Genomic DNA, 552,527 nt, shown 5'->3' on the forward strand with positions numbered 1-552,527 from the left:
TCCTCTACTGTGCCTATCGCTTTACAAAGCAGAGATGCCTCAGTTCATTCAGTGTGCCCCTCATTACAGAGCAGCTCAGGAGGAGCCAAATGCTGAACAGCACTGCTGCACATCTCACCGGGCTCCCCTCCGCTTTTGTAAACAGGCATCGCCTCTGTTACCAGGTCCGCCAGCCACAGGCACATCCTCCATTCTGCAGACCGACCGTATTGGTGCACCTGCAGCTCCTATTCTGCTTAGTGCAACAATTTGTCTTCCCCAACACCGCACATGCAACATGGCCCCTGAAGTCTTGCTTGTGACCACACCACCGTGTCAGGCAAAGCAGATGCTGCCAGGCCCCACTGACCAGCCAGCCACAATCACCCCTCCACCTTGCAGATATCCCCAAAGTACCAAGTGGGCTTATCGCCTCTGGGACCCTGCCACCTTTCAGACTTCCCCGGAGTACCAGAAAGGCTCACTGCATGAGGGACTAGGGCATCAAACAGTTAATGTCCCCCAACAGTGGGGAGAAATTAAGAAGTGGCACCTGAAAACTGTGGCAATTTTTTTTTCACTTGTTCTTCAACTTTTCATGACACCTGTCCTTTCACAAGTCCCAGTGTCACTTCTTCACTGCTGCACTCCCTCTGCATAGGCAGCTCAGAGTAATATTGCTGGAGAAACGCTGCAGCACAAGGGTTTCTGCAAACAAGCAGATGGACATCTCTCCAATACAGCACATTCTGCCTGCCACGAGGGGTCACTTTCTGTATGGTTTAATGAAAGAGACAGAACAGTCCCATTTACCAAAGCCACTATGAAATATTCAACTTTGTTTTTAATATTTCAAGTCGCTTGCCATTTGTTTAATGGAAGCTGAAACACTGCCATGACCATCAAGCCTGGGAGTGGTGTTGTCTTGCCAGATCTTTTTGGCTTTACAGATAATGGCAATATTCATACTTGCATTAAAGAAGCAAAAAATAAAATAGAACATGGCATTTACATCTACAGGATGAAAATTCAGATCACTGAACTTAACGTGAAAGTTATTTAAGGTCCTAATGATCTATACTCTACATTGCTAGTGTTGTGTCATGCCAGTTGTTTTGAAGGGCATGCGTTCCTCAGAATTCCTACAAAGGAAAGGAAAAAAATGCTGAAAAATAAAATCGATATACCTCCCCCAAAAGCCAAACAAAAAGAAATCTGAACGAGAATATATAACATTTTCCTCCATTAACCAAGGGGAAAAAAATAAATAAACACTTCGGAGCTACTTTTTGATACTTTATTCTTAAATTGCTCTCTGTCCACTAGTTTAAAAATTTCTTCTTTTAGTAACTTTCTTCTCAGGCACTGATTGCTAGCCATTACTTTGTTATGTCAGTGAAAACAAGAAAAACCTCAGGTAATGCATTTTTCTACTGGAAGACAGTAACTAACCAGACCTTATTCTCTAATAATAATATCATAGCAGAGGACCATAAAATATGTCAGAAGTGCCCTGGTATTGCCACAGGAGTCTTCCCACAATATCGTATGGTCATTCATTACTCGGTGGAAGAGAGAAACATAAGGGATGGTAATCAAAAAATGTCAAAAATACAGAAGTTAACAAGGTAATACATGCTCTTGCTTGTCTTGAAACTGAGAAGCATTTCAAAGCTAGGAGAAATTCAGAAATGTCACTCTGGTCTCTTATAGTGATTCTAAGATAAAAAGTACACCTGAGTCTTCCAAAAAGAAGTACATAAAGTAATTGCTTTAGGCAGTTCTGAAGACTCCTCTCAGCACACTGCTTCTGCAGCTTCTGGCCAGGACTTGATTCCTGCTCAGGAGAAATTCAGTGGCAGAAGCAAGGCTTTCTGAGCCCTCAGACCTTTCTGCTGTTTCAAAGAGCGACCCACTAGGAGCTAGAGCTAGGCCCAGAGCCCTTGAATTTTGGGCACAGAAAGCAAACCTTGAGCCCTGCGCTCAGCCCCAGCCTGGTTTTGAGGCAGGTGCTGCGGGCAGGAATCACAGCCAGCCCAGACATGGAGGGGAGAGCCTTGGCCAGCAGTGGGCAAGAGGCAGTCAGCACAGCATGTCAGGGGACGCGGGTGGCCCAAAACCCTGACAAAACCTCTGGAGTTAGGCACATGCATCACTCTGGAGCTTACAGCTCAGGGGAGAGGCATGAGGAATTGCTTTGACATGAAATAGCCATTGGAGAAGACGTCCAAAGAGCTGCTGGCACAGGACAAGAGCCCAGGACCCCCAATACCCTGGACTAACTCAGCAGGCGACATCAATCTTTGATCTTGCTCCTTTTCTTTTCCTCTTCACCCATGAATCATTAATTTTACTAGGGCCCTAGGCTAAGCTGGATATTAAGCATGAGCTCAGAAGGCCTGCTGGAGCAGACACCATGGGGAATTTAGGAGGAAAAACACCCCAGTTCTGGATCCTCATCAGGTTTTGGGCTGTTCAGATCCAGTCCATGTGTGGAGGCACCTGGGAAGCTTTCAGGCAAATAAGTTAGGTACCCAGGGAGCTTGGATACTTCCAGAGGGAGAGGATTACAGAGGGGTTTACAGCTGTAATTATGGATTCATGTGTCTAACCTCTGTGTAAATTCAGGTGCCTTAGAAGGTTTTTAATCTAGCTCTAATTTGAAATGCACTGCTACAAGCTCTTTCCTCACTATCAGTTGAAAAGCAAGGGCCCTGGGAAGTTGTCTGGGGGAAAGTAAATCTTTTCTATCACACTGAGCTACTGTAGATGCCAAGTAGAATGAGGCAGCTTTAAAGGATTTTCCCAAGTCAGCTCAGAAAAAGTGATTATATAGGATTTATGAATCGGCCCCTCATAAATTTAATAATGACTCACCATTTCCTCCACTTGCTAGATTGCTTATCACTGATTCTGATACTCTGAAAGAGCTGCATTAATAAGAAGCTGTGTGATTTACCTTGAGGTGGTATTTTATTTCATGAAGATAGTTCAAATCTCTGATATCAGAATGAAGGAAAATAATGCTTGCATAACAGAAGATGTAAATATGGTGCAGTCAAGGAATATTTTAAAACTGCTGTTCTCAGAGGTGTTTCAAATTAATTTGGATCTCTCTCCTAAATTGTATCACAAGTCAGGAAGACAGCCAAAATGCTCTGAATGCAGGCTGTGATCAGACAGTCTCTTTTAAATCAAGGTGAAAGAATTTAGGAAGGTATCACCTCCAAACTTTTCTGTCAACTCTCCTAATGGCATTTGGCATGGCTGTACTTCATCTGTGTCATTGTGAAAACAGGCAATTTAGCTTAAACTATTGATGAAAGATACAAAACTAGACTGACTCACTCTGCATGGGAGCAGATGAGTGCGCTGACAGCTTGTTGTCCTCATTCACTGGGGTGGAGACTGACAGAGCAGGAGAACAAGTGGGCTGTGATGGTCACAGTCCAAATTCACAGCTCCAACATTTTTCAAATTTTTCTGCCATGGCAACTAGACAAAAGTGTGGTTCACCATGAGGCAGAATAGCAACATAAACAAAATATTACCATACCAAGGTCTTAAAGGAAGTATTTAGGGAAAGAATCGTAATTTCTAGTAAAGAAGAAAAAAAACCTGTTCTGCTCCTGACCCGTACTATCTTAGAGGGTAAAGATACCAAATCCCACTAAGCTGGTCTTACCAACACTGAACAATCCTTTTTCATAAACCGTTTATTCTTTCAGGCTTAGCAGCCCTGGAATATGTTGGCACAGTTCGGAATGTGGACATGAAATTTGAGCTTGAGGTCTACTGAGAAACGTGTTGTGGAAGAATGAGCTGCTAAGTTTGCATGCTTGCTGCCTTTCACTAGTTCAGTATCAGGTTCAATACACTGACAAATTCAAAGATTTATTCTGGTCAACAGTCTTGAAACACTACCTGGGCTCTGAGATTACCACTGAGTATACCTTTATTAGTAATGAGAACAGATCAAATATAAGTGGTGTGTCTATTGATATTTTGTAGAGAATTCATGGGAGCTCCTATAAGCACTTTTACCTGTGAACAAAAGTATAAGTGAAAAAGTAGTAAATTTTGTTCTTCATTAGACCCAAAAACACAAGTATCGTATCAAGTATACATCATGGGAACAGCTCTCTGAAAGCAACTAGACAGAACAGTTTGAACTTTTAAAGTCTATCATGGTAATATAAAAAATTGTGTTATTCTCTGAGTAGCTGTTATAAGAGTAGGCTCATACACACAGACACAAAAAGAGCAAAACTTTTCCAGTATTTGTTAGAAAATCTTTGCCACTGTATGCCATGTTAATAAATGATTTTCTATGTGTTACAACTTAAAGCATGCTTTTCTGGGATCTTCTTATTATTAAAAAAATTTTTTGGACGTAAAGCTCTCACTCTCTAGAGTATGTGCATCATTGCTGCTTGCAGCATTAAGAACACTTTCTGTGAGTAGTGCTAATATAATAAAAGAGAAACCATGATTCATTACTAGCTTCATAAGAAGTGCGATTTATCAGTTCCTTCATCTAGTATTTTGACTTTCTTCTTGGAAAGCTGTAAGTGAAAGAAAACTTGCTCATAATCATTAATCAAAACTCTTTCCAGGAGCTAACTTCTAAATGAGCTTTGGTGGGACAGCATTGCCCATTAAGGCTGGAGATTTCCAGTGCTGGGTTTTTTTCCTTGAAAAAATGTTATGGAAAGTCTGCCATCCTTTGCTTTGTTTAATTTTGATATTCTTCTTCCTTCTGCACCTTCAGAAAGAAAGGACTTCTTTTTCTTTTTAATGCTCACATCTTCCCCCCAAGTCTTCCATAATTTTCTTCTTTTTGAATAGCTCATCATACAGTTGGAGGCAGCCCCCCCAGTTTGCCTGGGTTGCTCTGTGTTACTCTACAATGTCTACCTCGGAGCACCGAGTGGCGGGCGCTGTTTGAGGAGACTCCTACACCCAGTGGCCACCAGTGAAAAGTCTTCCATCATTTATGAAAGAAATCTTGGCTAAGTGGCAAATGTTAGAGCTCTACATCAGACTCACCCTTCCACTTTAACTCAAGCTATTTGCCATACGTCATGTCAAATTTTATGCTTCAGAGGAAATAAAAAGCTCACTGCAAAAAGCACAGCAACCAAAAACTAGGAAACAGCCCTACAAAAAAGTGTGTGCAACTCACTACCTGTTAAGATCACTGTGTATCATCAGCAAAGGGGAAACAAATACATCAGTAAAGAAAACAGGTTCCAGTTTCCGAATCACAAAGGAATTGCTGCATTCAGTCAAAACTGAAAAATCTTTGAAGTTGTATAAAATTATCTTATAATGTCGTTTCTCAAATATGACAAAGTCCTGGTCTGTAGTGATCACTAAAGATCTAATGTTTCCAAAGCAAAAGAATATCAGCTGCAGTGCTCTATCAGTCTCATAACACATAGTACATCTCTACCATAATGTCTCTTACATTTTTAACTGGAAAACTCAATTTTCACTCTGTCTGAAGGCTCCAAAGGGGGCTTTATTCTTTCTATCACTCCCATGCTAACAGAAGTTCTTGAGCAATTGGGCTGTTGCTGAGTATTCATTTTCCATGAGTATCTTCTGATCCATACTAAAAGTATGACCCAGCACAGTAATATTTCCTTTTTAGCATTGTACCTTTTTAGTAAGCTTGTAGCTGCCAGAGCTAAGATTCCTGTTGTCGTAACTACTTGCCTTCTCCAGGTGGTTTATGTAGGATGGAAGCTGGTCACAGAGAAAAGTGCATATTGCCATTAAATCCCAGTGGATTTTAAATCCTCCTGACCTCTATGCCCATTGTTGTTTGAGAGCACCAATCGACCACATCTCACCACTTTTCTCAGCTTTTCTATTTTTTCTCAAAACCTTCATATCTGAGTGCCTTACACACAAAAAAAGGCAGAGTTTATAGTCTGTTGTTATCTATCTGGAACTGGAGACAGTTGTGGGATGGATGAGAGGACTGTGGCGTTCTTTTCTGTAATGCTGGGCTGAATTATTGTCCATTCTCTGCTCCCACCCTGCCCCTTCTTCTCTGTAAATCCTGCTTGGGACCCTTTCCATTCTGTGGAATATCTGTTGGGAATGGCTATTTGAGGAAAAAGAGAAGGAAAATTAATGAGAGGTTAATCTTTGTTGTTATAAAAGAAGAGAAACAGTTGCATTTAAGCAGTTTTCATCTGGAATCCTAGCATTTCCATCTGCTCATTATGTTTGTGAGACCGCATGAAGAATATTGTATTAAATAAATTCCCAGGAACATATAGAAAAAAATGGAGGAGCTGTAGCAAAAAAGGGTTAGTGTACGACAGTGATTTATTTATGAAGAAAGATTAACAGCTAAACTCAGGAGCCCAGCCGAAGGGAAATAATTGGAAAGGTTCTCAAAGGACCCTGTGGGAACTGGCTCAAACCTCAGACTGTAAAAATTCTTATTCATTTTTATTTAGTCCTCAGTCAAGAAAAGCTCCAGTTAAAAATTAAACAGGGGGAAAGTGTCTAAAAATATTTTCCAGATATGAATATCAAGCAAGGCTTGATATAGCTAATGTGAGCAGTGGGCTTTGGTGGCAAATAGATGGAAAGCAGAAGAACTGTACACAGGTAGATGACTTCTCCTGGGAAGTTTTAGTGGCTACCTCTGAGTTAGAAAAAGAAAATGGTCAGGATCTGTTCTTTGCACCTGAAGACAAGTGACTTGGACTGGTTTGTGTCTGAATGGCTAAACTCTCTTCCACCTGCCTCAGCCACATCAGAAAGCTGCCCTTGAGCAGCCAACCTTGAGCGCCTCCAAGAACGAGAGGAAAGCACTGGCCTCACGGCCCGGGCATCTTCTGCAATGGTGCTTGTTGGCACAGGCCAAAGCATGCCAGGGTGCACACAAGGATGCGCTGGGTAGATGACGATATGCCTCTGCTTGAGCCCCTGTTCTGGCCCTGGTTAGTTTGCAAATATAGATATAAACTATATCAGAATCACATCCTGTCAGCCACATGGCATCATACACTGGCAACAGGGTGACCCTTCTGTTTAGGAAAATAGGAAGAATACTACTAAGCACATAATATGAATTATAAGAATATATAGAATATATGTCTAATATACCAGCACAGAATATGTCTTCAGTGAAGCCATTAAGGAAATACCCCCACCCATACCTCCCTGTTATCACAGACAAATAATCTCAAAAAACAAAGATGAGGGAGTGCACAATAATCTTTAAAACATATACCAATACCCTTTTCTTTGACGGACTCGAAAGGCAAAGAATTCTCTTCTTCTGAGGCTTCTTTCAATTTTGAGTTTATTAACTAGATTTTGGTGACACCAGAAATATAGAGATTACACCGTTACAAAACAACAAAGCTCTGTAAATTACAAACATAATTTAACAGAGTTTTGGTTTCTCCTGCAAAAATGCAGACTTTTGCAATTCACAAACTACTACTCATCCAAACCATTAATTGTGACAGGATAGTGGAGAAACAATCAAAACAAAATATTAACATGGTCATTATAGATATTCAAACTTTCATTACAAACAGCACTGTGGGATTTCAGGAATTTCATAGGAAGGCTGGTCTTTGATTTTGTTTTGTTTTGTTTTGTTTTCTGGTTGTCCGTAGACTTTCCATTAATGGAACACATTGGGATAATGTAGTCTTTTTCATAAGCCACCAAGATATAGAGTCTTTTAGCAACAGCACTGCCAAGTGCTATCTTCTACAAAACACTGTTAAAGAAGGTTTTATCTGTTGCTGGAGAATTATATAAAAGTTCTGGATTTCTCTCATGAGAGATACAAACCGGTAAGCATGACACAGAGTGTGGTGCATGAATGTAATATATTCTAACAGAACTTTCTTACGGATACATCTAATTATAAAAAGAATTCTATCTTTTCAAAGCCTGTAGCAGCAGCCATTCTATCCAGAATGTTTTTTGTGTTTGGGTTGCTTTGTCTTCCATAGACACAGAGAAAGAAAAGAAACACATAACACTAGGGTTTTGAAAGCACTGCAACAATGTAGTTAAGTTGAAGCAACCCTCATTCTGTAAGGGGAAAGATGTGCCAGATGCTGCAAACATTTTGTGGTGTTAGGAAAGAAGGGAAAAGAGATTACTCTTTCTGCTACTATTTTTTTTGGGGTGGGGGTGGGGGTGTTAAACTTGCAATGCCAAAGAAGGCATTTTTCAATTTACTTTTTTAAAAATAAATCCATTATGCCTTTGAATAGCAAATCCAAAGAACACTACCTTCAAAAATATAGGTAAGGGCTTGTCAGAGCATATTTAGTATCCTGGCAATCTTGAGACTAGAAACTTACTGCTTTTAAAAAGAAAACCAAACCTTTCTATAAAAAACAAGTTTCCAAGATCTTAGGCAAGATGACAAGAAAACTCTCAGCAGTGCACCTAATCGTAACACACTAACAGCAAAACCACCGCCAGGAATACTCACTCAGTCTTACTTAAAATCCATAGGCCCCTGAATTAAGTTCTTCTCTCATGTCTGATCAAAAGAGGTAATGCTATTGTGTGTCAAACACACTATACTCAGCATTTTGGTGCAGTACACTGATGCTGCTGTGAGATGCTGACAAAGCCTTCTAAACAGCTGGAGGAAATTTAGGATGGAGGCATTAATATCAAGGAACAAGATAGGTGGCCTTGCACTATGCATTGCATTAGGTCCTGAAAGTCTTAGTAGCCTGGGCATGCGAAGAGCACAATCATACACATTAAGAGGTTGATTAAATCCAATAATATTTGATCACCTGCTATTTGACACTGTCATTCTAGCTTCTATTTTAAATTCCATGTGCCTTGAGGGAATGTTGAAACAGTTTCTGTCTCATGTTTCTTGTGGACAAATGAATGAGGAGATGCTGAGAGACTATACAAAGCTATAAAAACAAGAACCAGTAGCCAAGACACAAAAAAATCACTGCTGAATGTTTTCATAAAGGGATTTCACTATACAGGACAAGCTCTATGACAATACTTAACATGCTTGCTTTTTATCTACTTTTTAGAAACTGATCTTTTTAAGGAGGATTTTATGGTATCTACTTCAAAGCATTTGCTCTGCATACTGCATCAACGGTTCATCAGTTTTTTGTTAATGAAAAGGCTGTGTCAGTTTTTAGATTCTTGTAGCCTTTATTAGGGACCAGTCCTGTGTCAGAATTTTAAATTAAATGCAAAGAGCTTGTCTTGTTTCCTCCTGCTCTGATAATGTTCAGCATGCTTTCCAAGCACAGTTCAACATTATTGTGAAGGTTATGGTTTATATGGGCAGATTTCCAAGTCAAACCATCATATCTGTCCTCAACCCTTAAGTATTCAGAAAGCCTCTGAAAGACTCATTTCAGGCAATGAGTAAGCACAGTGTAATACAAAGTTCCTATAATAGCCCCCAACTTTTTTTTTTTTTTTTTAATATTCACATATGAGTCAAGCTCTTCTAGTTCAGTACTTAATAGAACCTGTGAGACAAATATATCTCATTCATGGCCTTCTTGACATCTTCTGCAATTCATTGTATAGGAAAAAACAGTATCTGTGGAATTACCACTTTCTGCCTTATCTATAGAAATGTCATCCAGTGAAGAGATTTCACATGAGAAACTCTGGTAAGTCACAATTTTAATTTACCTACAATCAATTTACAACGCCTTTCCACTATCCACCACTCTCCATATGTTGGCATCTCTTTATGGGAACCCTGGACCTTCAGAACCACCACCTTCTAGTGCCAGGCCATGATAGTGATAGCTGTCAGCTTCTGGGCCCCATGCTTCCAAGAAGCTCCTTCCAGTGAGGATGACTCACTGTTGTTCAGAATTTGCACTTGCACTTTGCACCTGAAAAGTCAGCTAGGCTGGGGTGCTGCTGTCCATACTTTCCCTTCTTCATAAGTATCGCTGTGGAAATGTTTCCTCTGTGGCATCCTGAAAAATCAAAGGGAGCAAAGTGAAACCCTTCCGTCTGAAGAGAAATGTGAGTTTAAATGTCTCTCTGCTACTCCTGTCTCCTGCTGTGCTAGATACTTTCATGCTCTGAGGGCTCCCAGGTGATGCTCCTGAACAGCCATCTCGCAGGCCTGCTTTTGGAGCTTGGCAGAGTATTGGGGAGCAGTGAATTCCCAAATGAATTTGAGATTGAGAGATCCTCCCTATCCTGGTCAGATTCAAAGATCATCCTTTTTTAGTCTTATCGAGTTCATTGTTTAGAATAACAAAATAATTAGGCTTATTCCCTGTAACAGTTGTATCCCAGTGACTTTAAGGTGGGAAGCTCTGACAGTTCACTTTAAGAAAAGCTGCTTGCTAGTTTTGTCTCAAGCTTAGCTACAACAGTTCCAACTTTTGCCAGCTGAAACTGGGAGCTGTCTGGTGTCCCTCGAAAAGGGGGACAACACTGTTATCTGTCACAGGACAACACCAAGAAATGTAGCAAGTCTTCTCAGCTAATTCTAGAGACTGGCATTAATATAACCCTTAAGTATAAATGGGACCTGCCAGAATGTTCTGAAAATTGTTTTCAGAGTGGGACTTCAAACATCCATTTAAAACATGAAGATTTATGTTTGTTGACTTTTGATTAAGTGGAAATCTTGCTACTGTGTGTCAAGACACACAGTAGCAAGAGACAGCATGAATGAGCTCTCCTTGTTCATTGTGACTATTTGCTTTGGGGGCTTCAGATTTTTTTTCCGCTGAATGCAGCAATATTAAGTTCAAATTTAGAAATAGATTTTTCCCCACGGACAGCAGACTAATAACTTCTTTAGTGTCATGTCAGATTATACTCTAAGAGTCATGAATTATCATGGCAGTGATAATACAGTGCATTAAGAGATAAAATCATAGAGTTGTCAAAGTATGTTTTCCTTCTACTGTACATTCTCAGCTTCTGGTGCAGAATTTAAAGTGAAATATGATGGATAGAAAGCCAGTCCCCAAAGCTGATCTAAGATTTCAAAGTGTTTCTCCAACTACGATTTAAAACCTTCATGACAGTAATTTTTGACTGAATCTCCTGGCCTTATAGTCATCTGCTTTTTAATGTCTAACAATCTCTTCTTGCACATATGTGCTGTAAATTTTTAAATCTACAGAACTGCTCATTTATTTATATATTTTTCACTCTGATAAAATGACTTTCAGGAGTATAATCCTTCTTGTATTTAAGTTAAAAGTTTTGCCATTGCTTTCATAGGATCAAGGATTTACTTTAGCTCCCACTCTCTAAATGCATGAATAGCAGTATGGAGTAAAGAGGAGGAAGGAAAACCAAGCAGATGAGAACCTTAAATTCAGCTTTGCTATGGAGATGAACAAATCATTTAGTCCCAAACACTGAAAAGGATCCTCTAATTTATATTTCTCAGTGTTTGACTGTCTAGCTTTAGAAAACTGGTCCTACTTAACAAAAGCAGCCAATAGTCATAACTTCGAAAATCAAAGCTGGGCGCACAAAATGGCTTTCATAATCAGGATAGTTCTAAGTATCTGACCCACAGTATCTCTGTTCCTCAGTTTACCTCTTTACAAACTAGACAGGGTATTTCCTTACTGAAATGACAAAAAAGTAAGGAAATGTAAGATACCATACAGGAATTCAGTGTTTAAAGTACCGATTGCAGAAAAGCTTGAAAATTCCAGAATCAGGCTTGCTGAATATGGTATTACATTTGTATCCCAGCTATTCTTTTCAGAACAGACCGGGAGACTAAAACACTCCAGTTTCAAACAAATACATAGTTAATCTGAAACTAGGTGTTTAATGTGAAAAAAAAAATCTTAAAGCACTGTTTCAAATTTATCTCTGTGTAACACTGTTAAAGACTTCAGTGATAAATACTTTGAGTTTTTTAAATTAGTATGAATCTGTGTCCCCTCTCATGTCTCCCTTGTATAGGTCATGTGCATTTTCAGCCTGCCACATAACGGAGTTATTTTATTATTTGTCAGTTCAGGCTGGAGAAAGAATGCCATTCTTTGAGCTTAATTCATACAAGATCTGATAACAACTATTTCAAGACTCTATGTTTATATGCTTTGTAGCTGACTTTAAAATCATAAAAGCTGCATTTACATGTCTCTTCCTTTTTATACATATGACTTGACACATTAATATAGGTAGCATTTCCAGAAATGGAGAAGAGGGGGTGAACCACTCTAGGGCAGAGAGAGAATCCATGCTTCTGTGCTTCTGTGTGTTGGAGTTTTGTGTGTGTGTGTGTGTGTGTGTGTGTGCGTGTGTGTGTAAGGGTTGGGTCTTTTTCACCTTAGACAAAAATGAAATTTTGCATATTGATATATTTGCTATATATCGGTGTTTCAAAGCATACATACCAAAAAACATGGACTACTGTTTTCAAGGGCATACTTGCGCTGCAGCCAACTTCTCAGGAACAGGACAGATTAGCTCAGACAGAGTTCCCTGCTGCTGCATCTGGACTGGCACATCGTTTAATGTAAGATCAGGTATTTCGACACTGCACTCTGGTTTGGAGTACAGAAACACCCAGTTACTTACTTGCAAACAGAACGATCCTCTAATCTTTGCATCAGTACCTATTCCTTCAGCCTCTCCTTTACTCTGTGTGCCAGTATTCAAAAGGGGAAGCAAGACATCCCTAATGACCTGCAGTTCAGTTAATGTGACATTGGTCCAAAGCAGAAAGGAAGAACTGAAAACAGTTTAAAAAATTAAAAAGTGGGCCTATGAAAACGCAAGAGTGTAATCAAAATGAGTTTTATTTTTTGAAAATAAACATTGTCAAACAAACTCGATTTAATTCGGTGATGAAAATTTGTATTAGCTGATCAGGGACAGCATGTCGAAATAAATGTTTGACATTTTGTTAAAAAAAATAGTGCTACAAAATACCATGGCACATACTAACATATTAACCAGTAACAGGTTAAAGAAAGCTTAAGAGAGATCCTAAAAACATTTACTAATGCGAAATCATCGCTGGATAGCAGAATTTCTGATGGGCTTCAGGAGAGATCAGCATTAAATATATAATACTTTGGTATGGCTTGCTGTTTTCATCAATGGTCTGCAAGAAAATATGACACTGATGGTTTCAGGTGAGTCCTAGTGAAGACCATCTGGATTGCAAACAAAAGGGAAGTACAAGATCCATCAGTGGTTTTAAGCCAGGGCCTCCAGGAAAATGTTTTACCTCTATACAAGTTACGCTTAGTATTACACTGTTTTGGGGGGCAACTAGGTGGAATGACATGATATATTGGAGAGCTGATTTTATGATCTGATGGTTCTATAATCTGAATTATAAAAAGACATGGAACTATCATCTAAATTTATAAAAAGACAGTTTTTGCAGCAGGATATCAATGTAAGAATAGAAACTATCGTAGGGAGAGGCCTCAGGTCCAGGGCTGAGACCTGCAGAGGATTTTAGCGCTTATTTCTTATACCTCTGAGAGGCTAGAGGCGCACACACGCAATTCTTAAATTCTGTTCCCCCCGGGTGCACAGAAAGCCAGTTTCCCGAGTCCCTTATCACAACTCTGTTTTTTTTCCTTTGCCATCAACAAGGCGCTTCTCGAGAGCCGCCGGGGAACGCACGGCTCCCCGCGACATGGCGGCACCCCCTTCCCCAACGGCACCCCGCAACATGGCGGCACCCCCGCCCCCACGGCACCCCGCAACATGGCGGCACCCCCGCCCCCGCGGGCAACGCCGGGCCCCGCCCCGCCTCGCCTCCCAGGCCCTCCCTCGCCGGCGGAAGGAGGCGCCGGCGAGCCTCGCCTCGTCCTGCCCGGCCCGCGGCACGATGGCGAGCCCCGGCGGGCGGTGGGCCTCCCTGCCGGAGCTGCGGGGGGTGTTGCTGCCACCGCGGCGGCGGGCCGAGGCCGAGGAGGGCGAAGAAGAGGAGGAGGAGGAGGAGGAGGAGGGCGAGGAGGAGCCGCGCTTCGCGGAGGCCGCGCTCCTGGCGGCCTCCGGCGACGGGCCGGAGCTGACCGCCGCGCTGCCCCCGCGCCGAGCCGGTGAGGGGCGGTGGGAGCAGGGCCTGGGGGGCGCCTCGTCCTCCTCCTCCTCCTCCCCTCCGCGCGGCCGGGCGGACCGCCCCTCTCTGAGGCGGCTTCTGCCTCGGCCCCGGGTCTCGGCACAGGCTGCGGGGTTGTGGTGCGCAGGGATAAGCCCGGGGCCGGGTCTGGCCCTTGCGGAGCCGCGGTGGTGTTTGAACTACGCGGGCGCAGCCGGGTGCGGCTGTGTCTTCGCCTCCTCCGTAGGCGGTGCTGGGCGTCATGTTACCGACTGTTAGAGCAGTCTCGTGGCCGGCGCGGTTTGTAACGGCCTTGTTCTGGGGGACAGGAGAGCTCCCCTTTCCCTTCCCTTCCCTTCCCTTTCCTTAGAGTCTTCAGTAAGTTTAATTGGAGCCTCTCCATACCCCGTTACTGGATTTATGGGCAGCTCTGTTGAGTTTATACAAGGGTTAAAAAAAACAAAACAAAACCTGGAGTAGGTGGTAAATCTTACACAAATATTACATGATTACAGATATAACATGTATTAGAAACATATAAAATAATATTTCATTTATATAAATATATATTTATATACAAATATTATACATAATTTTCATATTTGCATATATATTTTTATATATGTAAAATATAAATATATATCAATATATTGCCTTTATGACATGTTGAGAGTGATGGCAGTTAAGCTTACTGATCCCCTAGTTTCTGTTGCTTAGTGCTTAAAAAGGCAGGTGACTGGCACAACTAGTTTAAGTATTTTATTTGTAAAGTGTTTTGAAAGAGCTAAATTCAGCTAGGTAACTAGGGGAAAATAAAGGTAAAACTGTAGAACAGGCCTAATTTCTGCTGTTATTCTGGTTTGGTGAGAAAGAGATCGCACGAAAACCTGAGGTGCTGGCTCTGTTCTGGTGGTAGTGTTGAGTCCCCAAGCATGGGCTGAAGCATGGTTATTACTGAATGTGTGAAGGAGGAAGGAAAAAAGCAGAGGCAAACCAGACCATGCAGAGTGTTAGAATTTTTATTATTTTGAAACTGTTAATTGCTTATAACTTTGGCTGTTTCGGTTGCAGTAAATGTTTGGTGTACAAACATATCTGAAGAGCATGCAGGCACCATGGCGCAATACTCTATGCGACAAAAGTGTTCAAAAACTCAGCTAAAAATGTAATGTGGTATAAATGGTGTGGTATTAAACCACATGTCAGAGTCTTGACTTGACTTGATAAATATTTATAACCAAGTATTATTTATGCACTTCTGACACTTAGGCATAGTCAGTTTTAATGCTTGTTTCCGAGATTGGTTGTGGTTTTGTTTTTAAATACTACTGTAAAAACATTACTTTAGGAATTTTATGAAAACCTATGTTTGTTTAGTCTTTATTAATATAACTTGTAATACAAACAATAAAAATAAGCTTGAACAACCAAAATCTTTTAATCAAACCAAACTTTTTGTCTTTCCAGTTAGCAGTAACAGTGGTTTATTTTTCTTTTTGAATTTCAGTTATTATACAAGACGAAGAATCTAAGAAGGAGTATGAAGTAGTTGGACGTTTTCCGTTAGTGGGCCCTTGGTGGACAGTTAATGTTAAAGTTAAAAAGATGGGATCAAAGTACTTTGTGCAGGGATATCCATCGTATTTTCTGCGGACTGATATAGAGGAAAACAACCAACAAGTCTTTTCACTCTTTCTTCAGGAATGTGACGTTCCTGATTTTTTTAAACACGAGTTTTTTACTTGGCTTCCTAGGCAGCCTATGCTGAGTTTTAGAAAACTTGAGGAAAAACTGAAACAGTTCCAGGTTTCGTACTTGGAGAAAAGGAAGAAGCAACGAAATACCAAGGATTTTGATATCTTTCAGTATGTTTTGAAATCCTGTAGGTATATTGCGTGCCATTTTGATAGTTTTATAAGCTAATGCGTTCTATTTTTAAGATACCGTGTTCAGGCTAACATGTCTTCGTGTGAAATGTGTATTTAAATGAATTTTTAATGTGCAAAGACTCTTGCATATTTTTAAATTTGAGGGCAGTGGGGATTGCTAACCCATTAAAGGTGCGCTTACGGTTGCAAATACAGTTGCAGACATATAAGGACTTACCTGAATTCTGTGGGCTGACTAACTAGAATTATATGTGCTACAGATGCAAAGACACTGATGCTGGCTCTGTATGGTTTACTGCGATGCAATGAAGACTTATTAGATGGATTCTGCACTTAAACAAGGCAGTATGGCTTTTTAGGGCGAACAGTGTTCAGGAATGGTATAGCCAGTTCTTTGCAGTGCAGAGCATCAGTGAGTGAGCTCAGCTCAGTCCAGACGAGTGGCGTTGAATTGGCTAAGTGTATTTGCAGCCTGCTCGTTGTATCGAGGGGGCTAGGGAGCATGGCGCACAAACACTGGAGTGTGCCCACACTGAGCTAGTGTGAAACCACTGAGGATCCTCTGCTGGACTCAGTTGGTGTGACTACATTAGTGTTGTAGATTGGATCAGGAGTGTGCTCTTGAAGCAAATGTCCGTCTTCTCTCCAGTTATGCGTTGATTCATGTTGTGGAGCAACCTCTGAGAGCAAGGACTGGATTCTTTCTGGATGCAGCTGACCACAAGATGCACTGCAGTAGCATACCTAGTGTACTAGTAAATGCATTCAGTGTGTGGGACCAAACTATAGCTAGTCTGAAACAAAACACCCTGAAATAGGTATCGCCTCAGGGTGTCTGAGGCATGTCCTCAGCACCAGCTGTTTTGTTTTGCTCTGAAGGTCTGTTTCTGTAAGGCCACATTACTTACTGGAATAGACATGGTGAGTTCTAGGTTGGTGCTCTTTGCACTTAGATATCAGTACCTTGGGACTCAGTACTCTGAATTCCAGGAGGTCTTGTAAATTTAGTGGCAGCTGTGCATAAATCCATACAGACAGGCTGGTCTAGTATTACGTGCAAGCAAATGAAGCCTTCCAATACTTGGACTACAGGGCAGCATCAGGTCAAAAGATGGAAGTCACTCTTTCAGAGCCAATTAGTATCTGACAGGAAAGGCACTGAACCTGAGCTCATAGCTTTTGCTAGGCTTGAGCCGAATTTACTTCAAATCAAATGTATAAAGAGAGGAAAAGTGTATTTTCACAATTCTATGTACTTCATTTTTTGTTGTAATGTTAAAAAAATTCTTGACCACTCTTAATGTACCATAAACCTTTTCATGACTACAAAGGGATTGCAACGTGTAGTGCTGGAAACATGGATCTAGTTCTCTGCCTCAGTTTTAATGGGATATGTAGATCACTTCTGATTGAGACTTCTTTATTCTGTTCATAAAACTTCCAGTGAAGAAGATTGCACAGCGTGTTGAGATATCCTGTTCTCTACTGTTGTACTTTGAAGATTTTTGCTAAGTTAAATTGCTTCACTGCAAATTCAGCTTTCTTCTCCTCCTTGCTCTCATTGAGCTATGGAAACAGCCATCCTCCTGTATGCCCTGTTGCTGCTGTTACTGTTGTCACCTTTTTTTTTTTTCTTTTTCTTTTTTGTCATTAATTGTTCCAGAGTCAAGCAGTTTGTGATGTTTTTGTTTAGCAGGAGTGTGTGCTGATTCTTCTCTTTAAAACTGAGCATTTGCTTCCAAGGGAAAAAAAGGTTTCATTTTTGCCTTTCTGTGGGTAATGCAGTTACAGGAAAAAGTAGTTAAGTGAGAAAAGTGTATGTTTTAAATTTGAACTTATGAAACTTCCTTAGCACTTCATTAGAAATTGCAGTTTTTTTCTTGCATGCTAAAAGATAAAACTTCTTAAAGTTCTCACTTTTTTTTTTTTAACCATCCATTTTTTAAGTGATTTATAGAGAAAATCAGTTTCATCATCCCCATTTTACAGATTCCAAGACTGGCGCACACAGAGGGCAATGATGGCCTAAATTCAGGGTCATTCAGAAGGCCAGTGGCAGAGCAGTGTTTTCTTAAGTGCTGTCTGATATTACAGAGTTACAGGTCTGCTTTCTTATTTTGGATTGTAAATGTTCTTTTGTACATTTGTATGAAAATTAAATTACCTTTAGATAAGAGAAGCAGGCATGATGAACTCTGAACTGACTTTTTATGAAATGCTGTTGAATATGCAGTTTAAACCACATGTATAATATTTATTTTCCAAATGAGTATTTTAGTTGCCAGTTTTATCTGTCACCTGTTTGCATTTTTTTTCTTTAAGGCAGTTCAAGGTTCATTTAAAAATATTTTAAAAATCATTACAACGAGTAAGAAACTGAAGGATATTAGGGATGCTTTGGATATGAAAGAGGGAAGAGGATAAAAGCCAAAGTCTATTTGAATTGTTCTTGTTTTGTATATTTTGTATATTGTTTAAAACTTTCTTGGTTTATGGTGCATACAGTTGCAGGAAAGGCAGTGTTGGTAGCTATGAATTTTCCAATGATCATGGAGTTCTTGCCAGTTCTTCTGCCACGCCATTTTTGCTGTCTTTTGGAGAAAGTGTGTTGGCAAAAAGAGACTGAAAATAACAGTGATGCAGATGTTGAGAAAGAATATTTCCAAGATGACATTCTAACAAAATTGAATGATATATTAAAGAATGAGCCATGGAAACTTGGATTCAGCAAGGTAAGTAAAATTAAGTAGGGTAAGAAATATGGTGTTTGTTACATTTGATCTTCATTAGGTCATGATCCTGTTCTTTCAGTTATGTTCAGTTTATGAGATGGGCATTTGTAGGAGATAAGCTTTAGTTAAGTTGAAAAAGGATATTTTACCATGCTCGCTCTTAAGAAAGTTTATTTCTCAGCTGGTCTACAATAACTCAGTCTCAAAAGATTTTAAAAGTGGTTGTGTTACAAACTTTTGTCTAGTCTTTTCTACAAGGAATAGAAAATTAAATATTAGAGGTAATCAGGCCAGAACCAAAAAGCTAATTTAAAATTGTACTTTTTATATGAGCAAATGGAATCTGTTTTTAGTCCATAGAACAGTATTTGTAAGTAGTGCGTGTGCTTTCCTAGCAAAGTAGATCCTAATGACTTTGTAAGAGGTCATCTGATCTAGTGGTTCTCTCTTTTTTTGTAATGGGACTTGCAGTTGCTGTTTTCCTTCTCTTTTTCGTTTGCTGACACCACACTTGCTGTGTAACCGCACTGCTGCAGCTGAAGTTAGTACTCTAATGTGAGCTAAAGCTCGGTAGTGCAGAACTATGGTTAGTTAATCCCTTTGCCTCAGTTTGCCAATACTGTCACGGTGCCCCACGCTCTAACTTGTCTATTCAGTGTTTCACATCCTTTGCATTAGAAAGCTTTTCCTAATGTCTAGTTTGACTATTCCTTGTTGCAATTTAAACTTTATCTCATTTCCTATACCAAGCCTGTGTTCTCCCTGCAGTTTTTTTACTACTTGAAGACAATCATTTCTCTCTTTGGCTCAGCAAGCCCAATTCTTCTCGCTGCCCCCGCTGGTAGTTCCTCTCTTCTGTATGTCTCAGGCTGTCACTGTATTCCTCTAGTCTTGGTAAATTTCATCTGCTCCTTGAAATATTGTGTCCAAAATTGGATACAATGTTCTGACTAATACCTTGCCTATGTTCTGTTTCTGGGGTAGTTTGTGTCTTTATTTGAAATTGTGATAGCTAGGTATGCATCAAATCAGATGCACAAATTCTCTGTAATACCCAATTTCTGTTCAAGGTTTTTGATTTTAAAGTTTTGGTGACAGAGGAATTATCATTCCATCTCATTTTGAAATATCTTGCTTTTGTATGGTTTGAAAAACATTATGACTTTGTACGTTATAAAAAAGTATATATTTTTGTAGTGAATTTTGAACTCACCCAGTGAATTGTAATTTGTATTTAGTGGCAGGAATGTTATTCAGCAAGATGCTAATATCTTCTGAAATAAATAAATCTATGTTTGCTTTTATTCATTTTGGGGAGAAGATTACCTATAAGGAACTGAACCTTTCTTATTGTGAAACAACATGGGCAGCCTTCTGTCAGTGCAGACGTCTCCTCCGGAAGATTCCTGAATTGCAGAAGAATGCATTGATTCTATATGATCAACTCAAGAAACAATGTAGAGAAATGGGACATACTTATGAAGATCAAGATGAATTAATTCGTTTTGTATCTAAAGATATGTCTATTGAGCATGCTTGGCAATCTCTTGAATTTTTGAAAGATCAGCATATAATGATTAGGGAGAAAAAAATGGTGTTTCTGCCTCATCTTTACAAATCGGAAAAAGACATTGCGATGTATATAGGTGACCTTTTGTCAAACCACTCATGGCAACTAGATGTTGATGTGAGACATATACTTAATGTTTCTGAGACATCAAGAGAAATAGTAGATATTAAAATGGATGTTACCCAGGCTCCTGAAATGGAGTACACAAAAGAAAATAGTCCAGAAAATCATGATTGTGAAAATAGCTTCCTTAAAAAGGAAATGGAGTCTACATCTGGTACCCAAAGTAAAGCAGAGGCAGACCTAGATCAGGTGATTGCTATGCAAAAGATTTGCTCTAATCCTGTCACAATCGTAAGTGGAAAAGGAGGCTGTGGTAAGAGTACAATAGTTAGCTGCCTTTTTCATCACTTAAAGCAGATGGAAAAAGAAGTGGAAGCTGCTTCTAAGGATTTTGAGGGTGACCTGGAAGCATCTGGGGAATGGAATACTTCTAATCATCACTGGGAGTCAGAAGATACTTGCACAAAAAATCTTCTGAATGTATTATTTACTGCACCTACAGGGAGGGCAGCAAGCCTTTTGAGTGAAAAAACTAGGCTTCCTGCATATACCCTGCATCAGGTAAGGATTTCTTTTTTTCTTTTCTTTTCTTTTTTTTTTAAATAGTCTTCTAAAAGAAATTTTGGCAGTGTCATTCTTGGTTTGAATAAAGCTTATTGACCTTTTTTAATGACACTTTTAGCTATTGATAATTTTAAGGTACAGCTTGTCAGCATGTGAAAAGCAGCATTACGTTTTCAGGAATCTTAATCATCTGAAATCCATTATTTGCTGCATCTTTCTTATTCCCCTATTTTTTTATGCACTTCTCAAACTTGTGCCTGTCTAGGGCATCAGATCTTTTTATCATTTCAATTTTTTATACTGTGAGTAACCTACAGCATTTAAAATTACTGCAGAAGTCTTCCATAGATGGCAGAGCTAGCATAAATGTGCCAGCACATTTATGAAGAGACCATAGGCTGGGGTTGAGTAATGAGACGGATTTCATTCATGCAGTGTTTTCCTAACTACTGTATATCTGGGTATATATTTTGCAAAAATTTTTATAAAAAAGTAGAAAGTACACTGTTTGTTAATAAACTTAAGTCTCCATTGTCCTAGGTAACAGAAGGTGCCGCAAGGAGGTTGGAGGGGTGGAATAACTTGTATAAATAAAAGTTGCAGTGATACAAAAGATCCCGCAGGCTTATCTTATCTGCGTTGGGGACTGGCTAGTTGCCAGTACCTCATCCCCATGCAATGGTGGTTGTTTATTAGTCCGAGCAAGCAGATGTAGCAGGACATGTTGCATTACCGAGCAGCCTAATGGCTGACCTTGTATCTTTTTGGGTGCTTGGAGGAAAGAAATGGAGCAGCCCTGCTCTGTGGCTTGGCGGTTGTTTTTCAGAATTGGTGGGGTAATCCTTATAAACAGTTTTCTGGAGCTTTAAATAAAAGCAAGCAGAGCAAGGTGTGACTTGAGCAGCAAGGACCTGACATGCGTTCAGCAGTGCTGGGAGGAGGAGGTGGAGCTTGGATAGTTCATGGTTAGGGTAATCGCTGAAATAGATCTAAGGGTTTCCCTAATTATGGAAAGGATACTATGTATTTAGAATAAGACCAATTTCTTCCCATATCAGATGCTGAAATTTCTACTACATACAAGCTTCAGAATTTGATAAGTAAAAATTCTCAAAGAGCCCATGAAGATCTTCCTGCATTAAGGCTCCATATTTGAGGATGATTTTTTTTTTTTTGTGCATTTGTATAAGTGAGTGTTGATAATCTCAGCTAGAAATGTGTTCACTGAGGAAAGAAGTAAGAGCGAATGGTTGAGTCTTCTGATTCTTTACAAGTTTAAGTTCAGAACTTCAGATAATACCTTTAAATACAACATTAGAAGAGACCACAGTCTGGCTACCTTTTTAAGACACTTATTTACAGTCGATTAGTTTCAGAACTCAAATTATTTTGATTTGTTTCTAGATCATCTATAGTTTTAAATCATGGAAGCAGAGTGAACAAGGACTGCCATGGAAGTTTTCTACTGTGACAATTCTGGTTGTGGATGAAGGAAGCCTGGTGTCTGTACATATTCTTAGTTTAGTTCTAAAGCTCTTATGTGAGCATGCTCAGCTTGCCAAACTTATCATACTTGGTAAGTGGAAAATTATGCAATTAGGATTATGCAGTATTTAATAATACACAAAATACAGTATAAGCATTGGAGCTACCTCTATTCTTGCTGAGTCTCTAAAATCCTGAGAATGTCACATTGTTCCGTTCTTGGATATCCGCTCATGCGTATAGTCAGATGAGATGGAAAACAGTTGAAGAGTTCAGCCTACTTCAGCTGTCAGTATGATATTGTTCTGTTATTTGTTAGTGCTTTGTCTGATTCTGAAAATACCGTGACTTCTGTTTAGTAACCTCTTACTATGTCTTGTGACTGGGAAATTTTTGATTTCCTTAAGCTTTAAAGAAGTTAGTGTTACCATATGAACCAGATGTTAGAAGAGATATTATATCCTGAGGATCTTATTGTGAGAATCAGCCTTTTTTTTTAATTCAGAAAAGAAAAAGTGTGTAAAATCAGATCTTTCACCTCTGCTGTCTTGGTTACTTTTTTGGCATGCCGTTCATGGCATTAAGTTTTAGATATGTAGCTTTTAAAATGTGTTTGGATAAAGGTGATCAGTGTCTGTTCATCATACAGGGTCATTTGCACCTATTAGCAAAGCATTATTGAGTGAAGAATATAAAGGACTTAAACGACTCTACAGTTTGATTCTAAGAAATGTGGGAATTCTTGAAAGCTTCATTTTATATAAATTGTATTGCAGAAGCATGTGACTGCAATGTCTTACACTATGAGGAATGTCTTACACTATTACTTTCAGTGATCTTTTTAAGACATATTTTCAGAGATATTCTGTTGTTGCTCCTCACAAATACTAATTTGTGTTTTGTTTAGGTGATACTAGACAGCTCCCCAGCATAGATCCTGGCAACATGCTAGCTGATGTCTTCGAGGGCCTAAAATCCAAAGGGCTATCTGTGGAACTGCGAACTAATCACAGAGCTGAATCGCAATTAATTGTAGACAATGCAACGAGGTAGGATTTCCTTATGTGTGCAAGAAGCATTCTTGTAGCTGTTCTGGTCCTTTATCTGCAAAATAGTAGTGCATCAAGGTTTAACTTTCTAGTACTTTCTGTTGCACGTTCTTGCTCAAAACTGATAGCACTGATTTAGGGAAAAAAAAATTTTGCCTGGAATATTTGTATTGGAGAATACCTTTAAGAAGTCCTGAAATGTGGTGGAATAGTCTCGAATCTTATGTGGGGTATTTTTCAAAATAAGCCCTTCACTATCAAATACGTTTAGTTGTGGCCAAGTGAATTGTGTTTTCTAATTGCCAGTATCTGTTTCAGTGGGGATAGTTGGACCACTTCCAAGAGTAAGAGTTAACCAGGTTAAGGTTAGTGAATCATTAAACACATGAATTGTTAAGATGTTCTAAGTCATGAATCCTTCAGGTTTTGATAGTGAAATTTTGCATACATGAGATCAGCTTGCGGAGTGAGGGCTTTGTGTCTTATTGGTGCTCAGCTGCTGTGCAGAACCTGACTGCATGCACAAAACGCTTTAGGTATTCTGAAATTATTTATAATGGCTTCTCTATGGAAAGCTTTTAAGAAATGGCTGATAAATGTGACAGCTGCTAAAACAGGCTAAATTACATCCAGTGTTTGGATGTGAAAGGCCATAAAATGATAGTTTCTCTCTTTTTATTTTTTCTGACATTAATACCTAGAACCTCTAAATGTTCCCAGTACTTGCACTACTTTCTGTATAGAAGTAAACCAGTACGCATGTTCCTTATAAAACATGAAACAGCAAAGTCTAGGTTTGAGTGCTCAGGATCTTTTGGTGTCAGTGGAAGTTTTAGGATAATCTGAATCTTTGCAAGATGTCCAGAATTACAATCAATATTTTACAGACCCCTTTCCCCTCCCACTCCCCTCCTGTTTTTGGCAGCACGCTTCTGTGTTACTCCAGACTCCTCCCATGAGGAGGACTTGTATTGATAATACTAAATATCTACTGTAGTATTGAAAGGTTTGGATAATAAATTACCATTTTTTTCCATGTGAATTTAAGTTATGCTTAGGAAAAGGATTTTCAGCGTATATATTTTACAATAGATGAGCAAACACTTGTAAATGATAAAATTCAGGCTGATGCAGAGGGTACACTGGAATTCTTTAACTGGAAATCATTTTTCCTTTCTGTTTTCCCTCCGCTCCTGTTGTCAAGAATCTCTCATCGGAGGCTTCCTGAATTTGATGAGGTGCTAAAAGTTTCTGCTTGGAATGAAGAACTGACAATGCCAAGCCCTGAGAAGAAATTCATTTTTATTGCTTTGCCTTCTGGTGGGGGCTGTGACAGTATGTGTGTATATTCAGTTTGTGATCTTGACTTCCCCTTTTTAAAACATACACTGTTTGGCTGGAATGAACAATTTTGAAACGTTTTAGTCAGTTGTTTGGTTTAAAAATAAATATTAGATTCATAGTTTACCTATTGCTTCATGTGAGTGGACACCGCAGAACCTGTAAGGGCAGAGGATACTCTGTAGGGTTCCAGCTTTGAAATGGGAGTGTTAAAGCTTAGACCAGTGTCATTGAATATGATCATCTTAAAGGATCCTTAAATTTAATCTTTAAAGGATTAAATTTTCCAGAGGTGAGAGATTTTGGGTAACAGCAACTGTTACAGGGTGGTGTTAGGACAGGAGCATGCTCTCAACTCTGGAATCGAATCAAGAATATGGAAACAGAGAAAGGCTATTGCAAGAGGGGACACCAATATTTCTTCCGAAGTGTTTTGGATTTGGCATTAGTCTTTTGACCATTATTGGATAGGTGCCTCCACTTTATATGCATTGAAAATGCATATATGCATTGAAGTGTAATGTAGAAAAAATAAGCATGAATATTAGGACTTCACCTTACTTAACTTATTCAGCAAACAGACTACTTAAAATCAATATCTTCTGCAAAATCTAAATGTATAGTTCCATGGCTTAAAAATGCTTCTTTAAAGTGCTGTATCAAAACACTGTTTTGCATGAAGTACATTCTAGTCAGCTGTTTAATAAAAAGAAATAAGAATTTCTGTCTTCCATATCACTTCTATCTTCCCAGATTTTAATTGTGGGATAGCTGCTTGATGCTTTTGGGGGGAAGTATTTGTGTGATTTGGGGTTTTTTGTTTTTTTTTTTGTTTCTTTTAAACAAGTTGAAATGGCATTGAAGCAAGAAATAAGCTAGGGCAATTTCATACTGAATTATCTTTTTCTCTCTTAAGTTGTTTGTTCTGCATATTTTTATACCTTATCTTTTATGTCTTCTAAATCAGATTTGCAGGCTGCCATAAAGACTTTACTTAAAAAAGGACCAGGATTGCAGGATGCCAGACAATCACAGTTCATTGCTTTTAGAAGGTAACATAGCATGTAGGCAGACATTGAAAAAATCCTTGCTAGCAGCCATGATTTAAAAACGTCTGGATGCATTGAGTTGGAGAGACTAGTGGCAATATCGTTAAAAATGCTACAGGGGAAAACAGGCCTGTGTCTTTTCCTATGCCTTCTGTTTACCCCCTGTTTCTCCATGGAGAGTAACTTCATTTTTCTATAAGCATAGTATTATTTTGCACCATGATTTTTACCTTTGTATTCATGTTCATCTGTATTGTTTGTATTAAGGAAACAAAGGATAGACATAAGCAGTCTGTCTTTGTACTGGATTCCTCAAGAGCCTGTGCTGTGGTGTTTGCTAACAGTGCAGAGTTCTTTGGAAGGGAAAGATGAGGACTTGACTGCTCGGGGGAACCCACAAAATACAAAGTAATGCACCTTAACCCCATGAGAGATTTGAGATGAGATTATGTGGTCAGTATTCAAATATTCAGTATTCCCCACCCTGGAAGGGGAGAATTCCAGGGTGCCTGGTGGGAGCATACAACCTGCTGTCTGTGCATATGTCAGCAGAGCAGGTGGATGTTCATCAGTGACAGAAGATACTTGCATTTTGATCATCTGATGAGGGCCAGGTTTAGTCGTATAATCTGATGTGCATTAGTGCTCCTGTTAGTGGCGATGTCTACATCCTGGATATTTGGATTCATTTAAATTGCATAATTTCATATATTCATTTAAGAAGGAAGAGGTGAGATGTATGGCTCTAACAGACTTCCAAGAAGGGCAGGAAATGTTGATTATCACTGATAATGTGAACTGTTGCAGGAGCATAAATAGCATGGGAGGTCTCTCAGAAATGCTGAAAGTATTGATAGTACTAGAGTCCATAGTGTTACACTTTCACTGAAAAGGGTACTGAAAAGAAGAAAAACTGTTTGCTTTTATTTGTGAAGAACCTTTTCTTAACAATTAAAAACCCACTATATGTGGGCTACTAGTGTGCGAATAAACTGATGTATAAATTTTAGCAAGTTCATCTGTTTGTTGTGAACACTGAGTAACTCTGGAGTCAGTTTAATTTCTCCAGTCTGCTTGCAGGTACTATACTGTTATTTATACTTTCCATTTAAGATTTTTCTGTGGTATATTTACAGGTACTTTTTTTTTTTAAGCTAATTTATCTGGCTAAATTTAATCTGGCTAATCTAGGTATGCATCAGAAACCTCCTTGCCTCACTTTCTACAATATTTAAACAAAACTGTTGCTTTACTGCTGTCTTTTAAACTCCGAATCCAAAAATTGTTTTTAATTATTGATGGAAGATCATCATAACTAAAAGATGCTTTTTCCATTACTTCTTAATTAATCCAAATCTGACATTGCTTGTAATTGTTTTATGTCTTGTTTTCTTTAAGTGCATCATGATTTTTTTTTTTTGTTCATATCTTGTTCATATTTTGTGTGTTTTAGGCAAGATTGTGATCTAATAAATGAACTTTGTTGCCGGCACTATTCAAACCATTTAACCAGGTAAGCCAGTATTTTGCAGTTTTTTCCTTTACCAGTCTCTCTTGGTTTTTGAAAATGTCATAGAATAGGCCAGCAACCTAAAATAAAATTGTAGAACTGGTTTTAGAGTTTCATGTAGATCCGATTATGTTATGGGTCATTTTTACTATAAGGAATCTCTCTTTGGTGGGTCCTTTAGTTTCAGCCTGGACTGTGAACAAAATATTATAAACTAACTGCATTTAATTTAAATTACTTGTCAATATATGAATTTCAAGTTTCTGAGTTATTGCTGGGTATTCAAAGTTGACATTAAAGCCACTTGGAAAAAAAACAAGGTTAATTGTTCTTCCTACTATATGATTTCTGATTAGATTCTTAAGTATTTTTGGAAGCAGCATTTCAGTATTGCTTTGTATTATTGTTTTTTACCAAAAAGTTTTACAAAACTTAGACAAACACCTTTTAAATTTAAAAGTTGTCTTAAGTGTTTTGAATATTTTTAAGGTTTTTAATCTGGTCCAAGTATACTGGATTCATTCAGTGGAAGGAGAAGAAATACTGAATAATTATACAATGCACGCTTTGTATCCATTTCTCTCTCTCTTTTTTTTTCCCCTGACCTAGAGACCATAAAAGACGGCTTGTATTTCAAACTGATGACAAGATTTGCTGCATGCGAAATATCTATCTCAAGGATCTCTTGCCAGGCCCTGGTTTCAGCAAGGATCCTGATCGCCATGAATGCAAAAGTGGAAAACCCCCACTGGCTGCAGAAGCTACTGAGGAGGGCAAACGACTGTGCAATGGAGATATATTTTTCATAACAGATGTAAGTAGTTGTTGCAGGAACTTGCACAAAAAATTAGTGGTAACTCATTCAATCCTTGCTGAAACCCAAACTAAAAGAATTCACATTTTAAAATCTTAGTTCATAGTAGATGCTTCTGCCAAATAGTTCTGCCAAACTATCATGTGAAAGGCAGAAAAGAGAACACAATAGAGAATTGAACAAAAAACATCCCTGAGAGTTCATGTAAAACCTGTTTCAGTTGTCAGTTGGTCTACTCTTGCTTTGTGCTGTGAATTCTTTTGGTCATAAACTCTCTAAATGCTCAAATTCCAATTGAAATGCAGCATCTTCTGGATATGGGTAAAAATATAGTCTTTAAATAAAGAATAAAGCTAATGTGACAGCCAGAGTCCTCCCCTGGCAGACAACTAAGCTGACAAAAACTTAACCAACTCCCAACCCTTCATTTTTCTGTTGGGTTGATTGAGTTGAATTGACTCAGCAAAGGGTCCAGTGAATACTAAGATTTGTGCTACGCAAGGGGGAAGCACAAAGAGTTGGTGGGAGAGAGCAGACTCTTCCTCATTTGTAGCAACAAATTGTTAAATGGGCTTTTTTTGTAATATGTCACCTTGCCTGAAGATAATCTGTTTTCTGGGGGTTAAAATGTCATTTTTTAACTTTGTAAAGTCAGGTAGGCTGTACTGTGAAACTAGTTTCCTCAAAGCTAGTCAGTGAAAGACAGCAATCTGGGCTTAGCATCTTCTGAAACTATTTCACTTAGCTGGCATTGAAGCTATTTTAAATTCAGGGAGAGATGGCATATAGATGCATGTAGATGTATAGACATTGATCAGACAGCTGATACGAGCTTACTGCTGTGTTCTTGTTCTGTCTTTAGGATGTAGAAATTAATAAACAACGTTTACTGACCATCAGCAGCACATATGGCTCCACATTCACTGTAGTATATAAGGCACTGAAGAAGCTATGTCATATAAAACATGCATGGGCCAGAACTATTCACACATTTCAGGTAGGAAGTGTTATGAGCTGGTAAAACTTTACCCTGACTTTATCTCGGTAATGCACTGTATTTTCACATGATAGTGTCAGAGGCTCTCTTGAAACTAGAATTCCTTGAATGCGTAACAGAAGACACTTTCCAGAGTGTCCCCAGTTCTCTCTGATTTCCTTTCTTTTGTAAGCTTTTTTTTATTATTGGAGATTTTAATTTGGTAAGAAGTTCCTACACATATTTCAGGGTTCTGAGGAAAAAACTGTCGTCTATGTAGTTGGGAATCCAGGCCGTCAGCACTGGCAGCATGTATACACGGCTGTGACCAGAGGACGCTGCCGAGTCTATGTTATAGCTGAAGAGATGCACCTCAAGAAAGCAGTCACTAACAAGAACATTCCCAGAAAAACTCGCTTACAAAAATATTTGAGAGAGAGAATCGCAGAAATAAGCAACTGTCCAAAACAAGCTTCTCCCCTGAAGAAGAGCTGGCAAAATGAAGAACTTGAGGCTCAGTCCGTTTCTGTAACTCAAGATGCTCCTGACCCAACTGAACCTGTAACTGACTCAGTTAAACAAGAAGGGTCTGCAGTTCTTAATGAAGAGCAGACCAGTAATTCGCAGCAGATAAGTCCGTATAAAAGACAAAGTCTTATGGCAAATTTGGGGGATGTTATGAAAACATCGTTGGTAAGTATCTCTTTACTGAGAAAGCGTAAAACAAATTATTGCACCCTTTTTCAGCAGCACAAGTGGCCTGGATACTATTATGTGTTGGATTTTTTTTTATGTAATAATTTTTAAGGTTTTAGTAAGCTGACCAGGTAATCTGTAAAGCAATCAAGTTTGGCAGATGTCTTCCCAGGGTAATATATGGCTAATAGGGGAAAAAAATAAATTATAATGCCAGTAGCAGTAAACTTATACATCTTGTGACTAATTGCAGTGGTCTGTTGACTAGCTTAGACTACATTAGCTTGGTCTTTGTGCACAGAACTTTGATAACACTTCTGTTTTGTTTTGACAGACAAATGAATGGGACTCCCCACTCGGGTCTTCCAAACTCAAGAATCTAACTTTGGAACATGTAACTCCTAGGAAGCTTTTCAAAAGCTAACAAACAATCAGCTGTCTTCTTAATGAATATACTTGTTTTCTATAGCTTTAAAATAAGGTTTCTGAAATGGAGAAACTAGATATGCAGAGATTTTCAACAGCTTTCCTATATTTCCATTTTCTTTGAAGGACAGCTTGTTTTAAAGTGAGCCTTTTATATTTTTAGTGATCTGGTTTTAGTAGAAGATTCATTGGTGTGTTAGTCATCAAAAATCATTCCATTCTTTTATTTTGGCAAAAAATGAACTTACAGGCCTATTAGGAGACAAAAAATAGATGGTGTACAAAGGGGACTTCAGTTGTGTCTGATATGGCAGAACTATGGGCTTGAAGCTTGGCCGGATCATGAATTTCAATCTTGTTACAACAGAACAAGCAAGTAGCAATCACTGACCTACAAAGAAAAATTTTGCCCTCGGTACCTTAGGAGTTGTAAAACTTGCCATTGCTGCTTCTACCCAATGAAGTTTTATGCTGCTAATGATCTTGGTAGCAAAACCAAAATTCCAACTCACAGTTCAAATGATGTACTACTTACAGCCTTTTTTTTTTTTTTTCCTTCTGTTCTGCATGACTTGATGCATTGTAACTTTCAGGATTAAATAACCTGAATGTCTTACTCAAACTTCAGACCAGCTCTACTAAAGTTTGAATGGCTTACATTCTCACTCTTTCTCCTGTCATAACAAAATTTTTTTTTGCATACCACAAATGTAGAGATGGTATTTTTTGTTAAAACTGTAATTCTGTGTGTATGGAAAAAATTTAAAGTAGAAAAATACCACCTCATTGTTAATGTCTTTAAATCACTGTTTATTTCAATTTATACAGTTTTTCCATACAAATATTTGCAACAGTTTGAATTTCAAAAAACATACATAGACGATAAATATCATGCTATTAAAGTATTAAATTTGTACAAAAATACTTTACAGTTTAATACTTATTTGTTACAAATAAAAATACATATTTAAGTGACTCATGGACATTATTTTTACATGATTCAGCATTGAATGTCATTTCTGGCAGTGCTGAAATATAAATCAGACGTACTTGTGTGTGCAGGGCAGGTGAGCTTGTTCATATATGGGAAACAGCAATAAGGATACAGTTAGACAGTTTAAATTGACCAGAAAACTCTGTAAGGTGATTGCTTAGATATGGAGACTCTACAAATGTACAAATCCAGTATCTTTATATTCACCAATAACAATAATTACCATAACAACTTGAATACTGGAATAAACCAAAGCAGCTGCTGGTGAGCTTATAAAGCAACTGGCAGTATTTTATTGCTTTGGGGTGTGGGTAGGAGAGAATTTGTGTGATGTGTTTGTAAAACATATTTACAATTTTAAATTCTAAAAACGTGTTGCAGGGGGTATGTTTATCATAAAGAAGGCTGAAAACAAAGCTTATTTAAATGGACTTTAGTCCCCTCAAGAAATTGTTTGACTTACAAAGAGAGGTCATATGTAACACTGCAAGTTTAGAGTTTTATGGATCATTAAAGAGGTTTTTTATCAATCTTGGATACAGTTAAAAAAATCTGTTTTCTTTAAAGCCTTTCTAATTTGTCTAAACTCATTTCAGTTTTACTCTTGTTAGTAATCCTTCTTCAGATGTTTTATCCCACTGTCTAAAAAGTCACTGCTTAAAAAAAAAACCTCATAGGTTGCAAGATGTATCATTAAATATTTCATTGCATAGGGAATAACATATGTTCTAATAAAAATTTACCACAGTTGGGGAACAATGTTCACCACATACTGTAGCTTCCTATGTGAATTTTGTTAAGATGTCTAAACAGTGCCTGAAGACAATTCCTGCCGGGGGCCTAACGTTCCCCAGAATTCCAGGTCTGGCCGATTTACAAGAAAACATGGTGCAACATGCTGTTCTCGCTCACCCATCAGCCAGTCATTGGCAGTTAAAAAATGTTTTTAAAACAATATAACCTGGACACCACTGTTAGGAGAGGTTAATGCCATGCTTTTCCCTCAAAACCACAGCAGCTGTTTGAGGGGAAGGAACATATAAATCATGTTTAAACATCTCCCTGTTTTCTTATTGGGGGCGGGGGAAGGAGGAGGCCTTTATGGTTTTTTTGTTCACTGTTGCTAGACTGTTTAGAATGGAATGACTTAGCTGTGAATTAAAAGTCTTTCAAAAGTGACCATGAATTAATATAAGCCTTGAGACGGACAGGCTGATCCTCCTGTGCTTTTTAGTGCCATATGACATCTGGGCCTCAGTCTCAGAAAAGTCTTAAAGAGATTTAGCACCATAATTGTCTTTCATTACCAAATGTCCCACTGAAATGGTTTTCTGCTATAATGTATTTGTAGGATCCCGTGTCTCTGTGTTAACAGCATGTCCAGTCTGTTGAAGGAAGGCATTATTTTGATCGCTCCATTCCCCACTTGCTGAAGTCTGTTGTTCTGAGCTTCCTTGCTGAGATGCCAGCGGATTTCTGCTAATAACCAGTTCCAGCTTATTGCCAGATTCAGCGATGAGGGGCACAACTAGGCAGCAGTCAAAGTCTCTGGTACGAACATGGTTTACCTGGCAGATTAGAAGATTCATTTTTGTTACTGTTTTAGGAAAGCAAAATGAGATGACATGAGCCAAGGGAAACAGGACTATCTGCCAGAATAGGACTGAGACCTCATTTACCTAGGCCAGGGAGAGAACTGTTCAATACAGACTATTTAAGCAAGGTGTCTGGTCTGAAGACCATGGTTAGTTTTCTACTGAGGTGCGTGTATTTGCACTGGGGTTGGCTGCTGTCAGCTGCCACAGTGCCTACTCCATAAATGACTTCTAACAGCACATGGTTTTTCCTCACTTTCACAATGTTCATTAATTTAAATACAACAAATCATATCTAAAACTTCAGCTGGTTTTCAGTGGTTTTAGTACGTAAAATACTTTTACTCGACTGGTTGACAAAAAATATTTTTTCTCCCATAGTCTAACTTGGCACTCCGGTAAGCGTGGGGTGCAGCAGTTACACTGAATAGAAGTAGGGCAATCAACTCAGATTAAGCGCAGAAACAATTTTTAAGTCTCTATCAAGAAAGCGAAAATACAAATCTGGCTGGAAATGCCATGGGAAATCCTAACTTTCCAGTGAGCATTTGTAAGTCTCCTTTGGTGTTCTGAAATACCTAACTTCCTGAAATTTGTTCTATAAATATAACTTCACAGAAAAAAAAATCTAGCCTAGTACCAGTGCATAAAAACCCCAAATTGACATGAAGTCTTAACTTTTCTTACCCAGGATGTAAGTAATTTACATGGCCTGTGATGCAGAGTAATCTTCCTTCTTTCCCTGCCCCCCTCATATACATCCTTTCCTAGCAGTGATACACATATACAGTACTGACATTTAAAATACAATCAGCAAGGTAGATAACGAAGTTGTTCCAAATGAGTTGCAGCACAGCTTTACGCAGGGTGTGACAGTCACAACCCCGTACACAGATACCAAAGCACCATGCAGTGCGGTTACAAAGCTTTCTGCGGAGCATGCTGTATGCCGCGTCACTCGCACTAAACCTGGGTAGTGGTAGAAACATTACCTGTAGAAGCCTGTCATATGGTTTTAAACCACCCAGATCCCCAGGTCCAGCTGGTCGAATATTTTTAACATACACTCCTTTTTCCAATAAACCATCTGAAACACTGAACCCGAAATCCTCTCCATCAGAGTCCTTGTACAAAGTTACCTGTGGAGGTAATTTGACACGATGAGGAAAAAAAAAAAAAAAAGTTTGTCCACATGTCAACATGCGCTAGGCAGCCTTTCTTCATAGATTTAGTTCACATTAGAACGATCACTTACCTGCTATGTGGTATTGCTAGTCTTACCTAAAAGTTGTTTCTCTGCTCTCTGCCCCCCCCCCCCCCGCCCTGGCTGCCCACCTGCATTTTGACTTCATAGCAGTATTCTCCGAAGCCTCATTATTCTTCAGCAATAAGTTGCTCTTCATGTCTAACACATATATCAAGGGCAGCACATTCAAAAGCACAAAATAACAATTAATAAAACTATTTTAGGTGAAGGTTTTCGGGGTAGTCAGAGAATGAGTCCTTTCTAGGGCATGTTGTGAATTCATTTATTTCACAGAACAGGATTCAGAAACTTGGTAGGTATGTGATATGCTTAGGTTTAGGTGTGATTTTTTTTTCTTTTCTTTTTTCCCTTTTTTTTTTTTTCCTCGCTTCTCTCTCACATTAAGAGTGCAGACCTAGGCCAGTAACTTGTGCTGGGCAGTGCTGTGACCTGACTGACGCACTGACACTGGCAGAGAAATGTGTGTGCAGATACAGTTACACAATGGAAGTATAGCTTGTGTTGCTATAATTTACTTCATTTTAGATTCAAAATTCTTCTTCAAAACATATCCTGCCTGATAAAACTGCAACATTAGGCATGGTCTGTAATTAGAATGGCTTGGCATTGCAATCGGTAATTCCCAGTAAATGTAAGGCTAGGATCCTCTGCTCATTTGTGGCATGAAGATTCAATGATAATTCCACTGATGAAGAATTAATGCAATTTTCAGTGTATCAGGAGTCAAAGCTGCTGCAGATGTAATTAGAGTCGCTGCAGCCGCTTTCACCTGGCCTCTGTGACGGCACACAATGTAACTCCAGTTTGTCTGAAAGTTTTACTAGCATCTGTAGGGACCTCGTAGCACAGCTGTACACAGCCTCCAAATGCTCTGCAGGTCCCTGCCTGTCACTCACTGTATCCTGACAAGCTGATACGCCTCATACGCTCTGCTCAGAGATGCTGGGCTGCAGGAGTATTGTTTTGAGCCTTGTTATTTGAGATTTTATCCTGCTTTGTGATACCATTCAGGATACAAAGACAATGTCCATGGAACTGACTTGAGATGGTTGCTGTCACAAGTATAAAAGGTCTGACTTTTTGCAGACACAGATAAGTGGTAATAGTACCTTTATATTAAACATTTACTTCTGATTTCAGGTGCCTCCTTCATACTGGACATGATGCTTTATCACTCAGGTGCTGCACTGGCTTTTGATAAGGTAACAAAAATTGTCTATAGAGTTGACTACTGCATTGTCCGTGGTTCCACCAGGGTAAGGTAGATCAGTATCTCTGTTTCTTTGGCCTGATCATGTGTGAACTGTTTGGCAGTACGAGCAATAATCCATGTGCTGCCCCCTCCCGCATGTGCCAGCCACTAATGCAGTCATCAGCGGGGAGCAGGTACTGACCCAGACCTCTGACTGCGCTGGAGCCAGCTACGTATTACTCAATTCCATTTTGTTTTTTTCCTGATCCCTCAAAGCAAGGTCAACACTGAATTCAGATCAGGCTGCCTAGGATTTTGTCTGTATTTCAGAAAATACTCAGGCACAGCAGAAATGGAGTGCCACATTGGTTGGTGCTGCTTTCAGAAAGCTTCTGGCATTAATGACCTTAATTAATGTGGAAAGATAAGCAAGTACGGGCAAAGCTGTCTAAAAACTGCTACAGGATTTGGTGAGATCAACAGTGGATAATGATTTTTTTTTTTTTTCTGTTCCCTGCACTTTTCTTGGATTGACTTGGCTTTACTAGTACACCAACAATGCTTTAACCAGAATGAAACCAGACTCACTAGCAAGTTTGTTGATCGCTATCCTGGGCAGCAGCAGAGACAGGAAGACACAGCGCCAGCTGCTGCAGCGCTGCCACCTTTCCGTCTCTGGCAGCAGGCAGCGTTTGCATCCCTGAACTGTGCCGAGCCCATTTCACGCAGTGGTGAGCATGAACACCCATACACGCACCAGTCATCCCTTACTGTGCGCCAGTTCCTCCTCGTCCCTTGTTTTTTCCTCCCTCTGTACAGCACAGCAAAGCAGAAAGCCGCACCTAAAACCCCATTACCAAAGCAAAAGGCCTTTTCTGTTGCAGTGACTGATTCTCTTTTTTGGGTATGATCTGCAGCTTTGAACTTCCTAGTGACTGCTGTGTTTAAGCATGCCCTCCTCCTCCTCTCTCCCCTCTGCCCCCAACCTAACCTGTCACTGAACATGTCATGCTTTCTTCCATTGCGGCGTGACTTTGCAGAGTGGTAGGGCACTTCAGCTGCTGACAAACCTATCTGCAGAGTCAAAATAATTCATCTGAGAATAATTTTAGTTTGTAGTGACAGCTGTTGTACCAGCAGGACTCCAGGAAATCTCTAACAATTTATCAACAGAAGTTTTTGTTTGTGATATGGTACTATGCCTAACGTGGTTTTGCTTTCAAGTATGTTTGAAGCTGTTAAGAGACTGCCACAAGCAGGCAATGTTCAAGCAAGACTACAAAGTAAAAAAAATAAAGGAGGCTGATATATTTTGTTGACAGATTTGTGTGCATTTTCTGGCAAGAATGAAAAAATAATTAGCAATGGACTGAGACACAAACTCTCTTAAATGAGATTATAGCTTCTTCCACACTGACACAAATGATAGGAGTGTTTTCAGGTCACCTGCTTCTTAAAGAAGCCTTAACAGAAAGTAAATGTAAAAATGTGACTCGGTGCTTAAGAGGAGATGAGCCTTAATATACACTGTTCTAGTACAGATGGCACAGTGTCTAAAGGAACTTCCCCTTCCCACTCGTTCCTTTTCCTTCCTCCTTCCTCTTCTTTCAGGCACTGGAGTTAAGTGGAGCTGAATCCATCCTCCGATGAACTACAAACCTATATGAGACAGGGGACTCTGTGAGACCATCTAGACTATTCTTGCCCTAAGGCACGATCAGCTGCATCTAACCCATTACTCAGAGATGTTTATCTGTCTTGCTTTTTAAAGCCTCCAGTAGTGGAGACCACAGTCTATTAAAGTAATCCCTTCCAGTGCTTCGGATGTTTTCCTTATGTTTCCTTAGTCTAAACTAAATCTCCCTTGCTGAGATTTAAGCCCATTGCTATCCACAGTGAACAAGGAGACCTCTTACTCCCTCCTTCTTTGCAGCGATGTGGAACAAGGATTGGTCTTACTGCTTTTCCTCTGGATGCCGTTCAGTTGGTGAACAGCTTGCTTTAATTTTCAGACCTCAAACAGGACACTCCATTACAGTCAAGACCTTATCAAAACCAAGCTAAAGTGGAGAATGATTTTTGTATGTCCCATGTCTATGCTCCAGGACAGTGCTGCTTTTTCCCTATTTCTGTGAAGTGGTCTATTAGCAAACATAACACATACAAATTCTGTCCTATAGATCTATAGGAAGTGTTATTCCACTTCAGTGCCAGAGCCCACCTTGTCTATGGCCGAGGGAAACACAGGTCCAGACTGGGAGTCAAACCCACAAGTGTGATAAGGGACACGAAGTGGCGTTTGGCTGTAGCGGTGAGGAATGGCATTTGCAGAAGAGCGGGAAGTACTGCAGTATGGGGGCAAGCAGGGGAGCACGACTGGAGAGTGAGCATCCAAAGTCTTTTAGTGCCCTCCCACTCATCCAAATTGGACTTTCTGGACTGACGTGGACCGGGCATTCTGGAAGGGAATCAGCCACTATCCGGCAACCAGAACTCCTAAGTGTCGTTAAATATATTCTCTTTCTTGTGTCTCTTAAGATCTACGGATCATAAGAGATTTTTAAAAACTGCTTCCCTTTACGGCTATCTTCTCTTGACTTCTGGTTTATTTAAGAAGAGCTTGGAAATTAAAGAAACTGGTATTCATTAATTCAAGGAATGATGCTGTGATTTAATATTGCTGCACATTTGACAGCCGTTACATTTTTTAATGCGAGTCATCTGCTGAGAACTTTCTTTTATATAGAACTGGTTATAATTTTGGGGCTATCTCTTTTTATGACAGCATATATTCTTAAAACACCTAAATCATACTATGTTCTTTTGGTATTTCTAATCATAACTGTTTGGAAGTTTTGATCTCAATACTAGATTGTAGGAGATTTGTCAGACTTTTAAATTTGCGTCAGGAGACTAGGGGAAAAAAGCTGCAATGAAAATTTCATTCATATTTCATAAGCAGTTAAATATTCACAAATTTTAAATGGAAGCTTACAAGTTTGAGTCTATTTCTATGGCTTCTGCCATCTCAAATATATAAGAAAATGCTTAATTTAAATTCATACATCTTGCACAGATCAGCTATTCAGGTATTTTTACCAACTGCAATTTTAGGTTAATGACTACTTGCAATAAAAATGTTGAAAAATTATTTAATGCCTAGTGCATATTTTTGCTCTCAGAGGAATGCTTGCTATATGAAACTTTTAAAAAATGGTCCCCTATGATTTTTAGAAAAATATTAATCCATATGTTTACCTTGGTAGATCAAGTCAATTAAAGGCATTAATTAAATTTGGGTACTGATATAGCAATATGCTATCCAGCTAAATTAAATGTTACTTATTAAGCTATCTAGAAAAAAATGCTTTAAAACATTTATATGACACTGTTAGGGTATCAATCCTACCTTCCTCAGGACAAAAAGGGTTGAAGTAAACATTTGATGAAAGTAATGCAGTAAAGTACAAAACAGCAGTGAAGAATACAGATTAACTTACTGCAATGTATACAGCATTAAGCAAAATAATGCCCAGGGCTGTGTTACCTTCCTGAGAGGTGCACATCTGGGAAGGACAGTCTGCTCAGCACGCTGGTCCCTTAGACTTACTCATTTGCAGTTATGGCCTCAGTTTTATCCAGTCTCATTCTCAGTGTATCTCATTCCTTGTATACTTGGATCAGTTATTAATGCATTTCTTTTTCAAATGTGTGGCTCTTTCTTCAATAGAATCATGTATCCTTTCTCTCTTATAATCAGGTTACGAAAAACTAGTGGAACATCTCCTCCTGTTGGCCCATCTTGCTGTAATTAAACTAATGTACAAACTGTGATCCAGAGGGTGCACAGGCCCTGACTACCCTGACTCAGACTCATCCCATTGACCAAGTAAATATGCACGTGTGCGGTCCTACGTCAGAAACTGGGAATGCTCAGCAATTTGAAGTTAAGTAGACGCTTAAATGTCTTGCTGAAATAAGTCACAAGCAAGCTGTGTGTTAGCTTCCATTTCAACAAGCGCTTATACTGTTATAGTCTTCCAAAACAGTTATTATTTAATTAGATGTCCTAATGTCGGTGGTCCAGCTGACTAAGGCATCAGCCTGCAGAGAGCTCATTTGCCAGCAAGATCTGTTAGGAAGAACACTTGAATCCAGGCTTTTCTCTGATGGTGAAGTGAAGCCGTACCTGTGCAACTGCAGCTGTTTTGGAAAACTGTGACTGGATAAGCTGTCCATAAGAAACAGTCTAACAGGAAAAATTAAGGAGGGAGAGAAAGTAACAGATACACTGCTACACAAGAACCAGTAAGAAAACCAACAACAGACATACAAGCACACTGTGCTGATCTGACTGTAAGATCCAGTCACTGGTCTTCTGTTTTTCTTAAAAGACTGTAAGAATTGGAAGATATGGTGCGGGTTCAACTTTTAGATTTTTAGAGAAGAAAATTATTCTTGATGAGAAAACAGATAGGATAAGGAAACTTAGCATCACTTCAGCGGACAGCAGGAACGTGGATATGCTGGCTGAACAAACAGTGAAAACTTCTAAAACAGAAGGTCATGGCAATCATAAAATGGCAACCAAAGAGAGAGAAAGCTCAAGGACAGGGTATTTTTTTACTACCCAGGACTCTAAGAACTAACAGCTAGGACAGAATAATAGAATAGATAGGATAGGATAGATCAATAAAAATCTTACTCTTCCTTTCCAGCAAAGAATTTGTTTTAACAACCATTCTGAAAGTCAGATTTTATATTCCACAGGAGAAAACAGTGCCTCTGCTGACTGTGAGCACACCATGAAACGCCTACCAGCAGAGTTTCACTGCGTATCTCACATTTACTCGCCACTCAAGAAAACAGCACAGTAACCAGCTCCATTAATCACTTCACATCCAGCTGGAAATACAAATGGCTTAAAACAAGATCATGACATATCCTCTTGATAGTTTAAATCGGCAATTAATTCATCTTCCATATGGAAAATCCACTCTCCACTGTCTTCGAACAACATCCGTTTAGCACATACTCAGTAAGGCCTTACGTTTCAATGCATGAACTAAACTGAATCAAACCTACAGAGATTAAACAGCAAACCAACTCCCTTGAGAGTGATGATATTTGACCTCTTAAAGGAAATTTCTCCATGCTTCTGGCTCCTCTTCTTTTTATCTTAGCTGTATCGCAATGGAAGATCCCAAACCTTCAAGAGGAAAGGTGGGTGCAGGAAATGGGATGTTCCTCAAAGTTTTGGAAACTGGGTGCCATTATGGCCTCACTGAACTAAAGACTTAAACCGACGTGGCCTATGCTGTGCATATCTAGAAATACTTCGGGAACTTCCTTTTGGTGTACAGCCACCTTAATATCACCGGGTGACTCCAACAGAGTCTTAAGCAATGAAAAGCTGTAGAGACTGAAAATCATTTATCCTATTTACAGCAAAGGTATTAGAAGAGAAGCAATAGCTAATTTGAAATAACATTCTATATTATGTACATACAAGTATCATGCATTTGATTCAAAATGAGTGTTAATTTGAAAAAGGACCAACGGGAGCTACAAACCCTCCTGGGTAATGTTCTAAAGAAATATATTTTCTAGAAATTAAACTTTGCTTTCTTAATGAACACATTTGGCAGAGATAAGTTATTGCTATTGTCAATTCAAATTACCAGTGGATCCTCCTTGCAAAAGAGCAGTCCCTTTTGAGGTTTTCTTGTAAAAGCAAACAGTAGATGAGGATATATCTTATTCAGTTTGTTTCCCCCATAAGAATATATCATTAATGTGTTTGTAAGAACTAATTTGCACGGCCCCAAAATTACATCTGTGGAGTCATTATAAAAAGTACTTACTGTACTGCCATATAATTAGATTCCCCATGCTGCATATATTATTTGAATATTGTCAGAAGAAAAATTACAAACCTTGTGTAACTCCACAGGAGTTGGTGACATGATTTCTTTCATTTCTTGCTTAATTTTTTTCAGAACCGTGGACTTTCTCCCCACATCTGATGGCAATGTGTTGCTACGAGTAGTTTGACTGTAATGTGGCCTTACAGTACTTCTTTCCTGGAAGCTGGCTTGTCTTCCCAGCTGGCTACGAGGTTGTGGGTTTTCCTGATTCAAACTCATTGTACTTCCTGACATAATTGTCGCCTAGAGCATTAATGAACAGGTTAATTTTTTAACACAGAACATAGGTTAAGTAAATGGTTAATGTATAGCGGTAGGAAAAACTTCTCTATTCTCTATTAAAACAATCACTCAGGGCACAGCAAAATGCAAGAGGATAGATGTTCAATCTGCTTGCAAATCACTATAAAATAAAGGACCACAACAAAACACAACAACAAAACCCCATGGGCAAAAGTTTCCAAATGACATTTTCAACTCAAATACTGAGCACTAAAGCAGCTATGCTTGGTAAGCTAGTCCCCTGGCAGACTGAAGAGCGTATAGTATAACTGCTTATTTTTAGAATATTTTGCATGTAAATATAGTGACATCTAAGTTGTGGCATATCTGCATTTGTTGGAATTGGATCTACATGAAGGCATTTACAACACAGAGTGAGTGTTCAAGGTAAAATAATGTGAGTCAGCAGGAGGTGAAGGCAACTCTAGAGTCAGCAGTGGCAGAGACAGTGGCCGGATACCTTCACAGGTCAGGAGAAAACTCAATGCAGATAATCACACTGCCTGAAAAGATACTTTGCATAACACTCCTGTTGCAAGAGCACCTGCCTTAGCTAGCCCTGACAATACTTCAGAGACTTAAACCCTGCCTCACGGCTAGTTTTAGTCTCAGTAAGAACAAACCTTTTTAGTTATGTGAAAGAAGCAACGGAGGGTAAAAGCTTCAAAGAAAATGACAAGTCATTTCATCCACTGGGTGGAATGGACTGACACAAAAAGTACTAGCACACAGGACAGAGACGCCTGCACTGCCAAGAATTTTGGCCCTGGGGAGTGTGAGTAAATGTGTTTCAGCATCGTCACTGTACGGCGGTACAGGCTGCTGCCAGCGGGGGACACTGAGGAAGGGAATTTCCTATTTATTCTCCCTGGTACCAATGGACAAGTCAAAAGGCCATAACCTGAACTCTGACTGGAAAAGGCAAAGGCTATCTGCTTAAAAATGAGAAGTGAAGGGGGAAAAATAAGGCAAAAATGGGCAAAGAAGTATTTGCTTCTGACTCGGATGACCATGTATGTCTAAGTCGTCCAGCTCCAGTACTACTTTTATTATGAGATAAAATATTGTAGCTTTTACAGTTTCTTTTGTGCTCAGGAAAGATGTATAGTACTGCCTGATGGTGCAGGAGCAGCAGGAGGACTTGGCAAACAATAGTTTTCTTTGCTGTTCGGCTGAAAACTTTGAAATGAAAAATGAGAAACAGTCCTCAACTATGCAATGGTACTGCACAAAATAGAGGCATTGCCACACTGAATGAAAGTCTTGCTTTCTTCTCAGAGTTGTGGTTCATGCTACAAGGTGATGCTGTAAATGACATAGCATCTACAATTCTGTATTTCACTTCTACAAAAAGTCGAGGAAAATTCAACATGTCGAAATGACTGAATTCTGGTCACCCTGAATTATCTATTTCCATATCCTTTTATCATGCTCTGAATAATGAAAACTGCAAGAGAAACCTACGGTACTTTGCCATATCTAACTATGGAATTAACCCAGCAAAACATCAATTTCTTCTCCTACATTTTTCTGGTTTGCAGTAACAAATACACGAGAATCACATTTTGCTACCATCCATGCAATACAGAAGCCATAAATCTGAGGATGTACAATTAATTTGAACTGAAAAAGTTTCACCCAGTTATGCCATTCACATTCCTCCTGGCTGCTAAAGGACTTCATATAACATAAAAATGAAAATGAGATTCTGCCAGTTTTGCAGCTCCAGGAATTTAAAAGAACATAAAAGAAAATATTTTTAGGACCTTCCATTTCACAGCTTTAAGTGTCCGTATAGTCTTAATTGTTACGATTAAAGAACTTAGAGAAAACGTGATTAGAAAAAGTAAAGACTCATAGACACTCTGTCTCTGTTCCCTTCTCCCCATCACGATCTAACACGAAGCGCGGTTAAATCTGCAATTAACTTCAGGATGAAATGCGAAAATTTGTTGCATAGTAAAGAAACTGCTATACAATGAACATTTTTCACATTGGCATCTTTTTTGCCGAGTGGTAAAATTATGGTTAAACATTTTGAAAAGATGATTTTCTTTTATGTTCATCTTAATTAAGTTTCTATTTAAGAGACAACCTCTAACATGCTAAGAAAAGCTGCGTAAAGCGGCTGTAAGAGAATGAAATGCATTGCTGCAGGAAAATTAGGCCCACTTAAAAAGTTCTGCACCATTTGCTGCCTGTGCAGACAGCATCAATGGTATGCACAGCAGAAGCTGCAAGTCAGAAGCTCTGGGGTGAACAAGTTTACATAATTTCAGCTACATTGTACAAAAGAAAATAGCTCTGGTTAGGGGCAGGGGAGGCAGCTGCACAAGCGAAAATATAAACGTAAAGGGTAGGTACCAAGAGAGTCATGTTTCTCAAACACAGACGCCTGTCAGCCTTGTCCTGTGGAGAGGGGTTAAAGCTTTTAAATGAATTGGTGTGATTAGTGCAAATTAAAAGAAAAAGAGAAAATAAAATGAATGTAAAACAAACCAAAACCATTGTATTTCTCTATAATTGGAAAGAAAGGTTAAGATTGTTCTACCTCTAGTTCCCTCAGAATTCCTGACTGGCCACAGGTCTCTAAATCCTCCAGAGCCTGAGACCAGAAATTTTCCTCCTGGTCAGCCTCGGTGTTATCATGGGTACCTGCAAAGCTAGATTTACAATGAGAGGTTAAAAGAGATGGATTTTTTTGCTGTGAAAGATACCATTTACACACGTGCCTGGCCAGAGATTGCAACCTGAACAACAGCGCATTACGGTAGGTTGGTGGGAGAGCCGCTGGCCAGGGAGGCTGGATGGACATGCACAGCGCACGGCAGACAGGGCTGCTCAGAAACCGGCCGTCGCTAGCAGCTGGCAGGATTCTGAGCCGTGTCTTATTCCGTGTGGAGATAAATGGATTCCAAGAACAATTTAATATACATTTCTTACTGGATTAAATCCGGGACATCTCTATGAAAATTAATGAACTAACCAGTAGCAGTGTGCAGACCTGCTCTGTGCAATGAAATATTTGTAATTACACCTTTCAACCTCATGGACTTCTCCCAGGAAATATGAAAAGAATCTTTCTTTTTGCAAACAGCATCTTGCAAATTTGCCTACTCCAAAGAGGTATCCTGGTACTTTCAGCTCATTCCTTCAGTCTAAGCTGCGTTTATCATGATCAGTTTAACTCCATCTGACTGCCATCATAAAAACTGTTTCAGTCACTTTATACACAAATACAGAGAAACTTTCAGGGATGCAACTCTTTTGCATGTAAGGTGAGGTCCCTGATATTTCATAAAAGCATTGAAGCCTTATTATTAGCACTTTGAACAAAATGTTAGTGACAGTGAGGCTTAGGAAAGATGCCCAGCAAGAGAGGTGTGATAACAAATGCCAGTTATGGGCTGCAGAAACACAACCCAAAATGACACCATCACCGTGTATGCGTGGGGAGGAACAGGATTTTTTTGCTGTCTTAGCAAGGGGAATCGGCTCAATGAGGGTTCACACAAGCATCAGAGTTGCTGCAAGGAGGGAGCTGATCATGTGGAAGGCAAAGGGGAAGGATGAGGCAAGGAAAGAATGAGAGTTCGCCCTTCTGTGTGGCAGCAAGCTGCTACTTTGGAGCAGCTGCCCACAGACTGCAGCTAGATAACAGCATATAAATAGAGCAAACACCATTATGGAAGCATCTGAGGCCTTGCTTGACAAACAATGTATTACTGAGAATAGCATGAATGTAACACTGTTAACATAACAGCTTTCAAATAGGGGGATTGCCCAGCACAACAGAGGACAGCTCGAATGCTTCACGCACGATACTCTGCCTCGGAGATGCTTTCTTACAGTTACGGTCAGTCAAGCAGACAACGGTCAGCCATTTCAATCTCTCTTTGCAACGATTCTCCATCTAGCGTCAGTGTCTCTTCTAAGATACCGCAATAGACACAGCGATGGTGAGAATACCTACTCAGATCACAGGTGCAATTCCTCCCAGGCAAGATAAGAAAGTATTTAAAACAGGATTTTAGAAAGATCCTTGACTTCGGAAATCAGCTCTTTCCGTAAACCGAGGTAGTTATTTTAATAGCCAATACTGAACATAGACAAATTTATCTAAATCAACACCTTTCTATATACTATAGGCTAATATTAAAACATAAAATGGGGCTTGTGTTAATGAACAGGATTATTTGAGGCAACTGTCTGTGACAGCAAGGACTGGATTTCCTAAGATAAGAGCTCCATTCCTTCTCTGACTCCTATGAAACCTGAAATCATGATCCCTGCAAGTCTCGACCTCTTTACAGCTGGAGCAATTCCTCTTCCTGCCCTCATCTCTTCTTTCCCCTTTTCTCCAAATCATGTCTGTTGGTGTGTAAAATGCTCAACTTTCGCATCTCCATTACAGCCACATTAATAAAACAAGTCGTAGCTGAGCTATCAGAAAAAAAGAGGTTCCAAAGTATTGTGTCACGTGAAATATTCTGTTTGACCTGTAGTGAATATATTTGGTTTTCTGATGCTCACTGAAAAAGCCATCAAAAATTTAGATTCACAAAACTGCTAAAGGAGAGGTAGTGGGGCAGTTTTGGAGATACAAGGGCCTATGATTTCGTTCTTGTTGCTGTATGAGAGCCATTTTTTTTCACCGGGAGACTACAGCATGCTCTACGATCTGGCAGACTCATTCTTTTTTGTTGGCAATGTTTTAACATGGAAAAATTTTCCCTGGAGCAGGAACTAGAACCCACTTGTCCTACCTGCCAGCGGTAGGTAAATTTAGGCTACAGAGTGGTTTATGCTCTCTGGTTTCACTCCTACACAGCAGGAAGGTTTTGGGCTTGCAGCTGTGCAGTCTTTCAGCTAGGGTGTACCTTTGGCAGGTAGAAAGGATGGCTCAAATCCCCTTAGCCAGATGAGAGTTGCTAGCCTTTGGCTAGAAAATGGGACTTGATTCTATCATCTTATGCTACCAGGACAATGTGCCCCTGAAAAAAGCAGCTTCTAGCTCCTTTCGAAATTACTGGGCAAATTGGACTCAAATTCTTGAAGGAACCAAATACCTGACTTGGCAATTGAAATTTCACTGTCACTCACTGGCATGTTAGTGATGTATTTTCTGTACCCTGTTTTTCTCCTTTTTCTCATTTCAACTGTTTTTTCCTCTCTTTCCTTCCCCCCTCTCCTCCCCCCTCCCCAGCCCATCCCGGTTGGATGTTGATCCTGTGCACTCTTGGTTTGCCTACCTGGAAGTATTCCACTCTTCCAGCTGTCCCCCACCTTTCCTTTGCCCGCCAGAGGCACCTTTCCACTGCTTGCCCTCTTTCTTCACACTCCTGGTGCTCTCGCCCCCTGATCTTTCTACAGAAGTTTGCTTTAAATGGTTTTCTTGATTCTCTCCCAATGTCTCAGCCTCCTTCTGTTGCCACATATTCTTGGAAGCTGTGCTACACAAAATAAAGGTAAGAAAAATTACTTTTTAGTGCTAGAGAAGAAGACAGCATGCTTAGCTGGAGGCAGAGAAGAGACAACTCTCAGGAGATCCCTCTGACAGGCTGCAAGAACAGGCATGCCCTTCTCAAATACTCCAGCACTTGGTATAGGAGCACCATCAGTTGTGTTTGGCATAATCCATTTTACAGATACTGTGTTCAGTTAGACATCATTTTCATTTATGCTGTACATCTCAGGTGTAATCACACTGGGAAGTAGAACAAAACTCTTTAATGGGCATACTTTCTATTGAATTCTGCTTTAAAATGGGAGTACAATAGATGCTTTTTATTTTCAGAAAATTCTGTATTTTTTCATGTAGCTTCCTAGTTCATTGCTAATCAACTTTTTCAGCCTATAGCTTATGTAGCTCCAAAACAGTTGGTGTTTTGGAATCTATGGCTGCATATTGTTTGAGAAGCTAAATATGGGCTTGAACTGTGGATAAAAATACTGCTGTTAAACTAAAGATATTAACTTATTAAGAACAGGAAGTATGAGGAAAACTATGATAATTTCCTTTATTAACTACTGTCCACTTTAGCTTGTGAAATCTTTTACTATGCTTCTGGTCAGTAGGAACCAAAGGAGCTGGATAAGGACTGAGCCCAGATACTTGCCCAGATCTCAGGTAACATCTTGCCAGACTTTGCTGAAAAAATACCACTGGGCAATCTGCTGCATCAGAGGATTTGTCATTCAGCTTCTGAAGAGCAGCACTGTCATCTAAACCCTTTCCTGATTTGCATTTCCAACCCAATAGACCAGACTTTATGGATACACTTATCCAATGCATTTATACAGGAACCAGAAAGGTTTTCTTCAGTATTAAACTTGAATTTGTCACTGACTGGGATTCCAGGCTCATTGGGCCATCACACCAAGAAACTGTGGTGCTAATGAAGCACACACATGCCTGCAAGGTCTGAGGACAGGTACGAAAAGCACTGAAATCTTTTAAAATGTGATGTTTATCTTCCCTCGTCCGAGGAAGAACTGTTCTTTGGCAGGAACTACCCAGGTCTCCACAGTTGTTCCATTGTTGGATGATCCTTTGAGTAAGAATTTTTGGCTTTTTGGATCTTTCATTATCTCCAAGCATTTTCCCCTCAGGAAGCTCCTACTTTTGCCTGCACATAAATTCACTGAAGAGCACATTTACTTCTCAGAAGAGGAGGAATGTATGGCAAACTATTATAGCTTTGGACAAGACATTTTTACCTGGCTTGCTTTGCTCTTCAACTGAATCACTGCAGAGGTTTCAAACATAAATGGAAGAAGACTGGAATTTCTGCTTCTTTGTCCACACCAAAATGAAGATGAGAGATGACCATGCTGGCTATCTTTGGCCTCTTTATTTATAGGGTTTTTTTTGGGGGGGTGGAAAATAGAGCAAAATTTTTTTTGAAGCTTATCCAGGAGAAAGGTCCAATTTTTTTGGTTTATTCTGAAGAAATAAATGCTGTATTTTTTTTATCTGAAGTAACTCAAACATCTTGCTTTTGGCATTATAATCTTCCATAAATGTCACTAATCTACCCTAATAAGTTTCATGAACTATAAATGCTATGTATCTCATATTTAAAGGAAGAGCTGTTACAGCTGGCTTAGAAAAATATAATTTCATTCCAGACAGCAAGTGTTCACTTTTGAAGCATGGCTGCAGCTGCAAATCAGAAAATGGAAACTTACACATAAACTTACCCACTTGCTGTAGATCGGTCCCATTCATCATCACTCAAACCTGTGTCATGAAATGGGTGGTTTCGTGGTCTACTTGGAGGGGACAAACTGCCCCTCTGTTTAGGACTCCTCCATTCATAGGTATTGAAGTTGTATCCTGAAGCCTGATAGCTGGTTCCTAAAAAGATGAATTATATATTTATGGCACTGTATGTGTTGTAACGACAGAAAGTCACATCTTCAGAGCTGGTTTCTCTAGGACTTGCATATTGACTCATAAATGCTACTTATTTTTTTCAGAAGCAGTCAGATATTTAGAAGAATAAATGACGCAAATTATACCCTAAATTAGCTGTGCTCTGAGAGCTTCTCCTGTGAAAGTCACTTGAAAATCAAATCTTAAATATCTCCAACGCCGTTTTCCTACCCTTTGTATCTCAGCTGCTCCTGATATTTTGTGCTGGACATTTTCAGAATTTTCTGTTTCCAATTTGACATAATATATGGAATATCAGTGAAAAAATCGTGTATGTTGAAATTAACATGTCCAACATTAAATATAATCTATTAAGGAAAATGTGCTTCAGACCTATTAAAAGAGAGTTTTTGAGGATGTATTGAAAAAAAAAAACCCTTGACTTTTTAGGTGACTAACAACAAAATTTTTTCTGCCTGTTGGTGACTTATGCAAATTTGGAAGCAGTGCAGCTAAAAACTAGTGTCATCTAACAGCTAAAGAAAAACAACTTTGCAATGATACAGTCATCTCGATCTAGGTCAGGGGCAAGAATATGAGAATAGCTGGCCTCAATCATGCAAAAGCTTAACACACAGATTATGCAAAGGACGTCTGCAGGGAGTTCAGCGTTCTGCTGTGCCACGTGTCTCTTCTTGAAGCCTGAGGTGTGCTGCAGAGACGGTTTGAAAGAGCGATAGTTCCCTGTACTCTACATGTCTAAATATAACACTTCTAATCCCAAATATTATGTTTTTTGGGCTATCATCTGTGCCTTTGTGGCATTTCTTGATGGTTGCAAGCACTGGATGTACAGGAAACTCAGCTCTACTGTGGCCAAGCGGAGTTTGGGCGTTAGGCCATTACGATGTCCAGGAGATGGGGGGCGAGCATCCTCTGCATCCAAAGTTTACTCAGTCACTCTATTCAAGTGGACATCTGAGGAAGACACTCTCTGTGATCTTTGCACTCGACCACTCTTCTAGATTTCAGAATTGTGTGTTTGATGTCCCATTATTTTTTTTTCCTAAAAGAAGCAAAATGTGACCACTTTTCTGTAAGAAATGTGTTAGGTGCACTGTTGCACAAAATAAATTTAACTGCATAGAGCATCCTCTGCTTGGTAAGGGAAATGGAACAGCACGGTGCAACATGTCCTGGCACATTATCAGACTAATCTGTTTTGTCCCTTGACCAAAGTAACAGCATGCAATGTTAATTCTAACAAGGAGAGCTATCACTGTACATTTAAATATGATTGAAACCTACTGGTTAGAACCAGATAATAAAAAGTCCTATCTAAATAGTTTAGGTTAACATTTAAAAATAATCAGATCACTGGGATTCAGTTTAAAATGCCAATGCCAGTAATAGTTATAGCTGCTTTTTCAGGATTGCTGGCATTCATAATGCAGCTTTTATTTCAGACACACAGAGTGCTTTACAAACAGTGCAAGTTAGTGTAAAACTGACATGCATGAGCCGTTTACCATAGGTGGGAAACTGCAGCATACACATGTGAAGTATTTTGTCAATGGCGAATTGATCTTTTCCAACAGAAATTTCTTTTTCCTGTAACAAATCTGCAATGAGGACTATCACCCTTTGAAGCTGTAATCTAACCACAACAGCAGATGTGCAGGTGTAGCCAAAATCTCTGACCAGTGCTACAGCTCCGTTGAGCTCTCGAGAAGAGGTGCTGGTGGGAGATGTGTGGCACAGGGAGCCAGTTCCTGCTCTGACTGGAGAGACTGTACACGATACTACTTACCCATATTATGGCTACCTAGATGCAAAAGTCAGCATGGTGCAGAGACGCCTCAGTGAGCATTAACTGGATTAATCTCACAAAGGGAAGGAGGGCGGCTGTCTCAGCACCGCTGAGGCCAGGACTCATCTGTACAGGCGAGGACTGTGCAATCACAGCCCTGCGCTGCTCCGCGTGGCTGCTCTGCCCTGCAAAAGGCCAACACGGGAATCCACGGACCGGGCCCCTTTGTCAAAAGGGGACTTGCGCTTAGCAGAGCTACTGCAAACCCCAGGCTTTTCCCTGGGGCTCTAAGACATGAGGAAAGGCCTGGCTCACAATAAAGCACACATGCCTGGGACCAATGTACACCCTTGGAAAGCCAACCTTGCGGAAAGCGAGTTCTCTGTCACTCATTTCCAAATGTTTCCAGGCTGTGTAAGCACCATTGGGCAGCCTTGATAGCTGGAGCATTTAGTGCTGCATGGTTTTATCATACAAGCAACTTTGATATTAGTTCAATAGTACTTCTTAAATTTAATTAAGTGCAATCTGGATTCCAGCTAAGAGCCTGACACAGTCTGGTTTCCAAGTGATGTACCAAGAAGAACATATGGATTGATTGATGTTGGGGGATTCTGCAAAGTAAAACCCAGTACTGTGGAGCTGCTGTACATTTGTTTGATTTTGACCCATTTCTTTTCTAGTCTCTGTAGGTGGAGTTCTCTGATGTGCATGTTGGATTAGGAAGCTCTATTTTGCTGATGACTAACAAATATCACTACTGTCACCTCTCTAATGAGGGCAATTCACTTCAATAAATCAGTTGAAACCTATCTATCATCTCCCTCAAATCCCATGTAACTAGAGAGTTACATCCTTTTCCCCAGCTAACTGGCAGATACTAATTCACAAGTTCTAGGAAGGGTTTTGGCTGTGAAAATGTGAATGCTGTGTGGAGAGGGCTCCCAATTAATAAGGCAGCCACATTAGACACAGGTGCAGTATGTGGTGTTAATTCAGGTAGAAGAGAAAAGATTCCTCACCAGCATTAAACTAGTAACTAATAGGATAAAGCATTATCTGGTGCTCCAGAAACATTCCCCAAACCCTTCAATTTGCTTAGTCTGTGCTTATGCCAAGAAAGGTTTGGAGAGAAGCCAAGCTTGACTTGGCAGGTCAACACAGAATGAACTTTAATAGAAATGTGGGTCACATTAGTACCATGGCAAGGGATAAGGCACAAATTCAACTAAACTCAGGCTGTTTAACAGAAGTGGCATGTACTCAGCCAAGTCTGGGCTGATTTTTTTTTAAGACAGTTAAAGAAGACCAGTTTTGAGATAGATACTGGTTTAGTGGCGGTAGTTTGTTCACAGAGTGTAAATGATCAGGACTTAGGAAAGTTCTCTGGGCCTCAACCACTTCCACAGCTGAGTAGATTTGCTCTAAATACCATTGATCACACAGGAAACAGTTATCATTCTGGCACTTTCTCAGCAGTACTTCTCCTTTACTTTTAAAAATCAGAAGAAAACCTAACATGATTTATTTTCATCAGCTGACCAAACTGGCTAAGAACAGAAAAGGGAACAAATTCATCCCAACTGTAACTCCAGTGAGATACATATTATATAGGGGGAGTTTAACTCAGTACATTGACTATCAAAGAAAATGTAATACATAACAGTAAGGTAGAAGTAAAATGTAGAAAAAAGGAGTTATAATTAAATCTATTGAGACTGTCTTGTTTAAAGAAAAGTTGGTACCAACGTATAAGCAGTAAAGGTAAGAAATATTTAAAAATTAAACAACTAAAAAAGCTGGCCATTAGCAGTGACATCAGCCACTTTCTGATTTCATGTAGATCAGCAGGTTTCAAAAGATTTCCAGAAGAAAAGTGCCAGTGTTTCATTGAGCAGACACATTAAAGAAAAGCAATGAACGTAATCAGCACAGAACTTCAGCGTATAGGGGCATCTGCTGGGCAGAGCTTCAGTTCTGTGTGAGGGTACAACTCAGCCCGCTGTGAGCCCATGCTCCTGCAAGGCAACGGACAGAAATGGAAAGACAAAGATAGAGCTGGAAGAATATATGAAGCCAGAGCAAGTGAGAAAAAATTATCTAAGGTAAGGATCTATCTCTTCAAATATCTACAAGGTACGGGACACACCCGCATTACTATGGAAATAATCATTTTAAAAAGGGTTAAATAAAACACTTGAGCTGTTCGGAAGCTACTTTTCTTGTTATCTAAAATATTACAAGATGTCTGTATCCCCCACTGTCTAAATAAATCTTCTGTCTTAACCTATATGAACTAAAATGAAATTATTTGAAAATCCTATTAAACAAGAGTCAAACAGAAGTGTGAAAGTTAGCGTTAATTAAAATCATCTCTTTAAACAGAAGGACAGCTTTTGATGGCTGAGAGGTAGACATTAATGTTGCAGGAATAAGGAAGAAGCATAAGATTAACAAATCATAGGTAATGTATGATGTTCCCCCTTCAGCAGTTTAAAATAAATCTTTTCTGTGTCAGTTAAAAATTACTGCAAAAGGGCATCAAATGCTCAAATTCATGAAAATCTTCAGTATGTTCTCTGCCTTGCATTAATCTACATTTGAAGGATAAACTCATTTAGTTGTGGATAAGCTATGGGCTGGGCTATTCAGATGTCAGTAAAGCTAACAAACGTCTGTAATGCATTAAGAAATACTTCATAACACACCACATTGTCATAAAAGAATGAATCTGAGGCCAGACAAGTGTAAGAAATTATGCTGCCTGGCAAAGTGTGTAGTCATAATGAGACACCAGCACACTACAAAGTTTAAAGCTGGTACAGGTGAGATTCTCTTTAAGGCAAAGGAAGGTCAGCTATGAAGGCAGTAATTTCTGCTTTAAACACTGGTTACATTCTTGATAGTACCTTGACTTCCAAAGCTGGTGTCAATACCAGAGCCATCCCACGACTCTACTGCGCTGTCAATGCTTGGGACTGTAGTGGAATAGATGTCTGAGAGTTTGCCAGATTTCTGTGCAGTAGCAGTCTCATCTTCTGCATCACTCAGTTCACTTATGTGACCAGGGACAGAAAATTTCTTGGGACTGGTTGCTGAATAGGATTACAAAAAAGAAGCGAGGGGGTAGTCATAGCTTTACTACAGTTTGAAGAACATGCTTTTCACTACTTACATGACATTTTGTCCAGGGATGGCCTAAATGCTTGTTAATGTATAGAAACACACTCATTAAAGAGCACTTATGCTACTTTGCCACACTCACCATCTGTCTGCTTCTTGATTTTCAAGGTGACAGTTTCTCCCGCCATCTGTAATAAATGAATGGCTTCACTCAAAGGTTTTCCTTTCAGGCTGCTGCTATTTATTGCTAGGATTCTGTCTCCTATGTGAATTGCCCCAGTCCTACAGCAAGAGAGATGTAAAACAGTGAAAAGAGGAGCATAAAAAGCAACAAAGACAGCTTCTCTGCCTATTTGGACACATGAAAGTGTCCCTTGCTTCCTTTCATTTTGCATTTACGTCTGTGTTAAAGAGTACTTCTATTGTTAGCCATGCTTAAAGCAAGTCACCTTTCTTGTAGTGACAATAGCAGAGCTGAAGCATGGAAATGCAGATTTCTGCTTTACTGCAGTAGTTGAGTTAATCACCTATCGATGATATTCATTGCTCCCATCTTTTAAACTGTAATCTCAGACAGCCCAATGAATTCTGAAATAAATACAATGTTTCTAGAAGTCTTGCAACAGAACAGATAATGGCAACATGAGCAAGTAACTAGCTATTTTACCAGTGTGGCTTTCAGGATGGATCATATCAAGGGAAGAAAAGCAATACACTGTGTAAATGTACCATTCATCCTGGCTGTGCACATTATCATGCTTTGTGTTCTGCATGTTCTCTCTGAAACCACCACCAAAGGTACAAGTTGCATTATACTCTATACATTTAAAAATGACAGGTGATAGCTACAACTTAATATTGGCATTATTCTATCACTTACTATGAGGAGCATTTCTACTCCTTGGGTAAGGCTAACTATGGTGTATATAACTCCACATACAGATGCAGTGTGCGTATATGATGAGTGGCATGTTTTCAGACAAGCTTAAACACCTAAAGTCTTTTCTCTACCTATTCTACTGTACAAAGCTACAGATTTTAAAAGGCTGCTAAAATGTTCCTGTGACTGAGCAGTTTGATGGACTGCTCTTTCCTTGGTGATTTATGGTAAGGACCACACTCCTTTGCTGTGTTTGGTACACCGTGTTTAAGAACATCCTGTTAAAATATCCTGAACTTGGCAATGATCATAAAATGACAAAAAAGACTGTAAACTCCTATTTGGAAGAATAAAAAAAAAATACTGCTAAACCACGAAAATTAGTATGCTCATGTGAACAAAAGAAATCTCAATCTTGACAAAAAGAATGCTTCATAATAATTTGTTTTCCAATTTACCTTTCAGCTAATCCTCCTTTCGTAAGGCTGGAAATGATTATGGGATCAAAGGGCTCTTCAGTACCAGAGATTGTAATTCCAAGAGGCCCACCGTAGCGCTTGAGCTCAACAGTATAAATAATTGCTCCAGAGCTCTCCTGTTCATCTGCAATAAATGCCAAGGGGATGCAATTGGTTTCTTATGAAAGAGGGAATGAAAAAAATAACACATTCAGACTAGTGATGGGTAATCAAACAACATTTTCAAAGGATTACATTTCAGATATACCTCTTAATCATATTATACTGCTTTATTTTCAAAAACAAATCTCTCTCATGCAATCTCTTTCTATTGCCAAGCCTGATTATATTGAAATCAACAGCAAAACTCCCCTCATTCTAGTAGGACTGAATTTTACTCTGTTCAAAATCTTGATAGTTACTTGCTATTAAAATGTAACTTCAGGATAATTTATTAGACAAGAGACATGTTACCACTATTGTATAAATACAACTATTTTTCTGTTCCTCAACCTAAATGGAGGGCATTTAAAACCAAGGAGAATTTGAAAGTTTCAAAAGCAAACTTACTTAGAACAACAGTGGGAAAAGTCAGAAGTCATCATATGATGAACAGCTGTTTTACTGAGAAAACCTGGAATATATCCCATGTTTCTGATGGACAAGTTTTGAGTTTTCATTACAGAGGTAATCAAAAATAGCTTCTGAATTCTGTGTTTATCAACTAAGCTAAACAATAACTGCATTAGTTTTGATTCCATTTGCATTATTTTGAAATCTTGGTCTCACCAAACTACCACCAGAAATGGAGAAGAATTGCATGAATGGCTAAGTTAAATGCAATTTATTTTTCCTTAAACAATACCTTAGCAGGTGTTGCAGCAAAAAGAAAGGCTGCTGTATTAATACAGTGCATGCTCTTTACATATTATCCAGAAGTATCACAGCAGGAGAGCAACCAACTGTAACATCTTTCAGTTGTGAGGGGGTATTTTAAAGTTTTAAATGTCAGATTTCTCCTCAGATCAAAATAACAAATGCTCCATTGCCCATCTTATGGTATTGGTATTCAGCCAGGGTGTCTGGGCTGACAGGCAACTTTTCCTAGATCTTTGGGTAATGACATTTTGAATGGCTCAACAAGTGCAGAAAATACCTAGGATGACTATTTAGCAAATGCTGCTAGCACTAACCTGAGACAAGTCAGGAAATCCAAATGTTCCCAATTTTGCTCAAGTAGTATAATTTTAAAAGGAAAAAAGAAACCTGCATCACCAGCAAAGGTTTAAAGAATTGCTTTCTTCTAATGTTGAACATGGTACTTTAGCAGGGATGGGGAGACATTACTATCTTTTAAGCTATTTTCTCTCTTTCCAATCTACAGAGAACTGAAGTTTATAGCTTCCTCGTACCTCTGCTCTCTCCTATTTCCTACTTGCTATCCACATAAAGGAAATCATATACATTTAAAATGAAAGGCGAGAAGAAGAATTAGCTGTACTCATGCAGCAAGGGACACTAGGTCTTTCACACCTCGTGCTGATCTCGGATTCCTACTCGGGACATCGTCAACACTGTCTTGGCCCTTGACACAGTTCACACAGACTATGCTTTATCTGCCACACTGTTTCCAAAAAATGTCCCAGACCCTGCTGGAGCCACTGATGAGCATACAGTGGGCCAGCAAGGAAGCTGCCACTGTACAGCAGAAAGAGTGGCAGTTCTTGGCTGCTTGTTAGACCAATTATGGATCAACAATAAATCCTTCAACATCTAACTGATAATATTTACATAGATAGTTGTGGCATTCACACTAATGCACTTCAACACTAATGCAGCACTTCAACAGAACAATGTAAAGTAAACTGCCAAACTAATTGAAAATGCAATAGCTGGTCTTTGCTAAGTGTCGACACAATACTGATGTTTCTCCATTAACAATGGTAAGTGAGTAAGAAGATATTAATCATGCAGCAGCCCTGCCACATTAAAGTTGAAAGTTTATAGATCTCAGTGAATGACTGAAAAGGAAACTGGCACATTATGTGTTTCTAGTTAGCAAAATTAATGATAGAATGCAACAAATGTCAAATTGCTACATTATTATCTTCAGTGTTTCGCCAGGCAGCAGGAAGGCTTGCTATTCAAGAACATATGTGGCCTGAATTCGCAATGAAAGGCAGTTTTGCCATGAAAGCTAAGAACTCTGGTATTTTTAAAAGGGTGGCAGCCATTAGGTTAACCAGGAGATAAAATTAGCCTCAGAATGGGAAGCCATCAGGAGAAAAAAGGAGAACAGTACTTTCTGCTGAAAACATTATTTCCATCTGCGGAAGGCATGTAATCGAATTATCACATGTTTTAGGGTCTCATGTTTTGTGAGATTTTCCTTTTTTCTTTTCTCATAGTAATGGAATTGTGGGTAATTCTTGGAAACTACATTTAATAAAAGTAGATCCTCTGTGCTGCAATGCCTCTGTTCTGTCTACTGGTCTCTTGCCTTTCAGAGTAATATGCCATCAATACAGACTAAAGTGCAAAGCCTGAGAGAGCACTTGACATGTATTGCTCTGCTACTGACTGTGCTTGCAGGTTTGGCTATAAGGAACACAGCTTTGAGCTATATACAACTGTCTGGCACAAGGAGGAATAGGAGAGAGAGCAGAGGAAGGAAAAAAAGAAGGCTGAAGGAACAGCTAGAAGAAGCTAAAAATACATGAAAATAAATATCAAAAGAAAGAGTTTGAAAGACAGAGAGGGAATGAGAACCTAGGGAGGCAGAAACCCCACCTCCCTGCCCTGCCCTCTTCAAAAAAGGATGTCATGAGAGGTTAAAGAAGTTAAAATCTTAATCTCATTCTGTAATTTAGAAATTGTTTTGGAGTGCTCCACATCTACTCATCTATTAGCATCAGGCTTTTCTTGTGGAATTTATTAATGATTTGTGCTGTTAAGTTAAAGAAACTTTTGTGAGAAAAATCAGTCAGGCATTCATAACTGGCAAATATAATTAATTAATTAATTAATTAATTAATATTATTTGTAAGACACGTGTTTTGCTCAGTTTTATAAAGCAGCTGTCAGTCAGGTGTCCTTTGGATGTACAGCCCGAGGCCTGTGAGGCCAGTCTTTGTCCAAGATGCCCCAATTATACTTAGCAAATACCAGCTCATCACCTGCTGGGGCCTAACCACAATATCCACGCCCACAATAACCATTCACCTTGCTGGATCAAAACTTATTTCTGAAAGCCAACTTTCACAAGGTGCTAAATACGTCCACCTTTGCCTTGTATTGATTATACCGAGGAAATATTTTCTGTTTGCTTTCAGAAGTAGAAAAGATTTGTCTCAATTAAAAGTATTGTAGTGCAATTCTAACCACGATTTCAACAGTTATACTTGATTAATCTTTTTAAATAATAAGGTGCAACAGGCAGTGCCTTTTTGCTGTGAGATTGCGTAGAGCTTAAGACAAGCGAATCTGCAACTCCTGCCTTTATGTAATATCATAATATAAATAGCAGTAATAATGGCAGTTATAATTATCTCACTTCCTTTGTCACTAGAATGGACAACAGAACTTGCTTTATTATCTCCAGGTAAAATTTTGCTTCTATGGAATCCGTAATTGGGAAGAAGCAGGAATACTAATAGCTGTAAGTGTGCAAAATGAGGGCAGTTTCAATACATCCACTAGGCTGATCATATGCTGCTCGCCCATCAGCCATCCAGCACAGCATGTAAAGTACTACTTACCTTTAAGCATGTGAACAGTCATACTGAAGTCAAGTTTACATGATTAGGGACTAAGCATGCACTTCACCACTCTGCTGGAGAACTGAGGCCTACAGACCATGCTTTGCTATCCATGATTCCAATCTTAAAAGCACAGAAAATTTCAATATGCTTTCAAGAGAAAGATCAACCTGATATGGCCACATCTGAATGGAAACTGCCTTTCCAGAAAAAAGAAGACCTCCTTTTGCAGCACTGTTCTTGCAGGCAAGACAGCCACTGAGGTAATTTAAAAATTAATAAACTCTTAACATTTTTTTACTTTGACTTTTTTAATTAGCATTAGCAAAAATCAGTAATGTTTAATAAAACCATTTCTCTAAAGTCTAAATGCAAAAGAATAACTCTATATTCTAAAAAACTTGAAAAAACACTTAATTTGTAATAGGCTCATTGCTAATACCAGAATTATCTTCATCTTTGCGGATCTTTAGCTTTACAAGGTCCTCACAGTGCTGAAGGATCTGGACAGCATCTTCCATTGAGCAATTGTCAAGTCGAATGTTATCTATTGCAAGCAACTTATCACCCAGTTCTAGTGTCCCAGTTCTGTGAACAAACAAACAGGCTTACATTAAATACTGGTAACATTAAAGCAAGTTTTTTTAGAAGATATGAATAGTAGCATGGAACTTAAGACAGATTTTTCTAATTAATTGTTTCTTAATTCAGTGGCCATTTCACTAGTAACTAGTGTGCACAAAATAAAAGTCTCCTGCAAGCTCCCTCTGTTTGAGCTGAGTCTGACTGGCTATATGATGGAAACGCAATTCTACTGGGAGCTTGAATATCTCACCTGTGAGCAACGCTTCCTTTCTTGATATCGGATATAACCAGAGGGTCCCCTGGTTTTCTACTGGATGGAGCTGCAATAAAGAATACACACAGGTATCTGTTTTTATTTTTATATATTCACACGGGCTAATTATGTATGTAAATCAATATTTCATACACATTATATATCTGTATTGTATTTCTTCCCCCCTACATTAAACATACATAAATAAAAACAAACAAAAGCAGTAAGATTTTAAACTCTACTTCTGAAAAATCAGAAATTAAGAATAGAGTTGGATAGATTTAGAGTCAGAGGAAGAGAGCTAGAATTAAGGTGACTGGTGCAAAATGAATTCAACCTTGTGGCGGACCAATGAATGAATCTTTTTGCCTTAAACATTTCTTGGTGCATGGAGTGCAGGCAGGCCATAACCCCAAGCAAGCCATCTGTCCCTGGCAGAAACAGGACTGGGCTGCTGCGACCCCCGAGATGGTCTCCCTGCAACCACCCGGCACACACCAAGCCTGCACTGAACGAGACCACAATCGGGCAGAGACTTTGGGATCTGGACCGTAAATTATTGTCCGTTTTTAGCGCAACTTCTGTAAGACTTGCTTGACATGAGTGGCTGAATTTGCTGGAGCCTTGGGCCACGCTCCCTAGTTCGGTGAGAAAAGGGCCCCAGAGCTGGTGCAGGCGGGAACGATAAGGGAGTTACCAGCAATTTGCATCTGAAACAGTGCTAATTGCTGGAGTTACCAACTCTTTGTCAGGACCTTGAGAGACAACTGGAGAGGACACCTTGGGAGACACACCCGTGGAAGAAACTGCAGCAGAAAACAGCCTGCCTAGGAACGACGATGAGATCCAATAAGGAGCAGGAGATCCCAGACCCAGAAAATTACTATTGGTCCAAACTACCATGTGAGGGGTGGAGAGCTTAGACTGGAAGGTATAATTGTCCAGGGATTTCTTTGTTTGGGGTCCCTCTTCAGAGGTACCCAACTCGAGCCATGTGAAGAGGACCCACCTACCACCAGACGGGAGCCCCCCCCCCCACCGCTGAGACTCCCAAAGGAAGAGGACCAACGGGACGACGCTGGATCCACGGGTGGTGATATCTTTTCTCTCTCTCTCTCTCTCTCTTTCTCTCTCCCTCTCCTCTCTTTTCCCCTCTCCTTTGTTGAATCAGTAGGAAATGTGTGGCACAGGACTTGTCTAGCTAGTTGGTTATCCTATTTGACCACATGCCTTATCTTTGTGTTAATAAATCTTAAAACTGGTTGGCTGGTGTCGTTTCACCTTAATTCAGTCCAAGGGCATCATGAACTTGGTCGTTTGGTCCCAAGGGGAGGGAGGTCGTCCTCAATGACTCCCTTCGGGCTGCGACAAACCTGACATGTTTGTGCTCTGGGTTAGGCCAGGATTGAACCATACAAAGCTATCACGGTACAGCTACAGTGATATATAAGAATATGCTGTGTAGCGACAACACATACAGGGAGGCTTTTGTTAATAGAATCTTTCAGTACATCTACTGATATGGAACTTTTGGCAGAATATTTCTGTCAAACATAAAACATCTTTTACTATTACCCTGACGAACAGAGCTATTCTGGCAATATTTCTACTGAGTAGGCTAGGCCACATCCTTTACATCCACCTGTCTCCAGTGCTTAAGATGGAGGTATGAAGATAGTGCTGCCTAGGTGAGAAAGGAGACACCTACTGTACAACAAACAAGATCTTAAGGATAACTGAGGCACTGTGGTTGATATGCAGTTATCACATCTGCACAGATGTAGCTCACATCACACGCATGCTTGCTTCAGCATGACTTACTGCTTCCTCTGAAGTAAACTAGTGGTCCTTTTGATGAGGAACTTGCTCCTCTAAACCACTGCAGAACCTTAAGTACTGTGGACTTTCCCCTAATCTGCACTGGAGAGACACGCTGGACTCACTGCAATGCCAGCAACAATCAGATTACTAAAAACTGCCAGTCCTCTCCCTGCACACCTAACTCGGCTCTTTCAGGAGATATCTGACATAATTTTCAATTTGTTATTTGTCCGTCACGGTTAAAAGGAGACTGTGCTCTACAAAGCCAGTCATTGCAATTATTTAATGACTTGTGCAGAAGTATTTGACATGTTTCTGTGAGTCAGCTCTGCAAGCCATTCACAATGCTACTATGCAATTTTGCTTGACTTTTGGCTGTAAGGGAAGCAGTTAACTACCCCAGAAAACCACAGGGAGAAGATGATAAGGACTGATTGCTTCCAGAAGAACATTTCTTAGAGCAGCTTCATTTAGCACAATATTTTGGGGAATTTCATGTGTTTGCTGACAGAAGATCGTACTGCAGATCTGATAGGGCAAGTAGTGGGCAGAACTTCAGGATGACAAAAGATATGTTTTTAGAGAGAGGTGCAGTGCCTGCTCTCTGCCATTGGGAACTATACTGCCTCCAGCTGCTGCGGTCAGGAGGTAGTCAATGTGGTGAACGCAGACTGACCCTTGGGAGTGTTGCTATAGAAGAGTGCGCTGATATTAAAATGTTGCTATGTGCTGTAAGGTCTCAGTTCTCCTGAAAGTACTAAAGGCTTTGCCCATGTTGGACTCTTCAGCTGCTCTGAGGCATTTCTATGCTGTGCCTACTAAGGCCTCTGCATCCACACACAGAAAGTCCTTCTCCACTAGGCTCCAATGCCTCACTGACAATCACCAAAAAGCTTTCAGGCTGGGGTAGGATCACCTACAACATCTTGATGTCAGTTACTTTAGAGCTCCTCATTCTTCTGTTTGGTGGAAAATGACAGATCTTCTCCTACAGCAACCACAAGGCGCATTAACAATAACAACATTTCCAACAATATTCTAACAGACCCTGGTTAATCTTGGCTGCTCTGGCCAAGAAAGCTTTTGAATGTACAAGGGAACTGTTTAACTACCACTAAATAGCTGTATTTCAAACACAATGTCTTGAAAACCCAGAAGACAGAGGTACAAAGACTTTCAAGAACTCTTGAGAACCTTGTCCAGAAAAACATGCTTTCAGAAAACACATCTGTTGCAACTTAGAGAATAGAAAATAACTTTTTGCAAGCTGTACAATTTTCACAGCTTGTTTCTCATACTTTCATACATGGGACACATCTAAATTATGACGGTTTCATGATTTACTAAAACTTCAGGTTTGTTTCACCAATTAGTACATTTTTAAAATTTTAAAGTATCATTTTGATGAACTTTCTATTAAGTGCTGTGTTTTTACCCTCTGGGTTACACTTAAGTTTCTGCTGTTATGTGTTACCTTCTGTACAATGCCTGTGCTTGGAGATCTGGATACTCAAGTCTCTTTTATTAAGCTGCTTTCATAAAAATTAACAGAACTAAAGAAAACAATCTTTTATTGTTCCAAAAGCGCAAGTGCAAACAAACTGAGTACGGGAACAATGCAATAAAGCTGTTAGAACAGAGAAGGATCAAGGACCAAAATGCACAGACCAAAATAAGACATCCATAGAGTCCATGTGGTTGCAAAGGATAAGATATCACACATGAACTTTCTACAGTTTCAAACTGAGTAAGTGTCAACCTGCAGTTTTTGGCCGGTTACTCTGTGCTATTAATTGTGTCTGGTGAACAAAAGCCTTTTCCTAGGCAGCAAACAAAGCTTGGTGTGACATAAACTCCCCCCATGTTGACAAGCCCTTAATAAGCAGATAGTCCACGCTTTGTTTTATTCTTGCTGTTCAAAGTCCATGACATACTTACTGCAACTACTCAAGTTCTGCTGCAGAGATAAAATCATTAATTTGCTCCCGAGCTTTTGTACTGCACATCACTGTAGCCTAAAATTGCTTCCCAAACATTAGTGAACAGGCTCTGTCCCCTGCAAGAAGACTCAGTACTATTATTCTTATTTTACAGATAAGGAAATGAAACATGGGAGCATCTAGGTCAAATTATGACAATTTTGGGTGAGCAATGAGATACTTTTGCCCTAATTTTTCACAATAGTTTGTAATGAATAATACCTTCTATGTTCAAAGTATAACTACTGGCATTTTCAGCTATAGCTGCAAATGCTCAGCATTTCTGCAAACATGACCCCAGGATCTCAATGTTTCCCCAGAAAATCAAGCCACCTGTGGAAAATCTCCCCCCCTGCATGGAATGACTAGCATCTCAGCATAACTCTATTGCATGGAAAAGGATAAAACTAATTTCTCTGGGGTAGCATTAAACTATCTGGACTACGAGATCACTTCCTTTTGCTTTCTGCAGTCCTCCACCTCAATCATTATGCAGCCTCCATCCAATCCCCAAAAGGAAGTAGGAACACTGGAGACAACAGTCCTCTTTGCTACACAGCCCACTTCTATCTCTCCCCAGAGAGCAGGGAAGCAAGAGTCCCAGTGAGAAAGTACTATTTGACTGTGCAATTCAAAAATATATCCTAATTAATTAACGCAAGATGTTTAAAGTGACATTGTACAGCCTTAACTCTCCATTTTTACGTGTAGTTTCTGAGTTATTTTTGTTCTTAAAAAGCAATTAAAAAAACAGGCCCTATCAAACATCAAACCTACACTTGCAAAGACCACAAATAGGCATAAAAAGCTGAGCTTCACCACATGGATCCAGGTGATAGAATCACATTGGGGACAGTGGGGGAAGGAAGATGGGAGACACTTCTCCAGCATTTGCTGGTACAAAAAATGAGTATAACATAGATCTTGGATGCAGGAAGAGCATGGGCCCAGAGAGGCTGTGCAATCTCTGTCCTTGGAGATTTTCAAAACTCAACTGAAAAAGGCCCCGAATAACCTGATCTAAGTTGGCCCTGCTTTGAGCAGGGAATTGGGCCACATTACCTCCAGAGACCCCTTCAGTTACTCTTTAAATTATTCTGTGATTGTAAGTCTCAGTCCCAGGCCTCCACCCTACTCCTACTAGTAAAGATCCTCCCGCCAAAGGAAAGCAAGTTCAGTGACATGTTGTCAGTTTTGTAGATCAGCTGTTGTATCAGGAAAACAAAAAATCAAACTGCCTTTCTTATTTCATTGCTAACCCAAACGAAAAAACAATGTGACTGAAACACAGTCAGTTGTTTAACAGATTTGGGGTGGACACCTCACCTAGCAGCCAAACCCCACTCATGGGGCTCTAGCTTCAGGTTTTGGAGTTTGATCAAACTCTGAACAAACTTCAGAGGAAAATGCTCATGGATGAAAAAACACTTTTTACACAAAGCCAGTCTACTGACTCACAATGCCTTTTGCCAGCTACTGGACTTTTTTTTTTTTTTAAATAGTGTGCTTATTAAATAGAGGGAAGAACTTATCAAAAGTAGACTGAAGTAGTTCTTTTGTTCTTTAAGCAGTGGTTTATCTGGAGCAGCTGAGAAACTTGCTGGTTCTGTCTTCAGGCCCTGTCTTGAAAATGGTTCCTTGCAACACTGCAAAATGAATTTTGCTAAATGAAATCCCAGAATATACAGAAACAAGTTTTAGAAAGTCAACTCCCATAGCCAATGTTAAATATCTTCAGGTATTTACAAGGTTTCTTTCTGATAAGATACAAAAGCAGTAAAGTAGGGTATAGCTGAGGTGCTAGTCAAAATGTCTTAGAAAAACTGATCAAAGTTTGGGTGAGATTCTGATATTCTTACCAGCTTTACAGCTTCTTATTCCTTGAGTAGTCCCATTAGCTTCAGAGAGATTACTTATGAAGCAAGGTGCTGCAGCTCATTACAGTAAGGATATCAGAATCTTACTTAAGAAAAAAAGAAGGAAAAAAAAGAGCTGTTAACTACAATTACCAGACTGTATTAGTAAGTAAATTTTTTTGGATATCATTTAATGTATTTAATAAATATTAGTCTGTGATTAAGTAGCCAGTGTCATAAAAATTGATGTTAAAAAAAAATCTATATTCCATTGCATGGTCTAAAATCAATACAGCTGGCAAATAAATTGTAACAGACTTGAACACCACACATCTACTAGAAAGCTATCCTCCTCCTATGGAATGGTTCTCTTATGGAAAGGTAGTGGCACACACACGTGCACTGCTGCGTCGCGCTTTATTTGAACAACCAAATTTTAAAACCTGAGACATTCAAATTGCTCCAGCCAGATAACTGGGGGTGGCAAATGGTGGCAGCTGCATCATGAAATATATAGTCACTTATCTTTGCAAACTATGCAGTAGGCTTTGTATTGAGTGTAAGCAGATATTAACAGGAAGATGGGTCAATCTTAGACAGATATTGCAGGGATAAGGGAAGGTCAAAGGATGATAAAAGTTCAGCGTGTGTGTTAAGGCAGCACTGGGCAAGGCCATTATACTGAGAGAGAGCTAACGTTCACTACTGGAAACTCAGTGCCCCAGATTTACACCCATTCTCATGAGACTTTCTTCTGCCTTACTTCCTAGGGGTTTTTGCTATCTAAGCTTTTTTTGGTTTTGGTGAGTGAGTTAACAAATCTGAAACTAAGGGAAACTTAGTCTCTTCCTCTATTCTACTTCATATTTTCCAAAGACCATGAATTAGCTTAACTTCCTTTACTGTTTGGTGCCATCTTGGATATATATGTCTTCAAGTACCTGGCTGTAATTCCATGCAAGCCAACTTTGTGTTTACTACCAAGGAAAGCAACACAAAGACAGAGAAATAAATTCTGCTTTGAGGATCTCTGCCTCTTAACATCTGACTTAAATAACTCCTGGATGTAAAAATTAGCATATGCTGAAATGCCAACCTGAGGTGAGGTGCGCACTTCCCTTCTGACCAAAAGTGTCTGTCTTGGTCATCTCTTGACTTTGTCATCCAAATACCAAACAAAATTGGGAATATGGAAAAAAAAAACCTGATGCTCTCTGCAATGTTTTGATAGAGATAGTACTTTCTCACTCACTATTAACTCCACAACCTTGAAAAGAGAGATGATGAAACAAGTCTTTATCACCTATCCAGATCAAGCTCAAGAGTGAATTAACCTGCACCATTTTTGCCTGAAGCCTGGTCATACCAACTCTGCTCAGTTACAACTTAGTATTCCATTTGTTTTTTAAAAGAAATCATATAGCTCTCTGACAATATCAGTAGTAAAAAAAGGCACGCTAATGGGATAAAATATCCTGATAAAAATTTGACAAAATGAATATAAAACCACTCATATGTTTCCAATCACACTGCCTCATTTAGGGACTATATTAGATAGAACAGAGCAAAGTACTGACAAGCAAGCATGAAAAGAAGCAATTCAAGACTTCTACCAAGCAAATTTGCAAACTTTCCATTAATAGTACAAATAAAGAGTTAAACAATCTTAGACACAGTTCCTATGTATTGAATACTATTCACAAGTGGGATTATTATATATAACAGGTAATTCAATTTACATATTAAAGATACTGCAGTATATTCAGAAGAGCAGAGCTAACACCAGATAGGTATTCCTCTGAACATAAGGCAGTAACCAAAGGAAATTAAGTTGCAAGACAGGAAGGTATGCAGAGTTTGAAAGAGTGCTAAATACTACATACCAAGCACATTAGCTTTCTATTCAAAGTTTATTCCCACCAGACAAAAAGGCACGAGGTGTCTGAATTCCAAAAAACAATATTAACTAAATTACTAGGAAGACAATATTTCTACCATAATCCCACAGACCATTACCGATGCTACGAATACTGTTCAAATACCACAGCCTCTCCCCAGGTTTTCTCATTTTCCAGTACTTTCATTTGCACAAATATATCTAGACCTACGATTTTGCTTCAAGCACCATTTTTTACAGAGTCCAACAATTCCTCATTGAAGTATGTAACACAAGGAAACAGGTCTGCAGTGTCTCTCATTTGTTCCTCGGATGTAATTCTTAGCACTGAGTGCCTGCTGCACTTTTGATTAATTTTATTTCTTTGTGCTGGTAAAAGCTTTGAGAATTTAAGTCAAAGCACAACCTCCCCTCAAGACATAGGAAAAATTCCCCAAAAGCTTAATAGTCTAAGAAAGGCCACAAGCATAACGGAATGCTAATTCCAGTAAGGCCAGATTCCGGCCTTAGACAAGTACATGTCCTTCTTATCTTCTTCAGCAATCTGAAAACCTTAGTGAAAGCGGGTATTCCTGTGCAATCTGCACATTTAAGACTGCCAGCTAGTTTTTGGTGGACACTCATAGTCTTCAAGAGCAGATTTATCAGCAGGGAGGCTGGGATTAGGAAGAGGTGGTTTCATTACCCACCCCAGCACACACAGGTCTGCCCGGTGTAGCGCCTGCTTCTGCATTTCATGACAATTCCAGCTGTGCGATTCCAAAGCTCCTTGCAATTAAGACCAGAAACATGTAAAAAGTAATTGGAAAGAATTATTTTTAAATACAGACTGAGGAAGCATTTTCAAGCTCTGGTACAGAAATGAACCCCATATAAGCAGATCCTTCTGCTTGGGAGAACTCTTGAATTCTTGAATTCTTCAATTCAGAGCCCCACTCAGACATTTTGAGTGGCACAGTGATAGACTATTTGCAACTTCCCTAGTTATGGAAGTGCTTTTGCATGTACCTAATGCCACTGACTTCTGTTTAAAAATTAACTTCAATGGTACTTAACTATGTGCTACACATGAAGGAATAAGTCAAGTTTTCGGCAAACTTCTGGCTTCTTTAACTAGCTAGAGAGGGAATATAAATCTGTTACGGGATAGAATTTCATTAAGAGACAGAGCACTGCTAACCATCTCATTCTAGAGAAAAAGAAAAAGAAATTTAAATCAAAACTAATGTGAGTCTGCAACTATAGGATCTACCTATCTGTAGATTATCCTGTAAATGTGGTCTTAAAAATAAGCACTTTCACTTACAACTTATGGTGATGCCAAGTTCCACATTATGCTTCTTTGGTAGCTTTACATGAAATGTTCCACTGCTTGGTATAACTGATTCTATGTAAAAAAATAAAAATGTTAGATTGTTTATAAGACACAGCAATTTCAAGCACATGGAACTGTACGTGTAAATTGATGAAATCACATCAGCAACATAGCCATGGACGAAACATGGATGCTGAAGTGAAAGAAGTAGGACATACGAAATATGATTTATACCTCTATTGGTAATTTCACGGTAACTCAATTTTTTTAAGGCTTAACTGAATTTATGGAGATTGCATGGGCCACCAGCCAGCTGAGACTGCAGGTTTTTAGCTCATGTGCAATTTCTGTGAGCACTTGTGAAAATCTTAGTGCTGGCAGAAATATTTTAATTAAAAGGACAGAAAATCAAGTCTTAAGGATTTTAGCCCTTTGCTGCTGTAGCTCTAATACATTTTGAAACGTCCACTATGGTAACTGCCATGGATTTTACATCTTCTGGGAAGAAAAGGAATCAAAACATTACTAATGAAGTGTCTGGTGCTGGCTGAGGCAAAAAACACTTGAACACACAGCACTGCATTTGAATCCTGACATTTGCCATCACTGCTAGCCAAGGTTTGGGCCTTAGCCTGAAGAGGACCCAGCTGAAATGACGGCAGTGTAAACACATAAACATATACCTGTCAAGAAAGTCTAACCCTGAGTGTGAGTCTGCTCTCATGAAGCAAAGGGGAAGAACACAAACACATCCAGAGACTGAAATACAAACCTCATTGTCCTTTGTGACTTCAGGCATATTTAAATGCTACCCTCATTATTCTGTTTTCTTACTTTCTAATAGTCCATTTCCTACATATACATATGCATGTATGGTGTTTGGCCTATTTCTTTACATTATGCTATACATCTGCATACTAAAACATCACTTAGAATTATTACACTGAGAATCTTTTGCCTGCTTTTGACATCATGAGTACAGTACCATTAATAATAATTATACTATACAAAATACAGCACATCTGACACTGTTCTGACTTCAAAGGAGCTATGGTCAGATCAGCATGGAAGTCTTAAATGTTTTTACTATTTACATAGTGTGTTGGGTAATGCACATACACAGTGTGTGCTCATTTGATTTACACAATTCGTGATTTTATAGGTGTATTCTATATACATTACAGAGGAAATGGGGAAAAGCCATTAGTAATATTAAAGATTCACCAGCAACATTAACAATGATTTTTCTAGCTTTCATTGGTTCAATTTCTATTGTTTTATTTAGCTTGTTGGTTTAAGGTACTGTAAGTAAAACTCTTAAGAGTTTTTGCTTATCCGCTCTTTTATAATGCTTTTCTGTATAGTAAAACATTTCATTAGCTTCCCTGTAGAGGATTTGTCTTGGCTCAGCAAAATATTCCTATCTCAGTGCAGAAATATATCCGGAAATAACTCAGAGGAGAGACTGTCACCAGATCTCTCTACAGCACTTGTCATTTCTATTTGTGTTCGGAAGCACACTGCAGGGCTAAGTGCGATGAGAAAGCAGCACAAGAAGGCACCCTCTTCAAATAGCTCACTTGACAACTGGGTGGTGCATGTGAGAAGCAAGCCCCCACCTTGGATGCCTAACATGCACAATATATTTGGGATTTATTCCTTCCCTCCTCTTGTAAGACAGAATAATAGTATGTTCATACCTGCAACATCAAACTCTATTTCCAGAGTGACCTTGTTGGTGATAGAGGAGTCCCTGAGCAGCTGATTGGCCTCATCAAATGTGCTGTCTTCCGTCGGGATACCATTTATTGCCACTATTCTGTCTCCTACTTGCAGGACCCCACACCTTGGTACACAACAATACAAAACAATCTTTAGACATGCATGTTACCCGGACCAGTACTATCAAACACAACCAACCTATCCTTCTAAGAGAAGAGTGACGTGGCAGCTCAAGAGTTTACCCAGGCACAGATTTACTGAAGGGTGACTCAAGCCCCTGCAGCCCCTTTGCACCAGCAACGCTCTCAGCGTGGGTCATGCGACCCGGGAAGAGGGGCACAGCCTTCGCACCTCCACCTCACCTGTGGACATCGCCACTGTCTGACCCTGAGCTCCAGATGTTGTAGCTCTGCAGTGGCAACTAGCAGTTGCATGTGCAACTACTGTTGCTCTATATGAACTCATTCCATCATTAAAAAGATACACAGGCATATAAGTGCAATCAAAATGTTGCAATGAAATAACTAGCAAGTCAAAACTCTAGTATTCCTAAGGTTTCATATATACTAAAGCTGAGCAGAACTGGAGATAGCTTCCCCCCATGGCACACAGAATTATTACTGTTTTGACTTCAGAGATGTAGTTGATTTTTTTTCCTTTTTAATGAATATTAAGCTCCCAGTCTCCTGCTGGAGGACTCTAGATGATCAAGGCACCGGTACTTGTCATTCTTCTTATAGCTGATCAGGAATACGAAATATTATTGTCAGAACAGATAGTGTATTACATGCCACCCTTCCATTGAGCAAGGCCCTGCAATTTATCACCAATTCAAAACAACCAGCCCAAAGTACCCCGAGGAATGCTCACCAAAATGTACTTAGCAGTCGTCTGAAAGAACCTCACCTTTCCGCCGGACTGTCAGACTCAATATAGGAAATGAGAGGTGGAGAAGACAAGGTCTCTGTAGCAAACACGCTACCCTGGAGCTGTATCCCAAACCCTACAATGGGGTCAGCTGTCAGCACTACTTCTGTGGTTTCTGTGTGGACGACCTGCCCAGCCAAACCAACAGTGCTAGAGGCTAAAGACACTATAAAAGAGAGCAGACCAAGGGGAAAGACATTCATACACAGACAGCAGAAATTTCACTGCTCTTCAAAAATTGATCTGTACAATGAACCTAGTCATGGAAACATCTCTCTTAAATTCTATTTAGGCTAAAGTTTACAAATGATGTGTAAACAGTTATGACATATAAGACAATAAAAAACATCTGGTTGCATGGTATAATGCAAAAAGATAGTTCATTTACGGTGTAAAATAAATCTGCTTGACCTCCCACTCCCACCCCAAAAATCTCAGAACATCCCTGAATTCTACCTACATTAAGTTTTAGGTACAGGCGAGCAGAATTTTCAAAGGAACTAAGGGAATTGGAGGCACAACCTCATCCGTTTTTCAGGCTGTTTCCCAGGGGTCTTTTGAACATCCCACAGCAATGCACTGTTGTTAGCAACAAAGCGCATGTCCAGGCTTGCTTGCAAGAAAAAAGGATGCCCTTTTCTCATCAACTTGAACATGGTTAATATCTGACAACAATTATGTCAGGCTAACTGGGTAATGTATGGCGAACTAAATTCCGTGTTTTATCAACCCGTATGTCCAAAGAGATTGTGAGAAAAAAGTTCTGTGGGTTTGCTTAAAGAGACTGAAGAACCCTTCCTGTGAGACACAGATAGCTACTTCTGTATTTTCAAGATTCCTGTATTCTCACTCCCATTCTGAAGAGGCTGCACTGCAGGACAAGATAAAAATAACATTTGAAATTCTGTGCAACTACCTATGAAAGGTGCAGACTGCACCTTTGGTTCTTTGCTCTCTACTTAAAAGTGTATTTTATCATTGTTTACATGCACCCAGTAAAACACAGTATTACATCATAGACAGAAAACTAGATTGTTTTCAGTTCCTATCCAGACCAGGAAAGTAACAGTATAGTATTGTAACGATATTCCTCCAGTGCCTAGGATTCTGAAAATCTATCTTACTACCTTCTGCACCTGTAAATTCCTTCAAGACCTGTTTCTGCCTGCAGTAGCTACAAACAATCAGATAAAACTTTCATGGCTTATCTAAAGGGGTAGTTTAAATGTTTTAAATGAGGAATATTTTAAGGGTGAGAAAAAATATTCCTTGCTTTTACATTCTAGATATTATTAGCACAGATATACAAAGATCTCAGAGGTTTCACTGGGTTTGTGAAAGTATTTCCCTCACTCTGCGGCCTCTGTTCTGCCATGGTTAGTCCAAAATCTGATTAATGTGGCACATTCAGTGATAACAATTCAATAACAATGCAAAAGTTTCACTTGTCAAGAAAAACTCAGGAGTTTCTGTTTTCTCCCAGCAAACCTTCACTCAATAGTACAACTGACTCTCAAACCAATTGTCTTTTCTAAATTATTGTGAATTCTCACTAATTTCTTTTTTTCATTTTCCTTTGTAAGAACTGTGTACTTATTCAATAGCTTCATTCTTACTGTTTTCTCTATATGCACTGAGTAAGATAAGCTCATACCCAGATGTAAATGCTAATAATCTATTCTTAGATATGGCCACCAGCTTTAGTGCTGCATGTGAGAAATAGGTTTCTCCATCTCTCAGCACTCCAAAGGCTTAAAATATGAGTAGATCAGATAAATTCAAAGCTAGTAATGTCAGATCCCCAAATCCATCCTCCAGAAATTTCTAAACTCAGTGTGGCAAAGCTCAGAAAAGTTCCATTCTCGCCCTCTTTAAGGTAACACAATAATCGGTCTACTTTGTTAGCTGCATTTCTCCCATCACTTACGTGTCCATTCCTCCTCTGCGGCAGGCATCTAGATAACTCTGTAACTTTCTTACTCCTCTTCTAATGCCATACTCAGAAATCTCAAAGGTCTTACAACATTTATTTTAAGTTTCAGGGCGGTTAAGGTTTTAATTCATATTGTCAAATTAGGTTAATATTTGTGGGATTTAATACTAACCCCAGTAAATATTTTGATTATGTGGACACTTACAAGTGACCATTAGGAACTACTCCCACTCCCTCAAAAAAACAAACCAGAAATAGGAATGAAAAGCAGAGATGGAAATACCCTTTCCAAACCACGCAATAAGAGCTCTCTGCTAAGGCTATATAAAATGTCACAGGGACCTCAAAACATCACTTAAAACTTGTTGGGGTTTCCAATTCAATGATGACTGCAGCAAGACACACTGCACCATTTTTTGGCTGCTTGATGGGTCTGAAGCTTTACGGCCAGGGAAGCTGCCTTTGCCAGGAATCTCACTGCATTAAAAGGGGTGCATGAATGTGTATATGGCTCCAGTGAACCCTGTTTGCTAATGCTAGGAGTACATTTTAGCACATTGTATATTTTACATCCAAGCGTAAGATGGCAACAACTCTGGTACCAGTGTACTATGTCCTTTGTAGTATGTAAATCTGTAATCCTGAATTTGAAGGTTATATATTTGTTCATTTTATTCCCGTAGATGTGAGAGAAGCAGACAAGATGTATTTAAAGGTAAGTATATGGGTTGTTACACCTGCAGTCCTCCACTCGGAACCTTGGAAAATGTAAAATGTTTGCTGTTCCTGCTGCTAGCAGCTAACTCAGATGTGCTGAGAAACCCACACCCATGCATGTCTGAGACTCTCTAAATGCTACCAGACATGCAGCCATAATACTGATCTTGTAAGCTGGCATAAAAGTGTCTCTCACGTTCAAGTACTAATATGGACCTATTACAAAATACTTACGGATTTAAATGTTAACCAAATAATAAAAGCTTTTCCACAATAAGTACTGTATTTTAAAAGTGAAAAAGCAGAGGCAGATTAAAGATGGAAAACAAATGGCATAAATAAAGCACATGATAGTAGGGCATGCCTTTAAGTTTTATAGCCACATGTTTGGAAAGATCTCCATAAGTAACGCAATGATTGTAAACTCATGGCCAAGGAAGGCTTACAGCCCCTATATCATCACGCTTCATCAGCATGGGTTCTGGGATGCTCACATTTAGTTATGCAGGTTTTCCTAAATAATTGGCAATGAAAACTTTATAGCATCCTTCACTGATACATCTTTTTCTTCCCAAATAGCGTCCCAAAAGATTTATTAAAAGTTACATGAAAAAAACCCTCAAACAATCCAACTGGGCTAAGAAAAGGATCACGAAAATTAAGGAAACAGGCTATTCCTTTTCTATGAAAAGGACGACAGTCAGTGCTACCTGCTTCTCACGAGTCTCCCACAGAGGGAGAGGGCTAAGTTTGCCAAGTCCTGCTGCTGGGCAGTGGCAGGGTACAGAAGCAGCCGTTCAGTATCATGGTTACTTGTCATACATTCGGTACCTCGGGTGTTTTAAAGTTGACAGTAACTACAGTCACCAGTAGGGGTAAAGTCTAGCAACAGAACTGAGGAACCTTTTTTGGGCTGACAGGCCAGCTCATGGAAAAGCACAAGCAAACCTGCCTAGCCAGCTAGTAGCCAATTCCTCCCAAGCTAGCTCTGATTCAGGGTTGCTAATGTAGCCACTGCTGGTAGTAAAGACTCAGGGATGGGGCCTGCTCCCCATGTTTTGGAAAGCTGTACCAACACCTCATGATCAGCTAAATGTGGGATAAACTACCCACTACCAAGCCTCCTCCTGATATCCTGTAGCTAGAGATTTGTTTAATAATTCTTCCACAGCAGATTATCATTGCCATTGCCTTCTCATTTTAGGAATCTCTTTTAAATGGACTGCAGTGCTTATGTGACTGTCCCACTTAAATCTAATGTAAATCTTTGGACTTAAAGGTCCAAAATCTGAACCTCTGCATGATGGAAAATTGCCTGGCTATGCTTCATTGAACAAAAAATATCTGAAAAATAAAATAATGCAAGAAACAGCTCTCTGCTAGACCTGTAACTGTATTAAAATTGCTTCCAGGATTAACAGTTTTTCTAAGAACCATTTTTGCATAAGGCATTATTTTACTATTCAAATCAAATAGTGTAACACTACTACTGTTTCTCATGTGCATGTGAGAACATGTAAGAGCTGGACCCCTACTGATACCCCAGCATTGATGGCACACTATCTCCCTGTGACACAAAAGAATGTATTAGAAGCCAGCATGTCAACAGATGAGTTGTGATAAATGGCTGATCAGATTAAAAGCAAAAATGTACTTACGGGCAAAAGTTACCTAAAAATATTTGCTTTACAAAAGAAATAAGCAAGAACAAGCAAGCAACAAAAACTTCTGCAAGAAGATTGGCCTTGGTTGGAGGTTGCAGTTTTGCTCTGATTTTGCTATGATCACGGGAAATCTTTAATATGCGGCAGTGGCAGTGTAGTTTGCAGCAGCTCAGTTCTTCTAAAGCGGATCTGTGGGCATTATTAGCTGGAACAGGTGGTTCTGCAGCCAGTTCTCATCGCCCTGCCCTGGAGGAACTGAGCTGCTGCTGACTCTGGAGATCACAGGAAAACGGACAAGCCAAAAGGAGAGATGGCGCTTACATGGAGTCTGGGAAACAGTGCACTGGAACAACCATGCTCTCTGGCCCAGTGAATAATAATGTACAAAGTGGAACAGATGGAAATAAATCCACTCTGGCTTGGGAAATTACTGGCACATGGGAAACCCATGCTTTGAACCCTAGAGAGTGGTCAGAAACAAGGCTGCCTAGTCTTCACTGTTATTTGTCACTCTACCTGACAAAAAAAAATTGTACAGGTTATGGTGCAGATGCAAACATTAAAACTACATAGCAGACAGAGTGGCAAGTTCTTCTTCTGTTATGTGACAGCTGAGCCTACCAATAATCTGTTCTTGGCTAATCAACTATGAATTTTATTCCCTGATGTAAAAGGGAAAAGTCGAAAAAGGAATTTGAAAATCACTGTAGTAACAGTATGACAAACTCTTGCAGGACTGTCTGAAGAAAACATGGCATTACATGTTTCAGATGAGATCTTTAAGCCTTATGGCCTCTACCGATCTCATTTTAGCATTGGATAAAGATTTTTACACTGATGCTTCCCCACATCTAACAGAAACTCCAATTGTTCTGACTAGTATATACTCAGAAAGGTACCTTGTACTTTTTGCTGTACCTTCCCCCTCCTCCACCCATTCATCGCACATTTCAAGCGGTTGCTGTTACCACCTACAGGAGCTTTTGAAGTCCTTCTTTTTCATCCTCCGCCTCATCATTGTCCCACGCGGGCTGGTGGAGTAGAGGCTGCGAGGTAAGGTCCCCATGTTCAGGGAACTCAGGCTGTATGCACTCATGGAGGTAGGAGAGAAGGATGAAGACACCAAAGCTGCTGCAAGAAATCGAACACTTGGCACACAGCACTCAGTCCTCTCGGCAGAGTGCGGCACGTGCCTGTAACTTATCAATGAATCAAACAATGTGCATGATGCACAGGAATGGTTTGTGCATTTCTGGTAACAAAGACATTAAACCGCATAGGTGACCCTAGATAGAAGTATAGCCAGCATTTCATGAAAATACCTGCTGGGAGCTAGCAAAAATACTGGAGATACAAAAATTACATTCACATTATACATCTTACTTTAGGCAAAGTATGTTAAATTCGGATTTTTGATACTTATCCATGAATCAATGCAGATCAGTATGTCTAGATACACTGATTTTAGAAATGCCTTTTTGTAGTAGGTAATTTCTGACAAAAGATTTGTAAACTGTGCTTTGCATTCAAAGATTATTTTATATGCACTATTCAAATCTAATGGTCTACTAAAATGGCAGAAGAACTGGTTCATTGAGAATTCTTGAGCCTTTTCCTCTCTACAAAAGCTGTCTTGTTACAGAAAGCAAAAGGCATAAAATGTCAGAAATAACCTTGGCATGGTTATGAAAAGTGCAGCATCCATAAAACTGAAAAGGTTTTAGTGCCTGAAATGAGAAAAGCATGAGTGAAAGGAGAGCGAAGACAAGGAGAGGGAGGAGGAGGAGGGAGAAGAGGAAGAAGAAGAAAGAAGAAGGAGAAAGAGAAGGAGAAAGAGAAGAGAAACTACATCAGCAGGAAAAAGCGTGGAACATTACGAAGGCTTTTTTGAGGAGATGTTTTCTGGAATTTCAAGGCTGACATCCTGCAATGGTCAGGGTGGTAGGTGCTATAATGCTGGTAAGTGAGGGGGCTGCTGTGGCTGTTGGCACACGAATCCCAGGTAAGTTGCCAGTTGCTCCTTTGAACCTTCACTGACCACATGAAGGCATGACAGAAAATCAAAAAACAAAAGGACCAGAGAAAAGGGAAAGGGAACTGAAATGCATAAATCAAAAAAAATCCAAAAATGAAAACAATTTGAAAATAAAATAATATTAAATAATAAACAATCTCATCTTGTTTTCTTACCAGGGGATGCTAACTTCAGGAGTAGAAATACTACTTTTTCTCAGAAATAATGCTTCTGATTGCTTCTTTGTTGTCTTTTATTTTTTAAAAGATTAGTACTGAATCGATTTCTAATCTCCTTCTAGCTTTAGGAGCTAAGATTGTGAACTTTCTTAGAAAATACTGACGTGTTTTATATGACTACTAATTGAAGGTTAGTAAGTCTCTGCATGCATTCATCTACATTAAAAAATAAAATCAGATACTATACATCACACTGCCTACAATGGAGACGTTTACATTCCAGTCATTTCAATTTACTGCATTGACATTTTAATTTTGCCGGTGTCTCTTGTTGGCATTATACTATTCTGCTCAATAAACTACTTCTCTGGGCCAGCAGCAGCAGAACTCTATCTAGAAGCCTGATTAATAAAGAAAACGCAAAAATTTAGAGTTCCTATTTCTTATTTTGATGTACAATTGCAAGTTTTTTAAAACGATCATTTTCTGGATAAAATTTGAGACCATACTTGATTGCCAGTCCTAAGTATGTGAAGTCTGGAATATGTCAAAAGTGAAGGCTAGTATTTACCAAGCAAATGGGAAGCATTTCAGTCCATGTGTCAAATATTAAGGGAAACTGAGGGAAGTCACCCTTCATTAAATACAGTGCAGTCATCATGACATTCAGTGTAGTCCTTGCCAAACATAGAAGAACACAACAAGCTGGGAACTAGCCACTCAATTTTAGTATTAAAAACATGAGGGATTCACCTGTACTATCAAACATCTTTAGTTTACTAAAAAATAGTTTACTGCCTTTTTTACATAGTTCACCGCTTTTGGCCCATGAGTTGTATGTCTGTGTATTTATTCTATCTACTCTACCCGCGATGGCTGTGGCCACGTAATGACCACGTGCCACTCTTGAACAGGAGCCAGAAACCCGGTAGGTTGGGTTAGACCTGCCTCACGTTCATGCCTTTCCCCACGAGACAAAAGAAGGGGGAAAACCATAGCCATTGCACCAAGGACTATGTAGGGCCAGAAGAAAAGCTGTAATTTTGCGTCTTTTCATATTACAGAAGCAATGTTTTAATCTGAACGTATTCATTTTGGGGAAAGACAAGGAAAACACTGCAAGGGCCCTGGGTGCCTCGGCAGCCTGGTGTCTCACCACCGTCACTGCCGCCCTGTCCTGCTCGCTGGCCAGGCGGCTCCCTCCTGCACTGCGGCCACCCCACTGCCTCCACCTCATCCTCAAATCAAATGCATTATCATTCTTTTTTTCTCAAACACTTCAGAAAACAGGTGAGGGTCACCCACAGGGGAATGGCGATGTGCAACGCCAGCACCCCGTGCAAGGATCTCAACCTCTCCCTTACCAGACACCAGCAGGAGTGACCTTAAAGACTTAAGAAAATCTTATGCATCAATCAAGACTACGGAGCCAGAAAAAAATTCCAGAAATATAGAAGTAGGAACCTGATACGGCAATATACACTTTGCAGACTTATCACATCTTTTCAAATGAAATGTTCTCTTTGATTATGTACACAGGCAGCAAGATTTCTGAACTTTAACTATGGTGTAAAAATTAAAATCTGATAAGAATAATGTGGTCAGGTGGACTTTCATTATTTTCTAGTTGCTATGAGTACTGTTTAATTAAAAGGACTGCTTCCAGCAGGAAATTATCTGGTAGCCTTTGATTTTTCAATATTTTACTTTCACATTGAGGGCAGGGATAAAAATGTCCTACAAAGTAAGAATTCTCACAAATTCAGTTTGCTTAGCTTGTAGAAGAATAATCCCAATTCAACAAAAGTTCTCTAAAAGAAAATCCTATCATGTGTAACAGTAGTAATTTACTGTCAATTTGAGCTATTCCAACACAGAGTTGTGTACAGCAAACATAAAATTAATGGGGCAGCAAGAGAAATGGATGGTAGCAGCACAGTGTAAAGAAAAAAAAAACATGAGAAAAACCCTGATCTCTTATAGTGTTCTCCATTTTATTTTAGGGCTTAAATTTCTATTTTTTCTATATACTGACTTTCCTGCCCATTTTAAATTCGGAACACGTTCCAGGAAGGCCAATAACTGAGCTTAAGAGATACAGCCTTAACGGCTCGTTCAGAGCTTTTCAAATTCCATAGCAGCCAGGCCATACGCCACCTGATGAAAGGTTGTTTCTAAGAGTATACTTGCTTCCATAAAGCATGTTACATCTTGAATTGGTCATGATTTTTGAGCAGCACCATCTGGTGAGGGGCTGGGAAGGGTTGTAAACATTCTAGTTATTCTGGCATGCTTAGGAAAGCAGCTTTATTACCTTTAGGAGTTTTCTTCCTCAAAGATGCACTTACTTAGTTTTCACAGAATCCCCTTGATATTATATTGTAACAGCCGGTTCCCAGTGCCAGCATGGCGAGAGCATTAGTTTATCAAAGCATCTATACTGGGTGAATGTGACTAGCACATTAAGAGCATCAGTTTGGTTTACATTTTGGTTAAGAAGCAAAACTGCTTGAAGTAACACAGTCATCTACATGAGAAATCTTTGGCCTTGGTGCTCATCTTCCCAAGAGAAACGCTCTTCAAAAGTCATTTCACCAACCAAAAACTGTGTGATATCTTTTTTTCATAAAAATGAAACACCTGTTTGCAACATACTGACACAGCTAAAAAGTACAGAAATAAATTGCAAACTTTGATCTCCATCTCATTCTACTTCTGCAGTACCTCTCCTTGCTCTGTCTCTCCTCTAAACAGCTTAAGTAGAAACACGAAAAGAGGCTCAGCAGAAGAACATGGTATCTTAAAAGTTACTTTTTGTTCACTATGAACTAGGAGAAACAAGTCTCTTACCAGCCAAGAGTTCAATATTCCCCACTCCCCACTCTGACAACCTGACTAGAGCAAAGCTCAGTTGCTCATTCAGGGACAGCCTGGATCTTAGCTAGATGTCCAAGAACATTTATTACCACTCACGTTTCTATGCCTCTGAAATCTTGTCTTGGTCTAAAGGAGGCAGAATCACAGTATCACATGCCCATAAAAAGATACCACTGACTCATGCGGCAACACAGATACCTGTTCTGTATGTATTTGATTACCCTTGTTATTTCTTTGCCATCCATGACCACATGAAATTTTAAATGGAATTTTTGGGTACTTTAAATTAGCCACTTTTTCAGGATTATTTAGAAAACATAACAGGCAGCCCCCATTTTCAAATACTAAGACATTTTATATATGTTCAGTTTGAAAATGGAAAGCCACTCTCTTCAAGCATGCTGTCACGAAATAAAGAGATAACACAGTGCAAAAGGGCAGGGATCTAGGGAATTGTCCCTGAAATACCTTTTTCATAAGCACAGACAACGAGCCCATGAAGCAATCTGAAAAGTGCTTTAGAAGATCATGGCAATAAATAATAATGCCATTAGCAGAAGAAAATAAGGTTTTGTTAAAGTATTCTAAGAGAAAACAGGTATATTAATGATGTGGTCATAAAAGACTGTCAAGTGAATATGCTTAAAAGAAGTTAGCAGTGTCCCTTCCTCCTCCCTTCTAATTTTAAGAAGCAATTCAGAGAGTCATTTACTGAAATACCTAGCTGTTCCCCAATGATTGCAACAGTAGAATCAACAGGTGTCTTTATGTATATCTAAAAGTGTGCAGAGCCATTTCTCAGTAAAACATTTCCCTCTTTATCCGTAGGAATCTCTGAGGGTATATTAAGGCCAAGAAAACACTGAGCTTCTCAATGATTTCAGAAGCATAACCTGGGGAGCTGAAACAACATTTACAGATAGAACTGCCACAATATCAGTTTTCCAGGCCATTCAACAAGGGCAGGCAAAGTAAAAGAGAAAAAGAAAGTAGAATTTGGTGTTACAGATCTTACCGTGTTCTGGCCCTTTCAGTGCTAGACGTGTCTGGTGGTGAGGCAAGATCTCAAGTTTGACATTATCTGCTGCATTAGCCAAGAACTGCGTTGCTTCTGCCAAAGTACAGTACTCCATGCTGGTGCCATCAATGGACAGAATATGGTCTCCTACATGCAATGCACCGCATCTACAGAAAAGGCGAAAAACTCAGTATGATCAGGAATGCTCTTTGCTTGGAAAACGAGTTTTACTGCCTTCAAACTGGTCATGACAATTATGAGCTTGTTCTTTTTTCGAGAGAGAGAACTTGTGTTTTGTAAGTATTGTCACTGGTCAGACTTTAAATCTATTAGTACCAACCTTAAAAACAATTCAGTTAGTACAGTATATGCAAAGATATCACTCACAGAACTGGAATGGGGTTGCTGACTATTAAAATATGTGGGAATGGCAGCAGAATAAAATGAGAAGAGCTTAAAGAGACTTAAATAACTTGGTCACATATCCCTCACACAAGCACCCAGTTCATCATTTTTTGAGTTATTTATAGTTCAAACATTTATTAGTACAAAAGCTGTAAATGACGATGAAATTATGCAGTAGTCAAACAAATAATGAAACCAGGGCTAGCATGGTGACTTGAGGAGTGGGGTAGGGAGGGGGCTATCTGCTAAATCTTGCTGCACTCAAGAGACTGGCTACTGGATGAGTTGAGAAATGCAAACACAGCAGTCAGCATCCCGACGTACCAGTCAAGTGGACAGCTCCTTTAATTGGTTACCCCCTGCGAAACGGGAAAAAACAGAGGGAGAAAATTAAAGCATCCTGCACCATTGAACTGGAGAACACCCCTGGATCAATGGCCGTCACTCTCAAAGGTTCTACTGTAGGGAAAAGCCCACAGAGGAGCTGTAGACTCACTGCTACAAGTGGGTGCTACCAAAAGCACCGTTGCCAAAGAGGAGTTACAAGGTAGGGTGACTGGGCACATGCAGGAGAAATTTGCTGCTGAAACATAATATTTAAGGAAATTTTTAGATAGACAGGTGTATATAGATATGTATTTTATATGTATATACACATACACACACGCACCCCAGAAAAGATCCCACAGCTCTGGTACACAGGTTTAGACCACCAGGGAAAAATATCTAACATTTTTTTCCTCAACTTTAAATATAATCTGATCGTTATGTAATAGAATGAAGTTCAAATGAAGCTGAAAAAGGGATTTTCCTTATCAAGTATTGCAAAATCACTTCAAAATACAGAAGCCAGTCTTCCTAATACCTCAGTTGTATTCTAAAATATTAATAAAAAATCCAAATACAAGGAGTTCCATTTCTCTGTGCCACAAGAAAGAACGACGTATCCTAAAAGAACACTTCAAGGTTGAAAAGCCTCAAAATTTACTTCCCTTGACAGCTGTTCCATATTGTGGGCTTACTTTAAGAATTCCAGTGGGGCATTTTTTTTTAATACTAGTCTCTGCTGAAGCATTACATTTAACAGTCAGAGCAGACCTCTAAATTTCTGAGTTGCATAGTGCAAACAGACAGACACATATTACATTGGGGCTGCCTTATATAATTGAATAGTACGTGAATAAGTGAAAGTAAATGGTGCCCTGGAATCCCTAAACTCTGCAGTACGGAACAATGATCCGACAAAGTGCTAATTTTAAGACCTATCAACCTTGAGAGCATCTGGTTTAGTCAAATTTATCTAAAAAGTAAAAGGAAGAGTTTCTTTAAAACCAAACCAAACAAAAATAGAAATAAAATGGATGTGTGGAGGTGAAGTGTCAGCCTTCTGTCGCACTCACCTGTCTGCAATGCTTGCAGATTTGATTTTGTCTATGACAATGACCTGTTTGTTGCAGCACATCGAGGTAGTTAATGCAACCCCAAGAGCAGCGCCAGGAGTTTTGGCAACTTCAACTAGCAGTGGTCCAGACGCTGTTGCTACTGAATCTGTGAAAATTAGACAACAAAAAATCAGTGTTATACCAATGTGGTATTTATGCAATTTTCATATTTTTCCCACATAAAATCTCCATGGGTCTTCCATTTCTCTAGCCAGACAACATGCCGCATAAAGAAATTCCAGGATGGCATCAGTTTAGGTCTCCGGAATTAACCCTTAAACATGAAACACATAAAAGCAAGAGGAGGTTCATGAATCTGGGATGTCTGGGAGCTTCTTTGTGTGTCAGAATCACAGATAAACCACAACAGGGAACCAGAGTATGTTAGAGAACCACCTCCACGAACAACTGAAGTTAAAAATCACCTGGAATTTAAAACAGGCATGCTGAAGAAGCAAAACTAATAAAAAAGTAGAAGATGATCTGAAATGTGAAAAATGAAGGTTCACCTCACGAAGAGGTGAATAGGTTATAAAAAGATGTTCGATTCATTTCCAGAAAAGAAGTGGAAGGTCTGTGAACAGTGGCTATAATAATTAAATGACGAAGGTGAAGAAAGGGTCTACCAGAAATCCTTCACAAGAAGAGAGGACAGTTTAGGAGAAAACGGGGAAGTGCACAGGGCATGACAGCTAGAAGTAGTAAAAGCTGAAGAGAAATGTGCATGAGGCGGTTCAGAAGATTCCAGTAATATCCTGTCACTGGATAAAACACTGCCCTAGAACAGGTCAAAGACAGCAAATGACGAAACCCTCAAAAAAGAAAGCAGAAAAAAGGAGGCAGCAACAATCATGACTGATGACTGTGTTGAGGAATGAGGCCCAAGACAGACATGTACTAGACAGAACAAAGCAAAAAGAGAGTGAAAGATCGACTGCTTCCGAAGTGCCAAAATAAAGCATGCAATGACAAGGGTGAAGTACATGCTGGAGAATACCTGATAATTCCTAACTGATACCCATCTATCAACAAATGATCTAAGTGGAATAGGATACAATAAACGAAGGTGTGTTTTGAGGATATAAAAAGACTAACACAAAGAAAGTGATATCAGAAACCCTTAGAGGTGAAGCTATTCAGAAAGCTGAATAGGGAACCCATAGGCTGGAGACAAGTTATCAAGTGTCCTGCTAGTGAATAGCAGAGATTTGTGTTCACAGCATACTGGAGCCTGCTATAAGGGTACTAATAAAACACCCAGCTATGATGTCTCTTGGAAGTCCCTGAGACTGAAGTTGTAAGACAACAGCAGCTGGGCTTCAAAGTACGTAGCAGAAAAACTAGTCAGAAAACGAAATTCTGTTATGTAAGAGAAAGATGGTGAAATAGCATATTATCATACAAAAGTAACAAGTTACATGATGATACCACAAATGGAATGAGAACTTCATTAACTGATGGAGGCTCTGAATTAACACATAGGTAAGGTTCTCTTCCTGGTTAGAGAGCAAGAGTAGGTAAACTGAATATAGAAAGGAAATGAAAAGGTGCTGGGTGGAATAACATATAATGCCAATAAAGCATCAGCTTTTTATTATAAAACTCCTCTTTTCCCCCAACTTGAAATAATTTTTATATTCTTGTCTTTCTTCGAGTTAGAAACTTGGGGGTCTGAGAATGAGATCTGGTGTTTTTGAAAGTGCCTGTTAGTTTTGAGTGATTCAGTTTTGTGCCCAGCTGGAACTGAATTTTTAAAGGCTGAACTTCCACAGCCATTATCAAAATTAGTTGCTCTGCAAATCTGAACCGAGCCTTCAGCTTCCATCCCAAAAGAGAAGCCATCCAGAAGCATTTCTGCCTGGAGCATCACGCTGTAAATGGATTTAAAGTTGGGTCACCTCCCCTGTCTTTCTCTAGCAACTAAGGAGGCGGTTATGGCACTCAAACTCTTGTCTTAGATGTCTTCATTAAGTGTCTAAGTTAGGCAAGATGAATGCAGTGACTTGCATCATATAGCCAAATAAGCACGTGCTGCAGAGCAGATTTTAAGAATTCTTGATTCCCACTCCTATGCTGAGAAAATAATTATTTTCATCCTGAATATTTCAGCAATTTCTGGAACTACAAACAAGTTCACATTTACAAATGTATGGGAAGAAGACTCAAACAACATTAGTCATGAGCATTGTAACAAATGTTTGAACTGGCATGGATTCTGAAAATGATAAAGTTTAACTTTTTATTGGCCCATCACAAGCTCCTTCTGTAATGCTTTGAGAAAAGGAGGGGAAACTAAGTGCAAATATAATCTGCTGAGAATGAGTCAATCTTTCAAGATGCTGCTCCAAAGCATACAAAGTTACTCAAGAAACGCACTATCAGCTTATGCCCTAGCATTATTTCCCAGGTGCCTGTTAAAATGCACTGCGAAGGCAAACCAAGGCAGACAGGATGAATAAGTAAGATAACTACATTAGAGGAACTAGAAGAGAAGAAATGGAGTGTGTCTAACTGTGGAAAATAAACACAAGAAAGAGAAAGCAAAGAGCAATAATCAAGCACACATTCCCTGACAGAGAAGGATTGGTTTATCATGTTGAAGTAAAGCAGGGGTATGAAAAATGAATCATATAGGTATAAATTATTCATGTGTGAAGATGTTTCAGTCATTAAGATATTTACACTATGACTGAAGCACTTACACACGGTGTTGATTTATTGGCTATGTAATTACATAAGATATACTGATGAACCTCTGCGTGAAAAACGCTCTAGATTTCTGATTTTGTTAATCAGCTTTCTCACTTTTGAGCACTGCATCTCAATCAGTACACAAGGCTTGATTAAAGCCTCCCAGAGGGAGCAGCACTACTTTCCGCATGCTAATACATTTCTTCAGTTGGATGGCAGGGCACCTTTTCTACTTGACAGCTCTGACCACCGGCAACAAAGATTTTTATTCTGAACACACTATTATGTATAAATATACTATATGATGTATAAAAAGTTATATAAAGTTAATAAGCTGTGTCATTAAAGCAAACCCCAGCAAAGTAATCACGTATGAATCTCCAAGTTCAAAAAAATTTTTTAGTCTAGTTGATTTAGTTCCAATGGAAATGAAGCATGTGTGATCATATTACGCGTCTTTTTATGTACTTCTAAACGTACGTATCTGCTTATCCATGACTCTCCTCATTGCTTAAATGTTGAATCCAGTTCAACAACTGGTGGCTTGTGGAGGACAGAAAACCTCTATAGGATTCCCATGGGAGAAGGCCAAAACGTGAGCTATTTGTATTAGACAGCAGAGAACCTACATAGGAAATGGTACTTATAAATGCCCTAAAATGGGGAAAACTTCAGTCATAGCTTTCAATCAACAATGGCATTAAATCCATAGAAAGCTTAGCTTTATTAGCTTATGAATGATGTTACTTTTCTTCCCCCTCTAGCCTTGTACTGCAAGCTGTAAAGTGCCAATAAACTATGAGCATGTTCCTGCAGGAACTTTGAGCCCTTTGCTGCTGCGTGTGCCTTGAACCTTCTCCCTTCTCTAACTGGAAAGCTTTGGGTGCTTTGTTACGTTTTTCTGAAGTCATGGCAACACAAGGTACATACAATTTTTTGAATGGTTTTAAGGAGACAAGCAAGGAAGAAGGATTGAAAAAACAGATTTTGAGCTTAAAAAGCCAGCTGAAACAGTTGGAACATACAGCTCCACAAAGACTACTGTTGATCTTGCCTGGATGCTGATGTATCTTCCAGAAATAGTGTGAGTGACAAGCAAATAGGTATTTTACTGCCTCACAGTAATTCTGCTGTTGCTGAGCTTCTTCCCTATTACATGTCCACAAGCTAACAGTGTCCGCAAGCTAACAAAGGGCCTATATAAAGCAGGCCCTTGTAGCCCTCTCTGTTGTTACTGTGAATCTCTAACTGAATGCGGTTTAAAAAAAACAGTAAGTCTGTGCTGGTTCAGATTAGTCAACAAATGTATTGACTCAAATCCTTCATTTCTCCCAATATGGAGTTTTAACGCATTTGTAGCAATGCTTTAACAGACCTAAATGTGTCTTGCTCCTGTTATACCAGAAGACAAGTTTTCACAGAAATAATTCTTCTTGATCAAAAAAATGTGCCCTACTGTTTCTCACGTCTTTGCTGGTTCCCTTCATATAAAATCTCTGCAGCTCACAGATAGCAAGTACAGCAACATCTTTCCTAGTAGGAGCAGTTAGCTCTTTTTGTCCATTTAGTTCCTCTCAGTACACCTGAATCTTTACTTTCTCTCTCTTTTTGTACTCCTAATTTTTAGACTCGCTACCTGTGTGCCTCATGTTCAGACTAGTCAAGAAAGCATAAAAGTTAATTAGAGCAATGGGACACCCAGATTACATTTTCAGAGCAGTATGCCTCATTAAGCACACATGATATGAGAGCTGGATAACTTTCTATAATCCTCCTAAAAGAAGAAAGAACAGCTCCTATACCTAAACCACGATTTCCAGTACCAATATCCAAACAAAGACTAGATATATAGTCCCAAAATACTGCGAACAACACAAAACAAATAGTGCTGCACATTTATAAATGACAGGAAGTATCACAAAAAGAGGAGAGATGACAGCAGAAACAATTCCTTTTGTTTTGGCTACACCACATTTATTTACACAATATTTGTTAGGAATATGACACTAAGCATCAGCACAGTGATATCAACATACCGCCCAAGACACCTTTCCTGACATGCACTTTCTCAGAGAAAGGCTAATGATCATCTCACCATGTCATCTGCAGGTTAGAAACCCAAAAAAATGACTGCTTGTGAATTGCATCTGCACTCCACTCCACTCACCAGCTTTCTAAAGCTATTATTGCATATTGAGATTTTTTCTTCCTTCCTAAACAGGCTCATTCCCCCTTCCTTGCCATCACTACTATGACCACTAAACCCGTGTGATGGGAGATAGATGTCGCAGTCTGTGTTTCCTGGCAATGCTCCCCCAGACTATTTATGCCATCGAAGTACACTAACTAACCAACCAATCTCCCCCCTCCACAAAGCCAACAGGTACCTGAGTGTGGCACAGAGATGTATTCTGGTGAAGTTAAGGGAGGCTGTTGAGAACTGGAAAGAAAACTGAAATATTCTTTGACCCTCCTTCCTCTGAGAGCAAAAGGTTGGAACATTTACAGTAAGGAGCAGCAAACCAGCTTGGAGGAATCAGTTTGAATCACTCAGTGACTTCCACATTCCCTACACTTTATTGTTGCTTTTTTATCTGCCCTTATTGTACTCTTTTTTGATGCACAAAAATCAATGCTTCTTCTCCAGCACCACCTTGCTCTGCTGCCTGCAGCTCAAACAGCAATCCTACGCACTGCAGCTCCAATGCATATGGGACAGTCGCTGATTGCTCCCCAAGGAGCCTGTTGACTGAACTCTCATATAACGACCATCAGAAATCCTTACATGCAGAAACGCAAAGCCATTTCTTTGAACTTGCTTTCTTTAACAAAAGCATAGCAGAGTGTGTGTGTGCGCCTTTGCGTATATACGTACGCGTGCCTGTATGTTTTATAGAGCAGGTCCAAACCAAAATACTCTATTGCACACAGTTCTCAGTCTCTAGAAAAGTTAAGACAACCAGCATGCCACTGCCAACACTCAGTGACTAAGTGGAAGGTACTTAGGAACTGCCATGGCAATTGTGGTATATAAGGCACAGAATGGGGATGACAGCAGCCTTAGCTTGTGCTGCCAGGTCTGGGCCTTCATCTCTAGTTCCTCACCAGAACAGAGTATTTACAGAATAACTGATGGCTTGGGAAAGTGCAGTAGGCATACCTCTGTCAGTCCATTCAGAATCAGTGCTAGGCATTAGTATCCCTGTCTTCTGTACTAGGTAGCAGGAGTTGAAATATTAAAACCAGATTTGTCAGAAATGGCACAAGATGCCAGGTGTCGAATATCAGAGATACCATAGGTTTACTATCAGGAGCTTTGAGTATTTGACATTCCTTTGGAAAGCTAGAGAGCTAAAATGTAAAAATTAGAGTCAATACATTTCTTACTGGGCACTTAAAATCCATGGCCAGTTGTACACATTTGAGCCAGGTAAGCTACCCAAAGAAAGAACAAGCAGAGCTTCTAACAGACTGGACGAGTCATGTTGCTAAGACCCATGGCTCTAGCGGTGACACTCTCCACATAAACCATTTTGTAAGACCTTCTATAGCACTTCTCAGCTGACAACAGAACAACATAAAAGCACGTAGGGATTCTATGCTCACTCACATCTGCTTTTCCTCATTAACCTACAGACTATTCATTACTGACAGACAGTACCTTGAACCACACTTATTGAATTTGGGTATCTTCCCTGTGGCTTGCTTATTGTATTCTTAAGAACTACTGTTTAAAATGAACATCAATCCAGAAAGACCATTCTTCATGGCCATTAAAACACAATCTCCTTAGTAAGACTGATGCACTAAAAGTCGTCCTAGCTTTTCACAGTCCTAATGGTATCATCATACCCTATCTGCCACAGTGACACTCACAATAATCTGTCATGCCATGACCCCACTCTTCCTCTTCTCACATTTTTCTGGGACTATCTAGTGATAGGTGGTAAACTCTTCAAGTCATCTGCCTTTTCCATGGTCTCCAGCAAAAACAGAGCCTAAGACAGAAATGGCTAGTTATTTTTACTGTGCAAGAGAAAGATCTGCTGGGAGTGGCAAAGCTTTTCTCCACCTCTGTCCTTCCTCTACACCTTTCCTCTTCTTTCCCCAGGTTTGCAGTCCTGCAGGTCATAGAAGCAAAGAGATGAAAAAGCCCACTGTGGGCACTGTTTTTCACTACTTACATGACATACCAAGCCACACCAACCACATCCTAAAATCTGCTTTACTCTACTGGGCTAATGTTTTTCCTTTCCTTGGTGGGGGCAGTCTGATTCATTCGTATTTAAGACCAACTAGATGACTATCTAAGTCTCCCTTTCTCATGTACAGCTGACTGATGATTATTTAAATACTGAACTTTCAGGGTGCGAGGATGCTTATTTATGTAATCCTCTTTCCTTGTACTTCAAAGATTATTTGATCTCAGAATAGTCCTAATCCCCATTTTGCAAAAGAGGGAATATTAGTTACAGATCTTTTAAAAATGATCTAATTAAAAGATGAGATTGGGATCGTCGGTCAGTGGTTTCAAGAGAGAAAGTAGCAGCAAGGAAGAGAGGCAGGAAGAACAGCCCTGCAATGAAAAAGGGCAGAGGAACAACATTCAAGATGCCCTACAGTTGGGCAGGGTCATTAGCCCTCATTCTGAGGACTATTATTCTACTCCTGATACTTTACTGTCTGTAAAGGTCATCAGTAAACCACATACACAGTACCGATGTACAGTACTGGCCTTGGCATTCTGTTCTACTAATATCATACAACGTTTGCACCCTGGCTTTCTTCATGCTTCATTTAGCAGAGTAACCTTTCTTCATTTCAGAGCTTATGGGAAAACAAGAATCAATGCCAGCTAGCAAGCTCTGATAATGATGGCTGAGAAGCTAAATATCATTGTCAGTGCTTCTAATTCTCTCTTGAGAGCTGGAATATAGAAAAAATTAATAAGCTTTATGCCATGTGAGACTTTACTCAAAAATATATTTTGGAATGGAGTAAGCTGGCATTATACATTGCAAGCAAAGTTCAGGGAGTGAGGGTGGTTGTTTCTTTAATAATAAAACAACTATTCAAGAATTAAATAGCATTTTTGTTCAAAGAGTCAGTGGCAGTCTCAGAGGCCTGACTTAAGCCTATCAAAAAATATGTGTGCTCCCAATGTTCCCTTGTTTGTGTAGTATCTTCACGTTTCAGGCAGGCTGTAGAGAGAGCAATAGTTGTTCTAACTCTACCCAGCTCAGCTGGAATTGCAGCAGCAAGAACAGTAAAAAACAAAACAACCCCCCAGAAAACTGTCTTTTTCTTTATTGCAAGCATTAGCATGGCACTGCTGCTGAACAGGCCCTAGCTAAGCTAGCAACTGAAACAAAACTGACAATGTCCAAACAAAAGGATGTAATTGCTATTAAGGAAAAAAGCCACCAATGGCATTTTATGCCCTTACCTATAATCAGATTTTAAAAGTGAGAAATAGGAATAATTTCAAGAGGATGCCAGCAGGATGGGTGATACCAAACTCAGAGGGACCACTCAACCTCAGAATGGAAAACGGACACATTCTCCAAGCAAATGCCTCTGCCATCTCCTGTCCCACACAGAAGCAACTTCATGCTCTTGTCAAAGGACTGGGACAGGCTTTCCATTTTCCTCTTCTCATGTAATTCAAAGAGTTCATACATGTGCCTCTAATTCAGCTGAAGTTCTTCAAATCAAAAGCTCAGGAACCACCTTTACCTAATATCATACCTTGCAACCTCAACCCTGTCATCCTTCTCAGCTCAGAAATGTCTGTTAACCATGCTGAAAAACTCTCTCTGCCTTCAAAGTGCTCAAAGCAGTGTGGGTGGGATGTATTCAGAATCCTCTTGTGGACTTTTTGCCTCAGACTCTTCTCTCATGTTCAGATTACAAAGCCTGCCTAACACCCTTATGCTTAAAGGACCTTCCTCAATTCCTGGGACTCTTTCCTCCTACTAACATTCTTCCATGTCCAGATATCTTTCATTTTCTGCTAGGCCTCTCCTCTGCTCAAAAGTTGCATTACGTACCAATCTCTTCATTCATCCACGTCTTTCTCTTCACGTGCCCTGTTAATCTAAACCCAATTTATCTATTGCTGAATCAACAACAGAGAGGGGACATAGTTTATGGAGTGTGTACAGGAGATCCTGGATTTGCCTCTTCGAGGCTAGTTTGAATGAGTCCCAAAGAAGCTCAGGCTCTGCAACTTCCTTCCTTTGTTACCTGAAAAATGAACACTTCATAGTAAATTCAGGTGGCACTCAAAAAAACCAACTGGAAACTCAAATCTCCACCTGTGATGGCAGCACATGGCAGCAGAGAACTTGTGAGTGTACATTTTAAGTGCAACTTTACAGTTAGTTTGGCAACTTGTGGCTCAGACACCTTTTTACTGAAGAATGGCTCCTGCAAACAGCCCCAAAACACAATGTGCTATTAGTGTGATATGAAATGTCTACAGAAGTCAGCAGCAACAGAATTCTGCTCGCGTTTGATTACAGAAATGGATTCAGGAATACTGTAATTTTAGCAAACCATCCCCAAAATAAGAAAGACTCTTGCAACAGTGCAAATAATATGTAAACTCCTCTGCTGAAATAGGCATATATATATATATACAGTGCGCACGCACACACACACACACACATATATACATTGACATATGTATAAAAGAGCTTCCCAGTACTTAATTTTTCTTCTAAGAATTTTGATCTCTTCTAAACACCCCAGTTATTGTAAGATTCTGTACCTGACTGATCATAACAAACAGACCAAATAAGCAGTGGTAAAGGACAACACAATTTGCATCCCTGCCTACAAACTAAGACACAGCTGGTGTGTCAAATTTTACGTCTGTCAGCCTCGGAAGTATGCCTCTAAGTACACACTGCTATAAATAATATAAAGTGCTGTAGTACCCATAAATCATGTCTATTTGCTGTAATGACCCTAAGTTTCCATTTAACAGGAATAACAGTAATTAGAGAGGGTCTGGATTCTCTTCAAAACCCAGAGAACACAATGCCCCTACAGCTGCCAGCACTGGGCAGATGGGATCAAGCACCCACCACTCAAACTTTCAGTCTGTGTTGAGCTGACAAAGTTCTCATCTGCCAAGGGCTCTACCAGAGTAATGATGTATTGGATAATCCCAAAAGCTTCAGAGCAAAGGTGTCTTCTCAGGAAGGCAACTAATCCAAGTGCAGCCCCACACGGATGCGGCTGGGCTGCTTGGTATTCTTGAGTTGCATGATAAGACTTTGCTCAGGGTTCTCTGTACTGAGCCATACAGTCTCATAGGCTTATGGTTACTCATTATTTGCATGCTTTACTGGTCTCTGCACACAGGCTAAGCAGACTCTGTCTTGCAAAGCTGACTTTGTGTGTGCCCTCTGCTGTCATTGAAATCAACGGACTTGGCTTGGTCAAAAGGCAGGAGGTTTCAGACTTGTCCTGAAACAGTCCTCTGCAGGGCTGGTTAGATGAATATAAACCAGTAAAAAATAAAAATTAGAGCGAGACCTTTTCATTGCTGTCTATAACAGAGAACATGAATTTCTGTTGCTACAAGTCAGTATTATGAGTATCATTTTCTTCCCAAAATCTTGGTTTCTTTTCAATAATCTGTGCTTTAGCACAGCTGTCTTATAAATAATTGGTGCATTGGCAAAACTGCTGTATAAAGTGTTGCCATGCAGAAGACTGGGGCTGAGATATGACCGTGATATTTGTGCACCAAGGGGCAGAGTGAGAATTTTGCAGCTCTCTGGGGTTACTAGAAAGGGCATTGAATATTTTGCCATTGAATGCCAGCCACTCCTGAAATGAGACTTTGGTAGGATGAGTCAGGAAATAAATCTATTAACTGCCCTCTCTATCTGCTTTGGCATTGTCTAAGCAGCAGTTCAACAGGAAAGAAAAAAAAAAGGAGATTTCAAAGAAGGGGAAACAAAGAAAGAGTCATTTAGAATTCAGGTGAATTGCTCTCAAACCGAACACAGAAGCCATACTTCTTGGAAGCTCTTCTGCACATAAGTTATTTGATCCCATGTTGGATGAATAACCCAGTACTGTTTGCCTTCTGTCTACATACTTCCAAATCTTCCCTTCCCTGTTACAGCAGCCCTTGTTCCAAGTAACGCAGAAACAGGACTCCTGGGAGTATTCACATATTTAAAGCAAAACAAGAAGCTCTCAATAACCTCTGTTCTCTGCAGTGTCCATTTCCAGCAAAAACAATTCCCCTCTTTGTTTTTCTTTTCCCCAAATCACAAGCAAGAATAAACTCCAGAAACCCATGCACTGCAAAACTGACAGTGTTCCAGCAGCTAGAAGCATATTTTTTCACCTGCTTCCTTTGTTGTCACCCTCCCAGCTTGCTGCCACGTTACCCTTTGGCAAGGCTCCTCCACGGCTCCTCATTTGCCACTGCACAAGACATTTACCTCCTACCAGACCAGCTCGTGCTGTGGGCAAATGCTCAAACCTCTCATGCCACTCTCTGGCCACTGTGAAGATGCTCCAGTGCTTGCGAGGTACACAGACTTGCATTTCAGCAGACAGCAGTTAGGGAGAAAGGCGTAAGCCTTTTCCAGGCATGCTTCTTTTTTTTTTTGACCAATGAAAATCCACCCAAATTTAGCTAAGCTATAAGCCTTTGAAAACTTAGAGGTCACTGTGCTCAGAATAAGGCTATTCAGCTCAAAACTGCCGAGCTGACCTAAACAGAAAGTCTGTGCTTATTCAAACTGTTTGTGAAAACTCCAATGAGCTAGGACATGATTAAAATAAATGGGACACCACATATAAATCTGTACAAGTATACATGCACATGAAAAGTGAGGACAGAACAGCCTTTATTTACAGACAGAATGACATTAAAAGAAGAATATTATGGTTGTTATGCAGGCATAGAGCACTTCAAACTTAAGGAATCCCAGAATGAAGACTGCCTGAATTAACTTATTTTTACCTCCCTTCTTATCTTTAGTTACATAATCACATATTCTTCTTTCCTCTAGAGCCCCACGCAGAAGGTAGACAGTGACTGTTTCATGAGTAGCAGCACTTGTTTCTGTGTTGTTCATGCTCATACCTTACTTACGAAGCACTATTCTCATCCTTACCTCAGCATATGGGGGGGACTACTGTATGGTGCAGCCTCTGAATATTCATTACAGCACAAGTTTATTAACGATTTTATCTCACAACACCCTTACTTGAAGTCTGATATTTTTCCGCTGTATAGGTTAACAAATCAGGATCAACAAAATAAAGGTCAAGAGCATTCATGAGTCCTTAGTGGCCAATCTGAGACACCTATGCTGAGATTCACAGCACCAAAATGCAGGCATCTATCTATAGAATAGAAGTGAAGTAGCTACACCTGAGCTAGAAGTCTAAACTCCCTCTACAATCATCACAGAGAGACTGGCACTTACAGAATGTGTCTCATCAGCCCTACTTTAGGCATCTACACCAGGATGAGATTAGCTTTTCTTCAGAACATTTCTTTCAATTGATTGTTTTTCAGATCACTTAGTGCGATGCAGCAGGTGACTGATGAAAGAAAAATGTACTCAATCGTTCCAGTTAAAATCTGTATCATAAAGCATATGCTCCAAAAAGCCTGAGTAAGGCTGCATGGGCATCTTTAACTGTGGCATTTCCCACCTCTGAAGAGCTGAACTGAAGGGAACTTTGCAAAGTCAAGAAACAGCACTCCCAAGACACACAAAATCTTTTGAGAAAGTAATCACAAAAGGTTGTCTCTTCTGAGCTTACCAAGCTGTATCTATCTTTTCAAAGACTTTCAAATATAGCTAAATCTGAGTGTATTTTTCACTGGGACTAGCAAAAGAAACTTTCCTGAAGAGGGGCTTGCTTTCCCCCCGAATAGCAAGTCTGTGTTTCAGTACTTCAGAAAGGCACATTTTCACAAAGAAACGATTTTCCGACTTTCTTATCATATGTAAAACAACTTTCTCTAAACTTATTCTTGGAAATGACTGAACAATTTAGTTGAAAATGCTAAAAAATAAATCAGGCTTAGGCAGTCAGCTGGGGGAAGGCAGAAGGGGGGATAGGACAAACTTAGCATAAGCTGCTGAAGCTTTTATAGTTGTAAAAAATGGGTTTAACTGTGTGGTAGTTTACAGAAGTCTCTGAGAAGTCTGTGATCCCATTTCTCCTGCAATGGGTAGCATAAAGAGGCACAGAAAGGATACATCTTTTCTTTTCTGCTTTTCCTTTGCAGCCGTTTTCTGGTATAAACATAACAGCTGGTACTTCTCCTAAGTTCCCTATCCCACCACAGAATGGCAGAATGCACTGAGTCAGACCAGCAGCACCGATGCCTCCCATTGATTTATAACATCAAAGACTAACAGCTGAAATCTGGCCTGTTACATGAAAGCCAAAAAGTAAATCTAATGAAATTCATGGTGCTTGTTAATCTAGCAGTTTCTCTAGCAGACTCCAGGGTGAAGACTTTTGCTGTGATCTAGATCCAAACTGGGATGTGCTATAAAACTTGTCACAAAAGTGTAATTTCATGCATATATACCCTGAACTAAAGTTAACACTACAGTTTCAGAAAAGAAAGATTTGAGCGAAGGGGAAAAAAACCCCAACAAAATAAGACCTATGGGTTTGGCATGTTCTCTTTTCATTAGCAGAAAGGAGAGGACAGCATAAACAGCACTGTTTTTCAACAATGTGCATCAGAGTTAGGTCTTTGTAACACAGGTCTTATCTATACTTCAAAGTTGAGTTGGTTGTAGAATCCCTGAAGTAGTTAGGCTTACGCTGGCAATAAAATAAAACACTTTTAGTGGTGCAACCAGCGCTCAGCCTAGAAGACTGTTATGCTGGCAGGAGACATTTCTGCTGGTATAAACTGGGTCTCCATTTGGTGAGAACTGAGGAGGGAGCACACAGGTACAGTTCTGCTGTTTATTTCCCTAAAATCTTCTAGTAGAAACGATCTTCTAATGCAGAGATGAGCTGGATTTTTCTCTTTTGGATCCTATTTTAAATCCCAGCTGAAATCAATGAGAGTCTTTCTCCTGAGTCAAATAGGCTCAGACCAGGTCTTGGCTAACTTCATGCAAGTGGACAGATGGCTGACCTAAAGATCAATAGTTCCTATTCTCATCTTAAATGCTTCAAAGGACAGAGCACTACTCTGCAGTAGCTAAGGATTAAATGCAGTTTCATATGTATGCGAAAACTACTATATTCAGTGGAGAGAATCACTTAGCGGAGCATATTCAACAATCAAGATAAAACATTTAGCTAAAAATGCAATTTCCAGGGCATTTAATACTCAAATTAAGCACGTCTTTTAATATGAGGAAGTTAAATGTGAATATGAATAGCTAGCTATTAAATTACTGGTGGCCTTCCTGAGCCAAAAAAATGGCAGGAGAGATTGCAGAGATAGTTTGTTTTAGATTTTCTTTGCAGTTATGGGGAATATTGTGCTAGAAACACTGAATCACAGTAGGGAAACCACAGGCTCAGTGTCTCTGCAGTCCAGGTTATTTTTTTTAAAGCTGCTTGAGGTGTTCAGATATCAATTAAGAACTCAGGCAAGGTGATCTGAATCAGCAATAGCTCTTGGAAAGAAAATAAAGAAAAACTAAACTAGAAGTTTTTAAAGTGTGGAGGGACTTTCTATGTCACACAGAACAATTCCCAAAGCTCTCCCTCAAGTTGTACATACACTTTTCATGTATATAACCTCTGGATTATCTGTCAGAAGGAGAACAAAGTGAAACCAACCCTGTAATTCAAAGGCAATATGGGTTATATAAGCTTGTGTGCAGTACAAGAGGAAATTTGGCCTAGAAACCCCTTTTTTCCTCATTAGCATCCCCTGTTCCCCCACAGCCTCTTTCCTTTCTCCCTTGAGCCTCATTGCCTAATGCCAACTTCCTCCATCAGCAAAGCCCTACTCCGCTTCCAGTCTCAGGCAGGTAACCTGAATGTCTGGGTCATCACGTGACTCGTCTTCAAGAAGAAGCGCTTTCACAGTGGTGTGAGTTCTGCCTGTGAAAATGCAATTTTATCAGTCAGGCAAGAAAAGTCTGGAGGCACAAAAGAGGGAGGAAGAAAGCTCAGCTTGCCGCAGCGCTACCTGCTGCAAGCTTGGGCAGCTGTCATGTCCTCTGTTTATTGCTCCTCTCTTCAGTAGGGCTCAGCCCTCTGCTCCTCGCTGCAGCGAGCCATGACTTACTGTGCTAGTGCCAGAATCACACTTACAGACGATACTTACGAATGGTCTAGAAAAACGCTTCATAAACTCCCTCCCAACCCCAGGAAGAAAACAGGTAAGATTTACATGAAACCTGTCAGGCACCTGCCTTTGGTTTATTTTGAAAGTATGTTCAATTATCACAGAAACATCTTGTTAGGGTCCTCCACTGCCTTCATTGTAACAGCAACATGACAGATTAGTAACAGCTGTCAGAATATGCTGGCCACTTTCCCTACAAATGAGAAGTATGAGACTCAGAGAGAGAGGCTCAAATACCAATAGTCTGAGTCATCAATGAATGGATTAAGAAAAAGAAAAAAACAATGATTTTTTGGCTGAACATAGACTAATATGTAGAGTAGTTTTTATCAACACTATTTCCCCAAACCAGTGTGATAGGGTTCACAGGCTATAAAATAATCTGTTTAAATGAACTAAGCATGGTAAGCCTGAATCTAGGAAAAAGATGCAAAGACAGGTTATTACGTTTTTTTTTTTATTTATCATAGGGGAGTGTGGTTTGAATAGCAAATACACAGAGAATGTAACATTTCACTTGTCATACTGCTGAATAACAGCCTCAGATGTATAATTCCATGTAATAAAATCACATTTTAAGAAATGGCACTGGTGCAATTATCTTTGACTACCTATGTTGATTTCAAGATACACTTGTGCAGCTTGGATGTTGATTTTTTTTTCCCTACCTACATTTCCAGTTCACAAAAACCCCTGAAATCTGAGAAACAAGCCTTAGTTCTGCCTCTTCTGGACAGTACACATCTCCCATGTGCTAAATACTAGATGGTGAAATCTCACAGGATCTGCTTAAGAACTTCTTCATACCAGTTTTACACCAAGATGCCATTAACTGAGCTCAAATTTTGGCAAAACAATTAAAAATATTCATCCTTAAAATTCATTCTTTTTTAGCATAAATGTTCTGCAGAATGAAGAATGAACATTAATGTAAGGGGGATGAGAAACTGTCCTACTGCTTCCAGTTTTAACCTCTTAGTTTATGCCTAGTAAAGCTGTTCCAGAAAATGTGCTAAATGATTCTTGGGTTTTCTCCCCTTGGCCTAATCCAACATGCACAGTCTGGACTTTGTGTCAAACTGATGAAAAAAAGCCAAGAGGATAGACTAGTTCAACTTTGGATTTTCTTACACACCTCCTTCAGAAAAAGTCTTGGGAGACATTTAGTGTTTTTCCTCTCCCTGGAACACAGACAGGAACAGAGTTTTTGCTGCTGCTATTTCCTCAGAGATGGGCTCTTTCAGACGCAGCTTCTGCGGTTATAGCCTAAGCCCACTTTACTACAAAAAAATCAAATCTGTCCCTTATTCCTTAGTCTCCCGGTCAACTGCAAGGCCACTAAGCCAAATCCAAGGCTGACATTTTTAATTCGAATTAACTGGATTATCATTCTATCTGGAAAACTTTAACACTTGCACTCTGAATTTAAGTATTTCAACCACCTGGTCTTTCTTTTCTTTCTTTTTTTTTTTTTTCAGACCAGCACAAATCAGGGTATTTCATTATCCTCATTAGTTTGCTTTGGACTAGCACCCTAAGTAACAGATGTGCCAACTTCATGAAAGACCTCTTGACTGATTTCCAGCAGGTATGTGCACATAGCAGAGATGATAATTCTCTCTCACATTGCACTTCATGGCACATCCAGATAGTCCTTGTGCTAAGTATAAAGATTTGATCAATTCTGTTTTCATCTTTTTCTAAATACATAGAAAAAAAAGCCTTCATTACAACAAACAAGATATCTCCTTTTCAAAAAATATTACTCAAGGGTTATTCGCTCCATCCCTCCACTTGCTTGGCGGCTGGATAGCAGAGAAGACAGGTTATTACAAACTTCCCCTCCTCCTCCTGTTTGCTTTGAGAAGGAGAGTAACATATTTTTTATAGGCAGAAGCTGCTTCCATTTGAGGATCCAAAAACTTGAATTAGCATCTAAAAAATTCAGACCACATGTTTTGTGAGAATGTAGGAGAATGGACCAGCAAGGCTGCACTTTAATGGATGCCCCTCATGAAATACAGTAGATATTTCAGATGGATATTTTTTAGTTGTACACTATTTAGACTAACTGCTTATAAGTATAGGTTCCACTTTCCTTACAAGTATTCGAAGGCAAATTTGTCTATCACTTTCAGTACCCATTAAAGAACAGAATATTTTTAGATAAGTAGTATTACTTGGAAGAGAGTAAATCTCCCTTTTTTCTAGTTATTTTTGAAAATGAAATTGTATTGTTATTTTTGATTTATAGAGACATCTCATTTCGCCTTTACAGTTTTTTTCTCCCATACAAAGCAATGTTTATTAAGCTGCTTTTAATAATGCCATGGTTTCAAAAGCACTAGAGAGAAATGTTAATTGGACCTGTTAGAGTCATTTGTAACTTTTATGGTTCTGCTAAACTCACTTTATTTCTCTTCAGGGATGATCAAGAAGTTTGTAAAGAAAGAAATATCTGTAAGATCTATGCAATACTTGTAAAACGTGATGACTCCTCCCTCCATTTCTATAATCATCTGGTAGCAACACGACTACCAAATTAGAACAACAAATCATAACCAGGCAGACAAAAGAAAGTCAAAAAAAGAAAGTCAAAAAATGCTACAGGGCAAATACTATGCTTGGGAATCACAGTCCTGCTTAACATTCAAGATGTCTGGCTTTTCTCGTTAAAATATCTTGATTTTAATTGCTTACAACTTGGCCACACTTTAAACATTTGGCATGAACTTTCTTTATGATGATTACCTCTCTCAGGCTGTATTTTTTTCTTCTTCCCTTAGTTATTTTAGCTGAAACAGGTCAGCTGTGTAACCTAACATCATTAAGGGAAATCAGATTGTTTTGTCCCCACATAAAAAATTCTGCAGGCTTTATATTGAAAAGCTCTTATGCTCTGCCAGAGCTTGAAACTACATGTGATATTTTGTGGAACCAAGATTGTGCTTTTGGCTGGACAAGTTTTCCTTGGAAGGGCTGAAGACATATCTAGGAGACAAATCCAGGGAAAATATCTACATTTAGAAGCATCACAAGCTTTTCTGTAAGTCTTATTACAAAAGCATTGGGAGGGGATCCTGGGAATGAATGTGTAAAACAACTGAAAATGGCAGGTGGAAGAAGGGACTATGGACCAGTAGATAACCCACTTCGTTTTTAACATGTGTCATCATCCCCTGATAGATCTGGCACAGACACTCAAGAGAAGAGCCAGGAGAAGGGGAGATTAGGATTTCCTGGGCAAGAAGGGAAGGAACTCGGAAAAGAAAGGTGAGCAGGTGATAGGTCTGAAAAGAAGCTGGAGTACAAGAAACCTGGGAATGGTTTGCTAAAGGACAGGGACAAGGAGAAAGGTCTAAAGAGGGACAGGCATGAAAACTGGAAATCAGCAGTGGGAAAAAGAGAAATGTGGTAGGAAATTACCTAAGCCTTTTTTGGCAAAAGGCAGAAGAAAAGAATGGGCTGGAAGGAGAGGGAATAGCACATTGGGAATTCAGGACTTTCTGAAACAGAAGACACAGGCTAGGTCAGTAAGGAAAAGGAGATTCAAGCAGCTCTTGGGAAAAAAGACAGTAATGGAACCAGGAACCAGGATAAGAAAAAGGAACAGAAGAAGAAAGTGTCACACTTGCATGAAAAGAACAAGAAGGGGCAGAAAGCAACACAGGATCCTGAACCTTCACACTTCTCCGCTGTCACAAACATCTTTGAAGTCCACTGGAAAAGGTGTTCTCAAGCTTTTTCTGCCTGGTCCCGAGAGAGGACATACATACTATGCTGGTCAGCTGGTCTGATAACCCGGCTAATAGGCAGCAGACTGGTGGGCTTAACGGCTCCTGCTTTTTTGAGGAGCTATTTGGGTACGAACATGATGCCACTATGTAACATTTTTTCTTCCCCTACTCCTTTCCCAAAGAGAAGCCTAGGTAATGGTACCTAAAAACATGTCAATACTTTCCAGGCTGTAAGCTCACACAAATGTGTGGAAACAACAAACTGACTGTTGCTTGTGCAATAGGTGATACAGTTCACTACATGGTTACATACTATTTTTTTATATGGCCCCATTCCACACTTCTTTCAGTACTCAAAAGTCCTCATGGCAAAATGAGTGTCCTATCCATAAGGCAGACATTACAAGTTTTGTAGGAGCTAGAAGGGAACAAGTTAGGTAGGAGTTTTGGAACAGGTAAATAGGGAATTGCAAGAAAGGAAAGAAGGTCACGTAACATTGAGAGGACAACTGAATGCTACTTTGAGGCACTAAATTCTCTTTCTCTCTGTGACAATTCCTGTGAAGGCTGAACAGGACATTTAAACTGAATTGGCCACTAAACTGCAACTATTTTATTGCTTCTACTCAACTTGATAACCTGGGATCCAATTTGCAGAACTACTGATCACTCTCAGTTAGAAGTGAAACCAGGGGGAGCGTCTCTTGATCACACAAAGTACTTACAAGTCAGGAACTGGCTTTTGAATGTGCCAGCCCAGAATACTGGGTTTTCTTTTAAACCATAATGTCTATTTACCTCAGGTTTCCATGCTATCCATTCTTGTCAAAAAGGTGTTATAAAGGCATTACCTCCCTTTTAAAGCATGTAAATGGCATAGATTAAAGCGGATAAGCAGGTAAGAACTGACTGACTCATAGGTATCAATCCACTTACTTACAGGCAAAGCCAGAACTCAGTGAAGTCAGTATAAACTGTATTTAGTGGCAGCATGAGAGATGAAGGGTTAAAGGGAATAACTCATTTCCTAGTGTAAAAAGGCAGTCCTGAAAACCAGAAAACTAGAGAGCAAAAACAAAATCACAAGTTCTAGACATTTTTGGGGGGAAAAGCCTCTTCTGATGCCAAGGATAAGGCACATCCCAAACAATGCATCTTTCTCTACATGAAATCGTAACAAGCTAGTACAATATAGAGAGAAGTTATGGATTGTATATATCAATGTCTGATTGTCAGTTCATACTAATGTCCCTGATGCAGACATCCGGGCACTGACGGCAGAAAGCACAAAGACTATGTTTGATAAGCAAGTAACTTATACAGTAAGATGAAAGACTAACACGTCATAGCATGCAGATCTAAGTATCTGCTTAGTTTGCACAGGCTGAATGTGAATCGTGCATCGGCCTCCAGGAGAGATTAAAAATCCAACATGGTTTTCCCAGTGATATGTCTGTTAGTGGATATTTCTGGAACGGTTAGAGATATGCCTATGTCATCTGCCTTAAGAAAGATAAATTTGGAATGACCTTGGGATGCTGAGGTCTACTTCTTGAGATCTGCATATTGCCTGAAACACTCAAACTGCAGCATGATTAGGGCCTCAGGAAAAAAACACCAGGAAATTAATAACTTTGCATTCAGACAAGGATCTGGACAGTGCCTTCCATGGCCTGTGGTCACATACTGATTGATGGCAAGAAAATACACAATGAATTGCTGCATTAAGTGGTTATTATCCCCCCTGTGCACTAAATGGTGGGTCTAGTGGAAAGAAAAGCATATGATGATGTAATGGAAGACTGTATCACAATTTACCTGTGCACCTTGCTGGACAGAGACTGAGCAGACTGTCTGACATTTCTTAACTGACATCTTCAACTCCTTAACTTCAATAACTGCCTTCTAGCGTAATTTGCGTACGTCTGTTTGTGCAGCAGTATTTAAAGCAGAGCAATACTGCAGTGACTACTGCTATTATGTATGACCTTTGCTTTCCACACGAATTTGATTCGGTCTGTCTCTGAAGCGTCATAAGAAAGGAAATGTTCTTTAAAGGTTTAAGTAACTAATTCATATTTAGAATTTCAAGGGATCTAGGTCTATTACTCTGTGGCAGTCAAGAGATTTGAAAATCTCAATCAAATGCTGGAGTACAATGCCTACCCTTTCTGTCAAAGGCTTGTAACAGACCAAAGAAATGTTAATTTTAAGTTTATAAAAACAGAAAGAAAAAGGCAGCATGGAGTCCTACAGGCTTCCTGACTTTCCTTCAACTTCTAAGGTCTTGCAATATTTATAAGATTTACAAGGATCTTGAGTTTGTCCTTGAAGTCTCTGGAGTTCTTGTTCCTTGGTCTCGTAAAACTCAGTGGCTTTTAAAGGTCTCTACTGCTCTGTATACTTCTGCTTTATATTGCTTTATGAAACTTAAGAGGCAGGCCATGAGGTTCTTTCTCCCATATTTCTTGTCTTGCTCAAATTATTGAAACCATATATTGGATCACAATATTACCTGATATTTAAAGTATGCAAGCTTTCTTTCCCTTTTGTCAGGCAGAAAAGGTGAAGCAGATTTCTGTAAATGCATTCTCATAAAACTGTTACTGTCTTTTGAGTTTTTTAGGACAGGTGACCTGCAAGAGGCAAAGAGCTGGACAGTGTTTGTCAAACTGCTGTCAGATTCAGTAGCAAATAATTGCATGAATGATTCCCATTCTATAAAGTTGCGTTGATCATAAATGTAAAGTCTAACAAATTTAGGGTGCTCCTCTAGCTAAAGCTGAGTGGTTCTATGTCAGGGTGACTCTGGTGGACTGGAACTAAAAAACAAGCTGACAATCTTTGCTTTGCAGAGAACAATTATGGGACACAACATTCCGGTAAAACTATTTCAGACCTAATAAATTGTTAAAGATGGAATTGTTAAATAAACCAGAGAAACGTATGTAATTAGAACGAGGAATACGTTCCTTCATTCCAGAGGACTACATGTCCCTGCGGCTTGTGCTAAGAGACACCCAGTGAAGAGACAAGATGCAAAGATTTTTTGTTCTCTCTCAGATGCAATAAGCCAGCAAATACTTTTGTGCTACAGTGCTGGCAGTAGGTAGTAGTTTAGTATCTTTGCCTCAAAGATTACCCCAGCAAAAACCTCTGAGATTTAAGTAGATTGTTCAAAGGCTCAACAGCAGCAATTTGTGAACTAAAGCTACACAAAAATGTTATGGGCCAGAACTTAAAGTAGCAACTACCTTTGAACATTTCTGAATGCTCCATTTCAGAGTAAATATGGAAGATTACCCACACAGAACTTCTTTTATTGACCAAAACTACAGATGTAAATTGGAATCCAAAGGCAACCACAATTATGGAAACAACAGACCAGCAATGGGAGCTTTTGGAAAACCTGAAGGGAAACTGTATCCTCTCTGGTTCCAAATAAATGTAGTGATAAACTTTTATTCCTCCTTTTAGATGTGGCAGTATGAATCTCTGTTTAAAACTTATTAGCATCTCATTTCATATTTTTAAGTCATTCTCATATGATTTTTCATCTGTACCCGAAAGATAATTTCTCACTGGGAAGCCCCAGTTCCTCAGGGAAGTGTGATACAGTGCTAATGCGCTCTGTGAAATAAGGCGCTATGAAATTTATTTGGCTAACTACAGCGTAAGATGTCTAAGCCTGAACAACGCTAGCAGCGACTTCAGTCTAACATGCTAATTTTCTGTTTAGAAGTAGTCTTTCTACCTGAAAACAAGTCTTCTTGTAACAGATTTACAGATTTTAGAGAAAGAAGATTCATTGTACACATCTTTGGGAAAATGTCCTGTGTCTGTTATCTCAAAAGTCAACTGACTTGCCTCATATTTTTTCATTTTCCCACAGAGACTTTAAAGTCAGCACTGATGGGAAAGTGCTATCAATCTCCCAGTCCACAAGGCCATGCAAGGTGAGGATGCCAAATCTATAGCCTTCAGGCTGTGAGCAGCTCATCAGGATACTTCACCTACCCCACCACCTGCTCCAAACAGTGAAAACTTCTTCCCAAACAAAATTTATAACTTGTAAATTAATATTTGCTGGTTGGCTGCCACAGGAAAAACCCAGGCTGCAAAATTACTCTGGTAGTGGCATCAACTGACTGCCAACTACCATCCTGCCTCTATTCCTTCCCCTCCACAATGTGCGGTGTATTCCCATGCCCCGGAAAGGGCTGCAAAATGCAGCTCTCTCCTGCTGCTGGCTGGAAATAGGCAATCCATGGTACTATAGTGCTTGGACCCTGGCAGGTGTAAGGTTAACAAAGAAAAGTGATAAAGCCCACCAAGTTTTTGTTAGTTCCACACAGCTGCGTTTAGGGCAAGTGATCACATCCATCTCCTCTGCAGCATTATTAGTGCCTCACAAAACTAAAAAATAAAGGTAGTCTCCTCTAAAATCACTGAGGAGTATAAGCAACCATCAAACTATTTTCTAATACATTCTATATTCTATATATTAGAATAATTATAACTATATATTGCTTCATGACTGAAGGGGTGTTTCGGGAAAGAGAAAAACATATAGGAAGACTGCTACCTCCACAACTTAAAATATAACTCTTAACTGGTTATAAAAGATTTTCTCAGAAATTCTGTTTTTTCTATCTTCTTCAGCAATTATCTTGATATTTCCAAACTCTTATTATTTCAAAGTCTCTTTGAAACTATAGAGCAGTACACTGTATACACCTAACCAGAAACAGTTCCAGCAGAAAAAGAAGAACAAGCTAACAATCTCTCTTCCAAGAAGCTGAATTGGCAAGTTTATTTCCTAGCACCCATACTGAGCTGATACTTCAGTATGTATTTAAGCAAGTGCAAGTGTAACCCCAGAGAGTTTAATGAGACTAGTCCCACATCCTACATTACATACACACTTAAGTACCCTGCACAGAACCTGTTAATGCTTTTTTACCCGAGTTTGTCTGTGTTCCAGACCCAATAAAATGTGCAAGTTTCCCAAGTGACCTCTTGAAATTACAGGTGAAGGAATACAACTTGGAGAAATATAGCACTTTGGAAATGGCTTAGGCTTACAAGGGTATAAATAGTCAGTTATACACTGCAGGACTGTGGAAATTTTAGCTGAAAAAATAGTTCAGGATTATTTTCTTCATTTAGTATAATCTTTTCAAATTAATTTCCAATTTCATGCTATCAGAATATATTTTATGATTCTTTCCAGTTCTGGTCCTGTGAAATGCTACTTTATAGGCTATAACCATCTGCTAGGAGAAGGGAAGATATTAAAGCAAGTAATAGTACAATTATATCTCCAGGAGTAAGATATTCTACTGAGAGTTTGTACCAGTAGGACCCTTTAAAAAGGACCAAACTTTTAATTTCCAGATTGTTGCCTTACTCTCAAAAGGCTAAACGACTAAAATAGTTTCAGGCATCAGTACCGATAAACCAACTTATCCCATACCAGTTCCTATTGTTTCAGCCTATTTTCATCAACTCTGCGGTGGCATTAAAAATAGCTTGTCTTGTGAGTAACGGGGTAAGAGTTTTTTAATTCTTAAATTTCGGTTCATGGCTCATACATTCCCTTCTATATTACTCACAGCTTTGACTTCACTGCTCTTGAGCAGAAGTAAACAAAGATCCAAATCAGCACCATTTTCCTGGCCCAGGAACCAATAGATTTGGATGAGTGATTTTCAACCTTTGAGCCATGGTCTACTCATAACAGAATTGCAAAAAGTAAAGCAACTCTCCCCTTAAAATTTTTCACACCATCACCAGAAAACTTTGCAGGGTGTGCAAACCAGAAAAAGCTGAAAACTACTAGGGACTAGATAAAATCTAACAAAATCATAATGTATTAGAGAGAGAATGCACCAAGAAGATCCCTCCTTCTTGTTCTTCTTGCTGACACTGCCGGATCACTATCCCACACATTTCCCAGTGTTAGATTCCTTTTCCCTTCTTTCCTTCTGGCTACACGAGTCTTAGGTTCTTCCACCTCCTTAGTCTGATGCTTCCACAGGATAATGGGTTCAGTGCCAGGAAGGCAAGAAAAATAAATCCAGACCTGATACTGAAAGCAAAAGGGAGACAGCAGTTTCTTCACAGAGAGGATGACATCAGGAGTCCAACTGGAAGGTACTGCCTACACTGTTGTAAGCCTACAGACTCCAGGTAAGATCTGGGTCCTCCTGCATTAAGCTCGCTCCAGACACCTTGGAAAAAATAGTTCCTGCCTTGAGCAACCTACAATTCAGAGCACCACAGAGCTTCTCATTTTGTCCTTTCGAAAAGATTCTCATTGGAATGAAGGGTGACTCTCTCCCTTGGGTACACAGGAGAATGGGGATGGGGGTTTTCTCTGAGATGACAGCCCAGCTGGAAACTTCAGCTATCTAAAGCTGGGGGTTCTTTCCAACGAGATCTGGGCAAGCACATTCCCAACTTCTCTTAGAGAAAGTGGAATATAAAGAATCTGGTTTAGAGTTTGATGTTAGATAGGATTTGGCCATCCAACATCATCGAGAAGAAAAGAATAATAAAAAACACCTAAATTCTAGTCCTCTTCAAGTCACAAGACCACCTTCATTTCTATTTTCTACATGGGAGGCTCCTGCCCAGATGCTGAGCTGTTATCACATTTCTGGACATGGACCTTACATGAACGTCCATCAGGCCTGCCAGAAACCATGCAAACCCATCACTTACGCTTGATAGTATACGTAAACAAAGATGCATGTTATAATAGAAAAAATCTATCTATCTCCTAGAGAAGAACAAAGAGGACTCTTACAGAATAAACAAGTTTCCGACATTATTCTTCTAAATGTTAATCTTTTCCAAGGCTTTGAAGTTTGATAGTGCTATTTTACAAATTCCTAAGAGGCTGCTTTCTTGCTGGGCTAGAAATCTGACTGTGGAACTGGGGAGGATAAGAAGAGAAAGAGCTCCAAACAGAGAAGAAATGCATTAGTCTGACTGGTGAACATTCCTATTTCTTGCTGCCATGAATTTTCACTATCCTGCAAAAATGGAAAGACACCTTCCAAAAGCAAATGGAGACTCTGTTGTGATCCACTCTGCTTGACTTTCCAAAAATCTTCCAATACCTTCAGTGAGTTCAACTGAAGTTTATATAAACTCTAAGCTCATTTTTAAAGCCATGGTTCGTCACCTCTAAATTTCTTAACACCTTTTATCCTCCCCACTCTTTTCCATGTGGCAGTTTTGTGATATTTTATTATGGCTTGGCCATCTAGCAGCATTGGCGTAAGGCACAAGGATTCCTCTTATAGCAAGTAAACCTCTTTCATGTGACACAGAAATGCTTACACTTCATTAACCTTTATTGCAAACTAGTGACTGGAAAAGTTACTTTGGTAGAATCCACAGTATTGTTTCACGCTACAAACCATGAAATGTCAGAATGCTAAATTAGAGTAAAATACTGCTCACCTCTTTATGAACCTGAGAAGATTAATGATACAGTGAGGATGGGAAGATTGGTACTACTAGGAGCATAACAGGTCATGATCAGTTCTAAAAGAATTTATCAGAAATGGGCAGCAAAACCTCACAGGTGGTTCCCAGAACTAAAGCTCCACTTTTCAACATACCCATTACTGAGACATCATATTCAACCAGCAGAGTTGCCTCCTGTCCGCATTGTTTGAGAATACTCATAGCTTCTGCATGTGTTGTTCCAAGGAGTCGGATCCCATCAACACTCAGCAACCTGTCTCCGGGTTTGATTGTGCCCTCTCTGAAGGGAGATTAAAGGAATGATCTTTATTAATGTAAGATAAAGTGACTTGGAGATAATACCATTTATGTCAAGTGATTCTCTCACACCCTTCCCACAGCCCATCCCTCTCAACTTAACATTTACTATGACACTGGGAATGTTCAGAGGGCACAGTGGAAAGGAAATTGCCTTGATTGGAAAGTCAGTGATTGGAAAACAGCTTAACATAGCTAAATAATCAAGTCATGTTAAATCACAACTAGGTATAGCTTCTGCTACAACATATGCTTTGCTTCTACCCTATCAGACACCTACACCTCCGCTTTCACATATACATACACACCTCGTCACAGACAGATATTTTCTTAAAAACAAATACAGATGGGTGAAGAAACAGATTGCTAACTATGAATGACCACTTCTTGGTTTTCTTCAAAATATCCTTTACTTGGATAGTTCCCTTTTTCCTTTCTTTCTATCTGAAAGCAATTTGGCTATAAATGCACATTGTCTCCTAGGTGTATCTCATAACACAATCAGAGTTAGAATAGAAAACAAAGTACTAACATTGCCAGCTCAAATGTCAGCAAGAAAATCAAGGAGGGAAGGAGGAAGGGGGAGAAGGGCAGGGACAAAAGACAAAAGCTGTCTGGAACATTTGCTTTTCAATTAAGGCTGCCAAAGACAAAAATGCCATAAACTAGAGAAAATCAGACTACTTTACAGAAATTGCCCTTTAGGTTTCTTTAATGATTTAAGGACACAAATGCCATTTTGAAAATATAATTTACATATATAAATAAATTGAACATTCTTTATTTATATAGATACAAGAGGATAATATGTAGAAGTATGTTCATTGGCCCAATCATAAATCCGTACTCAGAAGTTGTTGTGGGAAGTTATGTGTGAACTCACAAGGAGATAGAAACAAATGTCTTAAAATAACAACACAACACCACCACCCAAACACGAGGCAATTTTTCTGCAGTGCAAGAGACAAAGATTTAGAGTATAAACAGTGTAAGTAAAAGCTACATTGCCCGCCCGAAGGCCACAAAAATTGTGCTCTGACATATTATATAGACTGTTCTGTTTTTAATTATTTAGGGTTAATTTTTTGAAGTGCTTAATGGGCAGTCTTGAAGCATGTAACTTAGTCTGTTTAATTAAAACTCATCCCACATCATGATGTGCTGAGCGTCTATGGTTGCCTATCACAGTTATTATTAGTACAATTAAATGCATAAATCATGCATTTCAAACAAATAGGTTTAAATATATCTACTTCACTCCAAATCTTAACTACTATCCCAAATAATTCACCTTTCTCCATTTCTCTTTCACTTGCATTACAGAGAAAGATGAATTGTACCTGTCAGCAGGCCCTCCAGGTCTAACACATGTTATTACAACAGGACGAGATTTATTTCTGTCATCATGTGCTCCACCTAGAAAAGGAAAAGTGAAAGAAAGCACACCTTCATTTTATGCTTTTTATGAAAGCATATTTCTAAGAGGCAAGTCTAAAGCTTGAAGTATGTACACCTACAGATGGGCTAAAAAGACCAAAAAAGCATCAAGACACTAAAATTAACTCCCACTGATTTATATTTGACATAATTTGACCTACTATGTGCTACAGATGATTCCTAACATAATGTTTCTACAGAGTAATACTTATAAAAGATGTATTCCCTTCTTAGAACATCTTCTCTCCAAATCTGATCTCAACGTGAAAACTATCCAGCAATGTTTGTTGCACAGCAACTAAAAAAGCAACTGTATTTTGTCTATACTCAGAATAATGAGAGGCCACTAGAGAATTTATATATTAAATAAAACAATACAGTTTTCCATGAAGAACGTAATATACCTCCCATAATTCATTGCCTGGGTATATTATTTAACAGCTACATGTTTTCTTCTGTTCTCTAAATCAGTGCTAATACTTTTGTTCTGCAATTCAGACTGTCGGTATTATTAAACTATAAATCAAATTTCAATATTTAATTTATCCAAATGCTATATGTGAATATCTTTTTTAAAAGCTACAACCCTACTGAATATAACAGCTTCCTGTTGACTTCAGTGGTAGCAGAATCTAGTGTTAAATGAAATTGTTTGTTATGTTTTTCACATAGTGGATTAATTATTGGTGTTCCATAAACAAAAACTAGCGCAATTCATAAAAGCAGTACATTAATGCACAGAATACATAAATCACATAGTTTTTTTACAAACTGCAAGCCATAAATCTTGAAATATGATTTCTTAGTACTATAAAAACTTATCACTTCAGTTGCTGATTTAGAAATACAGACCCTTCACATTTAATGATAACTCACCTCTTATTACAAATCCAAAAGTGTTCCCCTCTTTATGTAAAGTAACTTCCACAGTTCTAAAAATGACACCTGATCCTTGTATGGCTAAAAGATTAAAAAAAAAAAAAGAATTATACTCTAATTATTGTTATTTTTCTAATTATATGCATAGATTTGTACCATTTCTAAACTAAGCTATTAATATATAGCACAATACAATAATACTATTGTATTTCTGGTCAAATAATTGGAAAGACTCCACTACAGAACAGCCATATTAAAGACTTGTAATTAACTACAGCTCATGTTCTTTTTGAGAGAATTTTGTGTCAGATACTTTGCAGATGTAAATAGCAGATTGCCAATGTTTCCAAAAAAGAGCTACAGAGTCCTATAACAACTGAGAGATTGGAGCCTTACTGTTTAAATTTTTGCTAATTTTATTTTTCATATAGTTTCAGAAAAGTGCTAGAAAGTATGCAAGGTAGAAATACACTATAAGAGAGAAAAATGACAAATTAAATTCTCAAAGATATGGAGTTGGCTGTTCAGCCATGAAAACATTTATTTGTATTGCTTAAAGTCAAGACAGTCAAGATTTTTAGTATCTGTGTATTTTTAGTATCTGTGTAATTTCAGATTGCTAGACTAAGATGAATAACAGTATTTTGTATCATAAAGATCTGCTATTTTTTTTCCTTTTTTAAAACACAATACACTTTCTCATCAATGGTAAATTAGCTTAAAAAATCTTTGGCTTCTAGTGGAGTAAGTCTTTGTCTGTAAGCACTACAGGAGTGGTGCATAGCTGGGTTAGGAGGTGAGAAGCCTAATGCACAAGCCAACACATTTGGGTGTGATAAACCATCTTACCGTATCTGAAAATACTGCTGTTAAGAAACCAGCAGTTAGTTTACTGTCAGCTTTTACAGAAAATCTTTGGCAGAGTGTAATAGCTCACTTTTCCAAAGGGGAAAGGACACTGGGCAAAACCACACACACAAACACACACACTTCTAAGCTTCCAGTAAGACACCGAAAACAGCAGAGCACATAAAAAACGGTATAAAACATACGTTATGTGAGCAGCAGAACTAATACAGACTTATGTCCTTTAAAGCTCCTGCCTGCAATAACCACAGCTTTCCCAGTCCCTGTTGCGATACCCTCCTGGGCAAAGGACAACATGCGTTACACAGCTGGGGAGGCGCGAGCTGACTGCCCTGTGCCTGGCCCCAAACACAACAGGTCCTGGCTCAGTTGGGGCTGCCTTCTCCCTCTGCGCAGGGTCCGGTTTGGGACTCTCTTTTCTACTCAGGTGTTACTTTCCATGAGATGTGCAGGAATGTAATTATTTTGGAGCCTTTTAGTCCCCTCTTAAACCTAGCTGACAATGGCCTAAGGTTTCAAAAGTTACTGTAGGCAACCAGGCAAACAAGCAGCGAAATCATAAAAATCCTTTGTCCTTAGGAAAAAGGGCTATAGATGACCCTCCAAAGCATTGCTTTGTATTGGACTGGCAATGATTCTGCTAGAGCCAAAAGATCAGGACTGTGGTTCCTTTGGGGCCAGAAACTCTTTATGGACAAGACAGGATCAAACTATAGGGAGGAGAGCTCAGCTCTTGCCTTCATTCCTACAAAGTGGAAGTGACCAAGCCCAAAATGAACACGTGGCTTGCTAATCCATTTGATGTGGCTTGTAATAGCCCACTTGGGACAGGGGAAGCTTGTGGTCCTGCAGCATGTCATCCACTTGGGCAACAAATATTCACTCAGCTGTACTACTGCCTGGGAGGTGATAGAAGTCCTTCACCATGAACAACCTGAAGAGGCACGCGCAGTGGAGACATGGCTCATGTTTTAGTTTCAAATGCTGAAGTGGCTCACATTGAAACAGAAGCTAGATGCTCCCCCTTCTGTGAACACTGTCAGATAGAGAAGGAAATACTACAGGGAGTGAGATTACTAGCTCTCAGCCAGACTTAATCCATCATTACTAAATTTACTGCCATTTCCCCACTCTGAAACTACAATTGTCCTCTCACTGAGGGGGCAACTGTGAGACCAACAGTAGAATTTCATTAGGCTGGGAACATCTAGACTGTTACTAATCTACAACTTTATTAGCTATGCTTGCACAAAAGGGTCAGAAATTCCAAGGAGCTAAATAAAAGATTATGACTTAGAGTAATCTAGTCTGTCAAAAACCTATTTCAGTTGACAAGAGCAGCACATATGCCAACAGTGGTGAAACAGAAGAAAGCACACTTGATTAAGTGCAAAACAAATAATTTTAGTAAAATAACTACATCTGTATGAAAATAATTCTGAACCCAACTGACTTTATTAACTGAAATGTTGTGGTTGTGAACATGAAGTTCCCCTATCACAACCAAACATTAATCAGCAAAGAACATTCAAAACATATTAAGGCAGTTGTCAGAAGGTCATAAAAGCAACAACATATGTAATTAGACTAACTCTCCAGCTGCTAGAAAACAGTGGGGAGTTCATCCTGTTCTCCTGAGCACCATCAAAGTGCTGGGATATATGAAGAGGCGGATGGATCATTTGGCTGCTATTGTGATGAAAGACTTTATTTAAGGAGACGAGGGCTTCCTAGCTGGCTCTGCAGGTTTTTCTGGAAAATACCACTGGGTACCACATCTTCTCCCCTCCAGTGAGCAGCATAAGGAGCATATACTCTTTGAAAAGGTGGCTGGTGCAGCACCAGCAGCCAGGAGCCACCTTTCCTTTTCCTTTTGGCTCCAGCTTTCCAACTCACTGTTACTCTAGCTTCCACTTCACACCTGACTGCTAAATTCTCACTGATTTTCTCCTACAGGCACACACTGACAGACACTTGAACATAAAAAGAAAGGGGAGGGGTGAATGGGCAAAACAAAGAGATGAGGAAAACATTTAGTAGTATCATGTGACTTCGGTGTCAGCATAAACTTGTATCTTGAAGACAAGCCTGCTCAGTGAGAGGCCCTTCTTTCAGCTGCACAATTCTTCCAGTTCTACAAAAGCCAGAAACCATCTCTGCATCTTCTACTCTAGAAATGAGATGTGGCTGAAAACTGATGCCAGAAAAGACTGGAAAAATAACAAAGGATGTTATTTATCTGGGAGAGTGGAAGGGTGCTGCAAGAGGAGAGGAGGAAGGCAAAGGTAGAGGTAGAACTCACGGGCATTGTTAACATCTCAGAAAATCCTCTTATAATAAGGAGGATTCTGCTGCCTTGGAATTTATCTAATCTAACTCCTAGTATTCAAAATTATGAAAAAATAGTGAAAGCTGGCAAAACTCAGCTCTTTCATTGGCTGGATTTATGCTTCTCTGAGATTATCGCCCTGTACTGCCAGTTCCTTCTTACCACTTCCACACTCAGCAATAAGCCAGAGGAAAAGGAATAACAAAGAATATACGAAAACAACCATTAGCAAAAACACAGACCACCAACGACTCCCATTCCCCTCTTGGTAACATACATCTGCTATTCTGCATAGATTTCAGTTTGTTCCGCTATTACTTACAGACTGGAGGGAGCTCATATTCCACTTCTAAAACAACCCTCTCGCCAACGTTCTTGAGCAGGCTGATGATCTCATCGTGGCGAAATTTGGTCAGGTTGATTCCATTCACAGACTTGATGTAGTCACCTACATCCAGCTGGTCACTCCTAGGAAAAGGCACATACTCCTTTTCTTTTGTTAAACACAAATCTACTGGACTAAAGTAATAGAATCCTTTACATGTTAATGATGACAAGAAATAATTTTTCCAATCATCCAAATCAAAACAAGTCGATCTTTCAAGAAGTGTCACTTTAAGATCTTAACCTAACCTAATTTATTAAATATATTAAAAGAACATTATTGCATTACTGATTTCTGATGTACAAAAACAGCTATAACATATACGGTTTTGGATGATTTGACCAGTTTGGGCATAGGAGCTGGGAAAACATCTTCATGTCCCCACCTTTCTCTCTCTCTCTCTTTTTGGGATGTTGCCAGAACTATTTCCTAGACCACGGTTGCCTTCACAGCTAACCTCACAACAACAGAAGCTAAGCCACAGTCCCAAATCATATGTTTCGCTCAGTTACTTCAATGATTTGGTTTAACCTTCATCTCTTGATCTGTTTCTCTCATGAGTAACAGCTTTTCAGTTTCCACTGTTATAGTGAGCAAGGTAGCTATGATTTTAGACTTTGTTTAATCTTAAAAACAGTTAATGGATTTTTTAAAATAAAATTATGATAGTATTATGGTTAGGTTTTCAATTTTATTTTTCTGCTCAATATTTTCCCTTTCCCTTAAGTTTTAGCTCAAGGACAAAAAATACAGAAATAAAATTTAAATCACTTAGAAGAAACTTATTTACTCTTAATACAATTTGCAAATATACTATCGGTACTTCTATTTTTTCTCAAAGTAGCCTCAAGGGAGAGGTGGACCAGCTGCTGGTGAAATGTTTCTGTCTGAGCTTCTCTGGTCTGATGGGCTGCCGTTACAGATGCTTTCAGTCAAAAATTTGTTAGTGACCTTTCTGATGCAGGATGTATTTCTGAAGCGATCACATATCATAATGCATTTTGTGGCTGGAGACATGGTTACCTAGCAGCGATTCCTCCTTGGCGAAGGTTAGACACTCTGGGTTTCCCATCCTTGTCAATTCCGCCCGATACTGTGAGCCCCAGGGTGGTGCCTTCTTTCTTCATTAATTCGACTATTGTTGAGCCCTTGAATTCCTCTGTTGCAAGAAAATTATTGGCATTATTAACAGTGGAGAAAAGCAACATCTGTGTTATCACTTAAATGTCATCTGCTTCCCAAGAAAATCACTGTGTATGTTAATAAGGAATAACGTATACATCTGGAGATTCTTTATGTTACAATTCACAAGTCCTGTCCACAAGGCTCTGCCTATAGATAAATCTGAGACATATGTTCTGTAAGAGGTTATTAAAAAATACACCAATGTGCTAGTATACTAGCACATTAGGGCCAATAAATACAAAGTTGGCAACACTTATAGTAAAGGTAGTTGTTTCACATTTTTAAAAAGCCATCTTTCCTCATTTTCTGCCTTTTCCCTCTGAAGCCTATGTTTTACAAAGGACCTCAACTGTTTAACTAAATAGGAGGGTAAAACACATAGTGATATAGTGCTGCTAGAGAATTTTAGATTCCAACTCAATTGGAGGCCAATAGTAGATGTCAGTTTTAATCAGAACATCTGAACATAACAAGATTCCAGACAGAGATTAAACGTATCAGATTTTAACAGTTATCTCTTACACAAATAGATCTCCACTATCAAGCTTGTTGAAATCTCTGCAAATCAGGTATAAAATAAGTGAAGGGTTTTCATAGTCCTACTGGTATATAAAATTTCCCTCACAAGCTTTCTGGGAAAGCCCAGACCTACTGCATATATGGTATTTTACTGAGCCTCTCTTGCAATTTGTCCATTTAGCATTCTCTGAGAATGACAACCTAATCTCACAGACCTCAATAAATGCAGAGCACCTGCAACAGAAAGCCTGGGGCTCTCTAAAAGAGTTAGCCTTATTGCACATGGCTGGACATGGCAACCTACATATGCATAGCTCCAGCGCAGTCACCAACTGTTTGGAAAGCCATGAGATGATCATACCTCAGGACCAGTGTTTCCAGTTAGAGAAGACCTACTAAAACCACCAAGTCACCCAGAAATTCTGGAAACACATGAAGTTCTAAAGATTCACCCAGAATATGATGACATGCTGGAAGGATCAGCTTTTAGGTCAACTGGTCAGATACAAATAAAACAGCACTGCACTGCAGTGAACTAGCAATCCCACTGTGGCCACATGGAACCCCCAGAATAAGCAAGCTCCTTACGTACATTCCTGTGTTCGGCACTAAGCATCAGAGAGTCTAAAATAGGCACCACACAAATGGCAGGAAGGCTCTATCAATCTCTTTCCATGTGACTGAGAAGAAGACCTAATGCATCTTGACCTCAGGATAAAGAACAGCTGGACTGAACCAGAATTGCCGAACCTGAGCAATACAGTGGTAATGGTGGTGGGCAGAGGAAGGCATTCAGAAGAGCTTTCGGCTGTGGTGAAACACCCCGTAATCAGAACCCCTGGCACTACTCTAACAGGGTTAACTGCTGAATCTTTTGCAGACAGCATTAACATTCCCTCTCTTCTCTAGGTAACAAGCTCTTCCTTCCACCCTGGCTGATGATGGCCTCACTTTGGTTATTCACATTTTTACCATTACACAGCACGACTTAAGTACTTGGGCAAGAATTCTCCCATGCTTACCAAGCTTCTACTAAGACAAAATTCTGCAGTGTACTGGGTCGGCAGCATGGGTTTTCCCAAGCTTTGAAATGAATATTTTGAAAGCGGAAGATATATTTTTAATAAGAAAAATTGCAAGAGACTATGAGACTGTTCAAAATGTGCATCTATTCAATCAAATGCAGATAGTAACATAGCTACCTGGTGCATTCTCCAACTTGGCCCACTGCACACCAGTTATGACTCTACCAGCTAATAGGTCCGTTTCAAGTGTCATTTGGAAGCTACAGAGCTTCCAGGATAACGCTTGCTCACATCTCACTGTTTTGAGAGTTCAGGAAGAAGAGATGTGATTATCTGCATCTGACGATGCAGACATGTACAGTTGTAGGAGACACTACAGAATGAAATGTTGCTTTCAGTTTTATACAATCCTGCAAGTACTCATAGTGATTACACGAGTTAGGCATGGTACTTACTGGAACCAAAAATATCGTACACTTGCACCCATTATGCACATTACATTCTCAGGTGCTTGGCTGGTGTGTCCCACTTGCATATTCAGGGTTTAATCAACTGCGAGATCTGAAGTTAGGAGGAAAATCCTCCCCCCGGCCTCAGTAGTACAACCTGTTTCTGAGCACCATCTGGGAATTTCCTTTAACAAATACTGTGCTAGCACATGTGTAGAGGACATCAACAATGCCCTGAGCATGCCTAATCTTTTCCCACAGCATAATAACGTTGTGATCTTTTATGCAGGTTAGGAGACTGCAACCACACGTTGGGAAATATTTTGCTGCCTGAAGTGACACGCGAAGCAGATGATCCATGCACTGTTTTCAACTAGCTAATGATCATACAGCTCCCCGCAATTGCTGGCATGGAAGTTAATGACCAGGCTAGCTCCTTCTGGCCCTTCATTGTGACAATTTTCTGTATATGTCTGCCAACAGGACACTGACCTCTAAACACTCCTCCTAGGTAGGCAGGAGGAAAACGATGTATCAGTGCTGAAAAGGGGGTGGTGATGTGAAACACTCATGGCTAACTGAGGTCATCTAGGAATACAGAACAGTTTCACTAGGCTTATCCCCCTGAAAGAATTTGTAGCTTTTTCTGTACAAGATCATAAGAGGAACAAAAAAACTATCTAAGCTGGTTTTACATATTACAGGCTCTTAAAAAAATGCCCATTTGATAGCCCAGTCTCTCCATTTTTCATCTTTGCTTTCTTAAGACATATACGGTTATTGCTCTTTTATGCTATATATTACACATTTATTCATCTGCATTGCTTCTACATTGTGGTTACAGACTAATCCCACTGGAGTGTTATCAAAATATCCAATATCAGAACAATCCTGGGACTTCATCTCTACAAATTCCAGTCTAACAAGCAATCATCTCCACATGCTCTATTCCCCACCTAATGCAAAGTCAGTCTGTAGCCTCTAGTTAACACAAAGCCAAGTTACTCTTCGCGGGTAAAAAATCGATCTGCTTCATGTATCACCTCACTCATAAGTCATTACTCATGCGAAGCAGCAAACTCTTTAATTAATTGGATGTCTCTGGGGCCTGTTCTCTTCCACAGGTACTCCCACATTGCTAATAACATTAGCATAGTTAGCATAGAAAGGAAGGCAAAGAAGTTACTTCCAGACGGTTATTTCCAGACATCTTATAATTTATGAGTAATATAGGAATTGAATTTACAAGTCTTTTGCTTCATGGCAAACAGAGTATAAAACATGAGCTTAAGAAACACTGTCTTCTTACTCCCTAACAGTTTCTTACCTATCTTACCTTGGGATATGAACCAAATTGATCATTCTAAACTGAAACTATGTAGAGAAAAGAAGGCTCTAAGTCTATACACAGCCCAAATCCATGCCATTTTCACTTCAGTTTTAGAAATGCATTTGAGAAGTTCTTCCCTCCCATCCATTCTCACTCCCACAGCACTCAGGGGACCACAGCACTCACACTGGGCTCTGCCTTCCCTGTGCCTGGGAGAAGGTGCCACATCCCGGTGGCACGCAGCTGGATCCTCACCCAAGGCTGCCCCAGGGCGACTGCGGCCCCAGCAGCTTGCCCCCAGGCTGCCGGCAGCTCCCCATCACTTATGGCTTGCTGGCACCCACCTGCCTCAAATACGGTGCTCGGGAATCCTGCTCAGCACCGGAGATGAGTTCACTACACGGAGTAAACACATGCGTATATATATACATACGTGCACACACAAAACGGAAAAGGAAGTTTCTGTCCCAAAGAGCTTATTTTAGATCTCCCGCCCTGCAAGGTAGAGCATACACAGCTGCTGAACTTTGATAAAAACATTACGCTGTTGTTTTTTTCTTAATTCCTGGTCTGAACACTTCTCCTGGGTCCACTGCTGTGGACTTGTGCCTGACTTATACTGTGCCTGACTTTCGGTAGGGTCAAATTGATATAAGAAGGTTATGATTTGCCCTGCAACCTAGAAGACTACAGGGATACCCAACGGGGGACAAGAAAACTTCAGAGAGAAACAGGTGCTCCATTACAAGAGTGGGTAAATCTTACTGCAAGAAGATGAATAAATGGAACAAATAGCAGGTAACTGAAATCCAAGAAACATTATGTCAACTTAATTTTTCTCCAAGGATAGTATCATGAAAAAGGTAAATGCACCATTCGACTGCTAGAATTTTAAATATAATCAGACATTTTGTAATTTCCTGCTTTTTGATGTAGGTAAATAGCATGTTTTAATGAATAAAATGCATGGAAAATAAATCAACTCATGAGATTTCTGAACGTGGAATACATTCACTTCTTCAAAAAAGAAAATTAAAAATTGGAACACAGGAGAATTTTTCACAGAACAACATTTAAAAGCTGAGTGAGCAACCAATAAAAAAATTTATCACCTATTTTCTACATTCCTACAAGTTTATATCTTAATTTAAATTTGCCTTCATAAAAACATTTGCCTTCCTCATGGACATTTAGTGTATTCTTTTTGTTCTCTTCTCTGAAAATTTGGTTTTAAGAAAAAAGCATCTCAAATCTACATGTGGAAGTAACCGTGACATACGATCAGGTTAAATGTCTATGTCTTCCACCTAGTGAACAATCTATATCTGGCCAGTGCTGCCAGGACAGGGCATAAATGAAATTTAATCTAAAAATAAAATAATACTTGCTGTTATTGATCATTTCCTACAAAACGGCATACCTAATCAATAAGTAAGTAATCATTAAGTCAGTTGAAAATATGGTCAATGCAGGCCTTGTATGGTTTTTCCCCAAATGTCAGCAGAAATTCTGCAGAGGAAACATTTTGCTTTACATTTCAGTAAGTACCTTAGAGCTTAATAAGAGATCACATAAAGATAAGTCAATTCTTAAGAAACAGACAGTACTTTGTTATACTGGGATGTCACATCTACTAAATGTTTTCAGTCCTGTGGGTGGCTTTATTTTTCTGACTCTAACAAGAGGGAAGTCAAGAGATCATGAACACCCTATTCCTCGTTGTCCTTTTCCTGACTGGGTATCACTAACTTCTAAAATACCTAAACTTTTAGTAAGAATAAACAAACAAAAACACATTGCTGAAGGAAATCTGAAAACACAAAGTGGACACCAACCCATTCTGTGCAGCGTCCCCAGCCTACACACAGACAACCCCAAACCAATACTAAATCAGAGCCTGACAATTCACAGCAGAATACAAACCGGTATGATTTGTGTAAGGGTATGTCTACAAGAAACAAGGTATTGCAGTAACCATCAGAACTGTAAATTTAATACAATGCCAAGGCAAATTGCTTTGGGTAGGGTGCCAGCATAATGTCACTGTGCTAACTCAGGTAAATTTTATACAGATACACTGTTTCTATAAATGCAAGGGAGATAACTAAGGCTCAGCCACCTGCAAAAAACCTCCTAACGCAGACTTATAGCTTACGTTGACAGCTATTTTGGTGGTACACACTATGACCATTTAGTACAGAGTGCATTGGATAATTGTGGCGGTCTGATTCACGGATTCCAATGCGCTGGATCAGAATCAACTTTATTCAAGCAAGGAAGCCCTTTATATAAACTCTAGCCCAGATCAGTACTTTCCCGAAGGTCACGTTCCCATCATCACTCCTCCTCATCCCGTGCGGCTACTACCTTATCTACTGCTATTTATTCCTTCCAAGGCTTTTGGCTCCTTAACTCTATCTTGTCCAATCCCTCGCTGTCTGCCCCTACATCTCCCCCTTTTTTATTTTCTAAACTAAATATTGCCAGTGCAGTGCGTATTTGTACAACAAGCACTTGATGCAAAGCGCTTCGAGTCATTCTCTGCATAAGGCTTATTAAGCAGGGGAGATAGATAGCAAGGGCTAGAAATCTTAGCAAGATTACCAATCCACACGCCAGTGCCTTCTTAACCCACGACCCCAAACCTAACGTCCAGTCCTATCCCTCAAAAAGGTTCCACTCTGATTCTATCTACAACTTATTAGTAAGGTCGTGTAGTCGCGGTAAGCCTTTATGAATCGATATTGACCCTGCCTGAGGCAGGCAGATATTGCCAGAAAATGTCCCGACATGGGCTCATCTTAACTGGCTCTCAGTCCTCATTTGGTGTTTCGAGGGATGTGTCAACAGGTTGAAGCAGCCATGCAGGCAGGTTGAAGCAGCCATGCAGGCATCCAACGAGGCCCGTTATCTGTAGAGAGACAAGCATAACCTTTCCCCCACGTTATTAAGTCTACTGGTTCACTCCATTGGTCCGTTTCCAGGTTCTTGTACTGAACCCGAGGCTGTTCTTGCCACGTAGGTCATGAGAAATGCTTATTAACTGCACTTTGGTCCGTATAATGGTTTAAGAGGTTGAGAACATATAAGGCTTTCCATAGCTGCTCTTGTGGGGAGGCACCGGGGCTATTCCGCCTTTTTTGTTTTTCAAGCACGTTTTTTAGAGTACGATGGGTACATTCCACTATTGCCTGGCCAGTTGGGGAATAGGGAATTCCGGTCACATAAGTGACCCTCCAGGTCTGGAGAAATGCCCGCGTTCGTTGTGCAGTGTATGCGGGACCACTGTCTGTTTTAATTTGAGTGGGAACCCCCACTGTGGCGAAACAGGCAAGCCAGTAACGACATACATCATGGCTTTTTTCCCCAACATGGGCAGTAGCGACAACGTAATGGGAAAAGGTATCTACAGAGACATGGACATATTTCAATCTTCCGAATAAGGGATAATGGGTAACGTCTGTCTGCCAGACATTGCAGGGTTGCAGGTCTCGAGGGTTGGTACCTAAGTAGGGTGGTAATGGGGATACATTTTGGCAATCAGGGCAACTTCGAATAATGTTTTGGGCCTGATCTCTTGTGATAAGTTTTTTGTAGCGCTTTTGCATTTTGGTGAAAAAAAGAAATCATGGGACAATTCAGCCTGCTGATCAAAAGTTCCTTGCTGGGTTCTGCTGGGTTTTCCTCCTTTGTCGGGAATGGGTAATCCTCCTGACATAGTTGGACCAACTTTTCTTTTCTTTTTTTTTTTTTTTAATCACGCACTCTCTTTCTCTCACTCTCTGGGAACCGCACTCACACCACCCGAGTCTTTAACTGCTAGGACTGCTGTCCCTTTGCAGCAGGCGGCTTGATCAGCCGACGGGCGCCCCGGTCGGTTCCCAGGCTATACACACTCGCACACACAGTACTGTTCACGCTCACACCAGCCACAGCGACACCAGGCCCACAGTCTGCCCGACAGTCCTGCAGTGCGCCCCACGCTGACCAGGCTGCGCACTCCCCTTTCCGGCCAGACCGAGCTGGAACGTAAAACCCCCTCAAACCCTGGGGATGGGACTCGCACCCATCCCCTGGTACGCCTTACGGTGGCCAGCCCGCATACCCCTTACAGTGCACTGTTACCAGACCAGCATTTAGAATTTAGGCGGGAATTTAAGACTCACCTTTTCGGTGCCTCTTGTTGCCAAAGATCCCAGGTGAACTCACCTGATGGCACCAGATGATCGTTTGGAGACAAGAGGCCCCGACAGTGGTCGCCTAGGGTCCCACCTGGGTCGCCACACTGTTATGGAAACTAGGCTTGTCAGCCACCATAACAGGGCCTGACCCTAGGTTCCTGCAGAAAAGTTCAGAGCCAAATCAAAGCAAATTAAATAATTAAATTTTAATGACACGCATGCAGTAATTACAGCTCGAGCTGGGTGCCTCCAAAGAGGGACTTACTGATTTAGACATTACAGAAGAATCTGTCTTTGTAGCAGTTGTAGATACAATTTCATTTCTATGTCATAAGGCGTATCATTTTCCGCTGGTAGCTCAAACACACACCTAAGTTTTGAATGCATGAGTTCTTCTGGTTTTGCCTCTTTCCATACTGTTTCCATACCTGAAGTATCAGCTGGAGCAAGCACAGACTGTTCCTCTTTCTCTTTTTTTTTTTTTTTTAACCATAAACTTGTGTTTACTTTTCTCATTAGGATCATAGTCAAAAGGCTGTAGAATCACAGAAACATGAATTGATGTTCCTGCATCGATAATTGCACTGTTAGGTCTTACACAGTATCTACGTGGTGCTGTGGTCTTAACTTTGAAGCACTTATTTCTGTCTGTAGGACTGCCGAGCTTCAGGTTTGTGGTGACTCCATCTGTGAAAGGCTCTTTGAATTTGAGCTCGTGCTGCGGTTCCAGGCTGAGGCCCTGCTCCGCTTTCACCATGTTCCTCCTCCTGCTGCTCGGCGGTGGCGGCACCAGGTCGTGGTGGCGGCACCAGGTGGAGGCGGCACCAGGTGGAGAGAGGAAGGGCTGGGCGGGAGGGGAAGGAAGGCAGGAAGGAAAGGAGGAAGGGAAGAAGGCAGGCGGTGGGCGTGCCCGGCCGGTGTAGTCACGCCCCGCCAAGCAGCCCTGGGGCGATGGATCCTTCCCAGAAGGCCGGGTCAGTGTGTGGGGGTTGTGGGCAGTCCGCACTCGCAGGAGGCCCCGTCTCTTGAAGGGCGGTGGTTCCGAAGGGGCCGTAAGATGGACACAGCAAGGCGTATTAAGAGGCGGATAGAGGTCCGGCTCCTGTTCCGGATCGATCGGCCCTGGGTCAAATGGATTGTCTCGGTCATTTCCTGGGGAGTCCCATCCACCCACTGCCCCCACCACTGTGTCGCTTGACGGAGGTGCTGTGGGGGCTGCGGGTGCCTCCGGTCCCTGTGCTTTCTTCTTGCTATGCTCTTTCAGGGTCTCAAGCATGGTACGCCACAGGGCTAAAACTCCTGCCGCCGTCTTATCGTTTCTTGTTGCCGCGTCCCAGAGCTTAACTCCGATCGAGTTCCACATACCGAGGCTATAAATCGTGCTAGAATTCACCTCGGGGCAGTTTGAGCATGCCCACATCAATAACATTTTGAGGTCTTGCGGGGGTATATCTCTGCCGTGCTGTTTCAAAGTCTTTTGCATTATGTGTAGCATGGACCTATCTTGCGGGGAGATTCCGTTTCCCACAAATCCCACGTGTTCCCGGCCGCTCACCTCCATCCAGTGGTAGGTAACCTGTTGCACGCAACGCTGCTTCCTTTCAGCGGCTCCCCTTCTGCTTCCTTTCAGCAGCTCTTTGTTCAGCCGGGCTCCGCCACCGGTTCAGCTAACTGCTGCCTCTGCAGCCCTGGACGAAGTCAGTCTTCGGTCCCTGTTCGGGCGCCATTTGTGCCGGTCTGATTCACGGATTCCAATGTGCTGGATCAGAATCAACTTTATTCAGGCAAGCAAGCCCTTTATATAAACTCTAGCCTGGGCTGGTACTTTCCCAAAGGTCAAGTTCCCATCATCACTCCTTCTCATCCTGTGCGGCTACTACCTTATCTACATACTGCTATTTATTCCTCCCAAGGCTTTTCTCTCCTTAACTCTATCTTGTCCAATCCCTCGCTGTCTGCCCCTACAGATAATCTTTTTTTTTTTTTAGTTTTTTGCAAGTATAAGAGAGTCTACAAGATGACTTTGCCACTGTAGAAATGTTGTCTAAAAAAAAAATGTCTTCCACAAATATTTATGAACTGGAAAAGGTTTGACTGCTGCCTGGCCAAAGCATATGACATCAAAAACCAAACAATGGTATTTTATAATCAACCACAGGCCACAATATACAGGATGTGATTAAATAACTCACTGAAAATGCCAGGACTACAGGACATGGCAGCATAGCTTATATCTGGCTTGGTTTTTCTCCTGTCTAAAAAGAGCTGAGCTCTTGCATTAGTTGGTGTCAGCTACATTTTTCCAGTTCTTGGGCACAGAAACAGATACCTTGGCAGCCCACTCTCTCTAAATCAAAACTGAAGCATACAGCAGGGAACTTCTTCAATTTTACATCAAACATAAACACTACATTTCATACATTTGATAATGCCTCTTCATCCTGAATGACAAGAAACTAACCAATTTGTTAGCAGAAGTGTTTTGCAACCTTCAAATGGAAGAAACATCCAGTATATGCCCCAGTTACTGAAACACACCACAGTAACTTCAGGAATTAGGTTTTGGAGTGGAATGTTTAGCAGGACTTGCAAGTAAGATTGCTTCTACAATCTACAGTAGATTGCTCTATGTCATATGAGGATGCAAGAAAAGGCTGCTTTGAGCTTATGGGGAAAAGTGGCACACGGAAACAGTTGCCTCAAAAGCAGCGGGGTTTTTCCAGGACTACCCCGCAGAGGCGATGCAGGCTAAGGTGGGAGCTGGATGGTCATGCAGCTGGAAGCTCCTCCAAGCCAAGACAGCGCTGGTGAGGGAACAACAGAGTTCTGGTCCTCTGGGTGGTTCTGCTCATGGGAATTAATAGGGAAATGCAATTTTCAAATATGTTTTTTTCAGTTTGCTTTCATTCACATGATTTGGTTGCACAATAATGCCAGAAAATAACATATAGAAAATATATGTCAATACACAAAATACCCAAGAAATTCCAAGTCTTAGAAGTCAAAAATTATTCATCAGATTACTCGGGCAGATAATATGCATTCAAAGAGATTAACCTGAGTTGTACCAGTACAAAGATGGCATCTGATTCTCCTAACAGCTGGGGCTACTACGAATTTTTGGCAGTGGCCACTTCTTAATTCTTCCCTCTATTGTGCATTTTTCACGCAACATCAAAGATCGAAAGTATCAGGCCACACACAGCCAGAATCATAATCAAGCCTTCTCTCTGTCTACATTTTCTTGAGATGGCTGATAAAAAGGCTTGTAGGACAAAAAAATTAATGTAACCAGTAGAGAAATAAGTGAAAACAGAATTATTTTTTCAATTCACCAAGTTTTGGACTGTGTGGAAAAGCATGACAGTGGGAAAGTAAACACAGACACTGAGATACTGTTTAAAATTGCCTTTGCCATTTGGGTAGTTTCTTATTTTTAAGATTGTTTTTGTCATTTTTTGCTCATATACTTCCTGTTTTCTGAATTTCTGTACATGTCCATAAAGGTGGAATGTAACACAATGCAGAACATCCACTTTGAAGGAAATTGGAAACATGCAAGATCAAAGTTTTATAATCTCTTAATATAGGTAAGGAATCAAATTACAAGCATGAATTCTTGTAAGTATACTGAAGAACAATCAACATATTTTAATTAAAATGGATTCAGAAGGCAAGATATATTTAAGTGTCAGAATGACAGAATTACTATTTGTAATCCCTGAGCAAATCTTTGCAGAGAAATTCAATTACAGGAAAATTATTAAGAGAATTATAAAACACTAAAACATCTGACTTTAGTAAATACGAATACTTTAATAAATTATGGTAAGAAGATGTAGATTTAGTGGAATCACTAACAATATAAAACTAAATTTTTTTTTGCATTGGTTCCTACAAAAAAGATTGTTTATCCCTGAAGAGCCACCTTGTAACACAGTGGGAATAAAGATGCAGCGAGAACTATAAACTCACTCAATGATGCATTCTAGTTACAGCACATTCATTCTTTGAGCTTGCTGTGAATTTGTAGCATTTTCACTGATGGCATTCTTTGGAGAATATCAACATACATACATACATATATATATAGGCTGCTATACCTGCATTGTCTGAAGATCTGTAATGAAGAATTGCCTTATCTTCAAACAAGCACCCACTCCAGCTGAGGAACTAGCTAAGTTTCAGTAAGTTCTCAGCAATTGTCCGCTCCCATAGATCTGTGCTGGTAGTTAAATTCCTGAAAACGTACTTGCCCAAAGCAGCCCATTAAACTGTCAAGGAGGAGCTTACCAAAGCAAGCACACTGCGGGTAGGATAGAGCAAACACTACGACTAAAGACTTGATGGTCTCAGCCTCACAAACTCTGCACATTTCTTGTAAGTATACTGAAGAACAATCAACATACTTTAATTAAAATGGATTCAGAGGCAAGATGTTTAATGTTTAAGTGTCACAATAACACTTTCCAAAGCTCAAATGTCTTACCTTCTGCACAGTGTCAGTCTTCTGCTTAGGAGTGAAATGGGTAGAAGATACTTCTGAGTTGGATCTTATATTCATAGGTATCTCAAGAATGTACCTCACAAATTAGGCCACATAAAACAAGTGACTCCCTTTGAAAATTTTACTCCATGCTATAAGCAACCAAGTCTTAAGTAAGAATGACCTGTACTTCAGCAGTATTCCACCTTTATATGTCTCTTTCGGACACTTATCAATGAAGGAAGGATGGAGCTTCATGACAGCATTAGTTTCTCTACATTTCTGTCTGAACTGGGTGTGTGTGGGGGTTCAGTAATCTCCCTCTGTTGCTAGAGGAAATACTGTTAAATGAGAAAGCAAAGCTATGCATGGGTGACAGCACTCTGCTGTAGAACAGCACACAGCTTTGACGCTGATGTGACATTTTGATTTGTAAAATTTATTCCCATAGTTCTACTGGATTCACTTCCAGCCTCCTCTATTTCCGTTATTGAGAAATTAGCATGAGGAGAACTCTTGCTCATTAGTGTTTATTCGTACTGAGGTGATATTGTTCACAAAAATGTGGTCAGACTATTCAAGTTTTCTGCTTTCTACAGTTATCAAAATAGATCAGGCACAATTCATGTATTTGAAGGCAAGAATGAACCATCAGGAACAATTCTCTCTCTGCTCTCCCGAGGGACACAAACTGAAAAGATGATATAGTGCTATCTGCAGTTACAGAATATCTTTTACAAAGATATCCAACATGGCTTTGAAAGCATTAGGCAATGGAAAATCTACTCCCTGCACTGGTAATTTCTATCTGAATTTGAGTAGATAAGCTTTCAATCCCAAGACCTCATTATAATACCACTATTACAGTCAGAATCTCCCTGCACATACATAACTGTAAACAGTGATCAAATTGCTTCCTAATCTTCTTTCCATTTTAGATTAAGAACTACCTGAACTGCTTATATTTTCCCTATGTAAGACATGTTTCCCAGCTCTTTCCAATGTTTCAACATCCTTTTGACCCACAGCTACCAGGTAAGTTTTAGCAATACTGCCATTACATTCCATATTCCAATTTGAGTCGTTTTTTATTTTTACTGAAGATATTTTTGCGTCCCTTACGATGGTCTACAGTTACTACATAACATTTTAGTTAATATAAAACACCAGTTCTCCTTTTTATGACCCAGAGATCATTAGTAACATGGCAGAACTGAACTAATAAGAATCAGAAAGGACTACAGTAATGATGTCACACATTTTTGGACAAACAAGCCATTCAAACAATGGATGGGAATTTTCAAACATATACTACGAAGACTGAAATTTTAAGTAGCAAACATGCAACTTCGAAGGATGGGCTAGTAGGACTTGCACTAGTACTTGGATTAATGAGCAGGTACTTTAAGTTTTTACGGGTAATTACCTGTTTGTTTGTAGGATATACACAGTTGAAAGATACACATTACCATCACTCTTTCTCCATTGTAGTACAGAGGGAGATTGAGCATGACAATGGTGTTCATCAAAGTCTCTGTGGGGAGGATTAGAGACTCCTTGGAAAAGGAGAGGGAACGCTTCCTGCCAACGTTACCTATTGCCCTTCATGCTTAGGGATCACTGGCATCTATAGGGTTTGTTTACCCTCTAGCTTTGTGGAAAACTGCAGCCCAGAAATGCCCACTTTGGGAAGATGGTAGCTCAAAAATAGGCTGAAGGAATGCACAGCTATGAATATTTTATAGAGTAAAAGGTGATCTGATAATGACTCAACTTTTTTTATACTTAATTCTGATATAAAATTAAACTTACGAAGACTGTTTGGGGTGAATACATGTGCAATGACTATTGAGAAATAGGATGCACTAAAATCCTTTAGGTGTTTCTAGTAGAAAAAAATGCCTGTAACAAAAGGACCATTAACTTATTTGACATTTGGTATGAAGAAAAAACTCTGAAAAGACACTGTTAAGGCCAAAGGAAAGGCAAGTTTAAGAACTACAAAGTAAACTACTGGATTGTACTAAAATTTGCTGAATCACAGGAATACTGATGACTTTAGCTGCCATAAGCATTTCAAATCCACAAGGATTTACTATTTCTGTTAAAGAAGTTTGCCTCCTGGATAAAAAAAGAAAGAAAAGAAAAAGAAGAGGAGTAAGTCAGGCATTTCTGTCTGCTAACCTGTGCGCTGTATCTCTCTAATACCTCTCTAATCAAACTCTACTTATTCCCTAGGGATTAATGTATGCATAATGAACTAATGGAAGAGAGGAATGAAGACAGATGAATTCATTTGCATGAACTAACTTCTTATGCAGTTGAGCTTGGTGAACAAATCACTGCAGTGAAACAGTAAAATGCAAAGCTGCAAGAATGTACCTAAGTGATTTCTTTTGTCATCTAAATTGCCAGTGTATGCCACAGAATTACCAGAGAAACTGAAGTGGCACCATATTAGCACATATTAATAGTGTCTGTGCTAGCCTATGGGACAATAAAAACATTTTGTAACTTAAGGTCACTTTAAGAAGCTATATTCAGCTCTCAGCAAAAATCTGCATATGACATCAATGCGAGAGGCTTATATTATTAAACTTTCCTCAGTCAAACTCCAAAATATGACACATGCTCCACGGGAAAGTTTCTGGACTTCTTTTTATCATTTCCTCTTACCCTCTAGAAACTTCAGGTAAAAAGGAACAAAGAAAGATGATTACACTTACCTGCCTCTCCAAAAATACTAAGACATACTAATTACATATTCTTGTTCATACCTACTCTAAATACGTCTTGTTTATTGTGTCCATTTTAATGGCTTTCCCTCAGCGACCAGGGTTAAGACAAAGAAAGACAAAGTGTGTCTATGAACTAACTTAAATCTTCAAACAGAATGAAACTGTTGAAGATTCAGCTGAACTACATAGAGGATACAATGATGTCTTTAATTTGAAGCGGAAGGTATTTTTCACCCCTCTTGCATGCAGCGGACAGAATCTCAGCAAGGATGCAAATACAGGAAAGCTATCGCTAACACAACTGAAAGCATGCCCGTTGAAAGTACGTGCCTGTCTGTTTTAGAGTAAGGTTGTCAGAGACGGACGTGATACTTCATCAAGGCTGTTCTTAAGCAGAAGTGAAGTGCCTACCTATGAGCACTTTCTTGGGTTGCTGAACTCCATGTAAACCCTCCACTTCACCAGGAACGACCATTTCCGTTTCTCCCTTCCTCTGCTGTTCAAGGGCGTACTGACGGCTCTGCTTTCCTTTTATGAAATATTTAAATTCTAAATGATTTTGAGTTTACAAAATGACATAAGGAACCTACCAGGCCTCTCTCAATGCAAAGGCCTCTGCACAGAGATATTTTATTATTCTTTCTAGTATGATTTGCTAACCAAAACTGGAGGAAAAACTATGGGAAAAATTTGCATTTTTACATTTGATAAGGTTCTGGTTTGGTAGAAGTGACAGTCTTTTGAAGGTTACACAAACAAGAACACTCGGAGACTGCTTTTTGCTCCAGATACACCAACACGTGGTGCTTGCATAGTGCAGGACATTCCCTGGTATTCTGGCAACGGCTCACTGAGGCTGACATCCTCCTGTTTCACCGCTGCGAACAGCAGCCTGCTCCAGTCGTGTGCTATGCTGCCTCCTCCGGAACCTGCAATGGCCGAGGTCCCCAGGCCAGACTTCATGGGGAATTCAGTTGTATTTCATTGATGGATTTATGAACCATCGCAAGTTCAATAAATCAACCCTTTTCAGCTGAGGTCTGCATCACTGGCAAATTTCCATCTAGATCAGGTGCACAGCATCTGCAATTGCCATTAATTTCACCTGAAAAGACTCGTGCTCAAATCCTTTTTCTTTGTATTATCATACTGCTAGATTGCTTTGAAAAATGTGTTAGATTTACTCACATGACTAAAACAACCTCACTACTGTGGCTGATACTATCGTGTAAACCATACATTGCTTGCCTGTCCCAAATATGGCATCGAATGCATTAACCTAAACTACTTTTGATTCCTGAAATCCCAATTTTAGCTGTTTTAATGCAAAAAAGAACCATGATTTAGACTTTAAAAACATAAAATCTAATTTCCCCTCTCTCTGTTTTTCTATGTCAGATGAAAGCTTTGACAGTAGCATTCTTTTTTTTCTTTTTAACCCATTAGTTCCTACCAAATAAATTAACCAGAGATCTGATTCCAGACAAAAGTTCTGCAGATAGAATTTCTGAAGTCTTTGAGGATGTGGCTCCAGTCCTCAACTTGTATCAAGTACTCAAATTTAACAGCTTGTTTTTTTTCCTAACTTATAGCCTGTCCTATAGTTTGGACATACATATAAAGGACACCATTTGCCAAACATGCAGTAGGCATGTTCAGCACTTCTGCCGTTTTGATAACATCATCTACTGCAGCCCAGTTAATGGCAGTGTATCACAGCAGCTTTAGCGCACCTTATGGAGCTAATATTTATGCCATCGAAGTCGGGCATGCTACGAGCTACTTTTATTCATAAGCACACAATAATCAATACTTTAAAATGGACAGAAGGTTTAGCATCACCTATAGGCATGATTTGAGACTTCCGAAGATTAATTTCACATCCTTTGTAGGACAGCAGGAGAGACTGCTGATGCTATCTGATACTGCACAGAGCTATTTGTCTCAGCTAGAGAAGTACAAGAGTACTCCGTTAAAGACTAACCTTTCTAGATAGGCTCTACTTTAATTCCCAGAATTTAACTTATGCTGAAGGTCACCTGCTCCAGGAATTCTCTAACTAAAAGTAGGTGGGAAAGGTGATCTCTGCCTGAATACAACTGCCCAACAAACACATTTGTCCCGATTTTTCCTTGGCATTTGTAAAATATGTTCAGCTACTGTATGTATTTTTCTTCTAAGCTCACTCTGCTAAATGTCTTGCACATTTATGTCCACCCCAAAAAGCCTTTTCTACTAAGGGCAGATTTAAATTAAAAAACTGTCCCCAACATGGCTATATAAATATGGATAAAATGTCAAACTCTCCCAGTACAGATGAAGTCATGAAAAAAAAAAAGCCAATAAAATTTAGACCAATTTGTCAAGCAAGGGAAGAGAGACAGCACTTTCATGCTGATGTCACTTTGTCTACACTGAAGCTTTGCTCATTTAGAAGTATTGCAAAGATCCTGGACAGGTGATGACTCTTACTTCAGAAGCAGCTTGCATATTACCTCCCAAACTCTTCCAACTTACAATGGACATAGAGACACCAGCCCAATGCTAACTGCTAACAACAACATTTTGTATAGTTTTGAGTTTATGTTTTATGTTTCAAACATTAATGAATTATAAAAATAAATATAAAATGATAAAATGAAATACAAAAGGATGCCCAAAAGTCTTTCGACTTGACTCGCGGGTAATGGTTTTTAATGGGGTTACAGCTACATTAAAATGTGCACTGGATCAGCATATAAAATGTTGTAGACTCTACTTCCACCTTCTACATATGCAACACAGGGACTATAAAATGTATTCTCAACTTACTTTCTGTGCTACGGCACTAAATAGGTCAAGGTCCATGATTTTTACTATGTTCCCATATACTTTCCATTGCACCATTACATTTTGTTAGCAGCTAAGGAATAAAGCTCCTGGATTTCAAGTCTCATTACAGTTTGGTACCATATTTATCATGAAATCACAGAAATTCCTTGCTAGGCATCTGATTTTGTAGCTAGAAGTTTGTAATGTCTTTCAAATACACTTGCTGCATTTTTATATCTTCAATCACATAAATAATGACTTGGTTTTTAGCCAGAACTCAATCACCTTTTTTTATTTTAATTTTTTGGAAAAGCACATGTGCTTATTCCCATGCAAATATGTTCTATACAAGTTACTTTAGAAAAATATTATTCATTTCAGAGGCATTGCACCTCTGAAATTTTAGGTATTTTTTGATAGCTGTGATCCATTTTATTGAAGTCTTGATCTAATGATAAGATTTTCCTATGTGACCTCTATTGATTTTTACTTCTCACTTTTGTTTACAGAGAAATATTTGGGGACTCAATATACACAGGGTGTTACCAGGTATGTTCACTCATGGTTTGTCAAAGATATCTAAAATTCAGCTGTAGCACGTCTCTCACTTTTCTAAGTCATTGGTTTTATTCTACCAGAGAGGTCAATGCTCATTTTCTATATCGTTTATCTGACAAGTATTTGGGGTCACAGTGTCATCTGATACAGGAAGAAGGCAGCCTTGGCAGGATCTTGTCTCATGGTTAGCTATTAAGCTGGGCTTGCTTTGCTCCACTGATAAAATCAATTAGCATTGCAGGCTGGCACTTGTTCCTACTTGGATTGATATTCACAGCATCTTTCCAGAAACGTTTTCTGTGAATGAGAGCACTGAAATCTCTTGATTTCAGCATGTTGCTATTTCCTCCTATTGAAGCGCTCGTTTTTTGCTCCCTGCAGCCTTTTCAGTTTTGTTAATAAGTAAGATTTTGCCAAACTGACCCTTTTTATGTGTTTCTTCACACAACATTAGTGGATTCCCAAGACGATGAAGATATGAAGTGAGAATGAGATCTGCAATTTGGACAAGGATAATAACTAAAAAAGATAAACATCTGCATTCTACTAGCCTATATTTCACTGAAGAAGTTAATAAGGTCTCCTACTCTTCTAATGCAGAGATTTGAAAGAATGTGTGTACCTATATATCAAAAAAAAGGTGCCTGGTAAATTTACTAGGAAATGAATGTGGACAGAAAAGGATTTGGGAATCCCGGTAAGCGATCAAAACTCTCATGCCAAAACAATTAATGCAACCCATGATTATATAAACAAGACAGTTTTGCATAGGAGTATTTAGTGCACCTTTGTATTTAGCAAAATAGCGATCATCACTTGGATGCTTTTCTTCCCGTTCTTGTGACACAATTCAACAGAAATATTAATAACCAAAAAGAGGATAGAAGAATCAGAGAGCTAAAGAACCAGGCCTGGGAGCAGAACACCCCAGAAGCACAATCTGGTTCCTTCAGCAAAGGGAAGATAAAGGTGTCTTCAAAACAACGTAAGCACCTATAAGGGATAAACTGAATTTTGATGAAAGAAGACTGGCTAATTTATCACAAACGAGGGGAAGCTAAAACTACACACATTCAAGCTAGAAATAAAAGCAGTGCAGCTAATTAGCCACAAAAGGTGGTGATGCATTTTCTATCACTGACAACTTAAAATAGATTGGATGTCCCTCTGAAGTATAATTCAAATACAAGCTGAAATGCAAGTAAATTCAGGGAAGTTATGTGTTTGGTTTAGATGGTCACCAAGGTCTCTTCTGGCTCATTAACTCCATGTAAATTCACAGATTATGCTAAAACTGAAAGGATGAGCTCTTTGCTCTTACCACCACACATTTAAATACAAAGGTAACCAAGGCTAGTTTGTAATGATGCTATAATTCACCGGTGGTCTTATGGCTCTTATGTAAAACAGACATGTGCAACTCTTCTATTCCACACTATGAGGCACAAATGCCTATCTCTGTCTGCCGCACGTACTCAGGAACGTGATGAAGATATACACACACACATTTTACTCATTTGGTTCTAAAAAGGGAAAAGGAAGCCCGAAAGTGCTTTTTATTAAACAAGCTAACAAACAACTCTTTCTCCATCAACATGAAACATATGTTAAATCACTTCATACTGGCAAAACAGACATAGGATTTTGTGACCTCTCCCCAAAATCCCCCAGATTTTGGTGTAAAGGTCAAGGTTTGCAGAGAGAGCTAGTAGCTTTGACCTACTGATACAATTGAAAAGACTATTATCCAGATTTAGAATAGCATATTTTGGTGTGGTGATATATCTTCGTAGGTGATATATTATTCCCTTGCTATCTTCATGGTCCAAATTTATAATCACTGTAGAAACTGAACTAGAGATTCAAAAAAACAGATGGAAAGCATGCATTAACTCCTTTAAAGAGATATTAAAAAATACCTTAGGAACTCCATTAAAAAAGCAAGTTAATTATCTTTAAGATGTAAGAATCTATCAGCTGCAGAAAGACTCAAGTAGGCAAATGATTAATAATATCCTCAACTTCTCAGATTACCAAACTACTCAAACCTTAAAGGAATACACACGGATTTATTTTGGTAGTTATATGGTTCTGCCTACAACACTGTGGGACATAGGATTTTAAAAAGACAAGAAACGCTCTGCTAGGTCAGACCAACAATCTGTCTAGCTCTGTTCCGTCTTGGGAAGAGATGTTTAGGGAGCAAATGGGAGCCTGGCCACCTTGCACGGTCCAGTCTTGTCATAGTTCCCCAACATCCAGTGCTGTCATATTAGAGCACACATTGCTGCTCAGTCTTGGCAAGCATTTATTTATGAATGTCTTGTCCATTAATTTGTTCAATCCCTTTTTGACTATGCTGACACAGTCTGCATCCATAGCTTTGCTGCTTACTACGGATTTCTCTCCGTCGATACAGGACCAGAAGGATCTTCTTAACTAAAAAAGCAGAGCTGAAGCAGAAATCAGATTTTTTCTGTTGAATCCACATTTCTACCTCAATACTGGGCTAATAATACTCCAGATAAGAATATCTAAATAGATTCTTACCCAAGAGAAAAAGATAGCGCCTGAATAATTTTCAGTACAACATTTCCTCACTTTTGAGTAGACTGGGGAACCTTAGCATCCTTATATTGATTTTTCCCTCACATATTCTAATCTCCGTATTTTTGAAGATATTCCCCTCACCTCCCACCCAATGAAAACCCAGCCATCCTATCATGCGGAGAAACACTAGTCTCCAAGAGATGAATATCAAGCTTTAGCTGTTCAGTTATCTAAGACAAGGCAAATGCAGTAGTTGTAATAAGCTGTTTTTCCCCATGGGGGACAGTTACAGAAAAGGCTAAGAAAGATGCGTGTCCTGAGAGTTTCACACCTTCTTGGAGGACAGCAGAGAATATTGGGATTGAGGAATTGTGTTCAGATAGAAAAGGACTTTGATCAGTTATACAATCACATGGTTACAGATCTCTCTGTCCTTTTCCTTTATTACCATGATTTTTAATGAGCGTATGCTGTTCCTCCCAATTTCAAAACTCATCCAGCCTATTAAGTTTCTCTTTCAGACAGTGTGTTTCCATATTTCTCCCTCAGCCTAGTCCTTACCATCTTTGCTTCTATCTGTTTGGCTTTCCCTGTTTTTTTCTCTCCTCATGTGGCCTCCACAGCCTGCTCCCTCTTCTAATTGAGGCCTTTAGAGGAGAATAAATTTTTCATCTGATGTTACTAACACACTGGGATTAAAATGAATGAAACCAACCACTGGAAGATGAAGGATGCTTTTCCCTTATAGGCTCAGAAAGCACTCTGAAGTGTTGCAGGACAACAACCAGGAATGGGCTCCCAACCACAGGAGATGCCCTACTGCTCCCCAGCCTATTTTGAGGTCCCAGGCTCCATTCGGAAACCCTGTGGTACCACAGTGACAGAAAGGCAAGTGCTGGGACTTGTCCTTCCAAATAACAAATGGCCAATTGAGTACGTAGGTGCAAATGACAGCTTAAAAACTGCAGGCCTGCTCGTTCAATACTGAATGACTGTCTTAAAATTGCCATCTTGGCCCCAAAGTATGTGTGCGCAAGGGCTGAACTTTTTTGAGAGCTTTTTAAAGTTATTATAGATACTGGTATGTGGCATTTTATCCTCATCATACTACATATAGCTAAATTGTAGCAGAAATTATTTAAGAAATTTTATTTTGAAGTGCTGAAGTTTGGTAAAATTATATGCAACTACATCCAGATATCCATAAATGCAACTAAATCCAGATTCCATAAATGAAGGTGTTTGGTACTGACAGTAACAAATATTGTCTGTGCCTATATTCAACCTTTATATGAAGGTGAAAACATTTCAAAGATACGTAACATTTCAGACCTCATCATGGCCTTCTCATACCATTTGGATATTTCAAGAAGTGCATGTTCCTCAGGGTACAATATTACATTTAATGCATATTTTCCTCTCATTTACGGTAAAAGGAGTGAAATTAGATCACTCTCTCTTTTAATCCTTTTCAATATCAACAGAATAGGGACTCTGTCCAAGACGCTGCAGAGCAGGTATCATGTTCTTAAATTCTTAGCGCTAGCATTCCTGGGTAATTGTTGCTCTGTAAATAAAATGTATAAATAAATCAACAGCAATCTTGTTTATGTAAGAACTCAGAATGGACTTTTTCATTTTGTATGACAGCTAAATTTCTTTTGGGTTTATCTGTGTATCAAATGTTTACATGAATGACATACATACATAAAATTGTACCAGCAAAGTTATTTTGGTGGAAGGGAAATTGGGAAGAGGAAAAAATCCTCTTTCTTTCAATATTAAATACCTGAAAGCAAATTCAGGAATTTCCACTGTTGAAGGGAAGTAAAAAACATGTAGCTCTGCAGATGCCTTATACCATTTGAAAAGCCTCCAGCAGGTTAAACAAACACACAGTGAACAGGGACAACTGTAAGTGATATGGCAAATGCAGCCTCTCATCAAACACGAACATCAGCAAATGACCTTGCAGATATAATAAACGCCTCAAGTGCAGAAAAGCTTACTAGTCTGTGATCTGCATTTCACAGGTCAAAACACTTGCTTCTGCTACGAAATCACCCAAGATACTTAGTATAATAATTGTGACTGCAAAGGTTATTGCTAATGGATTTCTAAATGCTAAAAATCTTTTCAGAGGCAAATCTGAGGATTCTATGCTGATTAAAAAAGTACACAATAAAAGTAAGTGTCAATGAGACAAATGCAAATTGAGAAAAATAGTGTCTTTGCAGATGCCTATTTTGACTTTCTAACCCTGCATTTACTGATATATACATTATTTTCAAATTTTACTTCTGTTACAGATTCCCTTTTCCATAATGAGAACAATGAAAAAGAAAGAGGATGATTTTGTGTCAGGTTTCCTCAGGCAAATCATGCTTTTAATTTGCAACAACAGAGTTATTCAGTGAAGACTATTTAACATTTTAGTAAGGAGTGAAGTATAAGGCAAGACAGCACTGCATCCATGAAATCTGAGGGAAGTGGAAGTCAAAAGCAAGGCAGGCTTCTTTTGAGGAGGCTGAATAAGAAGATCTGGCGTCTTTACAAGTCAAGCAATGCTGCTTGAGAAGGTAACCATCTTGTGGTAAATCATGTAAATGGTCCTGCTGAAGTTAACAGAACTCAGTCTAAAAAAAAGATGGCATCATTTAGGTCTTCCATGGTTTTACTAATATTGGTGTCTGAAGGACATGTTTAGAAGGCTTTGGACCAGGGTGTATGAGAATTGCTACTTTTGAACCTATACACACACATACTCTTGCCACTGCAATATCAATGTCAGAAGAAAACAAAACACCCTCTGGAGATGTGTTTGCACATAGGTAAACACCCACCCACGGAGACGGATCATCTCTCCATTGAATTTATCAGTCATTGTGAAACTGGTTCATATTTTAATAGCTGAGCTGCAAGAAGAATAACCTGTGAGCCATCCTCTGTCCTAAACAATGTCATTTAATGAAAATTTCATCCTCAGATCGCATAGGAAGACCGTAATTTCTTTTTAATCCATGTGGATTATTTTTCAGTCCCTACAGTCCCTTTGTATTACTTTCTATATTTCTCCCTCATTTCCAAGATTATCTTGTAGAAGAAAAATAATGCACTATAGCTATTCTAACATTTTACTAGGCTGTCGAGTCCTTTTTCTCATTTCAATTGTAGCATATCATGTACAAATGTTAAATTCAGCTAATACAATTTTATATTAGCAACTCAAGCAGGTCACAGGCTGGATCACATGTTCTAGTCCTAACTAATCTGTATTGAATCCTGGCATTATAAATATTTTAACACTCGTAATTATTCTCTTAATTCTTTGTAGCCTTTGGTTGCTTTCTAATAGCATATTTTTGTTGTCAAGATCAAACAGGCATTTCCACATGCAACAAAAAATACAAATCATAGCGAAGAAAGTACACTGGCCTTTAAAATTCTTGGGCTTCCAGCTGACCTACATTCTAGCTCATTAGCTGTGGGCAGTAGACAAACCCCTCGGGAATGTCACATTTGGTGTCGCCTGAGACTTGATACAAACATTTGCTGCCCAGCAGGCTATGGGCTAGGGAGGGGAAAGAAAGCCATACTTTTGCATCTTTGTGAACAGATAAATAGCACCTGGACACGTTTAGAGCCAATGGCCTGAAGTAAATGGCCTAACTCCTTCCCACTGACATATACACTGTGTGTTTAACACTACAGAGACTGAAAATTCCCCAAACATTAAATATTATTATTATTACTACTACAATAATTTATTATTTCATGCTTTCTCCTAGGATTTTTTTTTGTCCTAAGCCATTACCTAGGGCACTACATCATAGAGTAATTATTTTTTTAGCACCAACTCCATAATTATTTTCCTTGAAAGACATTTTAAGAACATCTTAGCCTGCTCCCTTTGAGCTCAGTACTCTAGAATTCAGCCTACCCTAAAATTATGCTTAACATTTCACTTTTGTATTAAAATTCCGTTACCAAACTCCTCAAAAATAAAGCTGCAAACTTGGTAATAACAGTGATATCAGAGCTTGAGCCACTGAGGAAGATGCACTCAGGGCTGCGCATTCATTTTATGTTTTCCCTCCAGTTCGACAGCTAGCTCTGTTTTTGAGATCAAACAGTGTGCTGGAGTAGGAAACCTGTATTATAACATGCTTCAAAGAATCAGGTAGATCGGAAAGAAAGTGCAATACTCATGCATGTACAAAGGAACTGAAAAATCTGGTCAGTTTAATTTCAGACGTCAAAGTCTTCACAATTTTCCCTCAAAGTAGGGTGACCTAATTTAACAACTGACCTGTTAATACATCTGTGCAACTGCATACAAAACTTGCAAACGACATATTTAAAAAAAAAATGGTTAGAGATAAAGGCAGGCCTCCGGTGGGGGAAAACCTGTCGCGTGAACAATTTATAACATCTAGGTTTCAGCACGTTTGGTCCTTCCTCTGCTCCATAAGGGGTGGCACAGACTCCCACCAGAGACATAGACAATTTGCCTGTTCAGCAGATCAAGTATCACTGTGGAGTAGACAGGGTGCTGTAATGAGATTGGGAAAGGTGTAACAGCTCCTGCGGGTCTCGGAGGCCAGCATGGCTGGAGCACAAGGGTGGAGAGCATACACTGTATGCAAAGCATTCACTTCTATTTCCCCTAGATGGTACACTTGATAAAACATTACATTCCTGAAATGCTGTGTTTTTTTCAACCTTTGAGGGTGGCAGCAGTTTTGACAGTCTTTGACAGTCCTGAGACACAGGCAGCAGATGTCCTGACTGACTCTTACTCCAGCTGACATCTCTCCATCCGGGTCTAGAAGAATTTTTTAGGATCATTGTATCAAATACTCCATTTCAAAAGCTATTTGGAGCTGACTGACATATTGTCAGAAGCTAGATCCTGCCTACTTTCTGTCCCAGACTATTTAATACTCCTCTAAGCGCTAAGCTAGCTAACTGTGACACGTCTGCTTCTGTGACAAGACTGATCCATAATGCAGATAAACTGTCCACAGACAAGTAACAGCAGAAAATATTCACAAGGTGCTGGCTTACCTGTGAAACGTGTGGTCAAATTTTTTAAATGTATAAGTGCTATAAAAGCTCAGGGGCTATTTTCAGAAAATTCAGTCAACTCCTAAATGTTCAGGTTACTTCTCAAAATAATGCTTAGATTTATAAATGTACTTCTGCCTCTAAACCCACAACATACACTGTGCTAGAATGTAAACTTGTCATGGCATGAATCTATAATTATTGTTTTTAAAAAAATGGATCAGCTCCATCAGACTTATACATTGGAACTCCTAAAGTCTAAACAGAAATACAAGAATGTGTTAAGATAAATATCTTCACAATATTAAAAGCTGAAAAGCATACATAAGCTTAGATCAGTTTTTCAGAACACCTGAACTGAAAAAGTGTATAACTCAAAATGCTTATCAGTATTCTCTCTCTGAAGAAACCTTGACTCATACACCGAACATAGGAAAGATTTATCTGTAATATTCCTCAAAGATTCTAGAATATGCAGCAAGTTTTTTTTTTTAATTTATAACAAATAGCCACAAGACCATTCAGCCCTTGATATTCCTAATCTTACAGAATGATCTACAGAAAAGTTCAACTGGGTCAACATCCAACAACCCTTCACTTTAAAGAATACCACTCAAAATCTTCAGGACTTCTCATAATGTTATTTGAAGCCATGAACTTCAGTCTGCATTCAGACTATAGTGTAAATATTTCATAAATACAGTGACCACAGTGAATATCAATTTGTAGACAAACTGGAGAAGAAAACAAAATTCATGGTGAAAAATTCAAAAAGAAAAAAAAAGGTATATATTTGATATGTTAAATGTTAGTGACCCATGAGCTAAAGCATTACCTGAAGAGGTACCCATACAGAAGTCCCTATACACTTTGCAGAACAGTGAGTCTTGACTTTTTTGGCTTTGGGAAAAAAATGGTTGGTATTTGTATAGTTATAGATTCCTTCACAATAATAAATGCCTACTAGATAGAGGCATAAAAACTGTAGTTGTATCATTTTGCAACTGTTATGATTTTCATGACTGTACCATCAAAATAACAATCTTTAAATATCTTGGACACTTTAAACAGACAAAAATGTTCATTATGAGCAACAGTAAATCATCCGTCCGCCTCTCTCTTCCTCTCACATATACACACACACAAAACCCCTGTAAAACTTGCACTTTGGGCCCTCAGAAACACTATGGTCATCGGGATGAGATCTGAGCCTGGCAAAGCTCAATGTCCGGGTTCCACCCCCTGTATCCACAGTCTCTCAGAGGGATATGTGACTTTGTTCAAAATAAGGACATTAACAGAACATTAAGAACAGTCATTAGAAGAAGGGTGATGTGACCTTCTGGTCTTCTACTGCAATGTGTCTTCTCTTCGGGTCAGAGATTACTGTGGTTGAAGTGAGATGGCAACATGAGTTATTCTGCCTGTGTACAACCTTAATCACCATTCATTTTTTTTCATTAGTAGATCCCTAAAACTTTATTTGAGGTGAAAACCCCTTCAGATTGCTATGCAATCTATATAAAAACTTGCTTTTCACAGGCAAGTTTTGAAGACTCCTTTGAAGCAATTAAGAGGCATACAGATTTCAGACCACTGATCTAGCAGTCCAGCTTCGTGTGATAGGATGACAGAAAACACAATTATGGCATATATATATTGCAGAAACATCACGTGAAGATGAGAATTCTGACAGAATTTTGTTTTGCTCAGTTTCTGAGCCTGTCTGATCAGCACTGGAAAACATGGGCCAACCTCCCTATACCGTCAAAACCAGATAAAACAACATTTCACGGTGCCTGAAAATGTGTGCCAGATATCTGAAATCTGCTGCAAAACGCAGAGCACAGAAGCGCTAGACACCCTAACTACAGAAACTCATCACAACTTTCATAGAACCTCCCCTACAAATTATTTGGTAATAACTATAATTCATTTGCTTTGTATAACTAGTTTTATTTTAACTCCTTGATGTTCACAAAGAAGTTCTATGCTATAGAAAGCAGAGCAACTCTTACCTGGAATACTCTGTCTCCTCAGGGACAGTGCTCCATCAGGTGGCCTTGCCTGGTTTGCAGATTTTGTGTAAGGACTCTCATCTAAACAGAAACAAGCAACAGTCCCGGTTACTGTTAAACAGAATGTTAAAAGCAACCTAATTTTATCTAATTACTGTCTGAACTAGCAAGTCAAGAGTACAAGAGCTAGGATGACAGATGGAGGATGGTAGACTAGGATGGACATTTCTGAAAGCTGACTTCCTCTTACGCTCAGTGACATGGGCTCTTGAATAACAAGAACAGAAAAGGAGGGGTAAAACTCAAGATTGCAGATGATGCTTCATTGATGGCAGTCTGGTTATACAAAGGCCTTTTTAGTTTCAAAATAATCATAGAAACTTTCCTTCTTCTTATGTTAAGAAGCTTCACCCTCATGTCAAAGACTCCAGTAAGAGAGAGACCATTCAGCAGAGGAAAGCTTCCAGCAGCTTTTGAATATTCTGACTTTAAAGATGTACTCCTTTTCATTTGGGATTTGTCAGGAGGTGGTTCCTTTTCTGTCATAACAACTGATTGGAGAGAATATCAAAAAGCCATTGCCAAATTGGCGATGCACATTTATATTAAATAATGGCACTGTGACAGTCTGTGTTTAAATAGGACACTAGGTGGATCACTTACTGATCAATCCCAATGCATCAGGGACCACTCATGGTGGGATGAGCCAACGAGCCACCAATTAAAGGCAGCATGAGGCAGAAGCAAGTCACCTCTACTCCCCTCTTAGGAGTAGCATAACCGGTAGGAAAAAAATCAACCACACTATAGCTTCAAAAATGACAAGCTATAGACTTGGGAAAGAAATATGAGTAAGAGAGAAAAAATAATATCATGTATTTTATTACTTCAATCAAAAGAAAGGAATCATAAGAAATTAGGCTTCTGCTTTGCTTGGCCTTTAATCGACTGCTCAAACACTTTAATGTATCATCAAATCCTTCTAAATCCTAATCAAATGCTTTTCCTTTAGATTGTGAAGGACCACTCTGTTTTCAGCATCTGCACACAGACATGCTTAAATACAGATCAATGAGTAAAGGAATCAAAGACTGTGTTATCTGGTAGAGCATTCTGAAATCCAGAAGAATCCCATAAAATTTTGGGGGAAGCGTTTTTTCTTCTCATCTGACTCTCTTGACATTATGTGCCCGCTTTGCTGATTACACTATTTATGACTTGTAAAGTCTCAGACTCCTTTCGAAACTTGCATCAAGGATGGCTCTCCATTTTCTTCATGAGAGATAAGTGTTTGGTCAGCATAATTTAAAACCAGGTCTCAGAAAGAAGTGACTAGAAGAGCTTGTCAGCTTTTAAAACCAGAGCTTCTGTAATGAACTCTGCTGTGTTAGCCAGATGGAGTAACAAAAAAGCTTAATGAACACAAAAAAAGGGCAAAAGATTGTCATATGGCTATGTACTCTGGAGAAAATACAGCAAGTAATGAGGAATATACATTGCTAAAACATTTCAACAGCCAGATATCATTGCTTTTTCTACAGTAAAATGAACTCCCACTGCTTTAGGCCTGCATTGTTATGAGGAGAAAGGTAACAGGCTGGACTGGACTGTATGCTAGCACAGACTCAGAGAAAATAAAGATGTCAGCTACAGGAAATATAGAAGCACGAAAGAATACTGATATAGATTCAGCAACACAATTTAAGAAAAAGGTATACATAAACATTTATTCTTCCACTTGAAAGAAAGTGGAAAAGCTAGTATTGCAAAGGCATGATATGTCTCCACATTAAAGAAAAAAAACAGAGAGCGCACCAGAGCTTCTGAAGGAAGCTGGATTTTTTTTTTTCATGGAAGAGCCACAGTGGAGCTAGAACTGAAGACAAGGCTCTTCCAAACGGTCTTCCTAACTCGTAACGATACCAACAAATAGGACTCATCAATAACGGGCAACCTAGATGTCCCATCCATTATTTATTTGCAGGTGCCAAATGTGACAGCAGATACTGTGAGACATGCATTTTTCTATTAAAAAGTGGGCAAGAAACATAATATGATTTCTCAGGTATGGACAGTGATGACTTTTGGTTATGGCCAAGTTAGGCCATATCTGAATGCGTGCCCTACTGATGAAAAATGTATCAATTCACGGAGCAAAGCAGACTTATTACATATCAATTATTTTCAACAGATTGGAGAGAAGGCAAAAAAGGAAAGGAGGATTTCCACAACCAAATCTTTTTCACTGAATCTTTGGCACTGAACAAAGTAATAAATCAATTACAGTCTTTTGCTAGGATAGAGTTTTCCCAATATTGCACTATATTCTGTGGTATCTTGAGTTCAGAATAAAGGGTAATCCTGCAAATCTTACTGGTTACTTGTACCAACAAGGGAAGGTGACTGCACATTCATATTACTTAATAGGGAGCCTGGGCAGAAATCTAATATTTTTTACATAACAAATGGCAGATATGAAAGGTAACTGAGACTGTAAATGTCAGTAAGCTGGTATTTTATTTTAAGCATATTAGCGTTTAAAACTTTTCAAATATTTATGTGGTTTAGGTTGTTTAGGTACTGTAGTCATGTAATCGTGTAACATTTCTTAATCTGTCTAGAGACTTTCACAGCAAACAAAGAGGACCAGAAAGTTGCTTCATAAACTTTTGAACCTCTATTAATGTAAGATATGTCCAATTATTATGAGGAAATAACAGCAAGTCATTGTATCATGGGTGGACTGAGAAGCTTAACTTTGCTGGGAGTTCCCAGGGCAAGAAAGAATTGTCTTTTTAATGCCCACTGAATGTGTGCAGTAAACGTGCAGTACATTCACAGTTCAAGATAACTAGAAATCAGTGCAAAGAATTCCTAGAAACAAAGGAATGCAAATATAACCAACTGGACAGAGAGTGCTAACATCACCCTTATTCGAAAAAAAAAGAAAAAAAGAGCAGAGAGATGCAGAAAGAGATGCCATCCTAAACCCCAGAGTAAACTAAAGAGACAAAGAACCCCTGACAGCACTGAAATGTCACACACCATTCATGCTCTCAAAAAGAGAAAAAAATCTGCTTGTCTGGATTAGGAAAGTTGTGTGTGTGGCCACAAGAATTTAATAATCAAATAATACTTTATTGATTTCCCCACCATCCTCTTTCTATATTTGGCAGAGAGGGTCTTAATGCATGCAAAAATCTCTCATGATAGTGATAACCTTCAGAGGTTTGAGTGAGTGTTTCTCATTATCAGCTTTCCCCTCCATAAAGCTGATAGATAGAAATGAAACCTGTCCCAGCCGAACAACACCCTGAAAATGTTAAGGTTTAAAAGGGTACAAAGCATTCCCCTGATGTGAGACAGTAATTCAAAACTAGTTAAAGGTGCGATGGATTTCAGAAGCCACACAACATAGCAGAGGGAGAAAAAGGCTAGATTCAGAAGCAGAATCTCATCTAGCTACACCCCTCATACTAATATAATCTGATCATTAACAGGGCGAGAGTCATAGCCCATAAAGGATTTGCAGGCTAAAAGGCTTTGTCACTGAAAACAAAACACATTCACCTGGAACGCACACACGGAGCTGCGAAATGTGCCACTTAATGCACCTTTTTCTACTTCTAGAGGCATCACACTGCAGCGGTCCATGTTTACCCCACTGGAAACAGCACAGCAGCACGGATACAGTCTTTGAACTGCATTAATTACATCACTGATTTTTTTTTTCTAATTTCCTCTGGCTAAGAGATCAGACAGCCCAGGGTAAACAATTTCTAGCAAGTCATTAGGTCATATAAAGGTGACTGCTGTGACAGAAGATCTCTTACCTCAGTGACTACAGAACCAAACCCTCTTGCACTATTAACAGAAGGGGTTCATTTCCCTAGGTATGAAAATTCACAGTTTGCCTATTTTTTGCAGTTGCAAATGGACAATATTGAGCAAGTTGCCTGATGTGTTAATTCACATCTTCCCTAGCAGAAAGAAGTAATAATCTCTGAGGGGAAGTCTTGCAGGTTACTGAGGTTCTTAACCGGAGAAGCAAAATGATCTTCCTGTTTTCTCGTTTTCCTTCTCCTCACTAAACAGACAAATAATGGCAACAGTGCTGAGCATATCATCCTTTCAAAGCTTTGCAAACAGTTCTCCTAATTAAAGACTGTAAAGATAATGATCAGGTGGATAGGCAAGTGGTCCTATTGCTTACACTTCTTACTGTAGGCTTACTGCCTTTAGTTATCATCTGTGAGGCAGACAGATCCTCTTCTTTTGTGCTTTCCTACCTATTTCTAACCAGCTGAGATCTCTATCTGGTAACGGAATGATTCATTCTTTGAGTTAGGGACCATCCTGTGACACATATATGGGGTTGTACGTTGCTCCTAATATAAAGAACAGCCTCAGTCCAAGGAAAAGGGCTCTGTCTGCTGTAACAAAAAATAATAATCTAATCCTACAAAGATTATACACTGGACGATGCATATATAAAAGTGCTTGGTACTGTGCTAGCAAAATGACCAAATGAAATCTTTAGATATTTGCTGTATTCAATTTCATATCCTTTAAAGGATACCAACTGGGGACATATAAGAGTGAATAAAAGGAAAGCTTACAGATATTTCCTCTGTAGTCAAGTCCAGGCATTCAAAATATCAAGTGGTTTATGACCACTGAACCATTTGTGTGTCTCTAGAGATGGCTGCGAAAGTTATTGACACAGGAATGTTGTTTACATACATGGCAAGGAGTAAGAGCGCTCCCACTTCAGAAATCTTCACAACTGCTTGGAGAACCTTCCCTTTATTGCTACTAAAGCACGTCCAGGCAATAACTACTGAACCCTGTAAACAAGTCCAAACTTGAAGCAGCACCATGTGGCCTAGGAATGCCACTATGCACAATTGCATCCTAACCGATATGAAGGGGAAGCCTCTTCCCGCGCCACTGCGAAAGCTCCTGAGCAGAACAGAATCTGAACTCAGGATCTCCTGTGAGTACCGCAGCCACTAAACAAGCCTAAAGGACAGACAAAGCCATCAGGACCATTCTTTAAAAAGCCACCTATGTTCCCACATAAGCTTATCTCCTCATTTCCAGTTCTCTGTTTCTTCCTCTGAACTGTTAAAAATTCTGGAAAATGTAATTTTCAGGCTGGTCTAAAACAATAGGAAGAAAAAAATATATGATGAAGGAAGGTGGAGTCTGGTTCTCCTGTTCTACTGTTCACACTGCCCTACTGCTTCCACCTGAGAGTTGTTCTGTTGAAGGCAATGGACACATCTTTTTGCCTGAACTCAAAGACCAAATAATTCTGGATGAGAACTGATTAAAATAACTTCCAAATATTTATGCAGTACCCCAAACAGTGTCACTAATAACAGTTACAATCAGAAGATAGATACCAACGTAACTTCTCTGACAAAATTAACTGACTTTATCTGGTAACTGAATCATATCAAGAATAATACCGACCAGAGAATTCTTTCCTGTCCACACAAAGTCCACAGGAAATTCTAAAACTCTGACATGTTCTATATTAAATTGAATTACAAGTGTATCGCAAGTTGAATACACTTGAAGAGGATGAAGCACGCTGGCAAGAATAAGTTATGGTGCCACAAATTTCCTAATTTGCTGAGAAGTGTTGAATAGGGGAAATCTTACTTCGGCTGTTGATGGGAGATTTGGCAGAAATGTTTTTAGCCTGATGTAACTGTAGCCTTAGTAACTTTTATTGTGAACACTAGTGAGAAAATTATTTAGGAGAAGGTGTTTTTCCTGGGAAAGGAGGATGTTTTAAAAGACTTGCTTTTAGAAGCCTAGAGAAATATTAACATCCTGGAACATTCATGGTTCCCGCAGTGTCACCACAGCTGCATGAGAGCATGATGGACTATAAACAGTAGAAAAAGAGATAAAATTGGCTAAGCACTTTCAACAGATGTATAATGTACAGATTTTGAATGTATATGCTTTATGAAACAACAAAATGTCAACAATTTGCTTTGCCCATATGTCCCTTTCAGACTTGTTACGGGAGGTCCAACCATGAAACAAAGCATCAATTTCTCCCGCTGGTGCACAGGAATAACAATTTTACGTGTTCTTCCTACAGCTGTAGCTTCAATCACTTCAAATGAGACTTTATTTTTTTAAATGGCAATGTTGCTCTTCAAAGGAGCATTTAGAAATTTAAAGAATTTCCTAAGAGGGGTATGTAGGGCAGTCATTAATGAACTCTGCTCCAAGCAGCACAATATGAATGTATTTAATATTAATCCCTTCTTATCAAACTCAGAGATCAGTGCTCTGCAGTAGTTTTTATTAAGAAAACATACAGCTTCAAATGCTTCCATAGGTTACATTTGTCAGTGTGCACATATAAGAATTATGAGAATAAATAGTTAAAATTGCTGCTCTGGTAATTGCCTTTCCCATATTTAGCAGAACTATCCTTTGGTTTTCCTAGAAACTTAATTCTAACAGTTAAAGCATCCAATGAATAACTGTGTTGTCTCTCTAAAATGAAAATTTATTTGATTTTATTATACTTCATGTAAATGTAATCCCCTGCCTTCTGAACTGTATGGTTATTTATTACAGTAGCAGCTCAGTTTTAATACTGAAGCAAGAGAACTAGGATGCTGTAATTATGCATAACTGTGAATCCATCTCCTATCGATATTCACAACACCTCAGCAAGCTTGACCACTTGAAAAATGATCTGAATATACACAGCACATCCTGTAAGTTTGTTTGTATAAAGTTAATTTCTAAGCACATATTTAGGCACCTGAATAGGAATATTTGATTTCCTAGATGGCTAAGTATGCAGATCTCCTCTCAAAGCTATTTTGTACAGGAAAATTCAGAACTTTCTAAGACCGTCTAAAACATGCCATATCAGCTGAACGCTGAAAATACATCTCAGGAGATACTAACATATGGTGAAATTCACTTCAGTGGATTATCTAATAAGGAAGTAATCCCATTTAAATAATACTCTAAACACAGACTACTTCAAATCGTATATATATGTCTTTTTGTTTATAAAGCATCAAATATTTGTTAAGGGATTAAACTCAAATGCCATAAAACAGAATCATCAGTGAATCATTACATAATTTTAGGATTCAAAGCGAGTTCCACTCTGTCATCTCAAGCTTCTGCTTATTGTTTCTGGGAAGGATACTCGCATCACACATGCGTGAAATATGTGAGGCTTAACCAGAGCACTTAGAAACTGAAGAAACTGGGAAAGTGAAAAAGCATAAAGAAACTAAGGATGTAAGCTGTTCTTCTATGAGAAAGTTCAGGATTTTTCTCTACATAATACTTACACTTCTGTAGACAATCTTATTCTAAATGATGGGTCTCTAGACCTGCTCATTTAAGGAAATTCCTAAGTGACACAGATCTCAGTGACAGGAAACATTTGCAGATATTCAAGCTGCAGCTTTTGCTCTGGACATCCTGTGCCTTGTTATGTTAAGAGTTACACCCCGACCTGTAGAAAGGCTTTGTTGCTCTCTGTATGCTTGCGTAGGAACTTCGTATTGCTCTGACGCAATGCAGGATGCCGACGTTGTGTGAGGAGGCATACCTCAGCTTTTGGAAAAAAAATCTGAAAATGAGTTTCCTTATGAAATTCTAATTATTAAGATATTCAATTACCTTGTTTAATACTAGTGAATGCTAAACCAGCATCCCTCAAAACAATTTCAGCCAAACCCAGCAGAGGAACACCAATGAGAAGGAGACGATAAAAGTTTCTACGAGCTTCCTGCCAAAGGCAGCTGAGTGAAGGAGCGAGACCTGAACCAAGGCAGAGGCTGAGGGCTGGGCAGGCAGATCCTGCTTGGTCAGACACCGTCTGTCAGGCCACAGCCACCCAGCCACAGCAGACTCGAAGGCCAAGACATGCAGGCCAGGAAAGGCAAAGCTCAGGGCTGCATCATGTGTCCTCTCCTCCCTGGCATGGTCATCACAAGAGACAGGAGGGGACACCGGGTTTCTTACAGCGGACAAAGAAGAGGAAGGGGACGCATGCAGCAGATTGCATAAATGCCACATCTTGTTGAAAAAATACTTTTGTGAATAGATACTTATTTTTTAACTATCTCAGTGATTTTAGTATATTACCTTTTGTTCCCTACTCTTGCCTCAGCTGGCCCCTCCAGACAGGATTTTGGTGGGCTGGGAAGACAGTGATAGGTGATCAGGTGAAAGTGCCAAGGCACATCCCAGGGCTCTCAAGCTACGCAACCATGTTTCTGACTGCCATGGCTGCCCGCTGCCATATCTCCTTGGGAGAAAACACCACTAGCTTCTTGGCAGGCGTCACTTTGCTGTACATTAAAAAAAGAAGACACGTGTATGATCTGCTATTACATCTGGGGTTAAAACGCAAGAGGAGAAATATTTACTGGTCATCTGAGCTGTGCGTACCCTGCACGACACCTCTATTGTACTACCAGATGTTAATGGGAATTTCCTTACAGCCCAAGTGTTCCCGTGCTTTCTTAGCACAATCTCTGCAGAGCTTTTCCCTGCAGACCTACTGCTTGAAGCTTAAAAAGTAGCAGCAGTGTTTGAAACTGCTGTTAGATTCTTTTAAAGCTTTCTGATTTTTCCCTCAAGGGAAATAAAACTATATATTCTCCCCTCCTGCCAGTATATATGGATAATGATCTTTTAGGAGCGCTCATGGGGAAGACACCTACCATCTTCTACCTGCGCAGACAGTAACCAAAAGCAGAACAAGAACATCTGCTCAGGCTGCTGCCATTACAATTGACAGAGAGCAGGGGAAAAGAGGGTGTCAACTGCTAACTTCTGCACTGTGCGCCAAGGAAAGCAGAAACTGGTTGTGTGTTTGTGCGCTGGGGAGAGGGCAACGACGGAGGAGCTAGCCGAGACAGTGAGACTGTCACTCAAGTTGCATAAAAAGTAAGTGCAGTATGTTAAACTTTACAGAAAACGGGAGTTCAGTTTGCTTCAGAAAAAAATATGAATAAGCAAAATCATAAGCTTGAAGCAAAGTCACAACACTACTTTTCAAAGACACGAAGTCAGAAATGGTAATTTTTTTATTAGGTTATTTAACCTGCCTCCATTCCAGTGCAGTACTAATGCTATTTGCAGTAAATTATAGCATGTATTTTTCAGCTTACTGGTGCCTGTAAGTGTTTCTACTGATGAGATCTCCATTGCTTTCCTTTGGAGATTGCTCCACAGGATGTATGAGATCTCACAGCTGGAAAATATTTCCTTCAGTCAGCCTACAGTTTTCTTTCTGTGCTTTAACTGTCATTCTATTACTCGCAATAACATTCTTTTCCTTTTCAGAAGATTTTATAAAAAATCTCTCTCATATACTGTTTGTTCTCCCAGAAAACATACAGGTGGCTGTTTCAGGCCAGGATCCTACCAGTTTTTCTTATCGGGCATGACTTACCAGAAGCATTGACTGATCTTGTCACTGAAGTATGGTCTACACACTGATGTTGTGCCACTATATCCTTTTGATGTGGAGTCAAATTACTTTTTTTAACCAAAAATTTGTACAAGTATAAGTCTAGTGTGGACAACGTTATGAGTAAAGCATATTTTTGCATGTTAGTCATATGTTGTATAAATATATAGCACTAGAGCTGTCCTCTCTAATCCTACTAACAAGGTTTATTTGATACATAAAATAATTCTAACACAGCTACTAGGAGATGTATAAACATTATACCACTACCAGCATATTTACGCTGGCACACTAGTGGGATTGTCCCACTTTATTTATAGTTTAAATGACACATTTTAGTCCAAACTGGCATGACTCAGGATTAGTGAAAATACTGATCTTTCAGAAGGCATTTCTTCCAGGAGTGAGGCTATAAACCTGTCACCTCCCTCATGCCCTTGTGAAATACTCTGCTACTTTCAGCCCCTACTCTGGAAGAACTTATTCTACATATCCACAAAGACTGTGTAATAAGTTAGAGCAAGTTGGTTGTCAGCAAAACTTCACTGCTTTCAGGAGCTGCAAGAAATTTGAACACAGTGTAGAATACCATTTCTTGAAATAAAGTCCTGCGTAATTTTAGGAGTAAGAAGAAAGCACAGTAACAAAAGGGATTTAAATTTAACAAAATAATGTATACGCATATTTGTTTTACTTAAAACTCATATAAAGCCTAGGCATTTTTCAGTGCTCCAGACCGTATCTGTCTATGCATCCTGTTCTTTAAGGCAAACCTTTTAATTCGTCAAATGCTCTTTACTTGCATATGCAACCAGAGTCCTATTAAATCTCAAAATCTGTTTGGGGCGAGTAGTTGGTTCTCTGCAGTATTCTTCAAATTTTGGAAAATGTAATTATTGGAAGTGCTTGCCCACATTTTTGCCTACGTGTAACTTAATCCACATCCATGTCAACTTTGTGTAATCCCATGGAAAATACAACAATAAGGAAAAATGCAGATACAGACAGATGTCTAATATCCATCACTCCCATAACCTTCAAGAAGACAGGCAAATAACTTTTCATGTAAACAAATCCCCACAAGCATGTTAACCAGGCTCTGAAGTTCCCAGAAACGAAGACAATGTCAACATATGGCCTACCAGAACTGCCAAGAGAAAAAAAAACATGGATTCTTTTATTTCTTGGTGTGAAAACTCTATTTTTTCTGTCCAAACACTGAAGTAATTCTTAAATCTTTCTCTTTATTACCAGTCTATTACAAGCACTTCCAAATCCATCATGATATTTTGTGTATGTATGTGTTTAATTCTAATGACAAGCTTATTCAATTTGTAAAATAATTTCAAAAACAGCCAGCAGAAAACAGATACAAATAATAGCAAACATCTTGCATTAAAAATAATTCAAACAAATGACACAGTATCAGATAAAGGATTCTACAGAAACACAGCATTTAAGGTAAACTCTCAAATAAACTGACAGGACCTGACACATCTTGAAGGTCAAACAAGCACAGGTTTTAGTAGACCAACAACATGATGAATGTCAGAGCAGAGATCATTTTATCAAAAACAGCCTGTGCCCTATCCAGATTTTTATAACGAAGGACTGAGGGAATCAAAACAGATTTTAGCTGCCTTAATAGAAACCAGTCAATTGATAAGATGCAGCATATGAGACCTGGGACCCAAACAAGTCCCAAATACATTAACATCCGCATACGAAGGCAGCCCATGGAACACATCTGTAGAACGCGCCTGAGAAACAAATACTAAACCAAACAGGCCATTACTGCACAAACATGTTACCTTCTTCATTATCTGAAGTCTCTAAAAAGATAGTCCAGTGCAGAATATAATGCACATTAAAGTAATCTGGCATTAGAAAGGAAGAGGGAAAGACAAAAGATGTAGAAATGACAGAAAATATCAAAGCTGTAATTCCTAGGCAATAACAGAGCAAAATGTTACTACTTGCTGCAGCTTTGAAATCTAGAAGAAAGTGACATTTTATTAACCATGCCAGGCAGCATTTGTATAGTCAGTACTACCACCCCCATCAACCAGAAGATCCAGCTGCAGGCACAGCTGGAATTTTATTGACCAAACCAACAAAAAATTACAGATGACAGGATCTATATCAATAAGCAGGGCAAGATGTCTGGTAGGTGACAGTAGAAGTTAGATCTTTAAGGCATTTCCAACAATTACTGATATTTTAAAAAGATTCCAATGATTCTACCTTATGATTTCTGTACTGCCTGAAATAGGTACTTTACGGCAGAATCAAAGAGTTAAACACTCCCATCAAGACCGCAAGAACAGCCAGCTAAGCCACTGAGACACACAGGAATTACTGCTTAAAAGCAGTGGCTTTTAACCTATTGTCTGTCGAACCCTGAAAGATCACAGACTACAGCCTGGCACCTCTTGAAAGGTCACAAAGAAAAACAACCCCTTTATTCTGTACTGCAATCTGACTATGGAATATTCCTACCGAGGTGTGCAACACCACTGGGTGATTAAACAAAGAAAGACTGACGCCATTCAGCCTTCTGGGCACAGGCAGCTGTCCTGAGCCCCTTCGGGGGCCTGAAAGCAGCACGTTTCTGCACTCCACAGCCGATGCATTCTGGCTTCTAGGTCTTACCAAGTCAGGAGGATGCATGTGTTTTTGGCTGGCTAGAAATGTAAATACTTCTGAAAACATTTCATGAAAGGAATTAGCACAACAACTGCTGACTGTCAAGAACGAGAGCTCTTGACTCCTCTGACGACCATGCTGGACTGTCTGGCTCATGTGCTCTCAGTTTACATGGCACATCTTCAAAACGGGAGTGATGGGGGGAGGTGCAATCCACTGGAGGGATGATTGCATCTGCTCTGGAAGTGACTGAGCAGGCGGCGGGGAAGGAGGCACTAACAGGGCAGGGTGAAGCGCATGGTAGAGAGAAGGAAGCAAAGACTGCTGAGGACAGTCAGCAGGGAATGTGCTGCGCAAGCACATGGCAGAAAGACCCTGGGACCCAGAGAAGGCCTTGCAGAGGTGTCAGCAATGTGGAAAGTCTTTGAGTGCTAGTTTGAGGCCAAGCCTGGTAGAAAGGATCCCCACTGTAAGTAAGGGAGATTCATTTTTTTTTTCTATTCTGCTCAACTGATTTGGAGTTTTGTCTGCAAAAGAATAAAAAAATCTATTTTCTGGCCAAGTAAGACCTGACTGTATAGTCTGAAAGCCTTGCTCAGTAGGGGGAAGGGAGACTGCTCACTTCAAGTTAAAGGACTAGTCAGATTTATCTCAAAAAATAACCTGTGTTCCTATCGGTCACTTTCAAAAATACCTACATTAAAACATACCAAAAACGTCTTCCACCAGAAACAACTACCTTTCACCATACATAATATAGGACCTGCTTAAATTATTCTTTGCCAGGCCCATAAAACACTTTGCTAACGCTTCCCCCTTCTCTTGTCTCCTGTACTCTACAAAAATTCCATTACTATTCCTGTCTTACTGCCTTAAGATAATAAATAAGTTCATTCTTGTCTACGAGGTTTATGAGTGTTCAAACTTTCCAATCACCTGACATTTCCATGCAGAGTATAAACCTGAGCAGATCTGTCCTTGAGGAAGCTGTAGGGCAGCTGAGCTGGTGGTGTGGACTGTAGGTGATTTGAACCCGTGTTTTCACAGAGTTAATTTTAAAAATGTTACTCCTTCCTTCAAACAAGTTTCTACTGAACAGCACCGTTAAAGCAGCTCCTACTAGTTGTGTTTGCATAGGCCAGACAAGGGATGATGACAGAGCTGTGCCTTTTTGCATGTTACAGAACAGCATTAATTGTGCCTGCTTGCTTGGGTCCACACTCATCCCTGCTTCATAGGGATGTTACATTGTAACAGCGCGCAGAACAGAAGGGAAAAATAAAGAAGATGAGGCCTGAAAGAAAACATAACAGAAAATAAAGGTATGCTATCCATAGGATGCTGTGCATCACATGAAGAAGAGCAAGAACAGAGGCAAGGAAAATTGAATCAAGTTGCAGATAATAAAGAAAGGAAGGAACAGTATGGAGGGATGTGTGGGAAAAGACCGATTCCAGTCCTTGACTTTGTCTCAGTCCCCTCCCAAGCTTCTACATTGAGTTAGATTTTCTTTGCTAATTACAGTAAGACATACCCAATAGTGACATGAATTGAAGCAGCCTGATCTAAAATCAGATAGAAGTCACAAGTCCTAGGCTTTGAATTTCTACTCCTAACAGAAGAAAGCCAAATTTGAGAACACTGGATAAGCCGATGTGTCAAGAGACACCAAGGCACCAGTATCACAGCAGGAATTGATGAACTTGCTTCAGTGCCTCCCCAAGTTGTCTCTCGTGCTGCTGGACTAACGCGCCTCCTTGAGAGCTGCAAATGGGCGAGGGAGCTGCTAAGAGCTGTGTATATTTTCTATCCTAACGACCAGCCCAAACAAGCAGAGTGAGAATGGAAAATAAGGAAACAAACTTCTAATACTTTTTCAAACAGGTAGGAATTTTTGTACTTCTCTTCTTAGAAGAGAAGCACAAATAACAACAACAGTGATTATAACTAGCATTATATGGATGGAATAAAAATATAAAAGTGTCAATGACAACCTGAAGACAAAAGAAAGTTCACAAAGTCTTGGCATGGAGATTACTGCTTTAGTCACTGCTAGTCTATACAATTTTTCAATTCTAAGGCTGTGATATTTTTCAGAGACTAGATTAGCCTCATGATCGTTCCCATTGCTCCTTGAATAAAAGTCTATTGAGACTTACCTGTAGAAAGTTAATTAAAAATTGAATAAAATGACGACAAAGATCAAACAATGTCTATTTCTCGAGTTCATGTCAAGATCCATATACATGCAAACAATGTAAGTTATTTTACATTCTTCTCAATAAAAATGGTGATGAAGAATAAAATGCCCCATTATTATTTAGCAATAGATTTATTCAAAGCAAATTGGAAGTTAAAACAAGTAAGTAAAGCACAAAAGGATTATTCAGTCCATTGACATTGCTAGGATAATATCTACAGTGCAGTCAGATTGGACACTGTAACTTCAGTAAAAGTAACATTTTTCTTTAAGCCTCTGCTCTGAAAAGTATGCCAATTTAAGGGATCATTTGTGTCTATTAAAGCCCAACAAAAGACAAAACATTTTAAGGATTCTTTAAATTTAAACATGGGTTGAATGCTGCCCTGTTCGGGGCTGCTTTCCTGAAGTCGGATTGCATGCCCTGTTTTTGGCCGTATTTAGACATATGGATAGCTTTTTCCATTGTAAGTGCACTGTGAAAATCAAGACATGTCCTCACCATGAATACCTTCTCTGCAGGGCTATGTCATATCACAATTTCTCAAGATAACAAAAAATATATAACAATATATAAAATATATTTTAAAAGATCACAAATATACTGTCATTTCTTGTAAAATTTCTAAAACCTGGGAACTTATTACTAAACTCCTAAACACAGCTAGGACAAAACAGGCAATTACTGTAGTCAGTTCCCACTGAAGGCATCAGCAAATTGCAGCGAGCATGACTGTGTGCAAGGGTGAAAGCAGATAATTTCTATTTCCAAATCCAAAAATTGGTTCTGAAAGTTGTACATTCATCATTTTAGTCCATTTTGAACAGAATTTGGGAACATTTGTTCTCATAAAGATCATAAAAATAAATATTCCTAAAATAGAAATTTATGAAACAAGACAATACCAAATTCAGAATAATAGCACCTTGATGTAGAAAGGCCGTGAAAGATCATCCAGCATAGTGACACAGAGGTTCAGACTAGTTTGAAATGCCCAGATGTGTGGGCTATCATCCCTTCTCTTAGAAGATTTTATCCGATGTGTGCTCACAAACAGGTTAAAATAGACTGAGGTATATTTAAGTGTACTTAAGTACACTTTACTTTACTTTAAGTGTACTACATCAAAGTCCTGAAAGGGAAGAGACCGCAATCCACACAGGTACATGTGCAGAGAGAAAGAGCTATAGATAAATCCCACCATGGTGGTGGCTTTTTCGCTTCTTCATCCTAGGTTACACTAACATTTAAAGACTTCCTATCCATTCATGTGTTCTTTGCAATTCATGGTCAGTCACACATAAATTTTAGCTTTTGCTAAATATGAAAAACAATGAATTTGAGAGCTGATAAATGATAAAGAATAGTCTACATTCTTAAAGGTACAGGTGCTGTTTTGACTCTCCTCATTACTAAACATGTTCCCGCTGTCAGATGCAGCTGCTGGGAAGAGTCACAGTGAGAAGGAGAAATAATCCTGCAGCCAATTACATGCATCCTCCCAGAAGGGCTTTGGAAGAAGGACAGAGATCTTGAACCATATCGAAAGAGAAGACCTTGTGCAGAATAAAACATGTCTTTGTAGTGACCCGTGTTTCAAATGGACTGCTACAATTTATGCCATAGGAGATTTTTTTTAAATGTGTGCAGCCACCTAAGCCCAGGCAAGAGATCGAGTTTATGGCTTATTGGCACACGAATTGCAAGTGCTAAACAGAGTCATCATTTTTTGCCCAGTGACAGGTGACATTATCCTCCCCAGCCTCCACAGTGGGCACATTTGCTATTACAGCTACCTGGAACGTTCACTAAAAAAAGGCAGCAGGGGCAATTCGGCACTCTGAAGGCAGATGATTTCCATCGCAAAGAATGTTTTGGGGAAAAAGCAGTATTTTTAAAACTTTCCTGCTGAAGTTACCAGAGATAACTGTATCTCTGACCTCCTCCCAGTCTTTTCAAATATCCTCATCCCTGCCTTCATCTCTGGCATCTAGGTATCACCTCTTCCCAGGAACAAAAGCATGAAGCAAGGAGACTGCCCCAATTCTCTATGTTGGCCTTTGAATGCAGCTCCCCAGTTCATCAAGCTAATCACTATTTTTCTCAAAAGGCCTGTGTGTGAATACATTTATTTAGAATTGAAAGCTGTTGGAGAACACAGATCTGAAAAAAGTAGTGGAGTTTGCTGATGCCTGTTCTCCACTACAACTTAGCATTTCCTGGAAACCAGGAAAAAGCCAAACTGCTCCATGTATTTTTTAGCACCTCTTTCTTCTCCGCTCGTTCTTCCAGGCTCCCCACAATTCTGCACCACCGCCTCATCTCACCTACAGAGACCTTGCAGGTGCTCAGGATTTCTTTGGGCTTGAGGTTCCTACCTCTACAATTTTCAGTTTGGAAGATGAGAACAGGCCAGCATCTTGTACCTGTCCACCCCAATGAGTTTCTGTGCAGAATGGTGTGTGTTTTTCTGGCTTGCTTTACCAACGACCCCACTCCTACGCTAGACGAATACAGTCACAAAGTGAACTCTAAAGTCACAGAGTCATTGTAAACTAACTCTAAAGAAGACAGTATACAGTATTATTAGATCTTATTTAATAGGACCGAATATGTCTATCTCACTTTTCCTCTTCTTTTCATCTACCACAGCCTTCCAGCCAGGCAACACCTCAGCCTAGCCTGAACACAGATACAGTTAGCTGGCATTTGTGCCAGCGTGCAAGCTGGCTACGAATCAAGAAATTTGGCAGATAGCACTGCTCATCTTTGACAGTGAAACTGTGCACCGCTAACCCCTCAATATATGGTCACAGGGCCCTGCCAGGGGAGGCCATGAGCAGCATGCAAGCACCGCGCTTGGTGCTGCGCAGTAGGCTCTGACCTTGGGGGAAGCACCCAAACCACACTGTTCTTCAGAGGAATAGGGGACCGAGAGTTTCAGATGCAGGAAAAAGAGGAGAGATGTGATTTCAGTATTTTCAGGTGTGAAGCATGCACTCCTCAAATCATTCAAGGCTGGGGTCTGTCCTTGTCCTGGAGAAAAATGCAGAACGGAAGATGCTGCAAGATGACTTGTGGCATTAGAGTCAATTTGCTAATTTCTCTACCGTCTTTCTTACACAGCTATTAAGATTAAAGCTTCCACTTGCTGTGACTGTGGGGTACAACTAAATGCTTCCATGGTTAATTGAAAAAGCAGTCTGAGGTTTAGCTGGAATAATAATAATAAAAAAACAAACAGAAAGCCTACAGCCATTCACACTGTTACAGACAATCTCTTCCTGCTTTTCTCTTCTTCCTCTCCTTCTTTCTCCTGCATAGTAATCTCAGCAGTTCCTCAGGGAGCCCTCTCCCCCAAGCACCGTGACTACACTTGCAGACTTCTCATGTGTTGTAAGATTTCAAGCAGCATCTTCTACAGATGCAGGTCACCTCCTCTGTCCTCTAACCACAGGGATGGAGGCGTCTGCTGTTGCCTCTGCTGTCGAGGAGATGGACACTCTTTAGACTTACTGCAGAGCTTGACAGGAAGATTGCCAGCATGCATGTTCCCAAAGGCTGTACTGATCGCTCAGCCTCAGAGAGCATTAGATCTTAAAATTAAAGCAAGGAAGGCATATCACAGAATATGTCAGGCAAGGAATGATATAAAGAGAGTATCACTTTTTTATGAAATTTTAGTCATTCATTCAAATTTCCTTCTCTGAAGCAAAAAAAAAGATTAAATTGCCATCACATCCTTTTGAGCTGTAGGCTGCAGACACCAAGCGCTAAACTTGTTGTTTCTGAGTGTGCAGAGAATACCGCAGTCTAGATTTCCATTCAAAGAGGAAACAACATGACCATGAACAGATACAGCTAATTTTATACTAAATTGCATGGCTCCATATCCTGTACTGTAATCAGTGCCTCTCACAGCACCTGGTTCCTCGCAAATTCGGAGGGTGTGAAGCCTGTGAATTGTCAAGTCAGTACATCACACAACAATGTATAGGTAGCAATTCATGTTTTTGTGTTCCCCCTTCCTCTGTTTCTGTTCCTGGCCGGCGCGGGTTAGTCCCAGCTCTTCCGGCCAAGGATTTTACCTCTGTAGAGACCCACGCTGGGCCAGCTTCTCCTTTGTTTACACCCTGCTCTACCTTATTGCTGTTGCTGAGAGCCGGCCAATGGACAGGAGGGATCCATATGACCCTTTTTTCAACCCCAAAAAGCGGATTTATGTGAAATTGAAAATTATGACAGAAACACATGGGCTGCTGCTAATCACTTGAGAGGAAAGTCTGACAGACTTAGGACTTCCTTTTTTCAGGTCCTCCTAAAGAGAGCTGACAACACAATGGCGGTGATGCAGGTTAAGGCCTTTCTCGCACAGAGCTTGCAGGAGGCAGCCCTGGCACTGGACCTGCTAATCCCTGGCTACTTCCTCTCCGCACTGCTCCCCAGGACACTGCAAACGCGCCTGTTGTGCTCCCAGTGCCGGTCACCGTAGTTGCAAACTACCACCCTCCAGCAAGGTCTGGGCTGTGGGGCCTCTGATGGGATGACTCTGTTCATGGACACGTCACTCTTGTAAGTGCCCAGCTGGTTCACTGCCTACTTCAGGGAACGCTGGGCAGAGATGAACACTGGGCAGAAATGAATTCCAGCTGGTGTGGGCCCAACTCAGATTAAACTGGAAATGATGTCGGCCTGCAGAGGGAAGCACTGGGAAGAATATCCAAATATAACATCTGTTCCCTATTGTGCCTCCTGCCAAATTGCTATACGATCTTGAAATGCTATTCGGCTTCCCTTTGTCCAAAGCTACCCCAGTGACCAGATGTGTCAGCAGCCCTCAGAGGGCTTAGCTGTGTGGGAGTATTGCCAATCTTATTCAGGGAGAAGGGCTGATAGCTTGGATGCCCTCCTTCTCAGCAGAAAGGGAGCCAATCTTGTAAGAAATAAATAGGTCAGGATGATAACAGGATAGGATGATAAAGCTATTAACAAAAGGAGAGTGACTAGAGAGAACAAACAAGTATCTAGCATAAAAATCAAGATTTAGGGAACAAATTCAACTGAAGTTTCTAGAGATGGGAGAAGAAATTGTGTTTACATCAAAACTAGAAATCTGGGTAGTAGATACTAGATGTCAGAAGGATTCACATATTGGGAAAATTCAAGCTGATAATAGAAGCTATTGGGGTGGGAAGATACGCATGATTAGAGTATTAAAATGAGTCATTATAACTTTTTTTGAAAAGAACAATCTGGCAAGAGGAAATGTGAGACAGAGTGGGGAATGGGTGACACATCATCTACAAATGCTCTCACTGCTCTATGAGCCACTGATAGTTCATTAATATGGAACAAAGTGGAAGTAGATGGTAATCTACAGAAGCCACAAACTATCAGCTATAGAGAACTGCTGCGAGAAATAAAAGGATTCAAGGAAAATTCTATGATTAGCAGAATTAAAAACAATAAAATCTCTCTCCAGTATTTTAGGAAAAATTCTTAATTGTCATATAGCTCACTAGTACAGTGCAAAAAAGAAGCAGTGAACACAGTATTTCTGTTCGATAGTTGAGAAAATGCTGAATGAAATAGTATGTCATGATGATGCTAACAATGTATTTCTAGCTCAAAAGTAACCTAGAATGATGTTAAACAATGTTAGCAAAGACAGGCAATTTAAAATCAGGAGGTCCAGATGAGTTTGATTCAACAGCTGGCCAAGGAGCTCTCCAGATCATTCATATTGATTTTCGGTAATATTTTCATAAGAATGTCAGTCCTAAACATTTCTAACATTTTTTAAAATCAAGATCAATATTTATCTACAGGATGTGTAAATTTAAACAGGATTAATTTTCTAATTCAGGGAAATCAGAGGCTTGTGTGATACAAGTCACTACAAGATCACGGCAGACTTCTTCTATGTTCTAATGTCAGTGTTTGGTCTGCTGAAAGAAACTACAGCAAACAGTGATAAAGAGCAACATTAACGGGAATCATGTGGCTAGTTCCAGGGATACACAACGGGTGTTACCCATGAAAATAAGTGGTTTTCATTAAAGGTATCTAGAGATAACCATCACTGTTGAACTGCGGAGCTATGAAAGCCACGGAGGCAGAATGGTGCAGTGCAGGAATTGCCAGAGAGCCAAACACAGACCCTAAGAAACAAAGTTAGTTATCTCAAGGTGAAGCATGAGTCCTGAAGCATTATACAACAGGTAAAGCTACACTGTGATATATTAAGGCCAGAAAGCAGCACTGAGGTAAAGCCAGCAGCTGCTAAGATCTGTTAAGAGATCTCCAAGAGGCACAGAAAAGGAAGATGAGCAGAAAGAAAAGACGCCCCTGGCTGTGCCTCCTTGAGTGCGAAGATCCCACCAGGTCACCTCTGTGAAGAAGCTGAGCTGCATCGGGCTCCAAGTCCTTAGGGAACACGAAGCACCATCGCTGCTGGGTGAGCCTGAGGACTGGCAGCTGCCCTGGGCAAGGCCACGGACCCGTGCTGGTGAGAGCAGCGCTGAACACCGCACTCCTCCCGGCGCACAGCCAAAGGCCCAGCACAGGCTGCCACGCAGCCCTCACAACGCCAGGCCAACGACGCGCCAGACCGACAGCGCTCCCAGCACAGAAGAACGACTCTCAATGCCGGGCTGGTGCCATAGGTGGTTATAACCTGCTGCCAGGCAAGTGGAGGAGCTGGGTGTAAAGGATCAGATTTGGCCAGGGGTGATGGGAGTTATTGTAGCAGCTTTACAAAATGACTGTGCGAATGGGATGTGCATCTCAGTTTGGAAAAGTGCCGACTGCGTGGTCACTCAGCAACACCCAAATGCGCAAATACACAAATTCACAGTAGGTGCACAAGGGCCTCCACAGAAGGAGGCTCTACTAAAATCCCCAAATTCCCCATAAAATTCCAAAACGATTTTGGGAGAAAATCCATAGCAAACCTGCTCACTTTTAAGGACAGGAACTTTACAATCCTAACAAGTGATTCCCCCCACTTCATGGAAGGCAGAAATGTGATAGAGAAACCAGTGCTGTATAGTGCCACATACGCCACACTTGCCGTGCCATAAGCAGACACAGGGCCATGTCAACTCACTGTGGAATACAAATGACTCTGCGTGTAATACATGGGAAGTGATACAGAAGGAATTGCCAGTGTCTTCCCCTATGAGCCCACAAACAGGCAAAAGAGAGCCATAACAAGTCAGAGACGGAGACCAAAGGAGAGAGGCAGGCTGGAAGAAACAGGTTTCACCTCTGGAAACAAGCGGGAACAAGATCCTGTTAAGTCACCCCTGGGAACATACAGTGTCCCTCAGGTGAGGAAACACTGGTACAGTCAAGAGCAAATGCACGTGAAAGGAGCTCACTCCCTTTTCTTCGAGGAAATCTGGAACTATCCATTTCTTGCAGCCTGGCTGGGAACACAGAGCAGATGAATGTCTTTTCTTGCAACCTGCAAGAAAACACAGGGCAGGGCAGTAGGCAAATGCTCTTCAGTGCTTGGAAATGACTAATTGTTTGTACTAACGGGGTTGCACAAATGATAGTGCGTGCAGGAGTGTGCTTATCTTTCGCTACAAAATTGAACAACCACTGCTATAATTGCTTCAAAACATGGCTTTAAAAGATGCTACAGCAGAATGATTTCACATCTTTTTCTGAGAGTTTCTAAGTCATTTCAGTTTCTAACATAATTAAGTTGTCCTCAGTTGTCCAACTCCAGGCATGTACAACAAAGATACATGGGAGAGATAGGTCCAAAACCTACACGTTAAATCTTGACACACAACTATTTCTGTTTCAGAAAAATTATTTCTGTAGATCGTAGGAATTTCCTGGTGCTGGTAGGAATATCATAAAGTATTTACTACACTTTTATTTTTCTTAACTGCAAGAAATAAACACCTACTGTTTAAAACATGGTTACTGCACTGTGGCATGTGAAACAGCAGACAAAATGTAGGGATGGACAAGAACAGAAATTGCATTGCCCACAAGGTGGGCACTGGCATTCCAAAACACGTAGAGTTGGCATACAGTCCTTTGGCAGATACCTAATTGGTATGCTATGGCACTTATTTTAAAAAAAGAAAAACAAAGATTTTCATGTGCTCTCAACTGCAGAATACTTCATCTGACAAGCACGCGCATGCACAAAAATTATGTGACACAAGAAAGTAGAATACACAACAAAACACATCTCAACTGTACCCAGTAATAGCTTCATTTGCTTGTTCCCTGAGGAGATCTGAACTCTTTTTGTGCACAGAGGCTGTTAAACAGGAAATATTTATTGTTAAGTTAACATGGTGTGCTTAGGAACATTTTACATGAGCTGGCTAGGTGCACAACCTCTACTTAGTAGAACAGAAATTGTGTCCACCTAATCAAATGGCTGGAAGAAAAGCTGATAATTTCAGCAGGTAACTGTAAACAGGTTAAACAACTCAAACCATCCCAACCTTACCCACAAAAGCTCTGAGGACATTGTCATACGTAGGAAGAGCTCAAATAAGAGCAGAGAGGGAAGCACTCACTTGAATAGTCTCCAAATCTAAAACTTGCACACGTGCCGTAGCGCAATGAAGCTGCACTGACAGGCCATTGTACAGACCTACATAATCTGACAACCCCTTCTGCTTCAAAGGCGTTCTGATCAGAAGGGATACAGTTAAAACTGATATTCAATGGGATCATTTTAACCTTCAGAATTATTACTTGATTGATTGAATGCAGATTGATCTGTCTTTGAGAGCATTACTTCAGCTTTCACTCAAGATGGATGTGACCGATTCTCATTTTCTGTAAGACTGTAAAGGCTAAAAGACTTCATTATTTTTTGAACACATTTTAGATTCGTAACCCCAAGACTACAGCTCTCCTGGCTCCACTGATGGTGATGCAGCATGAAAAGCGCTCGACCGTACCAGCTCATAAGGCTGTGCCTACACCTTCAGTTTACTGGTATCTTCTCAAAGAAACATAAGGATGACCTGTTTAGAATAAAGAGTATAAACAGCAACACACATCTGCTTACACCAACAGCACAGGGATACAGCTTTCCTTGACTTTAACTCTTCCCTGACATCTTGACTTTAAATAACTCTTTGCTTTGCTTTACGACCAAAGAAAGCATCTATTATAACACTTGCCCTTTATGAAGCCAGCTTGGTAAAAAGAAACGGAAAGAACAAGAGCGTAAATGCCTTCACCCCTCAAAACACCTCCAGCTGCAATGTCGTCTACCATCGCTCTTTCTCAGAAGTCTCCCTCTGCGCCTGATTTAGAGAGCTGAGGCCACTGCAGCTCCCAGGTGCTCAGCCCGCAGCCCAGGATGGATGTCTGTGCTTAGCGCAATGGTGGGGAACAGTCCCTCCTCCCACGGCAAACCTCATGCCTCCTCCCTTCCGCTTCTAAAAATGCAGATTTAGACCAGGATCACAAATTTTTGGTTTGCAGCTCTCTTTAGAAAACTGTAGGCAGTGATGAATCTTCTCTCAGACCTGACTTTTATAGAACTTGTTTATAAAACTGCCAACATAAAACAGCTGTTTGGTAAAGCGTAGTATTCCCATAATATATTTTGATGGGACTGTCTCTTTTATGTGGAGATATTGCACATATTCTTACAAATATATTATGCACATTTTGTTGGAAACTTTCAAGTCACTTTTCACACAAACTCTAGGGTAAAGCTGGGCTAATGACAGAGATTCAAGCACTCAAATTAAACAAAAGAAAAGTAAAAAAAAAAAAAAAAAAAAAGGAAATACAGTCCAAACATAAATTAAACAGATATTCCTGCAAAATACAATAATAAGAAGAGCAGTAAATCTCATTTTGGGTCAACCTGAAACATTACCTTCAATCCAAAACAAAATGCTTCATTCTATTTTCAAGTTACTTAAACCTTAAGAACAGTCTTTCTTTAAGGTAAGGTCAATTTTAAAGTAAGAAGCTCCAAATACTTTGAAATAAACAAGTACGGATCTAATTTTGAAAATGCTGAAACAAGTCACTGCAACCAACATCTGCGGAAATCATCTTTCTTTTTCAGTCAAGACTACTGGCAACAATCATCCTTGAAAATGCAAATCTGATCCCTATCAAGCTCTACTTCTCAGCAAATTTATGACTTGTCAGAAAAGAAGTTTCCCAGCTTTATTCCTGAAATCTGAGGCAATTATCACTTTTTTAGCCAGTGTAAGAATGAATGTGTTGCTAATCAAGCCAGTGGGAATTAGAAGAGGTACAAAGCAGTTTGCACAGCTCTTGCAAACAATTATCCTGGTGAATTGTAAATGGTATTATAGCATCACTTTCAGTAGTAGTAATATACCCCCCAAAACTAAAGGAAACAAACAGAGATTATGCATGACACATGAAATATCAGAGAAAAAGGAATAAAATACCTCTTTGCCCCAACAAAACACATGGGCCAAATCCTGCAATCCTATTAAAAATCTGGCAGTCAGCACAAAGCCCTAATCAGTGATAACAGGCAATGTGACCGGGGGAGTGGTTGTTTAATTTTCTGTCATGTCTGTTCTCAAGCAGTCGGACCTCAACCCTATAAAAGCCATGGCTAACTTGGTATTTTCTCACATCTTTAATTATGCCCAGATGCCTTGTTTGAAATGACTGCTACTATGTGCATTGTTCTCATAAATGTTGAGTGTCAGTGGTGAACAATAAAGCGAAGGGAAGCTGCAAGCACTCACTGCCTTTGCAAAGGTGCAAGAATGGGCTGATTTCTACATTTAGGGATGGAGAGATTATTTTATATTCAATAAGAAGGACATTTGCTAGCTCTGAACGGTGCAAAAGTAGTACTGTTCCTTAGAAAACATAATTTCACTTTTGTTGATTCATCTTTGTCTATTTAAAAGCTAAGGAAAACTAAATAATAGGTACAGGTTTTCAAACTAGAAGAAAATATACTGTATTTAAAAATACATTTATAATACATGCATACATTTCCTCTTCCTTTCACTAGATTTGAACTTATTACAATATTTTGAGATTATTCCTAATAGTCTTTATAGTCATAATCAGAAATGTACACAGTGTAGATAGTTCTGCATTAAGAATGGAAAGCTAGGCAGTAAGTTCACACATTGGATTCTATGACTTGTATATGGTCCCGCCTACAAGAGGCGAAGGGATCCAAACATAATATTCTAGTAACATTCAGAAGCTTTTCCCAATGCTCTTTGATTGTTCCATCTGTTTACGGATACTAAGAGGTCAAGGAGACAATTTCACACCCAGAAACATGCATAAAACGCATTAAAAAGTTCTGATTGTTAGGGCACGTCATTTAATACCACTCCTTTTTCTGACACAGAACACTTGGGTTTGTCCTCTCTTGCGATTATTGTGCATTAATAAAATCTGTCACAGTGAAAATTATAACTATGTAGTAACAAAAAGTGTCTGTCACTTGAAAAAAAAGTTAGGTAGACATGAAGTTAAAAAAGCTTCTACTAACCTAAATTACCTTTTCCAGTGATTGCTGAAATCTACCAAAATTTACCAGCACAATACTGTTGTAACAACATGAACAATATCTCCAAAGAACTAGCTGAAGAATTTCATTATTCAGCATAGTACTCAAACACACCAAGGCCAGTGAGATTTAAACAAACCCATAAAGTTAAATGAGCACTCAAATGCTATTTTGAGTTGGGGGGTGTCTAAATTTAGTATATAATTATCAACTTCAACGTATTACAACCAAATTCTTTCAGAACTGTTCTACAGACATACCTTTATGTTTCATTATGCAAATATATGCTCAGAAATGCCTTGCAGGCATTCTTAAACTGGCAAGGACACAATTTCTGTTGTACCTTGTCCCAGAGAGCTGAATGTTGGCAGTTAAATCTCCACACAACATTTAAAAAGAAGATCAACAATAAACTTTAAACCATTGAGAGAGTCAGTCTGCATCTGCCATGTTCTATAAAGCCAAATGCCAACTGCAAACATGTTTGTTTCTATTGTGCCAGAACATGAAATATCAGTAGTAAGATTCAAAACAGCCTAAGGGATAGATTGAACAAAGACATTAGGTATCTACATTGAGACTTCACGATGGTATTTACGTCTCCAGATTCCCAGAATATGACCCTAAAAATCCTTGCTCATCTGCCACCTACGTCTGAAGGCATGACATACTCCATATGTAGAGCAGGGCACAGCTTCCATGTCAAGAGAGGCCCCAGAATATCTGGGAGGACGGTTTCTGCACCTTGTTTTCAGCAGGCCTAAGCAGCTGGAGACATGCTGATCAGAATTCAGAAATCAGGCATTCCTCTGCCTAAATAAGGCTACTGCATCTTTTGGTTTACTCGGAGATGTTTTGTTTTCCCTGCCTGGAAGCTTAGCTGAAGTAGATTCTACAGGATTTTTAAAGAACATCCATCATGGACTGGACAAACTGCACACCAGGGAAAATGTGACCCACTGTTAGGGCAGCATCTCAGGGACAGGACACCTAGAACTTTATAACACCACCTCAGTCATTTGGTTTCATCTGCAACCTCTTTCATGTTGAAATACTCCTAAGAAGGAAATGCCAAGAATCCCCTTTCCCAGGAAGGCATGTTTCTGCAAGATACAAGGGTATGATTCCTCTTCTTGTTCTGCTTTTTCTCATCTTTTTCGCTCCAGTACGTTTTTAGTTCTCTGCTGTACAGATGCAATGACTGTGCACCTCTGTGAGAAGAAAAAGAGCATGTCCTTCCGCAGCTAAGCTTGTAATGGTGAGGGTAAGGGATCTCCTCTGGGATGTGGAGGTGGAAAGTATCCAGTTTGAATCTTCCAGGATTAAAGGAAGAGTGGCACCTAAATTCCAACGTACTGGTGAAATGGACTGTCATACTGGGAATGGGGAGAGGGCATACAAAGAGACATATTCAAAGAAAAGAGTGATTTCTTCCATTCCCCTTCCCATTTAAGTTTTCAAAAAGGGACATAGTGCCTTCAGAAGAGGAATATGCAGATTGTAGAGATGAAATAAACACTTTCCTGCAGACCTAAGTGAGCCCCTCAACTCACCCCACTCTCAACATTACCTATCAGTTAACTGAAGAAAAATGCAAACTGTGTGCCAGTCGTGTGCCATCTCCTTGTCTGGCTGAGATCTCATCCTGCAATATTCATTTCTCTTCATACACTGTTTAGGCAATACGGACATCTAATGCAAGAGTCTGTGTTCTAGTTCGGGGTAAAGTATATTAGAGATGCACCCCTTTTCTGGTCATCTAAGTGCAGATTTGGCCCTAAATGACTGAAGTAACAGTTTTGAAAGTAACATAGACACGTTTCTAGATCTTGAAGAAAACACTTAGATTTCACCTGCCAGCTTTCAGTCTTCTTGTTAAATACAGAAATATTCATGATTTGAGAACTCTTCTCTAGCATTTATCACATTTGATTAATTCATTCAAAAAGACAAATTTTTGATGTACAACTTCCAGTTAAACATCAGCCATTCCATGTTTAAGTCTTAAATGTTGTGTGGGTTTCTAATATTACATCTATTAGACCAAATATAAGTCTATATAGTACAAGTCTGCTTACTACTATATAAGCCAACTACTACAAATGTAAGTATACTTAGAGATGGGCTTGACTTTCAGAAGTGGTGAATACCCAAAAGCTGTTAAAATGATTTTATTAATTAAATTATTAATTACATTTATTATTTATTAATATGATATAATATGCAAAAATTCTCATCACTGACATTTCTTTATAACTAGAATTTCCAGAACATTGCACTAAAAGAGCCAAAGGCGCCAAAGCTTTATAGTCCTTGCAAGTAAGCTTATTTTTTCGAATCACTGGATACATTATGAAGATTCTCATAGAGGACTTCAAGAAGAATGAAAATGTAACATTGTTTGAAAAGAGGTTAGGCCACGGCTTGTTTTTGCATTCAAAGAACCATCAATCTCAAATAAAAGCAACAAGAAATCTTATGTGCACCATGCCCTATCCTCCCAAAGTTTTGCAGAGGAGAGAGAAGTGTGAAACTTGAGCCCTTTTGAGTAGAAAGGCTGAAAACCTGAATTCATTAAAATTATATTAAAATTCCTACCATTTGTTTAAAAAGGAGTTTGTTTCAAAAAACTGGGAAAAAGCTAATAGCAATGGATATTTGCAAGTTGAATTATGATTTGCAGAAGCACTAAAATTGGAACTTTTATTGCATTTCACACTAAAATTTTTTTGCCAAATCTAACTATGATCTATATGCAGTAGTAATTTTTTTTCCTACAAGAATTTGAAGATGTACTGGTTTCTAAGCTATTGCAGTTGGACTGGATACACACACCTAGATGGGGGAGGGGGGTTGGTGAGGGCTGGGGAAAAAGACACCTGCCATCTGTCAAAAGCAGTATTACAGCTCAGCACATGCTCCTGTTAGGATACCTCAGAGTATAATTGAGGTGTCAGAAAATCATTTCTTCAAGGTTCTTTCATTTTAGTGTAACTCTCTTGGGACTGATTATGCCTTTTCCAAATTTCATCTCTCGGGATGCTGAGAAACACACAGTAGTTAACACATATGTGCACTCTGGATGTGTGTGTATTTCCACACAACTCTGTTAAAAGTACATGCTCACTGTTTCAAAATTCCCATAAAGATGGTACCCAGGTTTTTAGTAAATACAAAGGATGGTCACAACGGTGTGTAAGCATAATGCTGCAAAGCCACTGGAAAGACAAAGACAGAATGCATAATGAAGTGCTTCTTTTTGCTGCCAATAATTACATTTGCATGAGAACAACCTCATCGTTTATCATTTCTGGTGATGGAAATTCATGGTTGCATGGTTACATATGCTATCAAACTGAAAACCCTATGTGCAGGATCAGAAATGTTTGTTTCAGCTTATTAGTATATCCTTGAGAAGGCTTCAATACCAAAACATACGGCCGCATCTCTCTCAGTACTTCATAATTTACCAAGCAACATAAGATTAACAGGTGATAACAGACAAAGCAACAGGCTGCCAGCCTAACATGGATAAGGACCTGCATTTCACAGTTAACACCACTGTCAGAGTCACACTATCAACATAACTCCAAAGGCACGAAGTGGGAAAGACAACAACATGCGTTCTTGAAAAAATTCAAAACCTTATCCTTTTATAACAACACACTTAATACTCATTTTAATGCAATTTTCCAATGAGTTCTAGTATTTCTATTAAGATGCAAGCTGCAGTGGTATTTTCACTGGGGTGCAATTTTGCAAATACTTATGCAGGTCCATTCAGAATCAAACCCTAAAGACAAATATATGAAAAATACAGATAATATTATGCATATCAAAATCAATTTTTGAAAGAACTGACACATGCAAATAGTGAGGATGGCTAATTTGCTCTTGTTAATGAATAGAAGATAATGAAAACATAGACATACTAAGGGAAATTTGTTAAGAACCAACTATAAAACAGTATGTTATCATTTTAAATATTTCATCTAAATCTTTGAACCTTTCTTTGATGCAGAGGAACTTAGATTCTTCGTAAGGCTGGGAATTATTTAAACTGCTACTAGAATTTCACCTGAAAGCATTATATGAAGCATGCCTCATTGTGCAGTACCGTCTCCCGTGTTAAACACTATTGGCAATAAAGAAACGCAATATTTTATGTGTGTAGTAGTATAACTACTTATGCATGTAAGGAAACAATAAATATTTTGAATTTCCTTATTATGTGCTTGCAAACCTGAGAACCACAGAAGCAGGAAAAATCTTCCAGTGTCAAGTCCATGCCAAGATCTAGCTAGTAGAAAGACTGATCCGTTTAGTACTTCACCTAGCATTTTGTTCATTCTGAAGTTAAGCCCAGGGAGAGTTTATCAGCTGCTGTCATAGTAGCTTGTATCCAATTACACCTCTATCCAGCTTAATAATTCTCCTTTACCCTTGGTATGTACACCCAACGACATTAGGAAGCTATCAAAAAACTCCCTTATGGAGTTAGTGCTTTCTGGGCGGTTTGACTTGCCAGTTGTCTTTTAATCACAATTATTCTGTGATTCCAAAACAACCCCCCAACCTCACTACACATTTTTTAAGCAACAGAATAAAGGTCACTGTAACCTTCAAACAAAATACAAAAGCATCCATTAACAGGACATGCTTCCTATTTTTCACATTTTATAAAAAATCATTGATGTTTCCCCTTTATAAGATTGTATGCACGATTTCTTGCAAAATCCTATCTTACCACATTAAAACCAAAACTATTTCAGTGAATAACCAGTGATTAATCATGATCAACTGTCACACCTAATTTAACTTTAATTCTATTAAAAGGTTTTCTATACAATCCAAGGTGAAAATTTACATTTTAATGTGCAGATGTAGAAAGTGCAAGAGCATATCCAGCATCCATCAAATTTTTTTCCACCAAGAAAGTAATTTTCCAGGGGTTACGCCATTAAACAATTGCTTCTTTTTATGAAGTTACTTCTAAAACTACATAAAATATAAAAATGTTCAGCATTACTTTTCAATTGCTTTCATGTATTTCTATTTCCTTGAGATCAGTCCTAGAAGCTTACAGTACTGCACTTGGTGTTTTAATTAAGAGGTTGTATCTTTAGGAAGAATTCATCAGAGGTATTTCCTCTCTGTATACTACAGATCAGACTGTATAAAAAAGCTGAGCTTACTTCAAAGCTAGAAAAAAAAAGAGCTTTGCATTTTTGAAGTAGCGGCTTGCTGCACATGTATTCCAAAAAAAGGAAGAATGGAAAATTGACAGAGGCAATCATAGCAATACAACAAAGTGACAAGTACAAAAGGAAAAGAGAGTGCATCTTTGCACTGTTCTATTAAATTGATATATATGTGCACATATCCTTTTAGAAATGCTAAAACTACCAGCATGGTGTAATTTAATGCAGTGTATCCTTCTCATCACCCTAATTTCCAGTTATCTCCCTTTTTGTATCTGTCTTTAAAAAGACTATTGCAACAATTTGTTAGTTGAAGTCACCATTCTTTCAACTTTTGGCTTAAGTATAATACACGATTCACAATGTTAGTATATGAGATAGGGTCATGCACTAAGCAGAGAATTAGGAGGCAGTAAATAAATATAATATGCAGTTTAAAGTTTTGGGGTGAAAGAACAACAACTGTATACATCACCAGGAAAGTAAAACTGTAACAAATTACTTGACTGCCTAATAGAGTTGTCCACTTAGATCTAAATTTGACCAAAAGCACTGGAAGTCCATAGCAGCACTTAAAGATGCATTTAGAAAAATGATACGGCATTAATACGGCTTTGGGTTTACTCAAGATATATTTCTTCCGAAGATATATTTGATCTCCTGGATCATATATACCAAAATAAAATTGTGCAATTTATATATGAAAAAGCGTATTTTCAGCATATGTGTGAAAATGTCATTATTTTAAACTGTGTGATATGTGGATATTTAATGGCTATTCGCAACTGGAGTAAGACTTTAATTCTTGAAACATTTAACTTACCTTTGACAAATAAGATATCCAGTAAACAGAAACAAATCATATAAGAAGCAAATTCAGTGACAAAGATGCATTTGCATAGAGATACCAATTCTAGTGGTTAAAGCACAAAATCATGAGTCAGGAGAAACCTGTATGTTCTCAGTTAGCGTCTGTCACTCAAATTCCCTCTCCTGACAGCCGCTGCTGCATGGGTTGTTTGCCTGCTCACCCGTAAAGAAATGCTGGGACCCAAAGTCAAGACGAAGGGTTACTCACCCTTTCCTGTCTGCCCGGAATCACAATGCTAAGCAAGCAGCATGCTCAGGCAACATGAGACTCTGCCCATCCTCATCAGATTCACTCTCACCTTCTTTATTTCCTGTGATGAGGCAGATTTAGAAAGCTTCAGAAGGAACGGGTGAGAACTACTGACCAAGGGTCCGTCCTCTGCATTAAAGCACAAAAGCCTCACATTCAAGTCCTGAGGTGAAATCACGGCTCCTTGGGTCAAAAGCAAACTACCATTAAGTATGATGGAGTAACATTTCCTCCCTAATCTTTATAATGAGCTAATAAAAACCTAAGAGAAGTATCTTCTTTATACTTCCTCAATTACCATGTTTGTGTAAATCCTTCCTTCAATTCAGAGCGCAAGCAAGAACCCAGCCAGCTCCAGTCTCACTCAGGAGAATGAATCTTGTCTTCCAGCAAGACCTTGTCTCCGAATCAGTGAAAAAGAGCCCTGAAGCCCCCTTGGCAGAAGAGTGGCGAGGCTCCTACACTGACATGCCATCGGCAAGAACCATAGCCTCGCACACAGGCCTGTGTCAGGTGGGAAGGGGCGTCTGCTGAGGAAGTAATGCACGCTAGCATGGAAAACAGCTCTTGCAGAAACTCTAACTTTTCTTGTAGAAACTCAGTTCAGGAACAAGTTCTAGCTAAGCATTCCACTATGTTTTCTAATTACCTTTAAAAACAAAAGTGCGGGGTAAAATGGCCTGTCTATCGAGTAACTTGTTTTAGCCATTGACCAATATTACATACGTAACGAAAGAGTACAGAAACACGACAAGTCTAAAATGATTTTCCCCCCACACTCCCTAAGCTGGGGTTGTTGCCACATCTTTGTGCTAATATCCCTAGGGAAGAAGAGAGGAGACGGGAAACTAACTGTGAGTCTGTGGGAACCGCTGAGGATGAGGTGAGGACTTGGCCTGCTCACAGTGCTCAATCATGCTTTTCCCTTATTTTGTCCAATACACAGGGCTTCACAGGTCACACAGGCAAACAATGAACAGGACCCACTCCCGCTCCTTAATTCGAGGTTATTTTGAGTAGGGAAAAAATGGCTATAGAGAAGAAATGAGTGTGTGGTGTATATAGAAACTGTTATCCTTTAACTTCCTGAATACATAACCACATTTACCTTAAGGGACAAATATCAACCAGTTTTACAATATAAAAGTAACATCTGCTAACATGAGCTATCTTCTGCATTGCAACCAAGAAAAAAAAATACATGTAAAGAGCACTATTGCTGGCATATACACAAAAATAAAAGCAATCTCCTATTTTAAATTAATTGTTGCCATGACGTTACGTTAGCATTTGGGAAATCAGTTATAAGAACATTTTATTCCGAAGAAGTATCCTCAAGAAACAAAATAGCAGGTAACTTTCAAAAAATCCTTCCAAAATTAAGCAGAGAAAATCCCAGTCACAGAAGGAAGACATGGAGAGAGAGAATCACCAGGCGTTAAATGCTTACCAACCCAGCCGCTCTCTGCCAAATAACTGACTTGCAGTAAGAAAGTGTGCAGCACCAAGACGTGTTCTGTAGCCCTGATGACACCTAAGCATTCATAAAAGTATTTCCAGATAAAACAGAAGATTTTTGCCCATCTTTAAAATGAAATATTGCCACTATTCTCTTAGCTGTTCCCCTCTCAAAATAAAGCGCAATAATTCTCTATTATTAGAGAAGCAAAAAATAAACTTTCACAAAGTCCAAAGCCCACATACTCTCACCAGTGGATCATTCCCTTTTATCATTTTTTTCTCAGATATGATAGTGAATACCAGTTAAAAACACGAACAAAATGAAGAACATATTAGAGGATGTAACACTGAGGAAAAATCATCTCTATCAGGGAAGCTGCACGAGTAAGTTTGAACAGAAAATACATTCAACTCAATTGAACATTAGGAGTATAGATCTAGATCAGTCCTAAAAAAATCAAGTTACCAGTTCCCTGTAATCAGAGAGTTTCAGTCAAAAATGTACAGCTTACAGCCAAAAAGCTTGTTGTAATGGAAGGATGAATTTTATGTGCAACTTCAGTGCATAAAGTAATGACTGCAACCTCTCAATGGTTGCCCAAACTATTACCTAGTAAAAACATTAACAATTTAAAATACAGCTACCTAAAAGTGTCGGAATATGTTCTGAATAAAAATTTATGAAAAAGTGTAATTACTAAGTTTTGAAGATTGACAGTTTAGGAGTTTAGTCAGAAAGGCACATGATTTGTGTAGCACACAAAGATTAAAAGAAAATGTATACATACAGGCAGCAAGTAATAATTTAGCTAAGTTCCTAAAACAGCCAAGTACTACCAGCTACCAATAAAAAACACTGTAGAATTTCACACAAATGAATCTTACAAAATCAAGGACTTCAGAACAAAAGATCAAGGCATAAGTACCTTTAAATAAAGTTGAACCTTATGTTATGGCAGTACCCGCACTTATTTTTCAAGAGTTAAACAGCTGACAGATAGCTGTTCACATCAGTAGAAAAGTGTTTTAAAGCATTATAAGCCATTATCATCAATCAAATTTCTGACCCTTGCACAATGTAACTATGTATTAACAACTTGTTAAAACATCCACTAAAAATTTATTAAGCCATGCTAAATTACAGCCTGATATACCTGTGACCTTCAATAATGCGACACGTTAGAGAACTGGGAGTCGATAAAAGACAAAGGACAGCCGATCATTTGAAGAATTAAGAGTACTGAATGTAATACAAAAGCCATTGCATTTTCCAGCTAAGGCTGTATTATGAACCATCTTGTCTACATTATACTACCACCTGTAGCATTACAGCTTGATCTAGGGATCATCCAGGAAAAAGGAAAGTCAATTATTACCACCTCTCCAAAATCCAAGCTATTATTTCTAATCGATCCAGAGTACAAGAGGTCTGATAGGAGGAGAAATGTTCTCCCAGCATGAACTGTTGGGTAGCTGCTCCGTCTCCCACCTACTTTCACTGCAGAAAATGATACGGTTCTCCCACCAAATCCCTGGAGAAGTTCAGCCCCGTTTCAGGTGAGAAGTACTACGTCAGCCTTTCTTCCGATCCTCACCAGCCCCGCTGGCCTCCAGAAAGGCCACCCATCTTTCTGCTGTTTCAGTCAGATTCCAGCTTAAATCACCAGATCCAGATCAAGATTTCCACCACAGGATCTTGCAGGAATTACTCCAGACACATCCAGTCCACAGTTTTCTCCACATTTCTGGACCCATAACTTCTCGGTCAACTTCCCTGGATGTATGTCTCAGGAGAACAGTTCTGCTTAAACTCTTAACAATTGACTTGTAGCATCAAACTAGCCCTGCTGACATAGCTTTCCTTATGGTGATATACGAGCTTATTTAGGTTTACTTGTTGTGGCTTTATATGACGCTTGGGCACCTCCTGAAGAGGACCTATACAAAGTGATTACCCCAACATGATTATAAGCTACCTCCTTAAGGGTGAAGAAGACAGCCTCAGCATCTCCACACCAGGTGGCCTCCCAAAGCTGCCCTTTTTCTGTTTTTTGCAATGTTGCATGGACTGTTTCTTCACTGTATTTTCCAGCTACTTCTGCTGTCTCTGCAGTTTAAGGAGAATTTCTCCTTACTCTCCCTGCACTGAGATTCTTCCTTCTGCTTGATATTTTATTTTCACCGATCTTTCATGACTTGCCCTGTCATAGGCCATCACACCCAGCTAAGGTTCCTTAGGTTCAAGTGAGACAGTGGGTTTGGACCAGACATGCTCCTCTGCTTTTGCCCTCTTAGACCTATTTCTGAGCTTCACCAGCCAGCCTACGGGTAGCAGAGCAGAGCCAGCTGAGCTTTTGTCTTCTCTTTAACCCTTTCATTACTATGGCAGCTTCTGCAAAGGGTACTACAGAAAAAAGTGTTGAGGTGTACAAGAGGCAGATGAATTTAAAAAACAATGCAGGAAAACAACTAGTGACCACAGAAGTACTGAATTACCTTGGGCCTGACTGCCCTCATCACATGGATCACTGTTTTTGCTTGGAAAGCAGTAATGTTTAAAACATGGAGATTTCTAGTACAGTAAGATGCTATTCCATGTAAAGAATGGGCAACAAATAAATTTAATAGGGTTCTGATTTCATCTTCAGGTCCCTTGCTAATACGACTCCCAAGAAAAAATTTGAGTCCTGAAACAAACTTAAGATTCTCAACAATGAAAACAAACAGTAGTCAATATCCACATCTATCGAAACCATGAAAGTAAACCAACTTATCTGAGCCAACTCCTGCATAAGAAAGTTCATCATAAGAAGGACAGCCACCCCACCATACCACCACATATGCTGGAGGCCGGAGGAAAGCAGGGACACACTGGGAGTTCACAGGTGGAGTATGGCAGTGGCTTCCCCCGAGTCCTGCTGCACGAGCACAGATGGGGCTGAGGCAGCGCAGAGAGCTAGTTCCTGAGGCATTTTGGTGACCCAGATTGCTGTAAACTGTGCTTGATCGTTCGCTCCCACAAAAAGGGATTCAGATTAGCCAGCAGTGCCTGTCCTAGCGCAGCCATGCCTGCTGCTCAGATATGACAGTCCCAGCGTGGCACAGATATAAACCAGCATCTGAAAAGCTCTACAGTCGCATCCTTGAGGGCTCTTCCTAACTAAAAGGCTTCAGTGCATGATTTCTTCCTGCTGTCTTATATCTGAGGTTTGGATTTAGTATGGATTCAGATATCCAGCATTTGCACCTAAAATTTTTGCTTTAAAAACTTTGTTTGAAAAATTACACAGAATGCTTTCAAAATCAAGCTCCGAATCACATCAGAAAGAGAAAAAGATTTGGATGTGCTCATTGGCACAGATACTGCAAACAAAGCAGCCGAAGAGAAGCAGGCCAAGAACAAAACCTTAATGTAGTTCACAATTCGAGGAGGTGGTATTAGATGAGCAACTGCTCCAGTAATATGCTGAATCCATCAGTAACTCCCAGGTCAGACAGACGGTCCCTGTGGATTCATGTCACAAAACCTACATTTACATGAAGACTATTCCCCTTTGCAGGAGAAGCTTACCAAGAATAAAAATCCTTATAACGAAAACCAGCAGAGAGAATAAATTACCATAAATTCTTTGTATGTCAGCTGTATGGATAATAATGTGGGTATGAGCTGCACTCCCTCTGCACTGCAACATTCCTGAATATCCTGATGACGCCCAGATCGCACCCAAGGACGGGCAGGCTTCACTCGGACCGTTTCCCTCTCTTTCACCCACACAATCTAACTACGTTTAATCTTCCTTTTCAAGATAAAGTTACTTTTGAACTAGTGGGACTGATATTGTTTATCTTAACATCTAAACCAAAAAAAACCCTGACACAGTCCTGTTTTCTTCCCCCCTCACCATTTTTTTCAGGAAAAGATGAGTTTTTGAGACTGTTTCTTACACATGACTGAATCTTCCGGATACATAATTTAGATCTCCACTTTATAAAACGTGTAGTGGATATGTTTTGCAGAATATTCTCTTGAAGAAGGAACATTAACTATCATTTCCAAAGTTGTTAAGATGTCTATGGAGTGAATGCAACTTTATTAATCTCTTGATATACACTGTGAAGCTACCTTCTGAACTACTTTACCTACCTTATCATCCAAATCTGAAAAACAGTGGTTATTTCTTTATTCTCAAAACTTTAGTTCTCAAATAAAAAACAGGACTTTGAGACTACTGTATCCTGCTACACATTTCCTCATATTACAGTATTTTTAAAATATATATATATATTACTCTATGTAATAAAAATTCAGCCAGGCAGCAAAATCAAATTCTGATCTTTTTGTACAAAGATATGTAACAATTCAAATGTGACTGGTTGCAGAAAACATGACTGTTCTAGATTTTAGGTTTATCTCACTCCTTTAAGGAAATTAAAATTAAGAATTATTCCTGCCTGATGTTCTGCAAACCTTTTCTTTTGCTGCAATTGTTTTGAATTTGATTTATTTTATTATCTTTAATCTGGTTTCAGTATGATAGTCATTGCATGTGCAACTGCATACACAATATATATGCTTACACACACAAACACATACTTTCTACATTTTTTCAACTTTTTATGATTTGCAGATGCTTTAGTATCTTCCACAACAGTGAAAATTAAGTGCTGAATTTAGTTTGCTCTTCTCGGTTTCATTCACAGATGCTGTAAAAGTGGACTGCCAGTAGTCCATGGACTGAATAACATTTGTTCAGTCTAATCCTTAGCTAAACTATTTTAACTCCTAATAGTTTAATAGTAAAGAATATTCCTGATGTCACCAGCGATTTGCCATCTGAGTTTGTGAACTACTCATGACAATTCTGCAAGAGTTACTTGGTGTCACAATCTTAGTTTTGCAGTCAACAATTACCTAGGTCTGTCAATGCTAAAGCTTTTTTCTGAACAGTGATTTTCTTTAGTCCATCCTTTTGCTACTTACCATAATTGTTTTGACATTAGCAAATATTCTTCTGCCTCCATCTGTTAAAGCATAAGCTCCAAATACCATGGCATTAGAAGTCCCAGTGACTGGTGGGGTAGACATTCAACAGATTACATGAAAAGATAGATACTCTTAGTTAAGAAACACAGTGAGCTTAGTTTAAATGATTGGGGTTTTCTTCTTTGTAACTCACAACCAACCACAGTGAACATCAAACCCTAATATTCAAGAAGGAAAATTAAATCATATTCTGTTTCTCAAGGTACATCATATAGCAAAATCCTATCAACAGAACAGCTGAAAAATCTATTATTTGTCAGCTTAAAAAGTAGAAAACCATACTGATAAAGTAAAAGGAAATCTGAAGATTCATTCAGCTAACCATAAATGACTCAAATGTCTGAAAACCCAATGGTCAAAATATGCTATCAAGCTTATATCGCCTACAGTATGAGTACACAAAAAAGTCACTGTGGGACAAACTAGGTAAATTAGGAGAATTCGCTGTAAACACCAGCCAGTGTCGCTCTTTTAGTGAGGAAGAGACTACGTACTCTGAACAACTTTGCCATTGTCGCTGATGGGCAGCTAGCCCATGATCAGCTGATGAACTGTGATTTTATACAGTGTAGTAAATACAGGCTCGTGAGCTTATTTGTTCAGGCTGTATTGAACTTCTCTAGTTCAATGATCTATGTGCACTCTGATTAAGTCCCTTAACAGAAAGATTCTTTTAGTGAGGGGAAAAAAAAGGAAAACCTCACTGAAATAAAAATCTTATTTAAAGCAGTTCAAAGAAGAAGATATTCCTGAAGCCTCAAGAAAACTTTAGACCCGAACCCTTGCTCAGCAATATCACTGGCCTGTGAAAACCTCTTCCTTCTGAAATGTCAGTGCTCAGAGCTGTATTCCTCCTCTTTGCTGTTTAGCTTGCCCTATTCTCTATTTCCAAATCAAAACAAAGGCAGTTTCTTTCCTCCTAATATATCATTCCTTTCCTGGCTTCTTTTTATGGTAACATGAATAGTAGCATTTGCTGTGAAAATATCAGAGGAAATTTTGCTCACTTCATTACTCTATGACTAATTATGATTAAATATAAGAGGAGAGAAAAGCTCATTACAATATATATATATATTTTTGCTTCAGAGTAATTCCTAAGCGGTACTTGAAGCCGAGAAACTTCTCAATCAGTGAATGAACAGAAAGCACATCAGTGCTGAATGGAACTTTCTGTGGGGCGATGCTACGGAAATGGACCCATCTCTTCCTAGCAAGACTGCGGCTATCCATCTTCTTTCAGCAGTGTCAAGACCATGCAGGTTTAAACCTGCAACAATTTAGAATTCATAGAAAAAAAAACCCAAACAGACTCTTCTATTCAAGTTATTTAACTTCTGGGCTCCAAACTTTCACCATACCTAAAATCACCAAATGCAGAAAATATAAGCGCTACTATACCTTCCTTTTTAACAGGCCTGACTTTATTTTATTAATTCTTTCTGGTAAAACTAACTATGAAATTCTCTATTTTAAAAGTAAAGGTAGCAGAAATAAGAACCTGCCAAATTAACTTAAAAGTCACCCATACACCCCTGCTGTTCCCTGGATGAGCTTAACTCATTTTCTTTTACCTACCCAGGTCATCACTGGAACTACTGGCAAACCAAACTATTGCCTTAACACATTGATCTAGGCTTCTTAGACTGTAGCATCTGTACAACTACAACATGCAAACCATTTCAAAATGGTATGTAGCCCATATGGCTACTGCCGTTCAAGAACCTCCAACCTCCCCTGCCGTCCAATGACAGAATCCAGAAAAAGTTTGGAGGTCATTTACCTAAACTGTTGGGGAACCATGAAGAACAGACAATCTGGATTCATTATTGCTTTTGTATCTTTTATCTAGATATTTCTTCGCAAACCTACAAATGCTCCTTTTGCCAGTCACCCCCCCTCACCTCACCCCACCCCCCAAAAAAAAGAAAGAAAAAAAGCAAAGAAAAGTAGTACTGAACACAGCAGATTTGAAAGACGCATTTGAAAGAAGTAATTCCAATTGACTTGGCTAGAACTCTTACCTATTATTTGACCCATGGCTAAATTAAAATCTTGGAGGCAGCTGCAAAGCTCAATACTGAGTGTACTGCATCCCAGTTCAATCAATGTGAACTCTCAATCCATTTAAACTGTGACTCCTATGAAGAATAAAGAGAGTTTATAGCCTGACCAGAACGAACACCCATATTTCTGTAGGGATTAAGTGAGGATGTAGATTTTCTGTCACTGGGCAAAGAAGACCTCCACACTGTTTTATTGCCACAGATGCAACAAAACAGGTCAGTCTCATTCCCTGGGGCTAGAGTTACTATCTCAATGCAGCTGTCAGCCAACACAGAGCAGCTGCTACTCAGTATTACATAGCATATGTGCATAAGAGCTGAATCTCAGACCCATGTTCATAGAAACTCCTGATGCTGCTGGTTTAGTGGCTTGAACCTGAACCATCCTGACATAGACCATAACACAGGAGTGTAGAAGAGGGAACTGCATTCTTCTACAAAGAGTGTTCAAAGGCTCCTTAATGCATAAGGTAACTTCCATTTGCTCCTGCTGCCATCTGGAACACTTCGCTGATGCCTTGGGAGCTCCATAATGCTGCACGAAAGTGGCAATCAGGCACATTTATCACTGTGTTACACAGCTCTAGAGTGAAAAAGGAGATGAGATGTGACAAGACCATCTTCTGGACTGCTAAACATCCCAAGGAATTCCTCATCAAGTTCCTTCCCTCTCCCTCACCGAAAGCTCAATTCCTGGCAATTCTTTTAAGCTGGCAAAATAAAACCCAACATGGAATTCCTGCTCTCTCTGTTCTTCTTCATTCTTTGAGGAAACAGCAATCAATCCTAAGGTTTACGTTTGTTTCTTTTTGAAGCGCACAATTTCTTTTCGCTCTCAAGAATCTTTTTGTCTGGCAATTTTACTTACAAAAAACACTCATAATACTTATTCACTCAGCATTTTATGTTTTCTCCCAATTACTAACTAGATTTAGCTCAACGGAACAGAAACTGTGATACCTTATGTTTAGGTTCAGCAAAATGGAGTCTTGACTACAGGTTCTATGACAACATCAAAAGATCTTAGGTATACAGAAATTTATGTACATGCATACAAGCATATTATTAAAGAAAAAATCAGTCACTGTGTCCCTGAAAAGCTTAAAATAATCAAAATGTGCACTCCTTTAGGCTGCTGAAGGGAAGAATGATATATTAACCTAAGTCTCATAAGGTGGTAGGAAATTTCATCCTTGTTAATAATAAGTGGCTTGTGATATAGCTGAGAACAACGTGCCCCCAATACCTTTGCAAATCTGCACTGGGCTCTGATGTATCACAACACATGCTTGATGCCCAAAAAAGAAATCTAAATGTGGGAAACGGTTTCAGCTGCCAGATACGGCTGTCAAATCCCAGTTCATTAAAAGTGTAAATGTTTCCTTGAGAAGTATTGTGGATTTAAGCTATATTTTATTTGTGACATTTACCAATACGTTATGGTAATTCAGTCACTTGAATAGCTGGTATTTTTTTGCTAAGTATCTTCCTCTGTTCTACGCTGAGAAGCTGAAATAGAGTAAGTCAGTTAGATGATATGTTGATCCTCCCCCCAAATCATGCCTACACTTGCATTTTTGTATTCAGTCCACTCTTGGGTAGCTTTTATGCCCCAATACACTTCCTGGAAAGCCTTCTTTTCTAATAAATACACCATTCCCAAAAGCATTAATAAAAACTGGACACAGGTCTAAGTGATCGGATATATCTGTTGCAACAGAGACATAATACTTTCCCTTTCTGTGTAATCATAACTTTCTGAATTTCTTCACTTTGGGCTGAAGCTTTTTTTTTAATCTTTGCCCAGGGAAAAATACTTGGAAGATAAGAGTTTTAAAAGGCTCCTAAATATGAGAGGAATGATAGTCTAAAGCAATCCTCCAAAAGAAGAGGGGAGACAAAAAAGGCAAGCATCTTCAAAACAGCGCTTGATGCGCTTGTGAGAGTGACATAACGACAGGGGGTCTGAGGGAACAAGAGGCTCGATTTGATGATGCAGAAGGTCCCACCCATTTATGTTCCTAATACCTTTGGAAGAATTGACTATAAAACTCTTAATTACTTCAAAAGTTAACATCCGGATTTTCCCCCGAGGAAAAAAATTACTAGTTTCTTTTTGCTCGCAACTCAAACAAAGTTTGTATTTCTGGATAGTCTTCAACAAGGGCAGTCCTGGCTGTGTGTGTCACATTTAGCCCCATCGTACAGAGGCGTGCAGGGGACCAGGGCATGGCAACTTCACAGCCACCAGTGGACCTTGCCAGGCTAGCAAAACTCCCAAGCGAGAATGCAGTTATGCCAGCAGAAATCAGGTTACCTTTTGTGGATGTACTATTCGGACAATCGGTGTAACCTATGCCGACAGCAAAACTTGTCCTGTCACGTGCCGTGCCTACGCCAGGTCGTCGTCGTGACAGAAACAGGTCGGCACCACAACCGCAACAGCGGCTTGGAAGCGCACACCACGCCTTACTCCCTAACGGCATTACAGGAGGCAGATTAAGCTGAAACACTGAAATCTGCCCAAAATGCAGGTCTGCACTTATTCCATGGAGTATCTCAGATTTTGCAGACCTCAACACTGAGTATTGCTTGCTATGAAGCCTGTCAAAGAGTTAGGCTCTCCTTCCTACCATTGCCAGCAACACAGGGAATTAGGGCCTATTTCCACCTTCAGCCTCCCCTTGCAGTACGCTCAAAAAAATTCTAAATAAGTGCTACTGAGCAATTGTAGACTTTAACTTTATGGGGATAAAAGATTAACATAAAATGATCAGCTTTTAATCACTACCATTCAGTCCTTAACAGCTCCGGTCACTGTTTTTCTTTGTGTCAAGTTGCCCCTTCCGAGGCCTCACTGGCGGTCGCCATCCCCCCAACTTGCTTTACCTCGGCCCTCCCTCATGCCCCTTCTTCCCTTCTGCCACCTCGGCTGTCACCCTCTCATTTCCCCTCCCTAACTCTTTCTTCTCTCTCCCATTCCTGTTCACCCTGCCCTCCCCTTGCAGGAGAGGCCTCCCAGCTCCAGGCGCCTACCTGGCTGCCCCTCTCCCACTCCCCCAGTTTGGCAGCAGGACCACAAAGCAAAGCCCGGTGAAAATCAGTCTCTTCCCCCCCAGCTCCACACCATCTGTCATCTTTCCATTTTTTCCTCGTGCTTCACCTTCATTTCTGCAGTTCTGGGGATACCCTTCACTGGGAACCGGCATTCGAAGTAATAAAAAGAGCTAGTTTGGCTTGAAGAAAGACCCAGCACTTTCACTCAGGACTCGTCTGGCTTAGGAGAACAGCAAGGAAGGATAATTTCAGCACACTCACAAAATTATCTAGATCTATCCCCCTGTGCCTAATAAGTGCTCCCAATCTTTGAAACGAAAACATTTTACAGGCTCAAAGGCTTGGAGAAGATCATTGATAAAGCAGGGACTGTGACACCAGCAACGAGAGCTGGGCTCCAGTCTGCCCTGGACCTTCTGTACAACTCCAGGCACGCACCTCCACGCAGTTCCTAATGGAAATGAGATGCTTGAGTATTTGTGAGTTTCTATCCTGTAATCTCTGTTGAAACAACAACGGCACTGAAGATAAACTCATGAAACATTTGCAAAGCATCTATTCTGTGCCAACACTGACACATTCCTGAAAAGATGCTTGTGTGATCACATCTCTAAGCCAGCATTGGGGCTCCATCATTTATAGCGCAAATGACTCACCTGCATTCATATTAAAACTGGCACCATTTATCAATAAACAACTTTTTTGAGTAACTTCCAATTCATCTTTAATTTTTGGAGAGCCTACAAACTACAACATAGTAATCTTTTTTTTCCCATTTTTCCTCAGAATATTTTTGTGAGGAGTACTGTTATCCCCACAATACAGATACAGACCAAGGTACAAAGTCTGAGATACCTGCTGAAACCCTACAAGCAGTTCTCAGAAGAGAACTTGTGTAACTGACTCAATTCCCATAAGCGCAAGCGTGCTGGGAAAAACAATCAAATGATTTCTAAACCTAATACAAGCGACAGATACCACACCTGTTACATCAAGTATCAGCTACTATCAGAAAGCTAACAGCCACTTACCATCTCTCTCTGTAATTGCTTGTGGTTTCTTTTCCACACCTGACAGGTTCCTACACCAAATTACATCAGCTTACCTAGCAAGAAATATAATTTCTCTCCGGAATTCCTGCCACACACATTCTTAGATCATTAGGGCTGCAGCAGCGCTACTACTTCAAGTGTTATGTGCTTGATTTGGGAAGTATCTTTACGTCTTTCCTTCTGTCAGAGTTTCACACAGACTGGTTAGCATGCCACTGTGCCACGGCACTTTAGAATGCCCTGAATAATTAATAAACAGTTTGCCATTTATTGAATATATTGCTGGTGAAGAAAGGCTGCTTGAACTTGTGAACTATGATCGGCTTACTGAAAAAGAGAAAATCTTTTTTCCTCCCTCTATTACTTCTTACAACAGTATGATCAAAGAATTCGTTTGAACAAAAAGACAATATTGCAAATGACTAATACTCATTAAATATAATAAATCTGCTTCTTTTTGTTCTATACATATGCAGTGCTGGAAATCCTAAACAGCACTTACAGAAGGAACATCTTCTTAAGAAAATTTAATCTCTGTCTCTCTCTTTCAGCTATCGTAAGGTAGAGACTTCCCATTTCAAAGCATCCTTAAAACAATTTAGGCTAAAGGCATTCTAAGTGCAAATCAGAAAGACTGGACGGGGAATCAAAAATCCAGAAGGGGAATAATCATGCAGTCTTCTCACCTCTACCATAGTCTCCACCAACTTCAGTAACTTTTCCTAACCATTAATGCAGAGACAGGACTATGGAGGCCTAAGTATTAACCTAGACCACCACTGACTAACTGGGTGACACACAGCAGGGGCCATGGCCACTCTTTGGCTATGTTTCCTTACATAAAAAACAGGTTTTCAATAAGATACAATTTTTTTAATATAAAACAAAAACAAAAAGTGCAATTCCCAAGGAATGAGATTTTTTTACTTTACTGCAAATAAAGAGTGATGTTAAAAAGGAAATTTTCTTTATTGATAGACTTGTCTATGACTCTCCTCTATGGACTTTCTTGTATCTTCTTACGAATTATCTGCCAGGGGCCACTGTTGAAGGAGGACTGCAATGCTTGAGCTGACCCTAAAGGACCTACATGCTAGCTGAAAACGAAATTTCCAGATTTTGCTTCCACTCTTCATTCTTTCACCACAGCTTGATTTACAAAGTCCAGGTAAAACCAGAAGACTTTTTTAGAAATAAAATGGAATAAATTTAGAAACATGGACACTTTGGATATATGTATGTTGAGAATGAAGAACCTCAAAGCACATTTCCAAAATCCCAACAGAATGCACAAGGCCATTAAATCTACATATAATATCTATTTATAAAACCTGTCAGCACATTTAAGAATTTTCTGAATATTCAGGACTAATTTTATAAAGACGGGGACCTAGCCTATGTTCAAAAGTTCTTGCAGATATTGTCAGTTGAGATTTCTACTTCATTCAAAATAAGCTGTTGACTCAATTCTACTTCTGTAAAATAGTTTTGTATAAACAACTTAATGATAACAAAAGAATAGTTAAAATTTCTATTGAAAATAATGTACATGCCGACAATTTCCTGTTAACAGAGTAATCTGATTCTCTGGAACAATGGAAAGTTTGGAATAACACACTATATAGCCTCATTTTCAAGCCCTGAACACCATTTTAATTTTAGGCTTTCTAAAAATTTCTAGGTGTTTTAGTTGCTTGTGCAGAAAGTCAAATATAACCTGAATGCAGCTCTGTACTACATTCAGAGTTTATCCTTTGATACTCTAGACCACTAACGAGTTTTCGGATTGCTGACCATCATATAAATTGGAGCGTACCATACTACCTTTTAGGTCTGCTTTATCTCACAGTCTTGGGAATATATTGGGAGCAGAAAAATCTATGTCTGCAGAAAGGATCTTTATGTGCAGTAGGTGATAAATTATTCTGAAGATACGCTATAAAGCTTTGACAGGTGAAAGGCAGACCACTCAGCTCCTTATACCATACACTGCATAACAGCAGCTGATGTCTTCATCTGAGTGCTCTTATTCCGTTTGCATTATAATACTATCCAACATAACTTTACTGATCTGAGTATATTAAAAAATATGCATTCCTGCCTCAAACAAGAAACATATTTCTGTAAGCAACTTTATACAGTAGACAAACGCAGTAGCACAGCTTCCTAAAAGACTTGTTTCTGGGGCTAATTAAGGAAAAAACCAACTTGTCCATACACACATAAACAGCCAAGGCTTTGTAATGCACTCTTTGCAAGGCAATTTTTTAACCACAAAGTGATTCATCTAGCTGTAAACCTGACTAGCTTACATATTTCAGCAACTTCTCACTATTATACCACACTGTTATACTTATCATTATTACTGTTGTAAAATTTTCAAATTTGATTTACTAGGTAAATTCAATCTAAGTGATTATCATAGACTCCTTGGTATGCACAGCATACCGCTCAGTGCCCAAGGCACTACAGAAATAAATTTAGAGGAAAAAGAATCTAGTATTTCTCCACTGCACAATGCAACATTCTGCAACTCAAGCAGCTTTGCAAAGAGCAGATCTGTGCTTATAACTTCAAATGTGGCATTTTCTTTTATTTAACTGGTCCAAATGTAAGTTAGCATTCTCTGTGAGCCCAGCCTTCTCATAGCAAGATCTATAGAAATGGCTACTTTTTCAGATTCTTGATAACAGCTCTTTGGCTTACCTTGCTCTTTTGGGATGGGAAAGAGATAAAAAATTAAAATAATATATAAAAATGAAAACATCTCTTCTCAGTGCAAACCTTAGTAGCTGATATGGTGAAGAAGATACCTTTTCACTCCAGAACTGCTCAGCCACTTTAACGTCAACATTTGCTAAAACAACCCGTACATATATACAACTCCAAATACACATAGATAATTACAACTAAACAGAGACTAAACCTGAAATATTGCAGATCAAATGTAAAAGCATCAGAGATTTATGCATGAAAGAAAACAGGTAACTACAGCACAAACTCCCACTCACCATAACCATTTCGGCTGTTATTAAAAAGACTTGTAAGTGAAAAGTATCATAGAAAGAACGCGCTGGTGCAGAAAACACAAATGCATTTTTGATTCTTAACCAAATAGATATACTAGATCTAAATTCATATCACAGCTCAGCATGTATGAGACAACAAGCTCACACAGCATCCTTCTTGAAAGTTACATCATCAAATAAAATAAATAATATATAAAAAATAAGATTATTCTCTTCCACAGTTGTTTATTAATAGATAAAAATATGGAGCATCGCATAAGCTTGGTAACATGCTATTTCATTGTTGAAAATGTACTGACCTCCAAAATAGACTCACACAATTGAGGTACTAGAAAGAGTAATGTACATTAAGGGAACTAATCTTGTAGTATTTTAAATTTCCTGCATGAATAATTATTATGTGCTTCTTGTTTGCTGCACATTTTACCAGAAGAAGGGAGAGTTGATACAATGAAAATACAGCAAAAGACTTTCACGTACAGCAACCTCAGCAGACACAGTGGCCGTTGTATCCAAAGAGCCAATACCGCAGGAAAGGAATGCACCGGCCAACTGCAGTGGTGAAGAAGCACCAGGAAGGGAAGCAGTGAAACTAATTCAGTGGAAAATGGTAAGGAAAAGCTCAGGAAGTTTTTAATATGTATGAAGATCGAGTGACTTTGAACTGGAGAGGTTGCATCAAATGGTGGAAATGAAGAGCAGTATTTAGGGAAGCGGGGATGCTGTCGGCACGCTTCAGAAGCATGAAAGGCAGGTGGCAGCAATGCACACGCGCTGAATCAAGAAGCCCTCAGCCTTCAAGGAGGGATCTGACAAGAAAAGGAGATAGAGGGCATAGGTATGGCTGGAGATGAGAATGTGTTATAGTAAACTAAGACTGGGCATCATGGATGTGTCCTAGAATTGGCAGAAGTCTGAGCATGTTGCACACAGAAGTGTTCACGTCCGCAGATGATACTGAAGTATAGGACAAGACAGGTGCGAGATCGCGTGTTCTAATGCGGCAGGTTCTGACTTTAATGGCTAAGGTCAGAGAGTAGGTTTTAGAGTGAACGCTGCTGTGCACACAACTGTGTGGTATTTTTGCTTTGAAACTCACTGAGAACACTTCAAGATTCTACTTTCAGAGATTTTCAGATAAAAATTTGACCACGTGTAACACTCCAAAGAGACACAGCTTTGCCTTTTGCTTTCAAAGGTTAAGATGAAGCACAAGAAGAAGGGGAGTGTAATTGTTCTAAAACATAATATAGCCTGAACATCTCCCTGTTGGGAAAAGTTGCTTCTGGAGAGTCTCCAGATGCCCAGAGGAGACATTTCAGTTTACATCCTTATCTGAAAGAACAAGAAATGAAGTCATAAGCTCAGTTTGTCAAGACAGGCATGAAGAATGACAAACACAAATTAATGAAAACAGAGAGTTCCACTTTTTGATGTTCAGTTAACTGCATATATAACATTTATTAAAAACATAAGACATTAATCAAGTGCATAGCATACTTACCTATTTTCACCATGGAAAGGCCTGAAAGATAGTAAAGAGCTGATTTCTGGAGACTGCACAAAGCATTAGTGTGGAAGAAAAGACACTAGCAGAGACAGAGTTTTGAGGAAAAGGACTAAAAAAAGGAAAATCGCTTTCATAGCAAAGGAAGCAAATGAAAGCGCCAAACCCCATAATCTAGGCAATCTAGAACAGAAAGGAAGCTATCATCAGGTATAGCAAGAGATGATTGGGGACCAGGAAACCAGGGCCAAGGAATACAGGAGTTAGCAGAGACAACAAAATGGTGAAAATTCAGGAGCATATGAACTAGGACAGCGACTCAAATTTGGCACGCAGAAAGCTTATGGAAGAATATATAAGCATATCTCTAGGGTTTTTTTATGGACTGTTAATAGTACGACAAGCATAAGGCACACTAATATTAAAAATGAATGGTTTCATGCCCGTTCCTATTGAGAGGGAGTGAGGGGAGTGAGGAGTCTCAAAGGAAGTTAAGATTATTTCAAAGGAAAAAAAAAGAGCTCTGTTGAATGATGGAAATGTGAAAAAATTAAGATGGCCAGGATGTATAAGAATATTGATTATTCCAGAGGAAACTGTACTAAAGTGGAACAACAACTCTCATCAGTGAGACACAGAATTTTTGTGCCCAGATCTCTCTTAGACACCAGCAGATGAAAAGGTTACTCCACTCAAAGCAGCAAAAGAGAAAACACTGACTCTCAATCTGATAAACGTATCACAAAGCTGCCAAAATAGAAACATTTTACACATATGAGAAAAACAGGCATTACCCAGCACAGATTTGAAAGAGAAGCAAATCTGCAGAGGAAAGAATGATTAATAAATATTTAATTTCATACATGTTTTGAACAAGGTGGTCCCTTACGGCAATCCAAAGAATAGGGATACGCATTATATAAGTTTGATTGTGATATTTTTCTCTTTTCCTATCCCTGAGCTCATTGTTTTAGCACCTTACTTTTCCATGCATCTGCAAAATAACATACTAATTGATTTTAAGCTATAATGCTGAATAATCAAAGATTTCCAATTTTTCAAGCTAGGCTGATATAAATAGTTTCATTTACATAGGGATGCATTTACAGCTCCACAGAAATGGCCATTAACTGTTTTACAGTACCAACACTAAGATATAGAAGCTTCTCATTTGCAGACACACACTGCTACTATAATGTTGGAAGTTTCCACCAAAAAAACACAAGCCAAAACCCCAAAACAAACCCCAAAACCTTTTTACAGAGAGAAGGAAAAAACTATTAGGAAATAATAACAGATATTTTTAAAGATAAGGTATTTTTTAAAATCTAAATTATGTTAATTTCTGAAGGGGGAAGGTGTCTTACTAGACAGGCTTTTACACAGATGCTTTAGTAATCAGGATAGGACTCACAGTAAGATCCAAGTAGCATTTTCAAGTTGTGAGTGATAAAACTGGAGACTACAAAGATTTACATTAACACAAAACATATACTTCTCTAACAGGCAAATTAACTTCACAAGTGTGACATAGTAGTACAGCCCTGAAGAAACACATGCTGCTATCTGTACTTCATCGGATACAGCATTTTTTTGGCTCTGGCATCTAAAGCATACATAGAAATAGCTTATGAAAGACTACAGATACTATGCATAAAACAACAGAAACTCACCCTTGATACAGGTGTGGAATATCACTGTCAGTAGCTCCTAATAACACAAAGCATGCACTAACCCATTAGAGACTCCTCTGCGCAGTCAGCACAAATACAAAACAATTATATCCCATAATAACTTTAGCACTTGACTTAAAACAATCCTCTTTTTAGCAATAAAAGAAGAAAGCAAACACAAACCTATCTGATTTTCCTAACATCAACACAGCATGGGACATGCAAGGATTTTAACTGCAAGAGCCCCTACACCTTTCTGTATTCGGAGTTCTTTGTTGCCTGACAGTAAATTGTAAGGACAGTCATATTTAAAAGTAAAAACATTAGCTGTGTTTATGCAGCGCTGCCAACAGAGCCACTGAACGAATAACAAGGAAAGCACATTACCTTTAGCAAGTCTCCTCAGAATTTGACAACGGCATTTAAAAGAGACAGCTATCATTCTTGCTCACTGCCTTGCCTGGGAAAGTGTGCTCTGGGCTCTGCTCTGGTGAATGCAGCAGAAGCAGATGAATTCCTCGCGCACATACCAGAAGAAAGGTAGCCCCAGTGGGGAGTGACAAAGCTTAATTCCTTTTGGCTGATGCAGAGATCAGCTTCATGTCATCCAGCAAAGCTGTGTCATTCACTACTACTACTACTACTACTACCACCACCACCACCTGCATTACAAGATCAATGGCTTAAAAAGCAGTATTTCTTTAAAAGCTACAAAGCATCCAATAGCATAAAACAGACACAGGTATTACAGCGAGCCATTCCACAGTCTCTTGCATTCCCCTACTGAGCACAGAGCTACAGTTGCTGTATCAGGCAAAGGGCCATGCATTTCAGCAAACGTAGTGATTTTTTCCTCTCTTTTGCCTCACATCTTTCACTTGCCTTATGGTTCCCTCTGAATAAATAGAACAAGGCACTAGAAATCTTAGTTCTGGGCAAGAAGGAGCTCATTTAAAATGAAAAATATTCTAATCAAAGCATATTTAAGATTTAATCTTACAGTAAGAAAAGACTCATTTTATCATCAGAAAAGCTTTTTGACAATTATAGACAAGCATATTACGGCATTCAAAGCAAAGACCACAGGGAGAGGGAGAGAGTAGAAGGAAAGTGATAGATCGTTGTGTGTGGGCAGGACCATGAAACATTTGATCACACCAAAATAAATAAAATGATGCTGCACAGAAAACACACAGGGAATTAGGTTTTCTCCCCTCACTAGAGACCCAATTTTTGTGCATCTTAAAATGTATTTCTTAATTAATCCAGGCAAACATTGCACTATTTGTAATATTTTGTAAGATTTCTTAAGCTTACCAGCTTATGTTCCCTTATCTCTATTCACATACCAAATTAACCCGCCTTTAACAATTCACTCAGAAAATAATGAAGTGGAACGCACTGCCTAACAAGAGCTCCACCCCACCTTTACAAAGTCAACAATTATTAATGGACAAAACTCCACACTGATGCTAAAAAAGAGCCAACAAACGAAAGTAAGCCAAATGAAGTCCGTTAGGTCAAATTTTTGCACAAAAATCAAGTGCTGTGCCAGATAATCTCCTTTAAATCATTACATACATAATGATTTCTTTGTCAAGACTTCTCCTCTCTTTGGATGATATATTTAATGCCATCTTCCTATATTCTATGTTTCATTCACTTGCCCCTACTTCAAGATTGGTCAGTTTATTTTCTGACATCTTTTATCCACAACTATATTTAATTATATCATCCAGTGTTAGAGTGCACATTTTTTACCTTCGGCAACCTGAGTCTAGGAGAAGATGAGGACTACTCTAACACTTGCAACAGCTTCGTTCTCCCTGTCCTGTCTGCACTGAATCAGCATTGCCATTCTTAACATATTCCAACTCACTATTATAGTAATTGTTTTTCTTATTTTTGTCTTACTGGTTATAGCAATAGCCGTACTGCAAAGGCAGAGGTGAAACATTCCATCAGCATAATTGCAATTGCCTAGACAGATCCAGTGAAAATTGATTTTATTTCATTGTCATTAAAACCAGATAGGGGCGATCGAGTCATCTGTTCTCCAACCTTGTTATCACCTCTTGTAGAGTTTGTTGCTCCAAAGAGTTGTAAAATCCAGCCAGTGGAAAACCAGATGCGCCTGAAGTAGTGGGCTGATCCCTCCAGCCCTGTAACTACAGACTCCTGACAAGGGACAGACAGGACATGCAAGGAGGGGTGGCACCAGGCAAGAACACAGAGGTTTAAACTAGTATAATGCAGCAGTCCAGAAAGAAAATGGAAGGTATTGGACTATCACCTGTGTATGTGTGGAGGGCGGTGTCATATACTCTTGTCCCATGGTAAAGATGAAATCAAGAAAAGAATAGCTGGTTCACTGCTGGTCAACACTGCCACTATGATTTTTGAAGGGAAAACTTGCCACCATTTTTTCTTGCCATGTCCTGCATTGACAGGAATAATACTAATTAATATCAACCTGTATCAAATTTCCTTTCTCTTTCTTTTTTTCCCCTGGAAAAGTTGATTCAGAGACAACTACAACGCTACAACATCAGCCCGCAGGCCCACCCTGCCATGGCTCTTGCAAGTTTATGATGCAGAAGATGTCCTGAATTTGCTGATCCTTTTGTGTGGACCAGTATCCAGCATTCATATTCATCTTTTTTTCATCTGTCAGATGCCTGCCCTTGATGCCAGAAAGCTTGGCAGGCACAGATGGACCTGGTTAAGCACCTCCCATTACCTCAGGAGTAGCCAAAACATACTGCTAGATAATAGTTCAGCTGCCTAATATTGGCTCTTTGATTCTTCCTGATTAATACAGACACGAAAATGGCATAAAGGGTGGGATCAGTACTGCATACGACCTGCAGACGGGTCTCAGCTCCTATCTCTTTGGAGACAAACCTTGAGTTACCTGCCAGCATCAGAGCTAGGTGAGCTTACCATCTTCCTCCCTCCTCTTCAGAAAAAGGTGTTTCTGGTGAACAGCTCTTCATTCTAGTATTCACTTCTCTCTTTTCTCCTTCAGAGCCCAATTTTGACATTTTGAGGATTTCTGCTGCGCAGAGAACTGCAAGAGGCTGTACCTACACTACAAGAAAGAACTGCTGACTGCTTGCTAACTGCTTGCCTTCAGGGCCTCACTCCATGCCTTACGTTGCATCTACAGCTCAGCTACCTTGGTAGAGGCATTTAGGCAGCTATGAGATGGCAAAAAACAGAGTTTAGACACAAGAACAAAATCAAGCCTGTGTTTAAGTATATGCTGCACCCCAATCCGATTATGTAAAATCATATAAAACTGTAATAACAATATGGAAACAGCAATGCATATGGGAAAACAGCAGCAGACCTGGTCAGATGAGCCTTTACTAACAGAGAAAACATACAGTCCTTGATCCTAAAAGCTTATTATATTGTTTACTACTACTTCTAGATTACTGATGCATATGCTAAATAGCCTCTGAAGCACAGCAATAGCCACTTCCAACCAAGTCAATACCATTACTGTTGTTTATGCTTCTTTAGACAATATGTCAATCCTTGTCAAAGGAGGTCATGTGCAGATTTGAGTTTCTCAAGCAAGCTTTCATAAGACAAAGATCTCATACTTCAAGCACTTCACTGAAGGGAATGATATATTGTATCTACTGCACAGTTTTTTCCTATTTTTTAACAGTTCAGGACAGATAAACCAGTTATTGGGACAATTTCTAGGGTATTTACTCATGTTGTTCGTGGTTTTACCACCTTCTTGCAGGACAGCAATCGTCAGGATCGCCAGAACTGTTCTTTTCCAAAGTCCTGATTCTGGAATGAATTTAAGGAAAACTTAGATATTCTTAACTACACTATTTTACCAAATTAAGGATTTTGTGATTATTAAACATCCACTGTTGTCTGAACGCTCCAAAAGTCAGCCAGGTTTTTCTGAGATACCAGTATTCAGTCTTGTGGATGGACTTGATTCGTCATTCAGGAGAAAGAAAGAGGGAGGAGGAAGAAAAAAGAAGGGGAAAAAGGTGTAGATCATATAATGTTAAGAGACGATCGAAATCTTCAGACATTCTGAAAGGTTATTTATAGTCTATATAACAGGCTTTAAAATCTTTACTGACTACATCGCTTCCTTATTAATTAACATGTCTACAAATTTTACTACTGTTTTCTCATGGTATAACTGCAAAAACCTCTTTTTTCATCCTTCTGGACAATAGCATGAATTTATATCACTTTTATTGCTGCACTCGTTCCTTTCTTTAGCAGTCTGAAAGGTTATTTATAAACTCTAAAATATATATAAAATACAAATATTTTGTCAACTAAGTTTATATTCACAAATACTCAGTAGAAGATACTTTGCACATTATAAATTTGTGTTTTGGAAAAGTTTTAGTTTGCCAAAAATGATGTATTTTCTATCAAGAAAATATAACTGAAATACACCCTTCTGTTAAATGGGAATATATAACCAGAAGGTAGTTCCTCATCAAAGTCTACTCACACACTGCATCATATAATTCCTTCCACAAAGTGAGCAGCATCTCAAAATCAGTTAGATTTCCCCCTGCCCTTTTGCTTTAGGAAGGCTTTGCCCATGTGAGCTGCCACAGTGACCTATTACAATTGTTTTCAGATGTTGCATGCCGATATTTTTCTCTACAGGGTCAAGGTTGCCTGTCACCACTCTGTAGCAAATACATCATGGACTACCCTGACGTTGTGCCTCATTTGATGAAAGAGATACAGGCTGAGGAGCTAGTCCTTTTAGGAAGCCAACCCATGGGGCTCAAAGACGACAATAAGGTACTCAAACTACAGCCTCATCACACCAACCAGAAAGACAAACATATCAAATGGTTAGTGGGTCAGAAAGACAGCCTGATATCAAATGGATCCATCTGGATAAGAACACAGAGATAAAATATTTTGAATCCAGAATGCTGAAACCACAAACCACAAACCACGTGGAATTTCTCGTTCTGATTTGCTATTTGAATTTAGAGGAACTCATTAAAAAAATTAACTGGAAATGCTCTACAGTGCAATGGGCATTCACAGAATTCAGCCAGAGTCTATGTAAATGCAGTGATTTGCTGTAATGCAACATAATGCAAATCTGGTGCCTCCATACACAACTGAGTAACTTGGGGTTATAAACACTTAATGAAATAAAATGCATAAAAGCAAAAAATGTTCTTCTAGAATTGGATCATTATTCTATATACAAGAAAAGTAACTTTTTTTATCTTAATCCTCCAAATCACGTTCAAATACCCAGAATTCTCAGGTGATCAAAAATACTTATCAGTCTTACCATATCTCGTATTAAGATTCTGCACAACTGAGTATTTTGTTCTATCACTATTAAAAGATACCACAAGGACCTATCACATTATTCAAATAAAAAGTCAGATTTTTATGCAAAAAGTGAATTGAGTTAGTTCTAGAAATAATAAATGGCCTTATGAATACTTGTTTTGAAAACTGAAACATTTCAACTATTTTCTTTATATATTCTCATATCAATGAGGAACTAGCATCAAAGCAATGAATCTCAATCTTAACAAAAGCTTAACATTTTTCATCACAACAACAACAGATGTATTCCCATGAAACAGTAGACTTAGTCAATCAAGCATTTTGCAACAGATACTGTTTTATTACAAAGTTTCCACTTCACTATAGAGAGACAAAATAAAAAGGAAGCAATAATAATCTTCTTGTTCCCAAGTATACAGAGTATCAATGCAGGCAATTCGGCAGTTTCAAATAATTTGAAGGGTATTTTAAATTTATGTTTTTATTAAATCAACGATAGCAGCTACTGCCCAGCTATATAGAACGCTGCTGGCGATTTCATGTAGACTGTGCAGCAGAAGGAATCATAGATCGTTAAAAGTAGTAAAAGGTGAACTGGCTTCAGAGGATCGTTCTTGGAGGACATTTCATGTAAAAGGTGCAGCACGTTGGGAAGCAAGGATGTATTATGCCGAAGCTGGTAACAGATGATAAGAATAAAGCTGTTAAAGATCTGAGTTAATGCCAAAACACCATTGCTGCAGCATTATACAAATATGATAGCTAAACTGCATATGCACAAACTCGTAAAAAATAATTTGGGGCTTTCCGGATAGAAAACTCCTAGTTTATTAGCTCCAGGCAATGTAGGCATTTTTGGTTCAGTAGCTATTAAACAACTGGTGGCAAAATCAGACAGTATTGCCATATTTTGGGATGTCTTTTCGCTAAAATATTTTATAATAAATACAGTCAAAGAATCATGGTTTAATTAATTTAAAAAATAGAAGTCTGATTTTATGACATTTTATAAAATGTATAATACAGTATTAAAAGAAACACTTTTCCATATGAAAATGACTCTCCAGTACACACTACCCTCTAGCGTAATGTAGAGAACAGCATTCCCTACATTATCCTTTACAGCAGTCCTATGCAAGAGCTTCACAAAAATGCTACATCTTACCAGCCCATATGAATTACTGGCAAAAATTAAATCTGTCCTTTTCAGTAAAACTGTGTTAATATATGGAGCTTGAGAGATGTCTTTTAATGGAGATATTATCTTCAAAAGACCTTTGAGATATGTAGCACAGCTCAGACTTTTCCTTCCTAACCTCATTTCAATTGCTGGCAAAACAGACTGTTCAGCTTTTCTAAGGCTTTCCTAACTGCAAATCGTTGTTTAAAAATAAAGGACTTAAGGGAATTATAAAATATGAAGACACTGCATATACTACAAAAATTAGAAACTTTTAGTAGCACAATTATAGTCCAGTCTCTCAAAGGTTATTTCAAGTATATCCACAACTAGCTGAGAATTTAGAATGAAGTCTCTTCAAGAAACTTATAGCCTGTGAACCTCCATTTCTAGTGAGTGTGTGTGTCAATGTATATCATTTCTTTGGCTTGGTTTATGATGAAAGAAAAGGGTGCTTTCTTTCAGGAACGTTACTAATAATATGTCTTTTTATCTTCCGAATGCGTAATTCGTAAAGGACCTAAAATTTTTCAAAATATAATGAAATATATCAAAACCAGGATAGCCTGCGTGCCCTACAAGCAGAAGAATAAGAGGAATAGGTATCGCAAACTGTGCAGCACTTTCCAGTGCGCTTGCAGATCTTATGGAGAGAAACAAAGAGTAACAACTCCGTTCAATGGACACAATCAACCCAGTGTGGGCTCCTGCCAGCAACGTGCATATAATTACAGTCTCGGGGACTTAACGTAATCTCAAAACTAAAGGATGACTCTGTCTTACAAGTAGTTTCCGCATGCTGCAGTACATGGTTAAAGACTCCTGTAATTACAGTTTCTATAGGGCTTGGTACTTTGTAGAGGCTTTTTCAATTAGTCACAACGATGACCTTCCCATTGGTACAGCAGTCTTCAAGAAAACACAGTTAAGCATTTCCTCAATATTACCATATTGGAAGCAGCAACAACCTCTTACACTTAGCAGAAAACAGCTGTTTTTTCTCTCATTTAAAAATAAAAAGATCATGCTAATGCCACTGAAACTACTTGAAAAAAAAAGTGGAATAATTATACCTTCCTCTAGCTATATTGCTTTGTTTTTTTTTTTTTTATCAACTTATTTAGCAGCCATGAAATTGAAATATCACATTAGAAAACAGAATGTGTATTTGGAGGGATGAGACCAGAATACAACATAAGGTCATTTAATCTATTACAGGAGACTTTTAGGAATTAACTCAGAAAGTTTTTATGGGCAAGCCTTTATAGCAGAGATACATTGAAAAAGCACAGCCATAAAAGAGATGCAGCACAAAGAAGAGACAGCATAAGCTACTGAGCGCCGAGTGCCACCTGACAACACCTTGTGACCACCAAGCCATAAAGCCCTGGCAATATCGGAAGGGAAATGCTGATTCATTGAGAACAATTACATTGCTACCTGTGCGTAAACTGCAGGAAGACATGGTAGCATTATAATTCCTTTTCCCAAAGCAAGTAGCTTTCTATACTGAAATCAGGCCACGCACTGGATGTTTGGTTGCCCCCTGAGCAACAGCCAGCCCCCCGGCACTGACCGCTGCACCTTCCCCAGCCACATCGGCTGCCACGATATTTCAGCTGAGAAGATGAACCTGTGTGCCTGTAAACCAAAGACAACGAAAAAAATCTAGAAAAGGTCATCCAGTATACAGGATAGGGAAAACGAGCAAAGGGGGAAAAAAAGGAGTCCAGTTCAAACACTGGGTGCATACTCCTCTGATCATGTTTGTTCGACAGAGCTGAGGGATGAGAGTGTTACCTTGCTAGCACACTCGCGTTACACTTTAATGCCCAAAGCTGTGCAGCATTGCCCTAGCCCTATCATGGCCATGCTACAAAATAACAAGAGACGTGCAAGGAGCTGTGAAGATACCAAACTGGCAGCAACCAGACAGACATTGAGCAATGTTAAGATGAAGCCTGACAATTCCATGAGAGGAACTATGAGACGAGGTGCTGGTGATAATGTCAGCTTGTGATACGAATCTTTGCAGTTTCCAGTTTGTTGGTTTCTGCAAGAAGACACCATCACTACATTTTGATCTGTTTGTCTGCAACATGCTTATTCTACTAAATGCATCCTGGACTTCTGCTGTTTATCTGCTGGGATTTTTTCATTCTGGGATACAAAAATTGACTCCTTTGGAAATTTTGCAATCATCTGAGGACTCACAGTCAGCCACCATTAAAGAAGAATGAAAAGCATGGAGGTCTGTTACTGTAGTCTGATTAAACACAGAGGGAGCAGGAAAGACACAGCAGACTTGTGGTCAAGAAGGAATTTTTTCTTCCAAGTCAGAATAGGGTCCTTCCATGCCTCCCTGGATCCCTTTGCAGTGCAAACATGCTCTGCTCCTCTAGGATCATCTAGGAGCACTACTAAACCCTTCCAGTATCTTATTATGGCTGTGGTTGCTGGAGTTTTACAGCGTTCACGTAATGTTTTCTGTGGCCTCCTGGGAATGAAGATGTGCACAGTCAATGTCCTACAGACTGCTCTGGGCTAAATTTCTATTGCATGACAGCCTCTGACTCAATGACCAAGTTATTCCCTCTAGTTTTGTGCTTTGAAGTAAAATTAGGAACAAAAACTTGGCTTTGGTTGGCCTGAAATTTGAAGCCTAACATCCACACCACGTCTTCTTTGGCAACTTCTGAAACTATACACCTATTTAAGCAGGCAAAATTCTCAAGTTTCCATGAAAATAAATTGATGTTATAGCTTGAGGAAGGGTGTCATATTGTTGCACAGTTTTCATCATCATATAACAAAAAGTCGCCAATATCACTCACACTCCTGTAGAGCCATTAAAACTCAAGCCTTCCTTTTAGGTGACGTCTGAATTTAAAAATGTAACTGAGGCATTCTGGATCACCACTTGAACTATATCTATTTAAAAGCTACTTAAACCTCTCACCTACACTCACAAAAGACAGTCAGAACAGAGATTCTGCTGAGACTCAGGCTGCATGTCACTGCAGGTACCTACCTCACACTAGGGACTGCTATACTACACAGCATACTTTGAACTCAGCCTAGCTCAAGGCTCAGAAATAAAGTGGGTTGGTTTTAAAAAGATTCTGTGTTACTACAACCAGACTCTGGCAGCCAAAGCTGAGCTAGCTTGGGTGTCTCCCAATGCTGCACACTGTAGAAGAGCCAGTGTTTGTTACCAAATACCTTTATCATCACAGTTTGTGAAAAGTCACACAACGTAATCTGTACGATCGCCAGGATCTTTGCTCATCCAAACAAACTACTACTAAAGGTATCCAAATACGGAACCTGAGAACAAAGAACATAAACCATGCCTGCAGAGTCAGGGGCATATCCTGCAAAACGATGAGCCTAAAAGGGTTTTAGCTGATCATTAAAGATAAGTAAATGAGCGGCAACTGTGGCAAAAGGTTATACAATAAAATCATTGCCCGTGTAAGTGGGGGGAAGCCAGAGCAGAAGCACAGAGAAAATCTCTGTGAGGCTTGTGTAGGAAGACCTACAGCAGAACTCAGGATTCAATTCTAGTATCTAAGCTGGGGTTTTATTAGGTTTGGAATTTTTGTTTTGTTTTTAAAAGGTTGAAAAACTGGAGAGGGTGCAGAGAAGAGTACCAGGAGTGATCTGAGCAGTAAAATGCCTTGTGCAGTGAAAGGTTTGGCAAGCATAGTATCTTAACAAAAAGAAATTTGGACTGTGACTTGATTGCAGTGTGTACTAAGAACTTTCATAGGACGAAAAATTTAGTGCTCGAGAGCTTCTGCATCAAGTACAAGCCCCAAAAGTGCTCCACATTCCCAAAGTGCCAACATTTCAAGAGTGGGCAAACCAGCGTGTGCGTGTTTTTACGTAGATACGTACTCCCCCACCCCCTTCTTCCCTAAAAGAAGAGCAGGAATCCACAGCAAGAGAAGGCAAAAATGCATGTGCAAGCAACACAAAGCATATTGTTCACACCAAGAGAAGAGAACATCTACTGCATGTTTGACTAGGAAAAACTTGTTTTGTTTTGCTATCAGGAAACTGTTAACAAAACAAAGGAAGGAAATGTTCCTAGAAGGGGGGCTGAAGTGGTTGCAACGTAAGTGTCAGAAGTGAAAAGGTGATAACCTCAAGCTTGTTTAAGTGCCATTCCTCCACGGATCATTAGTGTTTTAGTGGTGTCCCACTGATATTCCTCATGTTTTTAACAGCTCCTTCTAAACCACTCCTCGAAAAAGCCTGAAGCCTGGCCAGGTAACATTCACATTTAAAAGTCTGCATACATATTAAGTCAGTTTTTAGCCTTATTTCTCACAGCAAACCTACAATCTCCTAAAGTAAACGTGGCATCTTACATAATAATGATCAGCGACAAACCAGGAGCAGCTAAATACAGAGAAACAATACATCCAAGAAAAGCACAAGAGAAAATTAAAATCTGCTAGCCAGCAAAACAAATGTGTCTCTCTGAAAATTAAAAAGATAACTTAAAAAAATAAGCACTGAATATCTTTCTATAAGGAACAAATTCTTCCACTATTGTAAACTTATCACTTAATAGTAAAAAATCATTGTTTTAGTTATTTTTTAACACTGTTTTGATATTTTATACAAAGAAAGCTCTCACTGTTACTTCCCTTGCATTGTCACATATTAAGCAATAGTTCATCAACACATATCAAACTTTAGGTGCTGTATTTTATTTCCAATAACCAGTTAGTAATTTTGCTTTGGAAATTGCATATATTTTTGAAATAAAGAAAACCATGAAGAATTCCTGACAATTTATAAACCTCTCATGCTGGTTTCACAGAGCTAAGAAAAGTTAGAGGCTGCACAAATGTGAAAACACAGATAAGCAGTCTGAATTCAGCGAGGAGAAAGATGTGTGACAGCACCCAAAGCCTACATCTCTGCCAGTGCAAGATTGCTCTGAGAGCTAGCACTTTGGCTCATCTTGTCAAACAGCCAAAATTATTCATTTTGCAGGTGTTTCACACGGTTCAATAAATCTCAGTGAAGGGAAATGTTCTTAAAAATCGATCCTATTTTTTCCCCTTCATTTCCATAACTTTCTGCTCCAATTTTAACCTTTCAGTATTTCCCTTAAACTTTATCTCTATCCTCCCCAGATTGTTGAGCTCTTCTATTAAGTATCTGTTAGATACAAATACACTATGAACACGAATTTTTATCTTTTCTCATAACTCAGGCCTGAAATCCATCTGCTGCTTTTTACTGAACCCTTTCTGTTTGCTCTTATGTTTCAGAAAGGGAAGCAGCCATAACTTAATCGCAGACTCTTGGTGCAGTCTAACAGAGACACACGTAAGTAGAGAGAGCTATTTCTGAGTGCCTGTGGCATGCTCTTTCTTGCTACAGCTTTAGAAACTCCTTTGCAAATTTCATAGCTATTTTTGCGTAGCAAACTTAAGTGTCATTTGTCCATATCTGTCGGTCCCACTGTGCACCGCTGCTTTCCCACCTTTCTTTTCATATTGTATCATCCTATTTTGGATTATTTCCCCACAGATGCACTAATTTGCCAAGTCAAATCATATTGTAGCGCACTACGCATATTTCTGGTTCTTTTAAAGACAAGTTAAACACTTCTGCACCCTTGTTACTATTTAGATCTCCTCATCTAATTTCATCTGCTAATTTTATTAACAGTTAGTGAGATTGTTAAGTCACTATTGCCTTTACTATCCTTGAGTCAATCCCTGGGGCTGCTCTTAACCAGCTCATTTTGAGGTCATATAATCAGTGTTTTAAATTCGCCAAATGCTTAAAAAAGGCCTCAAACATCCTGAAGTACTGCGTCAAGTATTAATATTTTTCCATTAATTTCATATTATTTTCCAAACTGTGGCAGCCTTTACTATCTACAAACCCGTACTGCTTATTAACCATGGCTGCATTATCTTCAAAAACTGTAATCCCTTTCTCTCTTTAATACTTACCCAATATTTATTTCATTACATGAATTTTCTAGAAACCAGCACTAAATTCAAGAGAACATAGTGGCCAAGTCCACTTTTTCCCCTTCCCCCCTTAAGCGCACATATTAACACATTTCATGGCATGCAGCTAGTTTTCACTCCAAAATAAAGGTCAAACTTTATCTGGAATAGCACAAATAGACTGTATCTAAGATATCAGAAAACAGTGTGTTTACAGCTAAAGACAGAAATTTGGCAACACTGTATGCTTGAACGTCTTTTATTTGTTCATGGGTCATAGCCTTTATGAAAACAGGCTTGTTCAGAAATCACTGTAAAATACTTGCCTTTTTTTTCAGCATGCATTTAAGTCTGCATCATGTCAGCTGTTGTACTTCAGCAATGAAAATAAACTTGGTACCACAAAAAGAAGCCTTTGTACAGATTTCCTCTACGAACTTATTTAGAAAGAGCTACATAAACTTAATTGATCAAAAGGGAGTCACAAAAGGATGAAATATTTTGCAGAGGCATATGCTAATGGCACTGCACCAACCTCTAAGACCCACTGCCTTACACGAAAGGTCCATAAAACTGCTGAGGTGATGGAAACGCTCCCGAGCTGCTGTTTGGAATGCAGAAACTGAACAGCAACGGTGCCATTTATTTATTTATTTTAAAAATAAGGCAAGGAGAAAGGGGCCCAGGCATTTTAGCAGGAAATTAGAAAGCTAGCTGATATAAATTCACCACCCATCAAAGCTTTAAAAACTCAGGTACCCCTCCCCCTCTTCCCATTCCCGATCTCTCAGCTGCAGCTGAATGCTAACAGTGCTACTAATGGGTAAAAATGGAAACAAATGTATGCAACAAATCACAGCCTGCTCCTGTGCCAGCTTTCCCATTCTGATTCATCACACCCAGAACTTTGTACTGCTGCTACATATTAAAATCAATGTTCGGCCTCTTCATTATCATCATTATTTCTCTTTCACTTCAGAAGTTTCCTTTCCTTGAGATTGCTGCCTGACCAGCTTGTCGGGGCATATTTAAATCAATATTTTGTGTGTATGCGTGTGTGCCGTGCATCTGGATGCCGTCTCATTACCATCTGAATTCCCATCATTTTCATCGGGGCACAAAAACACAGGGGTAAAAATCACGTCAGATGACAGAAGATTACAGCCATCTATCTCCATCATTTAAAAGTCTCAACTGCCGATTTTGTCATCAGCACATTTCACACCTGATAAGAAAACCTAAATAAAGATTGAATGCAGCATTTTCTGTGATGCATGAAAACGCAATGCAGCTCAAGCAGAAGGCATTAAAGATTCATCCCACATTTGGCTAGAACTGGGGCTCAAGCTGCTTATGTCAACATTGCCTCCTGCACCTGAGACTCCCGTGCTAGCTCATGGAGGAAAACCCCGAACGCTGCAGGGTGTTAATATGCGATTCAGGCACTGAGAGTTGGGTGCGCAGCAAGGTTGCTGGCTGTGAAGGAAGAGCCCAACTGAGAGCAAACGCAACTGAGACAGCCCGTGTTTCCAGAGCAAATGCTATTGCTGGTGGGGGAGAGCTCTGCTGCTGCTGCAGCCCAGCATCACGGCTGCTGGCTCCTACAATACTGCTAAATGTACACTGCAGGAAAAGGATGAGGCTGCAGGACACTAAGATGCACAATGCCAGCACAGTTTAAAGGAATATAGTGTAAAAATATATACATGGCAGATCTCTCCTTCCATTCTTTTGAATATGAAACACTTCCAAAAAAAAAAATATCTTCCTTAAGCTGGTCAAAATGCAGGTACCCACTGCACTCACATCCTGGTACAGCCATAATGACATGCCAGTCTTTTTTTTTTTTTTTTTTTTAATTAGAAGCACAGCATTCTCCTAAAATAGGTATTTCATTTCTGCCACTTCATGTCTTCCTGACACTAAAACAAGAATATGGCTACTGATGTCATTTCACAGGAGGCTGCGGTGAGGAGTCTAAATGTTCTCTGAACAAATGAGCAACTTAAAAAAAAAAATGAAATCCATGTATAGACCATTACCCACACACACACGGACACAGTATATTTTCCACTGACACACTCACTTCAGGCCATGTATTTTGTGTCTGTGACTCTATGAAAAGAAGATGATCAATGACTTTTCACTTAGAGGGTCCCTGCAAGATACGCATGCAACAACTTCTTGTCGAGTGAGTGGTGCTGCACTTGGCCCTGGCCACTTAAAACAGACTCGGGAAAAGGACAGTGTAGATTGACAGACTTGGGATGTTTCTGTATCCGAGTTGTAGACAAACTTCCTTTCCTTTTGCAAGAAGATGGGGCAGACATTGGAAGAATCACCTGGAACTCTGAAAATATTGAATGTACTACTTCAAGATCCTATCACCAGCAGAGAGCAAAACCAAGTAATTTCTGGATTGTTCATCCTATGAATTTTGCAGTATTTTGTTTATATTAATTTTACCAGTTCTTTCCCAGTCAGTTTTCATTTGCTGATAAATACACTTATAAACCTCAACTGTGAGGCACAAGACCCTTTAAATAAAGCACCGGGGTCCCCCATCAACATTGCATGATTTAAATTATTTTCTTAATAAAACTCAGAGGAAAAAAACTTATACTGAGAGCATCCCTTTAAGATCAGAGCAGAGGTAAGCTGAAGTTCCTTCTGTCAGTTACTTCCACAGGAACTACTGGCCCTATTCTTGGGTGCAATATCTGGAATCCTATACGAATAAACATATTTACTGAAATTTTCCCTTAAAGGGTTGCATTTACAAACTACAGCTGTAACGTAATAGGTTTCAGCACAGGAAAAGCATTGGGATGATCAGAACCACAGCAGATGTCTCATTCAGATCTTGTATTTAAGGCTCTCAGCATGCCCAAGTTATAATGACTAGGGGAACTTGGGATGAACCTGAAGAGGTGCTTTAAAAACCAAAAGAAACCTCTTCCCACAGAGCTCCCAGATTATAGAGTAGAGAGTGACTGAAAAGGGCTTTGAACTGATTTTGCGTGCTGCTGGGAGGGGGTGTTAGGGCTGGGGGCAGCCTGTGGTAGAAATCAGACAGCCCTGAGAAACCTGCCTAAAATGCAGCCCACTTCTCAGAGACAGATCTGTGAGCAGGGCCTCTTGCTAAAATTTCCATGCTGGTTCACAGTATGCCCTCCCAGCTCCAAAAGCCATACATGTGTATCAGTCATTCTTGCCCTGATGCCATACATGCACCACTTTGAATTTTCCTTCGCTGGATCCAGGACTCCAAGGCCCCTCTTCTCTGTTCCAGCTCTTTTAGCCCAAGAGGAGCTGGAAAAGGGGTAATACATAGCTTAAATGAATGTGTGGAGACTGGAGTTCAACCCTATGGAAAGCCTCAACCAAAGAGAAGAGCATCCAGCCATTGAACAGAAGCAGAGACAGAAAAGAAAATGGTAAAGCGAACAATAAAAGCAAGTTTTCTTATCAGAGTCATTAATATTCAACTTGTTCCAAATGAAACATTTGTTTCAAGGGACTGAATAGCTCAGAAGAGTGACTTTGATAGCGGGAGGCTTTCATTCGTAAGCTGTCAGTTTGGATCCAGCTGAGCCAGGCACTGATGGATGGCTTCTAATATCTAAGAGTAGCTTAGTGGCACATGACAAATGACAAAGCAGTTGTACGGTGAGTTACATAGTGAGTCAGCAGTCCTTTCCCAGAAGGCTCAATACTAATTAAGAAGCCACTCTACACCCTTTGTATAAGGCCCCTTGGAAATTTCTGTCTAAATATCAGAAAAAGATTATAACTGAACCAAATACTTTAAGCTTCAGTGTGCTAATAAATAACAGCTTACAGTTATATCTTACTGCATCCTTGAATACACCTGTTATGTTTTTACTGGAATGGTACATTTATTACAGCTATATGTAACAAAAGTCACTTCCTGTTAGCTCAAAAATATTGTCAATACTAAAATGCTTGCCTTTTATTTAAAACAGCACTTTGGCGGACAGACTCCTAATCAAGTCTATCAATCCAGTTACGGTAAGCGCAATCCTACGCTACGTTTCCAAAGTCCCGAAGGAACACTTCATTGTATTGAGCTACTGTTAGTGCACGTCTCACGTTCTCCTGTCTCCAAGAATAAGATTATTCAGGCTGTGAGTGAGCCTGGCCTGGTCTCTGGCTCCGCAAGAAAACTCTGCCATTAGCAATGGAGTTGAGTGATGGTTTGTATCACATTCTTTCCTCTCTATTTAGTGTTATACTGAGACCAACAAGCTCATTTTAGTTACCTTCAACTAAGAGACTAAGACATCAAAGAAGTTTTTTTCTCCCCCTTTTCTTCCATGCACTGGTAGCGTGATACGTGATGAATAGGAATCACATACCCTCAACAGCATTCACCCTGATTTCTCACTCTCACACAGAGAACTTTCTTCTCTTTCTCCTCTTTTTATTCCCTGCCAGTATGTTTGCCCTAAGTGCTTAAAAACACTGCAAAATCCTGCCTTTGGGGCACCTGTTTCTGATCCTTACTTTTAATGAATGCTAAAGTCCTATGAAAGGACTCGTGTATAGCTTGTGCTGCGCATTTTACAAGCACAAAGAAAACTGTATTTCACTGATGGGACATATCTAATTACAAGGAAATGAGATACAGCGAAATGTCACTAAGAATTAGCGTAATAAAAGACAGCCTCAATTAAAAGTTACAGTAACAATGCAAAGAAAGATACAATATGATGAACATTAATAGGCTGTTCAAAATCTAAACACAAAGTGATGTTAAATACAGCAAGTTATTTTATGAAAAAGCTAATGATTCATTTCATTAACAAAAAAGGTCTTGTCCTTGATCAATGGGATCTAAGAATTAGAATTAAGTAGAGGACCCACCTCGCATACACTTCACAAAAAGGTACTGCATTTTAGGAATCTGCCCTGATCTTTCTTTTTTTAAGTTTTGAAATATTATGAAAAGGATCTTGTTTCTTTTTTAAAATCAGTGCTCTTTTTGTTCCATTCTTTGCATAATATTTAAAATATCTCCCTGGCATGGATGACAAAATATACGATTCCTTCTTTCCTTTCTTTATCCAGCTACCTCTGAACCTCGTAAACTTTCAACGAGCGAGAAAAAAAAAAGACACACAAAACAAACCCAGCAGGAAACTTAGACACTAAAAAAACATAGCTCTTGCAAATTTTACTATACCAAAAATAACTCTCCCACTACTTTCTAAGCTTGGCCACAAAAAGAGAAACACAACTTTTTCTAAAAATTATTAATGAAAAAAATTGTTTTGGATCTTTTATGTCTCTCTATTGAACAGCGATCACAGTCTGCATCTCAGGAGAAAAACAGATTCAGTGGATTGTTAAATTTGTCACCATATAAATCCTCTTCACAGCCTTTTCTCAAGCTGATTCTCAAGGTTAAGAGCTGTTTCCCATACTCCTCTGCTATGTTAGGTTATTAAACAAGTGCCACAAAGGAAGGCTTTGATTTTGTAAGTGATTTAAAAAGCTTCCCTTCCTACCTTTAGCTCAAGATATTCTACAGGATACATGCTCAGCATCACAGCAATGGTGAACCGGCTGCAAATAAAAATCCTTGATAAAGCTTATGCTTCCTTCACCCTTCCATGCAAGGTGTAAGAGACAACCTTCCAGGGAAGTCAGCTCTATTTTATCTGATCCCTCAGAGTGTGCTTTGGGGGAACGCTTCCTCACTTTAAGTCTAGTTTAGTGCTCTCTTCTGAGCGTCTTCTACAAGTTGCCTCAATGAAGCTTTCCTCTGTGATCAAATCTTTCTCATTTTCAGTCTGTTGAAGGTGTTGTCCGAAAAGCGGATTCGTTGCCCGGTGTGCAATAAGCCAATAATTACACACTCAGGAGAGACATTTGTTTATTTATTTCAGAGTTGCGCAAGCCTGGGTGCTCGGTGGTTTCCCACAAATCAAGCACACCCCCCCAACTTTTCAAGTAGCGTTTATACACACAAATTGCCAGATTTGCGACTTTCCCTCTTACACTGATTGGTTAGTGATTTCTTCATTCCCTGGATCCCATCCCTGCTTCTCAAGGTCCTGATCAATTAACACTGCCCCAGCTAGGTCAGTAGGTGTTATCTCCCAAGGTCCTGAGGAAGAGGACATAATCCAGACCCCTTAATCAGCACTGTTTCAACAGTGAGAGGAGGCTTTGCTTCCCAAGGTCCTGGCACCCAAACAGGCCTTATTTCTCAGCCTTGACATCCTCCCTTTCGGAGAGTGGGGCACAGGAATGCAGACTGCTTGTAACTCCCTTATCTTTCCAGCCTGCACCAGCTCTGAGGCCCTTTCTTACCAAACTAGGAGCGCGGCCTAAGGCTTCAGCAAATTTAGCTACTCATGCTAAGCAAGTGTGCGGCTACTCATGCTAAGCAAATTCTATCTAAGATAGAAGTTATCCAAAACTACCTACTTCAAACATTCTTTCTGAGCTTCTCAGGGTTGTCTTGTAACAAAGGAACACAGGATGAAAATGCATCCGGACATGCCTGCACTGAGTGTTTGTTGGGAAGGTAAGACTGAATCCCCCAAATTACTACAAGTTTGAGAAAGGAAATGGGAGAGGTCTGGAAATGCTTCGAATCCTCTGTGAGCATGAACCAGCTTTCAAAACCACCTAGCAGTTGGTTCTGCTGTTGCAGACACACGGGCTTTTCTCTTACCGTAGACGCCACCACTACCTCCACAGAGCGGATTTCTCAAACACGCGTGGAAGACTGTACAAAAGTCATGTTTGAGCTGTCCCAGATCCAGGCCGCTACGTGCCCTGGAGAGCACCACTGAGTTTGAAGTGGTACATTCAATCAGGTGCCAGTGTACTGACTGGATGAAACAAAAAGCATTAGTTTGAATTATTTGAAGATAAATAGGAATATTTTCAGATAAAACATAAGGAAGACTGTTATACGTATGCCAAAGAAGCACTTAGGGGTTCTGCATGAAATCGGATGGCTTGTTCCCAAATACCTCAAGAAAAAAGAAAAAGACACAAAGTGTAAGGACAGAAACGTGGAACAACTGCAACCTTTCAGCTAAGGAGTAATTTCTCTAAAAACAGCATGTTTCTCTTAAGGCTAGAAGGTGGAACAGAGGTGACCCTATCCATCAGTTCCAGGCAGTCTTGCCCAACAGACTGGGAACGAGAATCTCCCTCTGCTGTTCAACGTGAGAACGATCCTTCGTTTTGGAGGGGCCAGAGATGCTCAATCTAGGTGTCAGGAGTAAGTGAGAAACAGGCGGTGACAGAACCTCCTGGGTCCCAGGATCCAGCCCTCCGCTACTGCAACCGCACCTCCTAACACCGACTAGGGACAGCCCAGTCCCGGCCTCTGTGCCTACCCCGGCAGCGGCGCAGCTCGCCATGCCCCGCCACGGAGCTTCCCAGCCGCCCCGCAGCCAGCAGGCCCACCTGCAGCTCCAGCGCCCGCTGCGAGCATGTACTTTGCCCTAAAGCAGAACCTCTTTTGTTCTCCCTTATCTGTCCACGACCAACATAGGTCACCTTAGGCGGCAGAAATGCAAGTGTTTAAGATTCATAAAACAACAATTGGTAATGGCTGCACAAGGAGTTTACAAATATTACTAGGGGATGAAAATTAGTGTGAAAGTTAAAGAAGGAAACTTTTAACGCCTAGAAGTTTGGCATCAGGGCTTACTTTGACATTATTCTTTTAAAGATCAGGACCTGCATGATTTTTTTTTAAACAGAGATTTGGGGAGGTTATTTTTAGCAGAGATTTTCTGTGAACAGAAACGAGTGACACAGAAAACAGATCTTATTTTGCTAAACCTTTAGACAGTATCAAAATTACAGCAGAACACTCAAAACAGCCTTCCTGACTGATGTATCAGCAACGAGGTGATATTGAGTCAAATCTCCTCCCCCTTTTTTTAAAAAAAGTGAGAACAACATGATAACACTGATGTATTTAATCATCTTTTTTGATTCACAACCACCATTCCATATAAGGATTTTAGGAATATAAAACAAATGTCTTCAGAATATGGAAAAGCCAAGGGCACACGCATACATAACAGAGCACACAGACTCACAGACATGTACATAAATACAAGTACTGCACGCTTCCCCACATTTCCTTTGTAATGATGTGAAGTCCCAAATTGATGTTAATTGACTCCCTCTACTGGTAAGAGCTGGCACTTTCCTACTGAAAACAATTCTTGTATTTTTGCTGGCTTTACATTTGACCAAATCTGTGAAAGGACAGCCTCAGTCTCCTAAGGCCACTTTGGAAGGCAGTGGAAAAGACAAAAAAGGGAGCAAATTCAGTAAGACTTCTTTAAAAGACAATATAGAACATGAAAAACACCTCTCAAATCTACATAAGTATATTGAGCCCAATTCTACCCAGCAATTCTGAATGACTGTTTTGCAGCACACGTTTAGCACCAAAATAACTTGGAACCTAGTAAAGTCTCCCAGCAAATTCCACACATAAGAGGACCCTAGAAGAAGTGTCCAGTATCCATTTTAACTGTAGTTTGCACTTAATGTTCATAGAAAGGAAACTGGGATTTGTCTGCTTTGCCTTCCACATAAACTTTCAGATTTTATCACTAAAGTCAGTCTTAAAATAATGTAAGATTCATGAAATAATACATTGAGTTTCATTTAAAATATTTACGGAATTTTACCCTGAAACTTTAACGGGGAGAGGACAGTTATGTATGAGTGAGCCTGAATCACTGCAAAGCAGTTTCAGCTGTACCATCCGTCTGCATTTACTTTCCTTGTCTGAACCAAGGGGAAAAAAGGGACCAGTAAGATTAGCTGAGCGATGTGGACCACCCTGCTACATTTTTGGCTATATGAATTACAGAGACAGGTTGATGACTTATCCTATATATTCAGTTTAACAAAAAAATCTTACAAATCCTCTCTCATTTCAAACCTATGAATCATGGATGAGTATTTAAGGCTTTGTGAGGGATGACTGACACCACAAAATTCCATGGAAATGTCATATTACTCTAAAATAACACAAAAACATACATGCATTTTAAGCGTTGGCTACCCCGGCACTATTTCCAGAAATGTGAGCATCCACCAAAGCCTTGTTTCATGGACAAATTCCGATGAGTCTGGGGAGGTAAGTCGAACAAGGGCATTACACCTGTAAAGCCCTCTCTAATGCTTCCCCTCCCGTCTCATCCTTGTGCAGGCCAGGGTGAGCAGGGCTCATGGTGGTGACTGCAACAGCTACTGCTGCTCAAGGATGAACCCCAGGCCCTGCAGCCCCAGCTCCCGCAGGGCTCCAGCATAGTGTGCAGCTTCAGGCCCTCCTTCAGACAAAGACGTTAAAAAGAGAGGATGCCACAAGTTTCTTAAGTAAAAATACATCAAACTTCTGCAGTCAAAAGAGTGAAATCTCTCTACGCTTCACAGAGCTTGAAAGGGGGCATGAGATGATGCTTGTGCACATGTGGGTATGTGCAGGTGTGCAACGTCTTTTTGCGGAGAGGTGTTTCCACAAGCATGATCAGTGAACCAGATTTCAAAACCACTGCATTTGGGGGTCAAGGTTTCTACCAACTCCCACCTGAAGGCACTGCAGATGATGTCAGATGGAGTGACTCCTTGCTTAGTCCTGCTGGCTTCACTCTACGGAGAAAGTCAACCACTTCCGAAAACATGCAGGTTAGCCTGCTAACTCTCTGTCAGGGCACAAGCATCGGTGAGACGGATGTTGGTCTGTGACCACAGCTACAATTACAATGCACACAGACATTTATCTGTACACTGGGGACCTGCACACATGGTAAAAATGGTATTCAGGTGTTAATATTATCACCTTCTTCAAATCATGAGCCTGAAACTACAATCACATTTTAATAATCATAAATTGTCTGACACTTTCACCAAATGGAAGTTTTTGCCATGAGTCTTATAAATTCATAGTCTTATGTAAAATATAAATACAGTTATAATAAAAAGAACTGCGTTTTCACCAAATATGGTAAATCTGGTTCCTGGATTCATGTAAGTCACATGAGAATCTCAGTTTTGGCTTAAAAAAAAAAAGTGAGAAAGACAGGGAAAAGAGGTAATTTTCTTGTCTTTACATAGTCACAGAAGAAGTATACAACATAAGATCCCAACATGAAGAAGCAGAAAGCATGCATAAAAGCAGAGGAAGTAAAGAATTACTTCTTGTCCTTTCAAATAATTAGATCAAAAAACACTGCCTTGTTGGTTTAGTGCTTGATTACTAGTTTAGTCCTGGACAGAAACATTTAATTTTTTACTGAAACTGTCTGAACACTGTACATTTCTACATAAAGGCTTTCACTAGAAAAAAACAGAAAGGGACTGGATTTTGTACAGTGCATATCACCTCAGAAAGCTTTATCAAAAAAAAAAGAGCTACAAAAAAAATGCTACGATGCTGAAGTGACTTTTAAAATCCTTTCAGAAAGTACAATGTGCTCTTTAATTTACACACAGACATGCTACAGGTGGGCAAGGGGAACTCTTATTTGTCACAACCAAAAGATGGCACTCCTCACAGAAAGTATGACTCTAATATTTCATTAACAGTTGAACTTCACTGAGCAATTGGGTGAGAACCCAAATCCTCTTAAAAGCAGGGATTTCACAGGGTGTGTTACAAAGAGCCGTGTGCAGCGGGGTGGAATTCCCAACATACACCAAGGTACCTGCATGTGAGCTTCACACTGATTTGTCTTAGATGCTGAAGATAGGGAGTAACTAAATATATTTCTTAAATTCTGTAGGCAGAGGGCAGCATGCTCCAGTCATCAGCGCTGTCTCAATGCTACCTACAGATTAAATTAAAATCTCATTCTCAGTATGAGAACAACATCTTTGTGTAACGGTGACTCTTAAATGTGAGGATACTTAGTCATTTAAAAAGGAAGCTGACTACATACATGTTCATGATTTCAAAAAATGTGCTTTTATTACAGATGGCATCTCTGTGCAGTATAAAAGAAATCAGGATGTGGTTCTAGTAAATGTTAATTTTCTCAAGTCAATAAAAAATCTGTACCAAAATGTCACCGCAGCTTTGCAGAAGAAACACTCAGAAATGATGAAAAGCGGAGTGTGGGGAAAACAGAACATGCATTATAAATGACAACTTGTCTCATCAAGCTCAGTCATCTTTTAAATCCAAGAAATATTTTGCCAAAATGATTCATACTTGTGGAGCTGAAAAAGTCTGAATAATTTAATCTTAAGCAGATCATTTTTTTAATTGACTCTGTAAGGCTGTCTGCAAGAGTTCGACATTCACATATAATGATAATGCATATTAAGCAGTAATTACCATGAATTTTTCTTTAATTATAACTGATAATGCAAATAAATCCTATGTACCTAATTGAAGAATGTAATTAACTCTGCATCGTTCAGGGGGAAAAAGAAGCCACGAGAACACTGATTTGAAAATCAGGAGAATGGCATACTACACCAGAATTCCCTTCCTCTTTCTGCTCATGTCAAAGGGCCTAAGAAATCCATCCTCTCTGGTGGAAACAAAATTATTAACCCTGCTTTGCCCTTTGACTAACAGTACAAAGTGACTTCTCACATGGCTTCGTCCTGGATTTGAAAAGTCCATTTGCTCACAAAGAGCAGAGACTATTTTCGTTTTGACACATCAGCACCGAAAGCCTCCCCAGATTCTAGGAGCGTCCTCAAGCAAAGCAAAGATTATTAACGAACAGAAAAAGGCAGACTGGGGCAGGGGGGAAGATTAAAGGAGGGAGGCCTAAGGTGGAGGTAAGCTGATCGGAGATCTAAGATGGTCCCCTAATTTAAATTTAGTTCAAGAAGGTGACTTAGTAAGTAGAAATCAATCTGGATTATATTATTAGACATTAATAATTCAGTACTATATGGAGCGTAAGATGTCACCTTTCACGGGTATACAAGGACTAGTCCTGCAAGCCACACCACCAAACCACAACACAGAGTCATAAAGCCCAAGTGTAAATTTAAGAGACAGCGACACGAAATTTTGAACAAATCTAACCCCCCCCCCCCCACCACCACCTCCAGGCAATCTACGGGATGGAGCGAAATTGGCCACAGGGACCTGAAAGAAGTTCACTTATCTTTTAAATCAGTCAGTTATACTCAGCCAGGAACTCTGACATTACAAAGAAAAAGAAAAAGAAAAAGAAAAAGAAAAAGGAAAAGGAAAAGGAAAAGGAAAAGGAAAAGGAAAAGGAAAAGGAAAAGGAAAAGGAAAAGGAAAAGGAAAAGGAAAAGGAAAAGGAAAAAGAGAAAAAGAGAAAAAGAGAAAAAGAAAAAGAGAAAAAGAAAAAAAGAAAAAAAGAAAAAGAAGAAAAAAGTTGTGCAAAGGCAACGCGGAGTGAACTTTCCGCATGCCAGACCATGCTGTTTCCAGTGGAGCTCACTGGGGCTGACAGTCCGTCAACTTGACATTGCCGGCACGGGAACCGGACCTTGAAAGTTCAAGCTTTACATTTAATATTGGCTGCTACTGGAACAACCCCAGCAGGAAAAGTTCAGCCTCTCCGCAGACAGCCGGTGCAGCTGGGCTCACCACCTCTCCCAGAGGATGTACAGAAAGGCAAAGGTGAGCGCTCTGAAGTCGCTGCCCGTCCAAGGACACTAATACAGGCCCCGGAGAAGCAGAAAGCAGACAGAATAACTGCTTATAGAAGAGAGCAGAAAAAGAGATGTTTCACTCCACGCTGCAGCAGCTTTCAGTGACGGCAGCTTCTGTTCAGCTACGCCTGTGCCAGGCTGCTGAGGGTCAGACCCCTCAGTCTCAAATATCTGGGATGAAGCCTTAAGTGCAGGCAATTAACTCATAAGGAAACAGGACTGCAATTGTGCACTTAATAATCTGAAGAAATTTGATCTAGGAGCTAAAAGACAATTCTGTGCAATGTTACAGTTCCATTAGAAAAACACCTGCATTGCCATTAGCTATAATAAACTACACCAGTAAACAGCGAGTATCTCAGGGGCAGCTTACGCAGCAGAATACATTTGTCATATGATATTTAATATAAACTTGTATCCTGAAATTGCCTATGAAATGGCATCACAGGGAATCTCTGCTTATTGTCTCTCAATCTTTGTCTCAAATATGATCATTTTCCTTAATTTCTAGCTGTGGGTATCAGCCTTTCCCCCTTCCCTCCTGCCCTGTACAGTCAGGAATAAGGTTCTGGAGGCCCCACAAAACGCCATTTAACCCCTCTGCAGTCAGTGGGTTTGCACAGCCACACCTGACTGGAACTCGGCAAGCAACACTGTCAGCACACAGCACTGGAAAGTATCCGTTCCTATTATATTGGTTTACTAACATTTGCAGAAAGTTCACTTCAAAGAAAGCAGCGTCTTTTCTGGGGGAAAAAAATGGGCACAATGCAGCCTCCCAGGCAGACCTGCTCTGTAAGGAACTCACCTGCCATTTTCACTTTGTGCATGGCCAAATGCCGCCTGAACGAAAAGGCCAAGAGAGCACCTTCTTGAAAACCCTCAGTTGACTCTCTCTGCCGAGCTCCTGAAACGAACTGGCATTCATGGCCAGGAAAGCAACACTAAACCCGTCTCCCCCATGGACTGCAAGTGCTCCCGTGGGACCTTGTTCACATCATTACCTGATACAACACTACCCTGTACAAAAGCAGTCTGCTACCAACTCTGAGATTAAAAAACAAACAAACAAACAAACAAAAAACCCCACAACTAAGCTGTGTGCTATTAAAGAAAAAGGGCTGGTTGGAATGAATTAAAAAAAAAGTCTCCCTCATGCTTTCCCCTCACCTTTCTTGTGCACATTTCACACGATAAAAGAGAGCTCTCTAATTTTGTAACTCAAAGGATCAAGAGATTTCTTACTTTTGTGTGATCCTACGTGGGTCAGTGGCAGACTTCAGTAAGTTTTCAACTAAACCTCAACACTCTGGTGGGTGAAAAGGTTATTAATTTTCAGAAAGCAAAACTGTAGTGTTTTCAATCACAACTGGCTCAGAAGCACTTTAAGAGTCCAGCAAACATATTTAAAGCATTCACTCTTATGCTCTTTCACAGAACATACTTGTTACCATAGTTTGTGGCTACAGTTTGTAGTCATCTCAGGACCTTAAAATGTGCCAGTTATTTCAAGGTATTGTTTGGAATAGAACAGAAATTTTGCAAATAGATTAAATGCTGTAAGAATACTTTTTATACGGGATTAGGGAGGGGGGGAAATCTGCTTAGATATTATATTGTACATAGATTTTCATTTTCTATTTTTACATCATTAGTCACTCCAGTTCTCTCTTATTAGGTGTATTTATAAGTTTTGTCCCTCTACTCTTCACTTTATTAACACAGTAATTACCATAAAGCATTAGAGCAGCATACGGAAGTTTCAATATGTGATAAACTATGGTTCCAACCTCAGAAGGAAAGACGCTCTGAGAGACATGAGGCCAAGCAGAATTAAAAAACCCAGGAAGTTTAGCACAGCCTTCCTGTATAAACCATAGCAATTAATACCACCAAAGGCCCAGCTACTACCAGAGGACAGTTTTCTCCCACGATATAGCAGAGCTGAGGTGCACAGAGCTACTGCACTTACCATGCTGCTCTGCAGGAGAGGGAATTGCAGGTGGGACTGAAAGCACACACACATCAGCTGGGGACTTTCCACCACACGCCCTCACCCCCTCCAGCAACAGAGGTGTCCTGGCAGGCTGACTAACGATCAGGTCAGCAGTTTGCTGCCTCTAGGCCCATAGGTTTGACCCACAGATCTGGCCGATGATGCCTACATCCTCCATGGAGAACGACAGACTGGAAAGAGCAAGTGCAGTTGTCCAAGAAAGTGCATCTGGGACACCCTAAGAGCAGCCCTGATGGAAAACATCTCAGCGACTGACTCATTGGGGATCCTGGCTGCAAACAAGCCACAGCTTGAAGAGGAACTTCTCATGCAAAAACTTGCTCAGCTCCTGGTTTGGCTCACCTATGCCAACTCGTGGCACGAGGACTCATGACAGGAGAGCTGAGCTCTTAAAAACATAAACATGATGGCAATTGGGGGGAATTTGAGTTGGAATTATTTCCTAGAGAGGCAGGGGGGGCATTAAAAGAAGTCAGAAAGAAGTAGGCATCTGAAGTAAGCATAACTGGCAAGGCAAAGGCTGGGACTGGCTCCTCTGCAGGAACGGGAAAGGGAGCACTGCATCAACTTGTAGGAGAGCCTGGAAGACAAACTCCCTGTGACAATGTAATTAGAGGTTGTTTAAATAGTAAGATTATGAGCTGTGCTATTAATTCCAGTGGGGGAGAAGTAGTAGGAGTAGCAGTGTTGAATTAAGAATTTCAATTCCCTTGCTAAGAAAACAGTCAAACTCCAAAGCTTTTCTAAGTTTTTCCATGAACTGTACAGCTCTTCGAAGTACTTTTCAGTTTGTTCTGCTTCACAGCCTATAACTTCAGATGGTGCTAATTCTGCCTCACCCTGCATCTAGACATACTGTATTATTTGAGTAGTGGAATTTTATGTGACCTGATGAGTCCAGAAAAAAAGAGAATTCCTCAGCTCAACTCAAAAAAATGTAATTCCTTCAATCCCGTCTTACATGGTGTTTTCTACAACAATCCTCCTTCCTGCTCCTCTGCAGTCTGGCCATTTTGCTCACCTCTTTCCTAGTGTGGCACCCAAAAACTGGACACAGCATTTGACAGTGCCTTCACCTGTGCATACATTCTTTTTAAAACGCTCAAAGCAAGACTTAGGTTCCTTGCAATGGCATCACACCATTGAACTGCCTAATTTGTCATCCACTAAAAACAAACACTGATACTGTTCTGCAGTACAGCTGCTTAGCTTGCTCTTTCCTGTTTTACATTTGTACATTTGATTTTTCTTTCCTAGCTGAGGTGTTCCACATTTCACTTAACTGAATTCTAATCTTACTGATTTCAGGCCCTTATTCTAATTTATCCAGAATAGTTTAAACTCTGATAATGCTGTGTCTCCAAAATGCTCACATCCCCTTTCAGTTGAGTGTCATGCACAATTTTGTGTGTGTTCAAGGTCATCATCCAAATCATTATAAAAAAGCATTGAACAGATTAAGGTAGAAGACAGACCCCTTCAGACAACTGATTTCCACCACTTGGACTATCAAGTCATTGACAACCAGCCTTAACTGCAGCCTTTCAGCCACTTCGGAAGTCACTTTACTGAGACCTCATTTAGACTATTTCCCTAGTTTACATAGTACAATGTCATGAGAAATAGTGTCAAAAGCCTTCCTAATGTCACAATGGATCACATGTAATATTTTTTTCTTATCCTCTCCACCAGTTATCCTGTCAAAGTTGGAAATCAGAGTAGTTTGATGCAGTTTGCTCTTGACAAATCAATTTGAGTATTCTCTAGTTACTCTCTAAGTACTTATTATTTAATAATTTATTCTGACTTGTTAGTGTCTAGTCTATAACTGTCAAGAACCTCTCCTCTTTCCCTGTGAGAGGCAGCATCCATCTCTAGTTCTCTCAGACCCTCCCTCCTTCTCTCTCTCCCTGAGTTTTTAAAAATAAAACACTAATGATTTGTCTTAGCTAATTTTTAAGTACTCTGAAGTAAATTTCAACAGACACTCCTTGAAACCATCTACATCTTCAACCTGTTTTTTTTTTTTTTCATTCTCACCTGAGAATGGACTCACGCACTTTTAGTTTCCTTTCTATTATTTGGAAGCAGATGGAGTGTGATAACAGAGACTCACCAGGCCTAACTATCTTTGGGAGAGGACACATCAGCAAATATGCAAACTAAAAAGTCCTAAATGCTGGCCATGTGAGCACCTTCTCTTCATTTCTCTCTTTCCGTCACCCCATACCCTTTTCCTCAGGTAAAAGGCTTTACAACAGTGATAGATGGTGTCTTACCATAAACTCTAGTTTTGTTTAATAAAAGCTACAACATTAGAGCTAGGCCTGACAGTCGATGCATTCTACCTTGCAAAATTATGAAGACATCTTGTGGCAATGACATAAATAGACCTCAGTGGGTAAGACGGGTGAGATTTGATCATTTTCCCTGAAGCTGTATGGCACTAGTCATTCCCGAGCCATTCCTGGAGTCACTCCAGGGAAGTCCTCCCTGGAGAAGGGCAGCTGCAGAAATGTTGCTACCAGCCTGCGGAGCTGGGGAAGGCAGCCATAAGCTCTGAATCAGCACATCACACGTGTCGTGAAAATCAGAAAAAGTCCAGTTAGTGGAGCTACAGCCAGGTGAAACTGCTGTAAATGACTGAATAGCTCAACCGGCAACCTCACATAACACAGCCCTTACGCTGCCAGGGTTGCAAAGCAGTGGTGAAGGTAACATCGTTCTGCAAGCTCCTCTTAGTAATAAAAAAGAAAACATCGGTCTAACATTAGTGGCCAGCACTGATTTTCTTAACAGCCTGTTAAAATAAGAAATCTTACATTGTTCCACTTCATTCATACAAGTGTTCATGCTGGACTAGGGAAAATGGATTCAGTTTTCCTCTCAAGTGAGGGAGAATGAAGTTGAAATAAAAAGTATATTCAATTATACATGCCCTGATTCAGCTGTGCTCTAGTTCCCAACGTATACAAAGCTCTTTGTTGTTTGAGCTAAGCAATGATTTTAACTCTTCAGCAGTTGCAGAAAGCTGTTTCTCCAATGTATATTTCTGAAGATACTTCTCAGCAGAAAGTTTAAAAGAGCTGACTATTGCCTCAACTTGGGTTTATGAAGCAGGAGCAAAACTAAGAATGTAAAAGCTTAACTTCCATAAATTATTCCTATAAGGGGAACCACCTGCTATTTCTGTCTGGCAAAGAGCAAAAAGCTGTGCTGCAGATGCAGAAAGACAACACTGATTTGTTACCAACCTTCAATAGCCACTTAAAGCCCACAGCACAGCAACGTACGTTTTTCAGCACTTCTAGAGGAAGACAAAGCGAATGATTAGATGATGACCTATATGCCATCTCAAGAGCAATTAGCCTGGAAACTGAAACACTGTTACCATTATGATAAAGTGCGCTGGAGGATACCCCTATGAAACAGAAGCTTGCAGGGCTGCCTAATTCCTCTCAGTTTGGGAAGAAGGGTGGGGAAAAGGAGGAAGAAGAGGGAAGGGAAGAACTAGTATGAATGACAACTTATTATTCAATGAGCAACCGTAATACAATAAAGAACTACTCTTTTTCTCCCATTTAAAAAAGGAAGAAGTCAAAATCCTAGCTTAACCCTAGAGAGTCTAAGTTGTATACACTGCAATCCCTAAGATGTAATGCAATAAAACCTTTCCTTTGATTTTTGAGGCATATTCTCATTATAATGGTTAAAGCTCTGACAGCATTTTCATTTTATCCATTTCTATACATCAACTCTAAAAATGTGTCTGCGGTGGTGCAACCTGGCACACGTGTCTCAGTCTGAAAGAAGCTTTTCATTTTTGTCAAACAATTCTATTTGTTTATAGGTCTGAACAAAATCATCATAATAAACAATGATAAAATGTAGTTCTCCAAACATACATTCTCTTTCCTCAAGACCTTGTATTTAAAAAGTGTGCTATTATTACATTAATCAACAACTGATCTATTCTTTTTTGTAATGCAACTTATTATATTTGTTTTCTTCCTGTTACTTTCGTCTCCTGCCTGCCCCCCTGCTTACTACACTATACCATATCTTTTCCTGTGCCATTCTCATTTTACTTTTTCCCAGGTCTCTTCATCATGGCCACCCATCTATGGAAATTGCTCTCTTTTCTGGTCTCTTCTCCTATCTCCCCAACCCCAAATCATCCCATCTCACATTGTGCAGCCTTGTCCCAGTCCTTGTCCCTAAATCTCTCCTCATTCATTGTGTTTGGAAATTTTGTGGGATGGCCAAGCCAAAGCCAGCACATAGTGGGGAAGAGTGCTGCAGGTAGTACCAATGGCAAGAAGGAATTATCTTCTACCACAGTCACCGAGAAGGAACTTCTCCCCTTAATCTTTCTTGAGACAAGGACAAGAGGAGAGAAAAAAACACAGCACATTTTCTAATAGCTCTGCCACTGTGCCTGCCATGCACAAGGTACAATGGCACATTTGTTTTCCTTCCAGGCCCAGTTCTCTCCACTTTCTGTGAAGGTGAGGTGGGGAAAAGATAAATTAATAGCAATATGTTTGATAAGAAATTTCACGATGGAGTATTTTTCTATCAGAAAATGCCAATCTATGGAAATTAAGCATCTCAACTTGGATGACTCCTCCAGCAAAGTACAGAGTAAGCTTTTGGAGCCTGCCTGCCAAATTGCCATTCATCCTACCCTGTAAGGGGCTGCTCAGTCAGCAGCCTGCCCAGGTGACTACCTTGGCAACAGCTCTGGGGCACAGAGAGCACCCCAGCACCAGGACCTCCACAACCTCCAGACCTGGCGGCTCCTTTGCCTGAAACCCCTTCCAGGGAAAACCTATGTCCTCTGTTACTGCACGAGGTCAGATTGGATGATCCTAAATTTTTCTTTCTAGGTTTATATAAAAATATTACCTCAGAAAACTAGGTCTCTGGTTCTGGAACAGCATGCGTAAGAGGACTGCCAGGGACGTTTTAACAGTACAAACCTGGCAGCAATGGAGTGGAAACCCATACTGTTCCTGCTTAAGGGCTGCCCATCATCATCTGGGGGAACTCGGCAGCCACAGCTCGCCAATGGAATCAGCTTCAGCCAGAGGCTGTGGACATGCTGGGAAGCACCTCTCCCATCAGAAACATGCCTTTCAGCATTTCCAAAATGAAAACTCAGCCCAGAATCACATTTCTGGAAGGAAATCATTTGCAGTTTGTATTATGATTTTCACAGAAAGGTTTTCTATGTCAAGTCTTCTCCTCTTCCCGTGGTTCCTAGGGACCTAAATCCACAGTTCCATCTATGATATTTCTTTCCCAACTTCTACTCATGAATCTTCTGCTCTCACAAGGAGGTCAGTGGTTATCACTGCTTATCCCTAGAGCTTTCCCACACATGCTCAGCGATAGCGACTGCCTTCCCATAGCTGCGCTGAGACTCACAGAGTCCTCAGGAGGAGAAAGTTTCATTGTGCATCAACTTGGCAATGCAGAATCACAGCTACATGAAACAGCTATGTGTTGCTTTTTAGATAATCAACCCTCTTAAGTGTGGACTGCCATTTCTTACATGAGCAGAGCCCTTAGCTCCATGCATAGGTGGCGACCTATTTGTGGCTTTAGAGACTATTGCATTATAAAATATAAAACAATTACTAATGAAAACTCTGGGCCTGCAAATTGGCTTGCTTTTTTCTTTGGGGATGATTTATATTTAATTCTTATCTGGAAAAATTGGAAGTGTTAGCACTTGAGACTTGCAAATGGAAAGACAACTCTTACAGTATCCCCACCAGAAGGACACAGGGGTCAGTCAGAGGTACTTTTTGGTAACTCACCTGAATGCCTATACCTACTTTAAAATAACTGAACATTTGCATATTTACTTTTTAAGCCTTAAGGATTACAGAAACAAACCTCCTAGTAAAATATACAAAAAAACACATTTCTTAAAAGAAATATCCCAGACAAGCTCAACTATTTCTCACACTGCTGACATTGAGAGTGCATGGTCTATTTACCTTCTTGCGAACTTGGTGGATACAGTGTTAGTATCATGTAGACTGAAACTATCACATCATAAACAGAATCTTACCCTCTACTGTAAGATCTTAGAAAAACAGTATTTCTCCTCCAGTCATATGTCTGCTGAAACACATAGACTGCAGATATAGTCCTACTGCTGAAACAGCTCATATTTATTATCCTTGTTCAGCTCTTAATCTGATGCACAGCAGCTTTCAGATGACTCTGGAGATGGGCACACTCTGCCTTCTGAATTGAAGGATTCTCACTCACAATATATGCAAAATGAATACTCATTCTTCATTTATATAGATTTTATTAAGGCATTGCCCTCCATGCAAAAGACATCTAGCTTCTTAGGTGTAATTCAGAAGCCACTGACCGCTCCAGTCATTGTGTTTTAAGCTATGTCTGTGTCTTGCACCTCTACTGTCTCCATGATGCTCGCTCCATCCTCTTCTCACTTATGCATCTTTTATTCCTCTCTGCTCTTTTTCTCTCTCTCTCCTCTAAGACATACTCTTCCTATACCAGCCAGCCTAGACTTGTTTTTATCCTTCTTTCTCCAGTTCCTGATGCCTGTTTTAATTTTCTGTTCTTTCTGTATATTAAAGGCAAATTAATAAGATACAGCTGATGCAGAGCTGAGCTCCATTCCTAGCTCCACCACAGCTGTGTGACCCTTAGCAAATCAGTTAGGGACAGGTCCAAGAGATAATGATATATTCTGCTAGAAAAAATCCCACAGCCCACTCCTGACAGCTCTATTTCTGGCGGGCTCTTTGTCCACAATCCCATGATGTCCTCACAAAATAATGAGGGCAGGTTCAGGCAGTGAAAGCCCAATCTAATTCACGCAACCCAGAGACCACTCTGAGCGCTCCCAAATTACTTCTCAGAAAAGAAGAGAGCTGGGATTCACAGGAAGGTTTATTCTGGAAAGGCTTGCCCCAAGGTGGAGTACACCTGACTAAAGTATAACACTACCCTTTTAAAACATTGGTTATTACTAACTGTAGTATCTAAGAAGCCAAATTATGCTCCAGAACCTATTATGTTATGTGTTATGAAAAGTAAGAATACAGCAACTGTAGTCCAGAGAGTGTAAGCCCCAAAGAACCTAGAGTGTAACGCAAGACAGGAGACAGCAAATGGATACAGACAGACAGAAAAGAGCAAAGAAACTATCAGACAACTCCGGCCTGAGCTCACCCATAGCCCAACTATGCTGGAAAGCTCACCACAACCGAACCATCACATAGTAAGTGTTCTCCTGCAGAAGCGTAACACAACAAGGTTTCAATCTGTGTTTCTACTTCTTTCTAAAACGATACTTGAAGCATAAGAAGAACTAAATAAAAAATGCTGTTGCAAAACATTTCCAGAGCTCTGGAATACAGTATAGAATAAAATTCCATCTGCAAACTTTCCCATCTTTCTATGAAACTGTAACAGTGTACCCATTGCTATCTTCTCATATTTTCATAAGAGTTTAATTGTAATACTGTACAGACAGCAATTTTTTTTGAAAAGACATTTAATTTTTTTATAATTCTGTAATTGAACATAACTAACTTACCAAACATCCATTTTCTTGAGAGAGACATTTTCCACATTTTTTTCTCTCTTTGGCTTCACAGGGTTAAAACATAAAATCAAAGAAGCTGACTCTTGCACAAAGAGGAGACAAAACTGCATTAATGCCTTATTTATAGAGATCAAGCACTCCGAAAAACTGAAACAGAATTTAGACATTTGCAGTCAGACTGAAAAGGACAAAGTAATAAACTAGATGATTTGAAAAAGGAATTAATTTGACTCCGTAACAAAATAAAACAAAAAGATGCACAATATATCCAGCAATAACTGCTATAAAACCCAAATATTTTAGAGAGTGCTGAAAACCATTACAATATGTGTAGTTAGTTTTGCAGATCTGATAGTGAAATAAAAACCAGTAATGTGCTAATATTTTTCAAGGTGACTGACAGGATATTTAAAAAATTCAATTCAATCATTTCATCAAGGTGACCTGGGTGTATGGAAAACAGAAGGAGTTACAAACGCAGCAAGTACATTACAAGGAACTGTGAGAAGAGAGGGGAACAGAGCCACCTTATGTGACGAGTAAACAAGAAGGATTTTTTGCCACAGCTCTGTGGAAAGATGAAAAAAATCAAAATTGTGAATATATATTATCACACATCTAAACACAGTTATGATGTGTAGGAGTTCCACAAATGTAGCAGGAAACATCTTAGAAGTGGAGAAAGAAGATAAGAAAAGATATCCCTAAACTATTCATGGAACTGGAAACAATAAATTGTCATTAAAAACTTTTAAAAAATCAGACATATAAATTGAAATGAGAGGGTGGGAGAAGAAAAGGGAAAAAAGAAATTAAACTTTGATCAATTATTAAATCAGATGATGAAAAATAATTATTGTACTAATATTACACAATAATCTTTCACTTAGAAAGTCTGTACCAACACATAATTACATTTGTGCTATTCACATCGAACCAATAGCTGGTCAAACTAAACAACTCCTTCAAAGGAAAAAAAAATTAAGTAGACGGTCAAATATAACTACTATCATGGTGCTGCAAATTTAGCCTGGGGTGAATCCATGCAGGAAAAAGTCAACTTTTGACCAGGTAATAAAGACTACTGATCTTTAGCAATGAGCAATTGCTTAGTAAAAGCAATGTAACAGAACCTTTTAATTAGCATGTGCCTTGCTCAAGGAAGAACGGTGAAAAGTGAAGAAACATGTAAGATAAAATATGTTAGCATTTATAAAATTTTTTTTTGTTTTCTAAAATATGGACATTTCCATATATTTTTGCCTGTCAAGGCAGTTCCTGAGGCAAGCTATTATCTAGACACAAAGATATATCACGATGGCTTTTCCTGCTAGCACCAGTTATGAAGCAGAATGGCCACAGCCCCTTGCAGCTGCTGCTGGGTACACAGCAGGTTATTTGGGGGTAGCTGAGACAGGATGTTCCCACTGGCATTTCCCCCATCCCAGCTCCCCACTGGAAATCCTAGTAGATGACCCCAAAACTGAAGGAATTCATTAAAATTTAAAACTGTATGTATATGAATAGTTAATTAACACAACAATAAAAATAATTACAGATCATTATACATTCTAGCATAATGAAATGCCAAGTAGTACAGAAAAGCAAACAGTACGGGGCTAAGCACAGGCCTCATCAATGAGCACAAGATGCACCATGATTACAGATTCCAATACATTTATTTCATGTCTCAATTTGGAGTCAGTATGACTCAATGAGACAAGTTATTTTCTTTTTTTTCTTCAAAAAACAAATAACATAAACTCTACATAAAGAGTTATGAAATATTCAAAATTAAAATCAAATAAACTATGATATTTATGCACAAGTGATTATGAAAAACAGCAAAGAATACTGAAAGCAAAGTATAAATCATATGGGAAATGACAACCTCGTAAGTGAACAGTAATAAAACAAAAAAGCCAGACAACTTTTTCAATACTGATTTTAATTATATTTTTAAGTTCCAGTGGGAACCTCAGTGCAGAACTGCATATAAACAAAAATCCTAACTCATTACCAATTTTGTAAGCTGAATTTCTGTTGTGCCTCTCTGAAAGCTTTTTTTCTTTTTTTAATATCTTTACTTGTTATGGATGATTATTCTCCAGTAAAATGAGGCTTTTAAAGACTTTATCATTTGTCTCAACAGGTTGCTAAATCTAAAATGATTTTCAGTTGCTTAAATGACTTTCTACTGTGCTGAACAACAACATACAAAAAGTAAAATACCTTATCATTGTGGGCTTTGTATTAAAGCCATGTTTAACTTTGCTTTATGCACAGCAAAGCTTTATGATGGGTCTTCTAAGCTTGAAGATTGGTTAGACAAAATATTTAGAGGCTTTCCATGCTCCATATTTACTTCTCTATTAGCTCCATCTTTCCTTTTAATTATGGAACCCCATACCATCTTTAGAAACATCCAGTCATCACTGAATTTCATTCTAAAAATTAATTATGTGAGAGGACATTGGTCCACTACAAAAATGAATCCCATCAAAAGCCTGAAAATAGCATTAAATGCAACATCCATTTTACATCTTTATACCTTCCATAAAAATCCCCATTCATACATGGCCACGGAGGAAACGGTATAAATTGTATTAGGATGTCACAGTCTGGGTGCTAGGTTATTTTGTCTGCAGCAAGACCAATATTTTGAGATGTTTTTACACCTGAAAGTAATTGAGAGCAGGGAAATGTCTTGAATAGTAGAAAATTCTGTGTAATACAAAATATCGGTAAGAAATACAGCACAGAAATGCTTGGGTCCGGACAGTCAGCCTGAAGTCACTGGAGTCGACTAGCTCCAGACCAGTGAGAGCCGACTGGATCAAAGCCGGCTCCTGAGAGGTGGTCACGAAGGGCTCAAGCTCAGACTGGCCACCCCACCACTCTGACATGCTAGAGAGACCTCAAGGCAGATTAGGAAGCAGGTTTACAATGTATACATATCCTTCCCCATCTCTCCTAAAGCAGCAGCCCTCTGTTCCAAGAATAAAAACAAAAGGAGAACAAACAACCACACCATGGTTCCCCATGCCAGGCAGCAGACCGGGGGAACTCACTGACCAAGGATGCTGTAGTTGCTTAAAGTTTTTCAAGAGGAGAACAGATGAGTCCACAGAACAGAGATATGTTGCCAGTTATTAAGAACAAAGCCACTTCCATAAAGACCCCAAAAATGGAAAAAAAAAGAGACTGTGAAAGCAAAGTATCATCTATGCTGCATGCTCTGTTCTTACTATTCCATAGGCATCTGCTTACAAGCCACACACACGTGTAGACAAGAGAGTAAGCCGCCACAGCTAGTCTTATAAAACAACCCCTCGTCTTTTATATGTCGCCTTAATCTTTCTTGAGATAACGAGTGCCTCCCCGACCTTACATATGCTTTTCTTGGGCAACGGCCCAGGCACACCATACCCGTACTGTCTTAGCGCCTCCTAATGCAGGAGGCACCTCTCACTCAGACTGCTAAGGAGTGATGGTGATCCTCAACTCAAACACAGATGCAAACCAGCCCAGTCACACATCCCCAAGCCCTGCTGCAGGTACCGCAGTGAGGTGCAAATCTCTGCCCTTGGTCTCCTCACCCCAGTCTGCGTCTGCAGTGGGGAGCCCTGGCAGGGAAACTGCTGTAACAAAAAGTCTTCAGAGCTCTTCAGCTTTCTACATGGTGCAATCCCAGCCAAAGCCAGACTGAAGTCCTCTGCCCACAGCCCAGATCGTCCCTCTGAAGAGCCTCTAGGCCAGCCCCAACCTTGCTCATCCACTCCCTTCCCACTCAACCTGTATCCTTTAACAGGAAAAGTGAGGAACACTAGGAGTTTCATGAATCTGCTAGATCATCACCCATGCCACCACTCACAAACCAATCGTTGCATTTGGCTTGGCCAACTTGTACTACCAAGGCTTCATACTACCTTGCGAACTGGATTCAGTGAGCAGACTGATTCTGGGTATCTCTGGCTTACACAACTGAAGCTGTGTATCTATGGAACAAATCACCAGTGATGTAAAAGGAGTTTATCTTCTCAACAGTTACCCCTTTACACTCTGCCAAGAAACAGCGGGGGAAAGTGTGCCTCTGATGCACCCTTTAGCTGAAGCAAGCCCGAAGAAGTGCACCAGAGCCAACAGCTGAGTCAGCAGGGGCCGAGAGGAGGCCCATTGATTTCAAACAGTGGGAGAAACAGGGCAATGGGGATACTTTGTCAAGAAGAGATTTCATTTTATTCTTATCAATTTACATTAAAATATGGCTCTTATTCAAAAGTATTGATTCCAAAGACTTGGGTGACTAAAATTGGAGTGTTAAATTCTAGTGCAGAAAGTCAAAATGGCCTGAATTTCAAAGATACAGTGGATCTTCAGTTAGCACTGATTTTACTGAGGTTTATGTGTATTTGATTTGTAGATTTGGGGTGGGGCAGGGGTTTAGGCATTTAGGGAATTTACAGCCATAAAAAAAACCCTGCCAATGCATTGGGAGAAAATTTATCAAAAGGGACATATTTTCCTGTCACCGTGATGAAGAGCTAGTTCACAAATGGTATGTCTCCCATCAAAGCTTTTAGTAATGGAATCTCATGCTATCTGAGCAGCTTTAATACAACTTGCTCAACAGTTTTCCTACAAAAATGAGAGACTTGATAGAGGTTGATGGTACAATTCTGTAACAACACATGCAATCTATCTCCTAAAAGCATGGAATGACAGCCTGAAACACAATCCTCACCATGAGACCAGCTATCTATGAACTGTACCAAAACTACAGCTGAAAACTTTGAACTAGGTATCTCCATCAGAATAGTGGTCCTTTGCTCTCCTTCCCCACTTGTTTTTTCACCTTGGTGCTACACCCTGTATTAAGAATCCATTTAGGCCAGGAATTGCCTTTTAATTACCTACACAGGGCTTATCACAGTGGGGCCCTTAACCTTGACTGGAACCTATATCCTCCTGTAATACTTAACAGAAACAGTAATGATCACAGTGCACGACTGCATTTCTGTCCAGCCTTTCTCATACCAATGCAGGCATCTACACATACAATGTAAAGGTGGTAAGCTGAGCATGTCCAGGACTACTACACCATGCAGTTGTCCCACACGGACACACTTCAACCAAGCACTGCACGTACCCACAACACATGCACTGCACTATGCTTCCTAGCATTTGGCCAACTGCAAGGTACCTTCACCCTCATGAATTCACATGCGTTCTTTTAGCCCTTCAAAGCTTATTCTTGCAATGCTTCTCATCCTCTTTTTTTCCTAAGAGGAGACTTTTAGACTTGTTTTTTGCCTGTTGTTTATTTGTTTCCCCACAATGATTATTTTTCTCTAAGTATTAAATACTTTATTTGCATTCACATGAACGTATATTAACACACAATTTACTTTAATCAGGAGAAAGAACCCCCCGTATAATCTCTTATTTCTGACAATGTCTTCAATACCTGTTTGTAGACATCCATTATGATGGTAAATAATTATGGTCTGCTGTGATCTTTATAACAGCAGCATTTTTCCTACCAAAAGACAAAAAAGACAGGCTGGTAAATTATTCTGTTAGTTATTCAAGCATGCTGTAGGAAAAAAAACAGTGGAATGGTCATTAAGGCAATTGCTTCAAATAGTTTTCTAGATATGCAATACCAAAAGTTCTACTTTCATCTAGAGGACATTAAATGATTTTCTACCTTTTTTGGTCATAATATGTAATACTCCATTCAGTACAAAGTCTTACTGCTCTTGTTTGTGGTTGGTTGACAATATTGCTTTCTTTTTCTTTTTTTGGGGGGTGGGGGAGGAAGGTTTTGATAGATGCTTTCTGTGAGTTTTCTCTCACACTAGAAAGCTATTGAGCATTTTTTAGAAACTGTTACTCCACTAAACATGAACTGCTTATGCCTCCAAGAAATCCAATTATCGTTCCCATAAAGCAAAATACTAGTGATAAAAGGTAAATAAAGGCAGTAACAGCTGCTATAAATGTTATCAAGCAAAGACTCCAGTAATTGAGGTTATGCAATAAAGTAAGGAGATATCTACTCCTGGTGTGACAATACTGAAGTCAATAGCATTATGTCATAGATGGATATAGCTCAGCGTCTCTACTCCGAAGCAGTCACAGTATAAAAAGGTGTTTATCACAATCTTAAAACAGTCATGTAAATTCAGAACTGCAGACACATTAAAGAGTGCTGCACAGTTTAACACATGGATGAACAGGTAATTAGACTTCTTTGTTTGCAGATTAAATGCCTCAAAATAAAAGGCTTTTGTTCAGTCTGAGAAAAGAAAAAAAGCTAAGACATTTTCTCACATTTGCACTGTGCTGCAAAAAATAAAGTACAACGAGATCATGTTTTAATTTTCAGTACGGCCATGCCTGGAGGCTTGGGGAACCTTACTAGAGAACAGCAAAAAGCAGCATATTGAAACAAAATAAAATATACTGGATTGCTTTTTCAGTTCATTTGAACACTGGATAATCTTACGCATCATTTATATTTAGGAGAAGGCTTGGCCTCAATTTCCTCAGTGAAAAGAAAATGTATGGCATATCCCGTTCTAACAGCAAAATCTTTTGCTTGCCAACTCATGTAAATATACCAATGAATAGGGCCAGAGAAACCACTCTGTGGTCTCCTTCCCTAAAGGAAGACAAAAAAAATGATTAGAGACCACGTATGAGCTAGATTCCCCTCTGCTTGGCCTCTGCTCACAGACTTGTAGCTATCAACATGACTGGAAAACCTTCAGCACTGAAAGAAATTCAAGAATGAAATTCAACTCAGAGCCTTCATTTTTTGAATTCCAGCAAGCAATGTGTAATGTTTCCAGCAACATTTCAACAAAAGGGGAAGTCCTCCCTTTATTCCCCAAATAAATTCCCAAAATATTTACTCACAAATATTTACTCTCAAAATAACTGTCCATGACTCAGACCGAGTCATATGTAAAGACTGGAGATTTTCTATGGTGGAGAATAGACTGTACATACATGAGATGGAGGAAAAAAGAGACTGGGGGAGAAAAGAGAACAAGGTGACTAGAAATAAGGATAAAAGAACAAATTTTAATCCTTCAGCTTTTGATATTGATACATTTATTTTATACAGCTACTGTGCATATACCACAACGTCTTCCTCAAATACAGTACTTAATCAAAATAAAAGTAGGTTAAAAAGCATGAGTAGAGAAGTTGAAATACTCCAGGTGAAACCTCAACCCTCCATTTATGTTTCCTTTTGGGTGTTTTGCAACATTGGTGTTACAATCAGATGTGCAAGTTTGAATATTATTTATTTATAGAAATTCCCCAAATAGCTTCTAACTCAGAAACAGAAGAACGCTCTCAGTACACAAAGTATGTAACAGAAAAAAAACAGGAAAGCAAGCAGAAGACAATAAAAGAAAATACTACACAGTCACCAGCGGGCTCGCTAGTACAGCGTCACACATTCAGTGCACCCCAAGTTTCCTTCAGCTGGCTAACAACACCAATTAGCAACTTCCAGCAAGGCAAACAGTATCACAAGACTCCTGAAAAACACCATTTGGATGATTTCAGATAACTGAGTCATTTTATCATGTTTTGAAAGTAATGAAGCTATTTTAGTCCTGCTAAAAGTGAATAAATCTTTAACTGTCCCCAACAATCTTTTGCATTTCCAGAACAAACTGCAAAAATGATTTAAAGGTTTCTATCAAAAGCATAAAGCTTCTATTGCTGCCCTCTTTTTAGATAGGTTTAATAAGCTATTTTTCAAGTGCACTATTTGAAAAAGAACTATTTGTCCGCATGCCCACCAATAAGCAAAGCACACCACAATTTGGCAAGGAGGAAGAATGAAAGATTAGAAGACAAGTTGCCTCACCGCATGCTAAATGTTACTTAGTTCAGAACATATCCCTGTGCTGTACTTTTCTTTTGTATTATGAGGACAACTTCAGAAAGCATGACAACATAATAAAGCCAGGGAAAGACAACCCCATTATTACTGCTGCAGAAAATAAAACACAGATTAATGTCACTAACACACATGTCAAAAGAGATAATAATGATGTGTACAAATGAATCTTCTCATCAGGAGCAAGGAACATAAGCACCACCTAGAACTGAATAATAATTATATACAAATCAAAAATGACATTGCCATCTGCTAAGCACGCATTATGCTCTCAGATTACCAAAGGGTTTGTTTTACATTTTTCCCTAAAACTTGCTAAGTCTTCTTTTCTATTCAAGTGACATAAATTATAAAGTAGCATAGCAGGCACTTACATTCCCTAACAAGACAAATGCTGGCTCCAATGGGTAGCTTGCTACTTTGAGCTTTAACTACCCATTGTGCCAAGATGAAGGTGCAGATGTGCAATGGAAGCTGATAAAAGAAAATGGCTTTTCTGCTTTTCTCACTTCTCAAAACACAGAAACCAGTTATAAGTTGAAACAAACACCCAGTCTTCATTTTCTGAGCCATTCAATAACAACACATTACAAATTTTCAAATCTTTTCTGTTACTTCTTAAATTCTGCACTCATGCATGTCCACTGATACTGCACTAAGATTCAAATGGAGGCCAGTCACATTCAATAAATATATGAGAGTCATATCCTCCCAACTTCAGTCAAGAATAGTTTGGCATAAAAAGTCCTGGGTTGGTTGTATTCTTCTGATTGCCTCACATGTCATGTTTTTATAATTGCTATTTCATGTACACTCTAAACATAGAATATAAGATAAAGTACCATAATAACCAACATTATAAACAAATAATTTCTTTTACTCTGATCCTTTTAGAAGAGTTCATACCATGAAAGCAGATAAAAGAAGACAAGTACCAGATAGCTTTTAAGTGAGCTATTTACCAAAGGAATATAATTAGAAATCTGATATCATAAAAACAAGACCTAATACAATACAGAAAAGTAAAGTATCAGAAATGTTAACATTTTCTTATGTTATACTTTATCTGAGAGTTTATCATCTGCATTCAATTTGTGATCTACCTAAGACAAGATTTAATTACTGAATGGACACAGTAAAAAAGACTTTGTATTAAGGAGAAAAGACAGACCACTTTATGACCTGAATCAGAGCATTGCTTTCTCCTGTACCTCTCTACTTAGAAATTGCTACAGCCATTTTTTTAGTCTGTAGGTATGGAGGTACATTATTCTTTCTTCTTTACATTTTCGCTGCACATGACCTAAGAATTATTTCCTCTGCCCCATAAAGATTATAATCTTCCTATCTACATTATGACACAATCATAATTTTAAAGTACATAAATGCTATATAACAGAAAGAGTTATGTAAAACCAAAATAAATAATCAGTTAAAAAAAAAAATTATTAGGGTAGCAAGCCAGCATACGTAATTTATAGACCAGCCAACTGAAAAGAAACAGTTTCGTCTAGATGTTAGTACGTCTTTTCTGCTAGCAACACACATCAGGACAAGATATCTTCACTTACTTCAGCCACAAGACTACTGAATTTTATATTCTTCCAGACAATATTTAGGATGCAATCATTCCTTTTTTGACAAACTGCTAAAATAACAACAGCATGCTTAGCACAAATTGGCACATCACCAAATGTAAAAAAAATCAACACATTTTCTGCCGAACATTTATTTTCAGTTTGTTTGCAAAAACCAAGATCAATCTGCTATTTGCAATGATTAATAACTTCTTTGTCCTTCACAAGGCACTCTATAAATTGCTACAAGCACAACAGCACATAGTAATACTATTAAGGTGTCTGCTTATTGTATATTTGTTTGTATCTTATTGTGGCAATCCAACTCTCAGCATCTACTTATTCTCAGGGGTTTGATGATGAAACACGAAAATGAAAACTTAATTAATGGATCTCATTTAAAGCGTCACTGTTATACACTGATGAACTGTACAGAAAGTAACATTATCAAGACTTAGCTGTGTCTTACTTCTGAACATTGCCAGCCCATCCCATTAGAGTTATTCACACCCCCCAAAAATGACTTTTCCTAATCAACCTTTTCTTCTTGGAAGATTCACCCAGCAATATTAAAATGCAGCATTTTATAGATTCACAGAATAGTCAGGGCTGGAAGAGACCTTTGGAGATTGCCTAGTCCAAACTCCTGCTCAAAGCAAGGTCAGCTACAGCAGATGTCTCCAGTCAGGTTTTGGGTATCTCCAAGGATGGAGACTCCACAACCTGTCTGGGCCACCTGTTCCTGTGTTCAATCAACCCTATAGTAAAAAAAAAAAAATTTTCTTCTTACGTTTAAATGGAGCTTCCTGATAGTCAATTTGTGCGTATTGTCCATATTCTTTCACTGGTCACCACTGAGTCCCGCTCCATCTTCTCTACTCCCATCAGGCACTTAAACACACTGATCAGACCCTCCCGAGCCTTCTCTTCTGCAGGCTGAACAAGCTCGAAGCCCTTAATCATCTTCGCAGTCCTTCATTGGGCTCACTCCAGTATGTCCACGTCTCTCTCATACTGGGGAGCCCAGCACTGGGCCCAGCACTCCAGATGTGGCCTCATGAGGGTTAAGCAGAGGGGAAGGACCACGTTCCTCGACCTGCTGCTGGCAAGGCTCATCCTGATGCAGCCCAGGAGGCTGTCGGCCCTTTTTTGCCAAGAGGGCACACTGCTGCCTCATGTCCAGTTTGTCATCCACCAGGACCCCCAGGTCCTTTTCTGCAAAGCTGCTTTCCAGCTGGTCGGCCCCAGTGTATACTGGTGCAAGGGATTAATCCTCCCCAGGTGCAGGAGCTGGCATTTCTCTTTGTTGAACTTCACAAGGTTCCTCTTTGCCCATGTGTCCAGCTTAAGGTCCCTCTGAATGGCAGCACAGCCATCTGGTGTATCAATCGCTCGTTCTAGTCTTGTATCAGCAAACTTGCTGAGACTGCACTCTCTCCCATCATCCAGGTCATTAATGAATATGCTAAATAGTACTAGCCCCAGTATCCACCCCTGGGGGGACACCACTAGTGACTTGCCTCCAGCTGGACATCGTGTTACTGATAACGACCCTTTGAGCCTGAGAGTTCAACCAGTTTTCAGTCCATCTCGCAGTCCACTTATTTAATCCCTATTTCATTAGCTTCTCTATGAGGATTTTAGAGAAGACAATGTTAAAAGCCTTGCTAAAGTCAAGATAAAAAACATCCACTCCTCCTTCCTCATCCACTGAGCTATCATGATAGAAAGCTCTCAAGGTGGGTCAGGTATGATTTCCCTTTTGTAAATCCACTGACTACTCCCAATCATCTTCTTGTCCTTAATACGTTTGGAAAAGGCTTCCAGGATTATTTATTCCATCACCTTTCCAGGAATTGAGGTGAGGAGACTGAGAAGCCTGTAGTTTCCCAGATTCTGCTTCTTGCCCTTGTTGAAGACAAGAGTGACATTTGCTTTCTTCCAGTCCTCAGGAAGCTATCCTGATTGCCGTGACCTTTCAAAGATAAGGGAGAGTGGCCTTGCACTGACACCAGCCAGCATATGCCCAATTTGTTTAAATATTCCCTACCTTGATCATCTTCTACCAAGGATACATCTTCATTGCTTCAGACTTTCCTCTGGCTTCCAAGGTTCAAATTCCTGATGACTCCAGCTGATATCAGTGTGGTTAAAGTCCCCCATGAGGACCAAGGCCTGCAAACACGAGGTTTCTTCCAGCTGTCTGAAGAAGACCTCAGCTACTTCTTCCTGATCAGGCAGTCTATAGCAGACATCCCCCACAATGTCACTGACATTGGTGTGCTCTCTAATCCCGACCCATAAACTCTCAGCTGGCTCATCATCCATCCCAAGGCAAAGCTCCTTGCATTCCTGCTGCTCTCACATAAGCGACAGTCTCTCTTCGCCTTACTGGCCTGAATCCATTTGTAACTGCATAATCATGCCTCCAGTGATAATTAATTTCTAGAGGTGTTCCATCTAGAGCACTTACTAAATTAGTAATTTTCAAGTATCCCTGTGATGCTAGTAGATGCTTCAGTATTAGTAACTGGATCATAGCTAATGCCTTTAATGGGCTGCAATAGCACTTCAGTATCAAATGAGAACTAATAAGGTTAACAAAAAAAGAGGATAGTCATCTAAAGGTGTAGCTTAACCTCCTTATATCAGACAAAAGCAAGGCAGTATATGCTAACTAGATGTAAGAAATATTGTGGGGATTTGGCAAGTAGTTCTAGCAATTGAGCCAACAGGTCTTCCAATTATTTTCTGTTTCTCCTGTGAAAGTCAGAAGGAGAGATTTTAATTTGCATCACAAATAACAACGCTTGGCTTACTCTGTGCTCCAAAGCTCATGTTTCCACTTTTTACTGGGCTTTGAGCAACAATACTGTACAAGCGATCCCTATGCACAAAATCATGCTTTTCTTTCTCTGTCAGCCTCAGTTTTCAATATTTAATATCCTCTGATTTTGAGTAACATAGAGCTTATGCACAACACTGTCATGAGACATTGCCTAGGGATGACTGGTCTAAAGGGAATGAGAAAAAAAAATCTCTTTTGCTCTGTATTTCAAAAAGACCACTTCTGTTTTAGTGGGCATTTCCATTTCTGATATTGGCCCACCCAACTGATTTCTGAGTAACACTCCTGGTGGAGTTTGTGTAAAGAGTTAGTGAGCTACCACTGCGATGCCTGGCAGTTCCCGACTCAGGTCTCTCTCAGTTTACAGCTGGTGACTTGAACCTCCCAATAGAACACAGTGGATAATATCTGTACCTGGTCTACTGGAGTGGCATTTTGCTTTTCTGAGGAAGGTTTCTGGATAGAAATGCAAGCAGATTTATACTCTTTCTCATTAAAAATTTCAGACCATTCTGACCCTCTCAACTGTTAGGCAACACAGAAAATAGCATAAATCACTCATGTTTTTAGGGCAGGCTCAAATCCTGGAAACCCTGTGGATTTCAGTATAATTTGCCATATGCTGTCATTTGCCAACCAGCTGTAGAATACATTTAATTAGTATAACCCTCTCCTACATCCAATGACTAGGAGGAGTGTATGCTCTGGATGTCATCACAGTAGAAGTCCACATGATGCCCCATCTTTACAGGCAAGGTTTCTAATGCATGAGCAAATGAAAATTCTGACTAAAAAGGGTCCTACTAAAAATGGATCAAAAATTGCATGCTTTCACATCTTAACTCTTTTAGTCACAATAATATTTTCTTGAAGTCTTTGACAGACAACCAGAAGTGTCCTATCACATGAACTGTATCCAAAAGTTTAAGTTTAATCTTCTCTTTCTCTGTTGCCTGGAGTTAGCTAAAACAATTCTATTGGAAATACCTTTAGGAATCTTTCTTCACTGGATTAATATAAAATTAAACTGTTGGCTGTAACAGCTTTGTCTTGAAGTTTAAGGTACATGGACACCTACAGGAGTTCTTTCTACAACAGCAGGCTTATTCCTCACCCTGCATTTCAGTACTTCAAATGGGATGAAGACAGGGGAAGCATAGGCTCATCTTCTGCACCTCAGACCATACACTATACCTTAGGCTCTCTTTAGGGGCTCACCTATTCAAAAATCTCCTGAGTTCAGTCACGTACCTGTCTACCATTTGGCTAATTTAGGAGAAATTCCAAGTCCTTTTCATTGCACGAAAACAGCTCCTGAGTCCCACATATATTGAGAGTATGAATGTCATTTCAACAGACTAGAGGAGAACTCTGTTTAAGAAGCTTGTCTTTCCTGACAAAGTGGGCAAACTTCAAGGGGGCAATGGATCCAATCCTGTTTCCAGGCCAACGACCCACACTAGGAGGTGCATGCTTGATAGTTTCTTTGAAAAAAATATCTGAGAAATCCTCTGCCCATCCCTTTCTTAGTCTCTTCCTGAGAAAGGTATGGAGATTTTACCACGGCATCTTACACATGGCAAGGAAGAGGTAGGAAATGTTAGCGAAAGAGTAACCATGTCTTGAACTTTATTTATTCCCTTTATTAACAGCCTCTTCACTGAGGCTCCTTGCTCTTAAAATAGAGGTAGGTGAAAAGGAATGATCCTGATCATGATCCTGAGGCCAGTAAAAGAAAGACAGCACATGGAGCAGAGCACAACTCTGTCACAACAGCTGACTGGTTATAAGCAGGCACCAAAGCTTTTGTCTCCAATTTGATGGGAAATAGCTATTCTGAGGGAAAATGGTTCAGGTGGACTTCTACAGAAAGTACAGCAATACTTTCCCAAATGACCAGATAGAAATGTTTTTCTCAGTGCATTCAGGTGAAGGAGTTTTCAGAAAGGCTTGCGACTATGTCAGAGTAAATTCCACGGTGCCATTTGAGTCAGTCTATTGTTCTGAAGCGTAAGTAACAAAAACAAAAAGAACCCTCCAAAATCTTACAATCTTTTTTATAACAACTGTACTTTGAAAGCTTTTGCTTGTGTTGATACTTCATGATATCCCTCTTACATAGGGAGATATTCAATTTCAAAGGAGAGAGAGTAGTTATTCAAATTCTGAAACCTGATTATTAGAAGGTTGTTTACCCCACTGCAAATATTTTCTACAGCATGTCTATTACAGGCATCAACCAAGGAGCCGCTGACAGACTTTCCATCTGCCCTGGCCACTGATATTCCCTTCACCAAAGCACCAGCCTAGTGATTCTGCAACAGAAACAGATGAATAGCCTATTACAGAATGGAGCTCTGGCTCACAATGACATTTGTGTCTACTCACAATGACATTTCTTTTGATTCTCAGTGTTAACCCAAAATGTCAACATTTCTTTTGATTTAGAGTTCACAACTATTTGCGGTTTTTCTCATGGCATCTTGTCAAAGCACAGGCTTGCAATACCTCCAGAAAGAAAATAAAAATTACAAATATATGATTTCATCTGATAGTTTCCTCACCTTTTCTCCTTCCAAACAGCCTTATTATCTTCAATATTAGCAGTTCTGACTGTGTAGTTTAAGGAAAGTTCCTCTATCCGAAGATTACTGTAGAGAGCTCCTCTGTGGGTACTGCTGTTACGATTAACTTGGATGGGAGATGATCTATTATTCAACAGGGATTTACTTATTACTTACTTAATATTCAGTAGGGACTACTGGGATGCACTTGCTATGGTATCCAGCCACACTGTCTTTACAGTGGGTGGTCATTCCAATTTAGCTGTTTTTCATAGGTTGGCAAGTTTGGAAGGATGTTTGTTACTGATGGAGAAAATCCTGAAAAGTAGGTCAAGTACAACAAAAGGTCACCGGAGGGGAAGAAGGATGTTTAAGAGGGAATTCAATTTTTCCAAGCATGGACAAATTGGGGCTTTGGCAGCTGTGGCACCCAAAGATTACATCAGGAAAAAGCAAAAACCAACACGCAAGGAATTTCTCTGTGGTAGTCTTTATTACCCACATTTATATTTTAAAAGCAAGTCACACAGGTTCAGTATTACTGTCTCTAATTCCATTTCCACTCTCAGTGCACACACCAATATTGTGCAGCCTTTAGGATGATGTTGTCTAGGTGTCACATGAAGTTTTGGGTTTAACTTCAATGTTTCTGTAATATAGTATCTGCCTTTTAGCAAGCATTGGTTCTACAAAACAGACCATGCTATCTGCAGCCAATAACACAACTGACAGACTGACGGGAGCCCAGCATTAATGCTCTCGCTGGGATACGCAACTGATGTAAAACCTGGAGAACAAAGTTAGAATAGCACAGTTTATAATTTGGGGAGTACTTCGAAAACAATCTCAACTGTCTAGAGAATTAAAAACTGATTTCATATCTATCTACCTACACCGTATGTGTACAGCCATCTCATGCACACACCAGTGTGTCTGGTTTTCTCCCCTGCTGAAGCAGTTTTGCAGTTTGGGGCAGCAGCAGCCACGCTCCCGGCAGGGCACGCTCCCGGCAGGGCACACCTCAAAGGACCAGCCACTTCTAGACGCATTTCTCTGGCTTGGATCACTTCCAAAACTGCTGCTTAGCAGGGCTAGGATGAAATCAGGTAAATGTTTCAGAAGATCTTTGAGGAGATGAGGAGAGAAAGGATGTCCTGAAAGCTTCTTACACTCAGTGGAAGAGGGGCTGGGGGTTGGGAATTTAATTTGTTTTATAGGTTTACTGCACGGCTTGACCTGGCAAATGAAAAACATGACCCTGTGGAGCGGCGAATGCTAACATACACCGGGGGGAGAAAGCAGTTTCTAGACTGCAGATGAATACCATGCTCGCCAGCAGCTTGAACAACCCTGGCAATTCATCTCCCCTCTCTATTCCTCTACCTGAAATTTGGGAAGCAGGAACAAAGGTGACTGAAAGGAAAAATGCTAGGAGGAAATGAAACTAACCCCAGAGGACTTCCTGACACAAGTGTCTCTCAAGGCTTTCTGACATGTGTCCAGGGCAAACCCACCACCTTGCATGGCAGTCAAGACTCAAGCGATGCCTTTGCGTTTGCTTCATGCTTCAGTGCAACACACACATCACTGCGCTTCTCAAGGCCTGTGGAAGCCAGCTGGTCACTGCTGCCACACTCTCTATTCCTTCTCTTAACAGTCAGTAAAGAAAGAGAGACAAAGTCTTCTTAGGTATTTGTCTTTATATCTTTTTTAACATATTTTTATACATAGATATATACATATAAATAAACAATATATTGAGGTATTATATAAAATTTATGTAATTATATATATGAGGAGGAAAGTAACAAGAAGAAAGGGTCAGATTTAAAGGGAAACCCAGAACAGAGCCACACGAATGACAGCAAACAGATCTGCACTCACTCTGCTCTGGTTAGTCATTGAATACATCTGCTGGGGTGGATGCAAAGCAAAACTAGCTTGAAAAGCCATAGAGCTCCCCACGCTGCTGAGCTGCGCTGTGCTCCGCGCAGCCACACGCTCTGGACTTTGCCCGGTTCACCTGCAACCATCACTGTAACACAGGCAGAGTGAAATTCCTTGTGCTTGCATTTCCTCAAGCACGCATATTTAAACTCACTTATTTAAAAATAAAATAGTTTTATATTCTAAATCTACTTTAAGTGCGCCTTCCACACTTTCCAATATTACAGACACCTTTTTTTCTCTATTTTTAAAAGTATTTCAACTCTCTCCTAATTTTACAACAAAGGCTGACAAAATGAAGGACAACTAATTAAGTGGTTATAAAAGAAAACTATAAAAAGTAACTATTATGGGTGAGAACAGAAGAAAACAATGCTCTTCAGTATTTGAATCCCTGCTTTACTACTACAAAAATCTTGTCCACATTTTATTAAGTGGTTAATATCTGACCCCTAATGAGCAAGAAGGAAAATTACAACATGTGGCACATTTTTCTAAAATCAGATCCTAAGCATGAACAGTGGTGTTTGTTTTGCTTCTCCTTTCATTCAGTTTTTGCTTAATTTTGCTACTAGTATTTTAAAATATTCCATATAAAATTTGAGTATTTCAACAGCTAAGAGTGAATTTTGGGTTGTAATAACCCAACCATATAAACAAAAGAGCTTTGGTTTCCCCGGTTCCTAGGTTTGTCAGGATTGCAATAATGGAAGGTCAGCAAAAAGGCACAAAGAGGAAATGAAATAATATTCTACCAAGACAAAAAATAACCTGTTTATGTAGAACAATTTAGGCAATCCTGAACAAACCTAGGAGCTCTACAAGGACTTTCGCAAGGGAGATGAGGCAACATGTCAACTGCTGAAGGGGTGACAGAAAAAAAAATCAGTGAGCTTTATTACAATCTTTTACACACCTATCATATGGAATGGAATCAGGTAAGAACAGGGAAAATCATACATACAAAGAAACAAACTTGGCAGCAAACCTTTAATTTATACCAGAGAATCTATAACTATCTACTGTTCTCCCCACAGCAGTAAAACAAGTAATGTAAAATTGAATCCTACTAAAAGGTAGCTAAACACTACTTTTTCTATATTCCATTAGTTTAGAATCAAACATAAAAAACAGAGTATGAAGGGCTATTTTTACATCACTACTTTCCACACTACAAAAATAAGATAGAGTCCAAGTATCTGATGTTATCCCCAGATTTCAGCAGAGCACGATGAAAGATTCTGAACATCTTTGCAATACAGGTTCTTTGTATTATGGGAAATTTTAGCAGAGTAAGGCTGCTTTCAAAAGAGCTACAATTTCCATTTTAGGTTTGTTAAACTGTTCTATTTAATTATATCATTTTTTGATGCATTTTTTTCTACACCCAGAGTTGAGACATTTCTCTGTAAAAGGAGGAAGATATTTCCCACACTCACAAAACACTTTCTAAGCCTCAGGTTAAAAGCACAGTTTCAGAGATAAAACAATATTGTTCTGTAGCACACACTGACTGTACTATATTTATTAATTCTGGCCCACTGACATTACAATCACTCTCTGCATTGTTCCTATTTTTTATAAACCTCTCCAGAGTCTGCTTTTAATTAGAGAGATATATACACATAGCACACTCTTTGTTTTCACTCTTCATTGGATAATTTTATTCAGATTTGCGTTCAAGAAGCACTGAAAATTCCTGCTACATCTAGAAAGACTTCCCTATTACCAACAAAAGCCTTGATTTCTGCAAACCTGCTTATAGTGTCCATCACTAAGGCTCACCTACGTAATAGCCAAATTTTAAGACCATAGAGAATATAGTGAAAGGAATAATAATATTCTTTATGTTACTTTCTAAGTTAAAAAAAAGAGCCTCATTTCTTCTTATTTTTGGGGCTATAAACTAGTTCTTCACAATAGGCCTATTGTTAAAATCCTGCCCTACATTCAATACTGCCCCATTTGTGGCTCAGCAGAACTATATATCCAGCCAGCTGGTATGTCCCAGCTGCTGCTTCCTATGGGGTCTTGGGCAAAGACCGGCTTGGCCCAATGACAGCAGCCCACTTTTGGTCCCCATCCCTCCACCAGCAGGTGCTGGGCCCACATCCAATGGAAAAGCAGCTTCAGGATCCCTCAAGAAGGAGGAAAGGAGGGAGCTCACTGTTACAGCCACAAGAATTCACTCAGCATTGAGCCATGCACTGGATGAGACCTCCCTGGACACCCACTGCTACCATACTGCAGATACCTGCACAGAAAGAGGCATTAAAAAAAAAAAAAATAAATAAAATAAAAAAAAAAAAAGCAAATCCACACTTTTGAGAAAATGGGTCTCTTAGATATGCTTTCTGAAAGAAGTCAACCTTCAATCAGGGAACTAATCAGCATTTTTTTGAAAAAGTCCCTTGCCCTACTGCGCTTACGTGTTTATAATTTCTAGTGCATACATTTACACTATATATAAACTGTTTAGCTATATTACATCTATTTCTGTTAAATTTTTGAGTTAAGTCTAATAAAAATTACAAAGTAATCTGTACTCTCTACAAAGTAGCTTTGTGAAACCCAGGAAAACCGACATTGCGAACAAAGCCTGGGGGGAGAGAGGAGACACTGTTGTATGAGAAAAGTAATTCTTTCATTGTTCCAGTGTATTGACTAGCTGGATTAACTATGATCTTTGTCGAAGTAAATGGAATTACTCTCATCTACTTCAAAGGCATCTGATTCAAGCCATATTTATAGAAAAACTAGGTTTTCCTACTTTCCATCACTTTCCACCAAGTCTAATTAATGGTTGTGCTCGGTAAGATTTTTAAATGACTGCTTTTAGTAGCCACTTAAGTATAAGAATTTAATTTAAAATGCATATGTTGCAATCTACAGCACATTAACACAAAAAAGTTCATTTTCTTCCTTTTTTTTTCTTTGGTATTTTACATACTGCCTCTCATGAGTTGGCTGTTCACTGTGTTTATGCCTACATAAACTACGCGCTATTTTCTTCTTAATATGTAAACCCCACGGATATCAGGTTACAGGCACCGATTCACAGGCAGACACATTTTCTAAAGAAACATATAGCTTGTGAGAGGTCGAAACATAGCTCAGAAAACAGCTGCAGCCATCATAGAGCCTACTGCCTCATAAACTGCCTTTTTTTTTTTTTAATTTTTAGGCCGTTGCCTTTTCTGGTGCTGGACTTCCCGTAACTCTGCTCATGTAGACCTTCAGGTTTTCTTTATTAGAAGCTTTTCAAGCTGCATGACTGCCACCTCTGGCACGAGAAACCACGGGAAATAAAACGCACACGCCGTGGCACCTTACCTTGCGCAACACCCATCCTCACGTGCTGGCATGACCCGCACGCGTGTGGGACCCCCACCACCTACCTCCATCTTCTAGAGCCCCTTCTGACCTATCTGTCGCGTGACTGCCTGCTCCATTATGCAAATATTGCCTGCTCGTGTAACTGCTTTATCATAATGCATCAAATATTTGCCTCTCCTAAATATGGTATGAAAAAGCAGCTGGAACAAATGTCTGATCTACTGCTTGCTCTGGAGAGCACTGCAAGCCACTCTAGACAGCACGCTGTCCTGCATGGAGGGGATTTTTTTTGCAGCTGAGTGATTTTTTTTTCTTCCCAAAATGCTGAAAGACTTTTCTTAAGATATTGGGGGGGGGGGGGGGGGGTGTACACCCACACACCATGTAATTCACTGGAATACAGAACTACCACTAATGGGACACAACCATAAGGAAACCTCTGTTAGTGCAAAAGATTCACTTCTGTTTTGATAACTGCCGTCATGAAAAGATATGCTACAAATCACAATTTCAGAATATATTTTCTGTATCGCATGTACCTATTGGAAGTTTCTTGTGTTGCTATCTCTGATACCATGCCTCAAACAACTAATACACACGCGTGCACATGTGTACAAACAGGACACAATAGTATTTTTATGCCCTCCTCACAAATCTGGCCCTGCAGTTTGCCAGTGCAGCACAGCATAACTTGAACAACTCATGAATAGTTAAATATGCAGCTAATATACAAAATGCCCCCTTAGCAGCCAGAAACCACCAGCCCAAATTCTGCCAGCCAACCTCACTACGCTAAAGGCAGTTCTCCGCTATCCAGCCATTTTCCTTGCAACATTGGTTGCATCCCATCAGAGCAGCGCACTGAAGCACTGGGCAAGTGCCAGCCAGTGTTGAAGACTTGGCCCTATATATATGGATTCTCTAAAAAGAAAAAAAAAAAAGCAACCTCCAGTCAAGAGGAGGTATAGCTTAACATGTACTTCCATGCAAAGCAATCCTCCTGGACATGTTTATAGGGAAAGCCTAAGCTTAAGAATTTGCAGCAAGAATGTGAGGACAGATCGTAGCTTCTGGCACACCAGCATTACTATTACATTACAGATCTCGCTGTGTTATTGTAAAGAGCCTAGAAATGCATGTTGAGAGACAAGTATGATAGCAACGCAAGGGCATATTCACTGACATTTAATATAGTCACTCTGATTAATTATTAAATCTCTGAAACATACTTGGTACTTAAAATGGCTTTTCAAAGGGTCCAGTATTCCCATTAGCAAATTAACTTTACTCTTGACAGTTGGCACTGGTTACTTGGAAACAATTACATTATAAGGCTTCTAAACACACTTCACTTGATCCACCCACCCCCAAACTGTTTTCCCCGAAAGTTATAAAGTCAATCTCTGTACAACAGATTTATGTATTTTTAGTATTCTCAACATAGCCTGACATTAAATTTTCAAAAAAGCATCTTAGTGCAGTCACTGAATCTACACTTAATTTCATCCAATATGCCCAACCACTTTCAAAATTAAAAAGAATTAAGACTGCTCAAGATGACAATTCAAATATTAAAAACAACTAACCAAACAAAACATCTACTCAGGCACAAATATATGCAGAAGAATACAATTTATTCAGGCTAGTCAATCACTCAACACAGTTTGGTAACAGGAAAGTCAGCAAATCAAAACATTGTATGTATCTGAGTAAGGTAAACATAATAATTGCAAATTTTTTGTTTCCTTTAATTCAGCAGGTGTCTCCACTGGGAAAAAAACAAGTAATTTTTCAGAAATGACAGATACCTAACCAGTGTCAAGACAAGACAAGAAAAAAAACTCACAGATATGAGCATTTTATGATTGTAACAAAGTAAAAATACTTTGCAGAAAAAATATGTTTTTTCCTCACCATTTTCGGTGATAGTTTATTTTTCCTATCAACATTTTATAATGAACTCTTTCCTCATTTTCAAGAAAATGCTACCAATTCGGTGAGTAAGAGTGGGATCTGATTTGACCCCAAAAGAATAAAAATGGGAGCTGTAGCAACATCAGCACCCACTACCTAATGGGGGCTTTCAGAAAAAAGCTGTTTGGGAAATGAACTGAGCAAGAGCCTTGACGGGACAGAGGCAAAGGAAATAACCTCACTCCGGAGCTACCATAGGTCTGAGAAGGATTTCACTTTCTTCGGAGCAAGGGAAGGAAGCCTCACCACCCCGACAACCGCCTTAACTGCTGCAACTCGGACATATCTCAAAATAGACAGGGTCCATTTATTCCCACCACGCCAATCCAGAGATTAAGATAGCCAAAGGACAGCCTTCAGAGACAAAACGCACGAGGGAAGACGGCCACAATTTTCAGCACGGGCCCAACATACAGTAAGGTTAGAGCCGGGAGATTTTGAGCTTTAAGCAATGTGAAATCCAGAAAAAAGAGGGCTGATTCTTGGCCCAACATAGCCCGTGACTGAACCAAGGGAATATCAGGAAAGCTCTGTCCTGCTGGGCACTGTTCATGCCTGCGATGGTAGTGCTCCAACCCAATTATTTAATCTCATACCATGCGTCAGTCTTCCTAAGGGCATATGTGAGCCCTTGGTAGAAACAAATCTTGTCCTCTCAAATTTCCCCCCAATCTTTGCGTTTCCAATTAAATACAGCAAGGATGTAAAATCAGGTCTTTTTCATCCTCTAGAGCAATGATGCTCCCTCCTCCCCATGGAGATTTAGTAAAAATAAGTTTCATTAAAAAATGCTGACGGTCTTCTCAGAGAGCTTTAAGCCTTAGCATACTTGAAAAACAAATAGTAGAGACACTGACATTTTAAAATAATTTCATAATTACTCGTATCTGAATGGCTTCTAGAATTAGAGGTTATCCAGAAGTCACAAACTTTTCCCCAAAGCAGACTTACAATCTTGAGATTGAGACACTCTTGTCTGTACAGAAAACAATACACAGAGGGGAAAAAGCCCATCTATTTGCAGCCCTTTGCACGTACCGGCTGCACCTTAACCTCTATCTCGGCTCCTTCTAGCCTGAAAAGGAAGAACAAAGGAAAGAGTCATTCCCGCCCTGCAGCAAAGAGACTTTCTGAAGCAGCATCCGCACGAGGAAATAAAGTATTTTCACTCTGTATGAATTAATGCTTCATAAAATCCTAATTTAGACAAAACTGTTCTTAGCCTTCCAAATGCATTAGCATGTCAAGATAAACCAAAGCGCACACAGTAACCCCAAAATGTTTTGCCTTCACTAGTACTATTTCTGACGTTCATGACCCTGTAGTTCCTTATTACATTGAAGTGAGAATAAACTACTACTTCCTGACGACAAGAAGGCCTGAGGGAAGACTTGGTGCTAAGGTATGTCTAAGAAAACACCACTTATGGGTGCTGCTAATTAGCAGGGGCAGGCATGGAATAAACCTCCTTGAAGAACCCCCTCCAGAATCCAGTGCAAACTGCCAAGGAAGTGTTTCGAGGGGTTTCCTCTTACTTCCACAGGATGCGGAGCCCTCACGCGAGAGCAGGGAAAGGCAGGAAAATGGAGGGATTCCCCAGAGCAGAGGGCAGAAGGGACAGGGACCTTCCACCTGCTCACACAGCACCTCTGCTCCCACTCGCGACTACAGATCCAGAAAGCCGAAATGCAGAGGCAGTAAATCAAATAAAAAATGAATCAACTTTCTCCAGCACTTGAAACTATTCTCAAAGAACTGACAGGGTAAGATATGCATTACTATTTATGAGATATAAGTACTAGTACTAAAATAAATTGCTAAAATAAAGCTACACAAGTCAAGTACTGTCCATCAGATTATTAGCACAGAAGCATTTATTTCTAGGGGCAAATAGGCAGCTGGTGGTGGACTGGCCTGGGAGGGAGAAGTTGCCAACATCTGCAATGTGGGTGAGTTTAAAGTTGATTAAGTTCTTATTCTTTATGGCAAAGATAAAGAGCTGGGGAAATAATTTACAGATATAAAACCAAAGATGCTTGCAGTGGTCATAACCCTTGAGGATATAGGAACTTTGCCTGTTACAGAAGTTGCTCATTTTTTCTTCAAGACTTCAGACAGACTTGCTGCTTGCAAATGCAGCTTATCTACGCATGAAGAGCATGTGGGGATTTTAACGTGGCAGACACTTTCATATGTACAGTTCTTGAAGTAAGAGTCTGCTCCAAAGTAATGTTTCCCAAATCACATAACTACACACATACACACATTTGAGCCTAAATTTCCATATCAAGTGTTTTTTCTAATAATTCCTCTCACAATACAGACTCACAGGAGGGAATGCTGAATGAATACCTTCCCTTCAGAGCACCACTCTTATATAGCCAAAGCAGTCACTGGGTTCTGGGAATAATTTAAGTCTAACTACATACAGAAACAGAAACCAAAGCTTTAAATCCTGTTCTCTGTGTTGCAGCCCTAAGCTCCAGAATTAAATGATTTACGCCACAGTGTCTGCACCTCAGAAGTGCACTTTGTTGCAAGTTCTTTAGGTCTTTCTTTTCACACATCCAAAGAAAAAATACTGAGCTGCTATAATGGAGAGATCAAAATAAAAATACAGCTTCTTTTCTCACGTCCAATCTTTACACCCACCAAAAACATCAATTCATCATTTACCTGTACATGCAATTTCCACATATGCACACAGACATGCTTAGCCCTTGTCTAAAAAAAACAGCGATGATTTCAAGCCCCAATTTCAGTCTCACCACTGGCCTCCATACCAAAGGAAGCATGCATTCATTTTCTTGGATCCTCTAAAAATAATTGGATTCCTCACAGTAAAAAGCAGTAGTGAAGTTTTCTCTAAAGCTTCACCTGAAACCATTTGCCTCCAAGTGAATAAAATAATCACTATACTTGACAGGCTATCTAATGCATTTAATATTTACTATAATATAGCCATCCACTTTTGCTTCAGTGGATCAGCGTTTCTGGGTCAGTATTAAATAAGCTACTTTTTTTTTTCCCAGTATTACAGTTTAAAATATTATTACAGTTTAAAACATTATTTAAATTCTAAGAGAAGACATACATAAAAGATACTGGCACGAATAATTGACTTTTTCAAAGAACATAAATCAGCAGTAAACTGTATTCATCAATGATTATTGAATTCTGTGCTCCAGGCTAATGGTTGCTGTCAACAGAGGTCCTTCAGGCCTGTGTTTTCCACTTCAGCTTTAATGAACAAGGTTGAAATCAGGCATTGAAATGATACAGTGCAGAACTAATCAACTCACTTGGTTTTTAGAGTCTGAACAATTTCACCTGTGAAGTAAAATGAAAATAATGTGCACGCTTACAAATTGCCATAGAGCAAACAATCCAAGGATGCCGATCTTTCAGCCAAAATGGCCTCTTTATTCTTGACAGAGAGTGAAACAGAGTACAGAAACACGACACAAATGACACAAGCATCTGGAAGAAACTGCAGACTGCTAAGAGCTTGTATTTTCATCCACCTGCATGCATCATTTTCTTTAGGGTTCAGTGCTACAGACCCCTTATGATCAGGACTAACCTCACACAGTCCCTGGGACCACTCAGGCAAGTGAAGTTACTCATGTGCCGAGTGTCTGCAGGATCAAGTCTCTAGCTGGCCTCCAGCAAGGCAAAACCAAGACAATACAACACCTTGCAACTGCCCCCCTGCAAGCCCAACAATTGTTTTTGATAAAACACCAACAGCACGAAGAGTGCACACACTGCAGACACATTTTTGGGAAAGCTAGCTTTGTTTCGCACTCAGCAGTTACAAATAAAAAATTAAATCTGCCTATGCATTTGAAGATGCACTGAAAAACACACTGAAATCCAAGGCCACAATCTCTGAATAAAAGAGATGGTCTTGCAGATCTAAATTTCACTTGCTGTACTTCCTCCCTGGACAGCTTCCTATTTACATTTTTTTGGTCTTAGCCTTAAATTAAGACCTCCCCAGCTGCCTCAGGTCAAGTCTAAAGACAGGCCATATACATTTCAAACTCTGGATGGTTCTGCCACATCAGCAAACTACCATCCTTCTGTTTCCCTGAGCAGCACACACACTTCACTTCAAATAAATAAATAAGTAGAAAGAGCAGCACAGACTGTAACAGTACTAGTAACTCGTGCTTCTAAAAAGAAAAACACATACTATGAATAAGAAATTTCCACCTTACTTTGTATTACTAAGAGACACATGCAGACCTATGTATCCATCCTTTTAAGTCAGACTGTGAAAACATTAGCCCCCATGCAAGCAAGGGAGGTAAGGGACTGCACATGGGCTGTGCTACTTTCCCCTCTTTTGCGATATGACTGCTGAATTATTTTACGACAAAAATGCAGGAAACAGTCCTTAAATTGCAAATTCACAGGGCACTGCATACGCTGCACTTCAAGTACTTTAAAGGCCTTTAGAATACACAGAGAGAAAGGGGTTGCAGACTTCATATTCAGAAAATTCATGAAATTTCCACTTTAGGAAAACAAACAATCAAAACAAAACAACCCAGGTCATTCAGTTGCCCAAGGCGCAGTTCAAAAAGCACAAAATTGAGAAACCAGACACATCAGTAAAGCAAACAAAAAAATGGGGCGGGGGGGGATAGCAGTACACAGTAAGCTCCAGGTAACTTAAAGTAATACTAAAATGTGCATTTTCTAATTTTGATATTATCACCTAACTCCTTCCTCCATGCAGTGGGGTCCTAGTTACTACATTAAATTAGAATTTAAAAACTGACAAATACCACAAGCCAAAACTATGGGCTTGACAGACAGACAAACAAGCTGATCAATGCTTCTCAGAAGATCAGTATTTCCAATCACTGCTACAGGAACCAAAAAAATGATTCAGGACAGTTCATCTAACTATTGCAGATTTTTAGATACTGCTGATTTCTCAGATTCTTTTTCAATTTTAATTTAGCTCTTCATTTAAAAAGATAAATTGCTACGAACAGAAGATGAACAGTATTTACAGAAATAGTTTTAACTGTGTAGAGAAGAAAAGTTCATAAGAGATAGTGTTTATTAATTACCTTCGGCAGGTTACTCAAAAATCAGGTTAAGTTTGTCTCCTTACGTGTACGTACCCCCATTTCACTTGGTGGTAGTCTACATTTATCTAAGGCCATAAAGCTGCTGCTGCTGCTTATCACCCATTAATAATTAATCATATAAGACACGCTTCATTTTATCAGAAAATGAGAGATCACTAACCGCAAATACATTTTCTTCACCTGCAAATCCACTGACAATTTATCAGTGCATAAAACACCAACATATTTGAGCTTTGTAATAATTAATTCCAAGGAATTGCTTTCACAGAATTTTAAATACCGTCTTAAAAGTGAAATATTGTAAGAGAGATAGAGGGTTTGAGCACTTTTTAGAAATGAAATTTAAGTTATTTTCACACAACAGAATGGTGGGTTACCTCGCCCTTCTTTTCGCCTTATATTGATGCAAACCTAAGTAATTATGCTAACAGCACTACATTTTCTTAAGACTCAAAATCCAGGAGCTAATAGAATTCTATCAGTACCTATTTCGAAGAAAACAATCTACTCTGAATGGACATGTGGTTGTAAAAAGTCCAATTATTCCTAAAACACAACAGATCGCCAATTTTCTGGGCTGTAACTAGAACGACCTTCTGCAGTTTTGCTCGGTCTCTGGCAAAGCCGTGTGTGACACACGATCTACCTTAGGCGCCCACGGCCCTTCGGATGCTTTGCAACAGCCCAAGCGTGGGGAAATAGTGAAAAAACAAAGCAAACTAGAAAGGGGCACTATTTGCCATCTACCCCAAACTGCAAATTGCAAAACACAAATCAAGAAACCAGTTACAAAATTATCATGTTCAAGCCTATCTAAATCCCTTGTGTTACACTCTGGAGCAGAAATACTTTAAAAGGGACAGCTGTGCTCTGCCCAGTAGACAACTTGCTCTCCCCCATTGCTTGCCACACGGTGCTGGTGACTCCAGGCTCAAACAAGCCAGCAGAGATGCACATGGTGACTGGGGGAGTAGAGGAACATTATCAAAATACCCCATGTGTTCAAAGATGCATTTATTTTTGAGATTATGCTTAGAGGATGCAGAGTACCATGAAAAATCTCAGCAAAACATTAATGCCCTTTGCTCCAGAAGACTCCCTTCCCTCCACTCCCCCCCCCAGCAGGATGTGGCAGAAGAGAGTGGGAACAGATTTTAAAATGCTGGGAATTCCCGAGTACCCTCTCTGGAAGTGCTCTGGGAACTTCAGGTGAAACACTGTGAAGTCAGAGCAGGAGTGTTTCAGAGACTACTGAACTGTCACTAAATTTGCAGGGATTTCAAAGAGGCCATAGGTTCCCCAATCTCACTGCCTTCCACCCCATTCAATTATTCATGCACAGTTCTAACCAGCAGTCTGAACAGCTTCGCTCTCTCCCTTCCAGAAGTCACCTCCTCCTCCTTCTTGAAATGAAACTAAACATAACATTTTAATGACATGCCACATGAAATTCTACTACTATCCAACGGAAAATGTGTGTTCTTGCTTTCTGAATTGTAAATGCCACTGGACAGATTTCCTGATAACTGACCTGAGCGCTGGTTGTGCTGGAAGCACTCTGTCACAGATCCAGGCTTCATCCCAACTTTCTTTCACAGACATCTTCCCATTTCCCCCAAATAGGCTGTCAGATTCAACATCCCTATCAGGCAATGAGGCAAACATCTCTTTTGATTTCTGATCATTCAGCACAAACACAGCTGGCACCGCAAGCCCTGGTTTTTGCTGTGACTCATCCGCGCAAAGGGCTTCCGTCACAGTACAATTTCAGCTGGGCTTCTACAAACGGACTGCAGGTAACGCCATCAGGCCTGCAAACTATTTCCTACTCTGACTTGCAAAATAAGTTAGCCAAGAAAAAAAAAAAGCTAATACTATTGTAAATTTAAAATATGAAGATATTCGTGTAACCTCTATTGTTTACTGTATTTATTTATAATAGAGTGTGAATCATTTGTTTTTTAATAAAGTTACTACCAGTTGCTAGAATAAGTTGTATCGCTGAGTGAGGAGTTTCCCCTTCTTGGGGAGGGGTAGTGTTATCAAAATAACATCAACCTGAGCAACCACAGAGCTTGTTAAACACACCCAAAGGGAGCATCTGAGAACAAGTCTGAAAACATCATTTACTGAGGTACTACTTCCCACAATTATGTCTACTTTTGGTTTCACTTTCTTTCTTGTGGTTTCACTCAAACAGTATTTTCCCCAGAGCTGTTTTCCATCATTTCCCCCTGTCTGAGTCTCCTTTTGCAGTTTTTCTTTCTTCTCCAACCAGAGTTCCTTTTCATGAAATCCCAGAACAATTTAGGTAGGAAGGGGTCTGGCGAGACAAGCTGGCCCAAATCCCCTGCTCAGCACAGGGCCAGCTTCGAAGCTGCATCTAACTACAAAGCTACATCAGGTTCCTCACGGCCTTGTCCTGTTAAGTTTTGAAGATCTCCAAGGAAACTTCTCCCTATCCCATAAATATCTTCCTCTCTTTCTTCTTTGCTCTCCTCAGCTCCACACCCACACGCATACACACAGATCATAAGGCTAAGTCTAGGAGCCTAATTTTGACACCTGGAGAAGACTAACCTCCAACGCCCAAAGGGATTTCATTGCTCCACACCTCTTCCAGCACCCTGCTGTGTCACTTCAGACTGTGCTTTTCCCTTGGCAATAGGCTGGAGGCGGAGCGGGCTCAAGGACACATTCCTCCCCAGCCAGAGGGGAGCAAGTATTGCAGTGAGGGAAGATGTCCATGACCTGCTGTAATGAAGTTTCCCCTGCATGCTAAAGAACAAGGAACTGCTGTTCCATGTTCTCCACTACACACACACACAAAACTTTAAAAAGTCATACAAGAGGCAAGGTCAGGGGCTGTCAACTTTAAGAATTCTTACCAACCCTTAATTTGGCCTGCTTCTGCATATGCATTACAACACAAACTTTAATTACCTGATCTCCTAATTTTTACAGGACCTTGCCTCATTTAATGCCCAAAAGAAATGATTTTAACTACACAAGAAATTACTCAATATCTTGTTTTTCCCTCATTGCTTAAACTGTAATTCCATGCCTTAGTTCCCACACATTATTCAAGCCCTTTCCTCAGGACAGACCTTAATTTCTTCCCAGGCTTTTCCATGGTGCTCATCACTTTAGTATTTGAGACCTTAGCAAGCAGTAATTTGCTTTCATAGCATATCTCTGAAGGAGAAGTACCATTAACCTCATTTCACAGGTGGAGAACTAGAGCATGGAGAGATTATGATTAAAAGTATGCAATAATTTAAAGGTTCCAGTCTGAGATGCTTTTTACCTGAATTTTTCAGAGTACTTAGGCTTTATATTTTATGTATACAAACATGCACATGCATACAAACATTCGCAGCACTGTGCTGGAACCCCACACAGTTGGACCTATGCACCAAATGAATGAGAAGCACTAGGAAGAACTAGCAGGCAGTCCTGTAATGAAGGCCACGCTAATGAGAGGCCAACTTAAGGTTCCATAGGCACCTTAATTCCAGTACCTTTTAAGTTTTGAATATGTCTTCATAATTGCAACAGTGTTTTTTGCTGATTTGTGTATAATTTCCCGGGTTTAAAAAGGAAACTAGAAAACCCTCCCAGAAATTTGTGCAGTGTTCAAATGGCTGGGCCATCAGCAGGGCTGCAAGCTTGCGATTCCCAGCAGACCCTACCCTCTGACATAAGGGATTTGACTGAGACCTACAGTAAGTTGCTTCCTTTTATTGGGAACAAGAGTATTTCCCAAACCAAGGTTTTCACAGATTTCTCATGAGGAAAGGAGAAAGATGGAGCTCAGGAAACCGGAGTTCAATCTCAGGCTCTGGCTGGGACTAAAATCTGCGCCTCACAGACTTCTCCACCCAAGCACAGCGTTATCCTTCTGCGCCTGCATCTCTAAACCTCTCCCCAGCTTGTTTTTTTTCTGCTGAGAAACATTAAACAAAAAGTTTCCTAGTAATTTCTGCATATGTGATGACTACTACAAAATTTGCCTTATACAACTACAATTCAAGGTAAACAGGAGTTTATTCATGCTGATCATTAATTAGAGCTGCCTGCATGCCCTCTTGAAAAACACAGCAATAATTCAATAATGTTTATAACCTCATCAGCAAGGGGCTATATTATTGTTTCCTTCTTAGTTCCACTAATTATTTTAAGTTCTCCATTGGAACAGAGGCCAGTATTAAAACAGAAGCCTTAGTAGGTCTTCTTGCCTACCTCTTTAATCTTAGCTCATAAAACCTGATGTCTCATTCACTTCACCGTATCCAAGTACAGAAAATAATCTTACCACTACATGTTCATGATGCAAATTGATGCACCTATGACAAAAATATCAACTTACACATATATTTCAGGAAGTAAGAAATTAAATGGCTCTCCAGTTCTCTTTAAATTTCATTGTTTGAACATGACTAACATATATTCTAGATATACTAAAATATAAACAACACCCATCTCTCTAAAACAGTAGAGGTAAAATCTAATACCAGAAGCCATTATAAGAAGAGGAAGGAGGCCTACAGTGCACACAGTTCTCAAGCACGGATAATCAACACCTTTATTTTAAGAGAACGGTAAAGAAAAGGACCTGAAAGGGAATGAAAGCACAGTAACAGAGAAATTCCACATTCATAACTGCTAGCAGGGAGAAGCAGTCATACCTCATGCAAAGAGTTCTACAACTCATGTCTCATTATTTTCATGACTTAGAATAAATAAAAAGTTTCCCTCAAGTAACTCTAAAGCGACATTTTACAATCTGTGATTTGCACTGCCCCAGGAGTCTAAGAGCCACTTGTAGGAGAGCCACAAAAGGTAATCAAAAAAGTAATCCTTTTGCCAATGAACTTCAACTGGCTGTTCCACCACTGTTTTAGAAAAATGTATAATTTCTCTATTTTCCATTTCACAGAAAATTAAAATCTTTCACCAAAACAAGCACTTCTGTACAGACCTTCCTGACTAGAACAAGCACATTGCTCCGCTCCTACAACCACATGTTCTTCTCGGGTGCCTCACTGACAAACTGTAACTGAATACTACTACAGTGCACAAGTAAAGAAAACAATTACATTGTCTTTGAATCCATATAAACAATATAATGCAGCTAAAGTTACTATTCAAAGAGCTTAAGCATCTACAAACATCAGCCCCATCCCAAGAGCTACAAGTTTTTAATTAATATAAAACAGGAAAGGAGTAAAATAAGATTTTAATATATGCACATTTCTTTAGGGCTTGGAAGATTGTGAATAATTTCATGGTATGTTTTTAAAAATACTCAAGAGTTCCAGCATTTTCCCTTTTATAACCATTCTTACAAGTTTACTGTCTATAAAATGAGGAGAGTGTGTAATTCTTCTCCACTCGAGTTCTTTTAGGAAGGATACATTCACTAGACTGTGACAAACTCAGGACTATAAATAAATGGGGTCACCTCAGCACACATACACAGTTCATCAGAAGTCAAGCAACACTTTGCAAGTAAAGAGTATGGCTGTCACAAAATACAAAACTGCACTTGATGCAATAACCACCTGTTAAAGGAAAAAAAAAAAAAAAAAAAAAACACAGACAAGAACAGAACCTGACACACCTGAAGATGCAAAAGCAATCCAGTATCAGCATGAGGGTGCAACACCTGAATCGATAGGGTGCCTGCATTTTATCCAATGAAAAAAGATGGACAACCGGCACCTGCACAAAGGAAGTTTCAGCATGCAGGCAGATGCAGAGACAAGGACACAGCCACTTGCTACCACTTTTCTTTCATTCACAGACCTCGGAATGGGAGAGTTGATACCATCTGTCCTAGCAGTAGGACTGAAATACAGCTGTCTTATTTTTCCACCATGCCTGGTCTCCAAACTGACAACCAGACAATAGCCAGTCTGCGATGACAGAGTATCTATGGATATGGGGATCACATCCTATCCCATCTAAACTAGTGTCGCCAGGGCTATTGCACCTTCTGACCTCAGAAAGAAATGACTTATGGAAAACAGAGAGAAATACCGATTAACTGTAATCTACTAATGCAAATCTCCAGGGTTCAAAAACTATAAGAGATGCAGTAGAGAGAAGGAAATAAAGGACTTTATTATTAAATTTTAGTTATCTAAAATAATTTAAAAAATTTATTTCCATTGTGGTTTCAAGGTCCGCCATGTTCTCTGCTCACATTATCAAGCCTTTTTTCTAGTAGCCTGCAGCAAATAAATTTATTAGCTCTAATGTAAATTAAAGCTGAGATTCTGCTGTACTCACATGACAATACCTGGGACGGAAGGAGAAAGAGCCCCTCCGCCCACGCAAATATCATGAGACGGGCAATTAAACTGCAGCAACAGCAACAGGTGTGGTTTGTAACACGCAAAGTGGTTGTCACGCATCTCACCCCCTCATGATCAATTAACATCTACGCAGCCTAAGCCAGAGAGGCTCAATCCCCTTGTCACCACATTATTCATAAAACCATTAACTCTTTTACAACCCCTCAAAACACACCAACTCCAGTCAAATCCAAAAAAGAGACTACAGCAAATAAGAGCCACTTGTACCAATCCATGAAAGAAAAAGGGGAAAATGCTCTGGACAAATAAGGATGCTGCTGCTGCTGACCACAGTATTAAGAAGTAACAGGCAAATCACTTCCCTTGGTGTTTTGTCTTAGCACTAGTTCAATAACAGGCCTGTTCTATCAATATTTAATACACTTTTCAGGCAACTCAGGTTATGAAATGCAAAGACATTTGTTAGTAAGATTTTGGCAGCTGAGGGAGTTTCTGCATCATAACACTGAGTCATCTTCAAGAATAATGCACAATCTGAGTAAGTGGAGTTTTTCTGCTGACATAATCCCAAATGGTGTAGCAGAAACTGAATATTCATTTTAACTAATTGTACCCAGATTTCAGTCAGTAAAGAGGGTATCTTCAATTTCCAGCTATACAAAACATTCAGTTTTTCTCTGGCCTTATTTTTTAGAGGAGGAGTAGGGGAACATGAAGGAAGTCAAATATCTTACCCTCACATTCCAGTGATGACACAGGGACAGTGTGGGACAATTAATGGAAAGAAAGAAAATTTATATATCAGGTGCATTTTGGAGGCAAATTCAAAGAGGTAAATGTCCTGAAAATGAAGGGCTAGATGATTCGCACACAAGTACTGGGGAACTAATACAAGGAGCCACAGCCCTAGCAATATATTTTAAAAGAATTTTTAAAAATCATCAGATATAGACTCATATAACTAGATAAAAGTAAACCAAGTGCTTAGTGATATGAAAATCTGATCTGAGGAAACAGAGCTGTATTGGCATAACCTCAATATACTTCAGTATACTTCAAAACATACTGAAGAAAAAAACTAAATAATATAATACACTAATTAAAAAAGGGCTAAAACGCTTTACCAGAGATATACCGTGTTGGAATACTTTGTCTAAAATATTAATGTTCTTGTCGAAGAACAGGTTCTAGATCTAGATAAAGGACAGAAGAAAAACAGATGAAAACCAAGCATCTTTCAGGAAAAAAAGGACAACAGAAACCAGAAGCAACATAAATGAGACAAAATTTAAGAGTGAGTGCTCCAAGTAACGCTCTCTGGAACCACAGAGACAGACTGTGACAATTACATTTTGCTATAACCTGTGAGATTCCAAAATCTGTTTTCATTCCACTGGAACAAAACCAAAATCTTTAAAAAGTTATGTGAAATAAAGCCTGATGTTGAAATCAGATTTGGGGTAAAGGGGGAACGAAGGGTTTGTTTGTGGTGTAATCTTGGTCAGGGATGACCAGATCAGGCCATATCCCAAAACACCTTCCCGCTGAAGACTAGGTTGAAACTCAAAGGTCTTGGCAAAGCATTATGACTTCAGTGAAAGGACATATGTCATTTCTGGAAATGCTCCAGGCAGCTCTGCCACACATTCCTACCGTTCGGTAACAGCCTTGGTAGTATAACACGGGCCTTTTTCATGCAAAGCCTCATTAAAAGAAACAGGTTGAATAGCAGGGCCATAATGCTACACAAGATAAATATAACACATTTTAAAGCATTTTATGCAATAAGCATCAACTTGTCTGAGTAGCTTGGGCCGTAATTTCATTACCCATTATGTTCACAGTGTAAAGTCTCAGGGAAATAAATATGACACCTGCACTACTAATGTCAATACATTTTTGTGTAACAAGATTATTATTTTAGTTATTTTAGTATTATGTAGCGCAGAAATAAACTCTCAAGAAAAGTAAGATAGCTGATGTTGCATGTCAAAACAAGAATATCCATTTAACTGAATCCAAATGAACAAGTGTCCAACAAAAGAGGTCTGACTCAAGAGCTGGAGTCTCCTTTTTTATACATAGGGAGCTTTAGGCATTACTACACCTTTCCTTCATCCTGTTGTGTCCTGGTATTACAGCTCATTCAGTCTTTCATGACAAAACTTCAGAGGAGTAAAGACAGTATATCTAACAACATGAACTACAATATTCAAGCACAACTGGGTAGAGGACACAATAAAGTCACCTTTTCCCCGTGATCCCCAGAGGCCTATGCTATTTTTAACACTGCTTTCTTTCTGTTTGAGCTTTTGGTTGTGCTAATGTAGTTTCTGCACTCGCATTAATTCTATCTCCATTCTAAGCAATATTATAAAAGGGAGGAAGAGAGAATAACAAGCCCATAAAGTGATTGGCTCAGACAATCTTCAAATGCAATAGTTAATTGGATATATAACTCATATATACAAGACGACCCTTGAGGAGGGGTGGACAACACTATAGAGAAAGGAAACATCCTAAAAAAAGCTCCTGCTCTGTTCAGTTGAGTGAACAACAACTCTCTGATTTCATTAGCTCCGATACTCTGAAAATCATACCAACAAAGAGATTCCTATTCTCAAGCTTGTGGACTTCTTAACATAGCAATGCAAAAGGAATAGCTATTAAAAAGTCTGCAATTACTCTAAATTTGAACTGCACACAGCATAATACCAGGCCATAATTAAATTAAATGTGAAACATTTCATTGTTCCTATTACATGAAATGCAGTTTCAAGAGAGCATTTACAGGAGCACCAGCAACATCTCTTGACATTGTGTACATCAATTTAAGTAGGTACCACACCTATCCAACCAAACCAATGATACAAACAGCACACAGAAAGACCAGACAAAAGAGGCATTTGAGGAGTGACTGTATTTGATGTGGTATCTCTGTAAAAGACTCTTCCCTTCCTGATGGCTGATGAACAAACAAATCTGTAGGGCTCAATCTCCCCTGACATGTTTTGTTTAAGTAACTGCCAGAAGTTGCAAGCTACTTGTGTGTCCGACTCTACAGGACAGTAAATTATTTTGATTATTTACTCTGAGGACTATGATCACTAGTATAAGCAACATTCAAGGTCAACTACAAAATCTAACACAGATTCATCCACTTTAAAATACTTAGGACCTCCACAGGCTCAAGTGTGAAAGAAAAATATCCTTTTATTTTCTAAGTAGAATAAAAATAAAAAAACTATTAGACGTTCGTCTCAGTCTTAGTCCCTTACACTAAGTCAAGAGCAATAATTTATTAAACAATGTTCAAGAAATCCTTATTACATATGACAGATTCGGGAGGGTTTTTGCTTTCTTATTTAAAAGACCTTCAAGAACAATCAGCTAGGGAAATATTTTGACAGACTGCTTCGACACAGTCATTTGACTAGCATACTAAAGCAAAAAAAGTTGCCTATCATTAACTTACAACATTTTCACATTCTTCAGTGCTACATAGATTTAAATTTTTCAGTTCCTGTATACAGTATTCCATGGTAATATGTGACCTGCTAAAACAGTATTGCCTCCCAAAATAGATCTTTTCTATGAGAGCTCAGTCTTAATAGCATAGATAAATTCTAAGATGATCAGCATAGTAAGTTTTCTTAAAAATGTAAAACAGTAAGGATTTTAGTATGGAGAAACCTAGTAAACAACCAAACTCTCTACATTAGTTTACTTCTGGACATAGGCAAGCATGGTGCACTTGGGAGAAAACCTATATAAAATCTCTCGCTTCATAATTTTCCACATAATGGCAGTACCCTGTTGCTCTAAAGCACAATCACATATATTGTCTTAGAGCAAATGTAAGGTTTTCAGGATTTATTTCAGCAAAAGGGAAATGAAGCCAAATGATACAAAAAAAACCCTGACAGCTACTCCAACGGTACATACAAAGAAAAGTACATCCAACTTCAGCTGCTGAACAAAAGACATAGCTACACTGCAAAGCTCCCAAACCACTGGTCAGAACAGCAGAAACCTTTTAAAAAGATAATTTTTGCACATGACTGATTCTACTGCCCACATCTTGCACTGACAAAGCTGCATAATAAACTCAGTGAGGTCTGCGCGTAGCTTCCCTTGCATTCTCCCCGCAGGCATTTCTGGGCATTTCCAACCCATGGGGAGAAGTCAAAGGTACAGGGAATAAATCCTAATGCGCTGCAATTTACCGTACACATTTTGCAAGGGGACTTGAGAACAGGCAGTTTATTTTGGTTTATAGCAAACTACTGCAGTCATGTGACTGCAAACAAACAAAACCGGCTACTTAATTCTTCATAAGTGATCCCAGACGTGCAGCGACAAAGCAGCCCACTTGAGTTACTTTGCTGAAAGAAGCCGGTCACAGCGTGGGCTCCAGGAACGGACTCTCACTCAGTAGCCAACACCAATCGTCAACTTGAACTTATGAATAAGCAATCACTGCCTTTCTATTGCTTTGAAAATAGCCACAGCGGGCTTTACAAAGGCATTCGACAATGGCTATCACCACACCAGTTTTTGAAACAAAGCGTTTTAACAAAAGGTTTGCAACAATATGACTCAATTAACTGCACCTGAAATATTAACCAGGTCTACAGACCCGCCTACTTTGAGTGCGATACTGCCACTTCAGCTCTTTTTTATCCCTTGTCGGCAGTCACAGGCAGATAAATCTACAACGTGAAGCTAATGTTTTAATACTTGCACCAGGCTCAGATTCCACTGTGTGAGAAATACTGTTTGGATTTCTTTTGGGTTTTTTTTGGTTTTTTTTTTTTTTTTTAAATAATAATCTTAAAAGCATAATATTTCTCACAGACAAAGGGAAATGAGGTTATGCAAAATACTTACTTCGAAAATGCTCCGAGGCATAATAATAGACATCCTCATAACCCTCGTGGTAATCCTCCTCTGGCCGGTACTTTTTGCCTTTTCTTCTTCTCGATCTTCTTATCTGCTTGACAAAGCCCAAGAAGCGCTCCATCTCCTCGCAGCACCAACTCGCAGCCCCTTTGCCCTCGGCTTCACAGGCAGCTGTCCGAGCACAAATGAACCGCAAACACGCAGGCAGAGCTGCACCCTTCCACCAGCCACTCCAGCACCATGAAAAAAACCCTCCTTTATCTCAGCGATGCCTAGAAAGCATATTCTTTTCCCTTTAAAAAAGGGGGGGGGGGGCGGCCTTTATCAAATCTACTGGCTGGAATATTTCAACATGAAAATACATAAAGGAGGAAAATACTGCAGTGAAAAGAGAAACTCTAGATTTCAAGCAGTTATGAAACGAAACACAACAAAGTTGAAGAGATCTGCCTGCCACCAAGTGGAAGCCCGGCACTGAAATCTCCCTATCCTATGTCTCCATCATTTGAAGAGGGGCTGGGAGGCGGGGATACATGTTAGTCAATGGACTGAACCATATCTCCAGGCAAAACAGGTTTCCAGTTGCCAGTTAAATGCTATCCTAGTATTTATACAGGCAGAGACTCAGGACCCCGTTTGAGTTCATTTGTTCTAAGAACAGGAAACACGCTGATCCATTTTTGGCATCACATGTGCTGGATGAATAAATAGCAAAGTGGTTTAATCCATACACACAGCCCACTCACCGGCAAGTGTGTGCTGAATGTGTTAATTGGAGCAGCAGGGAGAAAGCTCAGCAGCTGCTAAAAAATGACACATATACCCACTGGGCATTAGTGTATTCTAATCACTGTTAGATCTAAATATTAAAATGCACTTCACAGACAGGTTTCTTATAGAGCTGGCGAGGCTGTACGGTGACAGGCAAACAAAGGAAGCAACAGCATAAGCACACCCTGCAACACTCATTAAAAACCTAGCGGAGTTTTAAAAACTTTACAATTAAGCTACAGCAAGGGAAATTATCCTTTGCACAGGATGACACTAGGAGAAAGCCTGAAAAGGTGCCCAGGATGTTTGCTTACTACTTGTCTGAATTCCACAAGCATTCTCTAAGATAAGGCTGGAATTTCATAGGCATTTCTGAAGAAGTTTCCCTCCCTTGCAAGAACAAAAGCAGTATCTGCTCAAATCCTACCATACTGGCATTTACTACCGAGTTTGCTTCATAACTGCACTCCAGCAAGCCAAGGGAGGTGTCTATGCCAGCAGGACATCTCCTGTCAGCTGGCACAAGCCCAGAATCAATCAACTCCCTCCGTCTAATCATGCACCGAGCATGGTCACCTGCATCCACTGCTCTCAGGAAATGCCATTTTCCACCTATGAATACAAGAAAGTCATAGTGTCTTCCTGTAAAATTGATTTTACAGGATCATCACCTGGAAAATGAACAGCATGCAGAGGTGGCATTAATTTCTGGTGATTCATTAGTTTACAAAAAGCAAAAGCAAAGCAACTTAGGAAAAGTCGTAAAAAGTAAAGCAAAAGCTACGATTGCAATTTATCACTGTTTCAATAGAAGCATGCAGATATTGGTCACATTTTAGTTTGGATTTTCTAGTTTTGCGTAGAAGTAGTACAGTAAGCTGGATCTGCTGTCTGAGAGGGTTAAACACATGCACAATGGAAGCAGGCAGTCAAACTCTTTTGGGGCCTGTTCCAGCTTCCCAGGTATTTTAAAATAAGACAGCAGCAGAAACACACCCATTTAGCTGGCAAAGCTGACGATCCTGAATGTACCTAGCAAGCTCTCCACAGGAATATACTCTAATCCTCCTTGACCTCACCAGGCCCCGTTTTTCCACTGTGAAAATGCAGCTACTATCAGTGCTTGATGCACACCCTGAGGTCACTACCAGCATTATTTTTAGCATGGTAACTTTTATAAGGAAGTTAACTGTGTTTTTTTACATGCCTGTTTTTATCACACAGCTTACAACTTTCAAAGGATAAGAACTTATAGGGATATTTCACCAAAAAAAAAAAAAACAACAACAACAACAAAAAAAAAACCAAAAAACCCCCCAACCTTTTGGTATGGATCACTGTCTACTCTGAAGGTTTCAATTCGGATGTCTTTTCTGTGCTCTGCCACGAAGCAGCAAAAACATTAAATTAGCATCATGAAACATGGAAAACAAAAACTTAGCCTATCGCAGAGACAGCACTCTCCTCTCTGGAGATGGAAATGATATTTTGAGGCCATATTTACTCCTACAGAGCACTCTCACTGACAGTCATGTGAAAATTTACTTAGAGTAAGAAAGTTAGCTGTAGGTCAGAAACATTCATCTTTAAGTCACAAGTCTTGCAGGCATCAATATTTGCTAAAGTTAAATTATAAATGTCAAGTCAAAATGATACAGCTACTTTTAAAAAAAGGAGAAAAGTGGAAAAATTTCCCTGTTTCAGACTGCCCTCTGAGAGCTGAGAACTGAAAACTGTCATATGCTTAGCTTTCACCAAGCAAACACACCTTGCTCCAGGACTGCTGTTGTTAAACACAGTGTTGCAACAGAAGCTTCTATTTGAGAGGTGGATTCCACGGTCCTAAACACACCTCGAAGACAGCCAGCCCCCAAATACATTTCAGACCTTTCCATTGCAAGGCAAACAAATTAAATATGCAGACAAGGTGGCAATCAAAAGATTTCAACTAGCACTGTAAGCACCAGTTGTAGCATACCAATTGCCTCACCATTTTCTAGGAGAAAACCAATTTTCCTTTGGGTGAGTTCTGAGCTTTTGGAAAAACGCATCTTTACCTTGCACAATAGATCTTCCCTTCTCTCGCCTACGCTTGTGAAGTGCATCACTAGGGAAGGATTCATTGTGCATGCTCATGTTGCTAATTTAGTAAAGCAGGAAAAAAATGCACTAAACTGTATTATTGCCAGCGGTCAAGGTAATGGCTCCCACATACCTGGTAAAGGAGGAAAAGGCCTGAGAGGGAGCGCTAGCACAACTCTTCGCGTAAGCACAGGGGAGTTCATGCTCTGCTGCTCTTCGCTGTATCCCAGCAACTACCACTGCCAGCAAAGGACAGGCTACACCTCTCACCCCAGCGGTGCCAGAGCAGGTGTTACCCACCGCTTCTAGCCCGCAAGTTGACAATCTGAGCAGCACCTCCTTTATACACCTGCTTCCTTTTCCACGAACGTAAACTGCAGAGATAAAGAATGTCGGGATTTGTTTTTTTCTTTTTTTTAACCTAGAACAACATGAGCTCTTGATGGGAATTTCTCCTTCCTAAAATATTTCGGTATTTGGGGTAATCTAAAAAGAAGAAAACATCTCAACTGTTGACAATGGTGCTATATATTGTCATGAATATTATGTCTTTTACTATACTATACAGGTTTCTGAACAACACTTACGTTTCATATGCATTACATACTACCTTTACTGCTTTGTTGAGAACACTGGAGACATTCATTAGCTAATCCTCATGCCATACCTGTAAATATTTTATAATAGTCCTACTTACAAATGTATAAGCAGAGAATTCAGTTTCACAAACACAGTTTACTGTAGTTAAAAAAAAACAGCTTTCCTATTGCTCAGGATTCACCCTTCTGTAGCTCCTTGTGGTGAACAATTCACTTTTTGACAAAAATGAACAGTTATTGCAACCCTCTCCTAGAAAATGAATAAAAAGTACCCTAAGAGACTGTCAAAAAGCAGGAGCATACTGGGTAACAGTTCTAGAAAGGCATACTGATTTAATGGGAGGAGCAGAGGAAGAAACAGAGATTGACACTGAACTTTTTTACCATGCAAAACATCAGAGATGACAGCGCACTTCATCCGTTAGTGACAAGGAGAATAGGATAATTGTACCCAAAGTGCATAAAATAAGGTGGCAGTTGATATTCTGCATTAGAATTTGGGGACTCGATTTTCTGGTGGTCAGTGTCACAACAGAAGTTGCAATGTGAGTATGACTAAAACCCTTTGGCTCATCCTTTCTCCAGGAGTACATCTACTCCAAACAAAGCAACTGCTCTGTTGATATTTCCACGGTAGTTTGCTTAGAAAACACAAAGATAGCCACACTGCCTCCAGCATCATGCTGATAAAAAATTTTGCCAAGTGACACCAGGTGGATAGTAACATTTGCTTTCTCCATTCTGATAATTAATTTAACGTAAATTACCAGGAACCTCTATCAAACTCGACCTGACTGAGGTCAGTGACTTGCTGGGAAAGACTTCATGGCAGTAATCAAATATACCATCAAGACACTGTCCTTTCCAAATAGTTAAGCTGGGATGTAAATGCTTTTGCAGAACCAAATTAGGCCAATTCTATAGAAGATAGATATTAGTGTTTAGGCTTGCCTTTGTGTCCCTAGCAAAGATTGGCTTTACATGTAAACACACATGTTAAATGCTTGCATTCAACTTCTTACTTGCACAGAATTAGACATGCAGTTACCTAGGTAAAATTTCACAAGAAACATACTGGTTTTCTATGGCACTTTTTCCAGTATTTGGGAAAAAGAACAGGGAAAATGTTTTGGTATGCATGGATAAGCCATTAAGGTAGTAAATATTTATCAGGGATTTCCATCTGAGTGGGCTTGGAAACCTGGTACTTTGAAATCAGAGTCTAAGTATTAAATAGGCCTCTATAATGTTTAGTATAAATATAGCAGGGAACTGGCACCAAGTATTAACAGTTTTAAGCAGATATTTTAAATTCATTTCATCGTGTTTTAGCATTTAAAAGAAAAGATTTTAGCTGGAGGTTCCCTCCTGTGTCTCCCCCTGCTTCTCCGGGCAGCCTCTAAGAGCTTTGTGTGGTGGGAAGGAGCACTCTCTCCAGGATGCGACCACGCAAGGGAACGCAGAAAGGCAGTGGGAGACAGTTGCGTCATGTTACCTCTTGGGACAAAATACAGAACTACAAATGCAAAATAGAGATGAATATAAGCAACTTATGGAGGCTGTCTGAACACAGAAAATAAGGGGTTTTTTTCCCCCTCTTTCCTCCTCCCCAGAACCCATAAAGATATTGCAAACCTCAAGAGGTACGAGTGGACCTTTTCTTCTCTTGCTCCCTTTCCACTGTGAGATGTGTTTTTGATAATCTGCTGTCATCGTTTGTGGAGACCAGCAATAACAGACAAAGGATCTTCCAAAAACTGTTCTCCTTATTCATTTTACTGTGTCATCTTGCCTGACCTTCTGGTTTTTCAAGAGCAGATGTTCATTCAAATATCATAGGTCCTCACGTTAAGGCTGCAATTTTCCACTCAGAATTTGCCCTAAATACATTGGTGTAAATCATGAGTTTATCTATTTGAAAATCATCAAAAGTCTGTGGTTCTCAATCTGTCAAGAAGCACTGTAAGCACACGTGGCCCATATATGCACAAGCAGTTTCACGTACAAATACAATATTGGGAGGAGAAACTAGCAGCCTACCATTCCCCAACCTACTCTAGCACCATCCAAAACCCTTCCATTTAGCAAGCTTCTCAATACAAGTTGCATGTCCTTCCACAAAGAGGCTTTGAGAGGCTGTTGTAAGCATGGGACATAAAAGTCTCACACTGCACTTCTCTCTCATTTCACAGTGGAAAAAACACTACAGAATAACCCATCTAGCATCTCTGGAACAGTGGTACATGAGAAGTGTGATGAAGTATTTGGATGGTGATAGAGTACAGCTACTCCACTACTATTATTTTTAAAATTGAGTACTTTTTATCCATTAAATAATCAGCCTGTTCTGATTTTAATGCAGTACACTCAGCTTCATGAGTGCTCACTTTTATATACTTGTCATTCATTGCTCACACCAAGTCACTGGGTATTGTTTCCTTCTTTCCTGAGTTAAACAATGTAAGACTTATAAGCAGGATTACAGCTTTTCTGTCAGCTAATCGTTAATTAACTAGCAAATTGTTTTTGCAAATGAACACACTGATTTTCAAAAGAAACTTGCAACTCCCAACAAATACTTAGAGGAGTTATTTATTCATTTTAACATTCCCAAAGATTTTGCTTTTCACAAAGACTCCCTCACAAATAAGTGTGTAAATAAAACTGTGAATGCCAATGCAATGAATGAGGACAGAAAAAGGAGAACACAAAGGATATAGGAAGAGGCTACATTCATTTAGTGGGGAGCAGGGAGGGTTGTTTAATACAAGAGCATTGTCTCTTGTATATTGAGAAGGCTGAGAAATTTTTGTAGCACTGTTTTAAAAGGGTCAGTTGTCAAGTTGAATTTGATGCAGAATGTATGCTTCGGGGGAAAAGAAGATTTTCTTTTTCTTTTTTTTCTCCTCAATTCAGCTGAAACAGTTTATTACACATTCTATTTTTTCCCTCTCTGCCACCTAGCATATTTGGCTTTAAATAAGCTACTAGTTATAATACACAGATAGGCAGAAACAAATGTTAACTTGACCAATGTCAAAGAAATACCCACAACTTGGATAAAATTAGGCACAAAAAAAGTTTGAGTTTGCTTAACATTTTGTGATACCAATGGTCACTCTAAAAACAAAGATAAACAGAGTACTATTCTAACTATATTTAAAACCCCCAAGGGCTGAAACAGTGGACTGCTATTTTAAAATACTAGAGCTAGAATACAATCTTTGAGATGTCTGAATTAAAGGTATTTCCATCTTTCTAAAGAAAAGCAGCAAATAGCCAAAGGGAACACTACCACGATTTTGCATACTGTGCTTGTGTCCACTTATGCATAAAGTATATCTCAAAACAACTATGAAATACATATGGAGCAAAGCGTGCTCCTCACTGAGTAAAACCCATCATAGTTCCCTAATTTTTCAGTTTTCAAAAACTGCACATTTCAATTTGAAACACAATTAAAGTGTACATAGAACACTGGAAGAATAACGAATGACTTAAATTACCATTCTCTAGAACAAAAATACCTAGCACATAGATGAAATGAAGCTCCTTACATAAAAGCATCGAAGTATTTTGTCACCTGTGGAGTATATTCCACATCCTACGGGAGGTATGTTGTGCCACCGAGCAGGATGGGAGGGGGTGGGATTTATCCCTCTATAGTTAATTGGCAGTGGAAGTGCTGAATCTGATGGCTGGGAATTCAGGCACGCCACAGGAGAATCCATCACTGGATGTTCCTTCTCACGTAAAAGTTCACGCAAGAAACTTCTTATTATGCAAAATTAAATATATTTAACTTTTTTTAAAAAAAAAACCATCATGCTATTAGCAAAAATGTTTGTGAAGAAGCAATATGCAGATTCAGGCCTCCTATACATCCTCCTGCAGATGCTTCCTATCCTACTCAATAGGACTTTTCCCCCATCCTCCGTGGCCACAGCCTCACAGTGCAGTGAGCTGTAAGTAGGTATACATGAATATTCCCACAGATTATCCCACCCTAATTCCACAGGAGGAGAGAGAGAGATTTCATCTCAAAACACAATGAACTAGCATGATATGTAACACTAAAGCAATCGCCAGGTGCCATCTGAAAGAAAACTCATCTTCTAACTGATATCAATTCTCTGTGTCAAAGATATATGAAACCCAGATTGATGAACTCTTTGGTACAGAGGCACTTCTGTGCTCCCTCAGCAGCACCATCCTGGGTGCTCCATCTCCTTTCTTAATAATATTTAACAACAGCAATCATTTGGTGGCAGTGAAAACCTACTTAGTTTCATTATTGAAAACATCCACCAGTGACGCATTGTGCATCTGTTTGATCAAAGAATCAAAACTTTTGTCATTTGCTTAATAAATGGAAGGAGTAGTTAGGAGCAGAGGCAACAGAAAAGAAACCTAACAGGGAAGACTGCAGCTAGGAAACTAGAGCAACGGAAAAGCCCCTCTGGGAAAAAAACAAACAAACCAAACCAAAACCCAGGAATCTGGAAGGTGATCTGTATCCTGAGCCCCCTCTGTTACATCACGGTCAAGGGTGGATAAATAGAAAGATGTTACTGCAGGTAGGCTCAGACAAGAAGAAAATTCTGCTCAACAGTCAAAAAAGACAGCTACAGGCACATACTGCATTATGATCATGTGAATTTGGGAGTAAGTGTATGTAAATCTTTATGCATATTAGGCTATCATCTGGATGCCTGGGGCACAGGCCAGCAGGATGGTAATGAAAAATCCAATAGTTCAGCTAAATTAACCCTTCTCCTCCTCTAAATACCCTCCACACCCAGTTGTTGCCTCTTTCTTTTTGAATCCTGAGTTTTAAGTAGATTCTCTGCACAATCTGTACTTGCGAAGCATATCAGGTAAAAAGAGAACAGAGCAGAAGAGAAACTTGAAAGGCAAAAGGACAACTTCACATGTAACATTGCATTAACGAGACCTAAGTAAACCTGTCCATAGAACTGAAGGATCATGTTTTCCATCCACAAGACTTCTGCACAATAGCAAGGCCCATTGAACATTACTATGGTACTTCATCTCCCTCACGCCAAACAGCAGTTTGGCAAATTAGAGTTACTGACACCTCTTTACAGATGAGGTTTGGCTGCCCCCCTTCCGTCCCCGTTCCAAGGGCACAGAACAGGTTCTACAGTTCAGGTTATAATTTGTTTCCTATCGCAAGTCCACCTTCTCTGCATTCAAGAGAAAAAGGGAAAACCTGCCTTATAATGTTGCTTTGTGGTTGAGAAAGAAAATATAGACAAAGTAAATACACAAACTTCAAAACTGTTCACTTCTCAGTGAAACTGTTCTTGGTTATGAATGTTAAGAGGTAAACCACAGGAAAAAAAATCATTACATTTTGAGCCTGTAACACTCTACCCCTTCTGCCATGAATTTTGCCATTTCAGATGCATTTCAGATTTGCTGGCAATTTATTGTGACAATAACACCTTCATAATATAACACTGTGGGCCTAAATACAAACTGATGACTTGCTCTGTGTTTCACCTTTCACAGGGTAACAATACAGGATATAAAACTGCTGTTTCTGTTTGTAAAAGACTATGAGATCACTGACCTTAACATACATTCTAGAAGTCACAGGATAATTGAGGTTTCTTCTCTTGGAAAGTTAACAGTTCCCAAACCAAAGATTATTTGACAACTGACCTCCTATGGTGCTTAGCAGTGGCTTTTCAAAGTCAAACCCTAACTTTTCAAGCTCCCCCTTGGTGTTGCTTTGTACCTCAGAACTTACTTCATCACTTTGTGATCCTCTTCCTCATTAGTAAAAACAAATGCTTAAAAAGGTGTTCTCAGGAAGCTCTCCCTAAAACATCCACACTATTCCCTGATGTAACACATGTTTCCACCCTCGCTCACCCTTCCCTGTTCTCTTCAACCAGGGAGTTGTTCTTTCCTGGTCTACAGGTTATCATAGCAATCTGTTACTGCAACTACTGGAGTTACAGCTTCCTATGCTGCATGTAAACCTAAATCAAAAAATGCATATCAAATGTGTATCTTTCATAATTGACAAAGAAGAACAAAAGACCAATGCACTGCTCCAAAAGCAAGTTCCATGTTTCCTAATGCATACATGACGTGACAGAGCTTGTAATTAATTACTTCAAAATACAAGAGACCAAGCTACTCAAGGACTTCAGCCTTCACCAACATTAACCCAAGGATAAAACAAAAAAATTAAGGCCAGAGAAATTTTTGACAGCTAGCGTACAAAACAGACACAGCTAACCTCACTATCCGGAAGAACTTTGTAATTTATTGCAGATATTCCAGCTGAAAAGCATTTTCACTGTTTTACATGCTCATTATACAGATAGAGACAACGTTTCTAAAACACTAAAATTCAGCTTGCATGTGGATTTTATAAGCTGACTTGTTAAATACTGGTATTTTGAATAGTCAACCATTAGAATTTTGTTCAGAACAAGCCATTAAAACAACCGTATATAGATGGCCATGAACACATTCCCCCTAGGTTTTATATCACCTTTGTGCAGAGAGTATCAGATGACACTGATTGACATTTAAGATTCTTTAAAAAACGCTTTTGGAATTTGCAATTCTTCTTCCCCAAAAAATAACAACAACAACTTAGGTCCGAGTTTAACTCTTAAAATTTTGGCTGCAGTATTCTAACCAAGGAGGCTTTTTAGATGTTTACAGTTTACTACCCTACTCTCTACTCTTGGAACTGGTTTGCCTGTAAATTATTCCATGCACTACCTACTTAACTGGTGATCACAGCCTTTTTGTATTTCTATAATTTAGGGTCTCACTCTGCAAAAACTCCTAGGAGCCCACCCTCTCAAGCTGTCCCGCTGAGTTGAGTGGGACTCTGGCTGTCACTGAGCACGATGATAATCTGCAGCTGCTGCACCAGGCTCTTACATCTGCATTGATAATGTCGTGTGCTAACTTCAGACGTAGTTGTGCCACAAGCTTCATTTTACTTAAGAAAAATACCGGTGAAATGGGAATAATCCCACACTGGTAGAAAAAGTGAACTCATCTATTGGGCCTAAACAATGCATTCTGCAAACTAAGGGTGATAGTTTGACATTTCGTTTTCCAAGAAGTCTAAACAACCACAATAAATTTACAAATGTAGACATGCCACACTGTTAAATTTCATTTCACGGTCAGTAAGCAAACATTACCAAACTGTAAGTACTGTCATCCTCTGTCTTTTTAGTTAGAAATCTTGTAGCCAGTAACCGTTTGACCTTGAAATATTTCACAGATGAATGAATTGGCTTAATTTGCTCGTCACTTTGTTACTGATTTTGCAGAACTGCAAAGTTAGGTCACATTTGCTCTGATTTCAGGGGGAACGACTACTCACCCACTTTACAGTAACTTTAGAACCTGCATCATCAGTAACAGTCACTAAAACTACATTAACGAACCATGTGTCCAAACTACATCACAAAAACCCCATTTTGAAATTAAAAATGCTAAGATAATACAGAAGCTAAAGATAATTTTCTTCGTAATTAGTATTCCTAGCATTATTTTAGTGCAAAAACATAAAAAAGTAAACTTGTGCACTATTTTTACGGACGTTCTAATAAATCCACAAAACTACAAGAAATTCTTATTTTATGAAGCCACTGGAAATTTGTGGCTCGCTGTGAAGGGCTGACCAACTGTTACAGTAAGCAGACATAAGATTCTGTTCATCAGGTTTTTCTTACATGGACTGTGTCTACACATCAAAAGATAAAATCACAACCCTATTTACTCAAGGGATATATATTATTCTCTGATACTGATACTGCATTTGAAACACTGCACGAGACTAGCAATACAAAATAAATAACCAAATATATACGACTGCTAACTTTTTAATGATTTAGATAGCTTAAAAATTCTGTTCGGTTACAAGACATCATAATTCATTGCCACTCCAAATCTCAGTGAATACATTTAATCACATTTTCACAGAGAATAAATATTCATTTCAGTGTAAGTGCCAAATACAAAGTCTAATTAAATACGAATTGCAAAACTGAAAAGGACTTAAAACTCCAATAAGTTGTAAACTACTATAAACAAACAAGGATGTTTGAAAATATACATTTTACATATTTCAAGAAAATGAAAACAAAAAGCAAATTAATGTTGATTTGCAGTAGTATTTGGTTGTTGCTAAGCACGTCCTTTTTGTCCCAAATGGTTCCATTCTGAAACATCTACCATCTTTATCCTAAAAACACATATCAAAATAATTAATTTCACACACTGCAAACAGCTACCTGAAATAATTGAGACTGCTCAGATAATAAAAGGAAGCTTAATTCTACACAGGTTTGGAAACGGTTTCTCCTACACAATTTATTTCCCTTTAGTCTCCTTACACTGGTGTCTTAATTCTCATTCGGAGCCACTGATTTTAAGAGGGCAAGACCGCTGGCCGGCGTGTTGGCTCGCACCTCCTTTTATCCCCAGAGCCATGGGACAGTCCCATCTGTCTATAATTTCCATGGTGTGATTTTAGACAAAAAGGCAAAATTTTTGGGGCAGGCTCTCTCTTGTTCAGTAATAGTGATTTAAATTTACAATTATGATTACTATTTCCTTTAAAAATGAGTTATTTGAACACTATAATCTATTGAGGCCAATGGGAAAACCTTCATTGACTTTCAAGGAGGTTTTTTTTGTCAGATCCTGAATTCAGGAGTGAGAGGCTCCTCTAAGAATACCTAAAGAAAATCACATACATGCAAAGAGGAGAAAGGGGGAAAAAACCCTTATTTTACTTCCTATGTTCTTGGTGTCATGAACTGTTAAAAATTAGCACAGAATCCGAAAGCTGAGATTTGACAGGTAAGGGGAAAACGAAAACATACAGAGTTGGAGGAGAAAACACACTCTGCAGTTCTGTCTTTAGGAAGTGACAGCTCTGTAATATGGTGCTTTTGTGTCACAGAACTGACAACTGTCACAGTGCCATAACAAAAATATAGGAATGGAAGAATTTCTGTCACTAATTTTGGAGAAAGATAACCATCTGTTTTAGGAAAACTATTCTATATTCTTCAACAGAATATATGCTGGTTAGGTGAAATCAAATTCTATATTAATGCATGCATTAATGATTCATGAGCAGTCATGTCTTTTATTTTACATAGCATATTTAATAACCTCTTGAGGGAAAGATAAAAAATTATGAGTCACATTTAAGTTTATCAAAATGAGGATTTAAATTAGATTTAATAAGACAGCTCTTGCAAGTCAGTGCAGCCAGTCTTCCCAGAGTCCCTTCTGATGCCACCTGCAAGAAGGGAAAGGAAAAACATGATACTGATTATTAACTTGGAGGCATTGTTGCCAGCTCCAAGAACGTATTGTGTGCTTGATAAAATTTAAAAAGCTGCTTTAACACCAGCTTGAGGAGTAAAGTAAATGAGAAACTCAACTTGTATTTCAAGAACAAGTTTAATGCCTTCAAAATTTAGGATAAAAGCTTGAAAATGTAATGTAAAGACATTCTACCAGTCAAAAAGCAAAATCAACATAAAGCTACTAACTTTTTTGCTTTTTCCCTCCCTCCAATTTTTTCCCCACTTATATGGATTTTGAAATCTGTGTTAAGATTTTTAAGTCTGATGCTGACAACATTGTGCTGTCCATCAAGTAACTGATTTGAGTTTAGAGTCCTGCATTCTTTAGGCAACAAAAGTTAGCCTATACATTGGGACACCATTTAAAATAAGGCTGTGTTTCTAAACAATGGGAAAAATATAGGAAAGCCAAAACATATGCCCATTTGCAAAATGCAAGGTGAAAAAACATTCCTGATTTCTGGGAGAAATCAGCTGTTCTTCAGAAGCTCAGAACTGACGTACTAGAGCTGGACTTTGGTCTGCATCAGTGAAGCAGTCGAGGGTCACCGCGACCCATGGGGCTGCTACCATTCCCGTAGGCACCAGGGCGCTGCAACCACAAAATGATGCCCATGGCTGTAACGCTGCATGAGGCACAGCCTCACCGCATCCTGTTCTTTCCGGTTCTCGCTCATCCGCCCACTTTCTCCTCCCAATGAATAGTCTGAGCTCAAAGGGCTTGGACCAAGTAGCCCATTATCACTACTATCAGGAGTTATACATGGACCGACCATTATTCACCAAAGGAAGACATGAGTTTCAAGGTTTTTTTGGACTATCAGCAAGCTAATTTGCAGTGAATGCTGCAACAGATGAAGTCACAATATTTGAAACGATATTAAAATAGCAGCACGGAATGGCAGGGGATTGTCTAGAAATGGGGTTATACTAATGCATGTATAAATTTACTTAAAAATTTATGCAGAACGATGCATTAAACTAATGGCCCAACTGCAAGTGAAGAATTGCAATATTCAAACCACATGCAGGCCTTCTTCCAAACTCATGTGTATTTATTTTTCTAAAGAGCACATCAACATCCATTAAAAACAGAGAGAACTAATTTTCATCCTCATGATTATGGTCAACAACTCATTCAAACTCTTACATTAATTTAAAACTGGATCTAAAACTAAGGGCTAGTCATGTGTGGTCATTAGAAGAGTCCACGGCACTTTCATGTAAGATAGGTGACTGGTCCTGATGTCTTGGTCAAAAACCTCAACAACTGTTGGTAATTACACTACATTTGCATAAGTACATTTTCCCCACTATTGCAACTGGTGAAGCTATGACTTGTGATAAACAATCTCAAAGCTATTAGTAAACATCTTTGAGAACTCAGGGAGATAAAAGGCAACTAGAAAAGGTCAACTACAGTCTTCAAAGAAAAAACAAAGCAGGAGGGAGGGAGGGAGGAAGAGAGATCTTTATACAGTTGGCATTAAACTTTCATTCATGGAAAAAATGGAATAAAAAATAAATACATAAAACAAAGAGTTTGAAGGCACCTGGAAAAAAACAAGGAAAAACAGCCAACCTGGATTTCTGATGAGCAAATCATGCCAAATCAACAGCAAGATAGCAAGCCATGTGGACAGAGAGGACACAACAGGTGTCATATAACATTCTTATAAGCAAGCAAGACATATCACTCTTTTAAAGAGAGTTTGCCTGTCTCAGGGTGAACACAAAATTGACCGGAAAGCTGTATCATGATCTTTAATTAATGATTCAATATACAAACAGAAAAGCAAATCACTTGGATTTTTTTTTGGATCTACTGCTATTCAGTATTTTACCTTCTGTACATTATATACTACACATATTCAACTCTGTACATGCAATTTCAGTACATATATATCTTGCTCATGAATAAATGTCAAGACATCACCAGTCTTAGAGGGACTGCAAGCGCTCTGGATGATTAGATTAGAATATAAAATAACCAAACTGAAGTAAACATCTGAAACAAAACAGGATGCCATTCAATAGGGACAAATGCAAGATATTCCAATCAAACAGGAATATTCAACTATATAAACTGCGGATGAAGAACAAGTGATTAGGTTTGGTGTTCCCTGAAAATCATCTGAGATCACTGTCATTCTGAAGCTGAACCCAACTCCATAATGTCCAAAACGTGCAATCTAGGCAAACATAAAAACATCTCTAATAGGATAGGATGTCAGGAATAGCCTGACAGACACAAATTTATTTATCCACTCTCCTCTACACTGATCTCAACTGAAGTCTGTCCAGTTAAGATGTCACCGTTTCTTCTCTCTCCACCAAAAAATGAACTAAATGGAAAGAGACCTGAAGAGAGAATGCATGAAGATCTTTTAAATTTAATCTGAAAAAAAAATTAAATGAATTGGGGCTGTATAGATAAAGTGGAGAAGACTGAGGTAGAAACAGAATAAATAGAGTACAAAAAAGTCAAAAACTGCAGGAAAGAAAGAGAAAACTTATCTTCCATACCTACAGAAATTATGAACTTACATCTCAGAAACAAAGATTTAGGTGGAACATAAAGTAAAACATGCTGCAGAAAAGGGTGGTGAAGTGTGGAATGGTCTTACAAAAACCCCAAGAAATTCAACAAAGGCAAATACCAAGTCCTACGCCTGGGATGGAATAATCCCACTCAACAGTACAGGCTGGGCACCAGCTGGAAAGGAAAGCAGCTCTGCAGAAAAGGACTTGAGGGGGCCTGGCAGACAACAAGTTGAATATTAGTGGCACATCCTTGTAGAAATGAAAATCAACTCCATACCAGGCTGTATCGGTAAAAGCACAGGCAGCAGATAAAACAAAGTCATTATTCTCTGCTATTCAGCACCTACGAGGCTGCATCTGCAGTCCCATTTTGGTCTCCTCGGTACAGAAAAGGAGATGGCCATACTGAAGTGAGGAGGGCAACCAACATGACTGAGGGCTGGAGCACACAAAGTACAACGAGAAGCTGAAGGTACTGGCTTTGTTCAATCTTAAGAAAGAAGGTTAAGGGGGAATCTAACTGCTGTTTTCAAGGTTATGGTGAAGACAGAGCCAGACACTTCTCAGAGGTGCACTGTGAAAGGATGAGAAGCAATGAACACAAGTTGCAGCATGGGAAATTCCCATTATTCCAGTTAAGTGGGGGGAAGGGCAGGAACAACCCACAATAAGGGTAGTAAAACACTGAAGGTTGCCCAGAGAAGAATTTCCATCCTTAGAGATATTCAAACGCAACTGGGTAAGTGCCCTGAGCAACCTTATCTACTTCGAAGTTGGCCCTGTCTTTGAAGTTGGCCCTGCCTCGAGCAGTGGGTTGGACCAGACGACCTCCAGCAGTTCCTTGCTACCTAAAATACTCTGTGATTCCTTGTGATACAACCTCTGTGAGGAATGACAGAGACTGTGCCTGAGGCTAGAAGCTGGCCTAAACAGTCTCCAGGGGCTCATTCCAGCCTTTTGTTCTGCAGTTCTGAAGCCTGAAAGGTGCTAAAGAAATCTTCATACAGAATATGTGTTTTTGTCTCTTCTATTCGTACAGTGCCTTCCTAGTTTATTTTAGTTAACAAATTATAACTACAAATAGATATACAATATTACATGCTTAGAAATTTACTATTGATAAATTCAGAAATTAATTTTAGATGTTAAACCACCTCAGCAACAGCAAAAAAGAGAGTGGAGAAAGTTACCTTAGTTAGCATATAAGATTACATTTTTTGAACACTCACTTGTCCTCTCTGAAACATCCGGAGAGGCTCAGAAGCGCTCTGCCGACAGCCAGAGCTGGAACCTCCCCTGAATATTGGCCTTGCAGTGTGCAGTGAGAGGAAAACATAGGGCACAGTGATTGCAAGCAATTTTAAAACCCCTTCTTAACTTTGAGGGCCTTCAGCAGCACAAAAGACAAAGGAAGAGTGGCTGCATTGCACAGCTTGGGGATCTTCCAGGAAGATTTCCAGGAGTAAACAAAAAACCTGTCAGTTGATCACCTATGAGCTTTCTAAAACCTATTTCACACTGGAAGTATGATCATACAGCCTACATGCTGCCTTATTTACAGTATTTCAGAGAGTCTAATTGCCACAGATAACACCTGGAGGCAGCAACCAGGCATGGAGAACTAAATGTTAAGCTGCTATCTTTTAATAAAGAAACTGAGGACATTCTTAAGTCAGAAAGTTCTCTAACAGTCTCTCTCCTATCTGGATATTATTCTGTCTGCTCAGAAGCAAAATAAAGAGGCCTCTTTAAACTTGAGACCAACACTGATTTTTTTTTTCCAGTTGAAGAGGTAATGTTTTGTCCACATCATAAATAACTTGTTGATAAATACACTAGGATTAAAAAAAAAAAAACCCGCCACGGATAAAAATGAAAGAGCTTGGAACTGTTTTCATTCATCCATCAGTTGTGTGAGACACCACAGCAACATCAGTTATCTAATGTGACTGATTTTATCAGCTTACCAGAATAAATATTGCCTGCACAATCAAGGTCACTGTTTTTTGTCATATTTCATGTAAGCAAAAACATGACTACCACCTTCCATGACCACTTCTGTAAAATTCAAAACAAATAAGTAATACAACTTCTGTGCTATTAAGAAGAAAATGGCATGCCGCCATTCTGGCTGTGTAGTTCTCAATAATCCATTAACTGATTATTGCAAATATGATTTCTAGACTTTTTAAGTGGCTATGAAAAATAGGTGGAATATTGGCCAGCACTGCCTTTTTATTTGGAGACACTATTTCATAACTAATTTTAAAAAGCCAATATTCCATTTACTCTGACTAAACTTGTAAAAATCTTTTCAATATTAAAATTAAATTTACACTGAACACTCCAGCATAATAAACTTGATGATATAAGTTCTTTAGATGCACCTCATATACAGGCAATACAATCTTTTCATCTGGAAAACAGCAGAATGCTCTTTTTTTTTTGAGAAGCCTGAAATCTCAGTCTGCATATAAACATCTATTTTTATGTCTCCTTTATATGGTAATTATAAATATTTTTGGTGATTCAACTATATAAAATGTATATACATGTATTACCCACATGGAATAAAGGCAGAAAGTGGTCTGATCTTTAAACATGCATATGTGCATGTATCTTTAAAGAAATGAATAATTCAGCTGCAATTCAAAATTAAGCAAATATATGCCTGTATAACCCTAGAACCTATATACAAGTGTCTAAAGCCATACACACACAGAGTCCTTTGACAGTAATCTGGCTGAAACATGAAATCTACATTTTAAAAGATTAAGATGTAGCAAGATTCTGATAGTTCCATGTTTAATTGAGGTTAACTTTTTTACTGCTACTAACGTAAAAGTTTGCTTTTGTAACACATGAATAAGTTTGTTACCAAGGAAACAAGAACAAATGCATGTGTAATACAATCAAAAATTCAGGAGTCTTGGCTGAGACTACACTAAACGAATCATTTTTCTCTCACTTCTCTACATCTGAGGCAAAGATTTCATCATTACTGTAAGTAATGTATTAATGACATCAGTAATAAAATGGAATGCTAAAAAAAAGGAAGAGTGAATGCTTCCTCATTAAAAAAGCATAACTGCTAAATATTTATTATTTTATGCTTATTATGCGTTTTCTCCCCAGCAATCACTGATGGAAGCTTTACTCTTGATTAGTAATATGCATCCTGAAATTGCACCGTCCTTTTCATTTCACCTGTTCACTCGAAAGCAGTTACAGAAGTCTTAAGCTAAAGATGTAACAAATTCAGAGAATTATGTAACAATCAGAACTTCATAGAAAAATAAATTACTCAGAACATTACAATTTGAGGGGAGTGGCAAGATGTTTGGCAGAGGCTCTCTCTAGCATGATCAGTTTGCTAAGAGGAATTTGTGCTTACACTTCAAGGAAAACCTACTATTTCCATATGTAAAGTTCCAGAGGTGTTTTTCTTTGTACTGTCGATGCCTCTCTAGAAAGAAGAAACTGTTACAAGATTTTTCTGCACTATTTGATCATGACGTTTACTTACTGACATAACGATGCAAAAATCCAGACTACCCAGTCTTTGTGAGTAATGACACTTACCACAGAACTGCTGTTCTTTTTTTTTTCATTTTTGAAAGTATTTTTTTATATTAATAAACTATTGCGCATCTGGCAAAAAGAAAAATTAAAATTTTACACTGCTCATTCTTGTGAAATGTTTGTTTTCTAGAATGTGGCAGATGGATGGTACCAGTGACTATCTTAATTTAAGTATATTCCTTAGCAAATAAGAAATTCAAGAAAATTGCTGCTGTAAAAATTGGCATAACCTGATCCCAAAGAATGCAATGTTTCAGATACATGCAAGAGAGGATTCTGATGCAGTGACTTAGGAAAGAGATTAAGCTAATACCACTTCTCTTCTGAACACGGCATTTAAAACTCTTTAATTACACATCCTTGTTCATTAGTGAGTTTTTGTGCCTTGGCTAAACTTCCTACTAAACCAGGAGAAATACGAAAAGAGTTGTGGGATTAAATTAACAACAGTGAAATGTAGGCAGATTACTTGCACAAAAAAATTCCAGAGAAACTGCCTGGACTACTAAACAGATATTCAAGAGTGTAAAAACAGAAGTGTCATCAGACAAAGGTACTTTGTGGCTTGCTCTGCATTGCAGAGGTATGAGGTAGATTAGAGAGTTTGTTGTTCTCATTTTTCAGACATAAGGATCTTGATCCATCAGTTTTTATATTCTGCAGTGCTATTAGGAAGACTTCAAACACTTGCAACTTCAAAATCATTGAATAGTTTCTTTCAAACAATTTTGAAAGTATAAAGTTATCTGCACTGAAAACAATAAAAGGCTTCAAATAATGTCAAAATAAATAAATGCCTATCCATTTGGTGTCTTCAGAAGGCAAAAAGGTTAAAAGCTACCTGAGGGACAAAGCACTAAAAGTTAACTCTACCCAAAAAGGAATACCAATGCTAATAAATAAATACACACAAATATAAAAAGTTCATGTGTTGTAAGATATGCATTTGTCATGTTCAAAGATAATCATCTTTCTATTCAACTTTCCAATATTTTTAACATTTCATATACTAAATCTGTTTGTTTGTGCTGTCTTTCTTGGGTTGCTCATGTCACTTGTTTTTGTTTGACTATAGAGGTCTTTTTTTCCTCTTTTATTTCTCCAGATTTTCTCAGTCATCCTAACCTTTTCCTTATCCTCCTGCAATCCTTCTTCTCTTTCAGCCTCAGGTTTACTCTTGCAATTGGCCATACCGTTTTCAGTGGTGCTATGGCACACTGCTTTTCTTACCCATTTAGAGGTTAAACATGCCAGGAGAAACACAGCAGGAATTGAGAAAAGCTGCTGAACACCTAGTGTTGCCTCTGTGCAGGATAGAAGCTGAAGGCTCTTGTCAAGACAAACTCCATTTCAGCCATTTATTCCAGGAGCACAGCCAGGCTAAACGTCCTCCTGTCTTTGTTCTCCACAGCCAGTTCCCCCCCATTTCATTCTATTTTGCCGCTACCTCCCTATACTCTCCACTGCCTCCAATTTCTGCTTTCTACCATGCCTCATATGCATTTTCCCCCAACCTCACTACCCAGATTAATACAGATACGTGTGTGTTCAACATACTTAGGTTCACCTTTATAAACAGATAAAGTGTCTGCCCTTTCCTTGTTACCTTTATTTCTGCATGTATTTTTTCCTCAAGAAGACTGATGGTAGATCATGCTCAAGAAACACAAACTAAAGTTTACTTTTCTTATGAGTTAATTTTTTAAATTTACACAGCCAGACTATGATGCCTGGATAAATATTCCAGATATTGCAATAACTGTACTCAATAGGAGAGAACATTGAATCTGCAATAGCTATTACAGCTGTTTTGAGCCCAAGTAAACTCTGTCTCCAGCTCAAAGTCCTTTAGTGCAGAGATGAGCAGTCTTTCAAAGCAGGGTGACAGGCAGCTGTGTTTTTGTTTTCCACGTTAAAGGTTAGACATGCTGATAAAAACTCAGCAGGAACTGGGAGATGCTGCTGAGCACCCGATCTTGCCTCCATGCAAGGAGGCAGCTCCTGGCTCTTCCTGAATCCGGCTCTGAAATTTCACCAGCGTCACTGCTGGCACCAGAGCAAGGTGAAGGAGCCTCAGTCTGCTTTTGCCCCGTCTCCGCGTGCTGCCCCACCACTCGATGCTGCTCTCTCTGTGGAACCTGCTAGGATGTCACACCACGAACCACCTCAGGGACCTGGTTTGGGTTAAAAATAACCTTTCTTGTGTGAGGGCTAGCACCCATGCCAGAGGCAGCTGTCCCCTCCTCTTGTATGCCTTACAGAAATTTTGAAACAGTGGCACAGCTGTAGTTTTAATGTGGCCATCTGCCACTTGAAAAGACATTCTCCCATTATTAGCCTGTCCTTATTTTGGAAGGAACACTGAAACCTACAATATTGAATTAATTTTCTCTTACTCTTTCTCTGTTGCCACTGCAGCTGACATAGATAATTCAACCTACTCTTTGAAAAAGGACCTGAAATTCCCCATTATCACATCCTCCTGAGTAGATTTTTTTTTCTTCCTTAAAGCTTTATTAAAGATGCCTTATTCAAATCTCTCAAGCTTTTTTACACGGTGGTCTTTGAAGCTGGTTCTTTCTCTCTTTTCCCCTAGTTCTTGCTCTGTTAGAATGACTCCAGGTAGAATCAGGAAGGAGTTCATGTGACTGAAGACAGAGTTAACATTACCTTCTTGATTCCACCGTAAGCAAACAGGGCAAATCACTGCAGCTCTACTGAGCTCCATGGGTGCCCAGGCAGCACTAGCCATGCCTGATGGAGGCCGAAGTAAGGCCCAGGGTTTTACCAGGAAAGGATGGGCTGTCACTGAAACTGTCTGCATCCACCTGCTCAGTGGAGAAATGACTATTCAACAGTAAGTTGCAGGCATCTGTTCCTTAAGGACACAATCAGTAATCCATTCCTCAGAGAGAACACTTGATGCACTGAAATAGAATACTTGGAATTTTTTAAATTATTCGGCTTTGACAGGGATCTGAATGACCACCACCTAAAATGACTTTGAAAGCTGGGATCTGCATGACTGAACCTGTCTCTTCATCTCCTACCAATTTACATTCTGATCCTTCTTTTAATGCCTGTTGCACACCCCGAGAACACTTACATGCCCTGCTCTCTCAGGAGGTGGTTCAGGATGTTCTGCTGAGCTGTCACTGTGCCTGTGACTCAGCTGTGCTGGGAGTTTTCAGAGGACGGCAGAAGGACTGGAGGTACCAAGGTGGTGGCCCACTGGCGACTACAGGTCCTAGGATGACACTGCTTATAGGAAGCACAGTATTGTGCTACTGGCTCTGGAAAAAAAAAAAAAGTTCTTTTTTCTGAACTTCCATCTTGCTAAAATATTTTCCTAATGCTTTTAGCTTTGCTGCTTAGTACCCCTCCAGGAACAGAACACTTGCCTTTTAATGGTATTATGCACAGGACACAAAATTAAAAACAGGCAAAGAGCTGTGAAAGACCTTAATTCTTTCAACTTACAATGTTTAGCCAAAACCTATGTTCTGTGAGGAAAGCTGTGTGACAAAAAAAATACAGTCTAAATAAATATCAATCACATAAATACATATTGAATTGAGAGGTTTTTTTTTTTTACTATTAGGAACTGAACATTTTACACAGCTCCAAGCAAGGGACTGCCTTAAAAAAAAAAATCATAAAATTTCAACATGAGAGCTCTGGATTTTGGAATTACATTCTTGGCTAAATATTTCTCAAGTCAAAGAGAGCTCCCTTGCAAGAAGCCTAGTTCCTGCAAACACTCCTTTAAGGACATGACAGCAACAATGATGGAAAAAAAAACAACCTGCGCTTTGGTTTAGACTGGATAACAAAAATGATTTTTACTCACGACATTGTTAAAGCAAGGTGTGAACAAAGCTAAAAATACCATATGAGCAAAGCAACTATACCAGAGAAGCTGTAACATGAATTCATGAAGCTGCCTCAGTGTCTGCCTTGGAGACACTTGCTCACTTGCCAAGTCTGTCAGAGAGAATTAATGTGTCAAGGAAAAAAGTGTATAGTATAGGAAAAATATTTGTTTGAAAGTTATACTGCTATTTTTCTCCATAGATTATTTCAAGCTTTCAGTCTTGATTTGCTGTTTTTCATCTTGTCAAATGTAATTCTATCACATGGGTACACCCATCCTGTCTTTAGTCCTTATACAACTATACAACAATGTCCTAAAAAAGGGAAGAAATACTAAGTATGCTTAAAAAAATACTAAGTATTGTTTAAAAAAAAAAAAAAAAAAAAAAAAAAGCTTCCTGATGCCTGAGAACAGGCAAATGGACCCTGAATTTAATTTGCCAGTTCGACCAGGTGTCTCTACTGGGGATCAAAAGTTTCAGGGTAACAAGACAGTAACAGAAATGTAAATAAAAAGTTAGAGACCCAGTTTCTATCAAAACTGAGGTTAGACACCAGGAGAGTTCTTCAAGAATGCAGAAAAGAAGGAAAATGGGGGTGGGACAATATGTGTGGATCTGTAAACATGAACTTCTATTCTATAAATCTATAAATTAATCTACAAATTACATACTTGCCTTCATCATGTTAATAGTGTTCCATGACATACTGTAAATTCACATACATGTAAGCAAATCTGTCATATGACAAATATTTTATTCACACTCCTTTCACTCTGTTTACCTACTGAGATCTAGCTGTATGATTTGGTGGGTCTACTTACTGGTAAAATGCACTGTGCGACAAACTCGATACAAATATCCATAGCTGTCACATTTTGCCAAGTCACATTTTGTCAGCCCTGGCAAATCACATGGCCAGTAGCCTGCGGAGAAGCACGTTGCTGCTGTCATTTCCACAGTCCCCCTCAGAGCAGAAAGCAAGAGGCTGAGACAGTGTCTTTGGAGAGTCTCCTGGGTAGAGCATTTTGCATTAGATTCCTCGTGACAGCAGATGTATTCAGAACATTTTTGGTGGACTGCCACCACCTTGCATAATGCAAGTATTCAGCATTTCATACCCTCTTTGCCTCTGGTTCATACTTGCCCAAAGCCCTTGGCCAGGACTGCGCAACGAGCTTTAACTGCAGTATCAAGGAAATCACAGCGGCTGGCTCAAAAAAATAAATAAAAGCCCTGTCACTGCAAGAGCCCTTTGCAAGCAGACAGGAGCTTGTGCCTTAGTGTTCCCTAATGCCCTTCTGGACTCGGGCACTTCCTTCAATCTTACAGCCAGCAGAGCAGGGAAAGGATAAAACAGGGGAGGTAAACAGGGAAGGGGAAGAACCTGCATATATACAGATCCCAGCTACCACCAGGGCACACAAACGTATGTCCCTTTAGGGACTGGAGGGAGTTGCACATACAGACGAAGAAAAATGGTGCAGTGGTGGAAGAACACAGGAACTAGCCAAAATATGTTAAAGGCACACAAGTGATACAGGAGGCAAAACCCACCTTGATGGTTAAAGGAGAGCAAAGACGAGAGAGGCTCCAGCATTACCACTTCCCGGGAAGGTTTTGCCTCGTGACACGCAGGTTTCCCAGACCAGCCCGCCCAGCCTGCTTTGCTGTAACAGCAAGGCCACGAGTGTGCCAGGTACTATCTGCGTGAAGGAAACAGAGCACGGCAGGCACGTGCCTTCCAAAACAGACCCAGGGAGCAAGCATTCGCAAAGCAGCAGAAACTTGTCTTCAGGAGGAAATCAACTGCTGGGGGAGAGGGGCTGAAGGCCTGCATGAAAGGACTTCATACCTTCATATCAGCATCGAAACTTCCAGTTGCTTATCCCAAATTATCACCTCAACTGTTTTCCTAACCGCATTTCTTCACAGCACATAGGATCTATTTAATAGATCCAGTCTTCTGTACACAGCTGCAAAGCCATCACAGGAAAGATCGAGTTAAGCAATACCAGCCATACCTTATTTTTCACCCTCCCAACCTAACACTAAGCAGCACTAAACGTTGTAGATGGAGGAATCAGTAATCCCTCACTCTGCCTTTAAAGTTCCTAGAAAAAAAATGTATTGGTATTTTGTTCAAGGTTTTATGGGGTGCATTTTTTATGTGGGACGGAGAGAAAGAAAATGTCTTTTTTCTAGCTTTTCCAACAACCTTCTTTAGCTTCTAGAAGTTTCTCTTTTATACACATCTAAAACATGGATTTTAAAAAAGTTACAGCTTACAAACAATTAAACCAGAGAACAGATCTACAAAAGAAGCAGGATCCTGCTAATAGTAAAACAAAGGTGATAAAAACGTAAGACTACAGCTTTGCCCCAGAAGTCTGGATAGAGGCTGTCACAGAAGTACAGGACACAAGCAATGCTGTTTAAGGCCAGATCCTGGGATCTGTCATCAACAGAAGCAAAATGAGGCCCTGAATGGGCAAAACTAATGTGCTGGATTTCTCGATTTTTTTGTTTGTTAGGTAAGTATACTTGTGTGTGGATGTGTACATATACGCATAAAAAACTGCATAATGCTAAACCCAGCTATCTTCATTTGCACCCAACAGCTGACACTGCTGCATTACACCATCCCCTACTCAAAAGCAATTCTCCCTTTCTGCCCCACAACCATAAGCAATATTATGTGACTGCAAGCAGCCTCTGCTAACTCCATGTATTTCACAGAACGAAAAAAGAAAAGCTCTTCTCAATCCTCCTAATTTTTCTCAGAAGTTTGCTATGATAGGATGTACGAACAACCTGACTTCCCTCTCTGCTTCCTCCTCACACCTGGTGTATTTCTTCAGTACCGGTAAAATTTGGGAGAGGGGGTGGAAAAAAAAAATCAGTAAAGAAAATAAGGTTTTTTTTTAAGGTTTTAAAACTTTAAAAATTAAGGTGTTAAGTATAGCACCTTATACTCTCAGAGCTAAGAACTTCACATAGTGAAGTACAAGCCCTCCCCCCACCATAAAAGAACAAAATGCAATCCTGCACTCTCCCCGCCAAAGCCAGCAGGCCACAGCTCATCACAGACTTGTGAGGACACAACAAACCACAAGTATTTATTCAAGCTGTGAGCCGGTCATACATGAGCCGGTCCATCCCTCATGAACAGATCACGCTAAATACGTACACACTTGCTCATACCTGCTGTCCTTTTCAGTGACTGTAAATACAAAATCTTGGGGCAAGGTCTTTAAATTTTCAGATGACAAAATCAGCTCACATTCATGTAGGATGCACCCACCTACTCCGAGTGTCTTTCAGCTACAAGGCATACAGAAAGTTTGCCCTTAACAACCTTGAGGCACAGGAAACACTGGCTAAACCACATCTGAAAGCTGTTCTGTCACAACTTTGAGCTTTTCACTGGCGAAAGAGCTCTGGGCTACCAGCTTTTTATGAGTCAGGGAAAATACTGATATCAACAGTTTACTTCCATACATATTTAGCCAGAAATCTTCCAGTTAACACTGGAAGATTAACACATTGGTTATTAATACATACAAACTCCAAATTCATGACGTGAATTGAGTTGAAAATTATTCTAGAGAAGTGAGACAATCTTATCTCGTGGCAAGGATGCTACTTAAAGTCCTAAATTCCACGGAAAACTTTGCAAGTAAGCAATGCAAAGGCAGCTGTGAAACCAGAGCGAATACAGAGGTGGCTCTTTGCTAAAGCCATAGAGAGTAGCAACAGAACTTAATCTCTAGGGCCTATGACCTTCGTATTATTAAAATTGGAATTATTACGCAGCTTTCTTGGCAGTATTCTCAGCATATTCATTCAGCGGCATTTTCTCTAAAGGTATCAACAGGCCTGCTGAAGTGCGCTAAACAACTAAGGAGGAACGGCGATGTGTTAGAGACTACGTGCTTAACGAATGCTCACATCTCCTGGATAGTATCCAGCCAAAGCACACGATGCAGAGACAGCATGACATTAGGCTATCAGTTTCTCAGAAATCTAATTTGACTTGTTTGTTTAGTGTCCGTGAAATTCCTCAAGTCTAGGGCACTCAAACAGGGGATTCCTCAAAGAGGGAACTGCGTGCCCTTGGTCTGTCAAGCACAGCTCTCCTTTATTTTACAAGTGGACACATTATAGGAGAAGGCATTTACTGCTTTCAGAAATCTACACATTTCTGCTCGAAGTTGTGATGTTAGGAAATTTTAAAGGAACGCCATTACATTGTGTGACTTCCATCACACAACGCACGACATAAAGGTCAAATACACATGCACATTCTCTTTACTTTATGCTGTATCTTGTATTGAAGTCAATAGATGGAGTTAGGAAAGCAGATCCAGCCCTGCTGGTTTTTCACCTTCCCTTCCCTCATACAGACCTCAAGTGAGGAGTCAAAGGGTTCTTTCTCTATCCCTATGGCAATAATACCACAACTGCCTTGTCCGCTGCCTTAGGTATCTATTTAAAGGTTAGTTACAGCCATAAAACAAGCACCAACAGCAAAGCAAAGAAGAAAATACTGTTTAAGAAATAGTTTTCACCATTTATGAGACGTTATTTGAACAAAAATGCAGCCCTCCAGTACTGAGATGCGGCTTAGGGCAGAAACAAGATCTGATCTTAGGAAAGCCAACCATAAAAAGAAACCTGCTCCAGCCAAAAGGCTGCTCCATTAGGTGAATATCGCACTAATTAGTAATAAATTCTCTCTCCACAAATCTAACCCTCAATGACAATACCTATAGTCATTTTGTTCTTTCAGCAAGCAGGAACTGATAAACATCAGTAATAAGTGATTATGATCTATTATTATGACGAAGTAGGTTTGCCTTTGTAAGGGAGATGGATGATAACCCAGTGACGCCAGCCTGGAAATTTGGCAGCTGCGCTGTGTCCTGTACATGAGAGGCGTTCTGAAGGGAAGCTCAGGCAGGTCTTTGAGAGGACAAGCTTAGTCTCATAAAGCAAACATAAGTTCAATGTACCTTGCACCTTTCTTGGGGTTGACCCATGCCAGCGGCGCTGGCATCTGTTTCCAAAATGCTCATTCAGTAGATTCTGTAGGCTCATCAAAAATATTTTGTGTGTTATGCAACACTCACATAAAGATTTATAAATTTAAATTATTTCTTTAAATTCTTCTCTAAATTTTGTTCTAACTCACCAGATCTCTGGTAATGCATGAGGATTTGAAGTCCTCAGCCTGTCTGCAAAGGGATTCAGTGCCTTTAGCCTGTCTGCTGAGTCTAATGCAGATGCTTAGTGACAGTCTGCTCACAGATATAATTTTGCAAAAAGACACCCCCAGTTCGCACACGTACAAGGACAGACAGACATATGCTAAGATCCCAGCTCAAGTTCAAGCATCAGCTCTGTGCAGACAGCCAAACCCTCTTGCTCCTCTGGCCCCAGTCCTGTGACAGATCGTAGCCCAGCACTCAATCCTGAAGCAGCATAACACATCTCTCTGTTGTAAAACCACAAGAGCAAGCAGCAAAGAAGGTCATGGGCCCATACTGTAGATCATGGCTCAGAGCATATGGTGGATGCGTATCAATGCAGACATATTGAGTCTTAGGGTAATGATGGAATCAAATGGTGTAACTCTAAAAATACGTGTTACACAGGAAATCACAGTGAATTATCTTAATGATTTTGCCTAGAGACATAAACAGCTGCTGAGAACGAGGATCAACTGAAGCAAAATCGAGGTGTTTATTTTCAAAAGCAGCTCATTTCACATCCTGTTACAATGAAAGACTGATTATTTCCATTCTTGGAACAACAATAATTTGAAATATATTAAAAAAGAACACCTTTGATAAGAACAGTCACAAGCCTTTAAGAAAAACTTGGATTCATTCGTATAGCCAAACTTTCTGGCATGCAGCTTAGGTCTATAATGCATCAAAAGGAGACGCTAAACAGCATGAATTCCAGGGACTTAGATTTGGATATCAACACTCTCGCTCTAGGCCATTTATAAGTCTAGGCAAAATCTGCTTTATTTCCAGAAGAGAACACAATATACTTTTTCATACTCTAGTTTTATACTTTGCTTTCACCAACTGTAGAACTGACAAAAGTATGAAGTCTGATTAATAAAATGATATCTTTTGGGACGACCATCTTTCAAAATGGTACTTCAATCTGTATTGGCCTTAAGATGAAAAGCATTCTAAGGACACGACTTACCTGTCTTAATTTAACCTTTACTCATCACTTAGATATTTTTTCCTTTTAAGAAGCTGTTTCTAAATTTAGAATCAATGTCTACACCTCAAATAATGAGCCAAAATTCACCTGACATTTATAACTTACTAATAAAGTATAGAATAAAATCAAAGCTCTGCTTATTAAAAACTACGCACTGCCTGACAAGTTTTTCCCCCATTATAAATAATGAACAGATTCTATAATTTTTTTTTAATTTTATTAAACTCTAACCTGAGTTTTGTTATACGTTCCCTCCTCTTTCCTGCAAAATTACTACTTTTTTCAATTCTGAATTATTTCAGTCAAGGAGAAGAAAAAATGAAAACATGTTTTCCTGAAGAAATGAATCATCCAGAATCCCTTTTGAAGGAGAAAGATATTTTGGTAACTAATTTCTGTAACTGTCACTGAGGTGAACAATTTCTTTAGCTACAAGAATGCCCAAGCGAAAAATCTACATTTGTAAAGCATAGATGCCTTAGCTAGACATAACACTTAGAAAAACAAAAAAGCAATCAATTTTCTAGTTATATTTCCAAAGTAATCTTTTCTACAATTTTGGGGCTGATTAGAAAAGGACTCTCTTGCCTCTCCCGTTGTGTTTTCCAGACAGAGTGTTACCCAGACTACCAAATCACCTTCTTGCTCCCTCCCTGCAGTGGTAGCAGACAGCAGGGCAAAATGATTTCTGGCTGTTCCCAGGACCTCACGAGGTAAGCGGATATAGCAAGAAGAGGCATAGCAACACCAAATTATTATTAGTAGTAGAACACAAGAAATAGGCTAACCTAAATTATAGGAAAGGATGCTGTTAAAAACCCATGCTTAACCTCACTACCACAATTATTGTCTTCACTCCAATGTGACCAACTGAAATACAATCTGTATTATTTCTTTTCAACCTCATAGTACACAAGGGTAGGGGAGAAAAAAGAATCATTCTAGCTATGAGTTGTTTCAAGTCTTCATTTTAAACAGTGTTAGTCTCTAGAGATATTCATTATTAATAGACTCTTATGACTGACAGTTTCTTTGTAGGGAAAAAGAAGCAGTAAAATGTGTGGGTTATGAATTCAGATTTAAAACATTCCTGCTTTCTTATTGTAGGACATCTATTACTTATCAGGCTATTTTTTCATGGTAAAACAAATGCTTTAAAGCCTTCCTTGGTTTTGAATATTGCTGGCTTAAGACAAGGAAATCTGTTGAATAGACAGAATAACCAGTCGAAATAAACACAGCCCATTTAAGTCCTCAGACCTAGTGTGAATGCCAGGTACTCTTCAGTGCCAAGAAGTCTTTTGACCCCTTTAATAAACCACAAATCATCCAAGGAGCTACCATGACCAATGGTCAAACTCGGAGGGTCCAAGCACACTGTGCAAAGCCCTGGATGCAAGGACAGAAATGGCTTAACTGGAAAATTAAGCCTGCTAACTTAACTAACTGAACCACAGTGGAGTGTAGCAGTTTCCCCATTAAATCTACAGGCTGAGCTTTCTCAGGATGACTCTTTATCAGGCAGACACAAGAGGCTGTCCAGGATCTCTTGCACATGAAGTAATTCCTCTGCAGGTTGGTGAACAGGGAAACCAAATCTGTAAGTATGTAACTTGGACAAAACTTTAAGCCCTGTTTGGCAATTTTAAACATGTACATGTTTCTAGAGCCAAATAATTTTTTATTCCTTAAGTTAATAGCAGTAGCAGATGGTCAGGAGTCTTTTATTGTCACAGGCCATATATGGTGAGGAAACATAAATACCTGAAACACGGAACTGCTTTTTGTCTAGAAAAGCAGCACCATGTGCAGTGCACGCACACTGAACTGCTAGCACAGTGACCCTTAGGAGATACTTCATACATCACCTCTCAGAAAAAATGGTTTACCCTGGGGACGTATACACATCTTTGAGAAGCTGCAGAATTTTGAGCATCTGCAAGGACAGCTGGCGTGATGGTTACAGCAGCTGTCTCTGTTGAATTATGAAATTGTGCCTTGCCCACACAAAGGATCAATGTCAAGCAAGTCTCACAAACCTGAATTCAAATCAAAAGAAAATGAAAGCAGGCAGATAACATTACGTGAATATAACTGCTAGGATGTTGTGAGCCAGAATTTTCTGAATCACTCCATAGTTTTCAAATAATATATTACATACTATATGTTACAATATATGATACATCTACATGGCTTCCACCTGAACAGTCATTCTATTTTGAAATGTTCATTAAAATGCTATGAAAAGCTTTGGGGGGGAAAAAAAGTAAGGGGGCAGAAAGGCTATGGAGTTTTTAATCAAACTTCACTAAAACACTTATCTTTTCACCCAGAACAAGCACGAGGTATCTTCAGCCCCCAGCATGGTTTTCCAGCCTGAGCAAATTGTGCCTTGGTTCACAGCCGATTTGTAATGTGACTGACCTAATTTATTATGTAACACTACTACTTCAAAAGAGGAAAAGCACTGAACAAAGAAACAGAGTTACATGAGTATAAATCACCTGTCTCCATTAAATGGTTAACAGAAATAATTCTAATTACTATTTTTTAACTTGCTATTCAATATTCACGGCTTTGTGTGCACAAAAAATGCTATTCTTAATGAAATACAGTTAATAAAACAACAGCTGAGGTTGCCTGCTCATATATTAAATGCAAGAGGAAGGGGCTTGTAAGGAAGCCCCCTCCCTGAGACTTGACTTTGCTCTAGAGAGGTTCCCACAAGCCTAGAGGAGCCCTTGGGCTGCACCAGGGGTCACAGCCAGCTGCTCAAAGCCCTTGAAATCCCTCAGCTGGGTCTGGCCCCTCTCACAGCACTGGTACAATACACTTCTGAGAACTCCAAAATCACACCATTTAGTTCCTCCAGAAGGAGCAGTGGGAGGTGGAGAAGAAAAGATCTAAGCAAACAACAGCTGATAGGTACTTTTCTTTTCCTTTTTTCTTTTTTTTTCTTCCTTTTTTTTTCCTGCTCCCCAAGGAGTCTCTGCAGAAGAGGAAAGATGCATTTACACAAAGCCGATGAAGGAGCCGCGTGTGCACAAGGCTGGCACAACGCCCAGAGATACCAGAACCACAGCTCCTCAAAGAGGAGCCACCTCACCACGTGCGCACAGAGAGGGCATCGTCTGGATACTGAGATGGTCCTTGCACGGAGCGCGAGTGCCAAAGATTGATCTCATCCAGCAATATCGGATTAATGGAAGTCTCCATTTAAGAAAGTTATCAGCCCTCTTCAGTTCTGGTAGTGCTGTGAGGGCAGGATTTCTGAGTACCAATTCATCAGTGGAGAATGTACTTCAAGAAAAAAAAATCTGAAAAAAACCTTTATATTAGCCATTTACATGAACATGCACTACAGATCCTGTAATTTAAATAATCTAGGACATTCAAAGACAAAGCAACAGTCTTAGAAAGCACCTGGTAACCTGTGAATCAATTTAAATACTAGCAGAGGACAGAAAAATCATCCAGTCATTTACCCCCTAGAGACAAAATGACTAGAAACCCACCATAGGTACTGCAGGTGCTGGAAAAAGTTTCCCATTAATTTTATTTGATTGGAACTTTTGTGAATTCAAATGGGGAATAAAGTCATTTAAGTTTCACATACTTGGAGAATTTACATAAATTTGTGTCTTTCCTTCATGTTTTTCCTTCCCTTCCCTCCTCTTGTTTTATAAGGCATAAAAAAGATCTAGAACAAATACTTACTCAAAATTATTGTGCTTATTGAAAAATTCTTTGTTCTACAATCAAAATATGTACCCAAAAGTACAAATGAATACAAAAACCACCTGATTTTGGTTTGCAACAGTTTGCTTAGTCATCAAAAAAGGTAAAGTTTCAGTTAAAATTACATGGATTTTTACTAATGTAAAAAAAAATCCTTAATTCATGATTTAAAGCCTGAAGTAATCGCAAATAAAACAGGTTTACTATGAAAATATTGCACACCATCAGCGCTATCAGTACACCTCCTTCTCTAGAGAACTATGTCCATTTTGTAAAAGGGAACCACCTTCAGTTATGGCAAAAAATCATCTGTGGAAAAGAATGCTGAGTTAGAAAAATGTCGTTTAACTATTACCATAACAAACAGGCAAACAGGCAAGCAAGAGAACTCAGAGGAATCCATTCAGAAGAGCCCCAATAAGCAATCCAAGGAACAGAAACCAATAAAACATTTTAGTGTCTTTTGTCAGGATCGCGCACAGTTGATTAATTTATTAGTAGATTTGCACATAAGAAGTTACCCTGGTATATCACTGTCATTCTGTAATGGAGGGTTCTCCAAAGTGCTTCACAATTAACATCACACACAATCTCAGTTAACAAGTCCATCAAGCTCACTGTAAACGTAGCCTGATCCAATCTCTTTAGCAGCACTTTAACATGCACAGAAGAAAACATTGGTACAGCACTCTAGGTATGGCAGGTATTTATCTGCACCACTCCCTGGTTATTGACAATGAACAGTTAATTGCTCACATTCGTCACATTGTTGGCCTTATTCCCACCTCAAAATTTTGCTTCTGATAATGGCAAGGCAGTAAAGCAAATAAATCTGTTAATGTCTTTAACTCCTGCATATTTAAACATACAAGAATCAGACACCTTCCACTGACATGCTGAAAATTCTGCTTGTAATACTAAATAAGGATGGTAGGAAACATGAACAGATTTGCACATGAGCAAATTTAATAATTACTACTATAAAGTGAATTTAACAATTACAGCTACACAGGACTTTATGAAGTACACTACAGATTATAGTCCTCCACAACAGATTACACCCTAATCAGATACGAGCAGGAAGCCTGTTCCTGACCCACCAAAAGAATGTGAACCGGTAAATTCAACAGCATTCAGGCTGGCTGCCTCCTTCTGTGTGGGGCCAACAGTGCTGCAGGGGCCCACGACTCCTCTCTCCTCATTTTGCTTTCTAAGCTCCAGATCTCCCCAGAAGGCCCTGACCTGAAATCATTCCGAGGTCTCCAAACCCTCTAACTTCTGTCTTTTGTACAGGACACACGTAACATTGACCTACTTTTCCCAATTTTGAGGCATGAACAACAAAGAAAACACACCTTCTGAGCCTTTCAGATCCTTCACAAGTCACCTGGTGCTCCTGATCACAAAACACTGTCAAGTCAACACACTGCAAGAGCTAGGCAACAGCACACTTAGTTGAAGGGGCTAATTCCAATAAAATGACAGAACTGCAGAACACAGTGATACTGAATAATTTCTTCCCCAGCCCCAGTGAAAAGCTATCCAAGTTTATCAAGCCTCTTCAATGCGTATCTATAAGGGCAGGGGGAAGAACAACAAGACAGTGTGAGGGTTGTCATTCCTTAACTATCCATAGTGCATTGATATTCTCTCTGAAGTGAGCAAGGGGATCAGTCTGTGGTAGGTTGTTTTTTCTCCACAAACTGGAGGTACAGAAAGAAAGGGACTGAAGGACATCACCTTCACAAAAACAGTGTCTTTTCCCATGGCTGAACTTGCTTCCTCTTTGTTAATAAAATTCACAATTATGGCACATTTCTAGAGCCTCAGTAACCCTAGATCTCCAAGGGGCTTTCTGGTGAAGCTTTTTGCCACGTGCACGTTGTACCAAAAGCAAAGTTTTTTTTTTCCTGGAGTGGGCTTTGATTTTCTGGCCACCAGAGAGAAGTACTATTGTGCACAACACACGACTCTTCTGAGAGTTCTGCAGAAACCACTGCCAACACACACTGTGCTGCCTTGTTTGCTTAACAGTGTTATCAGCAGAAACATACTCCAAGGTCTGTATAGGCTCCTTGCTCATTTCTGGCTAAGATTCAAGAAATTGATACTTAAAGTTTCACATGATTTGAGACAGGTACAACGAGAAGACTTTTTTTTTCCCACACACTGTTATGACAGTTGTTAGATCCGAAGGAGGAGAGCGGAGCTGAGCCCTCCCTCCAGAGGGGAGAATTTTCAGCAGATCACGGTGGTATTATTCTCTCTTACTGGTCTGCCACAGCCCACTGGATTATCTGAAAATTTCCTTTCACACATCTCAGCATTTCAGCTTTCACACATCTCAGCTTTTTTTATGCATCTCAGCTTATCCTTGCTCTGTAAGATTTTAATTTATTGTATATTTTCATCTCTAAAAACATATGCTAGGTGCATTTAGTAAGTCAGTCACTAACACTGTTAAAACTACAGCCTATCTACCAGGTGTCTCACCCCAAAGCTAGGAAGTAGTTCACATCCTGGTTAGCTTATGTTTGACAAATTGTTATGGGCGATTTACACAACTTGTACTAAATACACGTACTGGCATACCATTGGGTTAGCCGGGCATGCTACAAAGCTGTCTTCCTGATTGTTTTTACCAGTTGTAGGGAGAAATAAAAAATAAAACAAGCTATTCAGAACTGCACATGAAAAGTAATTCTAGCACAATTTTTAAACATTTACCATAAATTCTCCATGCTGTCTCCTGGCAATTCCTATCCAGTTGAAGCAGTTCAAGAGGAAATTCTCTTAATTAAAACTTCTGTGCACTTTGATCTAGTTCGGTATAGAGAAGAGAGCCCTGTGTGTTGCTTTATTTGGTTTCTTACGATTTTCAATAATACATAAGCTTTTAGACATTTAGCACTTGAGTCAAAATGAAAGCAAAAAAGACCATCGTTGGAAACACAGCACTGAACACCATTACTAAAGAGGGATCAGTGTTTTACTTGACATATACGCTACAAAAGCTTGCACAATTCTGCTTTAAAACACTTTGGCCTTCTAATTTTCTATCATTTTTACAAGAAAGTATGGATTCAGAACATAGGTACAAACTGCAAATGAACACATTTTCTACACAAAACTCTCATCCGATGGTTACAGCACAGTGCCATCTGCTGTACATTTGTTTATGTACAATTGTTCCAACCTCCAAAATAACAAAGAAAACCTCAAAATGATTATTTAAAAGCTTAGGGCATAGGCAGTCTTACAATACACAATTTTATCACTGACATTTTATATAAAAATAAGATGGATCACTGCATTTTCTATTATACAAGTATACAAAAGAGTACACACAGATGTATGCTAACATATGGGAGGCTGCTGAATAAAGAAATCAAATAAGACCATAGGGAACCATTGCTTTTATTTCTCACAGAAAAAAAAATGATTTTTGTGGTCACAGCTGGAGTTTACATGAATCTTCTTCAATAAAATATTAATATGCACTTTTTACTGCATTCCCTCATTAGCAACAAATGATGCCACAGACTAAGAAAACTGCCAATTTTCAGAGCTCAGCTTTCTCCAACATACACCTGCTGCTGATTTCTTTTAATACTTTTTCAGGGTAAAACAGGAAGCAAAAAAAAAAAAGTGGTATCCTTGGGGACCTGAAGAGAGCCAATGAAATGTTCACAATAAATCTCTAGGATAATACATCTCAGTATAATTACTTTATCAGAGCCTGGACTGAAATAAATCATGTAGTGAGAGGAACTTGTATTATTTGTACATACTTCTACTGCATCCTGCCCTTATCAAACAACCCCAACAGACTCTCAAGGTCTCCTTTTCATTTCCAATGAGAATTTTATCTTTCCTTAAAGACCCTAAACAGACCTGGCTTTCAAGTGGCTACAAAGCTCACTTTGGTCTACAGAACAGGTGTGTTACTTCTGATTCAGCACTACAGAGACCATTGGACTGGCTAGCAAGAGCCACTAATACAGCAAAATACTCTCCAGATACTGCTTATTCATATAAGTGCACATTAAAAATATCAGAGGTCTCACAGTACTTCACAACCTGCCTCTCCATGGCTGACTTTACAAAGGCCAAGGAAACGCAGCCAGCTGTTGAATGCAGTGCCCTGCAAGGGTGTAAGGAGCAGGCTGTAGTCAAAGGGAGGCTCACTCCCGCACAGCAAGCACAGGCAGCAGCAAGGTGTGCTGCAACGCTCAGACATAATTTCTACCACTGTGCTACAATGTAAAGAATTTCTGGAAATATTGGTAATACTCCTTTTTCTCCAACATGTTCTTACTGCTGCAACTGAGTACCACAACAGTACTGATGTTGTTTTCTATTAAGATTACATGTATGAAGCCATTTTCGTTCAGTCGCCTGAAAACTAGTTCTTAGAAACTTAACACTTTCCATCAAATGAATGGAGGATTTCACAATATATTGCTATAAAGCAATTTCAGCTTCTTTCATTATTAAATGAAATGTGCCACATGTATGTACACCTCAAGGAGGTTAGCCCAGGAAGTTGTGTGCCTCAGTATTTCAGATGCTTCTTACAATTTTGCCACAGGCACAATTTTTATTCTGATCAGGTGAGCCTCCAACTTTCATTCTTATTGTCACAAAAATGGTGGAAAAATATGGGTCATGCTCAGAAAGTGGAAGGTATATTTCAAATAACAAAATAATTTTACAATGTTGTGATTTTTGAATGCTTGATTTTGGCAATGCTGCAAATGGTTAATAACACTACAGCTGAACTCTCTTAACTATCTAAATATTAACAACTGCATCAATACTCAGCTTTGCAAAGAAGAGGAAGTTAAATTCTCCAGCCTACATCGCAATGCATGCAGCAGGCATGAAGAAAAAATTTTGAAGTGATGAAAGATGCTGCTGCTGTCTTATTAAATGTATCTGATTTGCCCTGCTGTGATATTTCATCGATTACAAAATGAACATGTGGAGAAATAACTATAGAAGGGTACAAATATTTCTCCCGAGCCACACCAGCCCTGCCAACCGTGAAATGTATGCTACTAAATTACCAATGCTGCTTACAAATTAATATTCTCTACAGAGAGAATTTTGGACCAGCAAAACATTTCAAATAGCTAATATGTGAGCTCACCAATAAAAATGGATAAACCTAAATTATTCTGTTGAAAATATTGCAGTTAAGTCTCTGTTTCTTGAAAGTATTGATGTACATTGTCTCAGCAAGAAGCAAAGGCTCCACGCCTCTCTAAAGCCAGCATTAGCAGAAGTCATACAGATAAATTTCAAGAGCAACAGGAAGCTCATTTCCAGTTTTGAACAAACCCAGAAACTACTAACACTCTAGAAAATGCAGCGTAATTCCTTTACTCTGTAAAACTGATAAAGGAAAATGATGAAGAGCAAAGATACACTTTGCAAGCTTTGCCTTGCTATCCATTTTGGACTTCAGGAGCCCAATTTGAAAACTAAACTAAATTGTGTACAATAAATTTTAAAAGTGATACATTTCTCTTCCTTTCAGTAGATAACTTTTCAAGTAAATTTGTTAAAATGCATTGCTGTTTCCATTCAGACACTGGAGTTTCTGTTAATAAAACCATTGTTTGGATAACAAAAAAAAAAGTCTGTCTTGGATAAAAAAAAGTCTGATTTTTATCATTCTTATTTGTGTAATGCAGGTACAGATACATTACTTACAGATGACTATCCAGGCTATGATTTCACTAGGCCTACCTTTCTCCAAAGTCACTGGCTGCAGCAGAGTGCCTATAAGCACAAGATACAGATCCCATGTACTCTACATTTTGCTCTGCTGATGCTGATTCAAAGCTGCCCCTACTTTCAGCCAAAGTCAGCTTATAAGATTTTCAAAGGTGAATGTAATAAATACTGAATATTTATGCCCTAGTTTGCATATGCTCTGCAGTAGCCATATTTTTACTTTTTCTATGTTCCCATTCATTTTTGCAGGAAAACAGAACTAACTGTAGTTGGTCTTGTAAGACTATCTGAACACTAGTAGGACTTGAGAATGAGCAACTCATCCTGACTCAACAAGCTCTTGAAAGAGGAAGCCTATTTCAATCAGTAACTTGACATACCAACATCTCTCTACTCTAAAACTATAAAAATCACATGTTTACTGATAGAGAGTACAGCTGCAAACATTGTAACACAGATTAACCTGAAAGTAACGCGTTAATTCAGCCATCTGAATTGTTCCCTTTCATGGCTTGTAGATAATAATTAACCACTGGTGTCAACAAATAACATACCTTCTTTAATTCAAGAGACGAGGAAACTGCTGATCAATTCTGCTGGCAGCTTATTTGGAAAGTTTATTACTCATATCCTTTGCATAGTATGTTAATTCCAAACCTACATCACTGATTCAGTGTACACACTAATAATAAATGAAAAACTCTAAAACAGTTTTGGATAGTACCTTACTTAATAATCATTTCAGCTCAGACATGACTGCAAAATATCCCTGAATCTACTATGAAATCCTCAGCTTGCACAAAGTAGCAACAAGTAAAATATGATTTCCTGCAATTCTAATGTGACTTCATTTGTCCTTTTGGAAACAAGGTAATCACACAGTCTGCTTTTTGTTCTGTGTCTCATGTTTCCCCTTCTTCCCATATCATCTGTTGCTCCCCACTGAAATGAGAAGAGTCAGCCCAATGTGTCCAACTAATTCTATACAAATCACTGGTGACTAAGGCAGGAGATGCACAGTAGAAGTTAATCTAAAGAATATAAATTGGTATTTTTGTATTACACAGAAATAGCTTTGGGGGACAATGCAGGACTTTCAGGGAAATTGCCTAGGAATAATTTGAACTGCTGCTTTGATTTTTTACTCTTAATCTCTTGTTTAATGTTCTAAAACAGTCAAAGTTGAAGATTTATGATTCTTCACTGTACAGAATATTCTTTGCTGAAGTCTATTAGCTTGAAAGAGGACTGGGAAAAATAAGTATCAAAAAAAACCCTGACCAGACCTAAAGACATAAAAATTCTGTTAACTCACAAGAGGGTTGTTTTTGAGTTGAAGTGGTTTTTGTTTGTTTATTTTTAGACAGCAAATACAGTCTACTCCCCAGTGCCATTTTAGTCCACCAGGCTGGTTATTTCTTTCACCAAAATACTTGTATGACAACTTCTAATTACAGAAGTCCATATTTTAAGGCCAACCCAATGTAACTGATAATAAAATATATTTTTAGCAGTCCCTTTCCACAGCAGCACACAGACACATAGCTGTCATGAACTAGGCAATCATGTGTGCCATCTTTCCAGTTTAGTCTTCAGAAAAAGTCGCTTCAGAAGCGAAGTGTGGAGGGTCTTTGTTCCAGCCCTTTGCTGCAATATTCCTCCCAAGGAAAGTCCCATGGAACCAGGCTGCCAATCTAGGCTCCAAGGCAAGAATATAAAGCTGCAGAAGATAGCTGCCCATCCGCCTGGGTTACAACTGAATTATGGGCCATTTCAGCTCAGTGGAGTTCCCACATAAAACTCATTCACTTAGGCTTTCGTGAAGAGTAAGTAAACTTCACTATTAACACCTTTTCCCAGGAAAATCTACTCAGTATGGGTGAAAAACTATTTTTGTCTTGAAAATCTGAATTTTTTCCATTTCCATAAAGATTACTAAAACAGAGTCTATGGGTAAAATAGACTCATCTAAACCTAGTCTATCACCAGTAATTCAGCAGTAATAGTGCAGTACATACTATGTAGTAATTTGTGTTTATTAACATGTATTTTTATTACAGTGGAGCCTAGCTTTAAGTCTTACTGATGGGTGAAAGAAAACATTAATTCGTTTTTGTAAGTAAGCAAATTACAACATATAACACTCAAAATGGACTGCACAGATTGTCTTTAATTTTAACTATCAGAGAACTTTCACAAATGGCATTTAAAGGGATTTTATTCTACTTGTGTTCACTTTCAAAAATCTGTTTTTTTAATATAAAGGTATGTTTCAGACAACATAAATCAGTTAGCAGTAATACTGTCTCTCTTTTCTTAAAAAATTATTTTATGTGTTTAAACAGAATGGAAGAATTTTAAGTCAAATGAAAATACTTGAGAAATCACTCACTTTAAATGGTAGGAAATAGCAAAAGCAAAGCTGTAATTTTATACCCTAAGTGCAAAGGTACTCCTGACTGGTAACATCTTTTTTAAAACTGTAAATCCTTCTCCAAATGTATATTAACTCTACATATAGCACTGACTGGCAGGCCTTGCAATTTCCTCACTCTGTTAGACTGGACCCTTGAGTCCCCAGCACCACGTTATGTTAACAGCAGTGACGCGGATTTCTACCTTCCTATTACCAATAGGATGAACTGTTTCTAATGTGTGTTCGTATAGACAGACCAGAGCTGATCCAAAACCAGAAATTTTGTCAATAGAGGATATTCCAAGATAATAGTGTTTCTTTTTTTTTTTTTTCATTCAGACAAAACACTGAAAAACTTCCTTCATTGCAAACCGAATCATTTTGCCAAAGATGTCCATTTCTTAATTAAAAGGCAATTCATTTTTAAGTATTTTGATCAGCCTCAAAAATGACCTTTGTACCCTGTAACAGCATCAAAAACACGGATCTAGGTTCAGAAGAGGGTCAGTACTTTTCTAGCTCAGTCTTCAAAACACTAAGATCTAAAGCTGAAAGTGAACTTCTTCCTCTATACACCTTATAAAAGTATCCTCAAGCATAATATACACACACACATAATCCAATCATAGCTATTTTGGTTTGGTTTTGCTGGTGGCTTTACATAACCAAACAATCAGGAGGCTGACAGTTTCTATTTCCAATTCTGTCAGACACCAATGTAAACAAAAGGCATTCAAATTACTGCTAACCTACTCATGTCTTCTGACACTAAAACAAGACAAACTACATCCTAGTTCCCCAAAGATTCTTCTTGCTTTTCCCAGTACAGTTACAAGAAGAATATCACTGCTTTGAAATGTGACTGTAGTCTACCCTCTACTACTGAGGGTAACAGAAACTGGAATGCATGGAGTAACCGATGAAAGATTATACAAAATAATGTCAATTACACCATAAAAGCATGTTTTCATCTTTAAAGAAGCACAGTAATGTGATTTTCTGTGAAAGAAAGAGACAGCGTTAAAAAGAAGAGAGGAGAGCAAAACCTGATACAAGCAGCAGTGCAGCACACTCCCTTACACTCTGCATGGTCACAGTGCTGCAGCTCGTGATTTCAGGGTAGAGCGAGCTTTGCCCAGTATCCAGAAATGGGTAACCAAAAGCTACTTGTTCATAAAAAATAATATCACATTTTCCTCAGCTTTACCCTCTGCATAGTCAGCTGCTGTCTGTTGATTCAGTAACGGGAGTGTTTTTACTCTGATTAGTAGAGCAGCACTCTCATTTTGAGCCAAACCTGGATGGATTTTGTTGCAATACACATTATCCGCACAACTGATTTAGCTGTAACACTAAATTCTGCTTTAACTCGCAAAATTGGTACACTCTCGTTGAAGACAGTTACATGTCATCACTACTACCCAGCTGTGGAGTTTAGTTTGCTAATTACAATGTATCATCCAGAACGGATTAATTCGAATTCCATATTCCACTTTGGATTTGCGAGGAGACTCCTAAATTAGATAAATGCCCATGGAAATCACTCAAGGCAACAAGGTATCTAAATCTGTAAGCCCTGAAGGACCCAAGAGTTTATTCTATTATTTGCTTTCTTAGCCTAGGAGACTGGGATCAAAATGATCAGATGTTCCTTCACATATAATGGGGAAAGGGGGAAGAGAGAGACTGTCAAACCACAGAAGTCACCCCGACTTGTGACATTTTTTGACACTAAATTCCTCAGATCTGCTGAGAATCATACACAAAGCACACAATAGGCTGAAAGTGCAACTAAAGCATATTTGCACCGTGATTGTTTCTATCCCCCTCAGGTTATGCAAAAGGACTCAGACATATTACTGTTTGTGGGGACACCCAGTTTACTCTCTGCTTTTCCATCAGGACAATACTAGTGTCTGTCTATTTGAAAACTGGTCTACACTGAGGCCCGTTGACCGTATAGGTTCTGATTTCTTGTCATGTCACGGAAACATCACAATTAGACATTTCCTAACATTGTTCTTTTCCTGAGGACAGTTGTCAGCAGATGCAAGTATAGAAGATACTAACATGGGAGAAAACCTTCCAAAGGAATCAGTGTGTCAGAATTTTCTCTTTTTTGTGCAAGATGAAAGTGGAAAATTGTGACAGCTTTAATATACATGCAAACATAAGTATGTACACACAACACATGTATTAGTTCATTCGCTGGTTAACTGTGGTAACTGATGGGCTGGTTCTGCTAAAATGTTAAAACCTGCCAATCACCTTAAAATCTTGGTTTACCAAAATGGAGAGAGACCGCATCTAATTTTGAAAACTTTGCTTCATTCTCCACAGTGAGATTTCCAGAAAGATAAGCATGTTGCAGTGCTGTGGCAAGGCTGCCTCTTCAGCAATGAATGCTGTTAAGCATGACTCTCCCAGAGCTTGTTTCAAAAACTAATGAAAGAAATGGGAATATTCCCATTAAACAATACAGGAGTTTAGATAGAGGACCGGACTGCATCCCCAGACATAGATGCAGCAGTACTGAAGGTCTGTAACTCTCAAGAGTCTGGCTCCAAGAGGAGAATCCGCAGCCTTGTGTTACGCGCCTAAGCTCCCTGAGCAACATATGAGATGAGTTTGGTGTCTCAGCATGAAAATTATAGGATCCAGCAGGCGATGGGGAGCTGAGTACACTGCCAGTACTGCCTGCAGCATCTGAAACTGCTCCTGTCACTGCGGTCAGCTGCTGCTCTGCAGCCTTGGGTTTGACATCCATGTGCACTTGGACTTCATGACCCCACATCCTTCCTGCTTTCAAGTGCTCAAGTCACTTTTGGGAGATTAGGGTGGGTTTTTTTAATGTTTTTAGTTTCTTAAATACAAGGAATGGGTCACATTTTACACAACGGTGTAAGGGTTAGAGCACTTTCTAAGACAGGGGTCAACTCCCTGCTTAGCACAACAGTGCTCCAGAAGAGTCGTGACCATGAGGTTATAACTTAAAAAAAGGAAGGAAGGAGAAGAGGCTGCAAAGCAGAGAAGGCAACAGGCACACCTCACCCCTTCTACTGAAACCAGGCCCACTTTAAAGAATGCAAGACTTACGGGGTGAACAGTCTTCTGGGAGAAGAGATATCCGATACCAAGTTCTCAACACTATACAGTTCACCTCACTGTCATTTAAAATTAGATGAATAAAGTTCTGAAGAAAAAATAAGAATCTGAGACTTTTTTCCCCTCCAACTGAATTCTCTAAATCACTAGAATAGAGGTGTTATGCTCTTCCATGCATACATTTCTTTTCAGCATAGTTTCACCAGCAGGAGATGAGCATGACTATCACAATCTAGCATCTCGCCTTAGAGTGAAACCACTCTCGTGAGCCCTTCCAAGGTTCACAAAGGCACTGAATCAAAGTTTCTTTTTTCAAAGCAAGCACTCTAATCACCACACGATATAAGTCATATAAAAATAAGGCCCTACCATCATTTAAGTTTTCAGTGGAAATGGCTGCAGCTGCCGTGGTTTGTGCTGGATTCCGGGCTGACAGTGTGCTAGCTACAGAGCAAGTTAGCCGATCACCTGAGGTTCCTCAAGAGAAATGCTGCAGGAGAGCTGGAGCGCAATTCATCCTAGCCGCACATCCAGCTGAGTGAGTCATGCTAAAGCCTCTTTATTAGTCCATAAAGAAAAACAGGCAACTCGTGAGAGCAATTTATTCCTTTTCTCTTGGCTAGCTCTCTCAGCATAAAGTAATTTGCTCCTGGAAATCTGCTGACAAACCTTTATGGGATGTTACAATTACTTCTCTTAATAATCAGTATTTTTGGTATTAACATTTTATTATTTATTTATAATTATTAAATTATTTGAAGTATTAATAATTGGTAACAAATTATTGTTACAACTGTCAAATTGGTACAATCATCAGGTTACATCATGGATGTTTATCAAAGTTAGCCAAAGACAAAATAAAAAAGTTTAGTAGCAGCAGAGCCAGTAAATCTCCATTTGATTTTTAAAAACTCATTAGTGAAGTCATCAGTTGATGAGGCTCTAATTACTGAGTTCCTCAATCACTTGCTTAATTTTGCCTTACATTAGTGGTACCTCTAACTCATTTTTATCAGGTTATTTACTCATTACATTCATCAGTAATATTTAGTGAACATTTTCAAATAGATCAGTTATACATTTGTTCTGCTTCTTCATCTCAAGATATGTTATTGTTTCTTTCATCAAATCAACAACGTGTTGGCATATTAATTGGAATTCTAAGGGATTTTTTTTTTCACAGAGGTAAGGGGATTTTTGTTACATTTTCACACTGTACAAGATTTACTACACAAATCACCTAATGAAGTTCCAAGACAACTACTTGTCAAATTGTTATTTAATTTTTGGTTTAAATCCTGTAAAGATCTCCAACTAAATCTGCTTTTCTTATTCTGTTATTAGTAGCAGTATTCTACCTGGCTTGATATTAGGCTGCTTTCATTTCTGCTTTCTTAATAGCTGTTTGAAGCATTAAGCTCATCTCTTCAAAATTGTGTTACATTAAATACTTTAAACTATTATTGCTGATAGTCCAACCATAGGCTGAGGTTTCATCCAAAGTTTTCTATGTCAACAATGTTTCCAAAAACTACTAAAAAAAAAATATCTACAGCAATAATGTATGATTCTGTACATACAGAAACGCATTGTTTCAGTCTTGTCAAGAGCAGTATCTTAGTACTATAATTCTTGGGACAATTTTTTCTAAGTGTGTTTGACAACATTCATTTGTTTGTATACAGTAAAACAGTCTTAAACAAGAGGAAATTATCTTTAGACAATTCAGAATAATCTTTAAATCATTTCCAGCCCTTAGAATTGGAATTTCACAAAATATATAAGAAAAATTATACAAATCTGGATGTTCTCAAAACTTTTCATCTTTTTCTTCAGTAGACTTCTGGATACCTCCTTCCTCTCTTACCAGAACTCCTCTCAAACACTGCAAAATTCAAAGTTTAGAGTTGGTGCAACTTCCTCTAGAGCCTGTCACAACAATGTCAGCTGGAAAAGGTTATTCGTGATATTTACAGGTTCATGTCCCTACCAGCAGAGGTTAAAAAAAACACACACACACACAACACAACCACAGCCTGGAGACAGCCCTTGAACATTGAACCAACTGATAATATGAACAGATACTGCAAAGATTTTGATTAAATTCTCTATAATTAAAATAGGTGACCCCCCCAAAAAAAACCTAATTTCTATAAACATTTTCACTGAATTTCACAAACTCTCAAACAGGAAAACAGGACAAATATCAAGCAGCCTGTTGCCACTCAAATCTCTTTCCACATCCAACATTTAACTTCCTACCTCACAATTACCAGATTTACAGGCCTGAAATAAAATGTAAAATATCTCTGTTAGAAATGATGATAATTAAAGAGTTGGAGAAAACATTAATTATGATACATAAGTCATCCGCTTACCATTAGAACTTTGGAAACCTGTAATTTTTGCTGGCATTTTTGAAAGGCTTTCAATCACGATCACCTACTCCTTGTCATGCATAAAATACCAAGTGCAAACTAAAAGTTAAGCATATGCCAGATGTCTGGCATACATCAGTTTTACAGTTTGTTTCACAACTCACCTAACTAGATTTATGCGCTTAAGAAAAAATCCGTATGCATTAACTAGAAAAACAACATCTGCACTGCCTTTTATTCTTACTTCTACTCACACTATAACTGGGATTTACAATTTGAAAGGAAGTAAGTATCATTGCCTTTTTAAAATTAGGAAAATGCAACTTATCTCTAAAGACTCTCAGCAGCAAACTTGTTCCACTGGCTGCAGTAAAGTAACTACAACCGGTATATATTGTATTATCTTTTCCCCTCCTCAGCATATAGGGAGGGCATGTTTCAGCAAGTTTTATCATAAGAAAAGCAATCAACCACCAAAGCAACAGTAACAGCTATTGTGTTACCCTCAGAAATCTCAAACCTTTGTCTCCGGAGCTGCACAATCTCTTACCAGATTCAGGAGTTCCCATCACTATTTCTTGACTTAAGTTAAATCATGTTTTCCACCTCAGAAAAAAAGACACTGGTCAAGTCGCCAGCTAATGTAAAGTAATACAGCATTTGCACCAATTTACAAAAATTAATATATTTGGCTTAAAGTCTTTGTTCACCTGGCCAACAGAAGGCACAATCACAGTGCTACAGGAGGCATTGTTTAGTTTGTTCTTGTCTCACGTTACACTCCATTTTGTCCTACATCTTACCACATACGCTACTTATCAGAAGTTCATATCTCACCATAGTTCTAATACATTTTTCCCTCAAGTGTGAAGCTGAACTGCAAGTTGAGATAGAAAGTACTGATGCTTTAAAGCAAACCTCATGAGATGCCTTTCCTGGCATCATCCACCCTGGTTACCGGTGGCCCAGTGGCAGGCAAGCCAGCAGCGCAGGTGATGCGACGTGTCTGGCAGCAGCTGCCCAGCCAACCCCATGGGCACCTGCTGATCAAACAGCACCCGCAGCTCCCGACCAGCCCCCAGACAGCTTTCCATGGATGAGATGAGTGCAGACCTGTGAGAGCTGCTCAGAACGGAAGAGGAGAGCATCGGGAAAGCGGAGAGGCATGCGGGAAAGGATCGGGGGACACAAAGGACATCATATCAGTTAACTTTGAAACAAGCTTCTCTCGTACTTTATATTATCCAAGCATGACTGGTTGGCATCAAATAAAAAGAAAAATCTAGTTCTAATGGGTTGGTCCAATCTGCCCATGAAGATGAAGCCTTGCTCCAAAAAAATACCACAGTCTTATTCTTTTAGTTCTTGGTGTTTCTCAACTAAGTGTAGAAACCAATTTTAAGAAGTGCAGAGCATCTCTGAAGAACCTGAGGCTCTTGCTCCTGTCTCTGCTTTCTGGATTTTCCTCATAGACTTGCACAGCCACTACCCCACAGAGCAGCAGCCCTCTCCTACCTGCTGCCCTGCCAGCGCTTCCTGCCTGCCATGGTGCCCAGCTGGGGAGAAAAATTTCATGTCAGCTCCTGCTGGGCACGTGACTAGGACACATGATCAAATGACATCATATAATTTAAAAGTATCCAAGATAAGTGCACATATGGGCAGGGATCCCAGGGCTCAGAGCCCTGCTTAGATGATGATACCTGTTATGGAATGTAACATATATGAAGTATATGAATATATGAAATATAACAAATCAGGTTTGTTTGAGCTACCAAAATCTGAAAATAAGTACATTCTCATTCAAGATTCCATAAAATATATATCAACAAATATAACCTGTCAGGAGTGACCTTCATGCAAGCCTTGGCCTTACATATCAGGAACCAGGCTAACGTGACATAATGACACTCTAGCAGACCCTTTACCAGTTGTGTGAGGAGCGAACTAGAGCAGATATTGCATTCGACAACCATATGGTGACGATCCTACAAAAGGTGCTCACAAGCCTGCTGGGAGGCAGCCCTGAGCCAGGGCCATAGAGCAGTCGTGGGGCAGGGCTGCAAACAGCCCGGGGAAACTCAAACTGAGCCCCCTGGGCAGAAACGCTCTGGGAATCTGCCAGTCCCTACAACAGGAGACTGCAAAGGCAGCTTAAAGCCAGCAGAATTTCATCTCCTCTCAGACAGTCCAGAATTTAACGCATGCATCTGCGGAACAGGCATTCTCAAAAAAGTAACACCCCTGTTTATTCATAGTTTAATGAGGTATTTTGGTAGTTACAGTTATCTTTGGTCCATTTGGAGTGAAAGGTTGAAAGACAAGAAGGATGGAGATTACAGCTGAAGGTTTGTTCGTTTGTTTTTTAGAGAGAGGAAAAAGAGAAAAACCCATTTAAATTCTTTTTTTTAAAATATTCATTTTTATCATCATCAATAAGGAGTTATGATTTGTTGAACTACCTCAAGTCATGGTTACCACTAGAAAAAATTGTATGTGACTGTTTTAATATGCTACAAGCAATCTTTAGGCAGAGGAAGCTCAGTCTTTTTCTTTAAAAAAAAAAAAAAAAAAAAAAAAAAAAAGTCGTCATTATGGCTTCAGGTCAAATATCAACTGGAAAAAATATACACACAATAGCACCTCTCTCATAAAATAATCATACCCAGAGCAGAAGTGAACTTTGCAAAGACAGAGCTAACTACATCTGCTACTTACAGCCATTAGCAAATGGATCACTGTTAATAAATGAAAGTTTTCTGAAGATTTATGGCGGGTGGGACAAGAATGCTTACAATCTTAGAAAATAAATTCATAATATGGGTTGCTTTCCAATACGCACAGACTGATTTTGGAATCAAGATGGGTATAGTGCATTTATTCTCTACATCACAAAAACCATGAAATAATCACCACAGTATCTCTCATAAGTGTGTTTAGCAATTATACTGCTAAAAATGCTGTTTTAAACATTTGCAAAGCTAAGATGTATAAAGAACTAAATAAACACTACTCCTTAAGGTATGCAAGAGTAAGAGAAGAAGAGTTGGACCTTTTTTTTTTTTTTCTACTTTAACAGAAAACTTTAACTTTTACTACTTCAACTTTTTTCTACTTCCTTTTTTAATTAACAACAAAAGACAATAGTTGGAGATATTACACAACTAAATTCACAGGATAGTTTTTTTAAATCAGGATTGCCTTAACTTTAAAATTCCTCCCCTATGTAGGAGCTGAATACCAACAGTACTTTCACTGTAATTAGAGAATCATGTCAAATTTATTAAGCCTGGTACTAAACTTCAATTATTAAATTTTTCTTTCAAATCTTCTTTCTTGAATCATGATGAGATATGAGTTTTTCTTGCTTGTTCTTTTCGGACGAGGGTTTTGTTTTCTTTTCTGAGGTGGCTCTCAGTATTTTAAAAAAAAAAAAAAGTTATTTCCTGGGACAGTTTATTCCTTTGACTTGACTCAGCATAATACTCCCTGAAGTAAAATAGATTGTACAGACATGAAACATGATTGAATTTTAAGAAACAACCTTCTTATAAAGCTACTGCACAATTCTATAATATTCTTTCAAAAAAATATTTGTATTAATCTGATTGTTACAACACTGCAATCTCCCCAAAGTCTCTATATTGGGAATCAGGCATGCCTTTGACTCTGTATACTTATCTATGAAACAAGAATTCTGAAGCAATGTTTAAACAGTCTCATTCTTCTAAAATTACATTTTTTCTGCCTTATCTATTGCGAGGGCACACTGACGTTTCATTAGAAATAGATGTTACAAGTGCACAGGGAAGAGAAGAAAGGGATTGTGTTGCCACTGGGGAAAGTGTTGAACATAGTGGATACCAAGAGAAAAGATCAAGTGTGATTGATTAAAATCTTAGGAACTCATTCAGACTCCCCAAACATGTATTATGACTACTGCATTTTAGCCAGGCCTCTCAAATAAGAGGCACAAACACGCAACACAAATTGAATGGAGTGCAACAGACATTTGAAAAATCTCAGTATGGTTCTTACTTCCTTCATGCCAAAATTCTATGAAATCATCAGCTAAACATTAAGTAGCATATTTCAATAAAGAAATTATCTTATGAAATTAGTGGCAAAACAACATTTTCTAACAAACTTTTTAACAAATAGCCTTTTTTCACTAAGTGATCAAAAACATGCCTTCTGCTAAAGACATTTTAAAATGTATAAAACTTCACAGCCAGGTCTTAAAAAAATCTGTTAATCTTTGTAATTATGATACAGCCCAGTTCTGCATTATGATACAGCCCAGTTTTAGAACTAGCCGTTGATACATTATTGGTTTTGACAAAGTCATGAAAGCTTAGATTAAGCTTCTATTAAAACTTACAGTTTATGACAGATTTGTCAGGTTTAATTCATTGTTCAAACAACTTCTGGTTAAGCAGTATCAAATTATCCCAATTTGAGATTTTGTGATACAATTTATGCTTAGGGAGAACATATTATTTGGTAAGAAATGGTATAAACTAACTTAGCTGGATTCAGAAAAAAGTCCTCTAAAGGCATTTACTGTTAAAGGCAAACAGATATATTTTATTCACTCATAATGCCTTTTTTGCTTTAAAAATAATTTTATATATTATTATACAGTGGAGCACATGAATTTCCTCATGTATTCATAAATGCATGATACAGACTTACTTAGGTCAGACATCCAGTTTCCTGTCAATTCACATTTTGCTTTCAGTGACAGTAATGAAAATTATGCACAAACATAACACAAAAGACCTTTCATAAGAAATTACTAAAAAGAAAACAATACAGCAAAGCTGAAATGGTATAATCTAGGGCTGGATGGAGTACTCAGAAGTCTTTCTTACATCCTCCATCTTCTCTATTAATCTTTACAGTGAATAGGACAGTTTAAAGATGCCCACATTGTTCTCAGTGTGGATCTCACTCCACCTCACTGTCACAAAACTTTCTCAATTATCTGAATATCATGGGAGGGAAGATAACCCAGATAAATAACAACAAGAAAACGCATTAAAATACACAAGTTGGGCTAAAAGAACCACCTCTGAAAAAAAAATGAAGACCTAAAATCATGCCTGCTAGGTTTGACTTTCGAGTACAGCAGTGCTAGCCCCTATACCAGGTTGTTCTCCCACAGGGAGCAAAAGCTTTTCCGCTCTTCCCTGGAAGGCTGTGGCCGTACCAGCCTCACATGTTCTCCAGCAGCACTGGGGCGTCACAGCCCCACTCTCTATTTTGGGGAAACAGTCTGCTCCTCCAGCCAGCCATCCAGGAGCCACTTCCCAAGACCAGCCTAGCCATCCGTCTGTTCCTGCATCCTTCCGGCAGATGACTAGGAAAAAACACTGCTTAAGGAGCACAAGTAGCTGCGGGATTTCAAAACACACATGGACCCTCTGAAGCTCAGAGCACAGAAGCTCCCTTCTGCAAAAAACCCTGGACCTGCTGCGGGTAGCAACGCATGCAGGGACAGCGTATTTTGTAACTCAGCACTAGCAGGGCTGCTAGGACAGGGCTCTCCAGGGTGGGCTGGAGTCGTCACGTCCGCTCTGAAGAGGAAGCCTTAGAAGTAAAACCCTTCTAGTGAAGCACAGAAAGCAGCAGTGGACAAACCCACCCAAGAGTTTTTCTAGTAACATGGAGCCGTTGATCAGGAGGCTGGATGCAGGACAGTGTTTTAGGAGAAGTGAGGACAGCAGCCACAGGCCTGAACTGCGGGAGCTGTTTCTGCAGGAATATGTTACAGTTTTCTCCACCCTTTTTGTTCTTATACACCACAGCATACAGAATGCTTTTCTTAGGATTTTGTGCCTAAGCTCATAACTCTGCACTTCTCTACAGAAAATAATTTACAGTATCCTACAAACACTGTATCAATTAACCCCTTCTAATCTTACCACAGAATCAGAATTTATGTTTACATCTATGAAGTTATCATTTGTCTTTTTTGAGGGTGAAGGGAAAGCATTGAGCTTTATCTTCAATACCTCACCACTTCAAAGAGAAAGCTAGAGAGGCAATACCCCACTCACTGGCTCTGCTGCATTACCTAAAGGCTTCCCATTGCTTTCAGACACTCCACTTACAACACTGAGCTGCCAAGCCAAGCACTGACAGGCAGTCTTAGGCATGTCACGGGTGGTTTTGATCAACAGTACCCAGAACTTTCCCCCATCCAAACCCTGGATATGGGTCTCTCTTTAGTTCCTGTCTACCTAAGGCGGTGAGAATTTAAAAGCTTATTTACATCTTGCACCTATGTGCACTGCAGTAAATGAAACTGCAAGGTTCTTTGCTACCAAAACACTGCTTTGCCTGAATTAATAATATATATGCTTTTCTATCTACTTACTATCAACTGTTTACTTAACGCACACTACCCCTCACCACGGTCATGAATTCCAACTACACAAATAGAGCAAAAAGGCTAGATAAGAAAAAACAAGCAATTACACTTAGCTTCTTACAAGGAAGAAACGTTTCCCAAACTAAGTATGCTTTATCAACGCAGTATCCTAATCTCTGACTAATTTCAGTGTTTGCTCTCTTAGAGGAGCTAAATCTTTGCTGGTGTACTATAAATAATAACAAACTACAATAAGGCCATCTGATGATTTCTTATCATTAAGACAAGAACTTAATGCAATTTTCAGTAATGCAAGAATTAACAGGTCAGCTCAAACCTCCTCAGTAACAGGGGAGCACGGGCATTTTTCTGTAAAATTTATGTAATAATTTGAACAGTGACACCAAAAATGATGTAATACATTGCAGGAGAAAGAGCAGACTAATAAAGTTAGATGCACTTACTATACATGAAAATGTAACATTAAATAGCAAGAGTGCCACTGAGTTTTAGACAGGACACAAGCAGAGATATGAGGGGAAGAGAGGCAAGATTTTGAGGCAAAGGCTAGCAAAAGGCTAGGCATGAGAAAAAGAATCCTGCTAAACACTGACAGGACTACGAATATTAACTCCTTGTAAAGTGTCCTTTCTCTAAGCAGCTACATAAATGAGACTTCTAACTGCTTACTTTTATACCTACACCACACGAGGGCATAGATCACGTGAAAGAAAGTGTTCATGTGTTGACTAGACTTAAAAAGGGGGAAAAGGAGGGGGAGACCTGTAGTTTTAGGCAACTGCCTGGAAGATTATCTCCTATTTGTTAGACATAAGAAGTTCCTAGGCACCAAGCAATACTCGAGTGCTGACAATAATAGTGGCTTCCAACACAATCTCAGAAGGAAAGGCTACTTCTCCAATATAGCTAGTTTTTCCCTAAGCTTTTAAGGTTGCAATTACAAACATGAAAAGACTATCTTGGTGGAACTGAAGGAAAATTCAGATTTGTTCATTTATTTAAGAAAACTGCTGAGCTGCAATTCTGCAATGCAACCAGTAGGAGCAAGCTCACATTCCCCAAGGCCTGCCAAGGCACAGCTGCAGTCATCAATGTACAAATGACGCATCATCAGTGACTCTGCCAGCCAAGCCAAGGAAAATGCCTGGCATCACGTGAGTCTCTACAAGCAAAAAAGCACAGCAGAAGAGTAGGAAAGATGTATTATCCCATGGTTTTCTAAAACAAGCAATGACTTGATGAAAAGTATGCTATCCTACTTTCATCCTTTTGAAGTTTACAGGAAAGAAGAGTTTGTTTCAGTCCAAAATAATTTTGAACACACCTTAAAGTTCTGTCTAATGGAAAATTAAATTGTCTACTGGAAAATTGAATTTTGTTTAAGATGAAATAAATTACTGAACAAAGTGTTATGCCTGTACTACAAACACCAAACGGTGTCATTATTTTCCTCATGCTTGAACACAGACACAGGCTTCAGTACCTTAATAAACTTAGACTCGACCAGGCTGCAGTAGTTAAACAATCAAGTTTTAGGCTCCTTTTTATTTTATTCAGCTTTATTGCACGAAGGGAACACCCAAAGGAAACTCACAATACAAAAATCCTGAATATTTTATTATTGCCTAAGCTATTTGTTACCCTTGATTCTATGGCAATATCCCTGACTCCTGGATCTGAAATCAAATCAGCAAAACGCTAACAATATAACCTTCTTTCGTTTTCTCCAAAGAAAATATCATACAGGATATTAAAATAGACTGCATCTCCAAATACGTAATTACCATGTATTTAATAAACGACATGCTGAAATAATAATAAAAAAGTATCAAGCAGAACTGAACTATACTTTATACATACTTTGTATTCAGTCCTGTAGTCTTCTCTCATGCTCCCCCACCCCTCTTCTCTGAGTACCTGCTAGCTGGTGAGAAAACCAGTACTGCTCTCTTTTTGGGCAAACCAACATTAGCCCATCTTAATGCAATTTAGAGAAGCTTCGCACCTCCTCGAAATTAGGTCAGTTAGGGAAGGCTTTCTAAAAGTGGTTACGCTACCAAAATGTTAGAGGAAAGACTGAGGGAGCATGAACTACTTCTACTCTGGTCCAGTGGAGTATCTTACCCATCTTGACCTGCACAAGAGGAGCATGAGGATAGAGCAGGACCATCAGCTGCTTTCTAACATGCTCGTTTTGAATGGAATGTATTTCCAGGCCAAGTGGCCTGAAAAGCAATGAAGGAATGGGCTTTATGCTCATCACTGATTGTAATTACACTGCTTCAAATTTCCCAAAACTAAACGAATCACTCTACCAAATGAAATTAAATTCCAATTTACCAAAACAATCAAAGTTACATTTTTGAGATATAGGATTTTATAAAAAAGTTTCAAAAACTGGTCTCTTAAGCTTCTGGTTTTTTATTTAAAGTTCATATGGTTGAGAATCTCAAAATCATTCATGGCCTAATTCAAGACCACAGCTAGAGGACAAGACGAAAATAGGAATTTGGCAGGTGAACTACTCCTCAAAACACTCAGCTTAATTTTCTCTGCCAAGTTTGGCAATTCTGCAAGATTGTTGCCTCTGGGCAGCAGATGCCCTCCAAAGGACGCGGGAGCCCTCGTGCACTTTCCAAGGACCAGCAGGTGCTTCACACTGAGCACACAGCTCAGAGCAATAGACTCGAGCCTTCCAAGCCTCTTCGCAAGGGAAGCTCAACCCAATGACAACACCCAACTAAATGATAAAACATGTTTTTCAGCAACCCAAAAGGAAAAATAAAATTTGAAGCAGGTCATATCTCTCTGAAATGCCTCAACTACAAACATGTAAATTGTAACACAACAGAGGTATTGCGCACAAACACAAGTGTCATTACACATCCAGAATGAATGCTAAAAATGCTTAAAGAAAAAAAAAGACAAAACGTTTAACCAAGAAAGCTTTGACATATTGCCAATAAGATTATGAAGTTACTCCTCTATGAAGCAGTAAGGCTATATCTAAGAGGAGAAAAGAAATGGTCAAGGGACCTCTGCAGGGCCAGGGCAGACTGCCCGCCTGCTGCCCTGCCTCCCCTCCACGAGCGCCTGGCCCTGCACGCCAACACACTCGTGGCACTGTGGGCTTGCTCGGGCAGCTCCTCCACGAGGCCGCCCCACGGGGCAGACAACAGTGCAATACCCTTTGCCTAAGGGCACTTGGGAGACCGACATTTCAGAGCAGTGCAGGCAGAGCCACTCGGCAGGGAGGTAGCTTCCTCCTGGCCAAAACTGGGGTATGGACACTGTTCTGGCACGGGCACAAGCAGCTGAACTATTGCAGATCCAACCGCTTCCACTTAAAAAGCTGCGAACAGATGGCACCGTTCCTAAGAGACCCAGGACCTTGTCCTTGGGGAAACAAGGAGTAATTTTCTCATGTTTTCTTTCAAGCGCCTTCCTTTCAATGAACTGCCTGTTTGTTTCTGATTTTTAAAAAGGCATGGCCTAAATATTTGTATGCAGCTGCCACAATATGAACTCTTCTGGTTTTCCATCTCAAACTTCATTTCACTGAATAAGGATCCATAGCCTTCACTCTCAAAGAAATGAGGCACACACAGAAAAGCTAGTGTAGCTAGCTAATGTAGCCAGCACATCTTAAATTTACACCATACCTTATACGTAATCAGCATTCTTATAGATAAATGAGTGCCAAGCTTGATACCCTAAACTCTACTAAGGAGACCTTATCCAGCCAGAAAATAGGAGCAATCTGAGCTTAAAATTTTTTTTTCCTTTACATTCGTTCTCTGTAGTTTATAAACACATTATTTTGTTTCACTTCAACTATAGTCTGGATTTGGCTGTTAATGTAAGCTTTCAGAAGCTGACTTATGTCCCAAGAGATACGAGCAGCTTTACCCTCGAGGAAGAAAGAAATAACAAGTGAGGTTAAATTGTCCACAGGCATACAAGGTCAAAATAAAGTGTCATATACTGGCTGCAGTCTCTATCCAAAAGCCAAGCTTCCCATGGCAGCCTGTCCACACTGTCACGGAGAGCCCACAGACCATAAGCATCTCAGGGCATGGATATTCCAAAATACACTTGCACTAGAGCTACAAAAATAAGTTACTATGAAGAAAACTAGACTATGATTTGCAGCCTATGATATATACCACTGTAACTCCACCGGAAATTAAGATAAAGTTACCCAGCATTTTACCAGATGTGGTAAATTTATTTGCACAGACCACTACCATTAAGTAACCACCATACCATAAAGCTTTACCTAGCTTACATCAGAGGCAGTTATTTGTATAGCCATGCCTTTAACTGAAAAGAGTGGATTTGCATGAACCTGGAAATGGAATCATGAGTGAAAGGTCTCATGAGAAAAATGACCAATATAAGTCTGTGTGCAGTAACTTTTACATTACAGGGCAGATAATGTTTACAAGGGTTTAGGGGGGTTTGGTTGATTGGTTGGGGTTTATTTTGTATGTCCTAGCATACAGATAAGATGACAGCTGTATGAAACTGAACAATTTATATTTGTAAAGTAACTTGACCCTAAGTAACAAAGTAGAAAGAATAATTCTTGTGATTACTGAACTGAGCAAATCAGGACACTGAGGATGTTGTAGAGCATAAACATACATGAAAGCAATTTTTTTCCCCCTCTCTCTGAGTCTGTTTTTACAAAACAACTTTCACTAGGGAAACATTTTTATTGTGGCTGACTTCTTTCAGATGATGAAAGGAAGGTTATGTCATTTTCTATCAAAGTACAGAAATGTTACAGGAAGACTTTTCCTCTCAAGTGCAAGTTGCACAGACCCCGGAAGGTTTGCACTCCAGCCTGCTCCCAAAGCTTCCCAAGTTCTGCCGATAAGATTTGCTGTATGCATCCCATCTTAAGATTTCTATCTACTAATGAAGTTTAGAAGAAACTCTCAATTATCTACTATCTGCAGGGATATTCTACAAATTAGCAATGTCATCTTACTGACAGAAAAAGTGGTGTTTGGCTGGATGCAGGTTTTTATAATGCATCAACCCTTCAAAGTTAATTAATTTTCTACCCTCGTATAGTACAGCATTCCCACTGTTCGTTGTGTCACTAGCTACTCAGACTTGCAATGAACACAGGAAGCAGGTGAACACATCTTGCCCATTCAGGAATCAAACCTTTCATGTTACAGGCAATCTTCCACTACACTCATGCGCGAGCATCTCCAAGTACTGTAACTTTTTGCAGTCACTGTGGCATGAGTTGAATTGCTCAATTTAAGAACTCCATATAAAAACTTTTTTAAACTTCCCATACAGTTTCCTAAGGAAATTAAGCTTCTTTGATCATATTATCTGCCCACTCACTCTTTAAGTCTGTTGGCTGATTTGAGACAAACTTTAAAGGGATAAAAACCTTGAAAATAATTATGCTCCTACAAATTTAATGAAAATCAGCTGCTGGGAAATGCCATTAACTAGTGCCTCCACAGAGCGGAAGAGGAACTGCAGAGCTCATTCACTAACTACTCAGCTTGGCAGGAGCAGATTGCCAGTCATCATGGGTGATGCTCCTGACTCACCAAAGCAACCACTGTCTCTGGTCCAACGGATGCGTTTTAAGGATATGGCTGGGAGAAGAGGCGATCTTGCTATGGACAGGATGTTGGCAAGGGGGAATTTAGGGGCCAGCAGACAATTAATGAAGTTGGGCCTCATTAATTTTGATGCTCAGAGAACCAGTATTTTATACTTTATACCAATTTAAAAAAAAATTATACCAATTTTTTATACCAATGTTATACTTCACAATTGCTGGGGCTTGGGGTGGGGTTTTTTTTTTGGTGCACTAAGGAGCCCATTAGCATCACTAGACAGCATCACTGAAAGAGGTATTTAATAAATGCTACCATAAAGATTTTGATAGGCTCTAAATCATTAAATTTTTAAATCTAGTCCCATGCTGAATAACGGGGTGATAAGATTCTGAGAAAAATGAGGGTTTTTTTCCCAGTGTAGCTAGAGGCTGGCAGAATAGAGGACACTGGAAATTCCCCAGAAGAGAAGCCAAGATTTTCTTGTTGGTGTTACGACATACAAATTTAAGGGAGATGTGAAGAAGAACACAGAATAATCTTGGGCGGTGGAGAATAAGAGGGAAGCACGCTTAATACAGGAAAAAAACACATTAAATTTGCAGGCAAAGATTCTGGATGCTCACAGAAATGTGACCTAAAGTTGTAAGGAACCTGACGCATAAAAAAAAAAATGGAATAAAAGCTGTAAAGGCACTTAAACAGTCAGGATGCATCTTGCTTTTGGTGGAGATTTTTGCTTTTGGTGGAGATTTTTGCACCAAGTAAAGAATACGTAAGTTCAGAGACAGTTTCAATGCGTCTGTCAGCTTTACCTACCAGATGAAAAATAAAGCTCAGGGATTCAGGTGTTTGGAGCTTCAGAAAATGATAAACGAAGAGACATGAAAGGCCAGCACTGTTCCTGCAGGGATCTGAGGGAGCCCGGGCTATTAGTCCTGCTTCTCAGAGGGTGTAACAGGAAAAGACTGTGCCAAGGACAGCACCAAGGAAATAAAAGATATGGCAGCTTAATCAGAACCAGGGAAACTTTTCCAGTCACGGGTTGCTGTACTACAGTCCAGCTCTCTTTCTCTTACCCAGATTTGCTGAGAGCCTTTTCCATCTGTTTTAGATTTACTACTATGAAACACAGAGCATATGCTCATAGCGGATGGCTCACCTGAGTGATCACTCAGATGAGAAGAGCAGTGGCAGACACTGCACACTGCCACCACGGCCCTGCCAGCCCTGCCCAGGGCTTCCCCTAAATGCCACCTCCCAGGCTGGATGCCAGCCTCAGTGAAGCGCCTGGCTCCTTCTGCCACCATGTTCCTTCTCACACACTCGTCCCTTCGCAACTCAATTTCTGAAACCATATTTGAGATCTTAAATTGAAACTGCAATTCAGATAGCCTTCTCCATGGGGCATCGCTGTCAGTACATCACATCCATAAACAGTGCATTATGGAAGCAAATGCATACAGTTTTACAAGTAGAATAGTTCAGCCACAGTCTGCTCCGAATCTACTCTGGTTGAAAACTGAGCTACCATCTCAGAGCAGGATTTCAGGTACAAACTCTTTGCATTGTTTTCAGATAAGCTGAGAGCAGAAGAAACCAGAGGCTGCTTTTTATCATGGCTCTACATGGGCCACAAATAGAGCATAAAAGGGGCAAGTGGCTTCTCTGGGGTGGGCCTGTTAGCAGAGAGGAAAAGACCACTCAAAACAACCCCCACGGCAAGACATGGTATGAAACTGAAGGCTGTCATCTTCTTTTATTATTGTATTGTATTGCTTGTATTTGTGTTAATGGGTACACTTTACTAACAGAGTGATGAAAGCTGAGCATTAAGTATTTTTGGAAAAGGTAGTGGATGGCTGAGCAGAAAATGGATACCTGTATAATATCAAAAAAAAAAAAAATCAAAGTTTGCTGAGAATTTTTTGATTTTGCTTTAATACAACATTTAAACTGATAAAGGAAGTCTCCTTCTTACAGCTGTAGTTTTGCCATTCTCCAAGGACTAGCTGCTGCCAAACACACACTACTTTCAGGCTTCAAGATAATAAGAGAGGTGAAATGTGTTGTTTTTACAAATGCCATATGCACTTCAGTTTGTTTATTATTCTTCTTCCCAACTCCAAGAAGTTATGCCAAAGGAAGATGATGTACAGAAGGAGGAGATAAACAAAGATAAGGGACAGTCCAAACAACAGGAAGAATCCTTAAGGCAATGAAGACACCCAGCAATTGGACCCTTCCTAGCTTGCTCTAGGCCAGCAAAATTCATTCCTCCCAGATGCAAACCAAGGATGAAAGCAAACACTGAAATCAAAACATTACTAGACTTGGTAGTGGAAATAGAGCGATTCATCACAAGCTGAGAACTGGGGGAGGTCTTAGCAAGAAAAGGGAGGAAGAAATGGCAGCAAGCACCTTTTGAGAACCAGAAACGGTGGTACTAAGTTCTGGGGAAATATCAAAAGTTCTGAAGAAAAAACTGTGGCATAGATTTATGTACACAGGCCTTTTTTTCACACCCTATTATTTCTTTGCTGTGCATGCTGTGCACTTTGGAGGCAGAAATCCCATTCTCCCCCCCCCCCCCCTTTTTTTTTTTTAATTAAAGTAACAGTATAGGTTTGCCTAAATCACATGCTCCTATAGGAAAAAAAGAACATGAATACCAAGCCAGAAACAGCACTGGAAAACAGAAGGGTTCCCTTACATGCCAGAACCACGCAGGTCCACCAAAAGAGGGATGGCAGTAATTTGGTTTTGCACTAGAGGGGTTTATACAATAACAACGGAGAGGCATAAAGTATAGCCTTTTGACTATGGCAATCTCTCACCTGCACACCTTCCGTTTGAGCCCAGAACAGAGGAACAGAGATGTGTGAATTGCTCTCCCCTTGTGCATATTTGTGAGGTTTTGACAGCAGTTCCCACAAAATCACCACTTCATTTTAACCTAATCGCAGACTCAAAGGGCTAAAGAACTCCACACACTATTGAAAAAGCACTGTAGATATCACTGCTAGATAAACATCTCCTGTACATCATGTTTGAAGTATTCAGGGAAGCTTGCTCTTTCGATATCCAAGATTGTTTTCCTGGTATGTTACATACGTGTCTTTCAGCAGCACTGACATACAACTACTTTGTTCTTTTTAAGCTGAAGTTTACAATCAAATGCATATTAGATCAGTAGCATATTCATCGAATAAAGAAAGAAATTACACACAATAGTACTGCAACCTGGAAAAATATGAAGAGATAGTTTAAATAAATATTTTTCATAAAATAAAAAAAAACAAGGGAAAAACATAAGTCAGTATTAGCTTCAGTCTGATTCTTTTCATTTTTCCTTACTGGGGTTTCAATCCACAAAAACCTATATATGCTACTGTATCATTTTCTAAAGACAGGAGAATTTTACCAAAGCAAAATTTCATGATTACCAGTAGGTGGCACTTAGAAAAAGGAAAAAAAAATTAAGAATGAAACTAAAAAATAAAGACCTGAAAAACTGAATTATTCCCAAAATAAAGCTACATTTTCAAACTTTTATCTTAATAGAACAATCTTTAAAAACACATCTTTAAATAAGATCGTATCAGAAAAATGGCTGTATTTTAGTGTTTATTACAGAAATGGTAGATGTAGCTATTTAATTTAATTTTAAATAATAGTAATATGTGGTTTAGCTGGTTTATGTAAACAGATAACCTAGAAGGCCTCTACTCCATCATCATCTAGAAGAGGAAATATATAGAAAAGAGACTGCAATATATAGAAAGTATGTAATAATTAAATATGATTACCTACAAAAGACACAGGAGAAAGTGTGTGGTAGTGTAGAATTCAGTACCACATACAATGACTGAAACAACTGATACTCTTGGAGAATCCTAGGAGAGTTTTGGACCTGGTACCTCTAAAGGATGCTGGTATGTGTGTGAAGGAGCCGCTCTTGCTGTCTGATTCCCTCCATGATTAATGAAACGAGGCTTTTGGCATGCTTTATAAACAAAGGGGCACCACGGACACTACCAGCAATTCCTCCTTGTCGCAGAAAGGTCTTGAATTCTGCCTGCCTTTTAGCGATACATACCTCACTGCAAATCTTTTATGAGTTTCCATAACAGAAATGGTAATCCCTTTGAGAGACTGAGTCATTTTCCAGTCCATAGGTCTTTCAGGAAGAACTCTTAAATCTTGGGGGGAAAAAAGCTGATTTTAATAAATGAAACACTTGAGATGAAACATCTATAAGCAATTATACATTTCATTATAGGTTTCCAGTATTCTGCAAAGAGCAGAAGCTACTTTGCAAGTAAATTGAATGTAAAGTCAAAGTCAAGAGCGTCTATTACAAATAGTGAAACACCAGGTTATATTAAATTTAAACTGGCTTTATTACTTCTAACTGAACTATTAAGCAACAGTAACATTTAGAAAACTGTCTTCAACAGTACAATCAAGTTTAGCAGTAGTGTAAGCTTCCAAATAACTTCCTCTCTCTCTCAAGGAATTCTGACTTTTAATCAATAACTCTGTAAATAGCAAATTAAATTTATCAGCTACAGTTTGTATGATGAGGCATTATTGACAATTTTTTTTTAAATGCTGATTACTTCCCACATTCAATTAAACAGCATCACCATATACGTACATCACATGACAAATGTGCTGAAGAATCTAGCCCTGTAATTAAGCAGAAGACTAATTATTTATAAAAACCATTTACTCATTTACTAGATACAATCCAAACTTTACAGTCTATGAAACATGATAGTATTAATTCGTATACACTGACAGTAAAACTTCAGCTCCTGCCTGAATTCCTATTGACATAAGACCATCACAAAATTAAAAAAATGAATATGTAAACAAATAATTCAAACACATGGGCAATATTGGATAATTTGTCAGTCAAAGTAAAATATGGGGTGAAAAAGAAATCAGAAGAGAGAGTCAAAGCAATTTTACTATGTTAATTAAAAAAAAAATCACTGTTAACTCATTCTTTCTTTGACCATGACTAAATCTGGAACTTAAATATTTGTTTTATCTATTTCCTCTTTAAAGTGTGGGCTTCGCTTATGTTCTTGCACTTGATTCTGTCTTAAAGTTGTAATAATTTGCAGGAATAGATTTTGCTAATCATTTAAGTATATTTTCAATCTGTTACAAAGTCATAAGGCAAAAAAAAAAAAAAAAAACCCACTGATAAACACAGTATTCAACAAAATAGAAGCAGTGTGGCCTCTTTGTTCTCCATACTACTATACTGTAATGCTCCCCACATGATATGCTAGAGAGCTATGGGTTTTAATTTGTGTGGCACTAGCATAGGCAACAAGGGAAGCACAGCTAGCCAAAGCGGCCTGGTACCTCACAATCAGGCAGAAACGATTTACTTTTGACTGTACGAATTCTTAGCATAGGTTATTGAAACACTGGGAAAACAAGCACCTACCACCAAAGATTTGCACCTTCCTTCCTAGAGCTGAGGCTACTAAATTCTCAAAAATATCAGCACTAGTCAGTGCCCGGCCGAGGTGCGCTAACTCGCCCCCAGCACTGTATGTCTCGGTTTAGGAGCTCGGAGGGCAGCCGCCAAATAGCAGCAGCAAGGCCCCAAAGCTGCTGCATTGACAGAAACAGTGTCAGTGCAGAGCTGCTGGCCTCGGCAAGGGACCAAAGGTGCAGAGGTGCTGCCAGGGCGGCACAGAGGGAGACCAAAGCCGCAGAAATTAAGGGAACATTCAGCCTTCCCCCTGCCTTTGGCAGTGCAGATTTTGTTTTTCATTGGAAAGCAACCACACTTGTGATCAGTGTTTAGAATCACAGCTTGGATCAAAGTTGTATGAACCCAGAGACAAGCTGTTCCCCACCGCTTGGAGGATCCCCTGTACCGCACACCACATTTCAAAGAATTAACATCCCGCGTAGTCTTTCGAACAAGAGGCAACAAACCACCACACGTTTGTGCTTCTGCAGCATATGCTCCCCAGGACAAGCACATCAGGGTATGACTGGGGAAAATGGAAGCCACAGTCTGTGCCCAGGCAAGACGGGCACACACACAAAACAGCGCTGTGTAGTGCGCTTCCAGCCTTGCAATACCACCACGTCCTGTGACCAAGGAAGGGAGGAGATGCTGTATTTCCCACATGTTCCCTTGCAGCCACACAAAGAAATGGCCACAATCAGGCCCAGTTTTTAAAAAGGCACTAGTGACGGCTCCATGGCAAAAGTTATTTATTTTTAAAGCTTTTTGCATCAATACAAAGATACTAAACAAGACTATGCCATTCAGTCCTATGATTTCACTTGCTGAAATACACAATAAATCTGTTTATTTCTTCAGAAGTCCAAAGATTTGACAATATTCTATTTCAAAGTTAAATTTATCTTTAAATCCCCCTAACTGTACAGACAACTTTCAAGAAGTCAAACCAGGCCCGATTCTCGAATTCAAGTTTTAGAATCTGAATCTTCTGTCCAGACTGTGTTTTTAAAAAGGAACGCTCTTCGCATTACTAATCACAAGAGTCTTACTTCCAGGGAGCAGTTCTATCAAATTCAGGTCCCCCTAAAATTTTGCATACTCAACTCAAGGTTGTAACATTTTAAAGATGAGGTGAAATTTATTGGAGAAAAAGTACTGCCCGACCACCAAGAGGCTTGGCAGCTTTCTTGCAAAGGCACCTTTCAAAGCAACACCCATGCAGGACACCTCTGCAAACAAGACTCCCATCCACACACCGCAGCACAGAGCTCTTCCTCCATGGCAGTTCATAGAAATAGCAGGGGAAATCAAACACACTACAGGAAAGACACAGGAAGAGAATTCCCCCTTCAAGAAAGAGAATTATTGTGCAAAAAGATTGGAAAAATATTTCAAAGTTTTAACCACTTTTTGTACATGAAGTTCTTAAATTTTAAAAGGAAAACCATGAAAGAAAAATGCCACTGCCTTTTTCTTCCCCCCCACCCCCCAAAAAAGAAACACTACAAGAAACGTGTATTGTGAGGGATACATAACTTAAATAAAAAAGGAGAAGAGTCCCGTTGTCTCATCAGCAATTTTAAAGCCAAATTTTTCTTTAATTAAAGCTATTGATACCTATGACAAAAGCAACGTCACAGAGATGCCGCTCCCCGCATTCAGGATGTGGCACAGACTCTCTGCTGGGTTGGGCTGCGGGGCATGGCAGAGGGCTGGAGAAGGGCTGCGGCCCCCGGCAAGCTGCAGGCAGCCAGGCAGATCCCCTCCATGCTGCCGCCATGAACCCCTCCCTGCCCCGCACCGCAGCCCTTTCACAGCATTACTGGCGACAAGGACACCTCAAGAAAGGGCCAGTGGGATGTTCTGACTTTTCATCCAACTCACAGGTTCCCAATTTCACAACTGGTGCACCGGGGAGGGAAGTACTACAATACTAAATCACGAGCTGGCTTGGACAAGTCAAAGTGAAAAATATCATACAACTGTTACAGGCTATATTTTTTGGTAAATGGAAGTATTATAGAAGTTTTCAGGAAAAAAGCAATCTAATGTCATATATAAAAAAAATACTGATTTCAAATTATGAATTGTTCTATCTGACAGCACAGTAAGTGCCATAGAATGGGATTTACTGCGTATGATAAAATGTTCTTTTTTTATATAGATATACATAAGGCAAGGAAAAAATATCTCAAGGGAAATCTGCACCAAATCATAAACCACAAGAGGGACACGGAGATTAGAATTCCAGAAGCGCTGTGTATTAAATGAGCAGTATACTATTCAAAAATCAATTGAAGCAAATTCAGTACTTCTACAATTATTATAGCACAATAACTGTCATTTTGAAGGATGAAGGTTGGTTATTTCAAAGGTTTCTATACAGCACTTCTCTGCCTACTTGAAATGTGGTATTTTTAAACTGCAGTATCAGTCAGCCAAATAAATATATCAGATACCTTTGAGCAATGCTGTTAAAGAAGAGAATATTCATAAAGGATTTAGAAAAAACACCTCAATTCACTGACCTAAATATTACAAAGCAAATCACCAGACTGCCTCCTACATGCAACCGCATTGGAAAATTTCAATTACTTCTTATCTTATAATTAAACTACTGGCTTAATACTTTGTATTTCTATGGTACCTTTCACCCAAGGAGCTTAACGTGCTTTACAAACATTATCAGCTTTTACAGTTAACTGGTTTTTGTGATGAGACACTTACTGTATACTTTTAGTGTGAGCTTTTATGTTAATTACGTACAAGTAAAAGGGGACTTTAAGTGACACCAGGTAATGTAGAGTTCAGCCAAATAAACTGAGATACTCTGAATTCAGTAATGAGAAAGTGAACGCGTGAAAGCAAGAAGGAGAAACACAACACAAAACACATCTTGTTTGGATACTTTGCTGTATCATTTCTGCCATTTTTGTAAAAATATGTCTTAATAGTAAAAACACTACAGGATTCTAAACCCTTTCAAAATCTGTGCTAAATAATGCAGGAAAATTTAATATGTATTAGCTAGTAGGTGTGCATATTTGATTCCTCCACATTGCAAAATATAAAGAAACGGATGGCATTCCAACATTATACAACTGATGCTCCTTTTTGGTTGGGTATGTTGACTCAGCTGTCTAATATTTTCATTGCTCCAAAAGCACCATTAAAGCCCAAGTGCTCCGAGATGTAAATCATCTTGACTTTTCCTAAGGTAGCTTAAAATGTTAGAGATCTTGCCAACTCAGGAGAAAACAGAAGCAATGCACAAAAATTATTAAAGTTCCTCTAAAAACAACACACAGTACTAAGTACCACAGCTTCTACTACTGAAGTTCCTCTAAAAACAACACACAGTACTAAGTACCACAGCTTCTACTACTGGTGCTCAGCCCATGAAACATACCAGGAAGGGGCAGAATTCAGACAAAGCTGAGTATGTTGCACTATTAACAAAATAAAATATTTAAAACAAACATTTTAAAGTCATGAATAATATATATGCACAGCTTACCGCTGCAGAATGAATCATCGTTACAGTACAAAATGAAAATATTTTTAAAAATTAGATTCAGAAAAATCAGAGACTGAAAGCTGAAGTGCAATGAATGCTTAAGTGCTGTGCTACCAAGTACAGCCTTTTCAAATTAACAGTAAGATGGCATGACCTCATTGTTCATGTGAGCTATGCAGTTCATCTCACTTGAGACTTGATCCAAAAAAAAAAAGTTTTTTTTTTTTACAGTCCAGTAAACCACATATGCTATAGACACCACATATTTTTACTGAAAAACTACTTGAGGAATGGTTTAGAGAGCTTTCAATATTTTATTGGGACCATGTATTTTCCTCTCTCTCCACCTGTGAAGCAGAGCACTTCATTCTACTACAAGTTCAACAGTACAGGATTCACAAAGAAAGAAAAATTATAGCTAATACATTTTTAAAACCTCTAAGAATATCCTAAAATAGCTTTTCTGAATATAAAAGATGGCGGCTTTTATAGTCAACATTTGGACTCTTTCAAAGGTAGGCAAACATTGTGTGTCCCACTGGAAGATGAATATCTCCCATTCCAAATGATATAAAATGATGACCCTTAGCCCTCTAAGATCACTTAACAAAAAAAACACAAACAAAAGCCTCCCCAAACAAATTCCTATCCTCCCTAACAAAGGAATCCATTTTGGAGAAAAATTTCACATGTAGTGAAGGAGAACATTTCACTTCCAGGCTGATTTTACAAAGTGGATGTTCAAAGATGCTATGAAATGATAAAGACTTAAAGAGACACAATAATGAGCAAGGCATATGAGGCATTCAAAGCCACATAAGTAAGTATAACGAATCCACAGCTCATTACATGATTCTTCAAATATACTGATCTCTCTCTCTTTTTTCTTCCTTTCCACCTGCATCTCAGTGCAACTACTAAAACTGGATCAAAACACTTCTCCTCTATCCTAAAAAACATGTAAACAATGATATTAAAGAGAAGTTGGACACATTCCTTGCATACATCTACACTATTGAAGCTGTTGCTCCCCAAAGACAATTCCAGCACATCACCCAGTTACTCCATCTTACTAAACCTTGACAAAGATTTTATACTGTCTCGTAGTAACAAAATATTTCATTGCCCACAATCCATTTATTTTCAAAATTAATCTGCTTTAACAATGCTAAGGATGCTCGTAAAGTTTTGTATAACAGCAAGCAACTAAAGTTAGACATTTGGGGTCTGCCAGAAACTTTATGTGTTCACAAAGCCTCTTACAATAATGTACAGATTTAATGTACAACTTTTTTATGTCACTTGATTATCATATGCGTACACTGAGTTAATCTGAGAGGAACTACATTGGAAAACACAGGTAGGAAGGCAGATAACAGCCTGGACAGCAGTCTTGGCTTCCACCAACTCCTACAAAGCTTTCCCGACTGGCAGAAGGAGATGGAGAAAGGACAATAGATTCGACCGAGAGGCACTGTTAAGGAAAAAAGAAAATGGACAAAAATGAACTCGGACTTCAGCCTTCTGTCTTTGACATGCTGTGTCCCTATTGCTAAAGAATAAAGGCTACTTTAAAACTGACATAAAAGAAAGCTGTTTGGTATCAGCACACTCATTCATGACTCTCAGTTCCCTTGGTGAGGGACTATGTGCTAAGTCCCAGTGGGCAGAGGCAGCACAGGCCACCTGGCCCCTATGGGATGCTCCAAGGCTTCCTCTCACCGTGCCGCGAGGAAGACAGCGGACATCACCTTGGCCAAGCAGGGAGAGGGTGCAGGCACACAGCCAGAGGAGGGGGCAGCCACGCAGCTGAGTCCTTAGTGCATGGCAGGCATGCGTGGCCATTTAAAAATATTTCATATCTGTTGACTTCTATTTCATACTTTATTTTAACCGGGGGCCAGGCAAACATTTTTTTTTCTATGCTTAGGTCAAACGTATCATCAAACAGCTTCAAGTAGTTTACCTTAAATCTGTTAAATTGCACTGCTGCAAATGATGAGGTTATATGTGGCCTGAAGCAATCATTTTTAAAAATTCTCTTTCAGGTTGAGTGGAAATATATGACTTGTTAAGCCAGGGTAAAAATCAGTTATAGCCTGGAGACAAATCTTTCCTTATGTCTGAATAAAACTGACATTTGTGTTCTACACTACAGATTCAACAAACAAAAGGTAATTAATTTAGGAGAACAGTTTTTTCAATGCTTTTGGCAACACTGGCATTTCAATGCATTTGGCAACATCTAAACCAGAGAATAAAAATGTAAGTATTTATGATGTACCAAAATCATAGAATAGAAGGACAGCTTCACAGTTCAGGAAACTTTAAAAAACAAGGCAAAGAGCGAGGTCTTAGTCTATACTACATTCAGATTGCTATACTCACACTCACCATTTGTCAGTGTCTTCTGCATCTATGTATTTCTTCCTTTCCAACTAAGTGATTCACATCGTTGCTTCATACCTTAAATTCCTACTGCTGCAACAATCAGCTCAATTTTATAACTGATGCGCATTCCTTATTTCTGAATTATACCAGTAGCTTGCAGTATGTTTAGAATCACAAATCACCATATATATATATATACACATATATATACATACACACACACACACACACACACACACACACACACAGGAAGAGAAAAAGAATATATTAGAAAGACAATAATGTGTCTTAACATTTACCAGTCGCTTGCCAGAATCAATTCCTGATGAGATGAGTGGACTAATTTCCCCAGAGACAGATCACACTACATCTTGCGTAGCTGCAGTCTTTCTGCCTTGTGAATAAAGCACAGCTCCTCTACCAAGCCTGGAGACATACAACAACACCTCAAGCTCTTTCTAAGTTAGCTGGTAACAAATGTTCATATTTGGTAAACAATATCTTATGTTTAGCATAGCTGCATCTAATTCTGCTAAATTTTTTTTTTAAGGAGATGCATGAAATCTAGTATTTTATTGCCTTTTAAATTGCAGTAACATCTTAAACTTTTAGTTAGAGGTTATTCTAATATTTTACACCTTCTTTGAATAATGGAGTCATAAGGCAGGCTGGGTTTATGATTAAGCCATGTACTACAGTGCTGAACATCTGGGCTTAATCCACTCCCCTCCCACAGTCTCCCAGTCTAAAGTTACACAGTGCTATAAGCCACCCTTTGCTTCAATTACCTACCTTTAAAAAGGGAATAGTAGGACTTCCTATTGTTTATTCTTTACCTGTCCTGTATAAGCAGTTTGTAAGAACAAGCTCTTTTCGCATGCAGGGCACACCGCTTAGTACAATGACAGTTCAGTTTTTCTTAAAGCTTCCAAGCCATAACTGCCATACTAGCAAATATTTTTCATTGAACACACCAGGACATAGAAGATCAGGATCCTCAATCCCAGCATTCACAGGTTCAGCACTACCTACAAAAAGAGCTGCCTAAAGCTGCAAGGCAACACCAGCTGTCCAGGCCCATGAAGCCACCTATGAGGACAGCCTGCAGGAAATCTGCTTGCAGGTCTGCAAGAGCTCATCCAAATCAATCTGTTTCAGAAAAAAATTTGAAAATCAAAATCCTGTTTTGTTCAAAAATCTTCAAATATCTCCATTCACAACAAAAAAACTTCCCCTCTAAAGGGCCTGCAAGGAAGAACTTGGTATTTGCCAGATGTAAAGAGGAGACAGACAAGCTCAGTCTAGAGGAAGAAACCCAACATCAGTGACCTCAGAAAGAAACATTCTTGCTTTTTAAACCAAAATTATCAATTCTGAGGGACTGGGCACAGATGTGAAGACTGGTGACCAGAGATGCAGGTTTCTTTATGTCTGAACACTTCTGTGTCCCAAGCATAGCACAGCACATATAACATCAGGGCATACTCTTTGCCTCCACTAGAAATAAAGATGAGCATGTAGTTGCAGCACGTAGGTGACATACGCTGCAACTTCAGTAACCAGACTGGGAGGGCTGCAAAGTTTCTGTTGGCAAAACAAAAGGACAGATACTCGGCCACCCTCACAGGATGCCTATACTAAGTTTAATCAGCAATTATTTCCAGAGCCCCAGGCAGAGCTTTATAGAATCCCTATACCAGAATGTGTTAAATCCCCAGGTTGATTCTGGCAAAGAGCAAGCATTTTCCTCTCCATCTCTGCCAAAAAAGAACTCTAGGACACAAACTGATCACCAGTAGCTTGAGGCTAGGAAAAAAAGAAAAATCTCCTATATGAATATTTAGTTGCCCAAAGGACTTTAACCCATTTGAATCTTTGGTACCAGTCACTGCAAACAACATGTTAACTCATGAGGTGATTCATTCTGCCCCATTCCTATTCCTGCAATAGAATTACCAGGACTTCAGAAAGGACTGATCAGAAATCGCAGATATATTACAGAAAAAAAAACCTGGCAATATTCTTAAAGCTTTAAGAAAACGTATGAAAGGATGAGAAGAGGCTTATTTTCTTATATTTGTAATTGAAAATGACTGTTTTACAGCCATAATTACAGGAAAAAGATCAGAACTAGGTATGTTCATAAAGAAGAAAATGACAAAAGACTCATCAAATCATTTTTAAATCTGCTTTTCTCAAGATGGACACTTGTAGAAACCAAGAGGAAGGAAAAACTTTGTACAAATGACTATGGTTGATGTGCATAAGGAAGAATACACGAATTATTTCATTATTTAGATACAAAGCTTACTATAACAATTTTCTAAAGAAAAAAGCAATGCCCTTTTGCAATTAGCATACTCTATCTGTGAGTTTTATCCCTAAGTAAAACAAGAGCCAATACTAACACTCAAAACAAACAAATAGGGAGCTTCAGACTGGTCCGAAAACCAGAGCGGGGTGCTGTGTAGTGCTGATGTAAGAAGCATTTCTTGTACACACATGGAACAAGATATTCAGTTCTGTTTGAAACTAGAGGGAAGAGAGAAAAGGAAGCACTGAATTTATAAAGAAAAGACTGAAAAGCTAAATATATTTAATTTGATTAACAGAGGTGCATAGCAACCTCTTTACACTGAAGGAAAGACAGGATTTATCTAGGACATATGGTGGGGAGGTTGTTACAGGCGATGTAATAAAATTGGTATGTACATAAATTCTGACAAAAAAGTGTATTGGGCTATGAAAGACAAGCCTAAAATTACACCACACAAAAAATTTGAAAGTAAAGACAGACAGCTTCTGAATTTGCTAAATAAAAACAGTACCTGACTTATCCGTGCATAAATAAATTGTTAAAAATGGGAAAAGAGGGCTGGTGATCAACTCGCATAGTAGAGAGAGAGCATCACTGGAGTTCTGCAGAGATCTATGTTAAGACCTGTATTATTCAACATTCATTCATAGAAAATGAATGTTCATTGAAAATTCATAGAATTCAACATTCAACATAGAAAAGAAAGTGAATAGTAAGGTGCAAAGTTTGATGATGATATTTAAATTCATTACAGAAGTAAAGATATGGGCTGATTGCAAAAAAAAAATAGGGGAGGCACAGGAAGCAAAGCAGTCTTAATGTCACAAATGAAATAAGGGGCTGTGATCTGACTCTTAACAGTCAGGAATGTAATTTAGATATTATAATAGATATATTTTGGGGAAACTATCAATTAAATGCTCAGTGGCAATGAAAACAAGCCACCAGGATATTAGGAGTTATTCAGAAAAGAGAATAAAACAGAGAGGGATAGGGGGTCACCACCTGCTTGCCCTATTGCTATTATCTTCCCTAGCCAGTCATTTCTGGCCACTGCCAGAAAGGATACTGGGTTAGACTGGACTCAGGTCTGATTCAATATGAATAATTCCTACATTCTGTTCTTATTTATATTTGAAAAAAAAAAAACCCCAAAGGACAGCTCCACATAATGCTGATGCTTTTGTTTTTGTGTGGATAGATGTGTTTTAAGCTTCTCCCCTTTTTTCAGTCTTGCAGCAGCAGCTTTTTAACTGCATCATTTCGCAAACCAAGGTTAGAGGAAAGTGCCTACGCAAAAACGGCTGCAAGAAGGAGGGCCAACAACCTCCAGTGAGGAAACAGGAAGAGGCTGCTGGAGAAATGGGAAAACAGTGCCAGTTCAGCTAGACCTGCCATGAGAGAACAGCAGCATGGAACCAGGGCACAGTGCTGCCTTGCTGTACACAGCTAGCTGATAAAAGCCAAGAAAGGATGCAGATGCATGGGGATCCTCTTGCACCTCCAGTAACAGAGCAGAGGGTCCAGCTCCAAGAGCTCCCCAGTACCAACCATATGGTAATATGATAGCTCGGACTTTCCCGTGAGGGATCTGAAACCTCAGTACTGCCTACAGCCCTTGCAGGGCAGCTCCTACTGGACAGTAAGATGAAAATCGACACTACAGATGGCTGAAGGTGTACCAGTTGACTTTATTAGCAGTGAAACCAAAAATCCTGATGAATTAATTCCACCAAAACATTTGCTTCCCACAAGGCCCATCTGTGTGACAGAGGAAGTCCAATCTGTACCTCCTCATACCAACAGGTAGGGGGATTACCTCCTTCACTTCTCGTAACATAGCCACCTTAGTAAAGCATGATGACACTAACTGCATCTGTTCCAAGAAACAGTTAAAACCCCAATGTCACTAACAAAGAGAAGAAAGGGAACCTTGTAAGATGGAATTTCATTCAATTTATTTTAAACAGTTCTCAATAGGTAGGAGAATAGAGGAAAAGCACAGTAGAAACATCAAACAATTATCTAAAATGTTACAATTGTACCTACCCCACCTCAGGCACAACTTTCAGAAGCAGCAGAGCATGGTATTCTCCCATACTGGAGACAGCAACAGTGTTGTCATGACAGCACTCTACTACTTTTATTTAAAAGGACAGAGCCTAGACCAAAGACACAGAATCAGCAAGTCCAAACTCAACTTCAATAAGCCAGACAATTCAAATGCATGCAAGTTAATATGCAATGAAGAAGGAAAGAATTTGAAACAGAAAACATGCACTCACAAAACTGTCAGTAATGATAGTATTCAAAGAACAAATCTACAAGACAAGCGTTACTGATCCACAATAGATCTCAACAAACAGACTTTGAGTCTGGTAAAATAAGAGCTCTAGTGCATAGGATGGTACTAAGCATACATAATCACAGATCTCAATAAATTTAATCCATCCCAGCTTACAAAAGTTAAGGCCAAGGAGCATTAAAATGTATTTAAAATACACACTAATGATCTACTCTTCATGAAACTTCGACTGAATCTGAATAATTTTAAAGAAAAGCAGAACAAAATGTTCTGTCTAAACCTTGACTGAAGGGGGAGGGGGGGGGAGAAGAGGAAAAAAAAAAAGTCTCTGGCAAGATCTGAAGCTCACCATACCCAGGATCTGATAGACAATTGGGAAAAGTTAATTTCCAGGGCAGGCCCAGATTCTCCAGCCCTTCTTCCATGAGATTCTTGACAGTTACAAACCTTGAGTCTATTCCTGTGACAAAGCATCTTCCAAAAAGTTCTCCAGTGGAAACTCAGGAGATAACAGGAAAACAGAATTACTATGTACCACAGCAGACACAAAGAAACTCAAGATCTCACCATGCTGCGATCAAGTTTTTTTTAAACTCTCCTGTAGTCACAGATAGGACTTCCAGCACAATAAAGCAGCACGTACTGATCTCAACAGTGTTGCACCTGAACTCCTGGAGGAGCATAGATTAGCTTGGTGGTTCTTTACACCATCCTCATCTAGACTTCCACTTCCAATCCTCCAATTTCTTCTCAAATGGTTAAAAACTGTAGGCTATCTGTAAAAGCTCAGATAAAAGATGATGCAAGAGGAATCAAATTCTTCTGCAGGTTCCTGTGGGCAGCAAAGTATTTACTTCATACAAACTAGCAGTGGAGATATTCATTGCTTACAACACATAAAGGAAAAAAAGCGGGAAACAGCATGAGACCATACCTCTGAAAGCAAAGCATGTAAACAATTTGTAGCTCCAGTTCTATGGACAATCAGGAAGCACTGGCAATGCCTAGCCTATACTCCAATACAATTTAAATATCTCCCAGATTTAATCCATTTCAAAACAATGAAAAACAAAAATTCTTAAATAAAAGTTCCTCAAATCGCCATCACTATCACCAGTTATTTGGGGAGACCCATTTATAGAACTTTATCTCTATAATTGGTTTGGTAAGGTTCTACCTTCAAATATGACAAATGGCTGACATCTGCCATCACAAAGCTTCTTTTATCTAAAGTAAATATCTAAATAAATAATCAAAGCTGGTCTCCATATTGGTTTGTTTTTTTAAAACCAAAATTGCATGCTCTTTCAATTTAAAATGAGAAAGAATAATGTTAAACCTTGAGGAAAAGCTGTAAGTTATTTCACATCCCCATTCTTTGCTAGACATCCTAAGTAGACTACATTTCACCTGATAGACTACAGTTTCATGACTTAACCTCCATGGCATATCATAATACTGTTAAATCATAGGGCTCCACTGTAGACACAGCCAGCTAGGAAGCCTAGCCCTTACAGAAGAATGGGCATGAAATACCTGAACTCCAAACTCCATGATGCACAATAATAACATGTATTCCTACACTGAGTATTACAGGAAGACATAAGTTTGTTCTGCCATGCTTGAGGCCAGTAGGAACTCATGCTGTTGCAGTCAGCATAGCACTGAGGCTCAGCTAATAAACCTCATTAAAAGACCTGGTACAGCGTCATCGCTATAAGATACAGCAAGTGCACATCATCCTGAAACTGAGGTGGGTCCCTGACACAGAATTTTCAAGTTCTTTTTTTTTTTTTTTTTGCCAGCTAAAAACAAAAAATACATCCAAGAAGCTGCTTTTTGCCAAATAAATAATTTTTATCTGTACATTTGCATATTTGTGTATGTGTGTGCATATGTACATATAGTCAAAATCCCATTTATGTTGCAGTTCTGGCATTAAAAAAAATTCCATCAGCTGTATTCCTCACAAATTACTAACAGCATGTCTAAATTAAAAAAAAAAAAAAAAAGCCTAAGCACAGTAAGGTTCTTAAAAGTTATGTCCTGGGATATTCTTCTTACAATCACTGTAACAAAATATTGACCAGAAGCAGGAAATCTACCCATGGTACTAAAATATTAAAGCATTTCAATTGCCATTTCTAGCAATAATAAGTGTGACGACAGAAATAGCTAGGGATTAATGAACCATTTTATCTTTGAGATTAGGTCAGTCTTTGTAAATGATAAGCAGTTGATCTCAGAAGATATAAGAGTGAGACCACTGTGGAGCACTAGCTGGTGCTTTAATAAGATTTTACTCTCAGTCGCTGCTCTTGATGAATGCTACATGCGAGTAGGAAAACAGCATCACTTCTGCTCATCTTTGCTGACACCACACAAACCTCTGCTTTCCAAGTCACCTGAAGATACGTATTTCATCTTTTCAAACTACACAGAAAGAATGCAAAAACAACAACGAGATTTTCCTAGCCACAGCTGAAACCAGTTCATTCAACATACCATCACACATAATTTAAAATATAAAGAAACCATCCACTGATGAGACATGTTTCTGCCTCTCATTTCCACAGAACAGTCTACATGAACTTCTGCCACATGTCAGCAGTTTGCCAGTGAAAGGAAAAAAAAAAAAAAAGGGAGGGCAGGCTGGAAATAAGCCCATCTTCACACAATTATGCTTAAAATCTTGAGATTTGTATTTTTAGATGACATACAGATTATCTTCAGTTTATTAAACTGAAAGCTACCAGCAGAGCAACATTATCAGTCTTTCTCCTACTAGAAGAGAAAGACTACAAAAGATAGAGAAGAATTAGAAACTTATTATTCTAGAGAGTTGTCTCTGATAGTAAAATGGAAATTACAAAAACTAATGTTGTTTGAAAACATGGATTTCATTAAAGCTATTTTTCCTGAAGGAAAAAGGAAGAATCAAAATTTGAATTTCTGAAGCAAATCCTAGCAGAAGCAAAGACTGACAGGTGAAAGAAAACCCAGCAGAAGCAAGGGTAAGAGGATTTAGAATAGAACCCCTGCCTAGAGGAGAGATCTAAATGTTAGAAACAGGATCTGCTGTTTAACAACCACAAAAGCAAATTCTAATAAACAACTTGCCCTGTAAACTAAGCACAAGCTGAACATTTGGCTGCCAGTCCAAGAACATGGTGATCCAGTTGTAGTCTATAAATGCAAACCCAAGTCCAGCTGAGTTTGCAGCTCTTCTAGTCTCACACTACCAGCGGTAAGCAAAGATGACAGCCAAAGCTAAAGCCAGCAGACAGCTCTCATACAAAAATACTCATGTATACTCTAAATCTGCTGTATTCCATGGCAGCACCCTCCCCCAGGACTATAACAAATTTTCAAGTGTTCCAATACTCAATACCAGCAGGTGGAAGAAAGCACTGAAAATACTCAGATAAAATTCAAGAAGTATACAACTTATGATTTTTTGTTATCTAAACAAAGAGTGTATTTTACAACTATTTAAAAATAATTATGAAATTAAGACAGTCTGTGTTCAGCCCTCAACCCACTCTACCTGTTCAAATTTAAATGTTACTAAATAAAAAGTATGTCTGCTGTCAAAGACAGCCTGTATTTTTCAGTGACTGAATTTCTATATCTTTATAACTATAGTTTCCAGAAATGCTAAACGAGGTTTTGACAGTAGCATGATGTTTTTATGTTTTCTTTGTTTTTGTTCATCTAATTCAAGTAAAACTGCAGTGTCTTTCAAAATCGAAAAATCAGCTAGGAGTTGTACAAGAAGAAAAGTTATTCTTTTTGTACCTCCTCCTATTTCTGAATAAATGCTGATTTTGAAAGAAAGCTACTCATCCAAAATTGTTCCACGAAATAAGCGATAAACAACAAAAGCAAGCACACTACTTCATAAAACAGTTTAGAATCCAAGAGACAATTTTGATGAGCATGTTTTTCTGAAGAATCTTATGATATTTGTTTTTCCTCCATGATACTGGAATTCTTAACTGCCCTACATCAGAGTAGTAGATGCGAAGACCACTCTGGAAAATTTTGCTTTGGTTTGCAATATTATGAAATGCTTTCAGCCACTCAAATAATAGATATGATAAAAAAAAAAAAAAAGACTCCAGAAAAAGAAAATTGGTGTTTTCATTATCATTAGCTGTATCTTGCAGTCTCCCTCCAGCAATATCACTAGCCATTGTTTCCAGTATCAAGCTCTTGATTATTTCAACTTCCCAGCAGAGCCCTCAGTTTCTGAAAAACCTAAAAGATCACATTCCAGAAAAAAATATTATTTGAAAAAATGCATCAGAAAAAAATGAAACTAGCTTTGAAAGTAACTTTATACTAGGCATTGTCAAGTGCACCACTCTGATCTATGCAACCAGCATTCTATAATGTCCATTAACGTTGCTGTAAAAGGAAACATCTTATTTGCTCATTTACGTTCTGAGAAATGACATGCCAACTGCATCTCATTCCTAGCTCTACAATCCAGAACTGATGTCAAGGGTATCGTCTCCTCAGGCAGCAGGAGTAGCCAATCTACTCTTTGTTTCAAGAAAAAAAACTTTCAAAAATGTAAGATATACATATATTATAGTTAATATCAGTGCCAATTATTAAAACTGACATTGCCTTCAGGTGCCTCTCACTTTTTTGGATTTTAACTGTTTAAGCTGAAACTTCTCATAATGCCATGTTCAGACTTAAAAATGACAAGTAATGCTTTCTGCTTTTATTTTTTGATACAAAACAGACATTCCGAGAGAAAGAGAATGTATTATATAACATTAAACTTTTTTCTGGCAACCTTTTCTTTTGAAAATTTCAGATATTCCATTTTGAGTTCAGGGACTTGATATGTGGCAGAGCGGTAATCTTGGTATTACAGACAGGTTTTCTGAACTCTTTGGAAAGTCTACTCAATGTGGTAACACCCGATAGATCATCAGACGGATTTCAGAGATCATAATTTGAGCACATCCACTGAAGTTCCAGTGGAGTTTAACCAGTAACATTTCTGAAGGATCCACCCCTTCTGTGAATATTTTTTGGAGGCAGGTGCACATACCAATTGTTCACAGAAAAGTCAGCGCGGGAACTGAAGCCTGGAACAGGCTACCTGCCCCAGTCAGCCTGGGACTACATGGGCAAAGACAGAAAGCATAACTGGTGGTTGAAAATGGATCAGGAACTTAAAATGCCAACAGGGATCCAGTCTTTACTGTTCTGTCAATGACTCCTTTAATACCACTGCAATACATGGAAGTGAAAGCTACCAATTTAAATACACAGCAGTCAAGAGACAAACAGAAACTGAATGTGAAGCCCAGGCCAAGGTGCCTAAGAGCAGCAAAGGGGCAGAAAGCCAGGAAAACTGGGAATGAACGTGCAAGCAATTTAGGTGAGACGAACAGAACGCAAAACCAGAGACGAGAGTCTTCTTTGAATTCCAAGAAGAGCATCTGAATAGCTTGCTGTAGCAGACTATACACTGGCCACATCCTGAACAATGAGAAGTAAAAAGGATGTTAAGTAATTGCTCAGGAAGTAATCACTATTCATCCTGTGCACTGAACACTGGGAGCAGGGGGAAGAGTTGCACCCCCCCACACACATATTTACAATAATTCAGGAATGCATATAACATGCATTGGTGCAATCTGACTACTGCCACTTTCTAGTGCAAGTTTGACTTTATTCCCTTTGTCCTTCTTTTCACAATTTTTGTATGTGAAATAAATATAACACAATGATCAATTAGTAGCTGAATTCACCCTTTGCTTTTAAATGGAATCTAAACTGAAGAACAATAATAATAAAAAAAAAGAAAGGTCAAAACTCAAACCAAATAACAGGAAAGACATTTCCTCTCTCTACGCTAAAATCAGAAAGTACAACTGGAAGTAGCAGGACAGCAGCTGTAGGCAGTAACACAGTCAGTGGTACCAGGAGCAGTGGAACCAGTGGAGTTTGGTTTCCCACTGATGGAGAAAACCCCTCCTCAAATCCCCCACGCTTCCCTCTACGTCCTCCCCCATTACTGACACTCTCCACCATATTACACCTCAGCGCATCTGTGTGTCCCTTCTAACATCTCCACTGGGCAAAGAGGCATGTGCTGCAGCCAGCCCAGAGCTACGGACAAGCAGACTGCTAGCCCACACATGCCAAAAATGTCAGTCATGTAAAATAAAACATGTTATACTCATGACTACCCTAAGGGGGTATAAATTTGTGCCTCCCTCCATTACTCTCCAATTTGTCTGAAATTCGTTGGAACTTCTCTATGAGTTTTCCACCTCTCTTCCAAAACATGTTTGAATACAGGCTGGAAGTCTAAAAAAAAAAAAAAAAAAAAAAAAAGAAAGAAATCACAGCTACACTGAATAAGTTCTCTTTCTTCAGGCAGCCAAGATAAAAGTCTCCCTCCATTTTAAGGGCAGATTTTACCTCTAGTTAAGCCAATGTCAAGATGCAACCACCTGTCACGATGCAAGTTCACTGCCAGTGAACACTACTGCTTTTGGGTTGGGATCAAGCAATAAAATCCTGTCCCGCTCTAGAGCGCACCTTGACATGTCCAAGAGTACTGTCATAGCGCATATGCTTCTAAGGGCACACATGTTTACAAAGGGCCGATCTGTGAAACACTTGAACGATACCAGTACTGCTGAGAGAGACACTCATTCTGATAAGCTGTAGCAGTGAACTCCAGACATAGAGCCCTGAAAAAAATGCAGAAACTAATGATGCCTGGAGCATAGCTGATACCACATGATTTCTCCTGAGAACTTCTATCTATTTGTCTATTTATCCCCTAGAAAAAAGACTTCCCTGTTCATACAGTTGGTATAACAGTTTCTTTTGTGGGCAAAGCCTCTGCTCCCCACACTTTGGGGAAATGAATATGAAATGGATTTTTTTTCTTCAAATCTGTAAAGTTTCATGCATTGCCTGTTTTATTCAGAAGCTCCCTTTCTACTTTAATTACATCCTCCCAAAGCAGAGTGGAAAGTAATGCCAGGTTCCTCTGTGGGTCCTACAGGGAAATACTAAAAGGGCTCTTTATCATCTCCTGCTCATTTTGGATGTCAAGAATTTTAATTACATTTTTGGCCTTTACCAGAAAGTACTTTTTCCCTATCAGATAAATCCCAGTCCTTGAAGGAGGGTAAGAATATCTGGTAAGAAAGGCAGGCAAGAATACCCAGACTTGTTCATGGCAGTCTTCTCTCTTAATACTGCTCAATTTTTCCTCTTCTTGGAAGAGGGGAATAGACTCCTTACCACGTAGAAAAAAAATCTGCAGACAGTAGAATTTGTACTGGTTGACTATATTCTCTATGATATCCCTCCAATACAGTGAACATCAGCTTTTAGCTACTCAGCAGGAACTATTTTCCACTGCCATTCTTTCATTATCAGTACTATCTACTATTACAGTTGCCAGTTACTCACAGTGTATGACTTCTGCAGGTAGCTGTTTCCTTACCAAATTTTAACTGGACTGAAATCTGTGCTAATGATATGCCTCTGGGTGATTGTTGTTGCTACCGGTGTTGTTTCAACAAAATGGGTCAGATATTTCGAAGGATTATATCATGCTTGAAACTAAAACAAACATACACGGAGTTGTATTTTCCAAAATATCCCATGTCTTTTCTTTGAAACACCCTCCCACTTACATGCTTCAGGGAAAGAGGAAAGGATTTCAAATTTGCATCACAAATGTGTCACTGGGTACGTCTGTGGAAAGTTAGCCAAATTTTAGTACAGTATAAAAACAACTACAAAACAAGATACCTGGACACATTTATAAAAAACATAGGAATGTAGCACCTAATTTCTCAGAGAGCTGATGCATGCCTATATCAAGTAGTAGCCCTGGTCTACAGATCCTGAAACGGATCATGGAATCATGCTCCATTCCAGTGCTACAAGGACATAACTGGACCTTCCCTATGATTATTGCCAAAAGCTTTGCATTCAGATACAACTGGTCACCAGAAGGTAGACATTAAAACATATACACTATTATAATCACCAGTGACAGCTAGACAGCAGACGCAAGGAACTGGACTGCAAGTCAGAGGAGACAGCGATCTCCTTGAGTAAGAAAGCTGGGAACCAGGACAGAGGCAACCAGAGAACCCTGTGGACTGCATAAGGAACCTGGAGGTAAGGCTGGGGACCGGGACCTGACGGCTGTGGGGAAGGAAAAGTCCCTGATCAAACACAAAGATGAACTGGGACTAGCAAAAACAGGATTGGGAAAAGTCAGGAAGCAGATCTGAAAAAGAATGCAGTGGGAGGAGAAGAGGGACTGGGAAGCACAAATGGGAGGGCAAAGAAAGGCAGTGGTCAGAGGATGAGGAAGGGAAAAGGGAGATAAAAGGTCAGAAAAGAAAGATGATACCAAGAAATAGAAGGCAGAAATGGAGTGACTTCCAAAAAAAAAATGGATTTCCTTTCTGAACTACAAGTAAGCTAACCAAGGAGCCCTGGACACTGAAGAGAAGTCTGAAATGGGGATGAGATCATAGAGGGAACATGCTGGAGTTAGGGGTGTAACAAGGATAACTAGGCCAGGGCAAGTTTCAGTTCAAAAGACAGGAGTCAACACTGAGGGAGCAGGCAATAGTACATACCTTCAAGAATGCAGCTGAATTTCAACATTTCACCACCTGACGTGACACCTGCTCTCAAAATGTTGGGCCATATGGGAGGAAATACCTTCCTGCTATCAAGGTATGGGCACATGTTCTTAGCCTGCTTTAACTACAAGTTAATGCAACCATCCTTTATTGATTTTTAAGAGGAAAAACTCCTCCTCTTGGTAAACAACTTGAATTCTTCCCTAAGGAACTGCCTCTACCAGAGGATTCTGCAGCTGTGGGGAAAAGGATGTCTGCAGGCCACTCTTAAGGTCTCGTCAGTGCATACAGCCCCAGCCACCACTACTGAAACTGCCATCTGTGCAGAAAAGGATGATCAGAAGAGAACCCTAACTTAAGGCCAGAAGAGTTTGGCTGGTTTAGCAAAACAAAGGCTCAGAGAGGATAGAGGCGCTAGCTATCATTACTGTGCAAGAGTACATTACAGAAGAGAAGAGAACTACATGAGGCAGAGGCCACTGCGAGTACAGAACCAAGCAGGAGGCTGCTATGACTAAATTTACAGCACAAACGAAAAGTTCTATTAGTTTTATCAGATTCCAGAGGAGACTTCAATTGGGTTAATGAATAAAAAACACTATCTGATTTTAAACTGGAATTCAACATCTTTTTGAATGACAATCAGGATTAACAGGATGTCCCAGGAGTTCCTTTGCAAGTCTTAAGAGTTATTAGTAAGCCATTTAAATCAGTTCTTTTATCTTTCCTTTTTTTGCAAAACATTGAGTATTACTCAATTTCTGAAGCAACCAAGTTGCTTTTCTGAAAATCAGACTCCAGATAAGCTCACGTGCAGCAGCTGAAGTTACAGAGCCATGTAATGTTAAGTACTCTAAAAATACAGACCTTGGTTGTCTCAAACCAGGCTACCAAAAACTGAGACACACTTAATGACTTAAAAATAAATAAATAAATAAAATAAAAACTCTTGACAGAGCCTGAAGGTGAAGAAATAAGATACAGAAGGATTAAACATCCAGTACAAACAGCAGTTAAGTGTCACATAAGATACTGAAAAAAGCACGTAGTAATTCTTTCCTCAAAGGAGGTTTGAGTGTAACAAATAGTGCCCAGTGCTGCATGTTGGATATAGAAAAAATGTAATTTACTTCTACTCATTAGAGAGGCAGCCTATGTAATAGATAAGGAGAATCAAAAACTATCATAATGGATATACATATACACTCACAGAAAAACTACTGTAATGCAAGTATAGAAGGGGACTGACTTAGGCAATCTACTGTTGAAATTCAATTCTGACATATCCTAACTTCTGAGTTCTTGACTGCCCAACCTTAATAATCTTCTTTTAATATCTGAGTAATAGCATCCTCAGTAAAATATCACATGATTAATCAGGTCTGTTCTTCTGGACAGCCACAGTCTGCCCTGCAGGTGACAGAAAGGTACTGCAGAGACATAAGAGGTGGCCAGGTTAATTCTGCCTGACACATATCTGCACTTTGTGTGGGGTGACTACAAGCAAACTAGTCTCCATACAGGACCCATTCTGAACCTGACCTTTCTCTTTGCTTTAGAGGAGCCTGAGCACAACAGACAAAGCTATTTCACCATACACAGCTGTAAACACTTTATCACCATGATGAGAACCTTTTTAATAAGGATTTATCGAAAAAGGAATTCACTGACATGCCAAGCCACTGGTCATCAGTCACAGATATTTACTGCAAATTCTGACCTCCTAATAGCGAAATACACAGAAAAACTTAGGTACTCTACGTCCATGGCCTTCACAGAGAACTGATGAATGTAACTTTTTTTAAAAAAAATGCTACAGCTATAAAGATGGCACAAAAACTTGACTGACCATGTTATTAGCTTCTACTGATTCGAATCTTCACCAAGTCTAAATATTAGCCCAAGAATTGTTGGCTTCTCTTTTTTTATGGGGGGAAGACTTGGAATTTGAGGTCTGGAATACAAATACAAGAGTTTAAGTATCAGCATTTATTTTAAATGTCTTATGGCATTAAAAGAAATACTACCCTGTGACAGTTTACACAGTCCAAAACTGCTTCTCAAATGCTTCTGCATCCCAAAGATCCAGACATTCCTTTTCCATCCATCAAACCTTCTATCCTTCTCCAATCTTCCCCAAAATATTTTTTTCCTCGTTAAGTGCAGTTGGAAAAACAAAAACAAATCACAACTGCAAATGCACTTTGGCCTGAAATAAATTACTCACACTCAGCCATGCCAAAGGAGCTAGTCTTAGGAACCATGCCTGTATCTGAGAAAAATAACTCTAGCCTTGAAACCTTACTGGTAAGTAGCTGGCAGACAGATATTTAGTGCAGGGCACTTACCTAGTTGCAAGTGAAAGGCAAACTAAAGAATTGTAAATGGCAGACCCTTAGCATTACAGATGTTGAAGCACTGTGCAACATGCCTAATGAAACTCCAACTTGATTTCACACATGTGAAAGAAAGCATTTGCATACAAGGGAGGTCCTTTCAGATGAAACATAGCAGGTCTCAGCATTTTGGAACCCTTCATGGGCTGGGCAGTCTCTTGTGGAGTGCCAGTGCAGTCAGAAGCCTGAAAAATACCTATATATCCTTTTAGATCTTGCCTAAATCCACCACCTGCTCAAAGGGACTTCCGCATGTATAAAAATCAACTCAGTGGGGCTTTTTTCTAGCCAGGTGATGGATAAAGACCAGTGAAGAAAGGGGAAGCACTGAAGTACAACACGACCACTTGAGAAAAACTCATGGATTTTACTGCATTTTACTGTTGTTTTTAGGATCGCTGGAAGTTGGGAGGAGGGATGCCTAACATTTGGGTAAAACAACAGAACTTTGACAAATTCAGAACTGTACAGCAATAAACATTTTAATGAGGCCTGGACAGCAGCTGGGAGCCAACTGCTGACTATGCCTGCCCACATACTCCGACACAATCCTGCCAAACGCGCGGGAGTGTGTCTGTGCCTGGAGCATTTTATAATTGTTTCATGGACCATTTCATAATGACTTATGGACCAGCAATGATTCATGAACCACAGGTTGAGTAACACTGGACAAAATGACCTTTTCATATCCCTTTTAGGTTTATTTTCTCTCAGTTCTATGTAGATGCAGCTGTCTGTGCATACACTGCTGTACTGGCAGGAAAAAAGGCAGAAGTTATACCCAGATAACAACATGTATATATCTTAGCTTGTTTTTGCCATTACTGCAGTACAAATTGGTTTGTAATATGCATTTAAAGAGGCAACTCAGTAGCAAGGAGGATCTGAAGAAACAAGGATAAAAGACAGCAGAAAATGGAAAAAAAGAAAGGTAAGAGGGACAGAGAAGGAAAAAAAGACAAGGGAAGGCGAGATGGGGAAAAGGTTCAGAAAGCCTTTGCTATTAACAAGAGGAAAGGAAAAAGCAGGGATAAAGCATCTCACCTGAAAAAAAAGCTTTATGTCAGAAAGTAAACCAATAGCTGCAATTGTTTGAGAAGCTTTGTAGCGGTTGCTGGAAACTCCTCCTGTTTCTGGGAGCTAACTACAACATGATCCATGCTCCTTCCCCCAATAAATTGCTGAAACAGAGAGATCACTACTGAGGACTACTGGCCGTGCTCCTTCATGCTACAATCCAGACCAGAGAGGAAACCAACTGCAGAGTTAAATTCAGAATAAATACAAGCTACTATATTGATTTATTATTCATTTCCATAAATAATTACTGACAAAGTTTTTTAAACTTTTAATACTATGGCTACCACAGTACTTCCACCGTGCTGCTCCAAAGCAGCGCACAAAGCAGGAACACTGCCAGAGCACATCAGCTCTGTCCACCACAGAACACAGGCAGTCTTCATAACAGTTAACCTCAAATTAAAGGAAAGACGAAAAAAAAGTGGCTTTACAAAAGCCATGCACACTTTTGCTGCCACCATTCATATCACAAGCATCTGCTGACAGCATAACAACCAGATCAATTCATGGTCTTCTTCCAAGAGTCATTCCAAGGCACATCAAATCATCTATCCCACTCCCAGTGAAAAGATAAGAGAAGCAGACATCTCCAACTATTCCAGTTTCTAAAATGGTAATAGTCTTTTATACTTGGTCTTTCTCCTAGAAGTTACTGCTCCCATCATTAATGCTGTACACTTTTCTGATACAATCAGATGATACTTTTCTTCATTACATTCTTCCCTCTACAATGCCACTGTAGTTAGACCTCTGGGTTTAAATAGTAAGCCCATATCTTGCCAGTGAGATTGACTTTATTTATTATTGATCTTTACAATTAGAGTCAAGAACTTTTCAACAAACTACTGCTTTGCCAAAACTGAAGCATTTCCAAGGAAAAAACTTAACCTCAGCATACAGAAAAAATTACTTTAAAAGACTATGTATGCATTCTGATCACTCTCATGTTGAGTTGCTGGACCCGTGGTTTCAGGATATTCCACCACACAGAATGGCCAGGGACTGGGGCTACAGAAATTTCCAGTTTCTTGCTTTAGTTGTCAAAATATTTGGGGTTTTCAGGGCTTCCCAATTCCCAGCCCCAGAGGTTAAAAAACTGCAGCTGTGGCTGTGGTAGCTCTACCTGGAATAGCTTCCAGCTCAACAGCAAGGAATCCGGCAGCCTGGAGCCCTCGGTATTAGTCAGAAGGCCTTAGGTTTTCTAAGCTCTCTGTTATACGGGCAGAAATGCTTCCCTCTTCTCCTGCCTCCTCCTCTTTTCCATCTTCTCCCCAGGCAAGTTAATTTATTGAGATAAATTCCAAAAAAAAAAAAAAAATACTCCTACTTTTCATTCACCAGAAAGGAATAACCAACCTTTAGCCCAAAGAATACAAAAAAGCTAGTTAACCAAAATAAGTCATAATCTTCTTTGTGAAGATATGCAAGGTTGCAAGGTATACACATAAGCAGGCATATGTAACGCAGTGGAAAAAAGCAGATATGGTCAGCAGTATCAGTGGATTATCTGAATTCAAAGAAATGTTAATCGGATAAGATCTGACTTCCTACAACTTCATTACCAGTTTTCAGTGACTTTTATAAACCAGGAAGGACTGAAAATGTGTTTCAACTAGGAAAAAGTGAGCTTTAAAGAAAAAAGTACAGCAAAACATTGACGATGAACACCAAAGAGGGATGTTCAATGAGATCAAAATGTTTCCTGATAGCACAAGAATGAAAGAACTATTAAAGGATAATGAAGACAAGAGCAGACTATGGGAAGTGTCAAGGTATCTAGGGAGAATGAATGGAAGGCTAATACGGTAGCAGAGGACCTATGAACAATCCCATGGAGACCTCTTCTCAAAGAAGAAAGGTGGCTCCAAAAGCTAGAAGGAGGTTAGATTTATGAATAGTGGGATGGAGAACTGCCAGTATATAACAAAGGTATATCTGAATCAGGAACTCCGTCTTTGGTTCAAGTCTTCCAGCATCAGAAAAGCCACAGTAACTACATAGATGTAAGTGATACACAAGCAATGTGGTGCCTTGGAAGTAAGTAGAGAAGGCCTCTCCAACAAAGAGCGGTGACAACAGTGACAAAGATAAATAGAGGTGAGGCCACACCCAAGTGCGTAATTCTGTTTACCCATGCCAAAGAAAAAGAAAACATTAATCAAAATCATCAGGTAATAAAATGAACCCTTTTTCCACACAATGCACAATTAGTCTGTAAATTCTATTCCCATTCAATGCTATTTAGACATCAGATGACAGGATTAAATCAGGCATTTATATGGATGACAAGGATATCCACCTTACAATAGTAAGAAATAAAACATAAACAGAAGCTTTAAATGTAATACAGATTCTCAAACTTCAGGGCAAAAATAAATTTCTAACTAATATCTCTAAGAGGAAGGTTACCCTGCATTTTACTGCTACAGAGTTTATTGCCTTGAAACAGCAAATACCAAATACAGTCAGAGCCAAGGCAGCAGATCAGAAGGACGCCTGCCACAATGAATATGGAAATCAGAATGTTCTTGTTTGAACAGTATTCTCTCATTCCTTTTCTTAAAGCAAAAAACAAGCAAACAAAAAAGATGCATTCCATAACAGAACCAAACAATGAAACATTAAGAAACCACAAGAAAGAAGAATCATACGGACCTATGAAGACGTCAAGGTTAACATCACACATGGAAATACAAAATATTACAGATATACTAGGGGCTTAGGTTAGCTACATTACTGGAAAAAAAATTTGCAGTTTTTAAAAATATCTCATTTTAATATAGCTAGCAAATAATCAAATGTAAAAACATATATTTTGATGTTTATTAAAATACTTCACAACAAAACAAATCTTAAAATACATTTGCAGAATGGCATGAGATGCAATTAAAGCACTTCAAAACAATTTCACCCCAAGAATTTTTTTTACTATTTCCTAAATTTAAACATTCTAATTTGACTATTCATGAATAAAAAATAAAAACGCTTTTTCAAAACAAGTCATGTTCTGAATCAAATTATGTTTATACATTCTAGACTGTATGTAAAGAAGCAGATGAAGGAACTCCTAGACCTTTAACTCATGCTTTTCTGATCAAGGTGACATCTTATTAGTATTTCCTTGACTTGGCAAGTATTACCTCATATCTTTGCATACCTCAGCACAATCCCCGTGTACTGTTTATTTTTCGCAATTTTTAGATTTTGTTATACTTTATTAAAAAACGTTGTATGAAGAAACATTAATTAATCTAGAACTCTCACTGTTGCCAATTCAATAAAGCTTCCTTTGTCTGTTTACCTGTGTGCGTTTTTCACTGATGCTGCACTTTGCCTTGCAGATCCAAATTGTTCGTGTAACTTCCCTAATTCGTTGCAACCTTGAAATATCACAAAAAGGCTCAATTATATAAAAAACACACTCCAAACAAAGTCAGTTTTAGAAAGAAGCAGAGCATGATGCTGATAGCCGAATGCTGAGCCTAATATAAAAATATTTACTTCTAACCTTTTTTCTTTTAATAGCAAATGAGACACACAGCTTAAAGAAAGCTGAAGGGTGGTCATGTGGAAAGTGAGTACTACCTGCTCAGGTCAGACAGAAAATGAATGCCAAATGCTTTGTGTTACACAGTACTGGGAAAGAACTGAGGTATTTAAGTACATCATCACAGAAAAGACAACTCTAGAAGCTCAATAAAGCATGAATCTTAGGTAAGCTCCAGCAGTCAAACTTAAAGCTGCCGAGACCAACCCCAGAAACCACCTCCAGTGCTGTCCAAATTACAGCGACGACAGGAGGAAGGGTGAACATCACTGGCTAAATTAATCTGATAAAAATGAATGTACTATTCTTCCGTACATCTTTATCTATCTTGTTGTTCACATCTCTAATACTAGCTGAATAGATCTTTACAAGATTAAATGCAAGCACTTGGTTTTATATGCAAAGAAGAAATGTCTCCTCTCTATCTCTTCTGTGCACCTGGGCTCATAGATTATCAGCCTCCAAACCCTGCAACAGTGGATCACAAACTTGCTCCTTGGAAGAGCAAATAAGCAAAGTGCTTTTATTCTTGTCCGCTTTTTATGCAGCACCTCAGTGCAAGGGTAAAGATGACATTTTCTTTACAAAACAAATGTCTCTCTCCTCTGACTGGGCATTTGTGTTCAAAAGACATTCCTTGAGGACTTTTTTTTTTAGGGAAATTTTCAACACATTAAGATGCACCAACAGAGCAGGAAACTAGCATGCACAGAAAAATATGCATATGCTTTAATAACTTGTATACCAGTGATCCTTACTACTGCAATACAGATGTCTGATTAGAAACAAATGTATGAGTACTACCTGTTACAGAAAACATTTTTTTTCCCATTGACTGGAAAGCAATAGAGCACTAGAAAAGATTTACAGCAGCATCATATTGCAGCGTATTATTGTTTTTATTCAGCTTTTTTGTTGTTACTCAGACTATTCCATGTATTAAAACACAGAATGGAATTTCCATTTGACATTGGCTTCCTGGTTCTAACAACAAGCAAATGGACTTAAAAACCCTTCCTATGCATTTTGTTCATACAAACACAGGTTCTTTCATAGAAAAAGAAGTACCTCTTTTTTTCTAGTCATATTTTCTAACCAACCATTAAAGAGAAATCTCATAAGACTTTCTGTACGTAGAAATGACCACAGCTTGCATAAGTGTTCAAATTGACTTAAGAACAAGACATCAGAGTTCAAACAGCAAAGCAGACATCTACTCTGACCTTGCAGGAGCCACACCGCTGTCTCACTTTCCTCACAAGGTAGTACCTACCCGGCTGTAATGAAGGAAGACAAAGGTTTATAAAACCACTACTGAAGATGAAAAGTACTACAGAACTCAAAGTTCTCTACAGTGGACAGAGCAGACAACGTTAAGATTTGTCTGGCAGTGTTTTACTGTTTTCTTTGGAAATTTTTTAATTTTTCTACTTAGACTTGAGTAACACTTCCCAGGCAGCAAAGCATTTTCAAACCACAGACAATACATTAAAAGATCACAAAAAGAGACTAGAATACAAAATCAAAGTAGCAAGGATTACCTAAAAGTATATGTATTTTAAACTACCTAGGAATTAAGGTGCAAAGCAAAAATTGTTGCTTGTCTTCCCCCACGCATCTTTCAACATGAATCCACAGTAACAGCCCCCAACTGTTAAACTTCTCTCTCCTCTTTCTCAACATTTAACCCTCTTATTTCATCTAATGCCATACTCCAGTTCCCAAAAGAATGAAGCAAAAATTGCCCAGAATTTTACCCTATTTTGTAGAGTGATAAATATAATAGCCCTAGAAGCAGGAGAAGTTAAGTATGCAATGGGAGAAATTGTGTTTTCTAGGACCCAAAGAAACGATAATTTTGGAGAAAAAAATATAATCTCAAAGTCTTCACTCTGCAAAAGATTTTTTCCTCCTGTTATGACACATAACAGTATTTTTCTGATTGTGAATCAGGCAAATCTGAAAACGCACTGAGATTTCAGACCTGTTCTAGTAATTGGTTTGTGTTGCCATGGGTAATAAAACTGCTGCCTCTAGCTACAAATTTTTTGCACATCACATTCATTCATGATGCGACATTTCTCAAATCAATGGAAACTAAAAGATGTTTTTCCACCAGAAAACAAAGAACATAAAGCATCTGACAGTTAAACACATTTAACTTTTCTTCCAACAATGAGTCTGAGGAATAACTAAAGGGATAGCACCTAAGAAAAAGGATTTTATATGTTCTCTGGAAAAAAATAGTTTTTAATTAAAAAGAGAGAGAGAGAAAATTTATGGATATTTTAAAGCCCTTTTATGGGTTTCTCTTTGCCCCAGAAAACAGATAATAGCACATATCACAAGAATGATCTTGAATTACGCAAAATACATCATTTCTCTTTATAAGTCTTCTTTGATCCAGTTAAGCATATGCCTAAATTTAAGCACATAGGCTTCAAAAGTATTATTCATCCTCGAGTATCCATGCACTTACCCAGCAAAGGAGTCGATGGCCTTGAATTAGAGTCGATCTCTTTAAGATCAGCATCAAATAAACACGCACCATGTGCTTTTCCATTCATACGATTAGAGCCTAACAGCTTACTGAGCGCCGTGATCTGATCCAGAAAAGCATGTATGTGTGTTTTTAAGTACTTTGCTGGATTAAGGCCTCAGTACAAGACATTTTGCTGGCTCAAGATTTCATGTTCATATCCTGCTGATAAATCACTCTCTCTGACATAATATCAACTCATGTCAAGTTTTTGTTTTTCTTTTAATCCTTAATAAGTTATCAATTGATGGCAAAAGGATGATTATTTCATTACTACTACTTACTGGAATCAACATGCAAGTAAGATAATTTACGTGTTTAAACTAGAACACCCACCCTGATTCATTACGATAGACTAAAAATTATTCTCTTTAAAGAATACTCTCAGAAACCACAATTTCAGAACAATTCCAAGAGCAGACCTTCACTTGTACTCCCTATGTATAGTCCTTTGCTTGTACAGTGTGCCATATGATGTATATTTTTAAAAATAATGAAAATATTTATCTTTAACCTTGCAAAAGCTTAAACATGTTCTTAACTTTACCACCCTATCATAATTGCATAGGAATAATCTACAACCTAACTTATGAAAAAGTAACATAGTTCTTTTTATTTAGGTATAAACTTTTCTGAGAAAATAACAATATATTCTTGTAACTGCATAAATTAAAAATTTGCTAATTAAAACATTTACAAGTTTCACATAAATAAACTGAACTTTCATTTTAATAACTGAAAGCAAACTGCACAAATTACAAGCAAAAGACACTTTATGCAATTATTTCAAGCAGCTAGCACTATTGAAATAATAAGCAACACTCGAAACAGGTTAATTACAGACTACTTTTTAATACTTTTCTCTAGAGTATCAGCCTAAATACCAAGGAGTTGTTCAGTTTTAGGGAACAGGCCCATCATACAATTACTTTTATGCTGACTTCTTTCTTTGCAGTTAAAAAATTAATTAAAAAAATCAAATATGCCTGGTTTAAAAAAAAAGTCAGAAAAAAAATATTGCCCACTTTGATAAGATCACAATCAATAAAAAGCAAGGTTTGATGGAAGTAGAAAAAATGCCAAAACTAGCTTGATGCATGTTACAACCTCAGAAAGCATTAAGACAAGTTTTTCAGATGACCGAGAACTCCACAATTCAACTACAGTGATGTCTCCTGTATTTAAGCCATCTACTGGAGGAAGTCATCTTAAAATTCTGAAGATATTATTTTTAAAAAAAAACACTACAATTATGTTTCAAAAAAGAAACACATGTAGAGAAGTGTGCCTTCAGTCATTACTTATCTACCCAGATTTTTGACAAAAGCCAAAAACAGAAATACAGCCAGCAGCTGAACCTTCTTCTTTTCCTTTGGTTTGAAAATTTGACATTTAATGACATAGGGTAAATCTGAAAATTAAGGCTCTTTTTCATATTAAAATCTTCTGAAAAGTGAGAATCGTTTCACCCTAAATATTTAAGTAAAAGTGAACATGAATCTAAAACTTATCTAAGCATATGAATGAACTAACACAACATATAGCATCCCTGATTTTCATAGGGTTTTTTTTTTTTTTTTGCTTTGTTTCATTTTACAAACACATAAACACAACTACCAGTGCATGTCAGACTCTGTGGACAAGTCAAAGCAACAGCTCTAGCAGATTGGATATTTCAAAAACTTTATGGTTAGTACATTAAAACAAAATAAAGGGAAGAGACGATGGAGACCATTTCAGAGATCACAGAAAAGCCTGAGTTAGTGCCCCATTTTTGTCATCATTAATAATGACAGGAATACTTGAGAATACTAAAGCCTACAATACTATTCAAACCAAGGCAACATGAAACCTAGCCACGATATTTGTTTGTTCAATAAGCAAATGCAAACAGACAAAAAAAACATCAATCATGTCTTACACACTGTGCTTGAGGCATGTGGAGGTTGTTTCAGATTTTTTGTTACTATAGCATTCTTGAATTGTTAAATAAGCTATTGACTTCACAAGTCAATACAAGTATAAAGTTACTGAATTATTCTTATATGTTACTCATTTCATTCTTTCATATCCATAGACTTCTCTCTCCTCTCCACATAGGCACCCACACCTCAGCCCAAAGCATTTAATCAACTGCTTCACTTTTAAGATACAAATTCTACAAGTTTATCTGCCTCCTGCATATTCTGCAAACAAATTTATGAGTACTAGTAAGAGGTGAAGTTAAAAGCACTACAAATTATAATTTCAAAATACATTTTTGTAAGAGAAGAGATTCATTTCATTAGTCCTACCAAATCATGAAGTACATAGAACCTTTCATAACAAAGCTTAGTCAAAACCTACATCTTATCTATTGTTTGTTTGGTTTGGGAAATGTTACTATCACAAAAAATGTCAAGCAATTTACACGTATATTCCCACAAAATTGGAAACTTTTATCAAATGTATCAGCTATTTTGAAAGGCTCTGTGCTCAAGTCTCACCACATTCAAAACATTACACTATCTTCAAAAACACCATAAAATTTAAAAATAAGTAAGAATAAAACTGGCAGAGAGGTGAAGGAGATAGTGCATTTTTGGCCAAGAGTTTCCTCTGACTTTTCTGAAGAGACCTTGGACTAAGGAATGGCCTCCACTGACAGACACAAGGGCTCAGTAAATTTGCTGGCACAAGTAATAATCTCCAGAGCTCAGCAGAGCTGCATCCTGGCACTCTCACAGTGAATTTCACTCCCCGGTTCTCTGGCAGTATTTTCTATGCGACTACCACTCTAGTTTCTGCCCAGCTGTTGTGCAAATAATCCATTCCTAAAATAAAAACAAGTTGAAGACTCCACTGAATGCCACTGAAATCAAGCTTTTGTCCCAGGAGCAAAGTATTCTGCTTATTCTACAATAGCCTTATCTCAAACTAAGATCCCAACACTGCCCCAGCACAAGTGTGGGCACAACTGAGGACAAAATAAGACCTTCTAGTTATGCCAGTTACCAGTGTTTTAAAGACAAATTTTGAGAATACAGAGTATAGCAGGAAGCTTGATGCAATTCACTTGTCAAAACCATCTTGGCTTAGCTCAGATGCCAAAAAAACACAGGTCAGAGGTGGTATCTCCAGTCACCAGCTCATTATTGATTCTTAGAGAGCAGGAGCTGGCAATGACAGTAAAAGACAAAAGCAGCAATGAACTCATCTTTTCAATAACAATACAAAGGACATAGGATTTGGTCCACAGACATTATAATCCAAACAGACAAGAAACGAGAACACAGGTGTATAACTCATATTTTAATAACAACTTCCAGTGAGGCCTCTTCTCAGCAAACACTGCTACTCTGAACCACACACAGAGTCACTGTGTACCATGGAGGATCCAGTACACTCTTCCTGCCTGTGCAGGTCATATTTATCCCTCAGACATTTCTGGCCATTGTAAAAGGTTTTAGCACACTGTTAGCTGTTACTATGCAGAATAAATAAAATAAATAAATAAAAGATCACTAGTTACTGTTTTTCACTTGTTTGCCTGAAAAAACTTCTCGCTAATATTCTCCTGCTGTAGAAGAGCTTAAACAACAAACACGTGTTAGACCATGGAACATCTGGACTCCATCACAGGCAACTGTAGTAGAGCTGATATCATTTGTATCTTGCTAATTGATATCCATAGAAACAAAAAGCTTGAAACATGAAAACTGATCTCAGATTTGGCTCACTTAAACACATGCTCCAGTAACTTCTGTGTTCTTCTTCATTTTGTTTGTTAAATCTAATTGTGTTGGTTTCAATTCTCATTGAAACCATGGAACAGAGAGATCATGTCTCACTGTATATTCACCTAGCAGGAATCTTTTTAAGGCAGCTCACTAAACAAAAGCAAGCATGTTACATTGTGCCTCTTCTTCCTTAGAAAGATACCTACTCCAAGAATATGTTCTGACAATACTTTACCATATACAAAGTATTGTCTGCTAATAAGGAAAGTGTTCACATTCAGTTAGACAATAGTCAGATAGTGTCCCACAAAATCGTGGCAGTGTAAATTCAGTCTGGTCCCAGTGAAAAAGCATTTTATGAATATGTTTTTCTTACACTTGTTTTGAACGGTCATCATTGTTCTTTTTTCTTCATGTAATTTCATAACTCCCCGAAATATATTTAATTTTGAGTGAAAAGTTAAAATTTAGTTAGACTACTGTGGAATTCTCTAGATGTCCCAATATGTAAAGAGAACAGTAAAACTATTAAAATATTCTTTGCAGCTTTCTCTGTACAGTTGCAGACTCTTCCCAGAGGTCATTTTCACAGAGAGCAAGAAATGGAAGAACATTCCTACTCTGCACAAAAAAGATTGAGATTGTGTCAGTCAGACCTGCCTTGATTCCTGTGGTCATTTGCAAGGAGAGGCAAGACAAACTTCCACGCAAAATACGTATCAGTATCAAAGTGGCCAGTCCCTGCTTAACCTGTTTTTTTTTCTTTCACATGGTCTCATAAAATAACACTGTAGTAAGCAGAGAACTTGGTATTACATTGTTTCTAACTAAGGATGCAAAATCAGTGAACAATAAAATTAGCACTGATAATGACTTTTTCAAAACATTAGATGATCGGCATCATTCAGAACAATAAAATGTGGTTACCCTGTACTGTAGGACACGCCTGAACCGTTTGTATTTCCCTGCTACTTAGTACAGCATGTGCCAATTGGAAGAGAAAGGGAGGAAAAATCAGTGGGGTGATTCAGGAATCAAGATTACTTGCATCCAACATAAAACTATTACTATTATTTAATTATAATATTATTATTCTTCCCTGAATTTTACAGTGTCATGCTCATCTTGTCAGACTTGAACACTGAACAAGGAATTGTCCTGTCCCCACACAGGATGCTGAGGCAGTAACTCAGTTAATCTTGACTCATACAAAAATTGTATAGGTATGTACTGAGATTCAAAAAAACAAAAAACAAAAAAAACAAAAAAAAAAACAACCTGTCTACCTCCAAATTACTAAGGGATCTAACACTGAAACTTTCACGTTTCAGCTTATGTCTTTCTCTAAAGTATCAACGCACAGGAAACACTTTGATCAAAAACTCATGTTTAGGGCTTATCTCCTTCATGGCTCACAGGCACCTGCAAATCAACTGGGCCCATTACTGACAGCTACTGTTAGTGCCTCAAATTCAACATATTGCTGTTCTTTGAGGGAAGCTAGAGTATTTGCTGGCAGATCAATAAATCATCACTCATTGCTGGCAAATTCCCAGGCCAAATCTCCATTTTTGATGAACATTAGCAAAAGATATTTGCCTCTGCAAAAATAAAAATAGTTTATTTGCGGCAGTATTTCACATCTTCCTTCTGTATGAGGAAAAAACTTGGTTGTGGCCCAGACACACTAAATGATCATCTCTTGGCAATCAGTGAAGACCACATCATCATGAAGATTCTGAGACAGTTGTCAAATTATTTTAATAATAGCATTTTATGATCAGCAGTAAGTTGGTTGTGGCAGATCACAAGAGATGTAGATGCTGTTTACTTATTCTTGATTCCTTTCATGCTAAAAGGACACAAGGGAGCAATTGTTGCCACTTCCATTTGTGTGTTAGAACCCGCCTGGTCCCATCTGGTTTTAAGAGAAAGAATGAAGAAGTTGCCACAGTGTCTGTCTTTTGCATGCTGATGAAAACCAGCTTTATCATTTCATTTTATCCTACCTGGCCAGAGCAGCAAATCATCTTCGCCAGCATTCAGTTTATCAAATGAGGTAAGACCAAGACTCAGAAGAAAGACTCAGGAGAAAGTCTAAGACTCGGTTCAGTCAGACTGAGATGAAAATAGGCAGAAGCCCAAACAAGGACAAAATACGTATCTTTTGTAATTAGTGTTTTGCTATTAGGGCACTTTTTGTTATTAGTGTTTGCCAATTTGAAGTTTAGTTACCTTTTCAGCAGCTACTAGAGGACACGAAGGCAGCTATAGTTAAGCCAGTTACTTCTGTTATGACAGCAGCTAAGATATGGTGACATTCCCTTCCATTTTTGTCCTTACCACTGTTATTCATGACTTCTTCACTGTAAATTTAAGCAACTAAGGATAGGACAGGACAGGACAACTAACCAAGTGCTCCACTCACTCACTCTCTACGTATCAAGGAATTCAGCTTCCAGGTGACCTGGACTCTAAATTAAGTCTATGCACTGTCTTCACTCCTGGGGTAGGGACCATCCTTTCAAGCACCTCATCCTCCAGAGCTGAAATCCAGCTGTTCACCCTCAATACCCAGTCCTGATTCTTATGGGCTGCCACTGTAGTTTAAGCTCATCCTTTCCTTACCAAATGTCTACTGCCTTCTGGTTTATACTTTAACTTTTCAGGAGGCATGTGACAGATATAAGAAAACAGATAAGGAAATACAGACAGCCTTTGCACAATACTTCCGATCCCAAACTTTCCTGACACTCGAGAGTTTAAAAATCAGTCAACTAAACGCAAACACTAAGTCTCTAACTCGCACTTTCTTTAGTTTCTGTGGATCCACTTATGCTCAAGAAAAAGACGACCCCTCTTGCCTTATTAGGCCCCAACTTAAAGGCAGTAAACAGTTACCCTCATCCTCTTCTGCTGAACTTTAAACTAATACATTTTAACTTGCAACTGGAAAGAGTCTGAAGCATATCCTCTCAGTTAAAGTGGCCTCTTGGTTGATCAGATGTGAATTACTAAGCCACAATACACGATAAAATTCAATTATGGGCCCATCTCTCTCACTTATCTGAGAAACTGATTCTCTCCCAGCATAAAATCAGCAGGCAAGTTCACACAGCAGTAACCGAAGAGACAAATGCTTGTTGCCAGAACATCTTCCATGAGAAGATGCTAATTTTGTATTTATGTATTTCTTGAGTCCAGGGTTTAAAATTTTAAAGTTCACCTAATTTCCCTGATTTGCAAGAATTGTGGAGATGGATGGAAGAACAGAAAATAAAAATATATCTTTCCTTCTTTCTCAACCTAAGTGGGCTACACTGCTGAGTCTAGAGGTAGAACAACTGTGGAAGGCATAACACCTTTTTATCTATTTTTAATCAAGATGAAAATATACTTGGACACATTCTTAAAGTTAATAACTACATATATTAAGGGATACCAAGCAGCCCAGCAGTAAACACGCAAGATATGCAAATGTAGGTTTTTTTCTGTGCTCCTGTCAAACTTTATCAGCTATAAAGTTGAAATAGCAGTTCCACAAAATGCCTTCATTTAACTTGATTGGAAGGAATATTGAATAAAATTAATTCCAAAAACATTTTCCTTCTCAATGTATTTGCTCAGATGTCACCTCAAAAAGTGTTTTAGGTAGTTTATAACAAGATTTGATTTAGCAGCTTAAGCAAAAAATCTGGGGAGGAAACATACCCTGAATTTTAATGACACAGGCTTACACTGGTGAGTTTTAACATGTCATTTCTGAAATGACAGGGTTTACCGCATCAGCCATATGTTACAGTTATATTACTCAACATAGAGCATAATTCCTGTCCTGTAAAGGTGAAGATCCCCTGTGATAATTTTGGTAGTGGAATACAGAAAAAACAGCTATCCATTTCATTTTTATATATGGTCTTAGTCTCTTAAAAAAAAAAAAAAAAAAAAGCCACAATACAATTTTTTAATTTGTCACGAGTATTCTGCATAATTTCTGTAGTGAAGATATCTAAAAGTACTCTTTTTGGAAAAGAATCAGTGACATTTCAAAGTGCAACAACCTTCTCAGTAACAAAATGAATTTGATCCCACAAATTCTAAACCATGGATGTATGCATGCACTCTCTCTGACACCAGCAAAGCTTGAAACATTTAACCCATGTTATTCTCCTTCACTCAGGGTATCGATTTTTGCCAAGGTGAGCCAACAGTGTTGCTCACATCCCTGTTATATCATTTTAGTAAAAACTGCCAACTTCCATCAGCAAGGTGCTGGTTTTGTCAAGGTTCTGGATAACCTCTACTCCCATGCCATTGTGTTTTCAGCAAATGACTCGTAGGGACCGCAAAGACAGGCTGAGCTAAAGACTTTATGAGGTGGGCTGTTCAACACAAATGCGGGGCTCTGAAGCAAGGAAGGGGCAAACAAGGATACTGATATACTAAAGTAACCCCGCTCAGAGCAAACCCACTGTGTCTGCACCAACATATCACTGTTTGTAGGACAACTTTTCACATCAAAACAATAAAGTTCTGCAGAGAATTTTTAGAGTCAAACTCAAATGCCAGAAACACACTGCTGGCACTAGCACCACTATCTAGTTTTGACGCACTAGATGGACTGAGCATCGGGATGACACAACAGCATTTGAAATCCTTCCCAAAGCAATGCTGCATTTGCTTGGATGGAGACAAGCATATCAATACCGAGGGTGCCTTTTATGCAGCTATGCCTCAGGGGCACACTTGACTCCACACATGCAGACTCCCACAAAGCCCTCTAACAGATCCTCTCTAACAAACCCGCCTTCCTCTCAAGCCATCATTTCTCAGCTCCCACAATTTTCCCCTTTCCACAGCTAAGGACAAAGAGGTCTGAGCAACTCTATAAATGGACATGTGCAGTAAGCAGAGCTCCCAAGGAGAGGTGAAAAGAAGTCTGTGAGGTTTGAGGAAGAAAAGCCTGGGGTAAGATAGTCTGTAACAAACCACACACACAGTTCACCAAAGGGAAATCCTTTCCTTCCCGCTTTTCTCACCTCCTCCAGCACCACACTTCTTTTCTGGTTTGAACCTGCTACTACGACACCTCCAGCTAGGCTTGCAACACAGGCTGTACCCTGACTGTTCGCTGTGACAGGAAAGAGGCGTGGACTGAGGACACATTAAGCTTGAGACTGAAAAGGCAAGTCAGCAAGAGGGACACAGATGAACCAGTATTATTTAACTACTCGCTTCTTTCGGGGCATGGGGGGAGAGGACTTTGCTTTTTTCATAGCCTGCTTCGGGACTACCTACCAACAAGAAACTTCAGCATCAAATTAACTGAGCACTTTCATATTGTTACACAGGACAGCAAAATCACCACTACTCAGTCCTGCCAGTGTTTACAGGATGCAATAAAGACTAGCTCCCCTCACTAGAAGAAAACACTGGATTTAAACAATCAGAGTACAGAGACATAGAATACAAAAAAAAAAAAAAAAAATCACACAAAAATATACATGTGTGAAATGTTTCTTGTCTGTTATTAAATATTTTATATTCTATGCATGTATTATATCCAATACATACAGACATTTGGGATGGATAGATAAATGGCTTTTTTATATCCCGTATGGGTGTGTATGTGACATACAATTTTTAAATGTATTATATCCAATATTATTCCATATCCAAATTATACAAACTGACTGCATAAAAAGACGGCTTCAGTGTTAGTTTAAAATAGCATTTACATTCACAAAGGTCTTGTGATAGCACAATGTATGTAAAGCATTCTGCAGAATAACTGTATGGAAATATTTTCTAGAAACAGCAGAGGGGGATGTTAGCACAACTGGCTTTGAACCAGAATTTAACTGTATCTATAATTGCCTTTTAACTCAATGCCACACTAAACTCCTACATTAGCTAAAGATGCACCTTCATTTCATTATGGCACTGGCCATTTTTCTGGCTACTCTGAAAGCTTTATTTAATCTATTCCTCATACTCAAGGACAATTCAATTCAACATTGATTAACTATTTTGACCATTTAATATTTTTCTTAAGTCTAAAGGAGAAAAGTTCCAGTAAATTGGAATTCTGCTAAGTTACTAGCTAAACTTGGGCAATATACAATGAAACACACTTGTGAAAGAAATGGCTTACTTCTGATGCAGAAGAGCTTTTCATTTACACAGTGGAAATACACAGAAGGAAAGCATCAGTGATAAGAGATTTAAAATGTAAATCTATCCAGCTTCATAATGAAGATGCAAGAGAGAAAATGGAAAAACTGTTCACAAATCAGTATTTTAAGTGGCATCAAAACCCATCAGAGCAAAAACGTTACCATTGTTTTCTTCTAATATAGACGAGCCTGCACGATGCAGCTCATGACACAACCTTTATGAAGAATGAAAGTCTTCCCAGTTTCTGACATACCCAGATTAGACTGTTTTTAAAGTTCCCCATCTCTAAAAGCATGACACGCTTTGACAACTGTTGTCTACCCTATTTCTGTGATTTCTCAACTACATAAGTCAACTTTTGACATAAAAAAGCATGACCACAGCTTTTAGTAAAGATTGTACACACTGAAAGACTAAAAATCCAGCCTCTCACAGCTGAAATACCTGCTCCCATTTCAGTTACTATTTTTATGTCATGTTTGTGAACAACTTCACATTAAGAATAGGATTTACTTGTAAGATGCAGTACAGTAGTTCTGAAACGGACCTCCATCTCCCATGTAAGAGTAGGATACTTTTCCAAAGAGCAAACCAAATCTGCTCGCTTTTAACGTTTGCTGAATTTTGGTCCTAGCAATACTGCTAGATACCGTAACAGAAGGGCAATCAAAAATTTAAGTGCTACTTCCATACAGTAGCATGGAATTAACAATGGGTATGGCAAAGATTTAAGACGACTGGTATACCTTGAAGTTCCCAAATGCTAACACCGTACTTGGTTTTTTTTTCTTTGACCCACAGCCTGCCGACAAAGCAGTGACACGGTAATCTCTGACGATGGAAGTCCTCTTGGTGGAAATGACAAAGTCACTGCTTTATTTAAAATAAATAACTGTTTACTCTTGAAAGTGAGCAGAAAGCATTCACGCTTCGTTTTCTCACAGTATTGATTTCCAAACCACAAGCACGGCTGCCTCGGCGGACACCCGGTGCCAGAGGGGCGCGGGAGGAGGATGCATGTGCACGGCTGCTTCTCCCGGCGGCAGCGCTCTCCCTTCCCGGGGGGCCGCGCCAGACCCGCGGCTCCGCACCGGACACCTGTGGCCCCCCGCGCCCGCGGGCGGCGGGACAGGCCGGGCCGGGCCCACCCGCGGCGCGGCCCCCGGCTCCACGACCCCCCAGATCTCCCCCCCCTCACACAGGTGCCCCTGGCCACGGCGACCGAGGCCTGAGGGAGGCGGCGGCCGCTGCGGCGGCGGCACCGGGGAGAAAAGTTAGTTGCCGCCGGGGCGGGGGCGGCCCTGTCCGCCCCGAGACGCCCGCTGGCGGCTCCCCGCCGCCGCCGCCCCCGCTCCTGCCGAGGCGGCGGAGCAAGATGGAAGGCGCCGGGTGGCCCGTGCCCCCGCGGGGCGGCCGCCTCCGTGCCGCCGGCCCGGGGGCAGGAAGGGGGAGAGCGGGCCGCGCAGCGGCCCCCGCCTGCCCGCGGGCGCCGGTGCCCGCCCGCCCCGGCGCTCACCTCGCTCCTGCTCGGCTTGCAGGCAGATGGGAATGTTCTTCTTCCAGCCCGGCATGGCTCCCGCGCGCCCCCCGCTCCTTCAGCGCTGCGCCGCCGGGGGGCTCATGGCAGGGCGAGGCGGCGGCGACCCGCGCTCGGGGGGAGGCGGCGGCGGCTCCGGCGGCGGAGGGGCGGCGGCCTCGCCGCGGGAGCGAGGAAGGGAGGAAAGGTGGCGGCGGAGCTCCCCGCGCTTGAGGGACGGGAGGGAAGGAGCGGGGCGGGCTCGCCCGGTTCAGCCGGGGACAGCCGCGAGGGGCGAGGGGAGGGACTGGGGGAAGGGGAGGTGCGCGGCGGTGGCCGCCCTCGGCCCGGCCCGGCGCGGCCCTCCCCGCCGCCTGCAGGTGGGACTGCCCGAGCCGCCGCTGCACAATGGAGCACGGCGGCGGGGCGGCTCCCGGGCGGGGCGGCGGTTGCCCCCAGGCGCGCGCGCGGCCGGGCGGCGGTTGCGCCCCCCTCGCGCGCGGCCGGGCGGGGCGGCGGTTGCGGCCCCGCTGGGTCGCCAGGTGCGGGGCCCGCGGGCCGCGCCCTGAGGCGCGGTGTCGCCGCAGCCGGACGCAGGCCGCGGGCAGGCGCGGCGGCGGCGGGCACGACTCGGCGGGCAGAGCCGGGGGTGGCCCCGCACCGGGATTTCTGTGAAGGAGGCGCTTCCCCCACACACGCCCCTCCCCCGCCGGGTCTTGCGCTGAGCGGGCGGCCGTGGGGGAAGGGGTCGCCCCGGGCTGCTTTTGACTTCACCATCTTGTCACTTGTTGAAGGAATGGGGAGTTTGGGGCCGCCCCAGCCTGCCAAAACGTTGGCTACAGTGTTTGCTGCTGTGTGCTGACACACGGTCTTGCACTGCAGTTCAGCCGGTGAAGCACGCTTCATTAATGCAGAGTTAAAACGGGCTTGTGCCATTCCCTTGCAGGCTGACAAGTTTCCCGGTGCTCACATGTGTGGCAACCGGGAAATAAAGAGTTAAAACACACACCACCCCGCAAGGAAGAGTACCGACAGCCCCCTGATCAAATAACACAGGATTTGCACCATAAAGAGTCTCAGACCCCGGTGTGACAGATCAGATTTCTGTCATTATTACAGCCAATTTCTTATGACCTCTTGACCAAAAGGCCTCGAATCTCACTACTAAAATTGTTTCTGACACAGCAATATTCTAATAGGAGACTAATGCCACAGCAGTTAAATATTCCTTTTCTTTTTCAGGGAAAAGAACACTTTATAAAAATTCAGAGTGTCAGGTTTGAACGTCATTTTAAAATAATGATAGTAATATATGTGAAGCGTTATTTTTAAAGGCACTTCTGGGGGTGGAATATTACATGAGCTTCACTATGCCTCACAGTTATGTTGTGATTATTTTTGTATTGTCTGTCATTTCCTCATATTTATAGAAATTACGCAATTTTACATGGTCAAACAGCTACATATGAGCCTTTCATTTAGATGAAAACTTGAAGGGTTTCCCCTATTTAATTTTTGTAGTAAACATAATGACAGTTTCCTGACACAGCGTTTTTCTGTGTTGACTTTGTGCCAGTGCATAAAGCAGGCTGTGTTTCTCGATACTCATGAAAACCCCTTGATTAAAATCCCATTGATGAGAGCTGTAGCTGCTGGCTTTTCTTTGATCGTACTTAGGCCGTGGTTCTGTGATCAATAATACTGTATCCGCGTACTCGTGTACAGCTGGATCCCTGAGCAGTGCCAGCTTGATCCCAGGCAGGGGTAGGCATATTCTGGATTTCTGCTGCATTAGCCAGAATAAGGAGTTGTTTTTGCTGACGACCCTCTTGCTGACTGAGAGGACAGATGAAACCTGATCTAGAAAAAAACCTGGTGGCACGATGTTAGCAAAACAATAATATTTTAACAAATTAGAAGGTAGGCTGAATTTATGTGAAGTTTGAGTCACGTGGCCGCTGGCATTTTTGTTTCATTATTAGGGGCGCTAAATTAGCATTTACTGTATCCTTGAACCAGAGTCTCATACCCTTTGTTCAAGGAGAGACATGATTCTCCTTCCTTTCATACTCCCTTTACTTACGTAGTGTTATTTTTCTCACTGGCATTTCTAAAGAAAAATCTGGGTGTGCGTGTGAATTTCTGAGCATTCTGCAATAAAGATCCCTAGCCAGCTGCTTTGCTCCCAGGGCAAAGCTTCCAGAAGATGCCTTTAGGGAATGCAGGCAGAGCAATTGAAATGCCCAAGGCAGATTCACAGGAACTGACGGGGTCAGGAATCAAATGTGCAGCGCACCGCTGCTGCTCCGATGCAGCAGTTGCCCTGCAGAAGGATCAGGAGCTAAAAGCTCTGGGAATAGTTTCTGGAGTAGACACAACAGTGAAACATTTTTCAAAGCAATGAAGTGTTTTAGAAGCCATATTGCTACTTTTAAAAATTACTTTGGCACTTACTCTCCTAACGTATGCCATTTCTTAAAGCAAACTTGGGCTTTTAAGTGTTATGGAATGAAACAAAACTTCAGATGATTTTATATCATCCACTTACTAAATCTCATCTACAACACTGATGCCTAGCTTTTACTCTTAGCCTTTCCGTTATTGAATGAAAGAACAAACATTGAGCCATAATATTATAGTTCTGATCCTCCAGTCGACTTTTTGCCAGCATTGGCATTTTGCAAAATTGCGGGTCAGAGAAATATAGTAGATTGCTGTACTCTTCAGTCGACAATAAGCCATTTTCTAGCTATTCTTTTTATAGTGCCATCACTTTTAAAGTGAGACTCCGTAGGACTGAATGCAGGATTCTTCAGGGTCCTGCAAGAGCCATAAAATCCTACTTTGCTTATTTGGATTTGCTCCAAAAGTGTGTTTAAAAAAGAGAGGGGAAAGAACTATTCTTTTTAATGTTATTGACTTTTCAGGAATATGTGTACTGCATACCAAACAGCTGACCATATTTGTATCACTGAGTGGACTATGTATGCTTCTCTCTGTCATATGCAAGACGTTTCAAATAAGTTCTTTTAGGCAATGACGTTCTTTCTAACTCTCCATTTATGTGCTAACAGTGAAAGCTTGCACGGGTGCCTCACTTAAGTTAATTTAATTGCATTCTGTTACTCACATGAGCTGTTTTACACTGAACAACTGCTTCTGTGTATCCAAATGCTAGTAATGAAAAAAGCAGTCACCTGATTTAGATGTATGATTTGTGGTGAATATACCACACCACTAGCATATAAACTTCCTGCCAGTTCTCTTCTGTCTACATTTTTTCCCCAGAGAATTTTAAATGAATTGAATCTCGATTTTCAGGAGACATGCTTTCTTCTTGCTTGATACTGCAGCATGGAGATCATCTAGAGCATGTATAATAACATCCCAGAATTCATCAAAAGCAAAAGAAGTAAGATTTTCCCAAGGAAAGGTTTTAGTCTGTGAAATGTTCTAAAGAGGACATTGATTTCTTGATTTCCTGTTCTTATTTATTCTCTAAAATCTAGATAGGAGAAATATGCTGTTGGATGGAACTGAAGGTTCAGTTATGGAGGACTATTTGGAATTTTTTTCAGTAACTGCAAATGTGTGCTGACAATTACCTCTAAATCACAACAGGTGCCTGAGCTTTAAACTTTGCTTTTTTCGCCCCAGCTACTGACACTGACTATCCATGTTCACATGCACATTCATGATCAAAAGAAGCTTAAGAAAGTGCTGGGAGAATCTCTCCTGCAAACAAGAATCTGAAATGACCTTTTAAAATAACTGGTATTAATAGTGTCTTGGAACTTCTATAGGTCTGTGATCATTCCAGTCCCAGAAACTTCCACATCATTCTGAATAGATAGAAAATGCTTGAGCCTACCACATTATTCCTGCTGGCTCAGTGGTATTTGCCTTTGTCTTCTATGGGAAAGGAAGGATAGGTGCTTATCCATTTAAATGGACCAGGCACCAATACATGCCTATGACTGACGTATTCATAGTGAGGGTTACATAAATGCGTACAAGTCATATTAAAATGTGATGTTATTTCATTAAAAATGTGATACCAGTCTTGTCAGACCTGAGCAGTGGGCAAGCTGGAGATGCATTCTGTACAACATTATCTTCCCTGCACACTGCTCTTGAATTTTCTCTTTTTTTTATTTTCCTTTTATTAAAAAGGTGGCTTATCTTGAAAGCTATTTGTCACATTTGCTGAACATCCAATCCAAAAGTTCATAGATGAGACATAAAGGGTATGCCAACAATTGATTTTTTTAGATGCCTTTTAACGCTTTTATTAACAAATGTTAACAAAAACTAGCAGCACTCTCTGTTGCAGACCTGTAAGTGTTTGTTGCTAGAAGATCAGCCTCCCTGGGGAGTACCCTCCCAATGCCAGTGCAGAGGACGTGCTTCCTCTGCTTGCTCTTTCTGTGGACCCATAAATCTCCTGCTCTTGCTCAGTGGCTGACTGCAGCAGGAGAGGTACAGGTCTGAGTCTACCTGTGCAGCTTCAGGAGACCAAGACTCAGGTTACCTTCTCTATCAACCCCAGGCACATTTAGGAGTTAGAGGAACACAATTAGTTCAGCAAGTCGGTAGCAATTCTGTGTATGCTCAATATCAGCAAGTTAGGTACCTAAGTGACTCTGGATAAGAACTTTGGTAGGTACAGCCCTCCAAATAACAAAAAAGATTAGGTGGGACATTAATGGGTTGTATTTGTGGTTTTAGGAACTTGCATTCTACCTGTTGCACATGTTAGGTGTCTGTGTGCCTTTGGATTTAGCCATTAGGGCATTTAATGATTAAGGAAGCTGGAAGCTTTTCTTCATTTCCATTAGAAGAGATAATTTAACATAATTTGGAAGGTTCTAACTCTGAGCCTTGACCTGTAACAGCAAGCTTCTAGTTAGCAGAAGAAAATCTGTAAAGTCTTGGTCTTGCCAGCATCCTGGTGCCAAACAGACATGTAAGCCACAACAGACAGCAGACTTGAAGGTGCTGCTTACTTTCCTTTTCCTGTTTCTGTAACCTACCCTAAAAACAGAGAGACACTGTTTCCCAGCATGCTGCGGCTGTAATAGCTGGACTGGTCTAAGTATCCATGTTTGAAATTTTGCTTTTCATGTGATACTAAAATAAAACATTCTAATTAGTCCTCCCAACTGTTTTGTTTACACAAAAATGAGTTTTGTAAGTCATTTGCAAAGGACTACAGAATTACCAATGTAAAGAAAAAAACAAATTAAATAAATATTAACAATTCAACCTATTGCTGGCTTTTTATGCTGATATAGAAGTATAAATAAAATTAGATTATTAACTAGAAAGAGACTTTAAAAAATTGAAGTACTTAAGGCTTTCTTCTTTGCAGAAGCTCTTTCTGTAGGTAAGCAGCTGAAACAGATAAAGAGAAAAACATTCAAAAGTATCTCTGGAAGTACCCAAGATTTTTGTTGTAAGGCCCTAACCAATGTATCTACATTTCCAATGTGCTAAAATTACTGACAGTGCAAAAAATCCTTAAATGACATCACATACTGACATCTGCTGGCATTCCCACCTCTGGTAATGGGGATGTAGCATATGTTTTGTTGTAAGCCCTGGCCTTGCCAACCTGCTTTGCATTTAACCTATCTTTTCCATACATCCTGTTCCAGGGAAAACAGAATGACAGAATTGCTGCAGTTGGAAGGGACCTCTGGAGACTGTCTACTCCAATCCCCCTGCTCAAAGCAGGATCAACTACAGCAGGTTGCTCAGTGCCTTGTCTAGTCGTGTTTTGAGTATCTCCAAGGATGGAGACTACACGGCCTCTCTGGACAGGTTGTTCCAGTGTTCAAGCAACCTCACAGTAAGAAAGTTTTTTCTTATGTTAAACTGGAATTTTCTGCTTTTCAATTTGTGCCCATTGCCTCTTGTCCTTTCACTGGACATCACTGGCTCCATCTTCATGTCCCCCATCAGGTACTTATACACACTGATCAGATCCCCCCCGAGCCTTCCCTTCTCCAGGTCGAACAATCCCAGCTCTTGCAGCCTCTCCTTATATGTCAGATGCTCTGAGCCCTTAATCATCTTCATGGCCCTTCTCTGGACTCACTCCAGTATGTCCATGTGTCTCTTATACTGGGAAGCGCAGCACTGGGCCCACACTTCAGATGTGGCCTCACCAGGGCTGAGTAGAGGGGAAGGATCACCTCCCTCAACCTACTGGCAACACTCATCCTAATGCAGCCAGGAGGCTGTGGGCCTTCTTTGCCACAGGGCACATTGCTAGCTGACGGCCAACTTGGTGTCCACCAGGACCCCTGGGTCCTTTTCTGCAGAGCTGCTTTCCGGACCCCAGCCTATACTGGTGAATGGGGTTTATTCCTCCCCAGGTGCAGGAGCTGGCATTTCTCTTTGTTGAACTTCATGAGGTTCCTCTCTGCCCATTTCTTGCTTTTGTCGAGATCTCTCTGAATGGCAGCAAAACCAGCTGGTGTATCAAACGCTCCTCCCAGTTTTGTATCATCCGAAAACCTGCTGAGGTTGCACTCTGTCCCATCATCCAAGTCTTTAATGAAGTTGTTAAACAGTACTGGTCCCAGTATCCACTTCTGGGGGACACCGCTAGTGAATGGCATCCAGCTGGACTTCGTGCTGCTGATCGCTGTGCCTTCTGTACAGTCCAGCTCAGTTGCACCAAACAGCTTGATACCCAGCACCCAGCACTCTGCTGCCTCTGTGGAGGAAGGTACCAGAATTCTATTTAATTTTTGTTGTGAGCAAGAGCAAAGAAAAGACTTTTATCCTTTAAAGCATGCATCTCAGCATGCTGTGTTTTGCAGGGAAGGGAAGCACAATAAAGCCTGCAGCAGAATGGGGATGCAGCTTTGGGAACAGCCCAAGGAGGTTAAAGCTCAGGATGAGCCTCCACAAAGGAATGGACTGTGAGGCATCCCAGGATGGTTTTCTGAAGATCAGTTTGAGGATGGCTTAGGGAAAAGACTGAAGAAGATCTGGACCAGTAGGAATCAAGTCCAGACTCTGGTGACTGCCACTCATCGTATTGTTGCAGGAATTATGGGGAATGACTTCCAACTTGCAACCAATGAGATTGTTATTGTCAAGGTTACAACGTGTAGTGAAAAGAAGTTTTGCTTCAGTTTTAGAGAAAGTCATGTATTTCCTTTCTCTCCCCTGGTCTCATGTCACCCAAGGTAGATTGCGTGGAAGGACAAAGAGAATGAGAGAAAGTCCAAACATGTAACTGACCATCTTTCCTTAAAAAAAAGATAAGAGTTACAGGTAGTCTGAGCATGTATTTTTGCAAATACGGCTTTCTGTAGTGGCACAGTCACACTGGTAGAATGATTTGTGTTTATACAAAGAACATCATTAAAGTGCTGTCACAGGCTGCATGGCCTATAACCCCCAGTGGCTGTATTAGGTGGTAAACTCCTCTGTGAATCAGATTTTTCTTGGGGTTCTTGCTCTGTCTGTTCTCAGCATGCTCTCTGGGTGGGGGCACAGAGATTTAGAGGGTGCCAGTTGTGCTTTCAGCAAGTCTGTGCTCCTAGTTCAGTCTGTCAGTGTTCACTCAGGTCTCTCCCCTTTCCAGCACACAGGACAAGAGAACATCCCATGCAAGACAGACTCAGTTTGGCCCCTGACATCCCCAAGGTGGATATGCTTTCTTCATGCCTTTCCTGTTTGTTCCACTTTGATGCTTGTCTCTGTTGAATTCTGACAAATGTATTTACTTGTCTTTTCTGGCAAGCAACCTGCAGACATTAATGACACTCAGCACACTTTGGGAAGCCCATTATCGGAAAGCCAGCTGCTATTTCAGGTACATTAGTTATACCCATTATCTACACATAAGCCACAATAATGACTTGCCAGTACCGAACCAGTCATGAATTGGTAGCAATTTGGTGTAACTAGCTCTGTGGAGCACCTGTTTCTGCTGCAGAGCAGAAGTGTCCCATTCCTGGAGGTTTAGGGGAGGCTCATGAAATGTATCTGCTTGTGAGGATGGAAGACCTGGAGCCACTGCTCGTCATCTCAGGTCTCCATGCTGATGTGATCCGACCCCGGCAGAACACACCTTACACCAGAAGCACTCATCAGCAGAGGATCCAAAGCAGTTGCAGCATGTGAATTCTCATTTGCTGCCAGTATTGTCCAATCTGATTTCTACTGCCTTCCACAATTCAAAAACTAGTGATGGTGTCCAGCATCTCACACGATGTTTTCCATGTTGCATGAGCTCTGGGCAGCCAGAACGAACAGCAGTGATCTGGAAGGAAGGAAAACAACCAATGTGCAGACTCTGAAGTGCCCCAAGTAAGGGTGTAGCTCAGTTAAAGCCATTAACACTTTAAGGGTCCGAAAGAGACGGACTCAGTTTTACACAATAATCCATGAAATATTTCCCGGAATGGATGCAAATTTTGAGACACTAAACACCCCACCATCCCTAATGCCAAATCTTTGTAACTGTAACGTGAGTAAAGAATAGCTCTCAAAAGGTATGAGCAGGCTCTCTGCTAGGGATATGAAAGATTTGGCTGATGTGCAAGCAGAAGCAGGTGAGTCAGAATGTGAATAATGTGAGTGCAAGTTACAGCGCAGACATACTCCAAGTATCTTTGAAGAATGAGACCTCAGCTTCCTAGGTGGCTGAACAATTCCTAAATTTTACCCCAAATCTTAAATAAAATGATGTTACTTCCTACCTACTTTAGCAAGCAGCCACAAAGCAGAAGCTCAGTTAGGACTCAAATTCCTACAGTATACGTAACATTGAGCTGATCAGAGAGAAGCTTTTCTTAGGGCTTTGAGATAAAGTTATGACCTCAGAGAACGTGTTTGTAACCCTTGCACCAGCGAAGGAAAAAAACCCTTACAATTATAATTTAAAGCAGAAAAGATTGTTTTATTACATAAATTTATTAAAACATTCAAAGAATATTAAGATTAGAGAGGCATAATAAGATAAGTATTTTGGCATGAGCTTTCTAAAATGAAGATATGCTATTTATTATTAATTATTACTGTTATCCAACACTAGGAGTCCTGATCCAGAAGAGGATGAATGGCAAACCATAATTTTAACCATACGGGTCGTTCCACCAATGGAGTGAAAAGTCTTTGCTGGATCAGGAAATGCAGCAAGTTCTCCGTAGAGCAATACTCACAGTGCCGTTTAGAAATTCACGCTCCTATTTTAGAAAAAAAAAGGAAAATGTGGCATAGGTTAGCCAAGGATGCCAACCCCAGTCACTCCTTGGGGCAAGGCTGCTGCAGCTCCACGTCAGTAGGGCCACCCAGCAGCAAGGCTGAGCGTGTAGCACACGCAAACGGTACAGAGAGTGTACGTTCCCTCGCACAGGGAAACAGTCAGAAAGCCATTTAATGCGACAGGACAGACTGTGCTGATCAGGCGCTGGGCATGGCCAGGCAGGTGTGCCAGCCAACCCCGTTTGCATGCAACCGCCCCCTTTTGATCCCCTTATCCCTCTCTTCTCCCATGTTTCTTCTTCCCCAAATCACCCAGATCCCTCCCTTCCCTGCCTTTGGCTCCTCTCCTAAACATCCCATCATAAGTCTTCCACAATTCCTAAATGCTCTTCCCCAGCATCCTGCAGCATGCCCCAAACCCCTTGGCTGTGACCCACCTTCCCCCAAAATGTGCCCGGGGCCACCTCCGTGGCCTCATCGTGCTAGGCTCCCCCCAGCCGCAGGGCTGGCACTGCCCTGTGACAGCCCTGGCAGAAGCCAGCTGGGGCCCCGCTTCCCTGCGGGGGTAATTTCGGTCCCCTGCTGCCAGTGTGCCTCCATGCTCCCGGGGGTGAGCCCTTCATGGGCTGGTGGCTCTCAGGGGTTATTTGGGTCCCCCCTCCGGCCATCGTCTCTCTATGCTTGTGGAGACAAACTTCTTACCCCATAACCTTGCAGTATAGGACTAACAGATATGAAATACATGTCTTCTGTGCATGTTATGTATGTTCCTCCTTCGGACTATGGTGTAGTCTCTTGATAACCAATGCAACGCATTTGTAAGTCCTTTTGTTCTCAAGCTGGATAGTACTATCTTTCCTTAACCATCCTGCATAAAGTTGTATCACTTCAGCTAAAACTAGCAGCATGTTTCAACTTCTTTGAAAGATTTCAACATTACCAGGTAAGACTGCTGCTTTTTTCAGATTTAGAAAGTGCCAAAAAGGTCACAGGGATACTTGTTTCCTTTGTAAAATGAATTAATTGTATAGTTTTATACATATATATATACACACAGTGCCCTATTTTCTTATAAATACTTGCAAGCTGAATAAAGATTTATAATGATCACTTGGCAGTCAAAACTTGAGTTTGAACATCTTTATAAAAAAGGTGAAGATCCTGTTTTGCTTACATAAGCAGAAGACTTGCATGTACTAGCTTCCTTAAATTCGGCTCACTGTAATTACTTAGTGATCAGACCACTCTGAAAAAGAATGTTTGACCAAAGTATGCAATCACCCAATTGCACTTGGGAAGCATCTATTTTTGGATCCACTGCATTTTACTTCCAGAATTGTACAAATATAGTGAAGCAGATCTCTGAACTCAAATAAATAATAAAAAATAATAATAGCAACAATTAATTGTGGTGCATTTGTTCAGGGTCTTAATAACCTTTCCATTAGCCCTGGCTCAGACAATAAAACATTCAACTGCTTATATCAAGAATTTGAACTTTCAGTTGTTCAAATGGGTTTGCGCTTATGCAAACCTACTAAAGTTAACTGGACGCAGAAAATTGGACCATCGATTCTCTCTGTTACCCATTTAAATATGATTATTTTTAGCTTACCTCTTGATTTTAAAATATGTATTGGGAATGCTAATTCTGCTGTGCCTGCCCTTGTTGTCACATTCCTGCAAAAAAGTTGTAACACATGTTGTACTTATTGTAGATTTGATTTGGCTGAACATTTAATTGCCTTTCTTCACTTTTTATATTCATTGCTAAAAAAGATGGTTGCAGTAACAGTTGATCATTTGAATTATAAAATAATACTCAAATATATATACTGTATATGTATGTATATATGTATATATGTATGTATGAATGTATAAATACAGTCAGGTAGCAAATACAAAATGGTTCACCAACTACTGGTATAACCATTTATAGTCATTAAAGGGGAAAAATGTGAACCTTTCATTTAAAGGGAATAAATTTAAACTTTTCTGTCATCTTTTTGCCATCTTTTTGAAAGGAAGGTTGGGAAAACAAATCTGGAACTACAAGTAGCGGTTGCCATGAGAGAGACTAAATGTTTCTGGGAAAAAATACCACTAACAGCATTAAAATAGCAGTGTGTTTTTGAGAAACTGGAACTGCTGGGGAATACTTGCTTGTGTCTCGGTGGAGAGCGAGTCCTGCGAGGAGCTGAGCGTTCTCAGGTCCCCGTGAGAACGGCGAGGAGGAGAAGAGCCAGCCGGCTGCAGAGCACAGCCCTGGGGTGCTGGAAACCTCATTAGGTGTTTGAGTATTTCTTTGCTTTAACAGTACCTGGAAAATGAAGAAATGCAGGATAACGATAATGAAGTAACACGTGGTTGTCAGAGAAAATGGCACCTCCATGGCAGTCAGTGCAAGCACATTGCTTTGAGCTTTCTCTTGTATAATATAATAAGCAGATCGATATCAAATAATGTTTTAATAAAACTCCCTAGCTAGTAATCTTCACTGTGATACAACTTGAGGTTAGCATGATATTTTGCTACCTGGGAAAGAGCTTTTTATTTTCCAGCCTATTCACTGCTTTCTGTCATACAAGGCTCCTGTACAAAAAATGCCATAAACTCTATCAAACCCTTTATAACAACAAAGACTGGCTCAAAAAAAATATCCTTTGATGCACACTTGTGAGCCACAGAACATACAACAGACACCAAAACGGTGTGATAGTAGTGTCTTAACAATGAAGTAACGAAGTTGAGACTTCACGAGCAAGGGAACCTGCAGTTTTATAATGCGATAAAATGTCTCATTAGATAAACTCTAATAGAACCAGCTCAGAAACTGCAACTAATCCATTGTGGCCATGTGTAGATCAACAAAAACAATCAAAAACAATTCAAATGCAATGTTTTAGTCTGCTCCAGTGACTCACTGGCTTGTATCTCACCGGGTATTTTCTGAGGGAAAATACTCTACGCCAATTCAAATTTCTCAAAGGAACAGACTCTCAAGCCTCTGAGACAAATCCTGTGTTACAGTTCACCGCACAAGGCCTTTGAGGAAGGAGATCTTCTTGTGGAGCATTTCCACCATCCCTTAACGCACCGTGGCTTTTCCTGACTGTACACAGAGAGCCGTGCCACAAGCCAGGAGATCCCAGGACATCCCTGCGGAGGCCGAGGCATGCCGTGGACATTCCCGACTGCTCTCCTGTGACCGCCGCAGCCCCCAGCTTGTAGGGTTGCTGCTGTACTCCAAACTGTCAGATCAAACTGCCCTGACAAGGTCTGTAACATCTCCCCAGACAGCTCCCAAAGTGCATCGGCAGGATATGCCTTTTTATTTGCACAGCAGTATTTTAACTCAAATCAGCTTGAGTGGTATTGCAGATGATACTATCTGGGTGCTTGCTACAGCGCAGAGAGAGATAACTCGGAGCTGCCCTTGCACAATTCACATGTAAGCACTGCCTCTGCCATACTATTAGCTTCAAAAAGGAAATTCATGGGGTCATCAGGAAGCAACCAGCACGCAGAGGATCCCGGCCTGCTCCTGTTCCTTCGTGCCCCGCAGAACGCTAACACAGAGATGCTTCTCTGGAGCCTGGGGAGAGAAGATCCAGATCTCCCTCGCGCTCCTGAGAGAAAGACGAGGGAATCAGCAGAGGCTGTTGTTAACAGAGTGAAACAACAGTAATGCTGCTGTCATTGCAGGAGCTGGATCACTTCCCTGAGGTTGGCTGCGTCCAGCTTCCACTCAGTTCAGCAAGAGCTGCAGGGACTGAGCTTAGCAGGGGTCTGCTGGTGTGGTGACCACCTCTTGCAGGACCAGCGAGTGCCAATCCCATGAAAGAGTGATTTGTAGCACAGATTGGCCTATTTCACACAGGATCAAAAACTACAGGAAAACAGCCTCTGTGCCTCACATAATTACTGTTGGACCTCTATCAGTGACTCTTGGACATCAATTTTCAAATGTGAGCATCTCAGGCTAACACCTACACAGCAGCTCCTGTGCCTAGCCATGTAAGGAGCATTTCTGGTCATTGGGTAAATAATCACTGTCTGCATTTAAATACAGAAGGGTTCCAAAGGACATTGCTGCCCATGTTTAAATACAGAGTGCTCAAGCTCTCTATAAATTTTTGGGAGCCTTGCTATTCAGTACTGAGACGATCAGCACTATCTTTCTCCTTAAATGGTAAGCTATGAGGTATTTGGGAATAAGGCTGAAGTTTTGGATCTGCTTTACCGTGACTAAAACAATGAATCTTTCTTTGAGGTGCTGCTGTAAAAGAATTGGTTGCAATTCCTAATTCACACAGGAGCCATAACTGCATGAAAGGAAAAAAGTAAACATCATGATAAAAAACTTCAGTATGGTAAGAGTTCAGAGTACATCTTATTCCATCTTCTTCTTTGCTATGTGCATCATATTTCCTCTGTGGTATTTTATGTGAATTCTGTTTTTGAATGAAAGGCAGCTGGCAGAAAGTAGTTGCCTGTCTAGCACATGTGTATTCTGCTTACTCTGGTGTCATGAACATACCGTTGTGCTTGTTTCCAGGTGTGCTGGATGGTCCCTGTTTTCTCTTGCCCACAGTGGTGGTGTCTCTCTTTAATATGAGGTGGCTGATTGATAAAGAAAGACTTCTACTTGCCATGTGCAGCAGCACAGTGTTTTAGGTGTGAGTGACTCCCTTTGCAGGGAGAAGGGCTTCCACCTCCCTAACGGCAATGCAGGAGGGAGGCTTGGCGGGTGCAGCGAGAGGCAGAGAACGGCACAGCCCACTCTGAGGGAGCCCGCAGTCCTGCCGAGACCCCCGCGCAGTGGCCAGCAGGTCCGCAGTGGCTCTGGACACGCCAGGGGACAGATGGAAAACTTCTTCTGAGGACCAGAGGAGGTTTTACGGCATTTCTTGAAGCCCAGGACAGCTCTGCTGGTCTTAGAGCAAGTCTGAAGGATTAAACTCACACTGCAAAAACGTGCTTGGTGGGAGAAACAGGGAAACTGGTTACAACCCCCCGCACCAACATTTGCCTTAGGCAACAGCTTTCTATTTTAAAAAGTTCACAGCTGCGGTTTCTGTTCAAATAAAATGCTACTTTTAAAAGCTGAAAGCTGTTTTGGTGCACTTGGGATGGTCAGTCTCAAGCGGAGACAGGGACGGGTTCCTCTTGCGCTTCAGGCCACTTTGGGGCCCTGTTACATATGGCAAAGGAAACGCAGGTCTCCGGGAACTCCATAGAAAATGCTCCAGCTCTCGGAATACATAACAAAATGAAGTAAATGAGAAAATAGAGATATACGTAAAGCATCTTGCAAAACTGTTGTTGCTGGGATTTTACTTCTGGAAGTTTAATTTCCATATTGTAGTACAGTTTCTTTCAGACTATTTTGTTACTATTTGCCAAAGTTGCAAATCTTGTTCGGTGTAGGAGAAAGAAAAACAAAACGTTTGTATTTAAGTTCTAATGAATGATGAATTATAAGCCCAAAGTGATTACAATTTGTTTGTGGATAAGTTTTGAACAGCTGGAAACCAATAAGAATGATAATTTTCCTAAGTCAATGCATGAATATGCAGGTTGTTTCTCCATGGACTGCTGATATACCAAGAATATATAATCACATTTCAGAAAAATAAATTGTACTTGCATGCTTTATACATATGCTTTTCGTCATGCCAGAAAATTTAAGGGAGAGGAAAACTGAGCAAAGACAGAACATCTATTGGGAAATTACTGGGTATTTTGCAAAGTGTCAACAAATGGGTTCCTCCTGCTTTACTTGAACAAGAGGAAACATATCCATAGAAAATCTTGATCCATAGAATCCATAGGATCCATAGAAAATCTTGAAAATGTACACTGATAGTGAATGACTGGCATTTTACATATTCAAAATAGTCACACTCTACATATTAGGTGTATAATTTAAATATATGAAAGATGTATACATAAAAACATCTCCCATAACTGTATGCCCATCTGAACTTTCCACGTTCTTTAAAATATACTATTTTTTTTCCTTTATGAACAATAGGCTGCAAGTCAGTGAAGGAATGCAGAGTTTAAATGTTTCAGAGCCTGCCAGATTCATGTGTGAGCTTGCTTGAATATATGAAGTACTTTTATACAGAGAAAACCAAAGTAATTTCATACACAAGACATATTCAGTGTCTTTTATCAGGAAAGACAAATGCATGTGGTTAAATATGAATCACCTTCAAATGATTATGAAAAATAACTGTGAAAGTAAGTGAAAGGGGCCACTGCAGGATCGTGCTGGAGTATTTAGGAATATAACATTCTCATTCTGCACCAAGATCTTCTTTGTGCTATATAAGCTTTCCTAAAATTTTAAAAAGTAATTTCTGAATTATGTTACAAGTAGGCAGTCAAATGCAGAGTTTACAGCAAGATGCAGGTTTAGAATAAATAATCCTAAGCATCCTGAAATTACGCTGTCTTTGTTGTTGCTGTCAATCTGGCCTTCAAATTCTTGCTGGTTTTGGATATGTTTGACTTTGCAAGCTGTATTTTCAGCCTGCAGGGCACAAATGGGAGGGAAGCGCTGGGAAAGCCAGGCGGTAGGCTGGAAGCTGAAGAGGGCAAAGGACTCACGACTCAGAGCAAGCACACGGAGAAGGGAGCTTTTGGTGGAAAGGACTGGGAGGATTACAGTAGCCTTCCTCAACCTCCTCTGCCGCCTCCTCCTCCTTTCTCCACTCCAGCTGTCTCTGTGAGGATGCACTCGTGCCTGGCAGCCTTTTGGCATCTGTCCCTTCAGCCCTGCCCGCCCTGGGGGCCGGTGCCCCCGGCTCTGTGGTGCTGCCGAAGGGCACCGTGGGAGCTGAGGAGAGGATCCGTCTCAGCGCTGATGCTAAAACCAAAGCTGCAGGACCGGAGGCACCGGTGTTGCTTCCCCACGTAAGGCAGAAGGGCTCAAGGCGGGTTTTATTCAACACAAACGGGTGACGTGGGCAGCAAGTGCATGGGTGTTACACAGTACAGGAGTCAGGGATTAGTAGTGTGTTTTGCTTTTTGTATAATCTGCCTAATGTCAGGAGAAAATGAAGGCCCCAGGCAAGCTTCTCTGTGGTAGCAGTCCCTGAGCAATGTGATCTGTCATAAATTCCTGTACCTCAAAGCAATATTAGCACTGGAGCTCTGTATGTTTCTTCTTACAAAGAATTCTGAATATAAGCTAAATATAGCCTGGATTTGTCAAAGCCTGACTCTCTGTTCCCTGCTCTTGTGCAGACATTTACACCAATGTAAAATACATGCAGAATGCATATACAGTGCTGGTGAATTAGAGCGAAGTTTGCAAGTAGAAAAATGTGCAATATATAGATAGAGATTATAAAGAAAAATGAGTTTGTAAAGAAAAATACATGGAATCTTTATTTTCGTTTAAAACAGGAAGGTTAACTGCTGTTTAATTATCCTTAAAACATGTACTCTTGTACGAGAGATGCACTCCCAAACATCTTGATTAGCAGTTCTTATCCATACCGAGGCTATTGAAATACTTTAGGATTAACAACTCCATCAAGGCATCTGACTACTGACTTCACTACCGCTTTTACTATTCAGAACAGAAAAAAAGAATGGCTGAAAATGTTTAAAATATGACAGCGAGTGCTTAATATATTAATCTAATAAATGGCTTCTAAAAAAGCTTCCATTAATATGGATACCTGTTTTACAGATGCCACATGATATTTTGAAACTGGAACCTGACCTGTTTTAAAGTTTACCATTTCTTTTTGTTTTCCGAGGACAATTTAGGATTTCAGATGTAATGATAACTTTGTAAGTAAGTAATGCCCTTAATTCACATCTGCAGTCAATGGATAGTTCTCTGAATAGCAAAGTACAGAATTTGCCTCTGAGGTTGCATCTCAGAAGCTTTACATAGGATACAGGCAACATGATTTGCCACTCCTAAGGCACAAAGTGCATGCTCAGAATATACTGATCTCCCTTGGCTAAGAGCCACACTTTCAATTTTTCAGGCATCCTTTTCACTAATGGGTTAACCCTTACAGGCAGCTAACGTTCACTGAGCTTCTGCTGGAATACATTTAAGATAAAATATTTATGCTGCTCCATTGGAATGAGCATTAAAAAGACAAGATTGTTCAAAATAATGATCTAAAAGAGGAGCAAAAATGAGAACCAGAAATAGGCTAATAAAATCCTTCTCAAAAATGCAGAACTCCAAGGAAAAAGTAAGGATTTTTTTTATATCTGACACTGATACTGAGGAATATTTGCTATCACTGGCCAGCAACAAGCTAGAACATGTAAGCAAGTACCAAGTGACTAGTGATAGTCTGCGTGGATTTAAAAGGGTAGGTCATGGTTAGCAAAAGAGGTTTCATAAGGAGGCGCAGAAAAAAGTTATGTCTGTATGCAGAGAGTTTGGCCTTCCAAAATACCTCACTTTCTCCTGATCTGATATATATTTGCATATATTTTAATAGATTTAGTGACTTTTAGCCTGCGTAATTTTGCAGGTAAAAGTGTTTTAGAGAAAGGCTTGACATTTTCATATGTAATCGCCAATAGGAACAGGACACACTCGCAGTGTACTCTGTGTGGCTGCAAGCTCCTGCAAATAGGGAAATGCTCAATGGCGAGTGATATAAAAGTCTGAAGATAGATCTCATGTAATCAGAATGGCCACCTCATCATGATCCCTTGCCTTAAAAAAATAATGAAATCAAAATGTCTGTACAGCCTCCATTACGTACTCAGGTGTGAAGGCAGCTGACAGGGACTCCACGCATGCCTGGAGCTTCCCGGAGCTGATGCCTCAATAAACTTCAAGTAAGAATGGGATTTTCTGTTGAAATATAAAATTGGCAAATGTCTTCAGTAGGACTAAAACGACTCGCCACTGTCTATAGGCCTACCCTGGCTGTTTTCTGCCTTCTCATGTTGCTCAGCCTCAAGGCCTGCAGGATAAATGCAACTGGAAAAGGGGAAGGTCTTTTCCTGGGCAAAGCTGGACTTAGCATTGGTAGAAAAGAGAAAGCCTGCTCCCACACACAGCTAATCGTTACAGATCACTGCTGCTGTTAGGTTAGGGACTCCTAGCACTGCCTCACCACCAGGCTCTTCTCCTGCAGAAGTCTGAATCCCCCATAATGAGGATATTCCCGTGCTATGTTACAGTGCAAGTAAATAGCAGGTGATTGCTTTCAGTTTCTGGTATTTTTAATTTCTGGTATGAATTTACAAATGTGCCTATGAAACTGAAGGAAATAAATAGTTTTGTGAGCAATTAATGTCAGTGTAAAGTTCAGTGCAGTTCTGCTGCATAAATCAGGGGTCTTGACGTATAATTTAGGCTTAATGTGCCTCACACGGCTAATGGTTTCCAATTTAGCATGTGTCTCCAAGACCAGAATGCTGGTCTGACCTTTTCTCCCATGAGTTTTTGTTAGTACAAAAGGGAGATCCAGTAAGAGACACACTCACTTTGGGCAACATTACTGGGGGGACAAAAGGAAAAAGGAGCATAGAAGAAAAAGACAAAGCAAGGAATACGTAGCAGATGGGAAGGCAGACGGGACAGATAGGTAGGTAGCTGTAAATGGCCCAGGCAAAGTCCACCCTTCCCAAACTGTTAGTGGCTTCCGCAAAACCTGTATTGCTCTTCCAATTGAATAGGTACAATAATGTGATTAATATGTAATCTGTACACCTATTTCCAAATAAACCTACACAATAGCCAGGGAAATACTAAAAAAAGTTCTTCCCAGCCACCTTATCATCATCATCAAAACAAAAGAGTATTAACTTAAGGGTAGCCATATGCTTACCAATATGTGTTAACCTCTGTTTTCTTCAAAAACAGAAACCTGAAAGAATTAACAAGAGGGCTGGTTTCATGGCCTTTTATTTAGTGCTGGGTAGCTTTGGGATGATTTTGTTTTCTAATTGGAAACATAGGAAATAAATAGTGGAAGAGGGAACGGTGGAAAAACAGTAGTGTGTTTAATATGAGGCAAAATAATTAAGTTGACAGCAATTATAGTGTAAGCCTCAAGCTGTGCTCTAATCAGATATCTCACAACCTAAGCAGGCTTGGGCTGCATCGGTACTTACGGGGGGAAAAGCCATATGGTATTGGAAACACAGCTGATGATTCAGTAGATACAAGGCTCTCTGCTGACTCACTTAGGGAAGCAGCTCACAGCGTAAGTTTAGGAGGGACTTGGATATATTTACTACAAATATATTTACTACAAATATATTTACCACAGATTAACAGCATAAAGTCTTACTTTCAGACAAGATGTTTCTATTCTTCTTGTCTATTACACTGCTGCAATTTCAGAGGAATACAGTATTTTTCACATGTCACCTTAAAATTTCTGGATTATTTTTGAGATGTTAAATAGCTACTGTATTTCATGTCAGAAGTGATTCCTACTTTGGTGCTGGGCAAAGTGATTCTCACATAAATGCCACAAGCTGCTCACTTTACTCACTTAAATAATACTGTTCAAAATTGATGGGACTCCTTCTGTGAGACAGCAACTAGGTTTTATACAGTTTATGCAATCAGGATGAAAAGCTCCTGTACAGACACTGAACGGTTGGGCCATACATCAATAAATCATATGTAAAATCTGTACTCCCTTGGCTGCTAAATAAGTTGCATGGAAGCGAGTTTCACCCTCAAACGCTGAAGTCCTTTGGAAACCAGTCCAGTAAAGTTTTTTATGTATGTTTAAAATTATTAATAGTAGTAGAACAATATGACCAATGACCAATTAGTGTAGTAAGTATAATTAGAGACACCCAGACATCATGGAAGAACATTTTGCGGAAAAGTAAGTCTTGTGTCTCCTGTTGAGCATAATGTATCATTACACGGGAGCAGAGGTAATAATTCATTCTACATACTGGGGATAATGTGCTGGAGGGGGAATAAATGGACCACATCAGTTAAGTCTGCCACATGAAGTAAGGAATTTTAAAAACCACATGTCTATGCTGAGAGATAGAGCCTTCCCAGAAATAGCTCGACATCAGTTAACAATAGAAGAAGAAACTTGGGCGTAGCAAAGATAGTCGAACAAGAAGTGCCACATACTTAGGAGTGAATATGATTACATCAGTCTTCTGTGCATCCAGACATCAGAGTGGAGGCAAACTTCTTTAACCAGGAAATATGTTGAAGTTTGTATGGTTTGGCACTAGGGCAATTAAATCTATCCTGAATATATGTACTATTACATGAGGTCTGACTCAGATGAGCAGAAGTAAAGAAAAGAAGCTTATGTTTTAAATTCCTCTACATGCTTACCCTTAGACACGAAGGGCAAATTTCTGCCATGTAATGGCTCACCTGAGTTACAGCTAGCTGGAGCCAGCAAGTTGCTGAGCCTCAGCTCAACGCTGTGCAGATGTAGCAGCCCTAGTCTTCGGGCGGTTGGATGTGTTTGCAGAGCTTATTAGCTCAGGGGCAATGCTGTGCCCATGCGGCTACACATTTCTAGATCTGAACTGGCTCTGGGTGTTTCCATACACTAGACTCTTGCATTTCCCGATCAGGTTAACTCCTACAAAGCCAGTCCGGATGTCTGAGAGTGATGGTGTAAATACGGCCAGAGATCTTAGTCTTGTCACAAGATGAGCCTTGCTGCTATGTCTCACCAATTTTTTTGACAATAAGTTGTATGAAAAGGAAATGTAAATATATTCTTAAAAGTTATCCAAGGTATTCAACATATACCTTTCAATTTAGGATACACAGTTTTAAATGTATTCGATGACAGAGCCCCTTCGGATCCTGCAAGCTATACTTGGTGTTGGGACTAAGGAGTGACATGGGGAAAAAACAGTCAAAAGTGGCTAATTAATCCCACCAAATGTTTAGGACTAACCTGTGTTAGGGATGCTCCTAACCTGCATCAGCAGGTCTCCAGTTGTGAGGATTTGCCTGTGTCTAATTTATGCCCAGCTGTCCTAAGGCCCGATTATACTCCAAAGCAGTGGCTATGCACTTGGGGTGCTTTAAATCTGCATGTTTCGCAACCAGCCTCCTCTGCTTCATTTTTCTGAGCTTCCCAGTGGATGCAGTTCCCTGTTATTACAGGTAGTCAGGAAGCTCTCCAGAACCCCCAATCCTGTAGGTATTGCTACAGTTCAAGCCTTTGAAAATAGATCATATATACCAGTCTGGTACAAAGGGGTTAAAGTAGGAGGCCAGTGCTGAGTCTCACAGAGGGATTCAGCTCCCGATTGTGATATCTGAATGTAGATGCCTACATATAAGTGTCCATGGGTGACCTATGTGTCTAAGCTTACATGACAGTCAATGGAGTCAGAGGGGCTGTGAGAAGGAAATTCAGTTCATTTCAGGGCAGACAGTTAGGCAGCTGCAAAACAGAGGTGGCTAGTGCTATTTGAGATGCACTAGCATGTTCCTCCTGGCCTTCCACTTCTGCTTTGGGAGGACACAGGTCACCTGGAGATCCTGTGTCGTATCCACCATTGCGGTGTGGCTGTCTCAGATACATCTCAGATAGCCCTAGGTAGCTATGTGTGGAAACTGGCTCAAGCATGCCTGTGCTGGCCAGCTGAAATGCTCTCCAGGCTCCACTGACTGGATCTCCACTGCCTGTAACAGGCGCCTCAAACCCACCTGTAGACATCCATGTGTAGACATGGGCATTTAGGTATCTTAACTCTGAAGTGAATCATATCTTCAGTGGTTTCAGCACAAAAAGGATTAAGTGCACAAATCCTCTATTGCTTAATTATAAGAGATACTTAAAGCCCCAGTATAGAAAAGGTACTCAGCGTTTCTGAGCTAAATGAATGTGGCAAGCAATTTCCCAACAGATAACTGCAGGGTGTAGCTGCTAAGTTGTTTTGTATCCAGAAGACATTGGCATAAACACCTATTTTTGTTTCCCTGTCTTCACCCAGAATATGTGGTGCAACAGTAGCCTTAAAAAAAAGGAGCTAGAAAGGATTTGGGGCAGCTAGAGAAACTGTCTGTGATGTGATGGCTATTCAAGTAAATGCTTCAGAGCTGAAATTTGTACGATCTAAAGGCTACAATAAGATTCACAGAAAGTACAGCATGCTCTCTCTTTCCCATCCTTTCAAGCCAGCTAACACTGTGGAAACCAGCCAGAGCAGAAATGGAAGCAGTCTGTATTTATAATCCTAACAAGCAGGCAGAAGACTTTTGTACTAATTTAAGAGAGTGGTGGAAAAAAATTTGCCACGACCAGTTCTGAGCCACTTCACAGCATCATTGGTTTTTTTTAGAAACTGGAAGATTCATTTTTCTGCTTGGTGTGTAAATAAAGATATCAGCAAAATGCAGAGCTTTACAGGCATATGGATATTATGGCCACTATCATCCTTTTCTCACATTATTGGAAAGTAAGTATTTCATCTAGATAATATATCTACAGGCAATATTGCTTTTTCTCACATCAGTCTCCTAAGCAGATAAGGGAGTTCCTTTCCATTTGGTACAGAGACTTCCACAAAGGTCTAAAAATGATAAGAGTGGATTTTTTTTTCCTTTCTAGGACTAAAGTTCATAATAGAAACTATTAATCTTGTATAGAGTTGGGTGAGGTTTTGCTGGAGCATTATCACACCAGAAGACTGGATATAAGAAAGATTTTTTTGATTCTGCCTAAAGGCAGAATATCTTAAATTTGAGCTGTAGTAAATCTCCTTTAACCAAGTCCTACCATTTCATGGTTTACATTGAATTAATGAGAATTTCTTAATAAAGATGGATACAAGAAAACTGGCCATCTAGGCAAACAAAAACAAATATGCATGAGATTGGCAGGTGTATCCATTTTGGTAACTTTAAGATGTGATGCAGAAAGCTACTGGCAACAACTTCAACATTGACAGATTTAATGTCCTATAATAGTCATTCAGATTAGAAGTCACGGAGAATGATGAAGAAATTTCTACCAAAGAGGAAGCTTGGTGGTTTTTAGAATAGACAGTAGTTCAAGCACCTTCATTTCAGAATAGTTCAGCACTTTTATTATTCAGAAATTCAGACTGAATAAACACATCTTTGATTAGCTGAAAGCTATTCCTGTCCAAACAGGTAAACCTTTTCTTTATAATGTCGCTCTTTTAGAAGGCAGGAGAAGTGGAAATGAAAGAAGGTGATTACATCTAATTAAACCTTATTAAGAAGCAAACAGCCAGTGGATTGAATGTTATAGTCATTTAGGTTCTTTCATTTTCCCTGAAAACAATTAAAATTAATTGTAAGGTCTTTTACCATTAAACAAAAGTAGGCAAAAGATCCCACTCATTTTTCAATTGTTACATTGAATTCAAATATTCCAGAATGTTGTAGTTTTTTTTTCCTCAAAAGGGGCTTGGATCCACAATGATCCATAGGATTATTGATAATTTGTAATAAAACAGGAAAAGTTATTTGAAGAGTGGCTGTTGTCTGGATTTCTTAGGCATTTGCAAACTTTTGAACAGGAAAAGGAATTATGTGTAAACCAGGCAAATGTAATAAAAATATGCTACAAAAGTCATGTCATGTAGCATATTTAATGAATTTAATGCACTATTTTCAGCAATTAATGGTACCTTCTGTATGAAGGGAGAATAAAGGTATATTAAGATGGAATCCAGTGGTTTTAATTTGATTACCATTCAGTTCCAATGAATGAAAGAGAACTTGAAAATTGTATCACTTCCTTACTATTAAGAGATCAGCTATAATCTTACCGAAGGATATATTTTATGTTTAACGAAATTTTTTTCCTTCATGTTCCTCCAAGAGTAATTTTTCTATTGTCTTCTTGCTAATGAGGAATGAATTAGTCCAGCAGATTAAATCAAATTCATTTTAAAAAAGAAAAAGGTGATTCTTAGGGTAGGTCACTTCTACTTCAGATTTCTATTATTAGAACAGAGTATTTCACTTGCTAGTCACTTGTAGCCAATCTCATGCAAAATCATTCACCAGTAAAACAGACTTAGGGGGACACTGGGGTCAATTCATAGCTCCTGTGCACTTTGTATAGTTATTTACACTAAGGCAGAGTGAGTATAAATGCTGCCATTCTGATATGTAGTTATTTTTCATGGATATTAATAGATGATAAAAATCAAGCTTCAGAGTATCACTCAGGCTACCTACTGAAAGAGATGTCTAGTGATGTCCTTTCCCTGGTTATCTTACAGTGAGAAAATACAGTATTCAGCTCCCATCATTTCACTGATCCACCATGGAAAATCTGAGTGAATCAAGATTTACCTTATCAACTAAATGACCAGAGAGCAAACTGAGCCAACAGCTTGATCAGTCATTCCACAAGCTTAATAGATTGCCTTTTGGAAGAGGCAGTGTATATTGCATCTGTAAGTAATGCATAAGCTGAGACACCGGAGGCAAAGAGTTCTTCTAGACCCCTGGGAGAGCCACGTCCAGAGATAAATGCATTCAGGTATCAAATGACTAACTGGAACAGGAGGTAAAAAAGCGTGAAATCTGTTCAAGCAGAAACATCAGCATAGAGTACAACTGTGATCCCTTTTTGACATAGAAGGTGATAGGAATGCTTTTTTGTTTCTCTAAGATTGTAATCTCAGAGATAAAAAAATGGGGACTCTTGCTAACGAACAATGACATATGAGGAAAAAATACTATACTGTCAACAGCAACTAATGAATTATCAGTGTTGCTAATTTGGGGGTCTTCATTTTTCTGTATAGTTGAGTTCTGATGAAAGATGGATAGCCTAGAGGACAGGTAGAGTGGCATACGGAGATCCTTCACCGTGAACTCTCTCTGCTTCTACCACTAGCTACTAGTGGCCAAGGACTGCTAGCCTCTGAAGACCACTGGTGACCTCTACGGGATCCGCTGAGAGGTCTCAGTCCTGTGTCCATATGAAAAAATGCTAGCACCACATATCTGATGCTAACTGCAAACCCCACCAACATTTCTGGCTGTGAAGCCAGGAATTTGCCAAGCTACGACAAATTATTTTCTCCCTGCTTGCAGATTAGTCTTGAGACACGGCAACATATAGAGGCATACATGGTTGCAGCAGCCTTTGCCTGCTTGTGAATCCCCATCAACAGACTGGGATTGCATATCTGTCACCAACTCTAACATTCACATAACACCAAAAGCATGTTGTGCGTTTCGCCTGCTCCGTGGCTGCAGCCTCTAACTTCCAGAAGAACAGAGATCAGACTCCCTTTTTAATCTAGAGTAAACAGACATTTTTTTCTTACATAGCCTTTAAATGCCATGACTGTATCTCGTGATTGCGTTCCATTTAGACATAGTCGTTGATGCTTTCCTAACCCACCAATTCAATCAAATACTGTGATTAAATGGTCTCACGTTGACTGGCTGGCGCCAGGCGCAGTGCAGAAATAGAAATCAGAAGTGCTCAGGCTACTGTGCAGCGGCTCCTTCTGGTGATGTGAGGAACTAATTGCACAGTCTAAAATAAAGACTGTTCATTCAGTCTCAGCTACCGTCATACAACACCCTGAAGATACTGTTTAAAGCAAGAACAAATAGTGAAGCGATAAAATGACCATCCCCAGAAAAAAAAAAAAAAATTCTGTCTTTCACACCACCTTTTATGAGACAACCTGAGCTCTCTAGCCTGCATGCCTTTATTTATTGATTCATGTGGTCATTTATGAATTTTCCATCATTCCTTGTCAGAAATATCTTCATGACGAGCTGTAAGAGTCCTCGTGTTAGATGTAGTGTCCCATAATTGTTACCCGCTATTTTACCTGTCCTGTGGGACTGCCCAAAGGTCTCGAGGGAGCTCAGGGACTGCAGTGGTAGGAGGTGCAGTGTACAAAAATAGTAAAATACAATGCATTACTTTTCCCTCTGTTTTCAATATTAATTTCTATGCAATACAGAAGAAAAAATAAATGAGCTGTTAGCATTCCTTCACTATTCCTCATGTATTGCCTTTTTACTGCAGGTATTCACTTAGCTCTGACTCAGGAAGAAATCCTTCTTCAGGCCATGTTTAGGCATAATAATTGCATGCTAAGTGCTATCTTAAGAGAAGACAGATTTCATTATGTGCATAAAGGCCTTCTTGAACAAGGACCTTACAAGTTAATGGTCTGACTGGCAGAAGTGCTGAATGCAGGAATATTGCTTAAGGTCTGTTGTGAAAGTGAAAGATTTACAGAGAGCACAGACTTGCCAGATACTGCGATCCCAGATAGCACGCTGCAGAGGGATGAGCGTCCCCGTAAGTAAAAATCTGTGACAGTGTGGACATTTTCCTGGCTTTGGAGAGAACAGAGGCCAGGCAATTAATGATGAAAAATACAGCAATTCCTAACCAACTGGTATTACCGCAGTGCTTCAGATTTTGTGACTGGCATGGCAGGTTCCCTCCTGGCGCCGTCAGCCCTGAGTAGCACCGGGACCTGGCAGGAGCCGCTGGCGGGGAGACAGGGCTGCAGCGCCTGGGGAGCACCCCGGCACCCAGCTGCTCCTCACGTCTCACCCCTCCGCACTGGAGGCTGCCACAGTCCCAGTCTGAAAGAATAAATAAGGGCTGGTGTCCGGGCTCTCTGAACACGGCAGAAATGTTCTGTACGGCTAAAACTATACTTGTATTAGGAAGATATTTTGTGTGAGGTCTGAGCTTTAAAGCAGTTGGAAAATCTGTGCTAAATCTCAGCACAGGCCTCTTTTTCTTTTTGGCCTGCAGGCATTTCTAATAGTGGAACATTACTTTCCTGCCAAGACAAATCCTACTTCTTGCTTTTATTTTCCCATGCCACTTCCTGTGCCAATCAGCCTTTCAATTCTCCTTCAAATCCTGCCTTAAATGCACTTCTTTAGCTTTGCTTTTCATCACTGATTTCCTCTCCGGCGCTGTATCCTACCATACGTAGACTGTAACCTTCACCTTAAATTTTAATCTTGTTCTCATGTTGATAAAGACTGTACACACTTCTCGTGCTGTTAAATAATCAGAGATAAATATTTTCCCAAAGTGTTTCTGTTTCTGTGCAGCTATAGGCACTCAGGGTTTGGCAGATGAACTAACATATTATTCCTTTACATACTATATATTTTCCTTTTTCTTGTCATTTTTAAAGAAACGAGTACAGAGGTGGTTTAACAGTATATTTGAACAGGATAATTCACAGGAGAGAGGTAGCTGAACCCATCAAGGATTCCAAATTAAGGATCTGGCTGTGGCCCCTTTAATTCTGTGACCATAAATGTTGCCTGCAATCAGCAGGAGGCTTCAGTGAAGAGCAGCACAAAGATATTTTCCACCAGGACTGAGTACACCACCAGTATCATGTTTCAATGGAACAGCTGGCGCTTAAAAGGCTGGTAATTACAATTTTATTCAAAAATCAGAACTGGAGGAGCTGAGAAGATCATTGATTCAGACGGATGACCTTGAGAGGCGGATTGCAATGAACTTGTTGAACTTTTGAAAAAGTAAAAAAATTAAATAAAAATAGATCTCTTTACAGCATTTCTGGTACTTTTTGGTAACAAACTACAATCTTCAATTTCCCCCCAAATACTGTCATTTTGAAAATTGACTGAAAAATATTCTGAAAAACCTCATTATTTTACTATTCCTTCCAAGAGTGTGGATGACATTCTAAAAACTGCACTTCTCTGTAATTAGAGGTTGTGCAAAATTTTTTGAAATGGTAGATTATGCTGATGGCATATTTCAAAGAAATACAAATGTAAGGATCACAGGATCACAGAATCACAGAATGGTTGAAGTTGCAAGGCACCTTTAGAGATGATCTGATCCAACTGCCCTGCTCAAGCAGGGTCACTTACAGCATGTTGCCCAGGATTGTGTCCAGGTGGGTTTTGAGTATCTCCAGAGAAAGAGACTCCACAACCTCTCCGGGCAACCTGTTCCACTGCTCAGTCACCCTCACAGTAAAGAAGTTTTTCCTCATGTTCAGACAGAGCTTGCTGTATTTCAGGTTCTGCCCATTGCCTCTTGTCCTATCACTGGGCACCACTGAAAAGAGTCTGGCCCCATCCCCTTTATACACTACCCTCCCATCAGATATTAATATGCATTGATAAGATCCCCCCCTCAGTCTTTTCTTCTCCAGGGTAAACAGTCCCAGCTCTATCACCTGTGTGGCCTTTGCTGGACTCACTCAAGTAGCTCCATATCTCTCTTGTACTGGGGAGCCCAGCACTGGACCTAGCACCCCAGGTGTGGCCTCACTAGGACTGAGTAGAGGGTAAGGATCACCTCCCTTGACCTGCTGGCCATTGCATCACTGCCTGATGCAGTCCAGGATACCATTGTCCTTCTTGGCCACAAGGGCATGTTTCTGGCTCATGGTCAACTTGTTGTCCACCAGGATCCCCAGGTCCTTCTCTACAGAGCTGCTCTCCAGCAGGTCAGCTCCTAGCCTGTACTGGTGCATGGGGTTATTCCTTCCCAGGTGCAGGACTCTGCACTTCCCTTTCCAGGTGCAGGACTCTGCACTTCCCTTTATTGAACTTCATGAAGTTTCTCTCTGCCCATCTCTCCAGCCTGTGAAGAGCTGTAATGGTTTGGGAGCTGGACAGCCAGCCCATCTAGCTCAATAATCTGGCTCTGACAGTGGCCATAAACTGCTGCCCAAGGAAGAATATGAGATTATGGCAGACCTAGAATTTTCCTCTTAATATTTTGTGAGCCTCCAAGCATTTGTGATTCAGGTAGCTTCTGCATATTTAGTAAACTTGAGTGGATTTCCATTTGGTGAACCTGTCCAGCTTCTCCTTAAACCCACACTAATCTTTGGTATCTGCGGCAGCTTGCAGTTGCATAGCCTATCTATGCATCATGCGAAACACAGGATCACAGGATAATTCAGATTGGAAGGGACATCAGGAGGTCTCTAGTGCAACCTCCTACTCAAAGCAGGATCAGCGACAGGGTCAGCCCAGGTTGCTCAGGACTTTATCCAGTCGGGTCTTGAAAACCTTCACAGATGGAGACGGCATCCTCCCTGGGCTCCTGTTCCAATATTTCGTTACTTGCATAAGGAAAATGTTTTTCTTTATATCCAGTCAGACCAGTGTTTCACTTCACGATCATCGTCCCTTGTTCTCCCGCCATGCACTGCAGGGAAGAGCCTGGCTCTGTCTTCTCAATAACCGCCCTGTAGGTACTAGTACTGGTTAGTAGTTACTGCTGGGAGGTCCCCTGAAGCCATCTCTCTTCCAGGTTGAATGAGCCCAGCTCCTTCAGCCTCTCCTCACAGGGCAACTGCTTGAGCCCTGACTATCGTGGTAGCCCTGTGCTGAACTCACGTTGGTTTATCAAAGTCTCCCTTCTGTTGGGGGCCCCAAAACTGGACACAGTCTTCCAGTTGTGGGCTAACAATTGCTGAGTACATCTCTTAATCACTGTGCTTCTAGTGATATGGCCCAGTATGCTGAAAGCCTTCATCACCTGCATGGCCCCTTGCGGGCTCATGTTTTAGCTGACTGCCAGGCGGGAGCCCCTCGTCCTTTCCTGCAGAGCTGCCCCCAGCCAGTCAGTCCTCACTGCTATCCGTGCAGCAGTTCATCTAGGTCCCTCTACATTCACGCTTTACTCAGCAGCATTCGGCTAGTCTCTCTTTTCTTCTCTATTTCAAATAACTCCTAGTATCCTGCTGGCTTGTTTTGAGCATCTAGCAAATAATTGCCTGAAACACATATACTATAACCACTAGGTCTAACTCCTGAGTAGTAGTGGTCAGTTCAAAGCCCGTTATTTCACCTGTGAAATTAAGACTGTTTTAGCCCATGGAAATGGGTCTACATTTATCTACACTGAACTTCATCTGCTATTTTAATGTCCAATACTGAATTTTGTAACAAGTCACACAAGAAATAAATCAGAAAGCATTTGCAAAGTGTGTACTAACTTCATGCTGTTTCTAGAGATAAAGTAGTTAAACCTCTTTGTAAAGCTTTTTGATATTCTGTAGTAACCATAGCCCCCCATTCTGAATGCATTTACAATTAAGACACATTGCTTTTTATAGTGATCAGCTTCATGATGCTGTTGAATACACCTCATGTTGCCTCTGTAACGTGCTTGCTCACCTCTTGCTTTCTACTTGGTTTGTCACATACATACACTGCTAACACAGATGGCCCAGTGCTTCTCCACATTACGGCATTTAAGTATTTGTGGACTACCAAGATGCCACTTGTCATATATTTGCTTAACATGCAGCATCCTGAAGCACTGCCAAAATATATATAGATATTACAAAAATGAATTCCAGAGAAAACATTTCAATTAAGGCAATTCTTCATGCTCATGTGCCAAAAAATTAAAAAAGGAAAACTGAAAGTTTAAATTAAAAAAAGAAAGGAGAAAAGAGATCAGTCATGCATCATAAAGTCTGAGTACTGTGAAATAGCCAATGGACTCCACAATTGCTCATCCCATCAAATGGTGTGGTTGTAACTTCTTAAAACCATGATCCCTGTCAGGTAAATACAGCCCAGAAATACACTTTTGTCTTGAATTTATTCTTCAGAAGAAAGAAATGAATGCTATAAAGGAGAAAGAGGCAAGTTTTCAACAGGAACTCATGCCTCTCTGTTGATTTTGACAGGGCAGCGCCTCTTTGCTGCAGCTAAAGACCTAGTCCAGAACTATCTGATTTGGAAGATGATTTTAGTGGTGCCCCGGCATTGTAGTTTCAGCCCTTGGTGTGCATACTGGCACTGTTACACTGGTCTCGAGACACTGCGTTTTCTCTAGTCCGCCTCATGCACACCATTCCCAAACGTACCATCACCAGTGGTTTGACTAGTGTGTGATGGTGCTCTTCAGGATAAGACGAATTACTGAGCTCTGCTACAATCCCACCTCCCCTCCCCTATTTAAATGCATATGCAGTACCCAGGCAAATTGTGGTAAATTGGCGCAATTACCCTATGCATCAAGAAAACACTGTCCTATTCATGAGGAATATCAATTGCCATGTTTCCATGACACCTGGGTTATATCTATGTATTCTGTAAATGCAAACACATACACGTACCTACATACATGCTTGCATTTTAACACATTGTATAACTTTTCGTCTTAACTATTGGTGTTGGAAGGCTAATCATTCCACGCTGGCCATCAAGCTACTACACGGTTATCATGCTAATCAAAGCCTGCTTTGAAATGCTGTTTAGTTTCATTACCATCACAAAGGAGCAGCTAAAGGACATCTAAGGCAGGCTGGGGGGGGCAGTGTATGCCCCGAGACACTATAATCTATTTGAACAGCCATGTTTATTGGAAACAAGAGGGGACATTGTCTAGCATAAGCTGGTATCAATCTCAGAATGGATTCCGTTCCTTGTTATTAATGTGCAGGCAGCCGGGCAGGGAAGAATGAGCTCTGCGGAGAGACAGGCATCTCCTCACTAAGCGGGGAAAGGCTTCCTAGCCCCCACACATGCCAGATGCACTCTCACAATCTATGCAGGACTGATTTTTCCCAGCCTAGGACAGGAAGTCATAACGTTTCAATGTCCAAATCATCCTTTGTTGTTTTGAGAAGTTTTGTGCCTTTTTGTATACACAGATTGTAACCTCTTTGGGTTAGAGATCTTGCCAGAGGGGACACTCCATCCACTAGATCAAGAGCCTCTATTATAAAATAAATAATTAATAGTGCCTGTCTAACTATGCTTTGCTAGCCCCTGTGTAGGTGTGAATGTTTTAAACTGTCTTACTGCATCGTGCTCTCTTATTTTTTATAAAAGAAACACACCCTTTCTCTTTAGAACAAGCTTGTCTGGATAGCTTGCTGGATTATTCTGTTTTGAGTTGGGCTTAGAAAACTAAAACTGAACATACATTTCGAGGAATTAAATCAGGTGGCCACAATTACAGTTGTGCAATAGATCATACATGTGAAGGCTATAAACTCTTTTGAAGTTGTAGAACTACTGGAAAGGACAACATAGGCAATGATCTATATGACTTTGATGGAGCAAGTATAGCCACACGCAAGATTGCCAGGCTCCCTTATTTTGACTTGAAAGCTCCTTATGGAGCCACAGTTGCGCATACTCATTGTAAAGGCTGGAGGATGTTTTTCATTATACTTGTACTTGCACTGTTAAGCAGACAAGAGTTTCCTGTTATGGCAGTTGGACTGAAGAAGTACTTACGCATGCAAATAAATATAAAAAATACCACAACCACAAAACAGATCCTCTTCCTTGATTTCCTATTAAAAATATCAGTATACTAGCTCATAAGGAATCAAATGCATGCTCAAGGCTGGACGTTTAAAATAAAAAGCAGGCACGTTTTCTTCTGCGGAGTTCTGAACAATTACAAAGCGTAGCTGCTGGGCTGTGGTCACATCAGATCTCATAAGCTAAATGAGTTTTGATTAGGTCAATACTGGTTGGAAAGATATAGCAAGTGCATCAGAAAGGAAATGGTTCATCAGGAGAGAGCAGACTCCCTCTCATATCAGCCCTAAACCAGTATTTGAAAGGGCACTATGCCACTGCAAGTCTTCACGTTGACATAGACAGCTAAAATCCACATGGCTTTCCACAGGAGTGATGGTATTAAAACTGTCATGGCTATATTTCGTCATCTGCCCGTCTTAAAGGGATTGCTGAACGTCATTCCTTATTTCAGTCTTTTCTTTCTGTAGTATTACTATACAAACAGCTACCAAATTTCTTTGAGGAGATGACTAGATTTCCATGACCAGTGTAGTGGCTTTTCTGTAGTTTTTGGTGGGTTGGCTGACTATAAAACCTCATGATTGAGAGCAAGGTCTACACAGGAGAATTGACTTTGCGTAACTGCAATGTAAACAAAGGAAAGAGCAGCAGCCTAAAGCATCCGAACACCAGAATGAAACCACACCTCAAAGCCTGTGTGGCTGTCCTCTCTTTTCCAGGCATTCCTCTTCTTTTTGGTTATCCAGCATCAGTTTCAAACCTTTTCTCTGATGTATATCAAAGCAGGCAAGGGAAGCTGATGATAATTCTTATAAAACAGGTAGTGCCTGTGCATCTTCTTGTCCATATGTAAATGGACTGAAACAGTTCAAGCTGAAATGGCTGTCAAAAAAGTGAGAGATTCTGGTTCCTGGTGACTCCATGACCAGACAAGTATTCAAATACTTTGGTTGAGCTTCTCATTCAGGATGTGCTCTGTAATACCCATCTATCTACACCCATTCTATCTTTCACGTATGAATTAATTGATTGGGGTTCTGCTAGTCCAAAAATTATTTGCTAGTCCAGTGACTGTACTTGAAACTGCAATATTACTTTTGGAACACAGAAACTACATTCCTGCAGACAGAGAATTATAATTTATATTAAAACAAGTATAAAAAAGAACCATAGAAAACTTCCATAGAGCTCAGTCTCCACTGGGTTTCTTTGTCTAAGAAATATAATTTATGCTAGCTCAGGAAACTTGAACTATTTTGTAGTAAAAACAGGAGACAGCATATGGACAGGTCATTCACGTACAGTGATTAGCAGTGAAATTAAGTTTGGGATTTAGGAAAACATCTGATATACTGCATGCCATTTAGATAACTGTCTGCTATACAGGTATGATTTAATGTTTAATACGAAGCTAGAATGGAGAAACAGAATTTAAAATGGCCACCTCAGCTGGAAGCCCCACAGTAACAATATCACTGAAATTACGTTTCAGTTGGTGCATTTTTGCACCTATTTATAGGGCCCCATCACTCTCGTGACTGAGAAGTCCAATGGACTGGAAACAAGTTGTCATCACTTCCAGTCATCTCTGAATGGTAAACAGTTCAAATTATAAATTTTTTGCCATAAAATTGTCTGCTGCTAATTGCTCTTTTGCATGTAATTATCAGTGTGGATTTAATAAGTATGGAAACACTACTACATGCCAAAAAGTAAAAATAAGACTAGAGAAAAAGCGGACTTAAAGAATGTCTGGCAGACAAACTCTTTAATTAGTCCTGGAAGACTATTCTGGCTGACATTTCTCTCAGTGAGCATCTCTGGCAAAGAGATGGGTTTTTATAATACTTCAAGTCAAATCAGTAAAACATTTGCTTCTATAGCTAGAAAGACTTTGGCCTTTGCCTCCAGGCTATGCATTTGAAAAAGAACATGGATACAGGTGAGATACATGTTGAGAAAGACATAGAAGAACTTACGATATTTTAAGAGTAGTAACTCCTAGTAAAGTACCGATGCAAATTATAGACAGGCAAAATTTAGGAGGGTTTTGAATTGTCATTAGGCTTTTAGGAGTAGCTCTAACTTTTGGTCTGTTTGCATGATCTGTTTCTTAAACAGCTACATGTTTTATGTTGCAGCTAAAACATGGGAGACAGAGATGCAGAAACTGAATTCTGCTCTCAAGGTTTTTTACTCATTTCTGATTAGGTAAAAAGACCAAGATGAACAAAAAATTTTGCAATGATACTTTCTGCCTAGTGTCAAAAGGCAATGAAAGTTGAAATATCATTTAAACTTCCCACCTGTGGCCACAATCTTTAGATAACATTGATCGGAATATAATCAGACACCTCAGATGAGTCTACACAGAAACATAATAAGGGTCCCAAATCTGGATGCCTCGTAGTTAATGGTTAAACTACCGTTAGCCACAGTGAGAGAAAAATCCTAGCCCGCATATTCTCCTGAACTATCGGAGAAGATTTAGTGGAAGATAGAATTGATATTTTCCCCTCTTGGTTTTCACTACATTTCTCTAAAGGAAAAACATCCAGATTTAGGACTGTTAAGCAGGGTAATGACCTGTTGCACAAGATTAAAGAATAAATTATTACCGAGAGAGAATGAAATAGAATGCAAATCTGAAATGTATTTTCTTGAGTGGAAAAAAACAGACTTCTTGCTTTAATTTCCTTAGTTGCTGGTTTTAGCTGGCATTTAATGATTCTATGCAGACCTGAAAATGCCTTTCTAATGTTCATGAAGAATACTGAAACAAAATTAACCAAGTCTGACTAAGCAAAAAGCTGGTACTAAAAGCTGTAGGTGGGAAGTAGCATTACAAGCTTCCTTTTGCTATTTCTGGCCAAATTCCTCAATGTAAATCTGTTGCCCAAAGGGGAACAGCCTAAAGAATTAATGAGTTTTTGTTCCACGTCTGCTCCAGTCTGTACTATATCTTTTACTCTCTAGGGGTTAGAAGAGTGGCAATTATGATGAGATGTCTTGCATGTGATATACCAGTGTACCAGGAACTCTGACACCAAGTCCGTGATAGCAGAGATGGTGACAGAATTGAACCACTGTATTCAGTGAACACACCGAGCCATGTATTCACTTCTTTTGGATTTGAATCCCTACTCTAGATGCAAAAGAGGCCATACCGTACTGTGAACACACTGAGCCTTCTACACCTTCATACTTGGCTGTACTAGGAGAATCAGACAGCAACAACGCACTTCAGTACCTTCGCATTTGGCCAAATGAAGTCTGAAGGCATTCTGGTACACTCTAGTTATGTCAGCAAGATTTTTTTGACATAGTTGTTTAGGCAGAGGTTTGCTTGCTACCATTAGAGAGGAATGTCTCAGTCTGGGAGCTGTTGTTGAAGCTCATGTATGAAATTGAAGTGAGACTTCCGTATTACTCCTTTTTGCAGGCTCATTATGAATTGCTCTAAAACATCATTACAGCAGCTCTGAAATGAAGATAACAACACCAGGGTGGATTTGATGCCTATTTTCCCTGAAAGATTTCCGCATTCCATCTGTGACTGATTTTATGATAAGATAACTCTCTGGAGGGCATAGCTCTATTTTTCAGAAGATTCTTTTTCTTTCTGAACTAGAACAGGAGAAGAATAAACCCTGGCTGATTGGATCGCCTTAACGGTGCATTTCTTCAGGACTTCTGCATCAGAGCAAATTAGATCACTCTGCACTGATGTGATGTATAATTTCCATGTCTTCTGTGCCATCAGTTCCTTGGGTTTGGTTTGAAGGGATAAGAATAAAGCTGCAGCATTTGAGTGAAATTGTTTTTATTATTGGAATCACAAGATTTTTTATGGGCAAGAGAAAAACTACCACAACTGGCACACACTGTGATTCAACTTTACATACTGGGAACCTTACCTCTGTCAGCATCAATTGGACTTGAAATACATCCATTGCGATGAGTCTTCATTTTTATGTAGCCCTACTAGCAAAATGAAACTATTTCCTGTTTGTAATTCAGTGCACACTGGTTTTATTATTTCCTTTAAGTCTTCCCCATGTTTAAATCAGTGCTTATTAAACCTTCTTTCAACATTTCCTTTCTAAATATGTCTTGGTGCATCAGGTGAACACAGCTAAATTAAAGACTGGATCTGCTGCTTGAAAATATTCACTGATGGCAACTAATGAAAAAGTAATGGCAGCTGAAACAATAACTGCCTACAACAATCTGATTTCAGCTATTGTTGAACTTGTTGATCATCACTGAAAAATGAAATATGCACTGTAATGGAATATCACTCTCACTGCATCTTCCATCATCATATTATAGGTTATGATTGCTGCATTTTTCTGCCTCTACTGTAAAAGGTGACTCTTTGGAAGAAAGAGGAGCTGACTGCCTCCATTAGTTCTTGCTATCATTCAGTACTTATGTCCATATTCATTTCTTCTGCAGTTTGTTTGCATTCCCTAATCACCGGAAATACTCTGATAACTCTTATACAATTTGATGTCCTTTCTCTAGCCCAGCCAGAGAATAGTTTTTTGCTGAGCATCTATTTTGCTCCCAGTCCTAGAAGTTTAGTCATTATTCTTCAGGCATTTATATGAAACATAACTTGAGATGGCGCTTAAGATGACATGTGAATGGAGATAATTCTAAAAATTAATTTTAAACCTCTTGCATTAGATTTTCTTGAGACTTACTGGTAAACAAAACACATATTCATGAGATAGCAAGTTTGGCGGATTTCAATTAGAAATAACTGTGCATGTACACCAAGACTGAGGGGTCTAACAACATATCAAATTGAATTAGTAGGTTCCATTTTGAATCATCGCCTGATAATGTTTACATAGAAATTTTACTCCCTGATGGAAAAAAGACAAAAAGCTGAGGCTTACCTGACTCTATATGCCACCAATTGTAAGTGCCAAAGAAGAGGTAGTAGCTTAGGTAAATGATCTTGGGATGTCAAAACCAAAAGTGTCACTATGCAAGCAACACTTACGGATTGACCTGTTCATATTAATTTGTCGAAAATGGTGGTGTATATTCAGCTGTTATTCCTTCATCTTTTTGTCAATGGCTCAGCTTTTTCCTATTTAAAAATTTCCAAGCCATGCAGATGTATTTCTAATGGCTAATCCTCTAAAGTAAAAACTGTGAGTGTAGATAATTTTACAATTTATTACTGCTGAATGTCACTGAGCTTATCTACATGAATTATTCTGGAATATGACCTGCACAAAGTTAAAGAACTGTAGTTCTCATCAAGTATCTCTCTATAAGAATATTATTCTACATTAAGAATATCCGCATTAAAGCCTTCTGCAAATATTTTAGAAAAGATATGCTGGGAAACACCTCCATGCACAAACCTTACTTTCCAAAAGTAGCCAGTGTTCTCACTTTCTTATTGTTCTTATAATACATTTTACATACATGAAGAATACTGAATTGGTATTTGACATAAAGACTAGGTAACAACAATGTCATTAAAAGGGGGAAGGAGTAAAGTAGTTAAAATAGGTGCCCATGAAACCCAGTTCAGTTTCTAAGCATTCAAAGGAGCAAGTTTGCTCTTAATTATCTACCTGGACATCCAGGAGGTTGCTAATAAAAGAGAATCAAATGGACCTAATGCTGCATTCAATCAGTCCTCGCAGTTCTGGAAATGTATTCCCCATCCTAGGCTCAACTTGGTTTTGCAAACGTGTCAGTTAGGGTTTTACCCTGCCTGATGCTGAAAATGACACTGAAATTGTTTAGTGCCACTCAGGCTCAGAACTTTGCAGAACTGCGCCCTCACTAAGAAAATTGAAAAAATGATTTTTTTCCTGGTTTCTGAAGTGTGTAAAATAAACACAGTAGTTAAAGAAAGATTACTGAGTCTCAGGTCTTATATAGTGAACACTGATACAAATTTTCTCCCTGCTTGGTATACCTGCACTATACCACAATACCTTGTTCCAGCAAAGTACGCAAGCATATGCTTAACTGGAGGCTATAAGAATAATCTGATTGGTTTAAAATTAAGCGATGTGCTTAAGTGCTTTGCTGTATTTAAGCCAGCCTTGAATAAAACAAGATGGCTCACAAATCCCAATTACACAATTCACCATTCTCCCACAAGTATGAAATACCATGGATCACTGCCAATCTGCTTTAATTGCCCTGCAGGTACTGCACTACTGCACTACTAGATCAGTCATCACAAAGAAATGTAATTTTGGAGTTGGCTTCTTGAAACAAGAACTCTTTGCTTCAGTTTGTGGACAAATAGTTCTGAACAGAAAAAAACGACTCCCATAGGTATTCCTGCCCTTCTAGTAACGTCCTGATCTTGAACTTTTACTAAAATTGGATATTTCCATTGCAATAAAATAGCTACATTTACAAGCTGACCTTGCAGTATGTATGCACTTTTCCTCCAAGATGGTATCACAGCTTCTCAGCTAGACGCCTGAGACTCTACACTAAGAGATAATGAAAGTTCTCTCAGCTGCTGATGCCGTGTAAATTTAACACAATACAGATCTCAAGTTGTGTCTTGGCCTTTGCTGGATTCTCAGGATGACATTGTGAACACCATGTAAAAAAGTAGAGGGAAAGAGATACCATAGCAAGAAATGGGAGCAACATGAGGAAAGACACTGAGAGCAGTGAGCATCTGTGGTTTATTCACAACAGCAAATGTGGAACCAAAAGCATCACGTACCTCAAAAAACAGATTTCAGCCACATACAACGCAAGTGAGGAGAGCAGCTTATGGTAGGTGGTTCTAGATGTTTTCCTTTGCTTCTTAGCAGGACAGGCTTAGATGGAGGGTGCAGGGGACACTAATTCCTTCTTTCACAAGGGTTCTGTCTTTGCATCACACTTTCACAACTGTGCGAGTAAGCAGGGACTGCAAAATTGCAGCATCCCTCCCTCCATGTCCGTGGTGGCTGCAGACACTGCCGTTATTCACATCAAATACATTCACATCAGAAAACAAAGGGACTGCAAAATGCCACTGTAACAGCCTTTTTACACTGAGAATGCACTGGCATAAATGACAGCAGGTACAAGACAGTGAAGAAACAAGCTTATTTCCTTCTATTGCCAAAGAAAGCGCTGCCACCAGAAATATTTTAAGAATAGAGTTTGAGGACATTTGTACAAATCACTGCAAGACAAAATCATCTTTATCTTGTGATATGCGAGCAGACAATTGTCTCTATATCTCATCCTTCCAAACGACATTGCTTTTACAATATATTAATTTCAGATTCTCTGAAGAACTGGTTGGTAACATAAAAATCTTACAGAAATGTCTAATTTTGGCATTACTGCATGATAGCAGAATAAAGTCCTGATCTTGTATCATTCTAGCTGAATACAGAGATAAAATTATGCCCTTAAACTGGCACTACCACAGAAGTGATAAAAAATTAAATATCAAACAGGTTGCCTTGACTGTGATAGGCAGGGGATGTTGTTTCTGACAAAAATAACAGGGCTCAACATTTCAATGCATGAAAAGACTGAAAAGTTTTGTAGAACTGTTTTTTTTTTTTTTTTTTTTTTTGAAATGACATTCCTCTGTATCAAACTATAGCAGCATGGGTTGACTTTTTTGATAGAAGTTATTAAAAAATGCATTCTCTCAGTGAGAACTATTGGCATCATTAACTCCCAGAGAGATAATGAAACAACAGGAGGTATTTCTAACACTGTTTCGAAATTTAAACATCTTCTTTTCGATATATGTCTTTCTAACTGGCATGTAATTATTTCAGAAGTAGTATAACTATTGCAGATGTTTTCTTTAAGAGCCTCTTACTGCTTGAATAATGCATATGAGATATATAAGATTCTTGGCTAGCATTCTTGCTTCTTTTGATACTGTTTTGTGTTTGCCATTCATATACATAAATTCACAAATGAGCCACCAATACTTGACAGCCCTATTCAATTTTATACATATTCTTTATGAATAGAACAGAAATTGTACATACCTGGAAGGTTTAAGAATTCTAACAGTGGCTCTGACAAGTTCAAACATACACAGTCTAGTATTTGTCCTAACCTTAGATTATATCCTACTCTTATAATGTACGGCTGCTAATCCTAGAGCAATATGAATAGCCTTTTAAAATGCATTTAAAAAACTTTCACATCTATGTGTCTGTGTTAACTTATTTTAACACACAAACATGTAGTTACTTAATTATATCAAAAAGCAAAATCATTTTGAAATGCACCAGGCCCCAAGGTTCAATAGGTTATGGTCAGAATATTTACATTTTAAAATAACTCTTGTTTCTGTTCAAGTGGTGGCTGACCTCCACAAAGCCCTTCAGTGTGGAGCTGAAGGGACCATTGTCTCTTTTGTGGTACCAGAACCTATTTGCAGGCCAGTCAGAAAACTTAAAGACTCTAGAGACTCCACCCCTGCGGCAGCATTGCCTCCAGTAAAAAAAAAAAAAAAACTTGTTCTTGACTCAGATGAGCTAGGCTGAGTTACCCAAGTCTGGGTAAAACCCTAACAAGGACAAGGAATTACGCAGCTTTCTCACAAGCTAGCAGATTAATGTGCTCTGGGGGTTAGTTCTTAACAGCCACCCTTTTAAGGTTTAAATTCAAAGCATCCTATGATTAAAGATTCTGAAGGAAGAAGTGGCAGTTTTGTGGGTGGAAATGGCAAAAGTAGTCTTACAGCAATTTTTCAGCCTGTTACAGTGCTGTGTCATTGTTCTCTTTGCAAAAATAAGTAACAAAAGGAGACTACATAGATGACTTTTAATCAGTACTGAACTCAGTACTGCTCTGACAAGATTGTGTGGGTAATAACCATTTCCTATGCATTATATATACTTCTTCAGTTAGGCAAGAAAATCAAAGAAATTTTGAGTTGATCAGAAGTAGAGGCTCTCAGTCTCAGAAGAGCATCTAATGAAGACTGGCAAGTGTGTGTTTCTGTTCGGTGGGACCTGAACAGTACAGATATTACATGTCAGGTCTAAGAATTGATGTGAACTGTGTATGGAAGCTCTTGGAGTTTTATCTGCAGAGTGTGTATGGAAATCAGAGGATGTTTTTAGATTCTTCTGATGTGAGAATTTGGATGACAGCATATAATGAATTACTACTATTAATCAGAGTTTATTTCTCAAATAGAAAATGTAAAAGAAAAGAATACCTAATATATTAAGAGGCTTTCCAGCTCTAGCACATGAATTAAAGGCTAACACAGCCCTTTAGTGAAACGTCCACGGAGCATGAAAAAGCCCCAAATATGAGTCAGTTTGTGGCAGCCAACAGAACCACATCCTGACAGGCAGTGGACAACGTGCGCTGTCTGAGTGATGTAGGCTGGCAAGTGGCATCATCTGCTCCAAGAGTAGAGTGTCACTGAGTCACTTCACCTTAGATGATCCTCTGGATGAGTCAATTTTGCTCCAAGAAGCCAGACTCTGCAAAGGTTACGCTGTGTTCCATACACTTATGCATTCCTATTCAGTTTTAGCCCTCTATATTCACCCTGATTCGTGAAGGAATATTTTATATGCTGTCATTTTTACTGACTGTTACCGATAGCCTGCTACATTAGATAGATAGTACAGTCTATTGTCCTGAAATGAAGCAGTCTTAAGCAAGAATCAACACAATAACACCCATGCGCTGCAATGCTACAAAATTAATCAGATTAGCTCTTACATCAGCTTTGAAAAACATTGGCTTATATTGTAATTAGCCAATGTATTAACATAGAAATTTCTAAATTATCGATATGATCAAGGCTCTCCTGATTTGTGGGATCCAGAATAAATAGAATTCAAAGCACAGTTATCTCTGGTTCTAGTAAGGCTGAATAGCTGAAGGCTGAAAAAAGAATATTGTGCTTATACTGCTTCTGAAACACAAACAGATTTGTTCAGCCTCTGAAGTTCTAATTAAACAGACACCTGTAAGCTTACTTGAGGCAAGCGTCTCTAGTACAAGAGTTGCTGAGGCTGTTGTATGAAGAAAGCTGGGGTGTGCTCATGTAAAGGGAAACATCATCTGCCCTGAAGGAATTTCAAATTTAGAGCTGCGATAAGGAATGAAAGTACAAATGGTCAATGAAAAAGAAAAGCACCCTGGCTTGATTTTCAGAAGAGATAGTAATGAAGAAAAAGATTTTTCGTCTGTAAACTGAATCCATTTGACATGAAAACAGTAAAATGAGAAAAATCTTGGAAAATAGATTTCTGGCTCATATTTCAGACTGGATTTTATTTGAAGGATTCATTTTAATTTTGGGGAGATGCCATATATTTGAAAAATTCTGACCATGAATGCTGCAAGTAGCTGTGCAGCATTTAGTAACCAGAACGTAGATGGCTTACTTTGGAAATTGTTATCATTCGCTATGGCATGCCATCTAACTTTAAAAATAAGGAAAATGGAAAATAAGGGAAATAAAAAACTCTAAGCAGATCAATGTTATGGTTAAGATTTCAAAGTCAAGAAATTCAAGGGTTTTTGTTCTATAGCTAACCCAAATCCATCTTTTGGGTGATAATATTTTATATAATGTAATATAACATTAATCTTAATGCCTTAAAACACACATTTACCCATATAACTGTTCTACTGTAGGTTATTTTGCTCTTTCACTTTGTTTGCTTTAATTTAAAGATGCCATACCATTCCTTTTTATGTTTCTTTCATATTTAAATCTAGATCACTTCTTTGACACCATCTGTGGTTTGTTACTATAATTAGCCAAGAACTTTTAAAGACTTGCTTTCCAAATATCTTTTTCAAGATTCAAATTCAGAGCTACAAAGTCAGTCACCTATCTAAGCGATAAACCAAGATGGTAAGGATCTCTGGCTCAAAATATCTGTTTACAGCAGTGAGCTGCATTTGAACAGCAGTTTTCCTTTTATTTTCCCCAAACCAGCTGTAAAAACTGATAACCACTTTAAACTTGTCATCTGAAAGAATTCCCTTTAAGCCTGGTAAAGCTGTGTGGTATAGCTCTTTACATGCTGATATGTGAACATACAGCACAGTTCTGGCTTCCTCTCCCAGTCGGCGGACTCAGAACTCCCATGTGAAGTGAAAGGGCAAACTGACGAGGGTTCAAATGCTACTGCTGTGAATGCATCTCTAAACTAACTCTGTTCTCCTCTCATCTTCAGCATTTGGGGAATATATTTACAAGTGTAAAGCAAGATAAATCCTTTCAGGTTCCAGCATTTAATTAAGCTTTCATCTATCTTTGTGAATGAACGAAGAGCCTCTAATATGTGTGTCTACAAGGAACAGATCAGGAGTACCACTCCATCTGTGAAGTTTGCTATCAGTTGGAAAAAATCTCTTCTCAATTAGCCTCTGTCTGTGTCTAACTTCCTCTGGAACACTGCATCTACTATAGCTGACTCCCAACTGTAATAAATGTACTTCAACAAAAAGTACTTTGGCTGTCTCCATAACAGCCTATGTTTCTGTTGGTAATATGAAACCAGGTTTAAATAGTGGCAGTCTATGCTGGCATTTGCTGAGTTATAAAAACCAGCATGGGAAGGATGTTGTGAAGGGTGCTAAAACCATTTAAAAAGTGTTCAAGATTGTATAGCATCCTGGATGTGCTAGAGACCATTGGTTATATTTACACCTGGCACACAGAAGAGAAGACAAAGTTCCTGCTTTTAATATCATCTAAGTATATATATACATGTGTGTATATATATTCCAGTCTAAGATTTCCTTTGAGCAGAGGGAAGACATGACCATTATACCCTGGATTGATTTTTATTTTTCTCCTGTCCTGGAAGAACCTTTAAGGAAAAGAGAGATGGGTATGACAACCCGAAACCCCAACATGAACAACCAGAAAAAAGGTGATAAAGAGAAACAAACAAGTCAGCATGCGTGGCTTTCAAAATAGTTGCTTGTGCATTCTGAGTGGGTGACAGACGGTGTAGGAGACATACATGATTTCTATTCACGGACTGAGTAAAGAGCACACGCTTTCCTTCAGCTGCTGTGGAAGGCTGCCTGCAAGCTGCATCTAATACATGCTTATTCTAGAGAAGTGTCATTTTTAAGCTCAGAGCTTCTTTTTAATATAAAAAGGCTCAAAATGCATGTCTTTGGGAGTTTTTCTGTATATACATGTAACTGAAAGGATTAAGACTATTTCATGTTCCATTTTGTATGTACCATAAGTGGTTTGCACCCTGGTAGGCTGTTTTGATAGCATGTGGAAATATTTCCCCCAGTTCTACCACTTCATATCCAGGCTTACGCAGATTGAGGGTCAGGCTCTGAAAAGTAATGAGACTGACGTGAACAATGACAAGAGACAAAAACAACAAACAGAGGGTGTTTCTTTTACATGGCTACTGGTATCACAACTTCAGCTCTCCTCCAACATGCAGAAGGACTGTTGTACAAGATGCCAGTCACTTATAACAAAGACACATACCACAATAGCTCAAGCATTGCGCCTTGACCACCCAGCCTGAGCCAAAGCAGACAGCTGAGGGGAGGAATCTGCACCTGCTTCTGGAGAGACTTCCTTTTCCTGGATAACTGTCAACTGGATGCTGCTGCCAGGCTCTTCGCATTAATGAGTTGGGCTTTAAAGTCACATGAATAGAATAAAAAGGGATAATCAAGAGAAGTTCTCCAAAATTGTCTGTTGGCTTCCAAGACCTCTGACAGCACTCAGATCATTTTTTGAAGCTGCTTTCTGCATCCATAACAGAAAGATACCTTTATCTGCATAAGAAAATTGCACTTTCGATATAAACTCTTCTGCCTTTCAGCTGACATTTTCAGCTACTATGGGAGACATCGCACAACTACGAGAGAGCTTGAAAGGGAAGGGGCTGCAGCCTCCACAGACACCAGGGCAGGAAGCGGGTCTGTAACGGCCACGGACCAAAAGCACGACACTCGATGCCTCAGGCAGAGCACTGCACCGTGCTCGGAGCGCTGACAAACCCTTTAGATGTGGATGCTTACTTAGGCCAAACATGTTGCAGGGGAGTTTTGTTTATGACTTCCATTCAGCTACAGACCGGGAACAATCCTGCCTCGCCAGCAACCCCACGCTCCCTGTGGAAGCACGCCGAGCGCAAACACCGCCCACCCGCCCTAAGCCCTCCAACCGCCCACCTCACTACATCGCGCTCCAGTCTCGCATCAAAACGAGGCTCCGTATCCCAGCAGGCAACGCGTCGCGACTGGCGTGGCTCCCACCACCCCAACTACAAATCCCGAAATGCATCGCCAATAGCCTCGGCCGCGACACTGGCGCAGTGCATGCCGGGACTCGTCGTCCTCGATAGCCTCGCGGTGCTCTTCCTCCGCCTCCCCCTCCTCCCGCCACTCTCCAACGGCGCCCTAAACTTCCCGCGCACGCTCTGCGCCACGTACGCTCTGGCGTCACGCGCCGAGGGCCCCGCCCGCCAGCCCGGAGAGCCAATCAGGAGCGCCGGCAGCGCGGCGGGGGCCGGGGCCCCCTCGACCTTTGACCCGGCGCCGAGCGCGAGCCGCCGTCGCGGGTGCTCGCTCGTCCCGCCCCGTCCCCGCGCCGTGTCAGCAGCAGGCGGCGGTGCGCCCGCCGCCCTCCCTCCGGGCCCCCGCCGCCGCCCCGGCAGCCCGCTCCGCCCCGCGCCGCCGAGCGCCGTCCCCAGCGAGCGGGCGAGGTGGAGCCGGCGAGGCCGGGAAGACGCCGCCTCCTGCGCCTCCGCCTCCTCCCCTCCCCCCCGCGCCCGGGCCCGTCAACATGGCGAGCGCCTCGTACCACATCTCCAACCTGCTGGAGAAGATGACGTCCAGCGACAAGGACTTCAGGTGCGAGCCGCCCCCCGCGCCGCCGCCGCCGCCCCCGGGCCCCGCGCCGCCCGACCGCCGTGCCCTGCCTCCACCGCCGCCTCCCGCGCCCGCCCGGGCCTGGCGCCGCCGCCGCTGCTGTCAGGGCGGCGGCAGGTGGCGGCGGCCCTGCGGGGCTGGGCGCGGGCTTCTGCCCCTGCCGCGGGGCGAGCGGCCCTCCCCTGCCCGCGAAGGCGCGACGGGGCGCCCGAGCGCGTCGGCCCCCGCGGGCGGAGGTGCCCGGCAGCCCGGGGGAGCTGCTCGGCTTTGGTCGCCATCCTTGGGGCCCGAGGCCCGAGGGGACGCGGGAGCTGGCCCTGGGCGAGGTGACCTCCGGGGTCCCTTCCAGCCTCGGAAAGTACCGGTTGTGTGAGCGGGAGCCGGGAGGGCCGCCCAGCGCGGCAGCCTTGCGCTTCTCAGGCTCCCGTGCCGCCTGGGTGCTGCGTCCTGTGGGTGGAGGGGGTTTGTGCTCCTGGGACTCTGGTGCGGTCTCTAATAGTCTGGGCGTCCTGACTTAACGTAACTAGATTTCTGTTTCTCATGGGAACTGGTTTGTTTTCTTAAGTTCAGGATCTATCACAAGAGCACTACTTTTCCTTGGATCATTTGTTTCTTTTGCAGTAAGTTAATAGCAGATAGAGTGCAAACACTGAGCATTAGAAAAATGAAAGTGGTATAACAATCCTCTAATAAACAGCTAAGATCATATACTTGCACAGTAGCTCTAGGAAAAGAACTTTTTAATGCTTTATATTAAAAATAATTAAAGTACTTTGTGCATTCCTAGTACCTGCATCCATAAATTCTCCTTTGTAGGTCTTATCTGTCAAAGTAGGTACATCAACACTAACAGGGGAAAAGGCATAAAATGCTCTTGGGTTTTGTTGCATTGCTGCAGCACTACAGTGCTTAGTTTGTAGTTAAAGACCATGTTTACATCTGAAAAACTCTCTTTTTAATATATTAAAACCTAAAAAATAGAGGTGGTTATTCAAATCAGTCAACAAATACCTTGTTTGCTTTTGACAAAGTTGTAGCACTGGACACAGGTGTGATAACTTGATGATATTTTTTTATGTGAGTCTCTTTCAGACTGTAGTAGCATGATGTTACCTGGAGAATTTAGACTAGGAACTTTAGAAATAAAAAATGATCAGTGTAAAAAAGATACAGTACAGTATTGCCTGAGCCATTTTAAATTGTATTATAGATGGATTCAAACTTTTTTTTTATTAGAAAAGTTTTTTTTTTTTAGGTTTAACAATTTGCATGATTAAGTGAGATTTGCATTTCGTGTTTATGGGGATGATGACTTACAAAAAGCTCTAATTGATTCTAATACTGATTTTAATGAATTTAAAACTTTGCATAAGAGAGGTAGTTGACACCTGCCAAATGAAGTTGATGTAGCAAGTGCTTTTTTCCCACCTATACATAGTTAAAACTTATTTTGTAACTGCTTTAGGAGAACACACTTTAGAAATTACCTGTTCTAGGAGCTTTGAACAACTTTGGAATTCTCAAATATTTTAAAACTTTTTTAGTGTAGATTAAAAAGTGAATTTACAAATCATAAAAATATGAGTGATGATAGGCCTTTATAAACTGGTTGTTATGCAGTAACAATTTTTATGAAAGCTTTACATGTACCATATATTGGCATAATGAATAAAATAGTTCTCAGCACTAGTAACTGTAAGTGCTTTTATTCATAGACCACATATATCTGAAGAGGGAAAGTGTAGTGAACTTCCTGATATCAGGGAGCTGACTGTAAGTCACAGTTTAATTAAATATTTTACTGTAAAACTTATCTGCTATTTTTTCGGATAAGCTAAATTGTCTGATGCTATTGTTTGTGGTGTTTATTGCCCAGAAACTCAGCCTTTGATTCTAAAATGAGCAGTAATGTAAGATGGCAATTTACTTTGTGGCTGTAGGGGAAGTAGGGTTTTTTTTGGTGTATGGGGGTGTTTGGGGTTTTTTGTTTGCTTTGTTTTTTGTTCTTTTTTTGTCACGTGGGCTTCAGTGCCAGGTTGAAGTCTATGCTGAGTCTATAGTCCTTGCTGGAGGAAGAGGATGACTGCTCTGAGTGTAAGGTATTAAAAGCTACTGTCATGCAACCACCCATTTGCTGATGCTTGGTAACATGTAAGGATAAGTGTGTTTCAGGAGGAAGCAGTTGTGACTACAGACCACATCTAGACTAGTCAAAACCATGATTCTAGGTTCTAGCTATTTTTTTTCTCTTTATTGGAGTAGTCTGCCAGGAGGAAGCAGTTGTAGTTGAATGCAGAAGCTGCTGATGGGCTGAGGACCTGCAAGCTCTGCTTAGTTTAGAGAATTGCCACAAATAGGTGATCAGTGGACTGATAAGGCTAGGAAATGGGAGCTGTTGACTGAGGAAGTGAGGGGAGGATATTAAGCAGATTTAAGAAAAGGAGGTAAAGATGGCTGTAACATGAGACAATTTTTAGATGCTCTAATAGCTCGTGACTTTACGCATGTCCTTACGCCCATCTTATCTGTCCATTACTTATTAAGTAGCTTTCTCCTTGCTCTGTTTAAAGCTGATGCTATTCGCATTCATCATCTGTTTATGCACATATCTGGTTCCTGTTAGATTACAGACTTGCTTCAGTGGAGCTGTTGGAGTGAATAAAAATTAGTGAGGCCTTACCTTATCTTAGTTAGAAACACCTTTAGACTATTAGACTGGAATTACAGTATTAAAAGCCAGCACAAGTTGGGGTCCATTATGTGAGGGTAGGCATCTGATGTTTGCGATGCATACTAAGATTATGCAGAGGCTTGGCTTTCATTTTCAGTAAAGAGTATCTAGCATGTCAGGCTGTAGAGATAACCTTCCAAGTATGACCCGAGCTTAAGTGACGTCTGCTTGAGGCTGATGTGTCTGAAGTCCAAATGTCAACCATAACTGTTTAATTACAGACCATTTTGTGTCTGAATGGGAGTTGGGATTGGTAGTGAAGCCCATGGGATTTGTAATTGAGTAGTACATCTGTATTACTTTTCCTGAGAAGAAAGGACATTCAGGAAAGAACAACAGAATGGAAACAGATTGGGAAGAAAAAGAAATGAAAGGCATAAAAATAATGTTTTTGGAAAGTAATTTCTCACTGTTTTTGGATTTTGGATTTGGATTGGTGAATGTGACAGTGGCATTAAATGTTAAATTAATTGATAGGAAAGCTGACTTTTATTCTTTTGATCTCTCAAGAATTAATCTTGGTCTTTAGTATGGCATCTCTGGATTGAGAGCTGGATGAGCATGATTAACCATTGTCTGGACTATAAACAAGCTAGTCTGCACAGGGGAAGAAAATGTGAAAAACACACAAATATAGCTTCACTTTTGTTTTTCCTTTTATTAATGTTTGGCTTGTAGGTTTTGTGGGAGAAAGTTTGAAAAAAAGTTTTTTCTTGCTTAAAAGTTGCTTTTAAATAAACTCAGAGGAAGGCTTCTGCTGGTTTTACATTTGTTTGCCCCTCTTCCCCCCCACCCCCACAAAAACCCACCCACAAATCTGTTCCGTACAAAATCAGTGTAGCTAACTAAAGGACTGCTTCAGATCTGGGAAGGTATCAGTTTTTCTTTGTGGGAATAATTTGGACCTTTGCTCTAACATAATGAAACAGTGGAAATGAAATATGTAGTTGTCCTCCTCAAGGAAAGGCAATGGCCTCACTATTAAATGCATTTTTTTCTCCCTGTTTACTGTAACATTAAAATCAGTGATGGTTGCTTCACAAAGCAGGTAACAGTAATCTGAGATTATATATGGTTTATTTGATCACAAGTGGTGGAAGCCAAGAATCTTGAATTGTAGAGTGCCATGAGTAACCCATGTCATTTTAATAATAATTATCTGACTATCTTTTGTCAGGTTTATGGCTACTAATGACTTGATGACTGAACTACAGAAAGATTCTATCAAGTTGGATGATGACAGCGAAAGGAAGGTGGTGAAGATGATTCTGAAATTACTGGAAGATAAAAATGGTGAGGTGCAAAACTTAGCTGTCAAATGGTACGTGTTCTTTTTCCATGTTACAAACAGTTGTCTAATGATTGAACAACATAAAGCTTTCTTGAAAAATGTGAAGGACCGTGGCTATGCAAAATACGTATGCCATTGATGTTCCCAAAGGGACCTTAATATAGATCACATGCCTTAGTTCTAGTCTTTTATGGAACTTTTATTTACATTGTGGGTGAACATTTGGGGCTTTCAGATGACAAATAGTACATGCAGTATTTCCTGAAGCTGTATGAACAACATGCTTGTTCCCTGCTGATAATTCTCAAATACTAAATAGATTTTAAAAGATTATAGTTCAGTGATAGTTGCCACACTGATGTATGACCACAAGAAGGTAGATGAAATGTAGGGGAGAAATTGTAGCATTGGAGTAGTTTTCAAACAGAAATAAAAACTTTATACATTATTGGAACTTATGGAACTTATATATGGATATATGGAACTTATCTCTTCATCAAAGTAGTATTTTGAGATTTTACATGCTTTACATGAGCTGTAAATGTTTTATGCAGTCAGGATGCAGTTACTTGCCTTTCAGAGGCTTCTGTTGTTTCAGTCCCCTCTCTTCTCCTGTTTATTAAACTTTACATGTCGTGTGACTTTCTCAGCTGTATTCTATCACTTTAGAGAGGGGATACATTTATTTTGACTTGCCTTTTAATATATAACTTTTGTACTTGGCCCTTCTGACTTTTTTTGCCCTCTAAGGGAGACCCTCTCTGTGAAGGAGCTCCTAGTGCTCCTCTCCTGAGAATGTTTCTTGTTCCTCGTTTTTTTTAACATGCTATCTGTCTGACTCTTATCTTGTATCCTTTGAGGCATGGATTGAAGTAAACTTGCCACAGAAGAGCTTGGGACAGCTTTAAGGAGGGGTTTCATATTGTGACTAGTTGAGTTAGTTTGTTTCAGCTTGTTATTCTTTAGGGTTTGCTGTATCAGACTGAAGAAGCACAAAGCTAAAGCCTGTGTGTGCATCTGCTTATGTACTTGTAAGCATTGATTGCTTCAGTTTCTGAACTACTTTAAGTGAGGGTAACCAAAACCTAATACACAAACTATTGTGTGAATAGGATGTTTGCAGCCTAAGTTGAATGTTCAGTTAGCAGAATAGTAATATAATTATCAATACTTTTTCACTACTTTCATCAGATTTGCAATGGTGTTAAAATGTGTTTGAGGGTTTTTTCTTCTTCTTTTTTTTTAACAAGCGTTACAAAGTACTGTCTTTCTTTCCAATTCAAACTTTAGAAATGGCAATGTTCCTTGTGGTGCAGATCAAGCTCTACACCTTTGAAACAAATCACTTCTGCTCAATGAGCCAAGACACATGCATAAAAAGAATTAAGTTGATACTTATGAAACTTAATTCATAAGAAACAAGTCTAGGTCAGGCCTAGAATTGTCTTTTTGTGAAATAAAATTTTGTGGAAAAGTTATGTTGCAATGTATGTGCAGTACTCATATTTAATATAGCCTGAAGTTCAGATTAAGGAGTGTCCCAAAATGCATATAGATGCAGTGTATATATAAAAATCTTTAATATCCAGGTTAGAATTTTGGCCCTAATATTTTGATAAATGTTACTTGTACTTCAAAGAGATTGCAGAAGGAAGAGAGTGAGAAAATATAGGTGGTGGTTTTGTGTATGTGCGTGTGTTCTGTTTCTTTTTCTTATTAACTGTTCTGCTATTTTAAGGTTCACTTTGACACACTGGTAAAATATTTAGATCTAATTAAAATGACAATCTGAAGTTCAGAGTACTTTTAGAAAAATTCAAATAATAATAATAAAGAATCATTAAATTTTCTGTAAGGGGACAAGAAACAATGGAAAAGTTTTCAGGTAAATCATGAGCATTCATCTAGAATGCACATGTTCTCAAATGTATGAAGTTGATTGTAGTCCCACTCACTTGCAGATATGCCTTGGGAGCCAAAAAATGCCTTACAATGATCCACTTTTCTTGAGGCTTATACTCAGAGTACTGTTCCATGACAGTTTTAAACCAGTCTAAGTTGATGCTGCTGCAGTCCTGCATTTTCACCCTCTTTGTCCTCTTTCCTGCATTATTGCTTATATGATTTTTGCAGTGAACTGGTTTAGGGACTTAATTTTCTTCTGGCCTAGCTCTCTGAATCTACTCCTCCTGCGATCAGATGAACATTGGCAGAAACACTAGTAGGAATGAAGGATAGGGAGGGGTTGAAGCTCTGTTAACTTGTATTTTTTATAAGACAGTTTAAGGTGATCTGAAGCCTTTCATCTACTACTACACCAGGAGAAAGCCCAATTTATTGGGAAGTTAAATTCAACCAATTTATTCTTCTAGTATTTTTTTTGTGTTGCTGTTCTTTACTCATGTATTTCTACTATGGATTTGCTGGTACTATGAGCTGGGAAAAACATATACTATTTTTAAGATCATTTCCTTAATTTGGATGGTCTAGTGGTCTCTAGATACTATCAGCAGGAACTTGTTTTGATACTGATAGCTAATTCCCGTTCAAAGATAGATTCTCTATCAAAGGGGCTTTTAAAATCCTTTCTGTAATGTATCTTTGATTCTGTTTTGAGATAGATTTTTTTTTTTTTTTTTCCCCTTGGGTGTGGGGGAAAAAGATTTGCAGTTTGTTAGAGGAACTTCCTCTTCTGGATAAATCCATGGAAAAACAGATGTGAATGGTAGTAATACTGATCACTGCTTGAACAGGTGAGAATCTCTTGAGAGAGGGTGGTCACTCTTTCAAGGTTTGAATTTTTGAATTAACTGAACAGAGTAGATGATTTGTACTCCGAATTTAAAATAGCTCAGAGCCACCTAAAGACAATATTGACTCTTGGGCAAGTGTAACAAGTAAACAATGTCCCTAGTTTTGTTCTACCCTCTACTCAGTTTCACATTTTGGGTAGGAAGTGATCTGCTTGTTAAAATGCCAAGGAGCTTGTTTCTTAATCTCTCTTTGAAGAGATTCACCAGTGATTTTTTTTTTCTCGAACCTCTCTGTTGTATCGTACAACTTCTGGATAGGATAAAACATGTTCTTTCTTGGTTAGCAGAAGTCAACTTGGGAGTTATGGATATTCTGGCAACTCATTGCAAGATGGTTATGCTATTCTGTTCTGAATAAAAGTGAAAATTAATGAACTGCTTTATTAGGGTTGTAGTAAAAGCATGCCTGGTCTGAGCTTTGACCCTGAAGAAGAGAGAGGAGTATTTTCATCCAACTTCTGTTGTTGCAGGCAGTAGATGCAAAATAGCTCCGTAACTGCAGTCCACCTCGTCTTTCTTAAAGAGCATGTAAAATTTTAAATGTATTCTTCTTGTTTACATTTCATATGGAGGAGCTGGTATTTTTGCTCTGACAGTTGTAGGCTGTTTTACAGTCAACCAATTTAGAAAATGCTCTCAGACATTGTTTCAGCACTTGTAGTTTAATGCTATTCATCTAGTCTGCGTGGTATCCTGTGTTCTGTATGGTGGTATTAGTTACTCTGCCTGTGGGTCTGTCCTGGGCTGCATGGATCTGGGTTAGACAAGCTGTATGGTTTGTCAGAACATACCTATTGAATGGATTGTTCTTCGCTGCTGGTGATGTTTTGTGGAGTATTTACTCTGTTGACCCAAATTGCTCATTAATAATTTCTTATGTTCAGCACTGCAGTTTGTGTGAACTGCCTGTCATTCTGAATAGTTACCTGTGGTGTGATACTCTGCCATTCAGATCTATACCTATGAATTTTTATTATTTCATGCTGTGAAATGCTTACTGAAACCTGTTAGAAAAACAACTCTAATGTGGAATTGAATTAACTATTTTCAGTGATTCCTCCCTTGCAGTTCTGTAGTTTATCTGCATTTATCAGTGTGACTTTGCTGGGCAGTAGTTCAATACAGAGAACCTTGCTTGTTGCTGTGATGAGTCATTCATGTGAACAGGATGATGCACATACTGGCAGTTGCGTGGCTGATCCGGTTCAGCAGCTTTAAAGTGTTTTGGATGCTGTGGTAAGACACTGATGTACACCACACTATATTGGTGGTTTGAGTCAAATATATTTTTTCCATTTGTACATTTTAGCTCTTCCGTTGAAGTAAATGTGCTTGTTTGATAGCCTGAAACCAGCCTATTTTAGTTGGTACATTTAGTTATAAGATGAATTGGTGCCCTTGCCAGTAGGGGGAGTATACTATGCACACCTCTATTTTCAAACGTATTTAGCTTAAATTAAACAGTCTGTTACAGTTGCTCTTTACTTCCACAGAAAGTTGAATGTGCTTTTGATTTTGATTTAAGAGAAACTGGACACAGAATATTAGTAAATGTAATTAACTAGTGAAAAGAAAAAGATCAAAGAGCAGTTGAAAAATATCTAAAACTGTTTTCAAGTATAAGCAGTACGTACTTAAGTGCAGATCCTTCGTATTCACAACTGATTTCATAAAAAAAGTTTATGGTTTATTTATTTCCTCTGATAAGTTCCATTCACAATCCGAGACTAATAATGAGGTCTGTAAGAGTGATATTTACTGGCTGTAAAATCCAGTAGGCCAAAAAAGCTTGAGGCAGTCTTCCCCTTCCCACAATTGATACATCAGCTTTATTGAACTAATAAATTTAATGAATAGGATAGTAATCTGGTTTAAGACTTTCTGGAAACTAATTTCAGGTGTTTGCATGATTTTTCTCATTTCAGTGGTTTGGTCTTTAAAAGCTCAGCAAAATCCTGAATTTCTGTATTTCATTGAGATGAATCTAATTGACCAGCTTTTGCTGTAGTTATTTCAGTTACTCGTAGGTTTCATTTGAAAAGTGAACATTATATTTAAATCAAAAGAATTTACTAGTTGTTCAATAGCTCAGTTTTAAAACAAACAAACATCCTTATTTGCGTTTCAGATGCTTGTATTTATGGAACAATTTTTTTTTTTTTTTGATGGAGGTCTACTTGTAGTCTGTCAAAGTCATTGTTGTATGATGGGATGGGTGTCAGCTGCAGATCTGTCAGACGTGCAGCTCTAGGAAAATGCATCTTTCACAAGTCATTCCTAACTGCAAAGGTTAAAGACTTAATCTTTCTAGCAGTGAAAAGAGTGATGACACTGCAACCTGGAAGCTTACCAAACCAGATTGCTTCTGATTAATAGCAAGTGAGTTTGCTAACTTTCAGGACTGCTACTCTGAAGGCTTGTCCTACTTTTAAAAGGATACTTTTATTCAGTTTCATCTGAATGCACTTCCTTAACTGTGCATGTGCTTATTTCTGTTTCCCAATGCTTCTGTAGTGCTTCTACTGGAGCGTGCAGCATTATGAATGTGCCATGGCTTCTATAGATGCTGCCTTCGCACCTTAGTCTGTTGACTGGAACACACAAAGAATTTCTTCTCTTTGGACTACTACAGACTGTTGTTGTATCTTCAAGTAATGGTTGTTTCTGTTCTTGATGACTTGTGCTTCTGTCCCTTATGAAACTGTGCACTGGAAGTAGAATAGTGCAACAGTGCTGTGAAAGGCCGCTGAATAACAGTGGTGTGTATTTGAAGAGAAACTAGTGATACGTCAATAAAACACTGAAAGAGGAATGTTTGGTTGCAATCAGGTTGTGGAGACACTTGTGAACTTTTTGGGTAGCTGGAGAAAGCATTTTACCTTTTAGGGAAACAGTTGGGAAGGGCTTGAGGTATTTGAAATATTATTTCATCTGGGAGATAGTTGTGGGTAATAATTTTGGGAAAGGCTTATGTACAAATTTATTAGGAATTTAGTTGTGTGGGTAAATACTCCTTACTGATATCAGTGCTTTTCACCAAAATATTTAAATAAGACTGCAATATTAATTTAATTTAACAGTATTGAAACAGTAACATAATCAGGCTAGGATTGCTGTTATGGTCCTCTACTCCCTTTCCTTTTGGAGAATTAGCAGCTGTGGGAGATGGCTTGCTTTAGATTCTGGTACAGTGCCCCTTTCCTAAATTAAAGAGCAGCCAGTTTTGGACCTGAGGTTTGGCTGTCTTTAGTAAAGGGTGCTGTGTTAGAGCTGTTCATTTCTGTGTATCTGCATGTGTATACATACCTGCTGGAACAAGCAAGAAACCTTCCATTACATCTTTGCTTCTGTCCACTTATAGGGCTTCTTTTCTGCCTTTCTTCAGAGACTAGTGAGTATCTCAGTTAACAGTTCTCTTTGGATTATCTCTATGTAGTATCTTCTAGAAATGCTGTACCAAAGTTTGTTTTTTTTAATGTAATTGTTTTTGAGATTTGACAAAATACACTGCAAAGTAAGGAGTAAATCGCAGTCTTCTTGAATTCATGGAGTTTGCATGTTTATAATGTTGTAATCTCAGGTGTCTGTGGCCTAATTTAGGGAGCTGACCTCCATCTCAGATTAGTTTGAAGTTTTGTGCATTAAAAAACTGAATTAGTTGTATGTGATATTGCAATGCTTGTCTTGGTAAATATGTTTTGCTTTCACTGCTTTGTTTTTCTTAAAAATTCCCAAAGTGCCCTTATTCTGAGCAGGGTTTAGGGCATTTTGGTGGGTAAGGAGAGAAGGAAACCAAGCAGGTCATGGTTTGTGAAGAAAGGTGTGGAAAGTGGTAGGTGTGGTTGTCTTGGGAATTTCATATTCCTGGGTATTTATCTAACTGCTATGCCTCAAGCATAAACACTGTTTTGAGTTCATGAGGGTAAGGCATTACAAGCTTGGCCATTTAAAAAGAAGTCCACAACTTTGCCTGCTGATGGGCAGTTGCTACCAAAAATCTGAATTTCACTTTGGTTAATATTATATTGTAAGGTTATACTTTGTGGCTGAATTCAAAGGCTTGCTTTAGATAATAGAAAAATCTCCTTTGTCTGCGTCCTTCTCCTGTTGGCACTCTTGCTTGCTGTCTTCTGCTTCTCCTGAACTTTTCCAGAGGATGATTAGCTCTAACTGCTGTCAACTCTTGCACTTGGGGAGGAAAGTTAGCAGCATTGGGGTTGCATATAGCAGGTTTTGCAGTGGCTAAGATGTGTGGGTTTTGTCCTCCTGTGTAAAGCTATATATGTCAGTTCTCCCAGAGTGATGGCCATAGCTCTTAGCCCTTAGAGTCCTGCTTGAATCACTGACTTGCAGTTTTCCAAGCCTGAGCCTAGTTCTCCAAACTAGCTCCCTTCAGCAGCTGTGTACCTTGGTTTAGCTTGAGCTGTTGGAACACTGTCCTTTTTTCAGGAGTGGAGAGTAGAGGTGATGCAATGATTTGGGATGTCTACAGTAGTCCTGTGATGTGGGCTGTATGGGGGAGAGGGAAAGCTCTGGAATAACTGTGAGGACCTCTAAGGCAAGATATTGACAGGTTTAGGGAATTCAGAGTGTATTTGGGAGCCTTTGGGACAAGAGGAATGGAAAACTTGACACTGAGGCAGGAGAGAAGACTGAAATTCAGAGGAATATGGAACACATGGGTTTGGAGTTACCCTGCAGATGCTTCTAAACTCTCACCAGAATGTTCCCTTTTTTTTCCCCATATACAGCTGAAAGGACAATAGCTCTGTCTAGAAGTAGGAATCACATTTTCAAAATGAACAAAGTCACTGTGGAATTTGACTATAGTCCTCATTCAGAAGTTAGTTTAATAAGATCCAAGATGCTAAGTTACCTTTAAAAATTGAGATGATACAAGGCACATAAGGCAAGGAATAAAATTAATACAAAGTAACATTTCCTTGTTGACAGCACTTTAGAATTAAGTTGCACATCCTCAGATCTCTACTGCTAAAACAGTGCAGCAACCAGGGTTTTTTCTGCAGCAGACCAGCAAGGTACTAAAACCGCAGAGCTATCTGTGCTGTCGTTCTTGGTGAGTACAGTACCAAGCTCATGTTAGTGCCTGTATGCTGTATGCCATAGCCTTAAGCCTTTTCTTCTGAATGGGAACCTGTGTGTTCCCTTGCAACTGGATGACAGTTTTATTAGCCAGTAGTGAACCCAGGAGCCAGCTGTGTTCTTAGGGCTTTAGACTTAAACTGCAGAGCCATTTCCAGTCAAACAAGAAAGACCACTTTGCACGTCACCTTGTACGTTGTATACTTCTCTCTCAATGCATACTGTAAACACAGGCTAGAAGGTGGCTTTCTTCTTTAAACTGTAAAGTCTCAGGAATGATTTTTCTGTCTTAAAATACTTGTTGGTTTCTCTCATACAATAATGTGAGAATGCAAAGGTTTAAATAAGCAATGTTAAGCTTGAAGTAAGTTTTTGCCTGAGTAGCATAACTTGACTTGGATTTTGGACTATCTACTTGCAGAATAATAGTCTTTGTGGGCAGCTTAGTATCTTGCTAGCTCAGGCAGAATTTCTGCTTGCCTATAGATTTTCCTTGTTTGGGTAGTGGACTTAATCCCAGTGCTTTTTTGTGTGAGGGTCACCCTTAGTAGAGAATCACTATCAGAATCTTACGGAATAAAATAAAAACAAGTACTTTTTTTTTTTTTTCAGTGTAATCACTAGGGTCTGAAAGAAAATACTTTGCCTCCAAATAGTTTCTTTCCAGTAATCTGGTACAGTTAGAATATAATGTATTTAATTTCTTCAGCTTACTAGAACCACATATTGATATTAGTTAATCGGGGTTTAGCTTTGTATCATGAACTAGCAACCCGGTTATTATATTGTACAGCAAAATTGGAGGTTGTCCCACCTTTTCTAGTTTCTTTATTTAATCTTGGTTATTTTTTTGTGGAATGTTTGTTTTGAAAGGCTAATTTGAAAAAAAAATGTTCTGCCTTTGTGTATCAAAATAATGTATGGCTCGAGTGTTTTAAAGGCTTAATAATTGGTATTTGCTTCCAAATCAGTGAAAACTGAAATGCAAATTAATATATTCCAACTTTCCATATATTACTGTTTTTTCTAAACACAGGAAGATAGTCCATTGTTGGATGGGCTACTGCATTTACACTTGACAAAGGAGTTAAAGTAGACAACTGCTTCTAGTTTGAAAGTTGTTTTATTGTTAACTGTGCTAATCTGTTTTACAAATAACATCACGATCTGCTTGCTAAGCCAGATTGTTTTTATATGAAGGGCTAGCTTAAAGTCCTCTCTCTTTACTGCTCCTCAGAACTTGCACTGAGAACACACATGTAGAATCTTTTGAAAACCTGTGCTTTCTTTCTTTGGCCTAAGTTGAACTTGTGGTGAAATGTATAACTTGAAGTGTGCGTCATGAGAGGAAAAGCATTGAGATGCTGTTGAGAATCAGACCATAGAATTTTCTCAGAGGGACATCTGGAGCAGCTGCAAAACATAACTAGGGGAAGGTCTGTGCTCCCGACCAAGTCGGAATGGTATCCATAATGTCTGTAATTCAGACGGAAATAAAAACAAATGGTAGCTTGCTGGAGATGCATCTGTGTTTCTGTTAGTTGTGCTGGTGGGCTATACTTTGGAGTTCATTATTCCTGTTTTTTCTGTAGATGATCCTCATTATTGCCGTCTCCTTTCTTGCCTTAGGCCATTGCTTTTTCTCCTATTTGGCTGTTATCAGCTCCTTGTCCTCCTGCCCTTGATTCTGTCAGGATCAGTGCAGAACTGAAGTCTGGTAAAACTTACTAACTTTAGCTTCATGCCACATCTCACCTCTAGTGTTGACAAGTCTCATTAGTAAGCATGCTGTGTTGATGGATAATATTATGGATGTCACCACAGAGATTTAAAGAGAGAGTATAGCTGGCAAGATCAAAATACAGAGAGCAGAAGTTTTTAAAACAAGGGATCTATGTCTTTCAGAGTAGTCGTGTAGATTCAGATTTCAGAGTAGTATGTATAGATTAACTGTACTCTTTCTTTCTGTGAGAAATGATAGGGACGCAGCTTACAACACTCACTCTCCAGAGTGATATGTATTTGAAGGAGCTGAATTAAGTTAAAAGAGCAGGTAATTGAAAGTCTCTTCAAGTTAATTTCCCCTGTCTGAGATGCTTTATCTGAAGGGAGGTGTTTTAAAAATACAGGGAGGAAGTAGGTAAGCAAATATGGAGTGAAAAGTTGGAGAAATAGTGGGGGAAGAGTAAGTTCTTTGAGTTCTTCTTTTGGAGGTTTTTCACTGGTGGATAGAGTTCTAAACTAGCCTTTTCTTACTAGGCAGTATTTCTGATTTTCCTGATAAAGCTTTGGTGATTGTGGCCAACTGCTGCCAGTATCAGTCTTACAGTATAGAGAAAAAATATTGCTTTTTTGTTTTAGTTTTGATTACTTTATACAAAATCTCCTTTGTACTGAAATAATGAGCTTTTTTCTAACTAGTTTTATTGCACAGCAGCTGATAACTTTATCATATGTTGTTTAGTAATTAAACACAATAGGATATAACACAGCAAAAGTATGGCTGATGCTTGAACATACTTTCAGTACTAATATAAAGAACAACAGATGGATGTAGGCATCCAAAGCCAGTGAGACATATGTTGGTCATTACGATAGCCAGTGGTTTCAGCACTGCAAAGTAAATGTAGAACGTACAAGTCAAACGGTAACTTTTGTCTCACGTATTATTACATATAATCCTCAAGGTCCTCCAGATCTCCTTATCTGTAACAGGACAGAATGTGGTTTGTAGCTGAAATACGATGCGTATGCTTTACTATGAAGGTCAGTAAAATCAAGGCCTATGTCTTTTGTCTTTTCCTGGAGTGTGAAGAATGAAGTGGAAGACTTACTTACTAGTGCTGAAAGGGAGGAAACGGGGACAAAACAAGGTGCTGCTGTTTTTGCAAAACTTCCCTTTTGGAACAGAGCATCAACAATAGAGAGGCACTGGAAATTAGCGATAGGGCTAGGAAGGTGCTGAAGGATGCTGTACCAGTGAACTGCACTCTACTAGGACATTCTGCAGTTACAGTATTTCAAACAAATAGGAGCAGATGACAACGGAATGCAAGATTGCCATAATCCTCAGAACAGCTGGAATGACTAAAAACTCACAGTTCTGAGGAAAAGAGGAAACATTAGTCTGTGCTGTGTGTATGGTGGTGCTTGGAGCCTGTGTGAAAGAGGGCATGCCATTTCATTGTTTTATATTTTATCATCTCTGTTCTTTTATTTCACTGTAAGGTGCAGAATAAGAGTCTGCATGTACATCATATTGGATGCAAGCCTTGTCTAGAATAAAGATTCAGTAATAAAGAAGGTTGCTTACTTGTTTGTGAACTAAGTAGGCACTGATGCTTAAGCATGTAAATCGGATTTTGTGTCTAGGTAACTTTGTTATAAATCTTGGCATTAAGTAAGAAGGAAGAGGCACTTAAGTTTTGAGACTGTGAAGCAGAACAGTCATGCAAAAACTGTTTCCGTTATGAGATAAAATGCAGATGTATTTTGTCACTAGATTTACTGAGAGAGCGTATCAGCCTAATTTGTTGAAGGTTTTCATATTAAAAAAAGTTCTCATTTATATCGCTACCAAAAATAATCTTAAGTTTATGAATTCAATGCAAATATTGAGACAAAATGAAGAATTTTATTTAAAACTGCAGATTTAATACCCTTCTGTTCTGTTTATACAGTCTTGGCCCTTTGGTGAGTAAAGTGAAGGAGTATCAAGTGGAGACCATTGTAGATACCCTCTGTACAAACATGCTTTCAGATAAGGAACAGTTACGTGATATTTCAAGCATTGGCCTTAAAACTGTGATTGGAGAACTCCCCCCGGCTTCCAGTGGTAAGGCATTTTGTACTTGGAGTATCAAGTGTTAGTTTTATCTCTTCATTACTAATTGTAAAAATGCAAAAAGCAGGGTTCTTTAGTGAAGGAGATTCAGTTCATTTAACATTGGAATTAATTTCTGTCAGAGGAGAAATGTGTGGTAGAAATATTCTTTTGGTGACTTCTGTGACTACCAGTTTTACTAATTTAACTTTTTTTTTACTGTAACATCACATTATTGTGAAAAACAAACTTGCAGTATGGGAATGTTGGTGTAACAAATTGAGTGTAAAACTCCTATTTTAATAATTGTCTAGTAGAGCATTTCTAGACTGTAGTAATAGATAAATCTCATCTTGCTTTTTGATAGTATGCTTTTAAATTGATTATAACTCTGGTATTTTTCTTTAATGATCTGATTTCTTGTCTCAGTTTCTGGTAAGTGTTTTGGAATATACCTTGTTTTACTAACAATTTCCTGTTGAATTACTGAAATATTTATCTACAGTTTTCTAAACGAAGACAGTCTTTCCACCAAGAGAGATAATAGTGATGAACAGCTCATCAGTTAATGACATTACTTTTTTACTAAAACGATATTCAGGTGTCATAGTGCCGGGTATGAATGAGAATGGAAAAGTGATTAAAAAGGCTTTGGGAATACAGAGTTTTTAGAGACTCTGAAGTTTAAGTTACCCAGCTACTCAGATTTTGACATCTTTTATTGGAAGTTCACAAGTAAGTCATGTTTATATCAAGCAGTAGTGGGATGCAAGAAGGAATTGTTTAAAAATAAGCTTTTATTCTTGTTTTTTTGCCTACACAGCACAGAAGTAGATCTTGAGGATGCATATAAAGCTCAAGAATAACTGTAGCAAAATCTTCAATATAATCAGTATTCCTAATGCAAAAGGAACTCAGGTGTTACTTCTTGCTCTCAACACAATGTTAGATTGTTGTCTCTTTTTTTTTCTTAGCCTCTACAGTAATATGTTTGTACTGTCCAATTGCTATGTAGTTTTTGTTGCAAAATTGTTTTTGGTCATATAGTTGGGAATATGTCATAAATATATAAATTTATTTTATCATAGGATAGAACTGGTGTTAACTTCAGATCTAAATTTCAAAACTGTCAAAAAAACCCCCTCTCAAAGCGCAAGTAAATTCATGAGAATCTTTCACTTGAAGATTTTATAAATGGTCAAATCACTAAGAAAATTTCAGCTGTTGAAAAGTAATCATGAAGATGAGAGCTAGCCATGGGGTAGCTGTTATGACGGATGAGTTGCTTCAATTCACAAAATTACTTGAACAATATTGGGCAGTTCTGGAGAAAAAATACTCTTAGTGCAGTTGTTGTGAAGACATTTTACTTACACTCAAACTATTTTAAAATTCAAGTAGTATATATTTTTTCCCCTTCCTCAAATATTTCAGTAGTATTTCAGGTAGACATAAGTAACTTCTTGTATGATGTCACTTTATTTTGCTGTTTCATTATGCAGCTGTTCTTTAGAGGTGACTCTACTTCTGTGCTTTCTTGTAACTTTTAGTTACTCATTTGTTTTTACCTATAGTCCCTTTATTTATTATTCTAGGCTTGTCTTGGCTTTTCCCGTTGTTTGCCTTGCCAAAAGCAGTGTCCTTTCTGTTAGATACACCTTCTGAGGTCATTGTAAACAAAAAAAACCCTCCTTGGTATGTTTCTGCATGGACGGTCTTTCAGCTATGATGCAGAGCATGCTTTACATTAGCAAAAGGAATTGGTCGTTCGAGCTTATTTTGGTAGGCAGAAAATTTCTTGAAGTTAAGACCAAGTAGCTTCCCATAGTTGCAAACGTGATCTCTGGTGTTAAAATTGTGCTTCTTTTTTATGACAATACTGAGGTTTTGTTGTACTTTCAGGTTCTGCATTAGCAGCTAATGTTTGCAAAAAGATAACGGGGCGTCTCACTAGTGCTATAGCGAAGCAGGAAGATGTGTCTGTTCAACTAGAGGCGTTGGATATCATGGCTGATATGCTGAGCAGGTAAATGTCCCTCTTTCAAAATGCTGATGAAGTAGGAAATACTCCATGAACTTTGAACTTTAATTCTCCAAATATTAAACTGGAGTTCCTTTCTATGAGTTATGTGGAATGATATGGTAAAGTTTTGTTTTAAGTATAGATGAAACTTTAAAGGAAAAAAAAAAGTGAATGTCTTGAAGATAATTTGGTTAGGATTATTGTTACCTCTTGAACTGTGGTTTTAAGTTTACTTTAATGTTTATTGCTTTGAAGATGTGTTGTAAACTCATTTCTTGTTTTTAAAAGTTCTAAAAACTTGAATACTGTAATTGGAATCTGCGCGATGCTTTGGGAATATTTAAATAAACTCTGGTAGAGTATATGAACAAAGTTACCTAGATTCAATTGGTTTGAGTTTGTGTTTTGTCTGTTTTAAGGCAAGGAGGACTGCTTGTTAACTTCCATCCTTCAATTCTGACCTGTCTGCTCCCCCAGCTGACTAGCCCCAGACTTGCTGTGAGGAAAAGAACCATCATTGCTCTTGGTCACCTGGTTATGAGTTGTGGCAATATAGTTTTTGTTGACCTCATTGAACATCTGTTGACAGAGCTGTCTAAAAATGATTCCATGTCAACAACTAGGACCTATATACAGTGTATTGCTGCTATCAGTAGGCAAGCAGGTCATAGAATAGGTAAGAAAATATAAATTTATATATAAATTATCTGCAACTCTAAAAGTTTTTAGATGAGAGTAATTGCTTTGCTAATTTTCTTTTATCAGGTGAATATCTTGAGAAAATAATTCCTTTGGTTGTAAAGTTTTGTAATGTAGATGATGACGAACTAAGAGAGTATTGCATTCAAGCCTTTGAATCCTTTGTTAGGAGGTAAGTTATTCTCAGATGCCTGTTTTGGGCTTAGGATCTGATAGTATGCTGTGTGGATGTGAATGGTCATTGCTGCTTTTTGAGTGGTTGAAGTGGGATTAAAATAACTTTCTCATAGAAGAGGTGGTCTCCTTTGTACCAAGTATTTTTGCAAGCTTTGAACTGGAACTGTTCCCTTCACTATCTTGTAATTTAGCTGTTAAGCACTGTGTTATATCTGTGTTTTGGAAACTTTCTCCTGTGCCAGTGCTGCTTGTGCACACTGGCAGGGGGAGTGGGGGTGAAAATGTTTTAATAAATACAATATTTATTGTACAACAGTGGTGACAAAAACTTGTTATCTGAAGGCATATGTGGAGCTTCTACAACCTTTCTCTATAGCAGATCAGGTTACATGGCAGCATTGTACTTTCTGCCTTTCTGACCTTAATTTTGAACTTATAGACAGGACAGGGCATGCTTCATTCTGCTGTTATATGTGTGTGGGGGTGGTTTTTGTTTTTTAAGACTATTTTTTCTGAGCTTTGATGCTGCTAACAGCAAGAATTGTGATGGCAGTTTGGAAATTGGTATGAGGAGAAAGGGACTGTATCACTGCCAAGTAGCCAATAAACTGTGTTTATATTTATTAGCATTTGTCTATCAAGGTAAAATTCATGTTGTTTTCCAGTTCTCATTTCTAACATATTTATCTGTATTCATTGTGACCTGATGTATTTGTATTCCACGTTTGAGAGTGAACTGAATTTCTGATGAAGTTAAATTCTAAAAGAAACTAAACAAACAAAACCCCCCAAAATTCATAGTTATGGGTGCATTGATAGTACTTTGTTTGGCTAAAGTCCCTGAAATACAGTAAGCAGCATGAAGTCTTTTAGGCAGAAATATTTTATTTCTTTAAGGTATTTTGAAATTACTTTTTTTTTCTTTTTTCTTTTTTTTTTTTTTTACTATGCAGGTGTCCTAAAGAAGTTTATCCTCATGTATCTACCATTATAAACATTTGTCTAAAATATCTTACCTATGATCCCAATTACAATTATGATGATGAGGATGAAGATGAAAATGCTATGGATGCTGATGGTGGTGATGATGATGATCAAGGTATATTCTTTTTTGGTTTTGAGGGGAGGAAGAGCTTGTGAACTTAACCTACACTGGTTTGAGGAAATTGAAATGGCTGGTATCACCACAAAGTACTAGCATTTGAATGACTTGTATACACTTGTGTGTTCAATTCTCGTACTGCTTTTAAACATACCTCATGAACTCACTTCTCAGAATAAAAGTACAGGTTGATGATCTAGTTTTCAGCATGCATCTGCAGTGTATCTACTAGAGCTGAGGAATTCCAAGGGTGAATATAAAGTGCAAGATAAATATTTAACATTGAAAGATGGAAAAAATGAGATGTTAAAAGGCAGAAGCATGTAGGACGGTACAACTAGAGTGAAAAAAATTCAGTTAATGAATTTAAACTACATATTCAGCATGAGAAGGAGCTCTTTACTACTTCTCACTAGAAAATATCATTGCCTAATGCATAAAATGGGCAACGATTTAGAATTGCAAAATACTCTAAATGTTTTTCTGTAGGATGAAAGTGTCTTAGGCTGAAAAGAATAAGGTATTGTTGCTAAATACCCTGTCATATATAAGCTCTATGAAAACTTGGACACATAAGCAATCTGGACCCAGAACATAATGTTCTTGTTACTTTGAGAATCAATGAGCCCTATACTGCTGCTTTAGCTTATAAAAAGTAAATGTTTGTGTTGCTTACTCTATATTTGGTGGGTATAATGGTATGACTTGATTTCTTCCTAGAAGGAAATGAACAGAATAATTCATTGAATCTTGATCAACTAGTAATTGTTGCTGCCTTGTTGCTGATATGGTAAATAAAGAAGAATATGCTTTAAATCAGTAGTCAGGCTGTGGATACGGCAGGAAAGCACTCTGTCCCTTTTGCAGTTTAAATTAATAGATGTGTAGGGTTAGTCTGAGAAAATTAGCAGAGAAAATAGCCTTAAGATTTAGGCAGTTCACAAGGCTTTTTAGGTATATATATTTTTAAACATACTTACACTTCTCAACCTATTTATTTGGTGTGCCTTACACAAAGAATCCAAGTGTATTTTTATTAATTGTTTAAAATAAAACTTGATGTTTTGATTGTCTAGACTTGAACTTATGCATAATTTATTTTTTCAAGGGAGCGATGATGAATATAGTGATGATGATGACATGAGCTGGAAAGTGCGGCGTGCAGCTGCTAAATGTCTGGATGCTGTGGTTAGCACGCGACACGAAATGCTTCCAGAATTCTACAAAACTGTATCTCCTGCATTAATAGCCAGATTCAAAGAGCGTGAAGAGAATGTAAAAGCAGATGTTTTTCATGCATATCTTTCTCTTTTAAAACAAACTCGACCTGTGCAGAGTTGGCTTTGTGATCCTGATGCAATGGAGCAAGGAGAGACACCTTTGACGATGCTTCAGAGTCAGGTTATTTGTCAAGATTTCATACGTTTGGAAGATGCCCTGAAGCTATACTCTGACTTTGGTTGTTTACTTTCTCCTCTAAAGCTTATATGTCATAGATAGTTTAGCCAAGTTAACAGCAAAATAACTTATTTTTTGCTTTCAGTAATATAGAAATAAGATCTAATGGTCAAGGTAAAATTAGATTTGCTACAAGGTGTTTCATTTAAAAAATAAAAAGATGGATAGTTCTGAAAAACAGTATTTTCCTTTTCTAAATGAATTATTAGGATGACTTTTCAAATATTGCTCTGTACAGTTGTGTTATTAATGCAAATCTAGTTTTGCTTTTTTCATCTCACCATTTAAAATTAAATTGCTTTAGTGCTTTTTGGGATAGAGATTGAGTTGAAGCTTCATTCGACAATATTTATACAAAGGTCTCTAGTCCTGCAGAGAAATCAGAAATAGGGGAATGTGCCCCCCGCCCCTTCCTGCCCTCGTGATCTATGATGAAAGAAATGTCAGGTATTGAACCCATTAATGGAAGTGTGATGATTACAGGTTCCCAACATAGTTAAAGCCTTGCACAAACAGATGAAGGAGAAGAGTGTGAAGACTCGACAGTGTTGCTTTAACATGCTGACTGAGCTAGTAAATGTGTTACCTGGAGCCCTAACACAACATATTCCTGTGCTTGTACCAGGTATGAGACTACTATTGAAAAGATTTACTAGTAAGTTGGATGTGAATTTTCTTGATCTTTAAATCTTGACTGTTTTTTTATAAATGTTAAAGTATTGTTTCTATTTAAAGAAATTGGCAAAATAATCAGTCACTGTGCTCTGAGATTGATATTATTTTTCCTTCTGAATTTTGAAAAAAGCTGATTTGCCTCTAATCGCAGGATCAAACTCTGCCTTCATTTTTGTCTCAGCAGAGCAAAATATTGCCCATATTTTACCTTTTACCATGAAGTAACAAGGCAAAGTAAACTTTGACGAGATCAGGGTTCAGGGTTCAGAATTCCTTTATAGTTAGGAAAAGGCATTGCAAGCCATCAGTTGGTCTATTGTGTGGCTCTTCTGCGTAGAGGAAGCTTGAAGACTAATTGTTTGAATAAAATAGTGGAAGGGGCTGGGCGGCATTCAGGAAAGGCTGGGAGCAAAAAACATCAGCACAGTACACCTGCCATCCTTCAGAAATTTTAAAGTGTTCTAAGAGAATAAATACACAAAATAAATATTTCTTTTCTCTTACAGGAATAATTTTTTCACTTAATGACAAATCAAGTTCTTCTAATCTGAAGATAGATGCTCTGTCCTGTTTGTATGTGATCCTCTGTAATCATTCTCCCCAAGTCTTTCATCCTCATGTTCAAGCATTGGTACCTCCAGTTGTTGCTTGTGTTGGAGACCCGTTTTACAAGATAACATCAGAGGCTCTTTTGGTTACACAACAACTTGTGAAGGTCATTCGTCCTTTAGACCAGGCTTCTTCCTTTGATGCTACTGCTTACATCAAAGATTTATTTACTTGTACAATCAAGAGATTAAAGGCTGCTGACATTGATCAGGAGGTAAAAGAGAGGGCAATATCTTGCATGGGTCAAATCATTTGTAGCCTTGGTGACAGCCTTGGCACAGACTTGCCCAGTACACTTCAGATCTTCCTAGAGAGACTGAAGAATGAGATCACTCGGTTAACTACAGTGAAGGCCATGACACTGATTGCTGGTTCTCCTTTGAAGATAGATTTGAGACCAATCCTTGGGGAAGGAGTTCCTATTCTTGCCTCTTTTTTGAGAAAAAACCAGCGAGCTTTGAAACTGGGCACTCTTTCTGCTCTAGATATTTTAATTAAAAATTACAGTGACAGTTTGACAGCTGCTATGATTGATGCTGTCTTGGATGAGCTTCCACCTCTCATTAGTGAAAGTGATATGCATGTATCACAGATGGCCATCAGTTTTCTTACAACACTGGCTAAAGTATATCCTTCCTCCCTGTCAAAGATCAGTGGGTCCATTCTCAACGAACTTATTGGGCTGGTGAGATCGCCTCTACTCCAGGGTGGAGCACTTAGTGCCATGCTAGAATTTTTCCAAGCTTTGGTTGTGACTGGGACAAATAATTTAGGCTATATGGATTTACTACGCATGTTAACGGGTCCAGTGTACTCACAGAGCACAGCACTAACTCACAAGCAGTCTTACTATTCCATTGCCAAATGTGTAGCTGCCCTTACTCGAGCTTGCCCTAAGGAAGGACCAGCTGTTGTAGGTCAGTTCATTCAAGATGTCAAGAACTCCAGGTCTACAGATTCCATTCGACTTTTGGCTTTGCTTTCTCTTGGGGAAGTTGGGCATCACATTGACTTAAGTGGACAAATTGAGCTGAAATCTGTAATACTAGAAGCATTCTCCTCTCCTAGTGAAGAAGTCAAGTCCGCAGCATCTTATGCATTAGGCAGTATTAGTGTCGGCAATCTTCCTGAGTATCTGCCATTTGTCTTACAAGAAATAACCAGCCAACCTAAGAGGCAATACCTTCTTCTTCATTCCTTGAAAGAAATAATTAGCTCTGCATCAGTGATTGGTCTCAAACCATATGTTGAGAACATCTGGGCCTTGCTCCTGAAACACTGCGAATGTGCAGAAGAGGGTACAAGGAATGTTGTTGCTGAATGCTTAGGCAAGCTTACTTTAATAGACCCAGAGACTCTGCTTCCGCGACTCAAGGGTTACTTGGCATCAGGTGAGTAGTAATTGATGTATATATTGTAGCAAATGACCTTGTGTTGCCTATTAATAAATTTATCTGGCTTTATAAATTTAATGCTTAAATTTTGTGATACTTCAGAAATTTGGAGTATTTTTTTCCTCAAAAACAATGTGAAGCTTAATTAGGTAAGTATAAAATTTGAGTTCTTCCACATGCTATTTTACTGGACATGCTTTCTAGCCATTGCACTTCCCTTTTTCCTTGAGGAAGTTAGCCATATATAACATGAATTGCTTTTATGTTTTGCTTTGAGATTATGGTATTTCAACTAATAACGTTCCATTTAGCAAAGAGCTGTAAAATTAAGCGGAACAACATGGGGGACAAAGGGCAGCACTGCTTGACAGATGAGTTGCAGCATATTGACATGCTGGAATAAATTGCACTGTTTCCAATCTTTAAATTAAAATTCTGAAATGTGTAAGGATTAGGAAGGTTGAAGGATCTTTGTGCATAATTCATGAATCATTTTCACATCATGGACTATATTGACATAAATATTTTCTTTGTATGTATGCTTCTGCTTAAAGAGTGGAATTTGTAGACCTGTTCTTGATGAATTAAAAAATCTGTCCTAGTAGGTGCATTACTTCAATGTTATCTTTTACAAAAAATTTAAAGTAAAAATTTAATTTTATGCTTTTTCTGTTTAAAATGCAACACTAGTACATATGTAGAAGAAACATATTGCAATGCTAGTAATAATTAACACTTAATCTTAAGAATCCTAAAGAATATCAGATGTTAAAAAATTGTACATAACTTAAATTCTCTAGTTGCACTGTTCTAATATTGCATAATATTCACAATTATATTTCATATTAGGGTCATCATATGCTCGAAGTTCAGTGGTTACTGCTGTTAAATTCACTATTTCTGATCATCCACAACCCATAGACCCACTCTTGAAGAACTGCATAGGTAAGTTCTTTATTTTTAGTAACAACTTCTAAATTTTCAAGCACTTAAAATCTGTTCATTGATTTTTCAGAAAAGCAGTACTTTGCAGGTATCTGAATTGCATAGCTGTTAATGGTACCTATTTGTAGGAACAGTTACAAAACAATTCCTCAAAAGGCAGTTATTTCTGTTGAAATTCTATCTTGTTTAAATTCTGAGTAGTAAAAATATGTGATAAAAGCAGCATATATTGAAGCTATGATGGTAGAAGGTGTCCAAAAGCTGTTTTTCACTTGCTCTTGTGCGTTTGCTCTCATGTGCTCCCTCCAAACTGTATTAGTTTGGTGTAAGGAGGTATTGTCTTCACCCACAACAGTGGTCTTGGGAATATACGTGACATTCTGTCACTCAAAATACGTAAGTGCACGTGCTTTCTGTATTACCAAGTGATGAATAGTAAGTTTAGATGTTTGTGTTTCTGTAATGCTTTGTGGTTTGAAAGTTATTGGAAGCATGTGTATTTTTGTATAGGGATAAGGTGATCAGAGCTTTCAGTATAGCGTTAGTATGACAGAATTGCAATGCTGTGCCTTTTTGATCCATGCATATGTTCTCATTTGTATGACACAACAGTATTGTAGATTTGTCTAATGTGCTATGGTAAATGTTTTATAGTGGATTGATTACAGGTTTAAACATCTGTAAAACTGTATATACTGCTCAGTCTAATGAGGGGAAAAGGTTAATCTTTCAAAACATACAGTTTTGTAGAGAGCAAGCTTTTTATTTACAGGGGGGTGGCATCAGTTCCTATATGTTATTTTTCATCACTGAGTTTAAATATTTTTGACAATATTAAACTATATAAAAATATTGACTATGTTTGTGAGTTTTTTGCCTGACTCTCCCCCACACTGTACCTGGCTTGCCCCTTTGGTTTCTGGAGAAACTTTTTGGCTTTCCAATCAACAAAGAAAAAAAATTAGGATTTATTTAGTAGTTTAAAAATCTCAGTCGTCTTTAGTTTTGTACAATATATTCCTGCGGGTGTTTGTTTTACTAAAGCAATGTTGCAGAACTCTAGGGTATTTGAAAATGTGCTGTGTGTGGAATGGTAAAGGTGTTCTTATGTTAATATATGTTGAGTAGGCTTATCTTCTGGCAATTTAGGAATTCTTAATATATGCCAATTTAGGAGTTAAAAAGCAATATTGATAGTTTCCTTGAGAGAGGTTCTTTAATTGTTAAACTGCAGAATTGACATTGGTTTTCTAAAGTATGTTCTGAGAGTGTTTAATGGAGAAAAGGAAAGATATTGTTTCATAGTTGTTAAATATAACTTTCACTACTTTACTGACTGTACCTTAAAACCCAACACTCTATTGAAATATTACTAAATGATAGCCATTTATTTTGAATTTTTGTTTTTTTATATTTTTTATGTGAAATATTATATAACTCAAATATATTAATATTTTTTCAAAAGAGTATAATTAAATACATGTATTTGCATAGTCTTGCTAAAACAGCAGGTATTGGTCTCTGCATCAAAATAACCGTTGTATTAAAAACACCTTGTTGGAAGGTTAAAACTAAGCAAGAATATTTTTAATGTAGGAAGAAAAATCCTCACTGGTTGATTTATTTCTGTACATGATTGCAGGTGATTTTCTGAAAACACTGGAAGACCCAGATCTCAATGTCAGGAGAGTAGCCCTAGTGACATTTAATTCAGCTGCACACAATAAACCATCATTAATAAGGGACCTGTTAGATACTGTGCTTCCTCACCTTTACAATGAAACAAAAGTCAGAAAGGAACTAATCAGAGAGGTATGTTAACTGAGAAAAACAAAGCTAAATATATGTAAATAGACTCCCAATTTTTCTAACTATATTGCTTTTTAACTTTGTTTTTATTTGCTGACAGGTGGAAATGGGACCATTTAAGCATACAGTTGATGATGGATTGGACATAAGAAAAGCAGCTTTCGAGTGCATGTATACCCTTTTGGACAGCTGTTTGGATAGACTAGATATTTTTGAATTCTTAAACCATGTTGAAGATGGCTTGAAGGATCACTATGACATTAAGGTTAGGTATCATTTTTCTCTCTCTAAGCAGTAAATTAGTCAAAATATTTTAAATACTGAGTAGACTGAAATGGTAAGAGTATTATTTCATATGCTTAAATATTTCACTGTATTTTCTCCTTTCCTTAAAATGTTTCTGTTAAAAAGGTTGCATAACATTGTAGGAAATATCTATCAGTGTGGAGCTTAACTGTCTGATGAACTGGTTTTCTCTCAAACTAGATGCTAACCTTTTTAATGTTGGTGAGACTATCTACCCTTTGTCCAAGTGCAGTGCTCCAGAGGTTGGATAGACTTGTTGAACCTTTGCGTGCTACGTGTACAACTAAGGTATTGTTTTAAATGTAAACTTCTATTCATGAATTGTTTTGTATTGTTGTTTTGTAAAAGTATAAATGAACTTGTATATGAAGAATATTGCTGAGAATCTAGCTGTACTGCTGCAGTGTTGCCTGAACAATGATTTATAAGTTGCAATAAGCAGTATAATATAAATATTTGGAGCCTTATACATGTATTAAATGTTTCTATGTGTAACTTATTTAAAAGAAGAAAGAAAAGAGTGTAAATTTATTTTCTGTTTTAAATTCTCTCGTGTTTTTGGTTGGTATTTCTTTAGATCCTTATAAATCTAGTTGCTATTTGGGCAGCTTGTAAGTCTCAGATTTTGTTATGAACACTGAAAATGGAATACTAGCTTTCTTTATGACTTTTGATGATGAAGTTGCACAGAAGCATTTGGTTGCTGAAGGATGAGCGCAATGTAAATCGGTGCCCCCCCCCCTTTTTTTTTGTCCCTCTTCATTTAAATGATTACAAGATTATTGGGACGCAGTTGGTTCCCCCTCATTATTCGTGTCTGGATACACCTACGTTCTCTGATAGCGATTTAATGCCTGCTTTACCTTTCTTTTCCATTATTATAATCTCTCTTACATTTGAGATTAAGAAGTTTGACTGCTTTTAATGATAAATTATATTTGTATCATTGAAACATCTCTGAGACTTAGAACAAAAGGTTAACCAGTTATTCCTAATAAAGGTCAATGTTTTTCTTGAATTTTTGTACTCTGGAATCCTAGTATTGTGATAACATTAAAATGTTATTTACTGACCTTGCTAATCAGAAGTTGGCTACTAAAATTGTTTTGATTTGATAATTGGCTTGATAGCTCATCTTTTCTGCCTAACTTGCAATACTCAAGTTTCAGTCAATTTTTATACTGCTGGTTAAAAAAAAAAAAAAGTCGTCTAGGTAGATTGATTAGTTGCTTTTATTATTTTCCACCCGTGAAGAGATTCTTAGATTTAGTGCTTAGGCCATTTTGGAAGTTGTCCAAAGTGGTAGTATGGAAGGAAATAGGTCTTTAAGATATATATATATATATATATATTTTTTTTTTTTTTTTAAATGGGTATAGAGAAAAGGTTAAGCAAAAGTTTCATATGTATTTTAATTTTTTTCCCCTAGGTAAAGGCAAACTCAGTGAAACAGGAGTTCGAAAAGCAAGATGAACTGAAACGATCTGCTATGAGGGCAGTAGCAGCGCTTCTAACCATTCCAGAAGCAGAGAAGAGTCCATTAATGAGTGAATTTCAGTCACAGATAAGCTCTAACCCTGAGCTGGCAGCCATCTTTGAAAGTATCCAAAAAGATTCATCATCCACTAACTTGGAATCAATGGACACTAGTTAAATGTTTGTCAAAAACGGGGACCATTATGTTGAACCATATGATGCACTGAATTGACAGGTTATGAGTAAGAAACAGAAAAGTATCTAATCTATACATTGTTCCACTTTATTTACCTTTATGGAGACCGTTGGCTTTTCCCATTGTTGCTTTTCTAGCATTTATTCCAGAAATGTATTTCCATAATCCGGAGTTTGTTAACCACTTTTGTTTTAGTGGATTTGGCCACATTTGGGAATAAAAAGTTGACGCATGGTGTATGGAAGTAGGTTCCAACATCCATTTGCCCTGTAACGTTTAGGATTAAAATGTTAAAATTTTGTGACCATGATTTTTTTTCTTTTATTCACTCTTTCTACTTGTAAAGCAAAAAGGAGGAGGGTGGGTGGGAATCAACCCTCTAGGTGCACCATGTTTTTGTATAACTTTTATTCTTTTTTGTTTCAGCTTCATAAATTGATTTGGCTGGCAGACAAATTCTGTGCAAGATTTCTTATATTAAAGAGAGGGTTTGGGCACAGTTCAAAAAAGCAGACATAAATGTCATTTTAAAAAGTGTGGGGATTAGAAAACCAACATCCCTGTTGTGCACACTAACTTTGCATGAGCAAGTTTACAAATATATATAGTCTGTAAAAGAGCATGTGCAGATTATTCGTAATGCAAGTTAAAATAAGTGCTGCTGTGTCAGTGCAGTTTTCAGGTATTTTGACCTACAAAACCTTCATACAGGAAGGAATGAATAGAGGTTGGCTGTCTTAAATTGGCTTTTTTAAGTGCCAGTGGTATGGTGTGCAGATGTAATTACAGTAAATATTAACAGCCACTGCAGTATCATGGTATTTCAAACTTGAAGGCTGGATCCCCTGGAATTGAGGTGGACAAACCAGAACTTCACAGGAAGATAGGATGAGATGGAGGTAAAATGGGCAGAGAAGAACAATAGCTGCTGGATGGCTGCCGAACTCTGGATTCAACCCTGCTTTTGTTAAATGTGTGAAAGGAGGTTTCAAGTGGCTTCTACCTCCTATTCCTCAGCCTACAGCTTTCGTTAAGGCACTATACAGTGTTACCTAGACAAGTATTGTTATACCATCATTCTGTGCTTATCAAAATATTTTCTGGCACAGGGAACCAGCAGTGAGTTGCAATGCTGCAAGTGTCTTACGGCCTTCTGGTGAAATGGGAAACACGGAATAGTCATAAGACTGCAGAGAAAGAAAAATGTTAGACAGCAAACAGATACTAAAAGACAAAGTGCTGTAAATATGCTGAGGTGTGCTAAATGTGGAACAGAAGGTGATAGCTGGCAAGTCCCTCAATGTCCCGTAATAGCAGAAGATTGGGAACCACTGCCTCAAATGAAGACTTGCCATTACTTGGTTAATGCAGTTGCATAGCTGTCTTTTTTTTAATTAGATCCGAGTTTCTTTTTTTCTGTCTAGTTAACTGATATTTTATTAGCTAGTTTGATATTTTGGAACCCTGTTACATGAATATGTGGCATATGCTGCTACAGGATTAAACAAAAACATGCATTTTTATGACCTCTGAGACAGTTTTCTGTAAGCATTGGGTTTTTTAGGGGCGAATTCTTCGCCTTACACACTTGCAGGTTGGGGAAAGCAGGTGCATTTTACTTTAATGAAAGGACCTGAACTAAGATGTTTATGAACTCATTCCGTAGTAACAATTTTAATGCTGTAGAAATTTTTGAAATTGTAGCTTTGTCTGTCTCCAAAGTCTTCAAACTAATGTAACAGTTGTCTTCTAGTAGTAGAAATAAATGAGATTAACTGCACCAATATATTTAAATGTCATGGAAAAATATGGATGACTCTGGAGAGAAACCATATGGTGAGAAAAGCACTGTGAATTAGGTGCATTTTCCCCTGCTGTACAACTCATCTACTTCAATTACAGCAATATACAAACCTCCTAATTAAGAATCTGCTGTGCTAATTAGTTGTCAAACTAATCTTGGTACTTTTGTGTTAAGTTCTCAGAATGCATTAAAATGTTTTATAGACCTAAAGTTAGGTGTGAGAATGGTATGATAAACATGAAATGCGAGGCTAAAGTGTAAACGCGGTAGATGTTGGTAAACAGGATACTTACTACTTCATGTTTTGTTCCATAATAGCTTGCAAGAGAGCAAGCTTAAGGACAAAAGAGGAGGTTGAGATACGTTACATGGTGCATGCTTTCTTTCAGGAGAGAGTAGTTCTTGCTTTGACCACTGACGGAAGCAGGTGGAAACGTAAGAATTAAATCTTCTGTGTAAACTGCAAAAATTCTAAAAGTATGATTCTCTCCAAGTAGCTGCTGGTATTTCAGCAATCTTAAGGCAGGAAGACAGGCTCACAAAGGGCATAACTGCACCATAACTACTGAAATTATTTATTAGGATTTATGGAATCTAACTAGGTTAGGAGCTCAAATTCCCCTGACTTTCGCTGGATTGCCTGATTTGAGATGGTTTGTGTTCCCCACTGTTTATCTAAGTATTTTGATAAAGTTGATGTACTTGTGCTTTTTGTGTAATTAGGTTCAGGTAATTCTATTAAGGATGATGCCAGAAATACCACTAGCTTCCCCCCCCCCCCCCCCCCAGCAGTAAATATCTGAAACTAAAATATGAAAATACCCTCATTAAGCAAAACGCAGATTCTGTAAGGATCTCTTAAAGATTCCTAGTATGAGTAGAATTTTCTCTTTGTGATTTTGCACAGAGGCAACTGAGAGAATTTAATGAACTTGCACATAACGTAAAAATGATTGGCTGTTCCTCACAATGTAGATTCTTGCCCTTAACTATTTTTGTATATCAAAAGTAATTAATGTCTTCAGTAGGAAAAGTTGTCCAGTGTGCTCTGATCTTGCATGAAAAACCTTGACATCTTTGCAAGGGAGATCTCTTCTAAAATTATAGATTGAAAACTACAGGTACCTAAGAATGTTGCACTTTAATCATGTAAATTGACTCAAATTTTCCTGCAGAATGTTACATCTAGCATAGCAATTGTCAGAAAAGAGCTCCACTAATTTCAGATTGTATTTATATGGACTAAACAAGAATTCTAATACAACTCTTGTTTTTATGAAGTTGATTTGGTTCATATGTAGGCAACAACACTTCTCTTGCATGAAAGGATTATTTTGTCATCAAGTCAAATTAGAACTGTGAATGAAAAGTTCATGTATGTGACTATTGTATTTGGCTTGATATAACTCAGCCATAATGTTGGGGACAAGTTCACCCTGCTTGGGTGAGTTGACTGGCAGTAGCGACTTAGCCCCCATTGTTATATTTAGTGGTATTTTCCTCCTTCCCCTTACCTTGGAAAAACTTTAAAAGCAAAGTAACCTGTGGCCTTAGTAGTTAAATAAATTAAATAAAAATAAATCCTGATAATTCTGACTGAAAGCTTACTCTCTTCACCTGTTTCACGCAAATACCAAACCGTTAAGCCTGAAACCTGTGTTTCGATATTCCCTGTTGCCTACTTTAAGCTTCAGATAAAAGTACTTTGTTATTGTTTTTAAAATTAACTTTGGAGAAATGATACATACTGGTCTCTTCATTTTTTGTCCTTGTTTCCTCCTTGATGTGACATGGCGAGCTTTGCTTGTTGCACTATTAAACATGAACAGGGAGGCTTTGTGACAGTGAGCATTGCCTCAGTGCTCTAGAAGAGCTCCTCAGTAATAGGGTTACAGCTCAAATGGACTTTTACACTAAAACTGAACTTTTATCAGTATGAATTATAATTTTTTTATTCTATCTGAGTTTGGAGGGAGGAGAAATCAGAGTTTTCAACTCTAATGAAGTTAAGTTAATTGTCTGGGAGCAGTGTTGGCGAAGTGGGGACGTTCTCAGCAAGATGTGCTGGATCAGGCGTTGTGAGGATCAGGCGTTTTGTCTTGGTAGGGAGTTAGGCTTTCTTAGAGTCTTTCCAGCCATGAAGCTTTAATGCTTCCGCGTAACCTTTGGTGAGAAGAAGACTGCCTTCTGGAAAAATCATCCATCTCCCAAAAGAAACAAAAGAGTTTCTATTATTTTAGGCTATGTACAGTGTTTTAGAACATAACCCTGAGCCAGGGAAGAAATAAGGAGTGTTTCTGAGAACTACACAGTGGGTGGAATACAGATGTTAGATGAAATGTAGCACTGAGAAAAAGAAAATGGAATCTGAAAGTGCAAATATTTTCATCAAATAAAACCAAAAGAGAATTCTCCTTTCTTTTGTGTTCTGCTTTTGATCATATTTTTGAAGAATGGGAATTACAGAACAAAGGAAAAAGTAATTAGCAAGCTATGAACTTCTGTAATCCTAGAATCTGAGTATTTAGTTTCTATCCTTCCCTGCTGCTTCCTTAAAAATAGACCAAAAAAAAAAAAAAAGTATTGCAGAGTTATTTTGACAAGGGACATGGTAATCCTGAAGAGGCTGTTATTCTGAAGGTTTAAAAATTATTAATTTTAATTTTTTAATTATGTATGTATATATATATTTTATTCTGAAGAAATTCTTTCCCTTCATATGTGGATGTCTCTCATGACAACTTGGAGGCAGTTCAATACTGTTGCTGAAGGCTTTAAGAACTAAGTTGTGTCACTTGTTTCAGTATAGTAAAGATATTCCTGGGGTAGAACAAATTTGCAATTCACTCTTTCCCAATGTTTTCATTTTAATTATTAAAAAATCATTCTTGTGTGACTGACTTCCTTTCAGCTTCCAGCTTTGCTTATCTTCTCTTCAACTGAAGAAGTATTGGACCCATAATCTTACGGTCATTTTGGTGCCACCCTTCCTGGGGGCTTCTAATGTCTCTTAACGGGAGTGCGTGTGCAGGGGGGAATGCAAAAATTGAACCATGTACATTCCACTGGTTTCAAACAAATGCTATCTATAGCTTACCTGGGAAGTTATATTTCCAGTGTCCAGCAAACTTACTGTTCAGCTGCTAAACCTATGTGCTTTCCTCTTGATAGACAGTTTCAGTAGCTTTGGAGCTATGCCTGATTTCTGAAAGGTGCTGAGTTCTTGCTGTGTGAAGGTATGGGATTTTTCGACTGATGTTTGGAGGCTGTAGTTCATGCCCGAACCTGAGCACAGTAATTCCCCTACAGGAATGTGTGCGTTCTCACTACTTGCTGAAGAGTAAACCTTGTACCTCTTTAGAGTCAAACTTGCAAAATTGGTATTGCTTTCCCTGAAGATGCATCTTTTGATAAAGCAATATTGCTGGATTGCCTTCCAAGTAACTACTTAGATTTTAGAATTTCTGCTTCAAATGAAGGAAATTTCTGTTTTACCTCTTATTCAGATTCAAAAACTTTGTTACAAGCAGTGATGCACTGAAAGGTAACGTCCTACTTCTGAAAAATGAGGAGAGGTATCTATGCAACAATATGAAAAATTTGTACATGGTAACTTCCTTAGTGTTGGCAGGTTATTTTCTTATTCAACACTCGCATGTAGTCTGATCGTGACTGGAATATAAAAGAGGAAAAACTGATAGGAACATTTAAAATTATAATTGTGCAAGTTAGATCTCAAGTTTTCAAAAGTATTACTTGGTTGCTGGGATATTTCTGTGATTTTTGGAAGGCTTTTTCTGCCGCCTTCTGTGGTGATGGGGGAATATAGTCTTTGTGACAGGAAACAGTACATCTGTGAATTCCATAAAGAACAGGTACTACTTGTTTGTAATGGAAGTGATGATTTTGTCATTAGTTTCCAGGTTAAGTTATTTCTGTTTATTTCCTTTTAATAAGAATATGCCCTCTAAGAAGCCTCTGAAATCTTTTCTAGTTCGAGCCATATTCAGCTCCTGCCTCACAATCTATAAACATTGTGCCTGAGATTTTTTTTGAGCATTTAGATTCTGTTAAATGCTATTTTGACTGCTCCTGCTGCATGCAGTCACTCGTGTAGGCCATGGGAGCGGGGGGTAGAAAATCACTTTTTTTATCTGAAAACTCGAGAATGAAAGCCTCTAATTCTTCTTTAGACAAACTGATCAAGTGTTCCATCAGTAAAGTATTTGCATGTACACATGGACAAACCTAAGCAGAGATGAGAGTTTAAGTTCCCTATTTGTTTCCTGGGAAGAATGGCCTCTGCAAGTGTAGAAGAGATCTGGGAAAGTGCTCAGCTCTTCCTTCTGCAGTCTTCCAGAAGGAGCAAGGTGGGCTCAGGCTCTTATAGCAGATCGTTATTTCCTGAAGTGATCCCAAAATATTTGCTGTTTGCATGTTAACGTTTTTCTCTAACAAGGAAAGGGAGTTGTTTTGTACATGCTTGCTACATCACGAACTGTGTAGTCATTGTCCAAATCATCGCGTTGGAAGGTAATTCTTGCTGCACAGCAAAATGTGATGCTTGCTCTTGACTACAGTGATTCAACAGATGAGGCATCTCATCTGCGCAGAAGCCACCTGTGGTTGCTACTGTTGCTGGAGGATCTTTCAATATAAGCCATCAAAGACCTTAATTGTGATCAAAAGTTGTCCTTTTTCTAGACTCAGATTCAGGTTCACGGTACAAATAAAATACTGGAACCATGAGCCTGATTGTGCCAGTAGTGTGGGTTTTTTTTTGTTGTTTGTTTTGTTTTTGTTTTTTTAAGTGTGGAGGTTATTTTTCTTCTTTTTTTCCCACGAGATTTGAAGAGTGAGATTTATTATCACTCTGTTACTTGATTAATAAGCATGCTAATCAAATTATGCCTTAACATAACTTGCTTCATGTAACTATGAAATGTTTTATGCCTAACACATACTAATTTCAGCAGCCTCATATCTGTGTGCAAATGGAAAAGAACTGGTACCTGTGGTGGGCTTTTCCCTTGTGGGTTTTTATTGACCTTCCCATGATATAAACAATGTTTATGTCTTTGTTCTAGCTCTGTAATGTGGAAATATTATCCACACATTATGGATGAAGAATATAAAAGTGATCTGTGATTCCCACTTTATTCTCTAGACAACCTTGCTATAATGAAGAAAGGAATGTTTCCTTTGAGTTTTAATCTTGAAAGAAGTCCTCCAGAAGACATTCTCCTCTTTCTCCAAGCCTTACTAAGATTATTTGCTAGAATGCTCAGGAAGACTGTTTGTATCTTCCATCCTTATTACATTCCCCTGTGCATGAAGAAAATTCTTTTACAAATTGCTCATATAATCTGTTTTACTTGGGAATCTCTCAGAGAGATGCTACGCTTAAGTGCAATCAAAAGCAATTTTTGAGGAAGTTCATAGTTCAATCACTCCGCCTTTGCAGTTAACATCCAACATATTTAAAGTTTATTGAAATTTAAAATATCATTTTAAAACAGTGCAAGTTTCCAACTTACCCTAATAAAAACATACTGAAGGACAAAATGAAACAATGTGTTCCATGAGCAACATGACTAATGGCTTGTAAACTTGTCCCTTGTCCCTGAATCTCTGAATGCTTGCACTGTACAAAGGATCATATGTGCTGCAACTCTAGACCAGCTTGCCAGTAAGAGGGTGCTGTTTGTTATTTGGTGCCTGCAAAGCAATTTAATGGCTAAGTTCTGCCTCTAATTGAGTGAATTCATGGGTGGTGCTACTTTGAGTCTTTTCCCTGCCCTGCTGCTGCCACTTTTGACAACAGGGTAGAAACTAACAACACCAACAACACCAACAAAAAGATTTGGGCAGGTAAGAAAATGAAAAACTCCTGTATTTCCCATAATCCTGATTCCTTTTTGGAAGGCAAAGTAAGTAGCCTAACAACTTAGCATAATTTTTGCCAACTACAAAGATGATCAAATGAGCCAATATTAGGGTAAGGATACTAAATATAAAGTGACTGAATTGCAGTGAGTTTTTGTTTTTCCTAACATGGTGAGTTGAAAACTTGTATTAATGGTTTAGATCTTGGCATATTTACAAAAATTGATTCATCATCAGAATTATAGAGAGCTGTAGAGCTGAGGTTGCAGATGGGTGTGAGATGGTCGAGTTCACCACCTGGGGCAGGGAAAAAAAGCAAAGCAAAACATTCTAAACTGCTGCTTTCTCACTTGGTACCAATTCTGGCATATTAAGCATGTTGAATGGTAGAAGAACATTTGTACCTCCAAGCGGCTGATGTGAAAGTGACTTACTTGGTTAGAAGATTTAGATTGAAGACTTGATTATTTACTTGTTTGACTTGGAAAATTATGCACTGTTCATGTTTGGTGAATATACAGATAGACATAGTGACCTAAGTTTCAGGTCATTTTCTAAAACTAGAAAATTTTTTTTAGTTCTGCTCCTCTCCTTCACTCCCAGGTTTTTAAAATAAGAGGAAAAACACAAGTCTGTAAATCCGTAGTGGTGTTGATATTTGATTTTTATAGAAACATCCTTCATAAAATTTTCTTAATCTTTCCAGGAAAAAAAAAGTCAAGAATAGTAAATAAGGTTGAATGACTTCCAGCTTTGTGCATCCAGTCAATCTACGTAGAGTTTTATAAGACAAATCAAGAGAGGTTAAGCAATTCTTACCTGCAGAGGAAATTATGCTTTCTCAAGAAATGGTTTGAATGGATTTATTCATGTTGAAACAGTTGGATAGCACCAAGGGCTGGGTAAGGAAAAAAAATCTCTGAAATTGTAGAATTTCTGGTTCTCCATGAATGAGTTTTATTTCAGGTCTGCTGGGTGGCTGAATATGGCTTGTTCAGGAAACATAAAGCTGAAAGGAGGACAAGGGAAGGCCATGACATGAAAATGTGATTCTGCATTATATTGCTGTTTGGCAAATGGTTAGCATTTGTTGGTCTGTTTTTTAATACTGGTATCATTAAGCATTTATTGCTCCACATTTTGTAACAATTTAGCTATCAACTGAAGATTTTAAACTGTATTCAAGTTCTCTCTGATGAGGTGAGAATGAGTCTGAAGTATGGTTTAGGAAGAGGATAGAAACAGAGTTGGGAACTGACCGGGTTTAATTTTTTCCATGTCTCTTTTGACCTGTAGAAGAACAAGAGATCTGCTACCAGGTTTAGGCAGCTCTGCAAAAAGAGGAAAAAGAATACAGCAGAACATTATAAAACTTCTTTAGTCAAAGTTTGGGGTTTTTTTGTATTTTGGGGTGTACCCTCGAAAAAATAATGACTTGTAAGGCTGATTGAATACACTCGGTAAAATCCTGTATGTCTTTAAGATTAGACCTTGAGGTGAGAGAGTGAGTTTCTCTTTGAGAACTGCAGGAATGACTCAAAAGAAATTAGCTTTTGGGTTGTTCTGTTGTTCTAGAATTAAGTCTAACACTGCAATACGGATGTCATTTATATGCTTAGCTAGATCATATCAGTAAAGTGCACTCTACTACAGAAAGATGAGAATTTGGAAGCTACTCATCAACATACCTGTTGGATGTGTACAATGAGGAGCCAGGGCTTTGTGTGGTGCAGATGCTGAGCATGCTGTAAGATGAGGACAATATTCCTGGATGTTGCAGAGAGTCCAGTCATGCTTACTCCTCTTCCTTTCACATTGCAACAGGTAAGGAGATGTAGGGGAGCCTGAGATAATGAATTTATGTTTGTTTTCCTCTGGCTGCTTCAGTTCAATGCGCTTTGCTCCAAGAATGTAATATTCTTACTCTTGATGTGTCTTTTTAATAAGTGCACAATTATATTTTCATTCCCCAAACTTGCTTCCTTCAATCTCCTTTTGGAAAATACACCTCAAATAACAAAATTTTAAATGATTCCTCTGGCAGCATGTAATAGCCTAAAGTAATAATTAGTAATGCTCTTAATCTTTCCAATAAAGGAAACTTTGAAACGCTGCTGTGTTAACTAATAAGTAAAACAAGCAACCAAAACGCACGCCCAAGACCTTACTGGGGTTCCCAAGATCAGCTAATCTGCTTTGCAGGAATTGAGTCAGATGTTCTGTCCTTCCTCCTTCCTGCTTTTGTCAACAGCAAAGAGCAAGTTACTCCGTTCAACTCCTTGGTTTGAGTTTTAACATGCTCCAGTGGATAAATACAATATGAAATTGAGAATGCTTATATTTATATATATATAATTTTTTCAGAAAGATAGGGCACTTCTCTCTTCTCAAGAAGGGGCCTGCTAATGCTGTAGACTACAGCTAATGCTTGCACATGTCGGAAAATAATCTCTGGATAGTGCTTTGAAAAGACAAAGAATATAATACAAGATTTAAGTATTTATTGACAGAGTTGGTCTTAAACTCAGATGTTGCAATGTTGTTTCTGAGCTGCTGTACTGTTTGCTTGCTAGAGAAGTGTTCACGCATACGCACTCTGGGATTGTAAACTGCTGACATTTTTTATTGTGAATGTTTGTTTGCTTTATGTCACTACCAAAACCAGTCTTGTTTGCCTTGATGAAATGATGAAATCTTGCATACTTTTCTGTAGTTTTATCTGGAGTTCAGCCTATAGCAATGAAAACAGAATTCATTTCTGACAAAGCTAATGTTACTTACAGAAGCAGGAGCCCTAGGAAATGTCTGAGGACTGCATACGGAATAGTATGTTTGACTATAAAGATGTCATAGTTAATGCACTCCATTTTGCAGACCAGTTATTTCTTTGACAAAGCTGTGGAAATAGGTTTAATAAAAGTATAGCATCTGAGAAGGGCATCAGAAGTGTCTTTGATAAATCTGTTGTTACAGCTGGTTGATTGTGTGGCAGAAGAATTGCCTGTTCACGTGGAAGTCTGGCCTCGCTGGTCATCGGTCTTTGTTAAAGAAAAACACAGATGTTTCTGCCCAGCTGTCTTGGTAAACACAGCACAGGGCTAAAGGTTATTTTTGTGTTCAAAAGCAAGATGCTGCATTGTGTAAAAGTTATTACTATAGCTCCATCTTACCCATTTGACAGTGGTTTACAAATAAAATTTTGTAATGGTTGCAGACACTACCATTTTCCCAGATGAGAGACGTGATGCCCCAAGAGTGTTATGTTACATTGATTGCATCATTAAAATACCTATAATTTTGTTTTTTTTAATATATTTCTCAGGAAGAGCCTTAAATATCAAACCTTAAAACCTTTTAATGCAGAGAAAAGTTTTTATAATTGAAGTATTTTAATCTTGTAACTATATATATACATATATATACACACATTCTGTGTGTGTGTGTGTGTGTGTGTGTGTGTGTGTGTATATGTATGTGTATATATGTATATGTGTGTGTGTATGTGTATGTGTGTGTATGTATATAATATATATATATACATACATACACACACACACACACACATTTTTTTTCCCTCTGACTCTTGTAGAGTTGGACATGGTAACTAAGACACTGGGTGCAATATTCCACTGAATGGCATAACACACAAATCATGTTAATACTCTTCCAACAACCATTGTTTCTTCATGATAACTAATGCCAAATAATAAAAAATATTATGCCACATAACCAAGTATTTGGAGTGTGCCATGAATATAACAAAGTACCCAAGAGTATTTTAACATGATAACATAGCTGCAGGTTTAAAATACCTGCTTGCTGATGAGCCTTTAGGCTAATCATTTTATATAGAGAGCCAGTTTAAAAAAAATATATATAATTTAACACACTGATATCTCCACTAGATATGTAGGTGTATGTGTGTAGCCAAGAATGGATTTTTTAATATATTTTTTCAATTGTTCAACACTTTAATTTTTTGAAGCAACAGTTCCTCCTGGATGCAGGTAATTAGCATCATAACTGTGGAATTGACTTCAGTCATCTCAAAAAACGAAGGTTCTTTAATATCTTCCTAATGCTAAATTTTTTTAAAAAAAATAGTAATATTTTATATAAAAGTGATTTCTGACGAGCATTTTGTATGTGAAAATGGTTTTGTTACTATGCATTTCTCAGCCATCTTTAAAGAAATCAGAAGTAAATCTAAAACATGATTTGATTCTGATAAGCAACATCTGAATTTCTTAATAATGTTAACCTTTTGAAAGCTTTTTGGTTTTTATATTCTCTAACTTCAATCAGAAACGCTTAAATTTCCATTTGGATCAGCTAAGGGCAAAACAAGTTCTGTCAGATTGGGTCTGTGCTCTCTTGATGCCGATTTGATGTGCGTGGAATCTCACATCACCTCTTAAGAACAGAATATAAATGTTTCCTCTTAGAGGGCCAGGCTATAGCTAAAGCCAACTTGTCCGTTGTTTCCCTGTGTTCATTATAATGGTTTACAATATGCCTACTAACCAAAAAGCAGTGGTTAATGCACTTTTTTTTCCCCCCTGCCCAATTATTTCATCAGGTTGCACTGTCATGGCAAGCTCTAGGGTAGTAGCTGCCTGTATGAGCGCAGCTGAATGGAAATTTAGACAAAACGGCTGAATTTCGGGAGCACGTCCAACAGCTTGTGTTCTTCCAGGAGATGGTGCTGTAACCTCGCTAACTCGGGCCGAGCAACGCGGCGAGGCCGGCGCCGCTTCTCCCAGGTGGGAAACGGCGGGTGTCTGCAGGGCTGCTCTGCACTGGATGTGAGCACTGCATTTCCTACCGGGGCACCGGAGCCTTTCATTACGACCAGCTCGCTTTGAGGGTCACTTTCCAACTTTTACAAGCCGTTTTCACACTTCCCCTCCATAGCGGGTATCGATGAGGCAAAGCGTGCCCGGGTAGGGAGGAGAAGCAGCCGCCTGCCTCGGCGCTGCCGCAATAACCCACGAGTGGGTTGCCTCATTGAAAAAGCAGATTTTGTAGCGTAATTCCATACTTTTCTGCCTTGCTAAGCATTTCCCTCCTCCCACGCCTTTAGGCCATTGTAAAGGGAATGGTGGCCCTTAACACAGGAGGCCTGACAAAACTGGGCATCAGGTCGTGGTAAGCAGACTCTGATCTGTCAGTAGCCTTTACCTTTATCACAAAAAGTGTATTAGTTCCGTATCTGAAAGTGCTAAAATTGATTTGTTTTGGTAACAATGCACTGGCTTGCTTTTCATGTCCCGAGTTTTACAAAAATATGAATACCTTATCCAATTATTTCCCTTTTTAATTACCACAGCTACTTGAGAGCTCTTCTAATGGACTAACCAACCAACAAAATTTGACCATGTTTTTAAAAAATAACCCCCAAACCTTTAAGAATCTGTTATGCTAGAGAACTGGGGTTTCCATTCTGGAAAGATATTGACCCAAAGGAGTAAAATGGTAGTAATAACACATGACAAAGTGCACGCAATTCTGACGAACCATGACCTTCAATACAAATAAAACAGCAGCGGGGAAAGATACCTGCCTAGCCGTTGTCACTGGAAACATAAGGTGTGTGTAAGCTAACAGCTGCTTCAGCAATCTGCAAAATTCTTGGGGTCGTTTGGGAGGCCTGGGGACAGGCTGGTACTGAGTGCTGAAAATGTTAAGACAAAGCTGCAGGTGCCATTTCAGATGGGATTCAGAAAGAGCCAGAGGAAAGCATGATTTTGTTCAGAATAAATTGTGCCATACAGATGTGTGGATTGCTATAAAAAAGGCTGGCCCTCCTAGAGCAAGCAAGTCTTTGGACTTGGTGTTGAACAATTAAAACCAAATGCTTTGTGCTTTGCCTGCTCTGTCCCTCCATACTCCAGCAACTGTGAGTCAGGGCAGCTGGAACTTGCTTTCTCTTACAAGCAGCCAGAGAGGTGGGCCAAGGCCCCGAGCCCAGCGCGGGCATGAACATAGGCTAAAGCACACCCTTGGTGACAGCTGTCCTGTGAGACAGCATCGTTTGGGTATCTAGCTTTATTTGCCTTTTAACTAGTGCTGCATTTCCAGTCTTGTGTGTGATTGTGGGGTTTTTCAATTTTTTTTTCTTTCAGCCTTTACCCTGACCCTCAGGTGCCCTTACAACAGGGATTTTTTTTTTCTAGCCCACACATTTTAATAGCTCCTCAGCACTGGCTCATGTGGGTGCTCGTGCAGGGACTGAAAGCTGCAGTCACTTGTGTGCTTGGGACCAAGGGCTCAGGATCAGAGCAGAAAGGCTTTAAATAGGCTCTGAAAGCCTTTGTCTTGCTGAGGAGCACATTCTGTCCCAGTAGTGGTGCGATGTAGATCGCATTGTGTGGACTGTGAAGAAAGCAGAGCAGCAAGTACCTCACCCAAGCTTCAGGGAAACCAAAGATGAGGCACAGCTATGAACAAGCTGATACCTACCTGATGGCTCCCTGCCTTGCTGCTGGAGCAGGCTTGGGTACTTCGCCATGGGAAGCTTCATCATCAGCTTCCTGAAGGCTTGAAGGAGTTTGTTGCTTTGCAGTCAAGGAGACCTTCGCTTGGAACAGAAGGACACCTCCCAGGACTAGTTTGGTGAGCTGAAGTAGATTCTCATTTTGTCACTTGCCCAGCTCCAGCTATCCTTCCACTATTTTAGAGTGTCTGCTTAAGCTGAGACAGTCTGCACTGGCAAATAGTTTCACCACGGCTCAGAGCAGCTTTTGTGCCCCTTGCCTTCCTGCTGGCCGTCTCCAGAGCTTTCTCTGCGCTGTTCAGTCACAACCTGCTTATGCTCTTCACCTGCAAGGGGATCCCTTAGCTCTGCAGGATCTAAACTGGTCATTCTTCTGCCTGTCTCATTGAGCCCAGAGTTTTTTGCTATGCCCCGGTATTACTTTATGAAGGCGATGCTGTTGCTGCTACTTCCACAAGTAAAGTGCATGGCAGCCAGGCTTTCATGGCAGATCAGCAGTTTTCTTCCCTGATAGGATGTCTCTGTGCTCTGGCTTATTTTTCTGGATTCCACCTAAATCAAGAGATTCATGTACTGGGTTTTTTATTTATTTTTTTGCCTACATATCTAATGCAGGGAACAACTTTCCTTGCTGACAATATTAGACATCTTGAAAGGTTTGACTTTTACACACCTGTGGATGGTCATCTAGATTTTTCTACCTTCCCTGTCAAGGCCAGGGTGTGGTCTCATATGGGAAGGCTTCAAACAAAATGTGCAGGTATGCTGTAGCCTTTCAAAGGAGATGGTTCATGAGTTGTTGGGACATGTTCAGGCAGGATTCGGGCCGTGTCGTCAGCTCCACTTGGGCAATCTCCTCCAGATTAAAACATCTAAATTGAGGGGGTTAAGTGCAGACTCAGCATGTGAATCAGGCGTACTGCTCCCACTACATCTGGTGGAGATACACTCAGTATGGTCAGTGGGGCCTAAAGAGGGGTTCAGCTCAGTGAAGTGGCTACGGCTCAATTCGACTGCCTAAGTAGTCATCTACTGCTGCTTCATGTGGCCTTAGACCTTCATGTGGAGCTGGCCAATGGGGGATTATGGGCGACTTGCACCGTGCTGGGCTGGTAGCTGGAAATCAAGCAGGCAGGGTATCTTAGGTCATCCCTGAATGCACTAGATGCATATGTTTAAGCCACCAAATTGTTCTCTAGACTCCATTGACCAAATCTCTGTGGAGGGTAATGAGAGCTTAGACAGCAAAGGCATCTAAGGCATATGAATTCTGGACAGTGTCCCACCTTGCCCTGAGCTGAGTGATTTGAAGTGCTGTTCACATCTCCGCTGGGAATTGTGCTCATCTCCCCAGGGTGCTGGCAATGCTGCTGTTTGAACAACGAGCGCTGACGCTGCCAGGTAATGGGCATTGCCTGGTGTTGTCATCCAAAGGAAAAACACATTGCTGGCAGTTCTTCAGGATACATGGTCTACAGGCTCACTCACTTCCTACCCCTGTTTTTATCTCTCTCATTGTTTTTGTTTGTATTATTCTTTTGGATTCAAGGTAGAGGAAGCTTGTTCTCAAATTGTGCTGGAATGCATGAAATCATGGTACATGCAAATACTCCATATGTAATATTTATATTTTTATAAGGAAATAAACATTCAGAATTGAAGCTAGTGACTCATGATAAGGAAACTCAAGGAGAAAAACAGCTTCAGAATGCAACTGAAATGCAGAACTTACTCGCTGGGAAAGCCTTTGAAGGAGATGTGGCCTGAGATTAGGGTTGATGTGATCTGCATGCGGAGCCCAGTCTCTGCAAGTACGCTTGCTTGGGGTCTAAACGTAGCAAAAGTCAGTGCTAATCTGCCCAAATGTCACGTCTGAAAAACTGCTGAAGAAAACAGTGGTCTTAGCTGTAATTTATAAACTTGATAAGTATGTAAGGAAAAAGAAAAGGAAAAATAATAATTTTAGTTTTTGAATGTATACAAGTATGAAATACAGTATTAGGCTGCCCTCATGCCTGGATGTAGCAATTTGTTTAAGTGGTTATTAACTCAGTATTTTTGCCAGGACGTAGTTTCAACTACAAGTTTTACCTTTCAGAAACAGGTTGAATTTAAGGCATCCAAATTATAATGAAGTTTATTGAGATGATGACAAAAATTTGTGATATGAACAACTTGTCAAGGATGACTTTTATGGCACTGAGTAAAATGCCAGCTGAAACTTCGTTGAAATCATACTGGTTCTAAGTTAACGACAACAAAATGCTAGAAAATGCATCTTTTTCTCATGCATATTGTCTCTCTAAATATCATCTCACTATGAGAAGAATCAAAAACTTCACTGAACTAAGACAGATGAAAATGGGTGGTCTGGGCACCAGGCCCCAGCTCTGCTTGCTGGCCTGGTTGCCCCCCCTGCTGCACTGCAGCTGCCCCCCAGCTCATATGAATTGGAAAGAATTAACTGGGACATCTTCAGGCTTTAGAAATTTCAAAAGGAAAATATATTTTTAAATTTTTATTAGTTAACAGGTCCATACTTATTATGGACCAGGTCTTGATTTGTTAGCATGTGTGTGATGCCTCTATGAGAAACAAAGCCTATAAATCTGCAGGGGATGCCATAAAAATGCTATGCTTGAATGCTCTCAAGTAGCAAGGACTGAACAGGCTGTTTTAGCTGTACAAGTGAGCACTGAAGAGCATTTTCAGGCTTCAAATGCACCCTTTCATTGCAGAGATTGAATATGACAGGGCAAATATTAGAATATGCATAACCTGTTTATTTAAAAAATTGTGCCTAGATGGCAATGCAAATAAACCCTCTCACCAAGTTTGTGTCCTGCCACAGGTAAATAGGAGGAAAATCTATTTGAAGTTTTTATTCTTTTCTAATAACTGAAATTCATCTTGAAACAGTTTGGGCTGGTAACCAATGCAGTTCAACTAGGAGCTGGATGGACCAGAAATAAATGCTGGTTCGATCGCATGTTTACAGGTGCTCTGCTTCTCTCATTCAGGAGCACCAGAATTGCTATAATGGATCAGACAGCCGGGCTATTTAATAGTTATCCTCTCTGACAGGGCCTGCATTATGGGCGCTAGAGAAAAGTTTGCTTCAGTAATGGCCGAGAGGTTACGCTGCATTGTTACAGCTAAAACGGGCCTTCCTTTGCCGTTTGTACAGCTCAGCTGCCTGAATTGTGGTTTGCTGGACGTGAGAGAGAGCTCAGCTTGAACTCCCGCGGGCTGTTTGTTGCCGATACATACGCTAGGGAACAACTGAGGGCAAAAGTCTGCCCTCGTTTACCCTGTGCATAATCCTATGGATTTCTCTAGGCATTAAAAAATCTAAAGTTTTTTTTTTACTTTCAATTTATATTGACAGGCATTATCAATGTTTGGTTTAACTGTAGCGTGCCTCAGTGTGGGCACAGAGGTTTACACAAGATATGTATTAATGGATAACAAAAGAGCTTAACACATTCTGTAATTTTATCGTGTTAGTTATTTCACAGAATCATAATTTTCATGTTATCTTGCACTTTATAAATCAGTTGTTTGCTTTGCACTCAGGACAGTTATAGGAACTGTGCAAGCTGGAAACAAAAAATATTGTTCCCCTTCCCTGTCCTGCAGAGGTTATCTTGCGCAGTTATTACAATCCAGGCGACTTTATCAGCTGTGCGGCACCGACTCGACAATAAAGATTATCTTTTAAGGGGGAGGAAGTTTCTCCTGAATTAGGGAGTAAGTTACTGTCAGAAAAGAGGCAGCTGTAGAAAACCAGACAATGAGATTGTGTGGGGCTGCTATGCAGCCATAGATAAGTGCTTTCAGGGCTTTTATAAATTCATGTGTATGGCTGTGGGGAACTGTGAAATGGGATCTTTCTGATCCATCCAGATTACAAACCGGCCATGAATTGCCAACAGAGGAGTTACCCCATGCCTAAAGCTCCAGTGGTGGAAAACGCCTTCAGAGCTGGATATCAAGAATAAATCTCTGTGGTGCCCCCGGTAAGGGCAATATGGGCTGAACTGAGGCACTGTGGGGTACCGAGTCTTTACAGTGCTTTTCTGACAAGTGCAACCGAGTCCCTGAATCTGTGCTGTTTTACAGGCTAGGAGGCCTGGCCCCATGGTGGGTGTACAGCTTTGGGAGTCTATGCAACAAGTGTTATTAATAAAGATTGTGTTTGTGAACTCCATTATAGAAATGCTGACTGTTAATAAAGACAATTGCCTTTTTTCCCCTCCATTTTATCTTTTTCTTTCTCTGTTGTTACTAGGTTTCCGATGCAAAGCAAGGCTTGTGGAAAGAAGTAATATCTTATTAGACCCACTGATACAACATAGGACAAAGACAAGTTTTTGAGTGCATAGACCCTTCTTTTTTAAGAAGTGGACTTAAAGCTAAGTAGTAGTTGAGGAGAGTTGCTCTGAGCTCCGTTATACTGATTGGGCAGCCAAACTGAGGAAAAAAAAAAATCGTTGCTATCTGCGGAGCAGAGTAGAAGGTTAGCAAAAGAAGAGGTCGTAGCTGTCTTTGAGGAACAGAAAGAGATCAGCAGTTTTCCTGAGGGCTTAGCTGTGCGCCTGGGAAACTGAGATATGCTGAGGTGTGCCATGAGATCACTGACTGCCGAGGTGGTGATTTTCAGCATCCAGGAGACTTGTGAATCTGCCTTCTCTCTGTTGTAGAAGCCCCTGAAATTGAGGACTGATAGATCAGAGGTGGAGCGACTGTTTCATGAAAAATATTCTCCTACTGGAAAGTGGGTGCTTCACTGCTTTATCTGTTGTCTGTGTAAAGTTCAGTCTAGTGCATATAGCATTTGCTTATATTCTGTGATTAAAAAACAGGCTCCGTATCAAATCTTGGAGATTATTGGTGCTCTTTCCCCACAGTAGACAATTTTGATTAAAAACTCCTGCAGAGGGTATCCCAAGTGGAGCCCCACTGCAGCTGCAGACAGAGGGTATGTCATGAATCTTCAAAGGCTGCAGAAATACCCAGTCACAGGGACATCGCTACTCATGAGAATTTGTGTTATGGAATTAGAAGTTTTGGCAAAAGATGCAGACCACAAAGCTCTTGGTGTGCTTCGGGCTGCAGGAGGTACCTTACAGTAAAGTGGGTGTTTAGCCCTTATTTATATACATACTTTCACAGGATCACAGAATGGTTGAGGTCAGAAGGGACCTCTGGGGATCATCTAGTCCGATCCCGCTGCTTAAGCAGAGTCAGCTATAGCAGGTTGCTCAGAGCTGTGTCCAGTCAGGTTTTGAATATCTCCAAAGACAGAGACTCCACAACCTCTCTGGGCAACCTGTTGCAGTATTCAACCAGGTACTTATGCATGTTGCTGAGATCCACCTGAGCCTTCTCTTCTCCAGACTGAACAGTCCCAGCTCTCTCAGCCTCTCCTCATAAGTCAGATGCTCCAAGCCCTTAATCATCTTCATGGCCCTTCACTGGACTTGCTCCAGTAAGTCCATGCCCCTCTCATACTGGGCAGCCAGCACTGGGCCCAGCGCTCCAGGTGTATCTCACCAGGGCTGAGCAGAGGGGAAGGATCACCTCCCTTGACCTGCTGCTGGCAGTGCTTGTCCTAGTGCAGCCCAGAGTGCCACAGGATGCCGTTGCCTCAGGGCATGTTGCTAGCTCACATTCAACTTGTCCATCAAGACTCCCAAGTCCTTTTCTGTCAAGCTCTCCCTTTGTGTGGCTCCAAGTGGAAATTGCCTGTCCCATCCAGAATTACATTCATGTGCAGGTAATGGCATTGGCAATACTGAAGAATTGTTTTCCAAAGAAAAATCAAACAAGGCTATTTTTTTCTTTAGTGTAATGGAAATACCTGTTAGTAGAGCTACTGCTGCAATTTCCTTCCTCTGTTTCTCTCTGTGATACCGCGAAATCACTTCAGAGTACTCTTGTTTTAAAATCCAAAGAGCTGATTGATAGGAATTTATCAAATTGCACTTTTAAGAGAGCTATGAATGCTCTGCCCAGCCTTTCATTCAGATGTCTCTATAAGAGGTATTGTAGCATCTGCCAAGTCAAGATCCCACTGCTGATTTAACGTCAACCTTAAAAGAAGAAAAAGCGCTGGATTTTAGTGCTTTGTGGGGAAAAAGGCTTTCAGAGTTAAAATATTATTTTAAGTGGTTCACTAAAATGTTGAAGGATACAGGGGAAAACTTGTGTAGCCCTAGGAAGTGTAGCCCTTTCCTATCCATACCCAGTTGAACAAGGAGAATGGCTGCTGGTTATGTGTAGGTGCTAGAGAAGGAAAGGTCAGTCATTTTACAATACTGCTAATGGTTGAGACACCACTGTCATGGGGCCTTCTATCACATTTAATTACATGATTTTGTTTTTCCAAATTGTGGCATATTTTCTATTTCCCCTCACGTGGAAAATGATTAAATGTTGTAAAAATAATTACATGAAAATGTACTCAATGCATAAAGACTCTTGAAATATTAGAACAGATATGAGATTTCTGTCTTATCATTCCTGCTGGAAAACCCTTCAAAAAACAAACAAAAAACAATAATCTTTGGAAGGTCTATAAGGTAAGGAGTTAAAATGAAGTCTATCTCATAATTGTTTTCTGTGGTTCACATATCTTCGTGCATTACAACAATGCTTATCTTTCCACAGCGCTTCACATTTGTATTTTGTTCCAAAAAAAGAGTTTGCAGGCCAGTAGTGACAGCATCACCTTCATCCTGTAGAGCTGAAATCCAGTTTTGTTCTTTACCTGGTTTCAGACCAGGAATCCAGACCGGTGGTCTAAACCTGAGGCTGTTGATTACTCGGAGGTGAGTGTCCCTCAAGCTGCTTTGTTTAGATGCTCATACTTAAATATTGAATATCTAGTGGAACTGGGACTTGAACTTTGGCTGTGAATGCGGTAAAAGAAGGGCTAATCTCTCTTTTGTCCTGTGAGTATTAATCACTCCTACCAAGTAGAACTGTTCAAAACAGACCAAATAAATGCAGAATCTGAGGGTTAAAAGCTCACTTGTAGGATGGCAGTATCAGCCGGCTTCCCCATGAGGAACCATGACCACTGGGGTCCAGTGATCACCCAGCTTGCTCGAAACCAAGTGTGTTTTCTTTAAAAGTAGGAACACAGACTAACTTAAGAGGAAAAAGGGTTTCAAAGCAAACAAACATGGAAGTCAGGAATCCCTCACCTCGAGCAGTTGCTAAGCCCATGACCATTTTTTGAGAACAGTCTTGAGCCTCGGGCAGTGCAGGAATGTGTTAGGGTCTGGCTGCGGCGTCCCTCCTCGAGCCCCTAGGGAAGGGAGTGGTTGTTGGTACATGCGTGATAAACCCGTCCCGTGTACGAGTCAGCTTTGCCTTATCTTTCTCCAGTGTGCTGCTTACACAAGATACTGGCCAGTATCTACAAAATGACATTTCTTTCTGTGGCATGTGTCACTGCCAGCCCTTTAACGGGTGCCTGCAAGCTGGTAGGAAGCATGGGCCCATGCAGTGTCTGCTGGAGAAGGGCCCTAGGACTTTCAGACCTACTCATGGTATGTCCAGTGCCTAGCTATTTACCTGAACACAGTGCTTATAACTAGTTAGGGGTAAATGATGCTGAGGATTGTGTTTGATTACAATATTGGAAATAGTTATAAAAAAGGCAGGACATGAGACACATAATCAGTATTTGCCTTTTGCCAGCTATAGAGGCCACGTTAGCATTGCACAGTGTTGCTTGTACATGGTGCTGTTGATCCAAATCCCTATTTTTAGATTGACTGAAGTGTTTCATTTGTAATGACTTTATGCCTTGCAATTTCCACCACAGAATAAGAGAAATTTTTACAAAGGCACTTTTCTAAATCCACATAAACACCTTGCCTCTAAATTTTCAGGTGTACAGAATTTAGTCACATTACTGTAGCTGAATTTAAGCCTGTTACAATTTCTTCCTATGCTGTGAATGGGATAAATGGTTTATTACTGTGCATTACTCCTCTAATCCTTCATAATGGAACACTCAATTTTAGCTGTGCATTTTGCAGAAAGAATGAAGCACTGATAATATGAAAATGCACTAGAGAACATGGCTTTTATCTTTGCTGAAAAATGGTGACAAACATGCTTTCTGGGTGACCAGAACCAAACCACAGTTTCTGAAGAGATACTGAACATGGCCAGCAACTAACAGCTTTCTGAAGCACTGCATCAAATCAGCAGCAGTTGGGTAACATTTATTCAAGTGTAGATGAAGCCATAGGGATTCTGCACTGCAGGGGCCACAACAGGACAGCTGAATACAACCAAAGTTTTCTATTGTAGGCAAAACACTAATAATACAGAAGCAATAGTTGATGTTGGACTCCAGGTCTTCAGAGTAGCTAAATCAAAATTCTTCCTGGATGTTTTATTTTGAGATTTTGATGAAAATCTTTGGTGCCTTAGAAATTGAGAGGGAGTAGAACAGGTTTCTACCAAAGCTTTAAGTAAAATGGATTTTGCAATGTTATTGTATTTATGAATAGTTGCAGTGTGCTTTATGTGAAAGTTTTTTTCAAAAGTGAAAATTCCATATTTTATGAAAATCAGTTGATCTGACTTCCATTGACCTTAGAGTAACACAACGTTGCAATATATGTCAAATCTAATTAGAGATTTGTTGGCTTATAGGATAAAAACAGCTTTTGATTCAGAAAATCTGAATAGGCAAGACTTTAAGTTGTCGGAAACAGCTTTGCTGTATTTGATCTGTGCAGAAGTGAGATGACAAATTCCTCTATCACTTTTAAAACAGCGACTTGGAATGTTTTGGCTGAAATGAAAACACTTAATAAAAAAAAAGAAAATTAGATTAGTCATTGTAGTTTTGCTGCTTGACTGAAATGCGTGTTTAAAACAAGTTCATATCTCACCTGTCCAAGAAGCAGCAGTAGCTATTGCCTCCCTCTGCCTGCACCCCTTCACTTCAAGGAGAGTGTGATGAAAGATAACAAATAGAGGGGAAAGGCCATTCAAACTGAGAAACACATCTGTGCTGTTCACCAGTGTGGTAGGGCTCAGACCCTGGAAAAAGTGCGCACTAATAATCTCTCCCTCACTAACAATCCTCTCTTTCAGAAATAGGAAGTAGAAAGTAACAGGACAGATCGTGTGATGCTGAGAGTCAGAACTGGCTCCACAGCATCAGCAGGGTGAGGTTGCTGTTGAGCGGTACCTTTGTCTAAGCCTCATGACCAACACAGGTCCTGCTGATTTTCATACTCATCAAAGTGCATGCGTTCCTCTTGTTCAGTATGCTGGTTAATTAAAGGAAGTGCTGCGTATGGATTGAGTGAGAAAGCTTGCCTGTGCATATTTGTTGTTAAGAAAAAAGAAATATTTGGGGGGAGAGCAGTGCAGACTGAGTGGATCTTGGGAAATAGCAACATGTTTAATAGTGAAGCTGGAATTTCAGGTCTGCCTCTCTACAACTTCACAGTGCATCTATGGATGCAGTGTTTTGCTTAATATCTAGTGAAAATCACACTGAATCGGTTTGAGTCCTGATGGTTTTTTTGTTTGCTTTTCCCTTCCCCTGGTTCTTTGAGTAAGCAAATGTTTCCCATGTGCTCATGAGGACCATCAGAAAGTGTTATTAGCACATGCTGGCACAAGTCGTGGCAGGGCAACGAGTAAGGAGAAAACTCTCCTGTGGTGTTTTTTACTGGGAGCTAGGTATGAGGTGTGAAAGGAGCAAATGTTTGTTATTCCTTTCCACAGGGGAGTTTGAAATGACTCTCAGCCAGCTTCCCTGAAACGCTTTCCTTTCTGCCCCGCTGTGGGCTGTTCTCTGTGATGGGAGCTCGTCCACGAGCTGCCTGTGATCCTTCTACGGAGAAGTTTTCTCATGATCTTCCCAGTTACCAGGAGGCTGGGTTAAAAAAGCAGCGGTAGAGCTATTCTACAGTAGCTGATTTGGGATCCGGGCTAGAATTATGTGCTTGGGGCATCGGGAAGGAAGAGCGGGACAGAGAGGGTGGTGTATGAGGAGTATAGGAAGCCACCAGTGGAAGGCTTTCTCTCTAACCGCTGTCTCCATGGCTTTAGGCATTGACAGTGTGTGGACTTCTCAGATGTTTCCTCCTTAAAGCACATGCTTAATTTTAAGCCAATGCTTTGATGGCTTTAGGCTTTACAGAACACGTAACAAAAATAATTCCCACTTACTTTGTATCTTAGGATATTTTTGAAGGACTGTAAAGCATTTTTGTGTGCCTTAAGCTAGCAGAAGTCCTCCAGCTGTTCTGGAGAACCTGAGTCTGAGGAATTTTTGTGCAAATATCCAGCAGGTCTGTGCACCATGGGAGTTTTCCTGCTTCTGCTAAAACTGCAGCAGGAACTGCAACTCTAACTTCGGAAAGGAGCCATCTTTTTATGAATCTGGAGATTCGGGTTAAATTTACTATTTTGCCTATGAAATGAAATATTCCTGGAACATCGTTGATCTGATATGTATGTCTCAATCCAAATAAAGAAATAGTTTTAGTCTCTCAGAAAGTCTTCTACATTGCTCAGATCACAAATGACTGTTATGAATATAATGAAGCATATGATGTAGGGGGTTACCAATGTGGATTACATGCTGTTGAAGTTTCACTTCATGAGTTGCTGAGAGAGCATTTCCACAGTGGATAGTTGCTAGTTGTTGCTTCCCTTTGTCCTTTCTAATCTTTGAAGAAATAATGGTCAAGAAATTCTCTTAGAATTGACTTAAAATTTCAGTACTGCAGTGTTTGTTCTTCTACCCTCCCCAAGTGGCTGTAAATGAATTCTCTACGTACCTGTGCTGCCTGCTAAATTGTTGTTATTCTAATGCATTCTCATTTATGGGCATTTTCTAACGGCTCTCTGGTTCATTAGGGATATTCGCCACAGAGAACAGCCAAATATTGCAGCCCGTGCACTTTCAGATACTCGGGCATTCAGCATGCTTGAAAGTGCTTCCTGAACAGCTGGTACCTTCCTCTAATGTCAGAGGCAGTCAGAGACTAGTCATAGTGTCATCATCAGCTTTTCTTGGCCCAGGAGCAACAACACTGAGCAGGTAATGCTTTGCAAGCAATCTCAAACTTTACTCTCCCATTGACCTCAATTTCGTTTAATATGTTCATGAACAGGACTGGGGAACCTTTTTGTCTGCCTCTTACAGGCCGGTGATCACTGCAATACTCTAACACCTAACAGATCAGCAGAAGGAATGTTTTTAAAAGCAGCAATGACACAAGCGGTGTCCTCCTTACAGCTCAGATATCGAGATCAGTAGCTCTGGTGGTTTGGCATTCTGAGAATGACTAAATGGATTGACAGACGTCTGTGTGTGGATGGCCTGTTGCATATGAATCTGTCCGTAGCACTAAAAAATTGAATCCTTGTTCTGTTTTCCCTGAGAAAGAGAACCAGCTCCCCCCTTTTGATCCAGGCATTTTTCTTGAATGATGACCAAAAATGTTTCTCAATTCTGTGCAACATTTAGTCATTAGGGGTTTATGCTTTAGAAAGCTGCCTATTTATTATGAATGGAAATATGCGAAATTTCCTTAAAAGCTGACTTGCAAATGTTAATACAGGAATAAATGAACAGTTGATGAATAAGTCCTTCAGAAGCAGGCTGCTTTAGAAACACTCCATAAATTTTCCCCATTAACACATTTAAAAAACATTTAAAATAATTGTTGAAAGTCACTGAGCGCTGATAACTCTGCTTTATGAATGCGGCCTAATGGAGTAAAGTGATAATTATTTAGCTACTGTTGCATTTTAATTCAATCGCACTGTGGCTGTTACAGCACAGTGCAGCCTTTGGCTTTTTATTTTCCATAGGGCTTACAGAGACTCATTGGTGTGAAAGAGGGCTTGGAAATGAGATGCCATGGTGGTACTGGGCAGGAGCAGGGATGCAACAAAGCAGTGGGCAGCCATGAAGCTTGCATGGAGCCAACGGGTGAGTGGATCAGGAGTAATACTGACTCAGCTGAACCTCCCTCGGGGCCCCCTGACTGTGTGGATTAAGGTTTGGCTGCCCACACAGAGGTGCTCCAGATGGGTCTGGGCTTCCCACTCACCCTGCAGCACACCTTCTAGCCCTTTGGTCATAGCTGCGACCCTCAGGGCATCTCCAGTCCCCCTTCCTGCCCGTCATACGTGGGCGATTGCTTTGAGCCTTCTACAGCAAAGCTGGTGTTGGATTATTTGGTAGATACTGACAAAACCTAAGAACGGTTCTTTGGCACCTCGTGGTCGCTCACTCAAGTGCCACGATGCCACCCAGCAGAGTCCCGCTGACCTGCCAGCTGCCTAACGCAGGGAGAGCAAAATCCCCCTGGAAGATCCAGCACCTCTGTGCTCAGAGACGATTCTCTGAAAGGATGCTTACAGCATCTTATCCCAAGTAACGACATAAAATTAGAAGTAAATAAAGAATAGTTCAGAGTTCCTGAAAACCTGAAGAAAGTTTATATAGGAACAGCCTGACTTAAAACACCACAGCTTGTAAATGGACTGGATGCACAGCTGAGTCTGGGCTCATTGGACCTCAAATGACTCTGTGCTTTATAAGATCATTCTGTTAGATCACTCGTTGCATTTAAAAGAAAAGTTGTAAAGACCATTATACTTCCATGAAATCACTGCACTGCTTGGCTACCTCTAAATAACAGTGTTTAAGAAGTTTCATACAGTGTAAAGCACAATTTTCAGCATTTCTACTTGCAGAATTTTACATATTTCGTGTTGCATATTGCCGTGATCTCTGCAATACCCTGTGGTTTTGCTTGCAATCATGATAGCATACTGGGTCTGAAAATGGGATCTTTGAAAGGCTGTTTCTTTTTTCTTTTTTCTTTCTTTCTTTTTTTTTTTGAAAGGCTGTAAATCTTTTTATTTCCTAGTTTTATTTGTAGCTGCAATTCTGAAAGAATTTTTTCTGGTTTCATTAAAGATTATTTAGCAAGATAAGTGTATTGAAAAACCCACATCCTCCAGTGGCAAAATGGTTAGCTAAGCAAGCATTCTGCCTCGCAGCTGCAAGCCTGCGTAGCTCATCCCTTCAGAAACGCTGATGCGTCGTCAACATGCATATTCCAGGAGCCGAGGGCCGGTGCCCAATCTCTTCAGCGGAGAGGGTTTTATGAATAAATATCAACTTATCCCGGAACTTTAAGAGCACTTTGACTCAACAGCTAGATTGTTACTGTTGTACAAAAATTTATGTGTTTAAACAAACATCATGCAATCTTCCGTAGCTTTAGGTGGAAAATATAAAGGGTAAAATTTGTCTAGAAAGGAGAAATTTTGCAAAGTAAGGTTAGTAACGTCTGAAAAAAGGGAAGCAGGAAACTGAGAAATGAGAGGACAGTGAAAAATTACCCAGTGAAAAAAACCTTTTTACAAAGGTTGCAAGTGATTTGTTTTGCAGTAATGTTTTGCTGCTGTTAGGCAAAACCAACATTTGAATGATTCTACTCTTCCGTAGCTGCTGTGCATGAACGCAACTGAAGTGTCTTGGCAAAGGCTTTCTCAGCATGTAAAGTGCTGTGTAAAACTACTGTCTACTGGCAATTATTGTAGAGATTTTACTCCTGCAGTGGCCCAACCTTACCAATGCTTTGTACTAGATACCTACCGAGGAGCATCTCCTTGGGCCGTGCACAAAAAGCATAATTTGCCATGGGCAGTTCCAAGAGCCCTGCGGGGACGTCCCCACTCCTTTACGCATGTGAGTGAGAGGCTGCTTGCAGGGTGCACGTGCTTGGGAAGTTTCTCAAGCGCTAACGGTCGCGGCTTCTCGCTGGCAGCCTCCGAGTGAGACCCCCGTCGGCCGGACGGCGTCGTGCCGGGGGAAGGAGCCGGCCTGTCTGCTGCCAGCTGGACCACTCTCAGCTATTTTCTATCTGCAGCTAGGCCAACAGGCACAAAACTGGTCTCGGCGTGTTCTTGGACTTGCTCGTCCTTGCATTGAAGTAATGACACTTTTTGCCATTGACTTCAACCAGCTGGGAGCGAAGCCCTGTTCTGATTTGCATTTAATCAAGGGTATTTTTCTCCTTTCCTTTTTCAGCTTTGCAGATTGTGTGTGTGTCTTTTTTTCTGTGGATATTAAAAACACGCAATGAAAAGGATCTGTTAGTCTTCAGCACTCTGAAAATCAGGGCTTTGTTGTTCCCTGGAAGCAATTTCTGAACTTGCTCTGCCTAACAGTGCCAGTAGATCTTCCAGAGCCAATAATCACAAAAAGTCAGCATTGCTGAATAGGGACAATGAATTTTCAAACAGGTCCATAACGTGATTTTACCAGACATTAAAAAGGTCAGGCGTGAGCTGTAAATAAATTCCTATTTTGCAGCTTTATGCCTCTTCAGTTAGAGAGTAAATTGTCACTGAGATAAGCAGTCAAGCAGCTAGTGTCTTGTTTTTAATGGCCCTAAATTTTGCTAGTTATATAGGCAGTGCTTTCCTGCAAAGATATGGAGGCTCTGTTAAAGTATAAAAATTCCTTTACTAGAAGGAGGAGTGTGATGAAGATTAAGTTTAGAAATAATCTTGGATCAAGTGTAGTTAGGCATCCCTTTTCTTTGACTTCTGGAGCTTGTTGGGACCACCTGGGAAGGTATCAAAAGACAGGTCTAAGCACAGGAATGAAGACTTAACCCTTCCTCTCCCTTTTTGCTGCTGCTAGGGGGAACATGCAGTCTAATTTCTTCCTGGGAGTGTTTGGGATTTGCAGCCATGGGCTTGCCAGGAGGAGGGTGCGCAGCAGCAGGGCTGGAAACGGAGGGCCTGAATTTCATGTCTGCAAGTGGATGTGGGAGAGGGGCGCCTACATCCCGCCTGCTTGCTGAGGCAGAGAGGATCGTCTTACCATGTCTGCAGGGTAATTCAAGTGTAGGAGCTGGTTATTAGTACAGAGGGGACCTGGCTTTCAGCTGAATGCTCTGTCCTCTGCGCACTTGCCGAGTACAAATAACTTAGTAGATGCCAGAGATGTGCAAAGGCACTAAATATTCAATAGCTGTTTGGAAACTCGGTAGGATTTCCTCCATGCACGGGTGATTTAACCAGCTCCATGCTTTGTCCTCTCGGTGTGTGGCTGGTCAGAGCATGCTTTGAATGTGGCCAGGACCAGCAGGAAAGCTGGGGGTGAACTGGCTGCTCTCTTGGTGCAGAGCTGAGCCTTGGACTGCCTCTTGCTGAGGAAATCCTGAAGTATTTGGAAGAGGTCAAGAGGCTGTCGCTGCCCTCAGGAAACTAAGGGGTGTATGTTGACCATGCAAATGCTTTTGGTCACTAGGTGGCACAAGCAGGAGAGTTGGGCTTTCACCAAAACCGGGGATTTGGCAGATTGGTGACTATGGATTGGCAAGGTGGCGGTAGAAAGTATTTGCTTTTGACATGGAAGAAGGCATTTGTGATAGCTGGATGAGAGCAATGTGATGTGCTAATCTGTTGAACTGGAATGTGATCAGAAATTTATGCAAATGACTTCTCATCAGATGAGGAGGAAGGTGTTTTTGTTTTAAGACAGTTGCTTGTTTGAAGTGTTTTTATACCAAAATTTTTTCTATAAAATTAATAAAGCTGCTTTAGCCATACAGAGTACTCATAAAATATTTGGCAACTTGTTATAACCCCAGTGATATTACAGAAATGAATGTGATATGATAAATGGAAATAAGTACATGTTAAGCTAGAGGTGATAAATGGAAATGAGTTGATGTTCACCTACTGGCTTAATGTATTTTGCAGTATATATCAATATGCAAATTAAATGGTTTGGATTATAAAAGGGGCCTGTTTAAAAAGATTTCTTGGGGGTTTCCTAAGATGGTACTTCCAAAGATCTATTAACCATCTTGTTCTGTCAGGACATAGAGATTGTAAATATGAAATGGATAAGAGTTGCTAGTGACCTTTTGTTTTGTAAGAATGTCTGTGATTTAACAATTACTCTTTTGATATCTACTTAAGAAAATATAGGACTTTTAATAATTTTTTGGTGCGACTAAGTTCAATTTGGCAAAAGTAACTATTGTTAATTAAGTGTTCTATAGTCTCATGGTTATCATAAATATAAATATTCTTGATCAGTTCCTTTTGTGGGACGAGTAAGAAGTCAGCCTGCATGAATAGTCAGAGTATTATACTGGTGTTTATCAAAAACTCGGCCTAAAAAGTAGGGAAATGGGTAAAAAGATCACCAGCAGCTTATTGCATTGTTTTTGTTTCAGAAATGTTTTCAAAAATATTCTACGTATGATTTATACGTTAGTTAAGTGATTATGCCTGTTCTGCCTTCTTTAACCTGCTTTTGCATTCCAGAAATATAAAATGACTTCTATCCACATAGAAGCATTTCTAGTTCTCGCAAAACGACATCCAGAGGTTCTTGTCTCCTTGGAGAGAGGCGGCGCCGAGAGCTGGGGCAGGCAGCGCAGGTAACGCTGTGCGGGTGTAGCTGGGGCCAGGACTGCAGCTCAGGGCAACCGCCTGTTCTTCTCTTCCAGCATGCAGAGGTGGAAAAGCAACTTTCCCCAGCCTCCCCTTCTTCCCCCATGAGCCTTGAACAGACAGTGGGTGAAGATACCACGAGAATCTGTGTGCTGCAGTGAGACTTGTCTGTGGCTCCTTCTGAAAGGCAGCTATTCAAAAATAATGTGTTACAAGATGTATGCGTTTCCCCTCTCTGTTTTTAAACAGAGATGGAGAGGAGGAGGAGGAGAGGTGGGTGGTTAACTCCAGAGCATTGCATTGCCTGCCACCTGGGTGAGCTCAGCACGTGGTGAGCTCGTGTGGGAATTGGTGCATTTGCTCTCATGCCGAACGGGATGAGAGGGGAAAGGGAGTTTGAGCTCAAAAATTTAAAGTCACGTCTGTGTAGACCTGTCTAATCTTATGTTCTGTACCCTTGGCAGTCCTTATTAACTCCCAATTTCGAGCTTTCATTTGTCAGAGCAGTGGAACTGTAATTTTGTGCAGGGCAATCTTTTTTTGTACTTGGAAAGTCCAGAAAAGGCAGAGCTCTTCCTGCATTTTAGCAAAGCCTCTACTAAGTTAAAGCCTCCAAGTTAAGATACAGGGAAAAGGGATGTTGCAATATTTGCACATAATCTCCATGATCATCATTTCCTGTGCTAGGTTAAATCACCTTTATAGAGAGGAAGGATTGGTGGAGGAGAGGTCTCGGAGGAGTAAGTGGGTCCTGCCACTACCACCTCCTCTTCTTGTGATCAGTGGCATGGGGGGCAAAAGTGGTTTTTAGTAGGATAAAAGAAGTGAATAGAATAGAGGTGTAGATGAGGAAAGAAAGGAAAAATTTAGTCATTTGGAAAAAATGAGGAAAAGAGAGAGGCAGGAAGAGAGGAGAGGATGGGCTGATCTAAAAATACAACAAATGGATGCGGAAACTGCAGGAGACACGGGTAATCAAACAAACCCTCCGAGAGCAGCGGGGCCCATGCGCGCTAGCTGGCCGTGCCTTCGTACCTTGCAACGGGAGTATCGGGAAAGGCTCGAGTTGGGACCTTTGTTTTCCTGGCCCTCAGGGCTTCCAGAGCTGCTGTCTCACGCAGCTTCTCTAGTGCTGTATACCGTAATTGAATTCCTGTTGTCTCTCAGTCACTGGGGTCAGCCCAGCTGCCTATTTTCACGAAGTTCACAGGAACTTAATACCTTCAAGGCCTCTCCTGTCAAATATGGTTGAAATGACTAATAGCTTCAAAAGGTACTGAAGTGCACGTAGGGGGAAATAGCAGGCTTACAGCATAGTTGCTTGAGACCTGTGTCCTCAGGGAGCCAGGCTAAAAAAGGAAAATAAGGATACTTTGACAGAAAACCCTCCAGATCGCTTGCAGGATAACAATGCGAGGAAACACAGGTTTCTATCAGGAAGGCTTGGAGAGACCTGAGAGCAGATTACTACGAATTTTCAGAGCTGCACGGACTTCTGTGGAGACGGAAGAGATGCAGCAGCTGGGAATTGCCTGTGCACTACTGAAGACAAGATAAAGTCAAAAAGCTAACGTTCACACAGGTGAATCAGAGCTCAGTGAAGGACGAGTTAACCATGTTCAGGGTGAAGAGAACATTCATGTAGCCTTTTTCTGGGCCTTCTGGAAATTCTTTAAAATGTCATTAGATATTTCAAAATTTCTAAGGGAAAGACTTCACCATCCGATCTTTTTTTTGGTTAACACCTGTAGAGAGTAATTGGTCAAGGCTAAATAATCATTATGGGAATAGTATTGGGAAACAGTAAGAGTTATTCATGCTTCATGTGTGTTTTTGCTTGTAGGATACTTTGGTTGTTTATCCTTGAGAGAAGTGTCTTGCTTTGTCCCTTCCCACTCTATTTTATGGGCATCTACAAGATGGTGCAGTGCAGCCATTGCATTTCAAAAAGAACCCTGAAAGACACCATAATGGAGAGGAAGGTTCTTCTGTGGGTGGATTTCAATATGACCTTCCATCAGATTTCTTTCAGAGGTGTTGTTTTTTTTTTTAACCAAATTTGCTGCTGCTGTTCTAAAAGTGATCCTCATGGCAGAATTTTGCATATTCAATTTCGTTTTGATTCATAGAAGTGAAGGCTGAGATGCTCTCACTGAAGCTCTGTAGTCCCTGCCATCCATCATCACCCTCACGTGCGAACAAGTGCAGGCGAACGCCAGCCCTTTTGCCAAGGCCTGGAAGATGCTGCCTGCTGCACAGCCAGTGTTGTTGTAGCACACAAAGTATTTGTGCAGAGAGGTGTGTTTTCAGAGAGGACAACGCGGAGAGGGGTAGGTGCCGGGGGCCCAGGTGGAGAAAATGCATGTCTTTCACACCACATTGTCCAACTCCTCAGAAGCTGCTTTTGTTTTGCCCTAGAAGGCCAAGGGATGAATGCTGCATGCTGCATGGGTACGTTTGCTCTCTGTTAGCTGCTGTTTGCAGAAGATACGTCCTCTGGAAGACAGGCGTGTGGGGGAGTGGGGCAGGATGCAGCAGGGCATTGGTATGCTGCAGCACTGGCCCCAGATTTGGAAATTCCTTCCACGGGTGGTTTGGAGGACTCCTTCCCAAAGCCCTGCAGAGATCCCCTCCTGTGCCACTTGGATTGGTTCTGCTGGGGAAACAGGGATTAGCAGCCCACATGGAAAGAAGAGTTTGTCATCGCAAGGATTTAACTGAATTGCTCAGCCTATCAAGGTGACCAGTTGTCAGGATCTTGCGGAGCAGCAAGGAAAAGCTGCAGAAGGGAAATCGTTTTAAAGTTCTACAAAGATTCTGTTTCCCCACAGACATTCCTGCTGTGGCCAACCAAATATTTACACTTGCATTTGAAACAAGTTAGATTTTTCTGCATTCTTGCATATGCAGTAAAAAAAAAAAAAAAAGAAAAGAAAAAAAAAAAAGAAAGTGTACTATCCTAGCAGATAAAATGGAAACTTTTTATGGATTTGCTGTGTGTGTCAGTTAAAACATTTAATGTTGACCCAGTTTGCGTTGTGCCAAGCGTTTCAGCGCCTTGATGAACGCTCCAAGGCTGACTTTTCAAAAGGAAGAATTCTAGTGAGACGGAAGAAAATTGAGATGAAGGCTGCAAACTGAAGCGGCAGCTTGTCTTTGATGTTAATATATTTGCTTTGGTGGAGTAGCAAGCTGAGACATAGGAAAGAAAGCTTTCCCAAACCTTTGTGTGAGACAGAGACTTGCAAAGAAACAAGAAAAGTTATAGCAGGAAGTTTCTCAGAACTGGGGACTTAATTGCGGGCATGGGGAAACCCCAAACAATTTCCTAACTTTTTCATTGGCTGAAATAATTTTTTACTTGATTGATTAATCACCATGTTTGCATGGTGTGCAATAGTCTGTACTGACACAGGATAAAAAGGTTATGCTCTGACGTTGTGAGGGCTAATTTTGCCCGGGAGCGCTGGGTGACATTCATGGGTGAAGTGCTCCTGCGCACCCACCCTCGGCGACTGCAGCGCGAGGGACAGGAGCCGACTGCGCCGGTGCATGAGGGCACACTGTCCTTGGCGTTTTGTTTGACCCGAGCTTCGTGCCAAGTTAAAATGGGATGCTTGTGTGGGCGGCAGGCATATCGTGGGTGCAGCAGGGCCTCCAGGAAGGAGGTGAGCAGGGACGGTGCTAACTAAACCTGCCCTGGAGCAGGGTCTGCCCCTCTGCCTGCAGAGCTACCAGGATGGTTAGTCTGGCCGTATCAGCTACTGCTCAGCTGGTACGGACCGAATCCAGGGATGGGACTAGAGAGCGAGGATCAACCTGCCTGTTGAGCCCTGCTAAGCAAGGGGCTGCAGTGGCAATCACTGTTTTGGAAACTAGCTGTAACTTTAGTAACTGATTCTTCAGAGCCAGGCCAAATCTCCTGTGATGCCTCCCAGAGACCCAGGCCTTGCTGGAAACCTCTCTTAGAAAGATTACATAGTGCCTATTAACTTAGCTCTTCTGTCAGGTGTGTTCATACGTGAATTTAAACCCTGCTGCTTGGTGGGGAAGAGTACTTGGCTCATGTCCTGCCCAAGTGCTGCAGCTGGAAAATCACTGTGCATAAACATTTTTTCCAAAGACAGCCACCTCCCACTGTATGAAGGATTTATTTCTGGAAAATGTTTCAAAGTGTGGTTATATAGCATCTGACATAAATTGCCCACACAGAATAACTGGACAGTTAGATGATCAATTAATGCTGGCTGCTTTCCATCCTATTGTTTCAGAGGTATTGGGTAATGGATGGTTCGTATGCTCTATACATTATATAAATAATCTAGTTTACGTCTAGGAAAATATGTCTTGTCTGTGAAGCAGAGAATTACTGGTTGCATGGCTCAAAGATGGCCCTAAACCATTTCAGTCAAGTGTAATAAATTAGGATACAGTGAAAGGGTTTCTCTTCACCATTTCTGTTACTGAATTCAGCTATTGCAAAGCTGTGGGTAAAATGTGATTGCCTGTACAAATATTACAACATAAATCTTAGAGTAAGATGCAAAGAAACTATGTAAAAGCAGAAATAGTAAGTGTACTGTTGTAGGAAGGCTTCATGGGATATTTACTTTCATCAGTCTAAAGAAGCAGAGGTTTCATACCGGAGTTTTGCTCAGAGAACCTTTCCATCACCAACATTTTGTTTTTGAATTATTACTAGTAAACAAATACTCTGAAGAGGGACTTTTCCTTAAAAGAAAGGATTGGAAACACTACCCAAATCCTGACCGTATTTAAAGTCAATGTTGGAATTCTGCTGAGTTGTTTCCCCAGATGTTTCTGTGGTAGCCATTAAAGTATGGCTACGCACCTGAAAGCAATTGAATTACTGTTGTTAACTGGTGGTCACCCATTGGGATGCTTAGTTTGCCTTTGCTGTGAATTTTTAGATGTATCTGATCATGTGGCTGTAACAGGAGAGTCTTTAAATTAACAGCTGGTCAAAAAAAGTTTACTTCCCTCAGAGTTTTCTACTGTTCACTTTTCCTTTGATTAAGAACGTTTTCTGTATGGGAACATCAACTAAAAATACCTCTTCTTTTTGATGAATGGATCAAATTATCCATGTTTCCTTCCCAGTTGTCTTTGTTACAATACATAACCTTTCTTTTTACAAATAGTGGATGAACAAGGCATAGCCATTTCTTATTCTAAGCCACCTTAACCATCCCCAGAGCGATAGTACTTCATTCATTTAGGTATCTACTGTATATCGTAAAGGGGGCCGTTATGCCCATCAATGAATAGCGTTATCCACAAGGGGTGTTAAAAAGGTAATGAAAAGTTAATGTGGCATTTGCTGCTTTTTTATATACTCATTAAAACAATTTACAACTGTGATGTTTATCTAAAAACATAATTAGAATATTAGATTGTATTTATTTTTGAGGTAGTACATGTAATTTTGTAGGAAGCCAGAATACAATTTCAGCCCACTGCATGGGGAATTAATAGAAAAACTCAACTCAGTTAATTACTCAGTTAATTTAAAAACTCAGTTAATTACTGTTCTAACTTGCTTTATCTCGTCTTGAAATTGTCCTTTAATTAGAAGGGGTAGGTATGGTGTTGCATCAGTCTAGGCCATCTTGCAAAATAGAACTAGTGTTGTTTGAAGAAAAAATGAAACGTATAGTGTTTCAAATGTAGCTGGTGGTTAGAATACAGGTCAAGCGATTGCAAATCTGTGCTCCCTGGGGGCCTTTTAGTGGCCGGGGTAAATGCGCTGCTGGGAGGGAGGTCCCCCTCCCACAGAAGCCAAACCAATACCGGCTGGTAATGTATTAAGAGCTGACAGGCCTCCTGGGTATCCTCCTCGCTGCTATGGGGGCAAAGCCGTGCTGGGGCACACGACAGCTGGCATTATGCATCCTGCTGGGCTGGGGCATTTTCAGGGACAGAAAAGCACCTGCTTTCCAAGTCCTACAGCTTCTTTCCAATTTGGGGACCCTGTGTGCCTGGTTCAGCAACCTGGTAAATCACAAGTGGGATGGGACAGTGGTGCATGAGATTTTGCAGCAGGGGTGTAAAGGAGGGTGCGGCACTGCCGTACAAGTGCATGAGGTGCTGACCGTGTTACAGGAAGATGTCAGGTGAAAACCAGAGCATGAGTTTCAAGCTCAGCGTGAGACCTGACAGGTCCAAACTGCACCAAAGGGGTTGGGAAACGATGGTGGAGGAAGGCCATGGGCATGGCAGTGTGTCCTGGCACCTGGGGGAAGGTGGGCAACCTGGTCCTGTTCTACATCATGGCTGCGAAGGCAGATGCTCATCTTCTCACCAGATGTGGCCTGTGAGCTACGGGCACACCAGGGCCCCAGGGGGACAGCATGGGAAGTTACTAGCTTGAAGTCTGGCCCAAGTTGCCTCCCTCGCTTTGCGGCAGAGCAAAGATGAGTAAGGGTGTAGGTGGAGGCCCACTGTCTCTGCAGGGTGTGTGGCCATGGCACAGTGAGTGGTGCAGGATACAGCTGTGTGCTGGCCAGGGTGAGGTTCCTCCCCAAAGCGGGAGGTAAGCATTGCTCCTCAGCGGTCAGGGCAGTGCTCCTGGATTGTTTGGGGGGTGAGTGTGGGGGTTGGACATGGCCAAGGTGTGGGAAGTGGGACCATCCTCAGGGGATCTGCCCTTTGGAGTGACCTTCTGAGTTAGTGCTGCTGTGGGCAGGGAGATGCTGGACATGTTGCTTCCAAATGTTGTTATAGCCCTGAGGTGGGAGCCCTAAAAATATTGGAGATGGGCAAGCTTCATCTCCAGCTGTGTTTTGGACGTTGGTAGCAGGAAAGAGTGAGCACTGGAGAAGTTTGGAAACAGATTCAAGATACAGAAAATACTTACCATGTTTAAAGAATAGCGAGAGGCCTAATATCTACGTCTCTAGCTTGAGGTTTGACCTGCTTGGCCCAGGCAAAGGAGTAGAGCCTGGACTTCAGCGTTGGCAAGCTCTTCCACAGGAAAAAGTGCTGGGAGGTTAAGACACACACAGAGACCTTCCTTAACTGGAAATTTTGAGCCCTGTGAGGAAGAGAGTACGGGAAACCCTGCGGCATGTTGCCCTGCTCTGGCATACCCACATCTTTGAGAGGTTTCTGTTTAGGCTGCGTGATGTGTCGCAAGTGAGGGTACCTACCTGCTGTGCCGGGCCACGGCCAGCAGCTGTGACCGAGGATGCCTCCTGCACCTTACTGAGGAGCTCGGGGGCCAGGAAATGGTGCACACCAAAGGCTGGACCACATCCGTGAAACAGCAGTTTTAAAACCCCTTCTCTGTAGGGTGGCGAGAGCAGGAGTGATACCCCAGCACGGTGGGCACCAGTCTGGCCTGGCACGGCCGCTTGGGCAGGCATGCATGCTTGGTGGGCTTGTGGCCCCCGGTGGCTTTTTCTAATATCTCTCCATCCCCATGAAAAGAAGTGCTGGTGAGCACCAGCTTGTGTCCTACTTGTCCCAGCTGCTCGCGGGAGAGCGAGCCGGGGAAGGCCAGCGCTGCAGGGCTCAGGCACGAGGCCTGGCACCTGTCAGCAGCACAGCACCAGCATAAAAAATGCAAGAGAATCAGCTGTGCACTACGAGGGGCACAGAGCGGCTTTGTATGCAACCTCGGCAGCCAGCGGTCGCCTCTGGACGAGATGCCTCATCCCTGGCGTTGCCTGCAGTGGCTGCACTGCAATAACCCCAAGCTCATACTTTCCCCCATCTGTGTTACCGGGGCTACTGAACCCCCTCTGTGTGTTTGTGTCCTTTTTTAGGTCATCTTCCATGAGCAGGGGCAGCATGCTCAGGCTTGCCAGCGTTATGCAGCAGCTCGTCTCAGGATTTTCGCTGTAAGGAGCGACCTCTAGTGCTCTCCGAGCCGCTGCTCCGGCACTGGAAGCACATGGGGTTTGGAGAGTGAGCCTTTTGGAGAAAACATGAACACTAGGAGAAGGTAGCAAAGCTCTCTTTTCCAAGGTACTGCAGGATCTTTCTGTCTTGCTTTTGTTTCTAGCCAAAAATGGCAATTTCTAAGCTCCTCAGGCTGATATTCATGTCATATCAAAACAGCAACTGCTTTTAAAACAAGCTAAAAAATTTCTGGGGCATATAGAGAAGACAAAAAAAAAAAAAAGTGTATGTGTTTTTTTTTTTTAACAGTTCCTTCTGAAGTAGGCTTTCGTTTGTTCTCCTGAAGGTTGTACACTTCAATCACAGGGGTGTCTGGTGTCCTAGGAAAGACCTTGTGCTTGCTGGGTCCTCACCTCCTGGTTGCTCTCAGTCTCCTTGCCTGCAGACCCTGGGGCTCGTGGCAGCCTTCCTTGCCCTGTGCAGTCTCATGGCTTTGGTTCCCACCACTCCCAAACAGAGCGCAGGTGTGGGAAGGAAACCCCCCAGCCCTCCCTGGGGTATTTTAGCAAAGGTAGGAGGTGAGTTTGGAGCCTGGGGCTGGGGACTGGCAGCAATGCTCCAACTGGTAAATCAAAGGTATATTTGCAACGCATGTCAGTGACTAACTTTTTGCTCGTATCTGTTGAAGACTGACAGGTGTGGAAAGGGTCAGGAGATGCTGAGGCAGAAGCATGCAGAAAATTAGACTTCTCTCCATCCTCCACCCCAGCCCAGCTCTTTGATAGAGGACAAGTGGTGCTTGTTCTTTCCAGCTGCTTTCAGAAAGTATCAGAAAAAGGCAGTGTTTTACACAAATCCTGGATAAGTCAGTGTCCTCTGGTCCCAGAAGTGGGAGGAAGAGAAAGCACCATGCAGTCCCTCAGAAAAACAAAAGCTGAATTCACAGAGAATAATCTAATAAATAGTGCACTAATATATGGAATTGTTGAGGATGACTTTTACACGAATATATTGCAAATCTGCTCATGCAATTGAAGCATTCAAATATAGTATTTTGACATAGCATTTTACACAAATAGCATTTAGCATATATATATATATACACACACAGAGACACACACATATACAGATGTATACAGCCTCTACCCCAAACATCCTCCTGAAATCTCTGTGCAGACTATCGAGAAGATGCACAGCAGCACTTCCTTCTTGCCCAGGCCAACATCTGGAAGCCGTGCTGGTGTGGGGCCATCTGGTGCTCCACAGCTGTCTCTTCCCAGGCTTTGTGTAAATAGCTGGCTTGCCTTCAGCTGCTAATGAAACAGGCCTGCATGCAAAGTGGGTAGGATTTGACATGCAGCCCATGCAGCGCAGTCCTGGGGCCGCTTATGTCAGCCACTGAGCTGTAAATCCCAGAGCCTTCCTCCGCTCCCATGGCTCCTGCTCAGCCCTCGGGAGGTGACTGCATGTGGCACCAAGCCACACTGAAAACTTATTAGGAAGAAATGGAAATTGCTCTTTAACAGGCAGTAGTCATGCCCTGTTTCTGGATGTTTTTGAGGCTCTTCACTGAATTGTCCTGCCCTCTGCATGTGTACAGAGATGACCAAAAATCTGTGGTTTCTTCCTGTTTTTCCTGGGGTAAGAACAAAGTCAGATCTGGAGAGAGCATGTAACTTCCAGCACATCTTCCCCTGACACAGCCTGGGAATTGGTGACTGTCTTTGGCTGGGGTGCGAAGCTGTGCAGCAAAGTCCATCTCTGATGTGTAGGCTGGAATTCCAGTATGCTGCAACAAAAATAATAAAAAGAGCTGACGGTCCTGATGACCAGGGACTGCAGTTTCCAAAGCTGCTAATCCCGCACCAGTACTGGTGAAAAGCCTTTTGTGTGTATCACAATGGGAGCGGTTGGGTACGGGCCCCAGCGCGAGAGCACAGCGGGGCAGATGGTTCCTGTCCTGTAGCCCTTGCGACAGATAAACCATACAGGGGCGTGGGGAAAAGCGGCCGAGGGAGTGAACGAAATGACAGTGGCGAAGGCTGCCTTAGCTCCCTACCTTTTTGCAGGGGTGCAAAGGCAGAGATCTGAAGAGATGTGCTATAAGGACAGAAAACTGAAGGAGACAAGGAAAAGCAGATGGAGAGGGTCAGGTATGAAGTGGAGCTGGGATGAAGTGGTGCTGAGGGAAGCTAGGCCCCTCCTCTGCACCACGCGGGGGCACGGGCCAGGAACCCCTTTGCCCAGGGAAAGGGTTGGCTTTCCCAGAGGCAGCATCCCGCTGTCTGGGATGCACTGACCTGGGGAGGGGACGCACAGCTGTCTGGTACTGAAGCAGCTGCATCTATATCTGACAAAGTAACGTTTATTACCTTTGATACTTCTGCACTATGAAGCTGGTAGCACCTCTCCTGCAGCAGGCAAATGCGGAAGGCTCCCTTCGGGACACCTCCCAGGAGGTTTCCCTTCGGTGTGGGGAAACATGCCCCGATGATGGCAGATCAGCTCAGTGCTGGTGGAGAGCAGAGGAGCTTTTTCACCAGCTATGAATACGTTACTTGACTTTCACATGCTGGTTTCTTAACAGCTTTCTGAGGACTGTCAGTGGGCCCAATGACATTCAGAAAGGCAGTAAAGCTATAAAACTGCTTCGGGCTTCATGCTCAGAGTTTTGCCATAGCAGCAATGAAACTCCTTTCTCACAGGCCTTTAGCTACCTGTTTCCATTTAGCTACCAACTGAGGATCCACTAAGATCAAATATATTGTCAGCAGCTTTTCCAAAGCTGATGGTAGCAAAAAGTTAGTGCTAATGTGCCTCACACGTGGGCAGAAGCCATGTGCCTTCACCAGGATTGGTTCAATTGCTGTAACAGCTCATAAACTGCACCCTTGTTGCAGAGGTGCCCAGTAGCACTGCCAGGGTTTGTGTCAGCATTTCTTTTAAAAACTTATTTTTATTGCTTGACTGTCGAAGTGTCAAATGCATATTCTGTCACCTCTAAGCTGAACAGAAAGATGTGAGGAACAGTGTTTTCCCTACTCCTATTAACCAAAGAGTTGGCTGTGTTTTAAATAAATAGGTCAGATGCTGAAGTCCTCACCTTCAGAGGTATTTTGGAGTGTCAACCCCCTTTTCCTTACATTTCTGGCCTTACTATGCTAGTTATCCAGTCCTCAGTCACTTCTTACTTCTCTGGGAGAGCTGCCCCTTCCCCAGTGAGTAACAGCAGGAGAAACCCTGGGAACTTGGCTCATTGCTGCTGTGCTGCGTCCAAAATAGACACGTACAAGGTAAGTGTACTCAAAGCTGCAGGTAGGAACCAAAATATTTCCTCTCCTGGAAATGAGTTGGAAAGTTTGGAGGTGGCCAGATTCAGGGGCTTGAGGTGGCTATACTGCAAACACAGGTCAGCCTTCACTTCTGGTCAGAATCAGGCTGTTTTCAAGGCTTTGAAGCTTTGGGTTTGGAGATTGATTCTTCATTGCACGGATGTAATTTCATGCCACTTCAGTCATGTAAAGATGCACTCACACAGGCAGAATTTGCTCCTCTTCCTTCAGCTCTTCACCATTGTCCTTCTCCCGGATATCCCAGGAAAACAGTAGTCTTCATGCCTGTTACGGAGGATCTTTGCCTGGTTCCTGGCCCCCAGCATGATGGGTCAGAGCAGAGCTAGGCTGCGGCATGTTATTGCTGTCATCTTCACCTCCCGTCATCTGCTGAGTGGAGCAGCGAGAGCAGACCTTGAGGAGTCTTCAACTTGTGCTAGGGACTTAAAAAAAATCTTTGCTTATCTCCTCTGCCTGGGTATCAGGGCTCTGGGCTCAATCTCTGGTTTGTATCTGTCTCTTTTCTCTCTTAGAGTAAACGCTACGGCACCGCTACCTATCCTCCTTCATGGACTTCTTGGAGCTTTTGGAGCTACTGTTAAACCTTCATTTCACTTGAAGGAAAGCGTTTTTTGTTTTTGGCTGAATATTGTTGCTATGTAACAGTAGTGAGCAACTAGGTGTGATGCTGGGTGGAACGGAGCTTGCTGCAACAGCTTTTGCTGTGATGAAAAACGTGCTCAGTGTTATTTTTAGCTTAGTTTATGTTAAGAGATCATAAAGTTTTAATCTAAATACAGCTTTGTATAAACACATTGCTCTCAGGCACCTTAATACTGAGATCAGTAGCTCTTTCCAGATCCAAGTTTGGTCACGCAAGGGAAAATCAGAGCTATACCCAGAAACAAAGAATCACTCATACATAGGTCCTTTCAGATGTTGGTGTTCTTCGTGTAACACCTTTTTGGAAGGAAAATCATTGCAGCAGCAGGAAATCATTGCTCCATTGCGCCCTTTCATATATATATGTGTGCGTGTGTGTGTGTGTATACATGTACACATGTGCATGTGTTAACCCTTTCACACCTGAGCTCGTGTTTGGCAGTCACACCCCTCCAAGCAAGGAGCACTCTGTTATGTTTCTAATGCCCAGTAATCCATGTGACCTGCCTTGTAAGTTTGGACTTAAGCTCAGGTTTCATTAATCTTAGCAAACCTTGTGATGAAGACTTTGCACTTTGGGTTCAAAGAAGGCGTGCTAGCAGATGCATAAGGATATGGAGACGCCTGGATATGGTCACGCCTGGAGGTTCAGCTGGAGAGGTGACCCACAGCAATCCTCTCCCACCTCCTCTGCTCTTCCATAGAAATAAAACCTCCAAGAACAACCTTGGAGGAACGAACTAACTCACTGTCTTGTTTCATTTCAAAAAAGCAAAAAGGGGCTGCTGTTATTCATTATCCTTTAAACAGTGCTTTCATTAATAATTAAACACCCATGAAGGGAGATACTTTTCAGTTTGGAGTTGTGGTAATTTCTACTTGACTTTTCTGCAAATCTCTCCACATTTTTTTCCTCCGGGTCATTCTGCCCTCCTTTGTGAGTATAAAAGGCAGCTGTTCTTATCGTTGCAGGTCTTTTACCACTTACGGAGGAAAATATTCCAGTAATCCTGTTGGAGGCAGCAGACAACAAAGAAATTGCTGAAATGCAGTAATGCCATATCCCGAAGGAAAGCCTGAGCGCTCAGTCACTGTAAAGCTCTTTGCAAAATGCACACAGAGACTCAAGGACATTCCTCAAGGTCTGTGGCAGCGGGAAGGTGAACAGGCGGGGGGGAGCTCAAATGCTTCAAATGGTGCTGTATTCACCAGCTGCCCAACTGTGGTTATATTTTACTATCCACAACATAACTGCTTTTAATAATGGCTTTTTTTTTTTTTTTTTTTTTTTTTTTTTTTAATAATGGCTTTTGTCTTTCTCACTTCTGTATCTGCCTAAATGAGTCCTTGGGGATTTTAGCTTAATGAAATCATTCCTGTTGTTTCTGAAGGAGCTTGGCTCTTCACAGGATCCCATATTCTTGTCACCTGCCTGAGGGCAGGCGTTTCAACTTGTCATTCACGGTAAAAGCAAAATGAGCACGTCTCTGGCACTAAGGGGATACGGCATGAACTTAAAAACCTTAGATGCTTTCCTAGGGTAGCTAAATTCCCTGGACTACTGGTGTTGGTGGAGTTGTACTGGCAGAGACATCAGCCCTTTACATTTTGCAGTCGTATCTTTGGCATTTTAATGGCCTCTCAGGATCACTGAGGGGTGGGTGTGGAGAAGAAGGGTGGCATGCAAAAACAGCTGTCTGAACTGCAGAGGGGAAGGAAAGATGGCAATATGTCACACGGGTGATTTGCACAAAGTTGTATTCATCATTGGATGAAATTCACAGAAATTGGCTGTTTTTACTAATTGTGGGATTCCAGGTAAAAGCCCATCAGGTGCACAACATTCACCAGAGCTGTTTTGAACTTTGTTAGCAGAGAGTCAATTATTTTAACCTCAAAGGATGGGATGGAGGCTCCACTGCTGGAGAAGCTTGCGTCGCAAAACTGTGGTGGGGCAAAAGCCAAACGTTGCCAGGTGACGATGTGTTCTCACCGTCCCTCAAGCTAAGCAGTGGTACAGGCGCTGCGAGGGTGTTTCAGGTGATGCACGGCAGTAATTTCCACCAGTGGCCATGTGACTAAATTCGGCCCTCCTTGCATCGCTTCATCCCTGAGGCGCTCTGCTGGATTTAAATGAAGTGGTGAGCAGTGCTCTTATCTAGATGCAGCATCTCCCTGTGACAACAGCCATGGGATAAGAAGTAAATGAAGGCAGGAAACGAGCTATTGCTCGTATCTGTCCTTTTCCGTGCTGCTGGGAGGGAAAACTGTGTGTCTTTCTTTCTTCCCGTCCCGTCCCGTCCCGTCCCGTCCCATCCCATCTTGGTTTCTCACTGGGCACAGATTTTGATTACTGCCCTGCTCACCGCCTCTGATAGACATGGGGCTGAGTGAAGATTTGTGGTCTCCATTACTGCCCTGTGCCTGTAATGGTATCTTTTAAATCCATCTTTAAAAAAAAGCTTTTAAAATATTAATCAAAACAGACTTCTTCCCAGGATGACAGTTCCTGCATGTGTCATACCTAACCCCGAGTCACCAAAACTGGTCCCTGAGCCACTTGGTCTCCGTTGTCCCTGCTCCGAACAGAGAGTTGGACCTGATGACCTCCGGGGACCCCTCCAGCCTCAGCTGTTCAAGGACGCTGTGACCCCCCAGGAATGGGTAGGTCTGAGTAGCGCTGGCAGACTTGCACAGGTGCTGTGCTGGGCTCTGGTGGCAAGCAGCAGCCAAGGACTTGGGAAGTGACCTCAAGATCGCATTAGGAAATGCCAATTAGCACAGTGTTGACAAACTGTGGGATATGATACACATTTTCCATGGGCGTAAATGCCTACCACTGGTGTTTGTGACTAGAACTGTCGCAAATCTGAAGCTAAAGCCCCAGGACCTTTCTCCGGCTGCTCTTTCTGCCCCTTCTATTTTTTCTAGCATCATTATCCGCGAAGGATTATAATTTCCAGAAGCAGCACAGGTTTCTTCTATTTTTAGGCCCTTTTAATTAGACAAAGAGAGCTTCACGCTCAGCAGCATGAGCTGCTGGTGCACAGCTGAGGCCAACGGTCCTGTTCGGACGGGTCCCGGCGCAGCTCGCCTGTGGCCAAAGGCCGTTCCCGGCAGCCCTGCGCGCGGAGGGGCGGTGCGGCCGCGCGCTCCCAGAGGCTGGGCTGGCCGCACGCTCTGGCACGCAACGCTGGGAATAAGGACAGATCTGCTGATTCAGGGTCCTGCAAACATAGCTGATCTCATTGCAGCGAAATAGGTCACTAATCACACGTGGCCGGAATCCAAAAACTAGCCAGGAAAATTGAATATCTTCTGGCTGAAAACTCTGTTCTACTAGAACGCACGGAAAGAAAGCAGTCTGCTTTAATTTGTTTAAAACAACCACTGGATTATGTGACCAGGAGACTAAGACAGTGATCTCCCTCCTTTGCTTTTTTTTAAGCAAGCAGCTCATTTATTGTTCCAGCCCATCCTTCGCTTCCGTTCCCACATATTAAAATAACTTGTAGTTCACACTTCTGTTTTTAATCTCAGCTTCAGTGAGGAGGACTGATTTCCAAAGAAAAAATTAGCATTAACCTATATATTGATGACACTGATTTCTTTTATAGGTTTCTGTCTAGTGAAAAAACTGGGCTAGCATTGCTGAAATTGGATCTTTCTAAACAAAAATAGCATCAAAGCTCCTGCATAAGACAAAACCATTCATTTCTTTCTGGATCATTCCATTGCCCATCCTGACATCCTGAATAATTAAATGGGGACGAGCACTTAGACTGCAGCAGGGTCAAGAGTTACTGATGTGTAATAAGTGTACTCCAATGTTACACAGTGCGTATGTTGGCAGTGAAAGGCCAATCAATATAAATGAATCCCTTTTTCCACTGGAAATTTCCATTTCTCTCTCTGTCAGTAACTTGGAGAATATGGACGCTTTAGGGAGATAAACCAGGATCTGCTCACATTCTAGATTTGTCTAACTGAGCTCAGCTCATGCATGTTTCCCCTGCTGAACATCATGACCTGCTGAACAAGACTGTTCTTAACCTTCACTCATGGACTGATTGGTGAGATCCTCAAGTAACAGGGGTTATAGAAATGCAAATAATTGTTGTCATAACTGTAAGAGGAGTTGGCCAGAAATGATTTTGAACATTTGAACAGAAGGCCCAAAAGAGGTTTGTGTAAAAAATTGCACATGCAAGTTTACAGAAAATTATTTAGTGTATGTGCTTGTAAACACTCTTGAACTATGCTAAAAGAATGGTAATGCTCAAGAGTCAGGAGTGCAGGAGTTGAGACTAGCTCACAGTAATACTGCAGTTGTCCATGCGATACGATGCAGGCTTTAGCTGTATGATCATGGACTGTTTTTCTGATGGTCAAGAGATGATTCTTGTGTGTGTACTTTGGAGTTGAACTGTTGATCCTTCTCCATCACCGTTACTTCTGCCCCGTCTCTCTTGCAGTGTGAAGGGTCCAAGGCTTCACCTGAGAGACGGCCACAAGAATGTCTTTACAGCTGATTAATAGCAGCCCACACCAGAGAAGACGGGAGAGAAGACAAGTACGGCTTGTCTTTTTAGCAGTCCAGGAAAAGGAAGGAAGGGATCAGGAGTTCGAGTTGTGCCTTTGCTTCTCTCTCATGCTGTAGCCAGTGATCTCTCACTGCGAGTAACAGGAGAGACTTTGCGCAGCCCACGTGGCCACATCAGATTATAAGACATGGCCCTTTTAACTTGAAGGAATTTGTAGGAACTGATGTGGTAGTGGCCAGCGCTGGCCATGCTGTCTCCTGTGGGAAAGCCACAAAGTCATCATCACGAGTCAATGACATTTCTTTGCAGTACTTAATGCTGGGCCTAAAGCATGAACAGACTGTGTCATCACCAGAGAGTGTTTTACTTTTATTTATGAAGGTTTTGTGATTCTGAAAGTCTCTCTGCTGGTAGAGGATCCCTCCAGTCCTCCAAGGCTGGTATCACTCTTTCAGCAAGCAGAGGTCAAAGACATTTTTTGACAGATATTGTCTGCCTGACTGGCTCTTCCTGGAATCTCATGCAAAGTGAGAACAACTGCTTTTGCACATGCTACACAACTGTAAATGTAGCTTTATGAGAAGCATTCACCAAGCAATATAAGCAGATATTGGACTCACTGCTTTAATAAGATGTAGATGGAAATCATGAAATAATTCACAATAAGACAAAATATCAAATAGTTCAAATGAAGTCCTGGAATCAGATCTGAGACTGGTTTCATATGTCCTGTCTGTCAGGTTATATTCTGAAGTTAGATACTTAGCTGATACAAATAAACCTTTCTGCTTTACGTCATCTGAAGCATAATACCTAGAATAACACATAATATCAGAATAATGAAATCAATGCAAAAGCTGAAGGAAAAGACTCTTGGGTTATTTAAGTGAGGGGAACATACTATACCTAATATCTAAGAAATCCCGATTGTGTTTAGCTTTCGGACTCTTCTTCCAGCTCCAGACCTGCAAAAATGAGCAAGGTGAGGAATTAAGAAGGGCTCCAATGTGCTACTGAGCTTTGCATCTTTTTTACTAAGTTGACTAAGTTGCATGTGTTTCATTCCCACTTTCAGTGGCACTGCACTGCAACTTCTTTCTGGGCTGCCGCAGGCCTCTGGAGCTCCTTTTCCAGCCACATTTGAGGCAGTGCCATGGCTTGCTGAATTACTCCTGTGTTTGAGAGTATGATGAGGGCTAGCTCCCTGGCACAGGTATGGTTTGCATGCTGTGTCTATATAAGATTGTCTCCTGGAACAAGGCTGCTTCATCCATCCTGCCATACTACAAGGGGCTAGTCCTTGCCTATGTTAATCCTCTGAACCATACTCAGCCGTTCTCTGGATTAGTGCTAACTGACATGGGTAAAACTCACGTAATTACATTATCTGGGCTACACTCCATGTGAGAGAACGTGCTAATAACTTATGCTGTGGGCAAACATGGGTGGCTGCTCAAGCCTGTGCCTTGACCCTCTGTCATCTGTGAGCATGGATGCAGCCTTGTGAGCTGGGGAGCATGCTTCGCAGGTCAGATGGACATGGAGGAATAGGCATGCAATGATGCCTCAACTACTAGTACTTCTGCTGTTGTGGACCTGAGAGCTGGGACATCCCTGTGGTGCTGCATAGCTTTGCAGCCTCTCTTCTGCTCTGGCAGCCGCGGAAATGAAAGCATCCACCAAGCCTACTGTATCGGGTAAGAGACAGGAGAGAAGGCACAAAGCCAGGTGGTTTATTTGTGGGTGCAGATCAGGCGGGTTGGAGCAGAGCATGGTGCAAAGAACGCAGGGTCTGAAACTTATAGCAACCCCCTCAGGAACGGCCCCGAAAGCTGTATTAATTTTTTGCTGTGCTTCTAGCCCGCTCCCTGCATTGCTTCTCCATTGCTCTCTAGGCAGCCAGCAGTCACCCTTGTACAGTGTGGCTCTAATGGCCCCAAACTTCGCAGAGTTGATAGCAAGCAGTGGGGTCCCTGGAGCTGTCATGGAGTTGCAGGTTTCACTGGAGAAGGTTTTGTCCCCTGTGCATGATTTGCCTTTGATTATTTTAAGGCTGAAATGATGGGGGAGTGTGGTCTAAGGAATGCCGAGAAGGAACTCCTTATTTGAGTTGTCTCCATCCAGAACTTCCTTTCCTAGGCCATAATTTCTTTAGGGCTAGCACTATGGCATGGCAGAGCCTCCTTGTTCACTGGCCAGGCCTCCCACCGGTCCCTGGGAATCCACATTGACTGTGGTCCAGCAACCTCTCCTCCAAGGTTAAGTGCAGTGCAGCAAGTGAGGGACCTGCAGCAAAGCAAAGCTCACAGCCTGCAGGTCTTCCCAGGAGCAGGGTGGTGTTGGTCTTGGGTGAATTACCATGTATTTTCTTTGGTATGCATGTACGTAAGATTGTATTTGAGCCTCCTGTTTATTTGCTTAGTCAACCAAAGTTTAAAAGAGGGCAGTGAAGGAAAGAACAGAAATTTTCAAGCCTTGTACAATGTAAGAATAAGTTGTCTTTAGGAAATCTCTTTTTCCTGAGCAGCTGAAGAAAGCTAAAGACAGCTGGAAAGAGCAAGCCTCTAGCAAAATAACCCCAGTGGGTATCCCATGGTGTATGTCAGAGCAAACCTCAAATGACACCCTGCAAACAAATCTTCAGCGTTGCCTGCCAAATACATATAGAGCAAAACTCAAGCCCTTGTCTATGGACTCATATAACAGAGTCTCAGTGAAGTTTATTTTTTTCCACCCACTTTTAACCCTAAATAAACTTCTAGTGCAAGACTATGACTCCGTTCCAACATACCCTGTGTGCTGGGTTGTCAGCCAGATACTGGCAGCTAACACAAAGTTTTCTTTTCCTGACCAGTAGGTATGCGCTTCTGCACACCCACATCCAAAAGCATTTCCTGTTCTGGCTTAAACTCACTAATCCGAGGAAATTCTGAGATAAGCGCATAGCCCATAACTGTTGCCTTATCTCATGCACTGGTTAAAGCCAACCATCCTTTTAAGATCCTTTGATAACGGAATTTTGTTAGGCGGGAAATGTGCTGAGTTTTGTGCTTTCAGAGCATCTTAGATGAGTTCTGTTGCTTAGCCATAACACAGAGTGACTTGTTTTGTTATCCTAAAAAAATAAATGTTCTGTCTAATGCAGTATCAGCACGTAGCTCTGTAATTCCTGCTCTCCAAGGACCCTGAAATGCTTGATAAATCCTGTCTTAACTCTGCCGTCATACCTGTGAGGTACGTAAATACCGTTACTCACATTTTAGAACGGGAAAGGTCATTCCAGAAAAATCACACCCTGTTCAAAATCGTACAGCACTCAGTAACCGTGCTGAGAAGAGAGCTGCTCAGTGTTTTAGGCCTTGTGCCCAAAGACCTGGGAGTTTCAAAACGTTATTTTGTAAAACGGTAGTGGAAACATTATTGTCTATCTTGGGAGAGACATTTGGGGGACTTCAAAAAGAAGGATTAGATGTACCAGACTGCATCTTGGGGAGTTTTCTACAGTTTCTTCTGTAGCCTTGAACAAGTTAGTTTACTGTCTATAAAACCTAAGTATTATTTCCCTGTTGCATGGGGACTGATCCAACAGGTCCTGAAAATTTTCCTTTGATTTAATGGGATTTCAATTGGGCCATTGAAATGATAAATTGTCCAACAGTTCCAAGATGCTGGGATCAGTGATGCTTGGAAACATGATTTTCCTAGGCAGTTCTGCTTAATATATATTGGCTTTTTACAGGCTGTCTAAGGCCTGACAGTGGCTGGACTCTAATCTGCTTTTTACCAGCAGAAATGACCACACTCTAAGCAGGAACTGCAAATACAGAAGGTTTTTTTGAAAAGTTGGTCCTTAGACTGGTTCTGGTAAGGTCATCTTTGTTTCAGGCCTTCAAGGAAAATCGATTTTGCAGGTATAGGTTTTTTGGTTTTTTTTCCAAATTAAAGAAAAAGAAAAAAAAATAAGGAAGCAAACCCAGCAATCCAAGCACTTTGAGCATTACTCCTATTTTTGCCCTCTGCTTTTGGGGTATTTATTTGCAGTGATATTGCCAGGGCCCTGGGAACATAATTAGTGCTGGTGGATCCCAGTTCGCATGCAATGATGGATGCGTTCGAAGGCAAACTGGCAGGTTTCCCCCCCGGCTCCCTCCCTCCTAGAAGCTAATGTTGCTAGAAAGAAATGCTGAGCTGGCTGACACCAAAATGACAAGTGGCATGCCTGGATATGTAATGTCACACCGCCCAGCAGCGCGGGGGGAGAGGCGGCCCAGTGCTGGGAACATGAGTCCTGCGGCACTAGAGCAGCCAGCGCCTGTGAGTTCTGCCTCTCCGCCGGGAAGATGACTACCCAGCTGGCTAAGAACAGCAATGGCCAAACTACTTGTGTTTTAACTGAGGCTCCCATGCTTTTAGAACCACTCATTAAAGTTTATTTTTGCAAAGGGAATTATGATTGTGGTTGGGCTAGGAACAGGAGGGGTGATGCCAGGGGACTGGAGATGACACTTGAGATTGATAGCACTGGCAGTCATCAAAGGAATATCAGCTAGTGAGCACCCAAACAATTCCTGCCTCTGCAGGTTTCACCCTTCCTGCCTCTCTGGCTGTCCGGTTTTTCAGTCTTGATTCACCAACTGATCTGGCTAAAATGACTATTTTATGGCTTTGCTTATTCCTGAAGGAACCAGGCAGAAGTCCTACCTATCTCTGTTGCTAACGGCAGAGCCCAAATCTAATCTGGGACAGGTCTTGATCTCTTGTTGGCAGTAGGAGGCAAGTACAGAGGTTTTGCCATAAGCCTGAAGATGGGTATGCCGAGAAAAAGCAGAGTGATGCCCTTGGGGCACTGCTGAGGGAGAGTGTAGACCAGAGAAGGACTGGTCCTAGGGGCATGGACATAATGTATGGGAATAGCAGGCCATCAGAAATAAGGTATTTTCACATTGAATTTGCAGGGCGAAAGCTATTATATTATTTTATTATTTTATTATGGAAGAGACTTGGTTTTTGTATCTAAACTTTGTGCTGAGAGAAAAAATAAAAGAAGCTGATTGTGATGGAGGAAGTGAGGCATTATCATAAAAGTTAGCATCTCTTTTTGGGACGGTGAAGGTCCCCCACGTCCCAGAAACAATTTAGTGGTGCGCATTTCTAGCGAGGATGACAAAGACTATTGACTGTGCCCCTCCCCAGCTGAGTGAATGAAGTGTCCAGCTGTAAAGCCTTTTTACTTTGCTTACAGTTTGCAGTTATGTCTCTTATGGCCAGTGAAACAACTGCCATGGAAAATTTATCCTTAATAAAAATCTATCTATCTTTCTGCAAAAGAAGAAAAGGTTTTAGCAGAATGGGTGGTATGGAAGGTCACCTCTTGGCTTTGACGCCGCTTCGACCAAAGTCCGTTTCAATAGCTGCACCCCTGAGCCGAACCACTGCCGAGGAGCCCCAGGGCGAAGGGGTGGCAGTGCTGCCGGGAGCAGATGTGGGCGACAACAGACCCGCGGGATCCAAGCGGGGATGAAACTTTAGGAGGACCCCGGTGCGATTTTGTGCAAGACTTGCCCGTAGGAACCTTTATTTAGTTCTTGCACTTAAACAGCCAACTCGCTAAGATGTGCGTGTGGATATAAATGCTATTCGTGGTCCGTAGTGGCAGTAAATGGCTGATTTCTGCTTGTTTTAGTGAGGCACACAGAAGAAATTAATGAGAAAATAACAGGTTAATGTGAGAGAAGCAAACCGTGCTTGTGCAATCAGGCACAGCTAATCAATTCTGGCCCAAAATGCCATGGTGAATGTGCAGCAACAGCAGAGGGATTGGCCCAACAGTGTGGATTTGATAAATCACTCATTTATTTTGTAATTGTCCTTCTAAATGTATGTAGGCAGGTTGAAATACCATCAGTTTATTTTTCCTTTTTTGACACTTCTCTTTTACTGTATATGATAGAAATAGATATGTGAGCAAGTTTTTCAAATGATCATTTCACCGTACAGACATGATCTAGGCACTTACCTACTTGCTGCAACATCTGCAAGCAGCTAGCTTTTTGGTCTCTGCAGCTGCATCAGTACAGGCTGAAAAACTAGATGGTCTGTATTTTGTCAGCATAAGTCTGCATGGTATTTTTGTCTTCCGCCTGAATTTTCCCACGCTTGCTTTGTGCCTAAAAGCATGCACTTCAATTCCCGCTGAAGCCTGAATAAAATTCCTTCAACCAATTTTTAGTTACGGGGCTCTCTGGGGCTGCCGCCAGTCTGAGGGCTCGCTCCCAGCACGAACACTGCTGGACTGCTGGATTTCCACCTAATCCGCTGCCCAGCTGTCGGGCAGGAATAACACTACTGATGCGAAGCCGAGTCAGCGTGGAGGATATCATTCCAATAGCAGCGAACTGAGCGGATGAGAAAAACCGTGAGCTGGCAGTTGGTACGCTAGGGAGAGCGTACGTTTTGTAAGGCATTGAAAAATAAACCCTGTCATGCTCCCCTGCAGCCGTGCTGCTCGGCGCTCCTGCTCTGCGCTCGCGAGCGAAGCAGGGATGGGCAGCACCAGCGATCGCCCTGCCGCAAGGACAGAGGTGGTGCAGGGGTAACCTAGAGGCTTAAACCATTTGTAAGAGAGAGACCCAGCATGACTTCCCTCAGCCTAGTATCTTCTCAGTAGGTTTTTTTTTTTTTTTTTTTTTTTTTTTCCCCCCACTGCCATGCTTCTGTCCTGGAGACCTGGATGTTCCTCCCTACATCAGCCCAAATGGGTAAAAACCACCACAGTAGGGTCTTGGAAGAAGAACTGGCAGTGCTTATGACCCAAAATAGGCTTGTTTTCCCCATATATGTTCTGTTACGACCGCAGGAACAGCCCACAGGGAGAAAGCCGGGTTGATCCTGCCCTTCTCACCAGCCAGGAGCATAGCAGACCACGAAGGGAGTCTCTCCAGCCGGGTGGCGGGTGCCTGGCAGCACGCGGCGCGCACCGGCTGCATTGCTGCCGTCTTCTCCCTACATCTGTCCTGGTGGCTCCCGGCATGCGCCCGGTGGGCGCGTCCCTCTGCACGCAGCTGCGCATGAAGCCACATCTTCTTGGCTCCTGGAGGGGCTCAGTCTCTGTATCACCTCTCTTCCTTACTGAGCGGTAACTTGCGCAAACAGTAGGGTGGGGTGGTGGGATGAAAACTGTCATGGATACGCTGAATTTTTTAAATTTTCTTCTGTAATAGTACTATTGAGACTTGCAGGAAGTATATTTCCTATATAATGACATCCCTTTAGTGAACCGTTCATACACAGCATCCATAAATTCGAGCATTCATTACGCGCTTATGTATCAGCTTCGCTTCCACCTGCAACTTTTATTCCCAAGCCAAACTGCTGCAGCTGGGATCAACGCAGGAGCCTGCACTGACATACTGGGGGTAAAAGCAGATACGACCCTCCTTGCGTAAGGTATTTTATGTGGAGGATCCTATTGCTGTTAAACCCTCAGTATAACAGGCCATGGAGTTATTAACATACAAGTTATGTTATCATAGCTCATTTTTTCAAAGTCCATTTTATCATGTTTTAGCACTTACTCATGTTATTGAATTTCTTTTTTTTCTCCAGGCATTGAAAAACAAAGGCAAATTCCATGAGGAGGAGGTAATTGGGAGATTATTTGAAACTGCTATATTTCAAATGTGTTGTCATGCTGTACCTTTACCTCGGGTATCCTATTTTACTAGCTCAGTAATCTCAGTAACTATCATGAGAAAAAAACTGTTCTTAGGGAAAATCAATTTTCTCACATGGTGTCTCCATCTAAAATTACCTTTATTTTTGTAAGATTTCTTATAAACATCTCCAATTTAAATACACTGCTAAGTATGGAAAATAAGAACCTTCTGTATGCATGAAAAAAGCAGAGAAAATCAAAATCAATATAAGAGAAATGTATTTCTTTTATTATTTTGGCAAAGAGGTTACTGAGTGACCTGCTTGACAGCTGTTTCCTGAGATTTTCAAATTTTTAAAAATTCAAAATCATAATAAGAGATGTAATTTTGGAATTTCTGGTGACATTACATTCGGGCATAGGTGTTCTTCTGGATCAGACAAAATCATCTAAAATGCAACTGTTTCATTCTAGCTCTGGTTTTCTTATATTGCATTTCTAGTTTCAAAGTATTTGAAAATGTTAGATTGAAGTGTTCTGTTCTGATAGGTTTCCACAGTGATCTTACTGTAATGCTTTGTTTTTATATGCTTTTCAGAAGAAATTTATCTAAGATTGGCACCTTCAGACATTTCGGTTATGACTAAGTGATATTTTCAAACAGGAAAACGTTGTCAGAAAGTTTTTGACCAGCTTTTTTATGCTGCTTTGAGCAATAAAACCATGACTGTAAGAGCTGACATGGTCAAAACTCCCAGGCAGGTGCTGTATTTGTCCTAGTCCCTCTTATCGCTTGTGGCTTCCCAGGCTCCCAGCTGGTTTATGGCATTGCAAGAAGGGTGCAGAATGTCAAGGCTCTCAGTATCATTAAAAATAACATGAAAGTCACATTATCGGTGATCCACGGATCTTAAATGCTACCTGTTGATTTAAAGCTTGCTTTCTTATCAGAGGCCAGGAGACACCTGGGTTATTCTCCCATGAGGCAAGAGCCAAGTTAGGGGAGAAGAGAGAAATCCAGCACACACACAGCTTGTCATAACATGAGATAACTTGGTTATTTGGAGTTTGGAGATAGATTTATATTTAAAAGAGAAAAAGCAGAACTGACCTTGATTCCTTAAAAAAAAAAAAAAAAAAGAGATAATTTTTATTTCCTATTTTGGCCAAAAAAGCAAACAGATGGAATACGGTCCTAAGCCACATTAAATAAATGTGTTTGTGAGGCAATAGGTGAAATCCTGCTGAAATCAATTCCCAGAAAAAAACAGGAATCCTGTCAGGTTTATTTTAGTGGTCAGTCACTCTAGCATGGAAAATGCAAAGCGTAAGATGTGAGCACAGCAGGCAGGCTTAGCTCAGATACCTGGAGCCCTCTGAAAGTGGAGTGAAACTGGAAAGCTGCCGAGGAAGCATGTTGGCTGGCAACTGTAGGGAGAGAGCTGGCATCGACAGCCCTATTGCCAGGGCAAAAGTACTGCTAATATATCGTTAATTGATGACAATAAAAGATGCTGTTGTAAACGGATTGCTGGAAAGCCTGTGCGAAAAGGAGCAGAAGCGTCCTTGAAGTTGGAGTCATTTCACCAAAACCACCCCAATGCCCATTTTGTACGAATTACACACGCTGTGTGACCGGAGCCCAGCACCCGACCTCCCGTACACCCACAGGAACAAGGATGGAGGTGTTGGGCCGAGGAACGGCGGCTGTGTCTTGCAGCACGGCTTTCAACGAAGAACAACCCAGCGTGGTGCAGTTTTAGAAGTCGCTAAGAGCAGACAGCGTGTTTTTGAGAGAAACGATAATGCCAGCTCTGACTGAAGAGCTGTCTCTTCCGCACAGACATGCGTTTTGTCTTCTGTCTCTTCTGCGCAGACATGTTTACGGCTGTTTGCGTGGGCTCAGGCATACGACACGTACCAGCACATTATTTGAACTTCCAGTTGACTTATTTTAACTTCTGATGAGCAGCAGTTTCTCCCTGAGACACCAGAAGAATTTTTTCTCTCTTATCTTGCTTTCATTAATGCAATTTCAAACACTGTCCGCGGCCACGCGAGGCTGCAGAGCGTAGATAGCGTGCAGCATCCCTTTCCATAGCTTGTGAGCCCGCTGGAGGCGTGCACCATGTCTGGGGTGCAGCATGGGCCAGAAACCAATCCCTGCTCTTGCAGTGGTGTACCAAGGTGGCGCGTGACTAGCAGTCATCCGAACTTGGCCTCTTTGCAGCTTAATTCAAATCCAGCAGTGTTTCTTTCATGCTTTTTAGCTCTGCGAAGAACAAACACCACGAATGTACAGTGTTATGTCAGTTTGGGGTATTTTTTGGGGGGAGGACAGCAGGTGCTCCAGGAAGTTTGTGCATTGCTATTTCTCCTCCTGGATGCCTGATACCGCTTTTTATCCACATCCACAGTCAGGTAAGCCAAAACAGTTTAGATTCTTGCTTTTTTGTTCTTTTTTTGTTTACTAATTGAACTTTAAAAGCTGGGATTGTCATAAGCAAGCCTACACACTCATCTCACACTTGAGCAGTGTAGCTCCACTGCAGCGAAGGGGAACAACTGATCTGCCCCCCACAGCGATCTGGCTTGCCGAGGGGAGGCCCTTGCCGCAGGACCGGGATCAAAACTTCCCCATGCAAGGCCCGGTGCTGCAAACCCACATTTTCAAATGGCAAATTTCAAATGCCCCTTCTCTAGGGCATGGGGTAAAGCAGTGCGGAGTGCTCTGGCCCTGATCCAATGGTGTAGTATGAAGTTTCCAACATATGGTTTCTGGTATCCTCTGCTGAACAAGCAAATTAAAATTGGTAGATGAAAAGTACAGAGACACTGAGCTTGGGCAATGTATGTGCCTTAAAACTACACTGTGGAAGGTATCAAGATATCTGCTGCTGAGTGAATTTGTTTATGAAATAATTAAAGGAAAAAAAAAGAAGAGATCAGTGTAATGCCAGAGCTAGTGCTTAATACACACAAGTAATTCTGTGGTCTCACAGGAAATCTGCCTTTAATTAGTCTAAGGTCTGGCAGTAGGTAAAAAAGCATAATATTGAATTAGTAGAAAAGGCCCAAACTGTGAAGAAAATCTGTCTTCTGATCACTAACAGGCCTGCAAATGAAAACAGACTCTTTGCTAAAGTACTATATCCCTGGTGAGATGCATCTGATACGAGCAATAGGATCCCCTTCTTTCCTGTGGGCCTGGTCACTGCCTCCCAGTTTCATGTTTCCTATTCTTGCAGATGCACTTAGCTGAAGGCTTTGGAAAATGTTTATATGGCAATTTTAAATCCTCTTTTTATTCCATTAGATGCTCTTGCTGTGTATTATGACCTTGTTCCAAGAATCCCTGTTTTATAGCAGTCAATCCTGAATAGTATTTCACCATCAGCTGAGACGCTTAAGCAATAAGTAAATTAATACTTCATTTTGCTTTCTAAACTTGGCAGCTTGTGCTTTCAACATCATCATCCAAGTCTGTGGCTATTAGAAAGACCCCACACTGAACCCTCTGGTGCTTCACTAGTGTTTTCCTTCTGATCTGAAAGGGCTAATCTGGTTCCTAGTGCTGGGTCGAGGCAGCTTCTGTTTTCAAATGCCAAGAAGCGGCTTAGCGCATCTTTGGCTTTGAACTGCTGGGCTGGAAATGAATCACTGCACTTCTGAAATTATGGGCGTAGGATGCCCTGACAACTCATCGTCGCCTTTTGAATCAAGAGAGTCCCCAGGATGTTGAAGTAGTTCACCCCCCCCCCACTGTGTATCTTCTCCTGTTACCCTGCGCTCATATTTACTAATTGTTTGCTAAATGTTTGCTCCACCTTGAACTTCTCTAATCTAGCATCTGTTTTTTATTGTTCCCGCGTCTGATGCCACACAGATCCTGATGTCAGCTGAACCACTCCTCTTTTGTATCAGCATTGCACATAAAAGGCAGGTCTCTTGGAGTGTGTGGTTTCCCAGAGAAAAGCCTGGAGACATCAGTGTTTGACATTTAAATAGGAAATCTGTGATCCCCCGAGCCACAAATGGATGTTCTGACATTAACAGGGAAATATCTTATTATTCATTTTTGTACTGTGCAAGGACTCCTTCAGCGATGTGGGATTTGCACCACAATAGATGCAGACACCTTTCTGTAACTGTCTTTAAGAATTAACATTGAGGACTAGGGTCTGCAAAAGTGCCATTGGATTTGGTCAGCTGGGTTCCTGGTGGCCTTTCCAAAGTTTTCACCAAATTATAGTCCATTACTTTTCTTACTACCGTGGTATCTCGGATAGTCTGTCAAAGGTCCAGACCCTGTTGTGCTCAGCTCTGTATAAACAGGAAATAAAAAGTAGGTGTCTGACCCAGGCAGCCCGCAATTAATTCTAGGATAAATCTGGTTTTCAGACACTCTGAGACATATCTGACTTGTTTTAATGAAAAGCTGTTTCTATTTCATTCAGACCAGCACTCTGAAAACATGCACATTTCTAGCCATTTCTCACTGTATATAAATTATAGGATACCTTTGAAAAGCAATAGGCTTTAGCAATGCAGTGAAAATAACCTGCTGCTTTACTCCCCTGAGAAAGGGCATGGGCAGAGTCTATTAATCTTTCCTCTGCTGGGTATTTCTGTTATTCCAAAGCCCCCCACTCTACTTGGTTTCAGGTCACAGCTCTCCCGTGTATTGTCCTCTTTCATCAAATGGCATTTTCCCCGTATGCTGGTGTATATTTCAAAACCTGTGGCAGTCGGCTACGGACAATTGAGAGTGGAGGCTCTTGAGAAGGTGCATGGGGGTGTTTTCTCTAGTGCAAAGGACTGATTGTACCAGGAGTCATGGTGAGGGAGAAAAGCCGAGGCAAACCAGTGAAATGCAAATTCTGGTCCTGAACGTGAAGTATCTCGTCTCTCCACTGGCATTTGAGCTCAGCTAGGTCGAGGGCAGGAACCTACTGCCACCATGGTCTGGCCCACATGCTGCCAGTCCTGGCCCCCGTAGCCATTGTGTTTCAGCTGCGTAGATGAGGAAGGTGTGAGGAGAGCCCCACAGGACCTGAGTATTTTACTGTATTGTACTTTTTATTTGTTTTTTATTGCATTGTATGGTATTGTGTTTTCGGTTTTTCACCCAGATCTGAGTGTTCCTTACTGGTGGCTGTTCTTCTTTTCCCCAGTGACTTTTTCCTGGGTCTCATGTGCAGGAGACCTACCGGTATCTACTGGCTGAGTGTGCAGGTTGTCTCCCATCTCAGAAATGTTGCCAGGACTGCGTCCAAGGCCGCCCCTCCTCAGCTAGTGCCTTCACACCCAGGAATGCACCTAACTCTCCCCTGGCACAACTGGCAGGACCGAGAAGAGCAACTGCTACATCTGGATGTTATGAAGTTCTCCAGGGCTTGATATATTATTTTCCCCCCATACTAACATGTGCTCAACAGGACGCAGTCCCAATTATTTTTGACAGTGGTGCTGTCTTCCCTTCCGTTTCCATGATGGGGAAAGTTAAACTAAGAGCCAACTTCTTATAAGCCAGGTTTGGCCATAAAGCAGGGGAAGATCATGGGACATAGGTCCTAGGCAGACAGCACTTGCCCAAGATTTATCACAGAGCATTATTTCCCATGCTGGCTTTGAGAATGGCAGATTGGTTTCCTTAGTATCCCGCACGCTGGGAGAGCAGAACCCTTTGTGTACATCGATTCCCAGGAGGCAAACTCTGGGATTTCCCTTCCCAACCTGAGGAAAACCCACAAAGTTGCTTTACAGTGTGTCTCTTCACTGTGTGACTCGAACTGTTGTCATTATGCCCACCCACATCTCCCTCTCTGCCTCTTCTGCCTTTCAGTACGGTCCATAAATAAGCACTGAGAAGTATACAGCCAAATACGGAGGCAGATGAGGGCTGGTGGTAGGGAAAAGAACAGTTTATGAATGAACGGCACCATGAGTTAAAAAAATCCAGCATGTCCTATTCATACATCATACTCATGTACTACAATTTCACTTGCTGCTTCACTATGCTTTGTTGGGGGGTTGATGGTCTCTCTCTCATGCAGGGTTGGGTTGCCTCCTTGGCAGCCCAAGCAGTAACTCAGGCCTATACTCCCCATTTACGTTGCATGATTCCCCCCGAGTGCTTTACAGGCTCTACAGCCACACATGAAATGCCGCCACCTCTGGACAGAGAGTACAAACCAAAACCAGCAAATAGCACAACATCAGGGTGGGCAGCAATTCTGGCTTATTTTTAGGGCAAAGATGTCACAGGGTTTGTATATACCAGCAGTATGCAGAGAAATCTGGTATCTCAAATCAAAACAAACATGCACACGCTATAATAGAAAGTGCTGATTTAACCACCCCAAGAGAGACTTTTATATGGGTTTGATTTTTGAGTTAGGGTGGACAAGCTGATGCTAGAGCTTTCCTTTTCCTGAGAATCAAAAGAGGACTTCAGGCTCTCCAGTGCCCATGTGGCACCTTTCTTGGGTTGCATGGTCGTCCTAAGCAGCGATCGCAGTAGTTAAATGTCTTGTGATACTTGTACAGTCTTGGATCCCACGGATGTTCCTCCAAGCTTGGTCCAGCCCTGAGTACTTCAGGGCTAGCGTCGGGCTGTCCTGAGCACACCGCTTCAGCACGGGGCAGGCCCTCCCCTCCCGGGTGAGCAACGCGAAGCGTCTCATCACGCAGGCAGGCTATCGGCGGCAGGAACCAGCTCACAGCCAAAATGAATCATCGGGCTGATCCGACACGTGGCATGTCCAGGCTCCCTGTGCTGAAGTGGCACTAATTATTCCCTCAGTGTTATGAAACAAGGTAAGTATTAAGTGCAGGGTAGAGCACTGATTACACTGTAATGATGATTACAGGAACCATCTCAGATATACGACTCCCCACAGGTACATTCACCTGCCCCTGCTGCGTACACCTGCAGCACATTAGCAATGCTGCAATGAGTTATTTACAGTGCGTGGGAGACTCCCAAGGTTGCTGCCAGCAAGCAGAGGCCAAACAGAGCCTCACCTTCTTCTGTGGTGACTCCACCTCTGCTTTATTCACCCATGTACTCTGTCCTTATGGCTGTGTCTGAAATGCTTGGAAGGTTTCTAGCTCTTTTATAAGAGCTGGTATGTGGTGAGTTAGTTCATACAGAAGAGGCAGATGCTGAAGTGTTACATGACGGTAAGGAGAGGTCCTGCCTGCTCATACCGTGGGGCTTCCCCCATGCTCAGCTCTCCTTCCCCCGTCAGGAAAGCTAGCAAGCTGCCAGACTGCCCGAGAAAGCTTTTGCTTTCCTTAGTTGTTTCCTTTGGACCAGAATCTCTCTCTCTTCTTTTTTTCTTTATTTTTCCCTAGCCGTAACTGGGAAGGCCATAAATGCAAACAGGTCTATTTTGCAAGTATTTCATTATTCTGAGGCATTTGATTGAAGGAACAAAAAAAATATATCCCCAGTGCTAGGATTACTTTGCTCTCTGTTGTCAACAACATATTTTTAAAAGAAACATTCCATGGGTTTTTTTTGTTGGTGTGATCGCCTTGTTTTAGAGTTACTTAAGTAGGAAAATATTTCCCTTGGACTTGATCCAAGCCCACAGAAGTCAGGGAGAGTCTCTCTATTGACTTTAAATACACTATGGACTAGGCTGCTGTAAACCACTAAAATGAATTCGTCGGAAAGACCAAGGCACTGCTGGGTTTAATGAGACAAATATGGTGGGACTTGTGATGGTGAGCAGTGTTGATGTTAGTTACATTAATGGAGTGGAAGGAAAGCTCTCTGGACTGTCTGTATTTACATGGTTAATAGATGGCTGGATATTTATAGCCTGGCAACGATTTTTTTAAGGCTATAGACACCAGGCATGGGTTTTCCCCTGGGGAAGGGAGAGGGGGATGAAGCGGTCGTGGTGGTGGTAGTGATGGTGGGGATTTAAGATGTCTTTTTGCCCGGTCTCCCTCTCTCTAACTTCACCCCACCAATTATTTAGGGTTTCTACCCAAAGCCACAGCAAGCCATGGCTGTGACCGCGTATCTGTTTGCGTTGCATGTCCTGTCCCCTTCAGCCTTGTCCTACCTGAGCTGACACGAGGATTTGGCCACAGTCCCCTGCTGTAGGGGGACTGCGTTGGCCCCATACGTGTCTCCTTGGCAGCCCAAGGCTGTGCTGGGGCTGGGGGAGCCGCCCTGGGCTGAACTGTTCGTGCGATCGCTGTGTCTCCTCCCCCAGCCAAAGTGAGGATTGGAGCTGTCGAAGGAAATTTTGAGCGGCGCTGTCTGGGGAGCCCCACAGCCCAAGCCGGGGACATCCAGGCTGCCACTGGCCCTGGGGCCACCAGGAAACGCCCTGCCTGTGGGGCTTCACCCACTGGGCTCAGGCAGCCCCGTGCACTCAGCTCTCCTGCCGGCTCCAGCAGAGACACTTGGGTTTTCAGTGCTTTTGAAAATGAGACTGCTTTATATAGGTTCCTATACACGGATAAAGTAGAATAATAGTATGGCTCCTGCATTTGAAAAGGCTTATCCCCTAGGCAATGCTGAGTGTTGGTGCTCTTCTGCACGCCATTTGAACCCTCGTATCACATGTTTCCTGGCACGAATTAGAAAAGCTACTCCAAAACTGCACAGCCAAATGCTATTCACGTAAAGGATGGCAGAAGGCTACTAAAACACAGTTATCATTCCATAAACATTTTGGTTGTTGCATTTTTTATAACTCTCTGTCACACTGGCGGTATTAGAGAAGCAAGGCAGTCATTCAGAAGGAAGAGCTTTCATTAGCTCTGATGAATGCTGCTGATTAGGATGAGCCTTGATCCAACGCTAGATACTGATCACAGATAGGATCTTTCCTTAAAAAAATGCAACATAAAATGAAAGAACTGAATCCAGCCCCTGGAATCATACCCAGAATATTTGCCTTGGAGTACATGTTTACCTCCTGAGGATTCATGCAGTAATTAGATGAATGTGCTTAATTAATCACATTTCCTGTGCTGAAGAGGTTTGATGGAAAACATTTGCTTCTATCACTTTATTAAAGCATTATTGCATGTTGTGCTTGTCATGTGTTCATCACCAGCCTTTTCGCCAATTAATCCTGACAAAATGAAGTTTACCAACAGCAAAGTACGCCAGTGCTTACAGTTGCTTTGCTGTAGCTCTGTGTACATGCCTTTATGCCTCTGTGTAATTACTGGGTAATTGAGAGCAGAGTCTGTTTAATCTAAAACTAGATGTGCTAAATATAAACCATATTTGGTGCCTGATTGATACTGTTTTAATAACCTTGGTACCATCTACTTTCATGGACATGTAATGCATGATTACCCTTATTTATTGCACATGTTTACTATAAATTTTAAAGTCAAAATATAATTTGTTAGCACAGTTAATATAACTATGAAGCAGTTATTGCTTATTTAGTTTTTTTCCCACATGCCATATCTGAACTAAAGCCTAGACATCCCAGATCAGAGGCCTGAAGATAGAACCTTAAACCTTCTTGGAGGCACTTAGTAACTGGTCTAGGGTACAAAATCGTTGAGCATCCATCTCCTTGGGGCTGGGGTTGGTGGGAGCGAGCCGGGGCGTTATCCAGGCTCCAGCAGGGAGACTCAGCCCTGTCCCTGCCTGGGCGCCAGGGCAGAGCTCCCCGGGAGACAGCGACGATGGAGGGGAAGGGGAAGACTGAAAATCCTTTAAATACTGTCACTGCTGCTGGGGATCAGGGGCCTCCTCCAGGCACTGGGAGCCTGGCCCCTGCCCCATTTGCATTTGTTTTCTCTGAGGCCACCAAACAAGGCCGGTGCCAGGCGCTCCCAGTTACTCGCTGCACCACCAGGCCAGAGATCCTCCTGCCTGGGACTCTCCAGCTCCTGTAAAAGAGTGGCCCAAGCAGGACAGAGGTTGTCCTCAGCCAGTATTTGATATTAAATGACTTAACCATGATTATATAGCAACTCACTGGAAGAGCTGAGATTAGAGTTAGCAGTTACAAACACTGAGTTGCAAAGAGGACAAATTAGATCTCGTTGCCTGCTTCTGAACTAGTCCTTCACTGCTGTGATACCTAGGCCATCTTTTTAAAGGTTCTTCCATTCATCTATAATACTAGGCATGCAGACAAATGTTAATTCATACAAAGTGGTTTCGCTGTCCTACCAACTTTCCAGCACTGAGAAGCCTCTTATTGTATAAATAAGCAAGCTGTCAGCAGCGCATAGTCATTAGGAATGGAAATACTTATACCCATAGAAAAATAAAATGCTTACTTATTGGTGGGCAATCTGATTTGCTCTTCTCCCTCTGCCTTGCTGCAGGAATTTTGTGTAACGATACAGGTATTTTTATTACTGATGCATGCACAAAATTACTTGTACTATTGTACATAGCTAGATACATTTTATATGTAAGTATGCAATTTCCAGCAATTACACAGAGCTACTGCAGTGATAATTTTTAGTCTTGAGAACATTTCATTTTTTGTCAAAAACTAAACCTAGATTTGGCTGGAAAATATTTGGCAACAGACTGACATTTTTGATAGAGTGCTTCTGCGTGTATAATGCAGCTGCTTCCAAAAGTCCAAGTTGCTGTTGGAACACAACTTGGATTGAAAGTTTGCAGCCGGCTCCAGCAATGACTCTGCTATACATGTCCTACCTTGTTACCCTGCCTGTCACTCACAGAGTCAGTCCTTCTGCTTTAATAATTTTTTCATAAAAGGGAGATATAGTCCAAAGGGTGGCTGAGTCTCTGTGAAAAAGGAGAAAGCTAGAGCTGAAGAAGGAAAATGGTGGAGCCATGCCAGTGACCATGCCCTTCCCTTCCCTCGCAGTCGAAGGGTAGGACTGAAATCCTGCTAAGCCCCTTTGGTTACACATATAGCTGGGCATGCTCTAAAACCTGCGTAAGTCAATAGAAAGCATATCAAAACCCTTGGTGAGTTTGATAAAAGCCTCTTCTAGGGTTGGGGTTCGAAGGTCTATCTGCAGGTGCAGTACCCCGCAGTTAGTATTTCTAAATCAAGCAAAAGTGCACAGCCTACTGTCAACATCTTGTTAACTCCTGGAAATATCTTAGAATACCCTGGAAATACCTTGGATAGACAAAGTATCCAAGAAATGGTAAATACCTCCCTCTGAAGTGAATGGGAATCAGAAATGCCTGAGGGAAAAATTCAACCCATGGTCTAACAGGGAGAGAGCCAGGCTTATTTGTAATACAAGTAATAGGGGAACACAGTAGAAGCTGTATCAGCTCTTTCAGACCAGATAATTATTGTTTAAAAAAATCAGAAGAATCAACAAAAAAGGAAATGTCCTAACTTTTTTCTTCTTTCCTAAAATTCTCCAGCTTCTTCACGAAGTGACCATGCTGGATCTCTCTCCAGCACAGGCTGCCATTTGGCAGAAATAAGGCAGAGACAGGGGGCTGGTGTGGTCTCCGGACTAGTGAAGAATATGGGTGGTGCTAATTAAAGATGCATTCAAGAAAAAGTAGTAACTTCACATTCGCTATGCTCTGCTCCAGGACAAGAAAAGCAAATGCAGCGGTAAACAGCAAGAGAGAAAGGGAGGTTAATTGGAAGCAAGAAAGGTGGAAAATACCAGTGCCAAGGCTGGGATGAGAAAACCCGGCGATCACCATGGATGCCGTTAGTGAGGAAGCCGGGAAGGAGCTCGCATGCCCCTTCGGGTCCCCACTGAAGAAAGCACTGAAGGGTGTGTTCAGAATGGTGCAGGTACCTACACACGTCCTTTGCTGGAGAAGGTGTCCCTGAACATCGCACCGCTGCTGTCTGCGCTCACGTGCCTGGCGCCATCCCCCTCTGACAGCGGGACGCCTGTGCACGCACCTGTTCTCTTCGTATGTAAAAAAAAGCCTTTTGCAGGAATCCAAAAGGGGCCACAGGGCTGGGCTCTCCCCCCTCTTCCTGCAGGCTTTTTCTTTTTTTTTCTTTTTCTTTCTTTCTTTTTCATATTGTACGGTAACTACAATTAAACCTTTCTTGGCACGGCATTTCGTTTGAGAGCTCTTTGCCTGTATGACTGCTCTGCATCCCTGTGTGAACTTCTTGATGTTTCATTACACAAATAGGCTTCATTTGCAGAAATGACGCCCTGCTGGGAAAAATCAAACGCTTCAATTACAGGTATTCGGCAGGGGGCAATCTGTCCTGAGGGAGCGAGAGCAGGGGCCAAGGCCTGCCCACAGCCTGCGGACCAGAGCAATTGCTCTGAGAGAAGAATTTATTTTTAAAAGCCTATTTTTTAAAAAAAGGCTGCTAAGTCTAAGAGGAAAAACAGTAATTGCTCAAGGACGGCCCAAGCCTCAGAAAGCCAAGGGCGCCAGTTCTGCCTGAGCCGGCAGCAGGGAGATCTTGCACAGCAGTCCCTGAAGCAAGGTCTGAGGTTGTCTGCAAGCACCCCCAGGTTCATGAGCCAGCTTTCCTGCCTGTGATGTGCCTGGGCTTAAAATCTCACAAAAACTACCTGCGATGAGTGGAGGGGGTGCAGCTGTGGGGTTCACGACAACAAATGCATCAGCAGCAGGGACTTTGTGGCACCTCCCGTTCTCGCTCCCTCCTGCCGGAGAACACGTCAGTTTTGGGGCACTGCAGGGTTCTTGTGTTTGACACAGACTGAGCTGGGCAAACTAATCGTGAGAGTCCTTGGAGGAACATCAACAAATCTCCCCCCCACACACACCTTCCTTTCTTCTCCCTGTTTTATGCTATCGGGGCTGGAAGTATTTTGTCACCTGGGGTGGGATTCATCTAACCGAAGTCAGACATTTACAGTGGGGTCTGTATCTGGGCTTGCTAAATCTCCACCATGGTCAGTGGAGAGACGTGGACACTTGTAGGGCTCATCTTGTCCTAAAGGCGGTCTCTAACACAGGTCAGATGAGCTGTGCCCTAAAAGTGTCCATTTCTTTCCATTGATTTTGAAGGGAACCCAGAGCTACTGGCCCAGATGTGATACCTGCCGTGTCTGAATTTTGGTGAGAGGAATCCACACCGAAGTCCTTAGCCTTTGAGTCTTAGCAAAATACCTGCACTCGCTGCTGGTGCAATATACAGATTTACGCATGCAGTGTGATTGTCATTGGGATTTTGTGATTCTCAGGTAGGAGCAACTTTATGTGTCAAGGTCATAGCTCACTTTCCTGCATATAAGTATTAGCCAAGGAAGAAAAAACAAGTTAAACCTTGGCCTTCTGATATTAAGCCTCACCAAGCCCATAATCCTTCTTTTCCAGTAGTAATACAGCATATTTTCATTAGTGCTTAGTGTGAAGAAATCTAGCTCATCAGCCCACAGAGGCTAGTAGTGCTAATACGCACAGGGTCGTGGCGTATAAATACTCAGACTGAACAAACGCAATCTGCTGTGCTAATTGTCCCTTCAACAAACACAATAACGATTAGTCCAAATCCTGCCCAGGTCAGCCGAGACTGAAAGTGGTTCCCAGGGGTTGGCTGCTGGGTAAGAAGCAGTCTCATCGCCCCCATATATTTGCTACAAAGAAAGGCAATAAAATGCACAAATGCAATTGTACGGGGCGTCCCTTAGGAGCACCTTGCAAGGCAATCAGGGACTGAATTAATAGGAGTAAATACTCCAGTGATGGGTGATAGATAGTTACAGAATAGATCCTGTAGATAACAGATTATGTATAGATATAGATTATGTAGATTGTAGATTATATATAACCATATATATGGATTAGATAGCTATAGTCTGAGTTGTGGAGCTGATCAAGGGTGGCCACTGCCGCTGCCTTGTGAGCATAACCAGTATTCTGCAGCTGGCAGAGGCTGCTGCTATTTATCCCTGCATCTCGTTTGTGCGAGGGAGACTCCATATGCCACCGGTGAGAAACAGGAGCCTTGCACAAGCGATAGAAGTGCTGCAAAAAGCCAACCGCTTTAAATTAAGCAGAGAGGAACAGCGTGCCGTTTCGCAGTGCGGCACCCGTTCACGCCGTACAAGCAAAGCAGGCGCCAGCGGGAGGTACAACCAGGCGCTATAGGAGGACCAGGGGCACACACGCCGGCTTAGCAGCTACTCATGCCCTAAGGATTTTCTGTGCCCCAAGGAACAGCTGCTGTTGCACCAGGAAGCCAAGGCAAATTGTCCATTTCAGGATTTTCCAAAGAAATAAGAAAATGCAAGGAGTCTGCTGGCTGAGCTGGAGGGGACTCCATGAATTTTGCGCCCCGAGGACTTTTGCATGCCGGGTCCTTCGACAAATAAAATGCTTCATTTTGGATAAACAAAATGCATTTGTTCCACTGCAAGAACAATCACAAAGAAAACCGTAACATTTTTTTTGGCTCAACTTGAGCTGAAAATATAATTGCTTTCTTTTTTTTCTTTTTCTTGTCCCTCCCGCACATGAAAAGCCCGCTCTTTGCGGAGCTCTGCTCTCACCGCCATCCCGTCCCGAGCAGGCAGAGGTGAGCACCGAGCGCTGCGGCAGCTGAGCCGCTCCGAAAGCCATGCCGTGCCGCGGGGGGCCGTGCTTCCCAGGTCATGAGGAGGGCAGCAAAGAGATAACCAAAAAGAAACGCTGCTCAATTCGATTGCTGCTACATCTCACTGCAAAGATGTGATTTTTGGGGCTGCACTTGTGCATCAACATTTAGCTGTACAAGGATGAAAAGTTAACATATTCACATATTCACTAGGCCCTATTATCATATTACATGTATAATTTATAAGATTTTAAGATTAGACTGATTTCTGCTTTTTTTTTTAACTACAGACATTTTGTGATTTAACTTAATTTGTCTGTTCTTTGGGTAAAGTAGTAAAATCCCTTAGCTCAATTTTAATCCAAATAATTCCCTTGTCACCAACTGAATCAGATGATATTAGAATACTTAAATCATTATTTTTATAACTGAAGTCAACAAATAAGTCAAACCTGAAAATAAAGCTCCTGTACCAAGTGGCTCCTTTTGAACAAGGCCACGATAGATTGGCAGATTTGATGCAGGAATCGGGTGTCTTTGAAACTGTGCTTGCAAATCAGAGTGAGAGTCCAAGCAGGCAGCTCTGCACATGGGGAAAGTGCTGATATAAATGTGAACTAAGGAGAAAGCTTGCAAATGCTCCTCGTTTGTCATTCTTGTTCCTCTGTCGGACTTAACTTACTGGGTGTAGGTATGCACACCTTAACAAGGAATCTAAGCGTCACATTAAAGGCAATAGTCTAAGGACAGGTCTACGCCAATGGACTGAGTGAAACCAATCAGGAGGCCTGCTTAAAAACCACGAGATTTAGAACAAAATACATCTTGTTGCCTTTTCCCTTTCCTTTGACTATTTTTGGGGATTCTTGCTGCACCACTTGAAAGCCACAGACCTGTCCATTTTCGGTGCAAGCTGAAACTCTTCTATAATTCATTATTTTGCAGCACCAGAAAAGCACCAAGCAGTGGATGAGACTTGCATTAAATCAAAAGAGTCCCAAATGTCTGGAGCAGCCCTGGGGGAAGGTGCAGTGGGGCAGATGCTGCTGTGTGGGCAGCAAGATCCAGCCAGGCCCCAGCGAGATTTCGGGTATTCGACCCACCTGGCCCTCGTGGGGGAAGACTGAGCGCGTTGCAGCACCAACACGTTTGCCCACCTCTGCTGCAGGTGAGGGATTAAATCTAGCCTCACTCGCGGTCCGAAAGCCGCAGCTGGCATCCGCGGCGTGACCGCGTGGCTGCGTCTCAGCGTGGCTGCAGTCACACGAGGCGCACGGGCTAAGGGATTTAGAAGATCTTCCCCACTTTCTGTGACTTTGCTGCTGGGAGACCAGGTTGGCTGAAGGCAGGCAGCAGGGCGACGTGATAAGCAGAGATTTGCCTCCCGCTCTTCTGTCCTCGTGCCGAGCGGCTGCTGCAGAGCCCAGGTTTCAGGCAGCCGCGGTGCAGAGGCTCTTTCTTCATGAAAGAGAAGCAGAAGGTAGGAAAGGGAAAAAGAAATATATACAGGAGGGAATGACTTGACTGGGAGCCGTTTCATGCTGATTACTGCCCCGCAGCAGCAGGAGGTCATGAATTCCTAAATTACAGAGGGCAAGAAATCTTCGAAACAACTCAAATAATTTCTGATTAATTTATAGACTAATAAGTTGCAATCCACCCCAATTGACTATTTTTATTTGGGTTTATTTGAAGCAGTGGCTTCATGGCTGACATAATTTTGTTTCCAGCATTTTTTTCTTCCCTGTTTTTCAGGGTGATGACTGCTTTAGGGGGAGATTTGTCTGCGCTCTGTGAGAGCACAGGCGGCAGCCCCCTCGGGCTGGCTGCTAGGACCTTCCAGGCAAGGAAGGAAACTGGTCTTGGGACCACCGAACAGTTCAAATCCATTCTGACCTTAGAGCAGATACAGTGAATCCAAATAACCAAACACAAAGAAAAATTCTCCTGGAAGCAATGAAGAGAGAGGATAAACCGCAGCATTTAAATGGCTGCTGGGGTGTGCAATGCGTGGCAGAGGACAAAATGAACTAATTAGCTGATGTGCAAATGAACCAGCACTTCATATGCTCTCACGTCTCGCCTGTGTTTGATAACTGTGCTCTTGCTCTTTCTTGCTGTATCCAGGAGCCAAGCAGGTTATTCCCAGGATATGCTTTAAAAGGGGTTCAAAACAGGAGAAGCTGCAGGCAGAGCAGGGCAGGACCAGAGCGCTGAGCCTGCGGGGAGGCAGGAGGTAGATGCTTTGGTGGGTGCAGCAGGCACTTGGGTAACACTTTTGGCCAGCCCATGCTATGAGGTGCTTCTCGCAACTTATTGCACAGCTGCAGAGCGGTTTGGAAGGGTAAATCAGGAAATGCTCTTGTAAACAAGTGAGGCTCATTAGGAGGCTGAAACTTTTATGGTGGAGGGTTTTAATTAGCTATTGAGCAGGACAAATACTTTTTCATAAGCCAAGCAGAGGAAGCCATCTCTAGCTGTAAGGCAGAGCTGCTTTTGCACATTGCTTGTTGAACAGTCAATTGCTATTTTAAACCTAATCCTAAGTTATAAGCCCCATATTATAAATAAAGCAGGAATTAGCAGAGCATATGGGACCTAATAAACACAATATTCATAGGATTTGGTGGTAAATATTAAGGTCTGATCCTGCTGGCCTTTCCCTTATCAGCAATGTCATTGATATTCCATGCATTCATGTGAAAAGGCCTATTTTAGAGAAGGAAAATAGCTGTGAGGATAAGCTACAGGTAAAGGAGCATGGAAATGATCCAGTCCTTAAGAGATGACTTGTGATTTTGAATGTCCATGTTCTTGGGTGCCCAAAAAAAACCTCATCAGAAACTGACAGAGGTTGGGTTTTCCTAACTTCCCATAGAAAGTCAGAATTCAAGACATCCACAGCCATGACTCAAAAATTTTCCCCCTCCATTTTTGGGGAGCTTTAGCCTATAGTGGAAGCTTACTGCCACATCACCTTCACAAAGATGGCAGTACTCAAGAAGAAAAAAATAAACATTTAGCATAAACAACATTTACATTACCACTTAGCACTAGATAACATGAAAACCCAGAATAGAACAGCACCAAGCTCTGGTGTTACTGGTATTTTGATACCTGTGACAATGTGAAAAACTTTCAAATATTTGGAGCCAAAATTGAAGCTTGAACTTTTCTATAATTAAAATGCATGCATCTTGATGAGGAAACATGTATTCGTAAGTCGTTAATGTTATCAGTGCAGAGGAAGGGATAAACATTAGACTCTTGGTCTTGCCCTTCTACAGCCAAGCCGTGAAAGCATTCATGCTAGAGCCGGACCGTTCATATGAGCAGATCTTATGAAAAGAGAAGTTACAGATGTTTCGTGCCCACCTCGCCTGTCCCTGTACGTTCACACGCGTGCTTCGTTCTGAGCATCAGGGCAGAAATACCAGGATTAGACCTTTGTTCCTGAACCAGCCGTAAAGACCATTAACTCGATCTGTCATCACTGGATGCCCATTCTCAGCTGATCTGGTCGATTTCTAGCGGATTAACCCAAATACATCAGCTGTTAGAATAAACCAGAAACCTCTGACCAGAAGCGTGTGGAGGGAGAGGCCGCATGGCACACAGGCAACCCTGCGCCTCCGCCTTGCGCTTCCCGAAACGCTGAGCTGCGGCGGGCACGTATTGATCGCAAACGTGATAACAGCTGTAACCCAGACGCACCGATCTATCGTCTGCGCTGCTGACGGCCGGCTAAGAACAATAATCACACTTGCTGTGCTGGGAAAATAACAGGCTTCAGCTCCGACCTTCGCTCTGAGGACCCCGTGTTGCTTAGATGTTGGCTCTGTGAAGATGTTGCAAATCTCTGAGCAGTGTGAAATCCCCCAAGTTGCCCTCAGAGCACCTGCGTGTGAATTTTATTTAATATAGCTGGGGCATCCCTGTGCTGTAGTGATACTAGGTGACCGGGAAGCTGAGCATCAGTCAGGGCAGCTGCAAAGCTGCTCTTCCCCTTCACTAGTCCTGATAGCTTGACCCTAGCCCAGTCCCCTAAAAGATGAGGCCTTTTCATTTATATACCCACAGCTTTTTAAATTGCAGCAGGAGGCTTGTGTCTGTATCAGCCGTCTTTCAGGGCAGGCTGCCAGCACTAGGCAGCTCACGCTGCTGCCTGCCCGTGTTCCCCCGCTGCTCTGGAAAGCGTTTGCTGGGCTCGCGCACAAACATACTGTTCGGTGTAATAGTGGCTAATTGTTTCCAAGAATGAGACAGCGCCCCGTGGGATCCTTTGGGCCGCTCCTCCTGCTCGCATGCCTTCCCCAGCGCCAGCCCAGCCCGCACGACCCACAGCCCCGGTGCTCGGCCAAGGCCTCCAGTTGCACCCTTTCTGCTTTTGTGCCTGAGCTAAGCCAGAAAAGGAGTGGGCAAGCCAAAAAGCCTGTGTAAAGCCACCAAACAAGCTCCCTAGATGGGAGCAACCGGTCTATACACACATGGAGCTCACTCGGTGACAGCGTGCAGGTTCAGTCACATACGTGCCTGTGTCATGCAACAGCTATAGAGCTAGCACCTTCTTGATCATGTCGTGGTCCTAAAAATGCCACCACGGGCCTGATGACTGCTGAGCGCCCTGCTGTACACCTCAGCAGTCACTGGGCTCCCAGCACAGACGCTGCTGTGCCGGTGCTGGTGCCGCTTTGCTTTCCCAGCACGCCAGGCCAGGGGTGACCCGATGCCTTGTCACCTCAGAAGATGCTTTGTGTGGCACAGTGCTGCCGCAGGGTGGAGGTGGGACCTGCTCTAGAGGTCCTGGAGCCCACTTCTAGGGACTTTAATCAGTTTAATCAAAGTCCTGCCTATTTTCAGCTTTAATGCTTAGCACATAGCTCTCCCCATCACTAAGATTTATCATGCAATTTTTCACTGAGGCCTTTGTGATTTAAAATGCATGCATTTGGCCAGCGATCTATCTGACACTGAAGTGACATATCTGCTTGTTATTAGCTCTGCATGCTGGGTTACACTGCACCCACTGGTGCTGTTCTGTACAGTATTCAGCAGGCTGCAGCCCTAATACCTAAGTGGGGCTTGCCTTGGAGCAGACTTTGCTGCAGTCCAGTATTTCAAAGTGATTCAGGTAGAAATATCAACTATTCATCTTCCACAGACCAGGCATAAAGCCAGATGTATAAGGGGGAAATGCTAATAAACCCAAGAAGTTCTGTTCCTAAACAGAAACCCACTTCCAAAATGCAGTGGGCTATTGATCGATGGTTTGGGCTCATTTTCAGAGAGTGCTCTGGGAGAATACTGATCTCTAGGGCTTTCAGTAAGAAATGTAGTACAGCGGGGCCAATTTTCTTTTAAGGGTGCATGAGAGTGCCAGGATTGCAGCACATAAAGGAGAGCAGAATAGGTTCTGCAGGCTTCATCAAGCATGAAACGAAACAAAACCAATGTCTCTTAAGAAGAAAGTGAAAATATTTTGCCATGCATTTTTAATGCAATCCATTATTGAAAAGAGATATTATTCATAACACTTTCAATTGCCATACAGAAAGTAAGACTCATTACCAAAAGACTGATCCACTTAAAAATCTGCTTACCAGGTTGTTGTCTTAGGTGTGAAGGTAATAGGAAGATATTTTTCCTGGTTATATTCCTTTTATAAATCTGATCAATGGGATGCTACTGGCTCTGAAGGGTGTTTAAATACAGTTCTGCCCACAGAGGTAGCAACTAATCTTTGACAGGAAAACCACTGACAATTTTAACTGGAATTTCAGTTCAAGGAAATAAAAGGTATTGTCTATCTCCAAACGGTATTTGTACCAAGAGGCACTACTCTAGTATTTCTGCTCAAGACTGAATAACTTACAGTTGCCAAAAAGGAACAGCAGCAGATTATTCTTTTCCATTCTTTTACATTATGTAAGTTAAATGAACTAGTGATGTCAGAATGTGCTCGTGGGACATATGTATTTAATTTGTATGTACTAACGCATGTCTCCCCTCATCTGTGCAATCAATCCCATGTGTCCTCTGCTGCGACTCGTTGATACCTGTTCTTCTCAGGTACACAGTGAAGTAAAAAAAAGTTAAATAATTACTTTCTCACAGAGCGTTTTGAACTGGGGAATGAAAACTTTCTTCAGTGCTAGTGTCTGGGCATATACAAGAAGGCATATGTGGCCTGCCCCCTCAAAACCCGCCTTGTCTTCTGCAATAACTGCACCAGCAAGGTTAATCCTCCTAGGCTGTACCATTTTGTGTGTTCTATTAAAACTTGCTTTCCTGTAAGTGACAATTCAAATTTTGGACAGGCTGCAGGGTAGTGTGTGGATAACAGTGTCCATCAGGCAGATACAGTGGGCAGATTAATAATTTGCAAGTGGTGGGTCTCAGCTCCAAGTGATCCAGCTACCTGTGCTCCAGAGCACCTCGGCACAGGCAGATGCTTCAGCACTCCTCTCCATCAACTGCACATCGGCCAGCGGCTAGCAGCCCGGGATGAGACCCAGGCTGAGCTGTTTCTTTTTCTCCTGAACTTAGATGATAGCTTGAATATGATACTTTGTCCTTACTTTGGAGGTAGATTGATTTTTTCAGATCTCATTTAGGTCATTTGGGGCAAAAGAGTGGGGACAGTCTGGTTTCTCACACTGACACAAGCCCTTGCTCCCAAAGGTTTCAGTGGGAGTTTTGCCCAGGTAAGGAATTAATTCATGGCTATTCCTAAAATTACTCATTAATTCTTGTTCCAGCAGTCCTCCCCCAGCAAGGTGCTGTGCTGTGCAGTCCTGTTAAGCCCTAAAGAAATACAGTGAGCCAGATTCCCTTGGGTGCAGCTTTATGGCTGGCGCTGGAGTGACACTACCAGAAATGCAAAGAATCACCAAGAATGAGGTCCTAGCAAATCAACAGCCCGTGTGCTCTTGTCGAAACAGCATAAATACTGCTTTGAATGGTTTGGAGGTTTTGAATGGTTTGAAGGTGGAGCTCTCATCTAAGAAATGTGAGAAAAATGTTGCAATGATAGTTACACCTGTTCAATTAGCCAGCTAGTAATGCACACACACATGCATGCACAGACATGCTTTTATAGATATACATATTTATATGTATATAATATATAACATACAATGTGCTACACATGCTATGATTAACACACTTACTCAGAGCTGTCTATGCACAACAATGTATAAACTGCAGGTCGGGGCACTTAGGTTGGGTTTTGTTTGCCATGCTAGGCGTGTGGCACAACTATCAAGCCTCTCTTTACAGTCAGTGAAGAGAAATAGGCATTTTTGGGGTGCCTTTCATCTTGCCCTAAAGCAGACCCCAAAAGTAGGCCAAGCAAACTGCACCCTGGCAGCGCCTCTCTCTGCTTTGATTGCAGAGGGAACGCAGGGTGACTGCAATAAAGAGGTCAACGTCTGAGCGAGAGGGATAAAAATAGAGGAGCTAAATTCCGCCCCTGCAGTTCAGATAAGGGAGACAAAGTGGAACAGGTCAGAAACTGCTCAATGTGTTCGGTCCAGTCGGTTGCTTTTCATAATTACTGAGCCTGGCTCTCCAGTCACTGCAGTTTCGCAGTACTGTCAGTAACAGGATGATTAGGGACTGAAACTCCTTCCTGAAGAAACTTTAATTAGTTAGTTATTGATACAGCCGAGCTTAGATCTGCAGGGATCAGAGTCCCTTTGTGCCAGGCACTGCACTAAGAAATGATCCCAGCAAGTTCACAGGCTGAACAGGCAGGGGCTGGGAAGGGACGAGAGGTGGAGAGGAGGAGTCACGCACTCACGAATCTTGCTAAGGAAGTCGGTGCAAATTGCCCTGGTCAGGGCAGTGAGACAAGGAGAATCCAGATCACCTGAGCCACAGGCAGCCAGAGCCCCCCTTCCCCTAAAAAACAAGAGAAGGTCACAAATGGAAATGTGCTTTCACGTGTATTGATACTGTCAGTGAAAAGTTTGTTTCAATTAAAAAGAGAAACTTCATTAACTTTTCAGTTGTTCAACATGATGGAAAATTTGAGGGTTGTCATTAGTTTTACAGAATTAATACTGTTATTATGATTATTACGATTTGAGGAAAGCAGACAATTCTTGCAGAAGAGTTGAGTAAAAATCCCGGTTTCCCTGCTGAAGGAAATACAGATCAAAAACTTTCTGCCAGTGCCGTCCCACCTCCGGTGAATTGCGGGGAGGATCTGGCGGCTGGGAAGGGATTTTCAGGGGGCTTCCTGGGGCGAGAGCCGCTCTTTAACTGCGTGGAGAGATGGTACCGAGGGCAAGGCGGCCCCGTATTGCTTATGGGAAAGGGAGATGGAGCCGAGCGGAGGCCACGGCGTGGGAAGGACCCAGCCAGCAGCGTGAAAGTAAGATATAGGCAGGGCCGAGCCGAAGCCGTGGGGGCTGGGTACGGCCGCAGGGTGCAAACTGCAGTGACGTTTGCAGCAGGCGTGTGGACACAACGAGTCCCACCCGGCGCCTCCGGGAGCCCCAGGGAGTTTATCAGTGCGGTGCGGCCAGATGCTTGAAGCAGAGGCAGTTTCAGTGGCAGACGGAAAAGACGGAAGGGAGGAGGCTACGGGAGGTTGAATACGGTGGAAGAATAAAACGGCTGCTGAAGGTGCTGGGCTCCTGAGGGCAGAGGCTGCATTTTCAAGCAGATGCCGGGCATGGTAAGGGTGGCTCTGAAGGAGCCTCTGAGGAGGAAATGTCGCCATGAAGACCCGGCAGCTCATGGGTGACCCAGGGCTGGGCCCACTCTGCAACATGCCCAGCCATGGGGCAGTGGACGATCCCAGCAGGTCCAGCTCCCTCCCGCAGCACTAAGGAGCCCCTGCGAGCTGCTTCCTGGTGCAGCAGCTGGAAGCTCCTCAGTGGAAGCAGGAAAGACAAGCATCCCACAGAGATCATACTCTGTCCAGAGAGACTGGTGGAAATCTGAAGGAGATGGCTCCAGAAATCCAGAAAATAGTGGGCACTGACCTCTATACTTGCTTCTGAAAAATCATATTATTTTCTGCAAAAATTAAACTCTTTCTTCTCCTTCTCTGCTTTCCCAAGCCCATGTTTAGTGCTTGGCCTCCTGCCCTTATTTTTAAATGAGAAAACAGGTTGTCTTTTCTGATAGCAGTTACCGATGTCCTAGGAAGGCTTCAGTTTAAAGCCTAAAGCAGAGCTTGACACACTGGGGCTGCACTGCTCTGCGCAAGCAGGCTCCAGGCGCATCCCTGCCGCCACAGCTCGGGCACGTCCCCTGCCACCTCCGACGTGTCCCCTGGGCACCAGGGGGGTGGCTCCTGCCCCAGCAGCCAGGCCACTTTACCTGCCGAGCAGCCGGGCTTGGGGCCACAGGACACCCTCGTGGTAAGAGCCCTTGTCCAGAAAAAGTGGGTTGAAAGACTATCTGATAGATAGGGAATTAAATGTTGGAATCATACATCCTGAGCAATGCTGTAATCACTGACAATAGGATAAGAGAGGGCTATCGACAGCGTTTTCTTAATTGAATCATGTATTTGCATCATTTTTTTACCAAGTAAAATGAAATGTATGGGATCTATTGAGAATACATAATTATTTCTTGTTGGTCTTGTTTCAGTGAGAAAAAAAAATTAAGAAAAATCTAGAAGTCAGTCCCAATTGTAATTTCTTTTTTCTGATTTTGTCATTCAGTTTCAGAACCAAAAAGGATAAAAGAAATGGTTGTTCGCACAGCCCTAAATTAGAAAAAGGTTAGCTTAAGAGCAGCTTGTTTGATAACTCACAAATCCCCATCAAATGCTTTCTGCCTGGATTAGGGTCTCCTGATATGGAGGAGGTGACTAATTGCCGTTAATTTATTTTGCAAGGATGCTTTTATCGTTACGTGGAGTTGCCATCTGTCCATTCTGGAGGAGAGAGTCCCAGAAGATTTTAATCCTCCACGATATAGCTCCAGGTGCCTAGCTAAAGGACAGAGACCGGCCTACTTTCATCTCTGCGGTATGCTGAGATTTCTCCAGCAGACAAGTTTTGAGTGAAAGACTCACCCTGAATCACTAGATCACACTTCACCTCCTCTCAGAAAGGGCTGCAAGAAAGATGGAGTCATTCAGTCAGATGGCCAAATTTAGCATTTCTGACAAATTTAGTTTTAGGTCAGTTGCTTCCTTTTTTCTTGTCAGTGTACTTTTCCCCCCCCTTTAAATCTTTTCTTTTTTTCCCTCTTTTTTTGAGAAAATAATATAGACTGATAAGTAAGCAAAAATTTTCTCTTGAAATAAGAAGCTGAAACTTTTCATTTTGAAAATGTCCAAGTGAAATATTTGGACCTCCTGGAAATTTCCCTTCCTTTTTTTAACTGGGAACAATTAGCTAAACTCAAACCAGATTCATGAATCTAACTTCTAACAGGAACAGCGTTTTCCCGGCAAGCGTTACACACCCATATATATGTATGTAGATGTGCACGTATGCACACAGACATGCAAAGTCAAGTCAAGCCACAAAGCTGCCGCTGCTTCATGCAGGACGCGTTTTCCGTCCTGCGTTTCCGTGTGGATGACTCTACGCGCGGGACTTTCTGTGCCCGGGACAGTAACCAGCAGCAGGGTTTATCCGCACGCTCTGCGACCTCGGCAGCCAGAAGCCCCATCACCGGGGCTGGGGGTGGGCGGCTGCTGCACACACCCTCCTGTTTGCACTCTGCGGTCACCGGGGCGGCCCCGCGGCTCCCGCCTCCAAACCTGCGGGGCTGGTTAGCTCAGCCTCTGGGGCTCGCCGGGTGCAAGCCGAGTCGCTAGAGCCAGCACCTGGCAGGGCCAGGACCCGCCAAACGGAGTAAAGCCCAATTTATGCAACAACAGGAAAGTCGCTGCTCAAGGGAGCCCTAACGCCAGCTGAGCCCTCCCACGGGACACATTTAAATGTGGTTGGCAGAGGCCAAAAAGCCACCGCTGTGCGACAGCTCTCACTGGATCGGCCGTGTGGGCCTGGCCGGAGCCGCCGGCCTCCCGCGGCCCCAGCGCAGATGGCCGCGGCGGCCGGGCACGGCCGAGCCCTGGCTGCTCGCCCCGGCCGGCGGCCTCCGACGCGCCCTGGCACGGCCCCATGCAAGGAAGCTGTCGCAGCGCTGCCCGTTGTGCCTCTGCCCGGGATTTTAGTCCGGCTTCTTCCACAAGGACTGAATTCACATGCTAACAGCTAAATATGTGAAGCGGGAGGAAAAAAAAGCAGAAAGAAGCAGTGAAAGGCAAACTCTCCTCAGGACAGTGGAGGCACCCAGAGGATCATCAGAAGACTTGAATAAATATTGCATTGTGGACAAATTATTATTGCCCAAACATTCCAGAAAACGTACCTTGCTACCCTCTACCTTGGTAAAGCAGCCCATGACCTGTTTCTGAAGGCACAGCCAGTACATACCAGTGCAGGATTTGAAAGATCTGAAACATAAAAAGGTTGACTGAATTTGCTGAGAAATCTCCAAATGGAGCAACTTTGATAGAAATGAGACCACAGACAAAACTCTGGCTGAGGTAAATTAGCCAGTTTGACTGGAGCCTTTAAATGGACTTTGCTGAAGTTGCGTGGTTTATAAACCAGCCTTCCAGATTGCCCACAGACTTATGCCAGAGCAGACCTGAAGCAAGCAGCACCTTCTGCGCTGTTACAACGTGGAACTAGAGAAGCAAGGCCAGACGGCCTCACTGCCGTGGGACGGCAGCCCCTTCCCAGCGGCCCAGATTCGCCCTTTGGAAGGCAGCAGAAAGCTGCTGCAGTTCAGAAGAGCTGCAGAGCTGTGTCAGAGCAGGATGCCTCGGGGCCATCCCAGAGCCCAGATGATGAAGCTGATTGAAATCCTGCCTTGCCCTGCCACCTCTCATACAGAGCTGCAAGAGGCTCCCACGGGCAGACCTCACTGGGTGGGGTGCCCAGGTGGAAGAATATTTAGCTCCCTCTAAGGGTTATTGGCAGAATGATTTCATATTTACACAATGCTTTTCAATGAGCAGCTGGAATGGCATCCGTTTCAGGTCTGCTTATTTTCTCTCTTGGCCTTTTGGAGGGTTATATGACAATTTAATATTACCCATGATACTGGGCAGTGTTAAGCAAATTCTCATTTTATTCAGGGTTGATCCTACAATTTGCAGGGGCCCAAGGAAGAGTAAAGCTCTGGTCTGCCAGGAGTGAGAGAGTTCAGCCAAACTCTGAGTCACAGCCAGAGAGAAAGATCAAGCTCCAGCTCATGAAATGCCAAATCAATGCTGGGCTTTGAACTCCTTCCAAAGCATGAGCCCTAACATAATAGCTCATGCTGTTTTTGCTTCCAACCAGTCCTATTCAGTGTTGTACAGATAATTTGGAAGAACAACATCTGAGGTGTGGCATCCTAAATAAACTCAAAAACATGGCTTAAACCATAACAGGGTTGAGGGTAGTGTATTATTCCTCATGCTTTAGCAATACTGTTATTATAAAGACATTTACTTGGTTCCCCAGAGAGAACATGATCAAGTTTTACTCCAGGACACTCAGTAAATGTGACAGTGCTAAATAGAAGGGTTTCTAGCCAAGAACAAAGCCAGCTTTAAGCAGGGCATCAAGAGAGAGAGAAGGAAAGGGAGAGATGGAGATAGCAAATTTATTACTACACCTGATCACATATTCTGTCTCAGAGGAGATCATATGAAAGACATGGAACATCATTTGCACTAATTAAAAGAACAGTGTCACCCCAATGTATAGATATTTTAAATTTCTACACATGTACTGTAAAGGTCATGAGCAGAAGGAGCATATCACGAGTGGAGGCAGCTGTTAGCACTCTGGTATTCCCTGTAGATATTACAAATGACACTGATAGATTGAACACCCTTCAGGGAAACCTTTTGGAAGCAATTTAAAAGAGAGAAGGAAAGAAGAAGAGAAGGATCTCAAAGGCAGCGAACGAGTTCAGAGGGGAAAGTTTAATGTTACCTGGGAACATATAGGGGCCAGGAGGGTTACTGAGGCTGTCCTTTGGCAGGTACACTTCAAGTAATGGAAAATTAATGTGCTGCTTGGCATGTCCCCTGCTCTGGACTGCTTGCTCTCTGCAAGTCATTATTTCTGCCCGGTGCCAATTACAACTGCCTGTTTCAGGTTTTCTCTTTGGCACAATCTGTTTGGTATTTTCAATTTTTCTCCTGTTAAGGACCTCTATCCAGCTTACTTAAAGCCACTTTTCACCTAAATGCCAGTCACTGACCACTCTTTTTGCATGAGCTGTTTGGTAATTGATAGGGCTGTATCTGTAAAATGACCTTCTCCCTGCCAAAGACATGCCTACTAATTCAGGACAGTCATCATCTCTTTAACGGAAATTCCAATAGACTCCATAGGAATCTTTGCTGCTCTCTATGGATTACTGCTGCTTCTATTACTTTCTGCTGGAAGACCAATCTGCAAAGACTAATTTTAAATGGATTACTTGTTTTAAAATCTGATTCCCAGTTGGAATTGGTAGGAAACAAGTCGCATGGCTTTCAGCAGGAATTTCCTGTGGGACATTCAACCACTTCAGCTCTAGAGATGGTTTCTAGCTAATCCTGTAAACTGGATTTGATGTTGCAAAGATTTGCCCAGCAAAATAGAGGATGGATGCAAAGGTCGAGTTTTTGCCACACGCATTTCTCTGTTACGCTTGTCCCCCAGAGGCTCCTATCGTCCCTTGCCTGAGTCCTTGCCTCCAGCTGAGCCTGTTGCTCCATAGAAAACAATACACTAACCTTGCGGGGGGACACAAAGTCATTCATAATGGGGAGAAAAATTGTTATCAGACTAAACAAATTGCTTGCTCAGTCTCTAGAGCTGTCTTGGCTATATTCTTTACATGACAGATTGTTCATTAGCTGTATTGGCTCAACAAGAGGTCTTAGAGTGGCTGATGCTAACAGTGGGGTGAGGACGCAGAGCTGCTGCCCGGGGCTCGTTGCCCAGCAGGAGCTGCCCTGCTGTGCCAGCAGTGCTCACGCAGCGGGCAGGGAGCATTTCGGACAGCCAATCTTTGCGGGGTGCATGGGGAGGTGACTGGTGCATGCCGGGAGGTCCGTGCTGAGTTGATGGCATGCTGCATCCCCCAGGTGCTACAGGACATTCAATCCCTCTTCCTGCAGCCCTCTTCATCATAACACCAGCATTGGAGAACATCTGTAACTGGAGTGCCCCGCGTGGCGTGGGGCTGCCGAGCCACCACAGATTTAGACATTGCAGAGATGAAAGCAAAAAGGCCTGGGAAGCTGAGCTACAGCTGGAGGCTGAATCTGGGAAATGAGGCCAGGCAACACAGCCTGGGAAATCTGTCTCGACATTTAGAGTTTCCCCCAAGCTGCGTGGCACCTTACTCCTTTACCGGTAGATGTTTTATTTATTTCACCAGTGCTAGAAGAAGCCACAAAACTTCCTAAGTCACAGAAACCCTCAGAAAATAGCACTGAAAAGATCAGGAATAGCCACGTGATTCCTGGCAGCTGTCTGTTTCACGGTTCTTAAAGAGTTCAGATGATGGCAATTGTACAAACTAGTCCAACACTAAATTACCTTAAGATGAGAGAGTTCTGTACTGTATAAGCTGATTTTTGTTGTTGTTGCACCTTAAGCCTCTTACCTTGTCTATTCTTACCTTTCTAACAGTTCATGTGGAGATCAGGTTATTCCCTTGCTCTGTGCTGCAATCTTTTCTATATTTGATGGCTAATCTTCTCTAAATTAAAAAAAGAGAAAACCTCTGAACAAATGTTCTCACTGTGCCCTTTTACATCTCACAAATTCTGAATCAATTAATGCATTTAACAGTACACATATACTTGCTTTGCAAATGGAGTGGGCCAAGCATATGTTACTTACCTCCGCTGACAGTGACTTGAGAAGCTGCAGTAATCTGATCACTTTTCATCACGTGAAAGTATATTGTTTGGTCTAGATTAGACTAGGTTTCTTCAAATCCATGTTGGCTGTTACTTACCACTTTGGATTCTTTGAAACTGTCACAAATATAGTCTGATTGTTTGTTTTTCCAGTTTGCTAATCCAGTAGCTTGCTTTCCTCTTTCTCAGAGCAGGCGTTACGCTTTCCCCTTTCCAAGGCGTGGAACCTCACTTATACACCACAATTCTTTCAGAACAATTGAAAACAGCTTCAGGATTGTCTCAACCAAATCCTTCAATATTCTAGGGCGTATTTCACCAGGCCCTGCCAATCTGAAAACATCCAATTTATTCAATTACTTTCTAGCTGCCATTTCCCTGTTCCAGTCTGAGTTTCTGTTCCTTGTTGCTGGTGTTAATTGTATCAGTCACACACACTGAACAGAGCGATCTCTTTTAATTTTACTTAAATCTTGCCTTCTTCATAGAGTATTGCTAAAATAGCAGTACTGTAATCCGAGACTCTAACACCCAGCACTGTAATCCAAATAATGCCCAGGTTTTGGTTCTTTATTGCTGAGCCTTAGAATATATTAAAACTATGCATCAGCCACTTGAACTGTGAGAGGCCAAGATAGTTGTTCTGAAGCCAAACACAAGACCTGAGGCTCCCTGATTTATTGCATACCTATACAACACTTCAAGAGTCCACCGAGTGCAATACGGCTAGACAATGAGTTCAGAAAAGGTCATACTGGCAGTTTCTGTCTGAAGCAGCCTGTCAGAGTCCAAAAATTAAGCCCATCTATGATTTTCATATTTAAGCCTTGAAGAAATCCCAGTGTACGAATATCTGAAATAATCCTTTTTCTCCTTTGTTCACTATCTGCGTGCACCATCTCTGCTGACTTTCCTCATGGCAGCAGCTTCCTGCAGATGACGAACAGTGTTTTCCTGTCGACGGTAAAAGAAATGCCTGCATGTTCCTGCTGCCTCCTGGCTGGACTGGGTTGTTGCTGACCTCTCAGCTCTCCATGCTGTAAAAATTCCTGGAAAGATGTTTTATTACAGTTCTTACTGCAATTTCCCTTCATGACTTGAAGTTATTACTTTGTAACTGTTTGTGCCTTCAGATTATTCATACCTGAAAGCAGAAACGTCCAAAGTATCACTCAAAGACTACCACTGTCTCTCTCCGGTACGCTGTTCGTTGTTACCAGCAGTTCAGCTTTGTATGACTTAGCTGCATTATAAGAGCATGCCCACAAGCCTCGGTCATAATCAGGATCTCCTGTTCTGGAGTGGGTACTAAAAAACCTGTGAGAAAGTATGCCCCCCCCCCCCACCCCCCCAAGGACTTTTCAATGAAGCATGTGACAAAGCTGCAGAGGGTGGAGAAATGGCAAAGGAGAATAGATTGTGCAAGGTAACAATAGGCACAATTAAATTAATTGTTTGAAAACTTAAAAATATTGGAGAAATGGTGATCTGAACTATCTCTGATTGCCATCAGCAGATTCCCTTTAATTATTTGCAACGGTGGATTGGATCTAAAAGGAACAGGTAGCAGCCATCTGGCTTGGACTCCCTATGAAATGGCTGTATCAAAGGCAGAGACTTTGTAAGGAGACTCAGATAACTGGGCACTCATGGCTGGCAACGCATTTAAAACAGGGATGGCAGATACGAAGGGAAAAACATGGCAATGAACAGGAGTGGATAAGGATAGAGGAGCCAGACTGGAGTACCTCGATGGTGTGACCAAGGCACTGAAGTACAAGCCTCAGCAGCATGTGTCCAAACACACAACTTCCTGCCCAATGCATGGGCTAGTTCAGAAGTCCTGTATACTGCTACCCAGGTCTCCCCTGGCTGCGCTGTTTTCGGAGGGCAGGACTAGTGACAGCTGTCACTGCCAGAAGAGAGTGTCTCTGCTGATGGCAGGGCTGTTCTGCAGCTAACAGGGACGAGTCAGTTCACTTTTTGCGGCTTCTCTGAAGCTGCAGAAAATCATCAGTTATGATGAGGTTGTATCTGCCGGCTTTCTATCCAGGAGACATGAACTGTACAGGCCCCAGTAGAAGCCCCAGCACAGGCTTCTGGTACCTTGTCTTGGGAAAGTCCTAGTCTATCTTAAGATTTTGGCCAATGAAAAGCAGTATCAGTGGTGATATCAATTGTTTCTACACAAGGGGTTTTGTAAGGAAACCTTGACACTGCTGCATTACAATCCAGTGGAGACAAGGCCCAAGAATGTGCAGCCAAAGGGGAAATACAAGCAATTTCCCCACTGTATGCATCCCTTTAGAGATCAGGCTCCTAGCATTAAGTCATTTCTTGTTTCTGAAATAGCAGATAAATTTTGGCCAGTATTCCTGCAATCCAAGGAAAGGAAAAGATTGCTGCCAGTATTCTGGCTGAATTAGAATAGGATTGGCACAAGAGTTAGGTTGAATGACCTATGCAGATAACTTTATTTGGCAGAGAACAAGGTGCCATTTATAGTCCCATTAAGAAGCGTGAGAACGCAGGGGTGGAGCTTCTCAGTGGGTTTCTAGTGATGTGGGAGAGACAGAAAGAGAGAAACGCAAGAGACGGAGGCTTGCCTCACCAGCCTCAGGCAAGGAGTCAAGCTTGCGAGCAAGCAGCCTGAAGGACCGAGCAACACCCACCGGCCTCCTGCACAAAGCAAGGCTCAGCTGTGCTCTCCTCCTTTCCCACAGCACAGCAATGCCTGTGAGAAATTACAGCATGTTGGCTGAGGCACAACAGTTTTAAAGCTGCATTTTAACACACTCGTAGTATATTCAGCTGTGCTTTTTTTCCCCCCCCCCCACTTAGTAGTAAGGGTTCTGAAAATGCTGGGATCCCAGAAGCCATCCACATTACTACTTCTTGAGGTTTATATTTTTAGGAATGTTTTATTATTAAAATATTTATATTCTGCCAGCACCAGGAGGGTTTGGAGCCTCTCTGGGGCTGACTATACATGCGAAAAGCCAAGCCTTGCCTCAGAGAATGTAAGGACTGAGAGAGTTATATCACATGGAAAGATTTTGGTCTGTACGATGCACGCATACAGACACGCTCACATTCAAAAGTGCAATTTTCCTCCAAAAGAGACTTTAAACAGGCAGATAAAACTAGTGTGCCATACCAGCACTTCAGACAAGTATGCTAACACACCCTACGGAGGTAACAGCGGAGAAGCAGGACTTCGGTTGTTTCTGTGTGAGAGTGTATACACATACACATATAAATAGAAATATACACACACCTATCCATACAAATACATGGAAGTAATAAACACACATGGAAATACACATATACTTATATACGCGTGTGTGTGCATGCACATATTTATATGTAAACAGTCATTTTCAGTCCCTTGAGCCATCACCGAACTGCTGGCTGTGAGTGAGGCCTGAGGGCAGCGGGGAGTTGCAGAGGAGCGGGGAGCCGTCCTGTGCTGCGCGCAGCACCGCTGGCCCGGCGGGTGGAGGAGGAGCTGGCCAGGAGGTGACGGTGGCTGCTGGAGGCGGGAGCGGGAGGGTGCAGTAAGAGCTGCACAAATTCCTCGGTTCAGCATTCCTGGCTGGGCAGTGAGCAGTGGAAAAACTTTTTTGCTCAAAGTAGGAGCTGGTGGCTTTGATTTCCTCTTATCTACGCCACTAGGGAAAAGCAACGAGAGACGGGGCAAGCTGAAACACAGGAGGAGATGGCCTGATGAAGCACTTTGACAGCAAAATCAAGGAGCTTTAACTCGGTTGAATGAAAGGAGAGGGAAACCCATAGCAGGGATCTTACTGAGGGACGATGGGGTTGGGAAGATGTGCAAGGAAGATGATCTTAACATTTATATGAGCCAGACGAGAATAAAGGGGTATCACAGTGCAGAAAAGATGAGGCCAGTGAATTCATGCTGGTGGACACTACAGCTCGGCTGCTTGTCTTTACCTTCTGCCTGATTTCTTTTCGTTAGAAGAGTCAAGAGACTCCTGTGGGGAGGCGTGAGGGACTAGGAAGTGCTTTAGCAAGGCTTCAACGTAGGAGAGACTGTGGGACCCAAGAGCCCAGGCAATTGCTGCTAGCTGTATGACAAGCCAGAAGGAGGACAGGACAAAACTGAAATAGCTGCAGTCCGTGAGGTCATGGGATTTCTCTCCAGGGCCACACAGCAGCAGAGACATGGATGATCGTGGTGGAAAAAAAAAAAAGACAGAGAGAAAAAAAAAAAACCAGAGAAGCAGACTTGATGACAGAAGAGGAGTGAAGACTAAGGTGTGAGAGGAGCAGGAGGACTCCTACTTTTGCCTACTACCTTTGATTCCTCAGCTGGTCCTGGCCAGACTGGTGGGACTCACTTAACTGCTTTAAATACTATTCCCACTCCAGCTTTTGCAGTTTCTGTCTTTTCTTTCCTGACATCATATTTTCCAGTCACACAAATCCATGAATCAGTGCTGTCAGTACGCTCCTCTCTCTCTTATTTGACTTTTCAGTCTGGCTAGGACCAGCTGAGGAGTCAAAGATAGTAGGCTGGTGGTTAGCAGGTAGCTGGGGATGTCTTGATGGATGCTGAAGTTTCTCATGCCAGAGATTGTGATGGCAGTGAAGCCAGACATGCCCTCATAAAGTTTATATTTTTGCCGCTTACTTCTACCTCACCCATATGATAATACTTAAAAAATAAAATACATTTTAAACTTGGAGAAAAAAAAATTCTCTGAAGTCTCAATCTAAAAATGCTACATATCAGGAGCCTAAAATTCAGTCCAATAATCCATATTTAAATGCCAGGTCAGGCTGCTAACCCTAAGCACTCAAGGATGAAAAAAATTGGTTCACCTCAGGATTATGCTTACACTTTATTAGGCTTACACTTGTACATTTAAAGCAATTGCACACAAAGGCATTCAAAATGTTCTGCAAATCTGAGATCTTAAGCTAACATTCAACTTCGTAATAGACAGATCTGGCTAACTCTAAGAGTCAGATTTTCTTCTTAGATGGCTATTGAGGAAAAGTACCTGCAAAGTCAGTGGAATTGCATCAGTATAAAATAGGTGTGAGTGAAAGGAGAGTCGGTTCTTGATGTCCACTGAGGATGGTTGTAAACAGAGTGTCAACACATTTCCTCCTGACGGTGCTATGAGGGCCTTGTTAACACAGCGTGGTGGTGCTTGAACTCTCATGAAACTGCATTACCCATTTTCATCAGTGGACAGATACATCGAGATTGAAGACAGGATGAAAGGAGAGCTATATTTGCTTATAATCATGCATGACCAGCTGCTCTGAAGCAGTAACAAGCCTGTGAATGGAAGTAACGCAGAGAAGTGACGAATGTGCATCGCAGCCTGCAATTGGAGCACATTTAAATATTGATCACAGGGTAACAGCCTGGAGAACTGGCTTTTACCAAATGAGTATTACAATAAAGAAATGGCTGATGATGTTATCCTTACGTATATAGCATATATAGCACTGTTATTAAGTATTTACATGGTATTATACAAAGAGAATAAGACTGGAGGAGTGAGTGTAAATGAAATGAAACGTCCCAGATATGTTATCCCAGAAAAGCTAGCTCAAATTTTAGATGCAATATGCCTAGCCTGAAAAACACAGATGAGAGATAAAAAGTCTTCAAAAACTTTGGCAGAGGCTTCATAAGCAAAAATAGAAAGTTAAAGAAACCACTGCTGGTTCATGAATGCAGGGCTAATGAACAAACTGGCAGCTTTGCTGAAGAAAATCCATGCAGCTAAATATACACCGCGAGATCAAGCTCCCAGGCTAGCCTGTCAAAGACCTCCCCTAAGTTTAAAAAATGTACAATTTTATCAAGGCTGTATACTGAGAACTGTTTCATTCTACAAAAGGATTGCTAAACTTGTTCTAATCTGGAAGATTTAATCCTGTGAGGAACTACTAACTTTGCAGCTGGGAGACATTTCATTATGTCATCCATACACTGCTGGAAGCCGTGCCATTTTCTACTGTCACAGGCGTCCTCCAAGCCAGCAGCGGAGCTATATTTGGAAACGTTTTAGAGCTACTAGCAGACAATCTATTTTATGTCATCCATGAAGCACAAGCAGGAAAATACCCTTGTCCTAAACAAAAACAACAAAGCCTCTTCCTTCAAACTTCTGTTTGAAATGTCCTCAGTCATTACACTTTCAGGACTAGCCAACGGAAATAGCATAGTCTGCTCACTACAAGGGAAGTTATTTAATTTTATCCTATTGAAACGCTGGATATAAAAGTGAAAAAATCCCACCGTAAGTGAGAAATAGGCACTGGGTAAGAAGGGGAGGATTTTTTTCTACTCAGCTTTAGCTATCTAAAATGTAAGCGTCAGATGAAAGCAGATCTGGCCCTTTCTAAGTCAGCGAAGAAAGACTGACTCGCTCCTAGGACAGGCTTCCAAGACAGGGTATGCACGCTTCACTAGAGGTGCCTATGTCTCTTCCTTGATAAGAGGAACAAAACAGAAGATTAATTTATACTAGGTATCAAACTAAGATGTCTAATATTAGTGGAGAGTGTTACTGTCCCCAGTATAGGCTTCCCTGGTTCTGTATCAGGCAGAAACAGAACATCCTCTGTGCAGGACTTTGCAGTGTTGTGCAACAACCCGGAAACAATCAAAATAAAATGATTTCCTGCAGAAGAATCTGGACACAACCAGGTTCTCAGTAGCATGTATCCACATAGCCTGTGATTGTGACCATCCCTAGAAAGCAGCTGCATAAAGTCACAAGGCTGAAGTTTTAGATATTTGTACCCAGCTCTTCAAACTGAGTAGGGGTAGACATTTTTGTTTTATACAACTGGTTTTACTTATTACCCAAACAGGATCTTTCCAATGATAAATCTAGTACCATGATCCAGCCAGTCACGCTGGTGCTTGCAGCCATGCCACTCTGTGCTGATCCACCTTGACAGACTTTGGCACCAGAAGATCCAAGGAGGAAGAAGACTCACAGTCAGCACTTTTGAGAAAAATCTCTGTCTTGAGATTTGACAGCCATAACCTGAAGCTGAACCATCATTGCTGTATCTGTATTTTTGATAGCTCCATCAGACAGGTTTTATCCTTTGTATGACTAGTTCCCCTCACTGAACAAAGTTAATAATACATGAAGTGAAAGTGATTTCTTGGTGATCACTAATACCATTAGTGTGCTCTCAAGATCCTCTCTGTTCTGAAGTGCAGTACTCAGATGTCTCTCCTATGCTTCTCTAATTTTAGGGCCATACTGTACCTACTTCTTATAGGGATGATTTACAAATGTGCTGGGCCAAAGCATCTGGAATTAATCCAACAGTAAACAGAACTGCTGGTTCCTACCCAACCCAACCAGGCAGACCTACAGAAGAAGGCAGAGCCTACCTCTACCTGAACAACAGCCAGCAGAGCCCAGGCAAGCAACTTCCACCTACATATGGATAATAAGGATGGCCACCCTGGTGTGCCCCCAGCTTGGGGTCCTTGCTGGAGACCCGGTGGCATGTTTGCATGCATCGTGCTCAGCTCCAGCTGCCAGCTGTGTGCCAGGGTGCAAGAGACTGTGGCTGGTGACCTCGCACCTCCTGGGGCCTTTGGGGCCTGGGCCCTCTGCTGATACCCATCAGTGTACATGAAAAGAAGCTTGAGCAATCAGGACACTGTTGTTTTTCTTTATCTCCCAGTAAACGCCTGAATGGCCTGGACCATGTTATTATTTTGTAACTACCTGCTGTGAAATTATTTGCAATTTTTGTATTACACACACTAGTTTCTTTCTTTTGCATATCTTACTTCAATTCATTTTCCGTGATTTGCCTGTGGATACTTGCAAGCCTAATTCTAATTTATATTAACCTCCCTTCTGCTGTGGGGAAGGGGCTTAATATGGTCATAAATAATCATTATAGTCTCTGTAAGATTTTTTTTTCCTACTGCCTCAATTCTGTGAAGTCATGAGAAGTGTCCTCAGTGTACATAAGAGTCTAGTCTCATTCAGGTCCAGAAACACTGGCAAGCAATATTGGTGTGTTAATATATTTTTCACCTGTGAACCACTTGGCTTTGAATTTCACCTGTCTTTTATTCTGAAAAAAAAAAAATGCCTCTGGAAACATGGAAGAGGAAGTGATCACTGTATTTGTTGTTACTGCTCCTTTTGATTGGTTTTAGTTCATATAAACCTATGGAAAATGGTTTTTTTATGTCTCCCGAGATTTATATTTGCCTAAGACTACCTCAGTGTTAAATCTCAGAGAGATTTTTCTATATAGAGCAATGGAAAAACCCAGCCATGCTACCTACTTAATTCTGAATTTCTGAATTGTGTTTTTGTGGGCCTTGTGCTGTTTGGAAAGATTTGCTTACCTCTCCTTGTCTGGAATTTGTTGAACATACATCATCTAATTATATACAGTTACATCATGTACATGGCATATTTGTTTGACTTCTCTCTCAACAGCCTTGTATTGCAGCTGTGCTACATTAAAAATCATATAAAATAGATATTAAACAGATACTGAATTCTGTATAAACAAGGATTTTATTTCAGTGGTGTGGTAAACACTGATTTATAGAAACATACGTGTAAACTCTAATCTGGGCAATATAGGACTCCTGTATTTTTTACCACTCAGCCCTGAACACCAAACAAGAGAATTTACTCACTTTTTAATTTACCATCACAGTGCCAAAACTGTTTTGGAATCACCCAGAAAACAAATAGTTTCACACTCTTAACTTAATTTGCTTCATCTAAAAGAATCCAAAGGCACTTGAAAAGGGCCAATTCTATTAGCATAGTTACATGAATAATCCCACTAGGCCTGGTTTTACTCTGGCTTATATTTTTGTAGCTGTTTAGGTGCCTGACTGAGGCTGAAAAGTGCTTCCCTTCTCGCCTGGGAGTATTTTAATATAGTGCCCACAATGTTGGTGTGATGAGAAATGCTAGCATAGTATCTCTACCATAGCAAAATGTGGTAGGATCATATCTGAAAACTGTGAAGCACAGACTGGAACGAGTTGGTTCTAAGTTGCTGTGAAAACATCCTGCGTACATGCAAAATATTATTACTACTTTTGCCATAACTTTATCTGAACAAAAGAATCTTTTCAAGCTAAATGGCACTCCATGCAAAGAAATTAGCACTGATTTCAGGAGGAAATTGGCTACAATATCATAGATTTCTCTTGAAATCAAGGTAAGGGATAAAAAAATAAATGAAGTTATGCTCAGAAATAAATGGCTAATAGCTCTGGGTCATAAGGTCTGTGTCTCTGTTGTTGCTTTCTGAGTTACACACATTTTCTGCTATGGGTGGTGAAGTCAGGCAGTTTTAATGAAGTTTGAGGTTGGTGATTTTTTGGCTTTTTGTTTTGCATGTGCTGTTTTTATCTAGCATTGAAACAACCTGATTTTTTTGACTGAGGGGAAGACTGTCAGGTTCTTCTACACAGCCATAATCACAGTGCACATTGCAGGCTGCAGTCAAAATTTGATGATGTGCACTCTGGGAACAAGGAGCGTTAACGTCCATTCTGAAAAAATAAATACTTTCTGTAATATTTTATTAACTGATCTTCAAATATTTATTATTTTTAATGAATATAAACATTGTAAATCTTACTTTCTATCTACTGACCACATGCAAATGATATGCAACAGGTATGCAGGGGGAGCCTAAGCCTTTGATTACTTATGTTAGGAGCTGAAATTTGGTAATAGAGGGCTCTGAAATCAGAAACAAAATGCTTCACACAAGAACTAATTGCTAGATTTTGAGGCTAGACAAATTCAGTTTAGAAATAAAATCAAAGTGTTGTAACAATAGGGGTAGACGCTGAAGTACAACACACAAGGCTTATGATGAATTCTGCACCACTGAAAATATGATTTTTTTTTAGAAGATATGCTCTATTTCAAGCACTGATGTGGGACCTGAGGGAAAAAATTTCTTTAGTGAGTCCTAAGTGCTGTATCACATAGGATTTCAGACTGCGCGATCATCATGGACCCATCCGAACTTAAAGTCTATGAGTCTGCATGTTGAAACAGCTTTGAAAATCAGGACACAGATGGCTACTTGTCCTAGGTAGATGCTGAGAGTGCTGGAGTAATTTATATTTTGACCTATCTCCTAGATTTAGAGCTTCTGCTGTAGAATACTCTCTTGAGTACTTTGCAAGTCTCTCCATTTTTGACAATAGCTATATTTTCTCATATCCTTTTCTCTAGCTTGCAGTTGAGATGCTGTTGTGCAAGGTGAACTTTGAAGAGGCAGACTAGATCTGGAAGCTGCTCTTCAGCTGTCTAACAAGAAAAATGCCTGTGGGCTGAAAATAGAATGATTAATCTAGATCCAGCTGATAGATTGGTTACACTGAGGGCATCTCAGCTGATCTTCAAATACAGAACAAGGACAAGACTCTGATAAAAGGGCACTGATTAGGAAAGCCTGCAAGGTGAAAGAAATGGTAACATAGCGGAGATCACAGTTACCAGGTAGCACAGTCCGGACCAATTCTTGTCTACAGCTGTAACTGTTTCCCCTTCACCAGCTTGCTACGTAGATGTGAGGGTTTTATATCTTTTTGACAGACTGGCTGGAAAGACAAAACCTGCAGGAAGATCTGAATTACCAAACAGAGCTGTCAACTTTGCATGTCACTCTAGTGTGACTGGAGATTCCTGGAGCTCCACATAGCTCATTTCCTTCATGTCAAAAGTGAGAATGAGTCTCATGGGCCCATTCTCACAGCTTACGGAGTCTGTGATATCAACCAGCTCTCATGCAGTCAAGGTCATCATTTCTTTTAGCAGAAGTTGTTTGTGCCTGCCTGATTCTTTCATGCTGCATCTGAAAAGGACACCCCATATGTTCTGAGAATGTGTGCAGAAACCAACAAAGATTCCTTGCTGTTACTAAATGGAATAAGACACTTTAAATGTAGTATACAGTCTGTTTAGCCACAAAGAGCCGCCTATTCCCAAGGCTCTGCTCCACAAGCACGTACATCTATCACTTCAGTCCCCAGCTCCCTCTCCATGCTGTGCACTGACTTGACACTGGCAGGCCATGGCAGACACTGAATTCCTTAGTTTCCCTCAATCTCATGACATCCTTCTCCTTACCACATCCTTCCCCTGCTCCTGACTTCTGGCACTGTTTATATGAGCATCAAAGACTGCAAAGCCTCATAAAATGGAAGGATGGGGCAGTCATAGCCTGAGGGGGCAAAGTCACAGGCAGGCGAGCATGGAAGAAAAGGTTAGGGCCTGTCACAGATGTGCAAAGATGCTCTCCCCGCAGCACTGCCAAGGAGGGAGCCTCATGGAGGCTTGCAGCACTCATGTCATTTTTGCCCAGGGCCCTGCAGAAATTAGTGTCAGTCTTGTAGGAAATGCACAACCCTTAAAGATACAATGGTGAATTTTTTGCAAGCACAGATGTGTGTGCTATGAACCAATGACTAAGAAGTAGACATCACATCCTTGATTTGAAATAGATTTTAATCATGTGGATTTTGAAAGGGTAGGGACCCTTCTGTTGCTTTTGTGCCACACCACTGGGAACAGCACAACGAAGTCATATGTCCTAATTAGAGCTGGATGCAGAGCACATTTGTTTAAAGAACTGGTTGCACACAAGGTCACTGTTCATTCTTGTTTTCTTCTTCCAATGATTGAAATCAACAAAACAAAACAAATATAGCTATTTTTTTTCTTTTTCTTACTACATTTGTCCCTGTACTTCTAAATGCAGCTGATGAGGTTAAAAGCATCACACTGATGGCCCTGAAGAGCAAAGGCCTTTGTTTCTTCACAGAACAGATATGAGCACATATAAGCAATAGAAATGTAAGATTTCTAGCTCTTCCTCAATATACCCCTAATCCAATCCAGCAAGATCACTTCAGAGGCAGTCTCATCTCTGTAGGGAGCATCCAGAGCCCACAGACACAAGTGCAAAGTTTCCTTTGAGCAGAGGGAATCTTGATCGCTTGATTCAATGAGAGTCTTTGACTGTAACAGACTTTAAGCCAGGTCTTACACCCTGGCTTTCCTGCTGAGGGCTGTAACACAGGTGGCCTTATATACACTAGTACCTGCACAGAGAAGGCTGACAGATTTCATATTGTCTGACCAGCATAGTTTTTCAGTCACCACCTGTCTGGACCACATTCAATTCTTTTATTTTTCAAACAATAACTAAGAATTTTGTGTTTCCCTAGAAACAATGCCCATGGCTGTTCACTACTCCCCTTTTGAGAGGAGTGTGCTGGTACCGACCGTTCCCACTCAGAGTGTGGGGAATTCTGTATTTGCCATAATGTCTCATTCTTGTGAGTCGGTCTCATACTAGGTCCTTCTTCTGCTATGAGTAAAGCCACATCAGGATGTTCCACCTACTTCCCTGGGATCTGTATCAAAATAGAAATTACGCACAAATTCACTTCAGGAGAAGAAAATGGCAGTCCTGACATTTTGTGAGCCATATGGGAATGAAGGACTTAAGCATAGTGCTTCTGTTTCTTTCTCTCAAGTGAAGATGACAGTAGTCTGGTTGTTTTTTCAAGTTTCTACAGTAAGGTTTGCTCATGTCTAGGAAAAAAAAAATGAAAACAAAAACCAATCAACCCTTGTATGACATGTCTGGACTAAGCAGACAAGCATACTGCACGGGTGATTTATATTTAGAGCAAGGCCCAGAGGTGTCTAAAGCATCTACTTTCAAAAGGAGAAGCTGTCATATTCTAAATTTACTCTTAAAGAAAAATGGACCTCAACGTTATCTTCAGATTAAAATATATAATATCAAAAGACAGAGCAATGTGTGAGAAAAAACACATGATGCCCAGAATTTAGTGAGGTAGCTGTTTTCACTGTAGGATGCTTTATGCTTAGAGATGAATGGCCAAAGCAGTTTTGTTTTAATCAGTGAATAGTACGAATGGCCTTTATGCAACTGATAGATGTTCTTACAGAGGTAACAATAACTGTGTTGACTGTAGATGGGTGGATTTTTGTGAATTATTTCTATCTTCTTTCTCCATGTGCTGTTCACAGCAGAGGTGCTGCACTGGGTGCTGTTTTGTGAGTTGAGGTCTTCCTCACAGCTTTTGAAACTACCGTGTGTCCCTAGGGCATGTTCTCTGTCTTAGTCCCATACCAGTTCTTTATTATTTTGCAATTACTGTTGTTTCAAAGACTTCACATCACAGTGCATGGGGAAGATGGGAAATGAAAGGGCCTCCTTATGGGAGATTTGATTGCTTGAGGTTAGATTTTTTTTTCTCAAACTAATGTTTCTTCTCAACTGGATATCTGTTCAAAGATTGTCATGTTTCATGGCTAAGATGTTCTGTCAATTCTGCAGTTATCCTCTCATGTAGACTTCGGGGAGTTTTACTCCACAGTAGCAAATGAAGTGTTTAAATTCTTATAAGGGTAGGTCGAAATAAATGGAGGAAGTTTCTTTATCTCTCTATGTTAGTTTGCCTAGTGAACTTCTAAACATTTATGGCTTTCTCTGTCTAGAACATGAAGCAGTGAGATGTCAAGCCTATTTCCCCCTAAGGATTTCTCATCATCTGCCAGTATGATGACAGCCGTTATGAATGGCCTTCTTGTCAGAGAAGTTCCTCGCCACTGCTACTGCTCTCTAGAAATCAGCTTGTGTGGTCTATTACGGGCAGCTGATGTTCTTACACCACTCCTAATGCTGTGATATATGAATATTTACTCTGAAGCCTTATCTTCTCAAGGGATCAATATGTTTTGATCATTTATCCATTTAAAAATTAATTTTCTGTTTAAAAATAAATACATACATATATGAAGTAATAATTTCCTCTTTGGGTGCTTCTTTGCACTCCAGCTTCCAGCCTGGAAAGAAAGCTGAATGTCATGGGAAAGCCCTTAGGCCAGAATTGGACTAGAAGATTCATTTTTTTCCAGGATTTGGGAAAAGTTGCATTGAAGAGACATGTGGCATTTCCATTTTAAGTCTTGGAAGCAGCAACTACAGCTTTTGCTAAAAGTCAAAACAGGAAAATAATAAAAAAAGAAAAAAATTGTAGCCTTCCTTAGAAGAAGTGTGCTCCATTCCTTATCAGCTCCTATGCCTCTAGTCCTTCAGTTCACTTCCCATGGTTCTGGCAGTTCACCAATAGACTTTCATCTCTAAAACAAAAAAATGAGTTAGTCGCACATATTTATCCTGAATTATCTCACTAAACAGCCTGAGAGGAGCATTCACTGTGAAAAAAATGTTTTAACTATCTTTTCAGCAATATATATTGCCTCTCTGTGAAGTTCAGCAGTACTTCCCAGTTTGTTGAAGATGCCTCAGCCAGACCTGTCCTGTGAACTCACATCACAGGCCCTGTGTTACCTCTCAGAAATAGACCTGCTAGCACATACTCTTCAAACTCCATTTTAGTGACAGTTGTCAGTTTGGCATCCCATTAAAACTTCCAGGAGAATACATACATTTTTTCAGACACACAGAACCTTTTTGCTGCCTGAATGAATCTTTATGTATCCAGTGGTTAAGGAATTCAGTCTTTCCATGACACCATTTTGAGGTGCCATCACATTCAGAGGCTCTGAATCTTGTGTCAGCTTGAAATAAAGCACTTTTTGAGAATATGGAGATTGTCATGCTACAGGTTATCTTGCACTGACAAGAGGTTTGTTGTGTCTTAGTGAGCAATTGAAGTGCAGGGTGAAAATCTTATCCAGAAAACTAATTGCCAAGATGTCATTGCAACAACAGACACCTGGTTGTCAGGGGACCATTCATTTTATAGTTCTCCATGACTAAAAAAATCACAACTGTGGAAGAAAAGGGCCTCAGCATATGGGAAGCACTGAACCCTGCAATTGCACACTGGATAAGTCTATCAAGTTGCGGGGCAGGGGAGGAAGGACCTGGAAGTAAATGGAAAATGGGATAAAATGACATACAGATCTAGCAAAAATTGACTAATTTGAAATTAATTAGCTTTCAAAAAAGTCAGTTTCTTAGAAAACTTCAGGTTTTTTGTTTACCTACTCAGTGTGGGGCCCAGTTCCCTCACCCATATGCTGCCACTAACTGAGTGCCCATTCCCCTACACTTCCTTGTGTTTTAGCTGCTTTTAAGGGGTCAAGTGCCAAAGGCACGAGTTTTGGGGCACAGAGCAGTACGAGTAGCACAGTGCTCCCAGGAAAGAAACTGTGGAAACAGTGAGCTGTTAATTTCTGTGTTTGAACCCACTGCTGCAGCATTCATACACTCCTGTGTGTCTTCCTTCCATTGCTGAAAATTAATGATATTGGAGGTACTACATCATGGAACGGAGGCTGGAGAAGACGCTCTTTATGCACGCTGTTAGCATCACACATTGTTATTTAGACACTAAGAGAAAAGCCTGAAAGACAATGCTAAAATAGCAAACAAAAAGTAGGAGAGAGATACACCAAAAGTTGACTTGAAACAGGAAAGTACAAGTGAAAGCAGCACTGAAAGGAAAGACAGAAAAAGACAAAGGTCACACCACCAGGAAGGGAATGCCAGAAAATAAAAGATGATTATGTTTTTGCCTCTCAGCTTCATCCTCTTTATTCTTTCTATGTGGCTTTCCATAATCTTTTTCATGTTATCTTTCCTACTATATATTGTCTTCCTTTCCTGCCTCTTAGCTATTTACAGCCTGTTTTCAGTATGTTTTCTATTTACAAAAATGAATCATTAACTTTCACAAACTGAAGTTGACCTCTATCTGAAAAAACTCATCTTATTCTGATTCCAAATATTGACAAAGACTTTGCACATTAGATGACTGGGGAGGTAGAATATGACTGTGCTGTATACAGCATTCAGAAAAACACTTAAAGATTTCCCCTCTCTAACTTCAGAGCAAAACAGTATTTTTCTTCTTTACTTCTTTACCTTCTCTTCTCTAACTCATTGCCTCTCTGGCCCAGTGAGCCATGAATTCCTCTTTGCAGCTTCAGTAGCCTGTAGTTGGTTGCGCACCTTCAGAAGTTGAAGGGTTGAAAAAAATGAGTGCTTTCACCATTAGTTGATTGTACAGAAGGGGACTCTATGATGACTTTTTTTTTTTTTTAAGACTATGTAGACATCTTCAGGAGATGTTCTTGAGCTGGCCAGCCTATGTAGGCTGGAGGGTGAAATCTCAGGTGTATCACAGTCACTTGTGGTGTGTGTTTGTCTGCTTTGATATCATTTCGTAGCTGATACACACTCCCCCAAGCACTGGAAAGAGCATTGACACCTATCTTTCTGCCACAAGTGATTGTGCTAGGCACATATTACATATAACTCCAAAAATATAAGATTACTGTTTCACACACAACCAAATTTCAGTTTGTAGCAAGTCATCTCTAGTTAGTAGCCTCCCTCTTTCTGAAAATTAAAAGGAAAAGAAAAAATCACAGCTGAGCAAATAATGTGTTCCATGATTTAAAGCCCGGGATCTAATCACAGGTGTAACTGTGTGAGTGGTTCTTTCGAAAACACTGGGATTAATTTCACCAGTAAGAAAGCACACATCCTGAGGTGTTCCCTTGGGCCTCCTTTTTATTTTTCTCTTTGTAGAACGTCTGTAGGAATTCTCCTTCATTTACTTAATTTTCCAAATTATACAATGATTTTATGTTTCAATTTTCTGAATTGATTGTAGACTGTCTGCGTGTTAATGTGCATATTTGCTATTTTAGAAGGAGATTACAAATTATGATAGTGAATTAAAGCTTGCATTCCATTTTCACACCATGTATTTGCTGTTTCTCTTCCCTCCCTCTTCACACCTGAATACGCACACATCTACCAACCATTCCACACAGCAGTCTCAATGAGAGGCTGGGCATCTTAGGGTACTTCCACACCAAAGGACCAGCAGTAAAGGTACTGCAGTGGGGATAAGGGATTTCACCCTCTTAGCTTTCCCTCCCCAGGGTAAGCATATGTCTGCGCATCTCTTCTTCTTACCCAAGTATCAGGCTGACCATGACCACTTAAAAAAACTTTTTATACTCCTGAGATAAACGGAAAAGGGTGAGAAGGCTCATTATTGAAGTAAAAGTACTGTGTCTTTTACACATACCATCCTTAGGAAATTTGGGTAGACGCTCTTCTTATTATGCCCATTCAACAGATGTCTTCTTGTGCTTTCCACAGAAAGTGAACATAGGACTTATGCCCTGTGAAATGCAGAGCTGAAGAACTCCCCATAGCTGCCTGGCTCCCTCAATTCCCACCTTGAGTAGGGCTCAGTTTAACTCAGTACATCAGGTTGATTCTTTTAATGTTGCCCTAACACAAACCTTGATTATATTTTAATGAGAAAGTTCTTTCCCAGCATGTAGCCTTAAATTTACCTTTCAGCAGGTGGCTCATGCTTTAACTCAAAAGTCTCCATGTAAATCCTGAAAGTAGATTATATCAGTTAATAATATAACATTCAGGCTCTGGCACTTTTTTATCCTAATTTTATCCTAAGCTACAGGTGATGCTCTGTTGGGATTTCTCTCTTTTTTTTTTTCTGGGGAGGGTAGAAAGAGGGAGGACACACAAATCTTAAATATGTACCACAAAATGAAGTGTGTGTTTAAGAGCTTGCTGAGTCCTGACCTATGCACTTTCCATCTTCACTGATAGCATTAGTATTTTCATTATAGTTTGGTTTTGAAGTGCCTGCACTGTGCTCAGCAAGCTCTGCTGAAAGACTGGACTGTAGTGTACTTAGCCCTATTCTTGCCTAAATTATCCACAACACATTAATGAGACCCTGGTGCTGATTGTGTTCAGGCCCTCCTGAGGCAACCACTTACTGGGCTTAAGAGTTTTCTTTTAAAATACAGATTACTGGCTGAGAGAACAGGCTTGGACCTCTGTTTAATTGACGGTGAGACATATCCTAAGTGTTTTAATGTCTCAAGCTGCAAATGTAAGGCCTGCTTCACAAAAACAGTGGGAAAAATCATACATATTTAAATGGCTTAGGTCTTAAAACAATTTAAAGGCAATGCTGAGAGTGAGTATAGATTGTCCTCCTTATGTGAACTCTGCTTCGTATGGGAGGATGATTAAAAGGTAACAGTAAGCGACGTTTTTACTTTTTCTGTTCTAGGCTTGCCTTATCTTTTTCCCACTTCCTCCATCCCCACTGTATGTTAGAGAAGCTTTGAATGTGCTCTGTCCAGTGGCCATCTATCTACAGCCAGAACAGTTTGCAAAGCCAGGTGAGAACAGTCAGAGCATAGCAAGGTGCTGAGCACCTGCTGCGCCCATCGCAGTGGGAGCCCCAGAGTCATCATCTCGGCTTCAGACATGCATGGCTTCTCAGGAATTCCCTGGTGGCCAGCCATGAGTGTCTGCTAATATCATGGAGGCAGAGATGCTGTGTGATCGACTGGCCAACCTTTCTTGCCTTACAAGTGCATACCAAAATCGTCATATAATTAAAGCGTACCCAGGATCCACCTTGGAGAGGTAAAAGGACTGTCATGAGGGATTTCACAGTGATGCTGAGGAGGCACAGTGCTCTAACAGGACAATTAGGTATGACCTGGGTCCCAAGGCACCCTGGCAAAATAGACCTCAGCAGCCCCTCAGAGTTTGCTTAGAATTAATTTCCACCTCTCTGTCTCTGTCATAGGACAGGGCCCTGACAGAATGGCTCGTGAAACACAGCACGCTCTGTATCTCTCCTCACTGTGCTAGCAAATTCTCTTCAATAATGCATTTTAATGTATTATGGGGGCAGAATTACTTTTAGAAAAGGTTTTACAGATGAGGTGTTTTATTCTAGATTATTCTGATTCTGCTTTTTTAATTGAATTTTAAGTTTCTTATTTAATAGTTTTGATTTAATCATTTATTTGCACCAACAGTTGCCAAGTTATGTTTGAGAAAGATGTGTACTGTTTATTACAGGAGGAGGATACCTTCAATAGCCCAACCTATGCCTCAACAAGACACTTTCTTGCTTTTCCATCGCAGCAAGTAGCCTTCCTGCTGCACCTGTATCTGCAACTGCTGACCTCTTCCCCACCGTCCTTAGGTGGCCGCTGTCGTGCAGAACCAATACTGATTGAGTCCCACTTAGTTGGTATTTTCCAGTGTGCAGCATTGTTGGGGTGCCCTAACTCAAAAATGGCACGAGATCATCTGGAAAAATGGTTTTCAGATATTTCTCTCAAAAAACAAAAGATTTGATGACAGAACCTTACAGAGTCCCTTGCAAGCAGTCATGAACACTCAGTTTGCAAGAAAGGGAAGTCTAATCTGTCATGAGAGGTCAAGTCACACTCCTAGGTAATAAAAGCCGAGGGAGCAGGAAAACAAATCAAGAAAAACCCTGATTCACTTTGCCCTCTAATTTCTGAGCACTGTACATTTTCTGCTGTCAGGTGTCTAATATACGTTTCTGTGCTGGGGACTGAACTCTGTTGATCTCGTCTATGTGTAGACTGCTCTGGAAAGTGCTGGTATGTTCAGTTGGCCAGTATCAGAAAGGAGAAAGTTTTGTGGCCACTCAGCAGGACATAGTTCAGATTCCTGAGTGTAACACTTGGCATGAAAGAATTTAATCTTTGCTTTGTCTTTGAGTATTTAGGCTTTGCCTTTTTTTTGTTTCTTTGCAGATCTGTACCTAAGGTTTTTTGGAGAAGGCAGTTAAAGGCATTGCCATTTGCAGCCAAGATGTACAATTGTATTAGCATGTTCCTCTTCTTTGTCAGTCTAAATCCTGCAAATCCTGCAAGAAAGAGGCTATTAAATGGAAGTTTCTTGTATTGTATTCAGCTGGAATCAAGACAGGCTTGCCCTCATCTTGAGTTTCACTTCAGACTCAGTCTGAAGAAGTAATATCCTTGATAGCAGCTGTCAGGATGGGTTGCAGATGGGCAGAGAAAGACTGAGAAAGAGAGGATCTGAGACATCTGGGCCCAAGTCCATTCTGAGGTTTAAGAACTAGTGCTGAAACATTACAACGCACACAGTTTTAGATAGGAATAGCTAGGTAGGTACCAATTAATATAGGTTCATGTTGGCTTAACTAACAGATTATTTATTACATGACAGACTAACTGAATTTTTCAGGCAGTTTTCATTGTACTCCAAGATTGTTTGAACAAACTGTGGAA

The 552,527-nt window shown here is 40.2% G+C and overlaps 3 protein-coding genes and 2 long non-coding RNA genes across 20 annotated transcripts; 4 read left to right on the forward strand and 1 right to left on the reverse strand.

The window, feature by feature from the left end:
- The first annotated feature begins 13,753 nt into the window (after window positions 1–13,753).
- HELB (DNA helicase B) lies at window positions 13,754–40,883 on the forward strand. Of its 2 annotated transcripts, XR_010388291.1 has the most exons (15): window positions 13,754–14,036; window positions 15,543–15,917; window positions 18,430–18,656; window positions 19,978–20,850; window positions 22,258–22,429; window positions 23,246–23,387; window positions 24,592–24,722; window positions 25,696–25,780; window positions 27,231–27,290; window positions 27,897–28,101; window positions 28,964–29,098; window positions 29,327–29,770; window positions 32,545–32,744; window positions 35,196–35,978; window positions 39,008–40,883. XR_010388291.1 is itself a non-coding variant. In XM_026092401.2 (13 exons), exons 1-13 carry the CDS (start codon window positions 13,823–13,825, stop codon window positions 30,195–30,197), a joined length of 3,153 nt encoding a protein of 1,050 aa, XP_025948186.2. In that variant the 5' UTR covers window positions 13,754–13,822; the 3' UTR covers window positions 30,198–31,174. The 2 variants fall into 2 exon arrangements, 1 of the variants encoding a protein (XP_025948186.2); XM_026092401.2 differs by lacking the exons at window positions 32,545–32,744; window positions 35,196–35,978; window positions 39,008–40,883 and adding an exon at window positions 30,108–31,174.
- Window positions 30,986–373,699, reverse strand: GRIP1 (glutamate receptor interacting protein 1). Of its 14 annotated transcripts, XM_064508777.1 has the most exons (25): window positions 373,279–373,319; window positions 291,233–291,419; window positions 144,829–144,909; window positions 116,935–117,070; window positions 115,849–115,994; window positions 112,328–112,411; window positions 111,355–111,430; window positions 109,852–109,997; window positions 83,426–83,573; window positions 81,618–81,787; window positions 76,508–76,663; window positions 71,198–71,384; window positions 70,270–70,415; window positions 68,561–68,641; window positions 59,699–59,768; window positions 59,306–59,451; window positions 55,106–55,283; window positions 53,910–54,049; window positions 53,554–53,739; window positions 48,660–48,816; window positions 46,709–46,909; window positions 44,008–44,119; window positions 41,184–41,417; window positions 33,781–33,927; window positions 30,986–32,761 (listed from the first exon to the last, which is right to left on the reverse strand). In XM_064508777.1, exons 4-25 carry the CDS (start codon window positions 117,036–117,038, stop codon window positions 32,528–32,530), a joined length of 3,249 nt encoding a protein of 1,082 aa, XP_064364847.1. In that variant the 5' UTR covers window positions 117,039–117,070; window positions 144,829–144,909; window positions 291,233–291,419; window positions 373,279–373,319; the 3' UTR covers window positions 30,986–32,527. The 14 variants fall into 14 exon arrangements, with proteins under 14 accessions (XP_064364847.1, XP_064364825.1, XP_064364833.1 ...); XM_064508755.1 differs by lacking the exon at window positions 291,233–291,419 and having other exon boundaries at window positions 373,279–373,699; XM_064508763.1 differs by lacking the exon at window positions 291,233–291,419 and having other exon boundaries at window positions 55,106–55,250; window positions 76,508–76,660; window positions 373,279–373,698.
- Window positions 373,700–419,239: 45,540 nt separating this feature from the next.
- Window positions 419,240–448,542, forward strand: CAND1 (cullin associated and neddylation dissociated 1). Its single transcript, XM_064508803.1, has 15 exons — window positions 419,240–419,584; window positions 423,511–423,654; window positions 435,221–435,375; window positions 437,266–437,389; window positions 437,806–438,062; window positions 438,152–438,257; window positions 439,216–439,361; window positions 440,473–440,765; window positions 441,306–441,447; window positions 442,004–443,497; window positions 444,350–444,445; window positions 446,088–446,257; window positions 446,355–446,519; window positions 446,741–446,848; window positions 447,990–448,542. Exons 1-15 carry the CDS (start codon window positions 419,517–419,519, stop codon window positions 448,212–448,214), a joined length of 3,693 nt encoding a protein of 1,230 aa, XP_064364873.1. The 5' UTR covers window positions 419,240–419,516; the 3' UTR covers window positions 448,215–448,542.
- A 21,346-nt stretch (window positions 448,543–469,888) lies between these two features.
- Window positions 469,889–496,104, forward strand: LOC135327843 (uncharacterized). Its single transcript, XR_010388301.1, has 5 exons — window positions 469,889–469,977; window positions 486,697–486,898; window positions 491,740–491,909; window positions 493,266–493,431; window positions 495,243–496,104. It is a non-coding gene; the product is annotated as an uncharacterized LOC135327843 (long non-coding RNA).
- Window positions 496,105–507,603: 11,499 nt separating this feature from the next.
- Window positions 507,604–514,993, forward strand: LOC135327844 (uncharacterized). 2 transcript variants are annotated; one of them, XR_010388303.1, is made up of 2 exons: window positions 507,604–509,784; window positions 514,505–514,993. It is a non-coding gene; the product is annotated as an uncharacterized LOC135327844 (long non-coding RNA). The 2 variants fall into 2 exon arrangements; XR_010388302.1 differs by lacking the exon at window positions 507,604–509,784 and adding an exon at window positions 510,474–510,699.
- Window positions 514,994–552,527: the final 37,534 nt, after the last annotated feature.

This window comes from Dromaius novaehollandiae, chromosome 1 (assembly GCF_036370855.1).
Source record: "Dromaius novaehollandiae isolate bDroNov1 chromosome 1, bDroNov1.hap1, whole genome shotgun sequence".
Lineage (NCBI taxonomy): Eukaryota > Metazoa > Chordata > Aves > Casuariiformes > Dromaiidae > Dromaius > Dromaius novaehollandiae.

What these genes read in the sequence shown, in the direction of transcription:
- CAND1 (XM_064508803.1), top strand. Translation starts at nt 419,517, where the DNA reads ATGGCGAGCGCCTCGTACCACATCTCCAACCTGCTGGAGAAGATGACG. An exon ending in CAAAACTTAGCTGTCAAATG is followed by an intron (nt 423,655 to 435,220) that starts GTACGTGTTCTT and finishes CTGTTTATACAG; the next exon opens with TCTTGGCCCTTTGGTGAGTA. An exon ending in GCAAGCAGGTCATAGAATAG is followed by an intron (nt 438,063 to 438,151) that starts GTAAGAAAATAT and finishes TTCTTTTATCAG; the next exon opens with GTGAATATCTTGAGAAAATA.
- HELB (XM_026092401.2), top strand. Translation starts at nt 13,823, where the DNA reads ATGGCGAGCCCCGGCGGGCGGTGGGCCTCCCTGCCGGAGCTGCGGGGG. An exon ending in TCAGTATGTTTTGAAATCCT is followed by an intron (nt 15,918 to 18,429) that starts GTAGGTATATTG and finishes TGGTGCATACAG; the next exon opens with TTGCAGGAAAGGCAGTGTTG. An exon ending in TTCTGGTGGGGGCTGTGACA is followed by an intron (nt 24,723 to 25,695) that starts GTATGTGTGTAT and finishes CTTCTAAATCAG; the next exon opens with ATTTGCAGGCTGCCATAAAG.
- GRIP1 (XM_026092394.2), bottom strand. Translation starts at nt 269,280, where the DNA reads ATGGAGCGCTTCTTGGGCTTTGTCAAGCAGATAAGAAGATCGAGAAGA. An exon ending in ATATGATGTCTCAGTAATGG is followed by an intron (nt 83,574 to 109,851) that starts GTATGTTGAAAA and finishes TAATTTTCACAG; the next exon opens with ATTCAGTAGCAACAGCGTCT. An exon ending in GAAGAGTGGAATACTTCCAG is followed by an intron (nt 44,120 to 46,708) that starts GTAGGCAAACCA and finishes TTGTAAATCTAG; the next exon opens with CTTTGCAGGTACCCATGATA.